Source organism: Stegostoma tigrinum, chromosome 20, assembly GCF_030684315.1.
Source record: "Stegostoma tigrinum isolate sSteTig4 chromosome 20, sSteTig4.hap1, whole genome shotgun sequence".
Lineage (NCBI taxonomy): Eukaryota > Metazoa > Chordata > Chondrichthyes > Orectolobiformes > Stegostomatidae > Stegostoma > Stegostoma tigrinum.
The window spans coordinates 52,673,401-53,232,607 of record NC_081373.1 but is presented as its reverse complement, the minus strand read 5'-3'; the positions used below and the strand labels follow the sequence as shown (position 1 = coordinate 53,232,607).

The window sequence follows — 559,207 nt, the reverse complement described above, 5'->3', positions numbered from 1 at the left end:
TGCTTGGCCTGCTGTGTTCATCCAGCTCTAACCTTTGTTACCTGAAATAGTAATCATTTCTCTCTCCAAAAATGCTGTCTAACCTGATTACCGAGTACAGCAAACTTTGTTTTAACTAGCACCTTATCAACTGGCACTCTTGATAAACTGGCAAAAATTATATACCTCAAATGCCATGATCTACCACGCTGTACGAGTATGCTGTGCGATATACTTATGCTGTAAATATATTATAACAGAGATGTGCATACCCCCCTGCATTATGGTTCTAATACTTACTGTGTTTATACACTGATTTTAAGAGGGGTGTTGGTTTTACAAAGATTTGAGGGAGACTGATGTCTCGAACGTTTGCTTAGTCAGAGTTTAATGCAGTTCTGTACCACTTCATTATCTGAATCAACCAGCACACTTGATCCCAATGAGAGCCAGTTAATAAAAGGCTTGCTGTACTTTATTTCTTTTTGCATTTTTCCAAAGTATTCATTACAGATGAAGGTCTTACGAGGAAAGGCTGAAGGATTTGAGGCAGTTTTCGTTAGAGAGAAGAAGGTTGAGAGGTGTCATAATTGAGACATATAAAATAATCAGACAGTTAGATAGGGTGGATATGGAGAGCCTTTTTCCTAGGATGGTGACAGCGAGCATGAGGGGGCATAGCTTTAAATTGAGGGGTGAAAGATATAGGACAGATGTCAGAGGTAGTTTCTTTACTCATAGTAGTAAGGGAATGGAACGCTTTGCCTGCAATGGTAGTAGATACGCCAACTTTAAGCACATTTAAGTCGTCATTGGACAAGCATATGGACGTACATGGAATAGTGTAGGTTAGATGGGCTTCAGGTTGGTATGATAGGTTGGAACAACATCGAGCGCCGAAGGGCCTGTACTGTGCTGTAATGTTCTATGTCCTATGTCTCCCATTTACAGCTTTTCATTTAAATTTGTTGCAAATATCTAGTTTCATATTTTGCATGTTTTAGTATCTAAATCTTTCAAGTTTCATAACGTTGACTATACAGAAATGGGATAAATGCAATTTCAACACCTTGAAGTGTATCACATTTATAAGGTTGAGGTCTTGTTGCTTGAAGAGACGTAACAGCTACAAAGGCAGATCAGGATAGAAAAGATAGTTTGGCTTGAACATTAGATCTAACCCAGCTTAAAGTAATTTGCTGAATTCTGCAAGACTGTAAAACAATCAAGAAATTCGAAATAAGGGATACTTAACCCCAAAGATTACAGAATACACAGCAGATTACATCGTCATGAAGATAGGTAGACATTAAGAACGTTCTCTGGTTTTGTGTTATTTGGGGGTGCATTTTCTGGAAGATATTAATAGGCTGAAGATCGTCAAATGCAAATGTGTTTTAATGTAGAGGAACGATGAATAGCTTAAAGTTCAGTTATGATTTCTATAGCACAAGAAGGATGAGGAGACGATTTTACTTTGATTTCAGTTTTTAATGTGGTGAAAAAAAGTGTCTGGAAATTTGTTGAAATGCATTTTAATTAGGTGGTTAAACCTTTGAAATGAACAATTCATTTGAAAAAGGCAGTCTCTACAAAGTTAAGAGGTATTGCACATTGTCAGGGCTCTAGAAACACAAAGTCAGAACCATCCTCAAGGAGACAGGCCATGTGCAGGTTCAGAGACAAGCTGCTGCTCTTAAAAGCAGAATTTCTGTTAGTTTAGCAGTTTCCTATTACTTTTGGATACAAATAACTCCTGAATGACTTAGGAGTCAGCAAGAAACAATGGTCAATATGCAGAAAGCTGTTGAGATGTCAGAAATCAAAATACTGTCGAAGGCTGTTGACAAGTAGTTTACAAGAACGCATGTTATGAAATAAGTGAACTGAGAAAGTAGGTCTCTGCACCATCCAAAGAAAATAGTTTGCCAAAACGTAACCAATTACAGCTAAACAAATGGCTTTCGTATGCTGAGAAGGATGTCCAAAGGTTTGACTGTAATTAAAGTTTAGAAAAACAGCTGAATCTTTTTCTGCTATTTGTAATAATACTGTTTCAAATAATCCTTGTACAGTGTATCAGTTCATTTCCTGTTGTGTAACAGAAGTCTATATTCTATTGTTGAAATTTTGTGGTTAGCCTTTTGTGATTCTGTTGAGCGACTGACTACCACAGTAAACTTTAAAGAAACAAAACTTATGGTTAATCAAACCAGATCTCTCTCTCTGGGAATTCTGAGGAAGAGTCATCAGAACTAAAACATACACTCAGATTTTTCTTCACAGATGCTGCCAGACTTGCTGAGCTTTTCCAGTAACTTCTGTTTTTGTCTCTCACTCTGGGATCTCTCTCTGTATGCAGTATTACCATCAGCTGGGAACACGAGAGTTGTGGTATGGAGATAGGAGAGTGCTTCAGAAGTTATTTCAGGCAGCATCAAAATTGCGTAATTCAGGATTAGGCAGGAGTCCCAGGGAATTTGGTCTTTGGAGAAAGGATTAAACTACCAAAGTCTGAGCAGTCACTCAGACAATCCAAATAATGCAGATTTTGAGGGAGTTCCAATGTCAGATCTTTGAAAGTATTGGATTCCCTAGTAAAAGGATATTTGTGTTACGTAAGTTCTGGTGCTTTAGACAGTAAAGTTTATTTTGCTTGTTCAAAACTAAGGAATTTCTTACTAAATACTAAGGCATCAAATACCGTCATCTGGAACAAAAACAAATTGCCAGTTCTTGGTCAAAGCCTGACAAATTTAACAGTCTTAGAATCATAAATACAGCATGGAAGCAGGCCATCTGAACCATCAACTCAACACTGACCCTCTCAAGAACATCCCACCAAGACCCACACCTCTAACCTATCCCTATAACTCTGCATTTCCCATGGCCTATCCACCTAAACGGCACATCTTTGCATTCTAGGAGGTCACCACTGTATCTGGGGAAAACCCATGCCGGCACAGGGAGAATGTACAAACTCCAGAGACACCCAAGGGTGAGATCCAACACGGGTCCCTACCATTGTGAGGCAGCATTACAAACCACTGAGCCACCGTGCCACCCCAGGGCATAACATTTGACATCGTCCAGTTATCACTTTGAAATAGATCAACACAATTTAAATTCTTACCAAGATACCATCAGATCTGCAAAAGTTTCAAGTACAGTGTAAAGGGCAAATACAATCCAGTACATCATCCAACGAACCTGGAAGAAGAAAATGCAGAACAAAGATTAGAATAGTCATCAGGTCAGTTTAAATTAGCAAGGTAACAGCAAATTGCAGAACTATTTTGCTTTTTTTTTCCCCCAGGGGATAGGGTTCCAAGCTACTCCATATAGCATTCACTTCAATGCAGCAAAGTGGGCAAGTACAGAGAAAATCCAGGAGGCATCCAAATTAGTTGTTAGGTCTGAAGAAAAAAAAGAGATTAAACCCATCACGGCTGCTCATGCTCAATCTACTGTCTAGTTTCAGCAGTTTTCCAATACTGAAAGAATAGTGAGCAGTAGCAATGAATACAGACACAGGGAAACAAAATAATAAAGAACTGCGAATGCTGGTGATCAGAAACAACAACAGAAATTGCTGGAGAAATTCAGTAGGTCTGGCAGCATTCGTACATCTGATGAGTCACCGGACTCAAAACGTTAACTCTGCTTTCATCCCACAGATGCTGCCAGACTGGCTGTGTTTTTCCAGCAATTTTTGTTTTTGTTTGGGACAGAGAGGAAGCCATCAGCAATGGCAAAACAATCTTTATCCCATCCACCATTTTTAACAATATAATATCACCGATTTTAAAGATCCGCAGAACTAGTTTGAGACACATTATCAAGCTGTAAAATAACGTGCAGGCCAGAAGGATTTGGGCAATTAAATGACAACATTTCCTGTTAGCAGATCAGAACCTAACGTTCCACAGGGTGCTTGCAGATTTGTTCAAGGTAACATATTCCAACGTACATCTCAATACCGCGATTTACTGGGGTCAAGCTAGGACTGGTGGAGTTTGGGAGAAAGAGAGAAAGAAGGTGGAGACAGGGCGAGATGCTGCTGCTGCAGTCGGGGCTCCATATGAGCTAAAAATGCAACTGTGAACTACGCTGCACAAACAATTATACAGCCATCAGAATACCTGGCCCAACATCTTAGACTCCACAATTTGAACAAGGAATTTCAATGTTAGTTCTTAGAAGTTTGCATTGGAACTAAACTGAATCCCTCTTAGCAATTAAATAATTTGAGCTAAAGTGGATGAAGTAAAATGCACACGAGCTATACCAAAATTACTGCCGCAAAAAGCTACATTAGACTTCAAATGAACTTTGCATGAACTTGGCCATCTGTTTCCCTCATGCTACTGTTACTATAATGGTCTAGCTCAACACTAGTGCCTGGTTAGTGCTAACCTTTGTGGCAAGAAGCTGGAAAAGCCAGCAAAATCTTACAAACAGGCCTTTGGGTCTTTACTCTTCTCCAAGAGTCCAAATATTTGTTGTTGAAATGCAACAAAACATTGCACACAAAACATCAACCCAAAATCATTTACAGATTCCAACAGTACTACTCAACATTTGCTGCCCTTACAAATTTTTAAAATTTCTTTTACAAAGTTTTATAGACTTTAGCATGACTAACAGACATCGGGACACTTTAAAACATTAAATATAGGGGTCTGACAGCAATTGGACATATGGTATACTGAACATAGAACATTACAGCACAGTACAGGCCCTTCGGCCCTCGATGTTGTGCTGACCTGTCATACCGATCTCAAGCTCATCTAACCTACACTATTCCATGTACGTCCATATGCTTATCCAGTGACGACATAAATCCTAAAGTTGGCGAATCTACTACCATTGCAGGCAAAGCGTTCCATTCCCTTACTACTATGAGTAAAGAAACTACCTCTGACATCTGTCCTACATCTTTCACCCCTCAATTTAAAGCTACGCCCCCTCGTGCTCACCGTCACCATCCTCGGAAAAAGGCTCTCCCTATCCACCCTATCTAACCCTCTGATTATTTCATATGTCTCTATTAAGTCACCTCTCAACGTTCTCTCTAATGAAAACAGCCTCAAGTCCCTCAGCCTTTCCTCGTAAGACCTTCCCTCCATACCAGGCAACATCCTAGTAAATCTCCTCTGCACCCTTTCCAAAGCTTCCACATCTTTCTTATAATGCGATGACCAGAACTGTACACAATACTCCAAGTGCGGCCACACCAGAGTTCTGTACAGCTTCACCATAACCTCTTGGTTCCGGAGCTCGATCCCTCTATTAATAAAAGCTAAAACACTGTATGCCATCTTAACAGCCCCGTCAACCTGGGTGGCAACTTTCAAGGATCTGTGTACATGGACACCGAGATCTCTCTGCTCATCTACACTACTAAGAATCTTACCATTAGCCCAGTACTTTGCCTTCCGGTTACTCCTACCAAAGTGCATCACCTCTCACTTGTCTGCATTAAACTCCATTTGCCACCTCTCAGCCCAGCTCTGCAGCTTATCTATGTCTCTCTGCAACCTACAGCATCCTTCGTCACTATCCACAACTCCACCGACCTTAGGTGTCATCTGCAAATTTACTAACCCATCCTTCTACGCCCTCATCCAAGTCATTTATAAAAATGACAAACAGCAGTGGACCCAACACCGACCCTTGCGGTACACCACTAGTAACTGGTCTCCAGGTTGAACATTTCCCATCAACTACCACCCTCTGTCTTCTTTCAGCAAGCCAATTTCCAATCCAAACTGCTATATCTCCCACAATCCCATTCCTCCGCATTTTGTACAATAGCCTACTGTGGGGAACCTTATTGAACGCCTTGCTGAAATCCATATACACCACATCAACCGGTTTACTCTCATCTACCTGTTTGGTCACCTTCTCAAAGAACTTAATAAGGTTTGTGAGGCACGACCTTCCCTTCCCAAAACCGTGTTGACTATCCCTAATCAATTTATTCTTTTCTAGATGATTATAAATCCTATCTCTTATAACCTTTCCCAACACTTTACCAACAACTGAGGTAAGGCTCACTGATCTGTAATTACCAAGGTTGTCTCTACTCTCCTTCTTGAACAGGGGAACCACATTTGCTATCCTCCAGTCGTCTGGCACTATTCCTGTAGACAATGACGAGTTAAAGATCAATGCCAGAGGCTCGGCAATCTCCTTCCTGGCTTCCCAGAGGATCCTAGGATAAATCCCATCCAGCCCAGGGGACTTATCTATCTTCACCCTCTGTAGGATTTCTAATACCTCTTCCTTGTGAACCTCAATCCCACCTCATCCAGTAGCCTGTATCTCAGTATTCTCCTCGACAACTGCTTAAGGTACGTACTTTCATTTACATGTCAAATATGAAATCAGATTGGAAGGCAAATTAGTTTACATTGAGCCTGTACAACAGTGCTCAACACAATGTCAAACTAACTGCAACACCCCTGCCATGCTACAAATGTGTAGTGGAAAATAATAAAACAGCATAGTTATTTTTCCTCAAATGTAGTGACAACGATAATGAAGGCAAGTATAACGAATAATTTGTATAATATCATGATTCCAACATAAGCCCGGGAGTCAAGTTGCCTCATAGTCTGTTAGGGTCCAGCTGGTTTAGTTGGACAGCTGGTTTGTGACATTCAATGTGATGATAACAGCACAGATTCACTTGCAGCACTGGCTGAAGTCAGCAAAAAGACGCCATCTTATCGACTGAGACATGGTGGCCCTCAGGCTAAAATCACCACCAGCTGTGTCAAATGAGAAAGCAGTTTATGGTCCTCTGGCAACTTGCGTGATTTCGTTTGAAGGCAACATTAGCAAAAACAAGCGTACCCTTACCCCCACACCGACACCTCAACCTCCCGATCTTGGAATAAAGCCACAGGATTCTTCACATCCACTGAAAGAGGCAGACAGCACCTGAGTTTAAAGTCTCATTCAAACCTCTGTGGATTCCTTCAGCACTGCAAAGTGCCAACTGACAGGATAACGTTTAAGTCTTTGGACTGTACTTAAACTCAGAGCCTTCTCAAAGTGAGAGTACTGTGACTGACATAACTAATTGAACCACCATGGATTCAGAAGGGAAGTTCTAGCATCACTAACATCTTTGGTTTCTCTGTGGAAATAACTATCAGACTGCATTGGTGCCTATGAGTAGATGCAGTCTCATTTGCACAAGACTTCATAAAAACACCAAAGGCTCATAAGCAAGTTCAGCTATGGAAATTCTGCTTCAACCACAGAATGAACAACAGACTAAGGAATGATAAGCACATCTTGGAGATTTGTGTCATAAGGTGGAGAAGGCTTGAGTGACATATTTCAGAGATCACTGTTGGATCAACAAGAGTTTCTAATTTAGATGAATGATCCAGATTCAGAAATTGAGCACAATGACCTGATTTATTTTGTTCACGATCCAAACTAGGACAGTCAGTGGCACCATGGGCAATCACACAGATTCCAACACGGGTTGGATAAATATTCAATGTAGAGTTTTTAAAAGACAAGTTTGTCAGGGAGAATTGGAATTGGGACAGGACTCTCAGCAGACCCAAGAGTTTATCTACCCAGCAAACAAAACCAAATTTTCAGAAAAAGACTATTTTAGAATAAAAAGTTTCTACAAGCTGTAAATAAAAACACATGTGGCAAAGCTGCAATTTGTCCACAATAAAAACACTGATTGTTCTCATCATATTCATTAGTAGAAGTCATACAAAAGATATTCTACGCACAATCAACAGCACTTATAGTTTTGCAGCCCCCAGACGCAAATAACAGGGCAACTATGTATCTCTGAAACTGTTGGAAATAGCCGGAGTATTGTCTGCTACAGCAGAAGATGAAGTTTAATTAAGACAATGCTATGCTGAATAATAAGAGGTCAAACTACATCATGAGTACTCCATCTTGCTCTGGTCCAGGAAAACAAGGGAGTCATTCAGGCTCTAGACGTAGTGATTAAAAAAGCCACAATCCCAATCTTTGTGTCAAGATTCAGAGTTTGAAGAAAAGAAAGATGAAAGCTTTTAGCACAGCTGTCAACTGTAATTACCATGATCTCATTTGATATCTTCAGTTTTTTATCTTTGTTGTTTCCTATTCAAGGACTGTGCAACTCAATTATTCTAAGCTAGAATATTACATACAAGATAAATACAGAACAACTCGCTTGCTTTTGTTCAATAGCCTATGTGCTATGTCTGAAAGCCTGATAATGTCTGTTACTTCAATGCAACCATTAGTCCAATTGCTACAAAAGGTTCTGAGGAAAGGTCAGCGGACCGAAGCGTTAACTCTGTTTTTTTCCTTCACAGATGCTGCCAGACCTGCTGAGCTTATCCAGCAACTTTGTTCCTATACCTGATTGACAGCATCCACAGAACTTCTGGTTTTTGCTTTAAAAGGAGTAATGCTTCCATTCAAAACAAATCTGGTACAGATTTATCTCTGGCATAGGAACATGCAGCATTCTGCAAGCCCCGTCAACATGAAATGAAGCACCAATAATGCAGTGGGAAACAGAAACTGCGATTGTTCTTGCTAATCGTTATCCAAACGTGGGAGGAATTAGTTGCAATACATCAGTGGGTGGACAGTGCTTAACCCAAGACATTTTTTTTTAACCTCAAGATCCTTCATTTTTCTTTCGTGAAAAGCCAAAAAGGAGTTGGTCATTTACTTTCAGAACATAAACGCTGCTATGTTCAAGATGAGGGGCACAATTCTGGTGTTACTTCTTGCTATAACCTATAACACTAAAAGTTTGTTGGGAAGATATTAACAAATATTTAATAAAATTTACTGCCCTTAATCCTCATTCATACATTAAGGTCAATTGGTTGATCGCATAGGTGCTGGAATATGCACCATTAAACACCTGATGCTCAAGATCAACATTTCAATGCATCGTACATGCATAATTTTACATTTTTCTATGGCTTAAAAAAGTGGTCTTCAACTCTTTTATGAGCAGTCAGCAGGGGGTGTGAGAGCACACTACCTGACTTAAGTAAATGTAAGGGAACTTGTCTCGAGAGGGAAGCAACTGGGGCAAAATAATGTTGCAGCAGTGCTCATTTGTTGTGTACGTTGACACATACAGGTCGCAGCAACCTAAATTTTACTTCCAATTTAGACTTTCTAGAAGACGTTTTTCCAGTACTTTACGTAGCTTGCAAGATTTCATTACTTCAAATACATATCGGAAAGAAAACACACACGATCCTCAATGCTGCAAAGAAAATAAAAGTAGTTAACCCATTTTTGAACCTCTGTTTTGTCTACCAAACAGAAACAAAACAGTTAATGTGTAAATGCGAATTGCCTGAGCGGCAACTGATATAACTCAATAGTTAATCTAAAATGTCCTTCCCAGATGTTACTTGACCTGTTATCACCAGAATTTTGTTTTTATTTCAGACTTTCAGCACCTGTAGAATCTTGCTTTTGGACAATCACAGGTTATTAACTGTGGTGATACAATACTGGCTAGGTAATTGGAGGAACAGCCTGTTCTCCAAATAGTGCAGGATCTTTTGCAAGCAGATAGGGGCTTTGTCTCAGATTTGTCTGCATCACAAAATAACAAATAAGGAATTGCACTCACAGTGCACACCTTTACAAAAGCTATTCACTGAAGACATGTACCTTTAACTCGAAGCAAAAAAGAAGAAAATTCTGCATAAATAGCTACATTGAAGCCTTTTCATAAGCTCTGGTTGCCATGAACAGGAAAACTCAAACAGCAACCCGATTAGGAAGATCACCTTGGATCCAGAGGCAAAGTTTGCAATTATTTAATGTCTGAGGAATGTCATTTTTAAAATGTTTCAAAATGACTTAAGTTTATGACTTTAAGGGATCAGTTGCAAATTTTTGCTATGAAATGCTGATCCACATGGCCTGGCAACCCATTACAGGCAAGCGATACCTACAGAAAAACAAGTTCAGTACACAGCTGCTATGTCTCAAAGAATTCACATGAGAAGCAAAGCAACACACTGCCTGGACTGTCGAGGAACAGAGCCCCTGGCCTTGAAAACCCTTACCAGATGCCTGACCTGCCAAATTCCCTGGACTGATATGGAAGGCTGCCTTCAACCTACTGCAGCAAGACCCCCTAACTGACTCTTGCTTCCATGAACTTCAGTGATGATGACTCCCTGAAGACTTGGGGTCAGGGCTGCCTTCTTGCTTCACATGCAACGTGTTTTCAAGTAAGCTGCTGGCACATGATGGAGGTATGAAACTGACGTTGTACACTCCATTCTGTAACATGTGCACCCGCTATGCTGAGGACTGTGATCACCAGATGTGTATGTTGGACAGCAATAAGGAAAACAGAATTCAAGAAGGCTTTACGGAAGCAATGTACAAAGTGAGCAACGAGAAACTAAAATCCAAAAATCGTATGAATAGATGAGGCTTGCAAAGAAGCAGAGGCAATAGCCAACACACAGCTTGTATATCAAGTCATCTTTGTTGATGGGAAAAAAAAGCCATCAGGATGGACATGACCCAAGGACTGTTTTTGTTTACGCAGACATGCCTTGGTGGTGTTGATGGCCCCCAGCAACCTCAGATCAAATACAGCAGCTGATGAACACAACTGAAGTGATGAAACAATTGAGCGGGAAATTAAAAGATCTTGTGTACAACTGGGTCAGAATCAGACAACTCTAGAATTGCCTATGGTATCATACGTATATAAAATTATACAGGTAGTTGTTTTAACAAAAAAGGCTGCGACTGCTCACACCCAGGACACGCACACTAGCTGCAATAAATCAAACGTATTTTGAAGATGTGATGAATAGCTGCCAAACCACTAAAAATGAATGAATAGGTTGGTTAATCAAGAAAAGGTTAAGCAAAGTAGATTTTCTCCCTCCTCCCTCAACCAAAGTATTTCAAAATCTGCTTTAGACACAGACTGGAAACATGGATTCAAGCATGCACAGTCAGCAAACGTTAATTGGATCACTGTTGTCAGCAAATGAACCATTTTTTAAAAATGCTCTTGGTGATGGACTAATTCAAGCAAAATTATCTTTTTACCGAAAGTATCATTAGCCTAAATTAATTTTTACAACATGCTGATTCTGTTAAGTATTTAAAAGTGATAGAGTAAAACAAAGAATTATAAATGATGCGGATCTGAAACAAAAGTGCTGGAGAAACTCTGAGCGTGTGGCATCATCCGTGGAGAGAAAAAAAAATTAACGTTTAGAGTCAGCTGACCCTTTACGAGAACAAAAAGTGATTAATTTTTAGATTTTTTTTCTTAAACTGGCTGCATCATTCAATAGATTCTATTTAGTTACCTGTCCCCATGATGATCATAAAGGAATGCACCAGAAAACTGAGTTTTTAAGATTTGGATTCAGCCTGTATTTTGCACAATGCTGATCAGGCCTTATCACAAGAGTGATCTAATTGAGGGAAGATCATAGAAGTGGGAAAATAGATGTGACTGAATATGGAGAAGTTAAATTATGATGAACGGTAAAATAAACCAAACTTTTTTAAAAAAAGTGGGGGCAGCTATGAGGCAGTTTCTTTAAAGCTGAAGGAAAAAAAAGAGGGTAAACTAGGCAAGTTAATTATTGCAGTGAAATGGACCATGCATCAGACAAGGGAGGAGAGAAAAGGGAGTGGTAGGCTAAGACAGAGAGGGGGAGATGGAGAGAGGGGTTGGGGCAAGGGAGGGGAAAAAATGGCAGGTGAGAGGAAGTGGGCAAGAAAGATGGAAGAGAGAGAGGAAGGGAGGGAGTGATACAGACAGATACACAGATACACAAAACTTGCTGCCCAGAAAAGCAGACATGGAAAAGATTTTGAAAGCAACTGGCAAGACCAAAGCCAGAAGATCCTTCCTCAGATTAGGAGAACAAAACTGCATACAATACACCAAATGTAGTTTAACCAAAGTTCAGTAAACCTGCAAGAGATCCCTCGTCCTGTAAACTGATTCCTCTTGCTGCCTTCACTGCCTGCCACACCTGCATACTTACTTTCAGCAACTGGTGCACATAGAAAATCCTGGCGTCCTTTTTCCCCATATATTGCCAGATAATAATCTGCCTCGTTATTTTTGCGACATCTGCGTAGATGTCAGAATTTCCACATTATAATTCATCTGCCATGAAGTTGCCCACTAACTCCCACATAGGGTGGCATGGTTGCACAGTGGTTAGCACTGCAGCCTCACAGCACCAGGGACCCAGCTTCGAGTAACTGCCTGCGCGGAGTTTACACATTCTCCCCGTGTCTGTGTGGGTTTCCTCCGGGTGCTCCGGTTTCCTCCCACAGTCCAAAGACGTGCAGGCTAGGTGGATTGGCCATGCTTAATTGCCCATAGTGTTCAGGGGTGTATGGGTTATAGGGGGATGGGTCTGGGTGGGATGCTCCAAGGGGCGGTGTGGATTTGTTGGGCCAAAGGGCCATTTTCCACACTATAGAGAATCTAATCTAAAGTGAAAAAAACTCAACTTGTCAAAAATCATATTTGAAGGATCTCTGCATCTTCCACAGCTCACCCTCCCACCCAATTTGGTGTGGTCTGAAAAGCTGGGGTTATCACATATAGCTGCCGTGTCTAAATCATTTAACACGTATTGTGAATAGCAGAGGACCAAGCACTGATCCCTGTGGTACGCTACTTGTCACTGGCTTCGACTCTGAAAAACATCTGTTTATTCTTTGTGATTGGAACCAAGTGGAACTCATTGGCTGAAAATCGCCAGCCAATCAGGAAGCCCTGGCTGACCAATATAAACAGGGATAGGGTCCCTCGTGGTGGAGTGGTAGTTCTCTTACCCTTGAAATGACAGACTTGGGTTCAAGTCCCATTTGCTCCAGAGATGGGTAATAACATCTCTGAATAGGCTGATTAGGAAAGTAGTATAAACAAGGGATTTTGAATCTCCTCAGTTCAGAGGACTGACTCCGAATTGGCTGGCCACAGCCAATATACTACACACAAGTAAGTAAGGCGTGACTTGGTACCAGCCTCTGTGCAATTATTTCAATCTAATCTTTGTTTCCTGACCTGCCAACCAGCTCTCTCTCTTTTTCAGCACACTACCCTCAATTCCATGCACGTTAATTTTACAGGGAAAACAAAAAGGCCATATGTTTTAGGTGAGAGAGAAAACATTTAAAGGGGTCCAGAGGGACAACTTTTTCCACACAGAGTGGTGCTTATAAGGTCAATATAATTAAAACATATGGAACATTTAGACACGTACATGGATATGAAGTGTTTAAAGGGATATGGGCCAAATGCAGGCAAATGGGACTAGTTCAGTTTAGGAAATCCGGTTGGCATGGATCAGTTGGGCTGAAGGGCCTGTGTTTTCGATTTTATGACTCTATGACTCATCCAAAACAACCATAACACCGATGAAGGAGTTCACTATTCATGATGAAACATAACACAAACAGTTGAGTGAACGAGACTGAAAACAAAAATATTTGAACATCTGGGACAAAGGATCGTGAACAAATTATAGCATAAAAGCACAATCACCATCATACAAGAAAACATTAGCACTCTATCAGAAAAATACTTGCAGGCCATTTCCAATGGGTGATATTACCACGATTCTAATTTTGTACCCATTTGATTAGCTTTTCCAACCAAAACCAGAACATACTCAAAAACATTTAACTTGAAACATTAACTCAGTTTCTCTCTCCAGACATGCTGTCAGACCTGCCAAACCTTTTCAATACCATCAAGTTTTATTCAAGATTGCCAGCATCCTCAGCATTTGAGTTTTATTATAGTGTTCCTTTTCTTCCCTATTTTTGTCAAGATATCAACACATTTGCATAATATCACCCAAATGGCCTCAGCCTTTTAAAACATCAGCTTTTTATGCAATTTGTACAGGCACAATTAGTACAGGACAAAGCATGTACTAACAGCAGACCACAGCCTTGCTGGATAATGTACCAAAGGATGCTTCAGAATGGGAGAAGTGTGTTCTAAGAGAACATACATTTTCAATTTTTTTGGACTATAGCCTGGAACAACAAAATGGATTGAATAAAATCAAGAGCTGCACGTTGAGAGTTGTGCAATACAACATCACTTACTGGATAAAAAGGCAAGGAAGTCAAGATGAATAGCACCAAATTATTTCTAATTAAAGAAATTCTGTCCAGTCATGGTTCTCAGAATCGAGCTGCAAAGCATGAAAGTGCTGCAAATGCCAACAACAGCACACCGAAAACATGTTTCTTGCAAACAGCATTCTCTGCGGCAAGACAGGAAAATGAACAAACCTTGAGAGAGAGAATTCAAACAAGCAAAGGCCTAGATAGCTGATCAAAGGAAGGCAGTCAACATGAAAATCACAACAACTAAGGGGTTTTCACTTGAGCACCTTGTGTTCTGGGCTTTTATGCTTTGGAATTTTGTTTCCAATGTCTGAATACTTTTTCACCCAGTATACGTATTAAACCATTTGCCTTTCATCTGTCTCAACTGTGATTTGGAGTGTGCTTGTGTATGTGTTTAAGGGATACCCTTTAAACTACACAAATTACAAATCTTTTCTTTTTTCTCTTTTGGTTCAAGTGAAGCCTGCTATAGACTTATTTTTACTGCGACTGCAGAAACAGAACATGGGTAGTTCGCTTTTGTCCCAGGTAACAGTCAATCCGACAAATTAGGTTTTGGTGGTCACATTGAGATTTTGCACGTTTACGCATTTAGTAATTACTTGTGGAACAATGAGGCATGATTATCAGCACACTGATCTTAGTTAATTCGTGACAGAAGTTCGAAGCTCAACATTTTGAACAAGGACAATATATGGTTGGATGTGGAGTTTAAGTTGTGAAGGATTAAGGACAGATAACATGTCTCTCAGACTAACACAACATGGAATTTAAAGCAGCTAAAACTTTCTTGCAGTTGGAGGAGATATTCCTGCTATATTTGCAAGAGTTAACACAAACCAGGCTGATATAACTGGCAAATTAATTCTATGTGGAATTGCATGTTAGAATGAGGATGACAGGGATAAACAGTCAGGTTTGATAGGAGTATGACAGAGATCAACTACTCCAAGACATCAGAGTCACATCAAATGAGTTACAATAAAGGCTGCTTAAACACTTAAATGAAGCAGCTGACGGCACCTTTGGAAACAGAATAAGTTTGTATTGCAGCTTCTTCTCTGTGCTACTGTCAAGATGAGCATGCAAACTGTGGGTGACATTTTCAGCCTGAACAGAGTTTTTATAAACCCATCTTCTGCCCAATACTACTTACCTAGACCAGTTTTGTTTTTATTCACACAGGATATGGGCATCATTGTTTGAGCCAGCATTTATTGTCTATTGCCGACTATCATTAAGTTGGTGGTGGTGGTGATGAGTTGGCTTCTTGAACTACAACAGACCATTTAGTCTAGGTAGGCCCACGAAGCCACTTGGGAAGGAATTCCAAAATTACGATCCAGTGACACTGAAGGAACCGCAATATATTTCCAAGACTGAATGGTGAGTGGCTTGGATGGGAACTTACAGGTGTTCCGATGTATCTGTTGTCCTTGTCCTCCTCAGTGGGATTGGTGGTGATTTTTGGAGTGTCAGCAGTGAAAAGCCTTAATATTTGTGAATGTGACTAAGCTCAACATTCTCTCAGAGATAGTAGGAACTGCAGATGCTGGACAGTCTGAGATAACAAGGTGCACAGCTGGATGAACACAGCAGGGCAAGTAGCATCAGAGAATCATCAGAAGTAGCATCAAATAAAACGGTCTTTCTGAAGAAGGGTCTAGGCCCGAAATGTCAGCCTTCCTGCTCCGCTGATGCTGCCTGGCCTGCTGTGTTCATCCGGCTCTACACCTTGTTATCTCTGGAACTCTGCCACAGACAAGTCATAAATGGTGGTGGTCAATTAAACAACTCATTGGACGAGGTAGTTCCACAATGTCCCATTCCTCAATGATGCAAGACTCCAATACAGTAGAACAAAAGACAAAGCTGAAGTACTCACAACAATCCTCAGTTAGAAGTACCAAGTGCATAATCCATCTTGACCTCCTCTTGTGGTCCCCAGTATCACAGATACCAGTCTTCAGCCAATTTGATTCACTCCATGTAATATAAACAAACAGCTGGAGGCACTGGATACTGCCAAGGTTATGGGCCCTGATATTATTCTCGCAACAATGTGGAGAATTGCCCAGGTATATCCCATATACAAAAGGCAGAACAAATCCAACTCATCAATTACCACTGCATCAGTCTAATCTCGATCATCAGTAAAGTGATGAAAGGTGTCATGAGTGCTATCGAGTAGCACCTGTTCAGCAACAACTCTGCTCAGCGACACCCAGTTTGGGCTCTGCCAGGGTTACTCAGTTCCTGATCTCATTGTAGCCTTGGTTCAAACATGGACAAAAAGAAAGGAGACGAAAGCCAGAGGTGAGGTGAGATTGACTGCCCCGGACATCAAGGCAACATTTTAACAAGTGTGGTATCAAGGAGCCCAGGCGAAACTGGAATTAATGGGCATGAGGGGAAAACTCCCCACTGGGTGAAGTCATACCTGGTATATAGGAAGACAGTCGTGGTTGTTGCAGGTCAGTCATCTCAGCTCGAGGATATCGCTGCAGGAGTGTCTGAGGCCCAACCATTGTCAGTTGCTTTATCAATGACCTTCCTGCTACCATAAAGACAGGAAGTGGGCATGTTCCCTGATGATTGCACAATGTTCAAAGCCATTCATGGCTCCTCAGATACTGAAGCAATCTATGTTCAAATACAACAAGATTTGGCAATATCGAGGTTTAAGTTGACAAGTAACACAAATGTCAGGCAATGACCATCTTCAATAAGAGACAATCTAACCACTAACTTTTGATATTCAATGGTATTAGCATCACTGAAATCACACTCTCCACATCCTGGGGTGGCGGGGGGGAAGGTTACAATTGACCAGAAACTCAAATGGGCTCACCACATAAACACATCAGATAGGAGAGCTGGTCAAACGCTAGGAATACTGCAGCAATTAACTCATCTCCTTAATTCACAAAGGCAGCCCACCATTGGCGAGGCACACGTTAACAGTGTGATGGAGTACTCCCCACTTACCTGGGTGAGTGCAGCTCCAACAAGTCAAGAAGCTGGATACCGTTCAGGAAAAAGCAGCCCACTTGATTGGCACCATATCCACAAGTATCCGCTTCCTCCACCGGCAATACTCAGGAGCAGCAGTGTACACTATGTACAAGATGCACTGCAGAAAATCACCAAAGCTCCTCAGATAGCATCTTCCAAACCCAGGACCACTTCCATCTAGAGAGACAAGGGCAGCAGACAGATGGGAACGCCACCAACTGCAAGATCCCCTCGAAGCCACTCACCATCCTGACTTGGTAATATATCACCATTCCTTCACTGTCACTGTATCAAAATCCTAGAGTTCCCTCCATAACGGTATTGTGGGTGAACCAACAGCACATGGGCTGCAGCGGTTCAAGAAGGCAGCTCACCTTGTCGCTTGTCAAGGGCAACTAGAAATGAGCATAACTGCTTGCCCAGTCAGTGATGCCCATGTCCCATGAGTGAATTAAAAAAAGGGAGGAAACCAGAGAATGGGTGAAGCAGTGAGTATAGGAAAGACAGAAGTAGTAAGAAGTGCCGACGCTGGGGCCTGAGATAACACAGTGTGGAGCTGGAGGAACACAGCAGGCCAGGCAGCATCAGAGGAGCAGGAAAGCTGACGTTTCGGGTCGGGACCCCTCTTCAGAAATGGGGGAGAGGAAGTGGGCTCAAAAATAAATGGGGGGGGGGCAGGCTGGGGAAGGTAGGTGGGATGGCATTAGGTGCGGGCAACTAGGTAGTGGTGGGGATCGGTCAGTCAGGTGGGAGGAGCGGTTAGACGTGAGAGAAGATGGACAGGTCAGGGAGGCGGACATAAGACAGGCTGGGGAAGGTCAGTGGGATTGCGATAGGTAAGTGCAGGTAGGCGATTGAAGGATTGGTCAGTCAGGTCGGAGGGAAGGCAGGATCTGTGGGTGGAGGAATAGCTCCTTTTGGATTCCATCACACTCAGACATGCTGTTCATTCGATCACAGTAGTGCATTAGTTTCCCAATTTCATGGACACTTGCATGTTCAATTGTTCATGTTACAGATATAATTGAATACTGTATGTTCATTAGACTCTTGCTCTTTCTTCTAGAAGCAGAAGACCAGCTTTGTATGAAGAAGTGCAATAAGACTGCTGCAGAAAACAAAAAGAACAAAATCAGATGCCAGAAGACAAACAGTAAGGAAATACACAAGCAAGATGATGAGGTGCTTAGCCTAAAAGGGTTTTAGTTTTTATTCCATTTGGTTCTACAATTCAAAATCTCCTGGATAACTGGTTTAATAAGGAGATTTACAAGTTACCTGTTTTAATGACAAAGGAGAATGATGAAAAAACTACTGCTCCAATTAGTCAGCTAAACACACCCAAGGATAGCACATCTTATAGTAAAGACAATGCCAAAAGTACATTCAGACATTTACCTGAACCAATTTATCAATTATTTCATGATTGAAAAACAAATGTTTTTTGAGCTGGAACTGGTTTTTTCAAAGAATGAAATAAGCTTTCCGACGACTGGTGTCAACATCACCAAATAACTATGACACCTTAATAGCGATTCAAAACCAAATATTTGCATTAAGAATATTTGGGTTTGATGCTGCCACTGGGGTGCAAAAGAGAGCAAGATCATGTGACATTGGATTGCTCTCCTTATGCATACTTAAATCATGAAAGACGTTTATATATTATTATTGTTTTTTGAGGTTTGGAACAATGACCTAAACCAGATGTGCCAGAGAACAGGCAACTGCAAATTCTACATGGTGTTAATGGAAAGATATTTACACTATGGGGTTAACAAAGACAGTCCAGACCCGAAACGTCAGCTTTCTTGCTCCTCTGGCGTTGTCTGGCCTGATGTGCTCATCCAGTGCTACACCTTGTTATCTTTGTAGACTGATGCTACTCATTCAACGTCACTTTGAAGCTTCCTTCCTAACCTGTGCACACCCTCGCCTGTCTGTTACATCGCCCAGCTGCCTGCTTTCACCCCATACTCCTTGACACCTTTAGATTCTAAAAAAAAATACATCACTATTCAGTTGATAAAATCTGTAGAGCTCTGTGTGAACATGTCTCAGCATTTAACCATTGGTAATCTGTAAATCTCCTTGTAAAACCAGTTATACAGGAGATTTTGTATTGGAGAACCAAATGGAATAAGAACTAAGAACCCTGCCTTTAAGCTAAGCACCTCATCATCTCGTTCATGCATTTCTTTACTATTTGTTTTCTTCTGGGATGCAATTATTCACTGGTAACATGCGCTCAGATCATCAACATACTCACAGTCAGACCCAATCCTTTATAATGCCAACTGCCACCCTAATATTCTGTTTTACCAATTCAAACTAGTCTGCCCAAGGTACAGTATAGTTCACGAATAGCCATTTGGTGGTATGGTTAGTTTGAATTCTGCAGATACATACCCTTGTTCATGCTTCTGAGCTTGCCCAAAAATATATTAGGGTAGAGGTATTGCTTAATTTTTAAATTTCTCAATCCAGTATAAAAACTTTAGTTTTACAGGTTACAAATGTGACTGTAGAACCTTGCTACCTGCATGCGACATGACCAAGGTTCGAAGAACAAACTAAAAATTAAAAGATCTAATTAATTCCAAGTCCCGCATTTGGCAAATGTCAGGTGTGCCCATGAAATCCAAGTCAATTAGCCCAATGCCACAGGTTTACTTTCAGCTCCATTACTGAAATCTAATCATCAACTATTTTTGGGCTTCTTTAAATGCAAAAAGAAATCTCCACTCCACTCATCACATCCACTCTATTTCTTTGCCTCTAATTTCTTTCCCTTTCAACACAAGCATTTTACTTCTCCTGAGCGTCCACTGTCCCACATCTCCTAGAGAGCAGGGAGCTTAAAAGAGAAAACTAAAAAACCAAAAAAATAGAAACATTAATCTTCCTCCATAAGCATTTTGAAAAACTGGAAAGGCACAAAATACTGTGCCATTGCAGTAACAGGGGGCCCAAAATGTACTCCAGTGACTTTCCACAGACGGACAGCTGAATGAACAACTTGTTATTTAGATGAGGCTTACAAGTGGTTTTGGTAATCTAACAAGCACGAACAGAAGTTGGGTAAAAATCTAGCAGCTTCCAGGAAAACAAAATTCAAACCAAACAAGGCACGTGTTTTGACAGGACTGAGAAAATAAGGGGCTCAAGAGTCTATGCAGCTGTCATCAAGCAACATGGAATGGAAAATAGACTGCAATGAATGTACACGCAATGTACACTTACATGCCAAAAAGGTACTTTGCCTTCAATTTCCTAAGACTATGCAAGTTCAGAAGTTACTTGAACGTAGAGTGACGCACAAAATACAAACTGGGTGCACAAACCGAAACATTTCCAAATTTGGAGGCTGTTCTGTTACTCCCAATCAACAATCTGACAGATTTCACAACACGCTCACAACAATATCACACAAAATAAACAGGATTTATTGAAATAACTGCAACTGAACAGGGCTGTCATGATTTCCAAAAATAAAATGTCAACAATTGTGACAAGTTAACATGATTTCCACTGTCACCAAGTTCAAAAGCCGTTCATGGCATTGTAGGTTGACTGGCTTATGGTAGGTTCATGTAAACCTCGTCAGGGTTCAGCAACCAAAATCCTCAATACTTAAAACGAAAGTTAAGAGCTTTTATTTGACCTTCAATGGATCAACTCTATGGCTAAAACCAGTGTCTCTTCATAAGAACACATGCAAACTCAAGAAGCAGTCCTGAACAAATACTGTGTAACAACCAACATCTGTGGAATTGAAAGCCAGCTCAGAATCCAGCGAGTGCATGGTAATCCCAGGAGCCAGTCTGTGATCAGATTGTTCTATTTGCCCTGATTCCACTCTCTGTTTAACTGATACAACATGAGGGAGGACAAAGGAAAGGCTTCCCTCCAAAAGGGAGCATTTTCCCTCTGGTTCATTGCATTATCTGGGAGTTTCTGGGAATTCATCAATGTTTTTGGCAGGGATGCCACTCTCACTCAGCATGCTTGTGAACCACTAACACGAACCACATTAAAATGTCAATTATTAGTTTAAGGAAAACAGTGCTTCAGGAATTGAAAAGCTCATACTTAAAAACCACGTAACAAGGATAGTAGGGAATGCAGATTTTCTAAAGAAGGATCTGGGCCTGAAATGTCAGCCTTCCTGCTCAGCCTGCTGCGTTCATCTAGCTCCACACATTGTTAACCATGTTACAATATCTATTTACAACTCAATTTTGAATTAGCCCATGTTATTTTGATTAATCACACGTTGAATCATTCCCACCAGCTACAAAGGGACATGAAGTCACACGGCAGTATTCCAGGATACAGTCATGTCTTCAAAGCAAGAAAACATATCCATTTAACATAAAATTTATTTCAAGAATGAAGTCTGATCAACTTAAACCAAACATTTGATTGGCTGTTGAAATTTGTTTCTTGTTGCCAAATTTACTAAACTGTTTTCTCATCTGCAATTCAACATGCTGGACATTTCCAGAATTCATAGTTTGGAATACATTGCTGTTGTAATGATTGAATCAAAGTTTTACAGCACGGAAACAGACCCTCCAGTCCAACTTGTCAGCACTGACTTGATATCCCGAACTAACCTAGTCCCATTTGTCAGCATGTGGCCCATATCTCTCTAAATCCTTCGTACTCATGTACACTTCCAGATGCCTTTTAGATGTTGTAGTTGTACTGGCCTCCGCCACCTCCTCTGGCAGCTCATTCCTTACACTCACCTGTCTTTCTCCTCTCACCTTAAACCTATGCCCTCTAGCTTTGGTCCACACTACCCTGAGGAAAAGATCTTATCTATTCAACCTATCAATGCCCCTCATGACTTTATAAACCTCTATAAGGCCACCCCTTAGCCTCTGACAGCCCAGAAAAAAAAGCCCCATCCTATTCACCCTATCTCGACAGCTCAAACCCTCCAATACCAGCAAGATCCTTGTGAATCTTTTCTGAACCTTTCTGAGTTTTCCATGCTTTATGACATCTTTCCTACAACAGGAAGACCAGAATTGAACCGTACACTGCTGCAATTGCGCATCCATTTCACTCTGCAAAGTACGGACTTCTTTCAGCCAAAAGTAACGAAATTGATATTTGCCAGAAGCACAAAAGCAAATTGCACACAGGGCTTCAGCAGTGATTTTGTAGCTCAACACATGAAAAAAAATCAAAACAATGGCACTTTTGTAAAGGAGGAATGGACACAAAGGCAGTGACCACATGACAGGAAGTGAATCAATGGAAAAAGAAACCTATGCTGCTGTCTGACCCAGTCGTGAACCTTCACAGTTACTGCCTCTGCTGTTTGATTTCAAGGTGCCTCTGGACATTGTTTACTTTTCTTAGAGGAATGCCAAATAGTGAAATTCACAGCTGGCCTTGGAGAAATCTGGGTCGGAGGTCACAGCAGGGAATCAGCTAAGTGGCTAATTTTTTTTATTATGGAATGAGCTGCCAGAGGAAAAGGCGGAGGCTGGCACGATGACAACATTTAAAGGGCATCTGGATGGGTGTAAGATGAGGAAGGGTTTAGAATGATATTGGTCAGCAGATGGAATTAGATTTATATAGGATACCTGGTTGGCGCAGGTGAGTTGGACCGAAGGATCCATTTCTATGTTCCTGTAACTGAGATTTTAAAAATGACAACTGTTTCCACACTATAGCGATTCTATGAATGATCAACATTATGCTTAAATTTGCTGCATAGGAGGCTTAGAGCTCCAATCAACAATACAGTTATGGCAGCAGCAGGCTTAGACAGAGTCTAGCAGATGGTGAATGGTTCTTGTCAGGATGCCAGTCCACTATCATTCTACGACTATGAAATTCATACTACCTTAACTTAAGGCCAAAAGACTGACCAAATTTCCTGATGTCATTTTCTAGAAATTATTTCAATGGAGTGTGGTTGTTACTGATTAAGTAATTCATTTCTCTACACAGGGTAGTTAACAGTCAACCACACTTCTGAAGGCCTGAAGTCACACCAGCCAGAACAGGTGAGGCAGACTTCTTTTCCTAAAGGACATTAATGAAGTAATTGGGATTCTGACCCACTTAGATTAGATGATTAGATGATTCTGACACATGCGTTTTAAGTGCCTCTTTGCATCCCCCATGTGCAGACTTCAGGGGGAGTGTGGGAAAGAGACAGCGGGTTTTGCACACCCTAGATTCTCCTTGTCAGCCCCTCCATCTCCACACCGGACTCCTGGGCTCTCCTTAGTTAACAACATCCCCAGCTTCTGTCACTCTTTCCCTTCCCTCACTCCAGGAATCCTCCACCATCCCACTCTATCAGGTACCGCTCTCCCCACTTCTGAAGCTCAATTTGAAATAATGCACGCAGTGATGCACTTGTGCATGACATCACATGTAAAATGTACATAATGACATCAGTGCTTGGAAACACGTTCTCCAATGAGCACACATACATAGTTACAGACAGCTGTCGATGTCAGCAAGCACCCACTTACAATCGATAGGTTACATGATTGCCATTTAGCTAACTTTTGTTCCAAAATTCCAGATTTTTGCTGAACTCAAACTTCATCATCTGTCATGGTGGAATTCAAACCTATTTCTCCAGAACATTAGCCTATGGTTCTGGATTATGAATCCAGTGAGATCATGTCACTGCCTCCTCTCATATGGGAAACGGTGTGATGTTTGACCCCCACACTTGAGCTTTTAATCACAGCTTAATCAATGTTGGCTGGGGAAATCTGAGGTCATAAGCCAACAGAACCATAATACAAATGAAGATGTTAGTAATGCACCTGTAACAGAATTAGCATTTTATAGTACAGAAGGAGATTGCTCAGCTTGTTACATTTGTGCTAGCTCCACAAAAGTCTACCATTTATTGGCATTCCTTAGCTCTCTTCCCACCACTTCACGATCTGACTTATTCCACCTCAAACACCTGCCCTTAGATACCTTTCTCCCAGATTCTGTAACTCCTTATAGTATATTCCATATCGAATGGCTTTTCTGTTCTGATGAGACAGCAATTTGACAAGTCAGTTCTTGTTCTCTCTCTCCACGGGTGCTGCATGGCCAGCTAAGTCGTTTGAGCATTTTTTGTTATTTTCACTTGTTCAAGTGGTGGCACAAACAGAGCATTTCTTGCCTTGTGGCTTTGCTTACGGTTCGTTTACAAACAATACTAACAAACGTGTCATTATTCACTTCCTTTCAAGGCCACAGTTACAACTGTATCTTTCTCCAACACTACCACTTCAATTGACAGAACCGAACCGAAACATCGAGTTGGTGTAAGCAGGAACAAGAGGTCTGGTTTATGTAATACAAGACTAATGCACACTCCGTCCCCAACACATTTACTTCAAATATCAAAATAATCTGTCCTGCCTGGATATTACTTTTAGCCATTAGGTTTATAGACTGATTGCTTTTCATTCCCGTGAGCCCTTTCAGTGCTACCTCCAGCATTCATATTCCAAGTCTAATCTGAAATTTACAGTGGTATTGCCAGTGAGTTTTATTGTGGGTTTAGTTTTGCTAAAATTAGACACAAAGTTACATTTAGTTGCTCTGCTTATTCAAGTTCCACTCAACTTTTGATACTTTGCAATTCCCGTCAGCACAGCAAAATATTCCCCAAGGTACATTACAAACCTCCCTCCCCAATTCTTTTGCCAGACCTTTCAAGGTTCAGGGATTCAGGGGCCCACCTGCATATGCAGGAAGCTTCATAAAGTACATAACTGAAATCTCAGGAGGGATTAGGCTTACGTGTTCCAACATTATTTCAGCCGTGTTCAAATTCACCTCACTTTCATCACACAATGGGCAAGGTGGTACAGGGCTGTGGAAAAAGGAGGCAACAATCTTTGTAATCCGTGATATGAAACAATATCGCTTGAACTTCCAAGAGGAGTTAAGACAGTTTGATCAACAAGAGTACATGGATGCAGCTCTGTAGCATTTATTTTATGCAATCTATACTTCAACCCCAAGTACCTAAAAAAAACGAACAGAAACAAGAGAAATTAAAGTAAACATATCTTGTCAAGTGGAGGCAAGGTCATTTACAGAGATATTTAGCAAGGCAGACTAAAGCAAACAAAGATCTCTTCAAGTGAAGGCAAGCAAGATGACGTCTGAAGTCCGAGAAAGTAAATGTTATGCTTTGAAGGCAGTTTAGAAAATACAAAGGAGATAGAAGGAAGTAGAACCGAGAATAGGCAGCATAACTCCAAACAACATTTTATTCAAGAGGCTGGATACTCCAGTATTTCAGAATTGTATGTCTTCCTCCAGTTCGTTGCAAGTACTCTGCTTTTCATCTGGCCTTTTTTGTGAACACACCATTATTCCCACTTACCAGCAATTTAATCTTGATCACTTGTAACTACTTGGGTCAGTCTCTCCTATTATACAGTTGTTCTTTTTTTAAAAATACTACTTCAAACAGTAAATCACTTTCACTGATTTTTGTCAAGGAAACTCAAAGAGCAGGCACAATGAACTTCCAAGCTTGGAGACAAAGCATTTCACACAGAGAAGAATGTCTAAGTCTAACAGACTGACTTCTCAGCTTGACATGCAACTAAAAGCAACATATCTGAATAGAAACAGAGATAGTGGGAACTGCTGATGCTGGAGAATCTGAGATAGCAAAGTGTAGAACTGTATGAACACAGCAGGCCAAGCAGCAGAGGAGCAGGAAAGCTGATGTTTCGGGTCTACATCCTTCTTCAGAAAATGTGAAGAAGGGTCTAGTCCCAAAACATCAGCTTTCCTGCTCCTCTAATGCTGCTTGGCCTGCTGTGTTCATCCAGCTATATACTTTGTTATCTCATACCTAAATAGAATGTAGCTTGTGAGACACTTAAAGTTGATTTTAAAAAATTCAAGACTTGACAATTCATGAAATAAATTGTCAACTGTGAAATGGTCTACAGCAATCTAAGCAGATGTGCAAAATAAACAGAAACAGTGATTAGTACGCAGATTAGGAACATGGCAGCAATATACCATTCGGCCTGCTCCAACAATCACTTTTACTTCTTGCACTTTGACATTCTCAGTTGTGAAATTTCAAGAGACAGCCCAGTTTCAAAACATTACGTGGGAATTCTTATGCACCTCACGTCAGAGAACCCCAAAATCTACTGCGCAAGTGCATGTAGCATACATCTTTCCTTTTAAAATCAATCTCTTTAGCATAGTGTCAGTCAAGTGATTCCAAGGACAACACATCCTTCGCTGGATTAATTTCTAAAGATCAACTGTTCCAATATAGCAGCACTGCATAAACAGATCCTTTGCAAAGGCAAATTCAGCAAAACAGATTTCCCTCTGTTTTACTTCCCTTCCAATCCAGGAGAAAGGAACTTTGAAGGAAACAGAGTGAACTCAAGCTTTTTGCTGAAGCAGAGAGACAGCTGTATCTTATCAGCTTCAACAGATCACTCCAAATCCCAAATGAAAGCAAAATTAAAATCCTGGGTCCGAGGCAGCCTCATGCTTTCGTCTAAAAACAACACTCAAGGAGCTCAAAGCTATTTATCACTGTTTCAAACACAGTCATTCTGGCAACACCTCTCTACAAAAGAAACTGCACAGAACAAATCTCCCTTAAAGGCGTGGTACCATCAAAATGCTAGAAACCTGACATCTGTTATCAGTTATTCACAAAGTATGGATACCGATTATCCAAAAAGTCTGGTTAGACACCGCTGGGGTCAATTTCAAGAGTTACTGAGTACCTTAATTTTACAGTGCTGCAAATCCAGGGTCAGGAGGCTGATTTCATTTGGCTGTGTCTCATAACATCTCAAAACAATTCATAACACTAAAGTGTAATGCACGCCATTTCATGTTCTATCCCTTCAGATATTACAACCAACATTCTATTTACCTTTTTGATTATTTGTTGCAGAACTCTTAAAATCCTGTCAAACAGACCTCTACATTACTGTTCTCCTCCACAGTGCCTAGATTAAAAGCACAAGCTGTAACATAATGACACCAGCTGTAGGTAAAAGATCTAATCAATGAATTGGGCTCTTTCACATGGAACCAATTTCTCTACAAATTGAAAAGAATAGATTTATTTTTACATTTTGGTCGTCAAATGCTTTTAAATAAGGTGTGAAGATATGTTATTACAGAAAGATTTCATCTCCCCATGTCGTTCCCTCAGCACCCGAATATTTTGTGTGCACATTTAACTAGGCATGAAACTCGGAGGAATCAGTGATCACATTAGTACAAGGAGTTGTCAAACCAATTTTGAAAAAGTACTTACATATTCCTTTACATTTTTGGTTTTCACGGCTTTGTACGAATAGTAAGCAGGATACAAGGTACCAAACACAAGGCTGTTGAAAAGGGAAAGCAGTGTGAGATACAAATTACATACAACTCAGTTATACAAAATCACCAAAAAGCTAATTAGTTATATCTGAAAGACAAGAGACAATCTCAGTCCATTAAGGGGAGCCAACTGGTTATATGGCTACACAGGAACCATTCCACATCAAGTGTGGGATAATGCGACAAGGCAAGACTTCTAAGAACAGTCTCGGCCAGTACAGGGATTGAAACAATGCTGCTGGCATCATTCTGCACAACATACTAGCCAGCTTCGCTAAATAATCTAAAGCCATTGAGAAAATGTCAGTTTTCAAACTTTCCAGGGAAGTAAATGTGTTTTAAAAACATTTGTTATGTTTCACTCGTATCTATCTTGCAGAAGTATAATCCATTCACCCTGGTCTATCATTTTGCCAAATGTGGAAATTTTATTTCTCCATGCTTGTTTTATACTCCTTCCCCAGATACCATAAATACATGTGCAGGAACTTTTAAGTCTACAATTCTAATCAAAACGTAGGGTGTCATCTTTCAACAGTAACATTTTGCAGAGGTTAAAACCCACCCTCCCCTATCAGTGTTCACAATCCCAACTGAGTAAGAAGTACAGGTCAGCGCTCTGACCTTGCGGAGGAGCATCTGGAGCTAATGGTAGTGCAGACTCAACACGATGGATTCGCTGGCAGATGCAGCAATGAGTGGAAGAAACAATGGCTGACCAAGTGGGGCCTCACTCCTGTAGGGAATCCACTGGCTCCTCTTTATCCCCCTCTCCTTAACCTGCGCAAACTGCACCAGTCACCTGTTCAGCACAGCCAGCGAAATGGATTTGTTCCATGTGAAAAGACAGACAGAAAATGGCAGCACCCAGCAACAACCTGGTCACCAATAAAAAAAGAGAACAGCAACCGGTTGGCAAGTTGTCTTCTTGCTCTGGCGGGGTTAGGGTGGTAGTTTAAGACCCAAACAAGGCCACATGTTTCAATGCAAGATTTGTTCCTCAGGCAGTTGCAATAATTTCAGAGCTGACTGCTAACTCAATACTTTACTGGTCTGACAGAAATAACTGAAACAGCAAGATTGCAGTGATAACTGCGCAACGAGAAGACACAAAGCAAAGCAGTGATTGTGAGATGGTCTCATGATGGCCTAACCTCAGTCAGCCTTCAGCTATATAGTGTCCTGGTAGAATCTGAGCCTTCCTAGACAATTGCACTCCAGCACAATGGCCTCTGTTGCTTGCTACAATTTCTCCCAACATACACTGATAGTTCAAATATTCACTGCCACCTTGAAGAGCAATTAGGGGCAGCCAATCAAGACCCATCATGCCAAATGACACACATTTGCTGAAGGGATAAAATAAACAAAAGCATTTAACATCTTACCACCATGTCTAATTTTACAGTCACTCTTTCAAAGTCTGTAATTCTGCTTTGAATTTCAGAGACAGCATGTGAGGGCAGCTTCAGACTTTGTTCGGTCAGGGCAACTGTTAGGTTCCCATTTGAGTGCACGGTTGGCTAAAAAAAAAAATGAAATGCTCCAGATTACCCCAATTTGCTTGCAGAGACATGATTCCACACCTCACTTTGCCTTCGGACCAGAGATTACCACAGTCCTCCTACCTGCAAACACACGTTTTGCTCCAACTTGCTGACTTGCATACTGAAGTCTACTGTCCCACAGGAATAAAGTAAAGCATAGAAAATAAACAAAAACTCATTGTTCTCTATCTTCACATATTATTAACAACTCAAGATTAATCAACATATGGACGAGAGTAGGATCAAATAAACAACTGCTCAACTAACAATCAAAAATGTAATTTTGTATATGGCTTTTGAATATGCATACTGAAGGGCAAACTAAAAATTGTTCCATAAGACAAACATCAAATTTCTATCTTACAAATTGTAGGATTTTTCCAGTAAGTACACAAGATGATTTCCCCCAATATAAAACACGATTTTCTCCAAGCTAGCGATACTGGACTTTATAGTTTAAAAAAAAAACTCACCATTTGTCACAGTGGTGAGAAGATGATACTACATTTATGGTAAAAGAGAGACAAGGGATGATTTGCTAATGACTTGATACATGCTTATGTGCTCCTGTCCCAAAAAACTTAGAACATGCAAAAGTTACTCAAACACTGAATCAATTCCTCAATTGTAGCAAATAACGCTTTTCAGATAAGCCTTAAGCACAGTTCCATATTTAGATGAGACTTCACAATTTTCACACTTTGGTGGATGCAAAGACATCTAGAAATGTTTGTTCTACAAATTAATAGCAGTGTCTTCTGTAACTTTCAAGAATTGCACCTCAGATTGTTTTAAAAACCCAAAATATTCTGAGTATGAACTACACTTCAAACCCATGCCAACATGTAGACTTGAACACACACACATCTTGTATGCAGACAAATGGCAACCTGCCAGAAAAACCAGATGGGAACAAAGCCAGGCTTTCACTCTGGCTTCAACTAAAATTCCAATCATTCATACACGAGTCTTACGTTATCAAAGTCAGCACAGAATTTGCAGACAACAACCCTTGGCGTTTTATTTTTTTCCAACCAGATACTGTACTCAGTCACAAGATTGTGTATTACACCACAATTGATTAGAAGGCAGCCAAATCTGTTACCTGAATTATGCTAAAAATGATCCAAATTCAAGTGAACCAAGTGCTCAGCTATTTTAAAAGCAAAATATTGTGGATGCTGCTGCTGTGAACTAAAATGAAGTGGAGGAACTCAGCAGGTCTGGTCACAACTGTAGAGAGAGAACTTCTGAAGAGTTATGTGAATTTTAGACTTTAATTAATTCTCTCTCCAGATACTGCCAGACAGCTGTTTCTCCAACACTTCCTCATTTCATTTGCTCAGTTTGTTCCTTTTGTACAAGAGAAAATAAATCCCTTGTGTAAGGATATATGCTCACACAACTTGTGTCTGAAAGATCCATTTCACAAACATATTAAATAGGGCACACTACACAATTAAAACTGCAGATTCAATTATTTAAAAAACATAAATGGGGATGCTTCATAGCTGTCTTCAAACAGTTATGTATGTCATTGTCCAATAACAGAAGTCCCCCACTGTGAATGATATTCAAGAACTACAGATCTTGTAGGATGAACAAAAAACAAAAAAAAAATTGGAAAATCCAGACAACATTTCCCATGTAAAACAACACTTGGACAGAACAGACAAACAGCAAGAATGGCTGATATGCAAGGATTCAACAGGGTTGTTAAGAGGGATCTATGTAGAGTGTGGCAGAAAGTTGAATTGAAAGTGTCTAATCTGCGATCAACACATTTTTGTTTGGCAATGGTGTTGGGTGATGCAGAACAAAGGTAGGTACATGCAAACGTATTAAACACTGGTTAGGCCATAGCTAGAATAGTGTCCGCAATTCTGAAATCCTCAATATAGGAAGGGCGAGACTGCACCAGACAGAGTGCAGCAGAGATTTACCAGGCTTGTTTTCCTCAGGTGTACAGGAGACTGAGGGGGACATGACTGAGATGGATAAAATTCTGAGCAAAACAGATAGGGTAGAAAGGAAGGAACTTTACTGCATGGAGTTATTAATGACAGGAGGGATATATTTAAGCCAACAAACAGAAAGGTTTAGAGGGGATGCAAGGGACGACTTTTTCACCCAGGGGTGGTGGGAATCTGGAACTCGCTGCACCAAAAAGGTGGTACAGGCAGAAACCCTCATAACATTTGACAAGCATTTACATGTGCAATTGCAATGCAAAAGCATACAAAGCTACTGGCAAGTGCTGGAAAACGGGCTTAGAACAGTTAGGTCGTGCTTTTGGGTAGAGTCGGGCTGAACAGCCTTTTAGTGTACTGTAGATTTTGAAGGCTTGAGATAGCAATTTTTTTGGACAGAAGAGAGGGGAAAAAAAGAAGGAGGACACACTGGCCAGGAAAATGTCACTGTAAATGTAGTTGATTATAAAAAAAGTTGATGTTGCAAAATTGTTGTGGCAGTATGCTTACAGTAACCCAAAGACATACTTCTAAAATTGGCACATTACTAAGGTCAAATTTAATTCATACAGATCTAAACATCTGCATGTCATTCCAACAGAAGAAAATTACATTCCAAGTATTGGCAAAACATTTAGCTTTAATACCACAAAAGAAACAACCTTTAAATTGTGACCAGCTTGGATAAAAATGATTTTTCCACAGGAATTGAGCAATGTAGAAATAAAAGGAGTCTAATTTTGCCTGGCTGATTACCATGGGCTCACCTCAAGTACAAAATCCCTTGTTAGAACATGTGTGGGACATACACGTCAACTAACAACAAAATCATTGATTTATTTAAGGGATAATTTAACCATCTTTACAAGATCAATTGAAAAGGTCCTACTAACATGAAAAGCACGAGGTACACTTGATCACAGAAAATCCCTGAGTACAATCTCTTAAATGACAGGTAGAGAGAACTAAAATAATGCACCCTCACCTTCTCCTCGCCAATCTTTTCTGCTCCCATTAAGCCTAGACAACACAAAGTGTGCTTTGTTTATTTAAAAAAAATTGGTTGAAACCCCAACAGATAGCACATGAAACAGGAGACAGCAATTTGGTTCCAACACCTCATAAAGAAAACAAAGGATTTCCTGATGTTAATCAAGAAAATTTACTGCTGTGATCTCATTTATACAGCCTTAATTTGTACAATGGATTTAACGTTGAGTAACCCAGTAAAGCTAGCAGACCAGGTAACCAACACAGTACATAATTACACAGAAATCGAACAATGTCTTATGCTCAAAATAATAGGCATTTTCAGTTTGGTAACAAAATTAACATATGAAAGGCATTTCCCTTACAACCCATGAACTAAGTAATGTCATTAGTTAGAAGAGATTGAACTACATCTCTGGATTAGTGAACAACTATTTTGGATTAATCAGAGAACCTCAAGTAACTACAAGCACGATACTTCCATCTAACAGCAACACAAGAGGAGGGGAGTAAATTACATTTTCAACTCTTGAACAAGGCTTATGAGCACCAGACAAGGAATGGGGTGACATGACTAAGGTAACGCAAATACAGTGAGCTAAATTCGCAAAATGTAGGCAATGTTCAACAGGTCCGGCAGAAACTGTGCAGAGAGATTCAGACTTTGTGTTCCAGAAGTGCGATTTTTTGCCAACAATGGGTTCAACCAATATGTTAGCTGCTTCTCTCTCTCCACTAATGTTGGTAAATACATTTCCAACATTTGCTGTTTTTGTTTACAGCCTTCTTCCTCTTAATGGTCATAAAGCATACAATCAATCCAACAGTCAAAACAAAAAGAAATTGCCAGCTATGCTTTCCATTTCTCTTAAAATTCCACAACCGTTCACTGCAATGTAGCATTAAAAAACATCAAGTAGGAAGATGCAGGTTGGTACTTGCAAGAATTGCCCGAGCAAGTTTGAGCTTTTGGTTTTCATGGCAAAAAACTGATGTATTTCCAAGCTTTACTCCAGCGCAACAAGTATAAATCCCCACAAAGGCATCTGATTTTGTTCCCAAAACAAGTCATGAAAACATGGAGGCAGCTTTTAAACTTTCCAAGACCATAGCTTGCACTTGTTTGCACTAGCTTAGCAGTGCAATTGCCAGCATGGGCATAAAGTGGCTCGAGATGTTGCAGAATTTTAAGTGTAACTTATATTCAGAGCAATTTATGTTTCTTTTTGCCTTAGTTTAAAAGGTCATTAGAAGCCGGTCCCATCTGCAAAACAAACTCTCCTTCATGCAAAGGGACCCAAAATTATAAGCAACATAACACCCTAACTGTGTCCTAACCAGTATTTGAAGAAAGGTTTAAACAGTAACATGATAACTTTTGTACTCTTTTCCTTGATTAACATAGCCAAGGTTGAAGTTATCACCATCGGGTGCTTCTTATTTAGTTTTCTTATTTAGTCTTCAATCAAGCTCTAAACGTTAAGCTGGATATTTTTGGACATAGGCTTAGAGTGACTTCTTTTAATGTACTCATTGCACCGATTTAATGAGAAAACTGTCCAATATACTTTTAAATGTTATTCAATAACTTAAAACTGTGACACATGGTACAATGACAGATTTAAAAGACTCATATTCTTGTCATAAATTTCAACTGAGCAAAGTTGAGTTTAAGAAAACTTTAAAACCAAAATCACTGATACGTGCAGCTCTTGAAAGCTGAGCATTATTCGTGGAAATTCGCATTTGGCTATTCATGTCAGTTGAGGCAGGAAAGAGGGAAACCGACAACAAAATGCTGTAATCTGTGTCAGAATTGCCAACTGCACAGAAAGCAAAAACTTCATCACATTTCAACACAGTAATCAATAAAACTGAGAAGGGTCTAGGCCCGAAACGTCAGCTTTTGTGCTCCTAAGATGCTGCTTGGCCTGCTGTGTTCATCCAGCTCCACACCTTGTTATGTGAGAAAGAAACAAGTCTGGTTTTAAACTGAAACATGGAGAAACTCTGTACCTCAACTGAGTATCAAGCATCACTCCACACAGCCACAAAATCAGAGTCATACAGCACGGAAGAAGGCCCTTTGGTCCAACCAGTCCATGCTAAACATAATCCCAAACTAAAAACTTAGTCCCATGTGCCTACTTCTAGCCCATATCCCTCTAAACCTTGCCTATTCATGTACTTATCCAAACATCTTTTACACATCGTAAACGTGCCCACATCCAGCATTTCGTAAGGAACTTGATTCCACACATGAACCACCAGCTATGTAAAAACAAAATCTGCCCCTCATGTATTTTTTAAATCCTCTCCTCGCACCTCATAAATGTGTCTGCTGGTCTTGAAATACCCCATCCCAGAGAAAGGACAACTACCATTAACCCGATCTATACCCTTCAAAAAAGTTCATAAAATCATCTCTCAACCTACACTCGTGAAAAAAAAAGGTCCCAGCCTATGCAGCCATTCCTTTTAACTCAAACCTTCTACACCCAACAAGAACCTGGTAAATCCCTTCTGTACTCTCAGGCTTAATAATATCCTTCTTATGACTGGGCAACCAGTACTACATTGCCAACATGGTGGCACAGTGCAGGACCAGTAAGTCAAAAGTCTGGGTGAATGATTCTCAATGAGTTGAAATCTCACGACAACTTCTGCAGAATTCAAATACAGTTCATCAAATATATGTGAACAATAAATAAACCAGTATAAATAATTATGAGTGTGAAAGTGTAGACTGGATTGAATAAACTCTTCTGGCTTACTTATGACTTGGCAAAAGGCAAATCTACCATTTTCACCTGACTAGCGAGTCATCCGTTATATACACAGCAAAATTCATTATTTTCTCAAGGGCAACCAAGATTGAGTAACCATCACATGGTTGCTTCAGATACAAAAATCTGAAATGTTTTTCCTTGATTTCACAGTGTAAGTGCTACAATTAGAAAAACAGCAATGCGAAGTCTTCCACACGATTCAGGATGTTGTTAAAATACAGAAATCCAACTATGATAATCAATGAAATATACAGCACATTCAACTGATTAAAGTAATGCTAAAGAGACACCCAAATCCCAAGGGCAGAAAAAAGTAGACAGGCTCTTGTTATTTCAAAAGTAGTGCTTTAGGCTTTGAATGATCATTAACTTGCAACAGTAATTCTGAACCTCTTGCGTCATACCCATTATATAGAAACAGCTAATTTATTGTACATTTTAAATACAAGACGCCCAGCAGTGGCGTGAGAATTTTGAAAGAAAATACAAACAACTGACAGAAAACTCTTCTCTCGTTCTCTGTCCGGCTACCAGTTATAAAATATGCACAAGGATTCAGCCACAGAGATAATGGGAACTGCAGATGTCTCCCGCATTTCCCGCAATACATCCCTCACACTCCGCCCCCACCATAACCGCCCCAAAAGGATCCCCCTTGTTCTCATACACACCCCACCAACCTCCGGATACAATGCATCATCCTCCGACACTTCCGCCATCTACAATCCAACCCCACCACCCAAGACATTTTTCCATCCCCACCCTTGTCTGCTTTCCAGAGAGACCACTCTCTCCGTGACTCCCTTGTTCGCTCCACACTGCCCTCCAACCCCACCACACCCGGCATCTTCCCCTGCAACCGCAGGAAGTGCTACACTTGCCCCCACACCTCCTCCCTCACCCCCATCCCAGGCCCCAAGATGACTTTTCATATTGAGCAGAGGTTCACCTGCACATCTGCCAATGTGGTATACTGTATCCAGTGTACCCGGTGTGGCTTCCTCTACATTGGGGAAACCAAGCGGAGGCTTGGGGACCGCTTTGCAGAACACTTCCGCTCGGTTCGCAATAAACAACTGCACCTCCCAGTCGTGTACCATTTTAATTCCCCCTCCCATTCTTAAGACGACATGTCCATCATGGGCCTCCTGCAGTGCCACAGTGATGCCACCCGAAGGTTGCAGGAACAGCAACTCATATTCCGCTTGGAACCCTGCAGCCCAATGGTATCAATGTAGACTTCACCAGCTTCAAAATCTCCCCTTCCCAAAACCAGCCCAGTTTGTCACCTCCCCCCACTGCATCCCAAAACCAGCCCAGCCTGTCTCTGCCTCCCTAAACTGTTCTTCCTCTCACCCATCCCTTCCTCCCACCTCAAGCTGCACCTCCATTTCCTACCTACTAACCTCATCCCACCTCCTTGACCTGTCTGTCTTCCCTGGACTGACATATCCCCTCCCTACCTATCTCCTTTTCTCTCCATCTTTGGTCCACCTCCCCTCTCTCCCTATTTATTCCAGAACCCTCTCTCCATCCTCCTCTCTGAAGGGGGGTCTAGGCCCGATACGTCAGCTTTTGTGCTCCTGACATGCTGCTTGGCCTGCTGTGTTCATCCAGCTTCACACTTTATTAACAAGGATTCAGCCACTCAATTTCTCCAGATGAGACAATGTTCACTTCCCAATAATTGGTGCAATAAGTCTGCATTGCGCACCCTTCTTTTGGAAAAGCACCCAAAACCGCACAATATACAGGCCCTACATAAATGCACCAAGATTTTCTCTCACTCGTATACTTAGGAATAAAGGCAAACATCACATGCTTTCACAATTGGTGCTGTCCTTGTACACAAATCGCACATATGCTCAAATTCCTCTGAAAACCATATTCCAAAAATAAATTTACTTAAGTTTTCCTATCAAAATGGACAACATTTCTGCGCACGAAATTCCATTCCGCAGTTCCTTGTGCTCCCACATCACTGGTGTATTTTCTTTTGCAGTCCGTCTTCTTGTCACAGGTTATTCTCCAATCTAGATTGGAACTGACAGCATTTTGGAGCATTGATGTGGAAAAATCTCATACATCATATCAAAAGCTTTTCAAGTCTACTACAACCACTTGCACACCTTAATAGAACCTACCAGTTGTCAAAATCTCAGATCTATCCATACTTTGCAACAAAGGTCAAGGAAAGATAATAAGCAAAGAAACAGTTATTTCTCATACTTCGTACCATGTCAACAGGGCAGATACAACACCCTGCAGAGACCAGGAACCAACTGTATATGTTTAAATTGAAAAGATGCTAAGGTGAGGTGATGATCTGCGTGGTACAGATGCATGAAAACATATGTTCTACTATAGATTTTAAAAGCTTTTTCTTGTTTCATTATTTCCTTAAGAACCTAATTACGCAGTAAGATGCATTTTTTTAAAAACACTAAAAGCACCAAGTCTAATAGTTCTTTCTTGAGAGAAATAATCGGTGTCACTATAAAAGCAGACAAAGCAATCTTCTTCCTCTGTTCCAACTGTTTGTAAAACAGTATGCAGGAATGTTTCGAATAATAGCATTAACTTTTAACACGTTCATCTTCTGGTTTCAGCTGCTCTAATCCATCAAAAACAGTTTATGAATATAGTCTGCTTTCTTTGTTCTACCAAGTCTGTGGAAGCTCAGAATATTTCCAAATTCCATGGCTCTAATTTTAAATGTCTCAATGACTTTTCAGATTCTCATTTCAAACTGCGTGGCAATTTAATTAGAACTTCTCATATCCACGGCTTTCTGTGGGGGTTGATTTCCATGTTTCAACCCATTATAGGCAGCAATCTTTATATTTACGGTTGTTCAATCATTGCATTTCAGAATACAAACCACATTCTTTCTTGGGCGTGAGGCAGTACACTATTGCTTTAGAAAGCCAAATTAAACAGAAACATAAAAAAAAGTTTCAAAACCAACATCTTTAAGTTCCAGGTCACACTGTTTAAAAACTTTCAAGTGCACTCTGATTCATCAAAATGCTCACCACCCAAATTTGAAGAATATTACGTTACCAGTTTAACTACCATAAGTCAACCAGTCTCAATTCACTCTTCTATTTATAACAACAGTACAGCAAAATCTCTCTCAGGAGAATCATTAAGCTCAAGGGTTTGTTGTATGTGGAAATGAAGAACGGAGGGTCAGTTGCAATCAGCAACTGCTATATAAACAGAAATCAATTCAATCTTACCCAACACAGCTTCCTTTCACTTGTGCCAGCCAATCAAGAATATTGCAAACAAAGTGATGCCAACCACAACTAATTACTTAAAAATGACAGAGCTACAAAGTTAATTTTGGCTGGTTAAAAAAAGTGTAACGAAGTACTACTCAACTGTAAGGCTGTTTAATCATGATTAGGTCAAATGCATTGATCTGATAACTACAAAACAAATATTAAATACATTGCGCACAGCAGGTCAGAAGATAATGCAAGGAATTACACCATGCAACATGCTGCTCATAGGAAGTTAATCTTCAATGCAATTTGCTCCTAGAGGAAAAAAAAATCAGCTTGCAGAGGTCAATGTCATCCTTTCTTGGTGTCTTCATATACAGGGACAGAATACTTCGGTGTCGAACTGCAAACGTTTCTCTCCCTTAAAATATTTGTGTAATTCTTGCCATTGCATGGCTCCTCTCTAAAACAAATGTGGTACACAGATATTATGGACCCTTCAACTTCCATATCTTGCCTTTTCCTTTCAAAAAGCATAGCACTAAACTAAAAGAGTAATGGGAGTGGGGTGTGAGTACGCAACCTCACAGTGGCAAGATTCCACGCAAAGAGAAAACCTGGGCACAGGCTTAGGCCAGATGCCAGCAAAAAAAAATCATAATTTTATTGGGACATGCAGGAGGCTAAAGCTGGGCGAGGTGATACTTAAAATTATTCACAAGATTTGAAATCAAAGAAAGAAAAGCATCTGTGACAGTTATGGATGGGCAAGAGAATAGTGGGGAAAAATTTGGTCTTAACATTACACCGGAAAAGACCATATCTAATGAACTGCTCAGAGAAGGACACAAGATCATTTCACAGAAGGACAAAATTGAATGCCTCCTCCTGGGAACCATTAGGTCTGAACAGAAATGACTCTGCCCATATTTACTGTAAACCCATAATTCTATTAAAATTTCAGCAGCAAAAAAATGCAGGGGCAAAACACAAGAGAGGCTGAGATAGGACGTGCATTTCACAAACTCTTAGGATCAGTCCATCTGTTTATTACCACTGGGTTTCATATGGGGATTTAAGACCACTGGCAAATGAAACAGGTGTTAGAGACCAACTGGTGATTGGACAAGAGGGTGGACATATAATTCAGTACCCATTTTAAAGTAACACTTCTCAGTCCTTATTTTCCTGCATCCACTATAAATTAGTTGGTCTACATTTACGACATGAACAAGCTGCATATACTAGCCAAGCTACAATTTTAATTCCGTCTCCATTTAAAAGCAAGTATAATTAAAGCATGAGAAAATCAAGAGAGAACAGAGGGAGTAAAAATACTTAAAAGCTAACTGTTAGTCTAAATTGCTCAGATAACATGAGTTAAATATAATATGGACACCACATAGCTCTGAAGGATTCTTAAGACCAATCTGTACCAACATTCAAGTGCTTTACTGTTCTGTTTCACACATTCCTTATTTGATGTTCCCCACTGATTCAATTAAATTGTCAAATTCAAACAAACAAAACCCCAATTAAAGCAAAGGATATGCTGTCTGCATTTCAGGAACATTATGATCAAGTAACATGACACTTTTGTCATCCCTATTAAGACTACAAGACCAAACTATACGTGGAGTGCAGCATTTTACTGCAGATCAGCAGCTGAACGTTCAACCTTGGCTCCTGAACACCATAAGCACAAACACAAGGCATCAAATAGGCCCCTTCCCACCATCAACAGAATAGCCCAGATTTTGTTACAATGGCGACAGAAGAAACAATTCATTATCATTAGTCCTGAAAGTGGAGTCTGCATGCAGCGCAATGCAAAATTCCCAAGCTGCTGTCCGTGATTTCACATTCACCCATCAGCTCATAATTGAGGCCACCTTGAAATCACTCAACTGATGGGAGTATGACTATTAGTCTCAGTACAAAATCCCTGAAAAAGTCATACGTTAATAAAGTTATTATTGAGCGCAGCAGGTTACTATTAGCTAATCAAACAGGTGTCAGATTTCTGAATGCCTTTGTGCATTCATGTATTAAATATTCTTTCCAAATCTTTAGCACTTCTGTGCAGTTTAAGATTGTACTCCACACTTCAGTTTATACAGTTCTCACAGTTTTCTAATTAGCCTGCTCAGTGATAATATCTGGAGGTAGGACTTCAGCAAAGAACTCCTTGCTTAGAGGTCTGGACACTACCATTGTGCCACAAGAACTTTAGACAGTTCTATATTTGCTTGGAGTAACTTATATCTGAATACAAACTAGCAGAAGTGGGCTCAAGTATGCTGCACTTAATGAACTGACAGTCAAGATATACACTCACTCACTGCCTTGGCACAAAGGAAAAAAAAGAGCTGCCACAGTCTGCTCGTAATAGTATGAAATTTGAGAGAAATGAAGAAAGAAATTTACAGAATACAAATAATAATTACTACATACTGATAGTGATGATAACAATTTCATAGAATGACACAACACAAGGGGAAACTTGGCCAAATATAGTTGTGCCAGAGATTTTAAAGGATTTTCCTATTAGTCTCACCTACCTGTTCTTTGCTCAAACACTGCAATGTTCTCGTCTTGAGGCATTTATCTAATTGCTATTGAGAGTTATTAAAATTTTCTTCTTCTCAGGCAGTGTATTCTCTCATGATGTCTGGTTGTTTTGTTAATTATCTTATGAAAATTAGACTTGTTATACACAATTACAATTTCTGAGCAAATTCCACTTGTCTTGATCATTGTAGCAGAATACTTGCAACCACACACACCAGTGAAATATCAGGAATACTAAAATCCTAATTTTCCACTTTGTCCCCCACTCTACACCCAATAACTGATCACATTCCTTCCATTCAGCCGAGCATTGTGATGAAAACTACATTTTCATCACAAAGGCAAAGACCAACCATAACGCTACTAACATTATTACTTCTTCCTAGCTACAAACCAAATTTCAATACTCACATCTTCCATATATTTTTTGTTTAAATTCACTTATGGTGCATAGGCTACACGGGTTGATGAGCATGTCCCTAAGCTGTTTTGAGAAGGTGGCAGTCCAAATGCTGTTGGTTGACCCACAATGCTCTTAGGGATGGAATTTCAGGATTATGACTCAACAAGTGAAGGAACAGCAATACATTTCCAAAGTCAGGATGGTAAGTATCTTGGAGGGAACTTGCAAGGAACTTGCAGGGTAGTGATCTTGTCCTTTGAGGTGGAAGTGGTCGTAGGTTTGGAAGGCACTGTCTAGGTAGCTTTGGTAAATTTCTGTAGTGCATCTTTTAAATAGTACATCTTGTTGCTACTGAGCATTGGTAGTGGGGTAGTGGATGCTTGTGGACGTGGTGCCAATCAAGTGCACTGTTTGGTCAAACTTCGTGTTTTTGGAGCTGCACGCATCCAGACAAGTGGGGATCATTCCATCAAATGCCTGACTTGTGCCTTGTAGATGGTGGACAGGCTTTGAGAAGTCAAGGAGGTGAGTTAACTTTTGCAGAATTCCCAGTTTCTAACTTACCTTTTTAGCCACTATATTATATGGCGAGCCCAGTTGAGCTCCTGGTCAATGGTAACTCAAAGGATGCCGATTGTAGGTATTTCAGTGATGGTAACACAATTGAATCACAACGGATAATGGTCAGATTATCCCTAATTAGAAATGCTCATTGCCTGGCATTTGTGTGGTGTAGATGTTACTTTCCACTTGTCAGACTAGGCCTGGATATGGTCCAAATAGTGCTGTTTTTGGGCATGGATTGCGTCAGTATCTCAGTAGTCATGAATGCACAATATTCAGCACCAATCATGAGCAAATATCCCCACTTACTTCCTTTATGATAGTGGGAAGGTTGTTGATGAAGTAGCTGAAGATGGTTGGGCCTCAGACACTACCCTGAGGAACTCCTACAGATTTGTCCAGGAGTTGAGACAATTGACCTCCAATAACCATGACCATCTTGTTACGTGTCAGGTATAACTCCAAACCATCAGACAGTTTCCCCCCCCCCCCAGTACCCACTGATTATCATTTTACTAGGGCTCCTTGATACCACATTTGGTCAAATATGGCCTTGATGTCAAGGGCTGTCACTCTCACCTCACCTCTGAATTTGAGCTCTGTTGTCCATGTTTGAAACAAGGTGACAATGACATCTGGAGCCGTGTGTGGCCCTGGCAGAACCCAAACTGAGTGTCACTGAGCAGATTATTGATAAGTATTTGCTGCTTGATAGTATTGTTGATGACAGCCTTTGCTCTATCCTGTGCCTCCAACCATTCTTAATACCATGTGAAGCAAAATCAAATTTGGCTGAAGGCTGGAATCTGTAATGCAGGAGACCACGGCAGGAGCTGAGGATGGGTCATTCGTTAGGTACTTGTGACTGATGATTGCTGCATATGCTTTAGCCTTATCTTTTGCACTTGGGTTATACTCTTCTATAATTGAGCCTGGGGACATTTGTACAGCCTCCTCCTCCAGTGAGTTATTTTATCATATAACCACCATTCAAGATTGGACATGGTAGGACTCAGAGCTTAGATCTGATCTAATCTTTTGGTTGTGAGATCACTTAACACTGCTCATCACTTGTTGCTTATGTTGTTTAGCATGCAAGTACTCCTACTTGCTATCTTCATCAGGTTGACACTTGATTTTTAGGTATGCCTGGTGCTGTACCTAGCAAGCCCTCCTGCATTTTCCTTTGAACCAGGGCTGATCCCCTGGCTTAATGGTGATGGCTGGATGGAGGATGTGCCAATTGCATGAGGCTACAAACTGTGCTAGAGTACAATTCTGCTGCTGTTGATGGACCACGTTGCCTCACGGATGCCTAGTCTTAAATTGCTCAATCTGTTCAAAGTCTGTTCCATTTAACATGGTGACAGTGCCACACAAAACGATTGAGAATACCCTCCACATGAAGGCAGGACTTCATCTCCATAAGGACTTTGTGGCTGTCTCTCTCACCAATACTACATCTGCAGCTGGCAGATTGAAAAGGATGAGGTCAAGTCTGCCTTTCCCTCTTGTTGGTTTCTTCACCGTATGCTACAGAACCAGTCTAGCAGCTATGTCCTCTAGGACCTTGCCAGCTCAATGAGCAGTGCTGCTGCTGAGCCAAAGATCATGAAAAGCCCACACCCAGAATACATTTGCAATCTCAGTGTTTCCTCCAAGTGTTGTTCAACATCATCCGCAGGAGGACCCTCCATGGTAATCTGGACATTTCCTTGCCCACGTTTAAAGTTGAGAGACTTCACAGGGTCCAGAGTCGATGTTGCAAACTCTCACGGCAATCCTTCCTGACTGTATACCACTGAGCTGCCACCTCTTTTAGCTCTGACCTGCTAGTGGGATATCCAGAGATAGCAATGATGGCCATTTCAGGGTCATCCGCATTGCTGCCTTGGAGTCACATTTAGGCCAGACCAGATGAAGACAGCAGATTTCCTTCCCTGAAGGACATTAGTGGGTCAGAACAGGATTTTCTGACCCGTTGAAATTCTGCAAGGATGGTTTCATCAGTTGATTCTTAATTCCAGATTTCGTCATTGAATAAAAATTTCACCATCTGCCACAACAGGATTCAAACATTACTTGAGTTTCTGGTTTAATAACCTAGGTGATAATAACATGAGTCCATCACCTCCCCTTAATTACATCTGCCCTCACAGATGTCCAGTTCACCCAACTCATTGTACTCACCAGCATCCACTGACAACCTCCCCACCCCCCAACAAGTTAATCTAAATATATTCAGATCTTCCACCACCATCTCACAGAACTCTACATTCATCTAACTCCTACCTTCCTTTAACCACCGAGGCCTATCATTCAAAGTTCCATTCAAAATCCAAAGATCTTTGGATCTTCCCACTGAAGTTCTAGTCAACGCTCCTAATCGTCTCAATATTTAACTCCATATAATGTTATGGCTCTTAAGCACTTTGGCACATTTTGCTAAAGTCAAATTTCATAAATGCAGTTTTAATACTGACTGTTCTAAAAAAAGTCAACATGCACATTCACATGTGATAACACCACAACAAACAAAGGATTTTTTTTCTATGATACATAAAGCAGCCCAGGAAATATATAATGGATATAAACAGAACTCAAGTGAAGATTTTCTATAAGGGCAGCAGAGTGGTTCACATTGCTGCCTCATTGCACCAGGGTCCCAGGCTCAATTCCAGCCTCAGGGGACTGTGTGGAGTTTACACATTGTCCCCATGTCTGTGTGGGTTTCCTCCCACAGTTCAAAGATGTGCAAGATAACAAAGTGTGAAGCTGGATGAACACAGCAGGACAAGCATCTCAGGGCCCGAGATGCTGCGTGGCCTGCAGTGTTCATTCAGCTTCACACTTTGTTATCTTGGATTCTCCAGCATCTGCCGTTCCCATTATCTCTGTTCAAAGATGAGCAGCTTGGTTGTATTGGCCATGCTAAATTGCCCATAGTGCCTACAGTGGGAAATGCAGGGACAGGGTAGACTGGTCTGGATGTGATGCTCTTCAGAGGGTTGATGTGGATTTGATGGGCTGAATGGCCTGTTTCTACACTGTAGGGATTCTGTAATCTATACACAATTTCTATAAATAGCGTATCAGCTAGATCGACATGAAGGAATACCTGAGGGGAGTTATTACATATGTTGACAGTCCCAACTAATACAGCTAACGTCAACATCAACAAGCTCATCCAACACCCCTCCTAAAAAAGGCAGGGAAAAAATAAATCGACATCTCGTGGATCCTTGATAGATTCTGTAAACAATCCGAAGACTGCGTCTGGTTTCTTCAGTGTGTGTGTTTTTTTTACACCCAACCTATTTAGCAACACTATTTGAAGCGTCAATAACTGAAAATCATCACTGGTCTCCATTACTTTTCCAGTTTGGGTGTTCCTGTTTGTGCAAAAAAAACTTCACATCCCTATGGCAGGATGCCAAAAAAAACCAACGCAATTCATTAACCTCCGATATAAAAAAATGCCATTTTGAATTGGAGGTGTTGCGCAGAAGTTTGGCATTTTGCTGGCTGGGTTAAAGACGGGGCTCCTTACAAGTTGGAGGCGTCGGTCCGTTACTGGGACTGAGAGACAAAGCGCCAGCGTCTTAACGAACAGAGTGACCACCTTCCCGGAGGACTGATCTACACAGCGAGGCTGGCTCACCGTTAGGCCGCCACGGGTGGAGGCTCTGACCGGCCTGGATCACTCCTAGGCCGCTCACCGAACACAGGGCCTTACTCAAACGGCCGGCGGCCTGACAGTGCCGCGGAAGCCGAAGCTCGCCCCCACCTCTCCGAAACGCCGCTATCGGAGGGGGTTTGTGCCGCGGCCCAGGTCTTCCACTTACACCACAGTCCTGGCGATGATCCACGACACCATTGGAACAGCCACTCTCGCAATACCTCACACCGCCACGGCCGCCACTCTCACTCCCACTCCGTCAACGTCCTTGCCCTGCTGCCTTAGGCTTACCCTCCTCCCATTGGTCAACCAACACATCACCATGGTCACACTTGTAATGTCCGGCGATGATTGGGTAAGCGGGCTGTCGATCGACATTTGACCGGCCTCCCTACCTCCTGCAATGCCGCCTGACTGCCAGAGGAGGCAGGCTGGAGATGAAGCCAATCTCAAGGTCTCCTTCTCAATGTCAGGGAAGTCAAACCCAATACAGACCAGAAGGTGCGCCGGAACCCCACGCAGTGTGGAGCATGTAATTTCAGGACAAGTTTAATTGGATTACACTTCCCATAATTTTCAATTTAAAATGCCTTGCCCCTCAGCCAGTTATGCCTGACGTGCAATACGTACTGTGTTTTTTAAATGTAGTTTAATTGCTGTGGAACACCCAAAACAAGAGAGTTATATTTAATTTTATTGCACGTAGTGTACTTTTTAAAATTGGAAATGTCATTTGAACATAGCAAATAGGAGTAGGAATAGACCGCTCAGCCCTTCAAACTTGCACCGCCGATCAACGTGCTCATCATCAGAAAGTGGAGTCGCAGGTAGACAGCATAGTGCAGAAGGTCTTTGGTGTGCTTGCCTTTACTTGGTCAGTGTATCAAACATAGGAGTTAAAAGTTCATGTTGTGGTTTAAGGGCCTAAAAATGTCCTGTTTTTTGCTGCATACAATTCTGGTCTCCCTACTGTAGGAAGGTGTTGTGAAACTTGAAATGATTCAGAAAATATTTACAAGAATGTTGCCAGAGTTAGAGAGCTTTAGCTACAGAGGCTGAATAGACTGGGGCAATTTTCCCTGGTGTGTCAAAGAGGCTGAGGAGCAACCCTGCAGAGGCTTATAAAATCACGAGGGGCATGGATAGGGTGAATAGACAAGGTCTTTTATTCACCCCCAGAGTAGGGGAGTCTGAAACTAGAGGGCATCAGTTTAAAGGTGGGGGAGGGAAGATTTAAAAGGGATCTAAAGGGCAACTTTTTCATACAGAGGGTGGAACGTGTATGCAATGAGCTATCTGCGGAATGGGGGAGGCTGGTACAATTGTAACATGTAAAAGGCATCTGTGGAAAATGGGCCGAATGCCAGCACAGTGGACTAGATTTATTTAGGATATCTGGGCGATTATGGATGAGTTGAAGTGAAGGGTTTTTTCCGCCCATGTTGTATGTCTCCATGACTCTATATGACAATCCATCTCAATACCCTTTTAGTCCTAACAACTACATCAAACTCCTTAACACACGATTTTTTTAGCCTCAACCATTTGCTGGAGCAGAGAATGCCAGAGGCTCACCATTCTAGATGAAGAAACTTCTCAGTTCTTAACGGCCCAAGCCATATCCTTCGGCTGTGAACCCTGGTTCTAGACTTGCTCGTTATCGGGTACACCGTTCCTGTGTTTACCCTTTCTGGTCCTGTTAGAATTTTATAAGTCTGTATGAGAACCCTCCTCATTCTTCTAAATTCTAGTGAATATAATTTCTGTGATTTTTCTACAAACTTTTTAAACTACATTCCAAATGGCAAGTTATTTTCTCTTCGATGAGATGTTATTAATTTAAAGTGACAACCTCCCACTTTGGTTTAAAAAATATATAATTCTTATATATCATTCTTAATTATTTAGCATCCTTCAGAATTTAAATCTAACACTCACTCTTGTCATTTCAAAATCTCCCTTTGATGGCCTCCTACCTTAGCTCTGTATAAACTCTTATCTCAATTTGTCTCATATCTTGCCCAGAATTCAATGTAGATGCTTATCATCCCCACCTATGATAAGCAATATTGGTTTTAATTGATTAAAATCATAACACCAATTTTTATTTGGAGTTTCATATGACACAATACAAGAGTAATTCAAAATAATGGGAAAATTTCAATATTGGTGATCAGGTTGAATTGCTCGCAAGTGGAGAATTAAATGGGTAATAAAAATAAGCATGTTGGGAAGTTGGTTCCTACCAATCAACTTTTAAATTTTACTCAAGCAAGATAATGGGTGGGCAGCCATGTGTCAAGCAGCAGGCAGTCAATCTACTCCCAGTAGGTGGACTGGCATCTTGCCTACACTGAGATAGGAAGTTTTGTGTACTGTCTGCTTTGCAAGTTTAACCATTGCCAACCAGGCATCCCAAGCAGCAGCAAAGAAAGAATCACTGCTGGAAAAATGCAAATACCTTCACAGGAAGCATTTCTCTAGGACCTACCTAAGCTGGAAACCTTGTGGACTTGATTGGACCCCTCTTGGAAGAACATCCCCACAGGGTATGGAGTGTCAGATATAATCGATCACAAGATCAATTGATGTTGATTGCTAGCAGAGACAGTAGACCGTCACCCATTCCAACATGGTTTCGATTTCATCTAAGCCCTTCAGCAATCTGGTGGATGATGATGACTTAAGTGACCACAAAGGCAATCACAAAGAGAACAGGAAAAAAACAGTGACAGGACAGCATTATAGCGACATATTGAAGATAACATCTATGCTGTTGAATGGTCCTCAGCTGATCCATTGTTATTTGCATCTTAAAAGGTGGTGATAAACCAGGTACCATGAGCATTAAACTTGTCATTATGTAACAAAATAAAGCCTTTTTGGGGGAGTGGGGTGTTAATATTCTGACTTGCCTGGGTAGAGGAAAGTCCTTGGCATTTGGTAGACATAGAAGTATGGGTTTCTCTGTGTGCTGTGAAATATTAACACCATAGCATATGTCTTTTGTTGTTGACTTTTCCAAATTTAGAAGTCATTCTGATGGCTTCCTGTTGGGCAGGACATGCTCTGGAGAAATCCAAATGGACTAGGCGTATCCAATCCTGGAACCTGGAGTTAGTAGAGCTCTACAACATTGGCATGTTGGATGAGAGCCAAATTTAAAATGCAATTCATAAATTGCGGCTCAGCCTCACCTCTGAATCAGAAGGTTGTGTGTCAAAATTTCATTTCAGAGATGCAAGCGTGAATTATGGTGCTGGGGAGTGCTACACTGTTTGAGGTGCAGTTTTTCAAATGAGAAATTAAGTCTGGATCCTCTCTGCTCCCTATATTTAAGATAAAAGATCCTATGGCATGCTTTCAAAGAAAAGCAAACCACACTATTCTAGCCAATAATTATCCTTCAATGAACACCACTAAAACAGACTATCTGGTTTTTGCCCGTTTGAGCTTGCTGTGTCTAAATTGGCTGCTGCATTTTCAACATTGTCGAGACAATGTTGTAAGGTATTTTGAAAGGCACCATACAAATGCAAGTCTCTCCTTTCTTTCAAATCCCTTCATATTTTCACCTACATTATCTCTACAGTCTCCTTTAGCCCAATTAATCCTGCACTTGAAACACAAATGTCCTTTTCCCCATTTGGCCTGATATGCTTCAGTCACCTGTTACATCATAATTAATGGCAAAATATGCAACCTGGATCCTCTACACTTAAATTGCCTCTCTAAAACCATGCCCCTCTCCACCTCTGGAGCTGAGTTCCCGTTGTGACCTCCTCTACCTCAGGGAAACCAAGCGGAGGCTTGGAGACAGCTTTGTGGAGCACCTACACACAGTTCATGACAAACAACTGCACATCCCAGTCACAAACCACTTCAACTCCCCCTCCTACTCCTTGGATGGCATGTCCATCCCGGGGCTCCTCCAGTGCCACAACAATGTCACCCAAAAGCTGCAGGAACAGGACCTCATATTCTGCTTGGGAACCCTGCAGCCTTGTGGTCCCAATATGAACTTCACAAGCTTCAAAATCTCCCCACCCACGACCAGCCCAACTCGTCCCCGCCTCCTCAACCTGCCTGTCTTTCCTCCCACCTCACTGACCAACCCGCACCCCCACTTCCTACCTCCAAGCCTCATCCCCGCCTCCTTCACTTGTCCATCTTCCCTCCCAACCACCCGCCCGTCGCAACTGACCAACCCCCATCCCAACTCTCTACCTACATTCACCTTTACTGGTTCCATCTCTGCCTCCTTGAGTTGTCCATCTTCTCTCCACCAATCTGCTCCCTTATCCACCTTCCATCATCATCATAATCTCTCTCTATCTCTCTCTCTCTCACACACACACACATTTATTTCGGAATCCCCTGCCCGTCCCTCATTTCTGAAGAAGGGTCCAGACCCGGAACGTCAGCTTTCCTGCTCCTCTGATGCTGTCCGGCCTGCTGTGTTCATCCAGCTCTACACCTTGTTACCTCTCCACTTCTCTCTCCTTTTAAAATTCATCTCTTCAATAAGCTTTAGATCACCATTATTTGATTTCCTAGTTCAAACAGAAAATGTTGGAAAATCTCAGCCTGACCACTAGGCAACTTCTCAGCCTCAGTAATTTGAACCTCCATCTCAATTCAGCATGCTCCTTCTCCTCATAGTTCATTGCCTTCGTATCCATCCTCTAATCTCTTGCCCCACTATAAACCTGTACTCAAGACACCATTATGACTTCTTAAATGGCCTCTTTACTCCCCACTAAGGCCATCTCTCATCCCTTCTTTGCACTGATCTCTATCCAAATCTACTTCCATTTGTGTCCTCTCTCCCAATGCACTTAGAAGTGAACTTTGTTGTAATCTAATGAAATAAATTGGAAAGCATGTATATTTTTGAAAAAAAAAGTTTCTTAACTAACCAAATTGATTTCTAAAAGTTTATACATGACTAGACATAACATTTTGCACTGAGGAAATAATTTCAAAGTGCATCATGAAAAACTCCTGTGTCAAGGTTTTTTAACAAGATATCACAGTGACTTAAAAGTCTTTCCTGTGTAATAACAAGTCCTACTTAACAAATACCAAAAAGTTCCAATGATCCATTAAAGTATATGTTCTTTTAGTAAAGTCATTCTTCTTTGACATATTGTAATATAAAATCGAGCAAATTATTAACTACAGTAATTCTATCCCAGTGTAATCAGTATAATTGAGATATAGCTGCACTTCAATTTGATGTCACTGACATTTGATTATCAGTCGCAAGCTAAACATAATACATTATTTTGCCAGTTAATATTGGCATTCATCTGGTTATTCAGAAAAGAATTGTAAGTTTATTGCAGACAATAGTCTAAATAGTTCCTGATATCATTCACAAGTCAGAACCTTTGACAATGCAGCACTCCCTCAACTCTACACAGAACTTTACACATAAATTATGTATCACACAAAAGAAAGCCATGCAGCCCATACTGTCTGTTTCAAAGAACTAGCTCATTATACCGACCCCTCTGCACTTACCCATAGCCCTGCAATCTTCCCCCATGAAGCATTAATTCAATTCACATTTGAAATTAATATTGAGTCTGCTTCCAATAACCATCAAGCATTGAACTCCAAATCATAAACTGCTGTGTAAAATAAATCTCTTCCCTTTGGTTCTTTAATCAATGACCAAAAACATGTGTCATTTGGTTACTGACCCTCCTATTCATGAATACAATTCATTCCCATTTGCTCTGTCAAAGCCCCTCAATTTTGAACGCAGTTTTAATTTTTCAGCACTACGATTGGTAAGTTTATTTTAAACCAATAGCAGTTCAGCCCAGATGTCAATCTTGCTGCAATTTATATTCAAAATTGTGTTTTTTCAACAGGGTTTAAAGGCTTCAGTGATACAAAAATCAAAATCCTAGTAGATGTTGTCAATCTGAAAATAACATGAAATTCTGGAAATACTGAAGTGACTGATAATTTTTAAAAAGAGATTTCAACTTCCAGTTATTAGCTGAAGGAATTGTTCCACAAGATGTCATGCTTTTAAACTTCTACCATTAGGAGTTACAAGAAAAAATACTGTTCACTGAACACTATTTTCTTTTCGGAGGCTTAATTCACTTAATGACAGAAAATGATGTTCCACTTGTCTTTATATCTCCTTAGCATTCTCCGTGGGACACATTCCTTACAGCAAACAGTCACTCCCACCTTCCAAAGTGTTTTTGTTGTGCTGTTTTGTTGAGTGGTAACTTTGAGAGACTATCTTCAAGGTGTTTTCTCCAGTTTTCAGTTACTTTAATCCACCATTTGCAATAAAGCCTGTTCTGGGGAATCTTCTTATACGGCCATGCTACAATAAAGCTCCTGGAATCCAAATTAGATTGCAAGATGCTTCACTCCAACTGGAAACTGTAACTCTCCCATATCCAGCTGCTGTAGCTTGCAGAGTCAAACAGCCCTTTCATCGAACATTGATTGTCAGTCTGTGCCACTTATTGATTTGTAGAGAAACCTGTAACCTAATCTCAAAAAGAATGCCTTCCTCTGCCCTCTCTCCATGACAATGTGAAACACATTTTGTATCCAGGTAGAAATGAAAATTACCCATTCTTGACCTAAACTGCCTTTTGCATTGGAAGTAAATGGATAGTTCACACTACTGCTCTTTCCAACCCAACTTTCTGATCATTTTCTCGTGATCACTTTACTCACTGCAAACCCAGGGACTGCTGTCGTCATCTCCAAGCATAAATACCTGGTGCTTTCTTCTCAGTAAAACAAACAATCTAAGTCCTATTTAAATACTAGCCAGATTAATTTAGGCAGACTTCAAACAGATCACATGACCCCTCTTTACCCAACGTTTTAAGTCAGCTTGTTACTTAAATACGGTAATCTTGTAAACTTCATGCTTTCAAAAATGTTCAACTAGTTTGGTACCATGTGTGGTAAGAGAAACAGGTCTGTGACCTTATTTCAGACATTCATTCAGAGATTTCAGTCATGATCATCCAGGCCATTTGGAGGGTAAAACTGATGCATGTCCAAACTAATTGTTTTGGAGGTGGGGACTGTAAACTAATAAAATGGGTTAGATACTCATATCCAATAATCTGAAATTTCTCACTTTGTTAACCACACACAAACTTCAATCAGAGGATGATTTGTGAAAATTACAGCTGTAAAAAAGTGATCAGAGATGATGGGAACTGCAGATGCTGGAGAATCCAAGATAATAAAGTGTGAAGCTGGATGAACACAGCAGGCCAAGCAGCATCTTAGGAGCACAAAAGCTGACGTTTCGGGCCTAGAACCTTCATCAGATGATCTTCTCCTTCATCCCCCTGTCTGATGAAGGGTCTAGGCCCGAAACGTCAGCTTTTGTGCTCCTGAGATGCTGCTTGGCCTGCTGTGTTCATCCAGCTTCACACTTTGTTATCTTAACTGTAAAAAAAAGTGTTTGATCAGTTTCCGTATGTGTTTCAATAGTATCAGTGCCAAATTATTGTTTTTAAATATTGATAATTATTTTCCTGTAAAGAAATTTCTGGGACATGCCCAGCTGCCATATTGTGTTAATGTTTGTGGAGATGAATAGGATCTCACCGATATGAATTTCATAACTGTAAACTGTGAGGATTCTTGTAAATTTACTTCCAAAGCAATCCAGAGATAGAAACAGAATTGGTAATGGGATGACAGGAGATTTGGCAACACTGGCTGGATATCTTCCGAGAGGTTTAATCAAATCATTTCTTACTCCCATCCGCTACGCAGTCAAACAACCTTTAATATGCCAACATTTTTATAACTGACAAATGAAAATGTTGAAATAAATGAAAAGGAGATGCAAGCATTTTTAAAGCTTGTTATGGTTTTTTTCTTCCAGGTTGCACATAGTCATGTTTTGGCGATTACTTATCAATCCCTGGACCATCTTAGACCGTTGGTAACCCTGAATGGCAGTGAAGATGCCTTTTGCTTATTATTACAAATATGATGTGAGGATTTCCATATTATTGAGGTGTTGATGTGTTGTGAACCTTTGCCCCATTTGTGGATAAGTGCCAGGTCCAAACATCTGTCTTGAAATTTCCTCAATTTGTTGTGACTGGGGAATTTTTATTCTGTGCGCCAACTGGGCAGAAAGCCCATATGATGTTTACAGTAGTTATCATTATCGTAAAACAAAAAATTACTTTATTAATGAATAAATGCACAATAAATGGAAACTCCCAAAGTTAGGTCTATCGTGGAGAACAAAACTCACACGTTGGTACCTTTTCCCATAAACAGTGCTGTCACACATTTTAGAGTTTTTAAAAAAGAAATCGTTCAGGTGGTGCAATGACTTTGATTTCTGGGGCAGTGTCGCTCCAAGGCAAATAATTACTTTGCTGGGTATCAGATTCCTGATTCAATTTTAATGCCTGTTATTTTAAATACTTTAAACTTTAGTTGCCAGTGTTACAAAATATGGACAATTGGTGTTTTGAATTCCATCATCCAACTTTGTGTTTATGACTTGCATGGAATGAAATAGTTATGAAGAGGGTCCAAAAACTGACAGAGAATGGTCACAGACATCATCTGACCACATGGTTTGGCCAAATTTCAGAAAACCAATATTGTTTACACAGGAAACAGTTTGAGCTGAAATTAACAATTGTTTCTCAAGGCAATGAAACCATTTAATTCCCTCCATAGGATATGCAAAAAGGTCCTCCTTTCTGATGTCACACAATTAAAATTTTCACATGTTGCAAATGGAACATTACATGCAGTATCCTGTGCCTCCAGCCATTTCTTGATATCATATGCAATGAATCGGTGCCTGGAGCGGGGTCTCCTTGAGGCCTGGGACACCTTGCAGAAGCCCTAGAGCTGTGTTTGTAGACCCTTCGTACACAAGATGAACTCTATGTAATTTCTTCTTAATCTTTTTCTAACTCAAAATGGCACCAAATTGTGGCCATAAAGTACTTTTCGCTGTATCTTTCTTGATGTATGTGACAATAAATAACTCATAACCCAATTGTATTCAAGAATAATTTTGTTGTATAAATAATTGAAAACCAATTTTTAAAAAAAAGAGATAACAAGGTGTATAGCTGAATGAACACAGCATGCCAAGCAGCAGCAGAGGAACAGGAAGGCTGACGTTTCGGGTCGAGACCCTTCATCAGACCCAAAATGTCAGCCTTCCTGCTCCTCTGCTGCTGCTTGGCCTGCTGTGTTCATCCAGCTCCACACCATGTTATCTCAGATTCTCCAGCATCTGCAGTTCCTCCTATCTCTGCACTAAAAAAAAAATGAACCTTCTTGATCCCTGCCAATCTCTTGAGCTGCAGGGCTGGTTATGCAAGAATGAGGAAATGACCAAACCTGAACCTGCTCTTTTACCTCCGTCCAAAATAAATGCAAAGTCCAGAGTTTACTGCTACATTCAAAAAAGTTGTGTTGATCTTTTCTCTGGTCTCAGACCCACCTTCTGTATCTAAGTGCATTTCTGTTCACCTCACCTCCCATGGCTTGAGTCAACTAAGTGTTCAGTGCCAGTCTTAGACTGTCTGTTGAACGGTGCCCGTTGAATGGCACAGCAGATTTGATAGGCAAAATGGCCTACTCTAGCTGTAGTACATCTTATCCTATTTTTGTATATCTTACTTATAAGAAAAATTATGGGAGGCCTAGCAGTGGTGTGTGTTAAGTGACAGAATGACATATCACAAGCTCAACAATCAAGGATAAAGTGAATTTTCCCCTGCTCAATCACAACACATTTTGAAGTTGTTGCCCTGCACTAATCTTCAGTTTGCTTCTGCAAAGATCCCTACTGGAAAATAGTGTTGTTACATTTATCATTTATCCCAAAACATGAATTAAATTTAAACATAACAAATATATTTGTAAATGATTTATACAATTACTGTCAGGAAGTTCTTCTTTCAACTTAAATCGTCCAATGAGAATGTTGTTGCATAAATATTTGATCTTTCTTCTTTATTTATGAGGGCATTGCTGGCTAGGCAGCATTTACTGCCCATCCCTAATTGCTCAGAGGGCAGTTCAGAGACAACCACATTGCTGTGGGTCTGGAATCACATGTAGGCCAGACCAGGTAAGGATGGCAGTTTCCCTCCCTAAAGGACATTATGGGTTCTTCCTAACATTCAACAATGGATTCATGGTCATCGTTAGATTCTTAATTCCAGATATTTTATTGAATTCAAATTCCATCTATCAAGGCAGGATTTGAACTCGGGTCCCCAAAACATTTTGTGGGTTCTCTGGAATAACAGTCCAGTGATAATACCACGAGGCTATCACCTCCCCCATCAAAAGATCTAATTAAGAAATCTGAACATCCCAGTTAATACGTTGCACTCTATCCCCAGCATGAATAAAAATAACCTTTCTTAATCTTTCTGATAATGGTTATAGTTTTTACATTATGATTTGTTCCATGTGTATACTTACACCAAAGAGTTACTGGACAGCATTCCCCTTCGTGACCGCAGATGTGCTGGGTGGTTGTAATATCACTGAATCACATTTCCTACTATGCGTGACTCGGGTAATCAACTCATTTATTGAACCCTTTTATGATATTCTGCTTTCTGAAAAATTAGATCTTCTGATTCAAAATCATGACTACAAATTTTGGTTAGTCATACAAGGTGTAACTGTTCTTTTGAGGAGTTAATGGTTTTAATTTTTGAACAATTTTTACATTGATTTAACACATCACTAGAAGTAACAAGGTAAACAGGTGTGACCAAGTGGCCAATGACCTAAGCAACTAGGTTCAATATAAAATTGAGCACTAATTTAAATACAACTTCCGCAAACAAGGTTTGATGGAACGTAAAGAGACCAAGGTTACCACAGGTCAAAAGCCAATAGGTGATCAGCACAGACCTGTATCGCATATTGGACAGAGGGACAAGGGGACAGTATTTAGGACCTGAAAATCATTAAGAGGTTCTCAGCCAGAACAGAGAGAGACACATTATGTTTCTGTGTTCCCCAGTCGTGGCCAGACTCCTTAGTACTGTGGAGTAATCAGATCTTGGAAAGGAGGTGGATGTACATAGAATGACCTGACCTAACTTAACCTCATTGGATGCTGTGACCCCTGCCCTGTGATGCCATTGGCTGAAGCCAGAGAACATTCTAGAAGGGCTCATAAAGGGGGTATAAGATGAGACAACCTGCAGCTGTTCCCTCAGGGTAGACTTGGCTGATGAAGATTCTGTTTACCAATAAGGCCCTGAGTGCGGCACCTGCAGAGCTCAGTGAATTGAAACAGACAGTCCAATCAAGTTCACCAGAGCCCGTTGTTATGTGTTTTTCAGACAGCCAACCTACTTTGGAGAAAAGTTCTCAAATTGTTGTGTTAGAGTTGTTCATTTAATTTGAGAGTGTTTCAGTAAAACCAAGTTAGAACTGCAGTTCTTTCTTTGTCTCAGATAGTAAGAGCACTTGGGTAAATGGGTTTTTGAGTAATATACTGGTTGAAGTGTTGGCACAGATAACAAGGAGTTAATTTGCCATATTGATGCCACATGATCATCTGGTTGACTCCTGTGTGAGCATGCCTTGAACAATGCAAGTGGAACTGTTCATTTTCCAATGAATCTAGGGAGAACATTTTAAAACTAATGTAATTAAAACTGTTTCAGCTCTAGACTAACATTAAAAATTTAACTGGCATTTGAATGTGATGTATTACTGAGCTGAGTTCTGTATCCATGGAAATGAATTGTCTGACTACAGAAGGAGGTGAATTTCTGGTTTCAGTGAAAAGCTGTAGAATGTCAGTGGCTTTATAATTAACAAACTGTTGAATAAAATTGCACACTCAAATTTCATCTTCCAAAACTCCACCTTCCTGCAATTTTGTTAGGTTTGTTAGTTTTTTTGGCTTTATTCTGCACATTTGGGTCTCTTAGAAGTCGGGTATAATGTGCATGGATGTAATTTGTTGTTGTTTTATTCCAAAAAGTCTTATCTAAGACAAAATGCTATGTGATTAGTTTGTTAGGAAATGTTATGTCATTATGTTCTGCTGCTAAAGGCAGCTGTCAGCCTTGGTGTCTTATTTGCGACAACACATGAGTTACCAACTGAAGCTAAGACCAGAGCTCTGCTCAGCTTGGTCCCAGATATGATCTGCTCTCAACTCATCATTGTCAATTTACTAGCTTCTTAGGCCTCTGTGTTCTTTTGCCACTCAAAATCAAATTATTGCAAAATTCCCCAAGCTTCCAACCTTCTTCCTTCCACAAGCTACAAGCTGCCCACAATGTTACAGCCTGTAGAAAGTCCTGCATTTCAATTACTTTTACCTTAACTGTCCCTGTGATATGTTCATGGCTTCTCTTCTGTTGATTTGATACTGCCCATTGTTTTATGTCAATCTATTTTTAAAAATAACAATACAAACAAAAATAAAAGCAGAAACTTTTGTTAAAGAACAGGAGAAAGCCATCGGTGTGCATGAAGGTATTGGAGGTGCACAGGAAAAGCATTACCCCACCTTATACACATGTGGTGCATATGCTATTTTCTCTGACTGTTTGTGTATGCTTTTACAGATGGCAACATTTCTGGACCACACTCCAAACAATCAGAAGTAAATTCACTGGATATCTTTGTTTAAAGGAGACTGATGATCATAGACAATAAATTAAAAATAAGTTGAAACACAATACAGATAAGCCACAAAAAGAAAATTAAATTAAAAATAAGTAAATGAACAAATATTTGAAAGTGAAGTGAACTAAAACTCAAAGCAACTAAAAATGAAAATTAAATAGCTGACTAAAAAAGTCTAAAATTCTGAAAAAAATGCATTGTAAAACCAGTAATAGAGCAGTAGGGAAATAAATAGTTAGGAAAAGCCATGAGGAATGGAGAAAAAAAAATGTTGGTTAGTAGAAGTGTATTATTGAATATTGTAAAGATTATAATGAGGTCAGCCAGTTGGACCTCATGGAGCAGGATTTCCCTGATTGAGGCTGTTAAACTGGTCCAATCAGGGAGCCTTGACTGACACATAGAACAGGAGTGTCAGACACCTGTTCATTCAGAGCTGGATCAGTGTCAAAGACTCTCCACATGTCAATAAAGGGTGACTTGGTAATGGGCTACTAGCCTCTATGGAGTTATTTCAAAGATGGCTTTGAATATTTGGCCGACAAGTGAGAATAATTACCATTGGTTGCAACTTGTAGGAGGGATTTTTGAAATTGTGATTTAAGAACTTCATAAGTACACAGCATTCAAAATATTGAAATTCTCAATTGCAATTTTTATGTGTGAAGTGCCATTAACAAAGTGAAAAAACACTTCACAAGTGTGTGAGCAAGTAAAGTTTGACAAAAGGAGATACTTGGACAATTAAACAAAGCTTTTGATGGAAAGCTAGTTTTTAAACAAATTTTTAAATGGGAAAATAGAGGGACAGAAAAGTTTAAACATGGAATTATCGGATTAGGGTCAGGAATTTGACAACCTATCCTTGAGCCACAAACGGTTGAGAATAAAAACTAGGGTTGTTCAAGAGGCCAGAGAGTTTCTCATGGTGTCGGATGGAATGTATTAGGATTGATAGAAGATTGGTTAGCTAACAGGAAGCAGAGAATCAGGATAAATGGGTTATTGTCATGTTGGCAAACTGCAACCAGTAGAGTGTCACCAGTGTCGGTGCTGGAGCCTCAACTACTTACAATGTACAGTAATGCCTTGAATAAAAATGGCAAAATGTCTGTGAGCTAAAATTTGCAGATGATACAGTTGCAACAGCTTACTGAGATTGCATTTGAGGACTGTGTACAATTTTGGTCTGTGCTTCAGAAGGGATATAATTGCATTGCAAATAGTTCAGATAGAGTTCATTTGACTCATTTCAAACAGTTATCTTATAAAGGAAAGACTAAGCAGGTTAGGCGTATACTCATAGGATTTAGAAGGAGGAGAGGTGACCTAATTGAAACATAGAAGATACTGAAGAGTTTTGACAAGGTGGATGCTGCATGTTTTCCCTTGTGAAGGAGTCTAAAACTAGGGGCCACTGTTTAACGATAAAAGTACCTCATTTAAGATAGGGATAAAGAGGAAACTTCCTGTTTAGAGATAATGGGAACTGCAGATGCTGGAGAATTCCAAGATAATAAAATGTGAGGCTGGATGAACACAGCAGGCCAAGCAGCATCTCAGGAGCACAAAAGCTGATGTTTCGGGCCTAGACCCTTCATCAGAGAGGGGGATGGGGAGAGGGAACTGGAATAAATAGGGAGAGAGGGGGAGGCGGACCGAAGATGGAGAGTAAAGAAGATAGGTGGAGAGAGTGTAGGTGGGAAGGTAGGGAGGGGATAGGTCAGTCCAGGGAAGACAGACAGGTCAAGGAGGTGGGATGAGGTTAATAGGTAGCTGGGGGTGCGGCTTGGGGTGGGAGGAAGGGATGGGTGAGAGGAAGAACCGGTTAGGGAGGCAGAGACAGGTTGGACTGGTTTTGGGATGCAGTGGGTGGGTGGGGGGAAGAGCTGGGCTGGTTGTGTGGTGCAGTGGGGGGAGGGGACGAACTGGGCTGGTTTAGGGATGCAGTAGGGGAAGGGGAGATTTTGAAACTGGTGAAGTCCACATTAATACCATATGGCTGCAGGGTTCCCAGGCGGAATATGAGTTGCTGTTCCTGCAACCTTCGGGTGGCATCATTGTGGCACTGCAGGAGGCCCATGATGGACATGTCATCTAGAGAATGGGATGGGGAGTGGAAATGGTTTGCAACTGGGAGGTGCAGTTGTTTGTTGCGAACTGAGTGGAGGTGTTCTGCAAAGCGGTCCCCAAGCCTCCGCTTGGTTTCCCCAATGTAGAGGAAGCCGCATCGGGTACAGTGGATGCAGTATACCACATTGGCAGATGTGCAGGTGAGCCTCTGCTTAATGTGGAATGTCATCTTGGGGCCTGGGATGGGGGTGAGGGAGGAGGTGTGGGGACAGGTGTAGCATTTCCTGCGGTTGCAGGGGAAGGTGCCGGGTGTGGTGGAGTTGGAGGGCAGTGTGGAGCGAACAAGGGAGTCACGGAGAGAGTGGTCTCTCCGGAAAGCTGACAGGGGAGGGGATGGAAAAATGTCTTGGGTGGTGGGGTCGGATTGTAAATGGCGGAAGTGTCGGAGGATAATGCGTTGTATCCGGAGGTTGGTAGGGTGGTGTGTGAGAACGAGGGGGATCCTCTTGGGGCGGTTGTGGCGGGGGCGGGGTGTGAGGGATGTGTTGCGGGAAATACGGGAGACGCGGTCAAGGGCGTTCTCGATCACTGTGGGGGGAAAGTTGCGGTCCTTAAAGAACTTGGACATCTGGGATGTGCGGGAGTGGAATGTCTTATCGTGGGAGCAGATGCGGCGGAGGCGGAAGAATTGGGAATAGGGGATGGAATTTTTGCAGGAGGGTGGGTGGGAGGAGGTGTATTCTAGGTAGCTGTGGGAGTCGGTGGGCTTGAAATGGACATCAGTTACAAGCTGGTTGCCTGAGATGGAGACTGAGAGGTCCAGGAAGGTGAGGGATGTTCCTGTTTAGAGGTTGGTTTGACTTTGGAATTCTCTTCCTCAGAAAGCACTGTAGTCTGGATCATTGAATATATTGAAGGTTGAGTTACACAGATTTTTGTCAATGAGGGAGCCAAGCAAAATGGAATTACGGCCAAACTTGGTTCATCCATGATCATATTGAATGGTGTAGCAGGCCTGAGCGTTGCATGGCTTACAAAGCTCCTATTTCTGGTGTTCCTCTGGCCAGAAATTATTCTGGATGGGAAGGGGGATTCCAGTTGTGCTGTATTTACTATCTGATGGCATCGGTAGAATTTGAAATGATGTTCTATTGACAGGGTTTGAGGAGTTAGGTTCCAGGTTCAACTGCAGAACCTTAAAGGGAATAATCTCTAAATTGTTACCTGATCCTTACACCAAGTAACTTAGGTTCAAGCATGTCAGAGAATTAGACACACAATTCAGAAAATGATGTGGAAAGAAAGGGCTTCTATTAATTGGGAGCTGACGCCAGTACTTGGGATAGAGGCAAGTGTTCTGTTGGCCCTTAATTCAGACTGGGATCAGCATCCTGCATAACCATATAACTCAAGCTGTGGATAGGGCTTTAAAGCTAAAAGATTAGTGAAATAACTCTTCAGAGACTGGCATCCCATAACTAATCAATAGCAATGCCTCTCAGAGTAGGGCATTCAGGGGCTCAATATCGCTGAGAACCATCCTTCATATCAGCCAGAGCTCCCTGACTGGATCAGATTAATACTCCCAATTAGGGGACTCATTCAACGAGGGCTGGCTGGCTGGCTGGCCTTGTTGCAATCAATAAAATGAGAAGACAGGATGTCCAGGTGAAGGGAGATTTCAAAATTCAAAGAGAAAAAGAAGTGGCAATGGAAAAGTATATTGAAGTGAGTAAAGATGAGCCTCGTGGGATAGGATAAGGCACAAAGTTTAACGGTAACAGTGCATCATTGTCATGTCCATGTAGGGAGTAGAGTGAAAATATAAATTTATCTAAATGCATAGAGCATCCGCGGTAAGAAACATGAATTTTAGTGGTGGGACTAAAGAAATGTTATTTAGATCTAATTGCCCTGACACAGACATGGTTACAAAGTAACCAAAATTGAGAAATAAATAAAGACAAAAGAATGGAAAGCAGAAAGATTAGACTTAATGGTGAGGGAAAAATGTAAGGACACTTGTAGCAATGCTAATCATAACGCAACACATTAAGCAAGAAATAGCTAAAGCTTGTAAGAAAGACAATGTCATAAGTATGAAAGTTTAATTTTGTACTGGATGGACAAGTTGAATTGGCAACGGTTGTTTGGAAGATTACCAGCAACTGCACTCCCCCTCCTCCCCCAACAGTTGATGACTAAGAAACCTTGGAGGATGTACTGAGGCTGCAAACGGCACAGAATGTATCCAGGGTGGGAGACATCAATGTCCATCACCAGGAGTGTTTAGAAGCATTACTACTGAAGAGACAGGTCAATTCCTATTGGTCATAGCTGTGTGTCCAGGCCTGCAGCAGATGCTGAGGGGGAACTAATAAGTAGGGAAAACAAACATATTTAACCTCATCCTCATCAATATCTTTCATAACTACATCTGTCCGTGATTGTATCATCGGAAGTGACCAATACACAATCCTTGTGGAATCAAAGCCTTTCTTTTTCATTGACAATGCCCTACTTTGTGTTGTGTGGCACAAACATTATGCTAACTGGGATAGATTTCATATAGGTCTAGCAGGCCAAGGCTGGATATTCATAAGATGCTGGAGGTCATCAGCATCAGAATTTTATTCAGGCACAATCTAACTTCATGACCTGGCATATTACCCACTCTAACAGTACAAATAAACCATGGGGTCAATCCTAGTTCAATGAAGGAGGGCACGTCAGGAGCAACACCAGGCACATCTAAAAATAAATTATTAACCTGGCTATGCTACAACACAGGATGAGTTGCATGTCAAGCAACGTAAGCAATATGCAACAGACAGGCCAAAAAAAAATTCCACAACCAACAGATCAGATCACTAAAGTCCTGCAAATCCAAGCATGAATGGGAGTGGACCATTAAATAATTCACTGGAGGAGGATGCTTGATAAATATGCCCATCCCCAACGATGGCGGAGCCTAGCACATCAGTGAAAAAAAAAAGACAAGGCTAAAGCATTTGAAACCATTTTCAACCAGAAGTGCCAAGTCAATAATCCATTTTGACCTCCTTCTGAAGTTCCTAGCATCACAGGTGCCAGTCTTCACTCCATTTGACATAAAGAAACAGCTGAAGCCACTGGATACTGCAAATGCAAAAAGGCCCTGACAAATTCCAGCAATAATGCTCCACACTTGTGTTCAAGAATTGGCCGTGGCCCTAGTCAAGCAGTTTCAGGACGGTTATAACATCAGCATCTGAAGCATTCTTTGTCCAAATGTAGCAAATCTGAACAATAATCTTGCCTGGGCTGGTAAGTGGCAAGTAACATTCACATCATAAGTGCCAGGCAATGACCATTTTGAGGGAATGCAACTACTGTCCCTCGACATTAAACAGCAATTCAACAGTTCTCAGCCTAATCGGTGTGCCACAGTGTCTCCAGCCACCATGCAAGCTTCAAAATTTGGAGCTCAAGTTTCTGCAGTGGGCAACACTTCCTGCACATGTGGTCAACTGGGACACCGGTAGGTTCCATGATAAAAACCCATATACTATCTGAGTCAGAGCTATATATCACCACTCCTTCACTGTCACTGGATCAAAATTCTGGAAATCTCTCCTTTAGACCTCTTTGGGTGTTTCCACAACACATGGCCTATGGAATTTTAGTAAGGCACTCACGAACACCTTCTCAAGGGAAATTTTCAGATAGACAATAAATGCTGGCCCAGTCAGCATGCCTTCATCATGTTAATTAATAAAAAGAACAATGTTTTTGTAACAATTTTCTCGAGTACTACTATTTCAGATCTAGTATCATACAATGAAGCAGGAGTAAATTGTCGCCTCACTGAAATAAAGCAATCACCTGGATATCAGGGGACAGCTAGTTGAGATTGATTGACTGATTGATTGGATGAAAAGGATTGGTAGCAACAGAGTGTTAAATGTGCAAAGTCACGATTCAAAATGTTCAGTGAAAATATGTTCCAAAATAACCAACAAGTGTGTGATAACAATCCATCTGTTTTTTTTAAAATGGAGGAGGTTGAAAAGAGTATTACCATGAAAGAAGAGGCAACTTAGTGGTGAAACAAAGGATTGAGAGTGTTTTTCAAAACTAAGGGCAATCAAAAAGTAATAAAAGCAAAAAAAATGTGCATGAAGTTAAACCGATTAAGTAATTAAAAACAGATTGCAAATGCTTTCAGAAAATATATAAAAAGGAGAGCAGTGGAAGTTAATGGTAGTCACCTGAAGGCAGAGATCCGACAAATAATCATGGTAAAACAAGGAAACGGCAGCAACATTGGGTTACTGAAATCTTTGTTTAGAAAGGGGTCACCCTTTGTCCCCCTCTTCCCTATGAAGACACCCAATGCTCTCTGGGAAGGATCATCTTGGCTTACAGCTCCAAGTTTTGCCTTTGCCCATGCTCCTTTTTTGCTTCAGCTAGGTGAAAAACGAAAGAGCAGCAGCAGATACTGCATCAGTGGTTTTGGAAACCTTTTGACCCTCTCTCAACAGATCTCTCTAGGAATAAATCCACAGCAGTAGAATTTCCTGTCAAAATAACACTGCTTTTCCAAAAAAGACATTGACGAAGTCCATCCTAATCCACTGTCCAGTTTTAAATCTGAACCTACCTCCAAACTTGTACTAGGTTCTAATTGTCAATGCAATTCTATCAAAGCACTCTGCTATAACTTTAAAATAAATTTTAAAATGAACTCCAAGCCTCACACTAACCATAAAGATTGTTCTGATCTACATCCAATTGATGAATCCAGTGACAGCGAAGCCAATGTTGCAACAGCAAAGTTGATGAAATAATGGGATGTCCATAACATTTCAGAGACATCAAACATCCCTTGGACCCTACTACACTATTCAATATAAATCACAGCTAATCATCCAACTCAGTACTCTATTTCTGTTTGTTCCCCATACCCTTCAAACCCTTTAGCCTAATAACTGTATAAAAACTAAAAGAACTGCAGATGCTGTAAATCAGGAACAAAAACAAAGTTGCTGGAAAAGCTCAGCGGGTCTAGGAGCATCTGTGGAGGAGAAAACAGAGTTAAGGTTTCAGGTCTGGTGACCCTTCCTCAGAGGCTCCCAAACAAAGTTGCTGGAAAAGCTCAGCGGGTCTGGCAGCATCTGTGGAGGAGAAAACAGAATTAACGTTTCAGGGACCCTCTGAGGTCACCAGACCTGAAATGTTAACTCTGTTTTCTCCTCCACAGATGCTGCCAGACCCGCTGAGCTTTTCCAGCAACTTTGTTTGGGAGCGTCTGAGGAAGGGTCACCAGACCTGAAACCTTAACTCTGTTTTCTCCTCCACAGATGCTCCTAGACCCGCTGAGCTTTTCCAGCAACTTTATTTTTTGACCCTAATAACTCCATTTAGCTTCTGTTTGAAAACATTCAAGGTTCTCCCTTTCAGCAGCAGAGATTTTCACAGGTGTGCCACTCCTGGGGTGAGAAAAATGTCTCGTTGTCTCAGTCCTAAATGGCCTACACTGCATCCTTAGACTGTGGTCCCTGGTTCTGTACTCCCCAGTTATTGGAAACATCATTCCTGTCCAGTACTATTAGAATTTCACAGATTCCTATGAGATTTTCCCTCATTCTTCTTAACTCCAAAGAACAGAATTGAATTAGCCCTTATTACCACATGCACTCGAATGAGTTTAGTGAAATGTTTGTAATGTTGCCACTTTGGTGCTATCGTAGGTACAGGGTACCTACGTACAGAATACTTAATTATGTATTACGTACTTGAGAGAACATGAATAAAAGTTCAGCATAAGAATAAAGAACAAAGAACAAGGATGTTTTCTTTTTGAAATGCATTTGAGTTCTAGTCTATTCACCAAGTCCATGCCAGAATCAAGCCCTCAGACCTCCTAGGCCAATCTCTAGACCATACTGGGCTTCTATACCTCAAATCCTCACTTCAAGTCAGCAAGGGCCTCACCTCCGTCCTGGGACTTGCCGCCCCCATGCCGGCCTGGCCTGGCCTGGGACTCGCCGCCCTGGCCTGGCCTGGCCTGGGACTCGCATGAACTCACTGCCCCCGCACTGACCTGGCCTGGGGCCCACCTCCAGGACCACGTCTGTGATTTGCCACTCCTGCACCAGCTTGGCCTGGGACTCACCAGCAATGACCTTCAGACTCCTCCATTCTCCTCTGGGTAAGTTTAAGTTCAGCCTTTAAAAAAAGAAAACAAAGAACTGGGAGGAGCAGAGCTAAATCTGGCTGGCGTGTCTTACCCTGCTGCTGTCTTGCACCCTACTAACTGATCCAGTCTCCCTTCATACATCAGATCTGCCATCCCAGGAATCAGTCGGATAAATCTTTGTTGCACTTCCCCCAAAGCCAAACCCACAGTTAAGGGGTCCAACTTGTGCACAATACTCCAGATGTGGTCCTGTACAATTGCAACAAGACATTCTTGTTCCTGTGCTCAAATCCTCTCACTGTCAAGGCCAACATATTATTTGCCTTCTTCATCACCTGCTGTACCTGCATGTTTACTTTCAGTGGCTGATATACAAGGACTGCCAGGTCTCATTGCGCCTCCCCCTTTCTCAATCTGTCACCAGATAATAATCTGCCTTCCTGTTTTTTGTGGCCAATATAAATAACCTCACATTTATTCACATTATACTTCGTCAGCCATGCATTTATCCATTCACTCAACTTGTCCAAATCACACTGAAGAATCTCTGCACCCTCCTCAGAGTTCACTCTCTTCACCCAGTTTTGTATCATCTGCAAACTTGGAATATTTCATCTACTTCCCTTATCCAAAACATTAGTACATATTGTGAATTGCTTGGGTCCAAGCACTGATCTCTGTAGTACTGTTACTGCCCACCACTTGGAAAAAGACCTGTCTACTCCTGCCTTTGTTTCCATGTCTGCCAATCAGTTCTTTTATGTTGGTAAACTACCTCAATCCCACACACTTGAATTTTACATGCTAATTACTCATGTGGAACCTCATTGAAAGACTTCTGAATGTCCAGGGGAACCATGTCCCTTGGCTCCCCCTTATAAACTCTAGAAGTTACATTCACAAAACATTTCATTTATCAAGCATGATTTGCTTCTCATAACTGCATGCTGACTCTGTCTGATCCTGCCACTGTTTTCCAAGTGCTCTGCTATTAAATTTTATATAATGAACTCTAGCATTTTCTACACTACCAATGTCAGGTTAATTGGTCTACAACTCCCTGTTTTCTCTCTACCTCCTGTTTTTAAATAGTGGTGTTACATTAACAAATTTCCAATCTGTAGGAACTGTTCCAGAATCTATAAAAACCTTGAAAAACAACCAATGCATCAATTATTTCAAGGGTCAATTCCTCAAGGACTCTAGGATGAAGATTATTGGACCCTGGGGATTTTAGTTTTCAATCCCATCAATTACTATTTCCCTACTAATACGGATTTCCTTCAGTTCCTCCCACTCACTAGTCCCTGTGGTTCCCAACATCTTTGGGGCATCATTTGAGGCATCCTTTGTGCAGAAAGAACCAAAATATGTATTTAATTGGTGTGCTATCTATTGGTTCTCCATTACAACCTCTGGTGTTCCCGATTGCAAGGGACCTACATTTGCCTCTTTCAATCTCTTTCTTTTCATGTATGTACACAAACGTTTGCAATCAGTATGCTCTTTGCAAGTTTACTTTTGTATTCTATCTTTCATCTCTTAATCAATCCCTTTGTCCTCCTTTTCTGAAGTTGAAACTCCTCACCATCCTCAGGTCTACTGCTGTTTAGGCCAAATTTCATGCACCTTCCTTGGATCTAAAATTATCTCTAAGTTCCCTTGTTAGCCAAGGTTGTGTCACTTTTCCCATTTTATGTTTACACCAACAAAAATGAACAACCGTTGCAGTTTCTCCACACAGTCTTTAATTGTTTACCGATGCCCTTAAGTTATGTTTCTCTATTTTTCATAGCCAGCTCAACATTGAAGTTTCCTTTATTTAGATTCAGGACACTTGGCTCAGAGCCAACTAGGTCACTTTCCATCTTAATGAAGACTTTTATCATGTTCTGGTCTCTGTTTCACAAGGAGTCTCATACAGCTAGTTTACCAATGATTCTTTTGCATTCCACAATACCCCCGACCCAGATGATGTGGAACCAACCAGAGGACACAACACATTGATCGAGAAAACCATCCTGTACACACTCCAGGAATTCCTCCTACACAGGATGGTTACTGATTTGATTTGCCAATCTGTACATAGATTAAAGTCTTCCAAAATTACAGCTGTACCTTTGTTGCTTGCTTCTCTAATTTCCTGTTTAATGTCTTCCCCAACATCACCACTACCATTTGAGAGTCTCTATACCCCATCTTTCATTTTCTGCCCTTGGTGTTTCTAAGCTGTACCCATATAGATTCCACTTTGCCAGAGATAATATCCTTCTTTGCTTTTGAGTTAAACTTCCTTTTTAACTAGCAATGCTACCTCATCGCCATTTGCTTCAGCAGCTATGTCTCTGTAATCCTAACCGTATCATACTGATTTATATCTATTTATCTGTTAAAACCATCACTACACCTGAACTGTAATCAATGTTGGTGCTACTTCACAGTATATTCGATTTGAAGTGGGGTGGCTTAATATCTAATGGTCAAGGAATTAATAATTTATTTCACGTTCAATTAAACACTGTGTAGATGTTGACTTCATGTGATTCTGTGCTGACGCTGATTTACAGAAGAATAATTGGTTAAAGAATCAGTTGAGGGATTGATACCTTTTTGTTTGTCATGGTGTTCTGAAACAGACTGCACGATGAGGCGATACAAGCAGATTCAGTAACATTCAAGGGGGAAAAGCACAAATTCTTGGAAAGGAAGGCTCTAGAGGCTGTGGGGACACAGCAGGGCTTGTTAAAATGAGGTATTTCAGTTCATCATGCATGTGCTTTGGTTGAATTATCCACAGAATTTGTTTTGGATGGCTCAAGACCTTTTTGTAAAATCTTCATGTATTCATCAATTCTCTCTGAATGGCCCTGTTTACTCAGTTGTGTCCCCCCCACCCCTGCCCCCCAACTTTCAGGCAGTTCATTCCAGCCCATAATAACTGTAAATATGAAAACAAATCCTCACACCATCTTGAGGTCTTTTAATAATCACCTTAAATCTGGATCTTCCGGTTAGCAACACTTCATCATCAGAAACAGTTCCCTCTCAAGTATGACAACAAAAGCACTGATGTTTTTGAACATCTCCCAAAAAAAAACTCCTGTTATTTTTCTTTGCTCTGAAGAGCACAAAACGCAGCTTCTTCAGCCCTTTCAGGTAACTTAAATAAACCCCTTCTCTCAAAGCCCATTGTAATAGCACTGCATCCTCTCCAAAGCCTGGAACATGAAGTTCTTCAATGAACACAATACTCTAGCTAAGGCTTAACCAATGTTTTCTAACTAGTTTGTTGGATGTCCTTTTTTTGTATGCTGTGTCTGTCAATAAAGCAGACAATTCTACAAACATGTTCAACAATCTTCTCAACTTGACCATCCACCTGCAGAATTACGTGTACATACAGGCTGGATTTCTTTATGTCACAACTATAACTTGTGACATTAGTTCACAATATCTCTCTTCATTCTTCTAGTCAATATGAATGCAACATTTCATCCAGCACATGTCTACACATTTGCCTATGTTCTGCTGAAGTCCATTTACAAATGTCATAAAGCAGGCAAATGTTGAAATTATTAAAGAAAAAAAGAATCTTGTGCATTTCTGCAGTGGTTTTCACAACTAGCAGTCATACCAGAATGCTTTACAGTCAATCAAATACTTTTGAAGTGTAGCCTCTGCAGCAATGTAGGTGTGCATTATACACCCAAGTTGAGGTAATTTATGTTTTAAGAGCTGGTACTGTCAGAATCAGTCTTACAGTATACTTATGGGACTTAAGATTCTCTGATACAGATAGTCCAAAAATAATATTTTAAAATCATTTTAAATTATAATTGTTTCTGCTGCACAATGATTTCCTGTATTATACATTCAAGTAGGCTACAGGGGACAATAGCATTAATTATTTATTCAATATTTAATTGTTACAATGACTTGGTCACAGGCACAGGGTTTAGATTCTTCTGCAAAACATGGTACTCCATTGGTTAACAGAAAGTGAGGAGCTTTCTCAAGTTCCCGTGAAACTGGCTTATCCAATTCTTCAGGGAATCAGTGTGGGGATAATTAAACATAATCTCGGATACTTGTGTTGAATCAAACGTTAATTGCACTAGTGCAGGCGTGGGAACGAAGTGGGAGGGCCTATCGACAAGGTCTACAGGGGACTAGCAAAATCGTGAGCGAAAAAGTAAACAAAATACTTGAAACTGCCGATACATCCGGAGAACCTGTGGGAATTCAGAAATCTCTCTCGTCCTACAGTAATATCATGTTAAAAATTGAAAATTTTATTTAAGAATGGTTTATTCAGAAAGGGGGTCCGGGATAAATTAGTTCTGAGCAATAAACTGGCCCGCTTTAAGGCATGTAGGATTTTTTTTCCTCGTGCTCAAACTCGGGAGCAGATTTCTCACACAGATGTTGGAAAACTGTGTACATAGCACAAAATATACATTTCCAACAAGCAAGATCATTTTAATTAGGTCCATACTTGCATAAACTTTGCAATACATTTGGATTATGTTTGATCTCGACATAGTTGAATTAAGTAAATTGTCTGAAATGGTTCAAATTGGCGGAATAAAGAACACGGTCAAATTAAGTACAAAGCGGCGGAAAATATCAGATAAAACAATTTCCTTTGCAAATTTAGTTTTGTCAACATTATGAGTTTGGAGTACTATACGGTGAATTGTTTATTACAGATTGTATAGATTTCCTGTAAAAGTAAAAACCTACCAGTTTGCATTAACCGAACTAACATACACAGTACATTCCGTTTTCTTCAAAAATGCAGCAATGTAATCTATTTTGGGATCATTGAAAGCCATCTCGGAAAATTATACATTTCCGATGATTTAAACAGCAGTGAAATTATGCAAGGTTTTCCATACTTGCCAGTAATTGGATGTTGGCCGGTTGTAATGAACGCTTGCACAGAGTGTAGTTGAGAGACACCCGGCCCTCACAATATGTTGTAATTCTGAGATCTGTTGTGCTACTTTATTGGCCCTGGAGTTCAAATTTATAGGAGGGGCGCGTTTATTTCTCAGCCCTTTCGCTGAGTGTCCTCTTGTTGCATAGTTTAGAAGCCACGTTTGAGGTGGCAGTACAAAGAGCTCTAAATCAAGAAGAAAGAAATGTGCTTTCAGTTACATATCCAGAATAAAACAACCACGCAGCAAGGTTAAGGTCAGTCAGCTTTCAGCTGAGTAAATGTACTTGGCACGACAGTCAGCTGCTGTTCATTGATATGACCTCAGATTTAGGGAAATTCCCTTCCACACTAGATACACACACGATTAAGTGTTGGTTTACGCTGTAATTCAATACTCCACCAGATTTAACCACCGAATGCCATCAATCTGCAACAGACGGCGTCAACTGTACACATGCAGACAGATGTGCCAGTTTCAGCAGCCCATCACCAAAAACTAGAAATGTAATCAACGTGGCTGAATAGAGGGGTCGGGGTCGGGGACGGGGTGGATGAAATCTGCAGAACTGAAGGGAAACACACGTCTTGCTAAAGGACGTGTTTGTGATATTAACCATCTGGTCAATGTTCTCCACATGTTCTGAATGAATTACGGCAGAAATCATTGTCAGGGGATAGCTTGTCTAGGGTGTTGGGTGTCATGAATGAACTGACAGCAGTGACCTCCACATGGTTGTCAGCGTGAATGAGGAGGGTGGTGTGGAGATGTTGCTGATGGTGATGGTAGAAGGGAACTATTTGCTGTCTGGCTCAGGTTTTGGTGGTTGGGGGGGTGGTCTGGTGGAAGCGTGCGTGCGCCCGCCCGGGGGGCGGACGGTGACGGAGCCCAGGGCGGAGGGATACGCAGCTTGTGTGTGTGTGCGTGTGCGCGCGCGCGGCTCTGGCTGGCTCGAGCGGCGGTTGCACGGAGCCGGTTACCGTCCACCACCACCACACCCGCGCCGCCCCCCAACCTTTCCCTCCACACACTCCGTCTAGGGCTCTCTGACTGAATAGAACCGGCAACTACGTTGTCATCTGATCGGCAACCACCGCCACCCCCGGGGAAAACATGTCAGTCCGGTGAAGCCGTTTGCCTGTGTGTGTGTGTGTCTCTCTGTTCGGTGAGGCTCAAGAAAGCCGACGGGCTTTTAAGGGACTGGAGGCGATGGCGCCGGGACCTCGGACGGAGCTGGTCGGTAAACGGTTTGTGTGTGTGGGTGACAGCGGCCGGGAGCTGGACGTGTCCAGAATCCATGAATGGCACTGGCGAGCCGGGGTGATCAGAGCCCTCTCTTACAGAGAGCCTTCCAACAGAGAGCTGTCGGTGAGTGTCCGAGGCAGACCCCTAGCTCTCCCCGATTCCATTAGCCTGTCCGTCTGTGCGGGTCTGTCTGTCTCCCTGTCTGTCTGGGGATCTGACCGCCTCCATTTCTCTTAGGGTCTGTCTGTCTCCATGTCTGTCCGGGGATCTGACCGCCTCCATCTCTCTGAGGTTGTCTGGGGATCTGACCGCCTCCATCTTTCTGAGGGTCTGTCTGTGAGTGTCTGTCTGTCTCCATGTCTGTCTGGGGATCTGACCGCCTCCACCTCTGTGAGGGTCTGTCTGGGGATCTGACCGCCTCCTTTTGTCTGAGGGCCTGAGGGTGAGGGTCTGTGTGGGATTCTGACTGCCTTCAAGTCTGTGTGGGAATCTTACTGTCAGTCTGTCTCTGAAGGTCTGTGAGGGAATCTGAAGTCTCGATGTCTGAGTGGGGGTCTGGCGATCTGTCTCCCATGATGCCCGTGTGTTGGGGGAGACCTGGCTGTCGACACCTGTGTGTGTGTGTGTGTGTGTGTGTGTCTGTTTATGTATCTGTATGGGAAACTATCTCCTGATTGTGGTTGCATGTCTAGGGCGTGTCTTATGTGTTTTTGCCTTGGTCTCTCTGGGTCGCTGACAGTCTTCCTCTGTGTTTCTGACTGTCCATGTCTATCTGTCAACGACTCTGTGTACCTCTATGTCGGTCTTGTGTGCATCAGCCACTCTCACAACGTGGACCTCACAGCTTTGCAGCTGCCTTGAGATTCTGTCCAAACACTTAGTTTCCTGTGTGTGCGTTTTTGTTAAGTGCCAAGATCTGGTTTGGAACTTATTACTTGCAATTAACATGAAATCATTGCATCAATTCTGATTGCAGCGCGAGCAACCCTGCCCCGGAAGAAACTACATGTGGGCATTTTTAAATGCAAGATTATTCGTTATGTTCTCGTCCTCGAGAGCGAGAGCAAATGCCGTGAGGTTGGAAATACATGTAGTAATTACAGTGTGAGCGTGGCACGATCGTGATGTTTTGTAATTCTCGTACTTGCATATGTTTGGCGTCGCGACACTGGTGTTATCCGAGAATAAATAACAGGGCATTTGTCCTGGAGCTATTTCTGGGGCTGCGCCTTCTTGTGATTGTGTTGCTGCTGGTATGGCGTAGACTTGACCGCTCTTACAACCCCCCCCCCCCCGATACTTTTCATCGCTACTGGGACGCATAGCTTTTGTGCCAGTTGGATAATTTAGAAACCATATATTCTTCGTTTTCTTCGAAAAAATGTGCATATTGTGTCAACAAATTTAGACGAAATGAGGACAAAGATAGCGAATATGTTCCGTGGGACCACAGTTAAATTTGGTAGCGCATTATGACCAGAAACGTTTTTTTTATCAACACCATGTGCTGTGTAAAAAGTAACTTTCAATCGGAGTAAACATGGACACAATTCTTTCTGTCAACAATGTAAACTTCACGATCTTGACAGTAGGCTCCAGTTTTCAAGCACTGTCGTGTATCTCTGGACGTTTGAAGGTGTCAATGCTAATTTGTCTTGTCACCATTAGTTGATATTGTAGAAGTAAATATCAAAGTAAAATTCCTCTGATATGTGTTAAACATCTATTTGGATGATTTCAATATGAAAGGAAAGCAAATTGTTGCAAAATAACATGGATTTTGCAAGATTGCTTCATGGTTAATTAACTTGATAAAATTTATTGAAAAGGTAATAGGATGAGCAAATGTTAACATAGATATTATGTATTTGGAGCTTCACTAAGCCTCTGGTATTGCGTTCAGGATTGGGGTAAAATCCGGAGAATATAGTTGAGTGGCTAAGAAATCTGCTGAAGAATAGCAAAGTCATAGGTTTGAAATGCCATTCAAATTGGAAGAGGGTGAAGACAGGCCTTAGTTCAACAAGGATCAATGTTTGGACTATTGTTCATAATTTCTTTTTTGAGATAGGAATAAGTAATTGGATATCAAAATCTGAAGATCATATTACAGCGCAGGAGCATAGCGAACACAATCAAAAATTTCCAAAGTGTGAGGTTAAGTAGCTGATGAATTCCAGATAAATTTAACTTGGCTAAGTGAGTGGTAATTGATTTTTGGGAAGAAAAATAATCGTAGAATAAGAAACTGTAAGGAGTAAAAATGTAAAGGAATATTGGAAAACAGATGAACAAATAATTAACATAATTGTAGTCAGTTTTCCAAGTTAAAATGCTAGCAAGGTTGAACTTATTTCCAGGTACATCAAACTCAGAAGTGGTGAAGTTCTGTTAAACTTTATAGGACTCTGGTTTGGATATGCTTGGGATTTTTCTGGTGCCTGTACCATAAGAACACTGCAGAATAGACAAAACAAGATTTTCAGGGATGGTGGAACTTTGATATTATGCCTGTGGGGACAACTAAATGGGCTTTGTGTTTGAGAAAATGCAAGTGAGGCCTTTAAAATTCTGAATGGGTAGGTAAGACGAGAATGTGAGCGAATCTGAAACTAGGGTTCAAATTGGCTCATACCTGAAAGATTGTTAGTAAATGAAATCGACCAGGAAAATGGGAAAATTCATTGTTCAAGGTATAGAACATGGAGTGTGCAAACTTGGAAAGTGATAGAGCAAAGAAGATTTTTTTTTTCAAAAGGAGAATAAAGAAGTTGATGAAGGGAAAGGGGACAAAAATTGGCAAGTGATCAGGATTGAACAGGATGAGATTTGTGTAGGGTACAAACACTGTCACACCAGTTAGGCTGAATAGTTAATGTTGTATATCTGATGTAATGCAAGCTGTGCGAAACAAAATCAAACAGAACAATGAAATGTTTATTAAGTTGCCTGTGCAAGATTTTCAAATTGATTTTAATGTCGTGAATTCTGTTGATATAATAGTGTTGTGAGTGAGCATCAGAGCAGAGTCTTCCTGTTTGTGGTAGTGCTGAAGGATTAGTTTGCAAGAACGTCTGACATTCAGCCATAATATGGCCATTGCTGGGACTTAACTGAGTCAAAAAAATTCTTTTTAAGGGAATAGTTTTAAAATTTCTTTGCAACGTTTATGAAAAATGGGAGGTTATTTTATTTGAGGTAACAGTTGTGACTGAATTTGAAAGCTGTATTTCTGACTGGTTGCTAATTCAACTCAATTTGAAGAAGAATGCACATTAATTAAGGAAATGCAGCAGAGATTTCCTAAGGGAAGATTGTGTCAAACTAACTTGGTGGACCTTTTTGCAGAGGTAACATGTTGATGAGGGTAGTGCTATTGATGTAATGTCCATGGCCTTTCAAAGAGACATTTGATACAGTACACAACAATCTGTGAACAAAATACATCTCATGGAATCATAGGGATAGTTGCAGCTTTGATGTGAACTTGGCCAGACAGAAAGCAATAGAACTGTGTAAGGGATGTGCTTTGGGGAGGTGCAAGATTTGTCATACATTTTCCCAAAGGTCAGCGTCTAATGAATATTAATGATGTGGACTAAGGTTTATCAGGCATGCTTTCAAAAGTTTTGTATGATTTGAAACTTAGGAGTATTGTAAACTGCAGGGGTGGTGTAGAGCTTCAAAAAGGCAAAGACAAGTTGGTAGAATGGGTGAACAGGTGGCAGATGAAGCTCAATGCAGAAAAATGTAAGGTGAGATTGGCAGTGCAGTTGATTCAGAATTCATTATCCTAGTCTTTATTAGTATGGGTATGGCGTACACATGCAAGGAGGTTATCGTGCAATTGGATATCACACTAGCTTGGTACAGCTGGAGTATTGTGTCTATTTCTGGGTGTGCATTTCAGCAAGATTGTGAGTGCGTTGGAGAGACTATAGAAATGACAATGGTTTTAGGGTTGAAGAACTTGAGTCACAAAAATAGTTTAGAGAAGTTGTTGATCAGTACTTTGAAGAGAAGACTGTGAGGATCTGATAGATGTGCACTGTTCAGTGCTGTGCAATGTCTACACAGTTGATGGGGAGAAACTGTTCCAACTTATGAATGGTTAAGAATTAGAGGACACAGATTCCACATAGTTGGCAAAAGAAGCAAAAATGATGAGGAGAAATCTTTTCAGGCAATGATTGATTAAGATGTGCAATGTACTGCCTGAGAGTGTGGTTGAGCAATGTTCAATGGCGGCATTAAAATGGAATTGGACTGTAATGCATGAAGGAACAATGTGCATGGCTTTGGAGACAAAGCAAGAAAATGGCTTTGAGAGCTAGAGCAGACAGGATTAATTGATTGATTGACCACCTGCACTGTAACAATTTGTGATTGTGTGTGTTTTCATATTATGAAATGGGCTGTATTATACAACCTTCTGTTGCCCGTTCATTTTGTTGGTTTTAGTGAGGTTGATAATGAAGAGTGGGTACATCAGACATTTGATGAAGTTAAGAGTAAATTTTTATTCGTATTTTTCATGGTGATATTACGTTTGTAGACATCAGAAATTATACAAGTACATTTAATGCTTGTCTTTTGCTTCTAAATGCTGAGCATTGAACAGCTTCCAACACATAAGAATTAAATATTGGTCAAGATTCTTGTAGTATTCCAGTTGTATAAGCTCTTTCTCAATTTAATTAAAATAACTGATGACTTTGTTTCATTAGAGATAATGGGAACTGCAGATGCTGGAGATTCCGAGATAATAAAATGTGAGGCTGGATGAACACAGCAGGCCAAGCAGCATCTCAGGAGCACAAAAGCTGACGTTTCGGGCCTAGACCCTTCACCCTCTGATGAAGGGTCTAGGCCCGAAACGTCAGCTTTTGTGCTCCTGAGATGCTGCTTGGCCTGCTGTGTTCATCCAGCCTCACACTTTGTTTCATTACTTTGTTTTAGACCATTTCCAAGATCTCATGAGCTTTACTTGAGAATGTTGAAAGAAATAAGGGAAGAAATTGTAGGTAGTTGATCCTAAATTTTGAAAGTTATCTCATTTCAAAAAGTTGGCTCAAAATGGAAAAATTGCAGTTGTCACTTAATTGTTTAGCAAAGCATAAGCATGGATTTGAGAAGGTCGTGTCATCTAGGATAATATGCATGGTTTAGAGAGGAGTGTCTCTGGGTATCTTTTATATTGACTTAAGAAAAAAATTCTCATGTTTGCGGAAGGAGCATACCATAAGCATGATTCTACATTTTACAGTGACAGGAAGCAGTTGCCTGGCTCCAAGTTGAAGCAAGGTTAGGAGACTGCCAGCTTGTTAGGATTTGAGGCTTGGAGTATTGATGAGTAGAACATAGGAGAAACATTTTAACTTAACATTTAAGATTTAAATCAAACTTGGCCATGGTGCAATCTAAGTAATTGGATATTTGGAGAAAGCTTGAGTTAAACAATGTCATGTAGCAATGATAGTGATGATGGGAGAAACCAGTATTAAATTTAAAAGAAATTCAAAATGCTAGACCCAGGTGTTAGAGCTAGGAACAACGTGATGGTACATATATTCCAATACTTGGACAGAATTTTATGCATTTTGGGAACAAATTGTTTCAGTAGGTTTTGAAACTATTTGTAACAGATAAAATTATGGTTTTTGTGATGCAGTGCATGAATTGTGATGTATATTGGACATTAATTTTACCACAACTATTTAACATGAATCACATATCTTCTGAAAGTTTAGAGTTTGTGAAAGTCATCTAAGCTAAGTTTTCATATTAGTGTAATTTGACAATCTTTTACATTTTTAAAAAAAGCTCTTTTGTATTTTGAGGCATGTTTGTTGGGGCATTAGGTAAAACAATGTATATCATAAGGCTATTCAAAATAAACTCACACACAAATATGTGTTCATTGTACCCTGAAACCATTGTGAAGTTCACGCAGGAGCAAGTCCAGGTTGGAGCTTTGAATGAATTTGAGTGGTAGCAGTGGCTGCTGAAGATATAAAATTTCAAATTTTTCTTTGACTGTATTCAGAAGTTTTTGAAACACTGCCTTTTAATTGCGCTCTAGAGGAGCAGACAATCAAGTTCTGAAAACTGTATTCTGAAAGAGATTCCTTTCTACCTGCTGCATCTCCATCTGTGCACTTCCACATTCTTCTACTTTCTGTAATGACAGAGAGCGCGGCTAGGTGCAGTTTGTTGGTTGTATTAAAGTTTCCAATACTTTGCCTATGTGGCTGTAATTGTGAAAGGCTATCTGCTATGTATGTGACATTAAAATCTGATGCTGATGCAACCTTCCTTGAACTTGACAGTAAATTTATTGATACATGATCAAAAATATGAACATTGTTTTTGTTCTTTCTTTCAACTTCTCTTTTCAACATTGCTCTTTCCTCTTAACTCTTTTTCTTCTTTTTTCTTCTGTCCTCCCTTTTATGTTTGTTTTCACTTTGCCTGTTTTTCTAATTTTGTGCCCTCGTCTTATTCTTTCTGTATTTTCTCACTTGTTTGTTATTGGCACTTTCTCAATTGCTTTATTTTTCTTCCACATCCATCTCTGCTTCTCTTTTACTGGTTATATCTTCATTTGTTTGTCCTCTCTTTCCTTGCCCTCTTTCTCTTATCCCTGTTAGTTTCCTGTGTGGGCACATTTTGGCCTTCACTCTTCTTCGTTGCCAACCTCGATCTTTCCCTTCCTTTCATTATCTCTCTTCTTCCCTGGCTTTTCTGTGCTTTCACTTTCATTCCCACTTTCTGCATTTACTGTATTTCTCATGCTTTTTTGGTTGTATTCATTTTAATGATTTTGTGTATTCTGAATCTGTTGGGTTGTTTTTGCTGAATTGACCTGTCTTGAACTTTTGATCTCTTTTCTCTGTCAATTACATTTGCGCATAGTGCGCATTCTTCCTTTCTCTCTGTGCACATTTTTGTGTACTTATTGTTCTTTCTTTATGTCTTGTCCAAGGTCACTGAGGCCAGTTCTGTTGCCTTGAGTTCCACTTTGTCTGAAATCAGCAAATTTTGCATGAATAAGAGCTCAAATCTAGAATTTTCTGGCTTATTTACCTCATCAACCAGTACATTCATTCTTGAGTCAGTGAGAAATCTAACCCAGGGTTTTAATGGCAGTCAGTATTGCATGTTTACCTAATATTTTTCTGTAGAGAATGAGAAGTGTAAAACAGTTGAATTCAGCATTTTAAGTAAACTTATTTAATAGATTTTCATCTTAAAGTGCTTTTCTGGAGTTTACAACATTTAGGAGTTTCGTGCAGAAGTATAACTTATGTACCTTTGTATTTCACAAAGCATCAATTCCAAAATTTAACTACTGTATGACTGAAATTGATTTTGCCAAGATGTAACACTTTCTAAGGAAGAACTCACCATTTTGTTTAGAAATAGCTGTTTTAGTGGCTGGACATTGTTAATTCTCAGCTTATTGAGCATGTTCTGTTCATCTTTTGGTTACTATTTTGTTGCATAGTCAGCCAATTATTAATTTTTTCATAATAATTATTTGATTAAATGGTAGTTATTAGAGAGCATCGGTTTCCTTTCGTCAATCCATTCATTCAGACCAATAACAAATTAGACCTTCAACATTGCATTGATCCACAGTACTGATTGTAAAAAGAAGGCTTAACCCCCTCCTGCCCCCACCCTGGTTTACATTTGCTGTTTTATTGATGAAGATAGCTGGCTGTTGTGGTTCTTAAAATGCTTTGAATATTGTGCACAAAGCACTGTAATTCTGCTTATTTTCGAAGTGGAACAAATGGATTTTATTGAAATTAATTAATTATTGTTTTATTTTGACATGGTGCTTTTTAAAGTGCCACCTGTGTGTACAGGATTGTAATTTAATGTGGATGATAGCAGCCTCTACCTTGCAATGTTAAGTACATTTTCTGGTAGTTACTTTTGACTTGTCAACTCAGGCTAATTTGTATTTTTCAAAGACAACACAGGCAAGAGCTCTGTCTTAGTTCATGTTTATTGGGATAACTTATCTTCCGTTAATAAATAAAGAAGAGGTACTAAGAGTGAAAAAGGATTATTCTCCAAGCACCAGTATAGTTTTGAGATAAAACATTGAAAATAAAAATAGGAGCTGGAAAACCTCAGCAAGTCTGGTAGCATCTGAGGAGAGAAAATCAGATTCTTTAGAACTCCTGCTGCAAAGAAGGATGACTGGACTTGAAACTCTGATTTCTCTCTACAGATGCTGCCAGACATGGTGAGATTTTCCAGCAACTTCTGTTCTTGTTTCTGATTGCCCACATCCACCATTCTTTTGGTTTTTTACATTGAAAAACGCTTGTAAATGTTTAAATTTGTCAGTTTAATTTGATTAATCTTTAAAATAATATATCTAATTTGTAAATAAAACCAGGTTTCTTGTAGGAAATATAATGTTTTGTATATAGTATGCTGCTTTCATTTTTAGCTAATTATTGAAGTATTACAGAGATACTGTTACTTTAAATGTTCAACACAAAACCAAGACAAGGTTAGATTGATTCTAGAAATTCACCAGATCCCCAGACTTCATGTCTGCACCCACTGATTGTACTTTAGTACTGTAAAGTCTTGATTAAGTGAAAACAGCTGGTTTATATTTGTGTTCAGTGCACAATTGCATGCTTTAGCAGGTAAAGTAAATTCTTTTGGAACATGAAATTTGAATCCAGTGGGACACGAAAAAAAAGTACAATTTGTAGAAAGCCGTGACAGCTTCTAAAGTCAGGGACTTGAAGCTGACATGGTGGCCAAGATTTGGAAATTGCAGACTTGAAACAAAGAAGGTATTATAGCGTCTGTCCTATTCTCAGATATTCCATGGTATTTCACAGTACAGTACTTTTGAAATGTGTTCACAGCTGTAACAAAAGAAAGGCACAGCAGCAAATTTGCACAGAGAAAAATCCCACAACAAGTGATGAGATGAATAAGCAGATAATCTGTCTTCGTGCTGTACGAAGGTAAATGATGTGCACATCGTCAGGAGAATGCCATTTCTAGTCTCTGCATCACATCATTTGATCTTTTACGTCCTTCTGAGAGGGCTTATCGGAAAGATGGCAACACTGTCAGGATTAAATTGATGTCAACTGAAAGCTTTGAAGTAATATTTGAACTTATGAATTTCTGACTTAGGTGTGGGAGAGCCACAACTAAGTTAAGAATAGGACTTTATGATCCAAATTGAAATATTTGCATGCTTGAAATTACGTTTGCTGAATGCTCAGAGAAGTTTCAGATTGTTAAAACTGACCAAAATTCTAAATGCTTCAACGCACTGCATTTAATCTGGGAACATTTAGAAAATTATTTGGACATTTGTAGCTAACCAGTCAAACTACCAAACAAAAATAAAACACCAAAACAAAGCTTGCTCAAATTCAAAGGTTTAAGCTCAAACATGAAATCTAAAATCTACAAGCTCAAATTGGCTAAACAAATGTAAATAGAATGCTACAGCATGGGATATGATCACTTACCCATCACATGTGCATGGTGGCTTGTTGATAGAGTTCAATGTGTCCCGCTTTCCTGTTCCCTGTACCAGTCCTGCAGAATTTTTTTTTCCTTCAAATATTTATCTCATTCCATTTTGCAAGTTATGAGTAAACGTTCTTACACCACCCTTTTAGACAATGCCTTCCATGAAGGGTCAGGGCCTGAAACGTCAGCTTTCCTGCTCCTCTGATGCTGCTTGGCCTGCTGTGTTCATCCAGCTTTACACCTTGTTATCTCAGATTCTCCAGCGTCGGCAGTTCCTACTATCTGCGACAGCTGACTGTTTGTGTGTTTTTAAAAAATAGTTTTCTTCTCCTTTATTCTTGCGTTAGTCATCTTGTGCAGTTTTCCTCTGGTTACTACATCTATTGCACTTGCAAGTATTATTATTAATAATGATTAATCCTTACTTTGTCTTTACCAAAGCAATTGATTTTTCAACACCTCCATAAAACCTCCGCTTTTGTAAGGAGAAGAACTCTGTCTTAGTCTCTCCCATAAGTGAATCTACATAGTACCATTCTTGAAAGTTTCTTCTATGTTTTCTCAGACGTCATGACATCTTGCCTAAAGTACAGTGGTTCGAGTTGACCGCGTGATTCCTGACAAGGCCTGACCATTGTATTATAAAGTTATGACTGCTCCCTTGCTTTTATTCCATTTAATTAATGCCAGGATTCTGGACATCAATGATGAGGTGAGCTGTTGTTAACTATTTGTATTTGCCCTTGGGGAGGTTTGTAATGAGACGTCTTCTTGAATCATTCTAGCCCATGTGTTGTGGAAACACCCACTGTTCTTTCTGGGGGACAGCTATGGAGTTTCCACATGATGAGCCTCAAGAAATGAGATAACAAGATGTAGAGCTGGATGAACACATCAGGCCAAGCAGCATCAGAGGAACAGGAAGGCTGACGTTTCAGGCCTAGACCCTTCTTCAGAAAAAAAAACTCCGATGTTGCTTGGCCTGCTGTATTCATACAGCTCCTCGCCTTGTTATCTCAGACTCTCCAGCATCTGCAGTTCCTACTATCTCTCAAGAAATGATCCATGTTTTAGTCCGACAGATTTACTTGAACTCACAAGCTTTTGGAGAGTAGCTTGTGATTCTAGTAGTCAGGTGATGAAGGTGTTACACTTCAAAAGCTTGTGATTTCAAATAAGCTGTTGGGCTACAGCCTGGTGTCGTGTGCTTTCTGACTTTGTCCACAGCAGTCCAACACCAGCATCTTCACATCGAGAAATGATCACACGGTTCCAAGTTAGGAGGATGCGTGACTTGGATTGGAATTTACAGTTGAAGGTATTCCCCACTGTCTGCTGCCCTTGTGCTCCTCATTGGCAGAGCTTGTGGTTAAGAAGGTGCAATGGTTGGAAGGTGCTGTCAAACCACCTGTGATGAGTTGCTTCTTTGCATCTTTTAGATGGTATGGAGAACTGCCAGTTGTGGAGGGAGTGATTCTTCAAAGCTGTGAATGTTTAGTGTTAAAGTTGCACTAATACAAGCAAGTGGAGAGTTTACAATGACATTCTTGACTTGTTTCTCACAGATGTTGGACAGGCTGCACAGAGTCAGAAGGTGCTTTAACACATCTTTTTATTTTTAACCTTTTGTTGTACTGCAGCTGTACTGGTTGACTGGCTTTTCCCGTTTGCTTTCTGGTCAAAGTTCTGGTTATTTTCTAGGTATCAATACAACGGATTTGTGTCATGGAATGTCAAAGGCAGTATTTAGACTGTCTTTGTCTTTGTTTAGAGATGGGCATTTGCCTGGCGCTTGTGCTGTGCAAATATTACTTGTCACTTAATAGCACAAACCTAAATACTAGACTTGTTGACATAGTTAGAGGCTGCTCTACTGTCTGAGGAAAACCAAAAGAACTGCACATGCTGTACATCTGAAACAAAAACAGAAGTTGCTGGGAAAGCTCAGCGTGTCTTCCAGCATCAGGGAAAAGAAATCAGAGTTGACATTTCGGGTCAGGTGATTCTTCCTTAGAACATAGAAGGGCCTGAGGAAGTTCACGGATGCTGTCAGACCTTCAAAGCTTTTCCAACAACTTCGGTTTCTGTTTCACTATCTGAGAAGGTATGAATGGTACTGAGCACTGCGTATTTATCAATGAACCATCTCACCTCTGATCTTCTGGTGAACGGAGGATAATTGAAGCAGCTGAAGATGGTGGTAGCTAGGACTTTGCCAACAATGTTTTGGGGCTCTTGTGGGACAGTGGAAGTATCCCTACCTGTAAGTCAGGAAGTCTGGGTTCTCGTCTGACCTGTTCGAAGAGGCAAGTCATAAATATACGTTACCCCCTTGCCAGCTATGCTTGACCTCTTTTCAGACTTTGAGGGCTCTTGAGGTGCAGTGGTCACCTCCCTATCTCTGGACCACATATAGACGCCACTTTAAGGCCTTTGCGAAGTACCATCCATGCTGTCTATGACAGATTCTGCACATCATCTGGGAGGACAGATGTGCTGGCATCGGAACTCTTGAAGGAACCGATAGGGCCAGCATGAGGCCATGATCATCTGAAACAGTCTCCACTGGTTGGGCACTGGAAATACCTGCTCGATATGTGGTTGGAGATGCAGCTTGAGGATTGGGCTCATCAACCATGAAAACCTACAAAATCCACGACCAGTGACATGGAATTTCTTAGTTAGGCAATCATACTCGTGAGCAATTGATTGCTGATGTTGACCTGTGGAATTCAGCTCATTTGTCCATGTTTGGATTAAGGCTGCTATGAGGTCAGGTGGTGAGTGGCTTTGTGGAACCAAAAATAAGCATCAGTAAACACAATCTACTGTTTGTCTCCATTATTAAAACCGAAGATTGCAATGTTTTATAAATTGCATCTGTTTTTGCGCTGTTTTTGCACACCAGGCCTCTTGCATCATCTAGAAAATTGTACAATCTATTTTGTACTGCCTTTCCTTACTATTGCTGTTAAATGTATCACTTCACATGTGTTAAATTTAATCTGTCCTTAGTTTATTCTTTACCTCAGTCTGTTGTTCTTGTTTAGTAAATTTTTTGTTAATTTTTTAGCACCCATGTCCACATCATTTATGATTAATTCACGGGATATGCTGTTCATTGTACAATTGAATGGTTTGCTGAGTCACTTCAGAGGATAAAATGAAGACACACTATTTCTGGCTCATTGAAGAAGTTCAAAATAGTACAAAATTGAATGAAATATATGCTATTCTGTGAAGATTCATAGCAGAATGTGAAAAAAAATTAGATTGAGGGAAAAATTAAATACAGGAGAAAGGCAAGTGAGAAATTTAGAAAGGGGTAGTAAGTTTGTGCAGATATTTAAAAAGGGTGAGAAAACCTGAAGTGAACATTGGTCCTGTAAAAGAGTATCTGGGAAATTAGTAATGCAAAATAAGGGATTGGCATATAAATGCAACAAATAGTTTGTGTCTGCCTTCACTTTGTGTTTTCCAAATATCATTCAACAAATAATTGTAAATTAAGGGGTGAAAGGGGAGGGGTAAATTTAGATGTTAAAAAAGTGCAATCCACAGGGAAAAGGTATTGACAAAGTTAGTGAAACTATTTATCATACAACTTGGTAACAAAATAGAAGACATCAGGAATTAAATTATGATTATTTATTTCTTGCATACACAGGGAGAGTTGGCTTGATCCCAGTGAAGTGTAAAATGCATTCTGATGTGTTATACACACCTGCAAGCCTTATACAAATTATTATGACATACATATAACAATTCTCACATGTCTCTGTCCAGGCCTCTTAGATTATCTGCTGTTTTCCCATATCTGTTTTCCCAGGCATTGTCAGTTTTTCGTCCAAGACTGGCTCTGTCTCCCTGCTGTGTAGCTCTTATATTTTTAACCTACCTTTGTACATCTGTGGTTTCCTTTTGCTTGTCTGAAAATCTAACCCCTAACTAACTGAAACTAATTCAGAGCCCTCGGAACTATAGGCTGAAGAGTTTCCGTGTCCTAATGGACTTCGTCCTTGGGTCTTAAGGGAAGTGGCTGCTGAGATGGTAGAATCGCCAGCTTTGATTTTGTGAAAATCCCTAGATTTGGGATAAATCTCACCATATGTAAAAAAAAATGAATAAAACACCTCTGTTCAAGAAAAAGAGGGAGAATGAAAACCAGATAATGTTAGTCTTTTAGGTGAACATCTGCCATGGGCAAATTGCTCAAATCCAGTTTGAAGAGATTTTGGAAGAACCTCGGAAAATCTTGACACTAAGTCAGATTTGCTGTGGTTATGTAGAAGGGAAATCATGCTTGACTATATGATGAAAGTGGATAAAGGGGAGCCAGGAGATGATGTGTACTTAGATTTCCAGATGACTTTTCATTAGATACCATATCAAACGTTACAACACAGGAGTCTGTAGTTTAGTGGGTAACCTGCCAACGCAGATAGAGGATTGGTGAGCTGACAGGAACTTGACATAAAGGAGTAATTTTTAGGTTGGCAAGATGTGAAGAATGATGTGTCACAGAAAATCAGCGCTGAGGGCTGAACTATTTATAATCTGTCTCAACGACTTGGATGAAAGGATGGAATTTATGGTCACAAAATCACTGATGACACAAAGATGGGAAACTAGATTTTGAACAAGATATCATCCTATAAAAGGATGTATATAGGGTAAGTGAGTGGGCAAAGTTTGGCAGATAGAGTACGTTGTGGGAAAATGTGTACTCGCCCACTTTGGCAGGAACAACAACAAAGCATATTATTCAAATTGATTGTAGAACACTGCTGTTCAAAAGGACATCCAGATCTTGAGACTTGTGTACCAGATATGTTCTGACACATGACACATGAATCAAGAAAGGTTAGCACACAGATGCAATCAGTCATTAGGATGACTAATGGAATAATGATATTTGTTACTGGAGAATGGAATATAAAAGCGTGGCTGGTCTTCTGCAATTGGACAGAGCATTGGTGAAACCACATTTGGAGTACTGTGTTTAATTTTGGTCACCTTATTTAAAAAAGCAGTTCATTGCATTAGGAACAGTTCAGATGTGGCTCACTGAACTGATTTCTGGGATGAAAGACTTATTTTATGGAGGAAGATTGGGCATGAATCCATTGATGTTTAATAGATCAGGAGGCAATATTATTGAAAGATATAAGATCTTGAGGGGACTTGACAGGGTGAATACTTTTGGATGTTTCTCCTTGGGGCCAAGGTTTAAAGCTAAGACATTTTAGACCGAGATGAGGATTTTCTTTCCTTTGAGGATCATGGGCCTGTAGAATTATTTTCCCCAGAGAGCAGTGGAGGTTGGATGTCTGATTATTTTTCTAGCAGGTGTAGACAGATCCTTGATTAACAAGGGAGTTTGAGGTTATTGGTATTGGTGGGAAATGGGATTTGTGGCCCCAATCAATTCTGTCATGATCTTATTAAATGCTGGAGCTGGCTGAAGTGGCAGTTTGTATTTATTTGTATTTTTATTTTCATTCATGTGTTTTGAATGTTTGTTGGCCACATTTATTGCCCATCCCAAGTTCTGCTTAAGAAGTTGGACGGAAGCTGCTGCCTTGAAGCATTGCAGTCCATTGTGAATATACCTATGTCAAATGTGGTTACAGTGGGAATTCCAGGATTTTGACTCAGTGACACTGAAAATATAAATGTCCAAGTCAGGAAAGTGAATGGCTTCGAGGGTAATTTGCCAGATGGTGGTCTCACATATTTGTTGCCTTTGTCTTTCTGGTAGTGGTCATGCGTTCAGAACCTGCTTTTTATGCAACAACTATAAATTTCTGCAATGCAACTTGTGGGTTGTATGCCTGCTGCTACGGAATGTCAGTGGTGAAGGGAGTGAATGTTTGTGGATGTGCTGAGAATCAGGCGGGCTGCTTTATCATGGATGGTGTCAGGTTTGGAGCTGCACTCATCCAGTCAAGTAGGGAATCTTTTTCTTTCGTAGATGTGTGCAGGGTTTGGGGAATCAGGAGGCGAGTTATTCACTGCAGAATTCCTAGCCTCTGACATGCTGTTGACAGCCTATCCTTCATGATACTAAGGTTATGTAGGCGGGTTGCGTATAAAGGAGAAGATGACTTGGGATTACATTACTATTTGTATTATTTATCTTTTTGCACAAACTTGGGAGAGAATGATGGCTTCCAGGCAGGAGCAGTGATGAGTGGGAACTTTGCTAATGTGGAATGTAACTTCATCTTTTCCCTTGTAATGTCACTTCAGTTGTCAAAAGAGCCGGCTAATTAGTCTCGTCTTTACAGCGAAAATGAACGTGAATCTGGAAGATAAAGTTGTAATCTCTAATATTCTACTTCAATTTCTCCCTTTTTAGTGAATAAGTTTAATTTTGACCCCAAAATAAATTGCTTTTGAGGGAGCAGTATGTAAGTGACCATACGTTTTGCTTTTTTTTTGGGACTACAAATTGAAATAGAAGTTGCACTGCAATGTAGGTGAAAGACCAAGAGAGTTTTGGAACTTGTAAATCAAGTGCTGCACATTTTTAACTGTGCCAGATACTGTTACTTTTTGAACCAACGCAGGAGATAATGTGAGGCTAAACGGTATTGAGAGTTTTTGAGTTCAGGAATTTCTGCCTGACGAATCCCTCTGTTTAAGCTGCTGTAGTTTGTTATAAAACTGCAAGCGCAAGAGAAGCCAGATACATACAGAACTTGAAAACCTGTCTTTGGAAAAAACCCTATGTGAGCTCCTTTTCTCCTCAATTCTAGTCAGTCAGGCAAGTCGGCCAACTTGGTGGTCTTACTGGTATTTAATGCATTTTGTAAGAGTTTATACAGTAGTGGGGCATAATTATCAGCACACTCATTGCAATTCTGCTGTAACAAAAGTTAAGATGGGAATGGTTGTTTAGGCAGGGAGCAGGAAAACTGGCCAGGGCGAGCAGGCCTTTGATATTTGGATATTCATCCATTGCGAGGTTTGAGTGAACTGAAGTGTAGATGTCAATGGAAACAAGCTTAGAACATAGAACATAGAACATAGAACAGTACAGCACAGAACAGGCCCTTCAGCCCACAATGTTGTGCCGACCATTGATCCTCATGTATGCACCCTCAAATTTCTGTGACCATATACATGTCCAGCAGTCTCTTAAATGACCCCAATGACCTTGCTTCCACAACTGCTGCTGGCAACGCATTCCATGCTCCCACAACTCTCTGCGTAAAGAACCTGCCTCTGACATCCCCTCTGTACTTTCCTCCAACCAGCTTAAAACTATGACCCCTCGTGCTAGCCATTTCTGCCCTGGGAAATAGTCTCTGGCTATCAACTCTATCTATGCCTCTCATTATCTTGTATACCTCAATTAGGTCCCCTCTCCTCCTCCTTTTCTCCAATGAAAAGAGACCGAGCTCAGTCAACCTCTCTTCATAAGATAAGCCCTCCAGTCCAGGCAGCATCCTGGTAAACCTCCTCTGAACCCTCTCCAAAGCATCCACATCTTTCCTATAATAGGGCGCCCAGAACTGGACGCAGTATTCCAAGTGCGGTCTAACCAAAGTTTTATAGAGCTGCAACAAGATCTCACGACTCTTAAACTCAATCCCCCTGTTAATGAAAGCCAAAACACCATATGCTTTCTTAACAACCCTGTCCACTTGGGTGGCCATTTTAAGGGATCTATGTATCTGCACACCAAGATCCCTTTGTTCCTCCACACTGCCAAGAATCCTATCCTTAATCCTGTACTCAGCTTTCAAATTTGACCTTCCAAAATGCATCACCTCGCATTTATCCAGGTTGAACTCCATCTGCCACCTCTCAGCCCATCTCTGCATCCTGTCAATGTCCCGCTGCAGCCTACAACAGCCCTCTACACTGTCAACGACACCTCCGACCTTTGTGTCGTCTGCAAACTTGCTGACCCATCCTTCAATCCCCTCGTCCAAGTCATTAATAAAAATTACAAACAGTAGAGGCCCAAGGACAGAGCCCTGTGGAACTCCACTCACCACTGACTTCCAGGCAGAATATTTTCCTTCTACAACCACTCGCTGTCTTCTGTTGGCCAGCCAATTCTGTATCCAAGCAGCTAAGTTCCCCTGTATCCCATTCCTCCTAACCTTCTGAATGAGCCTACCATGGGGAACCTTATCAAATGCCTTATACATTGCTTATACATTGGTACTGAAGATCAAATACCATCTTCAGAGGAAGTGTGTTGAAAGTTAAGAATATTTGAATGGAGTACCAATGTTAAATATGTACATACTTCTATAATTTTGCCTGCATTGCATTTGAGGAGCAGTAAGGGGATGGAGGCTACTTAAGGGGAAGTAGAGAAGAGGTGGGGAGAGTGGAGGACTTAACGGTCTTTAGCCGAATTAGTTTCCCCCTCCCTCTCGTTTTTGTGATAGTGTATTTATTTACTCTCTTCCTTTTGCCCCTAAAATATTTAGTAATTTTGGAATGCAGTTAGTGTCTTTGACTGTGAAAGCTGGCAAAAAGTATTTATTCAATGCTACTATTCCATAAATTTAGTGTTTTGTGGCGGTTTTAAAATCTGATGAGCTTCCAAAGTACTAATAAAAGCTACCAATCTCACTTCTTGTTCATTTGCCTGCTGATGTTCAGTTGGTTGCACTCTAGCCTCCATGTCAGAGTTTCAAGTTCCCTTGTAAAGAATTGAACACAAAAGTCTTTGCTTACATTCCAGTGCCATACTGATAGAGCGCTGTGCTGTCAGATGTTCTCCGTGGAATGAAATATTAAACCCAAGATCCCATTTACACTTTGGATGGAGAAGCACATGTGGTACATATTCAAGAAGGCTGAAGGAAACTATCTTTTATTGCAAGAATAATGAACATAAAAATAAGCATGTTATATTTTTATTACAGAAGGTATTGATGACATTTAAGTTTGAACACTGCATGCATTTTGGTTTTATTTAAAAATGATGTAATTGTGTTAGAGACTGTTCAGAACAGTTGTACTAGATTGACACTCAGAATGGGAGTCATGTCTTGTAAGGATAGATTGACAGATTGAGTTTGTTTCCACTGGAGTTTAGAAAAGCAATTTAACTGTATAAGATTCTGAATGACCTTGACAGGGTGGATGTGAAAAAGATGTTTCGGGTCCATTGACCCTTCCTCAGAGCTTTAACTCGGTTTTTTCCTTCACAGATGTTGCCAGACCTGCTGAGCTTTTCCAGCAACTTTGTTTCTGTTTCTGATTTACAGCATCTGCAGTTCTTTTGTGTTCTGTGAAAAAGATACCTTTTTTTATGATTTAATCCAGAACTGTTCAGCACTGTTTTTACATGGAGTTTAGATGGACCCTTTTGGATGGAGTTGAGGGTAAATTTTCTCGGGGACTTTGTGTGACTTCAGAAGACACTGCATCAGAAAGATGTGAAAGTAGAAAATAAGAAAGATGTGATGTAAAATTGAATATCTTTTAAGGTAGAAGTAAATAAATTTTTGTTAAGACAAGGAAGTAAAGATTATCGAGAGCTAGATGGGAATGTGGAATTTGAAATGCAAACATGACCTTGTTGAATGATGGAGCAGCTTGAGGGGCCGAATTATTTATTTTTGCTTTTATTTGGTACACCCATGTGATCTATGACTTGCATCATTCTTGACATTAGCGCAGCTGATGATTTGATGAGAGAACTGTGCCACTAGAAATGATTTCAGTCAAAATCTTTACTTTCTGACGTTTTCCAAATGTTCTCATTTTAACATTTCCCAAATTTTAATAGTGAATTTCAGATAAAAGCATTGAAGCAAGGTTCCACAAGTGTGGTTGCTTATTAATGTTTGCAAGGTATTGATTCCATTTGCAACAGTTGAGAATATGGATCATTTTGTGCTTGTGTGTTCTAAGATATGGACACCATGCAAACCTGAGCAATTAAGTAGAAAGGAATATTGTTGCTGTACGAGTTTTACCAATGACCATTATGTAGTGATCAAATCCTGAGTGAGTCTCAACCAGATCCTGGGCAAAATTCCTCAGTTCAGAACAGTTCCAGTCAGGGATACCCCAAGTTGTCAAGCTCCCAAGTGAGGAGATAGATGAACTGACTGTCCTTTATTCACCCACCCATTTGGTTGGGTGAACAAGGTTAATTTGAAAGGGTTTCCTTCCCTTGTATATATGTTATTCCCAGACCAGATACAGTTGTGCTTAAAAAAGGCACAAATTAAAGCAGCTTTCCTGCGTTGACCAAGTGTTTATCAATTTCTACAGGCACAAGAAATATGAGTACAGCACTCATATGAGGCGAGTCCAAAAAGATGGAATGTTGTTTGTGAAGAGCAGACATTTGAAAATTGCGGCCATTGCAGTGGAAGTTACCAAAAACGTTGAGGTTAGTTAGATTTGAAGGTCCTTAGTTTTGAAGATAGGTTGCGATTTTGTAGTTCTGATTCCCTTTGACCATTATTGAATTCCAGCATTCAGGGTGAGAGAGAATCCTTCTCTTGTCATAGTTCATTTTGTCTGACCTTTAGCACTTGGAGGTAAACTGTCTTTACCTGCAGTGCAGTGGTGATGTGGGAATCTTGGACTGTGATCTTCACAGCAGGCTGACACTTGAACCCAGGCTAGTGTGCACAACGATGTTTAGTCCCATCAGGACACACCAGTCTGAAACTGGCTTTTAAACTATTCAAAACAATTTGGAAAGGCATCATATTGCATTTTAAAGAAATTTTAAATTCTTACCTCAAAATATGTTGGCATTTTTTCCAACATGGCTGGATTAGTATTCTCAAGCTGCCTTCCTCTTGTGGATTGCACTCATTCAAGAAAGCAGATCATCACCTTCTCAAGATGGCCTATAAATAGCAGCCTTAAAATGCCACTGTCATTCCACAGATAACAAATAAAAGTCACCTTTGGTCAACAATACATGCACCACAGAGTGATTTAAAAGCTCTTCAAAAACAAGAAACTGCAGGAATTCTCCAACTCATGCATTTTAACAAGGTCAGGCAGCATCTGTTGATTAGATGAGAGACAATATTGATGTTATTTGTGTTTGTCAGAAGTACAAAACACATGCCTGTTTCTGGATTCCTCATTAGATCCCAATTTCTGTTTCACACTTGCTACATCCTCAGTTCCATGGTAGTACATCAATGAGTCCTCTGATGCTTGATCCTCAAAAAGCTTCTGCAGTCATAGAGATCTGCAGCGCAGACAAAGGTTCTTGGGCCCATCATATCTGCGCTAATCAAAAGCAATGCCTAACTGTTCAAATACTGTTTTCCAGTGCTTGGCCCTGTTGCCTTGGCATTGCTAGTGTATGTCATAAGAGTTTTTAAATGTTGTGAGGGCTTTTGCTTTGACCACCCTTAACAGGCAGTGAGATCTACATTCCTACCACTCTGGGTGAAAAAGTTTTTCCTCACATCCCTGTAAATTTTCTGCACCTTACTTTAAAATTATGTCCCTTCGTCATTGATCGTTCATCAAGGTAAAAGTTTCTTCCTGTCTACCCTACCCTATCTATGCACCTCAATTTTATATCATGCCCTCCTCAATCTCTTTTATGCTGTGAGGAAAACAGCGGTGGCATGGTGACTCAGTGGTTAGGGACCTGGGTTGGGTTCTACCCTCGGGCAACTGTCTGAGTGGAGTTTGCACGTTCTCCCTGTTTATGTGTGGGTTTCTTCTCGGTGATCCAGTTTCCTCCCACAGTCCAAAGATGTGCAGGATAGGTGGACTGGCTATGCTAAAAATTGCCCATAGTGTCTAGAGGCGTACAGGCCTGGTGGATTATCCAAGGGAAATTTAGAGATTGAGGAGTCTGGGTAGGATGTTCTTGAGCGTTTGGGTGGACTTAATGAGCCAAATGGCCTGTTTCCACACTGTTAGGGATTCTATGATTCTAATTCCAGTTTGTTCAATTTTTCTTCGTAACTGAGCATCTCTATCCCAGACAAGATCCTAGATCTTTGCTGCACCTCTGCGGTACTGTCACATTTTTACTTAATGTGGATTCCAGAATTGCACCCAGTACTCCACCTGTGGCCTAACCTACATTTTATATAGTTCCAGCATAACCTTTCTGCTCTGAAACCGTAAGCCTAGACTAATGAAGGCAGGTAAGCCACACCCCTTTGTACTGCTTGAACTACCTAATAGCTTAACAACTGGTTTACAAGCACAGCAAGGTCCCTCTGACCCTCAGTCCTTCCCAGAGTTTTATTTGTTATTCATTTGTGGCTATGATGTGAAGGTGCCAATGTTGGAATGAGATGGACAAGGTCAAAATCACAAAACATCACCAACAAGTTTATTTGAAATCAGAAGCCTTCGAAGGGCTACCCCTTCATCAGGTGAAATGAAGAGAGAACCTGGGCACAAAATTCATAATCAGAGAGACCAAAATATCATACACATGGTGTGAGTAGAGTGTTGACAGGCCACACAATAGGCCTCTCTAGGTGATCCAGAGTGTCAGACTGTGAGAGTCAAATGTCAACAGCTGAAGAGCAGGTGAAGGGATGACCTATAAATCTGATTAATTGAAGCAGAGCGATAATTACAAAAAGAAAGTGGTGCTGAGGATAAACCAACTGACTAGAATAACTTGCGAGGTATGAGAGTCACATGGTAGGGACCTAACCAAAGTAACAAGTAATCCAAAAACTGTACAAACTAATAAACATGAAGAGCTTGTAACAAGTTATCAAGGTGATGGTGTCAAAACAGGACAGTAAGGAAGATATTACAGATACAGCAGAGTGTTGAGGTGTCATCTGCAGCACAACGTGGACTCAAGATTCACGGTTGAGGCTGTCTTCCTAGGTATGGAACGTGGCTATCCATTTCTGTGCCATAGTGTATCTCTAATACCACTGTAGAGGATGCTTGCCTGTTTGTGGGATGTGGGTGTTGCTGGCTAGCTCGAATTTATTGCTTGTTCCCCCATGGTCCTGGAGAAGCTGTCTTCTTAAACTGCTGCAATGCCCTTTGAGAATTCCAGGATTTTGACCCAGCAAAAGTGAAGTAACAATGATATATTTCCGGGTCAGGGTGGTGAGTGGCTTGGAGGAGAATTTGGCAGGTGGTGGTGTTCCCACAGATTAGTTGCCTTTGTTCTTTTAGATGGAAGTGGTCATAAGTCTGTAAAAGGTGTTGCCAAAGGAGCATTGCTGAATTTTTGCAGTACATCTTGGAGATAGTACACAGTGATGCTACAGAGTGTCAGTGTAGTGGAGGTAATCAGGCAGACTGTTTCGTCCTGGGTAGTGTCAAGCTTCCCGAGTGCTGTTGGAGCTGCACTGAAAGAACTGCACAGAGACCAGTGTCCCATTACCGAATTAGCTTTATTGACTAGTGCTCAGTACAGTTGCTGTGGCCAGCCAGCTCAGAGTCTGTCCTTAAAGGGAGGAGATTCTAATCTCCAGGTTATACTCTTTAAACTGCAAAAAAAAACACAACAAAAAAAATCAAGGTTATTCAACAAAGCTTGTACAGGGAAAGGGGAAAACGGTGAAACAAAATCAAAATCCCACCATAACTAGCCAGGAGAGAACTCCAGACAGAAGTACATGAGAAACCCATACAAAATTTTTAAAAAAGCAACATGTTCCACACTGACACCCCTGGCAAACCAACAGCAGCCCACCCTTACTCACATTCCGATTACCTCTAGGAAGGGTCACTGGACCAGAAACATTAACTGTTTTTCCCTTCAGATGCTGCCAGACCTTCTGGGCTTTTCCAGCAAAATTTTGTTTTTGTTCCCAATTTATAGCATCCGCAGTTCTTTTGGAACAACCTACTCACCTTCAGGCTCTCAGTGAGGCCCACTAGACAACATAACAAACCAGACAAATGGCAAGTCGATCAGAGTCTATGCCCAAAGGCACCAAGCACACACCTCACAACGTATGTAGAGATAACGCAGTCCATCTTGAAACATGGTCAGCTTGCAGAAACACTGCAAGCTCCTGGAGGGTAGGCCTACACTAGAGGATACACCCCACGTATGGAGGGCCCATCCACCACAGAGACTCAGCCCACTCATGGAAACAGTCCACTCGCAAAGGCAAAGCTGACTCATGAAGGCTCATTCCAGACACAAAGGTGAAAACGTATGCAAAATTAAAGTACAAATACTTAAGACTATAGTACAAGGAGCAAGCCTTGCTACCAAGTCATCTTTGCTTCAGTTCCAGAAATAACAATGCATCGACTGTACCAGCTAGTTTCAAAAAGCAGTTCCCAACTGAGAATTAAAATTCAGCAGAAACACTGACTGTAACCCAACCAGCCCGGAAATCAGTTTGCAAGAAGTTAAAGAAATCTACAATACTATTGGCTAGAATCAGCTCTCAACTGAGAAGATTCTGATTTCCCGGTTATATTAGCCAGCCAGGGCCTACCTGATTGGGTTGTTAACCTGGGCCAGTCAAGAACCTTAGAGTTGACAAGGTCCACCTGGTTCCAGTCACAATATGCACGCATCTAGGCAAGTGGGGGCTATTTCCTCACACTCGTGACTTTGAGCCTTGTGGATGGTGGACAAGCCTTGTGAAGTCGTCAGGTGACTTACTTGCTGCAGCCTCTGATCTGCTCTTGTAACAAACGTGTTTAATTGGTGAGTCCCGTTGAATTCCTGGTCAGTGGTAAGCTCTGGGATGTTGATAATGGGGGATTTAATGATGTTGACAGCATTGAATATCAAGGGACAATGCTTCTAATCATGTATTCTTTTGCTTTGTTTGTCCTGCCCAAGTGCATTGGCTTATATTTAATTCCTTTTGCCCAGACCAACTTGTCTATATCCTGTTCGTGATAATGGGAACTGCAGATGCTGGAGAATCCAAGATAACCAAGTGTGAAGCTGGATGAGCACAGCAGGCCAAGCAGCATCTCAGGAACACAAAAGCTGACGTTTCGGGCCTAGACCCTTCATCAGAGAGCTCTGATGAAGGGTCTAGGCCTGAAACGTCAGCTTTTGTGCTCCTGAGATGCTGCTTGGCCTGCTGTGCTCATCCAGCTTCACACTTTGTTATCTTGGATTCTCTAGCATCTGCAGTTCCCATTATCACTGATGTAATTTTAACCTCACTGCGAAGCCTCTTCCAGGGATGCCTAACCTGAAGAAGTTACACTCCTCCCTCCGGACCAACCTCAGGGAATCTCTCTCCCACTGCAACTCTCTTGTAATCTTTTCAGCCTTGAAACTGCTCGACCATGTCCTGAAGGAAACCAGGTACCACTGTCACATCACCTTCCTACGGAACTGGATCATCCCCAATGGACTACAGTCTACATTCAAGGCTTCCCAATTTGGCCCCAACCGTGACCACCTCTACACCCAGAACATTCAGACCCTTCAGAAGTGTTTCTCCCTGCGAGTCCTGAAACAGACACTTGCAGCCATGCGCCGGCATCTCCAGGCACTGCAATCCAACCTTCCCCAGCTCAGAGCCTCCCTCTCCCACACCTGCAAAGGACCTCTCCTGTTTTTTATCCTCTGCTCTCTGATGAAGGGTCTACCCCCGAAACGTCAGCTTTTGTGCTCCTGAGATGCTGCTTGGCCAGCTTTGTTCATCCAGCTTCACACTTTGTTGTCTATATCCTCTTCCTGTCTAAGGCTGTCTTTGTCATGATATATTACCGCACCAGATGTTATATCATTTGTGAACTTGCTGATCAACCCTTCCACATTCAATCTAAATCATTTACACAAACCACAAACTGAAAGGGCCCCAATATGGACCCCTGTAAAACCGTGAACAAAGATTTCCAGTTGGAAAAAAAAATGCCCTCAACCCCCTCTGCTTCCTACTTCTCAGCCAGTTGTGGATCCAATTTTCCACATTTCCTTGGATTCATTGGGGCTTCTTGAATAATAATGCCACTTTGGCTGTCTCTCAGCCCTCTGGCCAGAGTGGAATTGAAAACGTGTGCAACTGCCGGTGCTATTTCCTCCCTTGCTTCACTGAGCATCCTGGGATACATCTTATTCAGCTTAGGAGATTTAAGTACTTAAATGCCTGACGTACCTCTCAGAACCAGCTCATGGTCCAGATATTTTCTAATCCGCCTGTTTGGACATATCATTGCGCACCTTCGGAGCAGAAGCGACTTGAACCTGGGCCTCCTATAGTAATTTTGTTGATTGTATCACATTATCTCATGAATTTTGTTACCCACATCGTCCCTCTTAGTATGAACACCGACCCAAATTATTCATTTGGTATCCAGCCTACAAGTTGTTTGATTTGTTTTATTATTGTCACACATTCCTAGGTGCTTTACATCCAGTGCAGAAAGATCATAATGTACAGAAATCATAAGATGATTGAACAGACCAAGGAATACAAAGTTACGGCTACAAAAAAGGTGTACAAAAAGCAAGATCAGTATTAGATTTGAAATTTTGAGAGATTCCTTCAGAAGTCTAATAACAATGGAGAAGGAGCTGTTGGTACGTGGGTTTAAGCTTTTGTATCTTCTGCCTGACTGAAGAGGTGGGAGGTTGCTTTGATGTTGGCTGCCTTTCTGAGGCAGCGAGAAGTGTAGATGGAGTCAGTGGAAGTAAAGTTGACTTTTGCGATGGACTGGACTGTGATCACAACTCTTGGTGGTTGCTCACGGTCTTGGGCAGAGCAGTTGCCTAGCCAAGCCATGATGCATCTATAATGCCTTCTGTGGTGCACCTGTAAAAGTTGATGAGAGTCCCTATGGACGTGCCTAATTTCCTTAGCATCCTGAGGAAGAAGAGGCCATATTGCACCTTTTTGACCATTGCTCTGGCTCCACACACAAATTACCATTGTGGTCCTTAATTGGCCCGACTCACACCACTGTTATCCTCTTACCCTTAATGTACGTGTAAAACAACTTAAGATTTTCCTTCATTTTATCTGCAGTATGCCGTCATATCCCCTTTTAGCTGTTCTGCTCTCCCTTTTAAGTTCCCTGTTGCAAATTTTACACTCCTTTAGGGTTTCTGCTATTTGAGTTCTTAATATCTGCCATAAGCCTCCAGGGCCACAGGATTTGATGATCCTACCCTTTTTTTCTTTAATGGAACGTGTTGGCTCTATACTCTTGACTGCATCTAGTAGTTCTGAGTCAGATTTACTTGAAAGTGTCTGTTCTGAGTCCACTCTGCCAAATCAGAGCTGATCTTATTAAAATCAGCCTTCTCCAGGTTGAGAACTTTGATTTCAGGCTCATCCTTGTCTTTTCCATAACAGTCTTGAATCTAACCAGAGTTACCATCACTGTCTGCAAAATGTACCCCTCCTAATATTTCAACTATATGCCCAGCTTCACCACCTACAACTAAGTCCAGTAATTCCACGCCACACCCTCCCCACCAACGCAAAATGACTGGCTTAAAAAGCTGCCCTGGATGCATTTTTAAGGATTCTACTTCCTCCGAATCTTTCACACTGGCAGTTGATGTTGAGTAAGTTGAAATCTCTTATTGCCACTACCCTATTACTTTTACACTTGCTTGAAATTTGCCCATATATTGCTTTTCCATTTCTCTCGGTCTGTTAGGGTGTATAACACTGTTCCACCTTTTGTGATTGCTCCTTTTTTGTTTTTTAGATCTGTCTACATGCCTTCATTTGAGGACCTTTTCTGAGATGTCAACCCTCCTTCCTGCTGTAACTGATGCCCCAATCAACATTGTGACACCACCTCCTCTTTAATGTACCCCTTTGTCATGCCTAAAGATGCTATATCCTGGAATATTGAACTGCCAATCCTGTCCCTCTTTCAACCATGTATCTGTGATGGCAATTATGTCATACACCTGTGTTTTAATTTATTCCCAAAACACATCTGCCTTAGAAACACAGAAACCTAGAGGATAGGAGCAGGTGGAGGCCATTTGGCCCTTTTGAGGATGCTCTGCCATTTTTCTGAATAATGGCTGATCAGCCAACTGAATAGCCTATTCCTTCTTTCTCCCCATAATCTTTGATCCCATTCACCCCAAGTGCTACCTTTTGAATACGTACAATGTTTTGGCATCAACGGTTTCCTGTGGTAGTGAATTCCACAGGTTCACCACTGTTTGGGTGAAGAAATGTCTCCTCATTTTCGTCCTAAATGGCCTACCCCAAATCCTTTGACTGTGACCACTGGTTCTGCTTACACTGACCATCAGGAACATACTCCCTGCGTCTACCCTGTCCAGTCCTATTATAATTTTGTAAGTCTCTGAGATCCACCCTCATTTGTCTGAACTCCAGCAAAAATAATCCTAATTGAGTCAATCTTTCCTCATACGTCTGTCCTGCCACCCCTGGAATCGGTCTGGTAAAAGTTTGTTCCAGTTCCTCGAGAGAAAGAGCACCCTTCCTCAGAAGTATAGGGAGTTAGGTAAGAATTTGAAAAGCAGGACCCCAAGGGTAGTGATCTCTGGATTACTCCTATGCCTCGCACCTGTGTGGGTAGAAATAGAAAGATAGACCAGATGAATGCCTGGCTAAAGAACTGGTATAGAGGGCAGGGCTTTTGGTTCTTGGGTTATTGGAATTTCTTCTGGGCTCGAGGTGACCTCTACAAGAGGGTCGGGTTGCACTTGAACCAGATGGGGTCCAGTATCCTCATGGGGAGATTTGCTAATGTTACTTGGGAGGGTTTAAACTAGTTTGGCAGGTAGTTGGGGTTCTGAATAAGAGAGGTCCACAGAAAAGTCAGGGGGAAATAGATTAGCTATTACAAACAAGTTCATTGTTCAGGATAGCCAGGGGCTATGTTTCTCTCGCTCCATGCTATGTTGTCTCTGACTCCAGCATCTGCAGTTCGTGCTGTCTCTGGTTTAAAGGTCTGACTGGTAAGGCAGATGAGCTCAGAGCATGGATTGGTTCTGGGGACTGAGATAATATGGCTATAATGGAAACATGGCTGAGAGAAGGGCAAGGACTGGCAGCTCAATGTTCCAGGACACAGAAGCTACAGGCATGACAGAAGTACAATTAAGGGAGGACATAACAACAGTGCTTAGAGAGGTCTTAAGGGTCAATCAAAGAGACGAAATGGCTACAACTTAGAAAGAAGAAGGGAATGTCACTTTATTGGGACTGTATTATAGACCCTCAAATAGCTAGTGGATACTTGAAGAGCAGATGTGTGGAGAGATTGCAAATGCCTTTAGGAATAATAAAATAGTATTGGTTGGAGATTTTAATTTCCCCGGTATTGACTGGGCCATCCAGAGTGTAAGAGACCTGGATGGGGTGGAATTTGTCAAAAATGCCCAACAAAGTTTTGCTAAATCAGAATGTTGAAGGCTCTCCTTGGGAGGGCGCAACACTGGACCTCCTCTTAGTAACAAGGTCAGGCAAGTGACTGAAATGTCAGTCAGAGACCACTTTAGGTCCAGTGACCAGAGCTCCTTTAGTTTTAATATAGTAATGGAAAAAGATAGGACCGGTGCTGCACTGGAGCAGGGCCAATTTTGGAGTCCTTCGGCAGGATCTAGCAGAGGACAATTGGGTGAGTATGTTTGAAGGAAAAAGAATGACTGGCAAATGGGAGTGAGATATCAAGAGTCTGGGGACAGTATGTCCCTGTTAGGGTGAAGGGCAAAGTTGGCAGGTTTAGGGATCCCTGGCTGACAAGGGATATTGAGGCTCTGGTCAGGAAAAAGAAGGCAGCATATATTGGGTATAAACTATCAGGCTGAAGTGAATCCCTAGATGACTATAAAATGTGTAGGAGCACACTTAAGAGGGGAAATCAGAAGAACAAAAAGAGGGTATGAGATTGATCTGGTAGATGAGGTTGAAGATAATTCTGAGGTTTCACAGTTATGTTAAAAGTAAACGAGTGGCTAGGGATAGAACAGGTCCCCTTGAAGATCAGCATGGCTATCAATGTATGGAGTCACAGGATATGGAGAGGGGAGATTTTTAATAAATATTTCTCTGCAATGTTTGCTAAGGAGTGAATCATGGTTGCTAACCGTATAAGAGAAACAAGTGGAGATGTTTTGGACCACATGTACATTCCCAGAGAAGAGGTGTTTGCAGCCCTAAAGTGCATTAAGGTGGCCCCCTGAGCCTGATCAAGTCCATCATTGGATGTTATTGGAGGGTAGGGAAGAAATTGCAGAGGGCCTTGCAGAGATTTTTGCTCTACCTTTAGCCACTGGTGAAGTTCGGGAAGACAGGAGGGTGGCTAATGTCGTTCTATTGTTAATGAAAGGTAGCAAAGGCAAACCAAAGAACTACAAGCGAGTAAGCTTGGCTTCAGTGGTAGGCTTGTTATTGGAGAGGATACAGAGGTACAGGATCAACCAACATTTGGGTAATCAAGGTCTGATTAGAGATGGTCAATACGGATTTGTGTGCAGGATGTCATGTCTGACAAATCTTTGAGAGTTTTTCAAAGAGGTAACCAAAAGGATATTGAGGGTAGGGCAGTGGATATTGTCACTCTAGACTTTAGTAAGGCCTTTGACAAGGTCATGCATGGTAGGCTAGTCAGGAAATTTAGGTTACGTTGGATCCCAGGAGAGCTAGCTAATTGGATTTCAAATTGGCTCAGTTAGAAAGCAGAGGATGCTGGTTGAAGGTTGTTTCTTGGACTGGTGGCCTGTGACTAGTGGTGTGCTGCAGGGATTGGTACTGAGACCTTTTGTTATTTGTTATTGACATTAAATGATCTGGATGTGAATGTACAAGGCATGATTAGTAAGTTTGTGGATGATACAAAATTTGGATGTATGGCTGATAGCCAGTAAGGTTATCAAAAATTACAGAGGGATCTTGATCAGATGAGGATGTGGACTGAGGATTGCAATTCAGTACTGTGTGACGTGTTGCACTTTGGGAAATCAAACCAAAGTTGGACTTAGACAGTAAATGGTAAGATCCTGAGGAATGTTGTGAACAGAGGGACCTAGAAGTACAAGTATATAGTTTGTGGAAAGAAGGTAAACAGCATTTTGAAGAAGGCATTTAGCATGCTGGCCTTCTTCGTTTGAGCCATTGAGTATAGGAGTTGGGAGGCTATGTTGCAGTTGTACAAGTTGGTGAGGCTGCACTTGGAGTATTGCGTACATTTCTGATCACCGTGTTATAGGAAAGATATAGTTAAACTGAAAAGTATGCAAAGAAGATTGATGAGGATGTTAACAGGACTTGTAGGCCTGAGTTACAGGGAGAAGTTGGCCAGGATAAGACTTCGTTCCTTGGAATGTAAGAGAATGAGGGGTGACCTTATTGAGATGTATAAAATCATGAAGGGTATAGATAGGATGAAACATTTTGTCTTTTTCCTGGGGATAGGGAATTGAAAACTATAGGTTTAAGATGAGGGAAAAGATTTGAGAAGGACCTGAGGGGCAACTTCTTCACACAGATTTGTGCATGTCTGGAATGGGCTGCCAGAGAAAGTGGTTGAGACAGTTTGAATAGCAATGTTTAAACAACGTTTGGATAGGTACATGGATAGGAAGGGTTTAGAGGGGTATGGACCAAATGTGGGCAATTGAATCTAGCTGAGTGGGCACCATGGTCAGCATGGACCAGTTTGGGCAGAAGAATCTGTTTCCATATTGTATTCCTGTATGACGCTATAACAGAAGACCAAAACTACTCGCAATATTCCAGGTGTGGCCTCACCAAAGCCCTGTATAACTCATATCCCTGTTCCTGTACTCAACCTCTTGCAATGAAGGCTAACATGCCATTTGCTTTCTTCACTGCCTGCTTAGCTTCAGTGACTGTTGCACAAGGGCACCCAGGTCCCACTGCACACTCGCCTCTCCCAATTTACAGCCATTCAGGTGGTAATCTGCCCTCTTGTTTTTGCTTATTAGTCAGATTCCGATTATTGAAATAAAGACCATCCAATCTTGCCAAAATCCCTAGTGCTTTAACTAACCAATAATGTATATGCCTTCCTGTCTCACTTGCCATTACTTCTAATGTTGGCCATTGATCTTTCCCTGCTGAACATTCTGCCTGGTCTCAACCTCTGCCAGGTCTTACTTATTGAACGTAGTTCGTCAGTGCTCCAAACTGATACTGTCCTAACTCAGTCATTTTTATACTATCTTCAAATGTCTTAATTTATCCCTGACCCAGAGTTAATCAAACTCCTATCCTTTCCTTATATCCTGGGTTCCTGTGCAAATTTAGGTGACCAGGCCATTATGTAACTTGAATTTTATGAGTCCATTTACATGCATATTTTGGTTGTAGCGCGCCAATAACTGGACTTTTCAATTGCTTTTCTTGACCCCCACCCCCAGAGTCCTTGCCCAGATTTGACTCTGTCTTGGATAAAACTATGGCTTCCCTCTGTGTCCTAAAATCTCTTTAACCAAGCTTTGGTCATCTGACCTACGATGCCCTCATGTGACAAGGTGTTATAATTTGTCCTGTGAAGCACCTTGAGACATTGATTCCATGTAAGTGACTGTATGCATGCTGTTGTGAAAGGTGATATGTTTTGATTGTGCAAAAGATGTAAAGGGGCTAGACAGGGGACATGAGGAGCTGAGATGCAGCATGCTGTTATTATCATGTTTGGCTGTGGATGTCACATGGAATTTACTATTCTCCTTCTGGCACTACATCCATCTTCATCATCTGCAGTGGACTGTTTTTCTTGTATAAAATAGAAGTTCATGGAGTGAAGTCTGTCAGTGTTTTATTGACTTCTGCCATAGGTTCCAGCTTTGGCTTTGAGCTAATTTTCTTTTGATTGAAAGGACTTTTGAAACTTCCTGTCTAAATTGCCCAAGATTAAATTCAAAGTTGAATTGTTGTTCATTACATCCAGCAGCTTGATTTCGTAATGCAGTCATGAATTTCAGTGGCATTGTGCTGAGGCTGTCACTTGACCTTTCAGGTTAAAAACCATGTTGAAAAAGATGACCTTATAGTTTAGTTATGCATCTGTGGGTTAACTGTTAAGTTCCATTGAAATTTTTTTAGTGAGAGCTAGGTTTTCATAATGCAACTGTATAATATTTTACAAGTTTGTAGACATTGTTTGAGGAAACATTGTTAACATGCTGAATTCCATGCCCAGGAGTACCACCATGCTTTTGACAGTCCAGGCTCTGCACCAGGTCTTACCTGTGCACCACGTATTCTGGCCTAAATGTATGACAGCATAGGACCCCTAGAGCCATGCAGCACAGAAATGGGCTCTTTGGTCCAACCAGTCCATGATGAATGTAAGTGCAAACTAAACTCGTCCCACCTACCTGCCTTTGGCCCATATCCCTCCAAGCCTTTCTTATTCATGTACATATCTAAATGTCTTTTAGATGTTATAACTGTGCTTGGAGCCACCACTTTCTCAGGAAGTTCATTCCACATGTGAACCACCCACTGATTAAAAAAATTGTCCCTCATTTCTTTTTTAAATCTCTTTCTTCTCACCTAAAAATATACCTCTTAGTCTTGGAAAGCCCCATCCTGGGGAAAAGATACCTATCTTTAACTCTACCATCTGTATCCCACGTGATTTTATAAAACTGTTTAGATCACTTCTCAACCACCTATGCTCCAGACTTTCCTTATAACTCAAATCTTCCATACCTGGTAACATTGTGGTAAATCTCTTCTGAACCCCCTCTAGTGTAAGAATATCCTTCCTATATCAGGCAACCAGAATGGGGCACAGTACTCCAGAAGAGGCCTCCCTAACATCCTGTACAACCTCGACATTACTTCCCAACTCCTGTACTTAAGGGACTGAGTGATGAAGGCAAGCCTGCTAAATGCCTATTTGACCACTCCGTATCTACATAATGCAAATTTCAAGGAGTGAATTGTCATCTGCTATATCAGATTTGAAATTCTGACATTCATTTTTAGGCATACGGGAGCTAAACAGGGATGTTTTTCTGATAGATTACCCTTTTTGTTTTATTCCATATGAAGGTTATAGGTTCATCTTTTAAGTAGTCCTCCTCCAAGCAGGTTGATATTCTACATTAAGTATTGGTCCATCACACCTCTACGTTCACTAAAACAATATTGACAATTATGTAACTGTCTTTGATCATTCTACATAAAATTTCTTTTGGCATGCTTTGACCATGCCACTCATTTGTAAGACACACAGCATGAACAGGACCAGGAGGCCCAGATATTATTTGCTGTTATTGTGGGAGAGTTCTGTATTTTAGGAGTCCCCATCATTTTGTCCTACAGGCCACGCTGTAGTATTTTTATATAGATATATTCCCATTCTAAGCTTAACTGGACAAGACTGAAACCATTTTTTCTTACCTTCCAGGACAAATGCTCTGCTAAAGCATTTTAATTCTATCTATTCCCCCTGCCGCTCACTTAGTCTGAACACATTTGTTACTTAGCTGTCTGAGTTTGAAGTTCCATATCACATTTATCAAGAAAATTGTTTCCAACTCCAGTAACATTTCCTAATAATGTTAAAACCCTTGCCACCCTTCATCACTTCCAAGTTTGACATCTAAATGGATTCCTGACCTCAATGGTTTATAGCTTCAACTCATGCAATATTTGATTTTTCATACTTAGATGTGGCTGTTGTCCTTGAAGACTTTTAATGGCTCCTATCCTTGAATGGTTTGTTGCTATCCTTTTCCTTATTCACAAATCCTTTCCAGCTGTTGTTGCACTTTGCCTCTGCAGCTGCTGTTAACTTGACACTTCAGCTTGTTCCCTTCACCTGTAATGATGATATTAAGGTAGGATGATGGACATGCAAAGCATACAAAGAAATATAGAATACTGGGGTACAGAAGATTCTGGATGTCCTTGCACATGAAACACAAAAAGATTGCTTGGGACCACAGGAAGTAATTAGCAAGGCCAATGAAAGGTTAGCCTTTATTGCATGGGTTAGAGTCTCAAAATGGTGAAGTCTTGCTGCTGTCTTAAAGAGCTTGGTGAGATCCCGCCTGGAATCCTGTGCCCAGTTTTGGCGGCCTCACTAAGAGTGAGGTGCTTGAATGGGATGTAGTTCATAAATGTCTCATTGGTTGATGCTTGGATGAAGGGATGATCTAATGAGGGAATGTTGAGGTGGTTGCACCAAGACTCGTTGGACTTAAGAAGATTGAGTTGTAATGTTACTGAATCATACAGGCTTTGAGGCAACTTAACAGGTGGATGCACAGAGGATATCTCTCCTCATGGGAGAATCTGGCACTGAGTGGAACAGTTTTAAAATCGGGGTCCTTCCTTTTAAGACCCAGAGAGCTCTGGAGACTGAGTCATCAAAAATATTCATGAGTGAGTTAGACATTTGACTGCAAAGAGAGTTGAAGGTGTTGGGTGCAGTATTAAAATGGTGTTCAGGTTGCAAACTGATCAGCTATGATTTTATTCCATTGCAGTGCAGGAGTGAGGTGCAGACTGACCTACTAACATTTCTTCGGTTGATGTACTGTGTAAGTCTTCTCCTGCACTTTCTCCTGCTCCATCTTTGAGAATAACTATCAATTTTCTACTACATTACAAATTCCTTGTCTTTCTACATTTTTCCATACTCTTGAAAATTCTTATTAAAACCCACAATACTGGCCTTGAATGCATTGCTGAACTCTTAGTTGGTATCTGTTTAGAGATCTCAATTAAATGTGCTGAAAATTTTGATCAGTAAACAACATGTGCACTTTCTGAGGATGCAAACCTCTCTTTTGAAAATGCTGAATGAATGTAACAGTATCAGAAATAGGAGCAGGCTTATGTCATAAGGCTCTTTTGAGCCTGTTCTACCATTCAATAAATTAACAATTAATCTTCAAACTCATTAAAATAAGCGCAAAAAACTGAAGATGCTGAAAATCTGAAACAATAAGGGAAACATAGCATCTGTTGAGGGGCGAAAAATGAGTTAACTTTTTGACCTTTTATCAGAACAGGACCTGAACTCAACCTTAGCCCACTTTTGCCGTAGCTCTTAATTCCCTTACTGAATCAGGGCCAAATTGTACTTTTTAATGTTCCTGTGCTGCTTGGAAAGTTTTTTATTACTTTGTAAGTACTCCATAAGTGTTAATTGTATCTAAATATCTATTGAACTTTGACTTAAATATACTGAACAACTAAACATCCAGAGCTGTCTGAGGTGGACAGCCTTTATGTGGAGAAGTTGTGTTTAACTTGCCCTGGGCATAAATGACCAAGCCTCCTCCTGTGATTATGACCCAGAGTTCTTGACCCAGGGGAAATGATCCTTTCAGCATCCACCTTGTCAAATTTGATATAAAGGTGGGATGATTGACATGCAGATAGAACAAACTGAAGTGTCGAGTCAACAGCAGCTGCAGGGGCAGAGTGGGATGAGATCTGGGAAATATTTGTAAATAAGAAAAAGGCTGCCAATACCCCATTGAAGCATAGGAGCCAATAGAGATCTTCAAGGACAACAGCCATGTCCAAGTGTGAAAAAAATCAATTATTCCATGAGTTGAAGCCTTATTTGAAGCCCCTGTTTTTCTCACTTTACATATTCCAGACCTGCTGAATTTCTCCAGTATTTTCTAACTTTACCATATAGGTAACTGAGTTATCTATATGAAGAAGGTCCCAGGTTCCATCTGTGGTCAACACTGAATTGACTTTCACCGGTATTGGCACAGTGTTTGGTCTCAACTCCAAATGGGTTAAACAGTGGGTAAAAATTTGAATGGCATTCTTCTTTGCAATCAGCATTGAAGCCTCATTTTTGTGGACATTATTGCTGTGATGCATGCATGAAGACGGTCACTTGAATGAAGTTATAGATGGTATATATTTATCACTCACTGCTTCAGCAAGGAGTCTCTGTTTTGGAGAGGAGCTGGGAGTGAAATTGTGAGGTGAAGGATCATATCAATAGTATGAATATTAACTTGTGATGTGCAAGGTACTATCTGAAGAATCAGTATAGAGACTGAGGTGCATGCTCATCACTGAAACAGCAATAAAAATGTCCTTCCACCTATTACTTTTACTCCACAGAGAACCAAATCAATTATCCTTGGTATGACACGAAATATTCATTATGGGCTACTAGTCCTTGTCAGCACCTTTTTGTGACAAGTTCTTCTCTGGGTAAGGGGAGAAAAGAGGTATGAGAGAACCTTCACGCTGACCTTAAAAAAACAAAAAACTGAAGGATTGCCCAAAGCAGATTTGCAGTGATTATGATTTAGGAGTGATCTTGAAGAAAAAGAGAAAAATTATTGTGTGTGAAGTTTGAAAAATGCTACAGGTTTGACTGCACCATACTGAGTTTCACTGTAGTTCTGTTGGTGGTCATTCTTAATATACCCTGGATGTGAGTTTGCTCGCTGAGCTGGAAGGTTAGTTTTCAGACCTTCCAGCTCAGCGAGCAAACTCACATCCAGAACCTCAACCTGAGCTACAAATCTTCTCAAAACTCGCTAATGCCTATACCCATAGCATCCTCGTCCTCATCTTCATTGATTCAGCATAGGAGCAAATTAATGCAGATGCTGGAATCTGAACTGAGAGCAACAAATGCTGGCAATCACATGATCTCCTTCAGACAAATGATCCTGTGACTTGAAAAATGGGTGCACTCACTTTCAAGTACAAATTTAAAGCTGTTTGTGTGATCCGAGATCCAGTTTGTGTTGTTTTCACTGTGATTATTTCAACAGCTGGAACTCTACTCATATTTGATATCATGGCTTTTAAGACTGTTGTTCTTAGACTACATAGTTTTCACCAGCTGCCATGACTCTGCTGAGCTACTTCAGTTGAAGCTGTTCAAAGACTGCAGTTTTTTTCCACACACTGCTATTTATATTAGAAGTACAGAATTCTATTTCAGGGCACTGCTGGCCTATCACATTTTACACTGCTATTATAGAGTTGTAGTCATACAGCGTGGAAACGGGCCCTTCAGTCCAACCAGTCCATGCCGACCATGTTCCTAAACTAAACTGATCCTACCTGCCTGTACTTGGCCCATATCCCTCTAAACCTTTCCTATTCATAAACTTATCCAAGTATCTTTCAAACGTCATAACTGTACCTGCGTCTATCTCTTTGTCTGGCAGTTCATTGCGCATACTCACCACTCTATGTAAAGGCTCCCCTTTTTAAATCCTTCTCTCACCTTAAAAATATGCCCCCTAGTTTTGAACTCCCTCCACCCGAGGAAAAAGACACTTGGCATTCACCTTATCTATGTCCCTCATGATTTTATAAACCTCAATAAGATCACCCCTCAACTTCCTGTGCTCCAAGGGAAAACATCCCAGTCTTTTCCATCTGTTTTTACATCTCAGACTCTCCATTCCTGGCAACATCCTTGTAAATATTTTTTCGAAACTCTGTCCAGTTTAATAATATCCTTTCTGAAACAGGGCAACCAGAATTGCACACAGTGCTTAAGAAGTGTTTTTTTTAAATTTGTTGTTTCGGGATTGAGTACAAGTCTGCCTTCTCCTGGGCTGAAATTTACTTTTTTATCTTGGCTTTATAGCTGTGATCTTGCCTGTTTTGGAGGACATGGGGATAGCCAGAGGATCAAGAGAATAATGTAATGTAGAATTATCAGGCATATGGAAATACTTTTTTGATTCAGTGTTGGAGCAAATTACTGCAAATGCTGGAATCTTTTCTGAGAACAATAAATGCTGGAGATCACAGCAGGTCAGACAGCATCCATGGAGAGAAAGCTAGCTAATGCTTCAAGATTTGATGACTCTTCTTCAGAGCTGGTGCAGTGTGAAAGGGGCAGCATTTATGCTATAGTTGGCAGTGTGGTGTGGCAGTGGTGAGTGTAGAGTGCTGGTGGAGAAAAGATGTTGATAGTTCTGATAAGTGATCAGAATGTGAGACTGGCAGAACAATGGTGTGTCTAACTCCAGACTTGAAAGAGAAGACTGTCCCACTTGGGTGGGGACAGGAAAGAAAGGACCAGGTGACAGAGAATGTAACAAGTAAAGCTAAAAGGAAGGGAAGAAATGGGAGTTCGTTTACAATTTGAAGGTGTTGAACTCAATATTAAGCCCAGAAATTTGTAAAGTACCTAGTCTGAAGATGAGATGATGTTCCTTCAGTTTGCGCTCTAATTCACTGGAGCACTGCAGCATGCCAAGTACAGACATGTGGACGTATGAGCAGGACACTGTTGAAATGACCAGCTACAGGAAGGTCAGGGTTATGCTTGTGTGCAGACTGGAAGTATTCTACAAACTGGTCACCCAGTCTGCAAATGGTTTCTCCAATATACACAAGATTGGAGGAAGTACAGGTGAAATGCTGCTTCACCTGGAAAGAATATTTAGGCCTTTGGATGGTGAGCAGGGAGGAGGTGAAGAAGCATGTGTTGCACCAACACCAGCCACCCCTTCCCATGGCTCCTTCCCATGCAGAAGGTGCAGCACCTGCTCCTTGATGGGCCCTCTGCTCATCATCCAAGGGTCTAAATACTCTTACCTGCTGTGATCTCCAGCATTTGTTCTTTTCAATACTTTATTGATTCAATGCTTGAAGCCAGGACAGTGATCAAGCAGTTGATTCTTATGACATTACTTTGAGGCAGTCTTCTTACTAAGGTTGTGAATGATTTGGGTTAGCTTGGGATGGTGACCAGAGAGATAAGGGAATTGATGGTCTTGCAGCAGATGATGACTTCATCCTCCCCAGTGAATAGCTATAGGAAAATTGGTCCATGCTGGATATTGAAATTACAGCCTGTTAGCAACTGGCATCCAGAAAAGTAGATATAGGTTTCTTTTATACTGTTTTGCTTTTCTGTATCATGGTGGTAAAGAACTGCATTTGAATGGAGAAGCGGCTGAAAAGACAAATTATTGGGAATCGATTGAAGTAAAAGAGGGGTGGGGAGCAAAATGGTAAGTTGTCAAAAAGATATTATAATTAGTGAGCTAATGTGGCAATAGATGGAGGAGGATTGTGGTGGAGGGGGATGGTGATGGTAGATATCTGAAGCAACTCCACGTTGTGTCTCCTAATCGTGCTGCTTCCTCCTTACTCCAATAAACCATGGGATGACCGAAGGGAAAGTGGACTGCTTCCAGAAATTATGACATGTGCCCTTTGTCTTAGCAAGAAAACATGCTTCCCTGCAATTGAGAGATATAATTTCTTTTCTTTTTTTTGAGGTGCAGCATTTGAGATACTTAGTAATGTTTAAACTGATGCTTTATTTTGACAATTGAACGTTAAATGAAGACAAAGCACTCAATCTCACTTGCACTCTGCTAGTCTCTCTCTTTCTCCTTCAAATCAATAAATCTCTGGATATTAAAAATCGTCGCATAAAATGTACAGTGGAACTGTGATTAGTATTTTGTAATTTGTTCATTTTTATGCATGCACATTTGTGCGCACAGCCATGTTTTTGTACTGATTTTAAAATCTCTGATTAAATGCTTAGTTTGGTTGCTAAAAGAAAACAATATGTCAGTGAAAATATTATTTAGAAAGCATTTTGAGCAATTTCTGGGTCCTAACTGGCTAAATTGTATAATCATAGAATGATCAATTCATGGCTAAAATTTGCCATAAATGTGGATGTAGAGGTTTATAATGGAAAGGATCAAAAATCAAAATGTGCCAACATAATGAATATGGGGTGAAAGATTTTTAGTAAGTTTAAAATGGTGCATCAATTTCATAGTGATTTTTGTTGTTTCAGAACTGTATAGTTTTTCTTGCATCATAAATGTTTCTATTTAGAAGCAGTAGGTTGAGTGAGGGGAAAAGAAAAAGCCTGAAATGTGTTTATTCACCTTCCTTTGTTTGAAGCAGTCTGTTCAGATTGCTTGTCTCTGCACTGAATTGTTTTTATCTAGGACCTAACAGCTTTAATTGTTTAAAAGCGGTGTTTATGACACAATGCTGCTGTGAAGTCTTTTTGTGGTGGAGAGGAGTTTCAACAAGGCTTGCTTTCTTAATTTTTCCCTTTAAACCTTTGCGATTTATACACCCCTTTCCTCCAGTATTCTTAAAGGCAAGCACTTAGATGTACAAGACTCACAGTCTATGATGAGCTATCCGTTGACAGTACCTCAGTTTCAGATACATATTTTGATTTGCACATCTTTCCTTATCCCTCCCTAACTCGGGAACCATCTTTATCACAACACTCTGATGGTATCAATGTCCTCCTCTGATTTTGGTTCACAGATTTTATTGCTTTGCTGCTGGGGTCGTGCTTTCAGTTGTCAAGCCCCTTACGGTCTTGAATTTTGTCGCTCAGCTTAGTCGTTTCTTCTGCTGTTTCTCCTTTTAAGAAACTCCTTAAAACTACCTCTCTAATTAGTTATATCCTAGAGGCATTAAAATATCATTTTAATTTTATGCTCACAGGAGATATATTTGTGAATGTTGTACTATTGTAAAAATGCTGCATAAATATAAATTGTTCCTAAACTCTTGCTTCCAGGTACTTTACACTGTTGTTCAAAATGAATCACACAGTGAAACAAGGCCATTTGGTCTAATATTCTTCTGTCGGCATTTTGAAAGGGCTTTTAAACTAGTCCTGTAGCTTTAGTCTGTAGAACTTTGAACAGTACAGCACAGGAACAGGCCCTTTGGCCCACAGTGTTGTGCTGAAGATGGCACCAAATTAAACTAATCCCTTCTGCCTGCCCATGGTCCATATCCCTCCATTCCTTGCTTATTTGTGTGCTTATCTAAAAGCCTCTTAAACATCCCTATCATATCTGTCTCCACCACTACACAAGGCAGCATGTTCCAGGCATCTACCACTCTGTGTTTAAAAAGAAATTACTTGCCCCTCACATCTCCTTCGAACCATTCCCCTCTTAAATACTTGTCCTCATTGCATTGATTTACTAATTACATTGTCATTTGATTAATTTGGAACATGTGAAAATATTTTAAATATTTTTTGCTATTCTAAATATCTGAAGAGGAAGAATGTGAGAGGGTGTGGTATAAGGCTGGGGGAATGGTCGTGCCTGAATTGCTCCTTAGGAGAGCCATTATAAATATGATGCGTTGAGTGGCTGCCTTCTGAGCTGCAGCAGTTCTGTGGTTATATTTATTCACTTCTAGGGCTGTAAAGCCCCACATACACTCTACCATCTTGCCTCAGCTACTCCTTTCCTGAGAGTCGTTTATCACAACATTACTCTTCAAGATGATTCTTTCATTACTTCCAATCCCAGCAGCACTTTTACATAGCTTTTGTCTTCCCAACACATTGTTGAGGAATTGAATCCCGTTTCCACAGCTGGGCAAACCTTGGCTTCTTCCACTTTGTTGCTTTGATAAATCTAACCCTCCCAAAGCTATTGACCACAAACGAGCAACTCAGGTGCTTCAAAACCAGCACTTTCCTGTGGATTCTGGACAGCTACACCCACTGAAAAAGTTAAATCAATAATCAATGCCACTAATCTTCAAATTGAGACTCAAAATCAGCTCATTTTCAACATATAAGATAATAAAAAAAACAATTTTGCTAATTTATCCATCATAATCAAGTGATCTTGATTGTGTTACATTTTAAGCCTTAAACCTTCCAACTCATTTTGTGCAATGCCACAGAACCTCTATAAATATCTATCATGTTTTCAGCTGCATGCTGTAAGTCACAAATGTGTTCTGAGTAGAGTTATCGACTGGTGGTTTTATTTCTAGTTATGTGATCTTACAAATTCTGTTGACTGTTTCACTGGTTGCTATTCTTTCTCATGCCATTTGAATTGGGTATTGTGAACGTGTTGATTCGTAATTTTGGATGTGTTTGTTTTGATTCTATTGTAAGTTAGGAATAGTTATAAAATAACATTTTTAATTCACTTGTAGTGCAATTGGGTGATCTTAACCACTTGTTTTGTTCAACTTTTGTACTAAAAAGTATGGACGAGTCATGATGAAAAGCATAGCATCATTGCACTTGACACATGCAAGAATTAACAAACAGCTGTTCAGTTTTATTTTTAACATTACCAACAATTCAATAAGACAGCATGTTTTTGACTTTTACTGCATCTGCTATGTGTGAAGTGAAATCCATGGCGCAGGTAATTGAATTAACAAGCAAGAAAAACTTGATTTTGAGTGAAAATGTTTCCCATGTTTGTCTGTAATATAGTTACATTTTGGCTCTTTCAGAACTTTCTGTTACGTACTTCCACTAATTTCAACATTGTTGAGTTACGAATTGTGCTGGTCCAAATGAAATGGAAGGGCTCGCATATAAACACACACTCTCTTTAATATTTGCAGTGTAATTAATAATTTGGAACAGCATTCCAACTTGTTTTGCTCAACAAGCCTCCCTTTGCCACCCTTTCTTCCATTGCATACCCCAATTCCAATTCCATCGTGTCCAGACCATCCCATTCTTATGTGCCATTCCATATTATTGGCTGTGCCCACATCACCCTCCCACCTGGTGTCTCTCCACCTGATACCAATTCTACTCACACCTCACCCCGGCTGTGCAGTTTCCCTGCCTGACATCTCTCCACCACTGCTGTGTTACTTCCCTCCCCATGCCCCCTACTCTAACCTACTGTCTCCGTTACCTGCCTGACCCACCCCACTGAGTCAAAACAGATGTGTGCACATATTTTTCTGTGTTCACTGGTTTGTGAAACAGATACTCAAGTTGACACTGTCTCAAGTTGATCATATTTCTTATTTTTGGAACTGATTTTGGAAGTGATTTTCACGTGGGCTTCTGTTTTGTCTTGATATTGGAGGTATTGAAATACAGAATGCATTGAATATATTGTGAAGAGCAATGTGAGTCAGATAATATTTTGGAAACCAGAACAGTATGACTTGAGAGTTAGATAAAAAGTCTTAATAGTGTTCAATAAAATGTTCTATGTTTACATAAAAAGCAAGAGTTACATCCCTTAGGGTTGAGGCAGAGAAATTAATAGCAGAGACTTTGAACCTGTATTTTGTATATGCTTTTACTGTGGGGGGAAAGAAAATCTGGAGAATAGTAGAAAATAGACAAAAAGGAGAAGCAAACTTAAAACAACTACGATCACAAGTGGATAAAGCACTTCTGAACTGTATGATTCTGCATTTGCATCACGACCCACTCTTAAAAACACAAGTTTTTGTCAAAACTGTAATCTGGAATGGGAACTATATTGCCTTTTAATCCAAAAACAAACACAGGCACACAACGAAAGACAGCAAAAACTCTTCAGAGATGATATTTTAATAAGGGCTAAAGCCGAAAGGAAATAACAGAAAAAAAAAGACCAATGGGCAAAATTCTCTCTGTCCACCAGGTTTCTTATTAATGAAATCAAATTGCTGACAGGTGTAGAAAGATGGGAGAATCTTCCAAATAAGCCTTCAGTTCAGAAGGAAATCAGGTAGATTGGAAGTCTTTGGATTGCAGTCCCATTTCAACTTCTCAGAGTTTACAAGGTGGTCAAAATACTGAGAGGTGGACAGCTGATCAGGTTTTCGAGGACATCAACCAACATTAAGGGAGGAGAGAGACTTGCAGTCTTTGTGAAGTTTTGGAAGTTTTCTTCGTTGTGACTCTCTACTTGCTCAATGCAGGAGTCCATCGTCTCATCTGAATATCCAGCAATTAAGGGGAATAAAATCCGTCTCTTGAGTTGTGAAAGTTTTGCTTGATTTTTTTCCAATGTCATTTGACTAGCTGTAATCAGCAGGTGGATCAGAGGCCACTGTAAGCTGTTTACCAAATTTCCAAGAAATGAAATTTGGTTCTTTTCAAATCCTTGGTAAAACCTGTTTTTAATCCAATGTTCAAACACTTCCTGCAGTTCAGAAGTATGGCTATGTATTCTCAATGTTGCTTGAGAAAGTATATACTTGCACTGGAGACAGTTCAGAGAAAGATCACTTGACTGATTCCTGGAATGTAGGTGTTCTCTTGTATGGAAAGGTTGACCAGGTTAAACTTGTAGTTAGCAGTTTAGAAGCATGATTGGACATCTTGTTGAGACATATCAGGTTGTGGGAAAGCGTCTGTTTGGAACCAACAATACGTATGTCCAACATGCAACAGATCTTTCTGTGCTCAATCTGGATGGATCAGTCATCTTCAAATATATTGCACCTGAAACTAATTGCTAGTTGATGACATGGCCATTTTTAACTATAACAGACGCACAATGAGTGATCGTTCTAAGAATAGTGTTGGGTCACCTTTTGAAGACCCAATTAGAAACCAAATGCTGCCTATAATTTTAGTTTTCTTGACTTAGATAGGAGACTTCTGTTGATTCTTAGCTAAGCCACTAGATGGAGCATCTTTTAATGGCTGGGCTCAGCCATTGAGGAAAGATCCTCAGCAAAATTACACAACCTTACTAAATGCCACCCAAATTATATATTCTTTGATGAAAATTTGATTTGTTTTTCTTGGTTGTGTTACTTATTTGAATACTTGAGGACAGAATTGTCATTTGGAAGCAATAATTTGACAGGTTATAATCCAGTTTAACACTTGAATTGACTTATGTATATATGCTAGCATTGACAAAATATTTCTGTTTTGGCTGGTGGAGTGAGTGGATGTTGAGCAAGATTTTTTTTTGTAGAGGGGTGTTTGACCAAAGCTAATATGATATTAGTCAATACAGCATGGCATTGGAGGAACACAACAGGTCAAGTAGTATCAAAGGAGCAGGAAAGTTGATGTTTAGGGTTTACACCCTTGTCAGCACCAGAATGTTCTGAATAAAAACCAAAACAACTCCAGATCCTGTAAATTAGGAACAAAAGCAAAGTTGCTGGAAAAGCTCAGCAGGTCTGGCAGCATCTGTGGAGGAGAAAACAATTAACGTTTCTGGTCTGGTGACCCTTCCTTAGAACTTGCAGCAACTTAGTTTTTGTTCCAGAATGTTCTGAAGGTGAAGGGTGATTGAACAAGCCCAATGATTTTAGAAATCAAATTTAATACACAGGACCAAGGTGAATGAGATTTTTACAAGGTCAGAAGTCACATAATGCCAGGGTATAGTCCAACACGTTTATTTGAAATCACAAGCTTTTGTTATGCTACCCCTTTGTCACATGAAGTGCAGAGAGGCACATAGGCACGGAATTTATAGTAGAGAGATCAAAAGATCATAGGAATAGTGTGAGTAAAGCATGTTGGCCCACTAACAATAGCATTGCATAGTATTGAGGTTGGCTGGCTTGCGGAGCTGGTTTGTGGTTCCGCAGGCGTTTCGTTACCGTGCTTAGTAACATCCTCAGTGCAGTCTCTGATGAAGCGTCGGTGTGTTTTCCCACCTGGTTATTAAACTCTGGAGTCAGTTGCGATGAATTGCTCTCTTCTGGGTTTCCTCCGTAATGGAATGTATAAGGGGTGGAGCTCAATGTATTTTTTTGTAGCCTGTTTCGTGGAGTGCCATGCTTCCAGGAATTCTTGTGCTTGTCTCTGCCTCGCCTGTCCCAGGATCTTGGTGTTGTCCCAGTCAAAGTCGTAGTTCTCCTTGTCCATGTGGATTGACATGAGTGAGTAGTGGTTGTGTCTTTTTGTAGCCAGTTGGTGTTCATGTACTCTCTTTGTTAGTTTCCTCCCTGTTTGTCGATGTAGTGTTTCTCGCAGTCTCTGCAGAGGATCTTGTAGATGATATTGGCCCTGTCCATGGCGGGGAGTGGGGTTTTAGTTTGGGTGAGCACTTGTCGTAGGGTTGATGTGGGTTTGTGTGCCACTCCGATGCCCAGTGGTTGTAGAAGTCTTGTGGTGAGTTCTGACGTGTTCCTGATGTAGGGTAGTGTGATGAGTGAGTCGGGGCGTGTAGGATCTTTCTGATGCTGTTCTTGTAGGCATCTGCTGACCCAGTTCTTTGGATATCTATTATCCTTGAACACTTGGAAGAGGTATTCCTCCGCCTCTTGGTGTAGTTCCTTGTTGCTGCAGTATGTTGTTGCCCTTTTTAAATAGTGTTCGCATGCAGCTTCGTTTGTGTGTGCTGGGATGGTTACTATTGAAGTTCAGTACCTGGGGTGTGTGTGTGGCTTTTCGGTGTACTTATGTTTGCAGTTCCCCATTTGTCTTGTGCTGTACCATGATGTCCAGGAATGGGAGTTTATTGTTCTTCTCCTCCTCTCTGAATTTTTTTTTATTCCAGAGAGGGTGTCTTCATCAGAGGCTGCACTGAGGATGTTACCAAGCATGGTAACGAACCGCCTGCGGAACAACAAACCAGCTCAGCGAGCCAACCAACCTCAACACACGCAACCCAAGCTATAGATCTAATCCAAAACCTTAGAGCATTGCATAGTTTCATGTCTGACGAGTTTTCTTTTGTGTGAGTCTTTCAGTAATTATGGTAAAATGAGGCTAACTTGGAAAATTCCCTTTATGGAAGGTACAATATGGGGAGGGAATTGAAGCTCACGTCCGCAAAAGACAACTAAATTGCATGCAGTCAAGTTCGCTAGAGGAAGAAACAATAATGCATGCTAGGTGGTGATTAGATTGTGGAAGTATGTCGGGGGAGCTAACTGGATAACTGAGGTAATGCCTGTTAAAAGTAAGCATCAGGAATAAGCTGGAGCTGTTCAGAATTTTGATTTAAGGGATTTGTTTCAAATCAAGCATCTTATTAATTCAATTGAACTTTAAGTTCATTCTATTAATTAATTGAGTTTTAGAGCTAAGCAGTATTTCATTTCATGTGAACAAGATCAGAGAGGAAACTGCTTGTTGGAGAAATATTAGCTTTGATTCAGGAATATTAATGGAGGTAAAATGCTTAGACCAAATGTTACCCATAAATTTGGAACAAGGTTCTTTGTTTAGTATTGCTTAGTACAAAGAATACTCTATAGTACCATTCCCATGTTGTAGAAATTTGACCTTCAACAGATGTTTGGGAGTCTGCCAGATTACAATGTGTCCAGCTGACTGGGTACTTCCTTAGTCTTGTCCTATCAATGCAGAGGCAAAATGCTAAGCCTAGTGAAAGGTTTTTGGTATTCGTTTTTATGAGCATTTCTGAAGATTTTCTTATCAATTCCAAGTGCAATAAAATGACGGTTTACCAGAGTTACATGAAGTTCTGTAAGACTAAATGAAACCTTTTTAAAAATATTATTTGAAGTCCTGACAGACTAGGATGAATGAAGCTGCATATTTGATATAATATGTGACTGCAGTGCAACAAAATAGGCTACTGCAGTTTCAGTTCCACAATGTGGAATATCAGTTGGAACACTATGAACTCTGTTACAGATTAAGCCTGCAGGAAGGAGCGAGCCAAGCCTCCAAGAACAGAAAGTATTTACTGAACAAATTTACAGAGAAGTTCAATGGTTCCACTGGATTTCTTTCTGTAAGTGTTAATTTCCTTCATATAGAAAGACCAAGTGACTTGGAGTATGTTACAGTTGAATATACACAACAGCACAGACTGAGAAATTGACTTCTGCTTGGTTATCTTGTACTATCATTTTTGAATGAGTAGTGAGTGAAGGGATAGAGAATGGAGACAGAAAGCAGAAAGGATACAGCACATGCCAATGAGCCGAACAATGTTGAAAAGCTGCTGTGTGAGACATGAGAACAATGGTTTGTGTGCATGGGCTCAGTGCTGGAGAGGAAGTATGACCTTGAGACATGAAGAAGATTGCGCAGGTGTGATTAGAGGAGAAGGGGAACAGAGAATATGAAACAGGAATGATTGATTACATGGCAAGGAGAAAAATATTTTCAAGCTTGGCAGATCAAGCATTGAATCCAGTATGGAGCATCTGCATAAAGGAGTTTGTGTTTATTGTTGGGTTTTCACTCTGGATTTATTACTTGGGCTCAGTGTTCATGACAGCTTCAGAAAATATAATTCATTTCTTCTACTGTCTTCTCCTGATCACCAGACTTAAATCTATGAAGATCTAGGGATCCAGCTGTGAAAATGTTGCCAGTATCTTCTGGCTGATAGAAATGTATTGCATGTTCTGCCCAGCAATGTGAATGCAACATGTACAATGATATTCTTGATGGAGAAATGTTTAAGTCACTTTGGCTGTAGTACTCCTTTCCATGTAAAATTGGTCCATGAAATCCAATCATTGACATGTGAAGACAAACTGCCTACAGAGGTGCTGACCTATTTAGATGTCTGTTCTGAACACATCTGCCATCAAAAATCCACTGTAAGCATCAGCTAAACACAAAGCAATCAGTCTTACAGATTCTTAAAAAATGAATGTTGTCTGGGGTTCAAACCATACTCCAACTTCCAAAGTAAGTTGACACTTTGGTGCAGCACTGAGATAACTCTGAACTTTAAGGCTGTACCTGTCTCTCCATTGGGCTATAAAAGCCTCATGTTATTGTTTAAAAAAGACTTGTTGTCACAGCCAACTTCTATCCTGCACTTAACATCACTGAAACAGGATATTTTGCTTCTGTTTAGGGACCATGTGGGCAAATTTCCTTGCATTTCTCAACTTTCCTGGTGACTGATATTTTGGTTGTGAAGCTTTGGAGTATCACATTGTGGCATGTTATTATACATATTTCGGAATGAATTTATTCTTTTGTGGCAAAGGGATGCCAGCTTTTGTTGCCCATCCCATATTGCATTCAAACTGTGTGGTTTGCTAGGCTATTTCAGAGGGCAGTTCAGAGTTAAGGACATTACTGTGGGCTTGAAGTCAGATTTTGGTCAGATCACGTAAGGATGGCAGATTTTCTTCCCTGAAGGGAGCTAGTGAACCTGATTCTTGTTTTTAATAACAATCAATGATTGTCTCATAGTCACATCATAAAGACAGGTTTTCAGTTCCAGACTTGTTAACTGAAGTAAAATTCCACCAGCTGCTACTGGTGGGATTTAATCCCTACTCCCAGAGCATTAGCCTGGGCCTCTAGATTAATTCCCCAGAGATATTATGGCACTATATTATCTACTTTCCTCCCATTTTCTTTCCTCTTGGAACATCTTGGAGGAAAAGAGGAACTATGTTTATTTTTATCAGCTGTGCTGTTAAATTATCATCCCTGATGCCTTTGCATTTACCCCTAACAAGTGTGAAGAGCTTACAATAACACACATCAGCTGCCTCCCATGTTTCTCCCTCCTAAGCTCTTCTGAGTTCAGTATGGCATAATCTGTCTGCAGATTCTGTCTCCTTTCTCTCGCCCTGCCATATCCAAGCCAAGATCTGTTTATGCCCATTCTCACTAAATCGGAGCCAACTAATGTATATTTGTTGAGATAACACAGTGTGGAGTCGGAGGAATACAGCAGGTCAGGCAGCATTAGAGGAGCAGGAAAGTTGATGTTTCGGGTCGAGAGGAAGGGTCCCGACCCGCAATATCAACTTTCCCGCTTCCCTGATGCTGCTTGGCCTGCTGTGCTCCTCCAGTTCCATACTGTTTATCCCTGACTCCAGCATCAGCAGTTCTTAGTATCTCTAATGTGTATTTGTAGCTTTATGGAACAAATTTTATAATCGGCTGACCTGTTTTGATCGTTGACCTTTTTTTCAAAATGTTATCACCTCTTCCTGGAGACCCCAACCTTGATAAAGCCTACTCTTGTGAACTGTTGTTCAATTTCTAAATGTTGTTTGATCACAAGTTCCATCCCCGCAGACCTCCCACTGACTGAGGACGAACGGTCACTCCTAAGCAAGGGGCTCACCTTTGTCCCCCTCCATCCACACATCAACGAATACCAGTCATGTTTGGACATCGAGCAGTTTTTCCGCCGCCTTCGCCTCCACGCTTACTTCTTTAACTGGGAGCCTAACCCTCCCTCCACTGACCCCTTCACCTGCCTCCAACACAAGTCCTCTTCCTGGACACCACCCCCAGGCCTCCCACCCTCCCTTGACCTCTTCATCTCCAACTGCCGTCGAGACATCAACCGCCTCAACCTCTCCACCCCTCTCACCCACTCCAACCTCTCCCCCGCAGAACGGGCAGCCCTCCGCTCCAACCCCAACCTCACCATCAAACCTGCAGACAAGGGTGGTGCAGTGGTAGTATGGCGCACTGACCTCTACATCGCCGAGGCCAAACGCCAACTCTCCGACACCACCTCCTACCGCCCCCTTGATCATGACCAAACCATCATCTCCAACACCATCCATGACCTCATCACCTCAGGGGACCTCCCACCCACAGCCTCCAACCTCATTGTTCCCCAACCCCGCACGGCCCATTTCTATCTCCTTCCCAAAATCCACAAACCTGCCTGCCCTGGTCGACCCATTGTCTCAGCCTGTTCCTGCCCCATCTAACTCATCTCCACCTATCTGGACTCCATTTTCTCCCCTTTGGTCCAGGAACTCCCTACCTACGTCTGTGACACCACCCACGCCCTCCACTTGCTCCAGGACTTCCAATTCCTTGGCCCCCAACACCTCATTTTCACCATGGACATCCAGTCCCTATACACCTGTATTCCTCATGCAGATGGCCTTAAGGCCCTCCGCTTCTTCCTGTCCCGCAGGCTTGACCAATCCCCCTCCACCGACACCCTCATCTGCCTAGCCAAACCCATCCTCCCCCTCAACAACTTCTCTTTTGATTCCTCCCACTTCCTACAGACCAAGGGGGTGGCCATGGGTACCCGCATGGGCCCAAGCTATGCCTGCCTCTTTGTAGGTTACGTGGAACAGTTCCTCTTCTGCACCTACACAGGCCCCAAATCCCACCTCTTCCTCCATTACATTGATGATTGTATCGGCGCCGCCTCTTGCTCCCCAGAGGAGCTCAAACAGTTCATCCACTTCACCAACATGTTCCACCCCAATCTCAAGTTCACCTGTGCCATCTCCAACACATCCCTCACCTTCCTAGACCTCTCAGTCTCCATCTCAGATAACCAGCTAGAAACTGATGTCCATTTCAAGCCCACTGACTCCCACAGCTACCTAGAATACAACTCCACCCACCCACCTTCCTGCAAAATTCCATCCCCTATTCCCAATTCCTCCGCCTCCGCCGCATCTGCTCCCAGGATGAGGCATTCCACTCCCGCACATCCCAGATGTCCAAGTTCTTCAAGGACCGCAACTTTCCGCTCGCAGTGGTCGAGAACGCCCTTGACAGCGTCTCCCACATTTCCTGCAACACATCCCTCACACCCTGCCCCCAGAGGATCCCCCTCGTTCTCACATACCACCCCACCAACCTCCGGATACAACGTATCATCCTCCGACACTTCCGCCATCTACAATCCAACCCCACCACTCAAGCTATTTTTCCATCCCCACACCTGTCTGCCTTCGGGAGAGACCACTCTCTCCGCAACTCCCTTGTCCGCTCCACACTCCCCTCCAACCCCACCACACCCGGCACCTTCCCCTGCAACTGCAGGAAGTGCTACACTTGCCCCCACACCACCTCCCTCACCCCTATCGCAGGCCCCAAGATGACCTTCCATATCAAGCAGATGTTCACCTGCACATCTGCCAATGTAGTATATTGTTTCCATTGTTTCCATTGTACCCGGTGTGGCATCCTCTACATTGGGGAAACCAAGCGGAGGCTTGGGGACCGCTTTGCAGAACATCTCTGCTCGGTTCGCAACAAACAACTGCACCTCCCAGTCGCGAACCATTTCAACTCCCCCTCCCATTCCTCAGACGACATGTCCATCATGAGCCTCCTGCAGTGCCACAATAATGCCACCCAAAGGTTGCAAGAACTGCAACTCACATTCCGCTTAGGAACCCTGCAGCCCAATGGTATCAATGTGGACTTCACAAGCTTCAAAATCTCCCCTTCCCCCACTGCAGGCCAAAACCAGCCCAGTTCTTCCCCTCCCCCCACTGCATCACAAAACTAGCCCAGCCTGTCTCTGCTTCCCTAACCTGTTCTTCTTCTCACTCATCCCTTCCTCTCACCTCAAGCCGCACCTCCATTTCCTACCTACCACCTCATCCTGCCTCCTTGACCTGTCCATCTTCCCTGGACTGACCTATCCCCTCCCTACCTACTCACCTGTACTCTGCTCTCCACCTATCTTGTTTTCTTTCCATCTTCGGTCCGCCTCCCCCTCTCTCCCTATTTATTCCAGTTCCCTCTCCGCATCCCCCTCTTTGATGAAGGGTCTAGGCCCGAAACGTCAGCTTTTGTGCTCCTGAGATGCTGCTTGGCCTGCTGTGTTCATCCAGCTCCACACTTTGTTATCTTGATCTCCAAAGTACTTGCTTTATACCTGCAAGACCTTTTGGCATTTTCCTTGAAACTCTCTTGTGGAATTTCGGGGTTGTCCCCTTCCTGCAGTACTGAAGCTGCTCTAGTTGGTGTCATAAATATTCTCAGACAAAGTGTGTTGCCATTTCATAATTTGAAAGGCCTTTTGTCCATTTTGCAGCCTACAACCTGGTCAGTCATCCCCCTCTCTTTTTGAGGTTGTCTGATATTCCATTGAAAGTGCAGCAAAGGGACAAAGAGTTTGTTCAGTAGGTTCCACATGCACCTCCACTGTTTATCTTGTGATTGGTTCTTAATTTCTTTCTTGCTCATGTATGAAACCATTTCCATTTGAACACATCAGTGTTGTTCACTGCAGTCATAGGATTCTGGAGTGAGTTTCACATGCTCATTGTTTTTTTTAAAGTTCAGATATTGCCAACTCACTTGAATTCCTGTTTGTTTTCAGTCTTTCCTATCATTCCACTGTCTCTCATCAGTGACCTCACCTCCAAATGTGCTGTCACAGCGAGAAATCTCCAGGAACAATCTTTACCCAACTCCTCTTCCTTATCAATATGTTGTACGAGGAAGCAATGGCCACATGGTGTTATCACTGGACGGTTAATCTAGAGACCCAGGTAAGGTTCTGGGCACCCAGGTTCAAATCCCGCCATGGCAGATGGTGGAAGTTGAATTCAATAAAAATCTGGAATTAAGAGTCTAATGAAGACCATGATTCCACTACCTACTGTTGGAAAAACACATCTGGTCCACAAATGTCCTTTTTAGGGACGGAAACTGCCATTCTTACCTGGTCTGACCCACAGCAATGCAGTTGACTCTTAACTGCCGTCTGGGAAAGGGTCAAAAATTACATGACACTGGGTTGCAGTCCAACAAGTTTATTTGAAAACATAAGCTTTTGGAGTCTTGCTCCTTCTTCAGGTGATACTGAGAGAGGTGGCATCAGACGCAGAATTTATAGGAAAAGATCAAAGAATCAGAGAACTGATTCAATTGTAATGGACAAACCTAAAATGTTTGTTAAATCTTTAATCAGTTGGGGAAGAAGTGCAGGTTTCGATTGATTTAATATGTAAATCTGAGAATTTCTTTCAAGCCCTGAGATAACTGAAGGTTTATCAGTACACCAGAGGTGTCATCTCAGGTGCAATGCATTTTAGCTGTGAGGCCTTGTTTCAGATCTGTCTGTGTTTTAATTTGGAGTCAGACTGGTCTTAGTTCCAAAATAGGAATTTATAAAATACCACACTGTTTACAAATTGTGTGCTTCTTGAACAAAATAGAATGTATCTGCAATTAAAAATCTGCAACTGCAAATCAACCCCATAGATTGAAGTGTAAGAGAGAGTGTGTGTGTGTGTGTGTGTGTGTGTGTGTGTGTGTGTGTGTGTGAGAGAGAGAAAGCATATGTGTGCATGTGTGAGGGAGAGAGGCTGTCTGTGTGTGTGTGTGTGTGTGTGTGTTTCTCCCCCACACACACACACACACACACACACACACACACACACACACACACACACACACACACACACACACACACACACACACACACACACACACACAGTCTCTTGTGAGCTCTGTCACACATGTGCACAGTCTGACTCCAAGTTAAAACATGGACAAGAATTAGATTGGTCTTATTTCCAAAGTAGGAATTTATAAATGCACATAGACTGTCTACGCACTGGGTGCTTCTTGAACAAAATAGAATGTATCTGCAAATGCAAATTCACCCCACAGATATATATACATGTGTGTGTGAGGGAGAGAGTGCAAGAGACTGTATGTGTGAGGGGGAGAGGGAGAGAGACAGACAGACAGAGTGTGCACTCTCTCTCTCTCTCTCTCTCTCTCCATTGTGCATGCACACACGTGCTTAAGTGTACTTGTAGATTTGTAATTGCAGATGCGTTCTATTTTGTTCAAAAATCACACAATTTGTAAACAGTGGTATTTTATAAATTCTGACTTTGGAAACAAAACCAGTCTGACTCCAACTTAAAATACAGACAGATTCCAAACAAGGCCTCACTTAAAATGCATTGTCTGACCTTAGATGACACCCCCTGGTATACTAATAAAACCTTTAGTTATCTCAGGGCAGTGATTTGAAAGAAATTCTGGGATACATTTTCTTCCTACCTGAGTAAAGATTTCACTGACATCATAGATTTGTTTAATACAACTGCTTCAGTTCTATGATCCTTTGATCTTTTACTGATAAATTCTGTGTCTGATACCACCTCTGTCACTACCATCTGAAGAAGGAGCAAGACTCCAAAAGCTTATGTTTTCAAATAAACCTGTTAGACTGTGATGCAGAGATAATGGGAACTGCAGTGTTGTGTGATTTTTGACTTTGTCCATCCCAGTCCAACACCAGCACCTCCAAATCATGACCCTCTGGGAAGTTAGGGATGAGCAATAAATGCTGGCCTGGCCCGTGACCCCCTCAGCCTGTGAATGAATAAAAAAAAAGTTAATGTCAACATCCACAAATATAGGTGGACCCACTTGATGTTTACAGTACCTTTATGTTACCAAGCTGTCTGTTTTCTCTAGTGTTTTGTCTTGGCTAAACTGCAAATTTATCTGCATAAGTGCTGGGAGCTACACTCATTAATCTCCATTTTCACTCAAGATCTTGAGTTGAATCAAGGTATTTATTTCCACTTAGGGCACCTTTTATCCCAAGAATTCAGACTCCTTATCAACTCCATCACCTTTGTAACGTAATTCTATGGATCTCAGACTGTCTGCGGCTGAAATCCTTTTCTTTTGCTTTTGTCACTTTTAGACACTCCCACAAGCTTTTGTCATGGATGTGTGGCACTCAATTTTTACTATTGGGGATTGAATCATGAAATCAATCAAGGATGTCTATCTGGGGTATTTTGATGATTTTGCACCGAGTTTTAAGCCTGACAAGCAAAACAAGGCACATATTATACACAAGTGATAATATGAACTGCAGATGCTGGAGAATCCAAGATAACAGTGTGGAGCTGGATGAACACAGCAGGCCAAGCAGCATCTCAGGAGCTCTCTGATGAAGGGTCTAGGCCCGAAACGTCAGCTTTTGTGCTCCTGAGATGCTGCTTGGCCTGCTGTGCTCATCCAGCTCCACACTTTGTTATCTTTCATATTATACACAAGAATGGTTTCAAGTTTGACCTCCGGTTGTTTTTGTCATGGCGGTTAAAGTGTAGGACTCCATATGCTCCCATCACTTATAGAATAATCAGTAAGCCAGACAGAACGTGTGGATCAAGAAACAGAAGTAGCAGTTGATGACTGTTTATCTCCGTAGATGCTGCCTGACAACTTGTTCCAGCATTTTCTTTCTCCTTCATGTTCCCAAGATGTCTTGTTTTAGAAGCGTAGAAAGATAAAAGATATAGCAGGAGGAGGCCATTTGGCCCTTCGAGCCTGCTGCTCCATTCATCATGATCATGGCTGATTGTCCAACTCAGTAGCCCAATCCAGCTTTCTCCCCATAACCTTTGATCCCATATCTAGCTGCCTCTCGAACACGTTCAGTATTTTGGCATCAGCTGTTTCCTGAGGTAATGAATTCCACAGGCTCACCACTGTTTGGGTGAGGAAATGCCTCCTCATCTTTTCCTAAATGGTCCACCCCTGGCTCTGGACACAGCCACCATCAGACACATCCTCCCTGCATCTACTCTGTCTAATCCAGTTAGAAGTCTATAAGTCTCCGTGAGAATTCACCCCACCGCCCATTCATCTGAACTCCAGTGAAAACAATCGTAATCTAGTCAATCTCTCCTCATATAAATCAGCCCCACCGTTCCCAGAATCAGCTTGGTAAACCTTTGCTGGACTTCCTTAAGAGCAAGAGCATCCTTCCTCAGAAAAGGAGACCAAAATTGCACACCACATTCTACATGTGGCCTCCCCAAGGCCCTGTATAACCGCAACAACACATCCCTGCTCTTGTTCTTGAAACCACTCGCAATGAAGCCCAACATACCAATAGCCTTTACCACCTGTTGCACCTGCATGTTTACTTTCAGCAACTGGTACAGAAGGATGCCCAGATCCCGCTACACACTCCCCTCTCCCAATTTAGAGCCATTCAGACATTAATCTGCCTTCTTGTATTGTGTCTCCAAAATGAGTAACCTCATTTATCCAAATTATACTGCATTTGCTATTGATTTGCCCACTGACCTGTGTCCAGATGTCCAGATCACATTGAAGGATCTCTGATCCTCGTCATGTTTCACCCTCCCACCCTGCTTGGTATCATCTGCAAATGTTTTATTCCCTTATCCACATGAATGTATATTGTGAAAAGTTAGGGGCCCAGCACCAATCCTTGTGGCACCCCACTAGTTACTGCCTGCCAATTTGAAAAGGGCCCATTAATTCCTACTCTTTGTTTCCTCTCGGCCAACCAGTTTTCAATCCATCTCATACCACTTTGAGTTTTGGCATTGGGAATGGCAATTAATTGTGACAGTTCTGTGCCTTTAAGAGATGTGTTCTGCCATGTTACTCTTCCAGTGGGGTTTTGTCACGGTGGTGCAGAGCTGTCTCCTCTGACAGACAGTTTGTAAAAAAACTTTTGGTTTCTCCCTGGTTGTTCTTTTACAGTAAGACAAAAAAAATCATAAATGATCAAGAGTCAGGCCCACTCAGAGAACCAGAGGACTGGAGAGGTTGGCCAGGATAGGACTTTATTCCTTGGAACATAGGAGAATGAGAGGTGTCCTTTTATTGATGTGTATAAAATCATGAGGGACGTAGATAGGATGAATGCATAAAGTTTTTTTCCCAGGGATGTGGAGTTGAAAGCTAGAGGGCACCGGTTTAAGGTCTGAAGGGAAAGATTTGAGAAGGACCTGAGGGCAACATCTTCATGCAGAGAGTGGTGCATATATGGAACGGGCTGCCGGAGAAAGTGATTGAGACAGTTACAACAGCAACGTTTAAACATTTGGGATAGGCACATGGATTGGAAGGATTTAGATGAATGTGGACCAAATGCGGGCAATTGGAACTAGCTGAATGGGCACTGTGGTCAGCATGGAACTGTTTGGGCTGAAGAGTCTGTTTCCATACTGTGTTACTCTATAATTCTAGAACTTTAGTACTTTTTGGTTTTGCTTTCGGTCGTTCTTTTGTTAGTTAGCTGCTGGAATGGAGCGCTACAGTTCTCTCTGCTGCTAGACTGAAAATTTGGAAAATTTTCTTCTCAGAAATCAGAAGGGACAGATTGTTTCTACTGGACTGGAAAGAAAAACAGCACATGAGAATTAGTGTTTTGCTGCATTGCATTTTGTCAAAGGGTATGTTTATGGCAAGCTGCCTGTATTGGAACAGTTGTTCCAATGATAGTGGTTAAATAATACTTGTCAAGTATGTCAGTAAAATTATACTGATTCTTCTTTTTTTTGTACTTTATTTAGATAGTAAGAATAAACTGTGGTTTGATTAAAGCCTGGTGGAGGACCACTCTAACCGTATCTGGAATGCTGGACCTTACACTTGCCTTTAAAATAAAGTAAAAGTTAAGGTTTAGGCTGTGCCCATCACACATTTTGGGTGAGGCTGGTCTGGTCTCTAACAATATATACAATATAATAATCACAGCCATTGATTCACAAAATTGACTCATGCCCTTGTCCTTGTTTTTGATCCTGAATATGTTAATTGAAATCCTGTTACATTAAAAATACAGTCCAAAATCTTAAATCAGTACCCCAAATAAATTCTGCTTTATGTAGCAGAAGTCAGCTGTTGTTGTCAAGCAGCATGTTGTGCAACTCTCCATGACCATCAATCACACTCTACAATTCTCACCTCTAAAGTTAAATATATCCATCTGAAAGGGTCCCTGAATGAACCCTGAATGACCTGAGCCTCTGTTTCTGAATACAAATAAACCTGGAGACTTAGACGGCTGGAATTTATTTCAGTTGTGAATCGTGGTATAACAAGCATGCCCATATCTAACCCCACTGCCTTTGTTTTAAATTTGAGAAACACACTAATTTGGGCTCTGGCATAAACTTCTTTTAGATTTGCTTTGTCTAACCCGAAAGTGTGACGTCAGCGATGGTGTATTACGTTTCTGCACGAGCCTTTTTTAGTTTGGTTACTTGATTCAAAATGAACTTATTTGTTCAGTTAAATAAGCACAAACAACTCTGGATGCTGGAAATATGAAACAAAAAACAAAATCCTGGAGAAACATAGCAGGTCTGGCATTATGTGGAGACAAAGAAAAACAGTGAATGTTTTGAGCCAGTGATCCTTTTTCCAGAACTGAAAATAGCTGGGAAAAGGGTGAGGTGAGTGAAGTGAGTATAAACGCAGTGTTGTTGTAAATGGGCAAACCTGTTATACCATATGATTCACAACCGAAGCTATCTTTATTTATTAGACAAGTGTACATTTGACTTTCTAAAGATTAACAAATCAAAAAATATGAACTAAGAAGTCACTAACTAGATTTTTGCAATATTAAACTTAATTCTCTCATGTTGCACAATATAGGAATAGAGCTCAGATTGACTCATCTTGACAAATCACTCTCTGAAGTATGACTATAAAATATGCATTATTGAAATGAATGAACTTGTCACGTGCTCATGTGAGTATCGTGAAAGTTTACAAGATGCCACTTACAGCGCCATCGTAGGTACATTGGTATAAATTCTTGTGTACAAATTCTGAGCGGGGAAAAATAAAGAAATTTAAAAAGTCCAGCATTACAGACTTTCAAAAGTACAAAATCATGAATAAATTAAGGAAAAGCTTAACAACAGTCCTTCTACAATAGGATTTAAAAAAAAATAATAAAAAAGAGAAATTAGTCCACTTCATGACTCTGGGCCCAAGGACCTAACACCCTCTGTTGATCTTCTGGGCTGGACCCCTACAATGCTGAAGAAAAATCACATGGAGTCACAGTTCGACACTGAAACCGCCACCAGGAGACCCAGACCAATGCTGGTGAAAACTGTTGCCAAAACTGGTGAAAGGAGTCCCAGGTCAGTCATTGGAACCTCGAGCTCAGACTCACCTTGTCTTCAAGCCACCACTGAAGCAGCCTACTCAAAGGACCCATCAGGATGCAGCCATGTGAACGACTGGCTCCACACCACACGGTCTGCTGCAACAGCCTCTCTGAGCATACTTCCTTACTTGAAGCTGCCAATAGAAGGTAAGATGACTTTGATGTTAGAAAAACATATATGGGGGGAAAAAAAGGATTTTGCAGGCCTGGTGATAGAAGCAGATGGGTAATGAGCCCAAACACTTCCTAGATTACAAGAACCACCCTGATGCATAGATCATAAATAGTTAGGATCAAAGTTTGATCGTTAAGAGAGTATTGCATATGATCTTGTGTCTACTTTTCTAAAATCCCAGGACCTATGCAATATTGCAGTTCTGTCCTTGCAAATCTTTCAGAAGGTTTTCTGCAGTGGATGTCACAATGTCAAGATTCAGAGCCTTGCCGGGTCAGGTTATGTGTAATTTTTTTGTGACTGTGATTTTATGTTCCTTTCAGCTACCTTGTCTCATCATATGCCCCTTCAGCTCCTGTGCTTCAAATGGAGTTTGCTGAAAAACTGAGGGAGCCCAGTAACATTGAATCAAGAAAAAAAATCTGCCCTTTCAGGGGTAACGGCAGTTTTTTTATCAGTGAATATTGGGGGAAATGTGCTCCGAACTTGTTCTTACATTTAGTAAACAACAATTTTCCAGTATAATTGATGCTTGGACAAATGTTGAGTGCGGTGGTTTCTGCATCCATGACGACCTTTTTCTAAAAATAAAACATTCTGCTTTTTAAAACTAAAAACCATCTTGCTCTTAGTATTTTGTTCCTTTTGTGTATTTTTTTTTTCCTTTTGTCCCTTGAAGCCTAATTCGGGAACAAAGTCTAGGCATCATGCGTTGTAAACCTCACACCAGGAACAGAACAGTGAAAAAACAAATATAAATTGTGCATTGACCTTCTCTTCAGGGCTTTATCATAACTAGATTGCCTGAGAAAAGGCTTAGCACTGTCACTGGTCTCTATTTCATTCTAAAAGACCTGGATTTACAATCACTATGCCACCTTGGTTTGTAGATGGAAAATGAAAATCATCAGTGCAGCTGCTCTTTCAATACTATTTGAGTTTTAAAAGAAAACAATGATAACATCGATTGGAATAAACATTGATTCTATTAAGGTCTAAGGTGTTGCCATACCTGTGAACAGAGAATTCTGCTTAATGGAGAAAGTGACTACTTTCACCATTGTCTGATAGTTTAAATATTGTAGAATATATGAAAAGATGTCTCAGGTGTGATTGCACTTTTGCTGTCAATAAGGCCTTCCTGCCTAGCTCTATCCTCCACCACCACAGTAGTGATGAGATGTTTGTCAGAGATCACACCTTGCTCTGACAACCTACTCATCTGGTACTTTATCCCCTTTTGAGCATCTTCCTTTGTCCCACACCTCTTACATTCTGAATCACAATTCTCTCTCACTCTCCAAACGATAGAACTTTTCTCAACTTCACAATACGTTATCAACTTTCCACCCTCAGCTTCTACACTGAATGACTTTTCATCCTAAGATTTGAATTCCCGTCTTAATGTATGTTCATTCTCTTTAGTCCCCACCTTTAGGGAAAGGTATCGTCGCAATAGAAGCAGTCCAGAGAAAGTTCACTAGATTGATTACGGGTATGGAGAAATTTTCTTATAAGGAAAGATTGAATAGGTTGTGCTTGTACTTTCTGAATTGAGAGGAATGAGTGGCGACCCAATTAAAACATATAAGATTCTTAAATGACTTGACAGGGTGGATGCGGACAGGTTGTTTCCCTTTGTGGGAGAGTCTAGAACCAGAGGGCATAATCTCAGAACAACAGGTGACCCATTTAAGACAGAGATGAAGTGCAATTTCTTCTCAGGGTAGTGAGTCTGTGGAATTCTTTACTGCAGTAGGCCATCAAGGCTGGGTCATTGTCAATAATTATATTTAAGTCTGTAATAGACCAATATTCACTCAGTAAGGATATCGAGGGTTATGGGGTATGGCAGAAAAATGGAATTGAAGTTATCGGATCAGCAGTGATCTCATTGATTGTTGGAACAGATGTGATGTTTGTATGGCTTATTCCTGCTAGTACATTTATGTTCTTACGATCTCTTCTGAGTTCACATTTCTTTTCCCTGCCATTCCCTAAATTTCCCTCCACGCAGACTGCCTGATTCCAAGCCAGTGACCGTGCACTGTCATGTGACTTGGTAGTCCCATTGTATCAATCATGAGATAAAATAATTTCTAACCACAGCCCATATCTCCATCCCTGTCTCCGCCCTGTTTCAGTGGCTACACTTTTGAAATCCAACTATCTAGCTCATTGCTCCTGCACTCGTCAGAGCATTTTTACAGCTTCTGATTTCCTGAATGACAGTCTAACTTCCATTTTGATGCCCATATCACAACAAAACTATCACTGTCTTCTATCCTGCCTTTCCCCGGAAAAGCTATCATGTCTGTTCCCTTGCGCCTGAGGAGAACAGATTTGAAGCATACTGATGAGCAGCTTATTTCATGATCCACTGCCAGATCTGACTTGCCAGTGTAAAGCACGATTATGTATCAGTGATAATGGGAACTGCAGATGCTGGAGAATCCAAGATAATAAAATGTGAGGCTGGATGAACACAGCAGGCCCAGCAGTACCTCAGGAGCACAAAAGCTGACGTTTCGGGCCTAGACCCTGAGAAGGGTCTAGGCCCGAAACGTCAGCTTTTGTGCTCCTCAGATGCTGCTGGGCCTGCTGTGTTCATCCAGCCTCACATTTTATTATCTTATAAAGCACGATTATATCCTGGTCTTGTCTACTAAAAGTATTAATTATTCCAGGATCATCCTGAAATGCAAAAATAATATTGACTTAATTCCTCTGTTGCAAACCATTGTCTTCAACTCTCTTCTTGTTTCTTCTCTAATAACATGCACCAAGTCTATGGACTGCTTTTGTCATTCAGATCAAGATTATCTGATAAGCTGTCACTGCTTGCATCCCTGATAAGTGTGGAACTGGAGGAACACAGCAGCATCAGAGGAGCAGGACTTTTTGGGCCGGGACCCTTCTTCAGAAATGGGGGAGGGGGAAGGGAGTTGAGAAATAAATAGAGTGGAGGGGTAGGCCTGGGGAAGGTAGGTCGGATGGCGATAGGTGAGTGGAGGTAGGGAGCGGTGGGCATAGATGGCTGAGAAGATGGACAGACCACCTACCCGCCCCTCCTACCTACGTGACCTGTTCCCACCACTCCCTACCTGCACTCACCTATCACCATCCCACCTACCTAGCCCAGCCCCACTGCTCCCCTCTCTATATTTCTGAGCTCGCTTCCCCCACCCCATTTCTGAAGAAGGGTCCTGACCTGAAACCCCAACTTTCTTGCTCCTCAGATGCTGCGTAGCCAGCTGTGTTCTTCCAGCACTGCACAATGTTATCTCTGACTCCGACATCTGCAGTTCTTGCTGTCACTGCTTGTGTCCCTTCCTGCTGCTTTGTTGTTGCTTCTACATTTTTCTTATTCCCCATCTGAGGTCATTTTGTCCATAAGATCCACCTCCTTGTCTCTGCTCTCATGTAACTGTTGACCACCCAACTTCCATTTTGTTAAGATTTCTGGCATCCACAGTTCTTTGGTTTGTTTGTCTTGTATTTGATTGACTAATGCAATTTGATAGTAGGTAAGTAAAAAGTAGAATTGAGTTCATAGCATAAAAGTTTTAAAAGTTATCGTGTTAATAGTGCGGACTTTGTTTCATTCCTTTTAATATACAGCAAAATGTATTTTTTTAAATGGTGTAAAACTTTATGGTATTATTCTGTGGATGATTTGCTGAATATTCTGATCTCTTTAGTTGTTCCTGATTGTTTCAGAAGAGTCCTTTTTCTGCAGCTATTCACTCCCCATTTCCCTCGCTTTCTGCTTTGCTGTTTTTGACCCTCAAGAATTTGAGAAGATTTCCTAGAAAAGTCACAAAACAGTTTTGCTACCTCTGCTAGCGAAGGAGACGTTAAAGTCATAAATTTTGACAGAATCAGCCTGTTAAATGGAACAGGGTCACTGTTGTTTTTCTACAATAAGATGAGAGGTGTAATTTTGACTTGGACTTCTCTGTATTTGTGAATATGTGTACAAATATTCTTTGGTCAGTGCTTTTCAGTTTACCTTCCAGAATGATAACGGAAAACATAGTATGTGTAAGTTTGTAGTATCCAATACCCTGCAAACTGGCAATAGTGCCATCTCTCAATGACACACCTCTTATTGAAAACAGCACCTATTGCAACTGTAAAGGGATGATGCAATTTTTGACTCATTGGAGGTGTATCTTGCATTAAAACTTAACCCTAAAAGAAAATTATGACTGTTTGCATGGGCAGAGCATCAAAATGCATAAAATATGAACACATTACCAAGTTGAAGCTGTCACTTGCCACAAGCAGTAATTGCTATGAAATAAATAATAGGCCAAAATCTGGCGGCTTTGTCACATGAAATATTCCAATTCCTGAAGGCTTGTAAACACCAATTGCCATTAATTCATGTTCTGCATCTATCAGATTTGCTATGACGTTGCTCGCAATGAGATGATGCACTATTTTCAGTCATTTAGACGGTTACGTTGTCTTGGCATTGTCAAGGCCACTATTGTGTAGTGACTGAAAGAATAAGTTTGAATTTTTTTCTTGGTGACTGAATTCTGCAATTGTCTCCTTTTGTTTTGCAGAAGTTGTTTATTAATAGGCTTATGAATATGCTTCTTTACATGAAACGAGATAAAAAGAGCAAAATCGCAGGAAAAATGTAAATACTGAATTGACTTGTTGAAGTGGTGAGGTGGGTACAGGTTTGGTTTATAACTGGCTCTGTGGTTTGGGAGAACTCATAACAATCTCTTCACATTTTTCAATGAATTCTTCCCTTGACCTGAACCATGAAATTGGTCAAACCATGGGACTAGTTTGTTTATTGGCCGAACATTAATTCATAAAGATTTCATTGTTCAGTGATTATTGTGTTACTCGCTACGTGTCTACATTAAAATGACATTTTCAATAGCATTTTCAATATTTTTGCATTGCAACAGAGTACATATCAGGATCATATTTTTAAAAGCGGTTATCTGCTTTACATGAAAATAAGACAGTTTATGAATGATTAGAATTTGCTGTTGATTGATTGTGGAGTATGTACATGTCATAATGTGAAAACCAGTGATGGTTGCAGCAAAGAAGCGGAATCATTTTTGGTTCCATTGTCAAGAATCCTAATTCTCTCAGATGGGAAGCAAAGGCAGTCAGTTAATATTTTTATTTTCATTGATTTCTGACCTGTGATTCCTTGTCAAAAAAGATGGAATTATTTTGGGTAAACTTCTATCTTAACGTACATTCGGGTTATGTAGAATAAATTTTAATGCAAAAGGCTATTATCATAATTTTACTCCCATTGCTTCAAATTGGTGAGGAGTGATGAATCACAAAGAATAACAGACCACTTTGGAAACTAAGTGAAAGAAATCCTGAACTTGTGTAATTGTGATATTGTCCTGTTAAAAGATTTACAAAATGGACACACAAACTTCTTGTACCTTGCATCTATCAGTTGTCTATTTGGATCAGAAAGAAAGTTCGCTGTGTAATTGCTTAATTCCAAACTTAGAGTTTTAATTTTGCCCCTGGGAGGTGAGAATTCTCTTTTAAATATATCATTTTTATTTTCCACACAAATAAAATTAGTTTAACTTTGGAACTGTAATTAAATCTGGTTTGGCCAGTATTTGCTGCACATGGTTTACATCTGTAAAGAGAGCAGTCCAAAAGAAACGATTCATGATGCCACTTTCTTCTTTGCTAGGTTTGGTAAGCTGCATTTGCCTTCCCAGTAATTTCAATACACTCCTTGCCAACCTCCCACTTTCTACCCTTTGCAAATGTGAGATTATCCAAAATTCAGCTTCCTGTATCCTAACTTGCACCACATTTTATTAATGTATTACCTATATACTTGTTGACCTACATTGGCTCTGAATTAAACAGCGTATTAATTTTCAAATTCTTGTCCTTATTCTTGATTGTTCCCATGTCTTCGCTCTTTCTATTTTTATATTTCCCAGCCCTTTCTATTTCTAGTTTCTCCAATCCTACAGCCTTCAGAGCTCTGTACTTCTCCAGTTCTGCCCTTTTGAGCATCCTCAAATTTTATCTCACAGCTGCAGCACTCAAGAAACTAACGCTCAAGTTCCCTCCTTAAACCTCTGCCATTTTATCTCATTTTCCTCCTTTGGGATACCGCTTAAATGGGAACTCTTTGATTAAGCTTTTGGTCATTTGACTTATTCTGGGTTGCATGGTTTGATTTTCTGTTTTGTTTGGTACCACATGCTATACTGTTTTCACTGAGAAAATTTGGAGAAGGTTGGGGGATATTACTAGTATCCCGGCCAGTATCGCTTTAACAGACAATGTGGTTATTTTTTATGCTTGTGGGACTGTGCTATGCACAAATTGTTTCATATTTTCCAACCTTGCAGCAGTGAGGAAATATCAAAATTAATTAAACAAGAGCAGGTCAGAGTTACGCATCATTGCAGCAAGTAACTTAGCACCCAACTCCACAAAGCCTGTCCTCCTGCAAAGCACAAATCAGGAGTGTGATAGAATGCATTTCAATTGCCTGGGTGGGTGCGGCTCCAACAGCCAAGAAGGTTGACTCCATCCAGGACTAAGCTGCCTGCTTGATTGGTACCGCACCCACAAGTATCATTCTGTCTAGCCCAACACTCAGAGCACACTGCTGCCACTATGTACAAGATCCACGGCAGAAATTCACCAAAGACATTTAGACAACACCTTCCAAACCCACGACTATTTCCATCTTAAAGGGGTGGCAGTTACTTGTTGGCGCCACAACCTACAAGATCCCCTCCAAGCCACTCACCAAATTGATTTGGAAATATACCTCCTATTTGTTCACTGTCACTGGATCAAAATCCTGGAATTCCCTCCCTAAAGGCATTGTGGGTCAATCTAAAGCACATGGACTGCAGTGGTTCAAGAAGGCAGCTCACCGCCACCTTCTCAAGGGCAGTTAGGGATGCGCAATAAATTCTGGCCAGCCTGCAACACCAAAGTCCCAGAAGTGAATAAAACAAAATTTGTGCTGACACTTAGAAGTGAAAGTTTGTTGTTATAGACTGCATAACTTTGTTAAAACAGAATGATTGTCTTATCTGAAATTTGTATTTTTTTTGATCGTAAGCCAGTCCTTGGAAATTGGATAGTTTGATGACAAAATTTAATGAAGACAACTTGTCAATAAGGAAGGAATTTTTCAGGCAGGGCGAGATAACTGTATAGCTCTCTTAATAAATGAAGACAGCTATAAGCAACAATACTAAGTGTGTCAAAAATCATACTTGAGTTGATGGGACTAGATTGATTTCGGATATGTGTTCGGCATGGACGAGTTGGACCAAAGGATCTGTTTCCATGCGGTACATCTCTACAACTCCATTGATCATTCTATTGTACAAAACAAATTCTTCAGCTTCTACCTTCCCGTGTTTTGGTTATGGAAAATCTTCATAATTTGATGTTCATGAGGAAATAGGCAATAACTCACACTGTTGGTTTTGCAGAGATGTTACCTATCCTTGATTAGACTTGAATTTTATATTTCCAGTATTTGACAAAAGCTCGGGAAATTTGGGCTATGGTTATCAACTTTGTTAAATTATGACTGCTCTGTCTGCCAGGTATATTGCTCTGCAATCATTAAATTGATAAGTTCATTGAAAAGTTTATAACTTTGCATGAGTTTACGTTGCATATATTGGCTTGGGAGTAAAATCTATATTGGGTGTGCAGGCATTTCCTTGGCTCAGACGAGAATATTGTGCTGGAAAATGAGAAAGAAAATGTAACATGTTTAGGATGAGAAAGAAAGGAGGTAGCAGAAAGCAATCTAGATCAGTAGGCAACACCATTGAGAAATGGCCACCAAGTATATGTTACACTCAGATTTTAAATATATAATTTTGTAATGTGTTTTTAATGATTCAAAGAATTCAGTTTTCTGTTGTTTAGTCAAATATAAAAAACAAACAATTTTGATAGATTGCGTAAGTATTCAGCTTCATAGGGAAGTTCTGAACTTAGGGAAGTGGCGGAACAGCAGATTAGTTGTCTCTGAAGAGAACAGACACATTTGGAAGGCAACTGCAAGCATTGTGTTTTGTCAAAGTCTACAAACTGAAATTCTAATTTAGCTGTACTTGTCATATCCTACAGCAGAAAGACAAGTGAGGAAAGGGTCAAGCAGCTTTTCTCTTTTTGATTTACCCATCACCAGCTGCAAGGCCAGATTATCAGATGCATCCTTTAGGATTCAGAGAGATGCATATCCTCCAAGAATGTAAGAAACAGCTGGAGTAGACTAATCAGCTCTCCAAGTCCACTCGAACATTCAGCAAGATGATGCCTAATCTCCTACTTAAAACTTTTTCATCACTATCACTGTTTCCCTTGATGGTTTTCAAATATAAAACTCTGTAAATCTCAGTCTTGAATGTTCTCATCAATTGAGTCTTCCCAGCTGTTTGCAGAGAATTAAAAAGTTTCACCACCCTGAATGAGAGTTTCTCTTCCTTTCTAGACCCACCTCACTGACCACTTCAAGTTCTGAGTTTTAATGATATCACCTCTCACTATGTCAACTTAAAATTACAGAGACTACACAGAGTCCTTTTGATCTTTCCCCACAAGAGTAATTCCTCCACCTTGGATAATACTTCATTGATTCTAAACACCAATGTACCTTCAACCCAACACACCATGCACAGGTTGGCCCCTCTAATGACTATATTGCACAAATACTTAGATCATGTATCGAAAGAAATCATTTGCACAATTGAGATAAACAAAAGAGAATTTAGTGTATTGGCTCTTTATCCAAATTTAAATATTTATTAACAGTCAGTTTTTAAAAATAAATAACTAAGCTTGCATAATGAAGAATGGTGGAATAGTGAAAATGTTATTGGACAGAGAAAAAGGATTAAAAATAATTGGCAAAACAAGCATAAGCGATACGGCCACAAAACCAGTAGATATAGGAGCAGAATTAGGCCATTTGGCCCATTGAGTCTCTCAGTTATCATGTCATGGCTGATACATTTCTCAACCCCATTCTCCTGCCTTTTCCCTGCTACCTTTAATCTCCTTACTAATCAAGAACTTATCTCTCTCTGTTTCAATGACTTGTCCTCCACAGCCTATTGTGGCTATGAGTTCCACAGATTCACCACCCTCTGGCTGAAAAAATTCTTCTTCATCTCTGTGCAATGAGTACTTATGGTCTGGAATGTGTTGCCTGAGCATGTGACGGTAGGAGGTTCAACTGAGGCATTCAAACAGGAACTGGACTACAATTTGTAAAGAAACAATGTGCAGAGTTATGGGGAGAATGCAGGAGATTGGAACTGAGTGAATTTAAGTCAGAGAGGTGGAGGAGAAATGGTGAAGTAAATGGCCTCATTCTGCACTTTACTAATTCTTTGATTTTTGGGGAGACAATGCCTAGTCATAATATAATTCGATGGTGGAATTTGGCAGTAGGGATAGGCAATAAATGGTTGGCCTAGCCAGTGAAACTCTCGTCCCATGAATGAATTTTTTAAAAAAAGTAATCCATGGACTCCGACTAATGCTTTAGGGATATGAGTACAAACCCACCAAGATAAATTTAATTATTAAATCTGGAACCAAGTCTTGGTAATGGCAATCAAAAATCTTGTTGGTCTGTTTTGATATGCACGGAATGAAGTGTCTGTCTCCCTGATCTTATCTGGCTCACATGCAGCTTCAGACTCGCAGCAGTATTGTTAACTCTCAAATTCTGAAATGGCCAAACAAGCAATTCCAACAGAAGAATAAACACTGAGGTGACCTAGGCAACAAGGCCTTCTGGATAGAGAACAGAAGTTTTTCAGCAAGAGTGGCTTGAATGCATCTCTCTGAATCCTAAAGGATGCATCTGATAATCTGGCCTTGCAGCTGGTGATGGGTAAATCAAAAAGAGAAAAGCTGCTTGACCCTTTCCTCACTTGTCTTTCTGCTGTAGACTTTACTGTCCCAGATCTATTGAGAGGAGCGGACACTGCATTATCCTTTTGGCAACAAGGTACCGTTTTCACATTGACCAAACTGTGGTGTGAGGGATAGAATCGTAACTGATCAAGTCGCTCAAATTTGGGTACTTCAACATTAGGCCATCAGCGTGAAATTTATATTCAATCACAGTCTGTAACTTTACAGTCCAACATATTCTTAAGACCAACATGACCGTCAGTCCTAGCTCAATGAGGAATGTAGAAAAGCACGTCAAGAGTAATACCAGGCATACCTGAGAATGAAGTATTAGCTTGTTTCAATGACAACACAGAAGTGCATTCATCTGATTGTAAAACCAACTGCTCAGATCAAAATTCAGCTGTTCTGCCATATCCAATTGTGAATAGTGATGACCAAGTAAAGAAATAACTGGAAGAAAGTTTTCAAATGTCCTTATCCTCAAGGAGGGAGGAGGCCAGCATACCAGTGCAAAAGTGTAATGGGCTGAAACATTTGTGACTGTTGTGAGCTTGAAGTACTGAGTGGAAGGCGTATTTCTGCCCTGTCCTCAATTGAATCCCTGGCTTGTGATTTGTAGATAGTGAGGAGCCTTTGAGGAAACAGGAGCTGAGTTAATCCTGACAGAATTCTCAGCATCTGACCTGCCCTTGTTACCACAATAAAGGTGTCTGGTGTGGTTAAGTCTCTGATCAATAACAAACCCCAGGATGTTAAGGTGGCAAATCACTGATTTCAGACTGCAACCAATTTGATTCACTTTGCGTGAAATCAAGAAATGAGTGAAAATACTGTTACAGTCGAGATTTTAAATTAATTTTGGCTTGGGATTTCCTAGGCTGAACATTTTCAGATGCTTAATCAATGACCTTCCTTTTAACATGGTGAATAGTACCAATGCTGTTATTATTGAATAATATTGAGTACTCACTTTTTGGTTCCTAGGAAGCTGAAGCGTTGTGTGTCCGGCAAGACCTGGGCAGGATTCAAGCCTCGGCTGATAAGGGCAATTGTTAATTGCCACCTAAGGGACAAGCAGTAAAAATTTCCAGCAAGAGAGAATCTCACCATCTACTTATGACATTAAGTGACATTTTCATTGTCAAATTTGCCACCTTAACATCCTGGGGTTTGCTGTTGATCGGAGACTTAACCACACCAGACACCTATACTGTGGTAACAAGGGCAGGTCAGATCCTGAGAATTCTTCAGGATTAACGCAACTCCTGTTTCTTCAAAGACTGCTCACCATCTGCATATCACAAGTCAGAGATTCAATTGAAGAATCTGCACATGCAAGGCTTCCTTCCAAATCGCGACCGTACCCGTGCCCTCCACCACGTAAAAGGGAAAGTGTTGCAGATGCATTGAATCCTGCAAGCTCTTACCCAAACCATGCACCATGTTGACTTGGAACTATATCACCATTCCTTCACCGTCTCTGGGTCAAAAACCTGAAACTTCCAAACATCCATAACATCAACTGCAACGATTGAAGAACGCAGCCTACTACTGCTAGCTTAATGTCATGAGCGATGGGCAACAAATGTTGCCTTGCTATTAATGTCACATTTGTTGAAAAAAATATTAGACAACATATTGGGTCACCCTTTGCTGTTTAATACATCAGTCACATAACAACCCTTGGAGGGGCTCACATTTACTGATTAAATTATGCCACAGCATGCTTTTGTGGGACTTCTGTTGCACTTTGCCATTACATTTATCAAAACTTATTTACCATGACTGGAACCCAAAGTTAACAGGAATCATTTTAATCGGAATAATCATTTTATTGTATTTAAGTCAATTTCCATACCATTCCCATTTAGCCTCAAAACATTGGGCTTGAATCTCATTGAAATTCTTCAAATAAACATTCATCGGAACCTAATCATTGACATTAACTTTTATGCTAGATGCCGTCCAAATATCTGCCCACAAAAGGACTACCAGTTTGTTGCACAAAATTAAGTCTGAACTAATAAATGTCTGCATTGTAGTTCAGGAAAAAACCTGAAATATCTTTCTTTTGGTTTGAAGAAATATACACTTATTTTTAAATTCACTCATGGGACTTCGGTATCACTGGCTGGCCAGCAATTTATTGCCAGTCTCTAGTTGCTCCTTGAAAAGGTGGTGCTGATCTGCCTTTTGAACTGTAGCAGTCCATGTCCCTCAGGTAGACCAACAATTCCCCGAGGGAGGGCATTCCAGGATTTTGACCCAGCTACAATGAAGGAACAGTGACATATTTCCTACTCAGGATGGCAAGTGGCTTAGAAAGGAGCTTACACATCGTGGTGTTCACATTATTCTGCTGCCCTCGTCCTTCTAGATGGAAGCGGTCTGAGTTTGAAAGGTGCTGTCTAAAGAACATTGGTAAATTTCTGCAGTGCATCTCAGTGTTGGGGTTAAGTGAATGTTTGTGGATGTGGCCCCAGTCAAGCAGACTGTTTTGTCCTGGATGCTGTCAAGCTTCTTGAGTGTTGTTGGAACTGAATTCATCCAAGCAAGTGGGGTATGTTCCATCACACTCCTCACTTGTGCCTTGTAGATGGTTGACAGATTTTGGGGAGTCAGGTGGTGAGTTACTCGCTGCAGTATTCCGAGCCTCCAACTTGCTATTGTAGTCACTATCTTTATATTAGAACATAGAAAAGTACAGCACAGTACAGGCTCTTCGGCCCACAATGTTGTGCCGTGGAGTAAATCCTAATCCAAAAATAAAATAACCTAACCTACATTCCCCTCAATTCACTGCTGTTCATGTGCATGTCCAGCAATCGCTTAAATGTCACTAATGACTCTGCTTCCACGACTACCACTGGCAAAGCATTCCGTGCGCTCACAATTCTCTGGGTGAAGAACCTCCCTCTGACATCTCCTCTATACCTTCCTCCTAACACCTTAAAACTATGACCCCTTGTGGCAGTCAATCCTGCCCTGGGGAAAAGTCTCTGGCTATCGACTCTATCCATGCCTCTCATTACCTTGTACACCTCGATCAGGTCACCTCTTTTCCTCTTTCTCTCCAGAGAGAAAAGTCCGAGCTCAGTCAACCTCTCCTCATAAGACACGCCCTCCAGTCCAGGCAGCATCCTGGTAAACCTCCTTTGCACCCTCTCCAAAGCCCCCACATCTTTCCTATAATAGGGCGACCAGAACTAGACACAATATTCCAAGTGTGGTCTCACCAGGGTTTTGTTGAGCTGCAGCAAAACCTCGCGGCTCTTAAACTCGATCCCGCTGTTAATGAAAGCCAAAACACCATATGCTTTCTTAACAACCTTATCCACTTGGGTGGCAACTTTGAGGGAGCAATGCACTTGAACATCAAGATCCCGCTGTTCCTCCACACTGCCGAGAATCTTGCCTTTAATCCTATATTCAGCGTTGAAGTTCGACCTTCCAAAATGCATCACTTCGCATTTATCCAGGTTGAACTCCATCTGCCATTTCTCAGCCTAGCTCTACGTACTGTCAGTGTCTCGCTGAAGCCTGCAACAGGCCTCGATACTATCAACGGCACCTCCAACCTTTGTGTCATCAGCAAACATACTAACCCACCCCTCGACCTCCTCATCCAAGTCATTTATAAAAACTACAAAGAGCAGAGGCCCAAGAACAGACCCCTGCAGGACATCACTCAGCACTGACCTCCAGGCGGAATACTTACCATCTACAACCACTCTCTGCCTCCTATCAGCCAACCAATTCTGAATCCAGACAGCCAAATCACCCTGTATCCCATACCTCCTGACTTTATGAATGAGCCTGCCGTGGGGAATCTTATCAAATGCCTTGCTGAAGTCCGTGTACACCACAAGCACTGCTCGACCCTCGTCTACCTGTCTCGTGACCTCCTCAAAGAACTCAATAAGATTTGTGAGGCATGACCTGCCCCTCTCAAAGCCATGCTGACTCCCTTTAATCACGCTTGCTTTTCCAAACAGTCATAAATCCTATCCCTCAGAATTCTTTCCAAAACCTTGCTGACCACAGATGCAAGACTTGACTGATCTGTAATTTCCAGGGATTTCCCTATTCCCTTTCTTGAAAAGAGGAACAACATTTGTCTACCTCCAATCTTCCGGTATGACTCCCGTGGAGAGTGAGGAAGCAAAGATCTTCGCCAGCTCCCCGGAGCAAACTAGGATAAATCTGGTCTGGCCCTGGAGACTTATCAATCTTAATGTTTGCCAAAATTTCCAGCACATCAACTTCCTCAATCTCGATCTGTTCAAGCCTGTTTCCTTGCTCCTCAAAGTTCTCATTCACAACAAGTTCCCTTTCCTTAGTGAAAACCAAAGGAAAAATCTCATTTAGGGCTTCCCCTATCTGCTCAGGCTCCATGCACAAGTTCCCTACGCTATCCCTGATCGGCCCTACCTTCTCATTATCCTTCTCTTATTCCTCACGTATGAGTAAAATGCCTTCGGGTTCTCCCTAATCCTTCCTGCCAAGCCTTTTTCGTGCCCCCTCCTGGCCCTCCTCAGTCCACTTTTGAGCTCCTTCCGACAAGCCTCCTTCAGATCAGCGGCCATTATCTGTTTTCCCAATTGCAGAGATTCCAAAACAGCTGCTGAATGCAGAAGTCTTGCCCTCATTTCTGCCAAAGCCCGTTTTCATTGATATAGGAAAACAATTGGTGAATGATTCGCACATGAGGGAAACCTGAACTGAGCAGGGCCATTTGAACTTGATGTTGAATGCAAGCAAAATCAATTTTTGCTGTGTTATTGGCCTTAAGTCACAATTGTGAAACATTATTTAGTAGAACAGGTGTAAGTGTACTTGAAGGATGGTTAAAGTTTGTCAAGCAGTGAGATTTGCAGTGAGATTTTTTTAAATCCCAGCTCTTTTAATTTTTTTAAAGCATAGGCAGTCTGTCTCTGACATTTGATAGAAATATGTTCTACAAACATAACAGCTGTTTGTTGACCTTATACTAAGGGCTATCGCTATGTTATTAATAATGCTTGACTGCTTTCCACATCCTATTATTTTGGCAGTGTTGAGAGATTAGCTATCTTTGTGGGTTTATGGATTAATGTCTGTTGTTTTTGGAGGTAGTTAAGTACTTGAGAGGATTTAAATGAATTGATAGGCTTTCATGAATGGAATGATTATTTGTGCAAGTTGTATTGTATGATCCAAAATTCATTGTATTTAATCTTACCTTGATCCTGAAGCCTGCTCATAATGGATACCTGTTAATTTGACATTAAATGTTGTAAGGGAAAAGTGCATTGGGTGGGCTACATGAGTTGTCAATACTTGGCATGGGGCCTGTAAGGGTTCTTGGGAATAGATGGCTCATGAGTTGGCTTTCATTGGCACAGAAGCAAGAGGGGCCATTAGGTATGGGTTGGGGCATGAGTTGGTGTGGATGGTATGGGTTGGCATAGAAAGATCGATGTTATTGGGTGGGAAACGACCATGATTGGAATGGGGTGTAGGGAATTAGTGTGGGTTCGAAGGCCCAATATTCAATAAACAAGACAGATCAAGTGCCCTTATCCAAGGTGAATCTTCTTAAACCCATAGCCTTGGCATTCAGCAGCTCTTGTGACTTGATTTCATCTCTCATTCACTCCTCAATAGGAAAACTCTTACATTTTCCTGTGGCTGGTGTGGCGAGTCTGGAGATTACCTGATAGCTGCAGCCCAATTTGTGAGGAAAAATCTGAGCCAAATTCAATTTCCAGGCAGTTCCCAAGTTGTAAACAGGTCCTGTTCTTGAGTCTGTTCGCAAGTCAATTTGTACACATGCCAAACAGTCTAAAGCAGCCGTTCGTAAGCACGAGAAATATTTGAACGTTGGATGTTTAAAATTACACTTCGGCATGGGATCACATTCTTAAGTGTGAGAGTTTAAGTTTTAAGTAAGGGATCCTGTGACTTCAGTCAACAGTGATGCCATAAATTTGGGTCAATAGCCAATCATGTTGGAGTAATTTCATAGCAAACAGGGATAGAATTGCAATGATTATCTTTGCTTTACATTTAATTAACAACCAAAACTTGTATTTGTAGTCTGTTTAATGTTCAAGGCTCTTTGCTTTGCATAATAGTGTAAAGTATGGCTGGATGAGGAGACATCAGATCACATGACCAAAAGCTTAGTTCAATTGAGATATTGCTCAGTGTCCCAAAGGAGAAAAGTGAGCTGGAGCGGCATATTTGGGCATTGGCAAAGGAAGGTACAACCACAAATAGAGCAATTTAAATTGGGGGCAGGGGATCAAAAAGTCACAAACAGAGTGGAATGCAGGTATCTTGGGTGGATGCGGAGTTGAGAAAGATGTCTTTGCAGGGGAAAGGGAAGTTGGAGATGGGATGAGAATTTTGAAGGATGGTGTGGTCAAGGCTTGTTATTTTGGATGAGAGGCATTCTGATGACAGATTTCAAAGAGAGAGGGATAGCAACCAGATAGAATAGATCACAAGATGGCCTTATATGGCCGTCAGAATGGGAATGATAAGCAGATTGGCACAAATAGGATTGAGGAACCGGGAACAAGATCTAATGGGCAAGGTGAGCTCAGCAAAGACATGAAGGGAGATTGAAGAGAAATTAGAGAAAGATTAAAGTTAAGGACTGGAGAAGGAGGGAGAAAATTCACTTAGTTGACAGAGTAAACATATAAAATAATCAGAGGGTTAGATAGAGTGGATAGGGAGAGCCTTTTTCCGAGGATGGTGACGGCGAGCATGAGGGGTCATAGCTTTAAATTGAGGGGTGAAAGATATAGGACAGATGTCAGAGGTAGTTTCTTTACTCAGAGAGTAGTAAGGGAATGGAACGCTTTGCCTGCAACGGTAGTAGATTTGCCAACTTTAGGTACATTTAAGTTGTCATTGGACAAGCATATGGACGTACGTGGAATAGTGTAGGTTAGAAGGGCTTGAGATCGGTATGACAGGTCGGCACAACATCGAGGGCCGAAGGGCCTGTACTGTGCTGTAATGTTCTATGTTAAAAGTAAGGGATCTGATTGGATTGGTTTACCTTGATCTTAGTGACAAAGAAGTCCATGAGAATGAGATGGCCTTGACATATAAGTTAGGTAAATATGTGTAGCAGTTGAAGAATCTGGCTTTTCCAATGCCAACATAAACTGGATGGCAGAGTTGGCAACTGGAATTAATTAGTCAGCCAGGCAACGACAATGAAAATGGCCATCTCTTAAATAGTGGATCTTCAGGATCACCAGAGGAAACGTCTTCCTGTACAGTGCTGTGCCAGTGATAGCTATTAACTTAACCCAGAGTTATATTACAGAATTAGAGGCAGAATTTAAGTAATGAATTAGTTCCCAGTTCATCTTCAAAGTAGTGGAGAGGAATATTTTTGATAATAGTTTGGACTTAGCATAGGAAGGATCAGTTCAAATTTTGCAGATGGCATGATACATGCTAATGTAATATTACATCAAAGGGAAATTGGCTCAATCATGTGAGCCACTTAGATTGAACTAAACATGATCATTATACCAAAAATGTTTTGGAGTTAGCATTTTTGACATCTGCCCAAGCTTGCATTCACAGCACTGTTTGTCTGTGGGCTTGGAACCAAGCACAAAGTAAGTTTGAATGCCAGTCTGAAACAGTAACAGTGGTTTGGTCGAAACTTTATCTGCACTAATACTTCTGTTTTAATTTCTCTGATTGCAATTATACATATCAGTATTTACAGTGTAATTGAGCAACAGTTGATTTTGTGTAAAATTTGACCCAACTTTTGGCTAGACAATCCAAACTGTTTATATTTAGCACACATTTGCTGCTGAAGTCAAACTCATGCTGGTTCATTTTGAATGAAGCCGTTCAGCTCCCCATCCTGTGCAGAATAACAATATTTCTTGGCTGTATTTTGGTTAGTTTGGAAATGGGGTTAGCAGAAACAGTTAACCGCTTGACAGTCTGCAATCAAGTCAATACTCTTCCTTCACTCCCAACACCACCGCCCTCCCCACAGCCCCATGGCACCTTCCCCTGCAACCAGTGAATTTGCAACACCTGCCCATTTACCTCCTCCCTCCCCACTATCCACGGGCCCAAACATACCTTCCAGGTGAAGCAACACTTCACCTGCAGTTCCCAGAATCTAGTCTACTGCATTTGCTGCTTACACTGCAGTCTCCGCTTCATTGTGGAATGAAGCATAGACTGGGTGACCACTTCGCAGAACATCTACGTTCTGCTCACACAAAGGACCCCAAGGTATCTGTTGCCTGCCACTTCAACACACCACCTTGTTCCCTGGCCAACATCTCTGACTCTGGCTTATTCCAGTGTTCCAGCAAAGCTCAACGTAAGCTGGAAGAACAACACCTCATTTTCCACGTGGGGACCCTGCAGCCCTCTGGACTCAATGTAGAGTTCACTAATTTTAGGACCTAACTATCCCATATTGCAGCCCCTTACCCCACACAGCAGACCTTGTTATCTCATAGCCTGCCATTACACACTACCTATTGTTAATCACTAACAGCTACTACCCCTCCTAGCCAGATGATTATCAACTCCTTTGTCTATCCCAACTGCTCTTCTGTCTAAAAAAAACGGAAAGAACTGTGAATGCTGTAAATCGGGAACGAGAACGGAAGTTGCTAGAAAAGCTCAGCAGGTCTGGCAGCATTCATGAAGGAAAAAAGCAGAGTTTAAAGTTTTGGTATGGTGACCAGTGCGGTCCTGTGGTCCTTCTCAGGAAGGGTCACTGGACCCAAAACGTTAATTCTGTTTCATAAAGATCACCCCTCACTCTCTTCCAAGCACTGGGGCGTCGAGGCCAAACCTACTGAACCACTCCTCTTGAAGCAATCCCTTTATACTGGGGATCAACATTGTGAATCTTCTCTTGACTGCCTCCAGTGACAGTATATCCTTTGCTGACGGGACCAAAACTGTTCACAATATTCTCAAGATAACAAAGTGTGAAGCTGGATGAACACAACAGGCCAAGCAGCATCTTAGGAGCACAAAAGCTGACGTTTCGGGCCTCGACCCTTCATCAGAGACCGTATTCTCAATATGGTCTAACAAGTTCCTTGTGCAGTTTTAGCAAGACTTCTGTATTTTCATGTGCCATTTGTTTTGAAATGACAATTATCATCCCATTTGCCTTCCCTATTACTTGCTGAACTTGTATGCTAGCTCATTGTGGTTTATAAATTAGAACTCTGAAGTCCTTCTGTGATGCAGCTCTGTTTTCTGTAGTCTTTCTCCATTTAAATAATAATCAGCTGCTTTTTTTCCTTCATACCAAGCTCATAATCTCTCATTTTCCTGTATTGTTTTTAATTTGTCAAGTTTTGTCCACTCACTTAACCTGTTTTTCTCTCTGCAAGCTCTTCATGTTTTCCTTACGACTTTCCCTTCCTCCTGTTTTTTTTTGTTTAATTTGCAAATTTGCTGTTTTAAATAAAGTTGTTACATTGACAGTTTTATAATCCTGCAACACATTTCCAGAATCTAAGAATTCTTGAAGATTATGATCAGTACAAACACGTCTTTGTAACTACTTCTGATAATATCCCAGGATGGAGATGTCCACTGAAATTCAGGGGCATCAGTTGCTTTTAGCTCCATTAGTTTCCCGAACACTTTTTCTCTCGTGATCATTATCATATTTACTTCTTGTCCCTTATTATAAGACATAGGAGCAGTAAATTAGCCATTCAGCCCATCTAATCTGTTCTGTCACTCAATCATGGCTGATAAGTTCCTCAATCGCATTTTCCTGCTTTCTCCCCATAATCCTTGATCCCCTTGATAATCAAGAACCTATCTATCTCAGTGTTAAACGTACTCAATGACCTGGCCTCTACAGTCTTCTGTGGCAGTGAATTCCATAGATTCACCACTCTCTGGCTGAAGAAGTTTCTCCTTATTTCTGTTCTAAAAGGTTTTCCTTTTACTGTAAGGCTGTGCCCTCTGGTCCTAATCTCTCCTACCAATGGAAGCATCTTCCCAACATCCACTCTGCCCACACTGTTCAGTATTCTATAAAGTTTTCAATTTGATTTCCACCCCCCCGCCCCCCCCCCCCCCCCCCTGCTTCTAAACTCCAATGAGTATAGTCCCAGTGTCCTCAAATGTTTCTCATATGCTATGCTTTCCATTCCTGGGGCCATTCTTGTGAACCTCCTCTGAATCCGCTCCATGGACCAGCACACCCTTCCCGAGATATGGGGCCCAAAACTGCAGACAGTACTCCAAATGTGGCCTGACCAGGGCCTTATAAAGCCTCAGTAGTACATCCCTGCTTTTCTATTCAAGTCCTCTCAAAATAAATGCCAATATTGCGTTTGCCTTCCTGACTACTGACTCAACTTGCAAGTTTACCTTGATTGAATCCTGGAATAGAACTCCCAAGTCTCTTTGCACTTCAGACTTCTAAATTTTCTCCCCATGTAGAAAATAGTCCATGCTTTTATTCTTACCAAACGCTTTCTCACATTGTACTGCATCAGCCACTTCTTTGCCCACTCTCCTAACCAGTCCAAATGCTTCTGCTGCCTCCCCACCTCCTACCTGTCCCTCCACCTATCTTTGTATTGTCTGCAAACTTCGCCAGAATGCCCACAGTTCCTTCATCTAGATCATTAATGTATAAAGTGAAAAGTTGTGACCTGCAATTTGAGAGTGAGAAGATAGCTGGTCACAACACTGACCCTTGTGGAACACCACTTGTCACTGGCTATCATCCTGAGAAAGATCCTTTTATCCCCTGTCTCTGCTTCCTGCCAGACAGCCAATATTCTATCCATGCTTGCACCTCGCCTGTAACACCATGGGCCCATATCTTACTCAGCGGCCTCCAGTGCAGCACCTTATCAAAGGCTTTCTTGAAGTCGAGCTAGACAGCATCCATTGGCTGTCCTTGGTCTGCCCTGCTCATTACTTCCTCAAAGAATTCCAGCAGATTTGTCAGGCATGATCTCCCCTTGATGAAACCATGCTGACCTTGCCCTATTTTACCATACACTTCCAAATATTCAGAAATCTCATCCTTTACAATGGACTCTAAAATCTTACCCATGACTGAGGTTAGGCTAATCAGCCTGTAATTTTCAGTATTTTGCCTTACTCCTTTTTTAAAGAGGGGTGTCATGTTAGCGATATTCCAGTCCTCTGGGACCCTGCCTGACTCAAGCGATTCCTGAAAGATCACCACTAACGCTTTCATTATCTCTTCAGCTATCTCCTTTAGAGCTCTGGGGTGTAGTCCATCTGGTCCAGGTGATTTATACACCTTAAGGCCAATCAGTTTTACTCGCACCTTTTCCTTGGTGATGGCCATCATACTCGGCTCTGTCCCCTAACTCTCTGGAATTTTTGGGACATTACTCGTGACTTCCACCATGAAGACTGGTGCGAAGTAATTATTCAGTTCCTCAGCCGTTTCCCTGTATCCCACTACTATCTCTTCACCATCATTTTCCAGCTGTCCAAAGTCCACTTTTGCCCTTTGTATATCTAAAGAAACTGTTACAGTCTTCATTTATATTACTGGCTAACTTATCCTCATATTTAATCTTCTCTCTTCTGGTTTCCCACTGCCCTTCGCCACATTATCTGCTTTCTCTTTTGCTTTTATGCTATCTCTGACTTCCCTTAGTCAGCCATGGTTGCCTCATCCTCCCTGTACCATGCTTCTTTTCCCTACGGATGAATTTTTGCTGCATCTCCTGAATTACTCCAAGAAACTCTTGTCATTGTTCCACTGTCTTTCCTGCTCGGTTCCTCTTCCAGTCACTTCTGCCCAGCTCCTCCCTTATACCTCTGGAGTTGCCTTTGTTCAGCTGTAATACTGTCACCTCTGATTGTATCTTCTCCCTCTCACATTGCTGAGTAAATTCTGTCATCTTATGATCACTGCCTCCTAAGGGTTCTTTTACCGTCAGCTCCCTTTATCAAGTCTGCCTCATTCCACAACACTAAATCCCATATTGCCTGTTCCCTTATGGGCTCCTCCATGAGCTGTTCCAAAAAAACCATCTTGTAGGCATTCCACAAGTTCCTTTTCTGGCAATCACTACCAACCTGATTTTCCCAGTCCACCTGCATATTAAAATCCCCCATGATCTCTGTGACTTTGCCTTTCTTAGACACCTTTACTATCTCCTGGTGCATCTTGTGCCCCAGCTGCCGACTACTGCTTGGAGGCCTGTACACACCTCCAACTATAGCCTTTTTTAAACCTTTTGCGGTTCCTCAATTCTACTCACACAGATTCTACACCGTCTGACCCTACTTCATTTCTTCCTATTTTTTGGCACTTGATTATTCTGCACTTTTGAAATACTATTTATGTTTTCTATCGTGAAGACTGATTCAGAAAATTAATTGAACTTCTTTGCCATTTTCTGGTTTTCCATTATTATTTACTTAGCCTTGGTTCAGTTTGGCCTCTCTCGCATTTTCTTTGCTTAAAGAAGCTCCTGCTGACTGTTCATAATATTACTTGCAAGTTTACCCTCAGAGTTTATTTTATCCCTTTTTTTGGGAATTTTTTGTTAGTTTTTAAAACTTTCCCACTCTTCTGGCTTGCCAGAAATATTTGCCATATTGTCTGTTTTTTCTTTCGACTTGTTGTTTTCCTTAACATTCCTGGTTAACCATGGTTGGCTTATCTCCTTCTTAGAATTGCTGTTTCTCATTGGGATATATCTTTATTGTGAGCCATGAACTATCTTTTTAAACATCTGTCATTTGTTTCTCAATTGCAGCTGAACCGCCTTCCCAGTTCACACTATTTTTCTCTGCCCTCATTCCTTTGTAATTACAGTTGTTTCAGATCCAAGTTTCTCACTCTGAGACCGAACTTAGCATTCAATCACTATTTTCTGGGAGATCTTATAGGATGTTTTTTTTTAATTCAGTCTGCCACATTACATAACATCAGATCCGAGTAGTCCGATTCTTGGTTAGATCCGCAACATATTGTTCCCGGAAGCTGCCCCAAATACACTCGATGATTACTTCCTTTTGGATACCTCTACCAATCTGACTATTCCTGTCTTCAAGAAAATTAAAGCCATCCATGATTCATGTGGTACCATCTTACTCGCCTTATTGTCTCCTGACTTATTCTCTGTCCTAACGCTTAACTGCAATTAGAGGGTCTTTAGACTTACTAACATCAGCATTGAATTCCCTATGTTATTTCTTACTTCTCTATCTTGTGATTAAAGATTATTTCTTGCTGTTGTACCCCTTCTGTCCCATACTCCCAAAGCTTGCCCCACCACCCTTTCCTTCCTACTTTTCCTTTGAAAAGTTATATAGCTCTGAATACTGAGTTCTCAACTTTGATATCGTTGTAACCGAATCTCTGCAATGACTACAAGATTGTACCCATTAACCTCTGTTGGTTAGTTCGTTTATTTTGTTCTGAATGCTATGTGAATTCAAGCAAAAAGCCTTTTTACAAGTTTTCCTTTTCCCTGTATTTGCATCAAGTAGTGATCAGTGAAGTCGCTGTGTCTCTGGTTTCACTGCAGGTTATCCTCTCAATTCATGTATTTGTGTCTTGCTCTTGCAATGAACTCGAATTAAATCACTTGTTTCCATTTACCTTGGGATGTCTTACTACACTACAGATGCAGTATAAATTCAAGTTCTTTTGTTCTACGTAAGGACATAAGAAATAGGAGCAGGCATTGGACATCTGGTTCATCGAGCCTGCTTGCTCATTCAATAAGATCATGGCTGATCTTTTTGTAGACTCAGCTCTGCTTGCCCACGCGCTCACAGTAACCCTTAGTCATTTTACTGTTCAAAAATCTATCTACCTTAGCCTTAAAAACATTCAACGAGGTAGCTTCGACTGCTTCACTGGGCAAGGAATTCCACAGTTTGTGACCCCTTCAGATGAAGTTGTTCCTCTTCAACTCCGTCCTAAATCTGCTCTCCCTTATTTTGAAGCTATGTCCCCAAGTTCTAGTTTCACCCACCAGTGGAAACAATCTCCATGCTTCTATCTTATCTATTCTTTTCACAATTTTACATGTTTCTGTAAGATTACCCTCTCATTCTTCTGAATTCCAATTAGTGTAGCCCTAGTCTACTCAATCTCTCCTCATAAGCCAATTCTCTCAAATCTGGAATCTATGTATAAACCTCCAGTGCTGGTAAATCCTTCCTCAAGTAAGGAGACCAAAACTGTACACAGAACTGCAGGTGTGGCTTCACCAGCACCTTATACAGTTGCAGCATAACCTCCCTATTTTTGAGCTCCCATCCATCTTTCAATGCTTAAGTAGCTAATTGATGAACAGTGGTAAGGGCTAACTATCAATCATCTTTCTGCTGAAGTTAAATGGGGTCTGGTCAGTTATTGGATCTTCCCGCTGCCGTAAATATAGTTTCATACAAGAAAGAAGTGCCTTGGGTTTGTTTGCTGGATCAAATCAAATTCCAGTGTTTGTTTGTTTCTCCATCTGTTGTTGTACAGAACCAAACTGCATTAGTGACTATGTATGTACAGAAATTTTTATGAATAAAGTATATTTTCAAAATAAAAAAATTTCAATATCCAGAGATTGAGATCATATAACACCCATCTGTAAGGGACCAGTGTACCTAATAACAACAGATTTTAACAGTTTATCTTATGCAAAAGATGATGTTTGTATTCTACACTGAATAAACTTGAATCTGCTTCATGTCGGGTGAGCAGAGTGTTATTTTTAGAAAAGATATATGTTTGTTTGAGTAACTGTTGTCACAGGATATGTTATTTAACACCACCATCTGCTGGAAAGCCATTGTGGAATGTTGCCAGTACATTGAAGTATTTGTTAGAAAGGGGTATCAATTTGCAGTGTTCACTTTAGGAACCAAGCTGACTATGAGTGCATGGAAAGATTTACCATTAAAAATGTTTATGTCTTTTGAATAATCATGGTTTCATTCAGTACTGCGCCCTTTATTATGTCCTGTTTTAAGTTCAAGCATTGGAAGTCTCACCTGATTAAACTGTTCTTTAGAAATAAATTAGGATTGAGGACATGATTGTCACGTGCTCTGTAACCTACCCATCCCTGTTAAATTGTCTTTTGGCTGCTGATGACAGATTTTTCCTTTCTATTTTACCCGATCTTGTGTTCTCTGGTTACTGGCAAAGTCAGCATTTATTGCCTGTTCTAAACTACTCTTGAGACATATTCCCTCCAATTAGTTTTTTGTTGCATAGCCTTTTGAGATCCGTGGTGGTGGTAGACTGTATTCTTGAATCACTTCTGTCCGGGTGATGTAAGTACTCTCGGAGCTGTTTGGTGGAAGTTTTAGAATGTACACCAGTGACGATGAAGGAATGTGGACAAAGTTCCAATTCACGTGTGTGCCTCAAGGGATCTTGCATTTGGTGGAATTTCCTTGCACCTGCTAAGTTGCCCTTCCAGGGGTAGAGGCTGTGGATTTGAACATTGTTGTCAGTGGAGACTTGTTGCAGTGCATTTTGTGGATGGTGCAAGCTGCTACTATTGTACATTACTGGTGGAGAGACTGAGCTTTTCAACTGAAGATCAGTGTTCATCTTGCATGTTATTTGTCTTGGATGACATTGAGCTTCTTGAGAGTTGGACCTGCAAGTTAAAGGAACCCTTTTACATCTGTACCTTGTAAATGTTTGACTGGATTGAAGGAGTCAGGAGGTGAGTTTGTCATCACTCAGTTCCCAGCCTTAGAACTGTTCTTGCAGTCACACCTATTTACAGATTTTTGTTTATTCTTTATCGATCTGTTCAGATGTGTTATGACCCACCTGTGGAGCAGTGGCACTTGACCAGTAGTAGGGACAGTACTATGTTACCACGGGAGCCTTCACAATATTTTTAGTTAGTCAATTTAAGTTCAAGGTTAGCATTAGATCCCAGGATCTTGATAAGAGTTCAATGATGGCAGTGTCATTGAATGTCAAGGGGAAGTGGTTAGATTTTCTCTTATTGTGGATGATCATTAATTGCACTTCTGTGGTGTGTATCAGTTGCCACTTCTTAGCAGGCTTGTGTGCTGTCTAGATCTTGCTGCATGTGGCATGAAGCATGACCAGGTTTTCACAATCTGTGCATATGCTGTTTTGATTTATATTTTGTTCTACTCAAGGTAATTGCAGATAGATTTGTGGTGTAAAGTTTATATCCAAGTGTTTTCTGTGCATTCTCAAAGTGCAGTCGGTAAAAAAAAACTGCAAGAAACAAATAGTCAAGTTCATTAATTAAGCAGTTTCTCTTTTCCAAGGAATCCCTACAGTGTGGGGACAGGTCCTTCGGCCCAACAAGTCCACACCGACCTTCAGAGAATCCCACCCAGACCCATTCCCCAAACCCACCTAATCTACCCATCCCTGAATACAATGGGCAATTTAGCATGGCCAGTGCACCTAGCCTGCACATCCTTGGACTGTGGGAGGAAACTGGAGCACCCGGGGGAAACCCGTGCTGCCACGAGGAGAATGTGTGGAGTTTGCACATACAGTTTGCCTGAGGGGGAATCAAAACCAGGCTCCAGGCACTGAGAGGCAACAGTGCTAACCACTGAGCCATTGTGCTGCCCCAGATTGTGACGTTGGAACCACAGGATATCCTCACGAATGGAGGAATGGCAAACACTGGTGACTTTGCTGAGTTGACTGTGTGTTAATTTGTCCCTTCAATCCTGCCTCAGAATAATGAATACCAAATGTTGATGATCCCAGTTTACTTTGCATTTTGAGCCTCGTCCTGGCACTGATCCCTTCTGCAGAAAAGTGCAGGTACAAAGTATAGTTTGTGAAGGTGATATGATCAGACAATATGAAATGCATAGGGTGTAATTGATCTCACCTTATCAACACTGTGGCTACAAAAGCAGGGGATTCTGTCATGAGTTTTATCACCTGACACCCCCCCCCCCCAACCCAGATTGCCTAAAGCAGAAGTCATGAGTATGATTGAATACTCTACATATGTTTGGATGAATGTAGCTCCAACAACTTGATATAAAACTAAACAAAGTAGTCTGCTTGATCGACCAAAAGAAACATCATGCACACTGACAGCAGTGTGTAACATCTTCAAAATATGTGCCAACACTTTATGAAGGCTCCTTCAGCAAAGCCTTCCCTCAACTTCTCTCACCGAGAAGGACAAGGGCAGGAGGTGCTTAGGAACACACCATATGAAAGCTTTCCCCCATTCCCTACAGGGCACAATACATGCTGCTTAGTTCATTTACAAAGGCAAATGTTTTCATGGTTTTTGCCTTGAACCAAATGTTGTAATCTTATGTCTTTGAAGGACCAAAGGTGGTATGAGGAGATATTATTTTTTGTCCAGGTAGCATGATCAGGAATACATTGCCTGAAAGAGTGGTGAAAACTTTCAGAAGGGGGTTTGGATAAATCTGGAAGGGATAAAATTGGACAGCTCAAGCAAAGAACTGATACAGCCACAACGAATCAAATAGCAGGCTGTATCATATGATATTACAATGATGTAATTCTAATTTTTGCAGATGAGGCTCCTGTCAATAATTGACAGTCCTTAACAGTTCTGAATTTTATTTTCCTTTTAACTATTTGAGGACCTCTACTTAAATAATAATCTTGTGCCTGTGGAAACTCAACTCCTCTGTCATGCAACTGAATAGTTTGAAAGAAATACTAGTGCTTAACTAATCTAATTCTGGCATCTAGAGAGTCCCCAGTTTTAACCCCTGTACCATTGATGGACACAGCTTCTCTTGCTTCAGCCTGAGCTCTGAAATCCCCTTCCCATGCCTCTACCATACAACTAAGTTTGTTTCAAGACTTCAGTTGCTGTTTGAGAAGCAATCCTTCTCATCTTGTGCTACCAATATCCATCTTCACAGGAGCATGTTTATATCATACTGCAATATTACGAAATATGCCAAGCCTCTTTATACAAAGATATATAAAACAGATGTGGGTAGATTTCTAAGTACTAATTTCATCCAAGGGAATGGGTATAAGATGGGGGAAAATGGCATTGAGGTATATGATTAGCCATGATCTGGAGTAGCAGTTGAGATGGTGAATGGCTTACTTCTGCCTTTTATACGCAAGCAGTTTTTAAAAAAAGGGGGCATCACAATACCTGCGGATATATTAGGTGATTGGAGAGTAAAAACTTGGTCTGATGACAAGTTTTGTGAAGCATCTAAAATGAAGAAAGCGAAGTGAAGAAATGGGGTCAGAATTCCAGAGCTTAGGGCAGAGGCAAATAAAGGAGTGGCCGACAACTGAGGGCTGTCAAGAGGCTAGAATTAGATAAGTATATTGGAGTTGTGTGATAGAGGAGATTACAAAGATTGTGATTATTGTCCATAGCCTTGAGACAATGAGAATTTTAAAATCAAGTATTTTCTTGACTTGGAACAACTGTAGACCAGTGAGAATAGGAGATCAGGATTTGGTATGAAATAGGAAATAAGCAGCCTAATTTTGGATGACCTGAAGCCACACACTACGTTCGGGAACAGACTGGTTTAGTCTGAATGAGTTATAGTGGAAAGAGTTGTTGGCATTATCTAGGGAATGGAGTTTGTGCAAAGGAGTGAGTACAATAGCATCAGCTTTCCCAATTCTTCATTTCTGCTCACATCATCCTGGATATTGGATGAACCTTTGACAACTTAGCCACAGTGGAGAGGAGACTGTCAGATAGACCTGACATGCACATACATGTAAAAGCTCTTGCTGTGCTTTCAAATTTATGTAACCAAGATCAGCAATTAAATGAGAAATACTAAGCAACCATCTAGGACACCGGGATAAGGGTTTGGGGGAGTGCAGAGAAGCCATTGCAGGTCTTGTGCTTTCATTCTCTTGCGCTGTCTGTCTCCTGCATTGATTGGTATAGTTGTGATTGTTGCTGTGCTGTTCTTTACCTTCACTTCTTGCTCCTCCTCAGATGCAAGTTTCTCTCACTTATTGTTTCTAAGTTTATTGCTGAAATTGAGTTTTTAAATATTTTGTGATGTTTTCTTTTGCAGTACTGTACTCTAAACTGTGGAGTTCCTTTCCATTTGTTATTTCTTTCTTCTATTTTCAACAGACTTTTAACATTAGACTTTGATAATTCACCTCTGCTGCTAGCTTCATCTTGTCATCTTGGATGATTGCAACCTTTTGTGCTGTTTCTAATATAACAATGACCCTGCACATAACCATTCCTTTACTAATTGATAAAGTTTGAGTATTTAAATAACTTTCACAAATTCCACATATATTTATTGAAGATGTGATATTTTTGAACAACAAATTTGGAATCATCTTGTGCTTTAGGCAAGCTTCTTTGTACAACGGTTTTCATGTATGACTTCTCTATCCTTTTGTGTATATTAGGGCTAAAATAAACTTGCGTAGGTTTTTAGCATTGTTGTATTATGGCAATAATTATTGTTGTATTTTTATTTGGCACTGAACTGCAGACGCAACAGGCTTGTACCAGCAAAACTCCTCGTAGGTCAGTAGTATATGATTTACTGCAAGCGGGTGGAAAGTAGTCTATAATCTGTAAAATGCTTCCATATCTACTGTTTACTAATACTGAGTCCAATTGTAATAACTTGTAATTTTGTGTTCCATTGATGAGTAAAGTGCTACTTTTCATTCAATAACTTGAACAAGGCTGCTGTTTCTATGTATCCTGCTTTCTCCAACTTTTCCATTTAATTTCAGAACACTCAGGATTACCACCAGTCTTTGTCACTGTCTTTGTAAAGCTACTCTACTGATAAATACAAATGTAAAAAATTGGAACCTGTTGTCTCCCACTATTCTGTGTGTTTGAAGAAAATTGATTAAAATTGCAGTTTTGTACTTGCAGTATCTTTCATTTGCATTCAACACTTTGTTTCACCAGGCAACTATGTACCTCTCTTGAATTGAAACTAGACCGTGAAGGTACTGATTTGGATAGTGGGCCTTTGGGAAAGCAATGAAACCTGGCCTTTTAAGTGAAATGGGACCATCTGCCTACTGTTTATAGGATCATAGAATCCCTACAGTGTGGTAACAGGCCCTTTGGGCCAACTAGTCCGCACCAATTCTCCAGACCATCCCACCCAGACCCATTCTCTTGTAACCTATCTAATCTACATGTTACAGGCAACTTGCATGGCCAGTCTACGTAGCCTGTACATCTTTGGACTGTGGGAGGAAACTGGAGCATCCAGAGGAAACCCATGCAGACACAGGGAGAACGTGCAAACTCAACCCAAACAGTCGCCTGAGGGTGGAATTGAACCTGGGTCTCTGGCACTGTGAGGCAGCAGTGCCAACCACTGAGCCACTATGCCTGACTCCTTCAATACTGATGCAGTAAACTGTTTGGAATGCTTTAGGATGAAGGTGGCTAATGTTTTCATTCAGCAGAAATGGCTGGCAGGGCAGCCACTGGCAAAATAGAATACTGAAATAAGTTTGTTCCCATTGCTACAAATTGGATGTAAACACTGGTCAAAAAATATAAAGCAGACTTTATTGTAACTTCATTCATGTCACCTAAAGAAAAATGCATTTAGTGGATAAGAGGCTTCATGGACTTGTCAAGTCTGTAGCCTATGTTGCGAACGGAGCTGGGAAGTTTGCATGGCTGGCAATATTAACCTCTCTTCTTGATATAGACTTTTGTAAGCAAACATGTTCAGAATTAAAGCTGTAAAACTTATTTAATTAGAGCTGTTGTCTGAAAATCAGAAATAAGATGGCAATATATCAATCACTTGTATTTTTGCAAAGTTGCTTGTTTACAGCAATCAATTGGATTATAGATTTCACAAGTTGCAAAAGATTGTTTAGAGAGGAGGCCAACTAGAGACTATATTTTCTTTGGTTTTAACCATGAATTAAACTTATAACGGTAATTGTGAAACAGCTGTGAATCGGTTTAAATAACTGTGGAATTGCATGCTGTTGAAGCCTTCAATGTTGATTTCTTGGGATTTTTAATTGCATTTGTGAATAAATAATAGTTGTGGTTGGGATAACCGTTGTGATACTGGGCAGAACAATTTTATACAGGCAGTCACAAAATTTTGCTGGTTTTGAATGGTTCTACTTTGACAGGTGACATTAGAAAACAATGACAAAAGTTGTGCAGCTAAGATATACTGATGTGTTACAATTCCATCAGCTTTGTATAATTTCAGAGCATTTTTGGTTCTGTATTTCAAAGCTTCATCATTTGTGACAGTAGTTGAATCAGTATTCTATGTTGAAATAATTCTTAACTTCTCAAATTTGTCCTAGGTTTCAGTGGTGACATTTTGTGCAGTATTCAGTACATGAGATTCAGTGTATGTTTATATTTTCGGTGATTATTTTAGTTTAGAATGGCATCATGGTTGGCACATACATGGGGTGGGTGGGTGGTGGTTGCAAAGGGCCTGCTCCTGTGTTGTACTGTTTTATGTTCTATATCTGTTATATCATGCAAGGAACATGTGCACGTTACTTGTATAATATGCCTGTAGGAACATGGATAAATATTACCTCCTCGGTTTCTCTCCAGTCTTTGTGAGTTTGTTGTTTGTTTTTGAAGTTACAATGTAGTAAGGGATTAGTAACTGCATTTAATATATTTTGGTCAGTGTTGCCCATATGTTTAAAAAAAATGTTATTTAATAGCATGGAACTGGAGGGCTGCCAAAAAATGCATTTTGCTGAATCTTTTCATTTTGTACCCATCAGGACAATTCACAAGAAATACCAAATTTAAGAGAGGAGAGTGTTGATTTGGTTGAAGTGGACTTTGGTAGAGGTGTTGCCATCGCTGATGTAACAGTAAATGGTGAATGACAAATAATTTTTCCAGCAATTGTTTACATTTTAAACCAGGCACTTTTACTTTGATCATTGCCCTGAAAAATGAACCAGAGAATGGCAGTCACCTGTTGTGTTGGATAGAAGCACACACTGTATGCATACATCTTCTATCTGTCTGCAAAGAGCAGACCCTGTGTATTAATATGTGTAGCTTCCATATCAAAATATTGTCTCTTTTCCTGTCCAAACAGATGCTTCCAGATCTGCTGAGTTTCTCCAGTGATTTCTGCTTTGATCCAAATGACCATCTTCTGTGCTATATCAACGTGAGGAGGATGAAGGATGATCTGCAGGCAAACGTTACAACGCTTAAGACTTCTAGATTCTGTTTCCCAATGTGGAAATGCAGAGGCTATATAGTTCACCCCAAAGAACAACAGAGGTAGAATTGGATGTGTGAAACTTAATTTTGAGGCACAGACTTTATGCAACCTTGACAAGAACAGCAGGAATATTTAAGCGTCTCATCTTGTCTAATGTAATAAAACTTCTGTCTTTCAGTTAACTGGTATAGATTCAACCTGTGCTGCACAATTGCATCACATTAACTTAAGACACATTTTGGATGCAGCAAGAAATTGAGGTTCTTTCTACTGCTCATGTGGCTGTATAAGGTCCCATGGCATGCTTGAAAAGTAGCTGGATTTTTTTTGTCAGCGACTTCAACAACAATTTATCTAGTAAGCAGTATCACCAAATCATTGGTTGGTCAGTTATGTGCCAGTGGGGTGACTTTTTGGTTGCTTAATAAAATGACATTTATGCTGGACCATGGGCCATATTAAGGTAAATATGAAGTCTACATTTTTTTGTTGACTTGGATGAGCTAAACTGAGATAACTCTCTGAAACGAAAGATAAACTTGTGCTTCATTTTTCAGATATTTTTGTAGATTTCTGCAGGTGATTTACTTCTCTTTGTGCACAAATGAGTCTTGTGCACAACACCAGCTGGTGAAGCATTAGAAGTGGCTGTACATAATGAAATGTGAATTATAATGACATTTTCACATTCTGTACCACTATAGGACATTGGCTGTATTCCAGTTGTTTTCTGGAGCTGTTTACTCAGCATACAAAAAACATTACACCATCATCTGTACTGCTGCCAATACGCAACCTCCTGTTCATGCTTCTTAGGAAAACCTGTCACCTTGTCAGTTTGGTTCTTGAGTGAAAACCTATAAAATTTTTGTTCTTGATTCCAAAAGATAGTTGATATTGATTTTTCTGTTTTTGGTTAATGATTCAAGTTTTCAATTAGCTTTATTTAGCCAGCATTTTTTTGGACAAAAGAAATGCAACAGAAAATTGATTAGGATCTTTTTCACATTTCTGATTAAGTTTTGAATTTAAAGTATAGCCACATCCAACCAAAGAAGCAGATTTTAGGCATTGCACAAATTTTAATGGATCATTCTTAATAATAATGTTCTGGATGTGAGTTTGCTCGCTAAACTGGAAGATTAGTTTTCAGATGATTCGTCACCATTCTAGGTAACATCATCAGTGAGCCTCCAATGAAGCGCTGGTGTTATGTCCCGCTTTCTATTTATCTGTTTAGGTTTCCTTACATTGGTGATGTCATTTCCTGTATTGGTGAAGTCATTTCCTGTTCTTTTTCTCAGAGGATGGTAGATTGATTTGGAGCCAATGTGTTTGTTGATGGAGTTCTGGTTGGAATGCCATGCTTCTAGGAATTCTCATGCGTGTCTCTGTTTGGCTTGTCCTCGGATGGATGTGTTGTCCCAATCAAAGTGGTGTCCTTCCTCATCGGTATGTAAGGATACTAGTGATAGTGGGTCATGTCGTTTTGTGCTAGTTGGTGTTCATGTATCCTGGTGGCTAGCTTTCTGCCTGTTTGTCACAGTTGTGCAAGGTATTTTGTAGACGTTCGTTTTGCTTGTTGTCTGTATAGGGTCTTTTAAGTTCATTCAGCTAATGAACTTAAAAGACCCTATACAAACAACAAGCAAAACGAACGTCATCTACAAAATACCTTGCAAGAACTGCGACAAACACTACACTGGACAAACAGGCAGAAAGCTCGCCACCAGGATACATGAACATCAACTAGCCAGACATGACCGACAATCACTAGTATTCTTACATACAGATGAGGAAGGACACCACTGTGATTGGGACAACACATCCATCCTAGGACAAGCCGAACGGAGACACGCATGAGAATAGCTAGAAGCATGGCATTCCAACCGGAACTCCATCAACAAACACGTTGGCTCCAAATCAATCTACCATCCCCTGGAAAAAGAACAGGAAATGACATCACCAATACAGGAAATGACATCACCAACCCAAGGAAACCCAAACAGATAAATAGAAAGCGGGACATACCACCAGCGCTTCATTGGAGGCTCACTGATGATGTTACCTAGAATGGTGACGAAACATCTGAAAACTAACTTTCCAGCTCAGTGAACAAACTCACATTCAGAACCTCAACCTGAGCTACAAATCTTCTCAAAACTCGTTAATAATAATGTGGCATGAAAAGTTCAGAAATGTTTTCGAAAAATTACTTAATTACTTTGTCAATGTATCTAGTGAGGTGGAATGCTCTGTGAATCCTGAGAAAGAAAGTCATAGAGTCATTGAATCCCTGTGGTGTGAAAGCAGGCCATTTGGCCCATTGGGTATATACTGACCCTCTGAAGAGTATCCCACCCCTATCCCCTTAACCCTGCATTTCTTTTGGCTCAACCTTTGCATCATTGGACACTAAGGGCAATTTAGCACTCCAGTCCACCTACCTGCACATCTTTGGATTGTGGGAGGAAAGCGGAGTACCTGGATGAAACCCGTGCAGGCACAAAGAATGTGCAAACTCCAGACAAACCGATGCCACAGGGTGGAATTAATCCTGAGTCTTTAGCACTGTATTCGATTCCTGGGACCTCTGATCATATGTTTTGCTGCAAATCATTGACACCAAATCACTATCTACATCCAGATAGCGCTGCCTGATATTGGCAGTGTTTCGGTATCCGTGTATGCAAAGGATGAAATCAAGAATCTGGTCACAAGAATCCAAGCAGTCACTTGCTACTGGCACCATTCAATGCTGCTCTTGGCTTTGTTTTGAAGATCTGCTATCTGACATGGATCGCAGATTGATACTGAACAACATGGCTTTTCCATAAGCAATTTCAATGGTGCATCCACCAACAGTGACTACAAGAGCAGGCCAGAGGCTACTGCAGTGAGTAACTTACCTCCTGACTCTCCAAAAACTGTCCACCATCTATTAGGCATAATTTGGGAGAATGATTGAATACTCCCTACTGGCCTGGATGGGTGCAGTACAGCAACAGTCAAAAAGCTTGATAGCATCCTGGACAAAACAGCCTGCTTACTTGGCACCACACTCAGAAGTATCTACTCCTGCCTTCACCAACTCTGAGTAGCAGTGTTGTGCTTTGTCTACAAGACACATTGCAGAAATCCACCAAAGACCCTTACACAATACCAGGATCCCATAATCAAGGGCAACAGACATTTGGGAACACCAAACTTGTAGGTTCCCCTCCGAACCACTTGCCATCATGACTTGGAAATATTTGCCATTCTTTCACTGTTGCTGGGTCAAAATTTTGGAATTCCCCCCCTAAGGGCGTTATGGGTCAGCCTAAAGCATGGGGATTGTAGTGATTATAAAGAGGTCAGCCAACTGGACCTCAGAATATGAATTCCCTCATTGGGACTGTTTGGAGCCCTGGCTGACAGATAAAAAGAGGAGTGTCAGGAGTGCTTTTCAATGCAAATTTGATTTAATGTGATTGACAAATTTAGACCGCTATTTGTAGAATGTGGACTTTCCTACCTCTATTGGCAATTATGTGATTCCGGCCCCATTAGTTTAAATGGCGTGACTATTGTGCGATTTTCTTATAATGCGAGATCGCACGAGAATGGAATGAAGCAAGATGAATAAGGATACTAAGAGAACTTGCATTTAGTCCTTAGACATTTTTCTGAGATGGGCATATGCCTAAGATGGAAATTGTGTGTGTCCCAGGCCACCCAAATGACCGACTTGGGCTGGAGAGTCATTTGAGACTGGGTTTCACCTGATGGAAGATAGAGAGGGCGTTCAAAGGTGCCCCACTCACATGTTTGTACAGGAGCTTATGTCATTTCTTGGGCTGTAAGTTATTATGGAGAGTTCATACATAACCTGGCCTCCATTCTTACACTTTGACATCAGCACCTAAAAAAAAGAGTGATGTCGAGTGAGATTTGCTATTGACATGCAGTGCCTCCTTCTCTGGCATTGGGCTAGTATTAACTCATAAGTGGTCCAATGCAGAGGAATGCCCAATTGTGTATGCATCCAGGACTTTAGCTCATGCAGAGTGTAAGTATGTCCAGATAGAGACGGTAGGATTGGTGGTCGTATTTGGAGTCAGGAAGTTCTACTAATACCTAGATACGTGAGAATTTGTAATAATACCAGACCACAAACCCTGACTAGATCTATGTAAACAGAACAAGACAAAGCTGCCATAGCTTCAAGCTGAATTCAGTGGTGGCTGTAATACTAAGTGTACATAATTACAATTTTGAACACTAGGAGGCCAAATTGTGAATGCAGATACATTGAGCTGCTTCCCATTGGCAGATACACCACCTTCAGTGGAAAACTCTATAATAGTTTAAAATTTCTGGACACACCTCCAGTCACAGCTGACAATATCAGACTTTGGAGGTAGGAAGATGCGGTCCTGTCAAGTGAAACAACTAGTGGTGATAGGGGAAACCAAAGAGCTGTCACAACCAGAAGTTATTATGGAGAGTTCATACATAACCTGCAACCAGAAGTGATGCTTTTTTGAACTGGAGACACCAGCTCACAGTAGAGGATGGCAAATTGCTGTGGGGAGCAGAAGTGATTGTCTTAAACAAAGGTCGTCACTAGATACTAATTGAACTCCACCAGGATCATCCAGGACTCTCCAAAATGAAAATGCTGGCAAGAGGTTATGCCTGGTGGTCAGGCTTGGATGCGGAGGTAGCTGCATTGGTGGGACAGTGCCCACACTGCCAACAAGGACAAAAAGTACTGCCAGCAGCTCCCCCCACATGTAGGGGAGGCCAGGTAAACCTTGGGCTCAGTTACACATTGACTATGCAGGTACTTTCATTGGTTTAGTGTTCTTAGTCATTGCACATGCCCACTCAAAGTGTTTGGATGTGCATTTGTCAAACATGGGGACAACAATAGAAAAACTGCACATACCTTTTTCAATGCACAGACTCCTGGAAGTGCTAATCACCGATAAAGAGCTATCATTTACAAAGAGAATTCGGGTATGTGCTAAAGTCGAATGGGATTCAACATGTACGGACAGCCGCATACCACCCATCATCCCATGGCCTGGCAGAGTAGTCGAAACTTTGAAGGTAGACCTGAGGAAACAGCCTACACCTTTGCTAGATACAAAGCCGTCACGATTCTTATTTGACTATTGGACCACAACACATGCAACTACAGTGATAGCACTGGCAGAATTGATAATGAGTAGTAGACTGTGCACCAGGTTAAATCTGATCTTCCCGAATCTGGGGGTGGAGGGTGGAACAACATCAGGAACACTACTGCCAGACTCAAGACTGCACCAAGTGAGAAAAACAGTTTACCACAGGGGATGAAGTTTGGAGCAAGATCCATGGGATTGGCCCCATATGGGTAACAGACATGATTGACCCAAGTTTGGGGCCTGCTTACATATAAAATGTGGATCAGTATGACAACCCTGAACAAGCACGTGAACCATATGAAAGCTGTGAACTCGCAAACAGTTTGGGAATGAAATATGCCCTAGTCCATGAAACAATTGGAAAGGCTGTCTGAACCTGTGGGTTCACCCTCTCTGTCAAGTGCTGCTCGGACTTCTAAACCTGAGATTGACATGAAAAATGTAGCTGCATTGATGCCTTTGTTAGCAGAAGAAGAGTGAATTTCTGCTGAGGTTGTCCTGGCACAAAAGGTGAGCTCCCATACGTTAGACAATGCATGTGTTATGGCTAAGGTCCAAAAGGATTGGTTAAGGCCACCTGTCTCTGACTGCTTCTTTACGGGTAAAAAACCAAGGGAAGTGTGTACTCATTTTGCGCATTTCATGACAACCGGATGTCACAAAGTCCTTGACAGCCAGTGAAGTACTTTTTACAGTTCTGATGTATTATAGGAAATGTGGCAGTCAGTTTATTAGAGGCAAGTTCCCACAATCAGCGTGTGACTGGAATATCTGCACCTCTATTGGGTTCCAGCCGACGTTTTGAGGCTGCAATGTGAAGTAATCATTATATGTTAAAGATTCCACAGTGGACCTGATTGCTTACGTGATATCTTTGCTTTAGCTATATGGGCTGGTGTTGAATTCATTTTTATGTGCATTTCTCCTCCTGAATTGTACATCTTTGGTATGATTCTTCCTGTGTTAAGCCAAAGCATTTACCTTGGCTGAATTGTATTCATTTTTCAGTTCAAAGCATTTTTACCACTGTAGCCTTACCAAGTATAGTATTCCTACAGGCTCTGATGAGTGCTAAATGATCCAGGTTTAAGGAATAGTTGTTTCAGACCTGTTCAGAACACATTTGTCACCAGCTTTTCGTTACGATTAAAAGGGAGTAGTCATAGAGTGTCATGCATCTGTGGTGATCCACATAACACTGACGTTTTTGTGTGCTGAGCACCTGTTGCCAAGCAACCAATTGAAAGAAGGCCAGACTCTTACATGAGGTGAAATAACTTGATCTTGATGAATGAAAATAACAGTATTAAAGCTCGTAATCTCTCTTTTCATGGTTCAGGCTAAGTTCGAACGTCCATCAGAATGAAATGAGCAAATAGAATTTTGCACAATATAATGTTGCTTGTAGAGAAGATAGCTACATTAATGATTGCAGACTGGACTGTGTAAATTCTGCCTGTTTTATGGAAGACCGAGTAAGATTTCAAAACTGAAACCTAGTTGTTTAATATTCCAAGTCACATGGGAGCTGACACATCAATGATAGATGTAATTATCCTTTAAATTGGCAGTCATTGTAGCATTAACTGTGTTGAATGATTTATCTCTCTGTTCAGAAAGTTTTGTTCATTAGATGTTGTTTAGAGCAAGGCAGCAAACTGTGATTACATGCTTCTTCCGGACATAAAATAAGACCCAAAAATATCAGTAGATATATCCATTTAATTATTTTATGAGCAATAATGACAAATGCCTGGTAACACTGAAACAAAAAAATTTTGTAACACAAGGCAAATTAATTGGTATCAATGGAGAGGCCAAGAAATCAACATTTTTAGATTTGATCTAAAATTTAGACTTTTAAAAATTTTGATTTATTACTGCTATGTGTACTGAGGCACAGTTGAAAATGTGGTCTTACATGCTTTATAGCCAGATTGTACTATGGCTGCATCAGGGTAGTAGAACAGAGTGCAAGATACAATGTTACTGCTGCCGAGAAGATGCAGTGAGAGACCAACATTAACATCATAGAGGTCCATTCAAAAGTCTGTTAGCAGTGGGGGAAAAAGTTGTTTTTGAATTTTTTCATACATATATACAAACTTCTGTATTTTCTGTCTGATGAAAGAGGATGGAAGAGAGTACCTCCGGGGTGTGAGGCATCTTTGATTATGTTGGCTGCCTTCCTGATGTCAGTGGATAGGAGGCAGGTTTGCGTGATAGATTGGGCTGTGTTCACAACTCCATTGTTTCTTTTGGGCTTGGGAAGTGGAGTTCCCATACGCTTTGTGATGCATCCAGATAGGATGCTTTCTATGGTGCATCTATAAAAATTGGTTAGCGTCAATGTAGACAAGTCAAATTTCCGTAGCCTCCTGAGGAAGTAGAAGTGTTGTTGTGCTTTCTTGAGTGCAATTTCAACGTGGGTGGACCAAGGCAGATTGTTGGTGATCATCTGATAGGATACTGATTGTGGATGATCAGCCATGATGATAATGAATGGTGGTGCTGGCTCGAAGGGCCGAATGGCCTACTCCACCTATTGTCTATTACTCCCAGGAACTTGATACTCTTCACTCCTCTCCTCCAGCACCTTAGATGCAGACAGGGATGTGCCCTCCACTCTGCTTTCTGAAGTCAGTAACCAGATCCTTTGTTTTGCTGATGTTGCTGGAGTGATTGTTGTCTTTACACCATGGCATTAAGCACGCAGTCTCCTCCCTGTACTTTGTCTTGTTGTTTGAGTTCCAAACTCCAGTGATGGTATTATTAGCAAACTTATAAATGGAGTTGGTGTGGAATTTGGCCACACATTTGTAAGTGTATAAGGAGTATAGTAGGGGGCTGAGTACACAGCCTTGCAGGGCACTGGTGTTGAGGATTATTGTGGAGGTGATGTTGGTGCTTCTCCTTCCTGACTGCAGTCTATTGGTCGGGAAGTCCACAATCCAGTTACAGATGGCGGAGTCAAGACCTAGGTGTTTGCCATGAGTTTGTTTAGAACTATGTTAGTAAAGCTGGGCTGTAGTCAATAAGTAGGAGCCTGACATAGGTATCCTGGCTATCTGTGTGTCAGGGGATGGCTTCTGCTGTGGACCTGTTGCACCAGTAGACTGGAGTTGGTGTGACCCATGACCAACCTCTCAAATTACTTCATAATTATTGATGTCAGAGCCACCAGACAGTAGTCGTTGAGGCACACTGCATGATTTTTCTTTGGCATTGGGATGATGTTGATCTTCTTGAAGCAGTTGGGGACTTCAGGTCATAATAAGGAGAGGCTGAAATGCCTGTGAATACTCCCACTAGCTGGCCCACACAGGATCAGTCACTTTCCATGGGTTTACCCTGAAGAAGGTTGATCTAATGTCTGCAACGGTGACCAAGGATACAGGTGCATCAAAGCCTGATGGGACAGATAATACTGTTTCATTGCTCTTCTGTTCAAAGTGAGTGGAGAATACATCGATTATGTTGGGTCGGGATTATTGTTGCCTGCGATTCTGGTCGACTTTGCTATGTAACCCGTTATGTTGTGTAAATGTTGCCACAAACAACGAGTGTCCATGTGGTTGGTCTGGGTCTCAACTCAACTTATTGCCTCTTGGTGTCCCTGATAGCCTTGCAAAGATTTCCTGTATAGGTCAGGGTTACCCAACTTAAACGCCTCAGATCTGGAATTCAGAAGGAAACGGATCTTCATTTCATTCATGGTTTCCTGTTGGGAAATGTTTGGATTAGCTTTATCGGCATGCAGCGACTATGCACTTACCAATTAAGTCTGAAATAGTAGTGGCATGCTCTTTTACATGGGCCACTGAGTTCTTGAATATGGACCAGTCCACTGACTCTAAGCAGTTCTGTTGAAACCCTTCTGTTTCCTCAGGCCAACACTTTGCTACTTTCTGTACTGTGTCCTCACACTAAGAGATAGGAAAGTCTGATCATGGGGCTGAAACAAGGTAGGAAAAGTAATAGATTCAACAGAAAACCATTCTTGCAGAGCCATTTGTGAGGAAGTGTCAGTGGAGACCTGTGTAACAGGGATTGGAGCTGGCCATCATTTATAATCAATAATTTAGGTGAGAGTTCAGGAGATATGGTTGGTAACTTTGTGGAGGATATGAAGATTGGTGGTTACAGATGATGGTGATGAAGGTTATCTGGGAAAGCTATGAGATCTTGATCAACTGAGCCATTAGGCTGAGAAATGGCAGATGGAAATTACTTTATATAAATGCAAGGTTTTGCATTTTGTTAAGGCAAACCAGTGTGGGACTTACACAGTCAAAGATAGGGGCATGGGAGGTTTTATACAACAAAGAGATCCAAGGGTACAGGTTCATAGCTCCTTGAAAATGGAGTCACAGGTAGACAGGGTGGTAAAGAAGGCTTTCAGCATGCTAGCTTTCATCAGCCAGAGCACTGAGTTTAGGAGATGTGATAACAAGGTGTAGAGCTGGATGAACACAGCAGGCCAAGCAGCTTCAGAGGAGCAGGAAAGCTGACATTTTGGGTCTGGACCCTTCTTCAGAAAATGAGTATAGGAGATGGCCTTGTTGCAGCCATACAAGACGTTGGTGAGGCATGTTTGGCGTACTGAATGCAGCTCTAGTTGCCTTACGATAGAAAGGATATCATTAAGCTGGAAAGAACGCAGAAAATATTCACTAGGATACTACCTGGACAGGAAGGTTTGAGTTATCAGGAGAAGTTGGATAGGCTGGGACTTATTTCTCCTGGAGCATAGGAGACTGAGGGTCTTATAGAGGTCTATAAAATCATGAGATGCATAGATAAGATAGATAGTAGATAGCTTTGCCCCATGGTGGGGGAGTCTAACACTAGAGGGCATAAAGTGAGAGGGGAGAGATATAAATGGGTCCAGAGGGGCAATTTAATCTCAGAGGGTGGTATGGACTGCCACAGAGGTTGTGTGGAAGTGACTACAATTTTGTTATTTAAGTAACATTTAGACAGGAAGATGGATGAGACAGGTATGGAGGGATATGGACCAAATGCAGGCAAATGGGACTAGTTTAAATTGAGAAAACAGGATGGCATGGGCAAGCTGGGCTGAAGGGCCTGTTTTCATAGTGTAGACCGCTGTGACTCCATGAACGATTACTTGAAGCAAGAACAAATAAATGTTTGCTCTGATGCCTGGGGAAAGATTTACAGTACTTTGGCTACTAAAATGGTGAGGATAATCTTAGCAATTTAGATAGTCTGGTCATATTAAAATGGATGTCTTTTCCCAGCACATTTTAGTTCCTTGATCTTTCATACAAGCGCCGAATTGTGTTCAATTTGAATTGGTGCGAGCTCTGGAACAAACAAAATCTTCTTTGATTCTGTGATTACTAAATGTATTTATCACTAAAATACAGTACATTTTTGTAAAATACAGCACTGCAACATGTGTTGCAATGGGAAAGTGTTTCTTTGGATCAGTGTTTAAGGGGATAATGCACTATTTTGTTCAGAGTGATCTGGGTATCCTTGTGCATTGAGTCACAAAAAACTAGTATTGTAGGTATGGCAGGTAATAAGGATGGGCAAATGGTGTTTTCATACTTATTGCTAAAGGAATGAAATTTAAAAGTAGTCAAGTGCTGTTGCAATCCCACGAGGCAATGGTGAGACTGCATCTGGAGTACTGTGTACAGTTTTGGTCCCCTTACATGAGGAAGGATGTAATTTCACTGGAGGCAATTGAGGTTCATTGGGTTAATTCCAGAGTAGAAAGACTTGTTTTAGGAGAAGAGTTTGCGCAGTTTTGGCCTATACTCACGAAAATTTAGAAGGATAAGAGGAGATCTAATTGAGTTTTATAAGATGCGAAAGGGATTGACCAAGTAGACATTGCGTGGATATTTCTCTTCTGGAGAATGCAGAATGAGAAGTCAAACTTTTAGATGAAGAGATTACTCGATTTAAGACAGATAAGATGTAATTACTTTCCTCAAAGGGTCATGAATCTGTGGAATTTACTATCCCAGAGTGCATCAGATGCTGGATGATTGAATAAATTTAATGGAGATAGACACTTTTTAAATTGGTCATGGATTAAAAGGTTATGGGGAGCAGGTAGAAAAGTGGAATTGAGGTGAAAATGAGATTGACCATTATTGTATCAAATGATGGAGCTGATTTGTTGACTCCTGCTCCTCATTCTTAGGTTCTTAAGTTCATTTCATCACATGACTTGCCTATGCCTCTAATACTGTGCTCCAAGTAGCTTGTATTGTTTTTCTTTGGCAGCTGCAGGTTTAAGTGAATTTGATTTATCATATTGTTTATTTTGAGGGTCAAAATTTCAGTTTCTAAAATATATTTTCTACAAAATAGACTTTTTTTGTGATAACTAATATTAACTTAAGGTTTCTAAGGGTATCTATGATCCTGTAGAATTGCAATTGGTATCATTATTGCATTCTTGCAAACCAAGACTGTTATAAATTGAGATTTTCCAGTAAAGATTAAAATAAGGCTGGTTATAAGCATAAAGGAATGTATAGTGGAAAACAACAGCTTGTAAAATGGCCATCTTCATAAGATACCAGGAATATGATCTCATCATCCATTCTGACTTGGCTGTATTTGCTAAAATTCTGGATGTTGATATTAATAAGTTAGAAGTGAAGATAGTGTGCATAAATAGTGGAATTTGTGTTAACCTGAGGTAAGTGGGGGTGCAACTCTTAAAAGACATGCAAAACCAGATACAGTTGGAGAAACAAAAAGAGAAATTATTGGAGATACCTAGCAGGTCTGGCAGCATCTATGGAGGGAGAACAGAGTTAAAATTTCAAGACCAGTGACCATTCTTCAGAACTGGACCTGAAATATTAACTTGTTTTCTCTCCACTGTTTCTTTAGATTTTGTGCATCTGCAGTTTTTTGTTTCACTTCTGCAGAAGTTGGATCTTAATATATTTTATCTTCTTACCTGGAATTTTTCAAAACATCTGGAGGATGGTACTGGAAAGGATCATGGATCTGGTTAAGTGAGGCATTGATGTGGATGCTAATTATGAATCACTTTGTCTCAGATGCAACATAATTAATTCATGCTGTATGGAAGATATCAAAAATCCAATAAATGTACAAAAAAAGCCAATATTTGCATGATGTGAGATCTCTATTCTTCAGTCAATAGCAACAGGCTTTATTTAACATAATTGTATATGGAAGATGTTAAGAGAGGACACCTCGGTTGTAGCCCTACACACTACAACTATGTCACTATAACTTGGTTCTTTTTGCAAATTCTAAGTAGCTGTATGCAGAGTAAAGGTAAAATTGCCTTGCAGAGCTATTTTGATACAGCGATTGGTGCACTAATACAATCAGTAAAGGAAATTATATTACGATGTCTATCTGTCTTCAGTGACTTTTGAAGGAAGATTTGTACCTGAAATAACTTATTGACTAGCTTTGCAAAGGCTGACTGAGCTGCTGTACATTCCCAAGATGTTCTGTTTCATTTTAATGTACAGACAAGGCATATTTAGGCATTATATGCATTGTTACTGCTCCATACTAATTTGACATAATAAAATGGCTAAAAACAAACTTCGCAAATGCACATTAAAACAGAATAATTATTGTATTTTAAACATTTGCTCCTCTGTTTGAAACATTGTCTGTTCTCTCTTGGTGCTTTGTATTGAGGCATATCCAGATGGCTTGACGATGTGGTGTCGTTTGTCTACGTTGGAATGAGATTCCAAGAACCTGTTATGGATCCCTCTTCTGGGATGCTGTATGATCCCAGCAGAGCTGTTTTAAAATTTTTGCTTTCATTCTTTCTCTTGTGCTTACTTGTTCCACACAGCCTCAGTTGTTCACTTTTTAAAAAGAAAATCTCGAGGCTGATGGAGCCTTCTGTCATAAGTTGTGCTTTTTTTGCGTCATGTTAAATTGATAACCTACTGTTCTGGATCCTTCTGTTGATGAGAACATTTTCTCTCTACTTCCTGAATGATGAGATATTGAAAGTGTAGCTAAAACAGAAAAAGAAAACATATATAAGGTTTAGGAAATTGAAATCAGACAGGGACCTTGACACTGAATACAAAGAAGACAGGAAAGAACTTAAACATAGAATTAGGAGGGCTAAAATGGACCATGAAATGCACGCAGTATTCTAATGGTGGCTTCACCAATCTCCTATACAGCCACAACATGACCTCCCAACTCCTATACTCAGTGCACTGACCAATAAAGGCAAGCATACCAAACGCAGGCCTCCAGTCTGAAAAGCAACCTTCCACCACCACCCTCTGTCTCCTCTCTTCAAACCAGTTATGTGTCCAGATGACTAGTTCTCCATGTAGTCCACGTGACCTTACCTTGTTAACCAGTCCACCATTTGGAACCTTATCGAACGCCTCATATAGATCACGCCCACAACTCTGCCTTCATCAATCTGCTTCATCACTTCTTTTCAAAAAAAAACTCAATCCAACTTGTGTGTGGGAAATTGTGTCTCACTTAGTTCAACTGAAAGCGTCAACCGATACAGGGATGAGTGTAGGAAAATATTGTTGAAGTGCAAAATCACCCCTGATCTCATTGAATAAAAGGAAAGGTTTGGAGGACTGAACAGTTTACTCCTGCTCATGTTTTTCATGTTTTTATGTCTCCTTCTCCATTGAGAACAACTTCAGCTTGTCCCACCTTATTTATCTCCTACTTATTGCTGCCACCATTTTTCTGCAGTGTGTCTGATCTCTCATAAAATATATCGCCCCAGGATTAGATGCAGTACTTCAGCTGAGACGAAGCCAGCAGTTTATAGAGGTTTATAGTATTTTCTCTTTTTTTTGTATTCTGAACCCTTCTTGACAAAACTTAGGATTACATATGCTTCAATAATCGGTTTCTTAGCCTGCTCTTTCACCTTCAATAATTTGTGCTCATATACCCTTTGCTTTTATGCCTCCTTTCGAATTGTATCTTTTCAATTTTTATTGCCTGTGTTCATTTCTCATGCCTAAATTAGTGTCAACCCCCTTCTCTGAAAAGCAGAACTCTTTCTGTATTAAGTTAACAGTAAGCCTGTCCAATTTACAGCTAATTTTGGAATATAAGCGATGTTTCAGCAATTGAATAATAAAATCAGAAGAAATATCTTCTAAAATTCTCCCCCCCCTTCTCTGTCAACAATTTTTCACAATAAAAACTGAAAGACTTGTGGTCTGGTGACCCTTCCTCAGAACATTTTCACAATACAAGGTCTGAAGGAATTTTTGGAGCTTCTTTGGGATTGAAGATAATTGCTGTCTAATTTGTTAGGTCATTGTTGAAAAATTGTGTAAAGTTCTGGACACCCAGCGTTAAAGAGTCTTGTGATTAACTGATTTGAGGCACAGATTGAAGAAGAAAAAGGGAGGTTAGGCAAATATTCCTTCTCAGTAAGCAAAGTTGTCAGCCACAATGTTTTTTGTGGGGAATTGGGTACTTGAAAAACAAACATTCAAAGGAATGAGCTGGAGAATCTGATTAGATCAGATGGCTTTTTGAGAAAACACAACTGCATGAGCTGAATGGTTTGGTTTATTTCCGTGCCCTAACATTCTGTGACAGTCCGGGCAAAGAAGAGACAGTGTCATAGAGATGTACAGCATGGAAACAGACCCTTCGGTCTAACTCATCCATGCTGACCAGATATCCTGAATTAATCTAGTCCCATTTGCCATCTTGGCCAAATCACTCCAAACCCTTCCTATTTATATACTCATCTAGATGCCTTCTAAATGTTGTAACTGTACCAGCCTCCACCACTTCCTCTGGCAGCTCATTCCATACATGCATCACCCTCTTGTGTCCCTTTTAAATCTTTCCCCTCTCACTTTAAACTTATGCCCTCTATTTTTGGACTCCCCTACCCTGGGGAAAAGACCTCAACTCTTCACCTATAATGAGTTTCTCCAAGGGCAGCAGTGAATTTTGATATTTAGAGTTCCTTCTAAGAAAAATAAAGAATGTCAAGGGATACTTGAAATTAAACAGCAGAGGAATTTACCTGCAAAAATTCACTGCCTGGTCAGACAGCTGTGCAGGTTCACTGCTCTTTTTTACGCCACCTCCCATGTGGTACCTGCTCTGCCTCTTATTTTAAAGTACCTTGTTTTGATCTTTCTCCAAAATTCCAAACCAATGCAACAGCTTATAAAACAGTGATTACTGCATCAAAAAATCAAGGAGATCAGCTCCAGCACTGAAAATACCTCAAAAAAGGACCAGCTCTCTCAGCCACAAATTTTACCCAGAATCCTCCAAACTAATGATAGTTCAAGCAAACAAATCAAGACACAACGTTTTTTCGTCCCCTAAGGGCTGCTTTTGGTGGCTACTCCTAGGGCTCTCCCTAATTCATTTAGGTGATGCAGTCAAAGAGTACCCGCCGTTTGTATATTTACGTTTAAAATGCAATATTTTTGTAATCATACAGGAGTGGAATTAGAAGAATTTATCAATATCCTTAACAATTACCGGCACTCTGCACAAAGGAAATGTTATTATTTTTTATACATAGCATTTAAATTGGCACAAGATAACAAGCATATGTTTGACTAGGAATTTTTAAAAGAACTGGCACAGAAGTCCACCCCCAAACATCTCTCAATGCACTGTCAACTGACTGATACATTCACAGTATATTCACAAACACGCAAGGTTTTAAATAAGCAGTTCCTACCCTTTTTCACTGCATCTCAGATCTAATTCAAATCATTGACAATACTAATGACAATAGCATCAACCACTCCTTTTCCCCAAATAATAGTTCCTGATCATATGCAGCCAGAACTGATGACTCCAAATTAATTTGCAAGAAATTCATTAACTTAGACATTTGAAGTTCTTTTGGCTTCTAGTAAGTTGAATAGACATTTGTTGATGGGTTTAAAACCGTGCTGTCTCCCTGCCCTCATCCCAAAACACCCTCTCCCCACCTGCAGTCTGCCTCATATTCCCACCTCTTACAGCCTAACTTGCTTTTCACTCTAATGGGCCTAGCAACTGCCTTCTGTGCTCTTCCCATTGCAACATTTCTTTTTGCCACCTCCACCCCTTTCAAGCATCCTCTCTCCCCAACACTGCAGCCTCCCTTTCTACCTTTTCCACCCCCACCTTTCAATCTCTTTCTTTTACCCACTCCACTTGTAGTCTTTTTCTGCCTCCTACTCTTCTTGCAACTTTTTTTCAAATTCATTCATGGGATGTGGGTGTCTCTGGCCAGGTCAGCATTTATTGCCCGTCCCTAATTGCCAAGAGAACAGTTAAGAGTCAATCCTGTTGCTCTCGGTCCGGAGTCACATGTAGGACAGACCAGGTAAGGATGATGGATTTGTTTCCCTAAAGGACGTTAGTGAACCAAATGGTTTTTTCCTACAATTGACCACGGATTCATGGTCATTATTATACCCTTAGTTCCATATTCTTTATTGGTGTCTCCAGAACATTAGATGAACCTCCGGATTAATAGTCTATCGATAACGCTACGAGGCCATTTCCTTCTCATTCTTCTTCAGAAAAGAAATCATATTTGGCTTGAAACGGAAAGTCTTTCTTTCTCTACAGATGATGTCAGACCTACTGAATTTCTCCAGCATTTTCTGTTAATTCTTCTAATTTCCAGCACCTGCAGTATTTTACTTTTATAATAACTCAATGTCATAAGCTCTTTGCCACCTTGTTGCACACTCAGTGAACCTATTACGTCTCTTTACAGCCTATTTGTATCCTCTTCATGGTTTGTATTCATCCCCCCCCCCCCTTGCTTTCTTTGCATCGCTGGCAAGCTTAGGCTCTTCACCCATGTTATTAATGTTGGTGGCTGCAGGCCTCCAGGAAGCTGTTATGTTTCATCATGCATTACACACCTGTATGTTGTCTACTAATTTCAGGAAGCCACTTAGTTTTTGGTAGATTATAACTGCCTGCTGCTCCTCTTGGTGCTGTGAAAGGTATTTTTTCATTGTTTGATGTCAAAACCTTCCTCTTCCCCAACTGTGGATCATTTAACATCTGTGATCAATTTGCCAACTTTCCTGAAATTAGGTTGATGTTTTTGAAAAACATTGAGTTTCTAGCTTTTCATACTGAAATTCTTCCTCCCAAAATAAAGATTTATGTAAGAAATTGTGAATTGAAAGCTTAGATGTTTCACAATTGGGTGATGAAATTTATCCATTGAGTATTGTTTTGTTCAAATTTTTACCATGAATTGCATATCATATAAGATAACCACTTATATTTACCTGGTGCCTTTACTATAATGAAACGCCCCAAGACGTCACGTGGAAGCATGATAAAAGAAAATTTTGATCCAAATATGGAAATGTGGGGGCAGCTAATTCAAAGCTTGGTTGAATAAAAAACACATTATTTTTAGTGCTGTCACCTTTGAGTCAGAAGGTTGGAATTCAAATTCCATTCCAGAACTTGAGCACAAAAATCAAACACTGACAGTGGAGTACCTGATTGACAGGAGTACGTTCTCAAAGCTGGAAAGTTATTTCAGGTTTCCCGGTCAATATTTATCCACAAATAAATAACACAGAAGTAAGTGATTTGGTCAGTGTCACAGTAGTATGGGAGCTTGACGTGTACAAAGTGACTGTGATGTTTTCTATTTTGCAATAGTAATTGCGCTTTTAAAGAAAGGTATTAATATTAAAAGTCTTGATTAGAGGTACCTTTTTATATGCAAACGTCTCTGGAAGAAATTACAGGGATTGAATAGGGCGAAGCCCTGGAACTATTTAAAACAGAGCTAGACTATTTGACAAAACTGTCTTGATTATGCATTGCATCACTTTCATTTCAATCCATTCCATCAACCTTATGTCAGTCTTTCAGTGAATTTATGTATTCCCTTTTCTCTTGTGTTTTTCTACTTCATGTTTAAAATAATCCAAGCTATTGCCTCCACTGCTTCACCTGATTGTACCTCTGTGTTAATAGTTACCTTCTTTAAAACAAAAATCTGGATTTAATATTTCTAGTTCAGAGCTGTAACTGTACCATCTAAAATTGGATTATTTAAGTACATCGATGATATACTTATGCCACATTTTTCTCGATGTAACAGTGTTTGTTCCCTTTAGGTTATGCAATATGTTTTGCCCATATTAACACTTAATGCCCAGTAGCTTTTCTTCACAATTTCTTTCTAGCTGTTTCAAAATTGAGGCGTGTAAGTATGTTGACTGTTTTTGTAAATGCCAGTTGTGTACACGTGTCTGCATCTTTGGAGGTGAGAGAGAAATAGCTGAGTCTGATTGCACAATAGTGTAGTTTCTTTGTATAAATTTTAGATAATAGAGTATGTAGAACAGGAGATGTGATGTTTCCTTTCCAAACAAAATTGAACTTTGAAGGCCATTAAATATCAACAGTGCCTTAGTAACAGCAGAAGTAATTGATAATTCCTGGCACTTCAAACCTGAAATCTTAGTTGCCACACAATGAGACAGAAGAAGGCAGGCAAATTATCTCTTCCTTTATTCGAATTGTATTCATTGAAAGCTGAATTATGAAAGTAAAGATCCTGCTTAGAAGTAAACATTGGGAAGGGATAACATACGGAAGGAATGATATTTGCATTTGCTTTGTGGTGTTATCACTAGCCTATTAATCGAGATGTCAGAAGTCATACAACACCAGGTTTTATGCCAACAGGTTTATTTGAAATCACAAGCTTTCAGAGTGCTGTTCCTTCATCAAGTGGAGTAGAGGGAAGCACACAGGCAGATCATTGCAAGATAATTCTAAGTAATTAAGAGTGTCAAAAGACAGTACAAGTGATGTGAGTTGTGTATCAACAGGCTGAATAATGAGTCTTTGCGGATGATCAAAAGTGTCAGACAGTGTGAGTGACACGCCAACAACTGAATAGCAAATGAAGGGATGACCTACTGTCTGACTAATTAAGGCAGAGAGATAATTACAAAATACTAAAAATAGGATGGTGCTGCAGACAAACCAAATGGCTGGAATAATGCATGATGAGGGTCTAAGCAAAGTAACAAGTATTTTCAAAACTGTACAAACTAATTAAGATAGAGTGATCATGCTACATGTAACCTTACCACGCTTCTGTATCTGTGAAATCTTGTTTACTATCCTGTTTTGACACGATCACCTTGATAACATCTGGACTCGCCACATACACACAGTGGCTGTAAGCGCACGTCAGAGGGTAGAAATATTGTAGTCAGTAGGGAAGTCTTAACTGAAACAAAATATGAGTTACATCGGTTGTACTGCCCTTGCATACTCACAGGCCCCAGCGATCTTCCTGGTGTCACAGATCGATTGATAGACCCAGACTTTGGTGCTTCTGTACTTTGCACCATAATTAAAATGAACTTCTCAAAGTGTTTCACAATTAATTCAGACTGGAGATTGCAATGTACACATTAACCCATAACATATGACACCATTTTATCAGTGCCAAAATGCCTGTTTTGGTCTATGTTCAATGTAGAAGTCAACCTCCTTTCATTTAAATACACATGTATGACAAGACTTGCATTAGGAGTCGGCTTTCTCAGATCAGAAATTTAATATGTCATTGCATGGGATCTAGCAGGAGACACAGGTTATGTGGCCATGATGGTTTGTCAGACTATACTCATTTCAAAGTGTTAGTCAGGTAGAGCCACACTGCTGCTGGACGTTTCATACGCATTACAAGTCAAGCCTTCGGCACAACATCGAGGGCCGAAGGGCCTGTACTGTACTGTAATGTTCTATGTTCTATGTAATCAGTATTTTTTGGCATTTCATGTATGTGTGTTGCCATCTCTGGTGCTTGGCAGACTGACTGCTGTTACTTGGTGGGGAAAATGAGGCAACTAATTTTGACCAACATGCTTCTCTCCATAACAATTGGATACATGACTAGTAATCTGAATTGTTGTTGGTTAAGGCACATGTGTTGTTCAGGACCAGACAAGTATCCTGATGTTAGTGAGGAAATAATTTGTAAACTGTAATGCCTATTTGACCTTGTAGCAGTGATTTAGCTTTCTGCTTTTTCTGAAAAGTAATATGCACTTCAGTGTGTGGTGGAAAGCATATTACTTGGCCAGAAACATAGCTCCAGAATTTCAGAAGTTGGAGCTTGAAGCCACTCAGCGTGGAGCCCATTCGTATCGACTTTTTTTTCTTTTTCACTCATTATGTCAAACCCAAAACATGGGAATGAATTTTGCTGCAAATGAGCAAAATATGTCTTTATCTCTGCAATAACATCTTCTAAGACCATTGTTGAGAAAGTCCAGAATTATTGAGAATAAAACAAAAATATTTGCCCATTCCTACACCAACCTTCTCCCATCTGCCAGAATGAGGAAGAGAAATATATCCAGCATGGTTAATAATAGATTAAGACATAAGCAATCAACTGACCTGGATCTGTCATTGTGGTAAGGCCTGTGGATGATGCGGTCTTCCCATTGTTTAGTTACTGGACACTATGGCTAATTTAAACTTGGATATTTTGAGCAAGAAGTTTGAGAGTAGCAATCAAAGGAAGGAGGAAGATACAACATGATGACAGCAAGTAAAACTGAGGTGGAGTACGGTGAATGTTTTCATGCTAAAATCACATTGTTTGGAACTGCATGATGCCTGGTTGCAACACACTTTCTGTGTATTAGCATGAGCAATGTACATATGGATGAAAATGAATTTCCAAGATCAAATTGCCCTTAAATTGCTACTGTTTTTTGTCTGAAGTAAGCTGCAGTCTTAGTCCAGTTGTGCAGCAAACTGCATCAAATATGAGGCATCATGCTCCATTTTACTACAACTATAGGCAATTGACGAAAAAATACAGAAAGGAAAGAGGTTAGGTACAGGGTTGCTTAGATTGGATGAGGGTAGAAATTGATGTTCTGCAAGGAATTGTACTGGAATCCATATTATTTGCCATTAAATGGGACAGAAAAGCCAAGGAATCCAGAAATACATCGTTGATGTCAGCAAGGTGATTAGAACCATGAACAAAGCCTTGAAATGCATTCCTTGGGGTATAGAATTCAAAAGTATCAACATTATATTATGTTGACTTTTATAGGGTCATGGTTCAGCCACATTAAAGATCCTGTACACCGTTCTGGTGTCTACATTGTAGGCGCATTGTAGAAAAATATTAATAGGCATGACAACTGAGATAGTCAAGTCAGATTGAACTGGTTAATAAAATGTGAGGCTGGATGAACACAGCAGGCCAAGCAGCATCTCAGGAGCACAAAAGCTGACGTTTCGGGCCTAGACCCTTCATCAGAGAGGGGGATGGGGGGAGGGAACTGGAATAAATAGGGAGAGAGGGGGAGGCGGACCGAAGATGGAGAGTAAAGAAGATAGGTGGAGAGGGTGTAGGTGGGGAGGTAGGGAGGGGATAGGTCAGTCCAGGGAAGACGGACAGGTCAAGGAGGTGGGATGAGGTTAGTAGGTAGCTGGGGGTGCGGCTTGGGGTGGGAGGAAGGGATGGGTGAGAGGAAGAACCGGTTAGGGAGGCAGAGACAGGTTGGACTGGTTTTGGGATGCAGTGGGTGGGGGGGGAAGAGCTGGGCTGGTTGTGTGGTGCAGTGGGGGGAGGGGATGAACTGGGCTGGTTTAGGGATGCAGTGGGGGAAGGGGAGATTTTGAAACTGGTGAAGTCCACATTGATACCATATGGCTGCAGGGTTCCCAGGCGGAAATTCCTCCCTCACCCCCATCCCAGGCCCCAAGATGACATTCCACATTAAGCAGAGGTTCACCTGCACATCTGCCAATGTGGTATACTGCATCCACTGTACCCGGTGCGGCTTCCTCTACATTGGGGAAACCAAGCGGAGACTTGGGGACCTCTTTGCAGAACACCTCCGCTCAGTTCGCAACAAACAACTGCACCTCCCAGTCGCAAACCATTTCCACTCCCCCTCCCATTCTCTTGATGACATGTCCATCATGGGTCTCCTGCACTGCCACAATGATGCCACCCGAAGGTTGCAGGAACAGCAACTCATATTCCGCCTGGGAACCCTGCAGCCATATGGTATCAATGTGGACTTCACCAGTTTCAAAATCTCCCCTTCCCCCACTGCATCCCTAAACCAGCCCAGTTCATCCCCTCCCCCCACTGCACCACACAACCAGCCCAGCTCTTCCCCCCCACCCACTGCATCCCAAAACCAGTCCAATCTGTCTCTGCCTCCCTAACCGGTTCTTCCTCTCACCCATCCCTTCCTCCCACCCCAAGCCGCACCCCCAGCTACCTACTAACCTCATCCCACCTCCTTGACCTGTCCGTCTTCCCTGGACTGACCTATCCCCTCCCTACCTCTCCACCTACACCCTCTCCACCTATCTTCTTTACTCTCCATCTTCGGTCCGCCTCCCCCTCTCTCCCTATTTATTCCAGTTCCCTCCCCCCATCCCCCTCTCTGATGAAGGGTCTAGGCCCGAAACGTCAGCTTTTGTGCTCCTGAGATGCTGCTTGGCCTGCTGTGTTCATCCAGCCTCACATTTTATTATCTTGGAATCTCCAGCATCTGCAGTTCCCATTATCTCTTGAACTGGTTCGTTTTTTTTTGGTAGAGACCTGACTCTCTCAGTATAGAAAGACCCCTTTGGCTCATCCAGTGGGGGAGGCAATGGCCTGGTGGTATTATCGCTAGACAGTTAATCCAGAGACCCAGATAACATTTTGGGGATCCAGGTTTGAATCCCGCCACAGCAGATGGTGGAATTTGAATTCAATAAAATATCTGGAATTAAGAATCTAATGATGAATACAAATCCATTGTGAATTGTTGGAAAAACCCTATCCGGTTCACTAAAGTCCTTTAGGGAGGGAAACTTCCATCCTTACCTGGTCTAGACTACATGTGACTCCAGACCCACAATGTGGTTGACTCTCAACTGCCTTGGATGCAGCATTACAGCTATGAAGACACGCTGGGTAGGTTCAGGTCATTTTCTCTGGAGCAGAGAAGTTGAGGAGGAACCTATCAGAAGTGTTTAAGATTGAGGCATGGACAAGGTGAATGGAAACAACTGTGTCTCTAGTGGAAAGGTCAGTAATAAACGGGCATAGTTTTAATGTGAAAGGCTAGAGGTTTACTGTAGATTTGAGGAAAAGGATTTCAACCAGAGTCTGATGGGGTCTCGAGTACAATGCCTGGGAGAATAACTTGTAAACTTTGAAAAGTATTTAGATCTGCACTTCAATGTCATGTCATAACATTCAAGACAATGGGTCTTATGCTAAAAGTTGGGACTGATGTAGATTTTAGAGATAGCAAGAACTATAGATGCTGGAGTCAGAGCCAACACAGTGTGAAGCTGGAGGAACACAGCATGCCAGACAGCATCAGAAGAGCGGGAAAGTCGACGTTTCGGGTTGGGACTCTTCTTCAGACTCAAAATGTTAACTTTTCTGCTCTTCTGATGCTGTGTGGCTGCCGTGTTGTCTCTTATGTAGATTTAGTGTAGCTTTGGCAGTACTAACTTTTTTAATTTGTTCATTAACGGAATGAGGGCGTCACTGGCTAGGCAGTATTTACTGTCCATCCCGAATTGCCCAGAGGGCAGCTGAGAGTCAACGACATTGCTATGGGTCTGGAGCTGCATGTAGGCCAGACCAGATAAGGATGGCAGTTTCCCTCTCTACAGCCCCTCCAGTGCAATCACATCCTTCTTCGAGTGTGGAGACCAAAACTGCACACAGTACATCAGTTGTGACTTCATCAAATTGTAATCAGCTCCAACATGACCTTGCTGCTCTTATAATCAGTGCCACAACTGATAAAGACAAGTGTCCCATATGCCTCAACTGCCCCAACATCGTCAGGCCTTGGTGGACAAACACCCCAAGATTTCTGTTCTTCTGAGCCTCCTGGTGTCCTGCCAGTCATTAAGTACTCCTTTGTCTTGTTCTTTCTTCCAAAATACATCACCTTACATTTATCAGGGTTAAATTTCATTTGCTACTGATCTGCCCACCTGACCAGTCATTTATATTTTCCAGTAACCTAAGACCAGCTTCCTCACTGTCAACCACCTGACCAATCCTCCTGTCATCTGCAAATTTAGTTATTATTCCGCCCACCCACCGACATCGTTTATATGTATCATGAACAGAAAGGACCCAGCACTACTTCGAGTGCACTGTCACTGGACTCTGCCCTCCACTCGCACAAACAGCCTTCTACCATCACCCTCTGTCTCCTACCACCAAGCCAATTTTGGATCTAATTTGCCAAATCTGGATGGATCCCATGTGCTTTTGCCATATTTATCAGTCTCCCATTTGGAACTGAAATTACTCTCCAGATGCTGGCATCTCATACCAATCACCCTTCATTCACAAAAACATAGTGCTATTGTCAAAGACAGTGAGAGGCTGAGTCAGGCATTCCGGGGCTTAGTATACCTAACTTTCAACCTTTGATCTCAGCTAGGTCTCCCCGATCGGGAATGTTAATCTGGTTCAATCAAGGAACTTGTTTTCTGTGATGTCCAGCTGGCTGACCTTGTTACAATCACTACATTCTTGCCTCTTGTGGCTGGAGCACCTATGTAGACTTTCACTCCCTTCTTCTGGAGGCAGAAATGTTGAGGTTGCTACTTCGATCATGTCCATCTCTGATTCAGAGTACTCAACAATGTTTGATGGAGAGGGTGAACCAATGGGCTCCTGAAGGCTCCGAGGGGCAGGGCAAGTATTGTTTGCATTCAGTCTGCGAATTTGCAGTTTTTAAATACTCCACATGCGCATTCAGGACACACTATCCGAACTTTGTAAGTCACTGGTCCCAATCTCGCATCGACCATGCCTGTTAACCATGTGGGGCCGTTTCCATGATTTTTGCACCAACCTTTCCTCGCTTGGCAGAATCTTCATGGAATCTTCATTTGGTTCAGCATTGGAATCCTTAATGCCATTTTCACACACATGTGCAGAGACATACACCCCACCCACCCTCCCCACGCACACAATCCCCTACAATCACATACATATACACCGCAGCCTCCCTAACACATGCGTCCACACTCAGCCCACCACTCTCATGTCCCGCCCCCCCACACATGCTGCACATGCCCTCTCCTTTGCACAGTCACAGGAATGAAAACATGCGCTCACCCACACACGTTTATGCTGCCACACACACACATGTGCCACCACCACATACATGCCCTACCTGTGCATGCCCCACCCACATACATGTACGATCCCACGCGTTCTCGCTCGTGCACACGCTCTTGCTCCCACCCTCATACTCTCACTACAACCCCCTCATACACACTTCCACCCCCCCCCCGCACGCGCGCGCACACACTCACCCACAATCAGTCTCTCTCTCTCTCTCTCTCTCTCTCACACATGCTCTCCCGATGTCTCTCTCACACATGCCCACATACTCACTGTCTCTCTCCCCCTCTCACTTGGGAAGACCAGCATTTTCCACCCATGCACAACTCTGCTGGTGCTGTCCCTGTTGCAAGTTGGGTGGTTCTTTAATCGCATAAGAACCATGACAACTTGGTACTGAGTGAGGTTAAGACTCTTTCTTCACTCCACCCTTTAAAATTTGTACGACGATTTCTGCCAGTTTATGGTATGGAACTGTCCAAATTTGTCAACTCCCATTCAAACTTCAATCAGTAACTGGAGCCTTTGCTGATAAATGAATGCCCATTTTCTGTGACCAATACCTCCGGGACTCAAAGTGTCGTAAATCAACTATGCAATTTTTTTCTCCTGTGCCATTGCATGAAGGTCCAACCACTTTGAGTTGGCATCCACAACAACTACATACATTGACCTCATGAAAGGACGTGCATAGTCAAAGTGCAACTGAGTCATAAGACATAAGACACAGGAGTGGAGGTAAGACCAATCGGCCCATCGAGTCCACTCTGCCATTTAATCATGGCTGATGGGCATTTCACCTCCACCTACCTGCACTCTCCCTGTAGCCCTTAATTTATTGATCTCACAAGGAATTATCAATCAATAGTGGCTTACTTGGATGAACTCAGTGAGTTACAAGGGTTGTTGGGCTAAACAAGCTTAGAGACAGGGAAGGTGAGGCCATGGAGTTGTTTGTAAGCAAAGGTGGGAGTTTGAAACCCCAAGTATTGGTGAGCCTGTAACCAATGAAGGCTAGTGAGTACAGCAGTGCTCAATCAGTGGGACCCAGCTGTTCTCGTGAAGTGAGGAAGTTGCTGGCAGTAATTTTTGTCTTGGTTGTCACTTTGTTGGAAAAGTGTCCATTCCAGCTATCTCTGCTTCCTAGCCTCATCACCAGACATAACTACTTGTCAATATATTCATTTTGGAGATCCCTGGATGGCCCTGGTGGAATGTAGCCAGTATTTGGCAACCACCTTTGCTCAGCACACAGCGAGTGTGTGTTTATGACTATGGTGCCCTCGACTGTGAGCCGGTCCCCCTGAGTCCAAAAAAAGGTTTTAATTTTACCTATGATGGCCATTTGGTTTCCCCTATTGATAACAATCCTTTCATTTGGGAAAGGACTGGATCTTTGTGTCCAAAGTCTGATATCGTTAGCTGTGAATTGTCTCGGCATGTTACTAGTCAATGTCATGCCGGACTCTTCCATTGTGGGCACTGTAGGTGGTATATTTGCTGATGGAAGGCAGCTTGACGTATTCGCATTTGCTACTCGGACTCTCAGATGGTGTTCTAATTTATAATTATAAACATTTAGTATTAGAGCCCATCACTGAATGTGGCCTGAAGCTGAGGGTGGTATTGTCTTATCCTATTTAAATAGACCAGATAGGGATTTGTGGTCCCCGCGATTACATAGAACATAGAACATTGAGCAGTACAGCACAGTACTGGCCCTTCGGCCCGTGATGTTGTGCCAAACTTTTGCCGTAATCCTAAGGTCTATCTAACCTTCACCCCTGCCTTTTATACTATCATCCATATGCCCATCTAACAGCTGCTTAAATGCCCCTAATGAGGCTGACTCCACTACCCTCTCCGGCAATGTATTCCACACCCCTATCACGCTGAGTAAAGAACCTACCTCTGACGTCTCCCCTATATCTACCTCCACTCACGTAATAGCTACCTCCACCCTCGGAAAAGGTCTCTGGATGTCCACTCTATCTGTACCTCTGGTCATTTTGTATACCCCTTCCAAATCATCTCCCCCATTTACTCTCCAAAGAGAAAAGCCCTAGCTCTCTCAACCTTACCTCGTAAGACCTTCCCTCCATTCCAGGTAACATCCTGATAAACCTCCTGTGCACTTTTCCAACCCTTCCACATCTTTCCTGTAATGAGACGACCAGAAATGGACGCAATACTCCAGATGTGGCCAAACAAGGGTTTTGTATAGCTGGAGCATAACCTCAGGGCCCTTGAACTCATTCCCTTCTTTAATGAAAGCTAACACACCATATGCCTTCTTAACAACTCTAGCCACCTGGGTAGCAGCTTTCAGGGAACTGTGGACATGAACCCCATGATCCCTCTACTCCTTGACACTGCCAAGAATTTCTCCATTAACCCTGTATTCTGCTTTCAAGTTTCTCCTTCCAAAATGAATCACCTCACACTTTTTAGGGTTAAACTCCATCTGCCACTTCTCAGCCCAGCTCTGCATCCTATCAATGTCCCGTTGTAACCTTGAACAGTCCTTCACACTATCCACAACTCGACCCACCTTCGTATCATCTGCGAACTTGCTAATCCATCCTTGCACTCCTTCATCCAAATGATTTACAAAAATCACAGAAAGAGGACGACCCAGAACAGATCCTTGTGTTACACCACTCATAACAGAGCATCATGTTGAATATTTTCCGTCCACTACCACCCTTTGGATTCAAAATTGGCTGACCCTTAGAAGACAATCTGCCATGTTTCCCCCTATCCCATGCCTCCTTACTTTCTGCATGAGCCTATCATGGGGAACCTTATCAAACACCTTACTTAAGTCCATGCATATGACATTCACTGCTGTACCTTCATCCAAGTGTTTGGTCAGCTCTTCAAAGAATTCAATAAGATTTATGAGGCATGATCAGTCCCTCACAAATCCATGCTGCTTATCACGAATCAAACTGTGATTACCAAAATGATCATAAATCCTATCTCTCAGAGCTCTTTCCAATAATTTGCCCACCACTGAAGTAAGACAATCTGGCCTGTATTTTCTGGGGTTATCCCTGTTCCATTTTTTTGAACAAGGCAATGACATTTGCATCTCTCCAATCTTCTGGCACTATACACATTGACAGTGAGGACGAAAAGATCATTGCCAAAGGCCCTGCGATCTCTTCCCTCACTTCCTATAGAATCCTTTTATAAATCCCATCAGGCCGTGGGGACTTGTATGAATCTTAAAGTTCGTCAAAATTCAAAGAATAAAGAAAATTACAGCTCAGGAACAGGCCCTTCGGCCCTCGAAGCCTGCACCGAGCCAGACCCTCTATCGAAACCTGTTGCCTATTTTCCAAGGATCTGTATCACTCTGCTCCCTGCCCATTCGTGTATCTGTCTAGATATATGTTAAATGATGCCACCATGCCCGCCTCCTCCACCTTTGCTGGCAACGTGTTCCATGCACCCCCCACTCTCTGCATAAAGAACTTTACACGTATATGTCCCTTACACTTTTCCCCTCTCACCTTGAAATCGTGGCTCCTAGTAATTGAGTCCCCCACTCTGGGGGGAAAAAGCTTCTTGCTATTCTAATACATCTTTCTTACCAACATCAACCTCCTCTAGTCTACCAGCCTGTTTTACACTGTCCTCCCCTACTAAGAACCTCCCAATTATGAATACCAAAGAAAAGTACCTATCTTGCCTCTTTAGGCTCCGTGCACAAATTCCCTTTACAATCCTTGATCGGCCCTACCCTTTTTCTGCCCATTCTCTTATTCCTCACGTATGTGTAAAAAGCCTTAGTTTTCCTTGAGAAAACCTTGGCAGATAGGATCATGCCTCCTGAGAGGTCTCCTAAGCCCTTTCTTCAGCTCCTTCCTGGCTAACTTGTATCCCTCTAGATCCTTTTCCGTTCCTTGTTTCCTAAACCTTATATAAGCATCCTTCTTCCTGTTAACCAGTCATTCGACCTCTCTCGAGAACCAACGCTCCCTCACTCAATGGCATCTTCCCTGCCTGCTAGGGACAAACATATCAAGCACACGCAGTATGCATTCCTTAAACAATCTCCACATTACTGTAGTTCTCTTCCCTCACAGCATCTGTACCCATTTTATGTTACTCACTTCTTGTCTAACAAAATTGTAATTACCCTTCCCCGAATTATAAACCTTACCCTGCTGTGTGCAACTATCCTTTTTTATGACTATTGGAAGAGTAACAGAGTTATGATCATTACCACAGGTCTAACACTTGGCCCGGTTCATTGCCAAGCACCAAATTCAAAATGGCCTCTCCCCATGTTGGTCTATCAACATACTGGGTCAGGAATCCTTCCTGAATGCTCTGGACAAAATCCGCTCCATCTAAACTATTCCAACTAAAAAGTTTCCAATCAATATTTGGAAAGCTCAAGTCACCCATGACTACAACCCTGTGACTTTTGCACCTTTCCGGTATCTGCCTCCCAATCTGCTCCTCCACTTCTCTGCAACTATTAGGGGGTCTGTTAAAAAAACCCCAACAAAGTGACTGCTCCTTTTCATGTTCCTGACCTCAACCCAAACTGACCCTGTAGACACATCATTCTCAAACTGGCTTTCAGCAGCTGCTATACTAGCCCTGACTAGCAGTGCCACTCTGTCGCATCTTTTATCACCCTCCCTATTACTTTTAAAGCATCTAAATCCCGGAACTTTCAACAACCATTCCTGGCACTGAATTATCCAAGTTTCTATAATCGGCACAACATCGTAATGCCAAGTACTGACCCATGTTCTAAGTTCATCCGCTTTATTTCAGATACTTCTAGCATTGAAGGATGCACACTTCAAACCATCCCTGTGTCCACAAGTTCGCTCCATTGACCGTATTTCTTTATTAACAACCTCTCTCCCTGTTGTATCTGTTGGAAAGCTGAATACCTCATCCTCTGAGTTACAAATCCGGTTCCCCACCCCATGCCAATCTAGTTTAAACCATCCTGTCTCGCTCAAGCCAACCTCCCTCCCAGGATATTTGTGCCCTTGAAGTTCACGTGCAACCCATCCTTAATGTAGAGGTCCCACCTTCCCCAGAATGTGCTCCAATTATCCACATTGTTACGAATTTTCACCCATAAAAGGTAATGTTGGAACTTTCTGAATTCCAAGTATGACCACCAATCCTTGTTTTCCTCCTATTTTAGTGTATTTGCTGTCAGCATTAGCCAAAGTCCTGAATGCATAAACTACCGGGTGCTCCTCTCCATTAGGACACCTATGAGCTAAAACCAATCCGATGCCATATGGGGAGGCATTGCACATCAATACCAGATGAGTAGTATGCCAACACATCAGAGGATAATAGCTGTTGCTTTACTTCATTGAAAGCTAGGATCTGTCTGTGAGCCCACTTACAAGTCTGATTTTTTTTTTAAGGAGTTGATTCTCTGGTGCCAGGTCAGATGTTAGGTTGTTAATGAACTTTACATTATAATTTACCAGACCCAGAAATAACCTGAGCTCTTGGACAGATGTGGGAGCCAAGGCACCTTTGATCACTCTCACAAGATGAAGTGAGGTGTGTAACCCAGTGTTGTCGACCAGTGTTGTAGCTCAAATATATCATTTTGGGAGACTGAAACACACATCCTCCCCTTCTGAGGTGGATGCCTGCTTCAGAAAAACACCTTATCACTATATCTAAGTGTTCCTTATTAACTTTCCCAGTTATCAGGATATCATCTAAATAAATGGTGACCTGGGATGGACCTTGCAAAATATTCTCCATCATCTGCTAAAAAATTAAAGAGTTTAACGAGACTACAAATGATAGTCTTGTATATTGGTACAAGACATTCTGGGTATTAATTGTAATATACCTCTGAGAATCCTGCTCCAAACACAATTGCAAGTAAGCATGGCTCATATCAAGCTTTATCAAGGACAAAACTCCTGCCAACTTTGTGTACAAATCCTGTGTCTGAGAGATTGGGTATTTATCCGTCTGTGAAAAATGGTTATACTATTCGTTTAAACTCCTCACAAAAGCGAATTGATGCATTGGACTTCTAAATTGGTACAACCAGCAGTCACTGCTAACAGAACCAGCTGCCTGTGATAGGACACCGGAACAGAGATTGTACCCTTAATCTGCAAAGCTTTCAGATATAGGTTCTACCTATTCTAGCCTGGCTGAAGTCTTGCCCAATTTTAAGGGCTGGAGTCCTGTGCAAATTTTGTTAAAAACTGTCTCTGAAGTCACTCAAATAGTGGGAACTGCCGATGTTGGAGAATCTGAGATAACGAGGTGTAGAGCTGGATGAACACAGCAGGCCAAGCAGCATCGGAGGAGCAGGAAAGCTGATGCTTCGGGTCTGGACCCTTCTTCAGAAATGGGGGAGGGAAAGGGGATTCTGAAATAAATAGAGGTGGAGGGGAGGCCGATGGAAGGTGGATAAAGGAGTAGGTAGGTGCAGAGGAGACAGACAGGTCAAAGAGCTGGTGAGAGAGCCAGTAAATGTGAGGTTAGGTGGGGAGTTAGGGAGGGGATCAATCCAGGGAGGATGGACAGATCTTGGAGGCAGGATGAGGCAAGTAGGTCGGAGATGGGGGTGGGGCTTGAGGTGGGAAGTGGACAGACAAGTTAGGGAGGCAGGGGCGAGCTGGGCTGGTTTTGGGATGTGGTTGTGGGAGGGGAGATTTTGAAGCTTGTGAAGTCCTTACACATACACCTGCCCCTACACCTCCACCTTGTTACCTCTGAAGTCACTAATATGGCAGCACTGGTTTGGGTTCCATTTGAACCGGATGGCCATTTAACCAGATGTTTGCTTTGGTTGGTTCTAATTTGGATGTTGCTAATCAACTTAACTGTTCCAAACCAGATTTAGGTGCACTTTGTAGGGTCTGGACTCACCTGGACACCCTCCTAGGTACCGGCCTAGGAGTTCAATTACTGTGTTCAAGTCTGAGCTCTGTTGCTGTCCCAAATCCCCCTATCACTAACAATTACGATGTCTTACTGGGCAGGATCCTGAAGAAAATTTTAATGGTTTGGCAGGGACTTGGTTTTGTTTAGAGTTTTGCTGTGGGCCAACCTGGAATTACTCTTATCAGGATATTCCCTAAGTGAGGTAATGGGAGGCAATGGCCTCCTGGTATCGTTGCTGGACTGTTAACTCAGAGACTCTGGTAACATTCTGGGCACCCAATAAAAATCTAAAATTAAGAGTCAAATCATGACCACAAATCTATTGTTGATTGTCAGTGGGGATAAAATCTATCTGGTTCACTCACATCCTTTAGGAAAGGAATCTGCCATCCTTATCTGCTCCAGCCTACAAGTGACTTCAGAACCACAGTGATGTAATTGACCCTTAACTGGCTTCTGGGCAATTAGGGATGAGCAATAAATGCTGGCCTGGTGAACGATGCCTCCATCCAGTCAATGAATGGAAGTTTTGTTGTTGCTTGCACTCGCATGATGTTCCCCTACCTCAGGCAGGCTGTGAGGATGTACGCAATACTTTGCAACTCTTCTGCTGCACTTGCCACATTTTCCAAAGATTAAGCTAGTTGTAGCATTTGTCTGAAGTCCAGTTGCGCTACAGCCTGTAGGCATTTTTACATAGTCACATTCATTAATCCTGCATATTAGATGATCTACAATAATCTCATTAAGGGTTAAACCAAATTTACAGGCTTCGGCCTGTCATCTTAACCCTGTCAAAAACCCCAATATGGATTGATAGCAGTGCAAAATTCAAGGAGGCTTGGGGTCATAATATTCCATAACTATGTTAATCAGTTTTAGAAGGGTTTTAGAATCTGGTGTCTCAGGAAAGGTTAGGCTCCTAACGAAGGAAAAGCTGCAGCTGTGCAGATGGCAGGAGAATCACTCGCATTTTTTCATCTGCCACAATGTCATTTGCCCAGAAAAACTAATACATTGTTTTCACAGATTGGGCCCAGTCCTTAACAGAGGCGTGATGTTAGGAAATGCTTACCCCTAACTTCAAAACGACTGCTGCGAGCGAGTCAGGATAATGATTTAATCTCATTGCCACTGAAATATTCTCCAGAGGCTGGCATACAATCAACAATGATCCTTTTATTTATAAATGCACAACCGTTGACAATAGCACTGCCTTTCACTGAGTCAGGCATTCGAGGTTCAAGATCCCTGATATGCCAACCAGTCCTCACTGACTGTGGATGTTAATCTGGTCTCATTAGGGATCTCATATTCTATGAAGTTCAGCTGGTTGACCTTGTTATAATCACTACCCAACCTTGTCAAAGGCTTTGCTGAACTCTACATAAATTACTTCATCTGCACGACCATGTGGGCATTCTTCGAAAAATTCAACCAGATTTGTTAGGAATGACTTCCCTCTGACAAAGCCACGCTGACTATCCTTCTTCACACCTTGCTTCTCTGAATGGATCTTAGTTCTCTCCTTTGGAATTTTATCCAATAGTTTCCCTTCCACTGATGTGAGGTTCACTGGTATGTAATTCCCTGGTTTATGTCTACCACCCTTGTTGAAAAGTGAAACCACATTTGCTGCCCACCTACCCTTTGGCTAGAGAGAAATTAATAATTTGGCTCGGGGCCTCTGAACTCCTCCATCATTCCCCACAGCACCCTGGGATATGACTTATCTGAACCTGGGGATTTGTCCACTTTTAAGCCTGCAAAAGCCTCCTCCCTCCCTGCATCCATCTGTGGAAGAACCTCACAGTCCATCTTCCTGAATTCTGTCGTGACATCCTTTTTCTCCGAGTGAAGATAGTTGTGAAAGATTCATTCAACAATCTACTTCTGTCCTCTGGCTCCATGCGTGGATTTCCTCCTTTGGTCCTTAATGGGCTGTGTTCTTTCCCTGGTTACTCTTCCCTCTTTGATATGCGTGGACAGTATCTTGGGTTCTTGCCAGCCAGTGTTTTTTAAATACCCTCTCTTTGCTTTCTTAAGTTCCCCTCTGCTCTTTCTGTACTCAATCGTATTCCTCTGTTGATTTACACCCTTTTTAACTACCCTATATCTTTTTTTCCTTTTTATCCAGCCCTCAATTTTCATAGACATCCAAGGCTGTCTGGGCTGGTTGCTACAGTATTTCACTCCAAAGGAAATGAGTTGGGGCCTATACTTGCTATAATCCTTTTTTGAATGCCTCCCAGTGTTCTCCTGTATATTTACCCTCAAGTAGCTCTTCCCCGTCTACTTCGGCCATGACCTGCCTTACTTTGTCAAAATCTGCCATCCCTAAACCCAAAACCTTTTTTTTTGCAGAAGATCATATTTCCTTTTTCACATCAAACTTAAATCATACTGTGATAACAAGGTGTGGATCTGGATAAACACAGCAGGCCGAGCAGGAAAGCTAACGTTTTGGGTCTGGACCCGTCTGCTTTCCTGCTCCTCTGATGCTGCTTGGCCTCCTGTGTTCATCCAGCTCCACACCTTGTTTTCTCAGATTCTCCAGCATCAGCAGTTCCAACTATCTTTAAATCGTACTGTGTTGTAGTTACTGGCATCTCAAACACCTGTCTAGTTTTGTTCCTCCAAATTAGGTCCACCACTGCACCAGCCCTTGTTGAGCTCTCTACGTGTTGACGTAAAAACTCTCCTGAATATATTTCATGAAATGTGCCTCCTCTAAACCCATTATACTACGACTATCCCAATTAATGTTGGGGAATTTTGAATTGCCCGATATAATTACCCTATTCTTATTTTTGCACACCTTATTGAATTGTGTAGTAATCTGTTCCTCAATTGCCCGTCGACTGTTTGAGGGCCTATAATACACCTGTAACAGTGTGACTGCCTCTTTTATTTCTATGCTCTACTCAATAAGCCTCATTTGATGACCTGTCCAAGATATCACCCCTTCTTACAACAGTAACTGACTCGATAATCATTATTGACAACACTTGTTCTTTTACTCTCTCTCCTGTCTTCCCTGTGGATTGTATACCCCAGAATATTGATTTTTATGTTCTGTACCTCCCTCGACCATGTTTCTGTGATGGCAACAATATTGCAATTTTGAGTCAAGCCATTCTGTTAACTGTCTTACCCATAATACATTATATTAAAGTAGAGTCCGTCCATCTTCGCCTTACTCTCGAGTCTCAATATGTCTGACCTCTGTATGCCTACCAAGGTTCCTTTTCATGCAATACTGTGTCAATATTGCCTGAATCCCCTGAGGCCCCTTTCTCTGCAGAACAATTTTAAACTCACAACAGCATTAACTATATTTACAGTAAGGGTGTTGGATCCATTCTGGTTCAGGTGCAGACTGTCCCATTTGTAGACATTCAGCCTTCCCCTGAAACAGTCCCAATGATCCAGGAATCTAAAAGCCCTCCTCCACACCAATCTCGAGGCACACATTCATCTGCCCTATTCTCCTATTCTTGGACTTGCTAACATGTGGCACTGGGAGTAATCCAGAGATTACAACCTTTTGAGGTCCTGCTTTTTAATCTATTGTGAGGCTCCCTGAACTCTTGACGCGAGATCTCAACCCTTATTGTACCTATATTGTTGGTACCGATGCGTATCACAACCTTTGCCTTTTCTTGTCCTGATTCAGTATGCCCTGTAGTTGTTCACTGACATCCTCCTGGACCCTGGCACCAGGGAGACAACACACTATCCTAGAATCATGTCTGCAGCCGCAGAAATAGCTCTCTGTTCTCCTAACCAAAACATCCCCGGTCATTGTCGTTCGTGCTTTCTTCCCTTGAACATAGTCTGGCTCCGTGTGGTGCCAGACCAGGGCCACCTTCAACTTCCAAAATGGGATACTGATTTGTGTGTGGGACCCCAGGGGGATTCCTGTACTACTTGCCTGTTTCTCTTTGACTGCCTGGTGGTCACTCATTCCATTCTTCACTCCAGTTCTTCGAGCTGCAGTGTGACTACCTCGCTAAGCATGCTATCTATGTTAATCTCAATGTTGCAGATGTGCAACAGTGTCTCCAACCGCCACTCGAGCTCTAAAACATGGAGGTGAAGTTGATGTGGATGCGAGCATTTCCTGTACGTGATCATCTTGGACACCAATTGAATGTATGATTCTCTGCATAGGATAGGTTGCACATTCTACTCGGCTGACCTCACCTACCATGATTCAAAGTTTAAATTAAATCAATCTTTTTAATTGGCTTTTCCAATGACTTAATCAAAAAAGATACTCTCTGTTTTTTATTCTCTAACTGATGCTTATCTCTCGTGCATTTCCATTAATCCTGAATAGATAACCAACAGCAGCTCTTGCAAAACAAAGAACTTAGTTTTCCTGTGATGTTACTCTTTGTTTGTGTTGGGCTCCGATCGTGGGCCTCAATTTTTACTGTTGAAACGACGGTACAAACTATGAATCAAGAGAAAAAACATAAAGCACCTCTTCCACTTTGCTCCAAATTCCCTTGTTGCTCCAAAATCCTAGGAATGCACATTCATTTGGTTGTGTCTCACTACAGATGAACTTTTACTGACTCCCAACTGCTGGTCCGAAGCTTACCGCTCCTAAATGTTCTTTTAGAATTACATATGTAGACATATGTAGACAAATGTAGAGTTTGAGTTTCAACTTGTGGAAGAATTCAAAGCCATAAATAAAGGATAGTTTTGAATAAATTCAATGAAGGTAGAAAGGGAATTTTTTTAATGTAGTGGTCAGAGTGTGGAACTCAGGAAGTAGTTGAGCTAAGTAGTGCGATGTACCACGTAAATTTCTTTCAAGTGGAAAACAGATGAATACATTCAGAGAACAAGAATGGAAAGGTGCATCAGAAGGCTGGGATGAGGTAGACTGAATGCAAGGAGAATCATTTGAAGAAGAAATAACAGCACAAATTAGTTGGGCTGAATGACCTTTTTGTGCTGCATATTCTGTACAGTTTTATTCAGATGAATACTTGAGAAGAACTCATGAATCTCTTCCTTAAGTTGGACAGAAAATAAATCCTTTTTAACTGTAATTTGATAGCAATGTTGCTATGATTCCAGCAGATTCTTGCTTTGCTCCACTAGAATTAGTTGCACATTTGATCAGATTCAGTTTGACCAGTTCCTAAGGATGAAGAATCCTTTTCTTTTATGGTTTCAAGCTTTACGTTTTGAGGGTAGTTATTCCAAGTAATGCTGACAGCTAATTCCCCCCAGCTTATGGTATATTATTTGAATGCTAGATTGTTAAGACTCCAATATTGCTGTACATCAAGAAAATTAACTATTTGGAGTCCAGCTCTGACTCTTCCCTTCTGTTCTTCTACTTCTCTCACTCTATTTATGGTAATAGCTTATCTCAGTGACTATCCTTTTTAAACCCACTGATTTGTGTAGCTCCTTAAGTAAAGCTCTTCACACCTGCTTGTAAGGAGTCCTCTCTGTTCTCCCAGTTTCTCCATCTCTGTTGCTAGTGTTTTGATTTAACCTACCATTCCAGCCCTTCTGATAGACCTTCCATTTCTCTCAACCAAAGACTCCTCTGAATTTGACGCAAATTGACCATGTCACCGTCATTTCTTGCATTGCTGTTTTCAGCTCATGTACTTCCATATATGTAAGTATGTTAACTATTACTTTGAGTCCAACCACATCTTCATGATGACATTATCAACAATTTTAGAGGGAGATAGTTCAGTCTAGTTTGCTGCCTTGCATACTGAATACCTCCTTAATAAAAGCTTGAGTTGTAATCACTGTGACGCTTAGTCCTGGATGGGATACTCTTCAGAGGGTTGGTGCAGGCTCCGTGGAACATCAGGCTGCGCAGACATGTTCCATTTCAAAAAATACATTTAAAAATTGTAGGAAATATTGACACCATTAAGACTATGATTAAAATAGAGAACTGAAAATCCTCCACAGAGAAATTCCTTTATTTTGTTCAAGCTAACAAAATGGATATATTTGCCCCTGTTTTTCTGAGTAGATTGGGAGTAAGGCTTTTAACCTGCCAGAGTTTGGTACAAGCAGAAGCTGTGTTCAGATACTTTTGAAGAAATAATAGGAATCCTACAGAATAAATTTTTGTTAAAATCATTGCTGAAAGGGGCGGCATGGTGATTCAATGGTTAGTACTGCAGCCTTACAGCGACAGGGACCCAGGTTCGATTCCGCCCTTGGGTGACTTCTTTGCGTGGAGTTTGCACATTCTCCCTGTGTCTGCGTGGGTTTCCTTCGGGTGTTCTGATTTCGTCCCACCGTCCAAAGATGTGCAGGCTAGGTGGATTGGCCATGCTAAATTACCCATAGTAGTCAGAGATGTGTAGCTTAGGTGGGTAATAAGGGAATGAGTCTAGGTGGGATGCGCTGAGGTTCAGTGTGGAATTGTTAGGCGGAAGGGTCTGTTTCCACACTGTAGGAATTCTATGATCTATGAAAGGTTCAGATTCCACAAGTACAATTAATATGATGATGACTCTGTCTCTCAGTTTGGAGCAATTTTAAAGGTGCTGCGGAATGTTCTGAATTTGGAGACCGCTGAAATGATGGTTTCAGAAACAGACTAACGTGTGGTTTAAGATGTGAAGCAATCCAGAAGAGGAAAGGAGCCTAGACTTAAAGAAAACGCTTGAAATAGCAGTTTTGATTGAGCTAGCAGGCAAGGAAACTCAATAGTGAAGCTTGAACATAAGAGCTCACAAAATAGTCACTAATAGATGAGCACCAGCACAAACTCAAAACTGGCATCAGTGTGGAAAAACAGCTGACGCAGCAGCAAACTGCTGGCAAAAAGAATTTGTTTACAGCAAAAAAATGGCACATTGGCTCTGTTTGAGGAAGAAATTATTTGCAACATACAGCAAAAGTACAGAAATGAAGCCATAAATCATACAGAAGCTAGAACTGTCCATACAAGCAGGATGTGTCCTATGGGAAATGAAGGTCATCATGCCACCACAGCTAAATCAACTACAGGAAGGGCATTGTGGCATTGTCAGAATAAAAGAGATGGCTCGAAGCTCTGTTTAGTAGCTGGGGCTCGATACCAGAATTGAGGACAATGTGGCAATGTGTGCAACTTGCCCAGAAATTTGCAACTGACCTTCATTAGTGCCATTACAACCATGGAATGGTCAGAAAAGCCATGACAAAGAATCAAGATTGACTTTGCTGGACCTTTTGAAGGGTGAGTATTTTTCGTAGTGATTGATGTTCATAGTAAATGGTCTGAAGTTGGCATTATCAAGATGACATACTCAGAGAAAGCCATTGAAAGTTTGGGGGCGATCTTTGCAAATCTGGAACAAATTGTTGGTGATAATAATCTGCAGTTTGTATCACGAGAGTTTACAGACTATCTAAAACACAACTGAATTCAATATATCTGATCAGTTTCTTCTCACCCAGTCAAAAATGGATTGTCAGAAAGATTTGATCAGACATTTAAACCATTCCTAAACAAAAACAGATAGTAGCTGAATTTGAAATGTTGACTCTTATTTTCTTCCTACAGATGTTGTCAGATTTGCTATTTTTCAGCCATTTCTGTTTTTGTTTCAGATCTCCCGTATTATAAGTTCTTTCTTTAATTTTACTGAAATATTCCTGAAAGGTAACTCAAGATCAAGAATCACTGTGCAACACACTGAGTCAGTTTTTGTTAATATACCCACAGCCCACTCTATGACTCAAAATTTCTCCCAGTAGTAAATTGTCAATTGCACACAGTATTTGGTAGGCTAAAACCACCAATGGCAATCAGAGTCACAAGATCCCTACAATGTGGAAGCAGCCCATTCAGCCCATCAAGTTCACACCAACCCTCTGAAGAGCATCCCGCCCAGACCCACATCCCTAACCTATCCCTGTAACTCTACGTTTTCCATGACTAATCCACCTAGCCTGCCCATCCCTAGACACTAATTTAGCATAGCCAATCCATCTAATTTGTACATCTTCGGACTGTGGGAGGAAACTGAGCCACAAGGAGGAAACCCACCAGACACTGGGAGAATGTACAAACTCCTCACAGCCTGAGGGTGGAATTCGAACCCAGATTCCTGGTACTGGTAGCAGAACTAACTACTGAGCCACAGTGGTGCCCCTTGTCTTGTCAAGGATCATGGAATTTTACATCACCTAGTTATCACTTCAAAACGGATCAAAGACAGGATGCAACAGAATCTGGCTTTCCAATGGGAGAACAAGACCAAAACACTGTATCAAAAAGGTTAAGAAATGTTGGTGAGGAATTACACCACTGGTGGGAAGGTGGTATGAACCATCATTGCAGCATAGGTTGGACCAGTTTCCAAAATCATACAAATGAGAAAACTGTAATATGGAGAAGACATGCAGATTAACTCTGGGCAGCCAGAGCAATTTAGTATTAATTGAAGATCCACGAATAACTGTGTCAAATAGAAACCAAGATATACTTGAGGATAGAACAATAACTGAGGGAGACAGTACCTTAGTCGAGGATACCATAATATTATGCAAACCTCCAACATTTAGTAGTTCCAGGCAAAGACAAGGACAGATGATATCCTCACATACTTAAACACCAAAGGTTAAAGTCAATGAGAAAATTAAACAGATGTTTGAGATGTGCTGACAGCCACACAAATTGACATTGTGCAGAAAGTCTTGCCTACTGACTGCATGTAAATATTGTAAGTGTTTTCATTGCAGGAACTGCTGATGTAAAAGGGAAGGATGGTTTTTAATGTATGTTGGATTGTCACTTTTGAGTCAGATTTCATGACATCATGATGACTTTCTTAATGAAAGCTCTTGTTCTAAACGCTGTAGCCTGTAGCACTTGTAATTTAACAGCATTTTGTATCAGAATGATGACAGGTTTCCTCTTGTCCTTGTTTTCCACCCATTTAACAGATCATTAATCCATCATTCCCACTACCTCCAGCATGATACAACCAAAAACATATCCACAAATCCCTTTTCAATATTCAGAGGACAGTTTCCTCCATGACACCTAGATTGACCCCTGAATCACACCAACATAATCTCCCCTTCTCATGTTCCTTGTAAATGCAATGGAATGCAACACCTGCACTTTCCCTTTCTTACTGTCCAAAGCGCCCGTGCTGTTTCCAAGTGAGACTGTGATTTATTGCAGTGCTTTAAAATTAGTACATTGCATTGTTAGCACAAATCCATATTCCATCCAATTCCTGATAAGCTTGCACCCCCTTGTTTAACAAGGCAAAATTAGATAGTTGTTCAGCAAGCAGTGAAAGGTTATCAGAGAAAGGCAAAAATGTGGGCTAGAGGTTACAGTTAGATCAATGTGTTCAGTTCTGGTCTCCCTGCTATAGAAAACATGTTGTTATACTTGAAAGGGTCCAGAAAAGATTTACAAGGATGTTGCCAGGGTTGGAGGGTTTGAGCTATTGGGAGAGGCTGAATAAGGTGGGGCTATTTTCCCAGAGCATTGGAGGCTGAAGGGTGACCTTGTTAGAGGTTTATAAAATCATGAGGGACATAGGTAAGGTGAATGATAAGGTCTCCTCCCTAGGCTAGGGGAGTCCAAAATTAGAGGATGTAGGTTTAAAGTGAGAGGGGAAAAATTTAAAAGGGAAACAAGGGGCAACTTTTTGCACACGGAGGGTGGTGCGCGTACGGAATGAGCTACCAGAGGAAGTGGTGGAGGTTGGTACAATTCCAACATTTAGAAGGCATCTGGATGGGTATATGAATGAGAAGGGTTTAGAGGAGTATGGACCAAATGCTAGCAAATGGGACTAGATTAATTTGGGATATCTGGTCTGCATGGATGAGTTGGGCCGTAGAGTCTGTTTCAATGCTGTCCATCTCTGTGACACTATGACTGTAGAAACATTGAATGATGGAATAGAATTGAGAAGCTTCATGGGCTACACCTTCTAATTTGTATGTTTGTGCATATTCAAAGAAATGCAGTCTGTAGTACATTTGGGAGACCACATGCCGACTGGGTAACTGTTTTGTGGAACACAACTATTGAGTTGAAAAGTGTGACTCTGAACTTCCAATCATTTGTCATTCTAATTCTCTACTTTCCTCCTGCCCTAATCTGTGAATTTGAACTCTTGCTGTTTGCAAAAGAAGCTAAATGCAAACTCAGGTTCCTAATTTTTCAATTGGGCACCTTTAAAGTTTCTAGACTCAAATCTGAGTTTGACATTTGTAAGTTGTAATGAGTGTCCCCATTTTGTGTCCTATTTCTTTGCTAATTTGTTTTTCTCTTGTTTCTGTTATTTCCTTATATTTGTTTTTGAATGACATCTGCTAATAATGCCGCTATTCATGTTGCCTCCAGATGCATTTTTTTTGTGTTTGTTCCATTCCACTCCCTTTTATGTTGGACCACCAGAATAAGCTTCATCTTTTGCACCTCTAGCTGATCAAAGACACCTTTTGCTTTTACGGCCGCAACCCTTTCACTTATTTGTCAGACCTCAAACCTTTTTAATTATGCTAAAAGATCATTGACTTGAAATATTAGACCTGTTTCTCTCCTTTCAGCTGTTACCAGACCTGCTGAAGTTTCCACTATTTTCAATATTTCATACAAATTTCAGCATCCATAGTATTTTGTTTTTCTGATCCTGCTTACAGATTTGCAGTTTTGGAAATAGGGAAGAATTCACATGTATCATTTTTGCCTTAAGAGCAATTAACCTATGGAATAAAATAAGAAAGGAAAAACTCACATTTAAGTAATGACTTTCAGAATCCCAGGATGTTGCAGTGCATCTCACAGCTGATGAAGTAATTTTGAAATGTCGTCACTGTTGTTAAGGCACTAGATAAACTGTGATGTTAATGAAGGATAAATTTTAGAATACTGCCTGGCATTTCTTTGAATAGTGCTGTGAAATTGATTGCATTCTGTTGGAGGCAAGATGAAGCCTTGGTTTATTGTCATGTTTGAAAGACAGCTTTTCCCAAAATAAGCATTTCATCAGCAAGGCTTTGAAGTGTCAACCTAGATTGTGTTTATGTTGCTGGAGTGGAGTCCAAATCTCACTGTTCTGACTGAGTGGATGTCACAGAGCCAAGAATGAAGTATGTAGTATAAAATCTAAGGAGGTAGTTAATTATGTTTCCAAAGTGAGGTAAGATTAAGTAATATGCTCCAAAAGTGTGTCAATTTGGTTGATCTATCCAAATTAGTTCTGTTGCCGGCTGAATGATTGTTTCTAAAATTAAGTATTCTTAATTTGAATTTTAAAAAAATGAAGGGTAGATGCTTGAGATCTGAAACAAAAAGCAGAAATTATTGGTGAAACTAAGCAGATCTTGCAGCATCTGTGAGAAGAAAGCAGAGTTAACATATCAAGTCTGGTGACCTTTCATCAGAACAGTTTGGTAAACCTTTGTTGCATTGCTCCCTTGGCCAGAACATCCTGGGTAAGGAGGCCAAAACTGCACTCAGTACTTTGGGCGTGGCCTTTGCAAGGACCTGTACAATTGGAGGAGGACATTTCTGCTCCTGTATCCTAATCTTGTCACTATAAGTCAATATATGATTTGTCTTCTTCCTTAGCAGCTTCGTCTACATGTTTACTTTCAGCAACTGGTGTACAAGGATACCCAGGTCATCACACCCCACCATTTCCTAATTTATCTCCATTCACATAATCTGCTTTGTGTTTACTACAGTGGATAACCTCATTCATCCACACTGTTCTTCATCTGTCATGCATTTGTCCACTCACTCAACTTGTCCATATCACATTGAGACATGGTTATGACCTCCTCACGGTTCACAGTCTCAATCAGTTTTGTGGCATCAGCAGCTAAGAGATAAGTACATTTAGTTTCCTCATCCAAATCATTTAATGTGTTGTGAACAGGTCCCAGTCTGCCACTCAGAAAATGACTCGTTTATCTTTACTCTTTTTCTGCCTGCCAACCAATGCTTTAGCCATGTCAGGATGCTACCCGCAATCCCGTGCATTTCAATTTTTCATGGGACCTTATTGGAAGCCTTCTGAAAGTCCAAGTAAACTACATTCACTGGTTCCTTTATATCACTTCTCTTCAGTAAATCCCTGAAAAGTTCCAGTAAGTTTGTCAAGCATAATTTCCCTCGCATCTGTGCATGTTGATCTGTCCGATCTTGTCATTGTTTCCAAATTCTCTGCTATTAAATCTTTTATAATTAACCAAACCAATTACCTCATTACTGATATCACACTAACCATTCTGTATTTCCCTGTGTTTTCTCTACTTTTTTTAAATAGTGGGGTTAGATTAGCTCTCCTCAAATCTGCAGGAGCTATTCCAGAGTCCATAGCATCGTGAAAGATGACTACCAGTGCATCGACTGTTTCTAGGGCCACTTTGGTAATATTTAGGAATGTAGATTGTTAGGCGTTGGGAATGTATTGGCCTTCAATCCCATCAATTTCCCGAACATAATTTCTCTGCTTATGCTGATTTCCTTCATTTTCGCTCACTCACTAGATGTGCTCTCCAATGCTTTTAGAACATTATTTATTTATCTTTTGTGAAGACAAAATCAAAATATCTGTTTAATTGGGCTGCCATCTGTCTGTTCTCCATGATAACTTCTATTTCTGACGGCAAGGGACCCATGTTTGTCTTCATAAATATTTTTTTCTTCACATACCTATAGAAACTTCTACAATCTGTTTGCATATTTCCGTCAAGATGACACTTGTACTCTATTTTTCCATTTTATACTAATCACTTTGGCATTTGCTGAAATCTAAACTGCTCCCAATCTTTGTGTGTGTTGCTGTTTTGGCCAATTTGCATGCCTCTTCCTTGGATATGATACTATCCCTAATTTTCCTTGTTAGCCATGGTCAGATTATCTTTCCTTCCTTATGAACAATTGTTGCAGTTCCTTCGCATGGTCTTTCAGTGTTTGTCTTTGTCTTTGGGTAACATTTCCCAAACTCTTCACATTCTACCCAATCATCTAACCTGCCACACAACTTTTCTCAATTATCTGCTTTCATTCACCTCTTAAGTTAATCACAGATAGTGGTCTACTCCTTTAAAAGTCTGCCATACTGCCTCTATTTATCTACCCCCTAGACTAATATGCAGCCCAGCATAGCTGCAGTGAGTCGTCGTTGATCTGACAGGGCAGATTAGTGTGCACTTGGAATTTTACTTGGCATCAATCCTCAAAAAAGTAGCACTGTGGGTTCTTGGAATGGAGTTGGAAAGAGGCATCACATATCAGGTGGGTCTACAAGCCCCCTAATGGGAAGCACAATCTAGGGTGAAATGTACAACAAGAATTATTGGGTGCTTATGACAAAGGGAGGTCAATAGTCATGTACAATTTTAATCTGTGTGAAATCTGTAAAAGTTAAATTGTTAGTGCTAGCCTGGATGAGGAGTTAAGAGAAATCTTTTGAGATAGCTTCTTGTTCTAGAATCAATCAAAGATAGGACTAAGTACAAGCAATCACAAAATATTATTGCATTGTACATTTGAAAGGAATGAGTGAATCCAAGATGAGTATGTTATTGTTAAATGAGGCCAAGCGTGCACACGAAAGTTGAGCTAGCTGAAATAAAATGGCATACTAGGCAAGGCAGTAGATGTATACCAGCATAGGGACTAACATTTCAAGGGAAGGACCCATTTTCTGTAGTTACCTAAAGAAGTGAAGGAAAGTGTCAAACCTGTGGAAAAAGCATATAGTTTTGCAAAAACATATGGCATGTCAGATGATTAAACGGAATATGAACAATGGCAGAGAATGACTAAGGTTAACCAGCATGAAGAAATTAGGCCATAAGAGAAAACTTGCTGAAAATGTGAAAACAGACAGCAAGAGTCTATACAGGTATTTAAAAAAGGAAAAGAGTAAGTAAAATGAGCATTGGTCATCTGGAGACTGTGAATAGGAAGCTAACAGAGATAATAAAGAACAATGAATGAAATGGACATATATAATGCTTCTGCCTTCACAATAGGGAATAGAAAAAATTGCAGCAGTAGATGGGAAGGGGAACTTGCTAAAATTATAATCACGAGAGAAAAGGCAATGAACAAACCAACGGGAGGCTGATAAGGACCTGAGTCCAGACGGATTTCATCAACTTCCTAAAATTCATTGCTAATAAGGTAGTAGGGTTGTATTAATATTTGAAAATTCACTAGATTTGGGAAATCTTTCATTGGACTGTAAAGAACCAAATGTAACTTCTCTGTTCAAGAAGGAAGGGAGACAGAAAACAGGAAACAAGAGACCAGCTATCTTGACAACTATTGGGAATGGTGTTCAAATGAGTCTTTAAAGATGTTATGGCTGTGGACTTAGAAAAGTGCAAGATAATCAGGAAGAATGGCATGATTTTGTGAAAGAGTTATCATGTTTAGCTGATTTATTTTGGGTTTTTTGAAGGTCGTGATGAACTGCTCCTTGAATCTCTGCGGTCAACTAGGTGTTGGTGCACGTACATAGTGTTAGGGAGGGAATTATGATAAATTTCATGTTAGCATGGTTAATATCTCAGAGGGGAACTTGAGGTTCCCATATTTCTGCTGCCTTTGACCTTCTAGATGATGTGGGCATGGGTTTAGAAGGTGCCGTTTAAGAAGCCTTGGGGATTTCGGCAATGCACCTTGTAGATAGTAGACTGCGCAGCTACTGAGCACCGGTGGCAGAGAGAGTCAGTGTTTTTGGATGCGTTGCCAATCAAGCAAACATCTGGTACCTCAACATACTCTTCTGTTGCTTCCAAAAATGTAAAGATACTCTGCTGTTAAACCAATATATATAGACTGAAATAATTTGTTTCCTTTATTTTTGACAAATTACGTCATGCACTGTAAACAATGCAGCAAAGTGCTGAATCATCACTCAAGCCTGAATTAGAAAGAAATTGCTATGTTGTTATACTTATTTTGCAATGTTTTCTGGAATATGCTGTGATTTTCTTTTGGTCATGGGTTGTGTTTTCCAGCAGAACTAAAACTGAGTTGTGATTTACACTGTGGGATGTCTTTTGTGTTGTAATCATTTATTTGAGGAACAGAAACAGGCTTTAAGAGATCTTATTATCTAGCAAAATGACAATGTCTCAAATTTCACAACTTTAATTTTTGTCCAGTGTTTGCATCTATCGTTGTGCCTTACAAAGTCACGCAGGCACATGAGAAATAATTTATGCCATCAAGGAATATTTAACCTAATTTGTTTCTGAACAAAGACTTTTAAATCAACGCTAGTCAATTTAGGACCAACATTTTCCATTTATTTTCTTATTTTATAGACTGTTCAGTCAGTTGCACATATTGCTATGTAACGTTGTTCTGGCATGCGGCTGGCTGAAACTTTTCATAATCAAATTTGCTCCAAATAAGTGACAGCATCACAACATAAACAGAAAATGCACCTTTATTATGAGCTACAGTCCTTTGAATTCAGTAGATATATGGTAGAATTTATCAGAAAATTTGTACTTTTGTTGCACTTAACTCTGCCGAAGGCACTGCACTGACAAATTTATAAGATCATTCAAAGGAATATTTAAATAGCATTTTGTGGGAAGTATAGGAGATAATGCCTAAGTCAATCTAGTCTTAAAAAGCAGCAATTTTAAAAGCCAATGAACCAAGTGTTGATAACTAAACTTCTGAGTTGCTTCTGTGTGATTACATATGAAGAAAGAGTCTTAAACTTAAATAACCGGTCTGAGAGTGCTTACATACCACCACATTTAACTGGGAAATATTGAATTCACTTTGACCGCAATATGAGTGTTGCACTGACTTTTTACTCTGTGCTTCCAAAGTAGCTTGCCGCTTTAATCATTGACAAAAAAAGGACTTAACTTTCACCAGATTTGTTGAGAAGTCTTTGTTTCTTCACTGTGCCTAGTTTCTTGCCGGACATTGATTTCATAAGCACAACAGTTTTCTCAATGGCTTGGGAAACTATACCACATTGTGAATGATTTCTTTAACCCAGTGTTATTCCTAAAAACATGAGAGAAATGTTTCTAGTCTTCAGCCACTCTTGGAAAATAATGCAATGCTTTTTGGCACCATTCTCTTTAAAAATTGCCTTTTCTGATAATTGCTTTCATATTCTTTTTCTTATAAAGAAACATTTGGAGTTTTGCCAGTCATTGTCAGCAATCAGTTGGAAGTTTCAGACCAGTATCTACAGAAATGCTCTGTAGACAGTCCAGACTCTGAATACCTGTGACGTTAGAATTCAGCATCAAGGACATGCAACTTTAATGCAGATACGCTGCCCACAGCAGGGTTTTAAAAAATAAAATGCAAGAAGGGAGCGTGGACTTTCCACAAATAACTTACATTTATAAAATTTGATAGTACTTTAAAAGAGAACTTCACAGTGACCTGCAGTTAAACTAACTTACAGTGTAAATGGAATAGCATAGGAAGATTCCCATATCACTCTACTTTTTAAAAGTATATTTTTTATGTAGTGACAGTAACAGAATAATGTGTTTTTTGTGATCAAAAATGAACTAAATCTGTGTTGCAGTACAATAAGGTTTGAGATTTTTGCTTTCTTCTGGACAATTAGGATTCTTAACCATCCCATCCACAGCAGCAGTTTCAAGGTAGGTAAATTGATTGATGTTAGCAGTGTGCTTAATTTTTAATTGTGTTTTCCCTAGGTGTATGTAGAATTTGATGACCTAGAATGGGAAAAACGTGAGTGGGTTAAAGTTTATGAAGACTTTAAGATTTTTTTGGTGGAACATCAACTGGTCTGGGCAAAGAGAAAGAACCCCAACCAGACTCAGGGATCAAAAAGTAAGCAGATTCAATGGCCTGCTTTGGTGAGTAGAACAAATAAAATCTACCCCTTCCCACAATTTCTCTTGTATTGTACAGATTTCTTTTGTTGCTTTCTAATAACTTTTCAATGATATCATAGCCATCATAGCTTTCCAATTTTAATTTGAATCTTTTGAAATAACTTGGTCCAGATTGTTTTGACCTTCATTTTCTGTAATTATATTCTTGACAATATTGCTCTGTGCATGGATAGAGACTTCTTTGTCTACATTCTTAAAGGCAGTTTTAAACATAGCTTTATGTCAGTTTATCTTCTGGCTTTGCTTCTTCAGTCTTGTTCTGAAGCGTGCCATCATAATTTGGATTTGATGTCTGGAAAATATGCTAAGCAAAGTAACAAAACAAAATCTCCATTTTTATTTCATTTTCAGAAGTTCTGTATTTTACAAGAAATGAAGTAATACCAGCTTAGAAATACAAAATGAGCACTTAAAATCTTGAATATAATTTTTTTTGATTGAAGTAACTTTTTTCCTTTAAAAATAACCCAGGTTGAATTCAGATATCAGCTAGGTGTTTGACTGTATAATCATTAAAGGTACCAAGATAAATTGAATCTGTCTCCTTGTTTGCTGAGCTGAAACTGTTACAGTTACCAATTTCACTCTTTCACTTCCTTTTATTTCTAGTTTCTAATCATGCAAGCCAGAAAGCCTGACATCATTTTCTGTTCACAAAGCTTATTAATAAACACCCCAGCACATGATTATTTTACATGTTATGTGGAAAGTGCTACTTGAAAGCTTTTTTTTAAAACTGTAAACCAATTCCAGGATTATTCTGTTAGCAAGAGTGACATTCGAGTTTTGAGAAGATTTGTAGCTCAGGTTGAACCTAACCAGATAAATAGAAAGCGGGACATAACACCAGCGCTTCGTCGGAGGCTCACTGATGATGTTACCTAGAATGGTGACGAAACACCTGAAAACTAACCTTCCAGCTCAGCGAGCAAACTCACAGAGTGACGTTCGTTGATGAATAAACTTTGTCCTGCACGTGAGACGTAGTCTTGCTGCTCTATAAATTGTGTCATGGAATCTTTTGTGTGTTTGAGGAGAGTACAGGCATTTTGTTTATCGTGTCATCTCAAAGACAGCAATTATCCTACTGTCTTAGTACTGCCCCGAATGCTTGCTGGAAGTTCTTATGTAGAGCTTAACTCAAACCGTGATTCAGGTAAATGTGCGTTCACTAAAGCAAGGTTGACACTTGACTCAATAAATGAAGAGTATCAGTTAAGGTCTGGTGAAGGAATTGCTGGTAAAATTTGTGAGCAGATTTCAAGTTCTAGATACTGCTGCATGAAACATGACTAGGCAATGAAGTGTCCCATTGTGCAGGGTTTGATTATTAAATACTATAATGCATTTTAGATTATTAACTATAAGTCAGAACAAGTGGATTTAACTCATTGCTGAGAATTGAGAATATTTTGTGACATTTGGAAACCTTGAAATAGTTAATACTGGTGCGCTGGTGAAAATTAGAGAAAAGTTATTAGAATCTTTTCGATGATCTGTTTTAAACAGAAGCTTTAGTTTGCCGCTGATTATTCTCTTCATCTTTCCTCCTCAGTTTTGCTCTGTCTTAGAAAAATATAGGCTTGTCCTGCGTTTTCCAGCTAAAGGCACTGGTTGCTGTTTGGTAACTGAACCAAACTGCTGTTCTGCAAACATCGCTGGCAGAGGCTGTCAGCAATCAATTTAGCAATGATGGCCATCACAACTCGGAAGAATCCCGAACTCTCCTGATGTCCACATCTACACTTGGAATTGGGGGCCACAGGAGAGCATCAGGAGCAAAACCTTGGCGAATCCTTCTCCATTCTTTTGATGGTCAGGATAATGCCCCCACTATTGTTAATAAACTTGGGATCACAGTGCAATATTTTGGATTTATGTTGTTGAGTCTATATGGTAGTACATTTGATAGCTTTGTCGGTCAACATTTTCTTCCCTGAAGGTTTCTCTTTATTTCCAAGGTTACCTTCTAGTTTTCAGGGACTCCATTTTCATTCTTACAAACTCCTTTCTTGACTGATAAAGTAATGGAGAAATGTTGCCTTCTCTGTTTGACTTTGTTGAGGTTACCTTCTTCAGATAGCATTAACATATAATCTTAAATAACATGTTTGTATTGTAATGTCACGCACCAGTCTTCAGCTGATTTCATTCCCTCCACGTGATAGTAAGAAATAGCTGAAAACATTGGATAATACAATAGTGCTGGCAATAGTACTGAAAACTTGTGCTTCAGAGCTTTCGGCACCCCTGTCCAAGGGTGTTCCATGACAGTGACAATGCCTGCATCTACCTGCCAATATGTAAAATTGCCCAGGTATGTCATGTACATACACAGCAGGACAAATCCAATCCGGTCAACTAGCACCCCATTAGTCTACTCTCATTAATCAGTCAAGGAATCAAAGATATTACGAACAGCAGTATGCAGCAGCATTTGCTTCACATGAAATTTACTTATTGGTGCTCGCATTGGTTTCCACCAGGGCCAGTCAGCTCTGAAACTATTTATAACCTTGGCTTGAACATGGACAAAAAATTTAATTCCAGAGGAAAGGTGAGATTGTGAAGGTGTGTCCTTGACATTTCGGCTGCGCTTGACTAAGTGTGGCATCAACTCATCCTAACAAAACTGGAGTCAGTGGGAAGCAGGGGAACTTTTTACAATTGTGTCAGACACAGAGGAAGATGCTGTCAGGAAATCACTGCACGGGTACTTTAATGTTGTATCCTAGGCCCAAAGTCAATGACTTTTCCTACTTTTTAATTGTCAGACTTGGGAATGTTTACTGATGACTGTATAGCATTCAGCATCATTCACAGCTCTGTCCATGGTAAATGCTGCAATACCTGGACAATATCCTGTTTTTGGCTGACAATTGGAAAGTAACATTTGCAACACACAAGTGCAGTACAGTAACTATCTTTCTTTGGTATTCAGTTGTGTTAACAATGCTGAAACCCCAGTATCAAATATGGGGGCTAATATTAACCAGAAGTAGAACTGATAGCCATATAAATACTCTGGCTACATTAGCAGGTCAGAGGTTGGAAATCTTGTTGCAAGTAACTCACCTCTTGATTGCTCAAAGCCTGTCCACCATTTTACAAAGCAGGAGTGCAATGAATTCTCCCAGTTGCCTGGACAAGTGCAGCTCCAGCAATACTCAAGAAGCTTAACACCATTCAGGACAAAACACCCCACATAATTGGTGCTACATCCACAAGCATTCACTCCATTCGCCTCTGAAGCACAGGATCAACAATATATACAGTATACAAAGGTGCATGTAAAAGTTCACCAAGGTTCCTGTAACAGTACCTTCCAAGCTCTCAAATGCAACCATGTAGAAGAACAAAGGCAGTAGATATGTGGGAACACAACCATCTGCAAGCTTCTCTCCAAGCCACTTGCCATCTTGAATTGGAAGTTTTTTGCTGTTCCTTCCGTTACTGGGATGATATCTTGCAAATCTGTCGTGAACAAAATTTATGCATTACTCCAAACAAAAGAACTGTAGTGGTTCTATTCAATAGCTCATAATTAGGGCAGTTAAGGTTAGTCAATAAATATTGGCTCAACCATGAAGTCCAAACCTTTTGAATTAATTTTTAAAAATATCTTTGGAACCTTAATTGCAATCTTTAAGTAACTATGCTTGCGATGGTTCTGGGTGGGGAGGCAGTGAGGAATAAAAAGTTAAAATGATTAAAATGCTGAAATTCATTTGATCTTTTGCTGACTAGCATAAACTGCTTCATTGCCACCCTTAATTTCTGTTTAATGTATCAAAGAGTTGAACATTGGCATGAACCTGAACTAGTTCTCCTTTTGTAACTTGGGAATTTTCTTCAAAATCCAAATTTGAGATAAAATACCAATGTACAACGAAGTATGGAGAATAGAGGAAAAACTGTAAAATGACAACATAAAGGTACTTAGGGGTCTTGTACATGAAACACAGAACACTAACAAGCAGGTGCAGCAGGTAATCGGGAACGCTAATGCAGTGTTAGCTTTTACTTCAAGGGGTTTGGAATGTAAGAGTGGGGAGTCTTAGTGCAACTGTACAAGTTGCTGGTGAGACCACATTTGGAAAACTGTGATAAGTTCTGGTCCCCTTATTTAAGAAAAGATGGCATTTCATTGGAGACAGTTCGGACAAAGTTCACTAGGATGATTCCAGATACGGAGGGATTGTCTAATGAGCAAAGGCTACACCGCTCGGCACACTACTCAGTAGGGTTTAGAGGAATGAGAGGTGATCTCATTCAGAATTTGAATAAAGCTTCAGTAGTATTGGTGCCTTTCATTAGGGATTAATTCCCTGATGCATTGCACTGATGTGTCAATGGCGTGGCAAGCTGCTGCAGCAACCCTCATACGTGCCTTTGTCAGCTCTCAGCAAGAATATTCCGATATAGTACTTTGCTGACCACCCTTCAAAGTTTTCCTCTGTAAGCATCCGCCTGTCCAAAATATTGTTACCTGTACACTATCCCGGTCACCTAATTAGCTGTTACTTCCTGGCTTACGTTGGTTTCCCAGTCACCTGATGTTTCAAAATTGAAACTCGTACGTTAATGTTAATGGCTTCATATTTCTGTCTTTTCTGAAGGTTGTGACCCTCTCTCCAATCGCCCAAACTCTCTTCACCCTTCATTCCATCTTGCCTTCTGTGCAGCCCCCTTTCCTTTCATTCTGTCATTGGCAGCAATGCCTTCAGCTGTCCTGACAATGCACCCCTCCCTTAACTCTTTATTCTCTTTTCTTCCCTTCTCCTCTACTTAAGGGTGGCCTTAAAGCTCACCAGTTCGACAGCAGTTACAGTCATTTACCGTTGTTTGGCTTTGCCAGTATTTCAGTTTGATTGTGACTTTGAAGAGCCTTTTGGATATGTTACAACTTTTAAGTAACAGCATCAATATTGTTTGTGTTATGTTTAAAAGATTAAACTGCCTTGCTACTACTGTACTTCTGTTCCTTCTCCAGAAAACCTCAGTAGTTTCGATGGTGAGTGAGGGGTTCTGTTTGGATGGAATGTAGGGTGTTGTAACTACTGTACTTAATTTTCTTGCAATTAATTTCAAAAAGAATAACTGAGGGGAGGTATTGGCATAGTGCTAATGCCAGTGGATTAGCAGCCCCAGTCCACTGTTCTAAGAAAATAGGTTTGAATCACACCATGAAAATTAATTCCAATAAGTTACAGAATAAATAGAATAAAATAATGTAACCATGTGACCGCTATTGAATATTGTGAAAATGCACTTGTTTCACGAATGTCCTTTGGGGAATGAAATCTGCATCTTTACCTGGTCTGGCCTAAATGTGACTCCAGACCCACAGAAATCTGCGTTCTGGGCTGTTAGGGATAGGCAACAAATGCTGACCTGGCCAGCAATACCCACAACCCGTGAACAAATGAATAAAAAAAATTGATTGAGCATCATTTAAATAAAATCTATGAAGCACATGCTGATGTTACACGTCAACATGTCTTTGAAACTAAAAATACAAAAATTATAATAATTTCAAATGTGCTCATCTTAGTTGCAATGTTGGATGAATAATCAACATTGTAGTAACTTTTCTAATGGAAGTATTGAAGCTTTTGAAAAAACCAATGCCACCAGATGCAAGATTATTTTAATTTCATTGGACCTATTTAAGGTTGAGGCAGACAAGTTTTTTTTTCTCTTAAAGATTTGAATGAGCTGGAAATTGTGAAAGGAAATATAGTTGAAGTCTCAAGATAAGTCATGATCACATTGAATGGTGGAGCAGGCTTAATGGGCCAACTCATGCTCCTATTTTGTATGTTTCTCTTAACTTGCAACTGGGATATAGGAAATCAGAATAGAATTTTTCATAGTTCAAGTCAGCAAACACATGACAAATGCAGTTATGGGTGATTATTAAACTCTTTAAAATTCAAATACTGTTCATAGGACAAAGGAGACAAACATTGCTGCAATGTACCCATGAGCAGACAAATGTACAAAAACTGCTTCACTTCATCATTAACCAATTTGGCTTGCAAACGATGTGGAATTGCATGCCTAATTATTTTGTGAGAATGCATGTTTAACACTACAGTTTTTCAAGAAAAGAGTAGATTTGGTTGCAGCGCTGGATATCATCACTAGATTTGCCCAAGAGCACAACATACAGTTCTACGCAAACCACACTGACTTCATTTTGAATGCTTGCAATGAGCACAGCAATTATTTTTGTAATGATACAAAAAAGACTATAAAGTCAGAAGGTCAGACAACCCTTCAAACCTGCGCCACCATTCACTATGATCATGGCTGATCTTATGGCATCAATTCAGTTTCCCACATGCTCCCAACTCCTTTAAACCTTCTATCTCTATGCCATACTCCGACTCCGTTTCCATACACCTTGAAAGGTACGTTTTGGCAACCTGCTGCAACTCTATTGTAGTGAGGCATCAATAACTAAAATGTGTTTGAAGGTGATTACATGAAAACTTGGTAAGGTAAAACCTCAAGTTTAACTTACAATGTCAGTTTCATCTAAGGTAGTCAAGTTTATCTTTTCATGATGGGAAGGTGTAGTGCTTGGAACCAGGTTGACCATTTTGACTGTGAGGTTGTTGATTGGTGTTGTTGGTATGGACCGATCAGTAAAGCCCAGGCTGTCCAATATAATGAGGAAATTAGATGTTCTCTGTTTAGGTGACTGACTCAGCTGGCTGGCCTGTACTGTGCACAAGTAAATAAAGAGTGACTTGGTGACCGGAGACAGTTATTCCACAAAGGTAAATATTATTTGACAAATTGGAACTTAGTATACTGACATTCTGATAAAAGATCACTGATCATGCTGTTTCCGTTTGCACAGATGCTACAAGACTCTAGTGTTCAGAGATAGTGGGAACTACTGATCCTGGAGAATCTGAGATAACAAGGTGTAGAGCTGGATGAACACAGCAGGCCAAGCAGCATCAGAAGAGTAGAAAAGCAGTTGGGCCCAGACCTGACATGTCAGCTTTCCTGTTCCTCTGCTGCCTGGCCTGCAGTGTTCATCCAGCTCCACACCTTCTTATCTAAGACTCCAGCATTTATATTTTTATTTCTGTTGATATTTAATTTGAATTTTTTGCGTAAACTTGATTCATAATTTCAACAGGCAACAAGGTGTAGAGCTGGGTGAACACAGCAGGCCAAGCAGCATCAGAGGAGCAGGAAGGCTGACATTTAAGTCGCAAAGCTGGTGAGCTTGAAGGTTCTGAGTACGTACTTGAAGGTTAGGGGTCAGACAGGATATTCTGTGGCCGTAAGTGGGAATCCAGGATGGTGTGTTGCCTCCCAGGTGCCAGGGTTCAGGATGTCTTGGAGTGGCTGCAGAACATTCCCAAGGGGGAGGTTGAGCAGCTGGAAGTCATTGTGCACATTGGCACAAATGACATAGGGATGAGGTCCTGTGGAGTGATTAGTGAGCTGGGAGAAAAGTTAAAAACCAGGACCTCCACAGTGCTAATCTCCAGATTACTTCTAGTGCCAAATGCTAGTGATGGTAAGAACTGGAGGATATGGCAGATGAATGCGTGACTAAAGAATTGCTGCAGGGGGCAGGGCTTGAGATTCCTGGACCAATGGGATTTTTTCTGGGGCAGAAGTGATCTGTTCAAGAGGGACAGAGAGCACCTGTCCTGGTAGGCGGATTTGCTAGTGCTACAAGGGAGGGTTTAAACTAAATTGGCAGGGGTTGCTGGGATCATCAACAGCAGGGTGGCAAGTGTGAGACTGGAAGATGATAGAGTAATCAGAAATAGCAAGCTGAAGAGACAGGTCAGGCTGGCGCATGACAGGGAGCGCAGAATGCCTGTTGGATTAAATTGCATCTATTTCGATGCAAGAGGGCTGACTGGTAAGACCGATGAACTGAGTGTGTGGATAGTTCTATGGGAATATGATATTATAGTCATTACAGAAATATGGCAAAGGGAAGGACAGGATTGGCAGCTTAATGTACCAGGGTACAGAAGCTTGAGGCGGGGGAAAGAGGGGAGAGATGTTGCATTTTTGATTAAGGGGAGTATTGCACCTCAGTTAGAGATAAAATAACTGAGGGATCATTTAGTGAGGCTTTGTGGGTGGAACTAAGAAATAAGAAGGGGAGGATGACATTATTGGGATTGCACTAGAGGCCCCCAGAATAGCCAACAGGAGTTAGAGGAATAAATATGCAGGGAGACTGGGGAGACTTGCTGGAGAAATAGGGTTGTCATAGGACATTTTAATTTTCCTAACATACACTGGGACTGCCATAGTGTTAAGGGCTTAGATGGGGTGGAATCTGTTCAGTGTGTTTAGGAAAGTTTTCTCAAGCAGTATATAGAGGGTCCTACTTGGGAAGGTATAAAACTCGACCTACTCTTGGAAAATAGGGCAGGACAGGTGTTAGAGGTGCCAGTGGGGGTGCACTTTGGAACCAATGACAATAGCTGTATTAATTTTTAAATGATTATGGAGAGGGACAAAATTGGTCCACAGGTTCAAGTTCTAAATTGGGACAAGGTGAATTTTGATGGATAACTGGAGTTTGCAGGCAAAGGGACCTCTGGTAAGTGGGAGGCCTTTGAAAGTGTGACAGCTAGAGTTTAAGGTCTATATGTTCCTCCAAGAGTGAAGGACAAGATTGGCAGGAGTGGGGAACCCTGGATGATGAGATAGTGAGGCTTTGACCAGAAAAATGGAGGAGGCATGGCTCAGGTACAGGCAGCTGGGATCAGGGAGCCCTTCGATGTACGTAGGGATACAGGAGTTTACTCAAGAAGAAAGTTAGGAAGTTGGAAAGGGGAGATGATTTAGCTTTGGCTGAGAAGATTAGGATGAATTCAAAGAGATTCTTTAAGTGTATTAAAGGAAAAAGAATAACTCGAGAGAGAATAGGACCTTTCAAGGGCCAAAGTGGACATGTATGTGTGGAGATGACACAGTGTAGAGCTGGAGAAGCATAGCAGGCCAGGCAGCATTAGAGGAGCAGGGAAGTTGACGTTTCGGGTCGGGACCCTTCTTCAGAAATGGGGAGGGAGAAGGGAGCTGGGAAGTAAATAGAGGAAGGAGGGGCGGGAATGGGGAAGGTAGGTGGGATGGTGATGGGTGAGTGTGGGTAGGGAGTGGTGGGGATTGGTCAGTGGATGGGTGGCAGATATGTGGGAGAGAAGATGGACAGGTTGTGTCAGGTCAAGGAGATGGAGAAGAGAGGGAGGGTTGGACATGGGATGAGGCCGGGGGTGGGGAGATTTTAAAACTGGCGATTCCATGTTTAGGCTGTAGGCTCCCGAGGTGGAATGTGAGGTATCGCTCCTTCAGCTTGTGTGCGGTGTCATTGTGGCACTGGAGGAGGCCCAGGATGGATATGTCACTCAGGTAGTGGGTGGGGGAAGCTAAAATGGTTGGTAACTGCAAGGAGGTTATAAAATGGTCTGTGCATCTACACTTGGTCTCACCACTGTAGAGAAGGCCACATTAGGAGCAGCGGATACAGTAGACCCAAGTTGGTGGATGTCGAGGTGACCCCCTGACTGATATGAAAGGTTTGCTTTAGCTACTGAATGGAGGTGACGGGGATGGTGTAGGGGCAGATGTAGCATTTCCTGCGTTAGCAGGGAAAGGTGCCGGGTCTGGTGTGGTTAGTGGGGAGTGTGGAACTGTTGACGGAGTCCCGGAGTGAGCGATCCCTACAAAACACAAATCGGGGTGGGAAGGGAATATCTACTTGCTCGTGCAGTTGGATTGGAGGTAGGGTCTTTGGCCGTGGGGTTGGATTGTAGATGGTCATTCTCCACCACTTCTGAAAACCCCTCCCCTCCAACAAAAAGAAGGACAGAATCCCCCTGGTCCTTCCATATCACCCCACCAACACTGTATATTACCCCATCAACCTCTGCAACCAGCATTTCATTCTCCACCACTTACCAAATATTTTCTTACAAGGTTTTTCTAAATAACTTTGGACAAAGATACATTGTCAGATATTGTGTGAGATCACATTTTGATGTAGTTACTCATGGGCAGTGCCAGGGTGATATCTGGTAAGGTTGTAAAATTATAACAGTAATTGATTTATTTAATTCCCCACATTCCTCTGTAGATGTTGACCTCTTTAAGGGGATAGTGCAAATACTCCCTCCTATTATTGCGAAATAACTAAGGAATCTCTAAAATAAAGACACAATCAGTTGTCAAAGTTGAGTGGTGAAAGTATGAACTGCCCACTGTTTCATAGATCACAGAAGAACTTTGTATCAAAACCTTCAATGTAGAAAACTAGAATATTAGATAAAACAGATAATTTAAGACCATAAGACACAGGAGCAGAAATTAGGCCATTTGGCTCATGAAGTCTGCTCCACCATTCAATCGTGGCTGATAAGTTCCTCAACCCCATTCTCCCACTTTCTTCCTGTAACCCTTAATCCCCTTGATAATCAACAACCTGTCTATCTCAGTGTTAAATGTACTCAACGACCTGGCCTCCACAGTCTTCTGTGGCCGTGAATTCCATAGATTCACCACTCTCTGGCTGAAGAAGTTTCTCCTTACCTCCGTTCTAAAAGGTCTTCCCTTTACTCTAAGGCTGTGCCCTCGAGTCCTAGTCTCTCCTGCCAATGGAAGCGTCTTCCCAACATCCACTCTGTCCATGCCATTCAGTATTCCGAAAGTTTCAATTAGAGTCCCCCTCATCCTTCTAAACTCCAATGAGCATAGTCTCAGCGTTCTCAAGTGTTCCTCATATTGTAAGCTTTCCATTCTCTGGGACCATTATTGTGAACCTCCTCGAACCTGCTCCAGAGCCAGTACATCCTTTCTGAGATATGGGGCTCAAAACTGCTCATAGTACTCAGAATGTGGCCTGACCAGAGCCTTATAAAGCCTCAATAGTACATCCCTGCTTTTATCTTCAAGTCCTCAAAATAAGTGCCAACATTGCATTTGCCTTCCTGACTACTTACTGAACCTGCAAGTTTACCTTGAGAGAGTCCTGAAGTAGAACTCCCAAGTCTCCTCTGAGCTCCCAAGACTTCTGAATTTTCTCTTAGAAAGTAGCCTATGCTTTTATTCTTCTTACCAAAGTGCATAACCTCACACTTTTTCCCACATTGTTCTCTATCTGCCACTTTTTGCCCACTCTGCTAACCAGTCCAAATCCTTCTGCAGCCTCCCCACCACCTCAGTACTACCTTTCCCTCCACCTATCTTTGTATTGTCTGCAAACTTAAACTGCAAGATTTCAATATAGTTTCCATTTGCTCGCCAAATGTTGACAGTTCTTTAAGCAGAGTAAAAGCTGCACAAAAGTCAGGTCCCTCAAAAAACACATGAGAATACAGGGGACTCATTCATGGTCCAAGATAAAATCTAGTGGATTTAAACTGTTCTGAAATTACAGACACTTGAAAATCACCAGGTCAGTATGCACATATAAACATGGACACACAGCTAACTTTCAGGCGATAATGAGTGAAAACGATGGTCTTTGTATCACAGAGGGTTTTCTTAACATCCTGTGTGAAAGAGTAGAGAAACACCATTCATGTTTATTCATTTCCCTCCCAGAAATAGAAGGCTAGCATGCATATCACCCCAGTCTACAAAACCCAAGATGTGATTGACTCTGCCTCAGGACTATTTACATAAGACCACGTGATGTAGATACAGAAGTAGACGATAGAGCATATCAAGCCTCCTTCGCCGTTTAGTTAAATAGCTTTCCTGCCTTTCACCTGTAACTATTAATTGCATTACAAGCCATAAATCTACCTGTCTCAGCCCTGAGTATACATAATGACCTAGCCTCAATAGCCCTCTGTGATAAAGAATTCCACAGGTTCACTATCCTTTGAGACCAGCACAGATTCACATTTGTTGCTGCAAAATGTGCCCCTCACCCTAATAATGCAGAGAGGCAGTGCTGCACCTGGCAGGGTACTGATGTGCTAGGAATTCTAAGTACTGACATCTCGGGAGAGAAAGCTGATGGAAGGAGATTTCCAGCATTTAGCTTGAGCCTCTGAAATTGAGGGGTTTCGACACTTGACTGAGGAAGTTGGTGGGAAATTGGGCTTTTGAGAATGGAGGAGCAAGGGCAAATAAGAGAAATAGGGGCCAGCAGTCTGTGGCTAACGCAGAGGAAGTATGCCATTGTGATTTATAATAATGAAGAACCTAGCAAAATGGAGATTACACAGTACTGAGAGAAGAGTCATCAGTTATAGAGTCATACAGCATGAAAACAGACCCTTCGGTTCAACTATTCCAAGCTGAACATAAACCCAAATTAAACTACTTCCACCTGCCTGCTCCTGGCCCATATCCCTCCAAACCACTCCTCTTTATGTATTCATCCAAATATCTTTTAAACTTTGGAATTGTACACACATCCACCTCTTAATCAGGGCATTCATTCAACATGTGTACAACTCTCTGTGTAAAAAAATTTGCCTTTTATGTCTTTTTTAAAATCTCTGTCCTCTCACCTTAAGACTGTGTCCTCTAGTGTTGAAATTCCTTACCTTAGGGCAAAGACAACTACCATTTAGGTGGCTCAGTGGTTAGCACTGCAGCCTCACAGCGCCAGGGACCCGGGTTCGATTCCCGCCTCGGGCGACTGTCTGTGTGGAGTTTGCACATTCTCCCCGTGTCTGTGTGGGTTTCCTCCGGGTGCTCTAGTTTCCTCCCACAGTCCAAAGATGTGCAGGTTAGGTGGATTGGCCATGCTAAATTACCCGTAGTGTTCAAGGATGTGTGGGTTATTGGGGGATGGGTTTGGGTGGGATGCTTCAAGGGGCGGTGTGGACTTAATGGGCCGAAGGGCCTGTTTCCACACTGTGGGGAATCTAATCTCATCAACTCCACCTATTACCTGTCATTATTTTACCAACTTCTATCAGGTCATCTCTCCACCTCCTGTGCTCCAGTGAAAAATGTCCCAGCCCATCCAGCCTTTCTTCATAACTCAGATCTTCCGTACCTGGCAACATCCTGATAAAACTCTTCTGAACCTTTCCAGTTTGATAATGTCCTTAGTACAACTGGGCAACCAGAACTGGACTCCTGAAGACATCTCACCAATGTCCTGTATAACCTCTACATAACGTCTGAACTCCTATTCTCAAATGAGTGATCAATAAAAGCAAATGTGCCAAATGCTTTTTTAACTATCCTGTTAAGGCTGAAGGTGGATGGGAGAAGGAATGTTCCTAAACAATTTTGAGAGATCCTTCAACTCTTGTTTCTAAGTTAAAACAGAATTAAATGAAAAGTTGAGCATCGGTCACCTAGGACAGTTGATGGGAGACTTTGAGTGTTTCAAATTGACAGGTTTCACTAATGTAATTAGCATCTTTAGATAAAACCCATTTCAGCAGAATATCAGTTTTATTCCAATGATATACTTCAAATCCTTCAAATTTTCAAGAGTAATATGTCAATATTTTTATATGTGGAAACTCTTTTGTTTTTGAAACATTGTAATTTGCAGAAGTTACAGCATAATGCACAACAATTAGTAGGTTAGATTAATATTTGTTTAGAACGTAGAACAGTACAACATAGTACAGGCCCTTTGGCCCACGATGTTGTGCCAACCTACTATCATACTAAGGTCAATCTACCCTGCATACCGTAAATTATACCATCATCCGTGTGCCGATCCAAGAGTTGCTTAAAAGTGCCTGACTCTACTACCATTGCCGGCAGTGCATTCCACACGCCCACCGCTCTCTATATAAAGAAGCTACCTCTGACTCTCCCCTATGCCTTCTTCCAATCATCTTAAAATTATGCCCCCTCATAATAGTCATTTCTGCCCTGGGAAAAAGCCTCTGACTATTCACTCTATCTATGCCTCATCATCTTGTACGCCTCTATCAAGTCACCTCTCACCCTTAAGTTCTGACATTCTCATCAGCTGGTCTGATTAGCTCCGATGGCCTCCTGTTTGACGTACCAATTGGCCTGATTGCCAACCGTGAGTCTCTACAGAGTGAAAATTGTGCCTTCTGTAAAGCAACAGTGACAGTCTAACTGAAGCTGCATGGAGTGATTTTAACTTATTTTTGCTTCTCAAAGGAAAATTGGAACTCATTGCAAGTTGTGGAAAATGCAGATGAAAGATGACAAATTAAGTTGAGCTATACTTACAAAATGACAACACATGGGATCAACTTGTTTTCTTCCCCTCTTTTTGATTAGGTGTATTATATTCACATGTTTCCAATCTACAGGGACCTTTACCACAGTTGCCACTGACTTTCAAGGAAACTGCCCACAAAGATCCTATGATCTCTGGTGTAGACTTCCCCGTTCCTTTGGACATTTTCAATCTAATACCATATCAGTGGGGTTTTCGGGTTTGAGGGAATAGTGATAACGAGAAGTAGGTAACTAGCAAATTACATTGAAATATTGTCACTGACAGCAAAAGAGGAACTCAGAAATGCTGAATTCTATCGGTTCTAATTTAAATTGTCGAATGGTAAATCAGTGATTGGATTATTATGGATAAAATATGGTACACTTGTTTTAAAATACTGAATTTTATATCAGTGGAAAAATTTGACAGTCTACAAATATGGAAATTTTTTTTCCGGGACAATGAGGGTGTTCCATAGTAGTTACGAATTTTCACAATACAAACTCCCAACTCATTCACCAAGGAGCACTTCTCTTCCGCAATTTTCAAAAGGAGATGACCAGCATCATAATTTTCATCAGTTCATTGACTGCTTAGAGATTGTGTCTTGGTGCAACCTCAACGACACTCCCTCTGGAGGTAAAAAAGAACCACTGACTGCAACTTCTGAATCTTCATACTTACTGCATGTGTACATGGACTTCCAAAATTGCTGTCAATTTCATTCAGCTGACAGTAGCGAATGCTGATGGGCTTGCAGTAATTAATACTACGTTATTTGTGTCAGTAATTCTTATATTCTTGGACTCTATGCATGAGCTACCTGCCTAAAAGAATCCATGTGATTTACAGCTGTGATCTGGAAGATTTAGTAAGTATTTCTAAAGCTTCCATACTATGTGAAGTTGAAATAAATTGTGTTGTATTTGCATTATTAAAACACTGTCGCACGTAAAAAGAGCTTCTATGAATGTATACAAGAGAAGAGAGTAGCTAAACTGCTGTTGGTCCTTTGAAGGATGAGCCTGGGGAGTTAATACTGGGGAACATAGAAATTGTGGAAATACAAAATCAATATTTTCTTTCAGTTTCATGGCAGAGAACACCAGCACCATCCTAATCGTGACAGGTAATGCAGGGGTTATAGGAAGGGAGGAACTTACAACAATCATCATCACAACGGAAAATGTATTGAGAGAACTATTGGGATTGAAGGCAGACAAGTCCCCAGGACCTATGGCCTACATCCTTAGGTCTTAAAGGAAATGGAAACAGAAATGGTGGATTTGTTGGTTATCATATTCTGAAATTCACAGGACATGGGAAAGGTTCAAGTGGATTGGAAAAATGCCAATATAACTCCCTTATTCAAAATGAAGGAAGGCAGCAAGTAAGAAACTACTGACCAATTAGTTTAATGTGTGCCTTTGGGAAATTATTGGAATCTATTATTGAGGAAATAACAACAGAATAGTCAAAATACAATCTACCAAAGTCAGTATGGCTTAATGAAGGATAGATCCTGTTTGAATAATTTGCTAGAGTACTTTGGAGATTTAACAAACACTGTAGATAATGGGAATCATGTAGATGTTGTGTATCTGGACTTCCAGAGGTAATTGATAAAAAAAAATGAAGTAAAATCACATTGGTTTGGAGTAATTTATGAACTTTGATAGAGGATTGGCTAAACAACAGAAGGAAGAGAGTCGGGATAAATGGGTCGTTTTCTGGTTGGGTGCCATCAAGTTCTGTCCTAGGGATCCAACAATGTACAGTTTGTATGAATGCAGGGACAGAAAGTACTATCGCCAAATTTGCAGATGACACAAAACTAGGTGGGAAAGTAAGTTATAATGAAGCAATTGAAATTTACAACTGGGTATGGGTAGATTAGTTGAATGGACCGAATTTGGTAGGTGAAATTTATATTGTGGATAAGTGTGAGGAATAGTAAGTCAACTTATTATCCAAATGGTGGGGAGGGGGCTTCAGAGTGCTTCAGTGCAGCGGAATTTGGACATCATTGTGCATGAATCACAGAAAATTAGTGTGAATGTACAGCGGGTAGTAAGGAAGGCAAATGGAATTTTGGCATTTATTGTGAAAGTAACAGTGAGTATCAGTAGGCAAGTGTTGCTGCAACTATACAATGCATCGGTGAGACTGCATCTGGAGTATTGCGTACAATTTTAGTCTCCTTGAGGATGGATGTAAAGGCATTGGAGGCAGTTCAGAGGAGGCTCACAAGATTCATTCCAGAAATGAGGGTCTTATTTTTTGAAGTGAGATTGAGCAGTTTAGGCCCATTCTGTAGTGACAGAGGAATGAGAGGGAATTGATTTGAGGTATATGTTATGTTAAGGGAGATTCACAAAATGAACGCAGAAAGGATGTTTCCTCGTGCAGGGCAATATAGAAATGAGTTCATAGCTTTGGTTGAAGGAGTTACCAGACTTAAAACTCAGTTGAGGAGAAATTACTTCTCTCAAAGAATTGTGAATCTGTAGAACTCAGTACTCCAGAGTGCAGTGGATGTTGGGATGTTGAGTAAAGTTAAGATTGAGATAGACAGATTTTTAATTAGTGATGGGTTGAAATGTTATGGAGAGCAGAAGGAGAGTGGAATTGAGGTTGATATTAGATCAGCTGGGATTGTATCAAACGGCAGAGCAGGTACAAGGACCTGAACTGCCTACTCCTATTTCTTTTGTTCTTATGTTCGCATTGATGATATCTTGTATTGTGTTCTGTAACACTCCCACTCTGCTAAATGGGACAGACTTGAAACAGATTCAGCACCTCAAGACTCAGCATCCATGAATTGCTGTGGGCCATCAGCAGCAACAGAATTCTACTCCAGTACAATCTGGAACCTCTAGGCCTGGTATATTCTCATTCTTCCATTACTACCAAGCCAAAGGATCAACCTCCATCAGTGAAAAGAGCAAGAGAGCATGTCAGGAGCAGCATCAGGCATACCTAAAAATGAGGTGTCAATCTGGTAGGACAATACGTGTGCCAAACAATATAAGCGGCAAGTGATATATGGAGTGTATTTTCGAGGAGCCCAAGCAAAACTGGAGTGAATGGGAATCAAAGGGAAAACTCTGCGATGATTGGAGTCATACCTGAAATATACCTGGAAATCCATCATCTCAGCGCTAGGGCATCTGTTGACGGAGTTCCTCAGGGTTGATTTATCGATGATCTGCCTTCCATGATAAGACCAGAAGTGAGTATGGTTGCCAAAAACTGCTGATAAATGTTCACTATTTGCTAATCCTCAGGTACTGAAGCAGTCCATGTCCAAAGACAAGATCTTGACAATATCCATAATTGGGCAGAAAAGTGGTAAGTAACATTTGTACCACGTAACTGTCAGCTGATGAGTATCTCCAGTAAGAGACAAACCAACCACCTCACTTTAACATTTAATGACATTACCATGATCAACATATTGGGTGTGACCATTAACCAAAAATTTACTGGGTCAGCCATATAAATGTAGTGGTTATAAGAGCAGGTGAGAGGTGAGGAATGCCACAGCGAGTAGCTCACCTCATAACTCCCTAGAGTTTACCTACAATGTGTAATGCTTTGGAGTGTGATGGAATATTCCCTGCTTGCTTGAATAGGTGCAGTTCTAACAACACTCAAAAACTTCATACCATCCAGGACAAAGTAGTCCACTTGATTGACACCACATTTACAAACATTCAGTCAATCCATCACGAACACTCATAGCAGCAATACGTACTGCCTACATGATGCACTGCAGAAATTCACTGAAGATCCTTAAACACCACCTTCCAAACCGAAGACAACTTCCTTAATAGAAGGACAAGGACAGCGAATACATGGAAACACCAACACCTGCAAATTCCGTTCCAAACGACTTACCATCCTGACTTGGAAAGATATTGTTTCTCCTTTCTGGTTATTTCATAGCACTGGCACTTCCATATAGCGATAAGAAAGGAGCCCCTCTCTAAAGCTAATGCATGCATTTATTGCAAAGAAAAGTTGTTTGATTGAAGAACATAAATGAAGAAATCAGTGGATGGATTTTCAGAATGTTCAATATTTTACAGACCACAACATGATCCTCCTTCTGTGGCTTTAATCAGTTTTCATTGGCTTTAGCAACGTGAATGCATTGTACTCAGATTTGTTGATAGGTTTTGACCAGATTTCAGAGCTGGTCTCCTTTCTCCAAGATTAATTTGACTGAGCGATTGGGAGTCAGATTCATTTATCATATAAAAGGAGGCCATTTGCTATATTAAGTCCATGTTGGGTCTGCAAGGAACACTACAGTCATTTCCAATCACCTGCTTTATCCTCAACAGCTTGTAATTTTTGTACTCTTCCAATCCCTATTCTGTTTTATTTTAAAATTATTCATCATCTTTGCATCAACCTTCCTTTCATGTAACAAGCTGTAGGCCATTTCTGCTTGTGGTTGGTTCACTTGCCCAGCTAGTTCGTTAATCCATGATGTGTTTTTGCCCTGCTGGGTAATATCGTCAGTGCAGCCTCCAATGAAGCGCTTTCGTGTTTTCCCACCTGGTATTTATCTCCGGTCCACTGGAGTTGATTACCTCATTTCCGGTATTTGTTCGCAGTGGTGTATATATAGTGTCTTATTCTGTGTGTTTATTGATGGCCTTCTTGGTGGAGAATGAAGCCTCTAGAAATTCCCATGCTTGTCTCTGTTTGGCCTGTCCTAGTATCCTAATGTTGTCCCAATCAAACTGGTGGTTCTCATTATTCATGTGAATGCCAACGAGTGAGTATTAGCCGCGTCTCTTTTTTTTTGCTTGTTGGTGTTCATGCATTCTTGTGGCTAGTTTCCTCCAGTCTGTTCAACGTAATGTTTGTTGCAGTCCTTGCACAGAATCTTGTATATCACGTTGGCTCTGTCCATAGTGGGTAGGGGGTCTTTGGTTCGAGTTAGCAGTTGGCATAGGGTTGACGTGCCACTCTGATGCCCAATGGTTGTAGGAGTCTTGTGATCGGTTCGGATATGTTTGTGATGTACAGTAACGTGACAACCATGCTACAGTAACCAATCCAACACCCAAAAACAAAGCTGTCCCAAAACACTATTTAAACAACCGACAACACACTGCAGCAACCTGGAATTACACCAAGATGAAGAAGAATACCTCTACCAAGTATTTAAGGACAATGGATACCCAAACAGCTGGGTCCGATGATGCCTATCACGCAAACAACAACAGGAACATACGGTACGCCCTGACACACTCGTCAAATTACCGGAAATCAAGAACATATCCAAACTGACCACAAGACTCCTACAACCATTGGGCATCAGAGTGGCACGTCAACCCTATGCCAACTGCTAACTCGAACCAAAGACCCCCTACCCACTATGGACAGAACCAACGTGATATACAAGATTCTGTGCAAGGACTGCAACAAACATTACGTTGAACAGACTGGAGGAAACTAGCCACAAGAATGCATGAACACCAACAAGCAAAAAAAAAAGAGACGCGGCTAATACTCACTCGTCTGCATTCACATGAATAATGAGAACCACCAGTTTGATTGGGACAACATTAGGATACTAGGACAGGCCAAACAGACAAACACGGGAGTTTCTAGAGACCTCGTTCTCCACTGCGAAGAAATACCAGAAGTGAGGTAATCAACTCCAATGGACCCCAGAGTTTAAATACCAGGTGGGAAAACACAACAGTGTTTCACTGGAGGCTGCACAGATGATGTTACCCAGCAGGGTAATGAAACATCTGCGAACTAATGAACCAGCTCGGCGAGCGAACCAACCACAGCACCTACAACCCGAGCTACAGGTCTATTCAAGAGCCTTAGATGTTTTACTTACTTACAGCCTACTTCCTAAAAAGGTGCTTCCTTATCTTCCTCTTGTATCTCTTATCCCACACCTTAAATCTGTGTCCCAGAGTCTTTGCACTGTCAGTGAATGGGAGCTATTTTCTTTTCCTTGCCCATCTTATACAGAGCTGATGTAATCATGAGCACTTTGACCAAATCTCTCTTCAAGGAGAAAATCCCAGCTTATCCGAAGTGACTTCAGAGAAAATCCTCCATCCATGGAATCATTTTGGTAAATCTCCTCAACATACACTCAGTGACCGGCACATCCTTCCTAAAAGGTGGTGACCAGACTCCATTCCATACTTGATTTGGGGAAGTGATGGCTGAGTGGTATTATCACTAGGCTTTTAACCGAAAGACCTGGACAATATCTTGAGGACCTGGGTTCAAATCCCGCTACGACAGATGGTGGAATTTGCATTCAATTTAAAAGAAAAATCTGGAATTAAGAGTCAAATGATGACCATGAATCCATTGTCTATTGTCAGGAAAAGGCCGTCTGGCTCACTGGTGTCCTTTAGGGAAGGAAACTGTCATTGTTTCTTGGTCTGGCGTACATCTGACTCCTGATTCACAGCAATATGGTTGACTCTTAAACTGCTCTCTGGAAAAATAGGAGTCGACGATAAATTCTGGTCTCACCAGCGATGCTTTCATGCCATGAATGAATAAATGAAAAAAAACTTGCAGTCGAACCAGAACTTAATTCAAGTTTACTGGGGCTTGAACTCCATGTCTTTGAATCAGATGGGAGTGTTTCCACAAAGTCAAATTTTCTCTTTGTGAGAATAGTGATAATTGCTTTTAATTTGATGGATAAGTATTTTCAGACCAACACACCGTAAACAGTTTCCTGAGTGACAATCAGCTCACCTTAAAACTTACCTGCCTCAAGCTTGTATGCAACCAATAGGAAAACCTAGTAAATGTCTAGTTTTAACAGACTTTTTGGTCCTGCTGACCAATAGATTACTTTAAGGTTTCATCTGTTTTATTTGATACTGACGGGCTGTTTTTGCCGACCACCAGCAAAAGTAATTTTTTTTTTGTTTTACACTGATATCTTCAATACAGTTATTGTGTGGGCTGGGGAAGTCAACTATTTCTTGTGAAATGCACACGGTTGGTAAGAAGTTCGCAGTTGTTTTAAGCTTTGAGCCCTTGACCCAAAAACTAATATTGTGATAGTTGATTGAAGTCCAAGAACCTAATTATCTGAGACACTATCAAAATATTGGCTAGAGTGTTAATTTTCAGTGTGTGATATACGGCTGAAGACTGACATAGTTTGGTGGGTGATTTGTTCAGCTGAAAGTGTTAACAGTTCAAATACCAATTACCCACCAATGGTGTCAGAATTGCATTGTGCTTTTGCACATTTTTGATAGTTTCCTGTGGTGAAAGTGCAACTCTTTTGAATACTAATTTTCCAGTGCAGTGAATATCTCTGGTTAATCATTCACTGAAGTGAGGAGGTTGAACTCCGCTGACCTTAGATTATGCATGATTCATTATGTCAAAGAGCTTTCTTCTCTAACAAAGGCTATGTTGATCAGTCATTGCCTGGATATCCTGTGAGGCTGTGGTATTCAACGTCTGGACTTAAGTTTAAAACATGCTCATGTTCTGTTGTTATGTGAGAGCAGTCAACTTAATGTGGCAATGGAAAGATTGTGTTCATATTCTTAATATATCTAGTAATTGTAGCTAGATACTCACATTTGTAATTGAATATTAATATCAGAATCTGTCCAACTATGATTTTAACTTCAGGTTTCACGAAACAATATTTATTAGGTTGTTCTTATCATTAGCAACATGGTGAAAGATTGTAATTCGGAACAGGCTTTTTTTAAATATAAAATTCCTGACACCTGGGTGCTCTCCACTTAATATGATTATTTGTGTGAGTATATTTCCAAGGCAAAAACGACACTCAATAAATTCTGTTTTTCCTTTGCTTTTGTCGTAAACTAGTTAGACACTGACAATCTGATGATGAATCTATTTGGAGATAGCTTATCTCACTGAAGTAAATGGAACTGCTTGGTCAGCTAAATCAACACCTATTTTATTCTTTTCATACTTTTGCAACAACCACAGATTAATGTTTGACCAGTGTGCTGGTACTTTAAGGTCATGCAACCAGAAATGCACAAACCAGTATTCAATAATGTAATCCAAAGGATTTGCTGTTTTCTCCAAGTTTTATTTTTCTTGTGTCTTTGTAAGCTTTTATGTGTACAAATTGGCAATATTTCTGACAGTTGTAACACAAAATAAGCCCGTTCATCAGCGAAATGATGTGTGAAATATGATGATTGTATTCACGCACTTGCTATTCCACAAATATCTCTGACTGCATCACTTGTTTTAATGATTTGCTGTTGAAATTGCTGAAGGCTTTGTTTGTAATTGGAAAACTATTCTAAAATATGCCAACATTTTATGATTTTAAGAGTAAATATAAACATTCAACTGTTAGGATTTGTTCATGAATAAGTCAAGTCAAATCAAATCTATCAATATTTTTTGTAAAAGTATTTTGTCCCAGGTTTCAAATGAAACAAAAAGTGTATTTCACAAAATCAGCTGCTTGGTTGTCTTTTATTCCATGTAATGCGTTTGTGAAAGCACGTATATGCAAACCTTAGCCTGTCTCCATGCTTGACATGTACTTAATATTTCTGCATCTGTCATGCCCCATCTGCTTCCTCCATTGGACACAAAACATCCTATGCCACTATTTTGGAGGAGTATGGGCATTAGTACTGATGACATCACCATTGTTTATCCTTAATTTGACAAGAACAGATTGTCCAGTCATTTCACATTGCTGATGGGGGAGCTTCATTAGTGAAACTTGCAGCATTTACTCCATCACTGTGGTGAATGTCTGTCAAAAGTATTTCTTCACTTTGAGACATTCAGTGATCATAAGAAAAGTAACTAACTACCTGTATGAGAATTGGAAAAACAAGCGCTGTTTCCAGAGGTTACAATCCACAATTTACATTTGTATAATACCGTTAACAAATCGAACATCTTGAGGCACTTCACAGAAACACATTAAATCCAACTGGGATGCTGAGCCATATAAGGTGTTAGATCACGTGGCCAAAAGCATGCTCAAAGAGCTTGTGTTTAAAGGAGTAAGTGGGGTTGAGAAGCATAATATGTGTGTGTGTGGATGTTCTAGAGTTTGACAGGTAAAGGCACATCCATAAATGGTGAACCCATCTGATCACAGATATGCTTTCGGGAAGGAAATCCACTATCTGTCTTGTTGATGTGTGACTCTAGGCCCATAGTTCCTTAACTTCCCTTTGACTTAGGAAGTAACCCACTCAGATCAAGAACAATCAGGGACAGGCAACATCCCATCGAATAATAAAGCCTGGTCCAAAACTTAGTTTGAAGTCAAATATGAAGCATAATTTGTGACCAGACTCATTTTGTCTCAGACTGTTGACAAGGAGGAGATGGTGTCAATTGCTACAGTTGAAAGTTTTGAGCAGGACTAGAGAGCACTGGCTTCAGTCTTGCCAATATTTGGTAAGAAGAATTTGTTGCTCATCCAATGCTGGATATCTGATAAGCAATCTGATAACCCCGCCAATTGTTGCTAATTTAAGGAGAGATAGAGGTGAGGTAGTATACAGGTAATTTTGTTTTTGTTTCTCTTACTCATTCATGAGATGAGGGCATTGCTAGGTCGGCCAAAATTTGTTGCACATTTGTACTTAACTTGAAAAGGTAGTGGTGAGCTGCCTTAAACCACTGTGCTACTCGTAGTGCTGTTAGAAAGACGTTTTCAAGACTTTGACCTGGCTACAGTCAAGGAGTGGTGATACATTTCCCAATTAGGATGATGTATGGCTATAAAGAGGAGTTGGGGTATTAATGTTCCCATGATTCTGCTGCCTAAATCCTTGGTTGTGTAAGTCACAGCCTTTTTGTTTTGATGTTCCATCCTTCTGCCATTAGACGGTGGTGAGAGGAATGACCATTAATGGCGAAAGTTAAGGTGCCAGTCAATCAGACTGCTTTGTCCTGAATGATGCTTCTTGAGTGTTATTGGAGTTGCACTCATCTGGACAAGTGTGGGAGTATTCTGTCACTTTCCTCACTTGTGCCTTGTAAATGTTGGGCAGGCAATGGAGAAATGGGATGAATTACTCAGCTCAGAATTCCTAGCCCTCATTTGTTCATGAAGTCGAAGTATTTCTGTTCTGGTCCAGTTCAGTTTCTTGTCGATAGCAGCCATCAGGTTGTTGTTAGTTGAGGAATTAATTGATGATAATACCATGAAATGTTAAGGAGTGATGGTTAGATTCTGTCTTGTTGAAGACAGTGATTGCCTGCCACTTACCTGCTGTAATTGTTGCATATCAGTTCAAGCCTTGATGTTGCCCAGATCTACTGTACTTGGACACAGGTTGTTTCAATAACTGAGGGGTTGCAAATGGTGCTGAACATTATTCAATTATCAGTAAACATTGCCACTTAAATCTTATGATGCAGGGAATTTGTTTGCTGAAGCAATGAGAAGATAGTTGGGCTGAGGACGCTACTCTGAGGAATGCTATTGTGATATCCTGGGGCTGAAATAATTGATCTCTGCCAACCATAACATCTGTCTTTGGACTAGGTATGACTCCAACCAGTAGAGCGTTTTCCCCAGGTTGTTACTTAGCCCAGTTTTGCTTGGGCTCCTTGATGCTAAATTGTACCTAGTCGTCTGCCTTGACATTAAGGGCAATGACTCTCTCCCACCTCTGAGGTTTGGCTCTTTTGTCTGTGTTTAGTCATGATGAAGTCAAGAGCCAAGGTGCCCACCTGGAACCCAAACTGAGTGTCAGTGCACAGATTGTGTTGTGCTTTCAGATGACTTCACCGCATGTAAATGAGAAGTACAAGGATCAATCCTTTGGGGCACCGGATGCAATGTTGTGGGTGTGGAAAGAGAAACCATTGTAGTTAGGTAACAGTACAGGTGTACGAGTCTTACCTAGTTGTAAGATAGTGCTGAGGCAGTGGAGGAGGATGGCGTAGTGACAGTGCATTCAAGGACTTAGGTGAAGAAAGAGAAGTTGAAGATGGGACGGTAGTTTGCAAGGGTTTGTATCCGGAAGTGAGGAATGATGACTTGAAGGAGAGAAGACCAACAAGTTGAGATAACTATTTATATTATAGGGAAACATAGGCATAGGGACTAAGAAGGGAAGTTACATGGTGGTCAGTATAGTGGGGAAAGCATCGAAGAACTGAAGCCGTCTTGTGGGCAAGATGAACTTGGAATGATCTTAAAGGGAGATAGGAGAAAATTAGCAAAAATTTCAAGTTCAGGGCTAACAGGGGAGAGCTTCAGAAGCTAATGATTGGTTCAATTGATTTGCAAAAGGGAGAAACCTAACAGATCTTCTACCTTTGTGACGTGAGCACGCATTTTTGCCACTTTTGTGGGAGATGATGGCTGACGAGTTAGAGGATGGTGGTTTAAGAAAATGGTTTGCTTTAAAGGAGGAAAGCCAAAGGTTAAATTTACATTCCAGAATGATCCTTGAATACTCAACAATTTTAGCAAACAAGAATTCAATGTACATTTTGTGGCTCATCAAGATTAGGCAGTTGATGACATCTTATTCATTTTCCATACCATTTTAAGTCTGACTCCCTCAGGTATAAGGAAATGGAGATGATGGCCACACTGGGCATGGTCAGGGTGAAGCAAAGTAATCTTTGCATAGGGGACTAGGATATAAAAGGTGGAGGTTAGAATGAGGTTCACTGGTGCAGAAAACAATGGGTAATAGAGGGTAATAGTTAAGATTTATAAACTGCAGTTGCAAGTAAATTGGAGATCAATTTTGTAGGGGCAAATAGAGAAGGAAATATAACTGTGGTGTGGAAGGATGAATGTGAGAGGACAGTGATAAAAGGCATTATGATATGGAGACAGACAGTCGAATCAAATCAGCCTCCTCACCTTTATATTCGTGACACAGTAAAATTAGAAGATTTTTAAACTAACTTGTGCCAGATTTTGTGAGTGATCAATACCAATTGCCAGGCTTCCAGTGCACAGAAAAGATGTAACAACTTTATTAACAATACGATAGCTTCAGCAGAGCACAGTTATAGCACAAAGTAATCTAATTGATTTGCTATGATCTAAACCCAATCCTTTTTTATTCTAGCCCTCGCTCTCACACAAAAATGAACAGATATGATTAAGGGATAAATCAAAAGAAAAAGTATAAATGAGATGTAACTGGCCAGCTCACTAAACAGACTCCACAATCCATCTTGTCATAAGTACATAGGTTTATATCTTATTTAGTTTCTAACAAGACCAGTGCATATCTTCCAGTAGACTCCAAGGAGTATTAATTTAATTCCAAGAACTTAGATTTTATTACCTGAACTTTCAATCAGTTGATCGTAAGAGACGACCAGAGAGAAATCAAACCTTGATCCTGTAGCTTTTGCTGACATAAGCCTTTGAAAACAGTTAAAAAAAACCAGTTCCAATTCTGGCCTCTCTCGGCCAGACTATCTCCTCATGAGGTCCCTGTTAACATCTGCCTGAGCATAAATCCTCTTTGAAGTCAAAGCATCTTAGGAGAAGATCTAGCCAAAATGTGGAGTACCTACTTGCAGCAGTTTCTGCATCAACGCAGTGGGAATCGTTCAGTAAGGTAATGATGAGCATGCAGATCCGACATATTCCTGTAAAATTGAAGAGTGGGATCAGCAAGCCCACAGAACTGGTAGTCAAGGGATGTCTTGGATTAGCTAGGAAAAAAGAGGAAGCTAGTGTCAGGTACTGAGGCCTCAAACTGCAGAGGATTAGTTTAAAAAAAGCAAGCTAGGGGTGCAAAGAGGAGACATGAAAAAGTACTGGTGGGTAACAGTAATGAAAATATAAAGGTTTTTTTATAAGTATGTTAGTTCGAAGAAAAAGACTAGGCAATGAGTAGGGCCCATTCAGGATCAAGATATAAATCTTTGTATGGAGCCAAAAGACACAGCTGATGTTTTGAAGGAGTACGTTTGTATCTGTATCCACCAGAGAGAAGAACGGTGTAGGTATGGAAATCGGGGAAGAGGACTGTGATATTTGATTCTTGAACAAATTAGCATAAAGTGAGAGGATGTAATAGTGGGCCTGAAAATGAATAAATCCCTAGGTCCTGATGAGATGTATTCAGAGCTGTTGTAGGAGGCAAGGGAAGAGATTGTAGGTGCCTTGGACTTTAATTTTCAAATCCTGTCTGGCTGCAGGAGAGATGCTAGAGGCCTGGAGGACAGCTACTATAGTATCATCAGTCATGAAGGGTAGTTGGATATCTGAAACTCACTGTCTAGAAGTGTTGTACAAGTGGTGATTCTCAAGACATTTAAGAACATTGTAAGGAGTGGCACAATGGCTCGGTGGTTAGCACTGCTGCGTGACAGTACCAGGGACCATGGGGTTTAGATTCCACCCTTAGGTGATTATCTGTGTGGACTTTGCAAACACGGGGAGAATGTGCATGGGTTTCCGCCGGGTGCTCCAGTTTTCTCCTTCTGTCCAAAGATGTGCAGGTTATGTGGTTTGGCCTTGCTAAGTTGCCCATAGTGTTCAGTGATGCATAGGTTAAGTGTGTTAGACATAGGAAGTGCAGAGTTATGGGAAGCGGGTGGGAGGGGGGCATGGGTCTGGGTGGGATGCTCTTTGAAGGGTTGATGTGGGCTTGTTGGGCCAAATGGCCTGTTTCCACCCTTTAGGGATTCTATAAGGACTTGAAATGCTGTATCACACAAGACTATGGGCCAAGTGCTGAAAAACAGGACACCTGGTGTGGAGGGATATGTGCAGATTGGAGGACCTCTTTGTGGACCTACTCCTGGACTTGGCCATGTTGGCAATAAACAAGCCCAGGCAGTGGGCTCTGAAGGAGGTCATTTCTGCTGACTGCCTGCCCCTCTTCTTGGGGTACATTCAAGCCCTGATATCCTTGGAGATGAGTATATGTCCACCAATGTACTTGATGCCTTTAGGGAGAGGTGGGAAATCTGGGGAACAGTACTTTATTTCCTCCTCCAAATGATTTGGATGTGAACATAAGAGGTACGGTTTGTAAGTTTGCAGATTGACTAATGATACTATAGTAGCTGTCCTCCAGGCCTCTAGCATCCCTCCTGCAGCCAGACAGGATTTGAAAATTTGAGTCCAAAATTGGAGGCGTAGCGGACAGCGAAGATGGTTATCTTAGCGTACTACGGGATCTTGATCAGATGTGCCAATGGACCGAGGTGTGGCAGATGGAATTTAATTAGATAAATGTGAGATGTTGCATTTTGGAAAGGCAAATCAGAGCAGGACTTGCACACTTTATGGTAAGTGCTGAGGAGTGTTGCTGAACAAAGTGACCTTGAGCGTAGGTTCATAATTCCTTGAAAGTGGTGTCCCGGGTAGACAGGATAGTGAAGATGATGTTTGGTATACATTGGTCACTGGACATTGATCAGTGCATTGAGCATAGGAGTTGGAAAGTCATGTTGTAGATGTATAGGAAGTTGATTAGGCCACTTTTGGAATACTGCCTGCAATTCTGGTCCCCTGATATAGGAAAGATGTTGTGGTACTTGAAAATTGGGGTGGTACGGTGGCTCAGAGGTTAGCACTGTTGCTTCATGGCACCAGTGACCTAGGTTCGATTCCACACTCGGGCGACTGTCTGTGTGGAGTTTACACATTCTCCCCGTGTCTGCATGGGTTTCTTCTGGGTTCTCTGGTTTCCTCCCACAAATCTAAAGATGTGCAGGCTAGAAGAAATGGTCATACTCAATTGCCCACAGTGTTCAGGGATGCATAGATTAGGTGGATGGGTGGATGCTGTGAGGACTTGTTGGGCCAAAGGGCCTGTTTCCACACTGTAGGGATTCTATGATGCTGTGATTCTTGAAAAGCTTCAGAAAAGATTTACAAGAATGTTGACAGAGTTGGAGGATTTGATCTACAGAGAGAAGCTGAATAGGCTGGGGCTATTTTCCCTGGAGGGTTGAGGCTGAGGGGTGACCTTATAGTGGTTTATAAAATCATGAGGGGCATGGATAGGGCAAATAGACAAGGTCTTTTCTCCAGGATGGGTGAGTCTAAAATTAGAGGGCATAGGTTTAAAGTGAGAGGAGAAAGATTTAAAAGGGACCTAAGGGGTAACTTCTTCATGCAGAGGGTAGTGTGTGTGTGGTATGAGTGCCAAAAGAAGTGGTAGAGGCTGGTACAATTACAACATTTAAAAGCCACCTGGATGGGTCTCTGAATAAGATGGGTTCGGAGTGATATGGGCCAAATGCTGGCAAATGGGACTAGATTAATTTTAGGACATCTGGTTAGCAGGGATGAGTTGGACCGGTGGGTCTGTTTCCATGCTGTACATCTCTAATGACTCCATTTTGATTTACTCCCCTCCCCCTCACTTTTTAGATGACAGCATTACCCTTAACAGGCTTTGCTTGTTCATGTCCAATTGGCCACATGGGTGTATTCCTGGTGGTGGAAGAAAAAGCAAGGAAAAAGAAATCCTCAAGTCTAATTCATAATGGTGTCTGTATCTTTCTGTCTCGCTGTACAATAAACATATGTACAGGCATGGGTGATTGAGGGGAAAAACAAGAAAGGGAAAACTGCTTTCGGTCAAGTGGTGGAAAATAGGATTAATGTAGTTAACTACTTGATGACTGGCATATCCTTAATGGGCTGGAGATCTTTCTCAAGCTGTGAAAAAACTCTGTGGCTATCTGCTCACCCTCATTGGACAGACAGAGTCAAAGAGTCCACAGGATAGCAGGACCAAGGAATTGGGTTTGATTTGCATCATGAACTAGTCCAAGTGCCTTGATGAACCCTGTGGAGGATTCCAAAGAGGCACAGATGGAAGATGCCATTTATGTGGGATGGTGTCAAACCTAGGATTGTAGCTAGAGAGCAAGAAGCCTGACAAGAAATACTGAAAGTTTAGGGTCTGGAATTGGGGGTTTAGAGAATGTGCTCATGCAGATGTCCAAGAAAATATAACAACTTAAGAGATTGGTGTTAAGGGATAATAACAAAAACTTGTTTGAACAAACAGACCAAAGTGGAAATTGAAAAGGCCTCTGACCTGGAGCAGTAGCACAGGTGTAAATTGACTTGACATTCTCCAATAACTAAGTGTCATGACTCATTGAGAACATTGTGCTGGTAATCACATCCCACTATTCATGGAGTCATCATAGATGTGCAAAACTTTAGTCAAACTATCCAAAATCTCCAGTTAATGTAATGGATGAACTAAAGTTGAAAATAAATGCTCACCAAATTTCTGCAATTAACAAGAAAATACCTGTGTTCATGAACAAATTGCCTTTAACCAAAGGTAATTAGGACATCTGAGTTACTAACTTAAACTGAAAGTCTACCCCTTCTTAAACTCCCCCCTTCACAACCAGTCACACAACAATTGACAAGACATGGATATTATGGGAGGAGGAAAAAAAAGTCAGAGTAAAAGATGGATAACCTCGTCATTGTAAGTAACATTTTCGTCACATAAATACCAGGCGATGACTATCTCCAATAAGAGACAATCTAACCTTCACACCTTGCCATTTAATGGTGTTACAATTGCAGAAACATCTACTCTCCTTGGGGTTACCATTGACCAAAAATTCAAGGGGACTCGCAGTGGCTTCAAGAGCACGTCAGAGGCTAGGAATACAGTGGTGGCTAACTCATCTCCTGACTCCCTAAAGTCTGTCTGCCATCTACAAGGGAAAGTCAGGAGTGCGATGGACACTGTTCATTTGCCTGGATGTGTGCAGTTCCAACAACATTCAAGAAGCTTGACACCATCCAGGACAAAGCAGCCTGCTTAACACCACACCCACAAGCATCACTCCCTCCACAGTGACCCTTTGTAGCATCAGTGTGTACTACCTACAAGATGCGCTGCAGGAATCCACCAAAGATCTTTAGACAGCCCCTTCCAAACCCATAGCCACTTCCATCCAGAAGGACAAGGGCAGCAGATGCAAAGGGAACACGACCACCCACAAGTTCCTCTCTAAGTCACTCACCCTCCTGACTTGTCACTAGGTCAAAACCCTGGAGTTTCTTCCCTAAGAGCATTGTGGTTCAATCTGCAGCATCTGACTACAGTGGCTCAAGAAAGCAGCTCACTGTCATCTTCTCAGGGGCAACTAGGGACAGATAAACCCTGGCCAGCCCGCAACATCCTTGATCTACGACTGAATTTTAACAATATCTGGACCATGGGAGCAGATGAGTCAATCTCTTTGACCTTTGTTCCCAATTCCTTTTAGTTTTCTACTGTTGACGAAGTTATTTGCATACTGATGCTGCCTTTCCTCTGTTAATTGAAAAGTTGCTGTTTTTTCTTTCATCAAGGAAATTTGCCAAGGAGGTAAGCGGGAGTGAGCTCGTGGACTTTCTGCTACCTCCACTCAGAAGAGAGAACAAGAGAATTTTTGTTGCTTTTTCTTTGCAGGCTCAGTGTTTGATGCATTGGTCCCTCTCTAGCTCCACTTGGTCGGGAAGATTGTTATCAAACAGTTGTTGCTGAGGTCAGAATCCGTTGGCTCCCTTCTGGCTGCTTTTGCTCGCACTATTCCAGGAAAAAGCAACATTGCATACAACTTACAATGTGCTCCATCAAGGGTTTATTTGCATGGAAAATCCATAAATATAAGTGTAAGGGAAAAGTAAGATTTCACTTCTGTAATCAAACTGATTTTAACTGAAAATGAAAAACACGGACAGTACATATGAATGTTATTGCACCAAGAAATCCCACATGAGTAGGGAAAACGACTTTAAGACTTTGTATCAGATAGCAAGTACATTCAAGATAAAAAATTGTGAATTAACAGTGCTAATAGAAACAAATGGGTATGATTTGGTGCCGATTTCAGAGATGTGGTTAGAGGGAGACTAAGTCTGGTAGTTGACTATCCAAGGGTACTCAGTGTTTCAGAACGATAGACAGAAAAGGAACCAGGGATGGTGCAGCTGTTGTTCATAAAGGAAGAGATCAGTGGTATAGTGAGAAATTATTTTGGCACTGAAGATCAAGACATTGAATCAATCTGGGTAGAAATAAGAAGTAGCAAAGGAAAGATTCCCTTAAAAAAGTAATCTATAGGTCCCTAACAGCAGTTCCACAGTAGGACGCAGTGTAATCCCGAAAATACTGGGGCTTGTAAGAAAGGCACAACTACAATCATGGATGATTTTAATAGACACAAATAATATGCATACTGTATTATCGAATTTGCAAGGTTAGCCTGTAAGGAGAACTTGTGGAATGTCTTAACAATTGTTTCTTGGAGCAACACGTTGGGAATCAACCAACAAACCTGCTTTTTGAGATTTAGTATTGTTTAATGAGATGCGATTAATTAATGATTGTACAGTAAAGGATCCTTCAGTGAAGAGTAATCATAGCATTCTGGAATTTCAAATGCAGTTTGGAGTTGAGGAAATTTGAGCCTGACACAACTGTTCTAGTGTTAAACAAAGGTAATTGCATCAGCATGAGGACAAATCTGGCCATTGTGGACTTGGCAGAAAGACTGAAAGAACAGCATGGCAGACATTGACAGAGATACATAGTTCTTTCCAATTAAATTAATTAAACTAATCCGAAGGAGGAGGGTTTGGAAGAGGGGAACTGTAAACTTACAAAGCAAGACAATATGTCAGAATTATGGGACCGCTATTCAGATAATGATACCCAGAGTGAGAGAAGAAAATACAGGATATACAAAAATAAGAAACAATAGTAAATAGGATCAAAATGGGAAATAATGTGAGCAAGGCAAAATTAATGGCTTTTGAAGGTGCTTAATATTTGGAACAAAATAGATGAATGAAATGCACAAGTACAGGGAAATAATTATGATGTTATAGCCATTACAGAGTCACGGCTACAAGGAGATCAAAACTGGGAACTAAATTTTCAGGGGTGTGTGACGTTTTGAAATGACCGGTATGGAGAAAAGGGTGGTGGGATAAGATTTTTTTTGGAGCACCCTATGGTAGTGCCCACTACAGAACTGGCAGTCCAGGATTTGATCTTGTATACTTGATCGGGGGCTAAAATGAAGGAGCCCCTAGGAAGCAGTCAATATTATATTATAGAATTCCAGAAACCTCCATTTTGAGAGGAAGAAGCTGCAATCTGATGCAATGATATTACAGTTGAGTAAAGATAAATACAGGGACACGAGGGAGGAGCTGGCCAGAATTGATTGGAAGGGGACCACAGTAGTGAAGATGGTGGGAATGATGAGGCAACCATGGCTGACCTCAGGTTGTGATCTTCACATACTTTTGTCGTAACTAGTCTAAACAGGTTACTCTTTTATATTTGTGAAGAGACTCTTTGTGGTGGCAGTTAGCTTAAGTGGTTAGAGTAGGTTGTTAATGAAACCAAGATTGTAGGTTCAGTCCTTCTGCAGGCACACGTACCATTGCTGATGTCAAGAAGCCATGCATGTTTCAAGAGGGTCTTGTGCGGGGTGGTAGAATCACATATGATGTGATGATCACGGAGGTAGAAAAAATTTATAGGGAGAGACTGAGTGATGCAGAAATGGAGTCAGGAGATGTATAGCAGTAATCCTTCATTTTGTGAATAAATCTGTTCCTGGCCATGTTGTTTTCTTTCCTCAATTTTTTATGACTACTGTGACACACTAGGGACACGAGAAACTCCTCCTTCATATTCTGGCAGTTCTGAATTGACCTGGGGTCTGAAAAAGTCTCCTACGCTGCGCAGCTCTAAATTTATCTTTGCTACCACTCCTACCGGCTCCAAAGCTAGTTTGCACTCACACCTGCTGGAAGATGAAAAAGTGATGTAAATGAGTAAAGCAGAGAGAATACTGTGGAGCAAGTAAGATGAAGAAAGAGTGGTGAATGCATTGAGTGGGAAGGTCTGCTTTTCTACATTAGGGGTTCAGCTTTGCACTAATTAGTAGTTATTACGATACATAATATTGGTCATCCTGTCCTAAACGTTCATTGTACTATATGGTTTTTGTACTACTAAATCAGTGCTGTCTACCTGTCCATCCACAATACCTTGTGCAGCAGTTTGGCAAACAATGCCTTTGTCTCTGTATTTCTAAACACAATTGACTTCCCCAACTATCTCAAAATGTCATCAACTTGACTCCAATCTGTAATTCCCTAATATTCACATACACCTCCAACCCATGTAGAATCTGATCCCTGAAAGCACTTTATGCTAGAATTTTGAATTTCATGGTTCACTGCAAAATAGTGACTTTGGTGAAACATTGTGTTTCATGATTATAAAAGCTCTATCGTTATTAAACATTCCAGCTTCCATCTCCATAAGCATGTACGATCATATGAAAAATCTTGCACTGAGTGTACACCTGCATCTTAACACATTGTGCTGTACTTCAAGTTTTGTATGTTGTGCTAAATAAGCAACATGTTTGGATTGGATTGATTGACATTCCAGAACCATTACATGCTGAGTTATACCCAAGACATAAATTTAATCGCATATTTTTCAAGTATCTGTTCCATTTTTTCTGAAGTTTTGATATCAAATATTGTGACATTAAGTATTCAGGATAATTGCTGGTCATATAACATGTTATATTTTCAATTTGAAATTTTGCATTTTACAACTTTTACAACTTTTCTTCCACACTTTTAATGCATTCTAAATGGTTTTGTCTGATGTCAGGATAAAAGCACTTCAGAACCACAGGATTTCAGATACAGGAACATTTCTGTAGTTCTACAGGAACCTTATTCTATAGTTAACAAGGTGTAGAGCTGGATGAACACAACAGGCCAAGCAGCACCAGAGGAGCAGGAAAGCTGACGGTTCAGGCCTAGACCCTTCTTCAAAAGTCAGCTTGCCTGCTCCTCTGCTGCTTGGCCTGCTGTGCTCATTCAGCTCCACACCTTGTTATCTCAGATTCTCCAGCATCTGCAGTTCCTACTGTCTCTTATTCTATAGTTGTCAATTTTTCATGATTTCAAATATTTTAAAATTAGGACAAGTATTTTTATATGTTTACCTATTTCTTTCTCCACCTCTGTCTCCTGAACTTGCCTTATTTGTTAATGTAGATTTAATGGCACAAGAGCAATATTATCTTAAAATTCTTTCACATCTCCCAAATATCAATGCACGTGAAGAGAAGTCTTGAATTTTGAATGCTATGGTGTGCTCTGCTAGTTATTGTAAACTAAGCTCAGATTCCTCCCTGACTTCGTTTTACCATAACTGTTTCCATCTGTGTGATATAGTTTGCCTGTGTTCCTGCAGCTGAGTGGGAGGCAAACCAGGGACTCCAGTTAAAGAGAAAGTTTTATTGATAAAAGGATATGTTTTGACTTTTAATTTAATTTTTTGAATACAGGTGTAGAGAAACCAACATGATCGCTGAAATAATTTTTTGGAGGTATTTTACTTTTGGATTGTAATTTTTTCATAGGATTTCAAATGTGGGTGCGCATAGTTTTTGTTTGGCACAATTTACGTTCTGAAAAGCCAACTTCAAGGTTCATTCACTTCATAGACATCAGATACTTACTCATACCCATGGAAGCATTTAATGTATTGATAGTTTTGGCAGCGGCTTTAATTGTGTGACATGATGACAGTAATTTTAAACTACAATATGTGGCATGCTTGAGATCTGTTTCAGCATGTCTCTTCAATCATGGGTTATTTTCAAGTACACTGCAAAATAGTTTTTAAGGAAGCTGAATAATTACTGGAAATAACCATTGTAATAAAACTTGCTGAATTGTATATTCCAAATTATGTTCAATGTTTCAGCCTGTAGGAAAATGGTGTGACAATATTCTAACATATGATTGCCAGACTGTAGTTTACGTGCAATGTTACAGAAAACCACAGTTTCTCACTTCTTCCCCACTCGGTTGTAAATACCCGCATGACAATGAAGTTTGGAACATGACTGTCTTTGTCTTTTTCTTCTAAATTCTACAACACTTTCTATAATTGTACAATTTAAAGAATGTCCTTAACCCACATAACCACAAGTTCGTTTGCTAATTGGTTAAAGTAAACAGTTATTGATTTGGATTACTCAGAATCAACTAAGATCTGAAAGTGGACTTACAGAAAGTACTCAACAGAGTACAATAGAATAGATTTGGGTGCAAATTTAAAAGGAGTGCAGCAGCATGAGTGAACAGTTGCAGTGACGTTCCTCAGGGCTTAGTTTTTGCCCACTGCTGCTTTTGATGTATATTAGTTATCTGGGCTTCAGTGTATAGGACATAATTTATAAGTTTGCAAACAAATCAAAATACTGAAATATTACAAAACGTACACAATAGGAAGACAGATGACAGATGAAAAGTCATGCAAATTATTGTGAAAATATACTTATTCGTGCCAAGAATGAGGAAAGATGTTATAGACAAAATGGCATCATTTTAACAAGATTGCAGGAAGAGAGACATGAGGTCAAGCTGGCGGAACAAGTCAAGAAGATCTTTATGAGGGCATGTTGGATTCTTTGCTTTATTAATAGGGGAATACAATATAAAAGCAAGGAAGGTGGACTAAAACTTCATAAGTCATTGGTTAGACATCATCCATGGTACAGCATCTGATTCTAGCTACTGCATTTTGAAAAGGATGTCAAAGTCTTTGAGGTAGTGCAGGAGAATTTTAGCACATTTGTATCCGGGATGAACGACTTCAGTTATGTGGAAAGACCGGAGAAGCCATGGTTCCTCTTGAGCCAAGGAACTTGAAAGGAGACTTGATTGAGGAGTTTGAAATCATGGATGGTTTTAAGAGTTAACAAGCAGAAACTGTCACTGAAGGTTCAACAAACAGATTTAAGGTGATTGACTAAAGAATCAGAAATGACATTGGAAGAATATATTTCTAAGAGTTGTTGTTAACTGGAATGCTGTGCCTGAAAGGGTAACAGAAGCAATGATAACTTTCTGAAAGGAATCAGCTTAATGTTTGAAAAGAAAAAAGATGATGATGGGTTATGGCAATAAAGCAGGAGCACGTAATTAATTGGGAGCTCCAGTAGTGATCCAGCACAGGAATATAGAACCAAAATGACATGCTTCTGTGTGTCATTCTTTGTCAGTGTTTAATTTAATTAGCGTATTTGTGGAGGAAGGACTGGTTGTCATGTGCATTTCACAATGGCATAGTGAGCCAGTTTAAACTTCAGTATCCTAAGAACAGTTTTTTTAATTAAGTTTTTAATTGTTTCTTTTATTAACATTTTTGATCCTTGCAGTGGTTTAATTGCACAAGCATAAGACATTCCTCAGCATCTTGCCATTGTTCACAGCTTTACTCATTTGTGTGGCTATTTAATATTTCTGCCTGCGCTCTTCTAGCCATCATTACTTGATATGATCAAGGCTAAGGGCTTAAGTGTAATGAAACTAATTATAGTATGATACACAACAACTAGGAAAAGAAATCAAAAGATCACCATTGAATTTATATTCATAGGTATCACATAAAAGCAAAGAGGTACTGTTGAACTTGCACCAGAACTTGATCTGCAGTTTTGGACTACTTCCTATATAAAAGGATGTAAGATCAAGGGGGAAGATATTGGGTAAATTCATCAGGATGTTATCAGGCTGAGGGAATACTCTTCAAAAGAGACATAAGCATTTGGAACTCAGAAACCAGTGTGGTAAAGGAATTATGTCTTGAACATAAGGCATCATTCATATATTCAGTTATTTTTACAATTGCATGATATGTATGAAGATAGATTTAATAAAGAGAAGGCTGAGAAGAGATTTGTAAGAAGTATTCAAAATTGTCAGCATCTTAACAGAGTAGATGGAGTGAAAACGTTATCCTGTTGAAGTCTGCAGTTAGCCAAGCAAGATTGGATGGTCAGAGAATTTTTGGGCTCAGTAGTGGTGAGCAATGTTTTCTGTATGAAGGAAAGGCACAAGAACACCACAGCTGAACAAGCAGGCCAGACAACAAGCATAGCATCTACTGCTCAAGATTCAACTATCTTGAGGTAATCAACAACTACGGTTGCAGAAGCCTAGGATTATCTGGGGGTGGCTGCTTCTGTGTTCTCGTAGCCAAATACCTCATGTCTTGCAGCACTGGTTGGAATATTCTACTGGTGGTTATCAAAGTTGCTTTGAACTTATACTTCGATGGATTGTAAAGCAAATCATCTGCAGACCTTGGTGACATCTCCAAACTGCTACATATCACTCATATCACAGGTCTCGTGTTTTTATTTTCCGGGACTGGACGATACATTCTTTTCATGACAGATGGAGCTTTGCAAGCAGCCACAGCTATAGAATTTGTCACTATTAAGGCACCCCCTGATGCACAGAGACATTTATCATCAAAGAAGGCTTTTAGCCTCTCAATATCTCCAACCACAACATGGGCTTTTTGTACATATGCGTTTGATTTACTAACAGCTGCTGTTACTCCTTTATCTTCCGTGGCTGGGCCAGGCCATCATCGCCTTTGCTACTACCTAACATCTCTGGCTAGGTCCTCATGGTTAAAGGGTGATGGTGAAGATAGTTGTTCCTCCCTGAGTCTCTCAGGTAATGACCCAAAGAAAAACCAATACCTTCTGCTTATGAGAGCAGCCATTGAGTTCGGCATCATGTTTCTGAGGATTCTGTTCCGATACCTCTGCTGGTTGGTGGTTACCTCCAATATAGTTCTGCTTAAGCCTATCCCAGTTTGATTGCTTCCTCTTTCCCTTGGATCTGACCTGGACCTTGAGGTTTGTGATATCCTGGAAGAGGACAGCAAAGCAGAGGAAGAGGAGGACAGAGGGGGAGGATGTAAATAGTGAGATGCCTTGGCTGTAAAGGGATATGGTAGAGCACAAAGATCTGCCAGAAATTCATAAATGTCAGAAATCATTTTGATTTCGGAACATGCCCGAAGAGACCCTCTGACACAGTGACAAAATCCAATGCACGCCACTAAAGACGTAGACTCAGTTATGTCAGTGCCATTCATCAAGCATCCATCTACTCGAAACCCATTTCCCAGCAACTGGCCCATGGCCTTGTATGTTATCATGTATGCTTAGCGAAATACGTCCTGCATCTACCTGCATCTTGGCTTGCAAGTTCCAGATATCTACCATCCTAATATTGAAAATAATATTTCTCAAATCCTCTCTAAGCCCGCTGCTCCATACTTTAAAACTGTGCCCTTGGTAAGTGACCCTCAACTAAGGGGAAATGGTTTCTCCCTATCTATACCTCTCATAACTTTGTACACGTCAATTAGGTCCTCCCTTTGTACCTTCTCTGCTTGAAGGAAAACAACTCCAGTCTATCTCATCTTTCTTTGTAATGGACTGACTCCAGCTCAGATGAGGTCCTGGCTCACTTTTTCTGTACCATCTGTGATGTAATCATATCTTCCCTCAAGTGTGGCAAACAGAACTGCGCATAGTACTCCAGATGTGGTTTAATTAATGTTGAGCACAGCTCCATCATAACCACCTTTCATTTTTGTGTTTAATGCCATGATTAATAAAGGCGAGTATCCCATTCACTTTTTAACCACCTTGTCTACCTTCTTGCTGCCTTCAAGGAATTATGCTCATGAATGTCCAGAGGGATCTGGATGTCCTTGTTCGTGAGTGACTGAAAACTAACATACAGGTACAACAGATAATAAAAAAAGCGAATGGAATGTTGGCTTTTATAGCTGAAGGAATAGAATATAAAGTTAAGGAAGTACTGTGCACAGTTTTGGTCCCCTTATTTGAGGAAAGACATAGTGGCATTGGAGACAGTTCAGAGGAGGTTCATTAGATTGATCCCAGGTATGAGGGGTTGTCGTATGAAGAGAGATTGAACAGTTTATGCCTATACTGTCTGGAATTTAAAAGAACGAGGGGAGATCAAATTGAGATGTTCAAGATGATAAAAGGTATTGATAAAATAGACGTGGAGCAGATGCTTCCTCTTGTGGGGCATTCTAGGACGTGAGGTCATAATCTTAGAATAAGGGATAACAAATTTGAAGCAGAGTTGAGGAGAAACTACTTCTCCCAAAGGGTTGTGAATATGTGGAATTTGCTACCCAAAGTGAGGTGGATGCTGGAACAGTGAGTACATTTAAGGAGGAGTTAGACGGATTTTTAATGCGTAATGGTTTGAAGGGTTATGGGGAGAAGGCAGGAAAATGGCCATGATCGAATGGTGGAGCAGACGTTGATGGGCTAACTGGCTTAATTTGCCCCTGTATCTTATGAATACCAAGCTCCCTCTGATCCTGTAGTCTCCATAGGGTCTTACCATTGAACATGTTCTCTCTCGCAGTGTTATTCCTTCCAAAATGTATCACTTCACAGTTTTCAAAATAAATTTCTTTTGCCACTGCTCTGTCCATCTGACCAGCCCATCCATATAGTCCTGTAGTTGAAGATATTCCTCCTCACTTTTTGCTATACCAACAATTTTCATGTTATCTGTAAACTTGCCAATAAAAGCTCCTAATTCATGTCTAGATCGATAATATGCAATACAAACAGTAAGAAGTCCAGCATTGAACCCTTCATTTTACCGCTGGGTCAGACTTCCGGTGACACAAACATCCTTCCACCATCAACCACTGATGTTACACTCACTGGCCTCTAGTTTCCTGGCTTATCTCTACCACTCTTTTGAATGGTGGTACCACTTTAGCTGTTCTCCTGTCCGCTGGTATCTGTCCTGTGACCAGGCAGAATTTAAAGTTTTCAGGTACAGTCTCTGCAATTTCCTCCTTTAGTCCCTCAGCAACCTGGAATACAACTCACGACGACCTGGAGATTCATCCATTTTCAAGCAGTCTGACAGATCTGAATGTACATTCCTCATGGCCATTGTGGCTGCAGCATTATCAAATACTACTTCCTTGGTGGATCTGGTCCATTCCTCCTGTTGGCACAGAAGTGATTTCAGCGTTGGCTACAGCAGTGGTGGCATGGTGGTTCTGGTTCATTCCTCTTGGCTATAGTGGCAATGTGGCAGATTCAGGCATGATTGAAGTGGCAAGAACTTCAGCATCACTGATTTGGCATGTTCAGTCTGTCCCTGTTTGCTACAGTGGTGATGGAGTGGTTTTGAACAACTTCAGTGGTGGTAGCGTGGTGTGTCCGGTCCAGAAATCCTTGCTTTTGTAGTCTTGGGACAGCTTTGGCAGTGGCCTTTAGCCTCTCCAGAAACCCAGCATCCTTGGAGGGAAGTGATAAGCTTTGCTCTAATTTTGTCTCAATTGTTTCTTTTCATAATACCTCTACTTAAAATGACACCAAATTATGTTAAGTTATCCACATCTCACTATTTTCATTAATACAAGTGACAATAAATTGATGTTCTTTACCTTCTTATCTATTCTATTCTAAAGTCACGAATACCTCCTCCTTTGTAAAGCAAATTCGTTCAAGTATGTCACAGTTCCCCTCCTGGTTTCTGTACTGTCATCATTCTTCTCTATTATGAATACAGATGCACTATACTATGATGCATCTGATGTACATGCACTGAAAACAAAACTGGACTGGTTAAACTCTTGCTGCCAAAGGCTTTGTGCTGCGATTGCCTTCACCACATCATATCTGTCTGTGATCCTTTGCTGGGAATTGTGTGCTTCGAGAAGAGCAAGTGCAGTATTCTCCTCAAAGCCCAATGAGGCAAGGGGGTATTTAAATTGAAAATAAGCTTTATTTGACCCACCTGGCTCCATGGAAACCGTCACTCAGTTTCATTTCTCCCAGAAAGGGAGAGATGGGCTCGCAGATTCAGGATCAAGAATCAGTCTTGATTTCGGTTTCCATTTCAGCACAAAAATCTCACCCTTTCAACCAAATCTTCCATAATGCAACCTTCTCGGGGTTTGGCAGTATTGGATGGATGTGCTGCCAGTTGTCTGCCGTAAGCTAAGACCAGCCAGACATGCCCACGGTTGTTTATCTCAGCCCTTCTCAATGCTGGCTCACCTTCGCATTCCTTCTGCAGAGCTACTGAATCCTGTGATTTGCCCTGCAATGTTACCAGATCCCAGAAAATTGCTTGCTGTGTTACTTCTAGGCAGAAGAGGGGGGCGGGGAGACTTATGAATTACTTTTTGCTTTTAGATCAGAGTAAGATTTTGTAACTTTGTTTTTAAAAAAAAGTAGAAGTTCCAAAGGATTTGCATTAAGCCACCATATAGCCAAAATTAGAAAGGCATTAGTTTTATTTGAGAATAAATAGCATTTCACTGTTGCTGTTTATTTTCAGTTTTAAATAATTTGTGTCTTGTGCTAAGTTTTGCTGTCAAATTTTGTATCTCTGTGGAGCATAGTGCACCCTTAATGCACAATACATGTAAAGTGAAATTAAGTACCTGTCACAGATAGATAACAAAGTGTGGAGCTGGATGAACACAGCAGGCCAAGCAGCATCTCAGGAGCACAAAAGCTGACGTTTTGGGCCTACACCCTTCATCAGAGAGGGGGATGGGGGGGAGGGAACTGAAATAAATAGGGAGAGAGGGGGAGGCGGGCCGAAGATGGAGAGGAAACAAGATAGGGAGAGATGAGAGTATAGGTGAGGAGGTAGGGAGGGGATAGGTCAGTCCAGGGAAGACGGACAGGTCACGGAGGCGGTATGAGGTGGTAGGTAGGAAATGGAGGTGTGGCTTGAGGTGGGAGGAAGGGATGGGTGAGAGGAAGAACAGGTTAGGGAAGCAGAGACAGGCTGGGCTGGTTTTGGGATGCAGTGGGGGGAGGGGACAAGCTGGGCTGGTTTTGTGATGCAGTGGGGGGAGAGGAAGAACTGGGCTGGTTTTGGGATGCATTGGGGGAAGGGGAGATTTTGAAGCTTGTGAAGTCCACATTGATACCATTGGGCTGCAGGGTTCCCAAGCGGAATATGAGTTGCTGTTCCTGCAACCTTCGGGTGGGATCATTGTGGCACTGCAGGAGGCCCATGATGGACATGTCATCTAAGGAATGGGAGGGGGAGCTGAAATGGTTCGCGACTGGGAGATGCAGTTGTTTGTTGCGAACCGAGCGGAGATGTTCTGCAGAGCGATCCCCAAGCCTCCGCTTGGTTTCCCCAATGTAGAGGAAGCCACACCGGGCACAATGGATGCAATATACCACATTGGTAGTTGTTCGCAACAAACAACTGCACCTCCCAGTCGCGAACCATTTCAACTCCCCCTCCCATTCCTCAGACGACATGTCCATCATGGGCCTCCTGCAGTGCCACAATGATGCCACCTGAAGGTTGCAGGAACAGCAACTCATATTCCACTTGGGAACCCTGCAGCCCAATGGTATCAATGTGGACTTCACAAGCTTCAAAATCTCCCCTACCCCCACCGCATCCCAAATCCAGCCCAGTTCTTCCCCTCCCCCCACTGCATCACAAAACCAGCCCAGCTCGTCCCCTCCCCCCACTGCATCCCAAAACCAGCCCAGCCTGTCTCTGCTTCCCTAACCTGTTCTTCTTCTCACTCATCCCTTTCTCCCACCTCAAGCCGCACCTCCATTTCCTACCTACTAACCTCATCTTGCCTCCTTGACCTGTCCGTCTTCCCTGGACTGACTTATCCCCTCCCTACCTCCTCAGCTATTCTCTCCTCTCTACCTATCTTGTTTTCTCTCCATCTTCTGTCCGCCTCCCCCTCTCTCCCTATTTATTCCAGTTCCCTCCCCCCATCCCCCTCTCTGATGAAGGGTCTAGGCCCGAAACGTCAGCTTTTGTGCTCCTGAGATGCTGCTTGGCCTGCAGTGTTCATCCAGCTCCACACTTTGTTATCTTGGATTCTCCAGCATCTGCAGTTCCCATTATCCCTGTCATAGATAGGATGCTTTGGTGTTTTGGAAGAAATTTGCAGGTATTTGTTGCAGCAGCTTGAGACAGCAGGCCGTCACTGCTTTAAAGCACTTTGTTGTCAAATTCCCTGTCAAAGTTATAAGTGGGTATTTTTTCTTTTAAACATGAGTCATTTGGATGTCTGTTAGTATGATGATCTGTGGTGGTTTAGATTTCATTGTTAACAGATGATCTTCCCCTCCTTCGCATTAGGATCTGACTTCTGACCAAATGTAATTGTAGTTTGAAGATTGGAGCTGATTCTGAAAAATGTGTGTTGCCACTTGAAAATGAGTGGATGACCAACGTTGTGATACAGTAATAAACATTGTTCTTTTTGGAGGTGCACTGAGTAAAGCATTATGCAAAGTAGTTTTGAATATTTAGCAGTTTTGCTTTGAGTGATTGACTCAATATGGATTCATGGAACTGAACATAGAGTTTAGCTGTAAGTTTAAATTATTCGGCTTTTATAAACATTCGTAGCTATCAGTGATTATTTAGAAAGGAAGTAAGACTTTATTTTATTGAACTTTAGACTTCTTGAAATTTCAGTGTTCTTTGTATTCAACCTGAATATAATTCTCACTAAAGCTTAAATACTGCATTTCTAAAACTACAAAATAGTACTACGGTGGAACATCCTCGAATTTGCCTTACTAATTATTTATTACAGGTTCAATTTACTTGTTAAAAATCATTTCACAATTGCTGATTTATCAGTCTTAGCTGTTACCTGTTGAATCAGAAGTCTGTGTTCAAGCTTCCTCGCTGAAGAATCTTGAACTCACAAAATGAATTCTCACTTGAGTGCAGTGTTGATTGATGATATGCTTTGGAAGGGGTTTTCTTTAAGTTTTTTTTGTCTTGGGCAAATGCCAAGAAGTTTCAAGCGTTGGGATATTCACTCTGTGTCACAGCCAACATTTATCTCATAACTAACGTTGCTGAAGCAGAATATCTACATCACCAATCTTGTTGGTGTTTGTGGGACTTCACCGTGTGAAAATTGGCTATCATATTTCTCAACAGTTATTGCTGAAGTATTTCATTGGCTGTAAAACACTTGGAGTATCCCGTGGTCATGAAAAGCGTATGAATGTAAGTTATTTGTTTTGTCTTTAGTAGATAAACATTTACTGATTCTGTGTTTCCTCTCAGGAGCCATGTTCCAAAGGAATGTTGGTTTGAAGTAGGATGCTGTAACGCAGCTTATAAGGCACCTGTTTGTAGGGAAGGTAGAGTATAAGAACTTGATTTTGAAGACAAGTCAGATGGACCGTTAAACATGCTAAATTACTTTTGAAAGCTTATTAAGTTAAACAGCATTTGTTGTTTGCGTACATCGTCTGAATCCTTGAATTGTTTCTCACTACTCTTGTGACGAGGATGAGATAGTTGTATCTTTTACACATGTAGGTTGGGTGTTATCCAAGGTGGATTAATTGTTTTAAAAAAAACACGTAATGACACTGAGAATTGTGAAAGACTAAATTGCCTATTTTGCGAGTGAGTAGACATGGAGTTATAATGTGATTGGCTTGGTTCAGCTGTAACAGTTATTCTTCAAACAAAAATACAAAAATGGTCAACATCATTGGTCATCTTATTTGTTTCAACTTTAGTTGTAACTCCTCCTGAATTCTGTCCTATGGTCATTTTATTCACCTCATAACTTTCTGGTTCAAAAATGCAGGACTGCTGACAGATCGTCCTGTTTCAAAAGCATTCTTGTCTATGCTTATTTATCTCTTTTTTAATTGCTTACAGCCATTGAAAGAAATATTGCCATTGCCCCTGGTCTGTGGGGATGGAACCAACGGTTCACTAACATAATTGCAATCTGGTGTACATTAACCAAAAGTCAAGTTAACAAGTTACTTAGTGTTTCGTGCCCATGAGAAAGCAACATCAAAGCTGACACCTCAACTGCTTTTCATTTCAAATTCCTTTCTTTCTTACAATTATGAAAATATATTATTCTTTAAAACCCACTACAACTAAAATATTAACTTCTTAACTTTTCATATCAAAATTAGGGTTGATTCACTTCATTTATCCAGCATTATAGATTACCATTAATAGTTCCATCATCTTAAATAAAAATGAGAGGCTGCTACATTGTAATTAGTTTGTTATGTTCCTCTAGGTATGTCAGTCATCACTGTCCCATTTTAGAGATACTTGACCCAGATGTAGAATCCTGGAATGATGATAGCACAATAGGAAACCATCTGGTCTGTCAAGTCTGTGCCAGCTCCCTACCAAAGAAACTTAATTTGTTTCTGATCTGAAGCTCTGCAATTATTTTCCCCTTTAGGCCCTTATCCAATTCAGTTTGAAAGCCACAATTGAATCATCACCAAGACTTGCCTTGTGAAATATTTTGTTATGTTACTTTTGATACTGTTGTTGATCACCTTAAATCTCTGACTTCTCAGTTTTGACTGTCCTACAGCAAGAACACTTTCCGTCTGGCCTGTTGAAACTATCGTGATTTTGTATCTCTTAAAGCTTCCATACTGTTTAAGAATAACCATGGCTTCTCCAATATGTGCATATAAACTAAAGTTCCTCATCTCTGAAGATGTCAAGATTTTCTACATCCTCTCCAAAGCTTTCACACCTTGCATTAAGTATGGTGCATACAATTGGACACAATTTTCTAGTTGAGGCCAAACCAGCGAATTGTAAAGGTTCATCACAAATTCTTGGCCTTTATTTTGACGTTCTATTTAGCCCAGGATCCAGAATTTCTTTCCCAACCACTTTATCATGTGGGTCTGACACCTTCCGCAACTTAAGAACTTTTAAGTCCTCATAGTCTGCCATTTGATTCTTCCCAGCGCCAGGAACCCAGGTTCGATTCCTGCCTCGGACGACTGTCTGTGCGGAGTTTGTACATTCTCCCCCTGTCTGCGTGGGTTTCCTCCGGGTGCTCCGGTTTCCTCCCACAGTCCAAACATGTGCAGATTAGGTGGATTGGCCATGCTAAATTGCCCGTAGTGTTCAGTGGTGTATGGGTTATAGGGGGATAGGTCTGGGTGGGATGCTTCAAGGGGCGGTGTGTTTGGCTGAAGGGCCTGTTTCCACACTGTAGGGAATCTAATCTAATCTAATCTACTAACGGACATGATCTCAAATTTTCTACATTGAAATCTACTTGTAAAGTTTTTGCTGTCTGGGTCAATCAATCTGTATCCTCTTGCAGATTCCATACGTTCTCAACTTGATATGTCCTCCCATCTAGTATCAAAGATGGTGCCAGCATGGTAGGGTAGTGTCGGGCTCATTGGAGTCTGTCCACCTCAGTGGCATTGTGTTCTGTATGTACTTTTAATTTTTTTTCTTTTCTTCTAACTTTGTTCTTCGTCTTTGAAGCTGGAGTCGTGTCATTGTTGGCGGGGTCGATGGTCTTCCTGGTGGTGGCAGTGCCCAGAGCCAGGACTCCAGGTGGCAGTGGTGCCTGGAGCCAGGACTCTGGGTGGTGGCGCCTGCAGCCGGAACCACAGGCAGTGGTGGTGCCTGGAGCCAGGACTCCCAAGAGCATCAGTGGTTCTTGGCAGTGTCAGCAAGGCAGCAACAATCGCAGGGCTAGGACTCCTGGGGCATTGGCATCACCATTTTGCTGTTTCCTGTCTCCTTGAGGACTGGAATACCTTGCATAGACCTTGCACAAGTCCTGAAGCCATGCTTGAGACCTTGATTTGAACAGAAGATGAATTCTCCTTTAAGTAAGTTGATGTTTCGGGTCAGGACCTTCTTCAGAAATTGGGGAGGGGGAAAGGGAGCTTAGAAATAAAGAGAGATAGGTAGGGTGTGGCTGGTAGTTGACATGGTAATAGGTGAGTGCAGATAGGGGGTGGTGGGGATTGGTCATTGGGATGGGTGGGACAGATAGGTGGGAGAGAAGATGGACAGGCTGTGTCAGGTCAGGGAGACGGGGTTAGGGGAGAAGGTTGGTCATGGGATGAGGCCGGGGTGGGGAGATTTTGAAACCAGTAAAATACCCAGTGAAGTCATTGGCCTTCAGGCGGTATATGAGGTTCTGCTCCTCCAGTTTCCAGGTGGCATCATTGTGACACTGGATGACTCCCAAGATGGACATGTCCCACAGGGAGTGGGAGGGGGATTTACATTGGTTCGCAACCGGAAGGTGTTGCTCTGCCCTCAGATCCCTTGCCCCCTCCCCAAAAAAAAAACAAAGACAAAATCCCCCTTATTCTCACATATCACCTCATTTACCTCTGTATCCAGTGTATCATTCTCTGGCCCTCTGCCACCTACAATCCGACACCACAACCAAAGAGATACTTTCCTCCCCAACCGTAGCAGCCTTTCTTAGGGACTGCTCTCTCCATGACTCCCTCGCCTGCTCGACACTCCACACTAGCCCTGCAACCCCTGGCATCTCTTGCTGCAACCGCAGGAGGTGCTACACCTGCCCCTGTACCTCCCCATTCACCTCCATTCAAAGCACCAGACAAACCTTTCACATCAGACAGAGGTCCACCTGTACATCCGTGAACCTGGTTTATTGCATCTGTTCTTGATGTGGCCTCCTATACATTGATGAGACCAAGCGGAGCCTCGGAGCCTGCTTTGTAGAGCGCCTGCGCTCTGTTTGCAACAAATGTCAACACCTTCCAGTTGTGAACCATATCAGCTCCCCCTCCCACTCCCAGTGTGACTTGTCCATCCTGGGCCTCCTCCAGTGTCACAGTCTCGCCACCTGGAAACTAGAGGTGGAGCACCTTATATTCCACCTTGGTAACCTACAGTCTGATGGCCTAAGTGCGGATTTTACCAGTTTCAATATCTCCCACCCCCGGCCTCATCCCATGACTAACCCTCTCTCTTATCCCCGCCTCCTTGACTGACACAAACTGTCCATTTTCTCTCCCACCTATCCGCTCCACCCATCCCACTGACCAATTCCCACCACTCCCTACCTGCACTCACCTATTACCATCCCAACTACCTTCCACAGCCCCACCCTTCTCTCAATTTTATTTCTGAGCTCCCTTCCCCCTCCCTCATTTCTGAAGAAGGGTCCAAACCCGAAACGTCAGCTTTCCTGCTCCTCTGATGCTGCCAGGCTTGCTGTGTTCCTCCACCTCCACACTGTGTTATCTCTGACTCCAGAATCAGCAGTTCTTACTATTTTTTCTTTAAGGAATTTCTTTTAAATTCTTAATGCACCTCAGAATGACATCGGATTGTGGCAACAAAACACTTTTCACTGTAACTTTGAGATATATGTGACCATAAATAAATTGTTTATCTATTTTTATATTGTCAACAAATTTGGAGATTTAAACCCGTCCCCCACCAAAATTTATTAGTGTAGTTAGTAAATGATTGAGTCCTAGGATTGATACATGTGGCACTCCGCAAGTTACAACTTTCCAACTCAAGAAAGACCCATAAGACATAGGAGCAGAATTTAGGCCACTCAGCCCATCGAGTCTGCTTTGCCATTCAATCCTGGCTGAGAGGTTCCTCAACCCCATTCTCCACTTTCTCCCTGTAACCCTTGATCCCCTTGATAATCAGTGAATTCCATAGATTCACCACTCTCTGGCTGAAGAAGTTTCTCCTTATCTCCATTCTAAATGGTCTTCCCTTTACTCTAAGGCTGTGCCCTCAGGTCCTAGTCTCTCCTACTAATGGAAGCATCTTCCCAACATCCACTCTGTCCAGGCCATTCAGTATTCTGTAAGTTTTAATTAGTGTCCCCCTCATCCTTCTAAATTCCAATGAGTATAGTCCCAGAGCCCTCAAATGTTCCTCATATGTTAAGCTTTCCATTCCTGGGACCATTCTTGTGAACCTCCTCTCAACATGCTCCAGGGCCAGTATATCCTTTCTGAGATATGGTGCCCAAAACTGCACACAGTACTCCGAATGTGGCCTGACCTGGGCCATATAAAGCCTCAGTAGTACATCCCTGTTTTTATGTTTAAGTCCTCTCAAAGTAAATGCCAACATTGCATTTGCCTTCGTGACTACTGACTCAATCTGCAAGTTTACCTTGAGAGAATCCTGGACTAGAATTCCCAAGTCTCTTTGCACTTCAGACTTCTGAATTTTCTCCCCATGTAGAAAATAGCCCGTGCTTTTATTCTTCTTACCAAAGTACATGACCTCACACTTTCCGACGTTGTACTGCATGTGCCACTTCTTTGCCCACTCTCCTAACCAGTCCAAAGCCTTCTGCAGCCTCCCCAACTCCTCAATACTACCTGTCCCTCCACCTATCTTTGTATTGTTGCAAACTTACCCAGAATGCCCACAGTTCGTTCATCTAGATCATTAATGTATAAAGTGAAAAGTTGTGGTCTCAACACAGACCCTTGTGGAATACCACTTGTCACCGGCTGCCATCCTGAGAAAGACCCTTGTATCCGCTCTGTCTGCATCCTACCAGACAGCCAATCTTCTATCCATGCTTGCACCTTGCCTCTAACACAATGGGCCCTTATCTTACTCAGCAGCCTCCAGTGTGGCACCTTATCAAAGGCCTTCTTGAAGTCCAGGCAGATAACATCCATTGGCTGTCCTTTGGTCTGCCCTGCTCATTATTTCCTCAAAGAATTCTAGCAGATTTGTCAGGCATGACCTCCCCTTGTTGAAACCATGCTGAACTTGCCCCATTTTACCATACACTTCCAAATATTCAGAAATCTCATCCTTTACAATGGACTCCAAAATCTTACCCGCGACCAAAGTTAGACTAATCGGCCTGTAATTTTTCATCTTTTGTCTTACTCTCTTTTTAAACAGGGATGTCACATTAGTGATTTTCCAGTCCTCCTGGACCCTCCCTGGCTGGAGTGATTCCTGAAATATCACCACTAACGCTTCCACTATCTCTTCAGCTACCTCCTTTAGACCTATTAATCTCAACTGTCTCTCTCTTGTTAACCAATCCTCAGTCCATGCTAATTCATTACCCCCAGTGATTGAACTGCTACCTTATTCTTTTCATGAGGCAACTTGCCACATACATTACAAAACTTCAAATGCACAACATCATTCTGTTCTGCTTTGTCATTTCTGTGTGTAATGTCATTGAAGAGTTATAGCAAATTTATCAAACATGAGACTTATTTGTCTTCCTTCTATCAATTTGTCTAATAATTTGTCCCTTGTGATAGAGACAGTTACAAGGTCTTTCTTCTCATTAGCACCTTTCATATTTGTTATCTTTGAGCTGTTCAGAGCCCTCCACCATGAAGACCAATGCAAAATATTGGTTGAAATTATCTGCCATTTTCCTGTTATCAAATCGTCCATATGCAACTGCCCTTGCCCTCACTCACTGTATCCTCCAAGGTGCTTTAACTATTTTTTTATATATATAACCATAGAAGCTTGTAATGTTTGTTTTTATACTTTGCAATTTACTTTCATAATCCATTTTCTCTCTGACTATCAGCTTTTTTAATTTATCTGCTGCTCGTGTCTAAATTAATTCCCAATCCTCTGACCTAACACTAGAAGAGAAACATACGTGCTGGATATCTGGAATAAAAGTACTGAAGCTAGAAACACAGATCAATCAAATCTCAAAAGAGAAAACCCATTTTTTTTCAGCTTTATGCAGTTCTTTGGAATAATTCTCTTTGATGTTACCCTAAAACATGATGATCTTTCATGTTGGGAACTAACCTGTTGTGTATTTCTCCTTTTATTTGAGACTCCATCATCGTGTTTGGCATTTTGATGTAACTAACTTGAGTGTGAAACTTTATGGAGAAATTTACAACCTATCACGTTATTCAGTCTGTCCTCTGACTCTGAATTGCTTGAGCATGACATTGCATGAAATGAAACCTATTTTGGTGATTATTGTCCTTGAGTCAAACATGTTGACAAACTTGCCTTTTGGCCTTTTGGATTAGGCCATTAGTCTTTTTTTTTTGATGTATACACGTGTATCCTGAGCATATGGTTCAAGAAAATGATGTCAATTCATTTTTTGTGTTGTATTGAATCTTTTCTGTAAGGTCTGTTGCCTTCAGTTTAACTGGAAACATGATTTCAATATTGTGTTTCAGCCTTGGAGTGGCTGACTATTACCTTAAACTTCACTTGAATTTATAAAGTGCCTTTCCTCATCTCATTATGTGTCGAAACACAACCACTTAGTCTGTTGAGAAGTGAGGATTATAAAATCAGAAGGAACACAAGCAGAAGTAGACTATTTGAACCATGGAACCTGTTCTGCCATTTAGCAGGATTATGGTTGATTTGTTTCTAATCTAAACACCACATTTTTGGCTGCCTCTTCAAATTTTTGATTTCCTTGTCGATCAAAAGTCTATTAACTCAACCTCCTGTGGGAGAGAATTCCAAAGATGAACAACTCTTTTGAGAGAAGAAATTCCCCCTCCTTGTGTTAAATGAGGTAGTTGTTATCTTTCAGCTGTGTCCCCTAGTTTTAGATTCCAGCATGGAGGAAACATCCTCTCAGCATTTAACCTGTGTTCTATGTGCAAGTTTGCATAACTTATTATTGTAAACTAAGCAAATTCACATGTAAATGTACAAATGCATTTTTCCAAACATCATCTTTTTATAATAGTGAATGGTCAATCAAAAATATTGTTTCCTATCATGAAAAATCATTTATTCATTCTAATCTACTCCACTATCCCTGGCATGCATTTCACTCAAGCTGATAGCATTCTCATTTTTTTTAATGGTTCCATGCAGGTTGTTTTAATTATTCTTCTGGTGTCTGTGCATTCTTGGAGGGATGTTTCTTATTTCAGTTGCACAGTTTGGGAGATGTGTAGGGTAAATGGATTAGCTGTGCTAAATTGACTGTCATATCCAGGGATGTGCAGGCTAAGTGGTTAATACGGGTTTATGGGGATAGGCTGGAGGGTGGTTCTGGGCAGGATGCACTTTGGAGGGTCAGTGCTGACAAGATGGGCTGAATGCTGTCTGCTTGCACTGTAGACATTCTATGATTCTAAGAGTTAAAATATGTTTTTCTCCTTTGAACACTGACTTGACTCACCACACCTGACATTAGCTCCTTGTCAGCAAAGAACAAAGCTACCTGTTGAAGGCTAGCCCTGGGCTTGATGACATTACTTTTACAGGTTACCGTAGTTTTCATTAAACAGACTAGCCCTGGCTTTAGGTGTATTGAGTACTGCAGCCATTGTTTTGAAAGCATCCACACGGCGTAGCACACACACCAGGTCAGGGCTAGATATCCAGCAGCCAGTGCTTGCTTGCCAGTGTTTCACCCACTTCGAATGGCTTGGTTTCGGCTTAATTGTGGCAGCTATTTCAACCCCAAAAGTTCAAAGCCTCCATCAATTTCATCTTCACCTCGTCAGTTGCTTGAGTTTTATTCTCAGTTCTTCTATTAATACATTTCTGTTTATTGTTCAAGCAAAACTCTGCAGCAATGTTAGTAACATTGTGAGGAAAGACCACATAGGCTTTGGTTTTAACAATCAAAACATGATCTCTTACTCCTGATTTCAGTCTGGGATCTGACTTGTCAAGTAATAACACAGCTTGGTTCATAACACAAGGTGTATCAAAATTTCCTCAGTGGTTAGCATGGGTTTGTATGTACTCTTCAAAGATCCTTTCGATCTAAGGACACTCAGCCTTTTAGCATGCCTCATTGCTACTGTTCAGCTAGTGCAGTACACAGTTGTCACTTGCTTGATTACCTGCTTCTTTCCATTACTTCTTGCAGTCTATTAGTTGTGTATTCTTTCAGGTTAGACTTGAGGGCAATGGAATGCTGCTGCTGAGCTGGTTACACATTTTCATTTACTTTGAGATGATACACAGCAGAAAGACATTCAAAACTGTAAAAACATTGATATTTTTTCAGTGATAATGGGAACTGCAGATGCTGGAGATTCCAAGATAATAAAATGTGAGGCTGGATGAACACAGCAGGCCAAGCAGCATCTCAGGAGCACAAAAGCTATATTTTTTCAGTGTCTGTTCAGTAGTCAGTAGTTTGGTGTTCTGTGTCAGGCTGCAAATGTCTTCGCTGGCTAAGGTTACTAGACCATGCTTTAGACTTGCTTCAATTCAATCAAATGTATTCTTCTCTGTCTGTTATCAGAACTGTGGGTATTTGTTCATCTCATTGCATTGGCCTCTCCCCGTCATTTTTTCTCTTGGGATGAGTGTTCTTCAATGTAGCCTCCTCTATGTTCAATGTCTTCATTTTTGATTCACTGCCTTGAGCCACTGTGCACAAATCTGCCAAGCTGATGATAGCAAGCTGATGCATATACCACCAATTTTCATTTCACACATCATGTTCATTTGATGTTCTCCTTCTGCAATTAACATTCTAACAGTCACAAGCCATTTATTACTTTTAGATCAGGAAGTGCCCGTTAGTGCAGTGTGATTTGTCAGAATCGTTTGAAATCCCTGCAGCAGCCATCATCGTATGCTTGTATTGCTACTTTGCAGTAACACACTTGCAAGCAAAGTGATTTATTTATTGCTGTTAAAGTACTGTCACCTTCATGCTGGACCTTTACAGAAAGGACGGGCTGCCCCTGAACAGGAAAGCCACAAATATCCTGCAAAGGAGGTTTGCTCAAGCTATACGGGATGGTTCAAACTAGATTGGCAGTGGGTGGGGAACCAGATTTGTAATTCAGAGGATCATGTATTCAGCCTTCCAACAGACATTACAGGGAGTGAGGTTGTTAATAAAGAAAGGCGGTCGATCAAATGTAATTGTGGAATCAGAGATGGTTTGAAGTGTGCATACTTCAATGCTAGAAGTATCAAAAATAAGGCGGATGAACTTAGAGCATGGGGGTCAGTACTAGGAACTATGATGTTGTGCCCATTACAGAAACTTGGGTGACTCGGGGATAGGAATAGTTGTTGGATGTTCCAGGATTTGGATGCTTTAAAAGAAATTGGGAGGGTGGTAAAAGAGGCAGCGGACTGGCACTGCTAGTCAGGGCTAGTATAGCAGCTGCTGAAAGCCAGTTTGAGAATGATATGTCTACAGAGTCAGCTTGGGTTGAGGTCAAGAACAAGAAAGTGCAGTCACTTTACTGGTGGCTTTTACAGACCCCCTAATAGTTGCAGAGAAGTGGAGGAGCAGATTGGGAGGCAGATGCTCTAAAGGTGCAGAAGTCGCAGGGTTGTAGTCATAGGCGACTTGAACTTTCCAAATATTGATTGGAAACGTTTTAGTTGGAATAGTTTAGATGGAGCGGATTTTGTCCAGTGCATTCAGGAAGGATTCCTGACCCAGTATGTAGATGGACCAACACGACGAGAGGCCATTTTGAATTTGATGCTTGGCAATGAACCGGGCCAAGTGTTAGACCTGTTGGTAGGAGAGCATTTTGGTGGTAGCAGTCATAACTCTGTTACTTTAACAATAGTCATGGAAAAGGATAAGTACATACAGCAGGGTAAGGTTTATAATTGGGGGAAGGATAGTTATAATTCTGTTAGGCAAGAACTGGGGAGCATAAAATGGGAACAGATGCTGTGAGGGAAGAGAACTACAGTAATGTGGAGATTGTTTAAGGAACGCATACTGCGTGTGCTCGAAATGTTTGTCCCTAGCAGGCAGGGAAGATGCGGTTGAGTGAGTGAGCCTTGGTTCTTGAGAGAAGTTGAATCACTAGTTAACGGGAAGAAGAAGAAGGATGCTTATACAAGGTTTAGGAAATGAGGAACAGAAAAGGCTCTAGAGGGATACAAGTTAGCCAGGAAGAGCTGAAGAAAGGGCTTAGGAGACCTCTTAGGGGGTATGACAAAACCTTGGCAGATAGGATCAAGGAAAACTCCAAGGCTTTTTACACGTACATGAAGAATAAGAGAATGACCAGAGTAGGGGTAGGGCTGACCAAGGATTGTAAAGGGAATTTGTGCATGGAAACTAAAGAGATAGGAGAGGTCCTTAATGAATACTTCTGTATTCACAACTGAGAGGGACTTAATTGTAGGGGAGGACAGTTTGAAACAGGCTGGTAGACAAGAGGAGGTGGATGTTCGTAAGGAAGGTGTGCTAGGAATTTTGAGGAACTTGAAGCTAGATAAATCCTCCAGGCCTGATGGGATTTATCCAAGGATTCTAAGAGAAGTGAGGGAAGAGACCACACGACCTTGGGCGACAATCTTTTCATCCTTACTGACCATGTTTATAGTGCCGGAAGATTGGAGAAAAACAGGGCATGGGGATAAACCTGAAAATTACAGGCCAGTTAGTCTTACGTCAGTGGTGGGCAAATTTTTGGAAAGGGCTGTGAAAGATAGGATTTATGAACACGTGGCTAGACACAGTTTAATTCATGATAGTCCGCATAGATTTGTGAGGGGTAGATCATGCCTCATTAACTTTCGTGAATTCTTTGAAGACGTGACTAAACACATGGATGAAGATAGAGCAGTGGATGTGGTATACATGGATTTAAGTAAGGTGTTTGATAAGGTTCCCCATGATAGGCTCATGCAGAAAGTAAGGAGGCATGAGATAGGAGGAAATATGGCAGATTGGATTCAAAATTTGCTGATCCTTAGAAGACAAAAGGTGGTAGTGGATGGAAAATATTCAACTGTTACGAGTGGTGTGCCACAAGGATCTATTCTGGATCCTCTTCTATTTGTGATTTTTGTAAATGATTTGGATATAGGACTGGAAGCGTGGATTAGTAAATTTGCAAAAGATACGAAGGTGGGTCAAGTTGTGGATAGTGCGAAGTGTTGTTCTAGGTTAGAAAGGGACATTGATAGGATGCAGAGCTGGGCTGAGAAGTGGCAGATGGAGTTTAACCCTAAAAAGTGTGAGGTGATTCATTTTGGAAGGACAATCTTGAAAGCAGAGTATAGGGTTAATGGGAAGACTCTTGGCAGTGTGGAGGAGCAGAGGGATCTTGGGGTTCATGTCCACAGTTCCCTGAAAGCTGCCACCCAGGTGGGCAGAGTTATTAAGAAGGTGTATGATGTGTTGGGTTTCATTAATAGAGGGATTGAGTTCAAGAGCCGTGAAGTTATGCTCCGGTTACACAAAACCTTGGTTCAGCCACATCTGGAGTATTGTATCCAGTTCTGGTCATCTCATTACAGGAAAGATGTGGAAGTGTTGAAAAAGATGCAGAGGAGATTCACCAGGATAGCGCCTGGAATGGAGGGAAGATCTTGTAAGGAAAGGTTGAGAGTGCTAGGGCTTTTCTCTTTTTAATGACGAAGGATGAGAGGTGACTTGATAGAGGTGTACAAAATGATCAGAGGTATAGATGGAGTTGACAGCCAGAGACCTTTTCCTCAGGTGGAGGTAGCTCTTACAAGGGGTCATAATTTTAAAGAGTGAGTGGAGATAGACATAGGGCAAAGTCAGAGGTAAGTTCTTTACTCAGAAAGTGGTCGGGCGTGGAATTGCTGGAGAGGGTAGTGGAGTCGGCCTCATTTGGGGCATTTAAGCGGCTATTAGATAGACATATGGATGATAGTACAAGGCAGGGGTGGAGGTTAGATAGACCTTAGGATTAGGGTAAAACTTCGGCACAACATTGTAGGCTGAAAGGCCTGTACTGTTTTATGTTTCCTTCTCTGTCATGTCACGTCCTGAAATACTTGCATCCTTTGCTCTGACCTTGTTCATTCTGGTGTCCCTTCTCAAAATATGTATTTTTGTATTGTTCTTTTCGGATGTGGACTGTCATTCTGTGTACTGCAAAGGGCCTTCAGAGCATGTAGCCCTCCTTCTCTCGCACTGTGAACTGAATTGGTGCAGTTGCTTTTATCAGTTTTCCTGTTTACATCTATGAGTAGCTCAACATTTTCCCATTTGAGATTGAAAGAAACAGATTCTGTTTCACATTGCTTTCTGCTCCACAGGTGCAGGGACTCGAAAATTCAAAGCCACCTTGAAAATTCAGTAGTACAGGGTTTCAAACTGCAGTTATAATAATTCCTTGCTGTTTCTTACAGTACTTGGCTTTCGAGTTCTCACACAATTTCATCTGCTCACTTATGACACCATGTTCCAGGTGCAAGTTTTAATTGCATCTTACTCTAAGTTGAAAGCAAAAACAGCAGGGGTTAAACAACCTTGGTCAGTCATAAGTTTATAAATGGGTTTTCCGCAAATATTCTGTCACGTCCCCTCAGAATTTTTCGGTGAGGTTACCACTCAGTTAAACTGCAAAAGATTCAGGGCCAATCTGTTCAACCTTTCCTCATCTTTGGAATCAGTCTAAAACATTCTCTGATTTGCTTCTACTGCAAGCCCTCCCTAAGTAAATATTTCAGATAGGGTCACACCAATACCCTGTACAATTGTTTCAGGGATAGCAGGAGCCGCAGATGCTGGAGAATCTGCAATAACACGCTTTTGAGCTGGATGAATACAGCAGGCCAAGCAGCAGCAGAAGAGAGGAAGGCTGACGTTTCGGGCCTAGATCCTTATTCAGAAATCATTGGTCTGCTAGGCATTTGGCTGATGCCATATGCCTTCTTGAAACTGCTGTATTAGATCCCTGTCCCAGATGATTTTCTGACCTTTTTAAGAAAAAACACATCTTCACAGCACCCTCAATAACTGTATGATTCTAACTGACCCAAATCCCTGTACCTCCATCTTCAAACTAAAAGGACATATTAGTGAATCGAGAGAGTAAGTGAAATTGTGGGAGATGAATTTTAATGCAGGCAGGTTTAAAGTCATCCAGTTTGGTTTAAAAAGTGAATAGATGTGAATATTGTTTAAATGGTGAAATCAACTGGGAAAGAAATGAGATAGTAGGAACTGCAGATACTTTTTTCTGAAGAAGGGTCTATGCCCGAAATGTTAACTTTCCCGCTTCTCTGATGCTGCTTGGTCTGCTGTGTTTGTCCAGCTCTACACCTTGTTATCTTGGAGAAGAAATGAGACAGCTTTCAACGAAGGATTAAGATTATCTTTCAGATAAGACATTAAACCAAGCCTGCAATATAGAAACTCAGGTGAATAAGATATCCCATTGCATTGTTTTGAAGAAGAGTACAGAGATGTTCCTTGTTGCCTTAGTCTATTTATATTGCAAATAACATGACAAAAACAAACAAGCCTGGTCATTATCAGTCTGTTTGAAAGAACTCCACAAAGGCCAGTATCCTGTCAGTCACCGTTTTATTTATATGTGTATAGTACATGACACTGACCCAGCCAGCTCAAAGTTGGCTGCAAGAGTGTTTATATTTGTCAGCCAGAACACTGATTGGACAGCCCCAATCAGCGAACTCATATTTTGTGAGGTCCACCTGACCCATCTCATTCCAATCACTATATCCCTCCCCTAAGTCCTGGGACATGGGCCTGATTTTTTTTTCCTGTAACTTCTCCTGGGGTATTTTCACATCAGGTCAGTTTCCTCTTACTCTGGCAGCATGTACTGGCTTGTAACCCACCTGTTGGGCCTGGAGCATCTTGCCAAAATTCACCAGCTTCTGGTGGTAATGGTATCAAGGCTGCAGTATCTCATCTTCAGAGGTTTCTTTGACGCTAAGCAGAAAGGTAGAATCCATAGGTTCTATTAGCCTTGCCGGATGTTTTAAGGGGCAGGGTATGTAGATAGAAATCTATTGTTAATTGTATTTATGAAAATACAGTAAAACGTGTACAAGTCGCCACAAACACGGCGCCATTCAGTTATACAAATTATGCATAAGAAGAGGGTGAGTTAAGACAAATATCACTTTGTTCATTTCATGGCCTGTAGCTGTATGAATTGATTACTGCTGAAAACTGGGGTTTGCCCATCTTCCGAGGACTGGGACCCATCAAAACTGCCAACAGAGAGCCTTTCGAAGCTGCCAAGGATCCTGGGGCTGTCAGATAGAAACTGTCCTCTGAAGATCAGGTTTAACCAGGTGTGAAGTCTTCTCCCCATTCGGGACTCTACTGGAATTATCCCTCAATTGCATGAATGGCAGACCTATAATCAAAAAAAGAACCAGGACAGTTTGGTAATTAGTGACGTTGTAGCTGTTTGTTTAAGCCTGCCTTCAAAGTTTGGACTGCTCTTTCCACCAGACCATTGCACTATGGATAGTATGGAGCTGTCTTTAAGTGCCAAATGCCATTTGACTTTAGGAAATACACACATTCCCTGCTGGTAAGTGATGTGATCAACATCTCCAGAAGTCCATGTATTGCAAAAAAAAATTGCGACACTTCAATCAATCCCCATGTTTGATGAATGAACTCATGAACATCCAACCATTTTGAACAGGTGTCCAGGTGTCCACAATGACTAAGAATGTTGAGCCCATGAGAGGACCTGCGTAGTCGAGATGTAACTGAGCCCAGGATTTACCTGGCCATTCCCATGAATGTGGGTGTGCAGCTGGCGATACGTTTTGTCCTTAGCACTGGGCACTGCCCCACCAATGCAGTTATGTCTGCATCCAATCCTGGCCACCAAGTATAATATCTTGCCAGCATCTTCAGTTTGGAAATTCCTGGATGACCCTGATGGAGTTCAACCAGTATCTGGCAGTGACCTTTACTCAGGACTATCACTCTTGCTTCCCATAATAATATGCCATCCTCAATGGTGATCTGATCACACCAGGGCCAGAAAGGTTTCAATGATAATGGGAACTGCAGATGCTGGAGAATCCAAGATAATAAAATGTGAGGCTGGATGAACACAGCAGGCACACCAGCATCTCAGGAGCACAAAAGCTGACATTTCGGGCCTAGACCCTTCATCAGAGAGGGGGATGGGGTGAGGGTTCTGGAATAAATAGGGAGAGAGGGGGAGGCGGACCGAAGGTGGAGAGAAAAGAAGATAGGTGGAGAGGAGAGTATAGGTGGGGAGGTAGGGAGGGGATAGGTCAGTCCAGGGAAGACGGACAGGTCAAGGAGGTGGGATGAGGTTGGTAGGTAGGAGATGGAGGTGTGGCTTGGGGTGGGAGGAAGGGATGGGTGAGAGGAAGAACAGGTTAGGGAGGCGGAGACAGGTTGGACTGGTTTTGGGATGCAGTGGGTGGAGGGGAAGAGCTGGCCTGGTTGTGTGGTGCAGTGGGGGGAGGGGAAGAACTGGGCTGGTTTTGGGATGCGGTGGGGGAAGTGGAGATTTTGAAGCTGGTGAAGTCCACATTGACACCATTGGGCTGCAGGGTTCCCAAGCGGAATATGAGTTGCTGTTCCTGCAACCTTCGGGTGGCATCATTGTGGCTCTGCAGGAGGCCCATGATGGACATGTCATCTAAAGAATGGGAGGGGGAGTGGAAATGGTTTGCGACTGGGAGGTGCAGTCGTTTATTGCGAACCGAGTGGAGGTGTTCTGCAAAGCGGTCCCCAAGCCTCCGCTTGGTTTCCCCAATGTAGAGGAAGCCACACTGGGTACAGTGGATGCAGTATACCACATTGGCAGATGTGCAGACATGTGGCTTCCTCTACATTGGGGAAACCAAGCGGAGGCTTGGGGCCCACTTCGCAGAACACTTCCGCTCGGTTCGCAATAAACGACTGCACCTCCCAGTCGCAAACCATTTCCACTCCCCCTCCCATTCTTTAGATGACATGTCCATCATGGGCCTCCTGCAGTGCCACAATGATGCCACCCGAAGGTTGCAGGAACAGCAACTCATATTCCGCCTGGGAACCCTGCAGCCCAATGGTATCAATGTGGACTTCACAAGCTTCAAAATCTCCCCTTCCCCCACCGCATCCCAAAACCAGCCCAGTTCTTCCCCTCCCCCCACTGCACCACACAACCAGCCCAGCTCTTCCCCTCTGCCCAGTGCATCCCAAAACCAGTCCAACCTGTCTCTGCCCCCCTAACCTGTTCTTCCTCTCACCCATCCCTTCCTCCCACCCCAAGCCACACCTCCATCTCCTACCTACTAACCCCATCCCACCCCCTTGACCTGTCCGTCTTCCCTGGACTGACCTATCCCCTCCCTACCTCCCCACCTATACTCTCCTCTCCACCTATCTTCTTTTCTCTCCACCTTCGGTCCGCCTCCCCCTCTCTCCCTATTTATTCCAGAACCCTCACCCCATCCCCCTCTCTGATGAAGGGTCTAGGCCCGAAACGTCAGCTTTTGTGCTCCTGAGATGCTGGTGTGCCTGCTGTGTTCATCCAGCCTCACATTTTATTATCCCAGAAAGGTTTCAATTCTGGTTGTGATTCCCCCATCACCAGTTATTTTAGTTTTGCAAGGATGGGACCTTTGTGTCCACAGCATGTTAGTCAGTGACTGGAAGGATGTCCAGAAAGTTTAAAGCTAGAATGAACTGTTTTGGTGGTGGCACCACTAGTGGTGTATATGCCAGTGGGAGGCAGCTCAAGACATTTGCATTTGCCACTTAGCCTCCTGGATGGTGTGTTCCAACTTGTAATTGTACTACTCAGAGTAAGAATCCACCACTGAATTCAGCCTTAAGCTATTAGCAACACTGCCCTGTCCTTTTAAAGTAGCCCTAGCAGGTGTTTGTGGTTCATTACTAATACAAATTTACATTTGCAAAAGTATTACGTGAAACTGTCACACTAAGGTTGACCACCAAACCTTCCTTTTCAATCTGGACATAACTTCAGGATCAGATGAAGTCCAGGAAGCATGCGCTATCAGGTATTCCTTTCCACTGGTGAGCCAACACTACCCCACTCGTGTATGGGGAGGCACCATACCTCATTTGGGATTATAGTGTGCCAACACCTTCGGTGATGGTAGCTGCTTCTTCGCATCCCTGAAAGCTACATCCTGGCTACAAGAACATTTGCAAGGCTGATGCTTTCTCAGTAGCAGATGTAAAGGTGTCAGGATAGAGGCCCGGTTACATGTGAATTTTCCATAATAATTCACCAATCCAAGTAAAGACCTAAGCTGTGGTACAGACATGGGAGCTGGGGCACCTGTCACCCTCATTTTATCTTCCAAAGCGTTGTCGACTCCATAACCTAAGTAGGTTACTTGGAGTGCTCAGAACACACGTTTTTCCCTTCTAAGGCATATACCTGCATTCCAGAAATGTTTAAGCACTATGTCTAAGTCCAAGTGCTCTTCATTGGTCATCTCATCATCCAGATAAATGGCAACCTGGGATAGATCTTGTAAAATGTTTTCCATCATCTGCTGGAAAATGGCATAGGCCAATGCTACCACAAAAGGCAGTGTCATATGTTGGTATCAATCCCTGTGGGTATTAATTGTAACATATTTCTGGGAATCCTCATCTAACTGCAAGTGCAAGTACACATGGTGCATGTCCAGTTTTGTGAAAGACAGCCTGCTTGCCAAGTTTTGCATATAAGTCCGCTATACAAGGGATTTGGGTATTTATCCAGCTGCAAGGAGCTGTTTGCCATTGGCCTGAAATCCGCACAAAGGTGAACCAACCTGTCAGGCTTCACAATCGGTATGACCGGTGCTGCCCACTCTGCAAACTGAAATGGTTTGATGATTCGTTTACTTTCCAGCTTCCCGATTTCTGCTGCTACTTTTGCACTTGAGGCAGATGGCACAGGATGGGCCTTGCAGAATTTCTTCCTGATCAGCATGCATGGTGGCCTTGGTGCATTTGATAGTGCTTAGACGTAGCTGAAAAACTTATGGGTATTTAATTAGGACCACTCAGGTGGCCATTTTCTAATTGAAAAATGCTGATCAAGTTCCATCTTTCCAAACCAGTTTCACCCGATCAAGCTTGGGCCTGAGCCTTTTACTGCAAGTCGTTGGTAACTCAACCAGCTGCTTCTCAAAAGAGACCAGAACCAAAGTTGTATCATTAATCTATAGGTTCTCAACCTGGCTGAGACCACACACAAGCTGAAGGGTTGGAGTCCAGAATAAATTTTGTTGAAGACTGGTTCCATAGTCACTGATAGTGTCTTGCTGGTATTTACCTCCATTAGAACTAGGTGACCCATTTAACCAGTGTTTATTTTGTTTGGTTGATTTGGATATTGCTAAGCAATTTAACTGTTCTAAACTAGCTGTGGGTGAATTTTTCATGGTGTACACTCTCCTGGATACCAGCCTATGAGTTCTCTTACTCACTTCAGGCCTACTGAAACTCTTGCAGTCTCAAGTCACCACACCCACAGCAACTACAATGTGGGGCTGGCCTGGATCCTCGAGAAAGTGCTAACCATTTTGCCAAGGCTTGTCTTGTTTTGGGGTTTTGCTGTGGGCTGACCTGGAATCCCACTGTTCAGGATACATGCTGAGTGAGGCTGTGTAGTTCCTTTCGCTCAAGTCATGTTCTCCCATCTCAGTCATCCTGGCATGGGTGTCAACTTACATCAGAATACCCAGTATTCCAAAGCTCTACTTGCCACATTTTCTAATGACAATGCCCAGTGTATAGCTAGTTTGAAGTCAAGCTGAGTTTCAACTAGTCAGCACTTTTGCATGGTCACTTCGTTCGTCCTACATACCAAACAGTGTCTCAACACCTTGTTTAGGATTAACCCAAAACCACATGCCTCTGCAAGTTGTCTTAACCTAGTCAAAAATCCTAATGCAGATTGACTTGGTTCGTGAACCACCAAGTAAAAACAGTAGCCTCTCAGAACTAGAGCAGCAAAATCCATCATCTCTCAAAGGTTTTAGTATCTGGAGATTCAGGGAAGTTAGGCTTCTAATAAGTCCACAAGCTGGCAGGAGATTATTCATTGCTTTTTGTCCACCCCAATGTCTAGGTACAGTCTTTGGCAGTGGGATTGAACGAGTCTAGCTTCCCAAATAAGGGCATGATGCTCGAAAAGCTTACCCTCCTCAGGGATGGCTGTTGCAAGCAAATCTCTTCAGTGGTGTGTTTTTTCTGTCATCAACACTGAAATAACTCCACAAAGGCCAGCATCCTGTCACCAAATTGCTCTTTATTTATATAGGCATGGTACGTGTCACTGACCCCCTCGCTCCGAAAATGAACAGGACCCCTGACACTCCCTATTATATCCGTCAGCCAAAACTCCCTGATTGGCGTAGCTTAACAGTCCCAATCAGGGAACTGATATTCTATGAAGTCCACCTGGCTGACCTCATTCCAATCACTATGCTGATGTTCGTGAGAATTTACTGAATGTCAAATAGCTGCCACTTACCTTGTACTATGACAATGGCTACACTTCAAAAGTGTTTCATTCACTGTAGAAATGCTTTAGCATGTCTCGTGTTCACTAAGACGGCTATTTAAAAGGTAGTCTTTTTACTTGACATGCAGTAATGAAAATGAAGTAGAAGCAGATTCCATACAAACCTTCGAAAAGCAATTGGACGTGCACGTGAAGAAGATAATACGTCAGTTTATGGAGAAATACTGGACGTGGGAGTAAATTACATAGCTCTTTCAAAGAGCTGTCACTTGCATGATGAGTCAAATGCCCTCTTTTTGTGCAAAGAGATTTTATAAAAGCAAATACTGAGGTGTCAGTCTACATCTGACTCAGGTTAGCAGTTTCAGACTATGATTTGTGTTTCTACAACACGATACCATCTCTCTCAAAAATCTTTGTAGGCTTCAGTCTACCCCATGAGTCACTTTGAAGTACAGCAACTCTTTTATATAGCCAGTTTTTGCAGCTTTGTTGCAGAGCACAATCCCACAAACAGCATGGTAGTGAAAACAGAAAATGCTGGGAATGGGTCAACATTTCATATATGGGCTTTTTGCCAGAACTGAAACCTGAAAGATAAATGAGCTGCTTCAAAGGACTAAACAAACCGACTTTTAACTGTTAACAAAGTGTGAAGCTGGATGAACACAGCAGGCCAAGCAGCATCTCGGGAGCACAAAAACTGACGTTTCGGGCCTCAACCCTTCATCAGAGATTGTGCTCCTGAGATGCTGCTTGGCCTGTTGTGTTCATCCAGCTTCACACTTTGTTATCGTAGATTCTCCAGCATCTGCAGTTCCCATTATCTCTGACTTTTAACTGTTATCTTCTTTTCCTCTGCTGTCACTGGGTCATCATATACACTTGTTGCGAAGCATGCTAATTCCAAAATAGACAAATTTTGGTAGAATTTTGCAGTTCTGATGAGCGCTACTTTTGCCATCGAGCAAGAAGTTCACAAAATTATTTTAATTCACTTCTGCTACAAAGATTTTTCTGTCATAGCTTCATTGTATAGTATGCGTTTGCATATATATCTGTTTGTCTTTTTAAAACAAAGCAGTAAAAGGGGAAGCAATGGCCTATTGGTATTACCCAGAAACTCAGCTAATGTTCTGGGGATCTGGGTTCAAATTCTGCCATGGCAGATGGTGGAATTTGAACTTAATTAAAAATATCTGGAATTAAGAATCTATTGATAACCATGAAACAATTGCCAATTGCCAGGAAAAAAATCGTCTGGCTCACTCATGTCTTTCAGGGGTGGAAATCTTCCATCCTTACCTGGTCTGACTTACATGTGACTCCAGACCCACAATAACGTGGTTGACTCTCAACTGCCCTTTGAAATGGCCTGGCAAAACATTCCATTGCATCAATCGCTATAAAGTCTGAACAAAGAAATGAAATAAAATGGACGTGGCAGAAACGGCCCTATTGACCCTGCTAAGTCCTCCTTACTAATATCTGGGGGCTAGTGCCAAAATTTGGAGAATTTATCAGGTTGATGCTTGACTAAGTCATACCCGTGGAAACATACCTTACAGATGTTGTCCCAGACGCCACCACCCAGGAGAGACCCAGCAGAAGAACCGATGCGGTGGTATGCCATCAGGCAGAACTCACCCTCGGAATCCCCAGCATTGACTCCAGACTCCATAAAATCTCTTGGCTTCAGGTTAAAGTGGGCAAGGGAACCTCCTGCTCATTACCATCTAACATCCTTCCTCAGGTGATGAGCCTGTACTCCTCCATGTTGAACAACACTTAGAGGCTGTACTGAGGTGGCAAGGACGCAAAATCTACTCCAGGTGGGGATTGCAATGTCCAGCACCAAGAGTGGCTTTGCAGCAACACTACTGATCGAACAGTTGCGTCCTGAGGACAACTATTAGACTGGATCAGCGGCAGGTTGTGAGCGAACCAACAAGAGGACAAAAATCATTCTTCACCTCATCCTTATGACTGTCATACTGCATCTGCAACCAGCACATTATCAGGAAGAGTGATCAACCACATAGCCTTTGTGGAGGCGTAGTCCTGCCTTCTCATTGAAAATACCTTCTATCATGTTCTGTGAGACTATCACCATACTCAATGGGATAGTCTTTGAACAGATCTCGTAAGATCTCAAGACTGGGCATCTGTGAGGTGCTGTGTACCATCAATACAACAGAATTGCACGTCAGCTCAATCTGCAGCCTCATGGCCCAGCATATCCCCCACTCAACCATTACCATCAAGCCAGAAGATCAACCCTGTTTCAATAGAGAATGCAGAAGGGCATGCCAGGAGCAACACCAGGCCTACCTAAAAATTAGCTGTCAACCTGGTGACACCACCAAACAGGACTACTTGCATGCCAAACAGGACAAGCCACAAGTGTTAGAAAGAGCAAAGTGATATCATAACCAAAGCACCAAATCTGACTTCTGTAGCCCTGCACCTCCAGCCGTGAATAGTGGTAGATAATTAAATAACTCACTGTAGGAGGAGGCTCCACAAATATGCCCATCCTCAAGGATGGAACAGCCCAGTACATCAGTGCAAAAGATAAGGCTGAAGCATTTGCTGCCATCGTAAGCCAGAAGTGCCAACTGGATGGCGCAGCTTAGCCTCCTTCCCTCTTGTCCAGCACCATGAGTACCAGTCTTCAGCCAATTCATTTCACTCCACAAGATATCAACAAATGGTTGAAGGTACTGGAAAGTGCAACTCTATTGGCCCAGGAATAATACTGAAGAATTTTCATCCAGAACTTGATACTTTCCTAGACAAGGTTTTTCAACACAGTTACAACATTGACATCCACCCAACAATGTGGAAAATTGCTCTGGTATGTCCACTACGCCAAAAGCTGGACAAATCAAATGTGACCAGTTCTCTAGTTCTCTCTCTCTCTCTCTCTCTCTCTCTCTCTTTTCACCTCCTCCCCACCCCGCCATCAGTCTACTCTTGATTATCAATAAAGTGATGGAAGGTGTCATCAACAGTGTTGTTAAGTGGCACTGGGCAGCAATAACTCAGTGACATTCAGTTTGGGTTCCAGCAAGGCCACTCAGCTCCTGACCTCATTACAGCCTCAAACATGGACATAAGAGCTGAACTCCAATGGTAAAATGAAAGTGACAGCCCTTGTCACCAAGCCCATATTCAACAGTGCGCCATCAAAGACCCCTAGCAAAACTGGAACCATTGGTATCAGGGGGAAATTATCTGCTGATTGGAGTCAAACCTGACACACAGGAAAATGGTTGTGGTTGTTAGAGGTCAGTAAAGTCAGCTCCAGGACATCTGTGCAAGAGTTCCTCAGAATAGTGTCCTTGGCCCAACTATCTTCAGGTGTTTCATCAATTAACTTCTCTCTATCATAAAATTAGAAGTGGGGATGTTTGCCAATGATTTCACAATGTCTGTTTCATTTACGGCGCCTCAGATACCGTAGCAGTCCATGTTCAAACATGAAAAAATCTGGACAATATCTAGGCTTGAGCTGACATTCACACCACACAATGCCAGGCAATGACCATCTCCTTTAAGAGATAATCCAACCATCACCACTTAATATTCAGTAGTGTTACCATCTCCGAATCTCCCACTGTCAACATCCTTGGGATTCCTATGGAACAGAAACTCAACAGGAATCACCACATGAAAACAGTGGCTACAAAAGCAGGTTAGAGTTTAGGAATACTGCAGTGAGTGACTAGCCTCCTGACTCCCCAAAGCTAGTCCATTGTCTACAAAGCATAACTCAAAATGTAATGGAATACCACCAACTGCTAGATAGATACAGTTCCAACAATACTGAAGAAGCTTGACTTCATTCAGGACAAAGCAACCTGCTTAATTGGCACCATATGCACAAACATCTACACCCTCCTCCACCAATGCTCCGTAGCAACAGTTTGCGCTAACTACGAGATGCACAGCAGAAATTCATGAAAGATCCTTTGACAGCACCTTCCAAACCCTCGACCACTTCCACCTAGAAGGACAAGGGCAGCAGTTGCATGGCAAAACCACAAGCTACAGTTTTTGCTCCACACTTTTCACCATCCTGACTTGGAAATATATTGCTATTCCTTCCCTATTGCTGGGTCAAAATCTTGGAATTTCCTCCCTAATGGCATTGTGGGTAAACCCAGAGCATGTGGATTGTTGTCGTTCAAGAAGGCAGCTCACTATCACCTTCTCAAGGGCAGTGAAGGACAGGCATTAACTGCTGGCAAGCCTGCAATGCCCATGTTCCATGAATAAAATTTTTTAAAAAATCATTTGTTTCAGTGAAACTTGAGAATTCATTTTTTTTGTGCCATCGGTAAAAATGCTCTGACTGCAATGTAGTGTACATCTGGATCGCTCATTCAAATGTAAATTGAAGGCTTGAATCACCACCGTGCACATCAGGCGCCTCGCTGCAACATCGGTTAAGAAATGCAGTTAATTGGTTTTCAGCCTATTAATATTCAACACAGTATATCAGCACACTCTTTTTCAAATGTAGAACATGCAGTTCAATCTAGGTGAAGCTCGAAGTATTGTGCTGTTCCTGTTGGACTTAAAGTTTTATCAATTGGACTTTGTTGGTCCTTTGATTCTATGTGTAATTTCCCTGAAGTGAGCAAGTCAGACTTGGGTCATACTGGTTTACGCTTCTGCGATTGTTATTAAGGTGCTTTATTCAGATCAGTTAAAGGATTTTTGTTGATAACGATTGCTTGATGTTGAAATTGACAGAAGTAGCTGTATTTCTTTCCTCACTTCTGATGTCCCATGTAGAGCTCAAAAGTAACTCTTGAGGTATTGCAGATAACAAAGTGTGAAGCTGGATGAACACAGCAGGCCAAGCAGCATCTCAGGAGCACAAAAACTGACATTTCAGGCCTAGACCCTTCATCAGAGAGGGGGATGGGAGAGGGTTCTGGAATAAATAGGGAGAGAGGGGGAGGCAGACCGAAGATGGAGAGAAAAGAAGATAGGTGGAGAGGAGAGTATAGGTGGGGAGGTAGGGAGGGGATAGCCCAGTCCAGGGAGGACGGACAGGTCAAGGAGGCGAGATGAGGTTAGTAGGTATGAAATGGAGGTGCGGCTTGGGGTGGGAGGCAGGGATAGGTGAGAGGAAGAACAGGTAAGGGAGGCGGTGACAAGCTGGGCTGGTTTTGGGATGCAGTGGGGGAAGGGGAGATTTTGAAGCTTGTGAAGTCTTGAGGATTTGCAGGTTTTTTTTAAAAGATTGATTGTGTGTGTATAATATATTTGATGCATGACTTGTACAACCATCTCTTAAGTCAATTTGAAACCATTTTTAAAGTAAGTTGTGAGACTTTTAAAATGCATAGTGGAATTGAACAAGTTGAAGAAAGAATAACTGAAATACATAAAGCTTTAAGCAAGGCCAGATTAGGTAGAAAAGAAACATTCGTGAGTGAAGTTTAGTCACATTGGACAATGATTTTAAGGAAAAAGAATCAACTTAAAGGGAACCCAGAATTAATGGAGTGCCACAGGGGCTACAATTACTTACAATTTGTATATTAATAAGTTGGATGAGGGAAGTAAATGTACTATCGCCAAGTGTGTGGATGACGCGAAAATAGGTGGAAGGATAAGTGGTGAGGATGGCAGTCTTCAGAGGGATCTAGATAAATCAAGCAAGTTGGCAAAAAAAGACAGACTGTAAAGTAGGAAAATATGAAGTTATGCACTTGCATAGGAAGAAGAGAGGAGTAGAATATCGTCGAAGTAGAAATGGACTACTGAAAGCTGTGGCACAGTGGGATTTGGAAGTCTGTGCACAAATTACAAAAGCTATCATCCAAGTTCAGTGGGTAATTGGGAAGGCAAACTGAATGTTGACCTCCATTTCAAAGGGATTGGAGCATGAAAATAGTGAAGTTGTATTAAAACTATAAAAATGACTCATTAGACCAGAGCTAGACCACTTTAACAGGCTTAGTCCACTTCCCCAAGGAAAGATATATTGTTATTGAAGGCAAACCAGAGAATTTCACTGAGTTGTTCATGTGTGTGGAAGGATTTTCGTATGAGAGATTGAGTGGGTTGGGCTTGCTTGTACTCATTGGAGTTTATCAGAATGAGAAGTGACTTTGTTGATAAATTTCTTTGAGAGAAAAGATTCTTTGGGACCTTGAAAGGGTAGATTGGGAGAGGTTGTTTTCACTTGCAGGAGAGTCCAGGATCAGTGGCTATAATCTCCAAGTAAGGGGTTGCCCAATTAGGACAAAGATGAGGATTTGTTCTGAGGGTAGAGAATTTGTGGAATTCTTTCCTGCAGCTGGATCAATAAGTATTTCAAGGTTGAGATTGATTTTTAATCTTTAAGGGGACTGAGAATTAGGTTGGGGGATTGGGGGGATGGTGGTGAGGATAAAGCTGGGAAGTTGAGGTAAGGATATCAGTACAGCCATTATCTCATTGGTGGAACAGATTCGATTAGCTGAATGGCTGACTACTCTGTGTCTTTTGGAAGCAAATGTACAGTTTTATTTTGGTTTAATTTAATAGTTTAGGAATAATACTGTGGTAAATATTTTGTGATATATAACTAGTTTATCATGAGTAATGTTTCTTAAAATGCCCTAGTGTGTGAGCTGTGCAAAATCAAGCCAATTAGCCAAGGGAGATGGGAGTTGTTTGATTGATTGAGACAGTTTCCCAATATCATAAGAATACATCAATCATGGCTTATGTGGTAACAAGCAGTCAACCGCTGAAGTCGTGATTTTTACCATTTGGATCAAAAATGGTGAGACTAACAGACTATTTTTGACAATTGCAGCTTTGATCTTTTGCCAAATGAAGGCTAACTGTTTAGTAGCAATCCAGATCCTCAGGTGTGCAATACGTTATTACAATTAATATTTGATTTTGGCCATGCTCCTTTGCAGTCAAGGCTGTGTCGGATCTTTGCCTGTACATCAATTAATGTCTAACAGCTGTTTGAAACAACTGGTTTTCTGTGAACTTTATCATAATAAATCTGAAGGAGAAAAACTGCAACAAGTTGTGCTGAATGCAGTTGTCCTGATTGCAGTTTCCTACAGTACAAATGGCTGGGGAGATGTGCAATATTTCACGACTGGCCTGCTTCTATTCGCGGTTTCATGATTCACCTTCTCACTCGTAACTGCAGAACTGTAAAAGAATGAATCAGTTAAAAAACAGTATTTATTTTCCAAAATTGTTCATTGTTCTCTTTACTTTCTTGGATTGAGAAAGAAAACATAACACTTTCTGGTATTAATTGTACTTGTGCTCTTCCTTTATGATTATTTAATTGAAGAAGCATTCTACGATTTTCTTGAAAAAAATTCATTTTTAAAATGGGGACAATTTTCCATCAGTTTCACTGAGGGAACAAGTTGTTGCATTGCTGGCGATGTTCTAATGTCTTTCTGACAGTTGATGGTAGTTTCTGGAAAACAAATTGAGAAGGTGGCTGGACAGGTTATTAGTATAGTTAAAAAGGCATGCAGGATGGTTCCCTTTATCACTCGTGACATAGATTATAAGAACAAGGAGGTCATGTTGCAGCTGTACAGATCATTGGTTTGGCCACAGCTGACATACTGTGTGCAGTTTGAGTTATCACATTGTAGGAAGGATGTCATTGCACTGGAGTGGTTGCAAATGAGATTTGCCAGGATGTTGCCTGGAATGCAACATTTCAGCAATTGGGAGGCTGGATAAGCTCAAGTTGTTTTCTTTGGAGCAGAGAAAGTTGAGGCGGACCAGACTGGAGGTGAAAAGGAAGATGAGGGGCATGGAGAGTGTAAATGGAAAACAGTTGTTTCCTTTAGTTGAAAAGTCAAAAACAAGGAGGCATACTTTTAAACTGAAAGGCAAGAGATTTAGAGGGGGCTTGAGGAAAAACCTTTTCCTTGTCTATGGAATACACTGCCTTGGAGGGTAGTTGAAACAGGAAATCTCTCAACCTTTGAAAAGTACTTGAATGAGTACGTGAAGTGTCGTAACATTGAAGGCTGTAGGTTCAGTGCAGGAGAGTGGGATTTGTGTTTTTTATTAGTCTATTTTTAACGGTACAGCCTCTTTTGATTCAATGAGGTAACATACGTCTCTAAAATAGTTATGCACTAATGGAATTTTTGAGTGAGTAACAATTGGAGGGTGTAATGTAACTTTGCTTGTGAGAATTAGTTCAGTCATACAAGAGAGGGGGAAAATATCAAGATATTGGCCCAACAAAGTTTGTATCCGCATATTAATTTTACTTCTATCTCCCTTCCAGAAGTTGTTATTCCTCGTTGACATACTGTATTTTCTTTGGTTGCTTTTTATGGGTTGGGCTCTGAAATTTCAGAAATGTTTCGGCAGTAGTGATGACTCACTTAATCAATCTTCTGAAGGTAGTTTCACAAATTGTTTAGGCACAATGTTTTTATATAAACAGATTACCTTAAAACAATGTGAGCAGCGATAGTTTCATAACTATTTTCATACCCTGGCTAGAATTCTCTCCTTGCCCTGTCTCTGCATGATATAAATACCCTGAAAATGCCCAGCTGATGAATAGCATCCAAAAGATTGAGAAAGATGCAGATTTTGTTTAAAGTACTTAATAAACGCTCCAACCTTCGTCAGCTTTTTTTTCTTTTTGATTCATTTTAATGTTCCATCACATTTGCAACATTTCATATTTGCCCTCAGCTCACCTGCAGAACATTGTGAAACCTCTCCCCTTCCAATTGTTATTCATCTGTTGTTGTCCCTCATGAGAGCTGATAATCTTCCCAATATATTTAACATCTTCATTTTAAATTATTTGAATGCTGTGAGAGCTGTGGCTCACTTGGTAGCACTCTCATTTTGGAGTCAAAACCTTGTGGATGGAAGTCCTTTTCCAGAATCTTGAGCACAAACATGAAGGTTAACATAATATAAGGCAGTGTTGCCTCGTGCCAGCCATGCAAGTCTGTGGGGTACTGTTTCAAACAAGAGCATTTCCTGATGTCCTGGCCAATATTTAGCTCACAATCAACAACACAAACAGATCATCTGGTCATTAGCACATTGTTTATGGGCAAATTTGCTGCTCTGTTTTCTGCATTGTAACAAATTACACTTCAAGAACACTTCATTGGCTGTAAAACACATAGGAAATACCTAATGTTATGAAATGTGCTGAATAAATATAAGCCCCTTCACGGCTGGCTCCTTGAACAAATTTTGGTTTTATTTTAACATTATCTTTGCCTGTTAACTGTACAGATACATTTCCTGATGCAGCAACAGCTTTGCAGCATAACAGCTGTGGAATATATTCATCAAGTTAACTGATAATGCTACATTGATTCGAATGAACAATAATTTATCTTAATGTATGAATTAATTTAATAATTATCATAGATAATGGATTTCCTGCTATAAAACAGATTTGCCTGTGTTAATACAACAGAATTTAATTATCCTCTACCACTATCACTATAACCATTTTGTGGCATTTTGCCAAATTTGTAATTGAAGGTCACGGATTGTTAGTTAATATGGGGTACAGTGGGCTCTTAGTATCATGGAGAGCTGCAAGTGGCAGACAGACAAAGAAAGTTCTGTGTTAAGTTTTATGGTATGGAAGTACTGTCACACAATCCCTGCTCATTTTTCAGCATGGACCAGATATCTAATTTAAAAGGGTCAGGTTATGCTGGATCGTCAGAAGTGAACGCAGTATGAGCATCAGTTTTCACTTGAGACGGAATAAGTTCCTTTTTCTCCTCCCTTCTGGATTCTAATTTATGTTCCACACACTGATGACTAAATACAACTCTGCAAGTACAAGTTCGTGACAAATCAACAACATTGCAAATGCTGAAATAGCATAACCCCCAAATAATATATTGAATGATATTTTTGGATATTGAGTAGCACTTCGGAAACTTTATCTTATATTACCTTATCTGGTTCCACAGTTGGTAGCAGACCATCTGTTTGATGTCTTATTTTCAGTTTTTTATTGTGAAATATCTGTCTATTGTTTACAGAAGGCTATAACATGCAGTGACAACAATTATTATTACTTTAGTCATTGATGACCCCGAAAAGAGTTCGGTTAACCTGGGTTATAATCATAGAACTGTGTGGAGTTTAGTCTATAACCCAATAAGGACATACATTATCTGGTATGACGGGCAGATGGTAGCCATTGATGTTTAATGTTGAGAAATGTGACTTAATTCATTTTGGTTGAAGAGCATAGAAAGGATATTAGCTAGGCTCCAACTCTAAATGGGACACAGAAGAGGTAGGACATGGGTGTATGTATGTGTATAAATCATTGAAAGTGACAAAACACATTGAGAAAGCAGTTAGTAAATCATTCAAAGTGGTTATTACCGGAATATTGTCCGAGGTTAGTAGGCCGGAGATGGGGGTGTGGCTTGAGATGGGAGGAGAGGATAGGTGAGAGGAGGAACAGGTTAGGGAGGCGGGAACGAGCTGGCCTGGTTTTGGGATGCGGTGGAGGGGTAGATTTCGAAGCTTGTGAAGTCCACATTGATGCCATTGGGTTGCAGGATTCCCAAGCTTAATGTGAGTTGCTGATCCTGCAACCTTCAGGTGGCATCGTTGTGGCCCTCCCGGAGGCCCAGGATGGACATGTCGTCTGTGGAATGGGAGGGGGAGTTGAAATGGTTTGTGACTGGGAGGTGCAATTGTTTATTGCGAACCGAGCATAGGTGTTCTGCTTGGTTTCCCCGATGTAGAGGAGGCCACAATGGTACAGTGGATGCTGTACACCACATTAGTAGATGTGCAGGTGAACATCTGCTTGATGTGGAAAGTCGTCTTGGTGCCTGGGATGGGGGTGAAGGAGGAGGTGTGGGGGCAGGTGAAGCACTTCCTGCGGTTGCAGGGAAAGGTGCCGGGTGTGGTGGGTCTGGAGGGGAGTGGGGAGTGGACAAGAGATTCATGGAGAGAATGATCCCTCTGGAAAGCAGACAGGGATGGGAAGGGAAAATTGTCTGGTGGTGGAGTTGGTTTGCAGACGGTGGAAGTGTCGGAGGATGATTTCTTAGATCCAGAGGTTGTTGGGGTGGTACATGAAGACGAGGGGGATTCTTTTTTGGTTGTTGTTGCATGAACGGGGAGTGAGGGATGAGTTATGGGAAATGCGGGAGACATGGTCGAGGGCCTTCTCGACCACTGCGGGGGGAAATTGCAGTGCTTGAAAAACGAGGACATCTAAGATGTGCGGGAGTGGAATGCCTCATCCTAGGAGCAGATGCAGCAGAGGTGAAGGAATTGGGAATAGGGGATGTTATTTTTGCAGGAAGGTGGGTGGGAGGAGGTGTATTCTAGGTAGCTGTGGGAGTCGGTGGTCTTGAAATGGATATCAGTTCCTAGCTGGTTGTCCGAGATGGAGAAAGGGAGGTCCAGGAAGGTGAGAGAGGTGTTAGAGATAGTCCAGGTGAACTTAAGGCTGGGGTGAAAGATGTTGGTGAAGTGGATGAACTGTTCGAGCTACTTGTGGGAGCATGAGGCGGCCCCTGTACAGTCATCAATGTAATGGAGGAAGAGGTGGGGTTTAGGGCCAGTGTAGGTATGGAAGAGGGATTGTTCCATGTAACCTACAAAGAGGCAGGCATAGTTTGGGCCCATGAGGGTATCCATGGCCACCCTCTTTGTCTGTCGGAAGTGGGAGGAATTTAAAGAGAAGTTGTTGAGGGTAAGGACAAGTACGGCTAAGCGGATGAGGGTGTCGGTGGAGGGGGACTGGTCAGGTCTGCGGGACAGGAAGAAGCGGAGGCCTTTAGGCCATCTGACTGGACGTCCATAGCAAAAATGAGGTGTTGGGGACCAGGGAATTGGAAGTTCTGGAGGAGGTGGAGAGCGTGGGTGGTGTCACAGATTTAGGTAGTGAGTTTCAGGACCAGTGGGGAGGACGTGGAGTTGAGATATGTGGAGATAATTTTGGTGGGGCAGGAGCAGGCGGAGACAATGCGTTGACCAGGTTTGTGGATTTTGGGAAGGAGATAGAAGCAGGCAGTGTGGGGTTGGGGAATGATGAAGGTGGGAGGTCACCTGATGTGATGAGGTTGTGGATGGTTTGGGAGATGATGGTTTGGTGCTTGGGGGTGGGATCAGGATGCAGGGGGCGGTAGGAGGTGGTGTCGGAGAGTTGGCGTCTGCCCTCAGCAATGTAGAGGTCCGTGCACTATACTACAACTGCACCTCCCTTGTCTGCGTGTTTTATGGTGAGCTTGGGATTGGAGTGGAGGGCTGCATGTTCTGCAGGGAAGAGGCTGGAGCGGTGAGAGGAGTGGAGAGGTTGAGATGATTGATGTCTCAATAGCATTTGGAGATGAAGAGGTCAAGGGAGGGTAGGAGGCTTTGGGGTGGTGTCCAGGAGGAGGGCTTGTGTTGGAGGTGAGAGAATGGGTCAGTAGAGGGAGGTTAAGGCTCACGGTTAAAGAAGTAAGTGTGGAGGTGAAGGTGATGAAAAAACTGCTCAATGTCCAAATGTGACTGGTATTTGTTGATGTGTAGGTGGAGGGGGACAAAGGTGAGCCCTTTACTGAGGACTGACCGTTCGTCCTCTGTAAAGGGGAGGTCTGGGGGTGATGGTCAAGACTCAGCAGGGCTCGGTCTTGGGGGGATGGTCAAGACTCGGCATGTTTTTTTGTCTGATTCAGCAAGCAACGCATCTCTGAAAGTCTTCAGTTAGACAATGAGTAATCAGTTACATGACTCATGCTGGAAGTGGCTGTTGCCACCTGTGACTTGGATTTATTTCGAAGCACCGCCCTTTTCCGCTTCGTTCGAACTAATGATACAAGGAGAGTTACTCGGGGCCATGTGCAGTTAATTTTGACCAAGTGAATTCTGATCGTGTTCAGCCCTGCTCTTGGCACACAACACGCTCATTAATTTCTGTTGCTTGTTTTCGCTTATCTGTTTTGGACAACTGACTAGACAACCAATCACAGTGTAATGTTCGTGACCTAGATCTTTACAGTGAGGGTAGCAGTTGCGGGGTTTCTCATTCGTTAGCAGTACGTAATGATGACAAAGGGAGATCAGTGATCCGCCTCTGCACACTACGCATTCAGCCGTGTGGGAGAGGAAGACAGAACTGAGGTATTCGTGGTAGCTTTTCCCAAGATCCTTTTTTTAAACATAGAATTTAAGTTTCAATATGTTGAGAATGTTCAGTGCCGAATGGTTGCAACGTAACGTGCCGCCTTCAACTTGTTTTTGATTGTGTTTGATCGCTGGGTCACTGACCCCCCGAGTGAACGTGTTCTGATCGGAAGTCTATCATCCTTAGCCTGAAAATCGGCCTGTGATCGTGGACAGTTGAATGTATATTGGCCGCAGAAACGTGAGGAATTCCGAGAGACAATATAGCTTTGCTGGTGCTATTCCTGCGTTGCAGGAATTGGAGTGGATTGTTAGGTGGGTAACGTTAAGTCCAGCGGTCTTTATTTGAAACCGCGGTGAACAATATTTTGCCTTGGTGAGGCTGATTTGTTTTAACACGCGTCAATGGGACTGTGTGCACAACAGAACAAACTCTTAATTCTTCATGAAATGTGAAATAAAATAAAAACAGGCAGATGTTTCAAATGAGTGTCGTTGGAAGGTTACAAAGTACAAGTACAATGTTCGATACTCGCTTAAGCTGTTGAAGCGTAACCTCGCTTTCTCGCATGTGCTGACTGAATGGGTGGGCAGCTGGACTTTGACATTCCAACATGTCTGCATAATGAGACTGGATTGCTGTGACGAGATTTGTCGATGAAGTTGCAATTGAAATGTATTTTTAAAATTTCTATCAATAGGTGGTACACCCGGCATTGAAAATTAATAATCAGTGCACGACAGAAATAATTCTGTAACTGCTTTTTGTAAAATTATATTTGCTAAGCGCACAATTATTTAGATAATCGGTTTTTAATGAGTTTTTCACGTTTTCAAACGTGTAGATTACCAAAGTGTATGTGAAAAGTATTTAACTGAAAGTTACAACTTTTGCTTAACCTTGTGGACAGTAAGTTTGCAAATAAATTCATGTTGTCATTTGATTAAAGCATCTGATTTTAAATATGGAAGTCTTTTCAGTCAGAGCTCATCTGTTTTCATGTGAATGGAATGTGGTATTGCACCAAGCCCAAAACAGGATACAGTTGTTGTAGACATTTCCGTAGTTAGAGTATCATGTAGGCTGCAAAGAATGCATAAGTCTTGCAAATCTGGGTGTCTGGCTGGCTAAACACTGCAGCAGAGATGCATTCTGGGTAGGACTCCATGAAGATCTTTTTATTAATAGAACTGTGTTTAGACAGGTTCAGACTCGTCCCAGTTGTTCATCTGCTTGCAGCTGTGTTAGCTTCATGTATTTATAGGTTGGAAACATTTTCTTCTGTTTTACTAATGATTACCTTTATTGTGTTTTAGTACAGTGTTTACTATTTTGTCTCTCTCTGCATTTGTACAATCACACTATACATCATTTGGAACTTCTGTAAGGTGGTAGCCTGGGATTGAGTTGCAAGGGCACTGGATACCTCAATTATGTTTGAAGTCCATCATCGTTTCTTTACATTCTGTTCCACTTCCTTATGCAGTATTTATGGTTGATTTTGTTTTGTAAAGCTCAGGCTATAATTTTTTAGCACAAATTCTTCTGAAGTATAGACACCTGAAGGTTAGGCAGCTGTGAAGGATTCTATAAAGTGTAAGATTGTGATTGTAGTGTGATTTTTTATATGTATATTGGGTGAAGGCAGGGTCATGTTTTGCTGTTAAAATTATCTTCCTCCATCCTACACTTAGGCAATATATGGAAGGATTCTCATTGATTGTAAACATGGCATCTTTGAGAGAATTCAGAAGTAAAACTAAGTTATTGATCTTTTCTTGCTGTTCAATTAACAAAGCCTTGAGTAACAAAAATAAGATCCTGCTCAAATCTGTGTGTAGGTTTTAAATGAAGATGATCTTATACAGATAAACAAGGTTCTCTCAGTTTTGATTGAACTGAATGACATGCATTTGCTTTGTTAAATTAATGGCTTTATTCATCATGTGGGGATTTTCAGAATTTCATTTGAACTGCCTCTGTACATACAATCACTTTCCCTTTGCAGATTCAAGGTTATGTCATGAATCATTGCACAGTGTACTCCCACCATTGCAAGCCAGCAAGCTACCAGTCTAAAAGTCAAAACTCTCTGCTTTTAGCAGTGTCCAAGATCCAATTTCTTACCTGTTATACATGATCGGTTGTTGGTGACAGGGACCTCTTACTGATTGCTGTGATGGTGCTATAGAATCAATTTCTGTGGCACTGTTGTAGACATGATAGAAATGTAGACAAGTGGAAATGATCCAGTGAAACTGAATCGCTTGGTGCTCTTCACATATGTATAGCTGCTGAAATGACAACTGGGCTGTTTTGCTACAGTGTTTGACCTAGAAGGACTTTGTTCATTAAACTTAAAGATGACAGTTTTTTTTTGTTCTTTTCATGATAGTGATTTTACATGATTGATAACGTCATGTTAGTGGTTGTCAAAAGTTACTGTTGTTAAAGGAATCATGAAAATGTAATCTTGTACAGTATTTCCTATTCAATATCTGTTGTTCAGAGAAACAAATTGTTGTGTATCTGACATTTTCAAGATTAAAATGTAACATTTATGGGCAGGTTGTAAACTACCACTTCTCACACAAGCATAAATATGTATTGCATAATTCTGTGACTACATTATTGTGTGACTTATGCTGATTATCCTTTCATACTTATAAAACCTTTTTGACAAAGGATTTTTTAATTAAAATATTTGAAAATGCTAGTCAGGTAGCACCTGTGGAGAAAATAGACAAGTTCATATTTCAGATGCATCCCTTCATTAGATCTGATGAAGGGCCCACCCCTGGAAATGTTAACATGTGGGGTCACTCCATTAAAATTGTCTGACTTGCTGAGTTATTAGAACATTTTGGTATCTGCAGAATTTAACAAGCAAATCTTGCCATTAACATATAGATGGATTTGGGCATGCAGGTCCGCACTAAATGTGGCAACACAGGTGGCCAAAGTGATTAAGAAGGCGCATGGCATGTTTGCCTTCATCACCTGGGGCTTGGAGTACAAGAGTTGTCAAATCACGTTGCAGCTGTATAAAACCCTTGTTAGGGTGCATTTGGATTATATGTGCAGTTTTGGTTGCCACACTATCAGAAGGATGTGAGACTTTTGGAGAGAGTGCAGTGAAGTTTCCCCAGGATGTTGCCCAGTCTCGAGGCCATTGACTATAAGGAGTGGTTAAAAAGACTAGGATTGTTTTCATTGTAAAGATGGATTCTGAGAGCAGACGTGATAGAGGTCTGTAAAGTTGATAAGCAAAAATAGGATGGATAGTGAGAGGCTTTTTCCCAGGATTGAAGTGTCAACTACAAGGGGGCATAGGCTCAAGGTGAGAGGGGGAATATTTAAGGGAGATATGCAAAGGAAGTTTTAGAAGCCTGGAATGCTCTGCCAGAAGAGTTGGTGGATGCAGACACATTGATGACACTTAGGGGGCATCTGAATGTTTACATGAACAGGGAATAGAGGGATACAGACTGAATAAGGGCGGAAGGTTTGTTTTTTAGTTTAGCAACAGCATGATGATCAGCACAGGCTGGGAGGGCCGAAGGGCCTGTTCCTGTGCTGTACTTCTCTTTTGTTCTTTTTTGTCTTTGTTCAGGACAGGCTTCTGGATATACCAATAGAGTCCAGGAATTAGTCTTAAATAACAAGCCTTTTGGAGAGATGTAACAATTTCTACTAATTTTGTTGTTTAGTGCAACTAAATTATAATTCTTCTACTATTCTAAGCTGGGTTAGGCTCAACCAGTGTTACAGTTTGTTTGCACCCCTACATAAATGCCTCCTTGGTCTTTAGTTCCTGATTGCTGTATGAAGCTGAAAATTTAGGACATGGTGAACTTTAGTTTCAGAGCTGTCGCCATCATGCTACGTCCTGATGTACTTTCGAGGCTCACATGTCAAGATTTACCACATGGACAAAGTCATTTCGATCAATGTGACCAAAAAGTGCCTTCAGGAAAGGTGGAGATAAAATTGGAAGAAAGCAGCAGATTATATTGAAAACAAAGTGTGGAGCTGGATGAACACAGCAGGCCAAGCAGCATCTCAGGAGCACAAAAGCTGACGTTTCGGGCCTGGACCTCTGATGTTTCGGGCCTAGACCTCCGGTGCTCTGATGAAGGGCCTGGGCCCGAAACGTCAGCTTTTGTGCTCCTGAGATGCTGCTTGGCCTGCTGTGTTCATCCAGCTCCACACTTTGTTATCTTGGATTCTCCGGCATCTTCAGTTCGCATTATCTCTGATAGATTATATTGGGTGACTGGACATTGAATGAATAAATTTTAGGTATTGATTAGATGAGGGTGGCAGTTTTTTGCCTTAGTATATGCAGAGATGCTTGGTAATGGGGACACTGCATCATAGTGGCAAAAGATTTCGAGGTTGAAACTGAAGTGGAAGTATTTGCCACTTCTGGATGCACCTCCTCTGTCTTTGGCAGCAGGAGATGGAGAAAGAAGTGTAACACATGACAAAATAATTCATAATTTTCAAAATTAGATTTTGTTGAATTATGCTGCACTGACAACAATAAATATTGAACTATTAAATGAAGAAAAAAATTCCACAACCAATAACTTTCATACAAAACCTGAAGGAAATGCTACAGCCATTGCATAGGGCAGTTCATTTGCTATTTACGTTCACAATTTGTCAGGAGTTATCATTTCCCTGAGAATTCATACTCGGTGTCTTATTCTTATGAAGAAATTATATCTATTTTTCATAATGATTCTTTCGTTCAGCTTCTAAAATAACATCACTCATGGAAGAGCATCACATTGTGATTACAAATTGTGAATAACACAAAATTGCACGTTGTGTTTACTGAGCAGATTATTCTAGCCTATTGCTATAATTTGAATCAGAATGAGAAGATGCAAATGACAAATACGTGAGGAACTGGTAAATTGATTTTTCAGCTATTAGTTGAACATTTTTTAAAAAAAAAAGTATTGAAGCTCCATGATATGCAACATTATGTTCACACTACACTAACTTTACATTGCTGCTCTGCTATATTTGGCATTGGGCCAACATGTTGTGGTAAATGAGTTTGCTGTCTAGAGAAAGTGAACATACTGGAGGGAAATGGTTCTGACTGGAACCTTGGAGGTAGAGGCGCAGTTTTAAACACTGCCTCTTTTGGCAGTTGTCACTGAATATTTTGGCTAAGGGTTGACTGAGGTCCGCATCTGCAAATTTTAAGGTTTGCTGGGAAGGGTGGTTTCAATTTTTTTTCACAGTTCAAACTGCCAGAACATCAATTGGCCTTTACCAGGCCTTTGTTGAGGATTTTGGGTCCATAGTGCAAAGTAATTTGTGGTTGTTATGAAAGTTTTCACTCTGGGATAGATTATCACAGATTAAAAGTAATACCAAAGAGCTATAATCCTTTAATTTAGCTGATTTTTCAGAATTGTAGAATCATAGAATCCTGACAGTGCGGAAAGGGGCTGTTCACACATTGAGATCAGAGATAATGAGAACTGCAGAAGCTGGAGACTCCAAGATAACTAAGTGTGTAACTGACACATAGGGTCAGTGGCACACTCACTGTAGAGCTTACCATCCAGACCCCACCTGTAATCCTGTATTTATCATGGCTAATTCACAAATCCTGCACATCCCTGGACACTACTTGCATAGCCACTTCACCTAAACGTCACACCTTTGGACTGTAGGAAGAAACCAGAGCACCTGGTGGAAACCCATACTGACATGGGTAGAAGTGCAAACCCCACACAGTCACCCAAGGCTGGAATTGAACCCAGGTGCTGTGAGGTAGTAGTGCTAACCACTGAGCCACTATGCTGCCCCAGATTTTCTGGATGGCATGACTGGGACTTGCATCTCCTTTACAATCCTTTTGTTAAAATTGGACTAATTTTAAAAGTTTAATTTAGGGACACTTGTGTTTTTGCATGTAGTTACATCGGTCATTACCGTTTTTGTAACAATGAATTGATTTCTAAACATTTGGCTAAGCTCTAATGTTTGTAGAGAACCATAACAAGTACATGAACAGGCATGGATATCTCTTGTGCTCTTGGATGAATCAGTTGTCTTGAGGCATTTTTGTACACATCTTTTGGAAGTCCGAAGTCAGTTTAGAACACTCCTCAACTGCCTCTTATATAGCCTGCTTTTTTTAATTGAAGTTTTTTTCTGAATCATCAGAAAGATGATCTGTCAGGTTTTTCATGTGTTATTTTGCTGTGGCAAAATTGCTGTTTCCATTTAAAGCCCAGTCTGGTTTTGAACATCTTGTGTCAATCTGTTCATTTGTTTGCTATGAAAACTGTACCAGGAAAATGTCTGCATGCCTCAGGTTCCAGATTCGAAGGATCCTGAGCAAAATGATGAACGTTCTCCTTTCCTGTCAAATTTACTCATAGATAGCAAAGTGCAATAAGGTTTCCAGCAAATGCAAATTGCTTAAGACGTTATTCATGCTGAATCAGCTGCAGTGTTTCATGAAAAAACAGGCATGACACTTTCATGGGAGATAGTTGGTAACTAACAATTGCAGGATGTGTCCGCATTATGATGATTTTTGACAGATTTGGGAAAAAAAAGCCTTTGAGGAAGTAGAACATAGAACATAGAACATAGAACAGTACAGCACAGAACAGGCCCTTCAGCCCACAATGTTGTGCCGACCATTGATCCTCATGGATGCACCCTCAAATTTCTGTGACCATATGCATGTCCAGCAGTCTCTTAAATGACCCCAATGACCTTGCTTCCACAACTGCTGCTGGCAACGCATTCCATGTTCTCACAACTCTCTGCGTAAAGAACCTGCCTCTGACATCCCCTCTATACTTTCCACCAACCAGCTTAAAACTATGACCCCTCGTGCTAGCCATTTCTGCCCTGGGAAATAGTCTCTGGCTATCGACTCTATCTATGCCTCTCATTATCTTGTATACCTCAATTAGGTCCCCTCTCCTCCTCCTTTTCTCCAATGAAAAGAGACCGAGCTCAGTCAACCTCTCTTCATAAGATAAGCCCTCCAGTCCAGGCAGCATCCTGGTAAACCTCCTCTGAACCCTCTCCAAAGCATCCACATCTTTCCTATAATAGGGCGCCCAGAACTGGACGCAGTATTCCAAGTGCGGTCTAACCAAAGTTTTATAGAGCTGCAACAAGATCTCACGACTCTTAAACTCAATCCCCCTGTTAATGAAAGCCAAAACACCATATGCTTTCTTAACAACCCTGTCCACTTGGGTGGCCATTTTAAGGGATCTATGTATCTGCACACCAAGATCCCTCTGTTCCTCCACGCTGCCAAGAATCCTATCCTTAATCCTGTACTCAGCTTTCAAATTCGACCTTCCAAAATGCATCACCTCGCATTTATCCAGGTTGAACTCCATCTGCCACCTCTCAGCCCATCTCTGCATCCTGTCAATGTCCCGCTGCAGCCTACAACAGCCCTCTACACTGTCAACGACACCTCCGACCTTTGTGTCGTCTGCAAACTTGCTGACCCATCCTTCAATTCCCTCGTCCAAGTCATTAATAAAAATTACAAACAGTAGAGGCCCAAGGACAGAGCCCTGTGGAACCCCACTCACCACTGACTTCCAGGCAGAATATTTTCCTTCTACTACCACTCGCTGTCTTCTGTTGGCCAGCCAATTCTGTATCCAAGCAGCTAAGTTCCCCTGTATCCCATTCCTCCTGACCTTCTGAATGAGCCTTCCATGGGGAACCTTATCAAATGCCTTACTGAAGTCCATATACACCACATCCACAGCTTGACCCTCATCAACCTTACTAGTCACAAGTAGGGATATATATTTAACTAGGTCTAATACGAGAGAGGCTAACAGCTGGTGAAGGGATCACTGTAAAGGCCCTGGAATTGGTTTGAGGTTTTATTGAGGCTGAATGTTAAACCAACAGGTAAAGATGAGATAAAGTCAGCAATGTGGTAATGGATGACACTAGACAATGGAGCACAGCGGAAAGATTTTAGAATGCCCGGTGAGAACTGAGGCATCAGTTGAGGTTTTAATATGCAAAGCCTGGTGTGGGAATGTGACAAATAAACTTTTTGAAGTTAATAAAGATTTCAAAAATGTTGCTAAGGCTTTGAAGATTCTTTCAGGAAGAGCAATTAAAATGAAATTCAGACATCTGGAATGTAGGCCGGTAGCATTTCAGGCACAGTGGGGGAGCACAACTTCGGTGGTGGCCTAGGTTTCCAGTCTGGGAGGAATTCAAATTTCATAATAAATTTGTTGCAGATCAAGAGAAAAATAAGCACAGTGCATACAAACTTTGCATAACATAGCTACTTCTGTGCAATAAATAGTAAAAGTGTTAGGTTTCAGTTTATAAGATGCCATCTGCTTGCAGAAACTGTCATCAAGCTGTTTATTGAAATAAAATAGGCTTTTGGAACAAGCTTTTGAATCTTAACACCCACGTCTTCTCATTTAATGGAATGGTTTGTAAAACCTCCAATGTTCTTCGCTACCAATTCTGAGTTATTGCTCGAAAGAAAGTTCCAAAACATGTTAATTACTTAAGTAACTCTTGGGATGATATCACAGTTACCCACTCTGATGTTAGGGCTAGATGTTTCTGCTTTGTTGCTTTAAGTTCTGTAATGTCTGAATCTTTTAAGACTATTAGTAATAGGGTTCTGTTTTTGTGTTTGAGAATCATAGAATTCCTACAGTGTGGAAACAGGCATTCAGCCCATCAAGTCCATGCCGATCCTCTGAAAAGCAACCAACCCAAACCCATCCCCCAACTCTATCCTTATAAACCTGCATACCCCATGGCTTATTTACGTCACCTGAACACTATGGGGAATTTAACATGGTCAGACTACCTAAACTGCACATCTTTGGACTGTGGTTGGAAACTGTAGCACCCAGTGGAAACCCATGCAGGCACGAGGAGAATGTATAAATTCCACATGGACAGTTTCCTGAGGATGGAATCTAAACCAGGCCCCTTGTGCTGTCAGGCAACAGCGCTAACCACCAAGTCACTGTGCCCTGTAAGAGGGGCTTTATTCAAAACCCATGGAATGAATGTGAAAAGATTGCGAATTATTTTACACAAACTATTAAAGTAGTTTTTTTAATATTCTGGTACTCCTGTTCTTACAAACCCTTCTCATTCATGTTGAGCAGATTTCACAGTCTCAAAATAACACTGTAAATATTTTGTCTACAGAAATTTGTGCATGTTTCCCTCATTTGGGCCTTGTAAATTCTGACTTATTGCTCATTCAATGTTTCTGGATTGCTCAAAGCAAGCAATTAATCTAAGTAAAAGCAAAATTCAGCGTATTCTGGAAATCTGAAACACATGTGAAAAATACTGGAGAAACTAAGCAAGTCTGGCAGCATTTGTGGAGAGAGAGAGAAAAATGGAGCTAATGTTTCGATCTGAAGAAGAGTCATACTGGATTCAAAATTTTCACACTTTTTCTTTCTCTCTTCGGATGCTGTTAGATTTGCTGAGTTTCTCTGGCATTCACTGAGCTTGTTGAAGAAAATACCCATGTTTGCTGTTGTCAGATGGTAACAATGCTGTTGCCATCTGATGCCACCCAGATTGAAAACTTGATTCATCTTTTTAAAAATTAGTTTCTTAACTAATGATATTTTCTGTTTTTGAATGTTGGAACTTCCAATATCACACTGTCGCATTACCTTTTAAAAAGACAGGGTTTGATCTGGAAGGAATTATTAGCAAGATGACTTCAACTCTCTTTATTTAAGTTTATTTCACGAAGCATCATAATATTCTTCATTTTTAATTTTAGATTACATATTTGTTGGCTTAGTTAAAATTTAAAGTACTTTAATGTAGGCAGGAAGTTTTCCTTCAAGTCTCTTGTTTAACTTATTGAGTTTTTCAACATTTCGGTGTTGATAGTATGCTTGTCTATGTATTGAGCATTATCTGTTTTTTTTCCAGACCTTGTGTGAAAAATGCACAAATCATTGTTAATAAATGTAATGGAACAAATTTTGTGTGACAGAAAAGATCTGAATACAGAAAGGAACCGTATTCTCACGGCAGTCCTCTCCTAACTATGCACTTTTCTCCACTGCTCCTCCTTTTCCAAAGTAAAACACTGCTGGTGCAATAAGAACCAAGCAGCTCTTAACAGCTCTTTACCAAAACTGCTGTGCTGTATGCAAACCTGATTTTTAAAAAAAATTCGTACCTGCTCACTAATATTTTGAATTCATATCTTGTGTCTGGCAGTAATTTGAGGCACTTGAGTTCTTTCCTGTATTTTTTATTTGGACTGTAATTTATCAGAAATTTATTTTCCTGCCTAGTGTTTTCTGCTTTATTGTTTTTGTAAAGTTAATCTATAAACTTGTATTGAGGATACATTTTAGATTTGAGATGTTGCATTCCATACCAAACAATGTTCATGTTGAACCTTTATCATAATCATCACTAATTTACAAGTGGACTTTGACTTTATGCAGAATACAATTGAAGACATTTGAGCTAGCTTAATTCAAATTAGCTTAATTCAAAGCGCATAATTAGGTGCTCACTTTGATCCTGAGCCAACTTGAAATCAGTTTTCAGATGCCATTGTGCATTTGTTAGCATCCTGTATTGTATTTTACACCAAAGGCAGATCTATTCTCGCATTCGTTTCACGATCTCTGACAAAAATGATGTCTAATTGCTCTGCATTTATTCAGTCAATCTTCAACTAAATTATTTCCTTGTTTTTCTTTGTTTAGACATTCAAGTCTGTAGTGGGAAAGGCTGTGCTTCATTTATTAATTGCAATAGAATTCTTTGTGGATAAACAACTGAATTTTATACCTGGGGATAGTGCCTTCCAGCTCTACCAGGTAGGAAAACAATTAATGTGATCAACATTTTTGTCATTTTGAAAAGTATTATGTCTAACCATGAAATATTTCAACTTTTCTTTAAGTAATTTGCGAAACATTTTATCAATTTAGATTTACTCAGAAAAACATTCAGTACACCCACTAATACAACTTGTATGGTATGGGAACATCCATAATTGTGTAAGTTGAACAGCTCATGGAGGAACCTTGTACTTATTTTTTTAATCAGCAACAAGCCCAATTTCCCCATCAACGCCAACATGTATTAATATATTGCCTCGAATATAATACAATATTCTATGGCTCTTTACAGGAGTATTATGAAGAAGAAAATGACATTAGGGAAAATGGCCAACGGCTCGTCAATGAGAGCTTTTAACAAACACATTAAAAGAAGAAATAGAGGTAGACTGATGTGGAGTTTTGGGGTGATACTTGAGTTTGGGATCCCAGTAATTGAAAGCATGACTACCAGTGGTGGAGTAATTAAAATATGGGGTGCTAAAGAGGCCAGAATTTAAAGCACAGATCGCTTGGAGAATTGTGGGGCTGGGGAGGGGGCGTTGTATTTTGGGAGGGGTCATTTGAAAATTAAGGTGGGAATTTTGAAATCGATGAATTGCTTAATAGGACCCAGTATAGTCGGTGAGCACAATGGTGATGGGCCAGCAGTGTTTTGAATTACCTCAGGTTTCTAAATGGCAGAATATGAGAGGCCAGCCAGGAGTATATTGGAATTAATTGGAGGTAAAAAAGACATGGACAAGGATTTAAGCAACTGCTGGCCTGAGGCAGGATCCATTTTCTTTTCCCACACTCTGTATATCCATTATAAGCTAATTTCACAACCTTTCACATCTTCTTCATCCCACATGTTGCTGACTGTTTGAACTGAAAAACTACAAATCAACACTGCTTTTGGCTTTGCCTTCCAAGTATTTGTTTAATTGGGAAATATAACCCTTGCTATCCACAAATATATTGTTGGTGATTGCATTGATAAAATGTTGACGGAAATGTCACTCTCAGATACAGCATTTGTTAATACTTATAAATGAGTTGGACTTCCAAAATAACTCATGAAGATCTTCATCGTGTCACAATGGTTTCTTTTACTACTTTGTTCATATAGCATGTTCACCATGGTCATCCTTTCAACTTGTTAGGCTTCATTACACATCCTTGCACACCCACATCTTACTGCAAGATCCTTTCTGTCTCGGCAATACCATTAATTCTTGAAGTCCTCAGGAGTTAGCTGCTGAGTTGGCTGGACAGATGATTAACGGTGCAAAGTGACGCCAACAGCATGGGTTCATTTCCCACTTTAGCTAAGGTCCCACCTTCTTAGTCTCATCCCTTTTAGACAATTCCCATTTGATAAGTGATGGGAAGAGTTGTCAATTGCGTTGTCACATGCCACTTACTCAGCAATAATCTGCTCATCTGCTTTCAGTTTGGGTTTTATTAGAGCCACTTAGCTTCGGACCTTATTACACCCTGTGTCTAAATATGGATATAAGAACTGAACTCCAAAGGGGACATGTGAGTGACTATCCATGACATCAAAGCACCCTCTGGTATCACACCAACTGCAAAGATAGGTGATAATGGATGCTGGAGCACATCATCTCAATTTGGGCATTGCTGTAGCCATTCCTCAGGATGGTGTCCAAAGCCCACAAAATCTTCAACTGCAGCTTCAGTGACCTTTTATTCAGCCATCCGGTCAGAAGCAGAGTTGTTCCCTGCTAATTGCATAGTATTCAATACCATTTCAATTACTCAGATACCAATGCAATGCATATTTAAATGTTGTAAGATCTGGACAACATCCAGGTTTGGATTTGTAACATTCAACATTCAAGTAACATTTGTACCAAACAGCTGGCAGGCCATGATTGTCTGCTACTTGAGAAAATCTAACTATGTTGTCTTGACGTGCAGCTGCATTACCATTGCTAATGCTGAACTATCAGAGGTAGTACTAGGGTGTTATCAATGATCAGAACCTGAACGGGACCAGCCATGTAAATATTGTGGCTTGAAGAGTAAGTTGTTGGCTAGAAATTCTTCAGTAAGTAACATGCCTTCTCATTCTCCAAAACTGATCCACTGTCTACAAGGTTGAAGTCACTGGTATGATAGAATACTCTCCACACAACTCAATGCATGCACTTCTAGCAACAATCAAGAAGTTTGACATCATCTGGGGCTTAGAACCACACTTGCTTGGCACCCCATCCTCCACTTTTAACATAATTTCACTATCGACGTATAGTGTCAGCACTTCATACCGTTTGCAAGTTACATTACAGTAATTAACCAGGGCTCTTGCGACAGCACCATCCAGACTCGTGAACTCTACACCTGTAGGTTGAAGGCTGCAGATGGATAGGAACAGTATTGCTTGCAAGTTCATTATCACATCACACCACACACTACTTTGACTTGGAACTGTTTAGCATTGATTTGCTGATATTAAGTCAAAAATCCTCAATCTCTGTGCCTTGTGGAATGGTGAATGTCCTGATACCATATGGACTGCAGCAGTTCATGTGGCAGCTTGCTACCACCTTCCCAAGGGAGATTAGGAGACTAATGCTGATTCAGCAAGCAGCACCCTCTGCTCATGAAGGAATACAATTTCTAAACTTTCTTGACCATGGCATCTTCCTTGGCCAACTTTACTGTTGTAATGTTAATTGCAAACTTGTCTCTCTCAGTCTATAATCTTTGCACCTGCATTCCAACAGCACTTCTGTGTCCACCACAGAAAAGGAAGTTTGTGCCAAATTGCTCAAGAGTCCTGTATACCAGCTCTTTAGCTTCATAGATTTATAAATTTCAGCTTTATAAATATTAGATTTTCTCCATCATGCCATCTGTAGAATCCCTACAGTGTGCAAACAGGCCCTTTTGGCCCAACAAGTCCACACTGACCCTCAGAGCATCCCACACAGATCAGTCCCCGTGTAACCCACCTAATCTACATATCCCTGAACACTATGGCAATTTAGCATGGCCAGTCCACCTACGCTGCACATCTTTGGACTGTGGGAGGAAACTGGAGTACCTGGAGGAAACCTACACAAACACGGAGAGAATGTGCAAACTCCACACAGAGTCAGACGAGGGTGGAATTGAACCCAGGCCCCTGGCTCTCTGAGGCAGCAGTGCTAACCCCTGAGCCACCGTGTTGCCCCATGCCCTTCTCATGTCAATTGTCCTTAACACTTGAAAATTCTTTTATCCTTTCCCTCCTCCATTTTGGGCCATTTTGCTGTCTTAAATCCCAAGTTTGACATGGTTGCTTGAGTCTGCACAGGAGCTTAGTTATTCATCATCATACTTGGCTCAACCATGTGAAATTGTGCTGTTGAAAACATCACTGACCTCTGTAAATTCATCTATTACGCACAGATCACCCTGGAATGGAAAGACCATCATAGGATTGTGAATTAACAACCATTTCTGCTAAAGTGATCTCCCCTGTCACATCCACCTTTAACCTCCTAATGAGTGCTATGAGTTAACAAAGTGTGGAGCCGGATGGACACAGCAGGCAAAGCAGCATCTTAGGAGCACAAGAGCTCGTGGGTTTCTTTATAATTAAGTTAGGGATATTGTTAAGGCTCTGTGATCTTTCTGTGTTCTTCCTTTCTCATCAAGCCAAACCTTCTGTATGTTTCCCCATCCCAAGCTAATTTCATGGTCCGTTCCCTCGATCCCTTCTCCATGAAACCACTCCTGGCTCTGCACAAGCTAGTGTGATGAAAGGTTTTTTTTTCCGTCTCTGGTACAGTTCCATGGCCTTTCAAAATTGCTAACGTTGTTGTCCCCTTTAAATTAATCCGTACCTGACTTAAAATTGATTACTGCTGTACCTTTACATTCAACATATTCCTTCTCATAATCAAATCCAAAATTCTCCAATTGAAATTTTGTTTGAAGCTTCTGCCCTTTTCACATGCTTGCACATTGCTTTTTATCAAAGCATAATACCAATAAATGTCCAAAAAAGTGAAGTTCATTTGCTTACACTGTATTGGTGTTGAGATCACATGACCAGTATCAGTGTTTACTTATTTATCTATCAGAAATGAATTGAACAAGTAAAATATTGCACAATTTCATGGAATAATGGGATGTGAATGTTAAATATATTAGTAAAATCATTTGTTTGATAGTTGTGTGCATGTATTTAGATTGATGAGGGGGTATTTTAGTGGAAAAGCAGAAATTGGAAAATTCAAAAATAGTGTTTAGTTAAGGTGGGTATTTTCAGAAGTTATGGTCCTGAAGCTGTACATGGCCATGTACATTTCGAAAACAGTGTTTAAAAAAACAAATCAGCCACACTTGACATCAGATCTTCGAGATTTTTTTTGTCTGAATTGCATTAATCTGCACTGTGCCTGCCAGATCTATTTGTAGTCCCATCAGTTATGCCAGTGAAAGCTGTCTTAAGGAATCTGATCATTTGTGATAAATATGTAAACATTGACCTTTCTAGTCCATCTCATTAGTAGGGATCCATCATGTGACAGCTTTGGACAGGCTCCCAACTCAGTCTACCTTTGGAGTTGACTCCATTCCCTAGTTCTCATGCTCAAGCTTTTACACTGGCTCTTTGACAACTCGTTATTGCTTTTCTTGCCTGGCCTCGGATTGCTCTTCTTTTTATTGAAATATTTAGTGAAGAAATTTTTGTGAGGTACTAATTGAGAAAATGGAGTGAAAAAGTCAACAGAACTCTTTATCAAATGTGAGTTAAGCAAGATAAGGAATATTGAGATTGACAACAGGGAGATGATGACTGAAATGTAAGGAGCAAGCAGGAAGAAAAAGCAAATCTGCATTGAGAAGTACGGATTCAGGAGAGTGGAATGAAAGAAAGAGGAAAAATGTTCAAAGGAATAGGTAAAGATTGCCGAGTTTCAGTAGCACAATGAATGAAAATTTCTGACATGCTATGAATGGCTGCAGCAGGTGGATGTTTGGGCAGAATTTGCCTTTCAGATGAGTTGGCGCGACTGTACAACTAACAGTAATACTATGGCAGATTTGTCCGAATAGTAGCAGGATGAATAACTTGTGGTAGCAAGCATGTGGGCCATGTCCTGAGGTATCAATTCATATTCACTGCCAGCGCTGTGACTTGGAGTCTAAAACTGCTTCGTTGGCATGCTGCATGTCCTTATCACAAAGCAATATCCACATCAGAACTCTGGAACCTGTTCTATCTTGCCTGTTGATGAGGTTTACTTTCATGTTTTCAGGGTGTATCTTTTCGCTGAAATAGAAGTGTTAATTTTCTCTGGTCCCAGGCTGTGGCCCCAGCCTGTTTGACATTTTATTTGGTATCTGTTCTGTCAGTCTTGCATACAACCAGCTAAAGTGATATTGAGCAAAAAAAATCTGCATTTTCAGAAAATAAAGGAATACTTATTGGGAAGAAAGTAGCCTATAATGGCATTGCTTTCGGAAAGTGATTTCTCATTTAAAGGAAAATTTACAGAAATGCTGAAGTAGTCAAATTATTCTTGTTTACATTGCCGAGAGAGCTTGACTCTGTGGTATCTGGTAGGAAGGTTCTATGTGGGTTGGACATGACATTATTGAATTTTGCAATTGCATAATATTGGGCCAATATTGCTTAAAGTTGACCAAAACAGTGGAAAATCTAAAAAAACAGAACAAGTGCAAGATTTCTTATTATGTATAAGAATTCTTCTTGTAATGATTACTTTAGAAAGTATTAATTCTATGCTGAGGCTATTTTAGTCTTTGCTGTTTCTTTGTACTTACAGTCTGTTTCATTGACTTTGTTTTAGGTCAGTTTTAGTCAGAGGTGCAGAATTTATGTATTTTATGTCATATCTGTTTAGCCATTGACTTCATTTTTTTTGGTCAATAAAACATTGTGACATGTGAACCTCTGATTAGTGAGTTAAAGTTTTAGACTTTAATTTAGCACCAAAAATGATTAATTTGTTCAGCAATGACTTTCAATCTAAGTATTCAGAATTCATTTGTTAATTATTCTTTAACGTATGTTCCATCTCCTTTCCTGTATACGTACTTTGAGTAGAGGAGAGAGATAATGGGAACTGCAGATGCTGGAGAATTCCAAGATAATAAAATGTGGGGCTGGATGAACACAGCAGGCCAAGCAGCATCTCAGGAGCACAAAAGCTGACGTTTCGGGCCTAGACCCTTCATCAGAGAGGGGGATGGGGAGAGGGAACTGGAATAAATAGGGAGAGAGGGGGAGGCGGACCGAAGATGGAGAGTAAAGAAGATAGGTGGAGAGAGTGTAGGTGGGGAGGTAGGGAGGGGATAGGTCAGTCCAGGGAAGACGGACAGGTCAAGGAGGTGGGATGAGGTTAGTAGGTAGCTGGGGGTGCGGCTTGGGGTGGGAGGAAGGGATGGGTGAGAGGAAGAACCGGTTAGGGAGGCAGAGACAGGTTGGACTGGTTTTGGGATGCAGTGGGTGGGGGGGAAGAGCTGGGCTGGTTGTGTGGTGCAGTGAGGGGAGGGGACGAACTGGGCTGGTTTAGGGATGCAGTAGGAGAAGGGAAGATTTTGAAACTGGTGAAATCCACATTGATACCATATGGCTGCAGGGTTCCCAGGCGGAATATGAGTTGCTGTTCCTGCAACCTTCGGGTGGCATCATTGTGGCACTGCAGGAGGCCCATGATGGACATGTCATCTAGAGAATGGGAGGGGGAGTGGAAATGGTTTGCGACTGGGAGGTGCAGTTGTTTGTTGCGGACTGAGCGGAGGTGTTCTGCAAAGCAGTCCCCAAGCCTCCGCTTGGTTTCCCCAATGTAGAGGAAGCCGCACCGGGTACAGTGGATGCAGTATACCACATTGGCAGATGCTTTGAGTAGTACTTTGAGTAGTTTGTTTCCAATTTTATTTTGAGTGACTGACCTAATAGTAAGATGAAGGTGATTGTAAGTGAGTAATAGAATTATTTAGGTCATGATCTGGGTCTTGCTCCAACCGAATGCTGAATGAGAACTTTGGATAAGGAAAACAGCAAAGTTGCTTTTATTTATTATTTAATCAGAGCCTTTGGGTAACAAAAGTACTCCACTCTTCTTCAGATGTACATCTGTGTAGTGACATTTTTGAATTCATTTCGACAGATAAATGTTCGCTTTAGTTTAATATTGGATCCAAAAGGAACACATCTGGAATAAACTGCAGAGGAGCAATTGCTCAATATTGCATTGAAGTGTGTAGGTCTTGTGGGGCTTAAACCTACGGTATTCAGAACTAAGAATGTAGCTAATCTCTGCTCATTTAATTGGAACATTTATTGGTAAATTACTTGCCATTCAGATCATTTATCCACAAAATATATTGTGAAACTAGTAACAAAGGTACGTTTAAAGTAAACAATATGTGTCCACTGTTTCAGTTGTAGCTCCATGAGAACAAAATAAACATGATAGTGAACTATTTTGCTACAATCAATTGATTGCACATCTAATCTTCAAAAAACTCTCCAGCTACCTTAAGTCCATACGTGCAAAGTGCAGTTACGGTTTCTGCTGTGTTTTCAAAACCCCAGTACTTCCTGCGATAACTGATCTGTGTCAGATTTATCAGAAGGAATGAAGGTTATGGAAAGTTCCTACTGCAGTGTTCTGTTGCTCAGTAAAATGTCGTGCAAACGTAAAATTCTCCAACATTCTTTATGACTTTGTCCACCTACTGAAATTATAAGAGCATATATATCGCCATTCAGGAAGACACTTGAATGTCAGTAATGCAGTACATTTAACCTATCTTTCTCTTTGATATAAGGAAACAACTATAATTAGTTGTATTTATTTCATTTGACTGGAAATCATTCTCTCTGCATCTTATTGTATCTGTTTTGCAAGGCTTTTGGATTCAACTAGTGCTCTAACAGTAACAGTACTTTTACCACTTGTGTCCTAGGCTGGTGTTTGTAATGTACATTTTCAAGGACAGTGCAGATTTTCTAAAAATGCATTTTGATTCTCCATGTCCAACCACTGAAACTGGGTGTGATATATAAAATAATTATTTAGTACCCTCAGTGCTCTAAAATTCAGGATAACCAAGTTTATGTTCTCATGTTTTCTCAAGCATGCTTTGGAGACCCTCACTTTTCACAGTGCCAGACCTAGAAACTGACTAAGAGGTGTGGTCAGAAATGGGTGCAAGCTTGTCCCTTTTTCCCTTGAAGACTGCAAAAGGTTGTATTCAGGGTAGAGTGGTTCAGGGCTTGGAAACAATCATTCACAAAGCTCTCCAGTGTGGTAAGTTGGTTCTCTGATCTCAACAGGTCTATCAGCATCCCAAAAGATGGATTAACACTTCATTTAGACACACGTCATTAGAATTCAGTAGTCTGACTGCAGCTCAGTTATTTTTCTTTTCAGACACTGTATTATTTTAGAGGAAATGATGGAAATGCGCAGCAGGTTAGGAGTAGAAAGCAAAGCAGAGTTGATATTTAAGATCTGGACTTTTGATCAGATGTGGGACAGGTTAGAGATGTAATAAGTTCAGCACGGTTTCCAGTGTTGACAGTATTGTACTTTGTTGATTAGTAACTAATTTGCTGCTGTGTCATTTCCACCAATCCCTACCTTGACAAGTTCTGCTTTTCTCTCTGGGATTTCTTTATCTCTTTTATGACCTTTAAAATGCAGGGGCAGAAAGAGTCCATTTAGGCCATCGAGGCTGCTCTGCCATTCTGAGAGCAGGCTGATTGGATGATCCTCATCTCAACTTGCCTGCATTTCCTCTATAACAGGTAATTCCCTCACTCATTAAAAATCTATCTATCTCAGTGCCCTATATACTTAATGACCCACTTTGAACAGCCTGCTGCAGTAAAGAAGTCCATGAATTCGCTACCCTCTGAGAGAAAAAATTCTTCATCGTCTCTGCCTTAAAAGAGCGACCACTAATTCTGAGATTACGCCCTCTGGTTTGAGACCGTTTGTAGGGGGAAACGATCTTTCCACATCAAATGTGTCAAGTCCCTAGAATAGAATCATTTGAGTTTTACAGTACAGAAGGAAGCCATTCAACTTATCCTGTCTACTCAGCTACTCAGCGAGACCTGTTCTCCAACCCTATTTCTGCAGCCCTCCAAATGCATCACTTTCACATATATATCCAGCTCTCTTTTGGAATCTCCAATGGAATCTGCTTCCTCTATTCTCATATAGCACATTCCAAATCCTAACAATTCTCTTAGTAATGGAGATTCCCTGACCTCACTCCTAGCTCTCTTCCTGACAGTCTTGAAATTATGGCCCCAAGTTACAGATATACCGACTGGTGGAAACAGAATATCCCTTTTTATTCTGTCAAAATGGTTCATAATTTTGAACACTTCAATAAGGTTACTTTTTAATCTTTTCTGCCCATTTCTCTAATCCTGCCTTGTACCTATGATCCCTCATCCCTAGTATCAATCCAGTAAGTGTCCTTTGCATGCTGTCCAATGATTTAACATCCTTCCTTAAAGAAGATGCCCAGACCTGAACACAGTACTGCAAATGTGGGTCGATCAACAATTGGTAGAGGTATAGCATCCCTTTCTTGCTTTTATGCTCTATGCCTATATTTGTAAAACCAAGGATCCTGTCAGCCTTTTTAACAACTGTTTCAACTTGTTTGGCCACCTTCAGAGAATTATGAACATGAATCTTGAGGTCCCTGTGCTCCCTTCAAACTTGTACTATTGAGCCTGTGATGTTGCTTGTGTTTCTTTTACCAGAATGCATTATCTCACATTTCTCTGCAATGAAATTCATCTGCCAGGTTTCTGCTTATTTGGCTAACTTGTCAATGCAGGTCTGAAAATGCTCAGTGTCACCCTCTCTATTCACTTTTCTCCCTAGCTGAGAATCATTTTCAAATTTAGAGTTTTGCCCTCAACACTCATCTGCAGATCATTTATATAAAATCAGAAAAACCAAAGATTCCAACCCTACTTTTTAGGGAATATCTTTTTCATCTCCTCTCTGGTCTGAGAAATGACCATCCGTACTACGCTGTGATTTTTCCTCTTTCTGCCAACTTCTAATCCATGCTTCCAATGACCTTGGAATCCCAAACATTTCTAATTTGCTTATCCCCCGACATGTGGCACCGTATCAAATGCTTTCTGAAAATCCAAATATGCAACATCCACAGCACTACCCTTCTCTGCCTGTACCACCTTGTCAAAGAACTCAATCAGATTTGTCAAACATGACCTGTCCTTGACAAAGCGATGTTGACTGTCTAGTATTAACTGATTTTTCTCTAAGTGTATATTCCCCTTATTCCATATTGTGACCTCCATCAGTTTTCCCTCTATCAGTGTCAGTCTAATAGATCTGTAATTTCCTGGGTTAAACTTTGTTTCTTCCTTAAACAACAGTGTCACATCTGCAATCCTCCAGTCCCCTAGGACTAATTCTGTGTCCAGAGAGGCCTGGAAAAGTTCTGTAAATGGCCATGTAATTTACTCCTTTCCCTCTCTCACCAATCTGGCATGTATCCAATCTGGGCCTGGCAACCACTCTACCTTCGGTACATTTGGTACCTTTGCCATACCTTTTGCTCCATGAGCACTCTATCCTGCGCGTTCCTATGGGCCCCATTCTGTCCTTTGCTAATCTTTTTACCATTAATATATTTGAAGGGCATTTTACAATTTGTTTCCCTGCAGCCTGCCATAGTTTCCTTTTTGCCTTCCTTTATTCCAGCCTTAGCCACTCTCCTGCATTTGAGATAGTATTATTTATTCTGGTTTGTATGATATACCTCCTTTTTCTTCCTTATTTTCTCATCAATATCCTTAGTTACCCGGTTACTCCAGCTTTCGGATACCCTATATTTATTTCTCATGGTGTGAACGTATCTTACACCCTATTTCTGGCTCTTTTGAAACTCTCCCAATTTTCAGCCACTGTTTTATTCACCAAAGTTCATTTCCAATCACTGTGTTCCAGCTAAACTTTTAGTCATCTAAAATTTTCCATTTTCCAATCTGGATCTTAATCATTGATTTTTATCCTTTTCCAAATTAATTGAACCACATGTTATGATTGCAGTTTCCCATATGTTCCCCCACTCTGACATTCTTCAGTTAACCTGTCTTATTTCCTGGGAACAGATCCAACATAGCTTGTTCCCTCGTAGGACTGGAAACGTTCTGCTCCAGAAAGTTGTCTTATATACATTGAAGGACTTTCTCCCAATCTTGTTTCAATTAGATTGCCTCTCATTCTTCCAAACTTAAGAGAGTACAGGCCTGACCGATATTTCCTCATAAGACAGTCCTTCTGTACCTGCAATGGAGTGCCTATAGTACCAGTTACTCAGATAAGAGGTCCAAATATGTTAACTTTCATTGCTTTCTGTTTCACTCTTCATGTCGTAGTCACTAAATCTGCTGTCTCAGCCTCATTTTCATCCCAGCAACTGTCTCCAGCTCAACTTATTCCACAGTGAAATTCTGACTGTGCTGGTTCTGATCTATCTGTAATTACAAATATTTTGCATTTGACATTCTATAGACTGTCATTCTTCTCCGAGTCTGAGATTATTAGCTCGTTAATATGGTGGTGCATGGCATTGCCTTGACCCCTGTCCTCAGCAGCATGGACTAATTTTATCTCAAAACTGTCATTCTAGGCACTTTTGCTTTTATTTTTTAACTTGTTAAACATTTTAACAAGTAATGTTTACTCTTTCTTTCTTTCAGGTTTTGAGAATTGCAAGTTTTAGGGTGCTATCAAATCTTTCTCTCTGATCCTGCTCCTAATCTCGGCTTTTGCCATCTATTCAAGATACTCATTGAGCTTACTATCCCTAATATTGAGCAATCAGTCCTAAGCAAAGGCTTCAGCTTAATAGCTCCCATTTTAATTTTAATCTTGACATGATGTTGTGCACTTCTGTCATTTCCACCTCTGTGACCGCTTCTTTGGCCAAGAGCCCTCCCCAGCTCAACATTTCCTTTCACCTGTCTTTCATGTTGTCCCTTGACCTGGAACCCTCCTGGCTCTGTACCCATTCTTTTGTTGAGAATTGCTAGTGTGAGATTGGCTACCTCAATATCTGTGCTACCCTCACTTGTTCTATCTTGTCTCACCCACGTTCTGCACCACATTCTGTCATGCCCACCTGTGTTGTCAACCTTTGATATGCCCTCTAATACTTGCCCCTCTTTCCCCCAAACGCTGACCTGACCCCTGGATGTCAGATCATTGTTTCCAGAAGAGTCACTGACCTCATCTCCTCCAGTATTCTCCCATCTACGACTTTTCATTTTTATAATTCCCTAATCCCATACAGCCCGTTACTCCATAAAGATGCATAAGTAGGACTTTGTAGATGGGGTGAGCTAATTGCTGCAGGATCCCTATCTTCTGACTTGCTCTTGTAATCATAGTATTTATATAACAAACCCAGTTCGGTTTCTGGTCAATGGTGACCGCCGGAATGTTGCTTGTGGGAGATTGAGTGATGGTGATGCCATTTGATGTCGTTTATTGTCCAAGTACATTGGTTAGATTCTCTCTTGGGTGATGGTAATTACCATCATCGCAGGAATGAGCCATATAAACCTTCACTAAACTGATTCTAATGTATTCGTATTCTTTTCAAAGCAAAATTCAACACAGTACTCCAGATATATTTGTGGTATGTTTGTACGTGACAAATCGTATAATGCTCCATAATGTGGCATGAATGTTACTTGCCACCTGTCAGTTCAAGCACGGATATTATCTAGGTCTTGCTGAGTTTGAACATGGACTGCCACAGTAACTGAGAAGTGGCAATTGATGCTGAAAATTGTGAAATTATCAGTGAACATCCCTACTTCTGAACAAACGAACAAGGGAAGTTCATTGATGAAGCAGCTTAACATCATACCATGGCTAGTTAAGTTCTACTGAATATTAAATACACTAATTGCAGACTGACAAGAAAAGGCATTCTCTATTTTGTAAAACACAACTAGTTTACTAACGCCCTTCAGCAAATGGAACATGCTGTCCCGACTGAAGAAGGGTTTCTGATGAAGGGTCTGGGCCCAAAACATCAGCCTTCCTGCTCCTCTGATGCTGCTTGGCCTGCTGTGCTCATCCAGCTCTACACCTTGTTATCTCTGTGTCTACTGAAGTTACATGTGATCCATATCTCATGAAAATATTGGACTCTGGAGGAGGAGTTGGCCATTTTCCCCTTTGAGCCTCCTGTATCGTTTAATAAGACCATGACTAATTTGACTCCTGTCTCGACTCAAATTTCCTTTCTGTCTGCCGATAACCCTGATTCCCTTGTTTATCAAAAATCTCAAACTCGACCCTGAACAAATTCAGTGCCTATCATCGCAGGAACAAGTGTTATTAACCTTCACTAAACTGATTCTAATGCATTCACATCCTTTTTCAAATAAGGAAAGCAAAATTCTACACACTACTCCAGAAGTGGTACATTTGTACGTGACGTATGATATAATGCTCCATAATACACTGAAATGACCAAACAAGTGATCGTAGGAGAAAATTATCCATATCTATCAGAAGGAACATAAGACTTCTCTTGGGACAAGACTAGAATTGGGATATGACTTCGGCACCTACCCCAGTCAACCTTGCAAAGGCTGGCACACGTTTTGTTTCTGGGAATGGTGCACAAATTTGATTGAATTTAATGCAGGCCATTGCAGTGGGAGACATGACGGCTGGTCTTACTTAATGTTATAGCACTGACAGCTATGGGCCAAGTGTAGATAGGTTGGTACAACTTAATGGATCGAAGAGCCTGTTCTTTGCTGTATTATTCTATTGTTCTATAAATCATTGACTAAAACGGAAAATCGTGGAAATGTAGCAATAATTGAAATAGGGTTAGGAGTTGGTATCAAATGTGAGGATAACAGGAAAGAGGAGATGACTAATGTTCGAGTGCACATTGAATCAAGACATGATTCCAACGGAATCTCTTTCAGTTGTATTGAGGAATGTCAAGAAAATAGTTCCATTATTTGGATCATATCGTAGACCACCGATAATGAGAAGCAAATTTGGAGTGAAGGCCATGGTTAGAATGCCAAATTTTAACAACAGAGGAATACTGTAGAGGTGACGGCTGAATGGTATTGTCACTGGACTGTTAATCCAGAGACCCAGGTATTCAATCCTGCCACAGCAGATAGTAGAATTTGAATTCAGTAAAAGTCTGGAATTGAAATTCTAAAGAGGACCATGAAACTGTTGTTTCTTGGAAAATCCTGGTTCACTCATGTCCTATAGGAAGGAAATCTGCTATCCTTACCTGGTCTGACCTAGATGCGACTGCAGACCTACAGCAGAGTGGTTAACTTCTAACTGTCTTCTGGGAAATTAGGGATGGACAATGCTGGCCAGGTCAGCAATGTCCTTGTTCTGTGAATGGGAAAAAAAAACAAAGTGTAGGAGAGTTTAATTATTCCAAAATCAGTTAAAATTTGGCAAGAATTTGAGGTCACTGAGTGGAGATACTTTGTATCGTGTAATGCAGTTATACAGTTGTTTCATTATTTTGCTGCATGTTATTTTTTATTGTTTAGATTTCTATACTATTTAAGGAGAGAAGAAAGACTGCCGGGGTGATGGAAAACAAGATGGAAGCAAGGAGGGGAGAGTTAAACAAAATGACCATACGTCAATTTCTTTTGTTGGATGGATGTGAGAAGCTGACAATTTCTTGGTAGAATTGACGGTAAATAGCTTTGAGAATTGCTGAAATTAATTTTGCTTCCCGATGTTGATCCTATGAGTCACTGAGGAGCAAATGTACAATAACTTATATCTTTAAAATATATTAGAATTTTGCTGTAGAGCTTCAGTGTTTTGTAACAAAACAAGGTGAGGCATAGATGTGTGATTCAGCTATTTTTGCTGCTTGTCATTGGCATTGCCATAGACAAGATGAGCTTGATACTTGGCATTCATAATGATGGCCACATTGAAATACTGTTGTCTGTGGCGTTTATTAAGTGATAGATTAAAATGAAGTATTAGAATGTATGCATAAGGTAATTTCATCATTCCATTTGTGTTTGATTGCAAAGTATTCATTTGATGGAATCAGAAAGATTCCTTTGAGTTGTTACCTCTCCTTTTATCCTTGATGCTTTTCTCTCACCAAATGGGATAGTGTAGGGGGAGGGGCTTAGATTAGTTCACAGGTTGGCACAACATCGAGGGCCGAAGGGCCTGTTCTACACTGTATTGTTCTATGATCTACGTTCTAAATCATGTTGTCTAATCTCTCTGTCTTTGGAGTTCAAGCTTTTAAAAATCAATTTCTTTATTTTTTCCTTACTTTAAATGTCTACTTTTTTTTTCTCTTGCTAGTTCATGCTTCCTTATTTCCATTTCTTTTTACCTTTCTCTTCCCTTTTTACATTGCTATTTTTCTTTTTGCTCTAGCTCATGCATTTTACACTTGAACTGAATCTTAGCTAATTGTACCAGCGATGGATTAATTACAGGATTCTTGCCTTCTAACACTGAATGCTGGATCATCACTTTAAGCATCTCATCAATGTAAAATTTTACTTATGCCTTCAATTTATCTGCTCGCTCACTCAATTTAGCCTTCATACAAGAATTCAAATAATCCAGTGTTGTATCTTGAATTCCTAGTAAAGTCACAGCTGTGGTCAAAGCCATTTTGGAATCCAACTTGTGTGGCATACAATGTACAAATTTGATGTTTTTATGCTCAGTACTCCAACCTGCTACTTAAACTCACACATTGAATAGCCTTGTGGGATGCCTTCCTTTTTGTCATTTATTGTGTTCCTGAAACAGAAGCTGAAATTGTTCTGTGCATTTGGATACAAAGAGGACTAAGATACTAGAAGACCAGATTCACATTTTAAATTTGTCCTTATGGTAGTAATTTTAATTATGCCTTTCATGTGAAGTTGCCAAATATTTTGGAGTCATGTGCAGAGATTACTAATATTTTGGCAGATTTGTGTGTGCAATTTTAGTATATTTTAAAATATTACATGTAGTGAACACTTAATCATACTAAGTAGACTGGAAAGGATAAATTCACCAATCCTGTACTCCCAGTAAGGAGCTGTGCGGTTTCGAGATTGAACGGCAAGGTTGAAAACTTGATTCCACAATATGCTTTACTTAGAAGAGCTTTGCCCCACAGGAAATATGAAGTTGGTGATATAACTCCAAACATTTGAAGAACTTTACTTGTTAATGAGACTTATAAATTTATAATTACAAAACTTCATCTTTAATTCAATTTGATGGCACAGTTAAAGTAAGTTTTTAAGATGAGAATTTTATATTTTGATTACTTGCATTTGTGATTTACCAGGGAGCATACCAATTCTCAAAGAATTTTTTTAATCAACATGATAATATTACATACAGCTGGAACAGTTGGGGTTTGAACCCATGACTCCTGGCTCAGAGGTAAGGATATTCTCACTGTGTCACAAGAGTCCCCTTTGTTCTCAGATTCGAGATATCAGCATGGTAAACATCTAGGCTTATGGTAGACACTGATTATTTTGAATGACATTTCTTAATCAGTTGTGAGTCATTTAGTTTATAGTTTTGTACAGTTAATAGAATATAAGTTATTTCAGTGTGTTTTGAGTTAGTTGACATGGCATGGTCAAGTGTTCTGGTTATATGCCAATGTATACTGTGCAGTTTCCTGTCCGTTGTTCGGAATGGGGTTTTGACTTGAATGCTTTGAAGCACTGTCAACAATCTTTCAGAGCTCAGCTCTTCCTGTACATGATTGGAGGGAAAAGTGGGGCATCTTGAATAGGTACAAGTTATACACTTTTAACAAGTACATTTCTATTGTTGACAATATAGTTTGCTCCTCTTTGAAATGTGGTGTCATTCAAGCACTGTTTCATGTGGGCTACCACTTCTGATTCTTTGCCTGAATAATTATTTAGCTTTGAGCATCTGAAGGGCATGTTGATGAGTGATGAAGTGAGAGATGGGTCTCATTCTGTTCTTGCATTCAGCCCACACTGCTCGGAGTGCAAACAGTGCAGTCTTGCTGTGTACATGATTAAATCTCCGTAAGTAATTTTCCAATTTGGATGTGTTGGTGCTTGTCGGTATCAGAGTTTGGCAAGCTTATGGCTTGTTTGCCTGCTCTGGACACTTGTGCAGCTGCAATTGCATCTAACTTATAAACCCAATTTAGCAGAATTAAGAATTGGCAGTCTTGGTGTGATGATAAAACTAAAAGGCGTGCTGTTATGTGGACCGATAGGTTGTGGGTTTGTGTCTATGAGTTCATAAATGAATTACTTGCCTGACAGGATTTGCACAGTAATATAAGATTTTCTTATTACTGTGATGCAAGATGTGGATCAATAAAGCTGATGTATTTAGGAATGTTCAGTGGGTTTTGGTGGAAGTATGCCTTTATTTTTTCATAACTTGGTCCTGAAGTATATATAGGTCATTCATTCTCTTCACCTTCCCATTCTTGTAACCTTCTATGCAAACAAGAATTTGGTATACTTTATTTCCAAAATAAATCTTTGAATTCTTGTAATTATTTCTTTTTTTTTTGAGTCCTGACAAGTGTTCGGTGTTTCCTATTTTTAAATTATTCAAATACCTGAAAGTTAATGAGAACTAGAAAGGATTGATCTGTAAAGGACCAAAGCCAGTGAAAGTTTTGGCGACACAAGTGTCTGAACCGATTAAATCATCAGCTGCACTATTGTTGAGTTCCATGCCTGTACATGTGTTACAGAAATTCTGCGCTGCTCCTGTTTGGGAGATGCCTGTGAAGAACAAGGTAACTAAAGTAAGACTGACATGTTGGAAATCATTCAAACTTGTGGCACTGTTACTACATGACTCTTAAAAAGGAGTTTAATGCGCATTGGTAGGCTTTAGAAAATCACTGTACTGACAGATAAGGATTTGATTGACACTGTTGGTGGTATTTTTTTTAAAAAAAGCCCAACATACTCAGTCTCTTGATATGAGCTTGACCTTTTTCAAGAAGAGAACCTGACTACTTTTTTCTTTGGGATTTATGGGGAAAAATACTCAAAGCTTCTTTCTTGCTGTGCTTGACAGATTTCTTGCTGTGTATTGTTCTAATCAGAGTCTAGTTTTGTTGGAAAGAAATCTGGAATGCAGCTTTTCCAGCTATGCAGTAACACTAGATGAATTATTGATTGCCTCCCAGGTTTTTCTCACACAAGGTAATTTAAATTCTGCTTAAACATCAGCCTGCCAGAGGAACAGGACAGAGATGTTTCTAATTTATTGTTTGACAGAGGGGTGGGGGTCAATTTTGTTTCAGCAACTGCTTTACAACTATTAAAGGGATCACAAGTATTCAACTTGTCAAGCCATTTGCTTTGATCATAGACATTCTGTATCCAGACTCCATTGCACATCTCTTTGAGCCATGTTTTCTGGTGTCCTGTGATCATATTGGTTTGAATATTGAACATTTTCAATTGACCAAACATGTAGTCCATCGTTGGTAAGAATTCCCAGTTTCCACTATCCTTTGTGTTTGAAAATTGCTGCCTGATTTCCCTTCTGAGTACTGTAGTCTCATATCAATTTTAAAATGCTTTCTCCTTGTCCTGAAGTCCTCTATCAGTGGAAATACTTAGACAGCCTGGACCCTATTTTAAGGGAAATAGATCACCCATTGAACCATTTAAACTCTAGGCAATGCAAGTTTGATATACTTCCTATTCTTACATTGTAACCTTTTAAAATTCTGAATGACATTTTTGTGCAAAAAATATTCTATCCCCTCCAAATCACAGATTTGTTATGGTGCCGAAAGAGATCTATTGGCTCATTGTGCCTGCACCGGCTGTTCAAATGAGCATTGTTACCTGGTGCCAATCTATGTTTCATCTCCATAACTTCGCACACTATTTCTAAATAATCATCCAATGCTCTTTTGAATACTTTGAACCTATCTCTGCTACATTTCCAGACAGGGCAAGGAATGCACTAACTACTTGCTGTGTGACAAAACTTTTCCTCCTTCACCCATGCTTCTTTTGCACACCGCTCTAAATCCAAGCCCTTCCTCTCTTTCTTCCAACCTGATACTGATTTTGAAAATCTGTCAAATCTACCGTTGGAATTCTTCTCTGCAAGGAGAACCATCCCAATTTCTTCAATCTAACCCTCATAACTAATTTCTCAATCCTGTTACTATTTTTGTAAATCACTTCTGCACATTCTCCAAAGTGTTCACATCTTGACTGTAATGTGGCATCTACAACTGTGCACGGTACTCCAACTGAGATTTAACAAACGTCTTGTACAATTTCAACAGCGCTTCCTTGCTTTCGTATCTCAGGTGCACCACTTTACACTTCTGTGCATTGAATCTCATCTGCCACTTAGATGCCCATTCCACCAAGTTTTCAGTGTTCTTTTGGAGTTCCACATTGTCGTCCTCAGAGTTTCTAATTCATCCAAATTTCATGTCATCTGCAAATTTTCAAATTTCCCAACACATCAAGATCCAGTTTCTGTGCATCTGTTCTGCTCATTTCTCGCTCTCCCTTTGTTCCTCGCAGCATGCTTTCTCTGACAATTGTGTCATGACAGTTGTGGTCAAAACATTCCATTCATGCTATTGTTGCAATTTAATGGCTGATATCCATCAAGTGCTTCATTGTGATCATTGCAGTATTGTGGGGTTGCAACTTCCCTGTCTTGACCTCAGAGTTAGCCTGATCTGGCAAGGAGTAGACTCACATGGTATGTGTATAGACTGCTTTTTCTTATCTGATTCAGTTTTCTGCAAAAAGAAAATGCTGTTTGTAAATTGTACTGATAACTTAGTGGAGGAAATACATCTAAAATTGCAAGTAGCAGAGTATTTTATTTAAGTTCGACCATTGATTTCATTATGATGAAATAGCCATAAATGAACAGCTCAGCGGATATTGGTAGATAACGGAGCAGCGATCAACAAAACTATTAGAATGTTAAACTCTGCCCGCAAATTTGCAGTAGCCTATAATCAGATAACATCATGGGTGTTAGAGCAAATTCTTGAAACCAACACGTGGATGAGACACAAGCTCTGAAGTGCTGCAATAAAGAACCATGACTTGTACTTGCAGTCCAGAGTTTGGAAGAATGAAAAAAATGTTTCTCGGGTATTGAGATTGAGTAAAGATGTTTAAGATTGTCAAGTTGATTCTAGAGAATTACTTCAAGTGAAGAAGTCAGACTGAACAGTTTTTAAGGGTTTATTGTTTGCATTTCTTAAATTTCAGTTAATGCGTCAGAGGCAGTAAGAATAGTGTGTATCTACGTCCTAAAAAATTATCTCAATTAGTTCAAACTGAGGAAAGTTTGAATGTTTTCTTTCCTTTTAGGATGCATGACCATTTTGAAATCCTTTTACTTAACCGAATTCTCGCTATAATTTCTTAATTTTTCTTGGCGTTTTCAACTTCTGTTGATACTTTCTCTAGTCTCTTTCAAACTGGATATTTATCAAGTTAGAGTTAGAAGTTTTTGAGAAGATTTGTAGCTCAGGTTGTGGACTTTCTTGCCGATCCAGTGTGTTTTGATTGTAGACGTTTTGTAACCCTGCTGGATAACGTCGCCAGTGCGCCACCAATGAAGTGTTGGTGTTCTGTCCCGCTTGTTATTTATATGCCTCAGTCTGCTGGGGTGGTTGGCATCACTTCTGGTTCTGTTTTTCAGTGGTTTGTATATTGGGTCCAGTTCAATGTTTTTGTTGATGGAGTTCCAATTGGAATGCCAGACTTCCAGGAATTCCCTGACAGCTCCCTGTTTGACTTGTGCTGTTATGGATGTGTTGTCCCAATCAAATTCGAGTTCTCCTTTGTCCGTGTGTATTGAGACCAGCGAGAATTGGTCATGTCTCTTGATGGCTAGTTTGTGTTGTGTATCCTTATGGTAAGTTTTCTTCCAGTTTGGCTGATATAATGTTTCTCATAGTCCTTGCATTGTATTTTGTTGCTTTTATTGGTTGCGGGTATGGGATGCTTTACATTCGTATGTAGCTTTGCACGGTGGTTGTTGATTTGTGGGCTACCCTGATACCTAGGGGCCTGAGTGATCTTGTGGTCATCTCTCATACATCTCTGTACGATAGGGTGACTAGTGTCTGGCCATGTTCTGCCTTCCTGTCTGTCGTGAAGAGAATGGTGGATTGTGCTTTTTGGGTATCCATTCCTTTTGAAAACTCCATATAAGTGCTCCTGTTCTGTTTTACGCAATTCCGGGTTGTTGCAGTCTGTTGTGGCTCGTTTAAATAATGTCCTGATGCAGCACTGTTTATGGGTGTTGGGGCGATTCTTGCTGTAATTAAGTATGTGGTCCGTACGTGTGGCCTTTCTGTATAAGCTAGTCTGGAGTTCCCTGTTGTTGTTACCTCTACCATCATGTCTAGGAGGGGTAGTCAGTTGTTATTCTTTTGTGAATTTTATTCCAGTGAGGATGTTGTTTATGTGTCAGTGGATTTCTTTTAGTCTTGTGCATTTGATAAGCACAAAGGTTCACCTACATAGCAGACCCAGAGTTTGTGTTGAACATGGGGAATGCTGTCCTTTTTAACCTTTGCATTACCACTTTTACAATCAGTCCTGATATTGGGGATCTCCATTGGTGTTCTGTTGATTTGTTTGAATATACGTTATTATTCAAACAAGCCACAACACGCTGCAGCAACCCGGAATTGCATAAAGCAGAACAGGAGCACTTATATATGGAATTTTTAAAAGGAATGGATACCCAAAAAGTGCAATCCATTGTTACTTCCACGGCATGGAGAGACAGAGACCGCAACAGGAAGACACACTAAGGCCAGACATACTAGCCATCCTACCATACATCAGAGATGTATCACAGATGACCACAAAACTGCTCAGACCCATAGGTATCAGGATAGCCCACAAACCAACAACCACCCTGCGACTGCTACTGATGGACGTAAAGGACCCCATATCTGCAACAAGTAAAACTAATGTAATATACAAAATACCATACAAACACTGAAAGATATTACATAAGCCAAACTGGAAGAAAACTTACCATAAAGATACATGAACGCCAACTAGCCATCAAGAAACATGACCAATTCTCACTCGTCTCAATACACACTGACAAAGAAGGACACAAATTTGACTGGGACAGCACAAGCCAAACAGAGACATGCCAGGGAATCCCTGGAAGACCTATAATTCCAACTGGAGTTCCATCAACAAACATGTTGAACTGGACCCCATATGCAAACCACTGAAAAACAAAACCGGAATTGATGGCAACCACATCAGCAAACTGAGGCATATAAATAACAAGCGGGACAGAACACCAAAGCTTCACCAGAAGTGCGCTGATGATGTTACAAACCAGGGTGACAAAACATCTGCGTTCAAACACACTGACTCCATGAGCAAGTCCACAACCTTAAGTTAGAGTTTCAAGACTGAAGTAAACCTATTATAAACTGTACAAGAGAGCTTATGTGACGCTCGATGATATCACTGCTGAAATTATCTCACTATGTCTCATGATTTTATCCATCTACCTATTTGGAACAGTACTGCCTTGAGCCACAGCTTGGTTGCTGATGTATTGCATAAAAGATGAACCTGCGAATAATAAAAATGATGCTGACAAATTAATTATTTTTGGGGGGTGTAAAGCAGATGACCAATTTATTGCTGAAATTTCCCTCTGACCCTGAAGATTTGTGGTGTTTCTTCATTGCTTTTTCTTATCTGTGCAGTGAAGGGTTTGAGATTTTGATTTTAATCTAATGCAATTACCAGTGTGTGGTGATATCAAGTTCAACAGTATATTTGTTGATAAAGATGAAGCCTAGTCTCAGGATATAGTAGTATATTGTTCATTAATCAATGAAGTAACACAGAGGCCTGCACTACTAAATTTCAGGGAATGTGTTCTTGACCTCCATCAAGACAGTTGGAACATTTGGTTTCACTTTTTTAATAAAAAAAAAACTGGCATCAAAATAAGTGGCCATGAATCTGTTGAATCATCCCAAAGATGTAATTGGTTTGGTGAAGAAAACATGCCATCCTATCTGCAGAAATGATACAATTTCCAGATCAAAATTGTTGATTCCTTCTTTGCAGTGATATTTACCAAACTTTTCAATTTGGGAATAGGTAAAATAACTGAGAGCCTTGCTTAGCACCCCCCACATCTTAAAAAGTACAAGACTACTGCACATACAGTAGTACATTTTTAGGTTAGTTGAAAACACGTTTTCCTTGAAATTATATCATGAATGGTAGAGCAGGTTTACTTTGGGTTCTTTATGAGTGGACCAGTATTTGCTACAAGAAAGTTTGCCTCAATGTTCATGAATTTTTAGATCAAATTGTTCTCTGATATATAATTTCAAATCAGCTACTTTTGTTTTGGTTACTTTCACTTCCCATTTGTGCAGATATATTGCCTAACCTCTGGGTGAGGATGGCATGCTTTGTGGAAATCCTGGGCTGAAACAGCATTTTCGAATGCTGGGTTATCAGCCCAAAAACTATTTATTTGAAATGAAATACAAAGTGTAGACTTGCAACCTATGTTCCTTTAATTTTCTCTTGTTTATGTATGACTTAATAAGTGTGTGGTACCTTTTCTTTCTGTTTGGCCTCACGCATGCAATATATTGAAGGGGAACTACTTGCGAGCTGCATATGTAGCAGCTTCCTGTTTGCTGTCTGGCTGGTTAAGCACTCAGCTTAAATGGGACACAGCTCTCAACATGCATATTTAGGAACTTGCTTTCTGTTTTGCAATCTGCTTAATAAGGGTGAGGCAGTAGTTAGTTTTATTAAATACCTACCTTGTCTAAAATCGTTTAATTGTCTACAGCAGAAGTGATTTCTTCACTTAATTCCACTGATGAATTGAACAGTGAAAATTATTTTTAAAATATATGGCATTTAATTCAATTTAAACCTAAAGAAAGGTAGTACCCGAAACGTTGACTTCTCCTTTCCTCCAGATGCTGCCTGGCTTGCTGTGTTCTTCCAGCCTCCTGTTTGTCTACCTTAAACCAAGATGAGTTTGATGAAAACCATCAACGCGAGGAGGTTACAGATATTTCAATTCTTGGAACCAGTGACTGAACAACTGGAAGTGACCTTTTTAAGAATTACCTGTGTGTGTTTTGAGAAGCACAGTGTTGAAAAAATCTAATTAAGTTTTAGAGTGCATGAGAAGATGAATGTCTTTTTGTATTGATTAAATTTGTTCAGACTGAGTACGGGAGTCATTTGATGTGGGCAATATTCAGAACAAAGGTTATAACTTGTACTGTTAGCATCTATTTGCACTACACAAGTGCTCTTTAATTTTTTTTATGAAGTTCAGAGTTTTGGGCCTGACATTTCTTGTGATTTAATTTTTGGATGTTGTTGATGCACCCCAGGGTATGCCTTCTCCGAAGGTAGCATAATTTATTTTGTAAAGAGAATGATAGTTGCAGTCTGTGTCTGAAAGCAGTAATGTTTCATAGGCAGCTGCAAAGTTATATCAGCCACAGTCTTTGCTTTGGATGGCCCTTGGTAAAGATTGCATCTGCTTAGAATGTTTTCTATCTGTCTCATGGATTACATGTGTACAGCATTGTTCATGACTTCATGATATCCAAAAGGACTTTACAACCTATTAAGTAAATTTGAAGTGTAGCAGCTAATTTGCGAGTGTGCAGGCAGCTTTGCGAAACAGTGTCCTCAGATAATCTGTATCATTGATGTTGGTTGAGATCTGAATATTGAAGGGCAGTTAGAGTTCCAGTTTAAAGTCTCATTAAAAAACCCTTGACAGTTCAGCACTCCCTTGATTATGTATGGAAATGAATGCTGAGATTTTGTGCCCAAGCCTTTATAATGGAACTCTAACCTACAATATGTATATTAGTGTTTCCAATAGTGAAACAAAACCTTGGATCTAATAAGACAGTAAATTTAAATGACACAGCCCTGCACACATTATTCACATGGACAAATCTCGTTTTTCTGAAATGCTATTCTTTATATATTGTGGAAGTGTAAGATCATTGGTCTCTTGGAATATAATGGTCGGGGAAATAATAGAATAACCTGAACTTCATTGTTCTCGCTTCTCAATTTGAAAAGTACCAGTGATCCTATTTTTTTAACAGATACCAAGGTATAGAGCTGGATGAACACAACAGGCCAAGCAGCTTCAGAGGAGCAGGATGGTGGACGCTTCAGGCCTAGCCTAGATGCTGCTTGGCCTGCTGTTTACATCCAGCTCTATACGCCTTGGTATCTCAGCGTCTCCAGCATCTGCAGTTCCTACTATCTTAGCCTTTTTTTTACACCTAAGTTTTGAGTAGCGTTTGGGTTTTGTGTGGTGTCTCTAATTTTCCACTAGTTCTGTAAGCAGCTTGCTATTCTGTTGGAAGTTAGATATTTAAATTGAATTCTGACATTATAGACAGATTTCATTTCATACTATCAGCTTTTCTTCTATCTGCATTTGAAATCATTTTCAGATCATTATACTTCTATGCTTTTCATGAGTATTAAAAAGGTGTGCTCTTTTACTGCTGAAATAGTGAAATAAAGCCTCTCTTCCTTGGTGTTTCATCCCCTACTCTTCCCCTTGATTACCAAGAATCTATCCGCCTCTGCCTTAAAAATATTCAAGTATCCATTGCCCTTTCAGGAAAAGATTTCCAAAGTTGTCTTCTCCTTTGAGAGAACATAAATTGACTCAGCTCTGTTTTGAATAGGCAGCTGCTTATTTTTAAACAGAGATCCTGCGTTCTAAATTCTGCCAATAAGGAAACATTCTCTCTCTCCACATGCACCCTGTCAACAACCCTGGAGATCTTGTGTTTCAGTGAAATTGCTTCTTCCTCTTCTAAACTCTAGCGGATGCAAGCCCAGCCTGTCACATTTCTATTAATAAGGCAGCTCACCCATTCCAAGTCTTAACCTCAAGAGCCTACTCTGAAGTGCTTTCAACAGAATCACACCCTTTCTTCAATAAGATGATCAACAGTACTCAATCTGAGGTCTCACCAGTGCCCTGTATTACTGAAGCATAACATCCCTATGTTTGTGTTAAGTTTCCCTTGCAATGAATGATGACATTCTCTTATCTTTCCCAGTTACATGCTGTACCTGGATGCTTTTATGAATCGTGCTGTCGGACACTTGGATCCTTCTGCATGTCAGTTCTTCAATCTCTCACCATTTTAACAGTATCAAACTCAGTAATCATATACCTCAATACCCTTCTTCCATGCTGTCCCCATGCCCCTTGATGTGATAAGTCTCCTGAATTCTTTTGATTACCGCCTTAATCATGCTTAATGATTCAGCTTCTATAACATCTGGGGTAAAAAATCCCAATGATTCACACATCCTCTGAGTGAAAAAGTTCTTCCGCATCTGTCTGAAGTGACCTGTCCCTTATTTTGAGGTCATGTCCCTGATTTTAGACTCCTTATCCAGGGGAAACATCCTATGTACATCCGTCCTGTCGTATCTTTTAAGAATATTGTATGTTTCAAAATCCCTTGAAACTCTGGTAAAGTCCGCCACTCGTGGGTGATGTGTTCCTGGAGAATATCGCAGTTGATGATTCTTGCAAGAGGAAAAACGTACAAAATGTGTGTGTGCCATATGCATTGTGCTTCTTTACTCCCATAAAAAAAATGAGTGAACATTAGAATTGCAGTAGGCAGAAAGGTACATTGTAGGTATCATACAGATCAGCAAATTTGTGAAAGGTGGGCAAATGAATGAGGAGACTCCACTCAACATTTGAATTTGAATTTTTTCAATGTATTCAAAATCATGATAACCTATATATTAACAAAAAAATCTCCATCTCATCTCTCTTTCTTTTGCCAATTACCAATAAACTTTTCCCCAGTCACCGTACGCCACTAGACATAGTTTCTTCTTCTTAAGCCTATTAAAGCCCTGATGATTTTGAACAACTCTTTTAAACCTCCCTCAGTTTTCTCTCCCCTCAAGACCAATCCGAGATTCCCTGGTTTCTTTGATTAACTGAGGTCTCAGATCCAACTAGTACATGATGCACACATTTAGGCAGAGTATTCCAAACTGGGACCTCGCCCAGTGACTTACAAAGGTTTCAGGTAATATTTCGGCAGATGGTTCAAAGATCGGTCAAACTAGTGTATTCTGAACATTGTTTTGACGGAGAGAAGAAAGGGAGAGTGAAAAGAGAAGTAAAGACATGAGCCTCTGGACAGTGCACAAGTAAATTTGTAAAGGGAAATAGTTCAGTCTGTCATTGAGAAATTCAAACTTTTTTTTAAAAATTCATTCATGGAATGAAGGCATCATTGGCTAGGCCAGCATGAAGATGGGTTTTTCCTGATCATCGACAATGGATTTGTAGTCACCATTAGACTTTTAATTCCAGATTTTTCTGTCATTTAATTCAGGTTTCACTATTTGCTAAGGTGGGATTTGAACTGGAGTCCCTGGAACATTGCTGTGTCCCTGGATTAATAGTCCACTGATAATACCATTAGGCTGTTGCCTCCCCAATCTCAGATTGTTGGGCTAAATTGACCATGCACATTGTTAAGCAGAGCAACTGTACCGAACTACAAAATAACCAAAACACATGTTTCACTTTATTTTTAAAAAAGGACGACGTAGACAGCCTGAGCCCAGTTCTCAGGGACAACCCTCCACTTCATGAAGAGGTGAAAGCTTGGGTTAAAGAACAAAAAGTTCAGGAGATTTTTATGCAAGGTATTATTTTACCTTCTTTTACCTTCTAGTGCAGTTGTGTTATTATGTGAAAAATGAATCTGCTTATTTTTAATTCATTTTAATGCAAATCTCTGAGACATGTATTCAGCTTGGCATCATTTATTTTGAGGTAAACCATTCAACCTTTAGCAACTGATATAAAATTTATTTTCAGTTCTATCTCATACCTTCACACTGACCAATTGGTCCTTTGTTGCTCTTTTCAGGTCCCTATTCATTGAACGGCTATAGAGTACGAGTGTACAGGCAAGATTCTGCCACCCAGTGGTTCACTGGTATCATTACTTACCACGATCTTTTAAGCCGCACTATGATCGTTATGAATGACCAGGTAAATGGATTTGGAGAGGTTTCTTGTTGCCATTTCTTGTACACGTTTGTTAATGTGGATGTTCTGCAATTAGAAAAAAAATTAAATATGGAAAATGTGCATGTTTTAATTTAAATTTTCATCCCTTTACGTAACCAACTATAGATTATAAATGCTTGCTCTATTTTCCATCTTAAGGAAGGTGATGACCCACATTACTTTTAAGACTCGTTAGCGCAAGAAAGTTGAATTACTTTTCTGAATTGGATAATTGTCACATCTGAACTTCAATTGTAAATGTCAGGGTCTTCATCATCATACAGAACATTGTCCACATGCGCACATTTTAACGTGGGTTATCTGATAGCAGCCCAGGATGTGGAATTAGGTCATTTTCTGAATAGCATTAGTGCAATATTTTGCATGTAGTATTCTCATTTAAGTGCAGCAAGTAAATTTTTCTGCAACTTATGATAAATGATGTCATGTTTTTGTGAACAAACCAGGTGCTAGAACCACAGAATGTTGATCCTTCTATGGTACAAATGACATTTTTGGATGATGTTGTTCATTCTCTGCTGAAAGGTGAAAACATAGGCATCACATCAAGGCGAAGATCTCGTTCCAATCAGAATAATCCAGCAATTCATGTAAGTATTTGAGATGATTAGAATTGCTAAAGGCTGTTATGCTTCCAACCTGTGAAGCATATTTGTCGATTTAGTGCAAGTCTGTACTCTTATTCAGATAAAGAATAATGGATATATGTCTGTCAATAATAAAGGAGTAATCTGATTATTGAGTTTAAATGCTCTACAATTGGAATGATGGCTAACTCAACTAAACTGTAATGTGTGTGTGTGTGTATGATTTTTATTGTATGTGCAGTGACTCGTTGCATGTTTATTTAGAAATGCTTCTGTTAATGAAAAAGAAAATTGATGTTAGTCAAATGTGCATTTCTGGTTTTGATTCCAAATGATGAAAACTCTTCACTGTAGCATGTTGTATATTTAGATGTGGAAGTCACACAATGTAACTGACCTGGGAATAATTTAATTGAGTAAAGAACTTGTCATGTTTTTCACATTATCTGTTTGTGCAGCTCAGCCATATTGATTTGCTGAAATATGGATCCTACAGAAACTAACAGGAGAGCAAAGCCTGTTCAAGGACTGCACTTTTAAACCAGCAAGCCAGATTCATTTTTTTTGCCACTGTTTTCTAGTTGACATGTTTTTTTGAATCTTTGCTTAATTTTATATTTTTCTTCACTTGTAATAGTTTTTGTAGTATTCCCAGGGCATAATTTGATTGACTTTGACAGCTATACAGAGATAATGGGAACTGCAGATGCTGGAGAATTCCAAGATAATAAAATGTGAGGCTGGATGAGCACAGCAGGCCAAGCAGCATCTCAGGAGCACAAAAGCTGATGTTTCGGGCCTAGACCCTTCATCTGATGAAGGGTCTAGGCCCGAAACGTCAGCTTTTGTGCTCTTGACAGCTGTACACTTTTTTTTTGCTGTTTTTCCATCATATTAATTTGTGAGTGTGTTTATTGATATTTTTGAATCCAACTAGTTTAGTGATCTTTTACACATCTCTGGATTGTGATATTTGTGACCTTACATTTGATTGGATTACTACTTTGTTATTATTCCCAATTACACAGTTATTATTTATTTAACATGAAGTAGAAACCGCGAAGAAAAACTGAGACATGCTTCCGTGCATATTTCATATTTTCCTGACACTAATCATCAGAATCCTGTATTGTCTGTTGCTACTTTGTTCCTAATTTATTCATCAAATTCTTGATAGAGTTTGAGATAAACAAATACATTTTCATCTAATTTATTCAATCTCCACAGTTTAAATTTCTAATGTTGAAACCCAGCTTCATTGTTTATTTCATTTACAATTGCATTTTAAAAACAAAAACAACTTAGCCTTGGCCCTTGGGTGCCACAGTATTTCTACAGCTATTGATCTGCCCGATCACTTTTTCACCAACACTTTTTAGAGTTTTACCCGTACAACTATTTGTTTGTCTCTCACCCTGGCCATTCTCCCTTAAGTGTGAGCGGCACAGACTTAAAAGGCTATGACAGACTGCTAGTTTGACAATTTACCACCAAATTTGGTAGATTGCATTCATTATTGTTGGGTCCTGCTCTTCTGTGCTAACATTTCTGATGATTCCAGGAACATTCTGAAATGCCAAGACATTGCTCTGTTTCTTTTGCCTCCAGTGAACCATCTTCTTCAATTAATCTCCTCTGCGTGTTGCACCATCACCTCCTGTTAAAAACTGAGAAACCTGCGGTCAGTTTTGATCCTGAGAATGCAACATCTGCGCTGTTGTTACCCTCTCACTAGTTCCTCAGAACAAAGATTCTTGTTAGTTTTTCACTGCCCTAGCCTGAAGTTGCGTCTTTCACATTTTTTTCTGTCTCCCTGCATGCACCTGTGAGCTTATCTTTATCCACAAGACCTGTCTGCTGTTTATGCCAAGCCGCTATTACCTATTGGCCCTTTCCTGGTCCTTATTAATTAGCTAATAGTGTTATTTTATCTTTTCACGTGATGCCATTGTTGCCTTTTAATCTGCCATTTCGACTGCTGTCCTCAAAACAAAACTTTGACCTCACTGTCATTGCAAAGCATGATCTCACCTTAAACATCCTTTTTCCCCTTCACAGTTCTTGAATGTGTTTTCACCTCCGAAGTTGATGGCCTAATTTTCCCGGCTGTCCATGTGTAAGTCCTTGAAAGAAGCTTTCTATCCCTTTGGTGCCTACAGTGAGGATGGAAAAGCTCCAAGAGGATGTTTTACTGACTTTGATGTGGCAGAGATAAACTATCCTTCCTTATCCTTTTTGATCTCACTGCAGCCTTTCACACTGTTACCATCTTATTCTCCTCCAAAGCTTCTGTGTTGCCCACCTGGTTGGGACTGCTCTTATCTGGTTTCAGTTTTTTTTATATCTACATCGTTACAGCCACAAAATCACTTACAATGGCTTCTACTCAAATATCATTACCTTTTCTGTCCCCAAGAACCTGCCCTAGCCCCCTATTTCTCATCTCCTAACTGTTGGTTGGTAATAACATTTGAAAGCGCAATGTTAGTTTTTTTACATGAAGATACTCAGTTGTAACTTGCTATCACTACTGCTAAACTGTCAGACTGGTTAATCAACATTCAGTCCTGGATGAACAGCCATATCCCTAAAATAAGTATTGGGAAAACAAAAGCTCTTGTTTTGCACATCACACTGCAGACTAATTCGCTCCCTCAGAATTACTTCCATTAGGTGCCCCACTATTAAGGTAGACTCACTGGCGCATAGTTTCCTGGTTTATCTCTTCCTCTCCGTTTGAATAACAGAATCACATTGGCTGTCCTCCAATCCTGTGGACCTCTCCTGTGGCTAGAGAGGAATTGATATTTTTTGCTTGTACTCCAGCTCTTTCCTCCCTTGCATCTCTCAACAGCCTGGGATACGTTTCATCTGCCCTTGGTGATTTATCTCCTTTTAAACCTGCCAGGCCACTCAAAACCTCTTCTCAGACAATGCTAATCTTAAAAATTACGTCGCAGTCCTTCCCAATGATTTCTCTACTCAGATTGTCCCTCTCTCTAGTGAACACCAGCACAAAGTATTTATTTTGAAATCAACCTACATCTTCTGTCTCCATGCACAAATTACTGCTATAGTCCTTAGTGGTCCCTACTCTTTCCCTCGTTATCCTTTTACCCTTGATTCTTTTTTATTTTACCTGTCATTATCCTTTCATGACCCTTTTTTGCTCTCTCAGTTGCTTTTTTGTGTTTTCACTTGCACATTCTATACCCTTTCTCGGGCATCTGCTGTTTTGAGCCATCAGTATCTGCCATAAACTTCCCTTTTTTCCCCCCTTTATTCAGTTCTGAATGTTCCTTAACATCCAGGGTAAGATGGATTTGTTGGTTCCTTCCTTTAACTTTTATTTGAAACACGTTGGCCCTGCACTTATTGCCTTTGTTCCACTATGGAACATGTCTCACTGTTCTGACACAAATATACCTAAAACAACCTGATCCCAATCCAAATCATATTGGATTTTATTAAAATTGATTTTCTTAAAAATTTACAGCTTTGATTTCAGGCCTGTCCTTGCTCCCTTCCATCACAATCTTGAATCTACTGCTAAGTACCAATAACCTTCAATGATCGTTCAACCACTTGTCCAACTTTATTTCCTAAAATTACATCTAGAACCACCCCTCTCTCTTATAGGACCCCATATGTAGCTTTAAAAACTCTGAAGATGCATTTTAAGAATTATGCTCCCTCTAAAACTTTGCCCTATAACTACCCCAGTTGATTTTAGGGAAGTTGAAATCTTCTACTATCAGTACCCTGTTAACATTTAATCTTCCCTGAAATTTGCCTCCTGTTTGTTCTTCTTTTCCCCTCTGGCTGTAAGGGGCCTAGCGTACAGCCCCAGCTATGTGAGTGTTTTTTTTTGGCTTTTAGGTTTGACACATATGGTTTCATTTGAGATAACAAGTTGTAGAGCTGGATGAACACATCATTCCAAGCAGCATCGGCGGAGCAGGAGAGCTGACGTTTCGGGTCGAGACCCTTCTTTAAAAAAGGATTTTTTTGAAGAAGGGTCTCGACCCAAAACGTCAGCTTTCCTGCTCCTGTGATACTGTTGGCCTGCTGTGTTCATCCAACTCTACACTTTGATATCTCAGATTCTCCAGCATCGGCAGTTCCTACTGTCTCTGGCTTCATTTGAGGATCCTTTTGGGATGTCATCCATATTTAATGCTGTAATAGATTGCCAGATCAATATTGTAACAGCCCTTCCTCTTTTACCTCTTTTGCTGTCACACCTAAAGACCCTATATTCTGACATATTGGACTGCTCCTCTCAATGACCACGATAACATCATTTCCCAAGTGTTAATTTGTGCCCTCAACTCATCTGCCTTGTTCATCAGACAATGTGACATATTGAGATGCTTTTTGATGTAATTGATGCTCTATCCATGTAAGATGTTGCTGCTCCATTTCTGTTTCTGTGGACATTAGACACAGTAGGTTTAGAAAAATAGATCTCCATGATTTTCCATTTAAAATGCAAATCACTTTGCTGTTTAATGCAGTGAAGGATTCAATAATTGCATTTTATTTCATTCTTCCCCAGTTCCTTCATGTCTGAGATTCAACCTATGGTTCGATTTCAAATTGATAACACAAATCTAGATTGTAAATTCCAAATCACCTCGGATCTCGGATTCTCCAGCATCTGCAGTTCCCATTATCTCTCCAAATCACCTCTATTCCCTTGATACAATTGTAGGTTTTGCCTTAAATTCTCACTGTGTTCTAGTTTTACATTCAGCCATTTGAGAGAGATTTTGATTAAAAACAGTTTGAAAATCTTAGATATTTTGTTTAAGGTTTTTTTTGTAATTAATTTGGGATGGTTCCTCAGAAGAATTTGAGAAGTTTGGATTGTTATGCTTTATAAATCAGTTTGGCTGTTTATGATACTATTATTCTTAAATCTGCAGCTGATGAATTCCATTATTTTGCTAGTTACTGATCAGGCTCGAGTTGCAATAAATACTTGTCCATTTTTCATGTCCATGTGTTCATGACCTTATTTAAAATCTAATGGAACCTCCCAACATGAGTAATCTCTCATGTTGATTACAGGCATTTAGATGTTTTTCTCTTACATTTCCATAATTCGAGTTGAGATTCTGTTCCCATGGATTCTTTTTGTTTCAAGCACTTATACTTACTTAGGATTTCACCATTATTAATGTCAAAGTCCAAATTTCCGTGTTAATAAGAATGAGTATGTATACATTACATAAATCGATTGACTAATCATTTGGATACATCAGCTATTCTCTGTTTATTCCAGTCTTGGCCATTAAGGTTCTTGCCTCTTCCCAAGTGTAATGTTATGGAATAATTTTTGTGAACTGTGTTTAGCAACTGTGCTTACGGTCACCTTGCAGTCAAGCTTATGTAGACCACCGCTGCTTTCTCCTTATGGGCTTTGCAAGACATGTTACCTTAACTTTGGTATCTTATTAATAGAATCCCCACAATGTGTAAACAGGCCATTTGGCCCAAGTTCACACCAACCCTATGCAGAGCATCCCACCCAGACCCATCCCCCTACTCTGTGTCTGTAACCCTGCATTCCCCATGGCTAATGCACCTAACATAGACATCCTTGCCCACTATGGGTAATTTAACACTAACCCACCTAACTTGCACCTCTTTGGACTGTGGGATGAAACTGGAGCACCCAGAGGAAACCCATGCAGACATGGAGAATGTACAAACTCCCACACAGACAGTCGTCCGAGGCTGGAAGCGAACACAGGCCTCTGGTGCTGTGAGGTAGCAGTGCTAACCACTGAGCCACCGTGTTGCCCTTGATAATCCTTGTTAAGTTGTGCTTTATGACAATTTCTTCTGTGTTTTTTTTGTCATGGGCATCAATTTGTCTTGTAAGTTGCTTTGTGTCTGTGAAAGTATTCCAGTAATATTCACCCATGCACTAGTTCCTATTCCCTCATGCTTTGGGATCCATTTTAGAGCTCTGCCATTGGATGTTGATCTTTAACAGTGTTGAATCCTAAATCACATTGAATTGAATAATATTATGATTGGTATCGCTCAAGCATGTCATCACCTCCTTTCTCTTGAAATTTGAGAGTTTCACCTCCATCTCCAGTTAATCTGATAAGTGATTCTTTAGCTTTTTTGACACCATCACTTGCTGTGAATCGTTACATTTTATTACTTTTTCAAAATTCTGATTCTCAGTCATTTTGTCATTCCCAATTTATATCTGTGTTGGTTGAAACCCCCAGTAATAAAATATTGCTGTTTCATATTATAAGTTTAACACTGAGCAGCAACTCCTTAATTTGACCTGATAATGTATAGTCGTGTTCAGTGATAGTTGTGTTCTGTGTATGAAAACAAACATTTTTTTAAGAAATTATTTTCCACTTTTGTTTGAGCCTACTCCCACAGCAGTCCACATTGCTTGTTGAAAAAAAAATGTTTGCAGTACTCTGATGTGAACCTTAGCTCATTGGTTGTGCTCTTGCCTTTAGTACAGAAGGTCATGGATTTGGGCTCCATTTGAAAGAAGCAAGGGCATGATTTAAATTGATATTTTGGTTCAGTATTGACAGAGGGCTGCATTGTGAGGTGTGTCATGTTTCAGATGAAGCAGGCTCTTCCACTGTCTCAGGCAACAATTTTCATGATACATTTAAGAAAACAAGGAACACTTGGCCTTCATTACATTTATCTATCAACAAGCTTCATTGAAATAATTGTTCATTGTGTTCGTCGCTGTTTGTGGGATATTTTTATGCAGAAATTAGCTGCTCTGTTTTCATATAATGCAGTGGTGTCTACATTTTAAAAAGCACTGCAGTGGCTGTGAAGTAGTTTAGAATATATTAAGAACATGAAAGGTGCTGTTTAAATGCAAGTTTGAGCTTTCTTATTTCCTTCTCTGTCTATATTTCATTCTTCCTCAACTTACTGTAGTCTTAGTTGTTTCTCTTTGCCCATTCAGGAAGCTATGTTTCTGTTATCCCAGTTATGTTCAAGTTTCCTTCAAGTATGGTAGCTTAAAATGTAGCCATTTTATTACAGATTCTTCTAGCACCAAGTATGCAGCTTAATGGAAGTTTATGTCTGATTTCAAGTGCCTGCTAAAAGCAGGCTGAGTATTCGTCTGAGTTACTAAGCTCCTGATTATCTAACAGCAGATCCTTTATCAATGCTGTTTAAGATTTCTTGTCTTCCAACATTTCTAGCCTCTATCCCCTTAATCTAATTTCTGATTTTGAATATCCTAAATTTCTTGCTGCTCTAAGTCATTCTCATTTTGATGAAACCTATCTTTTCTTTCCTAACGAATTATTTTTATCCTGGGAGAAGTCACCCCAATTATTTGTGAAAATTAAGTCATGACAACTAAACCAGTATTTACTGAGCTATTACCTTACATCATTGATTTCCATAATCAACTTGTCGTTATCCATCACTTGGAAGTATTACCAAAATCTTTGGACCCCACCATTAAATTTTGAATTGATTTTGTAAAAGTGTTCTGGGCTCATATGGTGCTAACCCCTAATTGGATTATTATTTCTTGCACACAAGACATCCTTCCAATTTTTTACTCACTGTGCATACTCTAAATCCTGTTAAATGACTCGGCATCTTTTGGACATGTTTGGACAAATGCAATATGTCTACTTTCCTGAATGTCTCTGTCTCTGTATGCTTCCTTGTGTCATCTTTTTTCTCCGGCTTATTGCCATCCTCTTTCTCTGCTGTGTTGGAAATTGTCGCTGGCCAGAGCAAAGTATCTATGTTCAAATGACTAATCTTCTAACTGGCTGCTTTCTTTTTTCGAATTTCCTTTTTCATATATTTCAGATTCTTATTTATCTGAAATATTGTAGTTTTATATTGTTCAATATATTCAACTGGAGTGCAAGAAAAGAGAATGCACATAGAAGAAAACATTTCTCTTGCCACTCAAATGCAATTTTATACTCAAATGTTAAGCACTTTATTATTTTTGAAGTTTATCGTAGCCTTAAAAAAATTGCGACAATTTCTGTGCAAAATGTAACAGTGTCTATTTGATCATGTCCAGGGTCATTACACACGTGCACAAGCCAATAGTCCACGACCGGTGATGAATTCCCAGACCACGTCAGGAAAGCAGAATCAGCATCATCAAAGGATCATTCATTCAAACAAAAGGAAAGAATCTGATAGCAGTGTACCAGATGAAGATAAGATAAAGGAGGACAAATGTGAAAATCCTTTAAAAGAAGGTAAAAATTGCTTCATTTAATTTGCATTGTTTCTTTTCATGGTGAAAATGTATGAACTGTAGCAGCTGGGAATAATATGAATTAATATGTTTGGAAATGCATTTTGGTAGCTCAAACGGTGGATGAAAAATGAGAGTCTTCCAGAGGACAAATGAATAGGGTGCAAGCCAGTTACATACCTGTGAGAATAACTAGAATATCCAAAGTTAGAACACCCTGGGTGACGAAGGATATTGATGAGAAAATAAAGAAAAAGGAAGCATATGATGCTAAACAATAATAATTGCAGTGGAAATCTGGAAGAGTATCTCAAATGCAGGAAAAAGATGAAGGCTTGAATGGGAATGGCTAAGAGGAAGCACAGGGAAAGGATGGCAGGTTGCATTAAAAACAAATAGTAAAATGTTCTTCAACTGTATTAACAATAAAAGATTGCAAAAAATGGAGTGGGGAACAACAGGAACAAGCAGAGTAAACTGCTCACTGAGGCAAAATGGTATGGCAAAGGTACTTAATGAACACTTTGTTCTTGTTCCTCTCAAAATAGAAAATGGTGACAAAGGCCCAGTTGAAAATGCGGATTTCAAATAACTGAGCTGTGTTGTGAAAGATAAAGAAGAGATGCTAATAAGCTGGCAACACTCCAGGTAGAGGGATGATCAGCATGGATGGGATGCATGCTAGATTGTGAGAGAGCGGTAAGGGAGCAAATTGCCTAGCTGGTGACAGAAATTTGCTAGGTCCCTCTGAATACTGAATTAGTCCTGGGGTATTGGAGGATTGCAGATGCGATGCCTTTGTTTAAAAAAGGGGCAAAGGATAACTCAGGAAATTACAGACCTCACAGCTTAACATTAACAGTGGCTAACTGACTGAGACCATAAAAAGAGATAAGTATAGACTTGGAAAAAAATAATTTCGTACTAGAAGGTCAACATGACTTTGTTATGGACAGTCATGTCTGACAAAATTAATTGCATTCTTTGAAGAGGTGACCAAGGCAATGGATAAGGGTAGTGCTGTGGATGTTGCGTATTTGGACTTGCAGAAGGCATTCAATACGGAACAAAAAGACAGGTTGATAAGCAAATTAGAAATGTTTGGGATAAATGGGCTCTTTGCAGCATGGATTAGAAGTCGGCTGAAGGATAGGAAATGGAGTATAGTTTTAGATGGGCATTTCTCAGACTAGAGATGAGTTGAAAGTGGTACTCCCCAGGGATTGAAGGCACTGTTGCTTTTTCTGATTTGAATAAACAATTTGGAGATGGGTGTTGAGGGCAAAATTTCTAAATTTACAAATGATATTAAGCTAATGAGAATAGTGAATTGTGAAGGTGATGCTGAGCGGCTTCAGAGAAACATTGCCAAGTTGGCCAGATGAATTTCAGTGCAGAGAAATGTGAGGTGATGCATTTTGGTGGAAGAAATGTAGAATGGCAATACAGGCAGAATGGTACAACTTTGAAGGGAACACAGGAACAGAGGGACCTCTGGGTTCACATGCATAGTTTTCTGAAGGAGACCAGGCAATTTGAAACAGTTGTTAAGAAGGCTTGGATCCTTGGCTTTTAAAAAAAGTAGAGGCATAGAAGCAAGGAAGTGATGCTACACCCCTACATATTTGGAGTGTTGTGTTCAGTTCTGTATACGTTATTTAATGAAGGATGTTAAAGCCTAGGAGAAAGTGCAAAGGAGATTTACTGGAATGATACCAGGAAGGACGGATTTTAGATACAAGGGAAGATTAGTGAAATTAGGCTTATTGGGTTCCTTGAAGCGATATGTAAATAGTTCAGCTCAGGAAGGGACCATACTAGAACTAGTACTGAGGAATGATCCCAGCCATGTGATTGAAGTTTCAGTGGGGAAGCATTTTGGGAACAGTGACCATAATTCTGTAAGGTTAAGTTATCCTTATACATAAGGAAAAGTAGTCCTCGGGTGAAAGTTCTATATTGGGGGAAGGCTGACTATGACAATATTAGTCAGGAACTGGGGAATATCAATAGAGGGTGGCTGTTTAAGGGTAAATCCACATCTTCCATATGGGAATCTTTTGAAGGCCAGTTGATTAGAATTAAGGACCAGCATGTTTCTGTGAAAATGAAGGATAAGGGTGGCAAGATTTACGAACCTTGGTTTACAAAGAAATTGTGAGTTTAGTCAAAAAGAAAAAGGTGGCATACATAAGGTTTTGGAAACTGAAGACAGACAGACAGGGCTCTTGAACAATATAAAGAAAGCAGAAAAGAACTTAAACAAGGAATTAGGAAGACTGAAAAAGACCCTGAAATGTTTTGGCAAACAGGATTAAGGGAAATCTCGGTGTTTTGTACATCAGGGGGAAGACAGAGACTAGAGAAATGATATGTCGATTCAAGGATAAAGGAGGGAATTTATGCATCCATCTGGAGGACATGGTTGAAGTCCTTAATTAATACTTTGCATTGGTGTTCATAATTTAGATGGACGTGGTCGATGATGAGTCTAGAGAGGTCAATGATTCTAGGGATATCAATGAGAAGCATTGAAGTAGACAACTCCCTAGACCTGATGGGGTTTATCCCAGAATACTGAGGCTGGAAATTGATGGGGCCTGGTATGAAATCCTTATGTGTTTAGTCACAGGAGAGGTCCCAAAGGACTGGAAAATGACCACGGCTGTTCCTTTAAGTTTAAGAAGGGCAACAGAGAGAAACCAGGAGAGTGAGCCTAATATCAGTGGTCGGGAAATTATTGGAGAAGATTCTTGGGGATGGGATTTACTCACATTTGTTGAAATGTGAGTTTGTTAGCAATAGACAGTATAGCTTTGTGCAGGTAAGGTTGTCTCTTGCAAAGTTGATTTGAGTTTTTTAAGGAAGTTACAAAATGATTAATGAGGGTAGGATGGTGACTGTTGTCTAATTGGATCTTAGCAAAGCCTTTGCCAAGCTCCCTTGTGGTAGGCTGATACAAAAAGTGAAGTCACATGGGATCCGTGGTGAGTTTGTGAAATGGATACAGAACATAAGACAGCAGCAGTGGAAGGGTGTTTTTCTGATTGGAGATCTGTGACGAGTGACATTCTGCAGGGATCAGTGCTGGGACCCCTGTTGTTTGCAATATATGTAAATTATTTGAAGGAGAATTTAAGTGATCTGATTCAGAAGTTTGATGACACAAAGTTTGGGGGACCTGTGAATAGAAAGGATGTTTGCCAGAAGATACAGCAGGATGTGGACTTGTGGTGGTAACTTGGACAGAGAAATGACAAATAGAATTTAATGGGACAAATGTGAAGTGATGCATTTTAGAAGGTCTAATGTGGAAGGGAAGTATACAGTAAATGGCAGAGCCCTAAGAAGCATTAACATACAGGGGATCTAGGCGTGCAGGTTCCCAGTTCCCTGCAACACAAGTGGATAAAGGTGGTCAAGAAAGGTGTATCGCATGCTTGCCTTCATTAGTCGGGGCATAGAGTCTAAAAATCGGCGAGTCGTGTTCTAGCTGTATAGAACTTTAGTTAGGTCACGTTTGAAATATTGTGTAGAGTTATCATCGCTACGTTACCAGAAAGAGGTTTTGGAGTGGGTGCAGAAAAAGTTTACCAGGTTTCTGGTTTAGAGGAGTTATTGGATAAACTTGGTTTATTTTCACTTGAACATTGAAGGCTGAGTGGTGACCTGATAGAAGTTCTCAAAATTATTCTATAGGAATAGTTAGTTGGAGTCCTTCTCCCCACAGTGGGAATGTCAGTTACTAGAGGACATAGGTTTAAGGTAAAAGGTGGAACATTTTACATAGAGGGTGGCGAATGCCTCATGTTTGCTGCCAGAGGAGATGGTGGAAGCAGATAGAATAACAATGTTTAAAAGGCATCTTGACAGATACATGAGATAATGGGAACTGCAGATGCTGGAGAATCCAAGATAATAAAATGTGAGGCTGGATGAACACAGCAGGCCAAGCAGCATCTCAGGAGCACAAAAGCTGACGTTTCGGACCTTGACCCTTCATCTCTGCTTTTGCTTTTGTGCTCCTGAGATGCTGCTTGGCCTGCTGTGTTCATCCAGCCTCACATTTTATTATCTTGACAGATACGTGAATGGGCAAGAAATAGAGGGATATGACATGTAGAGGCAAGAGGTTTTTAAGTTTAGAAAAGTGCCATGTTTTGCTCAGGCTGGTTGGGTCAAAGCACCTGTTCCTATGCTGCACTGTTCTTTTGTTCTTTATTATCCTGAAAGCATAGAATATTAAGAGGTGACTTTGTTGAGGTGTTCAAAATTAGGAACACTTCTGACAGAATAAAGATGGATGTTCTGTTTCCGCTGGTTGGTACAACAGTAACTAAGGGGTCATCATTTCAGGACTGTCAGCAAGAGAGCTAAGAGTGAGATGAGGGGATCAGCTTTACTAAGAGAGTTGTTCAGTTTGGAATGCACTGCCTGGGAGATTGGTCGAGGTCGATTCCATAGGGATTCCATAGAAGGTTCCTGAAGAAAGCTGGATGTATATTTGAAAATGATTAATTTATTGAGCTACTGAGTTAGGGCTGGAGAATGGGGCTCGATGGGTGGCTCTTTCAGAAGCTCATACAGCCACAGTTGGTCAAATGGCCTCCCTCTCTGTAAAATTCTATGAATCTAATGCAATCTATTTCATATTTCACACAGAATCTTCAAAGAACAAAATAAAGCAGTCTGTTAATAAAAGGAGAAAGCAAGAAGAGGTTGAAAAGCTAGTAACCTTAGAAAGACTGAAAGCAGTTTCTAACTCGGATACTGAAAGCAGTGAGTCTGAAAACTCAAGTAACAAAGTCATCTTGGATTCTTCCTCTGAAAAAAGTTCAGAAGGAGAACTAAAAAATAAAATCGCTTCTGATAACACTAAAGATGAAGCCAAATCCCAGGATGACACAGGAACTGGGGAACAGATGGAAATTGATAGCTCATCTCCCTGTGATGAAAAACAGGAGGTAAAGAATGACAATGGAATACAGAAGCCAGAACATTTTGACGTGCACATTGACCCCCCTAGAGCAGAGTTTGGTCAACAACAGAGTATAAAATCAAAAGAAATAAGTCAAGGGTGCATTGTAAAAGTAAAAACCACCAGTGAATCTTTATCTTTGGAATCTTTACCAGCTACGACGCAAAAGCCATCTGTACAGAACTCTGTATCTGATATCAGTAATAGAACTTTACCAGACAATTTGCTAAATAAAAATGCCAACATCCATTCTCCTGGCCTTACATCCCGGAACCTGGAAATGAACATCAGTACTGCAGTGCATTTGATTGTGAACCAGCGTGCTTCAGACATTCAGAAATCAGAGGCAGAGCTGCATCTGAACAAAAGCATTATCAATGAAGACAAATCTCGAGCCAATGAATTTTTGACTGTTATGGAAGCCAATAACAGATCAGAAAAGGAAAAGTCTGCTAGTTCCTTAGGACAAGAACCCTCTGTTCCCAACAAAAATAGTAAACCAAATAAAACTAACACCTCACCTGATGCTCTGAAGCCTAAAATCACTTATCCTTGCAGTCCAGCTGCTTGTATCACCAAGCCAACTTCAAGATGTAAAAATGACTCCAGATCCAGCCTCCAGCATTTGGGCCCAAGGACTGTTATGGAAACTACAAAAAGCCCTTTAATTGTTGATAAGAATGAGCGCTTTACAGTTTACAGGGATCCAGCTTTGGTTGGACCTGACACAGGGGCTAAATCTTTGTCTCCGTACTTGCACCCACATCTTCATCCTCTTCATACCTCATCACATTCATCTTCCTTGACCACAAATAGTTCTCATCCAGCCCTAAGAGCAGCATCGCATCACGTTTCTGGTGCACCACGGACTTCTGTGTCAAGCAGTGCTCATATTCTCAGTAGTGGATCACCCCATTCAGTTCACTCTACCCACCACCTTCCTACAGTTTTACCAGGAGTTCCACCAGGGCCTTTGGTGTGTGGGCATTTAGATTCTGTGCATGTAAGAAATTTAAACCCCTTAACACTGGCTCACCATCAGCAGTTTTTACAGCAACAGTCATCTCAGCTCCTTGGCCAGACCCATCCACCTGCTTATAACCAGCTTGGACTCTATCCAATAATTTGGCAGTATCCAAATGGCACTCATTTGTCTCCAGGGTTGAGTATGACCTCATCTAAGTGGGTCCATCCTGAAAACTCTCTGAGTGCTGAAGCTTCTTTGAGGAGGGTACGTTCCTTTATTGTACAAAGTGCAAGTGTGAGGATTTGAATTGGTTGTCATCTCGCTTGAATTTTGAAGAACAGTGTTCAGTGCTGCTGGACATAGTTATGCATTCACTGAAGTTGCTAAATTATTAATCTGTTTATTGAAATGAACACTGCCAATGATGAGAAATAAATCCAGAATTACTCTGCAATTTTAATAATTCCTGGTCTGTAAAATCTTTGAATGGTTGTTTGCCAAACATCTCCCTTTTTTATAATCAACTTTTCGCTGTTCATTTCTCATGCTTGAGTAGTTCATTTTTTGGGCAATCAAGTATGTATTTCAACCAAATCTGTTCGTTTCAAAATGAGTTGATGCGTAACTGACAACTTGTTACACGTTTGCTTTGTGGAAAATTTAGGTGCTTTTTTTGAATTGGCATTGCATAAAGTCAGTTTTGTTCTTAGCAATCTTATCAAGTCCTTGAACTTGAGAAAATTCAAGGGAAAAGTGTGTAACCCCTCAGAATTGGCATAGGCTTGGCAGCAGAATATCAGTCCATTTCTCTCTTTCTATCTTTTTCTACCCTCCGCTCCCCCCATTCCACCCCTCCTCTGCCAGCACACTGACACAAAATGATGCGTTTGAAGGAGGGAAAATACATTTTCACACAAATAGATATCGAGAGTTTTTTGTTTTTTTTTTGTTACTGTCAACATGCATTAACACTGGGGTGTAACATGACATGAATGAGACAGTTTAAATGGTCAAATTCATAATATTTATGCCCTTTTTATGTTCATAGAGACCTGCTTGTTGGAATAAATGTTTGCTGGGAGAATTTCTTTTTTCCTTTCATAATCATATTACTGGCTTTGACAGAGATTAGAGATTTCTAACAGATTCAGTGAATTTATACAGTTAACTTGTGAAAACTTGTTGAGAAACCACTTCGATAAGACAATTAATAACTAGTTAATGAAGTTAAATTATTTTTCAGAGGTTAGATATTTTGTGCACTCTTGAGATTCTTCTAATCTTTCAAATGATTTTAGCTGTCACTGTTGTTTTAATTTGGTGGAAAATACATTATATTTGCATGTGAGCAAATAGTTGCATTCAGAGATTGTGTAATCAACTTCAGAGAACGTACTGTTTATATGTGTAACCATCTGTGTTTTTGTAACAGAATGCATCCAGTCCTTGGCTACCTCAGCACACTAGTGTGTCCTCAGCTGACAGTCTGGGGTTACTAAGCCACAACCCCGTGCGCCCTGCCAGTGCTGATCCTCATCGACCCTTGAAACTGGCCTCACATTCTAGTCCACCTCTGTCAAAAACAACTGTAGCTCCTAAGAAAGAGTAAGCCTTCTTTTCTGTGACACTATTTTGGGAATGTTGTGAAAGAGAAGGCTAAAGTGATGGCCTGGATTTTTCTTTCAGCAGTAAACAGAGCTAGCCATTCATTACAGTTAGACTGAAACTTAATGTGCTTTTGCACTGTAACCTGCAGCCATTAGAAATATAAAACTGCATGTCATCATCTCCAGGAAATTTATAATATGAGAGCAGGGCAAGCAGCAGCATGCCTTGTTAACCAAATTGATTGGAGACACCAAACTGACACACTGTAAGTTAAAATGTTTAACTTGATGCCAAATTGTACACAGAAGCTGAAAGAAATGGCGGGGGTGGGATGGGGGGAGGTGGTGGTACAGGAAAGAAGAAATAATGCTTGAATTGAGAGAGAGATGAAAGTAATGAAAGAACAAAGTTAAATGAAAATTATTTGAAATCTTTAAAATCTGCTTCAATTAAAATTCTTTATTTTTAATTGGAAACATTATGGCAAATATTGTGTCTGCAAAAATACGAGTTCTTTGTGTAGTGTGGTAGAAGAAAAGTGTTTTCACATGGATTCGGTAACAACTGAATTTCAATATTGGTACATTGTGGGGAAAAATTATGCGTTGTGAAATAAAAACAGTTGTTACTTTCTGCTTTTCAGTATTCTCAAACAGATGGATGAAGATAAATGGTTGTGGCAGTTTAAATGTAGTATGTTGTCTCCATGATGCACGAAGGTGATTTTTGGAAATTACAGTATGTTGGACTTTTAATAATTGTTTTGTTTTCTTTTGAATAGAGAATTTGACAAGAAAACTGGAGTTAATTCCAAACATTATGTTTCTCCTGCTCAAATGAAGCTTGAATTTAACCACGATAGACTCGCACATGGACGAGAATGTCAGCTGGCTAGAGGGTTTACGAGCACTGCCTTCTGTCAGAGTAAGGAGAAAAGATCAATGCAGGAACCAAGCGACAGTCAGAATAAGTACAACGAAGAGAGACGGCGGATTCTGCAGGAGAGTATTGAAGTTGCTCGTTTTGCTTCCTCAATCAAGACAAATGAAGTTGCAAAAGATGCCTGTTCCAGAATACCGTCTTTGCCTACTGATGGTCCAAAACAGCAGAGCATAAAACAAGACAGCGAGCATTGTGCAAGAGAACTTTACACATCAAAAAATTCACTAGCACATTCTGTGCCTCAGAGCAACTATTTTACTACTTTGTCAAATAGTGTTGTAAATGAGCCTCCAAGGCTATATCTGTCTAAAGACATAATATATCCTTATGCTGAGAAAACAAATCCTTCAACACCTATTCTTTCATCTAACAAGACTCTGTCCAAACCACCTCCACTCATTAAACATCAGCCAGAGAGTGAGGGTTTAGTTGGCAAGGCAACAGAACAGTTTACCCAACAAGTGACTTCTCAGCCTCAGAGTGCAAATAATAATGATCATGGAAAAACCAGAGAACAACTAACAATTTTGCAGTCAAACCCTCTGAAAAGTATGCCATCTTTACATAGGGCTCCTGTTTACCATCCTCCATCTCATCACGTTATAGAACGCAAAGAAGGCAATTATCGCAATCTTTCCCCACCAACCCTGACTCCAATACAACCTGTAAATGCTGCTAAGATTTCTGAACTCCAGAAACCTCCAACTTTACTCCCAGAGCCAAGGGTTGATGGGAAAATTTGCATTCATAACCCTGCGGTTTCCTCACTTGATGTCTGGAAAAGTGGTGTTGGAAACCTTGGTAAGCCAGTTTGCCACTTAGAGAAAAGCAACAACAAAGTTGCTCCAGCATCTGTTATTGTAAGATCATCTTGTATTTCCAAGCAAGAAAATAAAGGTGATAGTCAAACCAACTCACAGGACTCTCTAAGAGGAAGTGTGTTAATGCCATCAAATCCAGTAGAGCACCTTAATTCATCAAAAGTCAAAGATGTGTGGAGAATCAATACACCTGGTGTGAACTTGGACTGTACAAGTGCAGCGTATGAGAAAAACTTAAAAGTTTTACTTTCTGACAATGGCACAAAATCTGTTGTTGCTAGCAACTCGTTGTGCAATAGCATGACCTATCCCGCAGATCCTGCCACAACAGTTGAAATTTTGAATAGCAGTGAAACAAAAATAACCTATTGTTCCTCTTATAAGATGATCACTAACAGTGTAGGAGGACAAGTTATTCCCAAAACTTCAACTCATTTTGGAACACAGACACAGGAATGTAAAGTTAAAGCCACATCTGCTGCAGTTTTCTCAACAGCTGTTGCCAGAACAGGAAACACTACACAGAATAACACAGGAGCCTCAAGTACAACTGATTATTACCAGCTGAAAAAGCATAAGGCAGCACTGGCTATGGCCCATTCTGCGAGTACTCCTGCTAATAACAACGAGTCTGCAAGTCTTAAATGTGTAAAAAGTGCATCATCTCTCTCTCCAAATAATACTGGAAAACTAGATGTATCTTATAAAACAAGTTCTGTAACCAATGGCCAGATTGCTCAATCTAGCCAACCAGGTTATCACACAAAACTTAAAAAAGCCTGGTTGACTAGACACTCTGAAGAAGACAAAAATACAAATAAAGTGGAAAATACAGAAAACACAGTAAAAGATGCCAAAAAGCTAGTTATAGTTAATTCATCAGCGTCCATATCAAATGATGTTGACAAAACAGGTCAATCTGAGGAATTAAAAAACGAGCAGGAAGGACGAAAAACAAGAAGAGGAACAAAAAGAATGTATGAATCTGGATCTGAAAGTGATGCTTCAGATGAAAGTGAAAATAAATCTGAGCTTAGGGTCAAACGTCAACCTAAACCAACTTATAAAAAGAGGCAAAATGACTTGCAAAAGCGAAAGGCTGATACTGAGAGAGAGGAGGAAGAAGTAAAACCTAATGGCACTTTATACAGAAATATAAAGGAAAAGGAGAAGAATAAAATTAAACTTCAGAGTGGTAAGTACAGTAAATGACATTGAAAATGTGTAATCTCTTCAATTAGTTAATAGTTTGATATGAAATATCTGGGGGGCTTGAGACTTCGAACATTTTCTTTTAAAATATAGATGTAGCATTACGTGGTATTTCGCACATTTGGAAGTCTAAATGGGTGCAACAGCAGGTAGGCTGTTCATTAAAACTGTGCATTCTTCAAATTGGTGTTCTGGTGAGTTGTTGATGTAGTGCGGTTGTATTTTGACATTCAGTAAAGTATTTGAGTATATCAATCTTTTAAAATTTGTTCATTTATATCTGTAATGTACTTTACATAGACAACGTAGTATTTTACCATCAACTGCCATTTATGTGAAACTCTGGTCAAGTTTGGGCAGATTGGAAAGGAATGATTGGTCCATTGTTGCAGGACATTCGTGCGTTTTATTTCAGTTGGCAATTTTCACAGTCATTTCTTTGCCGTCAGCCCATATGCTACAAGATTTATTGGATTTGTTGGATGACACAATATAGCTGAGCAAAGTTAGTTATAAATTACAGTGTAAAAGATTGAGCGAAATAGGAGCACTAGTAGGCCATTTCGTCTATTGAAACACCTCTGCTATCCACTTGAAGCATAAATGAACTGGCTTTGGCCTTAAAACCCCTTTCCTACCTGTCTTTCAAAGGCTTGACTCCCCTGTAGATCAAAAATTTGTCTAACTTAGCCCTGAATACATGGCCTCTAGTGCTATAATAGAGAATTCCATGGAGCTCAGTAAAACTTTTGACAAGATCTGCTTAGGAATGAGAGGAGAAAATCTTCTTCATCTCATATATTAAATGGGAGATGTTTAATTTTAGACTAGGCCCTTTAGCTGTAATTTTCCCCATGAGGTACAACATTCTTTTACCGTTGCACTACAAGACTTATCGGTATCTTATGTTTCAATAAGGTCAGCTTTCATTCTTCTAAACGCCAATAAGTAAAGGTGTATTTTGATCAACCTTGTCTCTTGTGACAACCTCTTCATACCAGGTTTCAGTCAAGTGAGTCTTCTCTGAATTTTTTCCAATGCAAGTAATATCCTATCTTAGTAAGGAAACCACATCTATACACTGCATTCTAGATTCAGTAATACCAATGCCTTGCATAGATGTAGAAATACTCCCCTACTTTCACACACCATCCATTTTGCATAAAGGCCAATATTCCACTTTCTAATTATTTGCTGTACCTGCATGCTTACATTTTATAATTCCTATATGTTAACACCTAGATCACTTTGTACTGCAACGGTTTGCATTCTCTCTGCATTTAAATAATGTCCAACCTTTCAATTCATCCTGCCAGTATTGAGAACCTGATATTTTTCCACTTTCTACTTCACTTCCAATTTTTTGCCCACTCACTCAACCTGAGTAGGTTCTTTAATTCCTAGCACCCTCCTCACGATTTGTTTTTAGGACTTTATCTTTTAACTAATATTAGTATACCAGCAAACTTGGCTACAATGTACTTAGTCATTTAATAGAAGTCATTAATAAATATTAGAGGCCCCAGATCTGATCTTTCTGGTACACCACGAATTGGTTTGCCAACCTGAATATAATTCTCTGCTTATTAGTTAGATAGTCCTCTATCCATATTAATATTGTCTCCCAACATCGCGAACATGTATCTTGTGCCGTGTTGCGAAGTTGGATAGAGTATTTGTGGACTGGGAGGCAGGTTGTTAGAATTAGATGTTTGTAAAATATTGGTGTTTGTAAAATGCTATGGGGGAAGGCAGTGCATGGTCCCTTTAAATAATTTTTTTTTATGTTTAGATATTCAAAAGGATGTCTGTGGGCAGCAGCTTGTGGCTTTGCAGGTGCACAGAGCATTTGAATTGAAACATTTGTATCAAAAAGGCTGCATCATTAGCAGGCCAAGCAACAGTTTTGTTTTATCAAGACAACAAGTTTGAATTTAGCCAGTTAATTGAAACCAGGCACCAAAAACCAATTAAATTTAAACCTCATGGTTTTGACAACATAGGATCAATCCTATTGTGATAAACTGATATATCATTCAAGGGCATAAAAGAAGGGGCAGTTGGGCAAAGACAGAAGCGTGAACTACCATATGCAAGAGTTAACAGCTCTCAACTGTTGAGAGAGAATTGCAAGCTCTCACAGTTTTCGCTAAGTTTGAGAGGAAGCACCATCTAAATCACAGGTACCTGTGGAACAACTAGTTAATATTGCTGACAGAAGAATTTGGCGGAGAAGGAGTTCTCGACAGAGCATTCAGCAGAATCTTGCTTGTTCATGAATAGTAAAGCGCATGTCAAGGGTTTATTTTACTTAACCATCAGAAGTCGCTGGAAAGTGGGTTACACCACTTTTCATACTCCTTTTTAACAGATTATAGGGCATGGTACATCTCTTTTGGTATTTCAGTTTTAGTGCTCAGAGAGGATCAACCTCCACTTTATAACAGATTTGATGCTCATCCGGTATCTGGCCAGCTTGGGTCTCAGATTTGGACAGGTTGAGTCAGATTGGATCTGGATGGATTTGGACAGATTTAGGCGATGAAAGATTCTAGCAGATTTAAACAGACTTGGGGACTAGTGTCCTAGATCTTTAAATAAACTTAGGTGAGAAGTGCCAACTGTTTAATTTTAGTTGTGCCTTGTTAGTTAAATCAAAAATGAGGTAATGTCTCTTTCAGTCACTAAGAGTTTTCTGTGGGTGGAAGAAATAACTTTGGAGGTTTTACAAAAGGTGAGCAAGGAAAAGCTGCTGGAATTGGCAGCCAAGCTGGAGTTGGGGTTGCCTTTTGGCTGTGCAAAAAGAAGAGGTAATTACAGCAATAGCTCGACATTTAAATTTGTTGGAAGGCCATCAAGATCTTTGGAAAGGCTAGAATTCAATTGCAGATGAAGCAGCTTGAACAGGAAAAGGAACTGAAACTGTTTGATTAACAGTTACGGACAGAAGAAAGACAAAAAGAGAGAAGAAAGGGAGAAAGAGAGAGAGTTTGAACTTCGGAAGTTGCAGATTAGACCGAATAGCTGACTTAAAATGATGGAAATGAAGGTAGAAGATAGGCATAGTGAGGAGGGAATGATGATAAACAAAGCCATCGTAGCCAAAGACCTGGTAGAGATATATATACAAATATGTAAAAATATTATCAAAAATTGATGAAAAACGTGTAGAAACCTTTTTAATTTCCTTTTGAGAGATTGGCTAAGCAGATGAGCTGGCCAGAGTTTACGTGAGTAATCTTAAATCAGACAAAGTTGGTAAGTAGGGCTAGTGAGGTGTTTGCAGTGCTGTCAGAGGAGATATCAAGCGAATATGAAGAAATAAAACAGGCTATTTTGATTGCAGTGCCCACGAATTGGTACCAGAAATGTATAGACAATGGTTCAGAAATATAAGAAAAGAACCAGGTCAGTCATGAATTGAGTTTGAATGAATTAAACAAAGCAATTTTGATAGATGGATGAGAACATTAAAGATAGAAGATATATCAGGAACTTAGATGTTATTCAGCTGGAGGAGTTTAAAAACTCACTTCCAGAAGTGATAAGATCTCATGTTGAGGAACAGAAAGTTAAAAGATTGAGAACAACTGCAGAGATGATAGAAAACTAACTACACATTACTGCATAGATCGAAGTCTAGCATCCAACAGCAATTACGTTCCATGAAAGATAGAAATTGGGAAAGATGGAGATCCTCCAATGAAAAACAAAATGTAGATCATATTAGGAACAGTTTACCACGTGATAAAAGAAGCTCAAGAGGGTGGAAAAGAGGTGAGAGACCTCAGGTGTTTTCACTGCAGTAAGGTGGGGGACAGTCACAGTGCTGGTGGTTTAAGAAAGGCACCCAGAAAAAAGATGTGGTGAAAGACTCTTAAACCAGTGGGATTAGTCGAGGTAGTGAAGGAAATCCCAAGAGAAGTCAAGGAGCTGCAGGAGAGTACGCAGCCTAATCACAGGCTGGATAGTAAGATATCACCTATATGGGTATGGTTTACTTGGGTAGAATAGGGGGAATAGGTAAAGAAGTTAAAATAATGAGAGATAATGGAGCAGGCCAGTCTCTAATAGTGGGAGATGAAAATATTTGCACTCCTTCTGATATATTGCCTGAGAGAGTGATGTTCAAATTTTAGATTTCTTTTCTGCTTTTTGCTTCATTATGTTCTATACCACCTTCAAATGTTGTACAGCTAATTCACCTATTCCTGTTTAATCTTTCTCTCACCTCAGGTACATAATCCAACTGTGGGATCTCTGAATAAATTGAGATGGGATTAGTGTTCCCCTGTGTAAGATAAGGCTAGAAAGTCCAATCAAGACTGAGGAAGTGATAGTGGGAGCGATTGAAAAAATGGGAATACAGTTTATTCTTGGAAACAATACAGCTGGATCACAGGTAGGAGTGATGCCCTTTGTAGTGGAGAAGCCAAAATAAAACCGGGGTACTGAGCAGTTAAAAGGAAATATCTTGAAATTTTTCTGGATGGTGTAGTGACAAGATCCCACAGTCTAAGTTAAATCAAGAAAGGAAAACAAAGGAGAAAGATGAAGGAGTTGAGGTCCAGTTAGCTGACACTCTAATGAAATGGTACAGGGAAAAACCGAAGTAGATAGAGGATCAGGCAGAGATGTTTAGTTCTGAAAGATGAGACGATAAATGATACATATCAGAAAACCTACTCCGTTTAGGAATCAGAATGTATTTCAGATTGTTGTTACCTTTAAGGATAAAATCTTAAGGTGGAAATGGAGACCTTAGCAAGTTAGTTTAGATGAGAAATGGCAGATGTGGACCAGATTCTGTTGCCAGTAGCATACAGACAGAAAGTATTCTGGGTAGCGCACACATTACCTATAGGAGGTCACCTAGGAGTAGGGAAGACTTTAGGCCAAGATACAGAAGCATTAGTCTGGATTACATAAAGATGTGGTTGAATTTTGCTGTATCTGTCTTATGTGTCAGATAGTAGGAAAGCCACAGGCGGTAATAAAACCAGCACCTTTTGATTCTAATTCTCACAGTTGAAGAACCCTTCACATGGGTTATGATTGATCGTTTAGGTCCCCTCCCTAAAACCAAAAGTGGAAACTAGTATTTGCTAACCATGATGGATGTGATTACCAGGTTTCCGGAGGCAGTTCCATTATGGAATGTCAAGGCAGAAAAGGTGGTAGAGGAGTTGCTTGCTTTCCTTACCCGTTATGGATTACCCAGGGACATTCAGTCAGACCAAGGGCCCAATTTTACTACCAAACTATTTAAGTATCTGAGGAATTCTGTGGTCTCAAAGTTCAATTGTCATGCTTTGTAAATAAGATGACCACGTAATACAGTTTGATAGGAACATTTTGACTATAAAATCTGTAAGAAAGGCTGTATATTTGAAAGTCGAAAGTAGCATGGATTTTTGGTATGGTAATATCTTGGGAGCCCTCTAAAAATGGAAGGCAGGTCCTAATTCCAGGATTTCTGACCCTGTTACTGGGTTTTCAGTTTTCACCATGCCTTTTTCAGATGTGGGTTGGTTCGGTTTGCAAACCTACATTTTGAACTCCTCACCTCGATTATGGGGATACGCATAACTTAATCACCTGCAATTTTCATGGAACCCAGCCAGCATTTACAGGATTTCAGGTTCTTGGAATCTTGAAAGTGCCATGAACCATAGTCTGCATGAGGAAACATTACTTCAAATGGTCCTCCTTTATGCCCCCACATCATGGTGTCTGCTCTTTCTTCACCTCTATCTCTCTCTCCCCCCCCCCCCCCCCCCCCACCCATGCTAAGTGAGGCACTTTAATTCCCATTTACCCAGGATTAAAGCCTGTATTAAGAATAGCATGTGTTTTAAAAAAAAGCTTTGTAAGAAAGAACATGCATATCCTGCTGTATCACTTGCTACCAGTCAATAAAACTGTCAATCTTATAGGCTTTTAAAGTATCAATAACAGAAGCTCCACGCACTTGAAATTTCTCACCCGTGTGTCAATAAATGTTGTAAATTTAGCAGCATAAATCAAAAAACTAGAGCTGTCAATCAGCAATGTTTTCCCTGAGTAAGGCATAAATGACATTAACATGTACTGTTATCCCAATGGATTCATTACTTGTACAACATATGAGTATCAAAGTTACATATCATGTCATGAGGAGCCATTGGTTCAGAGTGACGGGGCCTTGGGGGTAGGTAGAGGATCATAGTCAGGAATGAGGGGCCATGGAGGTAGTTGGGACCTCATAATCTGGCATGGAGGATGTTAGAGGCATTGGGATGTGGGTGCATGGGTCACAGAAGTGTGTGGCGGATGATGGGTGTGTGTAGAAGCAGGCTTGGCTGCATCTGACCTTGTCACCAGGTTAGCTGGCCTGCCCTCAACCTTAAGCTCCCTCCAACTTTCTTGTTTCCAATGTGCACAAAGCCAGGAATATTTGATACTCCTGCTTTCCAGCTCAGTGATGAAAATCCAGACCTTGATGTAATTAATTAATTAATTGATCAAAGTATTTTTGTCATTTGCATAACTTTTTGTGGTGCTTGATATTATTAAATGGTATTGTGATCCAGTAACGTGTGTAAAGAGACTTTCTGCCTAGAACTGATGTGACTATTTGCTTGGTCAAGTTTTTAATCACTTTTCATGAATTGTTTTTTCACACAATCTTGCCAGTTGAAGGGAGAAGTTTAGTTTTGCCCTTGTACATTTGTGTACATTCCTTTTTCAGCCCAGAGATATACCAACTGACTGCTCAGATAATCTAGAATACGCAGAATGATGGACCCTAGGTCATTAAAATACTAGTATCCAAGATCAGTGGGTAATAGGAAAGGCAAATTGAATATTGGCCTTTATTTCATTGAGAGTGTGCTATAAAAATTGGCAAGTCTTGCTACAACAATACAAGTCTCAAGTTAGACTATCGCTGGAATACTTCAAATAGTTTTAGTCACCTTATCTAAGGAAGGATATTCTGGCATTACAGGCAGTCCATAGAAGGTTCACTTGATGATCCTGGATATGAAGGGATCTTCTTATGACAAGAGGTTGAGTAGGTTGGGTTTGTACTCATTGAGGTTCGGAAGATGAGAGAAGATTTTATTAAAACATGTAGATGCAGAGAGATGGTTTCCTCTTGATGGAGAGTGTAGGAGCAGAGAGCATAATCTCCAAGTAAGAGGTTGCCCATTTAAGACATAGATGAATAGGAGTCTCTTCTGTCAAACGGTAGTGATTCTGTGGAATTCTTTACCACAGAGGGCTGTCGATGCTAGGCCATTCAGAATAATTAAGGCAGAAATGGACTTTTAAACAGTAAGGGAATCCAGGGATATGTGGAAGAAGTAAAAAAGTGAAATTGTGGATGATCAGATCAGCCATTAAATGGCAGAGATGATGGGCTGAATGGCCTATCTCTACTCCTCTGTCTTAAAACTTTTTTTCCATTCCTAATGGATTACTAACTCTATGCTCAGTGTCTTCCCAAGGTGATATTGAACAATTGGAGTGCAAGTCTCTGTTTTACTGCCACATTGCAGGAACCCCACAGTAACTTACTTCAAGATATCTGCAGCATTTTGTTTTAGCTTGTGATTCCATGAAGTCATAGAATTTCTACTTGTTTCAGATTTTTCTGTTTACATTGTGTTATTGATTAATAACTCAGTGTAAAAATGCTTTTCACCCCTGAAAACAATTTCACTTTGTACATAGTTTCACTTGTAAACTGTATCAAGATTTTCCACCAACTTGAAGCAATTTTCGTCAGGCCATCAAACTTTGGTTGATTGGTGCAAATGGTTTTGAATAGGACATGCATGGGCAGAATTATAACACACTCTCCTCTTCTCATTTGCATTGTTAATCATGATGGCCAAGAAACAGTGGGAAGCTATGATCTTTGTGTTAACAAATGAGACAAAATCTTGCTCATGTGACTTTGGGCCTGCTTTTTCCTCATCCTTGTCATCTGGAATAGTAATGCACAGCTGTTCTCATGCGTTATTTGTTGGTACTTTGCTTTATGAAGCAGAGATCCCAGGTTCAATCCTTCTACTGTTGTGTGGTTGCTGATACCAGCAGAATGTTAAATTTGGTTGCATCACCTGTTAGATAGCGATTGAAACAAAATAAACTCTGGTTCCCATGCCTGGTTACTATCAAGTCACTCCGATTGAAACAGGGCATTTATTTGTGTTGAGCTTTGACTGATGACATGACGAGACTTTTCTGTCGTTCCCACCTTCAGTAAATGCTCTACCATCACTTGTCTGAGCTCATATGTGAATAACAAACTCACTGCTCAGTTTGGGTTCTGCCAGGGTCATGCAACCCAAGACCTGATGACAGCCTGGTGCAAACATTGCCAAAAGGGCTGAATTCCAGAGGGAAAATCCAAGTGACTGCTCATAATATCAAGACCATATTTGACTGTGTTGCATCAAGGATCTCTTGCAAAACTGTATTGACTGTGGAAATCAGGTGGGGAGGAGGGAAGCATACTCCTCACTGGTTGGACTTGTACCTACTACAAAGAAAGATGATTGTGTTTGTTGGAGGTCAGTCACGTTAGAGCCAGGACGTTCATTCAGGAGTTCCTCAGGGTAGTGTTCTTGGCCCAACCATCTTCAGCTGCTCTATAAGTGACTACCTGTGACACTGTTTACGACTCCTAAGACATTGAAGCATTTCATGTCCAAATGCAGGAAGGACTGGACAGTATGCAGGCTTTGGCTGAAAAGTGGCAAGTAACATTTGTGCCATAAATTCCAGACAATGGCTGCCTCCAATAAGAGACAATATAGCAAGTGTTCCTTGATGTTCATTAATACTACCATCATTGAAACCTCCGCTATCAAAATTCTTCTGGTCACCATTGACCAGAAACTGAACTGGACTAGCCATAAAAGTGGTGACAAGAGCAGATAAGTAACTTAGAACCTTGTGGTGACTGACACCCTTCTTGACTCCCCAAAGCCTGTCCACCATCCACAAGTCATGAGTGTGATGGAATATTCCCCAGTTGCCTGGACAACAGTTGAGAAGCTTGGCAGTATCCACGACAAAGCGGTCCAGTTGATTGGCACCGCATTCACAAACATTCACTTCCACCATCACTGATGTAGAGTAGCGACTCTATTATCGATACGTTTGACTACTGAATTTGACCATCCCTCCATAAACAGCATCTTTCAAACCAATAACAACTATTGTCTAGAAGGATCAAGGTAACAGATGAATTGGAAGGCCAGCACCTTTAAGTTTCTCTCCAAAACATACCTTGCTCCAACTTGGGAAAATGTCACCATTCCATCCATGTTGATGGTTAAAATCCTGGAACTTCCTCCCTTCCAACATTGTGGATCTGCGTAGACCACATGGACTGCAGCCTTTCAAGAAGGCCAAATGGGGATGGGAAATAAGCCCACATTCCCTGAATGAATTTTAAAAAAAAATGCAGTTTGACTGATGTGCAAGGTGCATTGTGTCCTCTAGAATTTCTTCCAGCAACATGTCACATCACCAGACTCCTAGGTTCAACAGATGTTCAGTACTTTTGGATATTAGTTCTATTTGAGCATGTTGCAGATAGGCAATTTTTCTGTTTTGCCAGTGCCCAGTTAGAGCCTCCAAAGAGGTCTTTGTGCTGTGCATTAATTTTTGGTCCAAGTTGCTGTTTAATGTGCTGTCTGAAGGTAGAAATTCATAGTTTCATGAACCTTGTAACATGAGCATAGGTAAATGTTGTGCCATATAGGTGTCAGGCAATGACAGTCTTCAACAAGAGAGAACCCAGTCATTTCCTCATGACATTTAATGGCATTACTATTGCTGAATTCCTCACCACCATTAATGGAGTGCCACAAAGGAAGAGCACTGTGTCAAGAATCCAAATTTACTGATGATACAAGAAAACAAGGAGAGAGCATGTAGTGTGGACAACCTGAATCTCCAGCAGGTTTTAGCTTATCTGAGTGAGCAAAAGCTTGTCAAATTGAGTGCAGTGTGGGAAAGTGTGAGGTCATGCACTTTGGTAGGAAGGATCAAAAAGCAGCCTATTAGTTAAATGAAAAGGAATTCCAGAAAGTGCAACATCGAAGGTGACCTTGTGCATGAAATGCAAATTATTACGATGCAATTGCGGCAAGTTGAGAAAGCAAATGGAATTTTGGCCTTTATTGCTGGGATTTGGAGTCGAAAGATTGAGGAATCTTGTTACAACTGTGTGGGATGTTGTTGAGGATGCACTTGAATACTCTGTCCAGTTTTTTTCCCAATATGTAAGAAAGCTTTTATTGGCAATCGGAATTGTTCAAATGAAATTTACTAGGCTGATTCCTGGGATGAAAGGGTTGAATTATTAAGAACATGTGGAAAAAGTTAGGCCTTCATTCATTAGAGTTTAGAAGAAACAATAGTATGTTTTGAAATAACTGTACAGGCTAGATGTTGAGAAGATATTTCCACTAGTGGGTGCATCCCGAACTGGGGACATTGTTCCAGATTGAGGACACATTTAAAACTAAGAAACCAAGGAATTTCTTCTCCCTGGGGGAAGTGAACGTCTGGAATTCTCTACCTTGGAGACTAGATCACTCAAAAAGTGGGGATAAAAAACTTTTGAAATATCAGGGAATTGATGGTTATGCTGAGCAGTCACAAAAGAGGAGTTCAGGGTTGGGACAGACCAGCCTTTATCTTGTTGAGTAGTGGGAAAGACTTAAAGGGAAAAATGGGCCACTCCTGCTCATCTTTCTTGTGTTCTTATGTGTGCTTGCAGAGGGTCTTTCCAAGAATTACGTGAGCTATCAGTTGGTGGGTTTGCATTCTTTGCTGACGCCCTTTGGAACTCAATTTATGCATTAGGTACAAAAATTGCTCTTCAGATGGAGATCAATTGTATATCGTGGCCTTGGACAAGTGAGAAAGCCATTATTAACCTTGTGACATTTTGCAGTCCTTTTTTTGTAATAGGGCTTTCAGTTACCACCAGTGTATTCTGCAGAAGAGTCATACCAGACTTGAAATTTCTTAAAGCTGCTTCCCTCTCCATAAATGCTAACATTGGACCTGCTGAGTTTCTCCAGCATTCTTTGTGTTTGTTTAAGATTTCGAGGATCTGCAGTATTTTGGTTGATAACTACCAGTTGTCTTTGGATTTTTCGCATAATTTGGAAATAACCACTCTTAGCAATTCACTTTGGATAGGTTTTTGCTGTGTTCTTTGTCTGTGAAGGGTTTCTACTTCCATGTTGACCTTTTCAACTTCAAGGTAACAATTGAAGTATGCTAGATTTTGTAGTTAAAGCAGCGTTCCAGTTTTTCTAGATATAAGAACGTCTTAGCTGGAACAGACAGTTCACTGAAGGCTGTAGCACTAGGTGAGATTACTGCCCGAGTGCTTTTAACAAATTACTGCATGAGAATGACATTATTTTAATACTGGTTAAGAAATGAGTGTCTGATTTTTTTTTAAATGGGTGTTTTTCGGAGAGCTAGGTGACTCAGAATGAATACAGGTACGCCTAAAATAAGTCACTTATGTTTGCTTAAAATACACTGTTGTCAGAAGTTTTTACAATTCTGTAGGCTTCAAGACACTTGTTCTTTTTTTACAGATGGTTTACCACGGTCAGTGTTGAAGGACTGGCGGAAAGTTAAGAAACTTAAACAAACTGGAGAATCTTTTCTGCAAGATGGCTCATGCTCTGAGATAGCACCAAATCTTCAAAAGTGTAGAGAATGTCGTATGGTGCGTTACAGGAAGAATGAGGAATCCAGTCAGTCAGCGGTATTCTGCAGATTCTACTATTTCCGCCGGTATGTAAACTTAAATTTGGGTCCTAAATTACAAGTTGATTGTATCATTGTTATTCTGGCCTTTCAGGATGAAAAGTAGATTGGTTCAGGTCAGTATTAGCAAATCATCAAGTTAATTAATCTTGTTAAGAGAACAGAATTTGGTCTGCAGAACCAGGGCATCTAATTAAGAAATAAAACAAAGAACTGTGAATGCTGGAGATCTGAAACAAAAACAGAAATTGCTGGCAGAACTCAGCAGGTCTAGCAGTATCTGTGGGAAGAAAGCAGACTGAACGTTTCGAGCCCAGTGACTCTTCAACGCAATTGATCACCACTGACAAAGAGTCAGTGGACTTGAAATGCTAACTTGGCTTTCTTAGCACAAATGCTGCTGGATCTGACAAGTTTTGCCAGCAGTTTCTGCTTTTGTTTCATATCTTGGGCAAAGTATTGTTCAGCTACTAATGTAATTGTCTATCGTTGTCAGTCATCATGTGTACTGTTGATTTTGATGTTCATCCTTGCTGCTAAGGTGCTGCAGCCACTAATTTGTGTCACCACTTCCAGCTATTGGTTCTATTGTCTCTGCCATGTGAAACCCAGTGGTAGGATAGCTGCCCATAAATCATGTAGTCATTTCCTGCTACTTATAGCTAATGTCACCCATATATGAAAACACTGAAGTTATCAAACATTAGCAAAAATGAGAGAGCGTAAAGAGACGAACCAATTATCCAGAGGGCTTGAATGAGGCAGTTGTATTGATGTCAGATGATGCCCGAGAACAGTAAATGGGTCAAGTATGAAAGGTTTTGTTTGCCATAGATCAATATAACTGCAAGATCTTGGCCAAGTCCTAAGATGCAACATCATGACTGTAAGATCCTAGAAATGTGATTTGTATTATAAGGCAGACGATGCTGAATGATTTAAAATAAGTGAGCACAGCAAACTTTGTTTTAACTGGCATCGTATGAACCGGCTTTCATGATGAACTGGCAAAAATTGTACACCTGGAGTACCGGACATTTACTGTATTAAGGCAATCTCTAAGTTAGTTGAGGGTGTAATTGAGAAGGAGATAAGTTTTATTTTCGACAAAGATGCATTATTATTTAAATGATTTATGCTGTTTATAAAGTATGACAGTGATTGTCTATTAATCATTGGGTGTTTTTATGTTGATTATCTGGATCTCTTGATTAACTGGAATATTTGATCAATCAGTTCACTCCAGGCATCCTAGATGCTAGTTAATAGTAAGTTTGCTGTAATTAGCCATTGTCCACAAAAGCCGACACGTATCTCTGTTCACGAAACAAACAATTGGTTAAGTAGCTTGAGCGCACCACTCCAGAAGTGTGGGGCACTGTCGCAGCTGGTACATGGATTGAACCCAGTTGTTGGGGCAGGATGAGAACAAAAGGAAACTTTAAAGTAAACTACTGAATTTATGGAAGGGGTAATTCAATTTCAAATGCTGCATATTTAGCTGGAGCATCATCCTCACTGGCACGAACAGAGCCATCATAGGCAGTGTTACTGATTGTGTATAAATTGTGGTCCCAGTTCCACAGTAGTTCTACTTAGAAATCCTGAAGCTAGGCCAACTACTAATAGTACTGAACGTTTGAAGATAGGACTTCATAAAAGATAAGGGGGGAGGCTATAACAAAAGAGTTGTACTCATTAGTTGTGAAAACCACTCAGTGCCAATGTCCTGTGGTCTTTAAGGGTGAAAATACTGTCATATACAAAATGTTAATATGTCACGTAAGTGTCTTTTTTTTGATCAGGAAAAGCAAGTGTATCAGCTTTCCACCCTGGGAAAATCTCTGGATTACTTAATTTCTTTTGATTCATTGATTGGACATACGCAATGCTGGCTGGCCAGAATTTATTGACCATCCTAGTTACCCTAGAGAAGGTGCTGGTGAGCTGCCCTCTTGAACTATGGTAGTTCACGTGCTATATTCACCAAAGATCCTCAGACAGCACCTTCCAAACCCACGACCACTTCCATCTAGAAGGACAAGGGCAGCAGATGTATGGGAACACCATCACCTCCAAGTTCCTCTCCAAATCGCTCACTATCCTGACTTTGAAATATATTGCTGATCCTTCACTGTCGCTGGGTCAAAAACCTGGAATTCCCTCCCTTATAGCATTGTGGGTCAACCCACAGCAGGAGGACTGCAGCAGTTCAAAAAGGCAGCTCACCACCACCTTCTCAAGGGGCAACTAGGAATGGGCAAGAAATGCTGGTCAGCCAGCGACGCTGACATCCCACAAATAAATTTTAAAAATTGACCCACAATGCCCTTAAGGACAGAATTCCAGGACCCAGTGACCCGGAAGAAACAGCAGTATATTTTCAAGTCAGATGGTGGGAGTTGGGTCTGGGTGAGATACTCTCTAGGTTGGTGTGGATTTATAGGGTCGAAGGGCCTATTTCCACCCTGTAGGGATTCTACAATTCTATGAATGTTACTTCCCATTTATCACCCCAAAGCTGGATATTATCCAGATCTTGTAACTAGAACATGGACTGCTTCAATATCAGAGGTGTTGTGAATAGTGTTGAACATTGTAATTATTGGCGAACATCCCCACTTCTGACCTTATGTTGGAGGGAAGGTCATTAATTTAGCAGCTGAAGATGGTTGGGACTAGGTCACTACCCTGAGGAACTCCTGCAGAGATGTCCTAGACTTGAAATGATTGGCCTCCGCCAACCACAATCCTCATCCTATGTGCCAGGTATGACTCCAACAGCAGAAACTTTGCCCCTTATGACCATTGATTCTCGTTTTGCAAGTGCTCCTTGATGCCACTCTCTGTCGAATGGGCCCTAATGTCAAGGGATGTTACTCTCACCTGACCTCCTTTTTGCCAGTGTTTGAACAAAGGCTGTAATGAGATCAGGAGCTAAATGGCCCAAACTCAGTTACTGAATAAGTTATTGCTGAGCAGGTGCTACATGATAGCACTGTTGAATACACCTTCCATCACTTTACTGATGATCAAGAAGAGATTGGGGCAGTAACTGGCTGGGTTGGATTTGTCCTGCTATTCATGGACAGGATATATCTGGGCACTTTTCCACACAGACAGGTAGACACCAGAATTGTACCTGTTCTGGATGACCTTGGCTAGATGAGAGGTAAGTTGAGGAGCACAAGTCTCCAGTATTATTGACGGATAGTTGTCAGGGCCCATAGCCTTTGTAGTACCCAGTGCCTCCAACTGTTGCTTGATATCAGGTGGGATGAATTGACTTGGCTAAAGGCTAGTGTCTGTGATATTGGGGAACCACTGGAGGAGGCTGAGTTGAATCATCCATTTGATACTTCATTTATTGGTAATTATAGAGCAAGGAAATAGATCCTTTGGTCTAACCAGTCCATGCCAACCATAATAGCAAAATTATTTCATGTGCCTGCTCTTGGCCCATAACCCAGCAAATATTTCTTGTTGATGTACATATCTAAATATCTTTTAAATGTTGTAACTGTACCCTTCTCCTCCACGTCCTTTGGAAGTTCATCCCACACACGAACCACTCAGTTTAAAAAAAAATGTTGCCCCGATTGTCTTTTTTTTAAACTCTTGCTCCTCTCACCTGAAAGATATGCTCTCTCGGCTTGAAATATCCCTCCCAAGGGACCTTTTAAACTGTTGACACCTCTTTAGGTATGCCTGCTGCTGCTCCTGGCTTGCCCTCCTGCATCGCCATTGAACTAGGGTTGATCCCCCAGCTTGATGGTAATGGTTGAGTGGGGAATATGCTGGGCCAATTGTGCTGGAGGAAAGTTCTGCTGTTGGTGTTGGCCAAAGCACCACGGATGGCCAAACTTGAGTTGATAGATCTGTTCGTAGTCTGTCTCATATAGCACAGTGATAGTGCCACCCAACATGATGGAAGGTATTCTGAATGTGAAGGAGGGACTTCAGCTGCACAAGGACTGTCTGGTGGTCACTCTTACTAATGATGTCATGGACAGACTTACTGCAGCAGATTTGTAAGGGTGAGGTGAAGCCTCATCATGTTCTTTTCCTCTTGTTGGCTTCCCTACCATTTGCTATAAACCCAGTCTAGCAGCTATGTCCTTCAGGACCAGACTAGCTCAGTCAGTAGTGGTGCTGCTGCTGAACCAGACTTGATGTTGGACGTTGAAATCCCTAATCCAGAGTATATTTTGCGTCTTTGCCACCTGTTGTGCTTCCTCCAAGTGTTATGAATACAAGTTGAGTATATGTGGATATTGTGTTTCATTGAAATAAATTTACATTTCTATTTGATGGAAAAAAGATTTTTAGAAGTCTTGGTGACAATATTTTGTGGCCTGTACTATCAATGTTATGTAGATAATATTTTCAAACTATCTCAACTTATGGGCTGTATCATACCCTGAGTCATTTTCAGTATATTTGCAAATTATTCATGTTGAAGCACTAAATGGACATTGGCACAAAATAATTCTGTCCTTTTTTAATTTAATTTTGGACTTTTCAAGTCATAGTGTTGCTACTTTTCGTGACCAGAATGTGATGATATGCAATCATGAAGCCCTTATAAGGTGAATGCGAGAGCCTTAAAAAAGATATACCAAAGCCATTTGGGGGGAAAAAAAATGTTGGAAATGGAAAGTTATAGTTGAGGGGGTATGTTCACGTATTGGAGTTTACATTTGGTGGCAACAGATTACCCCACAGTGGTAATGTCACTTGACTAGTAATCCAGAGGCCCACGCTAACCCTCTGGGAATTTCAGTTCAAATCCTTTCATGGTAGTAGGTTGAATTTGAATTGTCACTACATCTATATATAAAATCTGGTCATACTAATGCTGACCTTGAAGCTATAATTGATCGTCATAACGACCCATCTTGTTCATGAATATCTTTTAGGGAGGGAAATCTGTCCACCTACCTGTGACTCCAGATCCACGATAATATGATTTAATCTTAAATGCCTTCTGAAATAGAAGATAATGCCTCTCAATTCAAGGGCATTTGGGGCTGAGCAGCAACGCACATATTCCATGAAAGGATAAATAACAAGAAAGTGGCCTTGAAGCTGACATTGTAACACCATTAACCTCCTCTATGTCAGTGAAATCAAGCATAGACTCTGAGACCGTTCCGTAGAGCATCTGCGGTCTGTAAGTGAAAATGACAACACTTTCTGGTTGCCAACCATTTTAACCCCGCCTCCCACTTCTTGGGTGACATGTCCATCCTGGGCCTCCTCCAGTGTCACAATGACATCATTGCAAACTGGAAGAGCAACACCTCATAATCTGCTTCGGGAGTCTACAGCCCGATGTCCTAAACGTGGAATTCACAGTTTTAAAATCTCCCCACCCCCGGCCTCATCCCATGTCCAACCCTCCCTGTCATCCCTGCCTCCTTGTCCTGACACAACTGTCGAGGCCCGATATGTCAGCTTTCCTGCTCCTCTGATGCTGCTTGCCCTGCTGTGTTCATCCAGCTGTACACCTTATGTCGGGTTCTCCAGCGTCTGAAGTTCCTATTATCTCTTCTCTCCCATCTATCCAAACTAACTGACCAATCCCCACCATTCTCTACCTGCACTCACCTATCGCCATCCCACATACCTTCCCAGCCCCACCCCTCCTCTATTTATTTCTCAACTCCCTTGACCCTGCCCGATCCGAAGCATCAACTTTCCTGCTCCTCTTACGCTACCTGGCCTAGTGTGTTCCACCAGCTCCACACTGTGTTGTCCTCATTAAAAATAGAATCGTGTTGGTACTTGAAATTGAACATGCTGAATACAGGGAAGTATAAGAAGGTGGAATTAGAATAGATAGCTCTAATTTAAGGCTGAATTTGCTTCTCAGTGCTTTAATTTTTGGAAATTATTTATCATCAATCAAAACAGTAATCTACCAGCTGTACAGTTGCAGTCACATAATGTATAAAATGATTTCAGTAAATTCACCTATATCTCTTTACTTTTGCAGACTGGCATTCAGTAAGAATGCTGTACTAAGGATAGATGGATTTTCAACTCCAGATCAATGTGATGAGGAAGCAATAAGCCTGTGGTTACCTAGTGATTCCATGGATTTGGACTTAGAATCTTCGAAATACATTTTGAGAAATATTGGTGATACGTTTTGTCAAATAGAGACATCCGAGAGGACTGCCATGAGTTGGCTTAAACTTGATGGTAATAGTTCGCTTCTGTCTATTTTCATGGTCTGTTTATACAACAAACATACTAAGTGTGAAACTTGCTGCAGTAGAAGTGTCAATGTTTACATGTTGATGGATTCAAATTCTTGACAACTAATGTTGCATGTTGAATCTTTTGAGCATAGTGCTGTGGATGGTTTTGAAATATTGGGTTGAATTTTCCCACTCCATCATGGAATGGCTGGAAGGAGTGATCGGTGGCAGTATGGCAGGGGAACGAAATGTCTCTTCACCATATTGCCAGTGCCAGGAAGCTTGATGCTGCCACTCGCTGGATAACTGCTTACACTGTCAACGAGAATATCACCCTTATTATGTTAATTTAAAAAATGTCTGGATTAAATTTGCTAGTTTTAGAATTGGAGATAGGTTAAGTGACAGATAAATAGGTAGTGCAAGTTGATTTGTCAAAATTCCCATTGCATTTATATTTAACAGTGCATCTTTTAGTTGCCCTTTTTTGACTACGCCGTAAGTGCCCTGTTGTATTTTTTCTGGTTGCCAGAATTTACGTCTCAACATTTCTAACATTTTCCAGAATGTTTAACGTGCATACTTTTCATACAACAGTTCATACCTTGTCTGGTTGTTAGTTTTGAACATAGTGTAGTGTAAACTGCTGCAAAAAGCAATCGAAACTGGTGAACTTTCCCCTATTAACTGAAAGTTTCAGTATACAGTAACAGTGTTTGTTTTGTGTTTCAGCCAAAATAGCCTGGAAGAGAGCAGTAAAAGGAGTTCAGGAAATGTGTGATGCATGTGAAGCCACATTGTTTAACATGCATTGGGTTTGCCAGAAATGTGGATTTGTGGTCTGTTTGGACTGCTATGAAGCAAGGGGAAGAAGAGGTTCTAAAGGTCAGTTTCTGAATTGATCTGTGGATAAAACAAAATACAGGCTATGTTCACACACTGTTCAGTTTCAGCTGTATTCAATGTCAGCCCCAGAATACTCTCTGCTAACTGGCGTGAAAAGTTTTGTGAATTTTCACTTTTTCACATGTACTATTTTGCTCTCTAGTTGCTTCATAATTCCCTGAATTAAATGAATTAATGTATTGATTAGTCTGCAGTATCACCCATGTGTGAAAACCATGGTTCCAGTGCAGTTTTCAAAATTACGCCAAAATGTGTGAAAATGTGCCATGCAATTGAAATGCCTGTTCAAACCTTAAGATATAGTGCAGCATTCATCTTCAATCCACCCGTTAAAATGCTCTTGCTTATGGTCAGTGGAATCCAGTATTGATTAAAAGGGAATGTTTTGTGATTCACTTTCATAGAAATGTAAATACTGAAGAAACTGTGTGGCAGTATCTGTGGAGAATGAAACAGAGTTAAAGTTGTAACAATTATGTGACTATTCTTTGGTCTTTATAAACTTCATTTTACTGCATCTGCCACAAATTCATTAAATACTGTTATTTTCAGTTTCTTCACTTTCCTTTAAAATAACGGTAAATTGTAAATACAGTTGACAACATGGTTTGCATGGTTGACATTTACTCCAAGCAGTTCCTCAATCCTGGCCAAAATTGTAACTTCTAACGAACATTATCAAAAAAGATTATTTAGTCACGGTCTCATTGCTTCTTGTGACATCTTGCTATGTAAAAAGTATCTGTCTATTTATATTACTGTCATGAGTGCACTTCAAAGGGGACAGGTGCGTGAAGGATTTGGGGTATTCTGAGGACATGGAAAGCTACATCAATACATATTCACTTTCTACAAGTTTAATGTAACTAATTTTGTCAAATTTAGGACAAAGTGGTAATCTATTGCAGTACCCAACCCAATATTGTTGGACATTTTTTTCTTTCTTTCTAACATCTAGAATTCTGAGTTGCTTAATCAGTAATGACATTTTGTAAGATTTTCTCTCTTTAGCATATTTTCTCCAGTCTAGTTGGCAACATCTATTTTGCTTAATGACTTTACCACAGATGCAATGTACACATTTATTTAATTTACGTGGTCAGGGCCTGACCTATTTCTGCAGCTGAGCTGCAGATTTGTACATCACACAAAGGTCCATTGTGCTATTCAGTCTAGCTTACAGTGGCACACGGGGTTGGATGTGCAAACCTGTGTGACGTCAGTTGAAATGTTTTGGCATCTTCATTTCTTTGGTAGGGGAGGCAATAGCCTAGTGGTATTATCGCTGGACTGTTAATCCAGAGACCCAGATAACGTTCTGGTGACCTGGGTTCAAATCCCACCACAGCAGATGGCGGAATTTGAATTCAATAAAACATCTGGAATTAAGAATCTAATGATGACCATGAATCCATTGTCACTTGTTAGAAAAGCTCACCTCGTTCACTAATGTCCTTTAGGGAATGAAACTGCCATCCTTACCTGGTCTGGCCTAGATGTGACTCCAGACCCACAGCAATGTGGTTGACTCTGAACTGCCCTCTGGGCAATTAGGGATGGGCAGTAAATGCTGCCTAGCTAGCAACACCATCATCCCATTAATGAATTTTTAAGAAATCTGGGATTCTCCCATTCTATCTGTCACTATATATTTACAACCATGTGCTCCATATAGTTATGTTTTCGGATTGTATTGAAGTAATATGTATGGGGAATATATAGTGTAAAGGCACTTTCTGTTCTTTAATGAAAAAATGTTGGCTGAAAATGACCCCATTATATAAATAATGCTTGAATCATAATGGGTAGATATTGGTTAGAACCATCGAGTTTCGCTTTTTTCCAAGGTAAATTTTAAGAACTCTTTAAGACACAGAGTTTAATATTATGTTGTAACTTCTATGTTTATGCTCCAAGGAAATCCATTCTTGGATTTACATGAAACATTTGCTGTTTTCCTTTTTCCAAATGCAGATTCATCAGTGATGCAAATGTCGTGATTGTTACTTCTCCATGTTAGATTTTCTGTTGCATCAAAGATAATTCTAACAAGTATCAATAAATATATTTGTCTTGTTTTGTGTTTGTAGCCAATAAGGAACTTTATGTCTGGTTAAAGTGTGTCAAAGGTCAAGTTCATGATACAAAGAACCTCATGCCCACACAGATTATCCCTAGTACTGGTAAGATTCTGCAATGGTGTATTTTGGGATTATTTTGCTCAAATTTGATCAAAATGTAATTACACATACTGTAACTTACACAACAAGGGTGTAAGCATGAAGGTTTTTAAAAACAAAATTCGCGTGAATTATTTTGTGTGTTTTTATCTCTTTTGTAATGTAGGAAGATTGTTCCATAGCCAGGCACAATCTATAGGGAATACTTAAAGCGCTAAAGGCAGTTTGAAAAACGAACAGAGATAGTAGGAACTACAGATGCTGGAGAATCTGAGATAACAAGGTGTAGAGCTGGACGAACACAGCAGGCCAAACAGCATCAGAGGAACAGGAAAGCTGACATTTTGGGCCTCTGGACCCTTCTTCAGACCCTTCTGGGCTCAACGTCAGCTTTCCTACTCCTCTGATGCTGTTTGGCCTGTTGTGTTCATCCTGCTCTACACCTTGTTATCTTTGAAAAATAAATACCCATTTTATTGGAAAAGTGTTGTTTCGCACTAGAAAGACTGCAGTGTGAAGTAATTGTATTTATGAAAAGATATTGAACAATGTGTCGCAGCTCAGGTGTTGTTCCCATACTGACTGAGGACACCATGAAGACCCTTCCTTCTCATCCTTGCTCCTTGAGGCCTGGTTATTCTCAGAATAAACTCACCATAAGTCACCTCTTTTTAATGAAAGAGCTGCCAATTGTTCTCTAGGACTAGGGAAGGCTTTGGCTTTTGACAGGTTATATAACGAAGCTTGTTACCTGATTCATTTTTTTGCTGATGCAAATACCTCCTCCTGCTTTAGGCAATGGGTACACTAAATGATAATATGTTTTCTTTATTTTAGTCTTAACTGATATTGGAGAGATGATGCGTTCCTTCAAAGCTAGCTGGGGAATTGCTCCACATGATCCTTCTACCAGTGAACAAAGTATGCAAATTGCCAAACTCTGCACAACTAATGGGGTTTCACAGGTATAGTAAATATGTGACCAACTAATGAGCTTAGCTTCAAGTAGCATTTGGTTGTAGTATTCAGCTTGCTAAAATTCAGGCATTATATATGAGTAACATCAAGTATTCCCTCTAACCTTGTGGGAGCTTAGAACAGAATGGGAAAGCATCTTGGCAGGCACAGATTCTAGCAGTTATTTTAGAGTTATTGATGTAACAATCATGTGAGCTATAATCAGATCCTCTCCTTGTAATAGTGTTATTTGCAAATGTAAATAAACTGCAGTACTCTCACTAGCTATAGATAGAATGGATTCAATCTAACCAGGAAGATGGATACTGCAAGAACTTTGCTGTTCTCAAAGATTACGTTTGAAAATATACTTCCAAAAATGAATATTATTCCAAGTTCCTCAAATTTGCCTTCATGTGGCCAAGTTGGCAGATGAAGAGAACAGTTCTTAAGTCTAAAGTTTTGAAGTGTTTGTTTCTGGGCAGCGTAGACATGGATGCAGCAACACCACATGCATCTACATGTGAATGTGCCTTGACTTGCATTGCTGGAAATGATGATGTTCATAAAATCAAAGACTTTAGGTCATAGATTACTGGGTATGACACAGCGAATGCTTATACTTTCCATTGTTTTGTTTTTGATACTGATGTAGTTGTGGAAAACAATTAATTCCACCCTTTCCAATTTGTATGGTGGTTCTCCCACACAACACTTAGCAACTAAACAATAGGGACATTGGATTAAAGGACAGGCTCCTGATACAAATGTTTGCCTGGTCGACAGTGGTAGCGAGGACATTGTGGACAGAAGAAATGACCATCATTGAGGATGCTATCCTTAGGTCAATTGGAAAACAAGAACAGTTCACCTGGCAAGTTGGTAGATTTGAAGTGGAAAATGTGAGGGTAATTTGCAGCATGTCCAGACAATGACAATATCTTAAAATTTGAAGCCGGCTTCTGCTAGTCAACAAAGCTTGAACTGTATTTTACAGCCATTAAGCATATCTGAGATTGTGGCTTCTGCTGCATATGGGAGTAAGTCCCACCTCAAAGAGCTGCCACTCAGTCAGACAGCCAGTATGTCTTCAGATCTACTGATGTCAATGAAAACAGTGCCTGCTACTGGAACTACAGTAGAAAGTCTTCAAATGGAACAGCAACAGAGGCAGATAAGTGGCAGTTTCACACGCTCCATAGAATCATAGAAACCCTACAGTGTGGAGGCAGGCCATTTGGCCCATCAAGTCCACACTGACCCTCTGAAGAGCATCACACTCAGGCCCTGTAAGCTTCCATTTCCCATGATTAATCCACCTAGCCTGCACATCCCTGTTCACTATGTGAATTTTAGTATGGCCAATCCACCTAACCTGCACATCTTTGGACTATGTTGGGGTAAACCAGAGCACCCAGAGGAAACCCCACAGACATGTGGAGAATGGTTGTTTGTGCAGAGTTTGCACAATGACCCAAGTGTGGAATTGAACCTGGGTGCCTGGTGCAGTGAAGCAGCAGTGCTAAGTGAGCTACCGTACCTGCACCAGACAGACAAGCTCAATTAACAGAGTGGGCCGCAATTTGGAAGATTGGATTTTGAGGCACATGTGGACTCAGGACTTGTCCGAACACCACCACCCTCTCCATTTGCTACCAATCCCTAACTTAACCCTGGACTGAATATATTGCTCAGCTATGTCAGAGAAGCAATTGAGAGTGAGCCAAATATTTATGACTCCAGAAAAGATGGTCGATTTCCTTCTAAAGGACATTAGAAACTAGATGGATTTCTAAGACAATTGATGATAGTTGTGTGGTCACCATTACTGAGACTGCCTTTCATTTTCAGATTTTATGAATTGACTTGACACTCTACCAACTGCTGTGGTTGGATTGAAATTTGTCTCCTCAAAACAGTTGTCTTGAGTCTTTGGATCACTAGTCCAGTGACATCACCACCATCTCCCCCTAAATATATACATGATCTAATTACTTTTGCCAAGTTAAGTGCACTGTTTATCTGCAGGAGCCCACATGGTGGTGAATGCTCTCTGCTAAATCCTCATGATTGTTGGATTCACCCAAATTTGCTCAAGATATTTTAATAAATTGGGAGTACTGGATAACTGACCTGTTTGTTTCCCTGCACAACTATCACCACCAGCTGTTCTATCCAAGGATACTAGTTACGAGACTGTAGAGGTTGGGTGATTTCTCTTCTCATCCACATGATTTGTGTATATGTTCCTAATTCTTAATGGGTGATGGAAAATGTGCAAGTTATAAATATTTTGCTTGGGGAAAAAAAATTGGAGCAGGAGTCGGCCATTCAGCTCGAGGAGTGTGCTTTGCCATTCAATATAATCATTGCTGATTTTCCAACTCAGTAACCCAATCCCACTTTCTCCCCATGTCATTTGTTTGTTTTAACACTAAGAATTATATCTAACACTTTGGAACCATTCAATGTTCTGATCTCAACCGCATTTTGTGGCGGAGAATTCCACAGGCTCGGTATTAACTGGGTTATGACATTTCTGTTTATCTCAGTGCTGAATGGTCTACCTTATGTCCTGAGACTATGAGCCCTGCTTCTGAATTCCCAGTTGCTCACATATAATTCCCTCTACTGGTTTTGTCCCTTTGTGCTTTTAAATTCTACCTATACAGACTCCACTTCACTGGAGTTAATATCCTTCCTCACAATTTCCTCTTTAACTAGCAATGCTATTAAATATCCTTTTCTTCTTTGTCCTTCCGAAAAATTGGATACCCCTGGATAGTTACTTCCTACTGCTGGTCACCCTGGAGCTACGTCTCTGTAATCCCAACTATATCATGCCTGTTTAAATCTATTTTCACAATAATTCATCCACTTTATTGCAAATCCTCCATGCATTAACACACAAGGCCTTAAGGCTTGTCTTCTTAACATTCTTAATCCTGTTTGCATCATTTTCCAGTGAAGCCCTGTTTGATTCCTGCCCTTCAATTCTCTGCCTGTCATTTTACATATTTCTGATCTGTCTTTTGGATTTGACCTTGCTTCCTTCTCCCCAGTTCCCTGTATACATTCCTATCCCGCTGCCATTTTATTTCTGACCTCTGCAGCTGTACATACAAATACTTCCCCTAGACATCAGTCCTGGCTTTGCCCAGATGCAACCAATCCATTTTGCGCCGGTTCCCCCAGAACCGATCCCAATGTCCTAAGAATCTGAAACCTTCCCCTGTGTATAGTTTCCCGAGCCACATATTCATCTGTCATATCCTGCAATTTCTTCTCCAACTAGCATGTGGCACTGGATGCCGTTCTGAGATCACCACCCTTGAGGCCCTGCTCTTCAACTTGATTCATAACTCTCCTTATATTCTGCTTTTAGGATTTTAGCCCTTTTTCTCATCCGTGTTGTTGGTACTGAGATGTACTTGGACCACTGGCTGTTCACTCTCCTATTCCAGGATATCCTGTTGCTATTCTATGAAATCCTTGACACTTCTATTTTGGGGCCACAGAAATGTCTATCTATTCTCCACACAATCGAATCCCCCTTTTACTTCAGTCTTCCCACGCATATCTCCTTTCCCATGCAGCAGCGCTAATGACGTGCAGCGAATTTGGCTGTTGATACTGTTCTCTGAGAGTCCCCGCCCTTGAAATTGACAGTCTGTCTCCCTAAGTGCTAAATGTCTAAACTAATTTTTCATACAATTTTTAAGTTAGTTTCTTATTTCTTGTCACCTTTTATTGCTTGATTCTAGAGCATCCTAAATCAGAATACCATCATCTCAATGGCTAAACAGCCCTCTGCATGTGAGAATGCAAAGACCAATGGTAGTTCCAACAGCCCTCAGAAGGACATCACTACTGAAAGTAAGTTTGCACCATCCGATTCTCCTCTATACTGTTTGACAGACCTAGTGGAACAGAAAGCCAAAGAAGAAAGGAAAGGTAAAAGGTACACAATAAAAATACAAAAATTTGGTCAAGACTTGTCTTCTCTTCTGACAACCAAAATCATAGCTAGAGAGTTTCAATACCACAAAAGGATCAAAGTTGAAATTCTTATTCGTTGCTTCCATACCAATTGTATTAGCTAAGCTTAAGCTCTTGTGGAACGTTTTTGTGTGGGCATCACTCTCAAACCCAAAGGGGGCTTCCTTTTTACCATTTTCCCAATTTCTCAAAGCTTGAAACAAATCCTGCTCCATACTGCTAAATTAATGTCATTTGAGGGCATTTCAAGTTCTGAACAAAATTGTTCATATTAAGTTCCCAAACTGTATTTATAACATGTTGATTTTTCCTGTCCCAATTAAAGCACGCAGCCTAATTAGGTTTCAGTATATGCATGCCAAGCAATTATACAAGGCTCTTTCTGAGCTGTGAAATTATTTGTTATTAAACAAAGAAGAGTGAGATTTGTGTAAGACAAAATACTGCAGATGATGTGGAGATCTGAAATACCAGCTGATGATATTGGAAACACTCAAAATCAGGCAGCATCTGTGGAGAGTTACAAGTTCAGATTTCTGCCTTTTAAGAACTGGAAAGTCACATACATGCATTAGGCTTTAAGTACATCCAGTAGCAGAGTGTGTTTGGAGGCACAAACAGTAGGTTAGATCAGTGATAAATTTGAAGACGTGAATGATTAAACAAAATAAGGTATGATTGAGTAAGGTGAAAAGGAGTTGTTAGCAGCCCAGTCAAGAAATAAAATATGGATCTAAAGAACCTTTACATGACATCATCGTCTGCACCCTGTATCTGAAAACTGGAAGCTCTGGTTGTGATCCAATGTTGAATGTGAAAGTTTGTTCAATGTAATATGTTCCTTCAAACCTTGAAACTACCTTTAAATGTGTTTCAAAGTGCATTATGTGGAATTGAAGTTTTAGAATATGCTGAATAGCTATTGATCAATATTTGATTCTGATAGTTTAGACAAAAAAATTCTTACGAGAACCTTGGGGTTAATTCTATTTGAATAATCCCATGTTGAAGTTTGCTGCTTATTTAGATGACAAATTTGGCCAACTTTGTGTCCACAAATGGTTGGGTTGAACCCCTGTTACCTCCTTAATAGAGATAAGAATACCAGCTGAAAAAAAAACAGGTTGTGGATTTGATCATTAATTTTCCTTTTCCTTTTTCTTTCCCAGTCCATATTCATTACTCACTAGTGTCATATTTCTTATCCTGCTGTGCTCAAATCCTTCCATAAATTTGTAAGATTTTCCCACTTTTAAGACTATAAAACAATGAGACATAAGATATTGGAGCAGAATTAGATCATTTGACCCATTGAGTCTGCACCGCCATTCAATCATGGATGGTATATTCCTCAACCCTGTTCTCATGTTTTCTCCCTTTAACCTTTGATTGGTTTACTAATCAAGAGCCTGTTTATCTTTCTCTTAAATACACTGAATAAGTTTGCCTCCACAGCCTTCTGTGACAATGAGTTCCACAGATTCACCATCAGCTGAAGAAATTCCTCTTCATCTCCTTTCTAAAGGGTCATCCCTTCACTCGGAGGCTTTGCCCTCAGGTCCTAGTCTCGCTTGCCAATTGAGACATCTTCTCCACGTCCACTCTATCTACACCCCTCAGTACTGTCCAAGTTTCAAAGAGATCCCCTCTCCTTCCAGCTCCATCAACTATATACTCAGAATTTTCAATTGCTCCTCATATGTCAAGCCCTTCATTCCCAGCATTATTCTTGTAAATTTTCTTGGACACCTTTAAGGCCAGCACATCTTTCCTGAGATACAAGGCCCAAAACTGCTGTCAATATTACACATTCTGTCTGACCAAAACCACATACATCATTCGCAGCACATCCCTGCTTTTGTATTCTAGCTCTCTTGCAATGAATGCTAACGTTGCATTCACCTTCCTAAATGCTGATTGAATCTGCATGTTAACCTTCAGAGAATCCTGAACTAGAACTCCTTAAACTCCTTTGTTCTTCAGATTTCTGAATCGTTTTCCCATTTAGAAAATAACCTAAGTCACCATTCTTCCTACCAAAGTACAACTTTACACTTTCCCACATTGTTTTCCAGCTGACACTTCTTTTCCCACTCTCCTAGACTGTCTAATTCCTGCTTCCTCAACTCTGTCTGTCCTTCCAGTTATTTTTATGTCATTCGCAAACTAAGTAACAATGCTGTCAGTTCCCCTGCGACTATCTGTGACTCCAATGATTCCTGAACGATCAAGACTGAGGAAATTGTTAACTTTTAATTCTAATGGTTTGGTCAGTACCCATTACCCAGTGATTGTAATGGTTTTAAGTTGAACCCTTCGTATTTATGTCTTCATTTATAATTATTTCTGGGATATTCTATCCTCCGCATAGATGACATGCAAAATATCTATTTGATTGATCTTCCATTTCCTTAGTTCCCAACTCCAATTTCCCAAATCTCTGGAGGACCAACATTCACTTCTGTTACTCTTCTCCTTGCGAGTTTTGAGAAGATTGCGAGTTTGCTCGCTGAGCTGGAAGGTTAGTTTTCAGACGTTTCATCGCCATTCTAGGTAACATCATCAGTGAGCCTCCGACGAAGCGCTGGTGTTATGTCCCACTTTCTATTTATCTGGTTAGGTTTCCTTGGGTTGGTGATGTCATTTCCCGCGTTGGTGATGTCATTTCCTGTTCTTTTTCTCAGGGGATGGTGGATTGGCTCCAAATCAATGTGTTTGTTGATGGAGTTCCGGTTGGAATGCCATGCTTCTAGGAATTCTTGTGCGTGTCTCTGTTTGGCTTGTCCTAGGATGGATGTATTGTCCCAATCACAGTGGTGTCCTTCCTTATCTGTATGTAAGGATACGAGTGATAGTGGGTCATGTCGTTTTGTGGCGAGTTGATGTTCATGTATCCTGGTGGCGAGCTTTCTGAAGCCACCAGAATACATGAACATCAACTAGCCACAAAACGACATGACCCACTATCACTCGTATCCTTACGTACAGATGAGGAAGGACACCACTTTGATTGGGACAATACATCCATCCTAGGACAAACCAAACGGAGACACGCACGAGAATTCCTAGAAGCATGGCATTCCAACCGGAACTCCATCAACAAACACGTTGATTTGGAGCCAATCCACCATCCCCTGAGAAAAAGAACAGGAAATGACATCACCAACGCGGGAAATGGCATCACCAACCCAAGGAAACCTAACCAGATAAATAGAAAGCGGGACATAACACCAGTGCTTTGTCGGAGGCTCACTGATGATGTTACCTAGAATGGTGACTTCCAGCTCAGCGAGCAAACTCACATCCAGAACTCTTCTCCTTTTTAATTACCAATAGAAGATTTATTATCCATTTTGTTACAGAGATAGTAGGAACTGTCGATGCTGGAGAATCTGAGATAACAAGTTGTAGAGCTGGATGAACACAGCAGGCCAAGCAGCATCAGAAGAACAGGAAAGCTGATGTTTCAGGTCCAGACCCGAAACGTCAGCTCTCCTCCTGTGCTGCTGGACCTGCTGTGTTCATCCAGCTCTATGCCTTGTTATCTCTTAGTATCCATTTTCACAGTTCTACCTAACTTTAGCTTTTACGATCATTTCTCTTTGTTTATTTGTTCTTTACTGTTTTTTTCTATCCAATGTTCTGACAATCTCAAATTGGATGTGAAATTCAGTCATCTTATGCTCACTGCCTGTACTAAGAGGCCATTAATTAATTAATTATGTCTCATTGCACATTACCAGAGCTGGAAGAGTCTGCTTTCTGGTTGGCTGTAAAATATACTGCGGTAAAACACTGTCTGGAAAATGCTATTAACATAGTTTCAAGACTACATTTGTAAATCTGATTCATCCATTGCTTAGGTAGACTGCAATCACCCAGGATTATCACTGTACCTTACATACTATCCCCCATTATTTCTTCCTGTTTGCTCCATTCTATAGCACATTTAGTGTTTGAGAGTCTACACAATAATTCCACAAGTGACTTAGCTTTACCCTTTCTTACCTCTACCCAAACCAATTTTACATCTTGATTTAAAAAAAAACAGCATTTCACTCTATTGCAGTAATATCGTCATAATTGAGAGCTATCTCTCTGCATTTTCCTAGCTTTCTGCCCTTCTGAAATGTCATACACCCATCAATATTAAGGGTGCCAGCTTTATTTTTAAATCTTGTCGCCATGTTACAGCTATCAGATCATACATATTACCTATTTGAGCCATCAGTTTATCCATTTTATTACAAATGCACATTGTTATTTAATTGTTACGCATATTAGACACAGAGTTCAGTTCTGTCTTTTTGCAAATTTTGTACTCTCTAGCTTTGTGCATTGACATGCTCTAATTCAGTTCTCTTATTGCTACCTTGCACACTTGCCTTTTCCTCTCTTTTCAATTCATTACATCTTCCCTCACTTGATTCCTTTCTCCCACTATTTATTTTAACACCACCTCTACTGTCCTAGTTATATGAGTTACCATTACACTGGTTTCAGCATGATTCAGGAGAAGACCATCCTAACGATGCGGCTCTTGCTTTCCCCAGTGCTGGTGCCACTGCCCCATGAGTCCAAATTCATTTTTCCCACGTGCATTTACTGCCAAATCTTATTTATCTTATGTTTATTTTGCTCGTGTCTCCACTAATAACCCAGAAGTTAACTTCCGTGGTTTTGGTTTTTAATTTAGCCTTCAGCTGCACACAGTCCCAGTAGAACCTTCTTTCACAGTTCTATCAACGTCATTGGTACCTATGAGGCCCATAACAACTGGATCCTTCCCTTCATACTGCAAGGTCCTTTCTAACCCCAGAGCAAAAGGCAGCAGGCATATTACACATCTTCTGGATTCTTGCTCTCAGCTGTTAGAACGGTATCTATTACTCTAACTACATTGCGTCCTTCTACCAATATATTCTTAAGCCCCCCCCCCAAAAAAAAACCAAAAAAGAAGTCATCTAGTCCCTTGGAATCTTGATCATTCATCCTGCAGCCCCCAATTTCATCCATACTGACTGCAGGGACCTCAGACAATGGGTAAATGCCATAGTTGAGGCTCATTCACTTATACCTTCTTGATCCTTGTATTTGCATTCACTTGTGTCCCTGATCATGAAGCAAATCAAAATAAAAACAAACCTAAAGGAAGTGACCACCAGGGAACTAAATATCCCAAAGTACCCTTCCCCTCTCTGTGTAACAGTCAGACGTTCGGCTTCTAGCTTAGTGACTGGCCCGAAAGTCCTGAAGCCGCACTCACTCACTACAAATGTGTTTGCCTTGGACCTCACTTAGGTCCATAAATACCTACATCCTGCTGTGTATCACCATGAGTACTACAGTTAATTCGTAACATGTAATCAGGAAAATAAGTAAATTCATGTTTCTAGTCTTGCCAGTAATTGTATTCTTATAGTTTCTAAAATGTTCTTAGTCGACTAAAAGCCATTTGTTTAGATAAATAGGAAATGCTCACCAGGCCATCACTGACCTGCTTCCTGTGATGCCACACCTCAGTTTTCCTTATCTGTCTGATTTCTGGTAGTGGCTACACAGTTCAGGGCTTGCTGTTTACTGCATGAATATTTGCTGTCTCTAACCACTTTTTAAGAGATGTTCTATTTTAGCTGATAATCTTACATTAGTATAAAATGGGATAGGCTGTCCAGCAGGAAAACTAATTGTCTATAAATCTGCAAAATCAAATGCACATTATCAGTGAAGTTTAATTATGACTGTCGGTTTGTTTTAATAATTCTACACATGAAGTTATTTGAATCTGTTTCCTTGTTCTGGTATTATCTTTTTTTTCCTTTTTGGTTTGTTTGTAGAAACCAAAGAGTTACCTGTGTCCAAGGCAGTAAAGATTAAACTAAGCCAGATTGATAAAACAGAAGATTGCAAGACTACAGCAGTGTGTGTCAGTAATGAACATGGCTCGACTCTACGAGATTTGCTTACCTCAACAGCTGGAAAATTGCAGTTAGGCTCCACTGATGCTGGCATTGCCTTTGCCCCAGTCTTTTCTGCAGGAACGCATGTAAGTATTGAACTTTATAATGCAGTGGTTCATGAGTTTGTTTTTCTGTAGTACATTTGCTTCCTTTTGCCAAGCCATTAATAAATGTGGAAACAGTCACAATCACAGCACTGATCCCTTTGGTTACAACTTGCCAATGTGAAAAAGAACCTGTCAGCACCACTTGCTGTTTCCTTCTGATGAGCAAATTTCCTATCCATGTCAATATGCTATCTCCAGCTCTGTGGCCTCTTATAACTTAACTGTTTGTGAGGTGTCTTGTCAGACAAATTCTGAAAGTCCATATGCACACATCTAGTTTCCCTGTATCCACTTTGGTTGATACTTCCTCGAAAAACTCAAATAAATTAGCCAGACTACAATTTCCCTTTGATAAAGCCAAGTTGAGCCTGCTTGATAGATTATGAATTTCAAGTGTTCTGCTATAATTTCCTTCATAATTGATTCCAGTACTTCTCCAACAATAGGTGTTAAGATAATAATAAGAGCAGGAAAATTGACATTTCGTGTCAGGACACTTCTTGAGAAATGAGGAGGTGGAAGGGAGCTCAAACAGAGCGAGAGAGGAGGGGTGGGGCTGGGGAAGATAGGTGGGAAGGTGATAGGTGAGTGCTGATAGGGAGTGGTGGGGCTTGGTTAGTGAGGTGGATAGGTGGGAGAGAAGGTGGACAGGTTGTGTCAGGTCAAGGAGATGGGGATGAGAGGGAGAGTTGGTCATGGGATGAGGCTGGCGGTGGGGAGATTTTAAAACTGTTGAATTCCATGTCTAGGCCATTGGGCTGTAGGCTCCCAAGGCAGAATATGAGGTATTGCTCTTCCAGTTTGCCGATGGTGCCATTGTGACGCTGGAGGAGGCCCTGGATGGACAAGTCACAAGGGAGAGGAGGTGGATTTAAAATGATTGGTGACAAGAATGTGTTGTCATTTGTCACATTCAGACCGCAGATGTTCTACAAAACTGCCTCTGAGTCTATGATTGGTTTCACTGATGTAGAGGACGTTAATGGTGTTACAATGTAAGCTTCAAGGCCACTTTCTTTTTATTTATCCTTCATGCATCTTCTCCCAAGATGGGGCATTCCACTCCTGCACATCCAGATGCCTTCCAATTTCAAGGATTGTAACTCCACACACCACCCCCTGTGATTGAAAATGCCCTGAACCGCATCTCTCGTGTTTCCTGCACTTCTGCCCTCACATCCCCACCACCCAACAAAAATAAAGGCAGAATTCCCCCTTGTCCTCACATATCATGTCACCAACCATCCATCATATCATTCTCTGCAATTTCTGCCACCTACAATCCAATCCCACAACCAAAAACATATTTCCCTCCCTACCCCATCTGCCTTTTGTAGGGACCGTGCTGTCTACGACTCCCTCATCCACTCCCCACCAACTCCACCACCTCGGCACCTTTCCCTACAACCACGACCACTGCCCCCTCTCTCTCACTCACACACACACTGCCCCCCCCCCCCCCCACACACAAACACACACAAACACACACACACACCGCACAGAAATGCACCTGCATCCGCTGCTCCTGATGTAGTCAAGCGGAGACTCAGAGACTGTTTTGTAGACCATCAATGCTCTGTCTGTGACAAACGACAACACCTTCCAGTCACGAATCATTTCAATCCCCCCCACCTCCACTCCCTCAGTGACATATCCATCCTGGGCTGCCTCCAGTCTCACAACAGCACCACCTGCAAACTGGAGGAGCAGCACTTCATATTCTGCCTTGAGAGGCTATAGCCCAACAGCCTAAACATAGATTTCACCTGTTTTAGAATCTCCCCAACCCCAGCCTCATCCTATGTCAAACCCTCCCTCCTATCCCTGTTTCCTTGACCTGACACAATCTGTCCATCTTCTCACCCACCTATCCTCCCCTCCTACTTCGCTGACCAATCCCCACCACTTCCTACGTGTACTCATCCAACACTATACCATCTACCTTCCCCAGCCCCACCCCTCCTCGCTCTTTATTTCTGAGCTCCCTTCCCCCTTCCCATTTCTGAAGATGGGTCCTGACCGAAACATCAACTTCCCTGCTCCTCTGCTGCCTGTCCTGCTGTGTTCCTCCAGCTCCATGCTGTGTTACCTCTCACTCCAGCACTGGCAGTTCTTGTTATCTCTTAGGCTACTAGTTACCTACCAACAAGATAGGCTAATAGTTGAGGTCTATAGTTACCTGCTTTTTGCCTCCCTCCATTTTTTGAATATGGATGTAGCACAGCAGTTTTCCAGTTCTTCGGTACTTCTCCAGAATCCAAGGATTTTTGGAAAACTACAGCCACTTTCTCTGAGGCAACCTCTTTTGAGATCCTAGAATGGAAGCCATCAAGGCCTGGAGAATTAACGTCTTTAGCCTCATTGATTTGTCAAATACTGCTTCTCTAGTGTGGACTTAATTCCTCCCCCATATTCTTCAGTATTAATGGTATGTTTGCAGTGTCTTTCACCATAAAGACTGGTGCAGAATATTTGTGTAACTTCTCCACCATGTTCCCGATAACTGTCTCCCCAGTTCATTTATTTGCTATGAGGCCTATGTTCACTTTGACCATTCTTCCTTTTTATATATTTAAAGAAGGTCTTATTGTCAATTTTTGTACTCCTCGTTAGTTTGCCCTCATAGTTTATTTTCACATTCTTTATTATCTTTTAGTCCTCCTTTACTGGAATCTGAATTTATACAAGGCTTCAGGGCCTTTATTGACTTTTGCCTCCTTAACGTGTTTCTTTTTCAATTTAATACTCTCCTTAAATTCCTTGGTTGGGTTTATCCCTCTCTTAGAAAATTTCTTCTTACTGACAGTCACAGATTACCTCCTTGAATGTCTGCCACTGCATGCTTACTGTCATTCCTGCTAATCTATCCGACCAGTTCAATATAACTAACTCTTTCATCATTTCATTTAATTCCCCATATTTAAGTTAAACACAGATGTTTCTGGGCCAAGTTTCTCTACCTCTCAAATAAGTATTAAATTCTCTTATGCTATTGATAACGATCTTTTGGGGGATCTTTTACTCTGAGGTCATTTATTAAACCTGCTTCATTACCGACTACTAGATTTGAGATAACCTGTTCCCTTGTTGGCTCTAAGACCTGTTGATCTAGGAAATGATCTCTAATGCATTCTATTAATTTGTGGTCGTAGTTCTCCTTTCCAGTTTATTAACTGAATCAACAAGTCAATTAAAGTCACTTACGATTATTGCTCTGTCCATTTTATATGCTCCTATTATTTGTTGATTTATAACTTTTCCAACAGAGGGCTACATTTGGGGGTCTGAACACTGCTTGTACCAATGTCTTCGTTCCATTGCTGTATTTTCCCTCTGTCAGAATTGACATATTTCATCCGAGCCTAGATCATCTCTTCAGTGCCATCACCTTTCTGAAAGGACAAATATTCCTCCATATTAAATTCCCATTTTTTATCTCCTTGTAACCATGCTTCTGTTATGGCCATGAGATCATATTTATTTATTTCAATTAGCACAGTCAGTTCTCCTGCCTTACTTGAAATGCTTCATCCCGTTAAGTTTGTTCTATTGTCACACTTTTTTTATAGTTTTATATTTCCTTGGTGCATTATGACAGTCACACATTCTGCCCTTCCTTTCATTTTCTGGTTTTCTGTGCAACTGAACTCACTCCTTCACTATTTACCTTAAACCCATATCAATAGACTTAATTTCACTAACGTGATTCAGATGGAGCCCATCCCATTGGAACACCTCCCTGTTTTCTAAGTACTGGTGCGAATGTCCCGTGAATTCAAGCCTATTTTTCCTACCTATCTTTTGAGCCATGAATTTACCATTTTTAATGTTGTTGATCCTGCGGCTCAGGTAGTAATCCAGAGATGACTGATCTTTTTGGTTCTGCTTTTCAATTTAGCCCCTAACTGCTCATATTCCCTCAGTAGAACCTCTTCCTTCAATCTACCTGCATCATTGGTACCTATGTGGACCATAACGACTGGATCTTTCCTCTCCCCCGGCTGCAACATAGCCTTCAGGACTCTAGCTTCTGGCCACAAAACAGTGTCTACTCACTTGACTATACGATCCCTGATTACAACTACATTTCTGTTTCCTCCCCCACTCCTGAATGGCTCTCTGTGCTGTACTGCTGATAGTCAGTTTGCTCAGCTTCCTTACAGCCCCTAATCTGGTCCCCACAGCAAGAGGAGAGCAAGACTCTCAAAACTGTTAGATAAAGCTGAAGCACTGAGGCTCTTGCAGTACTGTCTCCTAGATTTCTTTTTCTGCCTTGCTCATAGTCATGCCCAGCTCTTATAGAATGTTGGAACAAGCTCAAGGGTGTTAATAGCCTCCTCCTCCTTGCTCATACATAGAGGTATGCAAGTGTCTCATCTTAGAACATTACAAAGATAAAAGGTAATGCAGGATCAATTACACCAATGGGTGTAGTCTGCAGACCACCTGAAAATTAGAACAAGAATGAAGGAAGAATAGGTAGAGAGATTATGGCATGAATATAAAAAATACCCTGTTATATTAGTTGAACTTGATAGGTAACTAAAGGAGTTAATGAAATCTAGATCCTACAAGATGTACAGATTCTCCTTTACAACTCAATATGTTAAAAGCTGAACAAGTGAAGATTCGTTATGGGATCTTGTAATGCTCAATAAACCAGAGGAGATAAGAGAAGAAAGAGAACGTACAGGCAATAATATTCTTTAAAATGATATTAAAGAAAGGTGTAAACGTAACAAAAGCCAAGTTAGTGGATTGGTTGAGTGGATTGTGAGGAAGACGCAGAATAGAATTTTGTGAATTGAAATGGGAAACATTGTTGGCAAACAACCCATGAGGGTCAAGAAATTCCCTAACAGTCTTTAAAATAGAATAGTCTTGATAAAGTGAATATGGAAAGCCTGTTTCATCGGTGAAGAGAAGATAACTAAAGAATAGTATCAGCTTGGATGGGTTTGTGGATTCACTTTCACTCTTTTGACCCACCTAATTGGCCACAATAAATATTTTCAATTCATTAAGCAGGCAGCTATATTGCATTTCAAATACACGTATTTCTGCTATAACATCGTAGTTGCATTCTTGCGCGACCTTGCATTATAGAGAATCTTACCATAGCAAATCGAATTATAGAGAAATTGCTATACCTGTACAGCAGAAAATTTGCATTACCCAAACAGTGTTCACTATTTCATCAATTGTGTTACAGTCAATTTGCGTTAACGTAATGCGTAATAGCAGAAATACCTGTAAAACATAGTTCATTAGCTCAGAGTGAAGAATCCAATTATAGGGTAGTCTTGAGTGAAATAGAGGTTTTTTTCTTCCTTACAAATTCTGAGAAAAGTAATATGATGTGACGTGAAACATGTGTAAAGTTTAAAAAGGGGAGAAAGTCTTAAACAAAAAAGAGGGCCAAGAATGTGCAGTTTAAGGAGTTCTTAGAGTCCCTGAGTTGTTAGGTTAAATTCTGAATCCATGGTTGTTTGATGAAATTCAAGACATCAATCAGTGAAGATAGAAGGATAAAAGCGAATTCTCAGTGAGCATTCTGTTTTACCACATTGGTAAACCCCAGTGGTCTCCACTAGTGATGTCTGTTGTGGGATGCAATCCATTGCATTTTCTCTTCGTTCTGGAATAGGTTTTTCCACAACTAGATCCACTTTCCCTGAAACGCTACTGCTGCATATTGGATGCCCAGCTTCTGTTCTGTCTGTGGCTCTTGCACAAGTGTGACTTCACTGTCGGTTTCCCCTGACCTGTCAGAGAGCCCTTCTGGTCTTGTTGTAAGTTTTCTATGAAGGTAACAGTTAACTGTTAGATCTCTGGCACTGGCACATCAACTTTTGTCACATTCCTTGCCCTTCTTTTGCCTTTTATGGCTGCTGACCTAACTCTTCCTGTTTTTTTTTTGCTGATGCTCTCTGACACATCTGGCTGGACTTCAGTCCTGGTTAATCAAGTGACCTGCCTTGAACGACCTCAAACCTCATGGGTTTTACTGCCTGGTGTAAGGCTTCTGAATGTTTTTCAGTTTTGGTCTTTCTGCTGCTTACAGATGGTTTCCTCCTGCCGTCCAGCCCATCTGGACTGACCTTTTCTCTTTGGAGATATCTTGCTTTTGACCAAGTTGTTACTGAACAAATTATTTATCTCCAGCATTTGCATGTTTGGGACCGCACCTACTGTAAACTGGCTTGTAACACGTTCCCTCTTTAAATAGACCCTAACGAAGGAGCACTTATCAATACATTGAAATTTTACTCAATTCTGGGTGGAAATTCTTTTGATTCCCCCTCTAGCAAGATGTGTGAACATCCAATATCTTGGAGAGTGCAAATTTCTTTCTCTGGCTGTTTAAAACAGTTTTTGGTCGCAGTGCCTTTGGACAAAAACTCTTGATTGTTTTCTGGTCAATAGTCTTGCCTTAGCAGATGCGTCAATACTACAGACACTGGTCTTGCAGCCTGAGTCTCTGGAACCATTAGTTTTACTTTACGTGCCCTGGCTTTCACTGTGTTAGCATTTATGGTGGTTTTCTACCTAATTCACACCTAGATTTCTCTTTCTAACAGCCAGGGACAGTTATTCTTTCTCTATGTGGCTTCCCTTATCAAGCATCTTGTCTCAAGAGTTTTTAACATCTCTCTTGCCCCTCTCTGGTTTTTTCCCAGACTACCTGTGTATGTGTGCTAACTGAGTTGACAACCAGAAAGCCTGCCTATCTGGGCCCCGCTACACTTTATTCCCTATTCACGTCTGGACTCAAAAATATATATTGAATATCTGAATTCTTCAAGGAGAATTACCTCAAGGGTTTTTGTAGGTGTCTTCAACTTGAAATGCCAAACCCACTGGTCAGAAGTCTGTCTAAGTTCCAAGTTTGTCTAATTGGGATGTCTGCTGGCATGCCTCTGGCACTCAGGGTGTATGTGTCAGTCAGTTGTATTCTCCTTGAACAGGAAGGAATAAACTTCATGAGCTTTCTCTATCTAGCTGCTTTGTATTGTTGAAATGGCCAAGGTGGCTGCCTTGCTAACAGCTCAAAAGCAATATTGGAAACCACCTTTTTCTTTTGAAACCAAAGATTTAAGTAGGTGTGCTTGTATATTACTTAGGATCCCTACAGTGGAGAAAGAGGCCATCCAGCCCATTGAGTCAGCACCAACCTTCCAAAGAAGCATCCCAACTGTCCATCTTACCCCCACAAGTCCATATATACCACAACTAATCCACCTAGCCTGCACATGCCTGGATACTGGGCAATTTGGCACGGCCAATCCACCCAACCTACTCGTCTTTGGACTGTGGAAGGAAACTGCAGCACCTGATAGAAACCCACACACTCTCAGGGAGAATGTGCAAACTCCACACTAGTCATCCAAGGCCAGAATAGAACTTGGGTCCCTGGCACTGTGGAGCAGCAGTACTAACCAGTTCTCAAGTCTGTTTTAGGTATGGCTCCCTCACCAGACCAGTCTTCCCATTTACAACAAAAATACACTATATTTGAGTTAATGGGAACTGCAGATGCTGGAGAATCCAAGATAGCAAAGTTTGGAGCTGGATGAACACAGCAGGCCAAGCAGCATCTCAGGAGCATAAAAGCTGATGTTTCGGGCCTACACCCTTCATCAGAGAGGGGGATGGAGTGAGGGTGCTGAAATAAATAGGGAGAGAGGGGGAGGCGGACCGAAGATGGAGAGAAAAGAAGATAGGAGGAGAGGAGAGTATAGGTGGGGAGGTAGGGAGGGAATAGGTCAGTCCAGGGAGGACGGACAGGTCAAGGAGGCGGGATGAGGTTAGTAGGTAGGAAATGGAGGTGTGGCTTGAGGTGGGAGCAGGGGATCAGTGAGAGAAAGAACAGGTTAGGGAGGCGGGGACAAGCTGAGCTGGTTTTGGGATGCAGTGGGGGCAGGGGACGAATTGGGCTGGTTTTGGGATGCAGTGGGGGAAGGGGAGATTTTGAAGCTTGTGAAATCCACATTGATACCATTGGGCTGCAGGGTTCCCGGGCGGAATATGAGTTGCTGTTCCTGCAACCTTCGGGTGGCGTCATTGTGGCACTGCAGGAGGCCCAATAAAACTGCTTTGCAGAACACCTCTGCTCGGTTCGCAATAAACAACTGCATGTCCCAGTCGCGAACCATTTTAACTCCCCCTCCCATTCCTTAGATGACATGTCCATCATGGGCCTCCTGCAGTGCCACAATGATGCCACCCGAAGGTTGCAGGAACAGCAACTCATATTCCGCTTGGGAACCCTGCAGCCCAATGGTATCAATGTGGATTTCACAGGCATCAAAATCTCCCCTTCCCCCACTGCATCCCAAAACCAGCCCAGCTTGCCCCTGCCTCCCTAACCTGTTCTTCCTCTCACCTATTTCCACCCCCCCCCCCCCACCTCAAGCCGCATCTCCATTTCCTACCTACTAATCTCATCCCACCTCCTTGACCTGTCCATCCTCCCTGGACTGGCCTATCCCCTCCCTACCTCCCCACCTATACTCTCCTCTCCACCTATCTTCTTTTCTCTCCATCTTCGGTCTGCCTCCCTCTCTCTCCCTATTTATTTCAGCACCCCTCTCCCCATCCCCCACTCTGATGAAGGGTCTAGGCCCGAAACGTCAGCTTTTGTGCACCTGAGATGCTGCTTGGCCTGTTGTGTTCATCTAGCTCCAAACTTTGCTATCTACGCTATATTTAAGGTTTTGTGGCTGGATCGGCTGTAACTTATTTTCCTGGAGCATAAGGGGTCGAGGAGTAACCTTACATAAGTTTATAAAATCATTGAGAGGCATAAATAAGGTTAATTAGCAGAGTTCCTTTCCATAGGATAGGGGAATTCAAAACTAGAGGAGATAATTTTAAGGTAGAGAGATAATGGGAACTGCAGATGCTGGAGAATTCCAAGATAATAAAATGAGAGGCTGGATGAACACAGCAGGCCAAGCAGCATCTCAGGAGCACAAATATATTTAATTTTAAGGTAGGTGGGTTAAGATTTAAAAGGGATTTGAGAGGCAACTTTTTCACACACAGGATGGTTCATATGGAATGCAATGCCAGAAGAAGTCATAGATACAGGTACAGTTAGAACATTTAAAAGACATTTTGACAGGTACATGAATAGGAAATGTTTAGAGGGACATGGGCCAAATACAGGCAAAGGAGACTAGTTTAGTTTGTGAAACCTGGTCAGCTTGGATGCTTTAGACTGAAGGATCTGTTTCCATGCTGTATGTCTATTATATTCAAGTAAGAATATTTTATACTGGATGTAAAGGGGTGACAATGTTCATACTAGATAAGAGGAGATTGCTACTTGATAAGCAAATAGACCCTGAATTAGTAGACTGTTGCCATGTAGAATGCACTAGTAAATGACATCAGACTTTAAATCTGCTTGATTCAAATCGGTTGAGGCATTGACCTGAGAAATGAACCAGTGAATGACTACTGCCTATTTTGTTGAGTTGAATAGGTGCAGTGAACGTGCATGTTATTTCTGTTTTTATATATGTAGCTTCTCATACATGCAAGTATGTCACAATACAAGTCTGACAGACAGTCTCAATTGGTTGTCAGCTTAATTTGATTACATTCTTGGGATTATCCAGCAAATGTTTTCTAGTTGCTGAACCACATTGGATATTGGGCAGTTACACTGGATTCTGAGTGTGAACTCATTAAGTGTTGTGAAGAACCGAAGGATATGCTATTGATATGATCTGGCAGTACAGCCCACACACATGGCATTGTATCACAGTGAACTTCATATACCACGTTAATTGTTTGAATGATAGAATGACTTTTTAGCTTGGTGGCAAACATAACACAGCACTTCATTCAGTGTACATATTGGTTAAAATGGCATTCCTGTGTATTGTTCTGATGAGTGCAATGAAAAGATGATGGGATGTATCATTTTCAGCGATATTTAGTTCTTTACTATCAATGACTATTTGTGGTGCTCTCTTTATTGGGATTCTCCTTTCTCAGCTTAAGCTGTCTCAGTAGGCCCTGGAATCCCTTACTCATTTTCTTTCTTGACTGTCTCCTTCCTCAGTCCAGAAATTCCCTTTGCTCTTTTGTGCTGCTGAAATTCAAGTTCTGATTTTAGCTGTTTCAGTTTGAACAGATTTGTCTCAGTATGTTCAATTTCCACCTGTAGGTGTTTTGCCAACCATTTTGCAATTTCTGCTTTTCTAAATTTTGGGGAGAACTCTCCAAGTGCCTAGCTGCTAAGTCTTGTATTTTTTCCAAGAATTACGCCTTTAATTTTTTTGTAAGTTACCTCCTCCTACAGTCTATGAAAGCGTCAGTTATGGACATTTTGGCACTTCTGTATTACAGACTCAAGTTAACCTTTTTGTAGTTTACCTTTTGAAAGAACAATTTATTTTTCCACACTTCAATTCCAGTCAGGTGATGAGGCTGCTTGGTGAATCAGCCCCCTTATTTGTAACTTCATTGGCTGCAACAAAGATTTTCATTTTTTTTAAACAATCGTTACGTTACACGTCAATCAACACACATTTTACTAGTTTAAAAAAATGAAGAAGCCACTTACAAGGGTTTTCACGCAGTGGGGAGGTACTTGTATAGAATGAGCCGCCAGAGGAAGTGGTAGAGGCAGGTAAAGTTACAACATTTAAAAGACATTTGAACAGACCCGTAGATAGGAAAGCCTTAGAGGAATATGGGCAAAAATACAGGCCAGTAGGACTAATTCAGTTAAGGAAACCTGGTTGACATGTATGAGTTGGGCTGAAGGACCTGTTGTATGACTCTATGATTCTTGAATTAAAGGAAATGAAGCTTAAATATCCTGAGAAAAATAATGATAAAATGAGGAAAGCATCTAGTACCAAAAATGTAGGTTAAAAATATGCAGTTTAGAAAGGCCTTAAGGATCCTTGTGGTTTAAACCTAAGATCACAGTTGTGTGATTCCTATCTTGTATCCTCAGCAATGGTGAAAATTAAGATCTTGGTTAATGGATGATTGTACCAACTGCTCTAGCTGTTTCCTTCTGACAGGCTAAAAGAATGAAAACCAAGAGAGAGGATCTTCCACTTATGCTATTAGAAATTCAGTTTTCTCTGACCCCTCTGCCTAAAAGCTGTTGCATGAAATACAGTTAAATTGAGTATTCCCATGTCTGGCTTTTGTTTTTTTCACGTTGCACAATCTGCAGGTGAATCTTTTATTCCACTATGTGAAAAGGTGTTAATCAAACAGATGCAGATTTGGATGACTAGTTCCAGTCATTTTCGTTTTGTTGATATGGTGGTTTTGATTCAGACTTGGTTTTGTTTGTTGAAAGTTTCATGAGCTTGGCTCAACTTGGTCAGACAATTCCTGAGGTCATCTTAGGTCAGTTTTCTCTCTTTCTTTAGAACCATTTTAACCCATGAAAGATCCTAGGTCTTAAAATTCGTGGATAATGGAAGTTGGAAATTGGCAGTCTATTGGTGCCATTGAAACACCATCAATGTAAAACAGCAAAACTTTCAATAGCAGATGGAGAACAAATTGCTTCACTAGTGTGTGGTGAGAGTATGGAGCTGTCAACCATTGGGAGTGATCGGAGTAAATAGTGCAGATGTATTTAGTGGGAAGCTGGTCAGGCATATAAGAAGAAGGGAATAAAGGGTTATCATAGATTTAGATAAAATGGGAAGATCCTTAAGCAAAGCATTACTGTTGGCCTGAACTTGTTGGGCAGCTGTTCTGTTTCTGTGCTATATATCCTGTATAATGCACTTACAGAAATGGACACAGCTGAATGTGAATCAAAAAAGTGGCCGTAATATTTGTTGTCAGCCACTAGCTTTACATTCAACTCTCCCACGTTAGAGGGGTAATTTAGAGTCAAAATTGTATATTTTAGTTACGTCTCTTTTGTGGCTTAGCCACAAGATATGCTGTCTTTAAATGTTTTTTTTTGACCAATCCTTATAGGTGCAGCAATAAGCAATCAAATCATGTATGTTTAATTCTTGATTCCTAGAAGTGGATTATAATCATTAAAATTATCTTTTGAATTCAGTACTGTAGCTTACTTTATTAATAGAGTGTAGTCATGGTTTATTTGCATATACTTGCATCTGTGACAATTCTGTCTTTGTATTTATCCTTATAGTCTGGCGGAGGAGCTAGAAGCATGCCGAACCTCTTGGATGACATAATTGCATCGGTAGTGGAAAATAAGATTCCAGCAAGTAAATCAGTGAAATTAAGTGGGAAAGAAGAAACAAAGCTGAATTCACAAGAAGCTAAAATCCTCAACACCGAAACAATCAGTAAAAGTCATCCTGAAATACCACATTCTTGGCTTTGTGATGGATTTTTACTCTGGCTCCAAGACCCTAAAAATCCTAGCAATTGGAAGATATTCAGGGAATGCTGGAGACGCAACCAGGTACAGAATGAGATTTAGGAAGTCAAAGTAGATGTAATTATTAAAGCATTATGAATGGGATTAGGGTTGTGACTTTTGATACTGGATACATTAATATTAAAACTCCACAAAATAATGTTATTACAATATCAATAAATGTATGAATAATTGAAAATTTAGACATTGTTCCCTAGTGTTTCAAAATTAGCAGATATTCAAAGATTGACATGATCTTATTCATTTGGCAATAAGAATCTGATGGGAATATGTTTCGAAATTAATTGAATAGAAATTACACCAAAATTGTTCTTAAAGATGTTCTCTTTAAAATCTGTCTTCTGAATTCTCTTTATCTTTTCAAAAACTTTATTTTTCAGCCTGTTCTTGTGTCTGGTGTACACAAAAACCTAAATTCCAATTTTTGGAAACCTGAAAGCTTTTGTGAAGAATTTGGAGATCAGAAGGTTGACCTGGTTAACTGCAAAGATGGCAGTATAATCTCTAGCACAAGAATTCAAGACTTCTGGGATGGCTTTGAAGACTTAACCAGTAAGTGTGGTATCAGTGAGCAATTCAGGCCTGTTGTGACAATAGCCAATAATTAAACAAAATTAATGTTTGAATTCTTGATTTAATTGACAAAGTTTATTTTTGCTTTCTCATGTGTTCAAATATACTTTGTCTTCTAAAGGCAATTGTAAATTAAACATTTTGGATTTTACAAAAGAAATTTTCTTTTGAAAATAGTTTGTGAAAAGAACCAAAAGTCTGTGCTCTGCAAGTTTAGTACATTTATGTTTTCTCTGAAATAACTGAAGTCTTTATTCTTTGTCAGAACGAACCAAATGTAAGAATGGGGAGTCTATGTTACTGAAGATGAAGGATTGGCCTTCTGGTGACGATTTCAGAACTATGATGCCTTCCAGGTAAAAGCTACAGCTGAAAATGCATTTGGACTTTTGACTGACAGCTTAATGCCTAATCGCATTGGCACACTTTATTTCTTCTGACTTTTTATTGTCTGCAACTTGTGCCATTCCAAGTGAATTTTAGGTCAGTGGTAATCTGTAACTGTACTTGTAACTTTAGATAGTTGTGAAAGGCATCAGACGATATGTCATTGTCACTTTATTCCCTTCTGGGAGATGTGTTACATATGTCATAGGTAAAATCAGGAACTCCGGTTCTGGGAAAAGAGAATCCCATACCCTGCACGTGGCATGTTGTGCAAAGTTGACCACAGCCTTGACTTTTCCTAGTTAAGCAGGTAGGAACGTATGGGAAGAAATCATTTGTCCATCTTGTTGTTCTATCGACCATATCCCAAAGTTTCCCATGTTTCAAGTAATATGTCTGATTGTGACAAACCCAGCCTCTTCAACAATAGTAATTTTAATTGCTCCACGAGTAATGTTGACATAGCTAATATTGACTGGCCATAAGACACATCTACCTAGCATGTTCTGTTTGTCAGTTATGTCAGATAGCCCCTCTTCAATACGTACACAGGTACTGTTCCCCAACTCTTCCACTGTAACATTGATGACTGCGTCAGTGCTACATCCTGCACCCAGGCTGAACTGAAGCAGTTCATCGACTTCACTAACAACTTCCACCCTCCCCTCAAATTCACCTTGGTCTATCTCAGACACCTCCATCCCATTTCTGATCTCTCCATTTTCCATTTCTGGCGTCAGTTTACAAATGGACATTTCTATAAACCCACAGACTCCCATAGCCACCTAGACTACACCACCTCCCACGCTGTAGCCTGCAGAAACTCCATCCTGTTTTCATAATTCCTCCATCTCTGTCGCATCTGCTATGATGAACAAATAGTCCACTCCCAAGCATCTCAGATGTCCACCTTTTTCAAACAACGCTGTTTCCCCTCTCTGTCCAGACAGCCCTCCACTGTGCCTCCTTCATTCCCCATTCCACAGCTTTTAACCACCCGCCTCCCCCAAACATCATAAATGCATTGCATCTGGGGCTTTTGAAGTGGTCTTCTCTACGTCGGTGAGACCAAACATAGACGAGATGACTGTTTTGCCGAGCAAGTTCACGTGGTCTGAAATAACCAGCCTGACCGCCCAATCATTGCCCATTTCAATGCCCCCCCCTCCCCAAAACCACCAGCACCACTCCCCCTCCAACATGTCCGTCCTCAACCACGTCTAGTGTCGCAGTGACTCAGAATGCAGGTTTTGAAGAACAAAACCTTATTGTCTGTCTGGGCACCCTACAGCCCAGAGGACTCAATATTGAGTTCTCCAATTTCAAATAACCTTCCCACCCATCGCCCGGCTCTCCTTCCAGCCCTATTTTCTCCCTTCCATTCCAGCTACTGACCTTCCCTTCCGATCACCAACTGGACTCATCCCTCCCATCAATCGACCAGGTCATTCCTACGACCCATGTTCACCTATCACCCCCATTTCGCTACCCTACCCTTCTTTAATCTGCAGCTCCCCCTAACCCCACATCCAATCCTGAAGAAGGGTAATACCCGAAACGTTGACTTCTCCTTTCCTCCAGATGCTGTCTGCCTTCCTGCGTTCTTCCAGCCTCCTGTGTGTCTGTGTCTGGTTCTGTAATGTTCTTTCAGGGAAGGAAATCTGACATCCTTACCTAGACTAGCTTACATGTGACTCACGTGTTAACTATGCTCTGAAATGGTCTCGTAGCTCAATTCAAAGGCAACTAAGGATGAGTAACAAATGTCGGTCTAATCGGCAACGTCCACATGTCATGATAAAGCAAATTTTAAGGAAATTACTGCATTAAACACTGCTTTATAAATATAATTAGACATTCTTTGAATTTTGTGCTCTATTTTGTTATAACAGCTTCCAGTAACACAATGTTATGCGTCAGCTATGTAAATAATCTATTGTTACTGTGCAGTATAGTTAGTAAACCCTTTTTTGGTGTGATGCTTGTCATCAATATTCTATATTTTGAGTTAAGTCTTTACTCAGTCTCTTTTCCAGCACTTAGAGAATTTTAAAAATTATTTCCTTATAGGTTTGATGACCTTATGAAAAATTTGCCACTTCCAGAGTATTGTGATCCAGAAGGAAATCTAAACTTGGCATCCCGGATACCAGATTTCTTTGTACGACCGGATTTGGGGCCAAAACTATATGGTGCTTATGGTAAGCATGAAAAGTCAGTACACTGTCTACAATAATATGATTAATTAATTGGAAAAGACTAATTTCTAAATGATTCCATTTTTACAGGACAATCAACGGTTAAGGAATATGGAACGACCAATCTTCACCTCGACATTGCTGATGTAGTCAATGTGCTTGTTTATGTTGGTGTGCCAAAAGGAAATGGAAACAATTACAGATCAGGTAATTCCTCAAAGCTTCCATTTCACTCTGAATCGGATGGATTTTCTTTAACACTGCTGTCGTGTTTTCAGTATCTGGCTGTCCTTGGCAGAGACTGGAAGAAGCACCAATTTTGAATGTACTGAGAATTGTGAAAAATTTGCTATTGCAGTGAAGATTCTAGTAACATATCTTGGTTACATAAACCTTCACAAATGCATTCTCCTCAAATGGTTTCTCAATTAGCTGAATCTGATTTGACGGACAGTGGCCAGTAACACTTAGTTCATGGACCTGGATTTGCTGAAATGACAAGCACGGTTGTTACAATGGAAACCTGCCCCCCAAAAATGACATTCATCAGTAGTCACAGCATTGTCTGATTTGCTGGACATCTTCCTTGTTCCCCAGAGACCCTTGCTAAATATGTTTCAAGGCTAATTGTCAGAAGCTGTGGACCCCATTGAAAATAGTAGCACAATCAAGTTTGTTGAATTAAGATTATTGCAATTGCCATTGAGACTTCAGTTATTACAGATTGGTGCTAAGACTCATTGCAGTAGTTCAATTCTGTAGTCAGTTGCCGACTGCTGACCTCATTTAAGACTTAAATTGAAATCTTAAAATTCAATCAAAAAGTAGAATAATTCTTGGGAAACCAGGCACATATTAATTTCCCCAGGTTGAAAAATTTAATATTTATTGATCTTGTGTATTCAGCATGGATTGGAACTGGAAACAAAATAGGACTTGGAATTGATTATCGTTCTGGCAAAAACTCTATTCTTTTGAGCCTCCTTTATAATTTGCATATTTAATCTATATAATGTATTAAATACAAACTGATGACTCTGATTAAACCAGCTGAATTTACCACTAATGCATTGGGAAGCACATTCCTCACTTGGTGTGTGGGCACCAGAAGGCACTTCTGCCAGTGATGGAGTTGTAGAAATCAGAGATGCACAAGAGGCTAGAACTGGAAGAAACATAGATATTCTGGAAGAATGTGGGCTCAAGGGGATTAAATGGGAGGTTAGAAACATGATAAGGATGGACACCAGTGACAACATCACCTCCAACAGACATCACCTGGAAACTGTGTTGCTCAGCCTACACCATGAAGTGTAACACTGCATGATCCTGCAACTTGAGACGGATGTTAGGCTATACAAATATGCTCACCAAGGTGACTCTTCACCAACTCATGAATTGCCTGTGAAAAGCCATGAATTCCCTGCTGCAGTCTTCCAGATAGAGCACTATTTAGAAACGCTGTTGAAGTCCAAGAAGATCTGATTGCTTAACCCAATTGCCAAATGTAAATTCAGGGCAGTAAGGTATCTTGGGAATTGACATACACATCTTTGACATTGAGTTGACAGAGAAATGCCAACCAATTCTGTTTCATCTGCACCAAAAGGATTAACATCTATAGATGTGTAACTGAAACTTGTGCAGTGCGCTCAACTTATCCATAAATGCTGTCTTGGTTATCAAGAATGACAATCTGACAATCCAGCAGTATTTTATTGTTCAAAAAGGCTATTTTGATTGATACAAATTCTTGTTTTTACTATTTAATCCATTTTTTCCCGGTCACTCACCCTCAGATCTAGAACAGACATGAGGTGGCCTGTATTTTCATACCTTTTTTTAATAGAATCCCTACAGTGTGGAAACAGGCTGTTTGGCTTAACAAGTCCACACCAACTCAGACCAAACCCCCTAATCTACACATCCCTGAATACTATGGGTATGTTTTTGGATTGTGGGAGGAAACCAGAGCACCCGGAGGAAGCCCATGCAGACATGGGGAGAATGTGCAAGTTCCACACAGACAGCTGCCCGAGGGTGGAATCGAACCCAGGTCCCCAGTGCTGTGAGGCAGTAGTCCTAACCATGAGTCACTTTGCCGTCGGTGGTTTAATATGATATATTAAAATTCAGTGGTTCTATATAAGCTGGTCCTAGAACTAATGAGCTTTGTGTTTAATACTATCACAGCATTTCACATGTAGTTCATTGATTCTGAAGTGCTTTGAGATCTCTTGGGGCACAAGAAAAGTGCTGTAACAATTCAGGTTTTTTTTAATGTAGTGTGAATCATCGAGAAGAGGTGTTGGAAGTAATAGTTGTTGGCAAAATACCCAATTAATCTTACGCATATGGCAAACTTTATCTTGTAATCAGAAGGAGCATGTATTGTCTGTACTAACACATCTTTTCTACCAAACTAAGGAAACATGATATTGGGGATTTTGGGGCTGAGCTGAGAGATAAACAAAAGTCACTTTAGTTATCAAGATAATTGATGACAGTATCAAAAGAACGTGTTAAAAGTAAGCATTGTCTTCAGTTTGTGAGACATATCATCCTGGTCAATTCTCAGTGTATGGAAGGAATTTATCAAGAGTAAAATGTAATACACTTGAACTTCACTGTCGAGGAAGAATCATAGAATCCCTTAGTGTGGAAACAACCCTTTTGGCCCAACAATACCACACCGAACCTCAGAGCATCCCACCCAGACCCGTCCCCCTATAACCCACCTAATCTACACATCCCTGAACACTACGGGCAATTTAGCATGGCCAAACCACCTAACCTGCACATCTTTGGACTGTGGGGGGGAAACCGGAGCACCTGGAGGAAACCCACGCAGACACAGGGAGAATGTGCAAGCAAAAAGAGTCTCTGATTGTGTTGACCCATTTCCGGCCTTAGCCTGAATTTTAGTACTGCACATCAGCTAATCTGGGTATCGTTGACCTAAATATTTTAGAATAGAGAGAGATTGCCCATCAGTGATGAATACCCTTGGATACACGTTTAGATAAAGATCTCAATCATTGTGTCATTTGGCATGCAGTAGGTAGTTGCTTAGCAGAAGGGAAAATCACTCAGTGCTTTTCCAAACCTTATTTCAGATTTGTCAAGTAATCGCTATTCCATCAAAGTTATTTAATGATATTACTGTAAACTTAATGACTGATTGTTGAAAGGGCAAAAGATAGTTTGGGAGCCGTACGTTTTCACACCTATGAAATGTTATCCAACCCGGATTCTTACCTGTTGAACCAAATGCGAAACAGTACTGCCCAGCTACTTCAGGATTGAAATCCGGGCTAATTCCTCAATACTTACTTGTATATTCACAAAATAAACACTTCCTGGAATTAGATTACCACAGTAATTTGTGTTTCAAAAGGAAAACAAAGTGGCAGTTTATAAAATTGATTTTCAATCCCATATTTTAAACTGTCAAGCTTGAGCAATGGAGTATTATGGAAAATGTCCACTTTGTTTTTTTACCTAGCTATCTTGAAAAAGATCGAAGAAGATGAAATTGATGAAACCACAAAGAAAAGATTGCAGGATGTTAATGAGACTCCAGGTGCTTTGTGGCATGTCTTTTCAGCCAAAGATACACACAAAATAAAGGAGTTTCTACAGAAGGTGAGCAGTTTACACATTTATGCCAAACAACTCCAGGGCAAGTACACTTGTCATGTTATGAAAGAATCTAATTTGTTTTTGTACAGAATTAGTGTTATTAATGGTTTGGAAATGAGTAAATTTAATGCTTCTGTAAGTAGACAAAACTCACGATGAGTTCTTTTGATTTTCATTGAAATAATCATAAAATGAGATGAACTCAACATGACATTGCAGAATTACTTTTAAAACCATATATTGAAAAGGAAACTTGATTAAAACAAGATATTTTTCTATAATTTGTTCAACCAAAAGTTTATCTTCCTTCAAAGATGTAGTATTCATTTAACTTCTGTGCTAATGAAATTATGTCTAAGTAAAAATAGTTTCTTATGAAATCACAGCTGATTGAGGGCAAGAACCATTTGGTTTAGTCATTCAAAGTGTGTTTAATAATCCCAATATAACATATTGATAGAAAATTTATTTCTCTATTGTGCCCCTATCAAAAGACTCATGAGGAGCAGGGTCAGGAATCACCTGACCACGATCTGATCCGTGATCAGACTTGTTACTTGAACAAGAAACTGCGCCGAAGACTCTCTGAAGAATGTGGAATTCGTAGCTGGTCTATCTTCCAGTTCTTGGGTGATGCAGTCCTAGTACCAGCAGGAGCACTGCGTCAGGTAATTCAAGGCAGTCTCTACACCAGTACATTTTAAAAAGCAAGCAACAGAAGTAGGTACAGGCTATTTGGTTCTTGGAGGATCTAATAGGATATTACGATCGCTGAATCAAAATCTATATGTTGGCATTCTGTGAGTTGTGTACAGGAGCACCCAGGCTACTCAGAGTAACAACATTTATCAGTCTCTCCATTTCAAAAATGGCTGGTTCCTTATGAGGAAAGTTTGAGCTTATACTCATTGGAATTTAAAAGAATGAAAGATGGTCTTATTGAAACATAACACTCTGAGGGGGATTGACAGGGTAGTTTCCTTTGTGGAGCATGAAGAATTGGGGACATAATTTCCAAATAAAGGATTATGAGCAACTTTTCCAGTGTAATTATGTTTTTGGAACTGCCTTCTCCAGACAGTAGTAGAAGCTGGTCACTGATTGTATTCAAAGCAGAGTTGGACATATTTTTGATTAACAGGGAGTCAGCAGTTATAGAGATCAGACAGGAAGATAAAGTCATATTCAGATCAGCCTACTCCTTCTGTTTCTGAAGTTCTTGTATTCTGCTTCTGAATTTTCTACATTATATTCCATGTGCCATGTTCTTACCCACTCACTGAACCTGCGTATAATGTTCTGTATTCTGTATGTCCTCCTCACAACTTACCTCCCCAACATTGTACCTTCAACAAGGATACATTACACTCAGTATCAACATTCCCTCTTTGTTGTGCACACAACTGCCCTGATGTAGGAGCGTCAATCATGCCATTACTTCCAATTGCAGAAGTCACTGCTGTGCATGGCTGGGAGGAAAATTAGCGGGAATGTTACTTGACTGAGTAATTAATATAGATTATAAAAGCTAGGGCCTAAACAATGACTCACAAGGTACCCAACTCAATTAAAAACTGCCAGTGTAAAAATAACTTGCGGTTTATTTCTAAACTCTTCTGTTTGTCGGTCCTCAGTTAATGTTAATATATTTTCCCCAATCCCATGAACCCTGATTTTGTAAAATATCTTCTTCACAGAATGGTTCCAGTGCAATATGAGGCCAATTAATCCATTATCTCTCCTCCAGTTCTCTGAATGGGATTTCACTCAGTGCTGTTCTCCTGGCTTCTCTCCATAACCCTGCACATGCTTCTGTTTAAATAACAATAGAATTCCCTTTTGAATTCCTCAACTGAACTGTCTCCACCATACTCTTAGGCAGTGAATTCCACACCTTTAATCATTAATGAATGAGAAGAAAAAATCATGTCACCTTTGCTGCTTTTGTCAAGTAAATCTATCATTTTGCCAAGTAAATGATGAAGGATCATTCTGGATCCTTTAACAAGTGAAACAGTTTCTCCCTGTGTACTCCGACTAATTTAGAATTTCTGTACCAAACACCCTCTCAGTGTCCTTTTTTTTGCCCCAAGGAAAATAGTCCCAACTTCTGCACGATAACTATGTTTCTTCAACTATGGAACCATTCTCATGAATATTTTCTGCACTGTTTCCAGTGTTCCTGTAGTGCTTTGGTACCATTATCAAGTGCCTTTGGAACTTGGTGTCCACTATGTCAACAGCATTTCTGTCGTCCAATCTCTGTTACCTCTTCAAAAACCTGTAGCATGTTAGTTAATTATATTTTCCACTTAACAAGTCCATACTGACTTTCCTTAATTTATCCACATGACTATTAATTTTGCTGCAAATTATTGCTTCTTGAAATTCTTCCATCAACAATGTTAAACGACGGCCCTCAGATCAGTTCTGAAGCAGGTTTACTGGACCGGAAACACTAGCTCTGCTCTGCTGTGCTCTGCTGTCTTCAGATGCTGCCAGCCCTGCTGAGTTACTCCAGCAATTTCTGTTTTTGTTGTTCTCTCTGTCTGGGCTTCATCTCAGTGGTTAGCACTGCAGCATCACAGCGCCAGGGACCCGGGTTCAATTCCAGCCTCGGGTGGCTGTCTGTGTAGAGTTTGCTCATTCTCCCCGTGTCTGCGTGGGTTTCCTCCCAGTGCTCCGGTTTCCTCCCACAGTCCAAAGATGTGCAGGTTAGGTGGATTGGCCGTGCTAAATTGCCCATAGTGTTCAGGGGTGTGTGGGTTATAGGGGGATGGGTCTGGGTGAGATGCTTCAAAGGGCGGTATGGACTTCTTGGGCTGAAGGGCCTGTTTCCACACTGTAGGGAATCTAATCTCCTCCTGTCGCTTACAACTCCACTCTCCTCTCAGCCCACCTTCACCCTATATACAATCCTTCCCTTAGCTAATCATTAACTTTGATTTCACTCCACAGACCTGCTGAGTTTTCCCAGCAATTTCAATTTTCGTTTCTGATCAAGCATCCGCAGTTCTTTTTTTTTTGTAGTGAGAGTTCAGGTCTTGGCTTCTGGATGTCTCCTTATAGAACTGAAAATGCAGCACACTTCATCCTTAAGTTCCTGACTTAGATCCACAAATTTGTTACTTCACTGTCACAAGGTCAAAATCCATTAATTTGTTCCTAACAACATTGTGAGCATACCTACACCGCAAGAACTGTAGGAGTTCAAGAAATCAACTCCCCACCACCTTCTCCTGGGCAATTAGTGATGAGCAACCACTGCTGGCTTAGCCAGTGATGCTTGCATCCTGTAAAAGAATGTATTATTTTAAATTTTTGAAAAATTGCAAGTTCTTGGGTGACTTTACAAGGTAGATGCAGATAGATTGTTTCCCATGGTACAAGAGTTTAGGACCAGAGATCACAATTTCAGAGTAAGGGGTCGCCCATTTAAGGCAGAGAGGCAGGGGAACTAACTCTGAGAGTTGTGAATCTGTGGAATTCCTTACCATGGAAGGTTAGGTCATTAACTATATTCAGGGCTGAGATAGAGTTTTAATGAGTAATGAATCGGGTTATGGGGCAAGTGGAATTGACGTTTAACAGATCGACTGTGATCTTATTGAATGTTGGAGCAGACTCAAAGGCCCAATGCCCTGTTTCTGCTGTTACAGCTTACAATTTTGTGTCTAAAAATAAGCTTTCACCGACAATACATTTTAGTATTTTAATTTTATTCGATTGTTTTCAAGATAGAACCATGATCATTATTTCTGTACTCCTAATGTGTGACTTCTTATCTTTTAAAAAGTAACAATATTACTTAATAAAAAGACAGTAAGGCAAAGTTTGTGTTGCCAAGTCTCAGTAGTAATAATTCAGTTGTTGTGTAAGTCAGGTGCAACAAACACTTGTTTTCATGTTTTTCAGATGCAAAGTATTTACAGTTGTATTCAGGTCTCTGAAGACTTTGTATCACCAGAGCACACAATGCAGTCTTTCCATCTTTCACAGGAGCTGAGACACCAGTCAAGACATGAGCTAAACTATGAGGATAAACTGCAGGTATTGACTTTCCTGATTTCAATCAGTTCATTAGTTGGTTTCAGTTAAGAGTTATTAGAAGTATCATTACCTTGAAGAAGACAAAAAAGTAGGAATAAACGGACCTTTTTCCAAAGTGCAGCCAGTGATTTGCAGGATATTGTGGAGTTGGTGCTTAGGCCCCGGCTGTTCACAATATGTGACATGAAACTAAAGGTAAGGAAACTAAATGTAGTAACTCCAAGTTTGCAAACAACACAAAGCTGAGTGGAAGGCTGAACTGTGAGAAGGATGGTAAGACACCTCAGTGTGATTTGGGCAAATTGATTGAGTGGACGAATGCTGAGCGGATGAATGTGAGGTTATCAGCCTTGGGAGCAAAAACAGGAAGTCGGTTGATTATCTGAATGGTGATAGATTAGGAAAGGGAGACTGCAGTGAGACCCAAATGTTCTTGTAACCCATTTGCTGAAACTAAGCATGTAGGTGCAACAGGTGTTGAAGGAGGCAAATGGTATGTTGGCCTTCATAGTGAGAGCATTTCAGTACAGGAGTAGTGAGGTCTTGCTGCAATTGTATGGGGCCTTGGTGAGACCACACCTGGAGTATTATGTGCTGGTTTGGTCTCTGTTTTTGAGAAAGGATGTTCTGGCTATGGATGGGGTGCAATCAAGGTTTACCAGACTGATTCCTCTGATGGAAGGACTGACGATAGAGTCAATGCAGGTAAGAGGTTTCCACTGTTTGGGGAGTCTAGAAACAGGGAAAGAAAAAAGGGTCTTGCCACTTGCATGTGAGATGAAGAGAAATCTTTTTACTCCAGAGGGTTATGAACTTGCCCTGGCATTGTATTTCTCACAGCTGCCCCGTCCTATGCACTGCCTTCTCCTCCCTCCAGCTTGCTCCCTGATCCTCCCCACTCTCTATCACCTCTTGTGTATGTGCGAGTGCACATACACATCATTCACTGGAATATTATTTACAGTAATTTCTGCTGAACTTTCCAGAGTCAACCTACATAGGTAGCAAACTTTCTACCCCTTCTCACCTGCACCATTCGGTGTCATTCCAAACGCTGATCGTACAAGGACAATAATAGGATCCTGTATCCTTCATTTAAAAGGAACTCTCTTTAAATAACTATTGCTGCGTGAAATGTATTGAAACAGATGCCCCCTCCCTCCTCTCAAGGAACATTCAGTGCTCTGCACTGATGCACGAGAAAGCTCAAAGGTACTTGGTGTTCTCATTATCAGATGTTTCGGTATCCTGTCATCTTGCAGTTAATTTTTTACCAGAAATATTCCACAGGATTACCTATTAATCAAATTGCGCTTCATTGTTATATGCTTATGAATTCCATCTCCTAGACCTTTTTTCAGACTTGGAGTTCGGGTTTTTCTCAACTTTCTTTCCTTCATTGCTTGAGGCTAGTCCTGTGGTCCTTTTGTACACAGCCTCCCAACTGAGTCACTCAGTGTGTAATTATAGGAAGTACATTCAGCAGGATGTCCTGCACCTTCTACTCGTCCAATTCTGAATGCAGCTCAATGCTTTGTTTTGCTTAGTGCTGTGTTCATCTTTTCTAGTTCCCTGTTAACATCTCCCTTAACTTATTCAACCCCATTCATTAATGCGTCAGTGTCCAAGCAATATGTTTCCCTCAAAGGGAAATTACTGCTATTGAATTACTGCTAGATTGTTAATGCAGAAACACTGGTAATTTTCTGGGGTGACCTGGTTTCAAACCTCACCACAGCAAATGGTGGGATTTGAATTTAATAAAAATATGGAATTAAGGGTCTGAGCTGACCGTGAAATCATTGTCAATTGTCGGGGGAAATCTATGTGACTCACTAATGTCCTTTTAGGGAAGGAAACTGCCATCCTTGCCTGGTCTGGGTGACATGTGACTGCAGACCCACAGCAATGTGGTTGACTCTTTTACTGCCCTCTGGGATGGACAATAAATACTGGCCTAGCTGACAACACCCCATGAATGAATTTTTTAAAAAAATCAATATTTGGTCATTTGCACATAGCTATCTAATTGTCAGCAAGTTAGCTGTATTGATTCTCTAATAATAGCAGTAACTGGACTTTCCAAGTACTTCGGTTGAGTAAAGTTTTGAGAAGCCCTGATATAACTTTTCTTTCTTCCTTTCAAGTGAGCCTTTTTCTCTATTATGCATAACATCATGATTTGAATTTTAGCTGCTGTACATCCAAGTTGGAAATATTATCCAGCTCATTATTTCCAACAATAATGTTCCTTCTTAAAGGCTAAACGTTATATAAAAATAATAACTCAATTTTAACTCAATTTCAGTGCCAGGAATGGAGTCATACACCAGTTCACATGCAGTGTTACCATCATTATTACTAAAATGTTATATCTGCTGTAGAAACTTAAATTAAAACTCACCCTGACATACTTGCCCTACTTCTTTATTCAGCTGTGTTACAGGTTTCTTGCTATAACTTAGTGTGAAATGTGGAGTATGAACTTGTTTTCAGTTTGTTTTGATTTCTTTGTCAACTAATCTAATTTTAGCTTTTATGATTTCAGTTGCACTAATAGTTCACCAAATTGTGTAAAGCCCCAAATTTCCGACAACAGCATTGTTGTCTGCTGTTTTTCAAATAAATTACATTGCTTATTACTAATTCTGTTTACTGTAATGTTTCTCTAATGTCTGAATTTCTTTTCAGGTAAAAAATATAATATACCATTCAGTTAAAGATGCTGTGGGATCCCTGAGAATGCATGAAGAAAAGGTGTCTCACACATCACAGAATGCTTAATGTTTTTGTAGTTTTGTGACCTTAAATGATCCTTTGTTTTGAAAAGATACATCAGCAGTGTCAAGGAAGTTTGTTTTTGTGGTTACAGCCGTGTTGTGGTAACTGTAACAAATTGGCCAGTGCATCAAAATTAATGTTACTATAAAAAAGATCAAAATGCAGCCTCTGATAATATACAGGAAATTAGCACTGTGCTGTTCCGTGTATTATATTGTACATTTAAAAAAATGAAATGTATTTATTTTTGGACAAAGTGTTACAGAATTTTATGCCATACTATTAGATCTAATGTAAACATGATTTGTACAGTTTTAGTTTGCAAAAATGGATATTTTTCACTACATTGAGACAGTTACTGTGAGAAGGCAGATGCGACTATCAGCTATGCCTAATTTTTTTTCAAATTGCTGAATCGCACAGCTATCCATGTCATTATCAAAGTACTGCCAAATAAGATATGTTCTGAAGCTCCTTACAATAAATTGACTGGATGCGTATACTACACACATCAGCTTTTTTAAGTATTCACTGTAAAATTAAAGCAATTACAAAGCTGTAATTTATTCAAAAAGTTGTCTTGTTAAATTTATGGTGAACTTTTGCAAGCAAAATGACTTATTACCAAGAAAGTTGATATTCTGTGTAAATACATATAAATATATACATTCAATTATGTATTTTTTTAAAATATAGCTTGCTTCAGTTTGTTCAAGTACAAGTGTTACATGCTTTGTACGTTTAAATTCAAAGGAGTTTTACATTTTCCAATAAAATTGTTTTATCACATATCTGAGTTTACATACTTTGTGTTTTTGGTGAAGTTGTGCAGTATTTGAATCTGCTTACTCAGTCTGGACATTATGAAAATCCTTTACATGCAAATAATTTATTTCAGGATTTTCTCATTACACAATTACTGAACAGTTGCACTACTTTGAATATTTGTACGTGTGCGCCTAGAATTTACTTCCACATTTCTAGTTTAAGCCTTTGTTTTGAATTATATTAGTTCATAATGTTAAATTTGCATTACAGGTTTAAATTTTGCAAACAGAATCCTGGATTTGAGATTGCAATTAATATTTTATCCAAGTTTAGCTCAGGTCTAAAACTTGCGGGAAAGGGAGGTAAATTAACAGTAATATAGAATCCAAATGTTTTTAAAGCACAAGTGACAATAAGAGAGTTTTCACTTGGCTCTTATTTTTTTATTATTTTCTTGAGTGTAAGACTCAGTGGGAAGCTGAACAATAGGTGGCAAATCATGCATTCGGGTGAAGATTAACCTTCTTGTTAAATACACAAGTCAGATATCTGTGTTCTCTGCTGAGGTCTAGCAGTGGGCAGAGTTACCATTGAGCTTAGTGAAATGTGTAAGTTACTTTTTTCTTTTGGTCAGTGCTGTGTGTTACCTTTTAATAATGTGAATTTAATCATTTGGTAATTTGCCTGTGTTCTTCAGAGTTGCTGGAAAGATATCCAGTGTAATGTCACTGCTTAGGAAAGGAGAGGTGAGGGAAAGCAATGAACTGCAGGCCAGTATATGGTATGTTTTTGTCTAATCAGTTCATGGAATGTGGTCATTACAGGCTGGGCTGTAGTTTGTTTTTGCTCATTTCTCATGGTCCTTAATAGGAGATGTTGAGCCATCTTCTTGAACAGCGACCAGTCTTTATAGCACACTCCGTGTTCTGAGGGAGGGTATTCCAGGATTTTGTCCTCACATTTAAGGACCTGTGTATGCTGAATTTTGTCAGGACTCTTCGGATCCATTTGCATTGTTGAGTAGTTTGCATTGTTGCGAGAAATACAAAAACACTTTTTCTTTTGACGTGGGAAAACGTTCTCAGGCATTCATCAGAAGTATGCCCCAACTGCAGGGTCCTGAATGTTTGCTGGGTGGCATGGACCCTCAGTGGTTAGCACTGCTGCTTCACAGCACCAGGGACCTGGGTTTGGTTCCAGCTCTTGGGTGACCGTGTCGAGTTTGCATGTTCTCCCCGTGTCTGTATGCATTTCCTCTGGGTGCTCCGGTTTTCTCCCACAGTCCAAAGATGTGTAGGCTAGGTGGATTAGCCATGCTAAGTGTGGGGATAGGATCAGGATGGGATGGTCTGCAGACTTGATGGGCCAAATTGTCTCTATCTGCACTGTAGGGATTCTAGGATTTTGTGAAAATTCTGGACAGGCTACCCTTCTACTAAAACCGGAACTGTTCCTGAAAACAGTTGTCCAATTTGTCATTGTCAATAAATGTTGTCCTAAGCTTGTTAAAATAAGCTCTGTCATAAAATGGACTGAGCCCTTTATCAAAAAATTGAGAGTGAAGGAAATGCTGAGCCTACAACATGCATTTTATCTGTGAGTTATCAAATTGAAAATTTCTCCTCATTCAACCATAGTTCCACACATCAGTTTAGCATATGTTAGAATTTCCAATTTAAGGGAAAGCTTTGCAATTTTTCACGGACTATTTTTTAAAAACTGTGAAGACCTGATGCTTGCTCTTGTTTTGTTGAAAGACTATCCAAAAATTTGGAATTATGTCTCTTTTGAATGGATGTTTGTTGAGACTGAGTTTGATGAATGGATGTAAAAGAATGTTTTCTTGGGTAATATCACAGTACATCCAGATTTCAAAAGCTACATAATTGATGAAGCCTGAGTGTGTATATCTGGACTTAAACATGGCAAGATCTCCAAGTTGTGTTTACTGAGACATTTACGGTGTCAAATTCCTCTCTGCCCAGCAGAGGTCAGTATTGTTTCACTATATCCTCATCGACTCTCTGCCGTTAACCATTAATCACAACTTTAACTCAAGATAGAGATGGTGACTTTCAGGAGAGGAGCATTAAAAGAAAAATCCAAAGTGCTGGGAATGACAGTACTAACCCCAATAGGGGTGTTCTGGCCCAGTCTTCAGTCGAGAAATTCCTGAATACTTCAGCTACTGGCATATATCCGCAGTGACTTCACTCCGACAGTCTGACCTTTACAGATTAACTCAAACAGCTCCTCTTCTTCTGTACTATGGATTCTTTAGAATTTTCCCAATTGCGTATTCTGCTAGGTTCGGCCCCACCAAACATCATGCCTCCTTAAATATATGGACGATGAGGAGCAAGCCATTCAGCCCCTCATGTCTGTTCTGCCATTTAGTAAGAACATAACTGATTTGATTGTAGCCTTAACGCCACTTTACTGAGTGTCCACCATAATCATTGACTCCTTGTCAATCAAATTCTTTCTAGCTTGAATCTGTTGACAGATCCAGACTGCACTTGTCTGGAGTAGCTGGGTGGTATGGAGGCTCAGTGATTGGCACTGCTGCCTCACAGCACCAGGGACCTGGGTTTGATTCCAGCTCTGGGTGACCACGTGGAGTTTGCACATTCTCCCAGTGGCTGTACGCATTTCCTCTGGGTGGTCCGGTTTTCTCTGAAATTTTGATGAAATTCCTCTTTTTCACTATCTTAAATGGGTTGCCCCTCCTTTTGAAATTCTACATCTAGTTTAGGATGCTCTCATGAGGTAGCTGCCCTGTCAAGCCTCTTCAGAATCTTGCGCATTGCAAAAAGATCAGTGCTCTTGCTTATAAATGCCAAACATTACAGTACATCCTGTCTATAACTTTTTCATAATAGCCCATTCATCCCAGAAATCAGCCTGGCGACCTTCCCCTGAACAGCTTTAAGAGTAGGCATATTCTTTAAGACCGACACCAGACCTGTATGCCCCGTCCAGTAGCACAAGCCTTCCCTTCTTTCATACTTCAATCCCTTTGCAATAAAGTCTAACATTCTATATGCCTTCCCAATTTGATTCCCCTACTGATGAAGAATCTGAGATTATGGCGAAAGGGCAGGAATGTCAGATCAACGATGAATTTACTGAATGGGGTTGAACAGCCTACTTCTGTTCCAATTCCTAATGGTTAAATTATGCGCTGTACCAACACATTAACTTCTCATGTCCCCCTATACCTCTGTGTTTAAATAATGCTCTGTTTTTTAAATTCTGCTAAAAATGGAAAATCTCATTCTTCCAGATTATACTCCATCTGCCTTTTTTTTTGCCTACTTGCTTAACCAACCTTAACACTTTGCTCCCCATCTCCGTTCTTTCTTGGCTAGGGTTTTCTAATTTGCTGAGACCTTCTCAAAATCTACAGAAGTTAGAGAATTACAACCAAAGCACCCACTATCCCTCCAGCAGATGCTGGGTTAGGGCTTCCCAAAGTAAGAGTTGGGACCCCAAGTGGGGACATGAGCTGAAGTTTTAATGCTCTAATGCAGTAATAGAGTTCTGTCTGAGTTTTTACCTCTGTGTTCCCGCTCTAACAAGCTCCAGCTCTGACGCTCCCTGCTTCCTCAGGCAGACAGTTCCAAAATTGCACAATCCTCAGAGGGGAAAAAAATATTCTCATCTGTCTTGAAACTGTGAATTTTAAAAGGGTCCCCTTATTCTGGACTCACCTGCAACAGAAAAGATCCTTTCCACTTCCACCTTGTCAAGACCATTCAGCATCTTATAGACTTCAATTAAATTACTCAAAACCCCACACTTCTGCACTCCAGTAGAAACAAGCCCAGCCTGTTCAATCATTCCAGGTATCAATCCAGTAAATTTCCTGAGCTGCCTCGAACGTGTTTACGTTCCTCCACAAATAAGGACACAAGCCTGCACACAATATTTCAAGATGTGGTCTTAACAAATGTGTAACTGGACTGTGAAGCAGGATCCAAACTTATTGCAAGACACTCACTGAAATACACACACCTCCCACTTTTTTTGGCAGGGAAGCTACTGCATAATGGAAGGACATAGAAAAATTCTGTATCCACATCTACGGGAGAACATTTATGACGGAGAGTAATCATTATTTACCTGCAGAGATCAACAAAACAAATCTCTGCAAAGCATCTGCGAAATAACACGGGTTACTCTGGAGTCTTCAGAGTTACAATTTCATTCTGAAATACAAGCCAGGGAGACAAATGGTGCTGGCAGTAATCTGTTCTTGTCATCAGCAGAGAAATACTATAAAAATTTAGGTTAAAAAAATCCATAATTGTCAACTTTTGACACGAGACCTGCAAAGAAGTTAGATCCAGCTGCTATCTGAGACAGGGATAATCTGATTGTAGTATTGCTGATGGGATACAGCAAACCAAAGATGATTGTCAGCTTCAAGAACATTCTGCTAGGCCAATCCAGAATGTCAGAAGAGACATGGAGACCGCTTGGAAAAGGCAAACAATAAGCTCATAACCAGCTCAGTTGTACCAGATGGGCATTTACAGAAGTGCAACAATAGCCACGTAGGGCCAGGGTGATATTGATCTTCAGCAAAGTTCTTAATTCTCTGGAGGTAAACTGGATTCCAATTTCAGAGATAATGGGAACTGCAGATGCTGGAGAATCCAAGATAACAAAGTGTGAAGCTGGATGAACACAACAGGCCAATGCTCCTGAGATGCTGCTTGGCCTGCTGTGTTCATCCAGCTTCACACTTTGTTATCTTCCAATTTCAGATATTACTCTTTGTTAAATCCCTAACACAGTGAGCAGGGCTTATACTGCAAGGGTGTTCGTAGCTCTAAGAACGATGTCTACATGCAGTGTATGGCAGATTCACAAATGCAGTTAAAACATGAGATGACTAACTGAAAGACCATCCAAATCATGCCATACTATGGCAGCTTCATTTATTTATACACAATGAGGATAGATATGAGGTGAACCATCTTAGACCTACCAACACCTTTGCAGTATAAGCTCTGTTCACTGACGCAGGGATTTGACAAAGAGTAATATCTGAAATTGGAATCCAGTTTACCTCCAGAGAATTAAGAACTTTGCTGAAGATCAATATCACCCTATCACTACATGACCAAAGGAGACAACCCAACTGTTCAGAGAAGGACACGTACATGAAATTCTGAAGGACAAAGAGGGGCCTGAACAATGCCTTATCGTCACGCCAATCTATGCCTGTCAAAACCAACATTAAAATTGCTTCAAAGATATTGAATGAAAGTATTTGACAGTATTGATGAATGATCTCAGAATAAAGGCAATCGCGAGGTAACAGAGATCATATTATTGTTGAATTTTATATTCAGTTTGGAAGAGAGAAAATGGACTCAAGACTAGTATTTTAAAAACTTAAGGACAACTATTCGGGGCTGAAGGCTATTCTAGCTAAAGTGAACTGAAATATTAGGCTAGAAGGTAGGTCAGCAGAGAAGCAGTGGCAGATATTTAAAGGAATAGTTCAGAATGCTCAGAACCCACACCAGAAAGAAAAATTACACAGGGAGGCAACACCATCTGTGAAATTTAAGGAAAGCAACAAACTTAGGAAAGAAGCATAATTACGTAAAGTTGAGTACAGATCAGATGTCTGGTTAGAATATAACGAATGGTTAATCAAGACTAATTCAAGGACCAAGAAGCTAATTGATAATGTTAAAAACAAAATGCAAGATTTCCTCTAGATACTGAATAGAAAGAGTACATGTTGGCCTGCTAAAGGGTGATAACGGGAAGATAATAAAAGAGTGATGGACATAGAAAACAATGTAGACACTCAGTCCCTCAGACTCCCTTCCCTCCTTTGGGGGTAGGTGATGGCCTAGTAGTATTACCATTGGCCCATTAACCTAGAGACGTCGGTAACATTCTGGGGACACAGGTCGAATCCCACCACAGCAAGACATGGATTCAATAAAAATCTGGAATTAAGAGTTTAATTATGACCATAAATTCACTATCAATTGTTGGAAAAAGCCCACCTGGTTTACTAATGCCCTTAAAGGAAGGAAACCATCATTCTTAACCAGTCTGGCCTACATGTGACTCCAGACTTAGAGCAATGTGGTCGACTCTTGACAGTTAAGCATGGGCAATAGATGTTGGCCTAACTGGCAACATCCACATCCTGTGAATGAATATTAAAAACAAAGTCTCTGATTTTACATCTTGATCCAATGAAATAATTAACAGAGCTAGACCTACACCTTTCCAAGCTGCCTATCCTTCCAAATTATAACTACCCTGAATATTCAAGTCCCAATCATTGTCATCTTGCAGTGATGTTCCTGAAAAAAACTAGAATTATGTTTACTTCAATTTGAGCTGTCAATTCACCCATTTTGTCATGGATGTTTTGCACACTTAAGATTAAAACAAACCTTGAGTTTCTTCTTTTAAACCATTTATGCATCTCTTGCACATTGTTATACGCCTTCCTGCCACATTTTCATTTCCCTTATTACCTTGCTCACTTGCCTTCTGCTCTCTTCAATTTATCACATCCGTGTTACCTCCATTATTTTGTTTAAAAGTTCTCTTGAAGACATGGGAATTGAACAGAGTAGTGATTGTTGGGAGGTGGGTTATGAGGCTGTAGGAAACTCAGCAACTGATGAGACTGGCAGGTGGTGCAGTTAGTAGGGTATACACTTGCTTGCTCGCCTTCACAATAAACATCAGATCATAAGCCTTCTTTCTGCATGGCATCCTTGATTTTGGAACAACACCCTAGCTTTGACAGCAATTCTTCCTGCTGCTCCCTCAGTATAAGTCTGGAGGCCTCCTGGCTCCCTGTGAATACAGGACATCTCTCCTATCAACACATTTTACGTGTGGACTTCCAGTTCACTACTTCAAAACCTTTGGCAATCGCTCTTGTGTCATCAACCATTTGTCAAATATTTATCGGAAAAATGCTTCATCTGATCATTATTGTGTTGCTTTCTGTGGGATTTATTAACTGCTAATATTTTACATGAAACAGTTTACATCAATTATTTTAATGGTAAATGACATTTGCAATGCTCTGACAGTTCCCTTTGAGGAGGAGAACAGATCCTATACTCTACTATATCTGGATAAATCTCCCCAGATGAAGCCATTCAGGATTGCAATACAAGCAACAAAATAAATGATGGTTTAATCTGAGGGAAGAAAACAAATCCCAGGCCTTAAAAAAGTCTCTGCTCTTGAAACAGGACTCACTAACCCTTGTACAGTTGGCTCCCAGGAACAGCATTAGTTTGTTTTGTGATTTAAACCTGTTATAATCTTGTACTGTACACCATGATCAGGGGTTGAATGTCTAACTTGTTGAGGGGAAGTGCGTGACTAACTGCACAATAATAGTACTTAAAACAGGAACAAAAGTTCTCCAAAATAATATTGCAAGAATTGTATTTTTATTTAATCATTTGATCTGCAAATCAAAAAACCAACACTAATTATTTTTCATTCATGCAACCAAAAAAATTTACAGTTCATATCACACAGGGTAATTGGTTTATTCTGAAAGAAAACAATAAAAAAGTATACAATGATGCACCCCTATTATTTCAATGTAAACTGATCATTCAGAAATAAAAGTTGTTGATTTGGTTCCCTCATCATACAGTAGAAATACATATAATGTTCCTGATTGGCTTTGTAATTTGCATCACATTAAGAGTTCATTGAGTGGCACAGACTGATTCATGGAGTGGAGTACCTGAATATAATCAGTGCCCCAGCCATCTGGATGAGAAATTCACACTGACTGTACATACAAGATCAGCACCAGATGATAGTACGTACAGCAGGAACAGGAACTGCTGTTTTGAGGCACTGTACCACTTGTTTATTAACGAACTGTTTTGTTTTAATGCAAGTATGCTCCCTATAGTTTGTCCTTTGAGGTTTCCTTTTGGTTATCCAATGGTTCTTTCAGGTTACGCACAACCTCCTCAGAAAGTTCTAAAGGGGGAAGATCATCCAATGAAATGTTCTGACTTGGCATTTCCAAAGGAGGAAGGTTGGGTATTGGAATGTCTTTCGCTTTTCCTGCATTGGTAGCATTGTCGGACGGTTGACTGATGCACCACAAGTCTGATTTCACAAAGTCTGAATCCATGTCTAATTCCTTATCCAATGGCAATTTCTTCAGTCGCGCATTCTCTGCCTTTAGCAGCTTATTCTCTTTCTTTAGTGTCTCATTCTCAGCTATAAGTAGATCAACAAGTCTTTTCAGTTCAGAAATTTTCATCTCTTGTTCCTCTATCCTCGTCTTGTCATCTTTAGGAGCTTTGTTCACTGCACAGGTCTTGGAAGGAACGTGCTTCTTGTGCAACAAAAAGAGAAGAGTATCTGGCTCCCGTTCACAGGACTTCCGAATTTGCCGCAGGTATTCCTCCTGGTTAAGGCTATTCATTTCTGCACTTGTGGGAACAGTCTTCTGACCATCAGATTCATCAGAGAATGGTTTCAGTGGTAACGGGGGATCAGTTTCCCCGTCTGCTGCTTCTGGCTGTATCTGAGCTCTCAACTTCTCCTCTTTCCTAGGTCGCTTCCATCTTTCATGGATTAGATGCTGATGTTTGATATGACTGTCTCTCTGCAGCTCCAGTGATAACAAAGCCTGCACATTCAGAAGAAAATAATTCATTACTGGGGAAACGCAGTCTCTAAGTAATAAACATTTTGGCAATTATCAAAAAGAACACAAATAACACTAATAAAAACAGTGTTGGAGAAGCTCAGCTGGTCTACAGAGAGAGAAACAGAGTTAATGTTGAGTCAAATGACTCTTGCTTGAGTTTTGAAGAGCAACTGGACTTGAAATATTAACTGGTTCTCTCCGCACAGATGGTACCAGACCCGCTGAGTTTTCCAATCACTTTGGGTTTTTCTAAATTTCAGATCTCCAGCAGTATTTTGCTTTTATTATAACAGTACCATAACCTGGGTAAGCACATTCGAAGTTGGGAGTGCTGCTGGTTACAATCACCTGCGCCAGGTGAATGAGTTCCATCAGTTTCCAGGTGATATATACAGAGGGGAAAGTGGTATTGGATAGGAATTACCAACACATTGCACCTTATGACTGATCACTGATCAAAACCAGAGATGCCAACGATAATTCCACATCTAACCTGAAGCTGTCTGGATGGGGCTACCCAGCAGGTGGAAAACTTTCCTCCCAAGGGCCAAATGGTATTCATATTGAGATAGTATTCCCAACAGCACTACAAAATAGGCTCAAAATGTGGTGGCAAGGTGCTGGATTGTCAAACTGCATTTTCAAAAATTAGAAACATCAGTGAAGATCAACGCCCAGGTGCAGGATAAAAACTTATTTTGTTCAGAAGAAATTCAGCAATTGGTCAAGTTTGAAAGGAGGAGGATGGTAGTGGATTTGGGAAGGACAAGGATTTTAGGAGAGAGAATGGATGTTATGCTTTAAGATTATTTCACCACTTTAGTTAGAGAAACGAAGTACAAGTGTTTTGAAAAAAAAAGTTGCTTTAAATGAGATGATAAGGTGTACAGCTGGACGAACACAACAGGCCAAGTAGCAGCAGAGGAACAGGAAAGCTGACGTTTCGGGCCTAGACCATCTTTCAGAAATAAAGTCTGAAGAAGGGTCTAGGCCTGAAATGCCAGCTTTCCTGCTCCTCTGATGCTGCTTGACCTGCTGTGTTCATCCAGTTCTACACCTTATTATCTCAGATTCTCCAATATCTGCAGTTCCTACTACTCTCTGAAACAATTGCTTTAATTGAACTTGTTTCAAAGCGGAGGTTATGAAATTAACGTCAGATAATATGCAGTCAAATGCTGATTTGGCCAGGGACTTCTATTATACGAATGCACATTGTAGCAACTGAAGTATGGCTGATCATACCTACTGTTCTGTACCTATCACTCCACGTGAAGTAAAACCGTTTGTGTCTCAAACCAAACACGTGCTCAACTTTTACAGTATCTGAAGTACAAAACAGAGGCAGTCTTGCTTTATAAAACTTCCAAATGAAAGGAAACAGGCTAAGAGGTCTGATCTGGAAAACTAGCAAAGCAGAAGTGGGGAATCTGTCAATGGCAAAAATATATTGTTCCCTTGCATGTGTCAGTCCTAAACGGTGTGTTTGACAAGAGTACATCCACCCAATAGTTTTAATCTTCTGTACTGTTGGAAATCCAGAAATTGCATAAAAGCTATGACATTCCCTATAACTGCCCGCTCTGTTCAGAGATCTGTACCACATGGATTAAAAATGGACCTCACTCATAGAACTTTGCATCATAAAAGTGTGAGAAAAGATCCTACCATTGACAAGTTACTTCACTGATCAGCCTGTGTCAAAATTTCATTCTAAAAAGGAACACAGCCTCCCCTGAACAAATTCTGAATTTTAATGTTTAATTGCAGTGCTACCCATCACTTATTAGACTTATGGTAGCGGGCATTGCTTCGGTTGTAAATAAATAAATATATACAAACTGTGAAGAGTCGTCACTGGACTCAAAACATTTGCTGTTTCCCCGCCCGAAGATGCTGCCAGACCTGCTGAGTTTCTCCAGCTTTCCCTGCACTTGTTATAAATAACCTGATCAGCATTAGCCTAAGTCTCAACATCATGGTATTTATTGTATTTTAAATAGACTGCCAACTATAAAGGTCATCTCACGTGATTATGCAATGTGGTGTTTGTCAGAGCTCCGGATGGCTGCAAACCTGGGCACAGGATTCACACACATACCAGACACAGGAGAGGCTACATTTTTACTATGTGCAGCATTACCCTCTATAGCACCAGGAAAATTTCATTCCAGTGGAGAGGTTAAGCTCTAGAACAACAATCAGGGAGCTATTAATGAGGTGCGTTCGGTAGCCAAATTGGTTTTCTGGGTGCTATGTACAAATTGACTGCTGCATCAAGTGATCAGGAGTTCAGAATGGAAGGACTCCAGAAGTATATTAACAAAATGTTTTAAAACCATAAGGCAAAGCAGTCACATGCACATTCCCTCAAAGACCCATCACGGAAGGCATCGCTGTTTGGCACAGTGAAACTGTGTCCCACCACATCAATCATTCCCAATAAGATTCTAATGGTCTCATCCTGAGGCTTACAGACAACACTCCACAGGAATTGGAGGAAGGCTGGGGTTACAAATTGGTCATCTTTGTAGCCATTTTCCAGATGAAAAGAAACAGGGTTAGTGAACTGGATTTACAATATTACACACTGTGCTTTAAAGATTTCTTAAAAGCGTTCCAGTGAACTATCCAGTTTCAGGTAATTTCGGACATCAGAGCTAGTTAGCCAAAATGTTTCCCACAATAAGGAAAGGCCTAATACTGGGGAATGATAGTACTCTTCCAAGTGGAGTACATACAGTTTTGTGCCTAACACATTTATATTTGCAAATGGTGAATATTGTCTAGCAAGAGGCCAGTCAAAGGCAGTTTGTTTTTTCGTATCAAATGACAACAAGAGCCCGAAATTTTCTTTCTGAAAACAATGAGCTGCTGGAGGAGGGTTCCATAGCCACGTGAAATCAGTTTCAATTCTAGCCTGGTTTTGGCCTTCTAGTTCAGACATTGCTGCCTGTGCAACATTGAATCTGGGCCCAAAATATCACCATCCAACCCCCTTCCCCAGTTGGCAGCTGCAGTGTATCATCGAAATTCAAGGGAATTTTGTAGATAACTGATCTACACATGATTAAATCTCAGTTTTCAAATCTATTGAGAATATAAGGTTTCTTTATAAAAAAAATACTAGTTCCAGGTTTTTTTTCCACAGAACACATTGATTTCAACCAAGACATGCAGCAAACCACTCCCACACATTGCGCTTTGCTGCTCTGCAGCAGCTAGAAGGAAAATACCAGAGCTGCTTCAGTCAGCTTGGGTGCAGTGTTGTTCCTTATAACGAGGGATGGATATGGAAGGCAATTTTAAAATAAATCCATCATTGTATAAAAAGAAATACCAGAAGGATCCCAGTGTGACATTAAATACAGTTCACTACTGGCCACCCAATTGTACAAGGCAGAGAAAGAAAGTACTAAATGCTGTTCTCTGGGTCCCACTACACTCCTGACATCGTGCGCCATGCCTGTGGGGTGAGAATCAGCTTGCTCAGGCACATGAAAATTCTCAGCAAAAACTTGCCATCCTGAGGAGGCATTATCCCCGAACTGAAGGGCAGCCAATGATGGTCACCAATTCCAATATACGTTTTTCCCTTGACTGGGGAGCAATTGGCTCAGAGCTGTTCCTGATTACCATCGATTGTCTCTTGCTGTTGGCTATATAATAAGGCAGTGGAATCGTGCCCTCTTCCAGTGGCCCCAGCATCACAAATGCCAGTCTTCAGCCAAATCAATTCATTCTATATGTCAAGAATTGCGTGGATACTGCAAAGGCTGTGGGCCCTGACAACATTCTGGCAATTGTGCTGAAAACTTGTGCTCCAGAATTTGCTATTTTCCTAGCCAAGCTCTTCCACACAGCAGCAACACTGGCATCTAACCAACAATGTGGAAAATTGCCCAGGTACGTCCTGTGCACAAAAAGCAGGACATATCCAACCTGACCAATTACCACCAATCAGCCTTCTCTCAATCATCAGCAAAAAGTGATGGAAGGTCTCAACAACAATGCTATCAAGCAGTACCTGCTCAGCAATGCCCTGTTTGGGTTCCCATAGGGCCACTCCTGACCTCATTAGAGCCTTGGTTCAAACATGGACAAAAGAACTGGATTCCAGAGGTGGGGTGAGAATGACAGCCCTTGACATCAAGGCTGCATTCGACTGAGTCTAGCAAAACAAGAATCAACAGGAATCAGGGGCCAGGCCGGTTGGAGTCATACATGGCACACAGGAAGATCTCAGCTCTAGGACATCTTTGCAGGAGTTCATCAGGGTAGTGTCCGAGGCCAAGCCTCTTCAGCTGCATCAATGACCTTCTCTCTTCCACAAGGTCAGAAAGGGGGATATTCACTGATAGTTAGATAATATTCAGCACCAGAGAACCAGAGATCAACTCCTCAGATACTGAAGAACTCCATGTTCAAAAGCAACAAGATCTAGACAATATGCAGGCTTGGATTGACAAGTGGGAAGTAACATTTGCACCACACAAATGCCAGGCAATGACCTTGTCCAATAAGAAGCAACCTAATCACCACCTCTTGATATTCAATGGTGTCACCATCACTGAAGCCCATACAATTAACATCCTGGGGGGTACCATTGACCGTAAGTTCAACTGGACTCACCATATAAATACAGCGACTACAAGAGCTGTTCAGAGGTTAGGAATACTGTCGTAAGTAACTCACTTCCTTACTCCCCACAACTACTCCACTATCTACAAGGCACAAGTCAGGAATGTGATGGAATACTTACCACTTGTCTGGATAAGTGCAGCTCCAACACCACTCAGGAGGCTTGACACCATCGAGGACAAAGAAGTCCACTTGTTTGGCACCTCATCGACCAACATCCACTCTCCAGCACCAACACTCAGTAGCTGCAGTGTGTACTACCTACAAGATGCACTGAAGAAATCCAAAAGATCCTTACACAGCACTTTAAAAGCCCAGGACCACTTTTGTCTCAAGGGACAAGGGCAGCAAATACATGGGAATCCCATCACCTACAAATTCCCCTCCAAATGACTCACCATCCTGACTTGGAAATATATTACTGTTCCTTCACTGTCACTGAGTCATAATCCTGGAATTCCTTCTCTAAGGGCATTGTCAGTCTATGCACAGCAAATAGACTGCAGCAGTTCAAGAAGGCGGCTCACCACAATCTTCTCAAGAGCACCTAGGTATGAGCAACACATACTGGCCAGCCAGTGACACCCATGTCCCAAGAGTGAAATAAAGCAAAACTTCCCACTGCCTGGATGTACATAGTCCCAATAACATTCAAGAAGCCTGAATGGACAAAGCAACCTGCTTAAGTGATGCCATGTCTACGAACATTCACTCATTCCAGCACGGATGCAGAGTAGCAGCAGTGCGTATTATGTACATGCTCTGCAAAAATGCACCAATGCTCATTGGACAGCCTTTCCAAACCCATGACCACTACCATCTAAAAGAATATGAACTGCAGACATATGGGGTCACTAGTACTTAGCAGTTGCAATCCAAGCCACTCACGATACTGATTTGGAAATATACTATCATTCCTTCATGTTGCTGGATCAAAGTCCTGGAACTTCCTCGCTAATGGCATTGCACAGCAAAACAGAGGCTACAAGAGACTGCAATGTTTTAACAAGGTAATTCACCACCACCTTCGCAAAGGCAACTAAAGACAGGCAATAAATGCTGTTCCAGCCAGTGACGTTCACATCCTCTGAGCGAATAAAGATATAATATTAAACTCTTGTGATGTCCTTAAATCAAATAAGCTGGCATCGCCCATTGCTCCGGCTCACACATAGGAAATGGTGATATGTAGGATCGAATGGCGTAATTGTCTGGGCAACTATACTCCAGTGAAAGTTATTGCAGCAGAAGAGAGACCAAAACTGAGAAAGGAAAAGTATGATGATTTCTGACACTCCATTAAACAGGAGAGACTGCACACTGGTACACAAATGATCAGAACTACAACCAGTACAGGGCAGGCAGTGCTGAGTAGTTACTTCCCTAGAATCAGTGCTGAACTAAACGCATTGTAGAATGGCTCATATTTCCTTATGTACCTGTTCTGACTCTGTTAGTTTCATGGCTTCTCCGAGATGATCTGGGTGGAAAGAAGAAATCCAATGTCAGTGACATGGCTTTATCAAGTGATTCGACCATACTTCACAAAAGTACACTTCACATATGGAACTGACCAGGAGAGAAAAACAAACAGGGATTTACAGCTAATGGCAGGACTGTGCCAACATTTTTGTTTTCTGATTTGGACACTATTACATCTTAACTAAAATTATTTTTTGTCCAATACTTATCATTGACCGAAAAATGAGACTATGGAGCTTTTGTTTCATCCACATGCATGACATTTCAGTAGAAAATACCTTAACACACACAGATTACTAATACATTTATTAATCATTTACAACAATCAATAAACCCTCTCTCTTCCTCTTATTTTACTAACTAAAAGATACTGAAGTTCACTCAAACCGTAGAGCAAATATTGAAATTGCATGATTCAATGCAGCTTGTGGCTAATACTGGTCTATACAAGGGTTTAAGAGCAAATCATAAGCTGAGAAAATTATCTTACAGTGCTTTATAAACATTTCCAGAATCCGTGATCCAAGAATACATTTTCCAGCTTAAACATTATGTTTAAACACTAGTGCTTATTGCCAATATATTAGGTTGTGAATTAGAGTTCATGTCTCAAATTATTGCCATTTTGGGGAGAGCACCTCCTAAATGTGAGGCCAACAAAGGGCGACTGCTAGACCTGAACAAAAGATGAAAATACAACAGTATTTTAACTGTGTCAACATTAGACTATGCTTTTGTTTTACAGTGAGAATGAGCCACAGTAACATTTTCCTCTTGAATCACTCAACAAGAGACCAAAATGTAGATGCTGGTTGTGAGATTACTACACTTGATGGAAAGATTACTTGGCAATGCTGTTGATCATGGCACATCGTTAGTGATGTGATTTTAACTGTTTTTAGTGCTGCTGTATTGAACCTTTGCATTTTAGTATTTTTCAACACACACAGGCACCTCTACGGATATATATTTAAAAGCATCATGCTGTTACTGGTTAAATATTATCAGAGCATTAAACCAAGAGGCATGGCCATGAGACAATTTTGCACTCTTTAAAATTTAATTCTACCAGCAAGGAACAATAGGATAATGAAGCAGCTCAGGAAGTACTGCAGAGCATACAAATGTACACGAATCTGCAAATTCAGAGCTCTTGCCAGTCTGTCTCAAAGTGATGGAATATCTTTCTGCACTTCACATAGTTTCTCCAGATACATGCACAAGGCTTCCTTCAATTTCCTTATACTATTTGTCCCACCTGCACCCACTAACAGTCATTCATTACCCAAGTCCTTTTTAAGCTACAACCTGAAAGCTCCCAACCAGGCGACAAACAAATTGGTCCTTTTTACATTGCTCCACAGAAAATATTAATGGGGTTGCACACTTCAACAAAATCACCTGTGCACTCCAAAATGCACATCATTCATAACTAATTTTAAACAGTTCCACCTAAACTGCATTCTCAGATTCATTCATCTTAGAGACACAGAAAACAGGAAGAGGCCATTCAGCCCTTTAAGCCTGCTCCACCATTCAATGCAATCGTGGATGATCATCCAACTCAGTACTCAACTTAGCTTTATCCCCATGTCCTTTGGTCTCGTTAGCCCTAAGAACTATATCTAACTCTATGAAAACATTCAAAGTTTTGGCCTCATCCGTCTGTGGCAGAGAATTCCACAGGCTTACTACTCACTGGGTGAAGACATTTCTCCTTCTCTCAGTGCTAAATGGCCTACCCTGTAGCCTTACACTGTGACCCCTGGTTTGGGATTCCCTGCTCATTAGAACATGTTTCCTGTCTTTACCTTGTCTAGTCCTGTTAGAATTTTATAGGTTTCTATGAAATACCGCACTCACTCTCCCAAACTCTAGTGAATATAGTCCTAACTTATACAGTCCATCTTCATACACAAGTCCTGTCCTCCCAGAAATCTGTCCGGGAAACCTTTGTTGCCCTCCCCCCGACCGCCAGAATATCCTTTCTCAGATGAGGAGTCCAAAACAGCACATAATTCTCCAGGTGTGGTCCTGTGAAAACCCTGTACAACTGCAACAAGACATTATTCTTCCTGTACTTGAATCCTCTTGCTATGAAGGGCAACTTTCCTCATTGCTTGCCGCACCTTTTTTTTCCCTCCTTTATTCATTAACAGGATGAGGACGTCGCTGGCCAGGCAGCAATTATTGTCCATGCTGAATTGCCCAGGGGGCAGTTCAGAGTCACCACATTGCTGTGGGTCTGGAGTTATATGTAGGCCAGACCAGGTAAGGATGGCAGTTTCTTTCCATAAAAGACATTAGTGAACCAGACAGGTTTTTCCAACAATCGACAATGGATTCACGGTCATGGTCAGATTCTTAACTCCAGATATTTTATTGAATTCAAATTCCACTGGCTGCCGTGTTTGGATTTGAACCTGGGTCGGCAGAATGTTATCCGGGTCTCTGGATTAACTGTCCAGCGATAATACCGCTAGGCCATTGCCTCCCCCTATTACAGTTACTTTCAGCAACTGGGGTAATAGGACACTCAGGTCTCATTGCACCTCCCCCTTTCCAAATCTGTCGCCATTCAGATAATAGAGATGAGAGATAATGGGAACTGCAGATGCTGAAGAATCCAAGACAACAAAATGTGAGGCTGGATGAACACAGCAGGCCACGCAGCATCTCAGGAGCACAAAAGCTGACGTTTCGGGCCTAGACCCTTCATCAGAGCGGTGTAGGCCCGAAACGTCAGCTTTTGTGCTCCTGAGATGCTGCGTGGCCTGCTGTGTTCATCCAGCCTCACATTTTGCCGCCATTCAGATAATAATCTGCTTTTTTTGCTGCCATGAATAACCTCACATTTATCCATCATCAGCCATGCATTTGTCCATTCACTCAACTTGTCCAAATTACACTGAAGCATCTCTGCACTCTCCTCACAATTCACCCTCTCACCCAACTTTGTATCACCTGCAAACTTGGAGATATTACATCTAGTTTCATCATCTAAATCATTAACATACATTGCAAATTGCTGAAGTCCAAGCACTGTTCCCTGTGGTACTCCACTAGTCACTGGCTGCCTCTCAGAAAATGCCTGTTTATTACCACTCTTATTTCCTGTCTGCTGATCAGTTCTCTCTCAATGTCAGTAGACAAACCCCAATCTCACGTGCATTTTACACGCTAATCTATTATGTAGGACCTTATCGAATGTCTTCTGAAAGTCCAATCAAACCATATTCACTGAGTCCACTTATCAACTCTACAAGTTATATCCCTCAAAGTTAACAGATTTATCAAGCACGATTTCCTTCTCATAAATCCACGTTGACTCTGTCTGATCCTGCACTGTTTTCCAAGTGATCGGCTTTTAAATCTCTAAAATGGATTCTGGCATTTTCTTCACTACTGACATCAGGTTGGCTGGTATAGAGTCAGAGTCATAGAGACAAGCAGCATAGAATCAGATCTTTCAGTCCAACTGTCCATGCCAACCAGGTATCCTATATAAATCTAGGCCCATTTGTTAGCATTTGGCCCATATCTCTTTAAACCCTTCCAAGTCACATACCCATCCAGATACCTTTTAAATGTTGCGAGATAACAAAAGTGTGGGGCTGGATGAACACAGCAGGCCAAGCAGCATCTTTGGTGCACAAAAGCTGACATTTTAGGCCTAGACCCTTCATCAGAAGAATGTCTTTAATTGCCCATTTTTCTTTTCCCAAGCTATCTTTTTTTTCTTAAGTAGTGGGGTTACATTAGCCAATCCGTAGGAACCATTCCAGAGTCTACAGATTCCTGAAGGATGACCAGCAATGCATCCATTATTTCTAGGGTCACTTCCTTAAGAACTTTAGGACATAGAATTTTGGACCCTGGGGATTTATCAGCCTTTTAATCCCATCAATTACCATTTCCCTACTAATACTGATTTCCTTCAGTTCGCTCCCATCACTAGACCCTGCAGTCCCCAACATTTTGGGACAATATTTGTGTCATCTTCAGTGTAGATAGGACCAAAGTATACATTTAGTTGGTCCGACACCTCTTTGTTCCCTTTTTTTTTTGTTGCCAATGTAAGGGAGCTACATTTGCCTTCACTAATCTTTTTTGCTTCACTTAAGCTTTTACAGTCAGTTTTTCTGTTCCCTGCAAACTTGCTTTTACACTCCATTTTAATTCCTTTGTACTCCTTTGCTGAAATCTAAATTGCTCCCAATTCTTAGGTCTGCTGTGTATTTTGGCTACACTGTATGCTCTTTCCTTGAATTTATTATTATGCCCAATTTCCCCTGATAGCCAGGGCTAGTCCACCTTTCCCAATTATTTCTGGGCCAGGCAGGAATGAAGAATTGAATGATACGATTTCTCCATTCACTCTTAAATTGTTTGCCATTGCTTACCAAACACTGTGATACTTTTAAAGTAATATTTCTCAATCTATCATAGCCAGCTCTTACCTTATACTACCACAGATTTTTACTCAGGACCGTAGTCTAGAATCAACCATCACTTTCCATTTTAACGGAGAATTCTATCTCATTATGATCACTATTTCCCACACAACTTGATTGCCAATTATTCCCTTCTCATTACACAATACCCAGTCTAGGATAGTCTGTCCTCTAGTTGGTTCCTCAACACATTGATCCATAAAACCATCACATACACATCCAGGGATTCTAATCGACATACAGATTAAAGTCGCCTATTATTACAGCAGTACCTTTATTGCTTGCAGGTCTAATGTCATTTTTAATGCCTTCCCTAGCATTACCACTACAGTTTAGTGGTTCATATACAATCCCTCTCTAGTTTTCTGAGCCCTGGTGTTCCTAAACTCAATCCATCTAGATTCCACTTCACTGGAGCTAATATTCTTCCTCACTATTGCATTAATCTTCTCTTTAACAAGCAATGCAATTGAACCTCCCTTTTTTCTCTTTGGCTGTCTTTCCTGAAAAACTGAATACTTTTGGATATTCAGTTCCCATCCTTGGTCACCCTGTTACCACATCTCTATAATCCCAATTAGATCATAGCTGTTTATATCTATTCGCATGACTAATTCAAACACTTCAATGCAAAAACTCTGCACATGAAGACAGAAAGCCTTAAATCTTGCTTTAATGTTTTTAGTCCTGTTCGTATTGACTTTACACTACAGTTCGAATTCTTGGCCCAACACTTTTCCTCTTTTTGATGTTGCCTTTTGTTTTTGACCCCATTTCTCTCTGTCTCCCTGTACAGATTCCCAACACCCTTCCATTTTGGTTCAAACCCTGCCAAACTGCCGGGCAGTAACTCCCCAAGGCCATCATCTCCCAGGTGTAACCCATCTGGCTTGTACTAGTCGTGCCTCTCCCAGAACTGTCTCCGATGCTCAAAGAATCCAAAACCCTCCCCCTTGCACCGTAACTAGAGCCATATATCCATCTGATATATCTGCTTTTTCTACTCTGACTAGCACACAGAAATCTTGAGATCAGTAACTTTGAGGTCCTTCTCTTTCTTAAAAAAAAGAGAAATTGTTGGAAAAAGTCAGCAGGTCTGGCAGCATCTGTGGAGAGAAATTAGTTAACATTTTGGGTCAAGTGACGCTTCTTCAGAAGTGATGGTAGCTAGAAAAATGTCAATTTATACGCAGTTTTTTTAAAAAACTTGCTTCCTAACTCCTACATTCTGCTTTTAGTACCGCATCTGTTTTCTTATCCATGTTGATGATGCCCATGTTTACCACAACCCTTGACTGTTCATCCTCCCATGTACGTCCTGCGACTGCTCAGAGATATCCTTGAACCTGGAAGCAACATATCATTCTGGAGCCTTATTTACTACTTACAACTGAACTCCCTATTACTCTAGCCTTCCCACACTTATTCGTCCTCTCATACAGCAGAGCCAACCACAATACGCAAAGAATTTGGCTGCAGTCACTTTCCTCTGGGAGGTCATTTCCCCCAGCTGTATCCAAAACAGTGTATCTGTTTTGGGGGAGCAGCATCAGGAGGACTTCTGCACTGCCTGCTTACACCTCTTTCTCAGACTGAAAATCATCTATTCCTCCCTGTCTGTGCTGTCTTTGCCAGCAGAGTCTCCACCTCTCTGTACATGTTAACCATGATATTGTCAGTCTTGTAGATGCTCCACCATGTCCACAGCCACTGCTCCATCTCTGAAAGCCCAGTTTTCAGGAGCTGCATTTGGAGACTGTTCCTGCACACGTTCTGGTCTCCTGCACTGGAACTGTAGCCTACTTCCCACATCGAGGAGGAGAAGCAACATACTAGGGGCCTTAAGCTCTCCCCCCATGACCTACCCTTCTAAATTAACCCCCTTAGATAACTCAAAATCAATTAACATTAATTACTGAAGGGTTTTTTTTACTGGAAATCTGCATTAATACCCTTACACACTTTAAATCAAGCAAATTCAACTGCAAGAGCACTACAGTTAAAATATTGGATATGCTGGTTTCTAAAATCCTCATCTCATCATGAATTTATACATTTCTATTTTCTGTCACAGAGACAAGAGAGTAAGCGTGCTCAAAAATCTAGTACATCAGCAATGACGTGTAAAAGTTGCCCGTGTGAGAAATTTGTTTAAGATCTGTGATGAAGTAAGAGTTGAGGAGGATGGTGCAGTTGATGTCGTGGGCATGAACTTTCAAATGATGTGCAATAAAATACTACAATAAGTCCTGTTTTAAAAATGAAATTACAGGATCGACGGAAGAGTAAGAGAGAGGATATGGCAATAGGTGAAGTACAAAAAGTAAAAAGAGTTGCATAAGCAGCTATTCTACAGATGGTTAGTCCCTTTCCAAAAAGGTAGCTTTTAGCACTAATTGCTGTCTGTGATATATATTAATGCATTAGAATACAGGACAAAATTTCAAAGCTGGTAAATAACAAAATCAGAAAATTTAACAATTAGGTAATAAATAGAAACTAGGAGGATAATTCCACGAGATTCTTGTTGCCACAGCACTTTTGTTTTATTTCAAAAGGATGTGGACAGGCTGATGGAATGGTCAGGTACTTCACAGATGACACTCATTCAGAGAAACACCCCCTTCCAAAAAGTATCACGTCACATTTTTCAACATTAAATTTCATTTACCCATTTCACCAGTTTCATGAAGTCTGTTACAACAGTAGCAGCAGTGTGTACTATCTACAAGATGCACTGCAGAAATTCACCAAAGATCCTCAGGCAGCACCTTCCAAACCCACAACCACTTCCATCTAGAAGGACAAGAGCATCAGACATATGGGAACACCACCATCTCTAAGTTCCCCTCCAAGCCACTCACTATCCTGACTTGGAAATATCTCGCCATTCCTTCACTGCCACTGGATCAAAATCCTTGAATTCCCTCCCTAATAGCATTGTGGGTCAACCCACAGCAGGAGGACTGCAGCAGTTCAAGAGGTACCTGACCACCACCTTCTCAATGGCAACTAGGGATGGACCAAACATTCTGGCCATCCAGCAATGCCCACGTCCCACAAAATGAATAGGAAAAAAAAACCCTTTCTTGACAGTTCCATAGCAGAACTGAATTGTTATGATATGGAATACACTGCCTGAAAGGGTGGTCGTATCAGATTCAGAAGAAAATCTCAAAATGGAACTGAATAAATACTTGCAAAAAGGAAATCTATAGAGTTTAACTAAAAGAGTAAACCCATGGGACAAAATAAATAATGGTTTCAAATATTAGCCACAAGCATCACGAGCTGTGCATCTTTGCTGTTTTAAAATCTGACTATTTGCTCTACATAAACCGATACCCATACCCATCAAAAATTGCAGGGAGGCAGAGGGATAACATCATTGGTCCAGCAATCTAGAGACTGAGACTAGTGGCCTGGGGATATAGATTCAAATCACAATATGGCAAATGAAATCAGAATTAATTTGATGTAATTGCTTTGGATTGCCCTTAGAACCTATTTGATGTGATTCACTAATACCCTGTAGGAAAGGAAATCTGATGTCCTTACCTGGTCTGGCTACATGCAACTCAAGACACATAGAAGTGTGGCTGACTCTTGACTGCCCTCTGGGAAATTAGCGATGGGCAGTAATTGGTGGCATTGACAGTAACACCTACATCCTTGAAAAAAATTCACACCTTGAATCCTAGCCAACACCAAAACCTATTTACCCATCACTGTGTGCTCTCCCGTCTTGCAACCTCACGAATTTAAAATTCCCAGCAATTTGCAAATCCTTCCACAGCTTACAAAAACATGAGGAATAAGAGTTTAAGCAAACCATTCAACTTCTCAAACATGCTCCACCCTTCCAACATGATGTCAGTCAGTCGGTCTTCAATCTAAACTTTACTTTTCTGCCTACTCTGGACAGAGAGAAGGGACGATGCTTTAGAGCAGAGATGAGGAGGAATTTCTTCGGCGAGAGGGTGGTGACTCTGTGAAACTCATTCCTGCAGACAGCTGTGGATATCAAGTCACCGAGTGTCTTTAAGACAGAGATGGATAGATTCTTGATCAGTAACGGGATCAAAGGTTACGGGAAGAATGCTAAAGAATAAAGTTGAGAAACATATCAGCATGATCAAATGGTGCAGCAGACTCGATGGGCTGAAGGGCCTAATTCTGCTCCTATATCTTATTGTCTTATGATGTTCTAAAATTCTGTCTCAGCCTGAAGTATATTCAATGACAGAGCATCCACAACCGTCCGGTATATAGAGTTCAAAGGTTCATTAACTGTATCAAGTCATTTCTCCTCACTTCAGACCTAAATAGTCAAAAGTTTATCCTGGACCTGTGCAACAGCACTCTCTGCTTCTGGAGACTCTTCCAGTCCTCCTAACTCTTGCACACATCTAATCCTGGTCTCTAGTGCAGCTCTGATATTAAATCACTCAAACACTTGGAGCAGTGCCTACAGCTCTCTATGGGCAAAGCTCTGGATTTTTCCTGTAAACTCTCCATACCTCTCCTCCTTTAGGATACCCCTGAAACCTACCGCATATCTTTGGCTAAGTCTGCCCTCCTCTCCACTTGTGGCTTGATGCCAAGTTGTGTTTGATGCCACTCCTGCGAAGCACCTTGGGACTGTTGCTAGATTAAAGGCATCTTATAAATGCAAGTTATTGTTGGCAGATTTCTTAGTGGAAGTAACTAGAATGAGAATGACAACCAGGTCTACAATGTAAGGAGAAACCACAGGCTGTGAAATATGATCGCATTATTACAAAAACAATGAAAACTTGCATTTACACATTGAAAATTCCTCAGGATACCAGCTGGAGGAACTATTGGTTTGGTTTTATATGCTGTAAAGATTCACCAACCTGCAGCTTTCCCATGACAATCAATTGCTTCAGCATACCTTCCTGCTGCTAGCATACGCTCCGCCTTTCTGCTCTGCTGGTGAGCCTGCAAGAAACAATACTTCTAAGCAGGATGTACTGGGTTGTTTCAAATCAAGTTCTACCATGATAGCTATTATTCTATTAGACAATAGCCTTGTTGCTGAACCTGGCCATTTTAATTTATACTGCTAGAAAAGACATACATGCCTCTAAAAGTGCATGATCTTGTAGACTCCTTATGGTATCGCACTTCCTCATTTGTCAATCGTGAAGCAAGATTTGTCAGATTTGTGTATGGAGTAAAATGGATCATCACAAGAACATCATGGCAATCACAAACTTGATAACTTCAGTGAAAACTGTCCTATTTCCAGGTAGGATAAACTGTTCAGTTGTAGTGGCTACTTTGTCACTATCTTGAATAGGCAATTAAAGCTGCCATTATCCATTGCACATTATGAGTGGTGATTACTCCCAAATATAAACATTGAAATTGGTTCTGAAATGTTCTGAAGCCAAGTCTTTGTTATATACCACTGTGGTTTGCACTACATCTCAATCGCAGTTTCACATAGCACCCAAATGCCTCGAAAATCTGTCACTGCAATGAATACATTCCTCCCAATACGAATTACACTTGCAAAACAACGTATAATGTCTTGGATTAGAAATCACACAAGCCATTACTGCAACTGCACATTTCAAACTAAAATGGTTTCGGATTCAGAAAATTAGACCATAAGATGTAGAAGCAGAAATAGGCCTTTCAGCCCATTGAGTCCCCTCTGGTATTCATAGAGATAACAGCTAATCTGATAATTCTCAACTCCAGTTTCCTGCCTTATTCCCATAAACTTCAATTCCCTTACTGCCTATCTCAGCCTTGGATATACTTAACAACTGAGCTTTGAAAGCACTCCACAGTAACGAATTTCACAGATTCACTCTCTCCTTGAGCGATATCATTCCTCATCCATTTTAACTGGATGACTCCTTGTTCTGAGATCAAGCCCTTTGATCATAGAATCTCCCAAAAGAGGAAACAACTTCTCTGCATCGACTTTGTCAAGTCCCTCAAGAGTCTTATGTTTCCGTGATAATGGGAACTGCAGATGCTGGAGAATCCAAGATAACAAAGTGTGAAGCTGGATGAACACAGAAGGCCAAGCAGCATCTCAGGAGCACAAAAGCTGACATTTCGGGCCTAGACCTCCAGTGCTCTGATGAAGGGTCTAGGCCCAAAATGTCAGCTTTTGTGCTCCTGAGATGCTGCTTGGCCTGCTGTGTTCATCCAGCTTCACACTTTGTAGTCTTATGTTTCCATAAGGTTTCAACTTATTCTTTTGTTAGTTAGCCAATCCTCTACCCATGCTAACGTATTGCTGCCAACACCATGGATTGTCTTACTAAGTAGCCTTATTTGCAGTCATTTTCAAATGACTTTTGGAATTCTGAATGTATTACATCTACTGTTCTCCTTTATCTATTCTGCTTTACACTTCCTCAAAGAAATCCAATACGTTTGTCAGACATGATTTCCCCTTCATGAAGTCATGCTGACTGCACATGATCCTGTGTATTTCTAAATGCTCTGCTTTACGTCCTTTAGAACAGACTCTGAAATGTTCCCAATGACCGATGTTAAGCTAACTGGTCTATACTTACTCACTTCTGTCACCCTCACGTTTTGAATAAGAGAGACTGTTGTCTTGGCAGTTTTCCAATATCTTAGGATTCTTGGAAGACTATCACCAGTGCATCATCCACCTCTGTAGCTACTTCTTTTAAATTCCTAGGATACAACCCATCATGTCCAGGGGACTTATCATCCTTTAAATCCCATTAGTTTCCAATGGCACTTTATCTCTAGTGATATTATGTTTATTTTCTCCCTCTCCACCACAACCCCTTTGATTACTTAGCATTTTTGAAATACTAATGTCACCTCTACTGTAGAGACTGATGCAAAGAAATTATTCAATTCTGCCATTTGCCTTGTTCCCCATTATTATTTTCCCCATTTCATTGTTTAAGGGGCCTATATTCACTTTAGTCATCCTCTTTCATTTTCACACTTTTTAAAAGAAGCACTAAGTATCAGTTTTCATATTACTCGTAGGCTTGTTCTAAGTTGATTTTCTCTTCCTTGTTTTGGGGAGTATTTGTTTGAAATTTGGTTTATAACGCATACTTGTAACTTATTCAGATTCACACTTCAAATAGCTAATAGAAAATAGATCTTAAAGCGAAAGGTGCAGCAGAAGAGTGTCACGGGCAGCTTGGTTCACCAACAATTCTCCTCTACTGAGCCTTAAGGCAAACTCAGAGCCTTCATGAACAAACATACTAAATTGTTAAAGATTTAATGTTTAGAAATAGATGAAGCAGTGAAATTGTAGTGATGACACTGGAATCCACACATTGTAGGGACACGTGTTGAAATCCTACCATAGCAGATGATGAAATTTGAATTCAATAAGATCAGGACTAAAAGCTAGCCTAATGCAACTCTGCAACCATTACTGATTGTTTTAAAAACCCATCTGGTTCCCTAATGTCCTTTATGGAAGCAAATCTACTAACCTTGACTATATGCAACTCATGAGCCACAGCAACGTGGTTGATCTTAACTGCCCTCTGGGCAATTATACATGGTCCATAATGCTGACCTGGATAATGATGCTCACATTCCATGTGTGAAAACAAAAGAAAAATGACTAAACACGAATTTGACAGATTAAAAAAGGTACTGCACAATGTTCAGTTGTATCACAGGTTGCCGATTGCCATTTGTTCCCACGGAACTTGTTTTATTTTTCTGTGGGGTTTCATCATTCATGAGGCAATGTTTGGGTTAAAAAGAAAATCAAAATGTGATATGGACAGAATCAGGAAACCCAGGCCTTTCTTCTATAATTCAGAAAGACATCTCAAGAGAAGAGGAAAGTATATTGCCAATTATCTGCACCATGGCAGGTCTGAGGGGCTCGGAGAACTCAGACTGTAGATTTGGTTAAGTCCTGATAAGAGTGCGTCTCCTAGTTTTTGTAAGTGAAGGTCTCCAGAGAGAGAATAAAAAGGTCAAAAAAAAATCTTTAGGAACGTGTTATACAACAGGCATCTTGGCAAACTAAATATATAACAAGTACGATGCATACCATACCTGAATTGATTTTAATTCATTTGCTGCAAGATCACTCTCTGGATAGATAAGGTGAAAGTATATTTTCTTTAGTATTGCATTACTTTATGAATCGATTTGCAATAAGCAGTAAGATAAAGGAATTTTAACAAAAGGTTAGGAAGGATCAGGAATAGAAGCAGCTGTAGGACTTCTAGCTTATTAAGGTCTAGAGAATAGTTACAACCTGCCTGTCTGCAATAGACCCCCATAGTGAATCTCCAGTGCCTGCCCAAAGTTACATCAAGGCCAGAAGACTCCTCATTCTGAGGCAGAAGTGACATTGGGACATGAAATGAGAGAGGAAGTTATGCAGAAGTTGCTACTGCACACCTTGATCAGGCACAGAAACACTGGGAGAGTCCTGGCTGCCTAACCACCCTCATATACAAAACTGTCAACTTAAAATGACGTGGATTTATTTTTCAAACAATTAAAATTATATTGCTTTAAAGAATGGAAGAAGATCAGAACATAGCAGGAGCAGGCCATTCAGTCCCTGGTAGGCTATTCAATTCCTTAAGCCTGCTCCATCACTCTCTCCATGAGCATGATTGATCATCTACTCAGAGTCATATTCCCACACAAACCTCATATCCCTTGATGTCTTAGTAACTAGAAATCTATCAGTCTTTGTCTTGAAAACACTCAACGACTGAGTCTCCATTGACCTCTGGGTAGAAAATTCTAACTATTCCAAACATTCACCATCCTCTGAACAAAGATGCCCTCATCAGAGTCTTGCCTTTATTTCTGGCACCACGTCCCTGATTCTAGAGCTCACAGCCATCTTTTTGGAATCTACCCACTTCTCACTGGGAACTGGAAAGTCTGAAAATAAAAGATATTCAAGAAAGACAAGAATACTAGCAACAAATAACAGTTTTATTTTGACTGTTGAATTCAAACTACAAAGCGAACTAGAGAAATAAAACCCTTAGTCTGGAATTTGTTACAAAAGAATTGCATGCTTATTTTTAACAGGCAAACCTTCCTTTCATAATGACTGTATAATGATTATTCACACCAATAAACTATTAATGGCCTTATTCTCCCTAAGCAGATGCAATGCTCTCCCCTGATTTATTTCAACCAAGCAGTACAAATCTTATTGCAACTTGAACCAAAATAGTTCATACTTGGTGTGTGGGCTGTTTATTAGAGAAATATAACTTCGAACTTGAGACAATGTTTTAGGAGGATGCAGCAAGAGTAGGAATAAGGCACCATTTCAACACAAGGCTTCACGTTATGGAACATCGAGCACAGCCTCTGATTTGTCTGTGTAGAACAGCCAACTACATAACGCAGATTTCGGAAACAAACACTGACTATTTGCTCTCTCTGCACAGAGGATCATTTGAACCCAAACACAACCGTCTCTTTAATACGACTGTTCCTTCCTGGATTATAAACAAAGGAGAAACTCCTTTCTTCTACACATCTCTAAATAGCACAGCAAACGTTGCACAGACTAAATGGAGAGTCTGCTGGAAAGGGAGCAAGGAAAGGTGGAGCTAAGGGAGTTTGCAGTGAAGAAAAAGAAGCGCTGATGAAAGATAGACCATCCGAGTGAGTAGCAGTTGCAGCAAAAGACTATGGGTTAAGGAGGAAATAAATCAATATACATGCAAATAAAACAGGTGAAAGAGGCAGCAAGTGAGGAAAAAGTAATTGCAAGACTAATCTGGGGAAATTGGTGATAAAGGACAAACAAATGTAACCAAATGAAAAACGACATAGTAAACAGCACAAGGGAGGCAAAGAAGAAAACGGATGAAAATGAAACAGGCAATTTGAAAAAAACAGAAGTGACAAAAATGAAGCAAAATAACAACAGCAAAGCAACAAAGCTGCTGGAGGAGAACGTGAAAAAAAAAACACATGAACGAGCAAACAGACAGAAATGCACAGAAACCTTCTGTCTCTGTATTCCCTTCCCGGCCCCTCCCCAATCCTCATCTCTCTACTCCCCGCACCCCCAACTGTGCACCCCAAAAAAAAAGACAGATGCCCAAGAGGCTCAAAGGAACTCTTTTCTGCAGCCAAATACAACCTGATCAATAGCCTGTCATGGGTCAGACAGATGTAGAGAAATTCAAGACTTGAGTTGTCTTCAGGTATTTTCTGCAAATGCCCTCCTTACTGGTGAAGTGTTGTTCCCTCTTACATCAATTCTGGTCTCTCTGCTATAAGGAAGATGTTGTGAAACTCCAAAGGGCTCAGAAAAGATTTACAAGGATGCTATCAGGGTTGGAAGGTTTGAGTTATAGGGAGGCACCAAATATGCTGGGGCTATTTTCCCTGGAGCATTAGAGGCTGAGGAGTGACCTTACGGATGTTTATAAAATCATGACAGGTATGGATACAATGAATAGCCAAGGACTATTCACTAGGCTAGAAGAGTCCAAAACCAGACGGCATGGGCTTAAGGTGAGAGGGAAAAGATTTAAAAAGGACCTAAAGTCCTTCTACAGAGGATAGTGCATGTATGGAATGAGCTGACAGAGCAAGTGGTGGAAGAGAACAGTACAATAACAACATTTAAAAGGCATCTGGATGGGTACATGAATAGGAAGGGTTTAAGAGGGAAATGGGCCAAAAGCTGGCAAATGGGGGTTGGACTAATTTAGGATATCTGGTCAGCATGGACGAGGTGGACCGAAGGCTCCATTTCGTGCTGTATTTCTCTAGCTCAAGCACCTTTATCCCCTACCATTGAGGCCAAATTAGATGCCAGCTTTCATTTCACTTAGGCAGACTTGCTGATTTTGTACATGGCCTTGATCCACATTTTGCTGTGATGCAACTTTCAAAATATTAATCCACCAATTCTTGATAACAAAGGCCTAGACCCTTCAAAGAGGGGGATGGGGTGAGGGTTCTGGAATAAATAGGGAGAGAGGGGAGGCGGACCAAAGATGGAGAGAAAAGAAGATAGATGGAGAGGAGAGTACAGGTGGGGAGGTAGGGAGGAGATAGGTCAGTCCAGGGAAGACGGACAGGTCAGGGAGGTGGGATGAGGTTAGTAGGTAGGAAATGGAGGTGCGGCTTGGGGTGGGAGAAAGGGATGGGTGAGAGGAAGAACAGGTTAGGGAGGCAGAGACAGGCTGGGCTGGTTTTGGGATGCAGTGGGGGGAGGGGAAGAGCTGGGCTGGTTGTGTGATGCAGTGGGGGGAGGGGACGAACTGGGTTGGTTTTGGGATGCGGTGGGGGAAGGGGGAGATTTTGAAGCTGAAGTCCACATTGATACCATTGGGCTGCAGGGTTCCCAAGCGGAATACGAGTTGCTGTTCCTGCAACCTTCGGGTGGTATCATTGTGGCACTGCAGGAGGCCCATGATGGACATGTCATCTAAAGAATGGGAGGGGGAGTTGAAACGGTTCACGACTGGAAGGTGCAGTTGTTTATTGCGAACCGTGCGGAGGTGTTCTGCAAAGCGGTCCCCAAGCCTCCGCTTGGTTTCCCCAATGTAGAGGAAGCCACACAATGGATACAGTATACCACACAATGGATACAGTATACCACATTGGCAGATGTGCAGGTGAACCTCTGCTTAATATGGAAGGTCATCTTGGGGCCTGGGATAGGGGTGAGGGAGGTGGTGTGGGGGCAAGTGTAGCACTTCCTGCGGTTGCAGGGGAAGGTGCCGGGTGTGATGGGGTTGGAGGGCAGCGTGGAGCGAACAAGGGAATCACGGAGAGAGTGGTCTCTCCGGAAAGCAGACAAGGGTGGGGATGGAAAAACGTCTTGGGTGGTGGGGTTGGATTGTAGATGGCGGAAGTGTCGGAGGATGATGCGTTGTATCCGGAGGTTGGTGGGGTGGTGTGTGAGAACGAGGGAATCCTCTTTAGGCAGTTGTGGCGGGAGCAGGGTGTGAGGGATGTGTTGCGGAAAATACGAGAGACGCGGTCAATTTGCTTCCAATTCCCCAGCCCCCGACACCTCATTTTCACCATGGACATCCAGTCCCTATAAACCTGTATTCCGCATGCAGATGGCCTCAAGGCCCTCCGCTTCTTCCTGTCCCACAGGCCCGACCAGTCCCCCTCCACCGACACCTTCATCCGCCTAGCCGAACTTGTCCTCACCCTCAACAACTTCTCTTTCGATTCCTCCCACTTCCTACAGTCAAAGGGGGTGGCCATGGGCACCCGCATGAGCCCCAGCTATGCCTGCCTCTTTGTAGGTTACGTGGAACAGTCCCTCTTCCACACCTACACAGGCCCCAAACCCCACCTCTTCCTCCGTTACATTGATGACTGTATCTGCGCCGCCTCTTGCTCCCCAGAGGAGCTTGAATAGTTCATCCACTTCACCAACACCTTCCACCCCAACCTCAAGTTCACCTGTGCCATCTCCAACACATCCCTCACCTTCCTGGGCCACTCACTCTCCATCTCAGGCAACCAGCTTGCAACTGATGTCCATTTCAAGCTCACCAACTCCCACAGCTACCTAGAATACACCTCCTCCCACCCACCCTCCTGCAAAAATTCCATCCCCTATTCCCAATTCCTCCGCATCCGCCGCTTCTGCTCCCAGGATGAGGCAGTCCACTCCCGCACATCCCAGATGTCCAAGTTCTTCAAGGACCGCAGCGTTCCCCCCCACAGTGGTCGAGAAGGCCCTTGACCGCGTCTGCCACATTTCCCGCAACACATCCCTCACACCCCCCCCACCGCCACAACCGCCCAAAGAGGATCCCCCTCGTTCTCACACACAACCCCACCAACCTCCGGATACAACACATCATCCTCCGACACTTCTGCCATCTACAATCCAACCCCACCACCCAAGACATTTTTCCATCCCCACCCTTGTCTGCTTTCCGGAGAGACCACTCTCTCCGTGATTCCCTTGTTCGCTCCACGCTGCCCTCCAACCCCATCACACCCGGCACCTTCCCCTGCAACCGCAGAAAGTGCTACACTTGCCCCCACACCACCTCCCTCACCCCTATCCCAGGCCCCAAGATGACCTTCCATATTAAGCAGAGGTTCACCTGCACATCTGCCAATGTGGTATACTGTATCCATTGTACCCGGTGTGGCTTCCTCTACATTGGGGAAACCAAGCGGAGGCTTGGGGACCGCTTTGCAGAACACCTCCGCACGGTTCGCAATAAACAATTGCACCTCCCAGTCGTGAACCATTTCAACTCCCCCTCCCATTCTTTAGATGACATGTCCATCATGGGCCTCCTGCAGTGCCACAATGATGCCACCCGAAGGTTGTAGGAACAGCAACTCAAATTCCGCTTGGGAACCCTGCAGCCCAATGGTATCAATGTGGACTTCACCTGCTTCAAAATCTCCCCTTCCCCCGCCGCATCCCAAAACCAGCCCAGTTCGTCCCCTCCCCCCACTGCATCCCAAAACCAGCCCAGCCTGTGTCTGCCTCCCTAACCTGTTCTTCCTCTCACACATCCCTTCCTCCCACCCCAAGCCGCACCTCCATTTCCTACCTACTAACCTCATCCCACCTCCTTGACCTGTCCGTCTTCCCTGGACTGACCTATCCCCTTCCCACGTATACTCTCCTCTCCACCTATCTTCTTTTCTATCCATCTTCGATCTGCCTCCCCCTCTCTCCCCCTCTCTCCCTATTTATTCCAGAACCCTCAACCCATCCCCTTCTCTGATGAAGGGTCTAGGCCCGAAATGTCAGCTTTTGTGCTCCTGAGATGCTGCTTGGCCTGCTGTGTTCATCCAGCTTCACACTTTATTATCTTGGATTCTCCAGCATCTGCAATTCCCATTATCTCCACCAATTCTTGTTTCCCTAAGTAATTAATGATTGTTTTAAACTCCATGAGGGTGCCCTCTCCATCTGTATAAATGTCAAATGAGCTGATTTCATAGTTCCTGATGATATTGTCATCACTGGCTGCATGCTCATTGCAGCTGGCACCATTATTGTCACCGATTTCCTGTTTTATTACATGGGTTTGTATACAAAAATCTTCCCAATGTCATGAAAATCTTTTAAAAATAACTAACAGTTAAGGGGACTTTAATGCATTGGCTATCACGACTGTTAATTTGCAACTACTGCGCTGAAAGGTTAACATTCTCAACTGTTTCTTGTGCAGAATTCATACAAATGAGATATGTGACAATCAATACATTATTTGACTGGCTTTGTGACTGTTGAGGTTGCCTAATAATGCCAGTGGGATCACTTATACTACAATATCACAGCACATGTATCTGGATTCCACATGCATTCTCTTGTTCTTACACACAGAAGCAGCAGGGGATCAGTTAGCTCAGTTGGCAGGACAGTTAATTTGCAAGACCATAACTATTAGAGGCAGAATTGGGCCATTCAGACCATCGAGTCTGCTTCATCATTTGATCAAGGCCAATACGTTTCTCAAACCCATTCTCCGACCTTCAGTCCAAAACCCTTAATTCCTTACTAATGAAGAACCTATCTAACTTTGTCTTAAATACACTCAATGGAGACTCAGTGCCTAGCACTGTTGCCTAACAGCAGAGATCTGGGTTCAATTCCACACGTGGGTGACTGTCTATGCAAACTCCAAACATTCTCCCCGTGTCTCTATGGGTTTCCCTCCACCGTACAAAGGTGTGCAGGTTAGGGGGACTGGCCATGGGAAATGTAGGGTTACAGTGACAGGGTTGGGGGGGGGGGGGGGGGGGGGGTTCTGGGTGAGAATTTTTGAAAGGTCAAATGTGGTATTGCTGGGCCAAATGGCCTGCATCCACACTGTAGGGATTCTATGATTCTACGAATTGGTCTCCATAGCATTCTGTGGCAATAAGTTCCACAGATTTGCCACCCTCTCGCTGAAGAAATTCCTCTTCATCTCAACTTCAATGGCTCATCCCTTTACTCCGAGACTGTGCCGAGAATCCTAGCCTCTCCACATCCAGTCTACCAGACCTCTCTACTTTAAGTTCAACGCAAAGTGACACCATGAAGGACTCTCCTTCTCAGCCTCTCCCCTTGCCAGAGGTGTGGTGAACCTCAGGTTAAATCACGATCAGTCTCTCTCAAATGATAAAGCTGCCCTATAGTCTGTAAGACTATGCAGACTTCACCTTTACTTTTATGTAGCATCATTAATAATTCTGACCACTACCACTATGCAGATACAGTACAGTCATCCGTAGAGAAAAAAACTGGACATGGACACAAGTTGTTAGAAGTTGCTAAAAATCATCTGACTATACAACTACAACCACATTTCATGCGGCATACAAAGATATATAACAATTCTCAAGAGCCAAAGTTCCTTGATGATTCATCATGAGAGAATGCAAATTAAGCAATGTAACTATGTTATTGCAGCGCTCCAAAAGCTTGTGATTTCAAATAAACCTGTTGGACTATAACCTGGCGTCATGTGACTTCTGACCTTGTCCACCCCAGTCCAACACCAACACCTCCACATCACGTAAAGCAACTAGGCAGCTAAAAGTTTCATTCCTGCAAAGCCAGGAATCTGTTGACTCACTCTCGCTGAAAATTTCTTGTTTTATAAAGTTCCACGTGTGTGATGAAAAATCAACCATAACAACACAAATCTTCGCCAATTGTTGGATCTGACTTTAAGCATTACCTTCATTGCTTCAGTAACAAAGACCTCAAGCAATCAGCCCCAACCGTATATAATAGTGATGCATTTAGACTTTCTTCTTACATGAATTCTCTTCTACCTACCTGTACTTGTTTTAATCTTGATATTTGTATGTTTGGTTAATAAATTTCCTTCCTTATAACTGAGAAATCACATAATAACAGCAATAAAGTAACCTCCACCTATTTAAACCAAAAACGTGACTTTTGGTATACTTTAACTTGAATAATACCAACTGAGGGATGCTTCCCTGTCAGGGGCTTGGTGCTGAGGTGGCATTGCCTGATGGAGGTCTCGCCTGACAGAGGAGATTCAGGTCCTGCCTGCACTCTTAAGTGAATTAATAGGTTCTATGGCACTAGTTTGCTAAAGAGCAGAGATCTCCATTAATTATTTTCAAAAAACTAAATGAACTGGTTGACATGTCATTGAAATTCGTCAGATCTTGCTATGTGCAAATTGACTTGAGGGCAACTTCTTTTTTTACACAGAAAATAGGTTGCGTGTGGAATGAAGTTTCAGAGGATGTAGTGGATGCAGGTACAGTTACCATTTAAAAGTCATCTCAGTAAGTACATGAATAAGAAGTGTTTGGAGGGATATGGGCCAAACACTGGCAGGTGGGACTAGTTTAGTTTGAGAACACAGTTGGCACGAACTGGTTTCCATGCTGTATGATTCTATGACCCTAAATTAAGGATGGATAAACAGGCTTTACTAATTTATGACTCAGTGAACACATTGTGAACATGTCTACCTGGCAGTCATGTTACAACAGTAAAAGCTTGTGCACATAAAAGGAACTTTTTAGACAGGGTAAAACAGTCCAAAGTGTTTCACAGGACTATTATCACAAAATCTCACAGCCACACAAAGGTATGTCCAAAAGCTAGAGGTGTGTAATTTTTTTGTTTTAAAATCAAACAAACATCTCCAAAATAAAGAGAGGCAGTGTGGAGAGATGCAAGGAGAAAATTTCAGAGCTTAGAGTTTTGGTAGCTGAAAGCACAGTAACCAGTGGAGTATTCAAAATCATGGCTGGATAAGAGACCTGAATTGGAGGATCCTACATCTTGTTGGGCTGATGGAGATTACAGAAGATATTGACATGGAAGACTACTGAGGGATTTGGAAACAATTCTGTAAATTTCCTCTTTTTATAGTTCACAGCATTTTGTAAAGTCTTAAAATTAGAAGTGAAAGGAGCCACAACAAAGTAAAACATTTTCAAAGGCCTGACTTCATTTATTGGGACAGTAAACATTTTAAATAAAAGATGGTGATTTAAAGAATACTTTAGACACATAGTGGAGGCACATTTCCCCTCTCCTAATGAGATTGTGAACTTGTTGGACAAATCAACGCATAGAGCAACAGCCGATATTTCTGTTATCTCATTTTCAAGCTCCCAGATAAATTTCCCAGCCACCATAACAACTCTTTTCAACACACCAACAAGTTCCCGCATCAATGACTAATAGGGGAGGTGATTTAATAAGTGCATTCAGGTTTGAACATAGCACTGTGGAAAGAATATATTGACCTTGGTAACAGTACAAAGCAGAGAGTTTTTGCTCTATATTCTTTCATGGGATGTGGGAATTGCTGGCAAGGACAGCATTTTTTTGTGCATCCTTAATTGCCCTTGAACTGAGGGACTTGCCAGGCCATTTCAGCATGCACTTTAAAATCAAATATTTTTCAACAGTTAAATTTTGAAGACAGTCTGCCTAAGCTTAGCTTGTATTTTCTTGCATTTAGAAAGCTGATTTAACTATGATATTTACAATAGTAAGGAGATTCAATGGAGTATATATTGGAATCTCCTATTACAGAGGATCCAGAACAAAGTGGAAATAATCTCGAAATTAGGTTAGCCTCTTCAGAAGAGCAACCTGAAAGCAATTTTTCAGGTGGAGGGCACAGAAATCAGGGGACAAATGAAGCAAATATGGTGGCTTTTGTTTCATAAGCATCTTGGGATATACAGCACAGGTGTGAAATTCACATGATGGGTACACACACCCATAAGATAATTGAAGAGTTTTGAGAGGCTGAAAGGCCTACACCTGTTCTTATGTAACACCCTTTGACCAGAGGACCTATATTTTAGAAAACATTCCTTTGCATTTATACAATTCAAGGAAAACTTTCAAGTTCCTTCCAAGTTATTCCAGTGGAGCTGCTGCTGATTCCCAAACAGTGATAAACAGCACAAGACAGCCACAGACTGGGAGACAATGTTAAATGCCTGCCCAGCTACTAAAATGCAAACTTCTTTAAAAAGACAAACAAGGTTCCTGGAAGGCTAAGCTTCCTTTCTACAATTCAAACAGCTTAAAGTAGATGTTCTCAAATATAACTACGAAGTTTTTTCTTGTTGCTATTTTCTCCACAAGATTGTTTCCTCAGATTACAAACAACTCCCCAAAGACAAGCTGATGGCTATTTGTTCCATGTAACTGTCACTCTCAGGTTCTCATGGAACCATGAGAGGAGCTGAAGCTACAATTTCATCTCCTTAACAGAACTAACATCCCCATCCCCAAAAACACTCATCTTCCAAAAACCATAAACAACATTAAAACCAAATAAAGAGTCCAAACCTGCTGTAACTACCACACACTTCCAAATACAGTCCAACTTACTGTAAGCTCTGTACAACTCCAATCTATGTATTTTTCATTCACCTTGTTATCTGTTCCGGAAATTCAAGAAAGCAACACACAAGTTTCCAGCTACTTCTGTCTGCTGTTCTTCTATGAACAGTGGAGTGCAGGAGGTTGTTTGTTGTTTCATGTTGCACTGTCAAAGGTATCATCTTTTGGAAATGATATTAATCCTAAAGCATTGTCCGCCCTGCCAAATGAGCACAATATCCCAGAAAAACTGAGCTCTCCACAAATCTTCTGACCATTACTTATCAACAGCAACATGCTTTCGGCAAAAGTAATTATAACTATTCGCAAAAATTCACATCCTGATCATAGAAAGAATTTCCATGATATCATTCAAATACATAGTCTCATCTTATGGAAGAGTGCATTGACAACACTAGATCTCACCACCTCTCTCAATGACTCCACCATCTCTAAATCGTTTGAGTGCTTGCTCAGCATCCAGACTGGATGAGCAGAAATTTTATACAAATAAATAGCCAGAAAGACTGGAAGAACTCCATTGCCTTGCTACCAAGTCCATCTCCCCACATCTCGCTGAGGCTGAACTGAACTTTTGCAAACATAGCATAATATGTGACTTTAACATGTTTTTCTGACCACATCTCTGTATTACCACACAGGTCACATTTTCCACCTTGAAGACGTAATTAGACTGTGCCTCAGCCTCAGCTCAAATGCTACTGAAACCTTCATCCATGCCACTGTTACCTTTACACTCAACTATTCCAATGCACTCCTGGCTAATTTCTCAGGTACCAACTTCTGTAAATTTGTGGTTACCTGAAGTTCTGCTGCTGCCATAATGTGCGCAATACTTGTTCACATATTACCCCTATGCTCAGTGATCAGTTAAGCCAATCCCTCTTTTTCAAATACTAATTCTTACTCCTACCAACTCTGTACTCTTCTCTGGCCCCAAAATATCTAAAATTCTTCAATTCTGGCCACTTGAACTTACATGATTTTAAATGCTCCACCACTGGTACCTGGCCAATCAGTTGCCAATGCTCCCCTAGTCCAAGAATATTATCTCCAAACCTCTCTGCCTGACTATACTTTACAGGTAATGAACTTTGTGGGATGTTCCGATGGCTGGAAAAGTGCTATTGCACATCATCTTTTAGTATAAATCCAGCTGCTATATCATCCTCAATTCCCTGCCCAATATATAATCATTGATAAGATAGAACAGTCTGCAGTTCAACGCTCAGTAACATGTTACTAAAGTCCCAGGTTTCTCCACTTGCTGTTCACAGGATCTGAATTGATTCAAAGGTTTCTATTTCCATCCTCAAATCACTAACTACTGTAATTTTTATTGATAACTTCTGTACCATTCTGTTTGAATGTATCCAATATTGCCCTTTGCTCAATTCATCCAGAATTGCTTTTTCAAGTCCCTGTCCAAGTTATCTCCAAAGTCTCTCCAATCTTTGCTGACTGCCTATCATCCAGTGATTTCAGAATTCTCATGTTTATTTAGAAATCCCTCAAAACACTTTGCTCAAATTCTGCAACCTTCCTCAAACCAGTCAGCCAATTCACTTGCTTCCCTCGTCATGACTAACATACCTCCCACATTCAGTGATGGCAAAGCTTCTTCCATCCCTGCAGCCGGCACTATTACCACAAATTTTAAAAATTCTAGTCTTCAAAATTTAGAGGTCCTATGCAACTCACTAGACCAAGGGCATTCAATAATTTAGTCTATACTTTGAGTGAATTTTGCTAAATAACGCACTTACATAATCAATAAGCAGTAAAATTACATAAGTTGTGTAAACACTTGTCCACAAATTCTCTTTTGTAGTAAGTACCGTTTTAGGGATTGTTTCAGAATCACTTCAGCAATCAGGCAGCTTTTCTCTACATTTACAGAGACATACGTAATCAGTGCCCAAATCAATTACACAGTCTAAAATATTGCAGAACTTTACGCATAAGTCAGCCATGCATTTAAGCATTATCCATGCAAGTCCTTGATGTTTTACAATGCTACTGCTTGAATGGATCACCTTTTCAATCTTTTAAGATTGTACTTTTCTTGGCTTATTTTAAATGGCGTAAGTGTAAGTCACATTTGAAAAATGTCCTTGAATACTTTACAAAATATCCTGATTGATGCCAATATGATTTTTTAAAAAAATCATACTTAAGATGAGAACTACATGCTGAGATTTTGGTCCTTCCTCAAGTTTGATTATTTATGTTAACTTACATCTATTTCCACACATGTGCATTCTAATGAAATTCAAGCGATGCTGGAGTGCAGCTGGTCTACCAACATACACCTGTGGGGAAATTTCAGACATTTCAATGCAGTGCGATGTACGGTTAGGCGACCAAGCGTTCCCTTCACAAATCATGTTTCCCTGAATTTTAAGATTTTAATGCATGAAAAAAATACCCATCAAATTAAACTAAAACTGGACTCATGAAGAAAACAGTTAGCAAACACCCTCCCTCATAGGAAAGTGAAAAGCAAGCACGTTATTTTTTGTTCCAAGCACACCACTCATGAAAAGATCATGCAGCCACAATTTGCTTCCATATCCTGGTCAAGTACAGGATGCGATTTAACCAAAGTGCGAAGCTGGATGAACACAGCAGGCGAAGCAGCATCTCATACTCGTCAGCGGTGCCTCAGCTGTCACGCCTTCTCCTGAGTTGGAAAGAGTGTGCGTTCAAGTCCCACTTGAAGTTGGTGAAACTTGAGCTGACGGGATGATTGGGGGGCGGGGGGAGAAACGGTGGGAGAATCCCACACCGCGATGGGAATGAGACATCAAGTTTCTGCCTGATCCTTGTAAACATACCCACGGTGGTGCTTTGAAAGGCAGACGATTTCGCCATAACATGGGTGGAAAAACAGATGATCACGTTATTGTTGCGACGTGCAATGCCACGTTCCCGAGACGACAACAGAAGTGTGGAGCTACTTCATTGCCCCTGTACCACTTCAGTGGTAGGTGCGATGTAAATGCAAGTGTTCCTGTGTTTTAATCTCGGTCATTTAAGAAAGTGGGGGAAGAAAATAAACAAGGCGGCTGACACCCTGGCTTGAAAGAACTTCGGGCTGGCGGAAGGGAAGGGAAGGCCACCTCACAGACACACACACACACAGACATTGAGGGCTCAGCTCCAGGCCGAGCGGCCCCGGCCAACTCGACTCACCAGGTTCAGAGGGCTTTCCATAACGTCCATTGGGTTCCTCCTCCAGTCGGCCGCATTCAGGAAAATCCGCGGGGCGGGCGGTTGCTGGGCTGGGCCGGCCTCAGCTCGGCCCGGCCCCCGCCATCGTCAGGGCCGCGCTCATGGGTGCGGAGAGCGAGCGAGCGAGCTGGGGGTTGAGGGGAGGGAGAGCCGAGCGCTGGGAAGGCCGCGCCGAAGCTCAGCCTCCGCCCCGCCGGCCCCCGGGCCTGACGACGGGGCTCCTGTGACGTCACGCGCCGCCCACCTCTCGCGAGATCCGCCGCCGTCGCCGAGGCAACGGAAGGCCCGAGGCCTAGTTGCGGGGATCGCGGCGGCCTCGGCGGGTTGTCGCTTGCCTTACTCAGGGTTGCCGCAAAGGACTGACGCATACTGCTGAGGGCGCGGAAGAGTCGTGAGAATTTACGAGGATAATGATGGAACTGAGATCAAGTTGTACTGACTGCAGGCCTGGAGCTCCTTTCTCCCGGAAAAGGGACGGTTGCGGGGCACTTGATGGAATTGTTTCAAACTGTGGAAGAACTTGATGGTAGAGGATGGAGAGAAAAATGTTTCCACTTTTGGAGGGGACCAAGGCTTTAATGCATAACGTTTATAAAGTACCCGTAAGCCCAAGAGGGAGTTGAGAAGAATAAACTGCTACTCCGAGAGTAGCTGCGGTATTTTGTACGGATGCATTTAAAGGGAAACAGAACAAGTACATGTGGGATAAAGGAATAGAGGGAACTGTACCCCTAACATGACGAAATGCAGCAAGCACGTCACCATAGTTTGGCTGAATGAAATGTTTTTATGTTAGAACTTTGATGTAATTTTATACAACAATTGACATTTCATAGGTTCTTCCCGATGCAACGAGTGCCAATTTCTGCACAGCAAGATCCATACGTGGTTGTAGTTTGCTGCTGACACTGTCTGATATGTCCTCTTTATCTCTCCTAATTCAGCTTCAGTTTATCTATACAGGATATCCAATTATGTACCAGGTCTGTTCAGGCTGAAGAAACAAGACTGAAGTGCTCCAAGTCCTCAACAGAGTTCCAGTTCTGTACAATGATTCCATACAGAGGAGCATCTTCACCAGTGAAAGAATAGACTCATGCCTGTAAAGAGTTAGATCATCAGCATTAGGCAGACCGAACTTACCGCTCAGGATGTAACAGCATTGAATTCTTGATCAAAGAGATTGTTGATGGCTCACATTTTTAGGCTCCATAAACACCACCAATCACTTGTTGCTGAAATCGGCAAGTGCATTGCGAGAGCTGCAGGTTTTGTATCTCTATATACTAAGAATGTGCAACAGCACCCTAAGCGAGAACAGCAAATTGAAAGTCTACCAGTCCTTTGTTTTCAGCGTACTGCTTCACAGTAATGAAACTTGGACAGTGTGAGTTGGAGTGAAAGCTTCTGGTATCTCACATGTCATTAGCATGTCTTGGAGGATAGTTAACAATGCAGAAGTCCTGGAGCATGTGATTTCCACAGGATACATTCATTAAGCCAACAACATTGTGATGTTTCAACCACGATCGTTGGATGATCCTTCTGTATGGTGAAGTGGCAACTGATTCATGATCTGTTGGATGACCTTAACTCTACTACAAGGATTTTTTCAAGCAAAATATGAAGATGTCATACATTGATGCAGGCAACAGGGAGTTAGTAGTTGACGACCATGATCCCTGGCCAGAGAATCATTGGAAGAGATAAGTAGTAAAGGACAGCTTAGCTGGCCAAATGAAACAACCCAGAAAGCCCTGCACCTTTTCAGCTCAATGTCTTCCTCCTCAGCAAATGCCATGCCAGAACGGAGCGCCTAAATCACACAGCTGATGTTTAATACGGAACTTGTGTGTGGAGCCTGAGGAGGTAGGGGAAGCCCTAAATGAGTTTTTTGCTTCTGTCTTTACGAAAGAAACGACCTGTGTAGTGAATGAAACCTTTGAAGAGCAGGTGTGCATGCTGGAATGGATAGAGATAGAGGAAGCTGATGTACTGAAAATTTTGTCAAACATTAAGATTGACAAGTCGCCAGGCCCGGATCAGATTTGTCCTCGGCTGCTTTGGGAAGCGAGAAATGCAATTGCTTCGCCACTTGCGAAGATCTTTGCATCCTCGCTCTCCACTGGAGTCGTACCTGAGGACTGGAGAGAGGCAAATGTAATTCCTCTCTTCAAGAAAGGAAATAGGGAAATCCCCGGCAATTATAGACCGGTAAGTCTCACGTCTGTCGTCTGCAAGGTGTTAGAAAGGATTCTGAGGGATAAGATTTATGACCATCTGGAAGAGCATGGCTTGATCAAATACAGTCAACACGGCTTTGTGAGGGGTAGGTCATGCCTTACAAACCTTATCGAGTTTTTTGAGGATGTGACTAGTAAGGTTGATGAGGGTCAAGCTGTGGATGTGGTGTATATGGACTTCAGTAAGGCATTTGATAAGGTTCCCCATGGAAGGCTCATTCAGAAGGTCAGGAGGAATGGGATACAGGGGAACTTAGCTGCTTGGATACAGAATTGGCTGGCCAACAGAAGACAGCGAGTGGTAGTAGAAGGAAAATATTCTGCCTGGAAGTCAGTGGTGAGTGGGGTTCCACAGGGCTCTGTCCTTGGGCCTCTACTGTTTGTAATTTTTATTAATGACTTGGACGAGGGAATTGAAGGATGGGTCAGCAAGTTTGCAGACGACACAAAGGTCGGAGGTGTCGTTGACAGTGTAGAGGGCTGTTGTAGGCTGCAGCGGGACATTGACAGGATGCAGAGATGGGCTGAGAGGTGGCAGATGGAGTTCAACCTGGATAAATGCGAGGTGATGCATTTTGGAAGGTCGAATTTGAAAGCTGAGTACAGGATTAAGGATAGGATTCTTGGCAGCGTGGAGGAACAGAGGGATCTTGGTGTGCAGATACATAGATCCCTTAAAATGGCCACCCAAGTGGACAGGGTTGTTAAGAAAGCATATGGTGTTTTGGCTTTCATTAACAGGGGGATTGAGTTTAAGAGTCGTGAGATCTTGTTGCAGCTCTATAAAACTTTGGTTAGACCGCACTTGGAATACTGCGTCCAGTTCTGGGCGCCCTATTATAGGAAAGATGTGGATGCTTTGGAGAGGGTTCAGAGGAGGTTTACCAGGATGCTGCCTGGACTGGAGGGCTTATCTTATGAAGAGAGGTTGACTGAGCTCGGTCTCTTTTCATTGGAGAAAAGGAGGAGGAGAGGGGACCTAATTGAGGTATACAAGATAATGAGAGGCATAGATAGAGTCGATAGCCAGAGACTATTTCCCAGGGCAGAAATGGCTAGCACGAGGGGTCATAGTTTTAAGCTGGTTGGTGGAAAGCATAGAGGGGATGTCAGAGGCAGGTTCTTTACGCAGAGAGTTGTGAGAGCATGGAATGCGTTGCCAGCAGCAGTTGTGGAAGCAAGGTCATTGGGGTCATTTAAGAGACTGCTGGACATGCATATGGTCACAGAAATTTGAGGGTGCATCCATGAGGATCAATGGTCGGCACAACATTGTGGGCTGAAGGGCCTGTTCTGTGCTGTACTGTTCTATGTTCTATGTTCTATGTTCTAACTTCCTAGCAAAGTTCAAACTATCATCTAATGAAATGGAAGGCTGCCAAAGAGAGAGAAAAATCACACACGGCAATGAGATGAATTACCAGATGTTAAGCAAACCACTGGGTAAACATCCCAGATCTTTCTGGAAGAGTATTGTAGGAACCTTTATATCCATTGAAGGGGAACGTTGTTACTCAGTTTAATCCCTCATCTGCAGATTGATCACCTTTAACAGTGCAGCACTCCCTCCTTAGAATTGCACTTAAGTATGGGCCTAGAATGAAGTTTAAATCTCTGACGTGATTTGGAGGAAAAATCATTATTCATTAGAATTGACTAAAGTGGAATGCACTGCAGTTTGATACTCTGCAAACTGTTAGGTTAGATAAACCTACAGAAGCAGCAAATGCTAACATAAGCTGCAAAAAAACTGACAGGACTAGGAGTCCTGAATAAGTTCATTGATCCCATACTCCTAGTAGTGAGCTATACTTGAAGCACAGACTGGAGATAAAATCACCAACATTGTTTTGCCACTTTCTGACTTTCAGTCCCTTATGCGGGTATTGACCCGTTGTTTGTTGTGGCTGAAATTACCCTGAGAAGTAACCTGAAATTGCAATATGACTAATGGATTTTTAGATATGTTACAAGGGGAAATCTAAGTACTGGGTACTTCTGACTTGCAAGCCCGCCAGGTGAAAGGGTTAGTCATAATTAAATATTTATAATTATCTCCATAATATTGCTTATTTCTGACCCTGTCTCAATCCATCTGATGCTGAAACCATCCTCAATGTTACTTGTACCTTCTATAAACGTCAACTCATTCACACTGCTGTATGCTTATTTGCTCCAAGTACCATTCTGTCAACACTTGTTTTTCCCACTTACAATGACTGTTTGGTTTAGTAATGTTTTGTTTTTAAAATTCCCATCCTTGTCACCAAATATTTACTGGACAAAAGGAGTTCATTTGGCTCTTCAGGTCCATAGAACATTGAGTCAGTCCCATTTACTTACTCCATCACTGTAGCCCAGTGTTGGTGTTTCCATCAAACACCAATCATAATTTCCTTTGAAATCACTCATCTTGGCTCCCATTACCCTTCTTAGTGAGTTAGTTCCCCATCGTTACCACTTATTGCTTAAAAACATTCTTTCTGACATCCCCTATTGCATTTGTTCCCCAAATCTATGTCCCCTAGGTGTTGTGTCATCAGCCAATGGGACCAGTTTTTCTATGTCTATCTTTTACAAACCTGTTATAACCTTGAACAGCCCTATCAAAATCATCCCTCAGTCTCATTTGCTTCAGGAGAAAAATCTGGATTTTCTAACTTTGTTGCTAAAATGTCATGAGCACAAATGAGCATAGTATTCTAGTTGTGCCTGACAAGAGCTTTATAAAGGTTCAGCATAATCTCTGTGCATATATACTCCAGACCTCCATTTAGGAGTCATAAGATCCCATATGCTTTGCTAACTGTTCTCAATACGCTTTACTACCTTCAGAGAACTTTGCATGTGACCCCTGAAGTGCCACATTACACCCGTTAGGACTGTACCCTAAGTGTCTATTGCATTGCTCAAGCCTTTCCTTTAGAGTACACTGCTATGCAAATGTCAGTAGTAGGTTCTGTCTGCCACTTGTCTTCTTATTCTGTTAACCTATCCATGTCAATTATTATCATCCTGACTTTTTTCTACACCTTCATGTTTGGTATAATTTTTGCATTCTAATATCCGCATCATTTATATGTTATTGAAAAGGGTTTGGTCCTATCACTGACCCCTCTGGAACCCCACTGTCAATCATCTTCCAGTCTGAAAAGCTACTATTCACTGCAACTTGCTATTTTCAATCCTTTATCTAACATTGACCTTCCTCTTCCATAAGCCTCATCTTTTAGATGGTGTTTTGACAAAAGTTTCTTGTAAGTTCTTATGGACATCATTTGTTGGATCCGCTTCATTAACCTTCTCTGTTACTTCATCAAAAAATTCAGTTAGGTTAAACCAGCCATGATGTGCATTTTGTAAATTTGTGCTGAATCTCCATGATTAACTCAGATTTCTCCAAGTGCTTGTTTTTTTTCCCCCTATCATTGATAAAACCATATCCACTGATGTTAAATAATTAGCCTATAGTTACTAGATATAAGGTGTACATTTGCTGCTCTTGAATCCTTTGGCACTGCCAATGTGTTTAGGAAAGATTGGAAGACTATGGCAGGCCCCTTTGTTATCTCCATTCCTTAGGCAACATGCACTGTAAGACATTCAGGCCATTGAGCATAGCCAACCTTTCCAGGACCCCTGCCTAACAATTTTCCCATCATAGACCATCTCTGTTTCAACCAATATTTTGTTAGTGTTCTCCTCCTTAATAAGTACTGATAGAAAATATTGTGCTTATTAAGTATTCTAGTTTTGGCCTGCACCTTTTAGTATTAATTACTTCCTCTGTTCCTGATAGAACCCACCTCATCTCTCAAATGTTTGCTTCCTATTTTGCATACCAATGGAAGATTGGTAGATTGTTGAGTTTATTTATCTTGACTGAGATTCTGTCCTCATCTCATCGCTTTATCAGTCTTATTTTCCTCTTCAATTTCCCTGTCAAGGATGCACCGTAGAAAACATCCGGGTGCATTACAACTTGATATGGGAACTGCTCTGCCCAAAACTGCAAAAAATTGCAGAAAGTTGTGATCGCAGCCCAGTGCATCACTAAAACCAGCCTTCCTGTCATTGACTCCATCTAAGTTTCCTGCTGCCTCGGGAAAGTAGCCAGCATAATAAAAAAAAAACCGTCCCACCCTCGTTATACTCTCTTACACCCTCTTCCATTGAGCAGAAAAAGTTTGAAAACATGCCAAAAGATTCAAGAACAGCTTTTCCCACTCTAGTCCAGACTTATGAACAGACCTCTCATATATTCGAGTTAATTTTTCTCTGCACCTTCTCTTTAGCAGTAACACTATATTCTACATTCTACTGTATACCCTGATGGACTTATGTTAGGTATGATTTGTCCGGATAGCATGCAACACAGTACTTTTCACTCTGTCTTGGTACATGTGATAATAATAAATCAAATCAAATGGATTTCACATGAATAATTCATCTGACATGCATTTTAAATCTCATTTTTTGTTTCATTACACTCTATCTCCCTTATCATCCAAAAATGCCCTGGCTTTGGTTCCCCTACCTTTTATCCTTGTTGGACTATGTCTGCCTATACCTGACACATGTATTGCTTAAAGATCATTAGCTACTTTATTCCAGTTTTTCTAGCTTGTTTTTGGTTCCAATCAGCCCTGGCTCAATCCCCTGTTTTGAAATGAGCCCTCTTCTAATTTAGAAGTTCCAATTAAGATTGTTTCTAGATCTCTTTGATTACTAATCTAATCCTTACCTAAAGATCACCCTTTAGGACTGTACCCTAAGTCTCTATTGCATCGCTTAAGCCTTTCCTTTAGAGTACACTGCTATGCAAATGGTGCCTTCGGACATTTTGGCTGCTTGGTCCACCTTATTCCCTACCACCAGATCCACCAATACCTACTTTCTACTTGGACTGAGAACATATTCATTCAGGAAATTTTCTTGAACACAGTTCAGAAATACCTCCCGCACTTATCCCTTGACTTTACTCTATCCCAACTGAAGTTTTGGTAATTAAATTCATTAAACATCGCCGCTTTATAGTTTTTGTGTCTCTTGAATTTTCTTACTGATTTCCTCCTCAATTACTTTCCTGCTATTTGGAAGTCAGTTGAATATCCCCAGTAAGGTGATTATCCATTTCTTTGCTTCTTAACTCAGTCCAAATGAATTCTCTTCTAACCTCCTCAGGGCATCCACTCTTTCTAAAACTGCAATTGTATTCCTAATCAGACCTACCACTATACTCTCTTTTATTCAGAGTTTTGGCAAGATCTGTAGCTTGGATTGTGGGTGAGGTTATTGACTTGCTCGCCGAGCTGGCTTGTTCTCATTCAGACATTTCGTCACCATGCTAGGTGATATCATCAGTGGAGCCTCCAATGAAACAATGTTGTTCTACTCCAGTTGGAATTTATACTTTTTGTCTGTTATGGTGAGTAGTGTCATTTCTGGTTTTGATCAATGTGGGTGTGATTATGGGGTCCAATTCAATGTGTTTGTTGATAGCATGGTATTTTGTAAACCACGTTGGTTCTGCAAATTGTGGGAAGGGGATCTTTAATCATTAACTTGAATAAAGACCCCATTCCCACAACATCCAGAAACAACATAATTTAGAAAATACCATGCAACAACTGCCACAAACGTTACGTCAGACAGACCAGGAAGGAAACTAGCCATCAGATTACACAAACATAAAATGCCACGACAAACTCTCCTTAATATCTGTATACTCAGACAGCTAAGGCCATCGGTTTAACTGGGACAAGGTAAACTTAGTGGTCCAAGCCAAACATAGACATGCACGGGAATTCCTAGAGGCATGCTACCTGTAATACAATCAATAAACACATAGAATTGGACCCTATATACAAACCCATACAGATCAAAACTGGAAATGATACTTCTCGCCATAACGGACCAAACACGTATAAATTCCAAGTGGAATAGAATAACACCGCTTCATGGGAGGCTCCATTGATGATGTCTGAACAAGAACAAGCCATCTCGGTGAGCAAGTCAATAACCTCATTTCTCTTTTATACCCACCATCTTTTCTAAACACTTTGTACCTTGAATATTAAGTGTATAGTCCTCACTATATTGTTACTACATCACATTCCAACATGATTATTTCTGTTGGCAGCTCTCTAACCATGTTCACTGCCCTTTATGCATTTACAAAACATGCATTCTAAACCTGATTTTACAGTTCTGTGGAAGTGTCACTGAATCCAAAATTTTTTTTTTCACAGATGCTGCCAGACCTGCTGAGCTCTTCCAGTGATTTTTGTTTTTGTTCCTGGTTTTACATTCCTCATATTTCTTAGAAGGTGATGGTAAGCTGCCTCCTTGAACTGCCACAGTCTATATGCTGTAAGTAGATCCACTATGCCATTGGCAAGGGAATTCAAGGGTTTTGGCCTAAAGACATTGAAAGAATGATGATATATTTCCAAGCCAGGATAGTGAGTGACCTGGAGGAGAACTTGCAGGTGATGGTGTTCCCATGTATTTAATGCTGTTGTCATAGGTTTGTAAAGAACTGAACTGTCTAAGGAGTCATAGTGAATTTCTGCAGGGCATTTCATAGATAGTACACATTGCTGCTACTGAGTATTGGTGGTGGAGGGAGTAAATTTTCACGCATGTGGTGCAAATCAAGTCGGCTACTTTGTCCTGGATGGTGTGAAGCTTCTTGAGTGTTGCTGGAGCTGCACTCAACCAGGCAAATTGGGAGTATTCCATCACACTCCTGACATTTGCCTTGTTGATGGTGTACAGGCTATGGGGATATGGAAAGTGAGTTATTTTATGCAGGATTCCTGGCCTCTGATCTGCTTTTGTATTTATATGGCCAGCCCAGTTCAGATTCTGGTCAATGATAACAACCAGAATATTGATAGTGGAAGATTTAGTGATTCCAGCACTATTGAATGTCAAGGGATGATTAGCTTCTCTCTTTTTGGAGATTGTGATTGCTTGATCTTTGCATGTTGCAAGTGTTAGTTGCTACTTTTCAATCCAAGCCTGGATATCGTCTAAGTCTTGCTGCATTTGGACATGCATTGCTTCAGTATCTGACGAGTCACGAATGATGCTGAACCTTGTACAATTTTTGGCGAACCTCACTTTTGACGTTATGATGAAGTGAAAGTCATTGATGAAGCAGTTGAATATGGTCAGGCCCAGGACAGTACCCTGAAGAACACATGCAGAGATGCAATGACTGACCTCCAATAACCGCGATCATCTTCCTTTGTGCTAGGTATGACTGCGACCAGCTGAGAGCTTTCCCCCTGGTTTCCACTGACTCAGTGTTTACTGTGGAGAAGGATATGGAAGATAGAGAATGTGGAGAAATAAACAGCGACATCTTTAAAAATGCCCATATTACAAAGGAGGAGGTGCTGGACTTCTGAAAATGCGTAAAGGTGGATAAATCCCCGGGACCTGATCAGGTGGACCCTAGAACATGATAGGAAGCTAGTGAAGTGATTGCTGGGCCCTTGCTGAGATTCTTGCATCACCAATAGCCACAGGTGAGGTGCCGGAAAACAGGAGATTGGCTGTTGTGGTGCCATATTTAAGAAAGGTGGTAAGGAAAAGCCAGGGAGCAGTAGACCGGTGAGCCTGACATCGGTGGTGGGCAATTTGTTGGAGGAAATCCTACGCCTTCTAGTTTTAGATTGCCACACCGTGGGGAAAAGACCTTGTGTTTTTACCCTATCCATAACCCTCTTGATTTTATAAACCTCTGTAAGGTCGCCCCTCAGCCATTGATGCTCCAGGAAAATAGCCCCAGCCTATTTAGCCTCTCCCTATAGCTCAAACTCTCCAACCCTGGCAATATCCTTGGAAGTCTTTTCTGAAGCCTTTCTAGTTTCACAACATCCTTCCTATAGCAGGGAGACCAGAATTGCATACAGTACTCCAAAAGTGGCCTAACCAATGTCCTGTACAGTTGCAACATGACCTCCCAATCCTATACGCAGTGCACTGACCAAATGCCGCCTTCACTATCATATCTACATGCAATTCCACTTTCAAGGAACAATAAACCTGCACTAAATAGACATGGCCTTTTCCTCAGGGTGGGGGGAATCCAAAACTCGAGGGCATAGGTTTAAGGTGAGAGGGGAAAGATCTAAAAGGCCCTAAGGGGCATTTTTTTCACACACAGGCTGGTGCATGTATGGACCAAGCTTCCAGAGGAAGTGGTAGAGGCTGGTACAATTACAACATTTAACAGGCATCTGGATGAGCATATGAATAGAAAGGGTTTAGAGGGATATGGGCCAAACGCTACCAAGTGTGACTAGATTTATTTAGGATATCTGGTGGAGATATCTGGAGAAGGGTCTAGGCCCGAAAAGTCAGCTTTCCTTCCCCTCTGATGCTGCTTGGCCTGCTGTGTTCATCCAGCTCTACACCTTGTTATCTCTTTATTGGAGATATCTAGAGGGTCTCTTTCCATGCTGTACAACGCTATGACTGTATGACTCCAGTTTTGCTAGGACTCCTTGAAATCACACCTGATCGTGCGTGTCCTTGATGTCAGGATACTGGGTCAGAGTGTACTGTGAAAACGATGCAGTGAAGCTTTGGTACGATTTGGGCAAGTTGAGTGCGTGGGCAAATGCATGGCAGATGAAGTATAATGTGGATAAATGGTAGCAGAAACAGGAAAGCAGATTATCATCTGAATGGCACAATATATTGGGAAAGGGAGAGATGTAATGAGATCTGGATATCTTTGTCAACCAGTTGCTGAAAGTAAACATGAGGTGCAGCAAACAGTTAAGAAGGAAAGTGGTATGTTGGCCTTCATAGTGAAAGCATTTGAGTTCACAAACAAGGTTGTCTTGCTGCAATTGTACAGGACCTTGGTGAGACCACACCTGCACTATTGTGTGCAGTTTGAGAAAGGATGTTCCAGCTGTGGAGGAAGTTCTGATTCGTGGGGTGGCAGAACTGACGTATGAAAAGAAACTGGATTTAGTTAGGACTGTATTCACTGAAGTATTGAAGAATAGTCAGGATCTCATAAAACCTATAAAATTTCAACAAAGCTAAACAGTGTAAAAGCAAGAAGGATGTTCCCATTGGGTGGGGACTCCAGATCCAGGGTTCACAGTGTAAAGATATGGGGTAGGCCATTTAGGACTGAAATGAAGAGAAATTTCTTCATCCAGAGAGTGACCAGTCTATGGGATTTTCTGCCAGCTAAAGCGGTGGAAGTCAAATCATTGAATGTTTTGAAAAATGAGTGAGAGATAACTCTTTGGGCCAAAGGAATCAAAGGATATGGAGAGAAAGTGAGTACTAGTTGCATAATCGTCCATGATCATATTGAATGATGGAGCAGGCTCAAAAAGCTTACTCCTGCTTCTGTTTCAAGAGTTTCAAGCGTTGTCACTCACATTTCACCTCTGGAATTCTGTCCAAGGCAGTAATGAGGTAAGAAATTGTGGGGCCATAATGCAACTAAACTGAGGGCCAGTGAGCACGTTGTTGCTAAGCGTGCTGACATATTGACGGTTTAGGAAGTTGCTGCTGTGCAGAGACACCAAAAGATCTCATTGCAAAAAAAAATTAGACTTTGGTTGTAAGAAGTATATGATTGCTGGAGAGACCAATGTATATCTTGGCTATTGGGGGAATATCCCTATTGACCTTCATAACTACCTCATTTACCTAGCCTACTTGTTAATGTTCAGCTTTAATAGGCACGCAGCAAGTGAGTGCCAAAGTGCTGACCGAACACAAATAATCACAATGAGCAAGCAGCTGTCAGTCCTTCATCACCTACATTCCTACCAAAGGACGTAGGTTAAATTTACACATTCTTCCCACCCACCTCCCCCGCTCCCTACCCCACATGTTTTCAATAAAATTCTAGCGCTAAGCGTCTTTAATTTATAAACTGACAAAGTGGAAAGTCCCTCATGGTGAAGAGTAAGAAATGTAGCGTTTAGTCATGGAAAATATTTTGTACTAGTTAACCACTGAGCTTCAAAAATAAAACTGAGTCATTGAAAAACATCTTGTCATCTGTGCCAACAAATTGTGCTTGAGCATCTGTGAGTGCTGTTCATTGACAACATCTGCTTCCCATTTGTTAGTAATGAAAGTAAGCAAAAATCTCCAAACGTTAATAGAAAATGGTGATTTTCTCATTATATGAGTTGGCTATTTTAACAAAACTGTAGCAAATGATTATTTGGGAAATTAGGCACCACCGTACACAATGTATCTGCCTTTATTTCAACTCCTATTAGAAAGCCAGATGCTGAATTCCCCAGCTTAAACAAGTGAGGGTTTCAGTAATGTTGTTTAGAATTAAGACTAACTTGCTTCATTTCGTGACCCCACCAACATACCATTCAGTAAAAATTTCTGTCATAATGCAAGTAAGGACAAAAAAGGCAAGGGGATGCACGATGTGTGGTAGGAGCCTGGGAAGCACTGAGAATCAGAGAGATCTTGAGCTTGTACATCAGTCCCTTAACATATCAGGACAGGTAGATAAAGTGGTTAAGAAGACATATGGAATACTTACCGTTATTAACCAAGGCGTAGAGTTTAAGAACAGAGAGATTATCCTTAAACTGTATAAAACATTGGCTAGGCCACAGTAGATATTGTGCGCAGTTCTGGAATCCACAATATGGGACAGGTTTGACAGTATTGGAGAGAGTGCAGAGGAGATTTACCAGGATGTTGTCTGGGCAGGAGAGTTTGAAATATGAGGAGAGAGGATCAGATAAGATAGTTTTCTTTAGAACAGAGAAGATTGAGACTGAACATAATTGAGATGTCTTTTTTTAATTTACTCATGGGACATGGATGTTGCTACCAGGGCCTCCATTTATTGACCATCTCCAATTGCCCTTGAGAAGGTGATGTTGCACTAATGCAACCCATATCCTGTAGATTGACCCACAATGAAATCTCCCACCCGGTGTACATTTTGTGCCCTTGTCACCCTCAGTTCCTCCTGCAAATGTTGTTCAACACCAAGGAGTACTGATTCATCAGCCAAGGGAGGACAGAATATGTCAATTAGCACGAGATTTCCTTGCCTGTGTTTAAATTGAAGCCATGAGCATGGGGTCTGGAGTCAATGTTGAGGACTCCTCTGTATACATTGTAGCACCACCTCTGCTGGGTCTGTCTTGCAGGTGGGACAGGGCATTATCCAGGGACGGTGATAGTGGTGTCTGGGACATAGTCATACTCATGGAATCATACCTTAGAGTCAGTGTGAGGCTGTTGATTGACTGGTCCGTGAGACAGTGCTCCAAATTTTGACACTAGTCCCCAGATGGGTGTAAGGAGGATTCTACAGGGTCAGCAGGGCTATTTTTGTCGGTGTCTTTTTCATTGCCTAGGTTGATGATGGATGGTCCTTTTCAGTTTCATTTCTTTGTTGAAATTCCATAGTGATTGATACAACTGCATGGCCTGCTAAGCCATTTCAGAGGGCAGTTAGAATCAACTACATTGCTGTGGCCTTTATTTAAACTCCTGTTAGAAAGTCAGAATCACATGTAGGCCAGACTAGGTGAGGATGGCAGATCTCCTTTTCTGAAGGACATTAGCGACTCAAATAGATCTTTCCAACAATCAATAATGATTTTATGGTCATCAATAGATTCTTAATTTCACATTTTTTATTGAATTCAAATTTTCCCATCTGTCATGATGGTATTTGAACCCAGGTCCGTAGAACATTAGCTGAGTGTATGGATGATAGTCTAGAAATAATGTCACGTCCCTGTAAAATAATAGAAGTCATAGATTGAATAGAGAGGAAGAGGCTTTTCCCTTTGTTAGAGGGATCATCGACCAGGGGACATACGTTTAAGGCAAAAGCGGCAGGTTTAGAGGAGATGTGAAGAAAAAGAAACTTTCTCACCCAGAAGCTGGTGGGAATCTGGAACTCACTGCCTGTAAGGGTAGTAGAGGCAGAAACCCTGGTAACATTTAATAAGTATTTAGATGTGCATTTGCAGTGCCAAGGCACAAAAGACTAGGGGCCAAGTGCTGGAAAATAGAATTAAATAGATAGGTGATTGATTTTGACTGGAGTTAATACGATGGGCTGATGGACCTGTTTCTGTGCTGTAGATTTCTATGTCTAAGCTGTCTTATTTGAATCGCAGTTAACTTCTTTAAAATAGCAAGCATTTTGCAACTTTCCAGTCATTAGCAGACCACATTTCCTGGTGCCGTCCACACTGCAGCAAACCAGAATGGAAATTATTGAAAGGAAGAGAACATGCTGAAAATGTTCAGCAGGTTTGGCAGCATCTGAGGGAGAAAGTGAAATTAGCCTTTTAGGTCGATGCCTTTCATCAGAAATTCTTTCTTTGACTTTCTATTTATCAAGCAAAGGCCAATATGCCTTATTCAACACACATACAGAAAGCACCAACTAGTCACAATTAGGAATATCCGGGGAACAGTAGGCTTCAAGGAACACATTTTCTATTCACAGCTCTGCATTTGGGTCCTCTAAGAAATCAGCTTTCCATGTGCACAGTGGCAGGCGAGACAACCATCCCTGAAACCAGCCCTCAAAGCTCAAAACCAGGCTTGTAAAGTCCTTCAGCTAACTGCTAGGTTTTTTGGGCTAGAAGAGGACCACTGTTATGATTATGTCTGTTACGTGCAATCTGTCATCAGTGGACATGTGACCCCTGGACTTACACCGCATTTTCCTTTTTTCTGTGTGGGTTAGATCTCGAGTGCTATTCAATGTATAACTCTTCATGTAGCTTTAGCAAGTCTGACAGGTTTTGGAGGTGTGTTTGGCTCAACTTGGCAGCTCATTAGTTTTACTCAAGATGTCAATATTAGAGCAGCAACCCATTGGCTTTCCTCAATCAGCCATGTTTGCTACAATCGTACACAGAATAAACCCACAGCACTCAGAGTGGATTAGTACACACGATAATTCAGCCTTAATGAGGGCCTATTTATTTATTGAACATGTTTGTATTACAGTCAATCCTGAGTTGTCTGACAAAAAAACCGAAAGAACTGCGGGTGTGGTAAATCAGGAAGAAAAACAAAGTTGTTGGAAAAGCTCAGCAGGTCTGGCAGCATCTGTGAAGGAAGAGACAGAGTTAACGCTTCGGGTCCCGGGAGGTTCTGAGGAAGGATCACCAGACCTGAAACGTTAACTCTGTCTTTTCCTTCACAGATGTTGCCAGACCTGAGTTGCCTGACATCAGTAATGGACAATTAAATATACAGGGTTTGAACAAAGTGTCAAATACTGATTTTCTGCCCAAAAGACATGGACCATTTAACATGCTGTAAACCATCACTTTGTAAATGGTTAATAGTTACACCTCAATTTTTTTTGGCTTATTCATTCACTTACTAAATTTAAGTGATCGGACCTATACAGAAAAGCACCATGGATATTGCGACAACATAACCTTCAAAGCCTGTTTTCCATTAAGAGCTCCATTTCACATGGAACTTGCTTTGCGCCCATTCAGTGGATTTTGAATGCCAGGAAAATGCAATTCATTGAATCATAAAATGATCAAGCATAGAAGGAGGCTATTTGGCTCAATATGTTTGTTCTGGCTCTTTGAAAGAGCTATTAAATGAATTCTACTCTCTTGCACTTTCCATTTAGCACTGTTAAGTTTTTCCTGCCAACAGTGGCTCAGTGGTTAGCACTGTTGTCTCACAGCACTAGGGACTTGGGTTCAATTATACCCGCGGGCACCTGTCTGTGTGGAGTTTGCACATTCTCACCATGTCTGTGCGGGTTTCCTCCGGGTGCTCCGGTTTCCTCCCACAGCCCAAAGGTGTGCATGTTAGATGAATTGGCCACGCTAAATTGCCCGTAGTGTTCAGGGATGTGTAGCTTAGTTGGGTTATAAAGGCATGGGTCTGGGTGGGATGCTCCACAGGTCAGTGTGGACTTGTTGGGCTGAAGGGCCTGTGTCCACACTGTAGGGATTCTATGTAACTATTTGTCCAGTCCTGTTTTGATTGTACAAATTTGCTTCCACAACTCTTTCAGTCAATGCATTTCTCACAATCTCAAAGACGTGCAAGTTAGATGGATTGGCCATGCTAAATTGCCCTTAGTGTCCAGGAGTGTATAGGTTAGGTGGATTAGTCATGGGAAATACAACATTACGGTGATAGGGTAGGGGGGTGAGTCTGGGTGAGATGCTCTTCAGAGAGTCGGTGTGGCCTGTTTCCACACTGTAGGGATTCTATTAAATTTGTTTAAACTGGCTACCTGACTCGCCTGCTACTGGAAATGGTTTCTTAGTTACTTTATCAAAATTTGAAGACCGCTGTTAAATGTGCTTTTAACTTGCTGTGCTCTAGGGAGAGTAATATCTATAGTCTCTCCTCATAGGCAAAGTACTGCATCTTTGGCAAAATTTAAGTAAACATTTTAACATCCTCTCTAAGTCCTCACACCCCTTTTTAAGTGCAGTACCCAGAATTGAACACAATACTCCAACGGAGACCTAGTTAATGTTTTGTAAAGGTTTTGAATTTTGTATTCCATTTATTAATTAATAAAGCCAGTATTCCTTCTCAACTTGTCCTGCTGACTTCAAGTACTAGTCTACAAACATCTCCTGGCCTCGATGTTCCTGCTCCCCATGTAAAAATACATAATTTAGTTTATATTGCCTTGCTTTATTTGATCTTATAAAACATCACAGTCCTGTGCATTAAATTTCATCTGTAATGTATTTAATGAGTGTCTGTCACTCCTGTCCTCGTTCTTTACGTTTCTGATCTGCGTGGCATCAGTAAACCAAAATTCTGCCTGCACTGTATGCCAAAATAAAGATCATTAATAATGATGCATGGGGAGCAGTAACATACACTTCCCTCCATTCTGAAATACAGAGTTCACTACTGCTGCCTGTTTTTGTCCCTTTGTCATTTTCACATTCACATTGCAGGGTCCCTGGGGTATCAATTTTGCTAGCCGATCTTTTATTTGGTACTTTATCAAATGCCTTTTGGAAATCCATATACATGTCAACACACTTCTACCTGAAAGAGGCCAGATTCCTGTCACCAAGAGTCTCTTTCTCTACAAATGGAAAGTCCTTAATACTGGATGAACTCCCTTAGAGTGAACAGGATGCCTGACATGCCTGTTTTTATGTCTGTTAGCTAAGGCTTACTGATTGGACCAGATTAACAACCACAAGACAGGGAACACATATCATACGAGGTCCACCTGGCTGATCTTGTTACAATTACTGTACTATACAATTACTACAATTACTATTACTCTCTCTCACTTCATCAAAGAATTCCAGTACAAAAGCCAGACAATAGTTAATTCAGTTAAATCCTAAAGTCATCTGGACTCTAAATGAGTCTATGGATCAGATGGTGGCATACAGACATGAAGCCTTAGATTTCTATAGCACAGGAAGAAGGCTCTTTGGCCCATCAAGTACATCCCAGTCAGAACCAAGCACCTAACTGTTCTATTTTTCAGCACCCCATATCACCTTTGGACCTCCAGCCCTTACCTTAAATCTATGCCACTAGTCATTGATGCCTCCACAAGCGAAAAAATCACTTCCTGTCTACCATATCTACGTCCCCAATAATTTTATATGTCTCAATCATGGCCTCCCCAGTCTCCTCTGCTCCAAGGAAACCAACCCCAGTTTATCCAATCTCTGCATATAACTGAAACACTCCAGTCAATATCTTGATAAAGCTCCCCTGCGTTCTCCTTACCGCAATCATATCACTTCTATAATGTGGCTGCCAGAACTGCTCACAATTCTATAGCTGTGGCCTAACCAATATGACGCACAGTCTCAGCAGAACCTCTCTACTCTTTCTGTGTGCCTTGGCTAATAAAGACAAATATCCCATATACCTTCTTATCCACTTTATCTACCTATCCCTCAAGGGACTGAAGGACCTCCTGATCTTTGGTGCTCCCCAAGCTCCTATTGTTCATTTTATAGTCTCTTCCTTGTTAGTCCTGCCCATCACTTCATATTTATATGGACTGAATTCCATTTGCCACTGATCAGCCCATCTGAGCAGTCTGTCTACATTTTCCTGCAATCTAAGTCTACCAATTTGTATATCATCCACAAACTGATTAACCTTCCTACATCCATGCAGAGATCAGTAATGGGCCATTGTTTTCTATGGTATATATATATATACCATAGAGAACAATGGCCCATTACTGATCTCTGCATGACTTTGCTAAACACAGGCTTTCAGTCACAAAATACCCCCGATCATCAGCTGCCGTTTCCCACCACTTAGCCAATTCTGAATCCAATTTGCCAACTTTCCTTGGATCACGTGGGCTGTTTACTATCTGTCTGCTATCAAAGGCCTTCATGAAATGCAAGTAAACTGCATCAAATGTATCGCTGTCATCTACTCACCTGGTGACCTTTTTTAAAAATTGACCCTCACTTAACAAATCCATGTTAAATGCTCTTGATTAATCCCTGTCTCTCCAAGCACAGACAGATTAATGCTGTCCCTCAGAATTAGTTCCAATAGTTTACCCACCACTAGTTTGACTGGTGATGTTACCCAGAATGGTGACGAAACGTCTGAAAACGAACCTTCCAGCTCAGTGAGCAAACTCACATCCAGTTTGACTGGTCTGTAGTTTCCATAAGACCATATGACTGTAAGACATAGGAGCGGAAGTAAGGCCATTCGGCCCATCAAGTCCACTTGGCCATTTAAAGCATGGCTGATGGGCATTTCATCTCCACTTCCCTGCACTCTACCCGTAGCCCTTGATTCCTTCTGAGATCAAGAATTTGTCGATCTCTGCCTTGAAGGCATCCAACGTCCCGGCCTCCACTGCACTCCGTGGCAATGAATTCCACAAGCCCACCACTCTCTGGCTGAAGAAATGTCGTCCCATTTCAGTTTTAAATTTAGCCCCTCTAATTTTAAGGCTGTGCCCACGGGTCCCATTCTCCCTGCCTAACAGAAACAACTTCCTAGCGTCCACCCCTTCTAAACCATGCATTATCTTGTAAGTTTCTATTAGATCTCCCCTCAACCTTCTAAACTCTAATGAGTACAATCCCAGGATCCTTAGCCATTCATCATACGTTAAACCTATCATTCCAGGGATCATCCGTGTGAATCTCCACTGGACACGCTCCAGGGCTAGTATGTCCTTCCTGAGGTGTGGGGCCCAAAATTGGACACAGTATTCTAAATGGGGCCTAACTAGAGCTTTAGAAAGCCTCAGAAGCACATCGCTGCTTTTCTCGGTTTATACCTTCTCCCCTTGAATAATGCATTCTTATTGCCTATCCTCTGGTCCTCTGACAAATCGCCTGTGACCAGATGGCAATTAAACATCTTTGCTAGTGCTCTTGCTATTTCCTCCCTTGCTTCACTCATAAAAGGAAATGTCACTGTTGTAATAATCTAGAGTGCCAGGCTATTTTGCAGGGGGTATAGGTTCAAATCCCAACATGGTATCCGGTGAATTTGAATCAATAAAAATCTGGAATTTTAAAAAAAAGGATGTTCTAGTGATAACCATGTGACCATTGTTGATTGTGGTAAAAACTCATCTAGGAAATCTGCTGGCCTACATGTGACTCCAGACTCATGAAAATGTGACTGAGTCTTAACTGCTCTCTGGGCAAAGTGGTCTACCTAGTGATGCCCATATCTCAAGAAAGAATAGAAGAAATGAAATGTAGGTTGACTGAAAGTTTTGGACTAGAGGAACTGGATGTGAAACAATGCTTTGCCTAATTTAATGTGCCCTTTATCATTGTTAATGTTTATGAAATTGAAATTACTGAATGCAGTATCCATCCCATAGATATGTAACTTAGAAGATATCACTTAAAAGTGCATTCTGATAAAAGATCTGACAATGTAACTGTTTCTTTCTCCACAGGTACTGTAAGACCTGCTGCGCATTTTCATCACTTTCTGTTGTACTACTGAATTCAAATATTCACATTTTGTTCTTGTCTTGTGTGGAACAGAGACATCAGTAGAATGTATAATGGTGATGATGTATAATCATAGAATCCCTACAGTTGGAAAAAGGCTGTTCAGCCCATCAAGTATGCACTGTCCCTCCAAAAATCACCTAGACCATCACCCTGTCCTCATAACCCCACTTTTACCATGGCTAACCCACCTAGCCTGCACACCATGTGACAACTTAGCATGGTGAATCCACTTTTGCACTGTGGGAGGAAACCAGAGCACCCAGAGGGAAACCACGCAGACTCAAGAAGAACATGCAAATTCCACACAGACAGTCGCCTGAGGCTGGAATCGAACACAGGTCCCTGGCGCTGTGAGGCGGCAGTGCTAAGCATGCTACTCAATGATGTTGATGTCACATGATTATATAAAGTGAAGGAAGCAAAACTGTATAAGTGAATGTGCACATCTATAACACTGTGAAAAGATTCAATGAAAACACCTCAGACTCAAAAAGCAGTACTTGGGAGCTTAACAGTCAGACTCATTCAGTAAAATATCTGAGAGTCAAATAATTATCTGAACATTTTATCCACCCAATGAATTTGTCACAAATGATGTGTGCAACAGTTTCTGCAAACTGCTCACAAAACTACTTATAGTGGAGCTAGACGTCATGTCACTATGGTAACCCAGCTAGTACACGAAGTAAAATGGCATTTCTTTATAACAAACAAAAAGGTTGCATGCATTATAATTTGTAGTTAAAGGTTACTCAAGTTACCCAGTATAAATGATTAACAAATGTGAAGTGATCATTCATTGATAAAACTGTGTGTAAATGCTAGTCAGTTCCACTTCCATTAGTCTGCACACGCATTGCATATGTGATCTTTAGAATGTGCGGATATCTTAATGATTCATGTCCACTTTGTCTTTAGCTGTTTGTCTTGTATCCGCTTGCTAGGTATCCGCTAGGGTGATGCTCCTTCTCTGGAAAATGCTGCTTGTGTGGTGGCTGCTATTATTTTAGTAATTGTTGTTGCTGTTCCATTTCTATTGTGAGAGAATGGTTGTCTGTAAATGTGCGTCATTGTGTTAACATATTTGGTGTTTCATGTTTACTGTGTATCATCAAGGTGACATCTGCTTCACGCAGGTCCCTGGTTGCCACACAGGCTGTGTTGAACATTTTCACTCTTACTGGCTGTCTAATACTCAACTCTGTGGATGACTTTGCAGTTTTATCACAGTGCAATTTGATCTTCTGTCATTTCACCTCAATTTTGCAGCTTCTATGGAGAAGCCATTGTTCTATCATAAGGGGTAACAGTTTTAAAACAGAGATAAGGAGAAATTCCTCCTCTCAATGGGTTATGAGTCGGTAGAATTCACTACCCCAGAGTGCAGTGGATGCGGGGACATTGAATAAATTTTAAGGAGGAGATAGATAGATCTTTAATTAGTAATGGATAGAAGGGTTATATAGTGTATGTAGGAGAGTGGATTTGAGACCGATATGATCATAGGAAACGCTGAAGCAGATTTGAGGGGCTGAATGGCCTAGTCTTGCTCCTGTTCTTATGCCCGTTACTATATCTGGTCTCAGTAGTTTCTAGCTCTTGAAAGAGTAGTTTGGGTGCAGTGTCACATTAGCCTTTGAACGGGATTGTTTTCCGTGCTTTCAATAAATGTATTTTGTCATCAAGGACTACCTTGCAGAAGCCTGTGCTGGGTTCCCTCAATTTCTTTATAATCCCTTTGGTGGTTTTAATTGCTTCTTCAGTCTTTCCATTTGACCTGGGATTGTGTGGAAATTATGGAAAAGATGTAAAGTTCCCAATCATTTCATTCAGTAGCTAAATTTATCCCTGTGAATTGAGGGACATTGTAACTCATCACAATGTTTAGATTGCCTTAACAACTAAAGTGTGCTTTTAGGCATTCTACAATCTTAGTAGTCACTGGCATATTGTCGTCCAGTTCCCAGTCATTGGAATAGTTGTTGATGGGGAGAGAAGATAATCAGTTTGTGCAATTGAAGAGGTCTACATCAAGCTTCATTCCTGCTGTATCTGGGATAGTTTGTATTATAAGTGGTTGCTTAACTTGTTTAACATGGTATTAATTTCAAGCACTGCACTGGCAGCATAAACAATGTATCCTCCAATTTTTTTTTTCTGGCTGCGTGGGCCTCTGAAGTCTGTCTGTGGCAGTGACTCCTGGAACCAGAGTTCAACGCCACGAATGGTGTGCTGACACCAATAACAATGCACAGAACCTTGGGAGATTAGAAGGAACATTGAGTGTAGGTATTTAGATGTTCATAGAAACATAGAAGATAGGAACAGGAGGAGGCCATTCAGCCCTTCAAACCTGCTCTGCCATTCTTCATGATGATGGCTGAGCATCCAACTCAATAGCCTAATCCTGCGTTCTCCCCATAACCTTTGATCCATTTGCCCCAGGTGCTATATCTTGTTACCTATTGAATACATTTAATGTTCTGGCATCAGCTACTTCTTTAGTAATGAATTCCACAGACTCACCACTCTGGGCGAAGAAATGTCTCCTCACCTTCGTCCTAAATCATCAACTCCGAATCCTCGTTCAGTGATCCCTGGCTCTGGTGTGACTGGATTAATACTTCATGAAGCTTGCACTACTAATCAAGAGGATTTGAGTTCAACTGACTATGTCAGTTAGAGGGTTTGAATTCAATTCCTGAAAAATGTGGAGCTTAAAAGTTTGTATCAGTCAGAGCAACCATGAAGATGTCAGATTGCTGTAAAAACCTGACTGACTCACTGATGTGTTTTACAGAAGCAAGCCTCCTTAGCCTTACTGGGTCTGGTCAATGCATGACACCAGCCCCACACCAACATTGGTTAACTTTTATTGAGCCTCTAAAGGGACCTATAAAGCTACTCATTTTTATCAAAATAATGACTGATCCAGGATGAAGCTTCACCATCATCAAATCATTTCTCTTAAGCTAGGTACTTCAGAATTGGTCATGGTGAGGGCAAGAGGAGGTCGCTATGTGTGAGCCAGATGAGGGGATCTAGAAGGTAGAACTGGAAGAGCCTTAGACCTCACAACTTGCCAACAGGTTTGAAGTTTTGCAGTTTGTCGAGACGAGAGCAGAGACTGCAGAGGGCAAATTCACCATCACACCATGGTACAGGGAACCATTTAATGGGGGGTAATAAAGTAGAATGCAGTTGCAGCAGGGGATAATACATTAGAGAGATAGACTCTAACCAAGCAGAAGGGATCTGATAGGAAGTGTCTTTATCACCACCAGCTAAGACGATGCTTGTTTTTAAGCTTTGGCAATCAGGCATTTTGCCAAATGACTTTGACAGTCTGCTTAGGGACCATCCAACAAGACCCGCCATCTCCTGTTCATACAGGGCCTTGAGGACGATGTGTGTATATATTACTATCTGATGAACTTGTAGTCAAAGGTGCTTTTTTAACACTTGGGGCTCTCTGAGAGACAGATGTAGCATGGTCCAGTTGGTGCAGCTACACAGGTAGCTATCAGAACGGGGGAAACATTGGGCATAATTATTTCTCTTTTGTCTAGAGATTTGTACCTTATGTATGTCAAGATACAGCCCATTTAGGAATTCCAGTGTGGAAGATGATTCAGATGACCATTATGACATACACCAAGAGTGTCTAGTACCTGATTACTGGGATCTTACCTTCACAGGGGAGAGAGTATCTCTTGGTTTCATTTTCACCATGATAGCTTTCAGTTTATGCAAACCCTGTAGTCTCTGAATCATATCCCCAACCAGGTATTCTGATGTAACAGTGAAGAATTGGTTGGCTGAATTCCACCCCAAAAATTTTGGATTTATTAATGATTACCTTGTGGCCTTTAGATTTGGAGTCTCTGCAACTAGAAACACTTCATTATCTTTCCTCTATCAAAGACTTTGATAATTTTAAAGTCCTCTACCTTGTCGCTTCCCAGATGTCTCTTTTTGAGAAAAAAAGTTGAAATAACTCCACAGAGGCCGACACCAAGATATCCTTTATTTACACATAGAGCGTCTTTGATACAGATCCGGCTCCCTCAGAGCCAGCTCTCAGAGTGAACAGAACCTCTGACATTCCTTATATGTCAGCCAAGGCTCACTGATTGGACTAGATTAACAGCTCCAATCACGGAACTGACATTCTTTGAGGTCCACCTGGCCAACCTCATAACAATCATTACAAGAGTCTTGGCCTTTACTGACGTGTACAACCTTTCAATTCTGGTACCACCTTGGCAATCCTTTTGTACTTTCTCCAGTGCCCATGTATCCTTTTCTGTGGTACAGAATCCAGGATTGTGCACAAGTGATCTGTAGCCTACTCAAGGTTCTATGCAGGTTTAAAGTAATTTCTTGCTCTTGAGTTTTCTTCTTCTAGAAGTAATGGATCTAGGAACTGATTGCTGAGCTTTAGATCATTAGGAACAACAAAACTTTGTAGTGATATTCCAGTTAGTTATTTTTCTATAAAATTTCAATTCTTATATTTTACAAGTCTAATTTGGGATGTAAAAACTTAAAACAAATAATTAACTAGCAAGTAAAATTAGAACAACATAATGTTGCAGCTTATCAGGTTGGTAATTAGATTTTATAGGAAAGACCCATTGCTATGGCAACATGTGGAGCTGCACTTTACCTGGTAATAGGGTCACTGGCTACTATTGCCTCCTAATGCTAATGTTAAAACTGCACGCAGCTTTAAAAAGCTGTGATCATGGAATGAAATTGAGCACATTCTGTACCTATCAGAAATCCTAATCTGAGTTAATGAAACAATATTCAACTTCCTAAATAATTACACACTGAGACATATTGCTAACATTGCTAATTTTGCAAATTGCTAACTGATTATGGTCTTAGAATTCTTAAAGCAGCAAAAGAACCTACACGTACCTGGCAATATAAATTACAGTGTTGGAATTTTATGGCCTCTGTTTTGTGAGCTTGTTTTATTACCCGCAGTGATGTTGCTAACTTCCCAGTGTCTGCAAACTGCAGGGTTGTGATATGGATTTAAGTTCAGATTATCAACCTTCCGTAAAGCATCAAAGCTCTTCCAGTAATTGATGGAAAATTGTTTCACATAGCTTGGGGCTACTGCTTATGTTTAGATGTATAGAAAGGGAGACAGCAAGTTGGGCCTTTAGGCCTAGAGATATGGATGTTACTTACCACATGATCTCAGACTTGTAACTTCTACAATATCAGTGTTCAAAACCGGTTAAGTGTAGTCATTATCATAATTTAGGAAATAGAACATAGAACAGTGCAACACAGTACAGGCCCTTCGGCCCACAATGTTGTACCAAACTTTTACCCGAAACCTAAAGTCTATCTGACATCCACTGCTACCTTACACTATCATCCATATGCCTATCTAATAGCCACTTAAATGCCCCTAATGAGGTCAACTCCGTTCCCCTCTCCGGCAGTGCACTACCACTCTCTGAATAAAGAACCTGCCTCTGACATCTCCCCGATATCTACCTTCACTCACTTTAAAACTATGTCGCCTTGTAAAAACTACCTCCACCCTAGGAAAAAGTCTCTGGCTGTCTACTCTATCTATACCTCTGATCATTTTGTACATCTCTATCAAGTCACCTCTCATCCTTCATCATCATAAAGAGAAAAGCCCCAGCTCTCTTAACCTTTCATCGTAAAACCTCCCCTCCATTCCAGGCAATATCTAAGTTTTCCAACACTTCCACATCTTTCCTGTAATGAGGTGACCGGAATTGGACACATTACTCCAGATGTGGCCAAACCAGGCTTTTGTATAGCTGGAGCATAACTTCATGACTATTGGGCTCAATCCCTCTATTAATGAAAGCTAACACACCATATGCCTTCTTAACAACTCTATCCACCTGGGTGGCAGCTGTCAGGGAACTGTGACCATGAGCCCCAGGATCCCTCTGCTCCTCCACACTGCCAAGAATCTTTCCGTTAGCCCTGTACTCTGTTTTTAAGTTTGCCCTTCCAAAATGAATCACCTCATACTTTTCAGGGTTAAACTCTATCTGCCACTTCTCAGCACAGCTCTGCGTTCTATCAATGTCCTTTTGTAACCTAGAACAGCCCTCCGCACTGTCCACAATGTGACCCACCTTCGTGTCGTCCGTGAACTTGCTAATCCACCCTTCCACTCCTTCATCCAAATCATTTGCAAAAATCACAAGTAGAAGAGGACCCAGAACAGCGCCTTTGGTACACCACTCGTAAGCCAGCACCACGTTGAATATTTTCTGTCCATACCACCCCTTGTCTTCTAAGGGTCAGCCAATTCTGAATCCAAAATGTAGCAGCCAATTTGTGCTCAGAAAGACCACACACTAAAATGTGACAATGGCCAAATAATACTTTTAACCATGATGGTTAAGAGATAGATATTGATCAGGACACCTCTGAAAACGCCTCTGCTCCTGAATAGTGCCATGATATCTTTTACAGCCACCTGAAGGTCTACTGGAACTTCAGTTTGGTTTCTTATTCAAGAGATGACAACACAGACAGTATGGCACATTAATACATTGGGAGTGGTCAACCTAGATAATGTGCCAGTGTTTCTAGAATGGAACATGAACAATGCCTGACAATTTAGTGTCATTTTACTATGACCAAACCCTGGTGCAATGCATCTCTGCTAATTTGATGTGTTGGAATATGAGTTAATTGCCAATACAGTTATTTGATAGCAGCTGATGTTTTAAGATCTACACAAACTAATTTATCTTGCATTTTTATCACACCAAAAACATCATCAGAACAACTGAGCTCAATGATGTCCATACTTAAATCTAGCTCTGATTTGTTTGAACTAGCCTTTTGAGAACTTGAGATACAATGGAATTTAAGTAGAGAGATATGGCACAAGAATGATACCTGGACTTCAGAGGCTAAGAGGAGAGATTATACAAATTAGGCCTGTTTTCTCCTAGAATTTAGAATTTAGAAGGTTAAGAGGTGGTCTGATCGAAGTCTTCGAGACATTAGCACAAAAATGATAGGGTAGATAAAGACAAACTATTTCCAATGTTTGGCAATTCTAGAATTTGGAGACAAATTTAAATCTGAGATAAATAGTTTTTTGGTTGAGCAAAAGTATTATGAGGTACGGGCTAAAGGCAGATTATATGGAGCTAGGCCATGGATCATCCATAACCTCACAGAATGGCAGAATAAATTTGAGATGCTGAATGGCCTACTCCTGTTCTTCTGTTTCTATGACACAATTTTGTGTCCATGTCAGCAGGAAAATGGAAATTTAATGAGAAGCAGACCCTGTCTGACACTAGACACCAAAAATAAGGGATTGGAGAACGCTGTGAGGAGATCATCTTAGATAGCTTTGAATTTGAACCAGCTACAACACAGCTCCAACTACGCAAAAAGCTGTATTTTCAGATCCCAAGCAATCACTGGACTGTATAAAAACTGTTTAAACTTTCCATAGCCCGTTTCCATGTTTCTAATACTTTGAATGAATAGAACATGTTCTCCTCCATGAAAAAGAAATATTTCAAGGAGCAAACCAGTGTACACATGTGCTTGGCTCTATACACTGAGATATTTTCTATTTAATCCTGCTGCACTCTGCTGAGCGAATGGCTGACACTACAATTCCAGTCTACAAGTTATAAATTACCTTCCACAGGTCTGTGGAACCTGAGACTTGGAGCTGCAGTATAACAGTGGCCAACAACAAGCTAGTTTAAGGTTGTTGCAAAGATTTGTAGCTTGGATTGTGGATGAGGTTGTTGGCTTGCTCGCCAAGTTGGCAGGTTATCATACAGATGTTTTGTCATCACGCTAGGTAACACCATTAGTGTGGCCTCCAGTGGAGCAATATTGTTCTTGGTATTTATATAATCCAGTCTGTTAAGTTGGATTGTATCATTTCTGGCTCTGTGCTGTATGGGATTGTATATGGGGTCTAATTCCACATGTTTGTTGACTGCATTACAGGTTGAAAACCAGGCCCTCCCTTCCCGTGCAGCTCTGGTATATTGCAGTAAGTTGCTTGACTTAGCAAAGTTTGTTATCTATGATTTGTGTTTTAATAGCATGTGTTGTCAAATGCTGAAGATAATTTTGACTGAAAAATATGGAATTTTATAAACAGAAATGTAGTGTTAAAACCAGAAGTACTGGTAAAATAGCACTTTGAGGCAATTATAAATGTTTGGTCAGGTGTCCACAACTTGATTTTAACAGCTCTCTTCCTGTTTCAGAAAATTAAATGCTATTCTGCTCAAGAAATATTTGTTCTACACATAGTCCCTTGTGCCCCTTATAGTGGAATCTATGATCTCTGCTCACAATATGTTCAGTCTAGTGATCCATTCATATACTACCAATTCTCATTAATAAGCAGAGTTAACTTTTGCTCACTATTATGGTCAAAAGAAAAGCCTTCCAGAGCGATAGCATTTCAGTAAATTAACTTTGCTTCCTCTATGGGTTTCCCAATGTCCCTATATTAACGAGTAAAACAGTTACCAGAGATACCTTGAGAATTCTCATGGCCATAAAATTGTGTTGAGTCTTCAATTAATATCACAAGAGCATCAAATAAGTCTTTGAGGGTTCTTGTGATGCAGTGGTAATGTCCTTAACGCTGAACTACAAGTTTCAAGTTCATGTTCCATCCTGCTCCAGAAGTGTGTAAAAGCACTTAGAGTCATAGAGATGTACAACACGGAAACAGACCCTTCGGTCCAACACGTCCATGCTGACCAGATATCCTAAATAAATCTAGTCCCATTTGCCAGCATTTGGTCCACATCCCTTTGAACCCTTCCTATTCATATACCTATCCAGATGCCTTTTAAATGTAGTAACTGTACCAGCCTCCATCACCTCCTCTGGCAGCTCATTCCATACACGCACCACCCTCTGTGTGAAAAAGTTGCTCCCTTTTAATTCTTACCCGTCTCACCTTAAACCTATGCCCTCTAGTTTTGGACTCACCTGCCCTAGGGAAAAGACCTGGGCCAAGGGTAGGCAATGGCCTAGTGGTATTATCATTGTTAATCCAGAGACCCAGATAATGTTCTGGGGACCTGGGTTCGAATCTCGCTATGGCAGATAGTGGAATTTGCACTCAGTAAATATACCTTCCACTACGGACGAAATCCGGAAGTGAGGCAACCCATCGCAGCAGAGCCCAGAGTTTAAAAACCAGGCGGGAAAACATACCGATGCTTCATCAGAGGCTGCACTGAGGATGTTACCAAGCGTGGTAACGAAACTTCTGCGGAACAACAAACCAGCTCGGCGAGCCAACCAACCTCAACAGACACAACCCGAGCTACAGATCTACTCCAAAACCTTAAATAAATATCTGGAATCAAGAGTCTAACGATGACCATGAATCCATTGTCGATTTTCAGGAAAAACCCCTTGGTTCATGAATGCCCTTAGGAAAGGAAACTGCCATCCTTACCTGGTCTGGCCTTCATGTGACTCCAGACCCACAGCAATGTGGTTGACTCTGAACTGCCCTCTGGGCAATTAGGGATTGATAATAAATGCTGCCTGGCCAGCGACATCCCTCATTGTGTGAATGAATTTTAAAAAAACCCATCCATGCCCCTCACGATCTTATAAAGCTCAATAAGGTCACCCCTCAGCCTCCAATGCTCCAGCAAAAATAGCCCCAGCCTATTCAGCCTCTCCCTATAGCTCAAACCCTTCTACCCTGGCAACATTTCTTGTAAATCTTTTCTGAATCCTTTCAAGTTTCACAACATCCTTCGTAGAACAGGGAGGCCAGAATTGCATACAATATTTTAACAGTGGCCTAACCAATGTCCTGTACAGTTGCAACATGACCCTCCCACCTTTTACACTCAATGCACTGACCAATAAAGGCAAGCATACTAAACACCTCCATCACTCTCCTATCTACCTGTGACTCCACTTTCAATCTCAACAAGTTGTTTAGTAATATCTAAATAAAGTCTTTGAAATTAGTGTTTGGTTATTTAAACAGCCCACATGGAAATCTAAATCATAGCTGTCAGCTTCCTGATCAATATTAAATATGACCTAACATGGTTATCAGTGGGTAGGCAGGGATATGGAGGTAGAGCAGCTATGACCTTATTAAATGGTGGAGCAGCCTCGAAAGGAATGGCCTATTCCTACCCCTAGCTTGTACGCTCATGTGATTTGTGAGGCACTCAAAGTGACACAACTCTGTTGTGTAAGACTATCTATTTTAATGGAATATGTGCACAAACAGGATTTCTGCCAAAGTTCAGCTGACAGACGATCATAAACCCCAAAGAAATCTGCAGAGAATATCAGTTTACGCCCTGACATTAAATTTTACAATAACTAATATCTCTTTTGATGAATATTGAATGCTTAGAAATAATGTCTAACTATAAATGGGTGTGAAAGCCACAACTGCTGCATTGAGGCATGTTGTGATGTTATGCTGCCGAACGGGAGCTGCATCAGGCCTAGGTTTTTTTTCCTGTGGCAGTAGGTGGCGCTGTTGCCTTCTGAAGCAGTATTTTAAAGACTGTAAAATTTTACCTTCAAGTGCCTTCTGTTAATGGCTTATAGACTTTTACTTAACTATTCTGCAACTGTTCCATGTGCTCAAGTACAATCGCTGCAGGGTTGTGATTGAATACGCTTCCACTAAGATTTCACCTCATATATCTCAGTGTTGTGCTGTGAGTTTGCTAACACCACAAACAATTTTGCCTACACCAGAGGGATTATCCCACATGTAATTCTCCCTCACCTTTAGATATTCTTGGCCCAGAATCTCTTCTAATCTCAAGTGGGCACTCTATTCCAGCATTCGTAATGCTGCTTTCAAAACATGGGTCACAAAACTTTCTAAAGGCTACTATACTAATCCCGTTCACATGGCCTTTAATGTTTCAGATAGAGTTACGGTGGGAAAATCCCTACAAAATTTCAGTGCCTTCTTTCCTGTTAAAAATTTACTTTCCCCTCAGCATTTTTTAGTTCTGAAGAAATACTTCTAAAGTACTATTTCTCATTGCCTTTCTAAGTAAATTTTGAACTCACCTTTATTTCAGATGGACAAATCCCGGAATATCCTAATAAATAGTGCTGTCAGAACATTTTCACCTTGCATATGGCAGCAGTTAAAGAAGAAAGCCCATTACCTCACAACTAGAGGTAGACTGTAAATATTGGTCGTGCCAGTAGAAACTTTTAGAAGGGTTTAGAAGGTTAAGGGGAGATCTAATAGAAACTTACAAGATAATGTACGGCTTAGAAGGGGTGGATGCTGGGAAGTTGTTTCCGTTAGCTGGGGAGATTAGGACCCGTGGGCACAGCCTTAAAATTAGAGGAGGTAAATGTAAAACTGAAATGAGACGACATTTCTTCAGCCAGAGAGTGGTGGGCTTGTGGAATTCATTGCCACGGAGTGCAGTGGAGGCCGGGACGTTAAATGCCTTCAAGGCAGAGATCAACAAATTCTTGATCTCAGAAGGAATCAAGGGCTACGGGGAGAGTGCAGGGAAGTGGAGTTGAAATGCCCATCAGCCATGATTTAAATGGCAGAGTGGACTTGATGGGCCGAAGGGCCTTACTTCTACTCCTATGTCTCATGGTCTTACGGTCTAAGCTTATATCTTGAAAATGAATTATGCACTATTTACTGGTGTGCTACTGAGCTGCAAAACCTAGCATGGTACACGTGATAGTAGGAACTGATGCTGGAGAATCTGAGATAACATGGTGTGAAGCTGGATGAACACACCAGGCCAAGCAGTATCAGAGGAGCAGGAAAGTTGACGTTTCAGGTCAAGACCCTTCTTCAGAAGAAGTTGGATTTTCTGAAGAAGGGTCTCGACCCGAAATGTCAACTTTCCTGCTCCCGTGATGCTGCTTGGCCTGCTGTGTTCATCCAGCTTCACACCGTGTTACCTAAGGTACGCGTGATAGCGGTTATAAAATTGTGACACCAATTAAATGTTTCCTTCTGAAAGCATGGGCTTGTAAAATTACCCTTTAGCTTTGAGCCTTGCTCCTAGAAAGGGCTGCAATGGATTGACTCTGAGGTCTCTTGACTGTGGAAAGAAACTTCAGCCTGTATTCTGAATGCCATTAAAGACGAAGTGAACATTCATGAACCGAATCTAACAGTGAAACAATGGTGCACAGTTGAGGTCCCATCACAGCTTCTGGTGGGCCACCTCCAGTCACATCCTGCCAATTATCTGTCCTCTCTGTCTTACCACACAGCCAATCCCTTAACTAGAACAATAATTGGAACAAAAGAAAGAAAAATGACCTGCAATTAGATGGTACCTTTCATGGCCACAAGACCTATTTTTAAATTATTTAGCACTTATTTTTGAAATCTAGCCTGAATAGTGACATAGTTTTAAATGTAATTGTTTAAAACAAATACCACCAATTCATACAGAGATAGTAAGAACTGCTGATGTTGGAGTCTGAGGTAACAAAGCGTGGGGTTGGGAGATTTCTGATTTCTGAAGAAGGGTCCCGACCCAAAATGTTAGCTTTCTTGCTCCTCTGATGCTGCCTGGCCTGCTGTGTTCCTCCAGCTCCAAGCTGCGTTACCACCAATTCAGAGTTGTTTTAACAACCTTATAATGTTGCTACATCCCAGAATTCTCAACAAACGTGAATGGAGTCTACTTGGGCACACTGCTTAATTTGTTTGTGATTCTCACAGAAGGTGACTTTAGGGAGCCACCGAATTTCAGAGCCCACAGCAAACCATAGTACCAGACTCCTTCCTGAAATCGTTCCATTTAACAAAATCTGCAGTTCCAATTTTAATTCTCTAGATGGCTTCAAAGTCTTCAAAATGAATCAGAGTGCTGTTCCCACGAATGAGAAAATCAAATTAATCTCAAATTACTTCTTATCATATTTGCTACAAGGAGCAAAAGTGCTCAAGTGATAATCTTTTTCTGGTCTGGAAAGAGAAAAGAACCATTAAGGTCAGACGTTGTTTTTGAAATGCTGCAAGTATTTCGATGCAAGATACTGTAATTGCAAAAAAAACTAAAAGATTTGCCAGAACGTCCCTCTGAAAGATGAAAATGCTAAAGGATAATATAATTTGTCAGTGAACAATGCCGTTGGGAAAGAAATCCTTCATCCATTGATTCTGCCTGTTTTTCTACTCCCCTTGTCTCCAAGGGTTGAGTCACCAACTTTGGACCGTTGATTAGTCCAAGTTTGCAGGAGAAGTACTGCAGTGGTTTGGCACTGTCTTATGCAGAATGGCTCCCACTCTTACTACTTGCCACGTGGGGAACTAGAAGATTATACAGGCTGATAATCAATCCATGTGGCCACATTATAAACACATCTTCCATGGGCAACAAGTCCTTGCCTGGGACCCAGCTTCTGGTCCAATGCAATGTTTAATTTTTTCCAAGCCACGCAAACACTTAACTAGCAATTTACCATTGATGTGTACAAGCCATAAAAATTAAGAGAGCATTTTCTTAAATGCAACACATTTCTGACAGAATCTAAAACTAGCTATTGATGGTCTTTCACCTTTGTGGTACTCTTTAGAAATTTGCTAGGAAACATTATTGACTTATTCTCTGCTTCTGAGTACGTACAAAGTACCAACTCAGCTTGTTTATACAATACTATTTGAAATAATCCTAACCCCTTCTATTTGCTGCATGCATCTTTATTCATTCATGGGTTGAGGGCATCGCTGGCCAGGCAGAATTTATTGCCCATCTCTAATTGCCCAGAAGGCAGTAAAGAGCCAGCCACATATTTGGGAAAATATGTTCATTGTTTAGAGCTGTATAGTATGGAAACAGACCCCTCAATCAAACTCATCCATGCCAACCAGATATCCTAAATTAATCTAGTTCTGTTTGCCAGTATTTGCCCTATATCCCTCTAAGCTGTTCCTATTCATATACCCATCTAGATGCCTTGTAAATATAGTAATTGCACCAACCACCATCACTTAGTCTGGCAGTTCATTCCAGACACAGGCCACCTTCTGGGTGAAAGAGCTGCCCCTTAAGCCCCTTTTATATCTTTCCCCTCTCACCTTAAACCTATGCCCTCGAGTTTTGGACTCCCCTGCCTTGAGGTAGAATGCCTTTACCCTATCCATGATTTTGTAAACCTCAATAAGGTCATCCCTCAGCCTGCAACACTCAAGGGAAAATAACCTCAGCCTTTTCAGCCTCTGCTGATAGCTCAAGCCTTCCAACCCTGGCACCATCCTGGTAAATATTTTCTGGACCCTTTCAAGTTTTATAACATCTTTCCTGTATCAGGGAGAACAGACCTGAATGCAGTATTCCAAAAGTGGCCTAACTGGTGTTCTGTACAGTTGCAACATGACCCCTACCTCCTACACTCAATGCCCTGACCAATAAAGGCAAGCATACCAAATGCCTTCTTCATTACCCTATCTACCTGTGACTCCATCTTCAAGGAACTGTGAACCTGCACCCCAAGGTCCCTTTGTTCAGTAACATTCCCCAGGACCCTACCATTAAATGCATAAGTCCTGCCCTGATTTGCTTTATCAAAATGCAACACCTCACATTTATGTAAATTATTTTCATCTGCCACTTCTTGGCCCATCAGCCCATCTTATCAAAGTCCCATTGTACTCTGAGATGACCTTCTTCACTGTCCACTAGACTGCCAATTTTGCAAACTTACAGAACATTCATCCTATATTCACATATAAATCATTTATATAAATGACACAAAGCAATGGATTCAGCACTGATCCTTGCAACATACCACTAGACGCAGGCTTCCAGTCCAAAAACAACTCCCCAACATCACCCTCTGTCTCCTGCCTTCAAGTCAATTTTGTATCCAAGTGGCTAGCTCTTTATGGATTCCATGTGTACCATGCAGAACCTTGATGAAAGCCTGACTGAAGTCCATGTAGACAACGTCCACTGCTCTGCCATCATCAATTTTCTTTGTCACTTCTTCAAAAAACTCAATCAAGTTAGTGAGGGCATGATTTCCCAAATACATAGCCATGTTGACTATCCCTAATCAGCCCTTGCTTTTCCAAATGCATGTAAATCCTGTCCCTCGGGATTCCCTCCAACAACTTGCCTACCACCGATATCAGGTTCACTGGTCAATAATTCCCTGGCTTTTCCTTATCAGCTTTCTTAAATAATGGCACCATATTAGCCACTTTTCAGTCTTCTGGTACATCCCCATGGCTATCACTGATGCAAAGTTCTCAGCAAGGGACCCAGCAATGACCCTCTGAGTTTCCCACACAGTTCTGGGATATACCTGATTAGGTCCTGGGGTTTTATCTACCTGTATGTGTTTTAAGATGCACATCCTCCTCTGTAAGATAGTTACTTTTCAAAGTATCACTATTTATTTCTCCAGATTCTCTCACTTCCATATCCTTGTCTGTAGTAAATACTGATGTGAAATACTCATTTATTTTCTCATCCATCTCCTACAGTTCCACATCTAAGTGGCCTTGTTGATCTTTAAGGGGTACTCTTTCCTCCATAGTTACTCTTTGCCCTTAATGTATCTGCAGAATCTCTTTGGATTCTGCTTAATCCTATTTCTCCCCTTTTCCCCTCCTGATTTCCATTTTGAATATACTCTTACAGTCCTTATTCTCCTCAAGGGATTAATTTGATGCCAGCTGTCTCTACCTGTGATGGTGGATCAGCGGTTAGCACAGCTGCCTCACAGCACCAAAGACCTGGGTTTGGTGGATTGGCCAAGCTAAATTACCCATAGTGTCTATAGTGGGAGATGCACAGATAGCGTAGGGGGTGGGTCTGAGTGTGATGCTCTTCAGAGGGTTGGTGTGGACTCAATGGGCTGAATGGCCTGCTTCCACACTGTAGGGATTCAATGATATGCCTCCTCCTGTTTTTTTGAACAGGGCCTGAATTTCTTTAGTCATTCCCTACACCTACTAATTTTCTCCTTCATACTAACAGGATATATACTGCTTCTGAACTCTCATAATGCCATTTTTCATTGTTCCTTTGGCTCCTGAATTTTCCTGGTGTTTCTCCTGATTACTATTCATTCTGCTAAGAAATTGGAAGAACTACAGAATAAATCTGCCCTGGCATTGTTTCACCAGTGGGTTTGCCAACTTCCACCAAAGTTCCAGAGAATCCTGCAGAGAGATTTCTCTTGAGGTATTTTGGGAATCTGACTCGCACTGGCTCTTTGACCATCTTTTATTTATTTTATCTTCCTTTTAGAAAAGATGTAGAAGTTTTCTGATAATTGCAGATTTCCCATATTTACTCCAGAGCTGGAACTCCCATGGTACCATTTACTAGGTCAGATGTTTATCTTTGAATTGCTGAGCATTCAGTGAGTTTCTGGTTTCTCCCCAGGATCTGAAAAAAGAACAGCAGGAAATGATTAATTTTTAAAAAATCTTCTGCAGATCAACATCTTCTCATCACAAAGCTCCAACTTTGGACTGGAAGGCAACCAGAACAATTTTTCCAATCCTTGGATTATCTATGCCCATTAATACCTGCATTTTAACTGTCATTCTGAACCCAATGCATTAGTTCCACGCCTTTTGTTTCCCCATGGTCTACTCAGGTCTTTCTCTTCCTACTATCCCATCATTCCATCTTTCTTTTACCCTCTGGTCCAAACCCTGTACTCCAATGATCCTTTCCCAGCCCAAAATGTTACATTTCCCTAATATTGCCCAGCTGATTGTCTCAGCCTTGATCCCCCACTCATATACCTATAGCTACACCCCCATGACTTTTCAGCATTTTTATCCAAAACTTTCATCTGGAATCCGTGCCAACCGCAACAGCAGAAAATTCAAGGGTTGCATCCTGTCTCAGAAGGCTGCCTGTTAAACTTGTTCAGTGGATGCTAGTTCTCCCGACTTCCTGCCTGTATCCATCTCCTTTTCCTGAAATTTGATGCAGGAGATTACCACAAGGGAAGGCCACCACAGACATGCGATCATCACCTTTGCAGATGGTGGTGGTCCTGCTGACTGCCAGCAAGGTTAAAAAGCCATCAGAATTTTAAGAATATAAATATTTTCACCGGGCTAATGATCCAGAAGTCCAGACTAATGGTTCACATTGCATTGTTGCAGCTGTTGGAGTGATTTCAATGAAATCTGGAAATGTAAGCCAGGTGCAGCAAAGGTGACCATAGAATGTAGGAAAATCCCAGCTGGTTCACAACATCCTTTAGGGAAGGCAGTGTGTCATCCTTACCCAGCCTGGACTTACACGTGACTCCAGACCCACAGCAATGTGGTTGATTCTTTACTGTTCTCTGAAATGGTTCCAGCAAGCTATTGAATTCATGGGTAAGTGGGAATGGACAATAATTGCACGCATTGGTTATGGTACCCATATCGCAACAAGGATTAAAGTGAATAACAATCCATGTTACACAAATCACAATGCGTAGTACTTTTCTTCCAATCCCATCTTCTAATTTTTTAATATTATTCCTACACATTCACATATAAACATACAATACTTTGGATGTGAGTTTGCTCGCTGAGCTGGAACATTCGTTTTCAGACGTTTCGCCACCATTCTAGGTAACATCAACAGTGAGCCTCCGACGAAGCGCTGGTGTTATGTCCCGCTTTCTATTTATCTGGTTAGGTTTCCTTGGGTCGGTGATGTCATTTCCTGTGTTGATGTCATTTCCTGTTCTTTTTCTCAGAGGATGGTAGATTGGCTCCAAATCAATGTGTTTGTTGATGGAGTTCCGGTTGGAATGCCATGCTTCTAGGAATTCTCGTGCATGTCTCTGTTTGGTTTGTCCTAGGATGGATGTGTTGTCCCAATCAAAGTGGTGTCCTTCCTTATCTGTATGTAAGGATACGAGTGATAGTGGGTCATGTCGTTTTGTGGCTAGTTGATGTTCATGTATCAAAGCAATACTTTAAATACAGCTTGTGACTTCTTTCTAAAGCAATTAAACACTCTCAATATTGAATAGATGGAATATTTTACTTGTTTATTACATAAGTTTCATGGCAAGGATTGAGAAATGGTCCAACGGCAAGATATTTGTTCCAGCAGCATAGATTGGAGTTGTGTACCAGGCTGTATGGAAATGTAGGTGACCCCATAGCAATTACCTGGGAAAATGAAAATTTTGATGATCAATTACCCTGTGCCTGGAACCCTCTGAAAAAGCCACTGAAAGTTGGAAGTTTTCACTTAAGCTCAATGGTTGTTCTGGAAAAGTTAAATGATTAAAAAAACAACTGTAACTCCTGGAAAACTCCCAACTCATCACTAAAGTCACCCACCCCCAAACTATCTCTTTTTGACCTCCAACAGCACAGGATCCCTGACAACAACCAGCCAATTAGACACCTCTGCCCAGCTTGCCTGGGGACACCCAGATTGTCAGCTGCCATCCCCAAGCCCAGCCCAGCCACTGCCCACAATCTAAAACCCCCTGACCCCCACTCGAAGCAACATCAACACCACCAATCTTACACCCGGCTGGAGATGCCAAACACTGCACCCCATCATGGATCCAACACTCCTACTCCATCTGGCGTGTCAACCCAAACCTACCGCATCCATCAACTTGCCTAGAACCTTACCCACCTCATCCACCTGTCACCTTACCCACCTCACCCACCTGTCACCTTACCCATGTCATCTACCAGGCATCCTACCTACCTCACCCATCTGTCACTCTACCCATCTCACCCACCAGTCACCCTACCCACCTCACACACCTGTCACATTACCCACCTCACCCACCTGTCAGCTTACCCATGTCATCTAGCAGGCATCCTACCCACCTCACCCACTGTCACCTTACCCACCTCACCCACCTGTCACCTTACCCATCTCACCCACCTGTCACCCTACCCACCTCACACACCTGTCACATTACCCACCTCACCCACCTGTCACCCCACCCACCTCACCCACCTGTCACACTACCCACCTCACCCACATGTCACACTACCCATCTCACCCACCTGTCACCCTACCCATCTCACCCACCTGTCACCCTACCCACCTCACCCACCTGTCCCGCTACCCACCTCATCCACTGTCACCCTACCCACCTCACCAACTGTCACCTTAACCACCACACCCACCTGTCACCCTACCCACCTCACCCACCTGTCACCCTACCCACCTCGCTCACTGTCACCCTACCCACCTCACCCACCTGTCACCCTACCCACCTCACCCACCTGTCACCTTACCCACCTCACCCACCTGTCCCGCTACCCACCTCATCCACTGTCACCCTACCCATGACATCTACCAGGTACCCTACCCATCTCACCCACCTGTCACCCTACCCACCTCACCCACCTATCACCCTACCCACCTCACCCACCTGTCACCTTACCCATCTCACCCACCTGTCACCTTACCGACCTCACTCACCTGTCATTTACCCACCTCACCCACCTGTCACCTTACCCACCTCACCCACCTGTCACCCTACCCACCTCACCCAACTGTCACCCTACCCACCTCACCCATCTGTCACCCTACCCACCCCACCCACCTGTCACCGTACCCACCTCACCCACCTGTCACCTTACCCACCTCACCCATCTGTCACCTTACCCATGTCATCTACCAGGCATCCTACCCACCTCACACACCTGTCACACTACCCACCTCACCCATCTGTCACCCTACCCCCCTCACCCACCTGTCACCTTACCCATCTCACCCACCTGTCACCCTACCCACCTCACACACCTGTCACATTACCCACCTCACCCATCTGTCACCCTACCCACCTCACCCACTTGTCACCCTACCCACCTCACCCACCTGTCACCCTACCCACCTCACCCACCTGTCACCTTACCCACCTCACCCACCTGTCACCTTACCCACCTCACCCACCTGTCACCCTACTGACCTCACCCAACTGTCACCCTACCCATGTCATGTACCAGACATCCTACCCACCTCACCCACCTGTCACCTTACCCATGTCATCTACCAGGCATCCTACCCATCTCACCCACCTGTCACACTACCCACCTCACCCATCTGTCACCCTACCCCCCTCACCCATCTGTCACCCTACCCATCTCACCCACCTGTCACACTACCCACCTCACCCATCTGTCACCCTACCCATGACATCTACCAGGCACCCTACCCATCTCACCCACCTGTCACCCTACCCACCTCACCCACCTGTCACCCTACCCACCTCACCCACCTGTCACCTTACCCATCTCACCCACCTGTCACCCTACCCACCTCACCCCCCTGTCACCTTACCCACCTCACCCATCTGTCACCTTACCCATGTCATCTACCAGGCATCCTACCCACCTTACCTACCTCACCCACCTGTCACACTACCCACCTCACCCATCTGTCACCCTACCCCCCTCACCCACTTGTCACCCTACCCACCTCACCCACCTGTCACCCTACCCACCTCACCCACCTGTCACCTTACCCACCTCACCCACCTGTCACCTTACCCACCTCACCCACCTGTCACCCTACTGACCTCACCCATCTGTCACCCTACCCATGACATCTACCAGGCACCCTACCCATCTCACCCACCTGTCACCCTACCCACCTCACCCACCTGTCACCCTACCCACCTCACCCACCTGTCACCTTACCCATCTCACCCACCTGTCACCCTACCCACCTCACCCCCCTGTCACCTTACCCACCTCACCCACCTGTCACCTTACCCATGTCATCTACCAGGCATCCTACCCATCTCACCCACCTGTCACACTACCCACCTCACCCATCTGTCACCCTACCCCCCTCACCCATCTGTCACCCTACCCATCTCACCCACCTGTCACACTACCCACCTCACCCATCTGTCACCCTACCCATGACATCTACCAGGCACCCTACCCATCTCACCCACCTGTCACCCTACCCACCTCACCCACCTGTCACCCTACCCACCTCACCCACCTGTCACCTTACCCATCTCACCCACCTGTCACCCTACCCACCTCACACACCTGTCACATTACCCACCTCACCCATCTGTCACCCTACCCACCTCACCCACCTGTCACCCTACCCACCTCACCCACCTTTCACACTACCCACCTCACCCACCTGTCACCTTACCCACCTCACTTACCTGTCACCCTACCCACCTCACCCACCTTTCACACTACCCACCTCACCCATCTATCACCCTACCCACCTCACCCACCTGTCACCTTACCCACTTCACCCACCTGTCACCTTACCCACCTCACCCACCTGTCACCCTACCGACCCCACCCAACTGTCACCCTACCCATGTCATGTACCAGACATCCTACCCACCTCACCCACCTGTCACCTTACCCATGTCATCTACCAGGCATCCTACCCATCTCACCCACCTGTCACACTACCCACCTCACCCATCTGTCACCCTACCCCCCCTCACCCATCTGTCACCCTACCCATCTCACCCACCTGTCACACTACCCACCTCACCCATCTGTCACCCTACCCCCCCTCACCCATCTGTCACCCTACCCATCTCACCCACCTGTCACACTACCCACATCACCCATCTGTCACCCTACCCCCCCTCACCCATCTGTCACCCTACCCATCTCACCCATCTGTCACCCTAGCCTCATCACCCTCCAGGCACCTTAACCATCTCACCCACCTGCCATCTTAATCCCTCAAAAATGGTGTTTCTGACCCCATGAAAATATGGACGTGATTAAACTATGTTATTAAAACTGAATACTGCTGGAAATCTGGAATAAAATAAAAGAAATGCTAGAAATCCCCAGTAGCTCTGGTAGCATTTGTGGAGAAAGAAAGAAAGAAACAGAGTTAACTTTCAAATCCTATATGAATCTTCTATACTCTTCTCGATTCAACTGTGTTTCTTCATTAAAGTGAGTACACATCAATAGTATTTCATTGGGTGTGAAAATCCTTTGCTGTAGTGTCGCGAGTTTGTGAATGTTTCTACACAAATCCTTTATTTCTTCTGAAACTAGTTTGTATCTTTTCCCCTTATAAAAATATCCCTGGATCTTTACATAATAAAACTTCTACACAAATCAAAAGTTTTAAATTTTAGAACTTTATTTCACATTTGAATAATGGCAATGTTCCTTCAAATATTTCCATTATGTTTGTTAATTATTCTAACTTTTGCTTGTCTGAGGCCTCCTGAAGTCTGTCATAAACTGAAAAGCGATTAGTAACTACTGAGAATAGATTGCAAAATATGAAAAGAATGCCAAATTTCAAAATGCTACAATCTCCTTCAAACCAGATAGCAGTTTAAAATAAATGTTAATGTCTGCTGAATAGTTGAAAGACTGGAAAGATGAAATTTAATATTTTAGAAGTGTTTATTGTAACAAATCTAAGTGTGTAGTACTTTAAATACAGGTTATAATTTATTTTAAGTGCTATTAATTACCCACAAAAACCACTAGGCAGTCTGAAAAGTACCATTGACTTAACACTATCTTTGTAAGCATCTTGTATTATAAATTACAGAATAAATAACTCATCCTATTTTTAGCACAACTGAAAAAACACATTTCACAGGAACATGTTCCACTATTCTGTGAGCAAATATTACATTCTCCCAGAATCAGTTTAAAGTGATTCTTAGCTCCCGAGATGCTGCTTGACCTGCTGTGTTCATCCAGCTTCACACTTTGTTATCTTAGCTCCCAAGGGTTGACTTCTGTTTTCCCTTTTTTTTAACACCAGAACGGTCCTTCACAGTGAGAGCATTACAATAGTGATATTCACCCTATATTTGGGTAATCTATGCTAATCTTCAAATTTTGTTTTAACTTCACATGAATTTGGTCTTCTCAGTTGAAATATGATTTTCCGCTTGCATTGTAGTGTGGTCCACCATAAGGATTTCTGACCTTCACACTGGATCCTGTCAGATGAGCTCCCCCACCTCTGCCATCTGATGTTTAATCATATTTTAGGAAATCCTCTAACCAGGTATTGCTATTCCAGGTGCCTGGACTTGTCTCATCTTGAAGCTAAACTTCACGCCTACATGAATCACATGGGATCTGCATCCAGGTGCAGATGCTGATTACTATCCTTGAGAGACAATTCTCTTTCAAATTTAAAGCAGCAAAGTTTAAAGTTTCCAATCCAACATTTCCCTGGAACTTTTAAGATTCGAAAGTCCATCCATTGTGAGCAAACAGGTTGCTGCCATTTTCTCTCAAATGTAAACACCACTTTAGAAGACAGCCTTAGTCCTTTTTTCTATCTTTAAGCTTTCTAGGCCTGCTTTCTTGGTCACCTGGCACTATTCATTTATCTTCAACTAACAACATTGTCCTGAAACATAGCAATTTTATAAATCTCATAAGTGGAACGAAGATTCGCGATTTTAAATTTTGCTTTGGAAAGATACCTCAGAAAAAAATGAAAAGTTAATTTGTTTAGTTTCTTTTGTTTTTTTTATGCACAAAAAGTTTCTCAGAATATCCCGTTACATTTTCCTGTTTCATAAGAATGATTGACATCAAAATTATTTCATTGGTGCAGAAGTGTAAACAAGAGGGTCCTCTTCAGCAAGCTTTGTGAATGACCAGAGTTGCTGTGTGTATTAAAAGAGTCTACACATTGTAAACATAGAGATGGGTGGAAACTGTAAAATATTGCCTTGTTAAATTTCCTCAAATGTCAGTGGTGGTTCTGACTGGTCTCATGGACTCAACATCCTGGAGGCTGCTAGTGACCAGAAACTGAATGGGACTAGCTACATAAATACTGGCCACAGGCTAGAACTCCTGCAGAAAGTAACATACCACCTGACTCCCCAAAGCCTGTGCATTACCTACGAGGTACAAGTCAGGAGTGTAATAGAACGCTCATCATTTGCTGGGATGGGTGCTGCCCCAGTAACATTCAAGAAGTTTAATGCTATCCATGGCAAAGTAACCTGCTTGATTGGCACCACATCCACCACTTTTAACATTCATTCCTTCCATCACTAGTACACTATTTACCATGTGCAACATGTAATGCAGCAACTTACCGAGCGGTCTGCTAAAATTCATCCTAAACTCACAAATTCTGTTGTCTAGAAGGACAAGGGCAACATGTCCATGAGAATGCCTCTACTTCCAAGTTTCCGTCCAGGCCATCCTCTCTCCCAAAATGGATGTATAATACTATTGCTTCTCTGCCACCAGATTAAGATTCGGGGAGGCAAGACATTGGAGATGAGGTCTGTGGGAGGTGATTCTGAGGGATATGAGCTGAGGAGATCTTGTCGGTATGGAAGTTATCTCAGAGGATAGTATCTTTGGGTGAAGTTTAAGGTGAAGTTCTCAGGAGGTTGTGAGTGAGGTTTCGGGGAAGATCTGAGGAAGAGGAGGAGGGAATTTCTGGCATAATGAAGAGATCAAAGAGGGGGCTGACATAGGGAAGAGGTTTTGGGAAGTGTTGCTACGTGAAGTGACCTCAGAGGCTCAGCCTTCTGAGGGGCACATGTTCTTGAGGAGATATATAAGTGCTCTAGGATGGGTTGACTGTGAGCCACAGATTCTCATCAGCTCGGGAGGAGCTATCTGCAGGATGGGACCCAACATGGTGTCGGAGCTACAGTGTGAATTGGACAGTTAGTGACTCTGGGCTCGCAGGATGATCAGTGAGTTTAGTGTGAATGTCATTAACTTTCTTGTTCGCAGCTTGTACAGCCAATGTAAGTCATGTAATATGTGGAATTCGGTGAGTGTATGAACTAAAGCTGAACACTTACTTCTGGCAAATTTAATCGATATTAGCATAACTTTGGTGTTGTATTCACAATTTACAAATATTTTGTGTGTTACTGAATGGAAATAAATCATAATTTATTTAAACCAATCTGTCAATTGCATGAGACTAAGTGTAATGTGACCCCATGATCAGAGGTCACATTTCAGTGAGCATCTCATCATCCAATGCATTGATTGCACTACGGTAAAATAGATTATTTTTGGCCATGCAAACAAGGACTATAAGCTATGCTTGTTGAAAACATGAATGAAGATGTGACAATGGTTAGAAGGATCTCCCAGAGGACTGTAAAGCCTCAGCTTGCAGGTGAATTAGAACTCAAGGCAATTTTGCCTTGTGTAACGATACTGTGGCTTTAAATGTATATTTTGTCCTTTTTTGATGAAAACAGGTTTTAAGATAAAGGTACCAGGCTGTATGTTTCAATATGATAAAGCAAACAGCTTGTGAGGTCATGGGTTTAGTTTTCAGGTTGGAACAATAGAATCAGCCCGAATGGGTGGAGACAAACTCTCATAGACCAGGATTTTTAGTTTTAGTTTTTCAGCTGCTGCTGGGGCCTTAAGCTGGTTGTGAAAGTGTTTATTCCTCTCTGTTGCAGCTAAAGGCTGGGGGTTCTCTTCCAGATGCTAGAATTGCACGAGACAAATTGTTTTAATGAATTTGCCTTTGCCAAGGGTATGTTTACAAGATGTTATTGTATTAGAATAGTTACTATTTAGTCCTTAAATAATCTATTATTCTGTTCAGTTTTCCAATACAGTTGATTATTCCAATTTCTTGTGGTTGGTTCGCTCGCCGAGTTGGTTTGTTTTTCCGCATACATTTCTTTACCCTGCTAGGTAACATCATCAGTGCAGCCTCTGATGAAGCTCTGTTGTGTTTTCCTGCCAGGTATTTAAACTCTGGGGTCCGTTGAGCTGGATTACCTCACTTCCAGGATAATAAAGTGTGAAGCTGGATGAACACAGCAAGCCAAGCAGTGCTCCTGAGATGCTGCTTGGCCTGCTGTGTTCATCCAGCTTCACACTTTATTATCTTGGATTCTCCAGCATCTGCAGTTCCCATTATTTCTCTTACCTCACTTCCAGTTTTCCTTCACAATTGAGTGTATATGGGGTCTAGCTCTATGTGTTTATTAATGGCTTTCTTAGTGGAGTACCAGGCTTCTAGGAATTCCTGTGCTTGTCTCTGCTTGACCTGTGTGCTACTCCGACACCTAGTGGTCGTAGGGGTCTTGTGGTCAGTTTGGGTGTGTTCCTGATGTAAGGTAGCGTGATGCGTGCATTGGGGTGTGTAGTATCTTCCTGTTGTTGTGCATGTGATAGGCATTTTCTGACCCAGTTTTTTGGGTATCCATTGTCTTTGAATACTTGGAAGAGGTACTCTTCTTTGGGCCTAACTCTGTGCTGCTCAAGTGCGTTATTGCCCTTTGAAATAATGTTCTCATGCAACTTCGTTTGTGTGTGTGAGAGCGAAAGCTGTTGAAATTCAGTACTTGGTCAGTGTGTGGGGCTTTCCTGTGTACCTTTGTTCCACCATGACATCCAGGAATAGAAGCTGTTTGTTCCTTTCCTCATCTCTGGTGAATCTGATCCCAGTGAGGGTGTTGTTTATTAGTTTGTGCGACTCCACTAGTTTGGCCCGTTTAATAATGACAAAGATTCATATCACACACACAACAACAGGAAGATATTACATGCCCCGACACACTCACCACGCTACCTTACATCAGGAACACATCTGCACTGACCACAAGACTCCGACAATCACTGGGCATCAGAGTAGCACGCAAACCCACATCATCCCTACACCAACTGCACACCCAGACCCACTACCCACTATGGACAGGACCATTGTCATATACAAGATTCCCTGCGAAGACTGTGACTAATACTAAATTGGACAAACAGGAAGGCAATTAACCACAAGGGCACACGATCAATTGGCGACAAAAAGACATGACCAATACTCACTCACCTCCATCCACATGGATAAGGAGAGCCACCAATTCGACTGGGACAGCACCAGGAGCTTGGGACAGGCAAAGCAGAGACAAGCACAGGAATTTCAAGAAGCCTCGTTCTCCGTGAAGAAAGCCATCGATAAATACATAGAGCTAGACCAAAGGAAAACTGGAAGTGAGGTAATTCAGCTCAAGGGACTCCAGAATTTAAATGCAAGGTGGGAAAACACGACAGCGCTTCATCAGAGGCTGCACTGATGACGTTACCCAGCAGGGTAATGAAATGTCTATGAACTGACGAACCAGCTCGGCGAGCGAACCAACCGCAACATCCACAACCCCAGCTACCAATCTTATTCCAATTTCTTCTTCCTTTTGTAGTATCTTAACAATGCTGTATGAACAAAGTGTGATTTGCTTCAAGACTGGTAGTCTGGCCAATCAAATTGCATCCAGAATGCAACGCCTAGCACTCGCCTGTAAAATAAGAAAAAGTTAGGGTCTACACTACCTTCTCAATATATTTTAGTGGGTTTTGGCCTGGTCCATAATACTTGCAAGAAATAAAATTTGACTAAGCAGCCACACCGCTCATAACATGCACTCAGTAGCCCAGAGCCCATTCACCCCTTAAAAAAAACAACCTGTTGCATATGTTAGACAACACATCCAAGGCAGAGGGAGAGTTGAATGTGGACCTTATGACCCAGTGCCACAAGACCTTCTTATTCCTAAATGTACTTACTCCACTCCTCGGCCTATCGGTCCATCTACAAAGATCCTGTTGTACTCTGAGGTAACCTTCTTCATTGTCCACGATACCACCATGTTGGTATCATTTAAAAACTTAACCATACCTCCTACATTCACATCCAAATAATTTATATCAAACTTCTTAAACTTGTTTAACTGGTCTGTCTCTTCCCTTAAGGTAAATCATACCTTTTTTGGTCAGATCCAAGTAGGGCAGCCAGGGATAGAAGACGGGAATTGGGAGTTGGGTCCTGGGATGGAGTGGGGGGGGGGGAGAGATGGTGGTGGGGGTGGTGGTGTGGTGTTTGGGTGATATATAGGGACCTGAGGGACATGTAACTGGGAGGGTGTAAGGTAAAAGTGGGATTGTTTGTATAGTTACTTGGTAGTCAGGCTATGTACTTAATAGTCTAATTTTTCCTGAATAATTATTCTAATTCATTTCATTGGAACCATCTGAATACAATGAAAGGATGATTGTCTGGCCAACAGAAAACCCAACAATGTTTTATCCTCAAATCTTTCCTTTGAAACTCTGAGCCACTCTGACATTGTTTGTCCAATCTGGGAATATGTTTCACACACAAGCAGCTGTATGATAAGGCCAGCTGTTTTTTGGCTGGTTCCTCAGTTAATACACCTAATTTTGTCCAACTGTCCATATCTCTACATTTAGCTGTTTTTGTCAATTAACATTCTACTTTTGTTTGTAGCCACTGAAATTGTAGGGACTTCTTGTGGTATTTCCAATCTGTTCCACACCCCTTGTTTTTGTCAGACTATCACCTATGTTATCCTTCCAATCCTATACTGGCCAATTATTACAAGATTTCCACGTCTATGATCAGAATTCCTTTCATAACTTTAAAATTTTTACCTTGGGACAAGTTTACCTCCAAGTGCCTTTTCAGAACATTTTCTGCATTTTGTTGTATTCCATATCCTTATCACATTTTGCCAATCTATGGACCTTACCTCTTGCCCTCCTCTTGTACATTTAGCCAATGTTTGTCTGTCTTTCCCTGCACTCCCTGTAATGGTGGCATGATTCCATTTCTTCTGGGAAATCATTTGAATTGGTGCCTACTTTAGGTTGTTACCCTCTGGGGCAATTAATCATCTTCTCATAATTTTGTCCATATGTAGTCAGTCCTTCATCCCTTGAAATCTGGTTCTCCTAATTGTCCATCCAGCATATGTGTCTATGGAGAGTGTGTCGTCTTAGTATTTTCTCTGACAAATTCAGATTCTGCAAGTGACAATTAACCTTGAGGAATGCATTCTAAATATTTTATTGCCATATGGGTAATTATTGTTCTTCCTTTAGCCTTACCTGGTCCTTTTCACTCTTTCTTCCTTTCTTTTCTGTAATATACCGTTTCCCATGGATGAAATTCACTTCTGATGGCCTTATATAATGTTGTAAACCTCACTAATTTTTTATTCTGAAACCTCAGCCTTAATGGACATACAAGTACTTAAAACACTTGGTTCCAATTGTAGCCAAATGATGATCACTCATTAACAAAGGAATTTTTGGATTTCTGTCCAAAACAAATTGATATGGACTATAGCCCTCCAGCCATTTCTTCACATGTACTATCCATGTCAGAGCGGATGATAATTTACAAATTGGTTGGTTAAGATTTTATGAAGCATCTCATCTATCACCACAAAATCTTGTCTACACACTCCATGACTAAAGAGATTTTTCTGCTGCTGTGTTCATTAGCACAATGTTCTTATTTTCACACATGTCCCTAAATTCATTTGTGGTAAATTCACCCTTTGATCATAAGTGAGGAATTTAGCTGGCATTCCTGGTCTCGTCCCTATCCATTTCTCCATTATCTTGTCCACAAGTATTCATTTCTCTTTACTATTTATTAATGTAGACTGGCTGATTCTAGTTGCTGTGTCTATGAGTTTTTTTAATCTCATATGTTCAAGTCCATTGCCAAAACTTTACTGAGGTCTCTTGCTAATTGGAGACTCTCTTTGAGCTGCAGCGTCATCTTCCGATCATTCTAATGTATATTACATTCAATGCTGCTCTCTTCTGTAAGTTTAGTGCATTCATTGTCCCTTGGTAGGATTTTTGTGAGAAGATGGCTGGGCAAAGTGCCAATGTAATTTAAAATTATTCGCCTCTTTTTCCTTTTAAACTCCTGTCTTCTGATGCCAATAACTGATGCTTGGATATTTTTATTTCGAGAGGTAGATTTTGTGAAGGGAATATTATAATCTCTGGATTATATAAACTGTGAATCCACTGACTTTCCAAAAACAAGTGCCGTGTCGTGTTCCGTGTCAGGTTTAATTTGAGCCCTTTTCATAAACAGGATGCTCCATAGTGAAGGTATTTCACTTGAACTCTGCCTATGTTGCTATAGTGAAGGGAAGGCAATGGCCCAGTGGTATTATTGCTGGACTGTTAGCCCAGAGACCCAGATAAAGTTCCGGGGACTCGGGCTTGAATCCTGCCATGGCAGATGATGGAATTCGAATTCGATAAATGTCTGGAATTAACAGTCTGATGATGACCATGAATCTATTGTCGATTGCTGGAAAAACCCACCTGGTTCACTAAAGTCCTTTAGGAAAGGAAACTGCCCATCATTACCTGGCCTGGGCCTACATGTGACTCCAGACCCACAGCAATGTGGTTGACTCTCAACTGCCGTCTGGGCAATTAGAGATGGGCAATAAATGCTGCCTGGTCAGCGATGCCCTCATCCTGTGAATGAATGAAGGAAAAAAACTCGTAGTTTGATCCAGCTATTTCATAATTGTGCAATTGAATGAATCCAAAATTAAATTGTTCATTACTGGGCTGAGGCTCCTTGTTAATTTCATCTCCCTGATCAATACTGCCATCTTCTCTTTCTGAGAACCCATATATATCATGCATTATTACAAAACCTCACTATTCTGCTTAGAACAATTAATTTCATAGTGGTATTTTGAGTCACATATAAAACATTTGCTTGACATTCCTGGGATTTTTTATTCTGTTACAGTCCCTGAGTTTTATATAATTGTCAAATGTATCACTACCCTCCATCTTTCTAGTTACAATTCCCCTTTTATATTGATGCCTGTGGCCTAATCAGGGTATTCTCACAATTATTTTTTAATCAACCTCTTCGGTCATGTTATGACACACTTCTAAAACAGGTGGGACTTGAATCCAGATCTACTATCCCTGTTCCCCTTTATGTTTAGTCATTTGCTTAATTAATCCCAAGGCTAGCTATACTGAGAAGCAAGACCTCGCAACATGGTGGTAGTGTCCCTGCCTTAGGCCAAGTAGATTCAAGCTCATATTCCATCTGCCCTGGAGTTGTTTCATAGCACATCTGAGCAGAGTTAATAAAATATTGGTGCTGACAGGGGCCAATTTGTAGTTACCCATTGGCTTAAAAGGCCAATATATTTTAGATTAGATTAGATTCCCTACAGTGTGGAAACAGGCCATTTGGCTCAACAAGTCCACACCGCCCCTTGAAGCATCCCACCCAGACCCGTTCATCTATAATTCACACACCCCTGAACACTACGGGCAATTTAGCACAGCCAATCCACCTAGCCTGCACATCTTTGGACTGTGGGAGGAAACCCACGCAGACTCAGGGAGAATGTGCAAACTCCACACAGACAGTTGCCCGAGGCTGGAATTGAACCCGGGTCCCTGGAGCTGTGAGGCTACAGTGTTAACCATCAAGCCGCCCCTAAATGCTCTGATCAACATTTTCTTACCATTGCATTTATTTAGTAAAATCTACACTATAGAGACCATATATACAGATTAGCTAGTCTCAATATTTGAACCTTGGTTGATATTTTCATTTGTGTAGTACCTTTTACTGATTCAGAATGAGCTAAAGTACTGTACTCTCAGTAAAATGCTTAGGGTTCTATAAGGTAAGAAAATCCACTGCCAATTTACACACAGAAAGCTCTTACATTTTTTTGGTGTGACACTGGTTGAAAGATAACTGTTGAAAAGGTTGCCTGGAGAATTCCTCTGCGCTTCTTTTAATTGGCCTTTTCGATTGTTTGAATCCACTTGCAAGGGTAGACTACAACTTGATTTAATGCTTTATCCAACAGTACTGTCACTGGTGTGTCTAACACTGGTGTGTTAAATTTTGTTCCTTACAGTGGGGAGCCCTGGGGGGAGTTTGAGCACACAACTGTTAGACGTGGGGCAAATGTACCACCATTGACCCACGACTGATAGTGGCTAAGGCTGCAATGGAAGGGCTGAAACTCCTTGGTTAGTGCACATCAATCCCCAGAAGCACAGAAGGATAAAACTGAGCTCAGTTATGATGCCCTCCATAGTCTGATAACTTCTAAACAGTGATGGGCCAGTCTCAACATGCTGCCTGCGCAGATAACAAGACCTGCAGGGCGAATGGGAAAATCTTACCATGGAACTTTACTGGCATCATTCTTGAGGATTAAGTAAACAGGAATGTGCTAGTGATACGAGGATAGTGCCAGTGACAGGCATCGACTTTCTTTGCGGGGAGCTCTGAAGAAGATAAGTTCTGAGACAGCTTTTGCAGCTGGAGAGATGGTTTAGGATCTGGCTGTCATAGCTCATGTGGGAACTAACAATGTTGGAGGACAATGAATGTGGAGGGAGTTTGAGGAGCTGCATTCTAATTTAATAAGCATTGCCTCAAAGGTCATAACCTTTGGACTCACCGAGCCACACGAAGACCCCCATGGTGTCCCTCATCTTCAGATCACTATGACTCTTTATGGGTCACCTGACTGCTTCAGTCCTTATCCCTGCCCGTTGTGTTAGGGAATGTTTCGAACTGTTCTGACTGCATCAGCACTCAAAAAGAAAACACATTTCTACTCTTCATTTCGGTTAGACCTGTCACCTGAGATTGGCAGAGAGTTGAGATGCAGTGAAGTTCAGTTCCAGTGGTGGAGGTGAAAATTACAGGTTGAATTTTAGTTGTCAGACCCGTTTGTCGTGGGAGAGACTGACAGTGCGTCAGGATCTCAGAGGTTTCAGCAGTTCGTTCGTCAGTGGCTTTTTAATTCGGCCACGTCTGACGTCTGGGTTTGCAAACCAGTTCAGAACGATGGGTGATGGCTGTAAAGGAAATGGTTACTAATCTTTTAATTCTGAGATAACTGTTGGGCTGCGTCACAGTACCATCAGATCACATGGAACTGGAGCCTGGCTCCATAAGGCTCTAGATAAGATTGCCCTCTCTAATCATCCTCAGCATATAATTCTGATAATTAGTTGCTATTGTCTCTCACTCATAAGGGTGTAGAACAACTTTCTCGTTTCTAAGTGAATGTGAAATAACAAGCAGTGTTTGAAAAATCCAACGACTCTCCTGTTGAAAAGCATTCCCTCTCTGCTGTTTATTTTTGAGCACAATTTAGCGTAACCAGTGTTCATCTCAAGCTAAATCACATATTTCTGAGTACAATGAGTCTGTTTGGGTGAAAGAATTTCAAGGATGTTACCTGGGCTGGAAGGTTTGAGTTATAAGGAGATGCTGGATAGGCTGGAACATTTTTTCCCTGGAGTGTTGGAGGCTGAGCTGTGACCTTATTGAGGTTTATAGAATCAAAGCCGGCATTGATGAGGTGGATAGCCAAGGTCTTTTGCCCTGGGTAAGGAAATTCATAGTTACAGGGCATGGCTCTAAGGTGAGAGGTGAAAGATTTAAAATGGACCTGAGGAGTAATTTTTTCTTACATAGTCTAGTGTGAATATGGAACAAGCTGTCAGAGAAGTGGTAGAGGCAGGCACAGTTACAAAGTTTAGAATGCCCCATTTGGACGGGTACATGGATAGGAAAGGTTTAGAGGGATATGGGCCAAACACAAGCAAATGGGACTAAAAAAAATTCAGAAAGAACTGTGGATGCTGTAAATCAGGAACAACAACAAAGTTGCTGGCAAAGCTCAGCAGGTCTGGCAGAATCTGTGAAGGAAAAAACAGAGTTAACATTTCGGGTCCAGTGACTTTTTCTCAGAACTGGGAAAGCAGCAAATGGGACTAGTTCAGTTTAGGAAACGTGATCGACATGGATGATTTGGGCCGAAGGGCCTGTTTCCGCATGGTATGACTCTGTGACCCTATCTCACAGTACTGCACTAATGACTAGCAGCATTCTGCTTCTGCTCCTGGGCCTTGCAAAGAAGTAGCCTGGAACGGTCGGACCGAAACCAAAGCAATCTCAAAGGCTATACCACATTTCTCAAACATCATGTTGTGGGCTGTAAAGAGCTATTAAACAATTCCTTTCACAACGGGATGTAGATGTGAGCAAGAAATCAGCTGCAGAGATCAAGTTGGCATGACCAGTGACTACCTCATTCCTTGATATGTAGCTGTAAGAGGCTCAGTGACTCTGATCAGGACAGGAAAGATAAGCGATGCTCCACATTCATCCCTCCGCATTATGCTTTCACCCCAGCCTTCTCCTGAGCATCAGTCCACAGGGCAACAAACCTTGCAGCTACACCTAGCCTTGTCTTTCACTCAGCTTTGCACTATGCCACCTAAACAGCCACCAGTCACTCCATCCCATCTTATTTACAATGTCATCCTTATCTTTCCCAGTGAGCCTCCGTGAAATGCCATCCCCTGATAACATTCACCTTCAGTCCTTCCAGGGTGAGTCTGCAGAGCCGCAGGAAGAAGAAGGTCACTGGTCCTTCAGTCTTTGCCACATTGACATCAGTGAAGGCTAGACTGCTGGAGACATGCCTGTGTCTTGAATGTCTGGCCATTGGCGATGGGAAGATTGATTCTCCCAGTGACATGAGGACTGAATGAAATATCTAACAACCATATGGCATACAATACACACTCTATGTGACCTGACCTCAGCATGTAAGGCATGATGGTCTGCACTCTGGCGACTTAGAATTCTGTCAGCTTGTCAGTTCTTATTTAGATTGTTCAACTCCCACTGGAATGGACCATCAAATGGTCAAAATGGCAATGGAGTAGGATCCTCCAACCAGAGCTTCTCCAATCCTTTTGTATATTCCTCTTTTCCATTTTTTTTCTCCTTGTTAGTCCGGTGGTGAAAAAGGCAGATGGGACACTTGCCTTTATCAATCAAGAAATAGATTACAAAAAACAGTGAAGTTATCTTGGTATTGCATAGCACTTGATTGGTAAAAACTTAGATTGTAATGCTATTCCTGTTCTGTTCAATGTTTGTCATTCTAAATTTCAGTTTAAATCTCCAATGTCTCACCCCATCTCTGTAATCCTGCATTTCCCATGCCTAACCAGCCTAGCCTGTACTCTATGGGCAATTTAGCATAGCCATTCCACCTACTGTGCACATCTTTGGACTGAGGGAGGAAATTAGAGCACCCTAAGGAAACCCACACAGAAATGGAGAGAATGTGCAAACTCCACACAGACAGTCACCTGAGGATGGAATTGAGCCTGGATTGCACCTGGCTGCAAAGCAACAGGGTTAACCACTGAGCCACCGCGTCACCCAATTATTGCGAAGTGGCTTTCTGCCTTTTGAAAGTGGTATGATGCAATACTAGATCAGAACTGAATATCAGTGAGAAGAATGGATTATAGATTATGGCACTAATTTGTGTTATGAATTCAGCCACATCTAAAGCTGAGTGTCCCTTTCAGTTTCGGGTATTTCACCCAGTTCCAATAAGTGGCTACAGATGCTGTTGCACCTCTACCCAATAGAGTTGAACTCTTTTGTCCATGTTTGGGTCAAACCTACAATGAGATCAGGAGCTGAGTGACTCTGATGGAATTCAAACAGGCTGGTGGTGTTTACATAATGTTGTGCAAATGTTGCTTGAGAGCACAATGACATCTTCTGTCACTTTCACTTACCTTTCACTTCGGCAGGAAAACAGGTGCCTTAACTCAGTACTTACAGGCTCCCAAGCTTGTCAGTATGCATTCTGCTCTTGCCTTGTTCAGCCTGGTGAGTGCCAGGAAGCCTCGGAGCCAACCACTAGGAATGTGATCTTTAACCCCGTGAATGGCACGATGGGTCTGCCGATAGCACGTGGGCTGCAGTGGTTCAAGAAGTCAGCTCACCACCACCTTCTCAAGGGTATCAATAAATGCTGGCCCAGCCAGCAACACCCACATCTAGTGAGTGAATAAAATGATTGCCTTTTAATATGGGTAAGTGTTGTATTCGCCTTTCTCATTGCAGTTTCTTGTCTTCTAAATACAGCACAAAATGTGGAGGTGGAGGGATTCCCACTGGTTCCCTGGCATATTTACAGTTTCTGGCCTTTTAGTCTGGTACCCACTCATCGAGGTGTCTTGAAGTTCAACCTTATGCCAACATTCATGATTAGATTGAAAAGATAGAGATGAAGGAATATGGAAATAGGACAGATAACATGATTATGATTATGTGCTGGCACCAAGGACAATTTCAACCTGGGCTATTTGCGTACAATGTCCTTTTTCCCTCTTGTGCTGTCCAAGTACATTCGAGATGAAGATACCTCTTAGCCCTGGTATGAATTTAGATCACATTTTTAATTCAGTGTATATTTGTCCCCCTATTGATGCTGTATATCTCTGCAGGACTTTTCTTTAATATGGTTGTCAACAGTTATTAAAAAATAAAAAGTGACTCAGTTTTCTGACTTATTTTCATTCAGTCATTTGTGAATGAGAGCAGCAATGAGTAAGGTCTTAACAGTAATGGACAATAATAAAACCAACTCTTCCTGCTACCCTTTCTCCTTGTTGTTCACACACTTTACCCTTTTATGGAAATTTACCCAGAAAGGAAACTATTCTCCCACACATTGCACAATTCCATTACAGTGTTTGCTAGTTGCTACTTTGCTTTGTGCACAAATGTACTTGCATTTGGGAGGTGCCGCACTGAGTCAAAATGTCTCTAAGCTCTTCAAACCATGAATGACTTTTGCAGTGCAGTAACTGGTGTGTGGGCCATGCAATAGCTAATTCTGCCCCAGTAATGCACCACAAATAGCAATTCACTGTGTCAGCCTGTTCCACTTCGTTGTTTGTGCAAAGCCTCCAATAAATATTGATCACAGAAGCAGATCACGGCAGCAATTTGTGCTGCTGCGCTGTGGGTACGCTGAAGAGAAGGGGAAATGTTTAATTGTGACCTACCTGTCTTTTCCTGCTTTAAGACTTATGATGAGCTGGTTTCTCTTAGCTGCCATCTCAACAGGAGGTAGCATTCTTCAACCCACTCTTTGCCTATCACTTAGTTGCTTTTATTTATCCTTTGTGTGTTGTGTTTTAGGATCTGCCTAGTTTGTGCAATTGAGTTATGCTGTAGCTGAAGGCACCACCAGTTGTGGCATGATAGTGAAACCCACATATCCTCCCACACAGGGTCTTCCTCAAAGGCAGAAAAGGAATACCATCCTCTTTGAAGCAGCACTTTCAAACAAAGGGGGTGCCTGTGACATTTGCTCTGCTTGACAATTGCTTCTTTCTTGCCACTATACATGTAAAGCCATTAGTCCACCATTCATCTATCTATATTTCTAAGGTATTTCACCCACACATTAAGACTAATGTCTTTCTCTTTTTGTGCTTTGTGGTGCAGCTTTGAGATCTCTGATTCCAACCATACAAATGGGAAGATCATGCTCGTTTGAAAAATGTGGAAGCATTAAGAATGCACTTATTTTGTGTTTTAACTTCTTACGTGATTCTGCATTAGGTATTTTACTCCTTGTCAAATCATTGTATGTTGCAGGTAGTAGTCATTAGGGATTGTGTGCCGGTGAAATGGCAAACCAGATAAAACTGATGATTGTGATAAGTGATTGTTTGAGTTGGTTGATGGAATAATTAGTTCAGCATTAAATTTCTGAAGTGCTTTGTGCCATGCTTCATTGAATTCTAAATCAGCACACAAAACTCTTGTACTAGCCAATTGCTGCAGTAATTGACGTGCTTAGATAAGTGTGTCAAATATCATATTTTGTGTTCAATCATTTTTCTTAATTCCCTTGTCATTGTATAGAGACCAAATATCCATTACCTGCATTGATATGATTTATTTTATTTTCCCTAAGTTATGTTTTAGCTTAGTTTCAATCATACAAAGCATCAGACTGCAATGTATGACACACCTACACAACATTTACAGTGAATTATAACAGGAAAAAGCACCCCGTGTAATTAATGTAAAGCATTTAATTATTAAGAATATACCTTGCTGATGCTGTTGTATTAATGTAAGGTAGAGAAACTTGCACTCAGGCTATTTTCAATCTGTTGTTCATTAGTCAGCTGCAATCAGTGATTGCTGAAGTCTTTCATATGCAGATCCTTGAAACATATTTATAACGTAACAGTTTTCCATTTAAAGCCCATTATATCAGTGACTGTTTCATCTCACTGACAGCAGCATTGGCATGAGATTAATGCACTGAGCTCTGAGTGGGGGAATATACATGTAAAAGGAATAAAGTCCCCTATCTTTGAAGCACCAACAAATAAAAGACCCTATACAGACAACAAGCAAAACGAACGTCATCTACAAAATACTTTGCAAGAACTGTGACAAACGCTACACTGGACAAACAGGCAGAAAGCTAGCCACCAGGATACATGAACATCAACTAGCCACAAAACGACATGACCCACTATCACTCGTATCCCTACATACAGATGAGGAAGGACACCACTTTGATTGGGACAACACATCCATCCTAGGACAAGCCAAACGGAGACACGCATGAGAATTCCTAGAAGCATGGCATTCCAACCGGAACTTCATCAACAAACACATTGATATGGAGCCCATCTACCATCCTCTGCGAAAAAGAACAGGAAATGACATCACCAATGCAGGAAATGACATCACCAACCCAAGGAAACCTAACCAGATAAATAGAAAGCGGGACATAACACCAGCGCTTCGTCAGAGGCTCACTGATGACGTTACCTAGAATGGTGACGAAACGTCTGAAAACTAACCTTCCAGCTCAGTGAGCAAACTTACATCCAGAACAAATGAATATGTGAAGAAGACCTCAGCAATAGAAAATGCATCCTAGAAACAGCTAAAACCCCACATCCAAGAAACAATTGTACACCCTTGTCGGAAGGGACGGCTAACATGCCCTAACCTAGAAATGGTTACAAATATCTACATTCCAGAGGCAGCTGGTGGATTGGGCTGAGTTTTTCCCAAATTTTACCTGAGTAGTCAATTTTATGCTGTTTCAAGGAATGTAGCTCTCTGTAAAGTCTAGTTGGTTTTGCCATCCAATTTAATGACACTTAACTTGTGCACCATGCCTCCGGAGCTCCATTCTTGCCCTCACTCCCCGCTGCTGGGACGTGCCATGTTTCCAGCTGTTGGTGCCATATTTGAAACCCATCTGGTGAACCAATCAAACACGCATGAACCAGGAATAGCCATTCACAGCTGTAGGCTGGCAAAGATTGTGGCCGAGATGGCTTGTTGGCACCTCGTTTTTCTGACAGGGGTGGATGGGCTGGTGGACGGAAAAGCCAACCTCTTTCCTGAGGAATGCCAGAGGAGCCCGTAGTGCCAAAGCTTGCCAGCCTGGTCTACAGCAGGCACCTGTGTCAGTATGGTGTCCAGGAATACCCAGTGATACAAGGAAGAAAGTGAACGAATGTCAGCAGTCTGCAAGGATGCCGATCATCTCCTCTCTGCCCTCTCTTGTGCACTCCTTATTTGCCAGTGCACACACTCCCACAAAGGCTCACCATCTGCCTCTCCCATCATTGCACACATCTTCTTCCCTCAAGTACTCTTCCTCTCATCCATCCCATGTCCCAGATTCTAACCCTTCCTACCCTCTCTCTATTCACTCATACAGCAGGTTTCCTCTTCCCCCTGAACCAATGCTCACACCTGTTACTGGCCACTTTCGACTCTCTCAATCCTTCACCTTATTCAAGGAGAAAATGGCCCACACCAGAGCAGAGAGGGTCAAGGCACAGGAGAGGATGCCCTGGTCAGGAGGTAATCCTTGCCCTAGTGCAAGGAGATTGTCACATGGTGATGGTGGGCAACAACATGCCCATCACCGATGTCAGGCTCACCAGCCTATAGTTCCCTGGCTTTTCCTGACCACCTTTCTTAAATAGTGGCACCATGTCAGCCAACCTTCAGCCTCCCAGCACCTCTCCCGTGGCTATCGATGATACAAATATCTCAGGAAGAGACCCAGTAATCCCTTCCCTCACTGCCCACTGAGTTCTAGGGTACGCCTGATCAGGTCCTTGGATTTATCCATCTTTATGCATTTTAAGACATTCAGTGCCTCCTCCTCAATAATATGGACGGTTTTCAAGGTGTTGCTGTTTATTTCCCCACAATTCTTACCTCAGTTGTTGGTAAAGTGTTGGAAAAGGTTATAAGGGATAGGATTTATAATCATCTAGAAAAGAATAAATTTATTAGGGATAGTCAGCACGGTTTTGTGAAGGGAAGTTCGTGTCTCACAAATCTTATCGAGTTCTTTGAGAAGGTGACCAAACAGGTAGATGAGAGTAAACCGGTTGATGTGGTGTATATGGATTTCAGCAAGGCGTTCAATAAGGTTCCCCACAATAGACTATTGTACAAAATGCGGAGGAATGGAATTGTGGGAGATATAGCAGTTTGGATTGGAAATTGGCTTGCTGAAAGAAGACAGAGGGTGATAGTTGATGGGAAATGTTCAGCCTGGAGACCAGTTACTAGTGGTGTACCGCAAGGGTCGGTGTTGGGTCCACTGCTGTTTGTCATTTTTAGAAATGACCTGGATGAGGGCGTAGAAGGATGGGTTAGTAAATTTGCAGATGACACTAAGGTTGGTGGAGTTGTGGATAGTGACGAAGGATGCTGTAGGTTGCAGAGAGACATAGATAAGCTGCAGTGCTGGGCTGAGAGGTGGCAAATGGAGTTTAATGCAGACAAGTGTGAGGTGATGCACTTTGGTAGGAGTAACTGGAAGGCAAAGTACAGGGCTAATGGTAAGATTCTTAGCAGTGTAGATGAGCAGAGAGATCTCGGTGTCCATGTACACAGATTCTTGAAAGTTGCCACCCAGGTTGACAGGGCTGTTAAGAAGGCATACAGTGTTTTAGCTTTTATTAATAGAGGGATCGAGTTCCGGAACCAAGAGGTTATAGTGAAGCTGTACAAAACTCTGGTGTGGCCGCACTTGGAGTATTGCGTACAGTTCTGGTCACCGCATTATAAGAAGGATGTGGAAGCTTTGGAAAGGGTGCAGAGGAGATTTACTAGGATGTTGCCTGGTATGGAGGGAAGGTCTTATGAGGAAAGGCTAAGGGACTTGAGGCTATTTTCATTAGAGAGAAGAAGGTTGAGAGGTGACTTAATTGAAACATATAAAATAATCAGAGGGTTAGATAGGGTGGATAGGGAGAGCCTTTTTCCTAGGATGGTGACGGCGAGCACGAGGGGTCATAGCTTTAAATTGAGGGGTGAAAGATATAGGACGGATGTCAGAGGTAGTTTCTTTAGTCTGAGAGTAGTAAGGGAATGGAACGCTTTGCCTGCAACGGTAGTAGATTCACCAACTTTAGGTACATTTAAGTCGTCATTGGACAAGCATATGGACGTACATGGAATAGTGTAGGTTAGATGGGCTTCAGATCGGTATGACAGGTCGGCACAACATCGAGGGCCAAAGGGCCTGTACTGTGCTGTAATGTTCTATGTTCTATGTTCTATGTTCTATCTTCCATATGCTTCTCCACAGTAAACACTGATGTAAAATACTCATTTCGTATCTCACCCATTTCCTGCCGTTCTACACATAAGTGGCCTTGCTGATCTTTAAGGGGCTGTATTCTCTCCCTAGTTACCCTTTTTGTTTAATGTATTTGTAGAATCCCTTTGGATTCTCCTTAGCCTTATTTGCCAAAGCTATCTTGTGTCCCCTCTTTGCCCTCATGGTTTCCTTCTTAAGTATACTCCCACTGCCTTGTTACAGTTCTGGGATTCAATCACTCTCTGCCATCTGTACCTGACATGCGCTTCCCCTTGAGTGATCCTGCATTCCCTACACCTACCAGCGTTGCCCTTCAGCCTAACAGGAACATGCTGTCTCTGGACTCCTGTAACTTCAGTTTTGAAGGCTTCCCACTTTCCAACCATCCATTTACCTGCAAATAACTGCCCATCTGCCTTTTGAAAGTTCTTGCCTCATATCATCAAAATTGGCCTTCCTCCAATTTAGAACTTTAATTTTTAGACCTTATCCTTTTCCATAAAATTATGGTCACTGGCCCCAAAATGCTCCCCCACTGACTCCTCAGTCACCTGCCCTGTCTTATTTCCCAAGAGTAAGTCAAATTTTGCACCTTCTCTAGTAGGTACATCCACATGCTTAATCAGAGAATTTCCTTGTACACACTTAACAAATTCCTCTCCATCCAAGTTGTGAACACTATGGCAGTTTCAGTCTATGTTTGGAAAATTAAAACCCCCCTACCATAACCACCCTATTATCCTTACAGATAACGGAGATCTCCTTACAAATTTGTTTCTCAATTTCCTGCAGTCTATTAGGTAATAAGGTAATCCAATAAGGTAATCATTTCTTATTTCTCAGTTCCACCCAACTGACCTTTCTGGATGTACTTCCAGGAATATCATCCCTAGGTACAGCCATAATTTTATCCATAATGAAAAATGCCACTTTCCCTCTTCTCTTCCCAACCTTTCTAACCTTCCTGTAGCATTTATACCCCGGAACATTAAGCTGCCAGTCCTGTCCATCCCTGCGCCAGTGTTCTGTAATTGCTATGATATCCCAGTCCCATGTTCCTAACCATGCCCTGAGATCACCCGTCCAACCTGTTAGGCCTCTCACATTGAAATAAATACAGTTTAATTTATCAGTCCTACCTCATTTTCTGCTTTGATCCTGCCTGCCCTGACTGTTTGATTTAATCCTTTTCCCACATGTACCAGTCTCGCACTGCTCTCTTTCCTCACTATCTCCCTGGGTTCCCCATAACCCTTACTAGTTTAAAGTCTCCTGAGCAGATCTAGCAAATCTCCCCACCAGTATATTAGTCCCCTTTCAATTCAGGTGGAATCCATCCTTCTTATGGAGGTTACTTCTGCCTCACGAAAGATACCAATGATCCAATAATGTGAATCCTTTTCCCCTGCACTACCTCCTCCTCAGTAATGCATTTATTTATTCTCCAATTCCTACCCTCACTAGCTCATGGCACAGGGCTTATTCCAGATACTAATACACTTGTGAACCGCCTTTTGAAATTCTTGCCTAATTTCCTCTATTCTCTCTTCAGAATCTTGTTCCTTTCTTGCCCTATGTCATTAATTCCAACATGTACAATGACCTTCTACTGGTTCCACTCCCCTTTGAGACTATTCTGCCCCCTCTCTGAAATATCCTGACAAGAGAGAGGCAGCAACCATTCTGATGTCTCGTGGTTGGCCACAGAAACATCTGTCTGTGCCTCTGACTAGAGAGTCCCCTATCACAATTAATCGCTTGGAACCTGGCATATCCCTCATTACATTAGGCCAGTCTTGGTACCAGAGACCTGTTAGTCAGTGCTATATTTCCCTATGAGTCCAACACCCCCTATATTTTCTAAAACAGCATACTTGTTTGTGATGGGGATTGCCACAGGAGGCTCTTGCACTACCTGTCTCCTTCTCTTACTTTTCCTTGAGGTCACCCATCTACCTGACTGCGTCTTCAGTTTATCTCTTCTCCTTGCAACTGCGATCCCAGGCTCCTGTAAATTCCTCGTAGCCTCTAACTGCAGCTCCAACCAATCCATGCTGCCCGATAGGGTTTGCAACCAAGCATGCTTCCTGCAGACATAATCATCAGTAACATAGAACCTCTCCCTAATCTCCCACATCTGACAGGAAGAGCACATCACTCTACTAAAGACCATATTTGCAACTTAACAATCTATAGAACCAGAGATAACCCAGTCTTATCGCTCTAAAAACACTGCTCCAGGCTAACTTAGTACCTATGTTTTTATATTTTTAAAGTTTATTCAAGAAACAGCTCACAATAAAAACATACAATCAAAAAGAACCCACTCTATTCACTGTTGCAGATTTACAAAGAAACAGTAAGGTTAGACTTAAAACTAGCCACTTAGCTGCTCCCTGGCTGTGAGCTCCCCCACACAAGTTTCTCCAAGGCAAACTATAAATTTTGCTGTTTATTAATTTTTCTTAGACAAACTCCAATTCCCAGAGAAGCTTGAAACCAAATAGCAGAGGCTGTTAGCTGTGCAGGTTTACTGCTCCATTTGTTTCACTTCCCATGTAGCCACTACCTTTGACTCTCTTCCTCCTTTTTAACCGCCATGACCTTGATCTTTCATTTTCTCAAAGTTCCAAAACAATGCAACAGCTTATAAAATACTAATTACTGCTCCTAGAATTCAAGGAAATCTGCTCCAACGCCGAAAATACCTCAAAAAAGGAGTAGCATTTGTAGCCACAATTTTATCTCGTCCTCCGTCTCCTACTGAAGTGAAAATGGCTGCAGTTTATCCCCTACCAAGTCCTGCTGAAGTGACAGGGAATCTGAGGTAAAGGCTGTGAATTCTTCCATGAGGAAGAACGACAGATGCCTGTGGAGTAGAATGCTTCAAATAGATCACATCCGCTCTATCTGTTTTCTTTTCTTTTTTCTCTCCTTCTACTTCTCATTTTTGCATGACTTCAGCACAGAATTCCGGTCTCGAGGTGATTCTTCGAAGTGCAGTTCCCCCTCAGGAAACATTACAGTTTGTTTGAACTTACAACTTTATTCCTTTATGTTCTACTTACTAAGAATGTCTGCAATGTGTAACTTTTAACCTTATTTCATCTGTTTTGTGCTATACTATAATTACTGCAATGTTTAACTTTTAACTTTGTTCTTTATTTCTACAATGCTATCAAGATTCTGTACCTGGTTGCTTGTACCTGAGAGGATGCCTTTATGCCACTTTTCACCATACTCCTGTACTTGAGTATATGTGACAATAAAATCAAAATCAAAAAATCAAATCAAACCAGAATTATGTGATAACAACAAAATTTTTGAACAAACTAGAACAATTCACAACACTTTTATCACTGTTGAGATTTTGTCAAAATATATTCCACCTTAACACTGTCTGAAGAGCAGAAGGATGGAAATGCTGATGCAGCATTGAAAATTATTGAAGGAATTACAAGGAAATTGATCAAATCCAACACAGACCTGTACAAGGTAATCCTTGAGTAGAAGAAGCACTTGTACTGAAGACTTGGAGTTAGTCTCGTACAAAGTCGTGCTGTTCACAAAACACTGTTCCAATTCTGACAAAGCTGCTGAAGACTGACGTCACAATAAGTATGAGTGAATGTTCAGCAGAAAGCCAATTTAATTCCGAAAGGACGGCCGAAGAATTGAGATCCCTTCAGGGTGCAAACGTTCAATGACCTCAGCAAAAGTCAGCCCAAGTGACAATTTGGGATCTGCTTGGAGCAGTTGTCACCTCGATCTTACAAGGTGGGATTGAACAACAGATATATCATCGCAATCACAGGTACAAATGGTGGACTGCAGAAAGCTGTTCCTCAGCTGATTGTGGCTGATTGAGAAGAGATGAATGTGGCACTGACACATATCGCACACCTACTATCAGACATACGGGTCCACAGCAAACCCAACAACAGAAATAGAACACCTACCACAATAAACAACAAATAATACAGGAATGACTCTCACCCACAGACGAAACGTCACTCAGATGAACAGCCAAGATGAAGACATCAATCATGGTTAAAGGACTATGTATGTAATGCTGACTCAGAGACTGATGGAAATAACAAACTGCCAAGGTATGAGAACAGTAATGTTCCACATCTATTTCTGTGGATGCTTGCAGCATAGTGTAGTCACTGAGTTGGTAACAGCTTCCGTGCCTGATCCATTGTTGACTGTCCAGATGAGACTGTGTGGGAAATAACAGTAACAAAACGGCTCCTCCATAATCTGATCAGGAGCTCACACAAAAGACACGTAACCACCGTCATCCAAATATTTGGACATGGAGGCTTTCAACAACGAGGACATTGCAAGTCTACATAGTAGACCTGATTCAGTAGAATAAACCCTGTAGAATGCATCCATTAGGAGATTGCATACATGATAGAAAGAATGACAACTACTCTCCTTAATTCCACCCGTCACGTTATTCGAGAAAGGTGGCATTTGCAAGTTCCATAGTAGTGTGGATATTTTAAAGTCGAGGTAAGGGCAGTTCATGGACTTTGTGCAGGTTATAAGACCGTGGAATGTGATTGTGAGTTGTGGAGTGTGGGTGAAACTTTGTGTCTGACATTACTGCTGCTTCATAGCCATTAATAGGATCACGGTATAATTTCTTATAGCAGGGTCAAGATTGCTTGAGGCCAGGAATTTTAGTCCACACAGCTGGTCCCTGCATGAGGTCAACTTCTATGACTCTACACTTATAAATGTTTTTGCAATGCGTAAATTCCTGATTCATGTAACTGGTTTTATTTGATTTTTTGATTTTGATTTTATTGTCACATATACTCAAGTACAGGAGTACGGTGAAAAGTGGCAAAAAGGCATCCTCTTAGATACAAGTGCCTAGGTACAGAATCTTACGAGCATGGTAGAGTCAGCCATGCTGGGCTGAGAGTCTGAAATGCTGGGCTGAGAGTCCGAAATGCTGGGCTGCTGGGCTGAGAGTTCGAAATGCTGGGCTGAGAGTCCGCGCCATGCTGGGCTGAGATTCTGCCATGCTGGGACCAAAGCTGAGCTGAGAGTTCGCCACACTGGGCTGAGAGTCTGCCACACTGGGCTGAGAGTCCAAAATGCTGGGCTGAGAGTCTGCCATGCTGGGACCACGCTGAGCTGAGAGTTCGCCACACTGGGCTGAGAGTCTGCCACACTGGGCTGAGAGTCCGAAATGCTGGGCTGAGAGTCCGAAATGCTGGGCTGAGGGTCCGAAATGCTGGGCTGAGATCTGCCACGCTGGGCTGAGAGTCCACCACGCTGGGCTGAGAGTCTGCCACACTGGGCTGAGAGTCCGCCATGTGAGTCAAAAGGTTGCCATGTTGTGCTGAAAGACCGCCCCACCAGGCTAGGAGGTTGCTCTGCCAGGCTGGAGGCTGAGAAATCCTTGGTTAGGAGAAGAAAGAAGAGGTACAGAAAAGAAACACACAAAAAGAGAAGAAAAAGGAGGGAACAAAAGTAAAATAAAACAAATGGAGCAGATGAGATCCATTTGAAGCATTCTACTCCACCACATATGTAATTGTTCATGGAAGAATTCCCAGCTTTTGCCTCAGATTCCCAGTCATTTGAACAGGAGTTGGTAGGGGAAACACTGCAGCCATTTTCACTTCAGTAGGAGACAGAGGACAGGATAAAACTGTGGTTGTAAATGCCACTCCTTTTTTGGGGTAATTTTGGTGTTAGAGCTGATTTCCATGAATTCTAGGAGTAGTAATTGCTGTTTTATAAGCTGTTTCATGGTTTTATGATTTGGATAAGGATGGTAGCATTTCATGAAGTGAACTGCAGGCTCAGACGTGACCATCCCCCAACCAAAATCTTCAATCTCATCATATTTGAGCCGACCCATATTTCCACACATCCCTCTTATACAACTCATTCTTACGTTACTCCCTGTGCGTTACTCCCTGAGCTCTAGGCCTGCAGCCCAGTTATTGCCAAATTTGGCAATGCATTGTGCCCAAGTGGAAACCATCATGGTAGTGACCATTGGGGACATTCTATCCTGTTGCATCCCAATCCCTCCAATGATCTATCATATTCCACCCTGATATGTTGGGTTACTCCCTGAATTATTATCCCCTCTGCATCTTTACACGCTGCTTCTAATTCACACGACTGATTTCCCTAACTTCTGTTAAACACCCCCCATGACTTTCAGTGAACAGATGCCCAGGACTGACTATGGTTTGGAATGACTGTCCTGGCTGTTGGCTGATCAGACCCCTTTCTGATATCTGTGCAGCTCTAATCCCCAGACTGATTGGGCTTAACTAACAGGACTGACCATAGTCCACCCTGCGGACTGGAATGAGAAATACCCCTCACCCTGATCAACCAAAGTGGCCAGCAGATGATGTCCAACCCTTGGGCAGATTCCCTTCCTATGCAATTACGGAATGTGTAACACCCGCCCATTTACCTCCTCCTTCCTCACTAGCCAAGGCCCCAGGCATCCCTTGCAGATAAAGCAGCAATTTACTTGCACTTTACTTAATATAGTCTGCAGCAGTTGCTGTTCACAATGTGGTCTCCTCTACACTGGGGAGACATAACACATGCTGTACAACAGCTTTCTGGAACATCTATGTACTGTCCGTAGAAATGACCCCGAGCTTCCACTTGCCTGCCACCTCAGCACACTCTGGCCAACATCTCTGTCTCAGTTATGCTACAGTGCTTCAGTGAAGATCAGTGCTAGCTTTCCACTTGAGAATCCTGCAGCATTCATGAATCAACACTGAGTTCAATAACTTTAGGGTCTGAATACCATCTTCCATGTCCTTTACTCACCCCACACCCCAGTCCTGTCATCACATGGGCTGCTCTTAGCATAACCAAGCCATTGTCACCCACCAATGGTCCCCATTAACAACTTTGATTTCTCCTTGGCTTCCCATTGTCCATCCCTTTGATGTCCTAAATGTCCTTCTCTCCCTCTGGCTCTGCTTCCATCCATCGCTTCCTTTTTATCCATCTCAAACCCCCAGCCCTCATACTGCCAACTGTTCCCGAACCTAATGGATTTCTCCAGCAATTTCTGTTTTTCTTTCGGACTCCCATGACTTACTGTGCTGGTACCCCCCACGATCCTCCCACTCCCACACTGTAACGGTGGACTACTTCCCTTTGACCTTGAGATGTGGCCACTTGGTTGAAGTGCATTCCTAGTGTCATCACGTAAGCTGCTGGCGCATGCTGTCAGGGTGAGATTGACATAGCACTGTGCCGTACAGTAATATTCACTGGGCAGCATTGCAGCTCAGTGGTCAGTACTCCTGCCTCACCGTGCCAGGGACCTGGGTTCAATTGCACCATCATCCTCCCACAGACCAAGCCTGTGCAGGCTAGGTGGATTGGCTGTGCTAAATTGTCCGTAGTGTCTATGTAGATTAATCATGGGAAATATAGGTAGGGTTAGGATCGGGGGGTGGGATGCTGTCTGGAGACTCGATTGGCTGAATGGGCTCTACTTATAGAGATTCTATGAACATGCCCATCCCTTGGACTGATCTGTGCTGGCAAATGTGGCAGGCTGCTTGTTTTGTGCCTGTACTAAAAGGCAAGGCAAGGCAAGATGGAAGCACCTTAAGGCTCTGAATGAAGTGGCAATGGATCAACAGCAAGTCAATGCAGTGATTCTGTGAGCATCCCAGTAAGTGCAAAGTGATTGAGCTCTAAGAAAATGAACACGGAGCATGATCATAGAACATATAGTCGGGTCGGTGGATGCCTGCGCAAAGTGTCCCTGGAGGAAGCATTACTAGGGGTCACGATTTCAAGGCGAGAGGGGAAAAGTTGAAGGGAGATGTACGTGGAAAGTTCTTTACGCGGAGGGTGGTGGGTGCCTGGAACGCAATGCCAGCGGAAGTGGTAGAGGTGGGCATGATAGCGTCATCTAAGATGTACCTAGACAGATACATGAATGGGTGGGGAGCAGAGGGATATAGATCCTTGGAAAATAGGCGACAGGTTTAGATAGAGGGTCTGGATCGGCGCAGGCTTGGAGGGCCGAAGGGCCTGTTCCTGTGTTGTAATTTTCTTTGTTCTTTGTTTTTTGTTCTACAATGTAAGATGCTGGTGAGTTCCAAAACACTGAACTGTATCCTCAGTTAGTCCAAGATGTGCCCTGATGATGTGGTGAGGCAGCTGCTTTGCTGATGCCAACCTCTGTGGGCATAAAAGTGTAGGTGATCACTGCCCATGGACCATGCCTTGTGATGATGGAGAATGCTGGCCAGGCTGAAGGTTCAGAGAAGTGAGACTGCATGTACTGTCGTGATCTGCCACTGCCTGGGACCCACTCTGACCAGGAGCTGGTGCCAGCGAGTTCCTCATTGTTACCTGGGCCAATAGCAACCTGCCATAAATGAGGTGAGATTTGGTAATAATGAGATGTTAAAGTGTCTGGAAAGGTCCCTTGCTAAACACTAGTGAGATTCTCATCTGGCTGTTGAAACCTTGTGCATAAAATCAGACCTTCGTATTGTTGAAGTCAGGAATCTCATTCTCCTGTATATTCCTGACTGTCTCGTCGCTGTCCGCATCATTCAGGAGCTGGGAATATTCCGCCCACTATTACAAAAGCAAAAATACTGCTGGAAATCTGAAATGAAAAGGTATAAGTGCTGAAAATAAGGTCAGGCAGCATGTGCGGAGAAAAGGACAGTTAGCATTTCAGGGCGAGTGACCTTCCAGCAGAACCCTGCCTCCCATCCTGAGTAGTTAATACTGTTTCTCCGCACAGACAATGCCTGAGCAGCTAAAAGGCCCTTGTTAGCAACTCAACGAAACAACCCCACCAGAAACACAAGTGAAAGCCTCGACAAAACTGGTACCACCCACAACAGCCCTAACAATATCAACTCAAAGGTGACAAGTTGGCAGAAACTTTAATTTATTAATGATTTCTGTAAAGCTGTGGTTCATTTTCACAGATCCAAGTCTGTTTGTTCAGCTTCCTTTCTGTAATCCTTCACTGTTTATTCTGCTGTTGGAGTATGGCTTGTGTGAATGAGCCCGAATGCATGTACAGCCCTGTGGGAGGCAATGCAGAGCAGAATAGCACGATTTTTCTTTATTTGCTGGCTGTTAGACTTTGTTTCTCTTTACTGGATTCTCTTGGTAACACAGACAAGGTGGGAGTGGAGCTTTTCTATACTGACCAGTTATTAGAGAACTATGTTTACTGTCACAACACTGCTCTTTTTGGAATGTCAAATGGAAATATTTTCAATTTTGTTACATCTTCAAGCCTATTGCAACTACTTAATGTGATGTATATCGAGCCTATGGTAGTGATCCTGGAATGTATCATGAATTTTTGATCTTGTGCCTTCCAATAGCCTTCATTTAGAAGCAGCCAAATGGCTAAGTGTCATTTTGTTGAAAACAGTCAAGAAATATATTTATATAGACGTAGCTGAAAAAGAAATTGTGCCAATTTGGGGAAGCGTCAGCCCTTGGAAGCTGATTTAATTCGACAGATCTTTTAACAAAGGAATGAGTTCAAAGTTAGTTGAAGTGGACTATGAAAGAGGTCTAGCAGAAAAGAGGGCTGAGGAAGATGGCTATGCATGAAAGATGGCTTAGGTGGTTGGCACTGCTGCCTCACAGTGCCAGGGACCTGGGGTCAATTCCAGCCTCAGGCAGCTTTCTGCATGGAGTTTGCACATTCTCCCCATGTCTGCATGGGTTTCCTCTGAGTGCTCTGGTTTCCTCCCACAGCCCAAAGATGTGTAGATTTGGTGAATTAGCCATGCTAAATTCCCCATAGTGTCCAGGGTTGAGCAGGATGGGTGGGTTAGCCCACAGGAAGTGCAGGGATGGGGTGGGTCTGGGTGTAATGCTGTTTGGAGAGTTGGTATGGGCCAAATGGTTTGCTTCCACATTTTTGGGAATCTATGATTCTACATATGCAACAGCAATATGAAGACAGACGTGCAGAATGTTATGATGTCTCAAGGATTATAGATTAGATTAGATTCCCTACAGTGTGGAAACAGTGTCGGCCCATTAAGTCCACACCACCCCTTGGATCATCCCACCCAGACCCATCCCCCTATAACCCACACACCCCTGAACACTACAGGCAATTTAGCATGGCCGATTCACCTAGCCTGCACATCTTTGGACTGTGGGAGGAAACTGAAGCACCCGGAGGAAACCCACGCAGACACAGGGAGAATGTGCGAACTCTGCACAGACAGTTACCTGAGGCTGGAATTGAACCCTGGTCCATGGCGCTGTGAGGCTGCAGTGCTGGATGATGAAGGACTTGTCAAAGAAGGGATTTTTATTGTTAATGGGGAAATTGTTAGATTAGTTAGCTAAATGCTGGATTGAGAATAATGCCAATAGTTTTTCCACTACCAATTAAGGCAATTTTTGGAGGTTGGCTCCTTATCTTGCCCCATGGCATTAACCATGGTTAGCAATCCTTGGACATTGAGACACCACATAGAGAAAGAGCAGCCTATGTTGTAAGAAAATACGACAGCCACTGCAAGGTTCTAAAGCAGGAATTTGATAGTGACAAAATAGTTTAGTCACATGACCTTGGCAAAGTCACAAAATTTATCAGGGGACCTCCCTGGCTCTTCTCCAAAATAATGCCAAATGATCCACTTAAGAGCATTGGTTGAGTACCTCACTTGAAAATGATACCTTCAACAGTACAGGACTCTTTCAGTCTCGGTCCATAGCACCAGCCTGGACTGAACCTGGCATAAGCAGCGAGTTAAACATCTTCATTCTGGTATTAAGTTGTGCTGTTATAAAGGTAAACACAAGGGTATGCAGAAACGGAATTTCTGACATTGTTAATACTCATGTTTCATTTTGGAAAGCCTTCAGAACAAATCTAGACACTCCAGGAAAACATTCAGTGGGTCAGGCAGTTGAGTAATGAGCAGAGTTTTTAGTTTGATAGCATTTCATCAAAACACATCGGCAAGCAGCAAATCCTGTTCTTAGAAAAGCAACAACCTTTCACATGTTGATTTCTCCTTTCTTTGTATCAAACACCAAAATAGGGGCAATATTTGCTTGAAAAAACTTTTTGCAAATCCATTTTGCAAGAACACTTCAATATTACATTTAGGCTGCTAAAGAAACTGTGCATTTTTCATAAATATGACATGAAATAAATTCAAGTTAATAATGAAGATATACAGGATTGTTGATAATGCATTTTGAAAATGCAACTGAAGATGTATACAGCTTTGTAATCTCAAATTTTAAAATTGGAATGGCCTAATATGTTTGGATTTATTACAACCTGGGGCTAAGGCAATTTAATTTGACTGGCTACCCGTTGGTCATGTGATAAAAATATGAGTTTATTGCATTGATTCATGTCTGAAGGGCATTTTTATGGTAATGAGTCATGGAGAACAACATTTTCTATGGAAAACTACTTGATTTGCAAATTTAAAGATTCTGGACAAAATTCTCAGAAAATTTCCAGCATTAATGATAATATATGATAAATATATTTGGATTGCTATTCTTTCCATGACCATGAAGGTAGAAACTGCAAATGATTTAATCTGACATTTAAAAAAAACCAAAAATATGGGAAATGCACAGCAGTTTTATCAATAATTCTCTTACTTATGAAGCTGAAATGATGAACATATTCAGTACAATCCTGCATCAGAAACCTCAGGTTATGCCCCCTGGTTAATTTGCTCAGGTTAACTTCAACCTGATAAACTGTACCACCAAGATGGCCACGTCATATAGGATCACCATTACTTCTAAGTTCCTTCGCAGAAATACACAGCCCTGACCCAGGGGTAGATATATTGATTTCATTTGTTTTGATTTATTTGTTGTCATGTGTATCTTGTTACAAATTACATTGAAAAGTGTTGTAAAGAGTTGCCACTCTCCGGTGCCATCTTAAAACATAGAAAAACAAACCAAAACGTAGAATATAAAGGCAGAAAAATGAAGAAATAAAGAAAAACTGTTCTACTTTACAGTCCTTCTCATTCAGTGCTTTGCCATGGGCCTTGTCACTATGTGTCCTCACTGGACATTGCCGCATGGGCCCAATCTGGGCTCTGCCACCGCTACGCGTCTGCTTCAGGCACACCTGAACGATGCAGCCGCTGCTGATGCTGCTGGGTCTTGTACTGGGCTCAAACTCTCCTCTGCTTAAGCAACCATCAGTCAGCTCTATGACTGCTTCAATGACACAGAAGGTGCCAGGACCCCAAACACACCACCACCGTAAGTCTGTGTTGCTGGGCTCACTCGAGTCCGTGCTGCTGGGCTCCCTCGAGTCTGTGCTGCTGGGCTTCCTCAAGTCCATGCTGTTGGGCTCCCTCGAGTCCGTGCTGCTGGGCTCCCTCGAGTCTGTGCTGCTGGGCTTCCTCAAGTCCATGCTGCTGGGCTCCCTCGAGTCTGTGCTGCTGGGCTCCCTCAAGTCTGCACTGCTGGGCTCCCTCAAGTCTGTGCTGTTGGGCTCCCTCAAGTCTGTGCTGTTGGGCTCACTCGAGTCTGTGCTGCTGGGCTCACTCGAGTCTGTGCTGCTGGACTCCCTCGAGTCTGTGCTGCTGGGCTCGCTCAAGTCCATGCTGCTGGGCTCCCTTGAGTCTGTGCTGCTGGGATCCCTCGAGTCCATGTTGCTGGGCTCGCTCAAGTCCATGCTGCTGGGCTCCCTCAAGTCTGCACTGCTGGGCTCCCTTGAGTCTGTGCTGCTGGCTTCACTTGAGCTCGTGTTGCCGGGGCTCCCTCGAGTCTGTGCTGTCAGGGCTCCCTTGAGTCTGTGCTGCCGGGGCTCCTTCGAGTCTGTGCTGCTCGGCTCCCTCGAGTCTGTGCTGCCAGGGCCCATTGCTGCCGATCCCATCACCATGTCTGAGCTCTTCACCGAGATCTAAGCAAAATAAAACTGGAAATTAAGATTAAAAAAGGTCACAAAAATAAATAGCAGATGGGCCCCGGCCTCAAAGGGTCTACTGTACCGCCATATTACCAGAAGATATATAACCATTTTGTCATCATAACAGGATCCAACTCCTCAAATTCCTCACTGATAGCAATGAGGGAACATTTGTGTTTAAAGAAGAAACCTTGCCTTCTCAAAGTCAACCAGGTAATGGAATGATAAATACAACAAAAATAGGAATTGCTTGATAGCGCTGGCCGCATCTGAGGAGAGGAACCAGCTTTAATGTTTTGCATCTAGACACAAACAAGAAAGCACACCAACACCTCTACTTTGTCAGAAGGCTAAGGACATTCAGCATGTCCACAGTGACTCTGAGCAATTTTTATACATCATAGATTTCTCAGAACCCCTACAGTGTGGAGACAGGCCTTTTGGCCCAACAACTCCAAACCTCAGAGCATCCCACCCAGACCCATCCCCCATAACCCACCTAAACTTCACATCCCTGCACACTATGGGCAATTTAGCATGGCCAATCCACCTAACCTGCACATCTTTGGACTGTGGGAGGAATCTCACACAGACATGGGGAGAATGTGCAAACTGCACACAGACAGTCACCTGAGGGTGGAATTGGACCCAGGTCCCTGGCGCTGTGAGGCAGCAGTACTAACCATTGTGCCACTCCAAATGCATCATAGAAGACATCATATCAACTTAGTATGGCAACTGCTCTCCCCAAGCCTGCAAGAAATTACTGAGAATTGTGAACACAGCCTAGTCCATCGTGAAAACCAGATCCCCATCCATTTCCCTCTCCACTTCCTGCTACCTTGGGAAAGCTGCCAACAGAATCAAAGAATCAAAGTCCCCTTCCAACCTGCTCATACTCTCTTCCACTCTCTTCCGTCGGGCAGAAGATACGTAAGTTTGAAAACATGTGCCAACAGGTTGAAGCGCAGGAACAGCTTCTTCCCTACTGCTATTTGACTTTTGAATGGAGATCTCATACATTCACGTTGATTTGTCACTGCACCTTCATGTAGTTGTAAGACTATACTCTGCATTCTGTTCCATTACCCTGATGTACCTATGTAAGATGTGATTTACCAGGATAGCACTCACAAACTATGGTTGTCACTGTATCTCAGTACATGTGACAATAATAAATCAAATCAAATCAAAATCTAGTGACCTTTCTTCAGTTGTGTTTTTGTTTTGGATTCCCAGCATCCATGGTTCTTTGTTTTTTTCTTGTTTAATAGATAATAAATGCTAGCCTTGGTAGTGACCTCCACATTCTAAGAATGTAAAAAAAATGAGACTGATTCCTTTTGTGATTTTGGTCTTTCACCTCCCATAATCACAATGTACCTTAGGAATTCAAAATGCATACATCATTATGATTGGCTGACTGAAGCTTTGATAATGCTATTCATTAAAGCCTTAAACAAAGGACATTCATTGCGATCTGTGTAACCACGAGGAAATCTCTACAGTTACCTACAAACAGTGAAATTGAGGGAGTGAAATATGGCAGTGAAAATTCCAGTTGCAGCCTGGTGGAAGTAGAGAACAAAGTGAAATTCTCATGTTACCTGTTAGATATGGGAGCAGCAAACACACAAAACGCAGAGATAATAGGAACTGCAGATGCTGGAGAATCCAAGATAATAAAATGTGAGGCTGGATGAACACAGCATGCCCAGCAGCATCTCAGGAGCACAAAAGCTGACGTTTCGGGCCTAGACCCTTCATCAGAGAGGGGGATGGGGTGAGGGTTCTGGAATAAATAGGGAGGGGGGGGGAGGTGGACCGAAGATGGAGAGAAAAGAAGATAGGTGGAGAGGAGAGTATAGGTGGGGAGGTAGGGAGGGGATAGGTCAATCCAGGGAAGACGGACAGGTCAAGGAAGTGGGATGAGGTTAGTAGGTAGGAGATGGAGGTGCGGCTTGGGGTGGGAGGAAGGGATGGGTAGGAGGAAGAACAGGTTAGGGAGGCAGAAACAGGTTGGACTGGTTTTGGGATGCAGTGGTTGGAGGGGAAGAGCTGGGCTGGTTGTGTGGTGCAGTGGGGGGAGGGGACGAACTGGGCTGGTTTTGGGATGCGGTGGGGGAAGGGGAGATTTTGAAGCTGGTGAAGTCCACATTGATACCATTGGGCTGCAGGGTTCCCAAGTGGAATATGAGTTGCTGTTCCTGCAACCTTCGGGTGGCATCATTGTGGCAGTGCAGGAGGCCCATGATGGACATGTCATCTAAAGAATGGGAGGGAGAGTGGAAATGGTTTGCGACTGGAAGGTGCAGTTGTTTATTGCGAACCGTGCGGAGGTGTTCTGCAAAGCGGTCCCCAAGCCTCCGCTTGGTTTCCCCAATGTTCTTTTCTTCTTTTCTCTCCATCTTCGGTCCGCCTCCCCCCCTCTCCCTATTTATTTCAGAACCCTCACCCCATCCCCCTCTCTGATGAAGGGTCTAGGCCCGAAACGTCAGCTTTTGTGCTCCTGAGATGCTGCTGGGCCTGCTGTGTTCATCCAGCCTCACATTTTATTACACAAAAAGCAGAGTTTGTGATTGAAAGAGACTCCGTGGAGAATCCGTGCTCCATGTAAAAGGAGCACCCTGTGGAGACAGAACACAGTCAATGTTTTAAGTTTGGTTGACCCTTCTTTAGAACTCACTGGACCCAAAATGTTAACTTTGCTTTCTCTGCATGGATGCTACCAGACATCCTATTCTCCATCAATTTCTCCATCAATTTCTGCTTTTGTTTCAGATCTCCAGCATCCGTAGTTTTTCGTGTTTAATTAAAGCACATGTTGGGAGTTGTAAGTATTAACATAATATGAAAGTGATTTGAAAACCTGAATCTATTAACAAGCTCCACTTGTTTTCAAGTGAAGTTTAATAGCTTGCGTCAACAATATTTTCTATACTCTGTCCATTGCATTGTCAGTTGATGATTCCTTTTATGATGTAGGTTTGCTTCATTGAAACTGAAGAAAATTACAGTCCCCCAATGTAAATGCAGAATGCCCTGTCTCAGTGTCAGTAGAGGAATCTCATATATCTCTGTCTGTGTGTGTTTGTGCACATATGTGCTTATTATTTAGTGCCAAGTTCCCAACATTTATCCAGTGAAATTTTCATCTTGCATCTCCATGGGACAAGGATATAATTATGCTGTTGTCAACAAAATGTTTTTAAATTAGGTAAAACCTCTGCTAAAGACTTCCAGTCACTATTATTGCTTATTGTATTTTGTATCCATGCCACACTGATTAATAAATAACAGTGCTTTCTTAAAATGCCCTGCATTCATTGAGCACATTAATTTAATTTGAAGGAGTGGGTTGAATTTAAGGATTGGTTATTCCATGTAAAAGGAGCACCCTGTGTGACTATAGGGCATCTCCTCAATAGTTATCTCTATTTCTCTTTATCTTTTCTTCCTGCTCTTCTTTTAACCCTCACTTTCCCAATTTCTAAAATGGATTAAGTTGCTTTCCAGTAAATGAGATGCTGCTTGGATGTAGCATTTAATTGTTAAAATCTTGGTGCAAGCATGTAACTAACCTCCAAATGATTTCAAGCTTGCCAAGACTAAGATAATTGGGTCTAGGCCCGAAACGTCAGCTTTTGTGCTCCTGAGATGCTGCTTGGCCTGCTGTGTTCATCCAGCCTCACATTTCATTATCTTAGAATTCTCCAGCATCTGCAGTTCCCATTATCTCTAAGATAATTGGATCTTTGATGAGGTGTTAGTAACTGCTCACTGCGCACTTACAATTCCAGCCACTTTGGTGGCCTGCAAGTATCTGAGTTTCATCAGATTTGATAAAAAGTGCTATGACCACATCCTACAATGGGTTTTCTAGTTTGTGCGATGGGTATCACTGTCATCAAAAAAAAATGGATATTTTAATCTTTGGACATTTTATCCCTGCAAGTAAACCAAAAGGTCACATGGAAGTGTGTAGGGCAGGGCAGTTGTGTAAGCCTGATGAATCACTTATTCCTCTCCTACAAGCCCTGTCATTCAGTGCAATGGACATTCAGCAATAGCTCACAATTGATTGAGTTGAAAGGTACAAAGAAAATCACTGAAAAATGGGAACGTTTGCATTTCTTGTTATGAAACATTACCCACAAACTACAGTTGCAGACAGGAAACTCATCAGTCAAGAAGTTCAAGAGCATCAATCCCACTCTGAATAAAGAGGTGTAAAGAAAGTGCGCAGTGAGTTAATGTTAATAGTAGGAAGCTCTTCTGGAACGATGGAAAATTACTCCAGTATATAACAGTGCCCATTTTATTTATCATGTAGTGCCATAAAATCTATCACTATCACAATTATAATTACATCAATGACCATTTAGGTGTAAAAATGTCAAATTAGCTCATTAGAGCCGCTCAGTAATAACTGTATTATCTTTAGTATCCATAAACCTTTGAGAAACAAAACAAAAATAATTCAGTGTCAAATGTATAACTCTTTAGTTAAGTCTTGACCTCAAGCAGAGGTTGATATAATGGAATGGAGACTCGCATTGTTGAGGCCAGGGAAGAAGATGAATGCTACACTTAGAGAACTGAATCTTTAGCTTTATAGAACTGTCATTTGCACACATTATGATACATGCTGCTGTGAGGTGATTTGCATAAGTACCAATTTTGTCAGCAACATGCTGAATGCATTTTTCAGTTACAATTTTAATGCATTTCTAAAGAAGACAGACTTTTTCCTTATAGCTCTGAATATTACTTTTTTTTTACCAAGCTTATCTGGAGTAAATACCTGTTGGAAATTCAATGGAAAGCACTGATACCTTCTGTAATTTTGCACTGACTATGCTTATAAAAGGAAAGCTGCAGTGAGCCCATTTTTCTCTGTTGTTTAACTGTATGGTGGATTTGCTACCTCGAGTTACTTCTTTCGGTTCACTACCTCTGTTATTATTCTCACTGCTGCTGACACCAGCCTAAAAGAGCAGATAAATTTGTGACTAAGAGGTCATACGGGGAAGAGGACTTAACTTCCTCCTGGGATGTGGCATTGGTTCTGGGAGAGATGGGACCTGTAATAGCAAGACAGATTGCTCCCAAACCCAAGAGGAATCAGCACCCTATTGAGAAGGTTGGCTTACGTGGCACAGTGACTCAGCGGTTAACACTGCTGCCACACAGCACCAGGGACCTGGATTCGATTCTGCCCTCAGGTGGCTGGCTGTATTAAGTTTGCACCTTCTCCCTGTGTCTGTGTAGGTTTCCTCCAGGTGCTCCGGTTTCCTCCCACAGTCCAAAGATTCGCTTAGGTGGATTGGCCATGCTAAATTGTCCATACTGTCCAAAGAAGTCCTGGCTGTGTGGATTAGCCATGGGAAATGCCAAGCTACATGCATAGGGTGGGTTTGGGTGCGATGCTCTTCAGATGGTTGGTGTAGACTCAATGGGCTGAATGGCCTGCTTCCACACATAGGGGTTCTATGATTCCATGATTCATGCTGTTAGGAAGGGATTAAACCAATTTACCAGGCTGATGGTGAAAAGGGTGTCTCCACAGGAAGGGCAAATGAAGCTCATAAAAGATCAGAAGAAACAGGTAGTACATGGTCCATTAAGGTAATTTTTTTTGTTTGTGAGATATGTGATGTAAACATACCTCCAGCAGGATAGTTTGCCTGATGCAGCAATGCTAATGTTATCCCCCATAACATCAGAGGCTGTCTATGCATATTGCAGTATTGAAGAATCTATCAGATATTCATTATATACCGCATTACATTACTGCGTTTGTGCACATATGAAACTATTAGGCTACATTACAATAAAGCTGCAGGCTTCCAGTGGTGTGTCATGCTTCAAGTGATCCCTGGGTAAAATGGAGAATGAGGCTTTTAAACACTCAGGTACCATGCTATAATGCAGTGATGATTTCAAGAACACGTCTCTCAAAGGAGTACTGACTGTGAACCAGAATGCAGTATGAGCATCAATGGCAAGCTCAGCATTGTTGTTTAACAGTCCTTGAATATAAGGGTCAATTACATTGGTGTCAGTCTGCATTCAAATATTTGCCACACCAAGTGTGGAAACCACATTTACTTCCCTAAAGGATGTTAGTGAATCTAATATCGAATGCCAGATTTTAATTAATTAATTAATTAAATTTAAATTGGACCTGTGTTCCCAAAGCATTAGTCTGGACCATTAGCCCAATGTGATTACCATGATGCCACTGTCTCCGTTTAGGCCAAAACTAGATTATGAATTGAATAAAGTCCCCATCGGGTTCACGGTGAACACAATGTGGTAAATGAGGTTGCTGAGCTGTAGATGTTAATGCAGTCCTATTTGAAAATAGTTGGGCTGGCCACAAAATTTTCCTGAAGCTAAGGTGTTGAGGAAAGATAGGGAAGAAAATGGAGGATGGATAGTGGCACCAAGTGTTCAGAGAAAGAGAGAAAGGCAGAGAGGGAAAGAGAGAGAGGGAAAAAAGACAGAGAGAGAGAGAGCGAGAGAGAGAGAGAATGTCCTAGACTGGTTCAAGTTACCATTACAGTTATAGAGTCAAACAGCTCAGAAACCGATCCTACGGTCCAACCAGTCCATGCCAACATAATTCTAAACTAAACTAAACCCACCTGCTCACCCTTGGCCCATATCCCTCCAAACCTTTCCTATTCATGTGCTTATCGAAGTGTCTTTTAAATGTTGTAACTGTGCCCACAATCACCACTTCCTCCGGGAGTTTATTCCACATGCGAACCACCCTCTCTGTAACTCATCTGTCCCTCATGTGTTTGTTAAATCTCTCTCCTCTCACCTTAAAAATGAACTATGTGTATTGATTAGAATACCAATTCGTTGGAAAGATATAGAGGAGCTACGTTGCAGGAAAATTACACACAGGGTTTTGCAAAAAACTAAAGTGAGGTTTTAATGAGGAGCCTCGGTGGGAATCTATCCACAGACTGTGGAAGTAATAGTGTAATGGGCAAAGACAACTTTCTTCATCAGTACATTTCCAGCCCAACAAAGAAGGAATTACTGAATCTGGCATTTTGAAATGAAGGGGGTCAAATGTCAGAAAATTTAGGGAACGATTATCATAATGTTTGGATTAGATCTGGAGAGAAACAATGAGAAATCTTTAATATTTGGGGTGAGAACATATTTAACTTGAATAACTTGGAACCAAAGATAGCCAGGCAAAACTGGAGTATAAAAATGGGTTGGCATCAAACTGTAGATGATTCAGATACTACCCCGCTCAGCTGCTGTGTGCCACAATATAAGCAGCTACAAGCGTGTTTGCTCACTCACGCTTTTATTCCAATCTACTCCTGGGTGGCCTTTGATCTTTTATTCTCTTTAAGTTGAACTCATTCCTCCATGGCATTGCCTTTCTATCTCTGCAACCTGCAATCATACAATTGTGTTTTCTCTCTGCACTCTTCTAATTCTTGTCTTTTGCATATGCCCAATTTGCGCTCCTTCACCATTGCTGGCTGTGCCTTCACCTGCCTGGGCCTAAAGCTATGGAATTCCCTCCCTAAAGCTTTCCATCTCTGTCTTCCCCATTAAGATATCTCTTAAAAATCCTGTCCGACATTCCATTGTGCAGATCAGAATCAGACTGTCTTTGATAACCCTCTTGATAAGCACCTTTGAGCATTTTAAAGGTGCTAAAAAAATCCAAGTTGTTGTGGGAAGTAGAACATCCCAAGCGTGGGGTATTCCACTGAAATAAGACTCATGAATATTGCTGCACCTGAGTGGAGAATGAACTGACCTCTGTACATCATCTTTCTAATGAACCCACAACTTATTACAGGTGCTGGACTGTGTTTTGAATTATAGCGTGTTGAATTGTTGTGTGTTTGATTGTTTGAGTGTGTTTACAATTGATGCTCATTGTGCTTGCTTCGCTAGGTCTGGATGTGAGATCTGAGAAAATAAAAATACCTTTAGATAGAGCTGGAAGCCAGAGCTGAAAGTTGGAGTCGAACAAACTTTGTTTCAACCAGCACTCTCAATAAACTGGCAAAAATTACATACCTGAAATACTGGATGTTTACTGTGCTATCACTGAAATAATTCCATAGATACCAGTAACAGCCCTAATCAGGGAACTCATATTCTATGAGGTTTACTTGGCTGACTTCATTACAATCACGTCAATCACAATCTCCGTGAGATAATGGGAACTGCAGATGCTGGAGAATCTGAGATAACAAAGTATAGAGCAGGATGAACACAGCAGGCCAAGCAGCATCTTAGAAGCACAATCTCCATGATGTCCAAGTAGTCAGTTGAGGGTGGAAGTGAGATAAGTTTTACTTAAGTGATATTTGCTGTAAATAAAGTATAACAGTGATATGTATACCCCACTGCTTTGCGTTTCTATTATTTACTGTGTGTTTTCACATTGATTATGTGGACTTCTTGAATATTTGATCAGCTGTCACACTCCTGGTTCCATAGGTGCAAGTTAATAAAAAGTTTGCTTGTAGATATTTTAAAGTTCTATATGTGCTACACTTTATAACACATCTGTGACATATACATTAAGGAATGGCCTAATATGGAAGAAAAGTCACTGCTGGAATATTAGAGATTGCTGCAGCCAATCTAAGCATTTTAAGATTCTATTAATATCAGTGAAATTAGTGATTAAAGCAAAATATAGCTGAAGGATATACGTTACCAAAACAACAACACTTTTTCTCAACTAGTACTATGGAATTATTTAATCTATGTGAGATAGCTAACATGACCTTAGTTCCATACCTTGTCCAAAAGATACTACATCCCATAGTTATGCATTAGTCGTTTGGATTACATCTTCAAATCCAGAGTGGATCAAACTCACAATTTTACAGAGGATTGTGTTGTCACTGAGCCACTGCTGACCCAGCTTCAAACATCTGGCCATGTTACACTTGTGCCAGATGTCAAGAATACAAAAGTATCCCAGTCCATAACCCTGCTTTTAGGCAGTCAGAAATTCACCAGAATTAAATTGAAAACAACTTTAATTAAAATGTTAGCATCTGCCAATTCCAGAAAAATAGCGCGTGTTGTTTTTGACTTTCTGATATGCAGAACTTATTTGTGAAAGAAGGATTGGCAGCTTTGAAGAACAGCCTAGATGAATCAAAAGCAAACCATTAAAAATGTGTTTTCAGTGAGGCCTGAAACCATTGTTGTGCCTGTAATTGAGACTAACAGCCACGAGGTCTCAGTTATGTGGATGAAACTTAGTAGTATGATAAATCACTACAGAAATTAATTGCCATTAAATGTTATCCCTTCCAATAATAAAAAAAATTAGTTATCATTGAAAAATCACACTTCTTCAATTGTGATCGAATCGTTGAGCATGTCATAATGTTGTGTTTATAATCTTTCATTTTGGAGCAGTAAATTTTTGAATCTTAACATTATCATGCCAATAGTCCTCATTTTTCAAATCAGATTTTGCTTATAACTGGCACTTCTGATGACTGATTTACTTTTTGACTCACTTAAGTGGAAACATGAACTTATGTATTTACTGCACATCATCTTGTAAAACACTACTCTATTCTTTTATTTATTCTGGGGATGGGGGTGATGTTATCAATTCCTATTGCCTCTTCTCGGTTTCCCTGAGGAGATGATGGTTGTCCTTTTCCTTGAATATCACTGAACTTCATGTAGTGGACGTGTTATCATAATGGTGTACAGTAGTGAATGATGCTATAGGATAGCGAGTTTTGAGAAGATTTGTAGCTCAGGTTGAGGTTCTGGATGTGAGTTTGCTTGCTGAGCTGGAAGGTTAGTTTTCAGACGTTTCGTCACCATTCTAGGTAACATCATCAGTGAGCCTCCGACAAAGCGCTGGTGTTATGTCAAGGAAACCTAACCAGATAAATAGAAAGCGGGACATAACACCAGCGCTTCGTCGGAGGCTCACTGATGATGTTACCTAGAATGGTGACGAAACGTCTGAAAACTAACCTTCCAGCTCAGTGAGCAAACTCACATCCATGCTATAGGATATTGACTCAGCCACTTCTGAGGGTTTGGTTTTAACCAAGTATGAGCGAATATGTCAAAATTGGCCCATGGATCATAGGCCCAAGGACATACATGCCCAACGGAGATTCACACGGATGATCCCTGGAATGGTAGGTTTAATGTTTGATGAACGGCTAAGGATCCTGGGATTGTACTCATTAGAGTTTAGAAGGTTGAGGGGATATCCAATAGAAACTTACAAGACAATGTATGGCTTAGAAGGGGTGGACACTGGGGAGTTGTTTCCGTTAGGCGGGGAGACTAGGAGCCATGGGCACAGCCTGAGAATTAGAGGGGGTAAATTTAAAACGGAAATGAGGGGACATTTCTTCAGCCAGAGAGTGGTGGGCCTGTGGAATTCATTGCCACGGAGTGCAGTGGAGGCCGGGACGTTAGATGCCTTCCAGGCAGAGATTGATAAATTCTTGATCTCAGAAGGAATCAAGGGCTACGGGGGGAGTGCAGGGAAGTGGAGTTGAAATGCCCATCAGCCATGATTTAAATGGCAGAGTGGACTCGATGGGCCAAATGGCCTTACTTCCACTCCTATGTCTTATGGCCTTATGGTCTTAAATGCTTTTAGATTTTGGATTAGATTCCCTACAGTGTGGAAACAGGCCCTTCAGCCCAACAAGTCCATATCACCCTTTGAAGTATCCCACCCAGACCCATCCCCTTATAAACCACACACCCCTGAACACTACGGCAATTTAGCATGGCCATTCCACCGAGCCTGCACATCTTTGGACTGTGGGAGGAAACCGGAGCACCCGGAGGAAACCCACGCAGACACAGGGAGAATGTGCAAACTCCGCACAGTTACCCGAGGCTGGAATTGAACCCGGGTCCCTGGCGCTGTGAGGCTGCAGTGCTAACCACTGAGCCACCGTGTCGCCCCAATGCTTGTAAATTTTTACTCTATGAATAAATCTAAAACTGAGTAAAGATTGACCTCAGTCAGAGGAAATGGTAGAGGTGGTTACAATTACACCATTTATAAGATGTTTGGCCAGGTACATGTGGTAAAGGAAAAGTTTGGAGGCGATACAGGCTCAAGGCAGGCAAATGGCAATAGTTCAGTTTGGGAAACCTGGCCAGCATGGATGAGTTGGGCTGAAGGGCCTGTTTCCATGCTGCATGACTTTATGTTTCTATGATGAAAGAGTGCTTGATATGTCCAAGTCAGGATGGTATGTGGACTCAGGAGAGGAATTTAGAAGTGAACTTGTTGTCAACATTTTCTAGCTTGCTTGTGTTAGTGGTCGAGGTTGTGAAACTGATGGCACTGAATGGATTGTTGTCAACATTATTAACTGCACCTCTCACCTTGTTAATATACAGATTCCTATCCAAAAACTTCTTGAGATGGAAATCGGAGTAGATACCTGGCGATTTCATTTCACCGCTGGCTGCAAAGTTGTAGGTGAATTACCATGTATCAGCATCTCTGGGCACAATCCTTCGGTCCAGCGGCCCCATGCAATTCACATCTATGGACATTGGCATCTGACAAGGGCAAGTCTTGAAGAACATTCCTGGCATTTTTCTAATCCATTTACAGAATATTTCGGTAGTTAATTGTTGCTTCTCAGAGCTAACTGGGATTATCATTGTAACACTGTTTGGCAATTAGGGATGCACTCTCAGTTTGTGGACTGGACCAGCTGAATGTCTGGGCTGTTCATGTGCTTTTTATGCAGTGACTCCATCAGAGCCTTCCTGGATGCACAAGAATTGCTGCCTTAGGATGCCTTGCTCCTCAGACAGAGACACCAGGCTCATTGTACTACTGTTGTGCTCTGCCATTTATCATAGACTCCAAGGGAGTACACATGTCAATGGTTGTCACCAGGGCCGAGTCAAGCTAAGGGAGATAGCCATCAGTCAGGGGGTGCAGGCATAGTAAAGCAATGTACAGGTGAGAAGGACCAAGTGAATAGACAGCACAGAGGACATCCAGGGTTAGAGTTGTTGCGGTTTGGGGGTGAGTGACAGTGATTGAGGGTGGCAATAGTGAGAGTGAGAAAAAAAGGGCATCAGTGGGAGCTGAGTACAGGAATGGAGAGAGAGTGAATGTGAGGCATCGGATTGGAGATGGCGGTGATTACACTGGTGGAGTGGAGAAGGTCATTGACCTTTCTCCTGCTGTTCTGGGCATTTCTCTAGATGGCCGAGACTGCACTGACCCACAGTGGCAATCTGGGCCCAGGAAGGGCACTGCCTGGCATTGTAGCCTCCTCTGGTGGTCCTAGTGGAATTTCCTGCTTGAAAAGCAAGGTGCCAATTTCCTGCTGTCTGCCATGCCCCGGACAAATATCAAGAACGCTGCTGGGTGGCCCTGGAATGACAGCGCTTATCCAGGAGTACAACTGGCTTTTGAAGGTGGCAAACGGAAGAGTTAATGGTAATCATGAAACTGTCGCTGAGAAAAGCCCACCTGGTTCACTAAAGCCATTTAAGCAAAATTGTTGTCTTCCCACATGGTCTGGCTTACCTATGACTCCAGACCCAAAACAATATGGCTCACACTTGCCTGCCGTCTGGGAAATTAAAGACGGGCAATAAATGCTGCCCAGCCAGTGACACACACATCCTGTGAATGAATTAAGAAAGGTGAATGTGACAGGAGGAAGATGAACCAACAAGTTGTAGTCTAGACTGATCTTCCTGAAAGGGCAGTAGGAACCAGTTTAATAGGTAACTCAGAAAAGGCAAATGGATGAATATTTGAAATGCCAGAGTATTGTAGAGCTTGAGGGAAAGGGCAGGAACATGGATGTAAAGGGTTGATTCTTTCAGGGAGTCGGAGATAAAGGGTTGAATGATTTTTGGTATTGTGATGCTATGATTCTCAGACAGGACCATTTAAAAAAAATCTTTCATGGGATGAGGGCATCACTGGCTAGGCAACATTTATTGCCCATCCCTAATTGCCCAGAGGGCAATTAAAAGTCAACCACATTGCTGTGGGTCCCATGTAGGCCAGACCAGGAAAGGAGGGCAGCTTCCTTCCATAAAGGACATTAGTAAACCAGATGGGTTTTTCCAACAATTGACAATAGATTCACGGTCATTATTAGGCTCTTAATTGCAGATATTTATTGAATTCAAATCCCATCATCTGCCATGGCAGGATTCGAACCTGGGTCCCCAGAGCATTATCTGGGCCTCCAGATTGACAGTCCACTCAGATAATACCACTAGGTCATTGTCTCCCCTTTATTTATGAAAGCAAAAGTCGTGAAACCTTTCCTTACAAGTTGCTATATAATTGTAAGTTGGAATTCTTTCCACATCTCGCCTTCATTGTTACAGACCTACAACATCTTCTAAAATCTCTGTTCAGAAGATAACATCATTCCACTGTTCTTGAACCTCCATCAATAATCTCCTCACTCCCTCCAGGCCCTAAGCCTGGGAAAAGCTGGATTTGTTTAGTCTGTCTGTAAAGTGTTCATACTTTATAAAGTTCTGTTGCTTTCTTGTGATATGGCTGTCTTTGTCCTCTTAGGATATGTCTATGGATCTTTCTGGTTTCTGTTTCCAGCATAATTTAAACAGCTTTGTTTAAATCCTAACCTTCTTTTGCACAACAATAAATGTGAAAGAGATTACTCAATAATTCAAAAATGATTTTTTCTCTAGGGGTTCTAATTTCAAAGCCCCATAGTCACAATTCTTCATTAGTCTGTACGGGTGATTATTGAAATTATATGCACGTTCTCCTTGATGCTGAACTCTTCTGTTAAATATTGTCCTTTTAGAATTTTATTACTTTGTCAGCTTAGAGTCAGAAATTTTAAAGAAGTTAGAACTTTGTATCTTCTTTTATATTTTGGTGATTTATAACATGAATTGAATGTAATAGTGTATTTACTTGTTCAGCAGATATAATGTTTAATTTTGGAGAAATGCTGTATATTAAGAACTATTTTCTTGAAGTTGTCCAATCCTGTGTTCTGTTTGGCCCACTTCAGACATTGAATCTTTTTAGTAATATTGTTACTCCTGCCATTACTTCTTCTATGTTTAAGGCTGTTCCATCTTAATGCTGTTTGATATATTTTCCAATACTAAATACCGCTTGGACAGTAGATAAATGTATCAGAGTTAATAGGAATTGCAGATGCTGGAGAATCCAAGATAACAAAGTGTGGAGCTGGATGAACACAGCAGGCCAAGCAGCATCTTAGGGGCAGAAAAGCTGATGTTTCGGGCCTAGAAACTTAGATCAGCTTTTCTGCTCCTAAGATGTTGCTTGGCTTGCTGTGTTCATCCAGCTCCACACTTTGTTAATATATAAATGCAGCTGGTTTTAAGCTTTGTAATCTTGTACTAGGTCAATAGTATTTTAATTCTTTCATTTTCAAATCTCTTCAAGCTTTTAAACTCTGGATGACAACAATATTTTCTTTCTCTGCAAGCTTTAAATTGTATTATAGCTAAGCAGCAGTACATTTTCTAATAAAGCTTGAAATTCTATATTATGGCAATGATGCAATTCTTTCCTTCTTTTAAGGTTCAAGTTCTTTACATAGCAATACTGTAACTCTTATCGAGATACTGCTTAATCTTCAGCATTGGAGTTTTTCCTGCTTTCTGCTGTCAAGATGGCCATTTTCCTGCATCTACAGGGAAAAATGGACATTTTCCTGCCTATCACAGTTTAAAACAACTGGACAACCACTTGTACTTGTTTTTAGATGAACATCTTTGGCGGTGGCCATAATAAATCTTTCTGCCAAAAATAGCGTTATAGTTTATGGATCTCTTACTTTTATCACAATCTTTAAATTCTTATTTTCTCTTCCAATCATCTTTTCTCAGAATACTGCAAATTGCCCTTTTGTCACCTTTGAGGTACGCTGTGGTTTTTCTGATTCTACAGTATGAATTACTGCTCTGGAATATGTTCTGTCTACTTGTGGCTGTGCCTTGTGTACCCTGCTCGTGACATACATTTTGAAGAAATTTTACCCTTGCCAGGCATGTCTTTTGAGCTGATATTGTGACGTTTTCCCCCTTTTCTAACTTTCCTCATGAACATACTTCTTCAGTAAGGACTCTAGCTTGTCTATATGGCTAGCTTTTATTCTCTTTCCAGCTGACACAGTTTTTTCAGTGTATCTTAGCAACTGTGGGCTGGAGGTTTTCCTCTGGAGTGCTGCTTCCATGAGAGCTCCTGACAATGGAGGGAAGGGCTAAATCCTTACTGTTTACCCTCTTCCTCAGTGGGCTTTGTGGCCTTTTAAACAATATGAATAATACGTGCCATTCAACATACTGTGCATGAGATTCACATCTTTTAAAACTGAAAAAAGTACTATTTTCAGTTGCATAACAAGAATTTGTTTTTACTTAAAAATGGGCTTTTAACAATTCATTCTGACTTCAAATTTGTCACTCTGATTGGTTGAATTTTTGATTTTCTTGAGAAGTATCCTTTAATTGAAAGTTATTTTTGCAATTGTTCTCAATTTTAAACAATTGTAGTGATATTTGTTCACGAATTTTGTGTGCCTTCTTTTAGCTTCTCAGTTTAGAATCTTTCAATAAAACAAGAATTTTCACTCTTCCTTCAGGGGATTTTAATTACTGTCATAGTCCAAAGTCAACTGCTTTAGCTGAGGTTGATGACTTAGAGATTTCCCTTTTGCAGCTTTGGCAAGATTCTCTGGGGTCAGCACAAGCTTTTTCAGTGCTTTTCCCAATTTCTAGCAGTTTTGAACACTTATGAGGAGGGTTAGCACTTCTATTGCTTCTGCAGACTTTATAACTACTGGTCTCTGCTTCCTTAGAAGCTGGCTGCCTCTCTGCATTTCTAAGCTGCTGAATATTTGGATACACTTACAGAGTTCTTAACAGAGTCTCTTTCTTCTTCATTCTCTCTTCATTAATCACCACCACAACCTTCTCATTAGTGTCAGTCTAAGGAACCAATGGCATTTGGGATAGGATGGCCACACAATTTCTCTGACAGAAATGTCTCTGGCAGAAGGATGGCACACTGGCTCAGATGTAAGCACTGCTGCCTCACAGTGCCAAGGACCTGGGTATGATCCCAGTCTTGGGTGACTGTCAGTGTGGGCATTCTCCCTGTATCTGTGTGGGTTTCCTCTGGATGTTCTGGTTTCCTCCCACAGTCCAAAGGTTTGCGGATTAGGTGGCTTGGCCGTGCTAAATCGCCCATAATCTTCCAGGATGTGCAGTTTAGATAGAGTAGCTATGTTAAATGCAGGGTCGCGGGTTAGGTTGGAATGCTCTTCAGAGAGTTGGTGGAGACTCAATGGGCTGAATCGTCTCTTTCCACGCTGTAACGATGCTATGAAATGACGCTTGGTCACAAAGGTTTATTGTGTAAAACCTTATGGCCACTTATATGATAGTCTCTTGTGAGAACTCAGACCAGACTTAAGACTAAGTATACCTTACTGTTCAGCTACATAGAACTTAGAAACTGGTACAAAACAGGAACAGACCTCGACAGACACGGTTTATCTCATGATATTGTTTAACCCTTCCCGGTGTTGTGCCATACAGCAGCAGCAGGGCCCTGGGCTGATGAATTAGCAGACTGGAGCTGCCGTCTGGTTGGCTGGGTCACAGAACTTGGCTTTCTTTGTGTCCAACTAGAATCAGTGAGTTGAAAACCAGGATGATTCTGCAGCGGCTGGTCGATTGGCTTCACTGTACCAGGCTGCCATTCAGGTGGTGCAGGTGAAAGCCTTTCCCTCAGATTGAGTGGAGGAGCAGGGACAGGAGGAATGTTATGCCCACGTTTTTGCTAGCAAGGATGTGCACAGCAGATTGGGGGGTACCTTTCAACAAGCCTAAAATCAGAGCCACTCTACCCTTCTCCATTGGACTACCCAATGTGCAAGGAAGAGGAGAAATGAAAATCCACTGCCATCATAAGCAAAAGCAAAATTGTGTCTATCATCATGGAGTTTGGCAGTATTTCTTGAAAAATTCCACCAGGAATTTATTTAGTTGCCATTGAAAACGTCTCTCTGGAGGATTGTTTGTATTCAAAGAAGATTTATGAAGCCTTTAAATACTAATTAGTTTAAAACACACCAACATGTTATTATAATAGTTGGTATGGAATGGCATTAATCTATTTTCTTTAGAAGGCATAATTATTGCTAGTCTATAATGTACATATAAATTAATATTTAAAATAAAATTAATCACACTAATAATTAACTATGGAAGCATTGAGAACTTAATGAAAGAAGGCTATTGCTTATGTCTTTAAGTATGAAAGAAAAACCCTTAACTGATGGTCTGTATTTTTATGTTTTATGCATTGTTAATGTGTCACATTATTTGAACATTGGCATGTCAAGAGATTCATTTCATCAGAGCCAGAAAAGCTTGGCATAATCTAAAGCCAAAAAGTCGTGACAGCTTTTCTGCTGTCATACAGTAACCTTACACTGAAAATGCAGCACTACATCACACTGTGACAGGTATGGTCATTTTGATTACATTTTAGCTTTGTACACTGATATGCTTGTGTTTCACTGGTAATTCATGTGAAGAAATAAACATGCCCTCTCTTGCAGATTTCTGTGACAACGACATCTATTTTGATTTTGCATTTTGTATGCAACCACATGAGCACAAGTCGGCCATTCAGTCCCTCGAATAGTCAAGTGCTGGTTTTTGACCAGTGCAGACTTGATGGGCTGAAAGGCCTTCTTCCATGCTGCACATCTCTGTGAGCCGGCTCTATCATTCAATTAGATCATGGACGATCACCACCTCAGCTCCATTGATAACCTCACTGACTAAAAATCTAATAAAAATCAGTCTTTTCAGTTTAATTCTGATTTTGGTGAGACCAAAGAAGGACCTTCAACCTTCCATTGATGGGAGGTTGTGATATTGTTGTGCTGGCCAAGGCTGAATGTGACAAAATGCCTATTAGGGGTCTTCTTTTAAACTGACACAAAATAGAAGAAGAAAATTGTAGCCGATGCAACATTTCCTATCACTTAAATCATGGCCTTTACTGACAGACAACAAAATGCCTGTAAGTTTTCGTAAGATGGGACTAGAGTGCAAACCATAAGACTCTGATGTGACGGCTTCAATTAAAACCATCTGATTTGAGATTTCTGGTAAGGAATGGAAAGCTTGACCTACCTGAGATGAGGCTTTTTCACAAATTATAGTTACATATTAGACACATATTCATACAATAATAGAAGTTTAAATTTATTAGATATTGGGGGATTAAGTTTCTGAAACCTTGAACACAGAGACACCCTTGAAGAAACTTATTTGTCTATCAGGAGGAAGATTAAGACGTCAAAAACAATACAAACAAGATAATGTTGGAAGGCTACCTTGACACAAATAACATAGAAAAAGGGGAGCAGAAACAATTTTGAAACAGGGTCACTATGATTCAAGAAAATAAACAATTGCTACTTCAAAAGTCAGATAAGGAGGAAGCTGCTCCCATAATTGTTAGCTCTGTCACAGAATCATAGCATTAGATTTAACTGTGTATACATTTATAACTGACTTTATATTACAGCTGGAATTACTAATACTGCAAATTGGTAGCAAGTAACATCCTTTTTAATCTTCTGTACTAAGATCAGCAAGGAGTATGAATTGCATGACTGAATTTGAACAGTCATTAGTAATAAGTAAGTATACGATGCGACTAGCAAATGTCTAGGAAGGGACATAACAGTCAGTGCTGGAATGTGGTCGACAATCATCAGAGCCCAAGGACGGGGGATACAGGGTCCGGCAAACACCATGAGATGCCTAGGGAGAACCTAAGGCTGGACCAGGAAATTGTCCATCATTGATTTTGCATTCATAGGATTGGATGTATAGGTCAGAGGGGATGAGGCAAGCAGTGATGTCACTGTTGTATGTAATAATTGTAACACAGTATATATAAATATCGTGTACTTTACTGGGAAACGCAGAGTGTCATTGATAGCACCTCCAATCTGAGCTGTATTGAAGAGGGAAACTGGGCCCCATATGAAAGCCAGATTCGGAGCCGTCCCTGGCCTCTCCCACACATGTTGTTAAGGAGCTCTGAATAAAGATCAATTGATGTGGCTGAATACAGGACTCAGGCTCCTCTTTAAAATTTCGCTCCAATAGGCGTGTTACATTTGTGTAGTTAATTTCCATGGTACATGTGACAGCAGGAAGTAAGATTTTGCATGCACACATGCAACATTTTGAATATACGATAAATGTGTCATCAGCTTCTTCTTCTCCTGTTAGCAACCTAATTAAGAGAATCAAGTCTTTAGTTTTCAGAACCTTTCCTTGCACTGGGTTAGAAAAGGCAGGATTTGAACTTTGCTCTGGATAGTCTCAGTGAATAGAGACCAGAGTCTAGTCCCTAAATTCTAGAATCGCAGGTCATTCCTGGCTGGTGAATGTGGGAGAACACATGACCCCAAATCCCACTTTAATAGTAAGAGTTGTGAGCCCACAATACACTCCCTCTGTATAGGACTTACATCAAGATATTATGATTGTTACAGTATTCCATCACAAACTATCAAACTGTTGATCAACCTGTGCGTTCTCACTCTGCTTCACATATCTTTGTGAGGAGACAGCACGAAGATAAATGAAACCACCAAGCTTATCATAGCAAAATGCTTTGAAGGGGATCATTAAGTGTTGCAAGGAAAAGATATTTGAAATATTCATTGGTCCATTTTGATTGATAATGTAGAATTGAGCTATGTGTTAGAAACTCTAAGAGAATAGGAGTGGCAATAGACTATTTGGCCCATCGAGCCCTGCTCTGCTGTTCAATACGATCATGGCTCATTTTGGGTTTTGACTCCACTTTCCTGTCTGTTCTGCCTATCCTTTGATTCCCCAAGGGACCAACATGTGTCCAATTCAGGCTTAAATGTATTCATTGATGGAGTATTCTGGTGGATCATTATTCATCTCGGTCCTGGATGATTGGCCCCTTGCCCTGAGACTGTGTTCTTCTCTTAGATTTCTTGGATAGTAAATGCTGTTTCTTTGTCCCTGTTTCTCATGATCTCAAAGCCAACAATACAGATACAAAACAGTCCATGATGCCACTCCCTGAAATTAGACAAAGAGGGGCTGGATGCTGGATTTCCTTCTGAATTGTGCAGTAATTACTTGCTGTAGTCACTCAGCTTCATTATATTTAATAAGAGTATGCAGGCAATTTCTGAAGCCTGTATGAGAGTCAATGTGTACAATTTGAATTTCAAATGCATATTATAAACACAAACAATAAACAAGAAAAAACGTTAAGATGATATACATGCAAATATTTTTACCGACAATGTATTACGTGCCAGGTTATCCAAAAGAAGATTTAATATACAGAGAAAGTAAGCTATCTACTAAAATACAAAAGTGATATTTTCTTTATTTGTGTTCAACAGAGGAAATTTGAGTGGGGGAGGATCACGCACATGTGACACAGACTGATTGCTAGTTTAGTTTTGTTAAAGTGGATGGTAAGTATCCATTACGGGAGAGGGATCATCCTCATCCAATCTTCCTCAAACTTGCAACATTTTTGCTTGTGGAATCTTGCTGGGCGATTGGCTACTGTTTGGCCCACATTAGAATAGCACTTGTACTGCAAAAGTGCACCACTGGCATTAAATTGTGTAAGAACATCTGGACGTTGTGAGTACTGCTATCGAGATACAAGTCTTTCTGAGTGTTAAGCATTCACCCCCACGTGAGGCAATGAAAACAAAACTTGCCCCAGTGAACTCAGGACACGCTGATAACTAGAAGCAGCAAGGTAACTGGAACCTCAATGAACAAGAGGACTGACAGCCTTTCTCCTCAACCATTGTGATTTGCGATTGGCAAAGTACCAAAGAAGCAGTAGAAGAGTCAAATGAGGGATAGAAAGAGAAACAAGAAAAGGTGAAATAATGAAAAAATAGTGTAGGAGAAACAAAAGGGCCTGAGAGAAAAGGAAATATTTTTGTTTTAAAACATGGATTTGGATGTAGGTGTCGACTTGATGGGTTGAATGGCCTGCTTCCACACTGTGGGGATTCTATTATTCTATGATTCAATGATATGTACAGTTTGTATCTCTGACGTGATTTTAGATGAGGGCTTATGGAGCAACTCCAGCATATATTTAATAATAACAAGGAGGATAAAAACAAAATACAATTTTTTTGAAACAAATGTCCAAGCGTTGTGTATTAACCAGAAAATTCCGTGGATTCATCATATATGTTGTACGTTTTAAGGTGCTAGACCTGTTGGTTGAGTAATACTGGAATCATACAGTGACCACAAAAATACCACCAATAACTTACATTCATATCGTTATGACAAAGAGTAATGCTGGACTCAAAGTGTTAACTCTGTTTCTCTCCCAGCTAATTCTGCCAGACATGCTGGGGTTTCTCCAGGACTTTTTGTTTTTATTACAGATTTCCTGAATCTGCAATATTTTATTTTTATTATATTTATGCTGAGGCTTTAATTTAATGAATCTGTGTGGAGTTTGCACGTACTCCCCATGTCTGTGTGGGTTTCCTCCGGGTGCTCTGATTTCCTCCCACAGTCCAAAGATGTGCAGGTTAGGTGGATTGGCCATGCTAAATTGCCTGTAGTGTTCAAGGAGGTGTAGCGTAGGTGGGTTATGAGGGAACGATCTGGGGGTGAGATTCTCCAAGGGTTGGTGTGGACTTGTTGGGCCGAAGGGCCTGTTTCCACACTATAGGGATTCTATGATTACTATGAATCAACCCAAGACACTTCATAAGAACACTATAACACAAGGTACAGCACAAAGGCGCAGAAGGAGATATTAGAGCAGGTGATCCAAGAGTTGGCCAAAGAATTTTGTTTGAAGGGGTATCTTAAAGGTGATAGAAATGGGAGACAGGCAGAGCAGTGAGATATTCCAAAGCTTAGGCAACTGAAGGAAAAGCCATTAATAATGAAACTGTTGTAAGTGTGAATCCACAGCAGCCAGAGATAGTGGGACACAGATATGTTGGACGATGCAGTGTTGGAGGAGGTAATAAATATAGGGAGCATCAAGGTAATAGAGGTTTGAAAATAAAAGGAGAACATAGAACATAGAACAATACAGCACAGAACAGGCCCTTCGGCCCTCCATCTACCATCCCCTGAGAAAAAGAACAGGAAATGACATCACCAATGCAGGAAATGACATCACCAACCCAGGGAAACCTAACCAGATAAATAGAAAGTGGGACATAACACCAGCGCTTTGTCGGAGGCTCACTGTTGATGTTACCTAGAATGGTGACAAAACACCTGGGAACGCACCTTCAAGCTCAGTGAACCAGCTTACATCTGGAACAAAACAAAGACCCACTCTCTTGTGGACCGAGAGGAGGAGAGTGCTGTGTTGGAGGTGAAAGGAAGACGTCGGGTTGGCTGTGCACCCTTGCAACCAGTGGATCTTAATGCTGGCTTTGGCCTAACGCTGGTTCAGGGGAGCAGCCAACCTGCAACGATGGCTGCGGCGAGTGCTCGTGCCCCAGGTCAGGGGGTCCGGAACACCATCCGTGTTTCCGTGAAGAAGGTGGATGAAGGTGCACCTGTGGACCGCACCTTCTTCGTGAAGAGGGTCCTGTTGGACTGTTGTGGGTTCGCTGCTGCGGACATTTACTGCCTGCAGGAGTTCCCCGGAGGAGGTTTTTACGATGTGACCTTCCGGAGTGCCAAGCTTTGCGAGCACTTCCTGGAGGTTTAAGGAGAAAGGAGGTGAGGGCCCCCTCTCTGTATTGACCGCAGTCCCGCTGTTTGTGATGCCAGCGCAGAGGAGCCGTATGGTGACTGTACACATGTACAACCCACATGTGCCAGCAGTTGATGTCCTGACCTTCCTTGGAAGGTACGTGAAGGTGGAAGGGGACCTAACCGACATCATGGGCCCCTTTGGCATCTGGGCCAGTAAGAGGCAGGTCAAGGTGACGCTGAGGATGGGCGCGGACGGGAACGTCGTACACCTACCGTCCAGCTTCGCGATCGGCGGGAGCAAGGGCTACCTGACCTATGCAGGGCAACCTGAAGTTTGCCATGCCTGTGGTAGATCAGGTCACATGGCGGCCGACTGCAAAGCCACCATCTGCAGGAACTGCAGGGAGGACGGACACCTTGCAAAGGATTGCCTACAAGAGAAAAGCTGCAACCTTTGCGGGGAAGCGGGCCACCTCTATAGGCCATGCCCGCAGCGGGGGACCACCTATGCCCAGGTCGCCGGCAGGGGCAATGCGGGGCCAGCCCCCCCGGAGGAGAGAAAGGCACCAGGGCCCTGCAAGGACCCCACTAATGTGCAGGAGGCCCAGGTCGTGCAGGAGGGCCCAGCCCCGCAGGATGGGCCCGAGGCCAGCAAAGCGCCCCTGCAGGCTCTGCTCCCCCCCGACAACCCGGAGTCAGTGGAGGCGGCGACAGGCGACCCAGGGGAGTGGACGACGGTCCGGAAAGCGAGGAGGAAAGTGCGTCGGCGGGCCCAGGAACCGCAACCATCAGGCGGGAAGAGGCAGCTACAGGGGGGCTATAAGAGCTCCTCTGACGAGGAGGATTCGGAGAGGGCCCGCCCAAAGCAGAAGTTAAAGATCTCAAGGGAGAAGGAAAGCAGCACCCCGATTCCAGGTGACGGGAGGCGTCCTGAGGCTCCCTCCGACACCCAGTCACGTGCCGCTGGGGCACTGGAGGGCCCCCCGGAACTTCCAGGCGGGAAGGATAAACAGCGCGTCGCCAGCCTGACCCAGAGCTGGACTTTCCTGCCTCCGTACCCCCGACGGGGGGTTGCCACCTGGAAGGCAGCACGGACGGTTTCCTGAGCCCGGAGACCGTCCAGCAGTTAGCACGAGCAACGGGCACGAAGGGACAGATGGAGGGGCTGGACCTTGGGCTTGGGGAGGGTACTGCGGTCACTGCCCACAATGGGGGTACGCGTTGCGAGCATTAATGTGCGCAGCGTCAAGCCCACTGCAAGATGTGTGTCCACGTTGGCCTACCTGACCACTGGCAAGGCGGATCTCCTGTTTCTGCAGGAGTGCGGGATACTGCACCTGAGCAGGTACGAGAAATGGTCTGGTGCCTGGACCTGTGGGCCTTCGATCTGGTTGGGGGGTAACGACTGTCGCTCCTCGGGCCTGGCTATTCTGCTGCGGGGGCGTGACTTTACCATCTCTCAAGCTCAGGAGGTGGTGGGGGGGCGCCTCCTAGTGGCTGACATCACCTACAGGAATGCTCCCCTGAGGCTGATCAACGTGTACGCCCCAGCGGTACGGAGTGAGCGGTTGGCCGTCCTGCAGCGGCTTCCACTCCTGCTGGCTACATCCAGACCGGTCATCCTAGGCGGAGACTTCAACTGCATCATCGATGCAGATGGAAGATCTGGCGTGGGGACAGCGGGTGGGGAGAGTCAACTGGACGTCACGTCCAGATTCCTGATGGGCATGGTGAAGGATGCCAAGCTGCTCGACGTCTTCAGCACCCCTGCAGACGGAGCGCAGCGGAGGTACACCAGGTCGTGGCCAGACGGGTCTATTCGCTCAAGGATAGACTTCCTGTTTGTGTCACGGGCGTTCTCGGTCAGGTCCACCAGTGTCGAGCCGGTGTTCTTCCCTGACCACTGCCTCCTGCTGGCCGACTGTCACTTACAGGACGACCTGCCGGCCGGCAAGGGGACATGGAAGCTCAACACGACTCTGTTGACCCCAGAGAACGTCGAGGAGCTTAAGAGGGAGTACGCCGGTTGGAGAACCGTGAAACCCCTCTTTGAGTCTCTGGGAGACGGTGAAGGAGAACATCAAGAGGTTCTTTGTCCTCAAGGATGTTCGGAAGGCGAGAGAGAGGCGGGGAAAGCTGGCGCGACTCCAGAAAAGAGTGCAGAACCTGCTCCTTCTGCAGTTGATGGGGGTCAATGTCACGGAAGACCTCCGCGAGGTGAGGGGCCAGCAAGCCTCGCTCTTCGCCGCAGAGGCCTCCAGGATAATCTTCCGGTCCAGGGTCCGCTCTGTGGAGCAAGACGAGACGTGCTCGCCTTTCTTCTTTCAGAAGGTGCACAAAGAGAGCTCTGTGCTTAGCCGGCTGAAGGAGGATGACGGCTCGGTGACGTTGTCTCGGCCCGACATTTTGAGGATCAGCAGATCCTTCTATGCCGGACTGTACGACACGAAGCCCACGGACAGCACGGCCTCCGAGTCGTTCCTGTCATCTATCATGGAGGTCTTTGACGATGGCACGAGGGAGTGGCTGGACTGGCCGATATCCCTGGATGAGCTGACCAGAGCCCTCTAGTCCTTGGAGAGGAATAGGACTCCCAGAAGCGACGGCTTACCGGTCGAGCTGTGTTCTGCTCTGTGGGACCTGGTCGGCCAGGACCTGCTGGAGGTGTGCGATAGTGCGCTTCGCGCAGGGGAAATGTGCAAGTCCATGAGGAAGGGCATCAGCACCCTCATTTACAAGAGGAAGGGGGAGAGGGAAGAAATTAAGAATTGGCGTCCCATTTCACTTTTGAACGTGGGCTACAAAATCCTGGCCAAGGTCATAGCCAACCGGGTCAGATCTGTCCTGGAGTCAGTGATTCACCCTGACCAAACCTGTGCTGTGCCGGGCAGGAAGATCGCTGAGAGCCTCGCGCTCATCAGGGATACAATCGCCTACGTACAGGACAGGCGGGTGGACACCTGCCTCGTCAGCCTGGACCAGGAGAAGGCCTTCGACAGGGTCTCTCATGCTTACATGAGGGACGTCCTCTCCAAATTGGGGTTCGGGGAGGGCATCTGCAATTGGATCCGGCTGCTCTACACCAACATCGTTAGTGCAGTCTCGATCAACGGGTGGGAATCGGACAGTTTTCCCGTCAGATCTGGAGTCGGGCAGGGCTGCCCGCTCTCTCCTGTCTTGTTCGTGTGCTGTGTAGAGACCTTCGCCGCATCCATCAGGAAGGGACGTGAGCCTGAAGGGCGTGACTATCCCAGGCAGCGGAGGCCTTCAGGTCAAGACCTCCCTGTACATGGACGATGTCGCCGTCTTCTGCCCCGATCGTCGGTCGGTGAGTAGGCTGTTGGACATCTGCGGCCAGTTTGAACTGGCCTCGGGTGCCAAAGTCAATAGGGGTAAGAGCGAGGTCATGTTCTTCGGGAACTGGGACGACCGCTCCTTCATCCCCTTCACCGTCAGGACAGACTACCTGAAGGTGCTGGGTGTTTGGTTCGGTGGAGCTGTGGCGTGCACTAAGACTTGGGAGGAGCGTAACACCAAATTGAAGCAGAAGCTGGGCAGGTGGACGCTCCGGTCCTTCTCCATCGCGGGTAAGAACCTGGTTGTCAGGTGCGAGGGGCTTTTGGTACTGTTGTATGTGGCGCAGGCCTGGCCTATTCCCTGGACCTGCGCCGCTGCGGTCACCTGGGCCACCTTCCACTTCATTTGGGGGTCGAGGGTGGACCGGGTCCGCAGGGACACCATGTACAAAGACCTGGAAAATGGGGGAAAGGGCGTACCGAACGCCACCCTCGCCCTGACGGCTACCTTTGTGTGCGGCTGCTTCAAGCTGTGCGTAGATCCTCAGTACGCAAACACCAAGTGTCACTACTTCCTGAGGTTCTACCTGTCCCCGGTGTTGCGAAGGATGGGCCTGGCCTCGTTGCCGTGGAACGCTCCGAGTAGTTGGACCGTCCCGTACCACCTGTCCTTCGTGGAGAAATTTTTGAAGGGAAACACCTTTGACTACAAGGCCGTCAGGCAGTGGTCAGCATGTAGTATCCTCGAGACCCTCCGGGAAAAGGAGAGGGTGGATCCCGTCGTGTGGTTCCCCACGCAGACTGCCAAAGTCGTTTGGCAGAATGCCTCATCGCCAGAACTTTCAAACAAGCACAAGGACATTGCTTGGCTGGCGGTGAGAGGGGCTCTGCCAGTGAGATCCTTTATGCACGCCTGGAATCTCTGCGCCACCGCACGCTGCCCTCGAGGCAGCTGTGGGGGGGACGAGACTGTCGATCACCTCCTTCTGGAGTTTGCCTATGCGCAGGAGGTCTGGAGGGGGATGCAGTGGTATTTGCCGAGGTTCGTCCTGAGCAGCTCCGTGACGCGGGATTCCGTGCTCTACGGGCTGTTTCCCGGGACGCACACCGAGACCAACATCAACTGCGCCTGGAGGACCATCAATGTGGTGAAAGACGCTCTTTGGTCTGCCCGCAATTTGCTGGTCTGCCAGCTGAAAGAACTGACCCCGACCGAGTGTTGCAGACTGGCGCACTCCAAGGTCCAGGACTACGTGCTGAGGGACACACTAAAGCTTGGGGCAGCCGCCGCCAAGGCGCGGTGGGGAAAGACCACCGTATGAAACCCCTCGTCCAGAATAGAAAAAAGGGCCCTATCTGGTAACTGGGCCCAGCTGGCGTCTTCCCCAACTGGTCAGGGGGCCAACTGGGACTGTGCCGGGTGACGACTGCCGGGGTATTTTCTTTGCTTTTTTTTTGTTCTTTGTTTGTTTTTTCCCTTTAGTTGGTGTACGTACCCCCTGGGTAACCCGGAGCGGCTTGCATGACTGGGTAGGTATATCAATGTTTTATTTTTTGTACATCTTTTATGAATAAAGTATATTTTTTCAAATAAAAAAAACGGTTGTCTGTCTGTATTAAATCCCCTCTTAACCTTCTTCTCTCCAATGAGAACAGACCCAAGTCCCTCAGCCTTTCCTCATAAGACCTGCGCTCCCGACCAGGCAACATCCTGGTAAATCTCCTCTGCACCTTTTCCAATGCTTCCACATCCTTCCTGTAATGGGGCGGCCAGAACTGTACACAATATTCCAAATGAGGCCGCACTAGCATTTTGTACAGTTGCAGCATGACATCACGGCTCCGGAACTCAATCCCTCTACCAATAAAACCTAACACACCGTAAGCCTTCTTAACAGCACTATCAATCTGGGTGGCAACTTTCAGGGATCTATGTACATGGACACAAAGATCCCTCTGCACATCCACACTACCAAGAATCTTTTCATTGACCCAGTATTCTGCCTTCCTATTATTCTTCCCAAAGTGAATCACCTCACATTTATCTGCATTGTACTCCATTTGCCACCTTTCAGCCCAATTCTGAAGTTTATCCAAGTCTCCCTGCAACCTGCAACATTCTTCCACACTGTCCACCACTCCACCGACTTTAGTGTCATCTGCAAACTTACTAACCTATCCACCTATGCCTGCGTCCAAGTCATTTACAAAAAATGACAAACAGCAGTGATCCCAAAACAGATCACTGTGACACACCACTAGTAACTGGACTCCAGGCTGAATATTTTCCATCAACCACCACTCATTGCCTTCTTACAGAAAGCCAGTTTCTAATACAAACTGCTAAATCTCCCTCAATCCCGTGCCTCTGTAATTTCTCCAATAGCCTACCATGTGGAACCTTATCAAAGGCTTTACTGAAATCTATGTACACCACCTCTGATGAAGGGTCTAGGCCCGAAACATCAGCTTTTGTGCTCCTGAGATGCTGCTTGGCCTGCTGTGTTCATCCAGCTTCACACTTTGTTATCCATGTACACCACGTCAACTGCCCTTCCCTCATCCACATGCTTAGTCACCTTCTCACAAAACTCAATGAATTTTAAAATTAATAGATTGCTTGGCGGTAAGTGTTCAGTGAATAAAAGGATGATAAAAAAGTAGGTCTAATAAATATACAAACTTATACCATGTATATTTGTAACATAGTGTAATTTTTTCTCTTTATTGACTCCATTTTTGGTTCCTAAGATTTGTACCTAGGCACTTTGAACCTGCGATGGAACCTTGTATTGGGGCCATTATACTGTGCTCCTGTTCTTTTATAACTTGAATACATGTAACAATAAACCTAATTCCAATTCTAATATGAAATAGGAGAAGGAGTAGATAATTTCCCCCTTAACCCTGACCCACCATTCAACAAGATTATAGGAGATCAGTCTGTGTTTTGAATTTCACATTCCTAGCTGCCTCAGTGCCCACATCTGGTAACACGCACCAGCAGGAAGATATCAGACTGTGTCCTCCACCCTGGGGCCTCTGCCGCCAAGGACCTAACAAAATCCAGCCTGCGATTTTAAACTGATGGCACAGATCTTGACTAAGCAGCTTTGATCTTTCACTCAATCTGGTGTACTGTATTCACTGTTCACAATGTGGTCTCCTCTACATCAGTGAGGCAAAACACAGACTGTGCCAATATTCTGTCTGCAGAAGTGACCCTGAGCTTTCTGTTGTCTGCCATTTCAAACACCACCGTGTTTCTGGGCCAACATCTCTGTCTCAAGCTTGCTGCAATGCTCCAGCGAAGTTCAGTGCAAGCTGGAAGAGCAGCACCTGATTTTGAGCCCTGTAATTTTGGGGTTTAATTTTGCATTCAATAATTTTAGGGCCTGGATACCTTCTTCCATATCCATACCCCAACCACTACACTCTTGGCCTAGTCTTCACATTCCCCGACACATTTTGACCCACCTATGGTCCCCATTATCAGCTTTCCTTTCTCCCCAGCTCACCATTATGCATTCCTTTGTCTGCCTAACTGCTGTTTTGTTTCTCTCTGGGCTCCATCTCCACTTATCATTCACTTCTTACCCTCCCCCAGATCCACCTTCAGCATGTATACTCATGGTGACTCAGTGGTTAGCGCAGCTGCCTCACAGCACTAGGGACCTGCGTTCAATTCCACTCTTGGCCATCTGTCTGTGTGGGGTTTGCACATTCTCCCTATGTCTGCATGAGCTTCTTCCCAGTGCTATGATTTTCTCCCACAGTCCAAAGATGTGCAGGCTAGGCGGATTGGCCATGCTAAATTGCCCATGGTGTTCATAGATGTGTAGTTTAGGTGGGTTCTAGGGGATGGGTCTGGGAGTGATGTTCTGAAGGTCAGTGTGAACTTGTTAGGCCAAAGGGCCTGTTTCCACACTGGAAAGATTCTATGAAATATGCAAACTTTTTCCCAGCTACAATCAGTTCTGGAGCACGGTCACTGGATCTGAAACATTAACTCTGCTTTCTCTCTGCCAGACCTGAGGAATTTCTACAGCTATTTCGGTCCTTGTTTTAGCTTCGATCTTCTCTCACTCTGCTTGTGCTAGCCTCATTAAAGGGGCATTAACATTCTGAATGAAGCAAGACCACCTGAAACCTGGGAGCTTTGCTTTCAGAACTTAGACTGAGCAGCTGATTCAAAATGGCTGTGGGTGGTGAATTAGGACACCAAAGCTCTTTCAATTGTCGTCAAGGAAAGGTTTTTTTTTACCAGCGGCTGTTGTATAGAAAGGCCAACCCACACACTATCATTATTAATTCCCTTCAACTTAAGAGAGTTTGTTTTATTTTCCACAGATGTGTGGTTCTTGTTTGGATTTCTAACTGTAGGGGATTTTTTTTTGTTCTGTGCCGTGCATCATTTAAGCTGGGTTGTGGATACTTTTCAAAAGTTTGACAAGTTAAAGGCTGAGGCTGAGTATTTTCTAATACACATTCAGGGTGTGGGTCCTGGCCCAAGGGGAACACACATTAGAACAGCAGCCCACAGGAAGAAAATCTATCTGTGTATTCCCATTTGTGAGGCTGTTCTCTGGAAGTTCACTTTTATAAGGCACACCCTGAGAGATTTTGTGGAATAGTTCAATGGTAATTGAAACGATAGAGTGGATAGCCAGAGACTTTTTCCCAGGGCAGAAGTCACTATTACGAGGGGGCATAATTTTAAAGTGATTGGAGGAAGGTACAGGGAGATGTCAGAGGGAGGTTCTTCACACAGAGAGTGGTGGGGGCGTGGAATGCGCTGCCGGCAGTGGTCGTGGAGCCAGATACTTTAGAGACATTTAAGCGACTCTTTTAGCAGCTCATGGATGCTAGTATAATGTAGGGTACGCAGGGTAGTTGATCTTAGTCGGATATTAGGTCGGCACAACATCGTGGGCCGAAGGGCCTGTACTGTATAATGTTCTATGTAATTATTTTGGAGTAGATTATATCCCTGCACAATCATTGGCATTGCTTGTCCAGGAATATCTATTCACTGGGTGGTGTTTCACACCCTCTGTCTTTATGGATTTGGGAGCAGGGAGCATTTAGAAGGATGGGAGCCTCACTATTTTTCTACCTCCATTGTGATTCATTCCATAGTGTGAAGACCATTGGAGAACGTCCTGGTCTTGCTACCAATTAGTGTTAGTGAATAGGTAAGTGTTAATGTATGGCTGGGCGCTAGTGAAAGGGTAAGTGTGGAAGCAAGCCATTCGGCCCATCAGGTTCACAATGACCCACCAAACAGCATCCCACCCAGACCCACCCTATCCCTGTAACCATGCACCTCCTTTAGCTAATCCATCTCAACTGCACATCTCTGGACACTAAAGGCAATTCCCCATGACCAATCCACCTGCACATTTTTGGACTTTGGGAGGAAACTGGAGCACCCAGAGGAATCCACATAGACACGTGGAGAACGTGCAAACTTCATACAGACATGGTGAAATCGAACCTGTGTCCTTGGCACTGTGAGGCAGCAGTGCTAACCACTGAGCCACTGTGCTGCCCCAAATGAAATTAAATGGGTGAATGTTAATAATGTTAGTGATTGGGAGAGTGAAAGTGAATGGTTGAGTGTTAGTGAATAGGTGAATATTAATGAGAGACTGAATGTTAGTGAATGGCTGACCGTTAGTGTAAATGGGTGAATATTAATGAGTGAGTAGGGTGTTATGAATGGGTGAGTGAATGGGTAGCATGGTAAGTAGGCAAGGTAAGTGTCTAAATGGATATGGTGGGTGAGGCATTCAGTGATAGCAAGAACTGCAGATGCTGGAGTCAGGGTCATACAGTGTGGAGCTAAAGGAATGCAGCAGGTTAGGAAGCATCAGAGGAACAGGAAAGTCAACATTTCAGTTCGAGAACCTTTATCAGGACTCAGGATCCTGACCTGAAATGTTGACTTTCCTGTTCCTCTGATGCTGTCTGACCTGAAGTTTTAGATGGGTAGGGCCTTAGGTCGGTAGCAGGTGATTGGATGGGATGGTAGTTGTGAAGGGTGGTGAGGTGAGTAACAAGGATCATACCTATCTAATGTGGCAGCTGGTTGAGTGGGAGGGGAAGGGTAGGTGTGTCAGGGGTTGGATTTGGAGGAAAGGTCAGTTGAAGGACAGTTAGCCCAGCTCAGGGGATGTGTTTGGATGATGTGTCTACATAGATGTGTCCGGAGTTGGGGGGTAGTTAGGTACAATGGGTTTAGTGTGACTGGGACGAGCATCTAGCTTAGGTCAGGATAGAAGTTGAATTGTTAGTGTGGTTGGGTAATAATGGGGGTGATTGGAGATGTTTCATGGAAATTGGAGTAGCAGTTGACAGTGGAGTTGGATGGGCCAACGTGAGTATTTGAGGGGTGTTTAGTTACATAGTTACCCAAGAATTGGACTAGGTTTTAAATTCATTAATATTCCTGAGTAAGGCACTCAGGTAACTGTCCAAAGCCTGTGACTCTAGCCCAGTGTCCGAGATTTTGGTGGAGACCTTTGGAGAACAGGGGAATTGCTGTCACAAGTTCAAACTTCCCAGGCAATTCTTACGGAGGTCAGCAGATCTACAAACTGGAATTCCCAGGCCCCTTGATCTTTTGGCTGGAGGCATCTTCCTGAATGCTTTATCTATCATATCTAGTAAAATTGCTTTAACTGACTTCTCCTATTTCAGAGCCACTTTTAAATGAACTTCTGATCTCTTTTGCTGCCCATCATGAATCTGTTCTGTGCCATGAAACGGCGTTTACAGGATCCATTCATTACAAGCTTTACCACAAGGCCCAACCATTGCAGCCATGCTTTCATGACCAGATCATCTAAGCTTAACATTTCAAGAATCTAAAAAAAACTTTGCTTTTAGAGACCTTGCCTTCTACCATAATTTTTCAACTCCGACTGTTTAGGGTGGCTATGGTCTTCTCGTAGAGACCATCTTTCAGCCAAATGCTCCAGGTTTAATTCCCCCTCCAGACCTTGATGGCGACAGAAGGTGTGCTTATAGTATGGTTGTACTGTAATTCTTTCAACACACACCATGGTGCACTGTAAGAGTGGGTGATGTAACTAGCCAGCCATGTGATATGATTGGAACATCTACCATCGCTGCCCATCATTCAGGGACTACAAACACATGTAACATTATTAGACTAGATGGGATTGAGGTTCATAAGGAGGAGGTGTTAGCAATTCCGGAAAGTGTGAAAATAGATGAGTCCCCATGGCTGGATGGGATGTATCCTAGGATTCTCTGGGAAGCTAGGGACGAGATTGCAGAACCTTTGACTTTGATCTTTATGTCATCATTGTCTACAGGAATAGTGCCAGAAGACTGGAGGATAGCAAATGTTGTCCCCTTGTTCAAGAAGGGGAGTAGAGACAACCTTGGTAATTATAGACCAGTGAGCCTTACTTCGGTTGTGGGTAAAGTGCTGGAAAGGATTAGAAGAGATAGGATTTATAACCATCTAGTAAGGAACAATTTGATTAGGGATAGTCAACACGGTTTTGTGAAGGGCAGGTTGTGCCTCACAAACCTTATTGAGTTCCTTGAGAAGGTGACCAAACAGGTGGATGAGGTTGATGTGGTATATATGGATTTCAGTAAAGTGTTTGATAAGGTTCCCCACGGTAGGCTATAGCAGAAAATACAGAAGCATGGGATTGAGGGTGATTTAGCGGTTTGGATCAGAAATTGGCTAGCTAGAAGAAGACAGAGGGTGGTGGTTGATGGGGAATGTTTATCCTGGAGTTCAGTTACTAGTGGTGTACTGCAAGGATCTGTTTTGGGGTCGCTGCTGTTTGTCATTTTTATAAATGACCTGGATGAGTGCGTAGAAGGATGGGTTAGTAAATTTGCGGATGACACTAAAGTCGGTGGAGTTGTGGATAGTGAGGAAGGGTGTTGCAGGTTACAGAGGGACATAGTTAAGCTGCAGAGATGGGCCGAGAGGTAGAAAATGGAGTTTAATGTGGAAAAGTGTGAGGTGATTCACTTTGGAAGGAGTAACAGGAATACAGAGTACTGGGCTAATGGTAAGATTCTTGGTAGTGTGGATGAGCAGAGAGATCTCGGTGTCCATGTACATAGATCCCTGAAAGTTGCCACCCAGGTTGGTAGGGCTGCTAAGAAGACGTATGGTGTGTTAAGTTTTATTGGTAGAGGGATTGATTTTCGGAGCCATGAAGTCATATTGCAGCTGTACAAAACTCTGGTGCGGCCGCACTTGGAGTATTGCGTACAGTTCTGGTCACTGCATTATAGGAAGGATGTGGAAGCGTTGGAAAGGGTGCAGAGGAGATTTACCAGGATGTTGCCTAATATGGAGTGAAGGTCTTATGAGGAAAGGCTGAGGGACTTGAGGCTGTTTTTGTTAGAGAGAAGAACATTAAGAGGTGACTTAATAGAGACATACAAGATGATCAGAGCATTAGATAGGGTGGACAGTGAGAGTCGTTTTCCTCGGATGGTGATGGCAAGCACAAGGGGACATAGCTTTAAATTGAGGGGTGAAAGATATAGGACAGATGTCAGAGGTAGGTTCTTTACTCAGAGAGTAGTAAGGGCCGTGGAATGCCCTGCCTGCAACAGTCGTAGACTCATCAACCTCAAGGGCATTTAAATGGTCATTGGATAAACATATGGAGGATAATGGAATAGTGTAG

At 41.3% G+C, this 559,207-nt stretch overlaps 3 protein-coding genes and 1 long non-coding RNA gene across 8 annotated transcripts in view; 2 read left to right on the top strand and 2 right to left on the bottom strand.

Moving 5' to 3' along the window:
• Positions 1-45,579, bottom strand: part of reep3b (receptor accessory protein 3b) — a 58,368-nt gene extending 12,789 nt beyond the window's left edge. Inside the window, exons 1-4 of one of the 3 annotated variants that reach the window (XM_048551357.2) lie at positions 28,929-29,022; positions 27,473-27,545; positions 24,952-25,024; positions 3,113-3,189 (exon numbers count right to left, since the gene is read on the bottom strand). In XM_048551357.2, coding sequence (XP_048407314.1) covers positions 3,113-3,189; positions 24,952-24,963 — 89 coding nt within the window. In that variant the 5' untranslated portion in view covers positions 24,964-25,024; positions 27,473-27,545; positions 28,929-29,022. Of the gene's footprint in view, positions 1-3,112; positions 3,190-24,951; positions 25,025-27,472; positions 27,546-28,928; positions 29,023-45,449 lie in introns of those variants that run through there. The other 2 variants (XM_048551356.2, XM_048551358.2) reach the window with 2 other exon arrangements.
• Positions 45,580-72,100: 26,521 nt separating this feature from the next.
• jmjd1cb (jumonji domain containing 1Cb) lies at positions 72,101-408,994 on the top strand. Its single transcript, XM_048550915.2, has 26 exons — positions 72,101-72,511; positions 213,340-213,504; positions 302,498-302,611; positions 330,341-330,446; positions 330,674-330,798; positions 331,284-331,427; positions 339,493-339,676; positions 344,338-345,884; positions 347,053-347,225; positions 348,010-350,186; positions 361,825-362,026; positions 367,998-368,206; positions 368,938-369,090; positions 371,202-371,294; positions 372,129-372,256; positions 376,013-376,124; positions 382,085-382,293; positions 394,469-394,747; positions 395,104-395,275; positions 395,562-395,652; positions 397,754-397,884; positions 397,972-398,088; positions 401,387-401,526; positions 402,018-402,191; positions 405,439-405,573; positions 408,265-408,994. Exons 1-26 carry the CDS (start codon positions 72,353-72,355, stop codon positions 408,355-408,357), a joined length of 7,332 nt encoding a protein of 2,443 aa, XP_048406872.1. The 5' UTR covers positions 72,101-72,352; the 3' UTR covers positions 408,358-408,994.
• A 7,666-nt stretch (positions 408,995-416,660) lies between these two features.
• Positions 416,661-450,208, bottom strand: nrbf2b (nuclear receptor binding factor 2b). Of its 3 annotated transcripts, XM_048550868.2 has the most exons (4): positions 449,936-450,208; positions 433,269-433,353; positions 423,892-423,932; positions 416,661-417,790 (listed from the first exon to the last, which is right to left on the bottom strand). In XM_048550868.2, exons 1-4 carry the CDS (start codon positions 449,963-449,965, stop codon positions 417,053-417,055), a joined length of 894 nt encoding a protein of 297 aa, XP_048406825.2. In that variant the 5' UTR covers positions 449,966-450,208; the 3' UTR covers positions 416,661-417,052. The 3 variants fall into 3 exon arrangements, with proteins under 3 accessions (XP_048406825.2, XP_048406827.2, XP_048406826.2); XM_048550870.2 differs by lacking the exon at positions 433,269-433,353; XM_048550869.2 differs by lacking the exons at positions 423,892-423,932; positions 433,269-433,353.
• A 30-nt stretch (positions 450,209-450,238) lies between these two features.
• Positions 450,239-480,914, top strand: LOC132210788 (uncharacterized). The gene is made up of 3 exons (XR_009446985.1): positions 450,239-451,843; positions 458,469-458,589; positions 470,147-480,914. It is a non-coding gene; the product is annotated as an uncharacterized LOC132210788 (long non-coding RNA).
• Positions 480,915-559,207: the final 78,293 nt, after the last annotated feature.

Coding starts and splice junctions, on each gene's coding strand:
- jmjd1cb (XM_048550915.2), top strand. CDS start 72,353: ATGGCGCCGGGACCTCGGACGGAGCTGGTCGGTAAACGGTTTGTGTGT. Junction 395,276..395,561: donor TGGCTTTGAAGACTTAACCA/GTAAGTGTGGTA, acceptor ATTCTTTGTCAG/AACGAACCAAATGTAAGAAT. Junction 398,089..401,386: donor TGGAAACAATTACAGATCAG/GTAATTCCTCAA, acceptor TTTTTTACCTAG/CTATCTTGAAAAAGATCGAA.
- nrbf2b (XM_048550868.2), bottom strand. CDS start 449,965: ATGGACGTTATGGAAAGCCCTCTGAACCTG. Junction 433,354..449,935: donor TGGAAAGCCCTCTGAACCTG/GTGAGTCGAGTT, acceptor TGTTTCTTGCAG/GCTCACCAGCAGAGCAGAAA. Junction 423,933..433,268: donor TTGTCATGGGAAAGCTGCAG/GTTGGTGAATCT, acceptor CTTTCCACCCAG/ATCATCTCGGAGAAGCCATG.